The 524,889-nt window shown below is 38.7% G+C and overlaps 2 protein-coding genes across 12 annotated transcripts; one reads left to right on the top strand and one right to left on the bottom strand.

Annotated features, from left to right (window-relative positions):
- Window positions 1-39,599: 39,599 nt before the first annotated feature.
- On the bottom strand, window positions 39,600-411,635 carry WDR7 (WD repeat domain 7). Of its 9 annotated transcripts, XM_060029121.1 has the most exons (29): window positions 411,430-411,635; window positions 393,797-393,876; window positions 390,103-390,274; window positions 385,348-385,454; window positions 383,747-383,825; window positions 380,144-380,318; window positions 373,627-373,703; window positions 372,670-372,789; window positions 368,995-369,140; window positions 368,542-368,644; window positions 366,082-366,214; window positions 365,585-365,833; window positions 364,445-364,665; window positions 346,486-346,681; window positions 340,837-341,051; window positions 303,008-303,777; window positions 301,604-301,692; window positions 289,817-289,915; window positions 287,541-287,659; window positions 285,720-285,843; window positions 256,072-256,185; window positions 202,920-203,141; window positions 158,668-158,854; window positions 147,003-147,120; window positions 144,545-144,694; window positions 143,868-143,950; window positions 113,648-113,747; window positions 48,406-48,510; window positions 39,600-42,513 (listed from the first exon to the last, which is right to left on the bottom strand). In XM_060029121.1, exons 3-29 carry the CDS (start codon window positions 390,259-390,261, stop codon window positions 42,310-42,312), a joined length of 4,464 nt encoding a protein of 1,487 aa, XP_059885104.1. In that variant the 5' UTR covers window positions 390,262-390,274; window positions 393,797-393,876; window positions 411,430-411,635; the 3' UTR covers window positions 39,600-42,309. The 9 variants fall into 9 exon arrangements, with proteins under 9 accessions (XP_059885104.1, XP_059885095.1, XP_059885096.1 ...); XM_060029112.1 differs by lacking the exon at window positions 289,817-289,915; XM_060029113.1 differs by lacking the exons at window positions 289,817-289,915; window positions 393,797-393,876.
- Window positions 411,636-426,776: 15,141 nt separating this feature from the next.
- TXNL1 (thioredoxin like 1) lies at window positions 426,777-462,339 on the top strand. 3 transcript variants are annotated; one of them, XM_060029111.2, is made up of 9 exons: window positions 426,777-427,134; window positions 437,407-437,503; window positions 439,671-439,844; window positions 448,542-448,664; window positions 450,340-450,409; window positions 452,252-452,364; window positions 454,491-454,595; window positions 459,200-459,242; window positions 460,670-462,339. In XM_060029111.2, exons 1-8 carry the CDS (start codon window positions 427,037-427,039, stop codon window positions 459,236-459,238), a joined length of 819 nt encoding a protein of 272 aa, XP_059885094.1. In that variant the 5' UTR covers window positions 426,777-427,036; the 3' UTR covers window positions 459,239-459,242; window positions 460,670-462,339. The 3 variants fall into 3 exon arrangements, with proteins under 3 accessions (XP_059885094.1, XP_059885091.1, XP_059885092.1); XM_060029108.1 differs by having other exon boundaries at window positions 426,779-427,134; window positions 452,192-452,364; window positions 460,670-462,335; XM_060029109.1 differs by lacking the exon at window positions 459,200-459,242 and having other exon boundaries at window positions 426,781-427,134; window positions 452,192-452,364; window positions 460,670-462,326.
- Window positions 462,340-524,889: the final 62,550 nt, after the last annotated feature.

Below are 524,889 nucleotides of genomic sequence, written 5' to 3'. Positions count from 1 at the left end.
TTTCTTCACCTATTATGATTCCTTTCCTCCTAAGTCACACATTTGGGTTTTTGAACTAATTTTTAAATTGCCTTTTGTCTATACAATGCAATATTGTTTGTCATTTAAAAAAATTAAAATACTGATCCACACCACACCATGGATGAGCCCCAAGAACACTGTGCGAAATGAAAGAAATCAGTCACAAAGGACTGCAATTCCGCTTATATGAAATGCCCAGAATAGCTAAACCTATAGCAAGAGAAAGTAGCTTTGTGGCTTCCTAGGGCTGGGGTAGATGGGGAGGTTGGGGAGCAATGGCCAAGAAATAGGGGGCTTCTTTCTGGGATAATGAAAATATTCTAAAATTGATTGTGGTGATGGAAGCACAACTCTGTGAACATACTAAAAGCCACTGAGTTGTACACTTTAAATGGATGAATTGTTCTGTAAAAAGTCTCAATACAACTGTTTTGGTTTTTTAAAAGTTATCCTTTCTAAGATTCCAGATCAACTGCTGCATCCACGGCAGTTCTGTGTGCCCTTTTTGTACCTTTTCTGTCACGTAGCTGAAGAAAAAAGGAAGGAAAGTGTCACATTGAACATTTATACAATAAGAAAGCAAAATCTGCCAGGAATATTTTTGTGTTGGGAAGGAGTAATGTTCCATTTAAAAAATTTAAACCATTTACTGCCTGCTGGACACGGTGACTCTGGCACAAATGTCCAGAAATCTAACATCACCTGTGGAGCTTCCTTCTGGCTGCGTTTTGAAACGCTAAGTGGTTCAAGGCCACCAGAACTCTTATGAGGAAACCGACTCCATAGAGGTTTTTGTATCACTGACAACTTAGAAAAAACATTTGCCAAGAAGACACATTTGCCTTGACTGCATTGCACATCCTTTCCTTTCCATCTGCTCTTTTCTCACTTCACTCATTAAAAGGTTGATTTGAAAGAGGGTTGACATACCCAAAGCCTTCTGTGGCCCACAGCCGTTTCTTTTTCTCTCTCTCTCTTTTTTCTTTTTTGTTTCCTTCTCCCCACTCTACACCCCTTTTTTTTTTCTGATTCAAAAGAGCAATTCCAATCTTTTTGGTTATAATATTTACAGTTTCCTGATAATGGAACCTAAGCTATAGATTAAATAAACGTTTATTCAGGAATTGCCTGAGACTTGAACGTTATTTCAAATAACATGATTACCTCCAGAATAACATGATTGAGAAACACTGCCAAGAGTGAGGGGGACGCCAGGGTAGAAGAGTTTGAAAGTTTGAAGGGAATGACAAAGTCCTGAATGAGTAATTTTGAAGAGTGAAAGAGTGAGAGATGGTTGGAGAAACACCATAGGATTGCTGTTTTTATATTTTGGAGATTAATCCTTTGCCCATTGCTTCATTTGCAAATATTTTCTCCCATTCTGAGGGCTGTCTTTTCGTCTTGTTTATGGTTTCCTTTGCTGTGCAAAAGCTTTTAAGTCTGATTAGGTCCCATTTGTTTGTTTTTGTTTTTATTTTCATTACTCTAGGAGGTGGATCAAAAAAGATCAAAGAGTGTTTTTCCTATGTTTTCCTCTAAAAGTTTTATAGTGTCCAGTCTTACATTTAGGTCTTTAATCCATTTTGAGTTGGGTATGGTGTTAGGTAGTGTTCTAATTTCATTCTTTTACATGTAGTTGTCCAATTTTCCCAGCACCACTTATTGAAGAGACTGTCTTTTCTCCATTGTATGTTCTTGCCTCCTTTGTCATAGATTAGGTGACCATAGGTGCATGGCTTTATCTCTGGGCTTTCTATCTTGTACCATTAATTTATAATTCTGTTTTTGTGCCAATAGCATACTGAAACACTCCCATTTACCATTGCAACAAAAAGAATAAAATACCTAGGAATAAACCTACCTAAGGAGGCAAAAGACCTGTATTCATAAAACTATAAAACACTGAGGAAAGAAATCAACGATGACACAAACAGATGGGGAGATATACCATGTTCTTAGACGGGAAGAATCAGTATTGTGAAAATGACTATACTACCCAAAGCAATCTACAGATTCAATGCAATCCTTATTAAATTACTAAGGGCATTCTTCACAGAATTAGAACAAAAGATTTTACAATTTGTATGGAAACACAAAAGACCCTGAATAGCGAAAGCAATCTTGAGAAAGAAAAACAGAGCTGGAGGAATCAGGCTCTCCAACTTCAGACTATACTACAAAGAGAGTAGATCTTAAATGTTCTCATCATAAGAAAAAATTGTAACTATGTGAGGTGATGTATGTTGACTAAACTTACTGTGGGGATCATTTTGCAATATATATGTATATCAAATCATGTTGTACCCCTTAAACTAATGCAATGTTTTATGCAATGTTTTATGTCAATTATAGCTCAACAAAACTGGGAAAAAAAGATAGAAGGACCAGAGAGCTTGATGTATTGATACAACCATCTTCACCATACCAGCCATCTCTTTTTTAACAAAGAGAAAAAGAGGCAAAGCCCAAAAACCAAGTGTGACACTTGGAAGGCACCCTCTGCCTTCTCTGTGGCCTGAGCTTCGGAAGCCAGGTACCTGACAGTACCATCAGAATCAGCTCTTTGTGGCCCAGGTGCTGAGGAAGTTGGCACGAGGTCTGCAGCCTGGGCCTCCTGCCCTCCCCTTCACTCAACAGGGCAGCAGTACCCTTTAGCTGGGCTCTGGGCTGAAGGTGAGCGGACAGGGGACCAGGGCAGGGGGTGCATGAAAGGATCTGTGGAGCGAGTCCGTCCGACATGAACAGTCCAGATGCAGTCGTATGGCCCTGTGGCTGTTCCCCATGGCTGTCAGGTGGCTGCAAAGAACCAGGGCTGCATTCAGAGCAGGTGGGTGTCGAGGGGCTCAGGCAGCATCGGAGCCGTTAGCTGGGACTCCCCAGCAGGTCTGGCCTAATGGCAGAGACAGGGACGCCCGAGGTCTTCACGCAGGCAGCGGTCAGGTGCACCTGCTCTTTCAGAAGGGGGCTTCTCACCTGTGGGAGCCATCAGTGTTGTCCACCTAGTAGATCTGCTCCCCATCCCTGCCCCCGCTCCCAGCACACAGGAGGATTGCTCTTCTCGCTCCGCTGAAGTTAAGTGTGGCTGTGAGACTTTTCAGGCCAATGAAGAGCGGGTGGGAGCACAGGTGTCACTTCCAGGCAGGAGATTTCAGAGAATGTCAGTCTGTGATGTGCTCTCTGTCTACAGCAGGGGATGTTAAAGGTGGCGCCTCTTCTACCAGCATCGTAGAGCAGAGAGAAGTGGAACAAAGCCCCCAGCCACGGGCCACGTACAGCATGAAAAAGAAATAAATCTTCATTACGGCAGCATATTGTAGAGATGACCCTTTTCTGTTACTGCAGCATGACCTAGCTCATCCTGTCCGTTACATCATTTGATTGACAAGAGCCCCAGACTGTGTGGTGAAAAAATGAAAAGAAAGGAAAGGGAGGAAACGAACGTTTGTCGATACCTATTTTGTGTTTCTCCATCTTCTCAGAGCTGTTTATCTCTGCCTGATCAGCCATGGGTGGATTTCATAGCTTAATCCCGAAAGGTCTGACCTGGTCGCCTTGTTTCCATTTTCCTGAGATGAGAGGTGGCTCGTGCCGTCGCACAGAAAGTCCGTCTTGACGTTTAGGGAACTTTCAGCTCAGCACCAGCTGTGAGCAAGTGTTCTGAGCTGGGCCACTTGCTGAAGGATGGGGCTGTGCAGGGAGTAGGGTCTCTTTACTGAATGTGTGGGCTTGGGTCTAGAAGAAAAGAGAGAAGGCAAAGGTGGGAACAGGCAGGGAATGGTCACGCACCCAGAGGAGGAGGATGAGGCCGGGCTGAACGGGGTAAGCACGAACCGCACAGCAGCTAAGCAGGGGGGTCCTGGCAGGCTCAGGTCAGCAACGGGAAGGGGGACCCCGTCCCTCTCGGAGATGGAGACAGAAGCGCCGCGTTAAACTGAGGAAGAGCCTCACACCTCCGAGATATTCATTTATTCAACACATACTTATTATTCACCTACTCCATCCCAGGCAACTTTTCAGTTGCTGAGGGGGAAAAAACACTGAACAGGAGAGACCATAACCCCTGTCCTCTTGGAGCTTACGTCCTAGGAGGGAGACAGGTGTTAAAACAGCATATGAGTAAACTACACAGCAGGTCCGACGGGAGCAAAGCCCTGGAGGAACGGCCGGCAGCGGGTCGGGAATGCAGGGTGGGGGCAGCAGCAGCATGAAATGGTGTGCACAGAAGAGCTTAGTGACTCACGAGGTCCCGGCACGCATGCAGGCCCTGCAGGGTCAGCACACCCACCTGTGGACCAATCAGGACCCCAAGGGTGGCCCCTGCCCCTCCCTCACCCCCACCAGTAGCAAGGCTATGGAATCTAGTGCGTGTGCTTGGTTGGGATACAGCCCCCTCTGCACCAGAGGAGGCACATTCATGACCCAGCTTGGACCTGGGTCTCGCTTGGTGTCAGAGGTGGGGACGGGGCTCTCTGTTTCTCCCGATGATGATGGCCGCTTGTGGGTCACAGTCCTGGCCCAGACCACGGGGCCCGAATCCCTCCTCCAAGCCCACTGCTGTTCCTCATGCCGGCATCTTCCTCCGGCCTCAGCTGGGCACACGGGCTGGGCCTCCGGCAGGTCATCCGCAGGTCCTTTTCTCACGCCTGCGTCTGTTTCCCTGCCTCTGACTGGCGGGAAGGGAAGGACGGCTAAGCCAGGGCTGCGTGGTCAGGAGCGGCTGTAGCAGGACGGCCCCCGGCCAAGCGCCCGGAGGATGGATGCGCTGGTCAGACCTCCTGTCCATTAGTAACTCCAGATCCATTTTCCCCGTTTACATTCTCAATTCATAAAGGTTTAAAAACTATGGATTTTCATTTTGCTTGTTGCACCTGTAACCTCCCCAGGCGTCCTCAGGGGTGTGGGCAGTCAATGGCTAGCAGCCAGGCCTGAGAGGTAATGTAGCACCTCTGCCGCCGAGATGGGCGCCCAGGGAGAAGGGACATTAAACAGATCAGCAGCTGCAAATCAATCAGGCCTTGCCCGGGGACACGGGCGGTCTGTTCTGGTCTGCCCCGTCACGTGCTGGAGCGCGGGCGAGAGAGAGGGAGAGAGAGAGGGAGAACGGGGGGGGGGGGGGGGGGGGGGGTAAGGGGGGGTGGAAAATTCTGGAAAGTGCCAGAGTTTCTAGCCCTAGCGAGGGCCGAGGAACCAGGCTGAAACTCTCACTGTGGAAGAACTGAGTCCGCCCAAGGGTCCGTACTTCCTCCCGCCCTGCCCACCTCACAGCCCATAACCCAGACTCGCCCTCAGCACACCAGCGGCCCTCAGACCCTTGCCTGGGGCTGCCGCAGTGCAGGTGACAGGAGGGGAAGCAGGACAGGTGCGGGGACCCCTCTGCCCCCTCCCCCTCCCTCCTCAGGCTACGAGTGCACAGAAACACACGCATCACTAAATATTTCAGGAGATGAATGATTTTGGAGGGGGTGGGGAGAAGGCCAGGATAACGATTTATCGAATTTTAGAAAAACTTGATTCCTTAAGTCTACTTCACAGCAGGACTGTCACACACACAAAGGCACAGGCTCAGGATTGATTCTTCAGGAGGAAGAAAGGGAAACCTAAGAGCCCTTCACGCGCCATTTCTAGGGCACTTAACGACCGACCGCTCTGGACGCCCCCAAACCCCACCCCACCTGGGTCCTGGTCCCTCACTCTCTGCTCCACCCTTGACCACACTGGCCGGCGATAGCGGGTCTGCTCCCTCCACGGAGAGCTTAACGTCCCCCGGGGGGCCTCTGGCCCCCAGGCCCTCTGTGCCCAATCCCAGCAGCTCAGTTCTGCCCCCAGCCTCTCGGGGCTTTCCAACTGGCTTCCTGACTTGATGGGAGCTGGCCCTTGACCCGAAGAGTCCTGCCCAGAACGGCCACTTCCAGGCCTGGCTCCGCAGCCCCCAAGCCCAGCTGGAGCCGCGCAGGGATCAGGCAGGACCAGCCACTGGAAAACCCAGCCCTCTGCCCTGCAAGCCTGCCCTCGTCCCCGCAGTCACCGCCCGCTCGTCCTGCAGACACCCGCGCTCCAGGGTGCAGAAGACAGAGAGGCACAGCTGTGCAGCCACGAGCCCCAAACAGAATCTCAGCTCTGCTAGCACCTTCGCAAGGAGCCTCTGTCTTCTCATCCGCAAAATGGCGCCGCAGCGTCAGGCAGGACCCCCAGGAGCGGCCAGTGGGCATCTCCATACCTTGCTGTGGGGAAGTAGTCACTCGGCTCTCACCAGGCACCGGGAGGCCAGAACACTCATGGGGCTGTTTCTGGGTCTGAAAGTGGGACCAAGTCACCCTCGGGTCAGCCCAGAGCACGTGAAGGACGCGACCCCTTGGTTGCTTCCTCCCTCCCCAAGCTGCAAATAGACCAACGCCTGCCAGGGAGGCGTCGATCTGGGGTCCCTGTCCTGGGCAGCCCAGTCCCTCCAGGGGACAGCCCTCCACGTGAGCGGGGATCCAGGAGAGGACTGTGGGCACAGCGGCTGGCAAAGGTCCCCCTCAGGCCAGACCATGCGACCACTTGGCCATCAGGCTGGTCTGACTCAGGCCCGGTGCTGCCCGAAAGGATCTGCCAGGGAGAACGAGGGGCGGAACCTGAACGGCCACCGCCCAGAACAGTCATCAAAGGCTTTCATGTTTGGGGACCAATTAATTATCCAAACCTCCCGATTTGAAAAGGAAGATGTTTAATCTCCTGTTTTCCCCAGGGTCTCAGCCCTTTGACCCCGCTGCTTGACCCCTGCCCTTCCACCTAGCCTGCTCCCCGGAGGCCCTGACTCCGCGGCAGCTTTGTTTAGTAAACAAGGCTCCCGGGTGGGGGAGCTTAAGTGCACCTTTTGACGAAACCACACTTTTCACAGGGAGTCTTGATGAGGCAGAAGAAAGGAACTGGGCCTGGCGGTGGGGAGGGTCAGGGCCCACCAGGGACCCCAGCGAGGCTCTCAGGACTCCACTGGAGAGACTGAGCATTTCCCTGTCTGGATGCCACTGAGCGGGACATTCTTTTTTTTTTTTTTTTCTTTTTTCTGAGCATTGTCATGCAATGAGGTTGGCCAGCCCGCTCCTCTGGCAGTGAGAACAGCTGCAGCAGATGCAATAAAAGGATCCCCCAGGGAGCTAGCAGGGTCCACGTGCAGAAACAGAGGTCCCAGAGTCACAGCTTTCTCCAGGGTCTTAAACAATCCAGGGTCGAAACAGAAAGTGCTGAGTCGGCCTGGGTTCAAATCCCAGTTTTGCTCCTCATCAGCTTTTTTGACCTTGAGTAAATTATTTAAATTCCCTTTGCCTCAGTCTCCTCATTCAGAAAAGGAGAAGAATGAGAGTACCAATGGCATAGGTTCATTGTAAAAATTAAATTAGGTAATCTAAGTAAAGTGTTGAGTTGCCGTGAGGTTTATAGAACGACTGGCCAATTTTATGTTTTTCTGGGGAGAGCTTTTTCCTCCCAGCAGGTGGCTCTGATCCAGCTTCATCCTCTCCTCCCCAGTCTCCATACACCTTGAGTCCCTAAGGAGACCTAAATTCTAAGTCCTATACCAGGGCTTGTAGCAAGTCTGGGTCTGTCTGAGTCCCTGTTTACCCTGAGCCAGTGGGTCTCAACCAGAGGTGATTTTGCCCTCTGGGGACATTCGGCAATATCTAGAGACAGTTTTGGGTGTCGCATCTGGGCGGACGGGTGCTGCTGGCATCTAGTGTGCAGAGCCCAGAGATGCTGCTATGCCTCCTACAAGGCACAGGCAGCCCCAGACAAAGAAGTATCTGGTCCCAAATGCCAACACTGCAGAGGTTGAGAAAGCCTGCCCTGAGCATGGGGCCAGGGTGAGAGAGAAGCCTGGGTGGGGTTCCTGCCTGTTCCCTGCCCCCTCCACCCCCCACCCACCCTGCCCAGGAGAGTCTGGTTGTCTCCCACAACTAACCAGACTCATCAGGAAAGGGGAGAGTGCCGCTCCTGTGATATTTTCATTCTCCCATAGTCCCTAAAGAGTTCCATGAAACAAAAGCAATAACACAAATTATGTACCCTGAGAAGCCAGTTACGATATGCATTCATGTAAATCAATGAACAAAAACCAATTTCTGTGGTACCAATTGCTAAACAAAGCCTCGGAACTAATGCCTGTAATTGGAAGTATTCAGGAGACTGATAAAAATCTATCCATAGTGCCAGGTCCTCTTCCGTCTCCCAGTGACACTGCCAGCCTCTCAGCTGTCACTCAGCCCCAGCAGCTCCGGGAAGGGGGCTTCTGCATCCCTGGTCACCGGGGTCCCCTCTGAGTTAAACCCTTGCTGGGCGTCCGTCTTCTCATTGGAGACGAGAACCAGGAGGACCCTGGTTACCTTGGTTACGGTCAGGGACAAACCAATCAACCTAATTAAAGGGGGCAGGGATGGGGGTAGATCAGAGGAAGGTGTAGAAGAGGTTGTTCTGGAAATTCTAACACTTCCATAATCCCGTCCTCAAAATGGAGTCTGGGTAAAACTCCCCAGTTTGCTAGAGACCAACTAACCTCTCCCTTCTGCTCTCTCTATGGATACTTCTCTTTAGGTAACCAAATGCTATTATTCCTGAAGACATTGCCACAAACAGCTCACCCAATATCAAACCAACGGCTCACACGCTATATAACTGGGGGAAATGCTAAATAAACAAGAGTACAGTGCATGGTACTGTTTGTGTCTTTCCGACTGATCGTCATGATACCTGTAAGTTGACCATCTTTGACCAAGGACAGATTTCATTCCCAGAGAAGAAAGGAATTCGATCATCACCTTGAAATTGTGTGCAAGGCATACAATAGGCAATTCAAATCTTAATTCACTTTTTAAATTTCTAAAATGGAAAAAAATATAATTACTTCAAAAGCCATTTGTCTTTCTCGGGGGTGGAGAGGAAAGATTTCCCCAGACCACGTGACTCCAGTCACTGAGCATTCTGTTCCGTGTGTTACGGCACAGACTTAATTATAGCTTCTCTGGTCACATGCCTATGAGCCTTGGCACGAGGCTGCCAACCCTTCACGAAACAGGGTTAGGCGCTAGAAATGAATGGGTCCAATCACCCAACCTTGGCTCTATAAAGGGGGGCTGGAACATACTATGTCAACATTAACCTTGAAACAGCCAGTGCTCTTAACGATAAATAAATAACCGCTATACGGTCAGCAGGAAGCAAAGAAACAAACCTTTGCTGGGCTGCTGAATTTGTTATACTCTGACCATCAGGATTGGCATCTGTGTGTAAATTCTGTCATCGCACACTGTGTGTCCTGGGGCAAGTCACGCCACTTCTCTGTGCTTTAGGGTCCTCATGTGTACTTGCTTCATGATGCTATTCTGAGAATTCAAATAGATGGAGAGTGGGAGTTCCCTGGTGGTCCAGTGGTTAGGACTCCACGCTTTCACTGCCATGGCCTGGGTTCAATCCCTGGTCGGGGAACTGAGCTCCCACAAGCTGCACAGTGCAGCCGAAATATTAATTAATCAATCATCAATCAATTAATTAATAATTAATTAAAATAAAATTTGCAAACTTCTAAAAAATAAACTCAAACAGATGGAGAGTGAAGAGTCCTCCACAAAGCACCTGGAGTTTAGTTATTGCCAGCAAAGGGAACTGTTGTGTAATCACCGTAATAAGGTAGGACCCAAGCCTCTCCCATCCCTGTGATGGATTGAAAGAGGTTCCCAAGGGCCCTTTTGCTGAGCTTCCCAGCACCTGTGAATGACCCCCTCCCCATCTGATAGAAGTGAAGTCCTAAAGGTAGGTAGCTCACACTTCCGCTGGGTCCGTCAGCAACTTGAGCACGGAGCTCATGTCTTTGAGGAGAAGTGGAGTGGTCTGGCTGTTCAACGTCACAGAGTGGAATCCAGGACACCGGGGACACCTGGCATGCGTCAGTTGAACTCCCAGAGCCTCTGTTTCCTCGTCCACAAGGTGAGAAGGCAGGCGAGGGGTCCTGGAACCCCGTCTAACTCTGCAGTTCCGTGACTGCAGGGCCTGATAGAAACTGATGACTCGCACACACATTTTGTAACCCTGGGGCAGGGAGGGTATTGTTTGCTCCTGTGACTCCCTCCTAGTGCCCAGCACCGTGCTGTCTGATGCTCAGTGGATATCTGCTGGTCGATCTATCGGTCCCATCCATCCCGAGGCTCAGGGCTCACAGCTCCATGCTCTTTTAATTTCAAAAAAGGTCAATCAGTCAATCAATCAATGTACTTTCTACAATGCTGCAGCACAGGAGGCAGTCGGCACCGGCCAAACGGCATTCCCACCTCAATCTGGCAGGTAGATAAAGACCGTCACAGGCACACACAGGCATATGTGTGCGCACACACTCGGGAGGAGAGGGTGACCAGCACCCTCGTTCCTTAGGCCACCGTGTGAGCACACGCCCTTTGGTGGACTCACAGGGAGTTTTCCTGAGATGCTTTGCCAGGTTCAAAGATTTGGAGGAGGGCTTCCCTGGTGGCGCAGTGGTTGAGAGTCCGCCTGCCGATGCAGGGGACACAGGTTCGTGCCACGGTCCGGGAAGATCCCACGTGCCGCGTAGCGGCTGGGCCCATGAGCCATGGCCACTGAGCCTGCGCGTCCAGAGCCTGTGCTCCGCAACGGGAGAGGCCACAACAGTGAGAGGCCCGTGTACTGCAAAAAAAAAAAAAAAAGAAGATTTGGAGGAAAATGACCCATCCAGGGCACGCGGTCAGCAAGAGGGCACAAAGCACCACACAGACCCAGTAAGCTGAATGAGGTGCAGATCCCTGCGCGGACTTGCCTGTGCCCTGAGTGTGCCAGGATGCGGGGGGAGGGCGGCCCATGGCTGGATAGAGGTGCCGTCTCGGAAAGATGAGCGACAGAGAAAGCAACCCCTAAATAAGTAACGGCGGTGGTGTGGGTGGTGAAACCTGGCTTCCTCGTCCTCAGCTTCTTCCCCTGAGAGCACATCCATCTGACCCCAAATTTTCCCCATTTTCCAAGTCACTGCCCTCGATGGGGCCCATCAGGTGCCCTGACCCCATCCCTTGTCATTGCTTCAACGGGGAACTGGTGTCAATTTAGAGCGGTTGGAATTCACTTCTTTAGCTTCACCTCCAATCTTATCAAAGGGGCTGCCGTTTTGTTCCTTGGGCTTCTGCCCTCCCTCCTCCGTGAGGCTCTCTCCCCTCCCCGGGGCCCCCGAGCCTGAGCAGAGATCCCCTCCTCTCTGAAGTTAATGGCTGTAAGAAGATTTCATTTTATTATATCTCCAACAGCCCTGATATTTTAAATTTGCCTTTGACAAACTCGGAGCCCTGGAATCATCATTTAGGAAACAAAGCTTAACCGGGAGCTTTTAAGGAGAGTCTTTTTTTCCTTTCAATTTTAGCAGGCTAGTAAAAATCAATAACACCGTCTTCCCATCTGTAGCCCACCTGACATCTCATGAATGGTCAATGGAGGCTGCTTCTAGCTGCTGAAGCTACTGCAAACGGCAGTGGCCAGGGTGGCTGGGGATCACGTTTCTTTTCTGCCAATTTAAAGTCCTCTCTCCCCCCACCCCTAAGATGCTCCTGGGTGACTTCCTTGGGGAAAAGCTTGGGTCTTTCCGGAAAGAGTTTAGAGTGACCAAATTGAGGACAGGAAAATTGTGGGGTGGGAGGGGAGGTATTATCTGAGCACAGAGATGATCAAACTCTTTGTCTCTCAAAGGATTCGTTAAATAGGACAAGCCTAGGATAGGGATTTGGAGGGTATTATTCCAGCGCAATTAGCCATAAGCTCCGGGATTCAAGAAGCTGTAAATTGGTCCTGGCTGGTGCCAAAAGATTTGGGACCCAAAGCCCTGTTTGGACGCTCAGCAAACCCTCTGTGGGCTGAACCGGAGGCACCAGCAAAACGCAGCCCCGGCCTCGCTGGTATCCTGAGGATGTGGGTCTGTCCAGCTGCCCTGGGCATCTACATGTGCCCTCGAAGGATGGCCCAGGACAGCCAGCCTGGCCTTTCCAGCAGAAGAGGAGACTGGGCAGACACGACTCCCAGACAATGGAGTCGAAATTCAGGAGCTGCTGTGGCCACAGGACACGTGAAAAACAGGGCTCCGTGAACAAAGCGAGGCCGGGGGCACATGAAACAGCCTCCGCCCCTCACCCCACCCCGAGGCCTTTTCAAAGCCACAGACTGAACCATATTGTCGCTCCCAAGCCAAGTTTAACTTCTAAAGAAATCTTTTCAAGATGTTCAAAGCACCCGAGAGCAGTTCAGCGCTAAGCGCTACCATCTGCCGCTGCAGGCAGGCCCGTCCCGTCATAATCCCTCACTCGGTCCTTGCTCGCTGGCAGAGGCCCTTGTGGCAGGGTCCCCGCTGTGCCCACTGGAGAATGCACATTGGGTAGCGGGTGACAAAGGGCCGCTGGGCACTTGGCTCCTGGGCAGTGGTGCGCGGAGCGTGAGGGTCTGGGAGCAGTTCAGGGTGGACCACGTCTGTGCCGACCCCCAGCTCGGCCTGGGCCTGAGCCAGCTCTGGGGAGGGGTCCCCGATCCCGAGGGCCCCCGCAGCTCCGTGAGCAGATCGGAGGGCTCGGTGTCCGCCGGCGAAGCCTGGAATTCCTTTGACTCCAGAATTTCAAGTGCAGATAAATGGGGACCTCGCTGATTCCAAATGGAAACTCTCCTTTACGTTGGTTTTCGTTTCTTTTCTCTTTTTTTCTCTTATCTTTTTTCCTATTGTAGAGTATGAACACTCTCGTGAGTTGGCATGAAATTAAATAGCTGCTCATTGTAATAAGAGAACCGATACTGTTTTTTTTTTTAGCTATGTCAACCATCTCATCTCCGACCTTGTACATCCAGTGCCCAGGAAATTCCAGGCCAGGAGGTCTGTTATTCCAGGGCCAGGCGCACAGAGGTGGAGTATCATGGAAGCCCCAAGCCCAGAAGATGAAGAGTAGCAGGGCCCCCTGGGTAGAGGGTGAAGGGCCCAGGGGCGAGATGAGGGACGAGGTAGGGCAGGAGGCTGAAAGGACCCGAGTGGAGCAGAAGAAGGAGTCAGCCTGGGGACCAAGGTGATTTTGAAGAATGAGACCGCTCTGGCCTCCTCCCTGTGATGAAGACTCAGTCTGGCTTGAGCGGGAGAGAGAGAATCAGGGATCTAGCAGGAGTGTCTGCCCGGCCAGGGTGTAGGGAGAGGCAGCATGGACGCCGCCTCCTAGAGGGCTGTGATCATCGATCCTGGGCTGCCGATGCCCTGTTGGGTGTCCCCTGCTCTGTGTGGAGCTGGTGGCGAGGCAGGAGCGGAGTCCCGGGGCTCTGTGTTGCTCTGGATCGCAGCAGAGGGCCACCAGGGGCGATGGTTAGAAACATGCCCAGGAGACACTTACTGGATGGCATGAGCCCAGACAAATCACTTAAACTTATCATGCCTTAGATCTCCTATCTGCAAAATGGGGGTAGCTGATAATGAACACACACACCTCACGGGGTTGCTGCCGGGGTTAACATACATAAAGTGCTGAGAACAGTATCCGACACACAGGAGGTACCAGCTGAGGCTTGGCCATTGTCGTTATTATTGTTTTATTTATCCCAGGAGTGAGTGAGAGGCTGACAGTCTCAGATGTCATCTTGGCTGCTAGAGAAAACGGAAGGCAGCGTTGGCCCCAGGATACAGCTGGGCTGCGCTCCACCCAAGAAGCGCTCTGGAGTTAGCTGTGGGGATTCCAGCTTCCCCTCCACCCCTTGTCCCCAGTGGTCTGGGCGCCCCATGCCTGGGGGCTTGGCAGATCTGAGACCACCTGCCAGGAAGCTGGGGGCTAGATTTCCCGGTGCAGATGTCTGTCAGAAGCTCTGCGGGGAGAAACCGCCCCCTCAGGCTCTGCGCGGCCACAATCACCAGACGTTTCTGGCAGCGGCTGTGTTTCAAAGGCGCCCTGGAAACTGAGATTCAGATGGGGCCCAACTGGCACACCAGGGGCTCCGTGGGCCTGGTGACACCCAGCTGGCTTTTGGCCACAAAGAGCAATGCCCGAGCTGTAAGAAGACAGACACAGAAGTTTGCTTTGCTTTTGGGTTTGGGTTTCTCTCTTTCAAAAAATTTTTTTCTGTTACCCCGCCAGAATCTGGGCGACAGCAGTTAAATCTCTTGAAAATCTTCAGCAACGACTTCGGCCGATGGGCCAGCCTGCTTTGCTATATAGAAGTGTATTGAAATGGATTTCACGCAGTAGGTCCAAACGCTTCTTCCTTCATCCATCCCTTTACTACACAGCCCCTCCCATCACACCCCACCCCATCCCCGATCCTGCCCGCCCTTAGTAAACCTGGAGCTCAAAGCGGTGACCCTATCAGCCTGTGCGTCTGTGAAGAGAACAGGTCCATGGAGAACAGCCTACTGCTCCCATGCGTGAGGGAGGTGGCATTTGCAGGAGAGCTTTGATTGGCACGTGGTCAGTGGGAGATGCGACTGGCGGTGAGTTGATGAGGCTGGGGCTGCTGGAGCTAAGAGTATGGCCTCAGTTTCCTCATCAATAGTCGTGCCTATTTCCTAAGGTTGCTGTGCACGTTCAGTGACTTAATCTGGACAAAGCCGCTAGAACAATGCCTGGATCTTATAAACATCGGCTGTCATTTCCCTGTAATCCAGCTAACCACACATACTTGTCCTGTGTTCTACATAACTTTCAAGTGTCCCACCAAACACTGACATTGTCTGAGCCTGAAACATAGCTCTTAAAAAAAAAACCACGAACACAATGCGATTTTTTTTAAGGTTTTAAGATTCACCGACCCTGCAGGAATGCAATCCCTCTACTGTATCAGAGGCAGCTTATTTACCTCCTCAGATCCTCTGGGCTGCACCCACCTCCCAGGCCCTCGGCGTCCTGGTCCACCGGACTCTCTGCAGGACATTGTGTGCCACACCTGAGGCCAACCAGCCCTGTGCCCACGTGCCCAGAGTCTCGGGATATTTCTAGTGCTTCTGGAGTCAGACCAAAGGCCACACTCAAGAGGGCACAGTTGCCTTGAGGGCCAGATGATGTAACCCAGAGGGGCAGGAGAGTTCACTCCTCATGGGGCCAACTCTGGCCAAGAGGCATGAGGATTCTCTCTCCTCTCCGCTTCCTGATGGACTGTTCTGAAGTGTGGTTTCTCCATCTGGTCTATCTGGAAACTTCCTATGGGGCTGAGCATACTCATTCAGCCTGCAGTGTGTCTGAGGAAGTGGCTTACCCAGGAACACATCATCCTGTATGGCCTTCCATCTTTCACTCTTGCTGCCCTGGGATTGCACTTCCTAAAGAAAGCATCTCCCCTTCAGCCCTGCCTCATACTGTTTTCTAGGGAACTTGGGCTAAAATTCCCCTAAAAAGGGGAGATTCAACTTCACCAAGAGTTGTTTACCGTTTCAGAAAATCACTTAATCAATAACAACACTAAAAGTATTTGTCACCAGTACAATACATTTCTATCAGTCTGCATCTGTAGCCAGCCGCGGCATTCACGGTGATGCGCTTCGAGTGTAGTTGTGCCTGTGTATCTATTTATTGAACTACTACTTTATGAATTACTTCCCTTTTATTTCTCCCTTATATTACATGTAGGGCGTTATATTGATTTTTTTATTATGTATATAGGGAAGTTATATTATCTATAAATTTGATATCAAGATAGGTAAGAGGTCATTACAAGATATTTGTCATGTAAAGTGGGCACCGGGGTTGGTAGAGCTGAGGAACGGTGATGGAGGAGAAAGGGTCCTGAGGCTACTAGTCAGCTGTGTTGTGATGGATAAGACACTGGTCCCCATGTGCCTTGGTTTTTGACATCGAGTGAGATGATCCCTAGAGGTCTTTACAGACGTGCCACCTGAGGTTTAATTTTCAGAGATGTCACCTGCTTTAGTTTTTCGGGGTTTCCACTGAGGTGCTTCATCTGTTGTTAGAAGCTAAACTCAGCCCCGCTCTCAAAGGCAAGAGTGGGGCGCCATTCCCACCTGCGATGGGCAGGAAGTGGGTGCGTGCCCACCTAAGTCAGCTTTCACTGCAAAGTCACATTCACACCACAGGGACCAGATGGCTGCCATCCCAGCCCAGCTGGGCCACCTGCCCTACCTGGGGACGTCTAACTGTGTTTATAAGTTGGCCCACCTGTAAACATTCAGTGTCAGTCCCAGCCTGGGTCCCTGTGTGCTTCCCGATGCTGGCCCTGCTTGTCTCCAGGGCTGGCAGCTGCCTGTGGACCTTGCTCCATCCCTGTCGCTGTCCCTCTGATCCTACTTCCCAGGTCCAACCGTAGAGCCAAGGCCAAGTCCATGGCATGGAGCTAGAAGTCTTTACCTGCAGGGCAGGAGGTTTGAGATCCAGACCGCCGCCCTTTTACTTTTCTAGGTGGACACAGAGTGGGGACTGAGTGTGGCTCAAAAGCAGGAAGAGCTTTCTTACTGAAACCCCAGGCACTCCCACCCGGGTCCCCCAAGTTTCAGGACCAAACCCACATTGTTAACCCCTTCCATTTCGCCACGGAGACGACAGGAACCAGAGAGCGACGGGGCAGCCGCCCACCCCAGCCGAGAAGCCTCTTTTCTACCCTCTGTATTTTGCGAAGCTTCGGGAACGCATGGAAATGCTGATGAGCAAAGAACATGATAAAGTTGAAAGGACAAAAAGAAGAGGTTCCTCTCTGTAAAAGGAGCTGTTTCAGGCAGAAAAGGGTGTTGGAGGAAAGCCCAGTTAGGGACCCTTGGTGCCTGGAAGGCAGTGAGTCTGAAGCTTGTGCCTCCACCCTCCCATGGCTCATCTCCCCAGAGCCCCGAGGCAGCTTGGAAGTCCCGGGTCAAGCTGCGGAGGGGTTTGCCCCCGCGGGGCGCCAGAGCCAGCTGTTCCAAGCCCTGGGTAAGTCTTGTGGCAAAACAGTAACCAAGGAAGCTATTAAGAACCCAGATTAGCTTAACTAAGGCTTTTGAATAGCAAAAAAAAAAAAAAAAAAAAAAAAGTAGGGTTCTTAAATTGAGGTTATCGCGCTGTGTTTTCATGGGGCTTGTAGGATTCTGCTTAAGAAGCAGAACTGAGGCGGCTTGGGAGAGCTTCGGGAACTTTCTGAGTCTCCGGAGTGCTTCAGAATCTGGCTTCCAGGCAGGTTTAAAGCTTCAGTGAGCATTTACATACAACTGGGGCCTTGGGGGAAGCTGAGATATTGCTTACAAGTTTCCAGAATTCTGCTTCATTTAAAACAGAATTTATTGAGGACCTACTACACCCAAGGAAAGCCCGCCTCGCGAAGATGATCAGAGCAGGAACAACAGAGGCTGCGCAGGGCCAGTAGGTCCCAGTTCATGTCTGAGGGTCTCTTTGTGTCCTCCAAAAGCAGAGCCCACGCTCCTGAACCCGGGGGCCTCCTTCGGCTTTTTTCAAAACCAAGACAATAAAATGAAGCAAATCAGAAAGCAAATGCTGGGCACAGAAAAGCCCCACAGAGGCCATGGATGGCGCTGGGCCCTGGGTGCAGAGTTGGGGTGCCCCGTCTCCTGGGGGAGGGGCTGAGGGTCTCCACACTGGTGCCCAACTGCCCTTGGGAGAGGTGGGGGGCTGAGCCTGCTGGGAAGTCTGCTCAGCCACTGGGATACCTGATCCCGGCCCGTGCAGATACCCTGGGGGCATCAGCCCGCCCTGTAGCCACGGACAGAGGGCAGAGCCAGAAAGCTGCTACCTGTTCTAACAGGGGCTCCACGGGCTGAGGACCTCTGCTCTAGGGCCAGGGAAACCACTGCGCCCCGGACGTGGTGACAGTGCAGGTGGCGATGCGGCCGAGTCTGCTTGTGAAGGGAACCCTGTCCAAATGCAGGTTCCTGGGCCCCCTGGGCCCACCGCCTGGTGCTCTCCATGCTGACGAGCCCCCAGCAGATTCGTGCACACTCCAGTTTGAGACCAACCTCCCAGTGACAGCCCTGCTGCAGGGGTCAAAGGGTCACGGTGAATCAATGTTATCGACTTTCACTGCTGCAAGGAGCCGCGGGGCACAGCTCAGCTCACCGGACCCCGGCAGCACACGGAATATTCGCTCCCTCAGGCAGGGCCCGTTTCCTAAGCTCCTCGCGCGACAGTGAACGGGCCAGACAAAATCCCTGACCTCTGGGGTCCCCATTCCAACGGTGACAGTGCCTTACCTTCCAATAACACTTGACTTATAAATACTGTTACATTGAGATCAGCCCGTGATTCTAGGAGACTTGTGGCGGGTATGTTATTTCCCCTTTGTACAGGAGAAGGAACAGGACCACAGAGACCAGAGGGCTTGTCCAAGGCCCCCAGCTTGTAGGAGAGAGTGATTGTTGAGGGCAGTGCCTTCTGCCCCGTGGTCCACCCTGTGGAGAGTTGCGGGGCCTCATCTCTGCAGGGCTCCGGTTCTCAACCGGGCAATTACGTCCGCCGGTGGACACCTGGCCGTGTCTGGACACATCTTGGTCGTCACGACTCGGGAGGGCGACTGGCACCCAGTGAGTAGAGGCCAGGGCTGCTGCTAAACATCCCACACGGCACTAGACAGTCGCGTCCAGCAGAGGATCATCCACCCAGATGTCAGCAGTGAAGAGCCCTGCAACAGGCGGGGCAAGGCGGGTACTTAGCACGTCAGCACGGCTGTTTCTCACAAGCACCACGGAGATAATATTGTACTGCCCATTGCACAGAAAGGAACATTGAGGGCAGCCGCGGTGACTCATGCCCCAGATCACGACGACGAGAAAGGGTAGAGCTGGGATTTGAACGAGGGTCCACATTTGAAGCAGTCCAGCTCCAAGGATCTATGGTTTTGCTCCTAAGCCCCCGTTCACCTCAGAGTCGGAGAACAGGACGGAGGAGAGCCGGGAGGTGGCCTGTGCGGTCCGCGGGGCTGGGCCCTGGGGTGGAGCGGCTCGGAGAAGTGCAGCGCGCACCACCCCCAGCAGGTTCCGGGGCCTTTTCTTGCTGCGCCCTCAGGTCCCTGCCCAGCGCCGGGTGGCCCGGGCTCCCTGCTGCCAGTTCGCCTTATTTCTCACTAATGAAATTCTCCCGAAACTCTGTTTTGATTTTATGTATTTATTTATACTTTTGGTTTCGCTTTTTGTTCTGCTCTGTTTGCAGGAGCGGATCCCCGGCAGCCTGTCTTCAACCTGGCGTTAGATCAAGGGCTTAAACCGAGTGCTTCTCACCAGTCCGCGGTGCTCACCCTGCAGCCGCCACCGTGTCCCTGCCCGCTGGGAGCACCGAGCCCCCCAAGCACCCAGCCTCAACCTCTCCAGCCACAGGGCTCCTCAGGCCCCATCCCCCCCACACCCAGGGGGAGGGCCCTCCACTCTCTGAGGGGAGTGGGCTGGGACTGGAGGAAGGGGTAACGGGGCCACCAGGGATTTTTTTTCCCCTCCAATCCAGAAATAATGGCTCCTACAGAAAAGTCGTTTCCAGGGACCAAAGGGTAGCCTGTGCGACCTACTGGGACCTACTGGGGTGCATTTCTGAGAGCCGTGCAGCTGATTCCCACGGGGATGCAGATCTAGACAAGGCCGGAACCCCCTCCCCCGCCCCCCTCGCCCCCCAATCAGGGGACAGAGAGGAGGGAGGAGAGGAAAGGAGCTTGTTAGCAAAAGCCCTCACAGGAACCTGCAGACCATCCTGGCTTCACCTCAGAGGTATGGGCGTCCCTCTCCTAACCCCACTCGGGTCCTTTCCTTTTCCCATGCTTGTCACCCCACGTGGGTTCTGAGTCAGGAAAGGGGTGCCGCTCCCAAGACTCACTGTTCTGCTCCCCAGATAGAGCCTCAGAAGGAGCAGTATTCCAGAACCGAATCATTCCCGTGTGTGGGGAGCGAGGGAATGGGGGTGCGAGGGGAGGGCCGGGGAGGGGAGGTGTTAAAATGGTCCAGTGGGCAGGCGGGATGCTCAGAGCCGGGGCCCATCAGTCCAGGCCCGAGCTGGGGCCTGCACACGCCTGGCGTGGGTGGGACCTCTCCCGACCCCAGACCAGAGGCCCAGGAAGTCATCAAGGCTGATGTGTCTGAAACGTAAGTGTCTGAAACGTAAGCGCGACAGCCGTGGTCACTTCCTGGAACAAAGGCCTTGTGACTGTGTCAGTGTCTTCCTTTTATGCTATGTTTTTGGGTCAGGGCTCAGAACCACTAGGCATGACGGAAAGAAGCCTGTGCTTTGACCTCACAGCACTGCAGGGGGTGGTCAGGCTCTTCTGTGTTGGGTCCCATGCCTTTGGAGTCCCAGGACCCGCGGGCTGGACTACAAGATGAGAGGGTGATGATGATGCCCCATGAAGAACAGGTGGGAAGTGTGTTGTCCTCTCCCCCTGCAGCCTCCGTCCTCGCTGGCTGCCGCGCTGGGGAAGAGGCCGTGCACCTGGAGCTGTGCCCCGGGCCCTGGGTGGGAGGCCCTGGGAGGCTGCGGTCCTGCCTGCCGGGGATGGGAGCCTGCATCAACCCGCCAGGGTACACCGGCCGCTGCTTCCCTTGCGCCTGCCGACCTCGCCCAGGTTCCACCCTAACCAGTCAGGAAAGGGAGTGATGGGAAATGGTGCTCAGCTAGCCCAGTTGCCACATGGCAAATTCACCAGACTTTTTTTTTTTTTTATCCCAGATAGGTTTTGTTTGCTTGCTTTTTCACCCTTCAAGCTCCTGATCGAGCATTTTGGTAGATCTCTGTGTGCATTTGTGTGGACTCCCCCTGAACTAAACAACCTCTGCTTTTTCTCAACCGAATTCTTCTGAAGATCCCTTTAACTTTTGACAGGAAATGAGCACCGAGCCAGGAAGTCTGCCTGGAAAAAATGCTGCGAGTGTGTATCTGTGTTTGTGGTTGTGCGTATGTGTGTGTGTTTGCGGGGTATGTGCATGTTTGGCATGTGTGTGTCTCCGTGTGTGTGCCCTGTTTCCACACACCCTTCGGTGGGGAGGGGAGAAGGGAGGGTCGGAGACAATAACAGAAAACCAAGCTGCACATTTGGGCTGGGAGGCCCTGTCCTTTCTCCACGAACCAGATGCAGATTCCAATCAATTCAATCAATGGGCAATGTTTGCTGGCCGTAAAAATAGCCCAGAGGTTGCTGGTCAGCGGCTCTAAGATGGATGACCAGTGGCCCGGGACATCCCAAAGGTCAAAGATGACTATGTCACCTTAAAATGTAATCTGTGCTGGCTCCCAGCCCAGGCCTGGCCATCTGCAGCCTCCCGCCAAGCCAGGCTGCTCTCGGCCCTGCTGCCCACTCAGCCAGCAGCCCGGCAGGTGGCCTTCGGGCATCACGGGCAGTGCCATCGGGCTGTCCCTCCTCCCAAGCCCCAGTGGTGCTACTGTCCTCCCAGGCAGAGCCCACACCCTCTCCACCCACGGCTGCCCCCATGACAGCCCACAGGAGGCTGCAGAAGAGCAGGGTTTCACCTTCAACCCCTTTTCACTAAGCAAACCCTCGCCTCCTTCGGCTCTGAGCACCCGCTCCAGCTTCTTAGGTACGAGGAGTAAAAGGTCGCTGTCGTTCACTTGCAATCGTGAGAAAGGATGAAGCAGCAGCGAGAGGTGAGTGAGGGATGTTGCTATGCCCCTTCTTCCCCTCCACGCCGAGGGACCCCCGCTTCTTTTGCCCCTTCCCTCCCTCTCAGTCTAGAACTACCTCCCGTTTCTTCACCCAGGCATTCCTTCCTGTGCCGTCCTGCTCCAGGGCGGACACCGCAGCAGCACGTGTTGTATCTGGAGCCTCACCAGCTCATCTTCAAATAGCTCTTTCTTCCCCCCCCCGCTCGTTGTCTGATGGATGCCAGATTTTCTCTCCCCATCTTTGGTGCACCAGTTTCCTTAATTTTTCCCATCTGCTGTGTTGCATTCGGGAAGCGTGTAAGGATAAGTGCCTGGTGAACATTTTGGCCAGTTGCATTGTCTCATAAAAAGGGCTGCCCCCTTCCTTTCTGTTGTTGCCGGTCGTGTGCAGGTGCCGCCAACCCGGGGGCAGGGTCTGTGTGCTGTGCATCAAACTCCTTCCATAAATCAGTGCAGTTCGGCTATTTAATGGTCAACGTGTCACCCGAAGATGCAGTATTTCCCAAAAGTCAGGAAGCAAATAAATTATTACAGTTTAAAAATGAATCTATTTATTGATCTCCTTCTTTTACGCTATTAATGCTAATTGTTTTTCATGGTGCATGCATTTGGGAGTCATCAAAATGAATTCTTAACGAATTTCCAAACACAAAAATTATAGGAGGATAACAGAACCAAATCATCCTACCATCTCTCAAAGGCCTTCCGCTTAAAGGGCCACATCACGTGTGTCTGTCTGTCTCTAAGAGCTGAGATATAGCTGGTAACAGCCCACGGCTATAGAGGAGTGTGTGGACATTGCAATTAACTATGTCGTTTGAGCACCTACTGTGTGCCAGGCCTTGGGCTAGGACGTTTCACTGAATCCTCGTGGCAGCCCCAAGGTCAGTTTTATTATTCCCACTTGATGTATTAAAAACTGAGACCCAAAGAAGTTTACACATCTGTGGAGTAGAAGAGACCAAGTACAAGTCCAGTTTTATTTGTCTCTAAACTGCACGTGCTTTCCACTCTCCATGCTGAGCTGGTATCAATATGGCTGCAGCAGGTTCATTCCAGGGAATTTCATCACTGTTTCCACCTGTCTGTCCGACTCAGCGTTAACCTTGAGCCTTTCTGCCAAAGTCACAGCATGCACCTCCCACCCCTTGTCTTGGTCTGTCCTCTCTTGGCCATCAAATCAGTCAAAAGGCATCACTGTGCCCTCTTATCTCCCTTGGCTACAAGACTACTACTTGTTTCCCCTTATTCCTCAGTAATATCATTTTAGCTAGCCACATGGCTCCAGCTAAAGAGTTCCCAGAGTTCCCCGCAGCTGGGCACAGCCTGGGGACTGCCAGGATATGAATGAACTTGATGTGTGCCAAATATGGGTTTTGCCTTTAAAGGAAGAAAAAGTGCTTCTTGTCATCTTCTTTCCATTTTCCTACTGTCTGGAATTCAGACATGATGGTAGGAGTTGAAGCAGCCATCTCTGATCATGAGACAGAAGCTGTGTGGTGAGGACAACAGACCAACAAGATAGAAGGAGGCTGGGTCCCTGATGCTACGGAGGCGGCATCCCAGCCCTCACCTGCATGTCTGGACTTGCCTGTGAGAGAGAATTCAATGGCTCCCTTGTGTTTAAGCCACTTTCATTCTCATCCTCTGTTATAGCAGCAAACATTTATCCTAACTAATGCAGCTGCCCAAGACAGTACTGATGGATGTGGTAGGCTGAATAATGAACTCCCAAAGATGTCCAAATCCTAATCTCTGAAACCTATGAATACATTACCTTACACGGTAGAAGGGATTTTGCAGATGTGATTAATTCAAGGATGTTGAGATGGCAAGTCTATCTTGGGTTATCCCAGTGGGCTGAATGTAATCCCAAGAGTCCTTATAACAGGGAGGCAGGATGGTCATATATATAGCAAGAAAGTGATGTGACAACAGAAGCAGAGGAAAGCAGAGTCAGAGAGAAAAGACGCTACATCACCAGCTTAGAAGATGGAGGAAGGGGCCATAAGCCAAAGGAAGGGGCGCAGCCTCTAGAAGCCAGAAGAGGCAGGAAAGAGATCCTCCCCTAGAGCCTCCAGAAGGAGCACAGGATGTCTGCATAACCTCAAAGCATCTCCCCAAAAGAGTCTTATTAATTAAAAGGAGAAAATACTAGTTCCATAGTTTACAGCACAGAAACCTGGCAGACCCCACCTCAGCCGGGTATCAAAGTGGACGTCACCAGGAATGCACATCCTGCTGCCACGCCCAGAGAAGGACATAACATCACTGCCATGGCATTCTTGCAAAAATGTGTCATCAAATCTAATCGCGGGAAGCATCAGACAAACCCAAATTTGAGACAGTCTACAAGATAACAAGCCTGTCCTCTTCAAAAGTGCCCAGGTCGTGAAGTGATTGAAGAGTCTTACTCCTTGCCAATCTCACGTGTCAGCCGATGGTTTTTTTTTTTTTTTTTTTTTTTTTGGTACGCGGGCCTCACACTGTTGCGGCCTCTCCCGTTGCGGAGCACAGGCTCTGGACGCGCAGGCTCAGCGGCCATGGCTCACGGGCCCAGCCGCTCCGCGGCATGTGGGATCTTCCCGGACTGGGGCACGAACCCGTGTCCCCTGCATCAGCAGGCGGACTCTCAACCACTGCGCCACCAGGGAAGCCCCGATGGTCTCTTTAGACCATAAATCGCATCCTCTTCCTGCTAGGCGCCCCCTCCACTGCAACCTTTGCTAGCCCAGGAGGCCCTGTGTGACCTGACCCCTCTTGCAATGACTCCCAGCCTCATTTTCCCCTCCTTCCTCCCCCCCACCTCCCACACTGTGTCCTCAGCCATACTGGCTCTGGTGGTGGTTTCTCAGATGAGCCAGGCTCCCTCCTGACACAAAGGCTTGGCACTTGCTTAGAGGCTGGAATGTTCATCCATCTTTCCCCTTTTTGCTTCTAACTTTTCCCTTCATATTTGTCTCTCCCACTGGAATGTAAGCCCCATGAGGGCAGGAATTGCATCTGATGTGTTTCAAAGTTGCATCCCTGGTGCCTCATAAGTGCCGGGCACCAAGAAGGTGAATAAGATAAGCGGAACTAGTGACTGTGCTATTGTCCCAGCATCCTGATTGGATGGACTTGGGCAGAAAGCCATCAAGCCACCCGGGGCCCCAACAAGCCACAGGGTGCCCTTGAATCCGATTCCTCAGCACTTTCTCCTATTATGCGAAGAAATACCTAACTAGAAAGAATAACAGAATATGATCTATGTAAAATGAAACATCATGAGTCCAACATCCCAACACACTGGCCTCCCCTTGAAGCTGCTTTAGCTCTTGTCCTATATTTTCCATCACCTACCATGTTTGTGGGACTAATCAGCCTGTCAAACCATCCCGAACAAAAACAAAAGAAACATGGGCTTCCCTGGTGGCGCAGTGGTTGAGAGTCGCCTGCCGATGCAGGGGACACGGGTTCGTGCCCCGGTCCGGGAAGATCCCACATGCCGCGGAGCGGCTGGGCCCGTGAGCCATGGCTGCTGAGCCTGCGCGGCCGGAGCCTGTGCTCCACAACGGGAGAGGCCACAACAGTGAGAGGCCCGCGTACCGCAAAAAAAAAAAAAAAAAAAAAAAAGAAACAGACAAACAAAAAACAAGGCGTATGATAAAACCGTACTGGATTTCTGATGTCGGCTCTTCAAACCCCTTCATTATGCAGGTGGGAAAACTGAGGCCCCAGAGAGGGTACAAGACCACATTTTAGGCTCAGGGCCTGGGCCCCAGGCCTCCTGCCTGCTGGGCTTTTGATGCCCAGCGTAGGGGCAGTTCCTGGAGGAGCAGCACACCCAGTGCGAGAGGCCTGGCATCCACTCTGGGACCCACAGTAGCTGCTGGTGCCCATTCCCAGCCTCCACCACCATCCCGAGCCTTTAACCTAATGAAACTATCAACAGCTCCTGTGAGATTCCCGCGTGGACTCCAGCGCAGTGCTTCCAAATATGACGTGCACGCGAATCACTCAGGGAACTTGTCAAAATGTGGATTCTGCCCCAGGAGGTCTGGGCGGGGCCTGAGACTCTAACACGCCCTGGGGGATGCTGACGTTGCTACGGCTGTGCTGCCTGGACCACACTCGGGGTGGGATGGATCTAGCCCAGGGCTCAGCCACCTTTTCCTGTAAAGGATCACACTTGTAAATAGTTGAGGCTTTGTGGGCCAAGAGGCGACATGGAGAATTGTGTCCTCGTATAACAAGAGAAAACAAGTTTTCAGACGTTTTTTAATTGATGAAATTCAAAATATAATGACAATAATTAAATACGTTTTTTTGGTAATACAGGTCTACTAATGGCAAGGCTGGGATCCTTTTTTGGGGAGGGCCACATTTCATTTAACTGGGATTCAGCATGCCCTACCACCAAGTCGGTTGCAAATGTTGGTCTGTAAAAACCGTTCTTAGCTCGAGTGCTGTACAGAAAGCACAGGGCAGCTGGATTTTGCTGCAGGCTGTAGCTTGCCCACCTCTGGTGTAGCTGTGCTCAATGGTTAACCTAAATTTATCAAAACCATCCAGGGAGATGTTTCCCCCTATTCCCATCCTGGGTAAGGGATGGAGATCCAGATCCTTCTCCTGCCTCAGTTTACCTACAGTGGCTCTGGGCAAGGTCACACACCTGAAACAAACATCCTGCCTTTTGCTTCTGAATGAATTTTTGCTTTGAAGCGTCAGTCCGCAGGAACGTACACCCCATGCGGCACCCTTGAATGGTGCAGGCTCATAGAAGGGTCTGTGGAACTGTGGTCTGCTTTATTCCTTTTACACCCAATCAACTGTGAGTTTTCAGATCGGAGCCCTCATGGGTTAGCCTGGGAGCCTGGTGTTCAGAGTTCACAGCCAGGGCAGTAGGGGTCGCTGGGGGTCAAGGCTCAGGTTCTCCAGAAGCGTCTTTTGCCGTCCTGTGCCCCATCAGTGGTAATTTTTCTGGTCATTTCCAGCATCACCAGAGAACCTAAGTGTCCCTTTAGTCTCTGCTCTCCTTCCTCATGTGGCTCGAGGATGGGTAGAGGTCACCTCCTCTGGTCCAGCTTCTATAAAGCAGCGAGTTAGGGGAGATCCTGTCTTCCTGCCTCACAGCCAACCAAGTCATCCAGTTGAAAACACCTGGGCCAGGTGCACTCCCGGTTCCGCCATGAATGAGCTGTCCACTCCTTCCTTCGTTTCTCTTTTCCATCACTCAGTGGAGCTCACTGAGAACCTAACATGACACCGGATACTGGGGACGAGTGACCACCGGCTGGAGCCCCTCTCTCCATCATCAAGCAGGGATGACTCAGCTTAATTTGAGACGCCCCAAATGAAATAACATTTACGAAAGCTGTTATCAAGCAGGAAAATCATTCTAAGCGGGTTTTCAGTATGAAGCAAGTAGATGCTCCCCTTTCATACCTGCCCCCCTTTCTTATCGAGTTCTGTAATTTACAAAAAGCAAGAAATATAAGTGCTGGGAAGGGAAACACAACAAGCATTGTTTTAAGTGCATTTCTGAGCCGACAACGAAGCTTAGCCTTTGTCTTCAAGAAATAGATCCAACGTGAAACTGCAGCTTTACATTCTGTGGACAAGATTTTAATCAATATATGGGAAGCAATTCCGCCTAACACACACCCTGGGGGTTGCAGTAGGGGTGGCAGGGTTTGGAGGGTCACCTGAATGCAGTTTGTATAGGTGGTTCTCACTCCTGGGGGCTATGTTCCTGATCGAGGTACTGCGAGTCCAAATGGTGTAAACGGAATCTTACTTCCCCATAGCAGCAATGCTACATGTAGGATTATGTGAATGGGAATTTGCTCCCGTGCGAGAGAGAATGCAGGAATAAAGGCATTGAAGTGTGAACGTGGATGGTATTTTCCAGGAATCGTGAATGGCCTGGGCTGGCAGACAGTTAGCTACCCGTCGCTCCCACTGGGGAAACGTGACATTTAAGCTTATTAAATCTCCTAGGTTCAGCCTCGACAAGGTCCCTCAGCTCTTCCTTTTGGTGTCCACTGCACCCTCTGTAGTTGCAGTTCTCACAGTCTCTTGACTACAGCTGCAGCCATCTCCTACCTGGTCTTCCTGCCACAATTCTCTCCATTTTCTAATCTATTCTTCACCCAGGATTAACCAAGAAACAGAATTGTTCTCTCCCTTAAATTATTGAGATCTCACCAAACCGCACGGGAGAAAGCCAAACCTTACAGCACTGGCTACGAACACCTTCCCGCTGGCCTCAGCTCCTGAGCCTGGAACTGTTTCCTGCCAGGTCACTGGACAACATACAGGCTGTTTTCCAGCTTTGGCTGCAAGTGTCTTAACCAATGGGAAGTTGATTATATCATCTAACAAGAAGCTGAAGGTGGGCAACTGCAGGGCTGGCTACTCTGGAAGCCCAGGGGTGTCACCAAAGACACCAATGTTCTCCATCTTTCTGCTCTGCAATTTCCAGTGGGTTGGCTTGGGCCTTAGGTCAGTTCCAGTGTGGGCCCAAGATGGCTTGTGTGGCCCTTGGTGTCACATACTCACCCACTTATGTCCCCAGATAGAAATTTCTACTTGAACGACTCTCTTTATCAGGGAGGGAAACCTTTCCCCAAAGGACTCCCCTCGCAAACTGCCTTCTCATATCTCATTGACCAGAATGCCATTAATGACATTTCCTGAGCACTACCAGGAATTAAATTAGCATTATTGGCTTAAATTAATCAAGCTTCAATCCCCAAGACTGATGAGAGATTCCACCCTGAGCGCATGGCCATGTGGTGTGAAGAATAGGACCAGATCCAGGCTTATAGTCAGGGAAGAAGGGAGAAATGGCTCTTGGATAAGCAGTTGGCTCTATGGAAAACCCACCTGCTTTCATACCTCTATGCCTTCACTCATGGTCTCCCCTTTGTCTGAAATGTCCTTCTACTCTAGACAACTCCTATTCATCCTTCAAGACCCAGCTAGAGGGCCACCATCTGTGGGATGTGGTTGTGTTGGGAAACCCCACAATGGCAAAGGACTGTGGGAAGCCTGTGGGAGCTGAGGGTGGGCTCCAACAAACAGGCAGCAAGAAAGTGAGGCCCTCAGTCCTACAACCGGCAGGAATTGAGTCCTGCCAACAACTACATGAGCTTGGAAGTGAATTCTTTCCTATGAGGCTCAGGTGAGAGCACAACCCAGCCAACATCTTGGTCACAACCTGTGAGAGACCTGAGGTAGGGGCTTCCAACTAGGCTGTGTCTGGACTCCTGGTCCACAGGAACTGTGAGATCTTAAATGCGTGTTGTTTATGCCACTAAGTTAATGGTGATATTGTTATACAAAGTAGATAATATTCCCTGTTTTCATTTTTCCCCTCCCCCTAACCCACCCCAGTCCATTCTCCAGGTGGCAGCTGTTTTCCAGCTAAATGTCACACCTCAAGACATCCCTGACTATGGTCTACGTGGTCGTACACGATCCGGACTCCCTGCTCCTGTGACAAAAGCCTGGGTCACCACCTGCAGCCCTGCTCCTTCCTGCCTCGGGGACGTCACATGTGCTACTTCCTCACCTTGAAGGTCTTCCCCCTCCTGACTGCTCTTCTCTCCCTTCAGAGACCTGCTGTCGACTTTGCCACCCCATCCCCGGGTTGTCAGGTCTTAGCCCTTTCCTTCCGCTCCGCATTGATCATGTTACAAGTGGAGGTTTGTTGATCCTCCCATTGCCACGGCCCCGTCGCACCCACACTAGAACGTAAGCCCTATGAGGGCAGGTATGACGATCGTTTCACTCACCCCTGTAGTCCCAACACCTAGTTCACTGCCTGGCACATGGGAGATGTTCAATAAATATTTCCCAAATGAATGAATGAGTTTACTTTTCAGGAGAATCTACCAGAGTGTATATATTCAAAGGAATGTTTGTCTGAACGGTCTGTCAGCCCCCTTCCTCTACGCTCAGAGGACCCGTTCTCGGGGCGGGATACTGGTTTCCTTCCTCACTCCTTCCTTCTCTGTGCTGTATCATTGTATCCAGGGAATGAGGCTCTGGAGACAAGGACTGGAAGAAGAGAAGAAAACAATGAAGAAAGAAGTCAGGGACAGGTGGGGCTCGGGCAGGTGTGATCCAGGGAAGCAGAGCCTGAAACACTTAAGAAAGCAGAGTCCTGGTCGCCCAGGGGGGCCACCCAGGACCAGAGCCTGTGTCCACCATGGAGGACCCTAGCTGAACACAAGCACTGAGAATTGCTCTAAGAGCATCAGAAGGAAGGGGCTGTGTGCGCGCGTGTGTGTGTGTGTGTGTGTGTGAGCAATATGTATAATGGACTTCACAAAATATACTACATTAGCTAGATAGCTTTTGAAATGCATGAGCAATGTGAGTGCCTGGGCTGTATTAATTTGCCTTCTCTAGAAATGCCTGGAAAATAATAGGCATTCAATGAGTCATTGTGGAATAAATAAATGAAGATTGAATTTTGAGGTCCTTGGTTTTTCACTGAGGTCAATATGAGAACGGAGCATGTCTCTTCAGCTATTGTAAAACTGGCTTGAAGAAACCGTCCACTGATGGAGAGGAGAGAGCGCTTTGGATTTGAATCTTAGCCCCACCTCTAACTAGCAGTGTGACCTTGGGTTGGTTACTTAACCTGTCAGTATATCAGTTTTCTAACCTATAGAAGAATGTAGACTAACTCACGGGACTTTTGAGAGGCTTAAATGAAATCATATATACCAAACACCTAGCACGGTCTCTATAAATGTTACGTTTTCCTTCAGATTTTTAAATTTAAGGATGCAGGCGATACATTCCACTCAGAATATAGGAAGAATAAGAAGTTGGTCTTTCCTTATGCCCAGTATGGGTCCTTCCTATATCAGACAATTAGAACTATCTAACTCACCTCTGCTCCAGCTGCTAAGAGATTTAGAGCCAAACTGAACGGTAAATTCCTTTCTGGAAAACTCACCCACCTCCTTCCTCTAAAAGGTTTGGAAACAACAAGCAGAACGCTAAGTGTGAAAGGGTGGGAAGTGGAAGGAGGAGATGTTTTGGCAATAAAGGGACAGGCAAAGCACAACAGAACCCTCCCAGAGGAGCCTGTGACTCACGAAGAAAGAGACGTAAGATTTGTGTCTCATGAGTCAGGGCCTGGCACGTGCTCTAGTGACAAATCTGAGGCTAAAGGATGTGAGCATGGTGGTGTGTTCTGGTTTGCTCTAGAAAATTCTGATATATTCCAGTATTTCCTGGAATGAGATCATCAGAGACAAGAAAGCCTAGGCTATGAAGACCCAATGTGTGACAGTAGAGACTAGAGGGGCCTCTGTCCCAGCAGGGACTCCTTTTTGGAGTAAGTTTTGTGCTACTTCTGTCTAGATGGGAGATCAAGTCACCTGCGAGGTGCACCCCGAGCATTTGATTTTTGATTCCATTTAAACATTTTTAAGTTTCAGAAGTGCATTTTATATATCCTAAGGAAGAAGAGACGCCAACAAAAGCAATGGGGAGGAGAGGTCAGAGACATGTGGCTCTGGGAAGGTAAGGAGACAGAGCTAGGGGGACCGGCCAGCAGCACCAAAGGCTGCTAAGTCATCAGTGAAAATGAGGGCCCATTTCTGTAAATGAAATTCCATTTTTCCCGAGATATCCATTTCATAAGAGAGCAAAACTGGTTCCTGAGTTACAACAAAATCACTCTGTGGAATGTAGCACATTCAAACTCATGCATTTTAGCTCAACCATTTCATGGTAAAATAGTCATATTATTCAACACTGAGAAGGAAGCTCTTGTCCTTTTAATATCTGGCACAATGGCCGTAAAACCAAAGGAAAAAAATAATGGCTTTTTTTTTTTGGGCCATGTTAGGTCTTTGTTGCTGCGTGCGGGCTTTCTCTAGTTGCAGCACGTGGGCTTCTCACTGTGGTGGCTTCTCTTGTTGCAGAGCACAGGCTCTAGGGCGCATGGGCTTCAGTAGTTGTGGCTCGCAGGCTCATTAGTTGTGGCACGTGGGCTCAGTAGCTGTGGTCCACGGGCTTAGCTGCTCTGCAGCATGTGGACTGTTCCCAGACCAGGGCTCGAACCCGTGTCCCCTGCATTGGCAGGCGGATTCTTAACCACTGCGCCACCAGGGAAGTCCCAAAATAATGGCTTTAATGGCTTAAACGAATGAACATTCTTTTCTGTTCTACCACACTTTCTTCTGCTTCTAAAAGAGGATGGCTGGCCAGGTCCCCTGATGGCTGGCTTCCCCGACTCCTGTCACAAGAGGGAACTTGGAAGAACAGAGAAGGCTGGGTCTTGGCAACAGAGGCTGGGATTCGAATACTAGATATGGCTTTTATTAGCTGTGTGATCTTGGTCATTTATCTTATGTGACCTGCAATTTTTTCATCTGTGAAAGGGAGATAATAATTCATGGCTTTTTGGATTAAGAATTAAGCAGAATAACGAATGCAGCTCATATAGTGTCTGGCACACAGTAAGTGCTCAGAAATGTCAGCACCCCTCCACCTTTCTCCATCACTTTTTAAAAGTCGGTACTCTGATCTGGGTTGAAGAAAGGAATAAAACAGAGGGAAAAAAGTTGATGGAAGAGTATACTTTTATGTAACGCAGAAGCAGGAAATGAAGTAGAAAACCTGAAACATTTCATAATTATAGTTTAAGATAATAATAGTTAGCAGAGTTAGCATTTATTGAATATACTATGTGCCTGACACTGTTCTAAGTGCTCTCTCTATATTAACTCTTTTTTCAGCCTTATAACAAGACCATGAGGTAGGGATGAACTTATTCCCGTTTTGCAGATGAGGAAACTGGGGCACAAGGAGATTCCAGTAACTGAGGCACAGGGAGCGTTATTCAGCTAATAAGTGGCAGAACCAGACTTGAACCTTGGCAGGTTCATTTTCTGCGAAGGAGACCCCAAGATTAAGATTTGCTGGAAGGACGTGGATCAAGACACGTTCCCGGGATCAACACCTAAGTGAGGCAAGCAAAAATGGGCAGAGGGAGAAGTTGGGCTGTGATTCAGTTGCAACAGAGGTTTCAGCCAAACCCTCTGGGAGCTTTGAAGCTGGGGTGGCCCCTTGGAGCTGTCCCAAACCGAGGCCAGTAGGGTGGAGCCTTTGCCCTCCCATGACCACTCATTGGATGCAGCTGCCTTGGGAAGGTGGGTAGGGGCTTGAGGAAAGCAGCTGTCTTCAGCCCAGGCAATTCCTGGACAACTGTCAATGGAGCGATGTCAACTGCCAATGATTCAGCACCTGGTTCACCAGCCTCCACTACAGTCACTCTTCACCCACTTGCTTTAAATAAATTCTGGGAGCATCTCTTCCAGTATTCTGGAGAGAACTTATAAGAGAAATATGAGTGGGACGAACTACAACCCTTGATGCTGCAGCTGGTCCTGAGGCCACCATCGATACACACTGTCTCTTCCACTATCCCTTCTAAGCCCCCCTCCCCCTTGGCAAGAACCTCTGCTAATCTTGGGTACTTACTATCTTGCTAACCCAGAACCTCACCCGTGAGGGTCTGAACTCCTGATAACCATACCCTTCAGGTCTACAAGCCAAGTAAAGAATGTTGATTTCGGGGGTGGGAGGTGGCTGCCTTCAGCCTCCTGTTATCCATTCTTGATTTCTTTGGGGTGGAGAGATTGAACCCTTGTCGGCTGCCGGAAGGATGACATACTTTATTAATCATTTCCAAAGATCTCTGCAGGGCAGGCCCCTTTGGCTACCACTCCGACCTTGCTGCTCATGACGACAGCACCCACTGGGTCTCTATTACTTCAGGAGCCTATCATCTGCATCGTTTTCAGGGCCTGGTTCTGTAGCGGCGTTTTCTACCCTCAGCCTGGGCCTACAGAGATGCTCGGGCCCTTCTCACCCGCATGTCCCTTATTGGTTGGTAAACAGAACGTCCTCTGGCCTTTCTCGCAGAGCAGTCATCTGGCGAGTTGCTAGCCGTACACCCCTTATCTCCTCCAGCAGTTCCACCACTCGGAGCTTTTTGGTTCTTTCCTCCATCATCTGCCGTGGCTCTTCTGGCATTTCTTCTTGACCTCGTATCAGCCATCATCTTCTCCAAGCTGAGCAGCAGGTCTGTACCTTGTCATTTCTCCTTGGTCTCACTTCTTATTCTCTCTCCCCTTGCCCAGCGCACCCAGAATCCAGCCCCATTATTCTCCCAGTTCCTCGAGGGTCCTGTTGGCTCAGTCCTACAGCTCCTTTGAAATCTAGTTCTTTTCCTCTCTTAGCAGGCCCAGAACCTTGACAGCCAGACGCTATTCTGACTGAACCCGCGCTCACTGGTCTGGTGGCTGGGAGAGGAGGTTGAGGGCGTGTACTGTTCTGCAGGGGAGAGGCCTCCACACGGCCTCAAGCAACGGAGCAGGCTACTCGGGCAGGTCAGGGAGGGTTCATTGGAATCTGGGGTTTCAAGATTGTTCAAGTGCGTCAACCTGGAGAGCCCCATCCACCTCATTCAGGGCTCTGACCTTGGGATGCAGACCTTCGGAGGCTAGGACTTCAGCCTTCTCTGGAGCTCTGCTTCCCGAAAACAAGTCCTGGGCCTCATTCTCAGCTTGTCATCAGCTGCAGGAAATGAGGCTCTCCTGAGATGTGGCCAAGGAGTGTCTCTGCTTTCACATGTAGCCTTTAATTGATGACACCCTCAGCTTTTTTTTTTTTTTTTTTTTTCAGTATGTGGGCCTCTCACTGTTGTGGCCTCTCCCGTTGCGGAGCACAGGCTCCGGACGTGCAGGCTCAGCGGCCATGGCTCACGGGCCCAGCCGCTCCGCGGCATGTGGGATCTTCCCGGACCGGGGCACGAACCCGTGTCCCCTGCATCGGCAGGCGAACTCTCAACCACTGTGCCACCAGGGAAGCCCGACACCCTCAGCTTTTCATTATCTTTTTTTCAGTGTGCTGAACCATTCAAATCCATTGTCCTTATGTCTTCCCCTACTTTTCAAACACCTGCCACGTTGTACCCTCCAGTGCATCCCCTTCCATCAGTATGCCATCCTGATTAAGTTTTCACAGTTGCATGGCCCCAGCATGCCAGAGGCTACCCATGATCACCTGCCGCCAGGGATGGGATCCGCACTGCCAGTGACCCAGCTCCCAAATCATGTTTTAGATCCCGTTTTCTTGGACCACCCCTGGTACCAACTGTCATAAATTGGGTTCTCTGGGGTGCAGACTATGAGATAGAGATCTGCACACAGGAAGCTTATGGAGCAGTGTTCTCGAGATCAACACTGCAGGGGAGTGAAGGAAGCAGGGTTAGGCAGAGGGAAAGCTGAACCATGATGCAGTTCAGTGAAAGCTTCAGCCAATGCCAAGGGAAGTCCTGGAGCTGGGATGGCCGTTCAACGTTATTCTGAAACAGCTAGAGGCTGGGGCTTTATACCTTCTCCCTGACCCATCGCTGGATGTGGCTGTCCCCAGGAGAAGGATCATGATCTTGGGTCAGACAGTTCTCTAGCTGTGAAGCAATCTCCAGGGAAGGACTCAGCAGAGAGCTGAGTGTCTAAGGACACCAACACTCCCAGTAGCTGGGGGAATAAATGCTTCAGTCCTGCAGTGATTGTTGAGGGAGGTGGGAATCTAGGCGGTGTACATGGCAGGCACCCAACGCACTATGCTTTCTACGTACTAGAAGACAGGATGAGGAGAATGCATAACTTATTTTTAAAGCATAATTTGAAACGATATATGCACCCCAATGTTCTCTGCAGCACTATTTACAATAGTCAGGACATGGAAGCAACCTAAATGTCCATCGACAGAGGAATGGATAAAGAAGAGGTGGTACATATATACAGTGGAATATTACTCAGCCATAAAAAAGAATGAAATCATGTCATTTGCAGCAACACAGATGGACCTAGAGACTGTCATACTGAGTGAAGTCAGTCAGACAGAGAAAAACAAACATCATATGATATTGCTTATATGTGGAATCTAAAAAAATGGTACAAATGAACTTATTTACAAAACAGAAATAGAGTAACAGGTGTAGAAAACAAGCTTATGGTTAGCAGGGGGGAAAGTGGGCTGGGGGGTGGAAGCAGATACATTGGGAGATTGGGATTGACATATACACACTACTATATATAAAATAGATAACTAATAAGGACCTACTGTATAGCACAGGGAACTCTTCTCAATACTCTGTAATGACCTATATGGGAAAAGAGTGGATATATGTATATGTATAACTGATAAACTTTGCTGTACAGCAGAAACTAACACAACATTGTAAATCAACTATACTCTAATAAAAATTTAAAATATATATATATTCTGAATTTTCAAAAAAAGCAAAAGAGCTTTTTTTTTTTAAAAAAAGAAATCTGGAAAACTAGTAAAAGTCAGAGAAATCTTTCACTAGGGTTTTGCTCTAACTATTATCATTATTTTTAGGGTTTTTAACTTTCAGATGTCAGGTGTTCTCTAGCCCAGCAGTCTCGTTTTCTGTAGTTGTATTAACTGCAACTGGAGAGGTACCTGGATTGTCAGTACTGCCCACCAATGCCCCTCAGGTTGTAGGTGTGAAGTAGTTCATGTACCCTCAAATCACATAATAACGTGGACTCCCATAAATTCCTATCTTATAACATACCTTCCATCTTCCTAATTAATTTCCATTTATTCTTCAAGGCCCAGCCCGAATGTTTCCTCTCTCAGAAGCCTAACTTGACACCACCCTACCAGAATTAGTCAGCTCTGTGTTCTCATAGCTCTTTGCCCATCTCTGTTCTTCATACTTTTCCCATAGTGTTTATGGTCCTTTGCTAGATTGTGAGCTTACCAGTGAGAGGAAAACAGAACATATGCTTGGCACATATTAAGATTCAGTAAATGCTTGTAGACTGAATAATGTTTCATGTGGTATCTTTATTCATAAATTTTCACTAAAACTTAAAGTGTCACTGTGTGGCTCACGTTTTAGATAATACATTTCACATTTGGGTAAATGAAGTGCTAAGTCATTTTTTTTTTTTTTTTTTTTTTTTGCAGTACGCGGGCCTCTCACTGTTGTGGCCTCTCCCGTTGCGGAGCACAGGCTCCGGACGCACAGGCTCAGCGGCCATGGCTCACGGGCCCAGCCGGTCCGCGGCACGTGGGATCTTCCCGGACCGGGGCACGAACCCATGTCCCCTGCATCGGCAGGTGGACTCTCAACCACTGTGCCACCAGGGAAGCCCTGTGCTAAGTCATTTTGACGCTAGTCAAAACAAGAAGATATTGGCAACAGAACTTACACGTTGTTTCCTTTGCTTCGGTGATTTTGTGAAACCTAAGCTATAATACTTAGTGCAGAGCCTTGCGCAATTCTGATGGATGTATATTTCAAAGCTACTTATATAAGTAACTCAAAGTCATCCCTGATGCTAAGATGGCGAACTACTTCCTTTTTCAGGAATCGGTCATAACTTCAACTGCCGTAATCAACCAGCCCCATCCGCTGGTATATATTTCGGCATCTCCTCAGTGTCTACAAGTTTTGGTGAGCAGCAAGATGGCAACACACAGCAACATGACGAAGAGCCTGGTGAATACAGTTGGAACCACAGAGACTCCTCTTTGGGTTAAGATGTTCAGACCTATTATTGGAGTCTACATAGAGATAAAATACAATACAAAACCCAACAGTGTTTTCCAAAGAACACATGTAATTTACAATCTTATTTATCCATGCTCAGTAAGGACTTCTAAATGTCTACTAAAAATAGTAGCTCACATTTCCTGAGGGCTTACTGTGTGCCGCTCTTGTAAGCACTTTACAGGCATATGCTTATGGATGTAACAGATGCAATACATATTTGATACTCACTACAAATCAGGCATGAGCTGGATTCCTGGTCTTCTCTGGGAAATCTCAGAATATTGAGGAGTCTTGGCTGGCTGTGCTCTCCTTTTGAAACAAATAAAACAAAAAAATCTCCAACCAGATCTACGCAGAATAGAGATTTTTTTTTTTTTAATGAGAAAGAAGGTATACAAATTAAGGGTATATTTTCACTGTTATTTTAATCATGATGTTGTTTGTCCTTGAGGAAACAGAGTGTTACTTTAGATACTTCAAGTATTCAGGATTCCTTTGTCTTTCTGCGTTTGGCTGGAAGGTATGGGCACCATTCGACTTCTTTTCTTATCTGTAGGAAAGAAACAAATCTATATCCATTTGATGGAGGTATCCGTCCACAGAACAAATGGATCTAATCTTGCGGTAAGAGTGGAGTGAATTGCTTACCTACTTCCTAGATATGCGTAAGCCTCACTTTGAAGAGCACTAATTAGAATACTTGTATAAATAATTTGCTTAAAGGGATTTGGAGAAATAGAAACAATTCAAGTTCCAAAGGCACTCTTTTCTTATGTTAATGACTGAAGGGAATGTGACGGAGGAGCTAAGATTTACGTGGCATCAGGGCAGCAGCAACAGGCATCAAAAAGCAAGACTCTGGGCTTCCCTGGTGGCGCAGTGGTTGAGAGTTCGCCTGCCGATGCAGGGGACACGGGGTCATGTCCCGGTCCGGGAAGATTCCCACATGCCGCGGAGCGGCTGGGCCCGTGAGCCATGGCCGCTGAGCCTGCACGTCCGGAGCCTGTGCTCCGCGGTGGGAGAGGCCACAGCAGTGAGAGGCCCGCTTACCGCAAAAAAAAAAAAAAAAAAAAGCAAGATTCTGAGATGTTACCACAAGACGATGTAACCACTCCAACAACAATCCACGTCCAAGAAAAAATGTACAAAACCCAGAAATCTTAACAACTTTTTAGGCATTCAATATTTCACACTGCTGCCTCTGTAACATTTAAGATTTGGTTAAAGGAGGACCGTAACATTACAGCACACAACTGTGAGCGCTGTTCATTTAAACGGTTCCAAGCACGAACCTCTCTGTAGTCTTTTTTAGTTTGTAAACAGCAGAAAGAACTGAACATCTAATTTTTGAAATTCTTCTGGCTTTTCTTTTTGACCTTTGGTATTTGTATGTATTGACGATCTCTAAACCATTGTACAAAAACACCTTGAAGTGTCAAGCTTTAAAAATGAATCTTCTTTTCTCTTTCTCCTGTGCAGCTTGGATTATCTTGGCCTTGTCAAAATGCATTCTCTAGTTAGAGGTTAGAAATATTTCCCTCCTGGCTCCAGAGTATTGATTTTCTTCAACACTCAGCTCTGTCAGTCAGCCGAAGGGGTGAAAGGTGAAAGTTCACCCAGCACTGCTTGGCTTTACCTTCCTATTAATGTCATGCCCTTTCCACATTTGATCAGTTTATGTGATCACCAATCATAAAGAACTGTTACTGCCCCTGTTTTCCCTATAAGGATACATTCAAGATATCAGGAGATGTTAAAACACTTCCTGGGATGGACAGGAGGCCTTTGAATAGGGCCAGTGATGTTGTAGTCAACTCCTTTAATGCTTGTCTATCTCTTAAAGGAAATTGTATTGTTACATGATGATTGACTCAATTTAATTCTTATCTGAAAATTAAAGAGAACTACATTCACCACTTACATGACTAACTCTCTGTGAGCGATGATGACCTATTTTGTTACTCTTGCTTTTTCTGAAAACCAATTATACCCTTTTCCTCAGGGATTCAAATTCAACTCCAAACGGAGTATTAAATGAAATTAATTTAATGATCTCAGCCCAGCCCCCCACCCCAGGGCAGTCAAGCCGTGTCATCAAATCTGACAAGATAAAATTTGGTGCGATTAACAGTCTATTTAGAAGCAATTTAAGGTGGAGATAAAGCAACAGGCACGCAATTCCCTTGCCCAAACCACAGAGGGTGCCGTTGGGTCTTGGTAGGAGTGTGGTTCTCACTTCCACAGCTGGGAGAGAGACTCCTTTACTGCTCTGCTCTCCTTTGTGGACAAGTTTGCCTTTCCTGAAGCTAGCTCTCCAGGGAAATGAATAATCAGACAGAAATAGAAGGCTTAATTTGGTACCAAAATTGGGAGAAAGCATAGGGATCTCAACTGAGAACGTTTAAGAGTGAACAATGTTTTTAATGAGAAAAACAATCTTCAGTACAATTCAGTTTTATTTAACACACGTAAGTACACAGGGACATTCAGTACATATAGAATCTGTTAAGTGGAGTCATCAAGAAATGCCTCGAGAGGCAGACATCTTACGTCACGTGCTGTACACAGCGAGTTCAATCATTACATTTTCATACAGGTATCACATCATCTTTCACTTGTAAATTACCAATGAAGCCACATACGTCTCTACGTTTACAAGGACAGGTCCAAATACAGCGCCAACAAGATCAATAAGACACCAAAAGCGTACACTGGGATGACAAGGTAAAGTTTACCTCAGTGCTGAGAAAATCTGAGCTGTGATGAAGTTTGCAACTGTGGTTGTCAAAACAGCCAAGGAGAGATTGGTGTGAACAAGAATGCAGATGTTGGTTTAGCAGTTAGAGGTGTCTGTCTCACCATCAGATACCATCCACCCCGGAGTTTTACAACTGTGATGTTCTAGGGGCCAACAGTTTTGGCTGTCTGTGCAGCCAGGCTGTGTGGCCAGCTGGCCGAGGCCCACTGCCCAGGTATTTGGCTCCTAGGGCCCTCACAGCTTTGTTCTAACCCTCCATGGGGTGTGCCATCCATGCTTTGGGGTGGCCTGCCCACAGCCTCACACCTTCCTCCGGATGCCCTGAACATTCTGTTTAAAAAAAAAAAATCTCTAAGGTATACTTTTACACTTCATCATTCCAAAGCAGCTTTGTGGTCTAGAATAAATTAATCCCCATTTCAGTTCATAAAGTGAACACGTGCCAGGTACTCGCACTGAAGACTCGGGAAACCACTGGAAAAACCGAGAGCACCTCGTTCTCCTCAGGTTTCTCTATCTATATCGGGCACAACAGCATGTTCACCAAACAAGCAAGTCTACGCTGTATAGTTCTGAGCTTCTTCCTGGGAAGCTACATACATAATCTTTATACATACGCTGCACATGCATATGGCACAAATTCACTCTTTAAGAATACCTAAAGTCTAAAACCAAGGTATAGGATGGGTTTGCCATCACTAGAAATGACAGACTTCATGTCGACATGAAAGAGATGTTCTAGTGGTCTTAATTTCCTAACATGTTCTTTAGAAATCTGTTTCAATAAAATAACAGATGTATTTGTTCCTGGACTGTGATCCTACTTTTTTTGTATATTATATAAACGCTGACAATCTATGCTTTTTAAATTAGACACTCCCGTTATCATTTTGGTTGCTTTGTAAACTTCACGTATTTTTTCTGAATTTAATAAATCATTTTCTATTTTTGTATTTAATAAACCATTTTGCCCAATTAACCGACCAATCAACAACCAACCAACCAACCAAATCCCCAACTATATACAGACCAAGGTTTATTAGGAGCGAGTCATCCAAAATATTATTTTACAGATTTTTTTTTCCATTATTGTGAGGAAGAACCAGCATAATCTGACATAAGGAGAAGAAAATGACCGAGTTAAAGCTTACTTGGAAGTGTGATGAACACCCTACTGCAACGTTCGGGTAGATTCGGAAAGACTGAGAGCCTCCACATTTGTACACACGGTCAGCCCTCCGTGTACTCTGACATTTTATATCAGGGACTTGAGTATATGTGAATTTTGGTACCCTCGGGGGTCCCGGAACCAATCCTCCGCGGATACTGAGGATGACTGCATGCTCCTGAATGCTTGTGCTGTAGTTAATAACTTTCTAGGATACTTGTTTCAAAGAAATGCTGTCTTAGCTTTCCTTTAACTGATCAGTAGTAGTTTGAAGGCTGAACTGTAACTATTACATGATAGCTGACTTATGGGAACTGCAGGTCTGTGAAGTTTCTGGAAGGAAGGGGTAAGCTCTTTCTTAAAAAGATCTGTAGCCAAGGAATCTTCTTTTCAGGTATACGCTATACTTTCAAACTTGGTTCTTTATTACAAAAGTCCATTTAAGAGATTATAGTGACTGGATAATTATATTAACTAGATCATAAGTAGTGATCATTTTGATTTTGAGCTACTAAATACAGTATCACTTAAGCGGGATATGAGCATTTTAGAAGGCTAGGTGTCTGGGAAACTGTAGTCTCCACAAGGAAAATTTGTGTGTGTGTGTATTTTCTCATTAATCTCCAATCGGTTAGGTGTTGATAAAGAAGGTAGTGGCTAAACCCTAGGAAATTGGATTGAGTAATTGCCTAGCAATCTCCCGGAGGAAAAAACCCCACGTAAACACAGAATCTTTCTGGTAAACAATAGCACGTTTTAGGAAATCCAAAGGAAAATGGTATCAATAATTAGGACTGCCACATGACCTCGAAACCCAATGTCAGAACAACCAGCTTCCAACAGCATTCAGAGGTGGGCTTTAGCGTGAAGAAACTGCTGATCCGGGCTGGCAGTGCAATCACAGTGGTTATTGATTTCCGGGCTTCTGGTGCACCGAGCAACGGGACTGCTGGCTGCCCCTCCCTCTGCGGCGGTGAGAAACGACCTGGGGACCGGACGGCCACTTCCTGCGGAGCGATGTGTGCATGCCTCAGTCAATAGGTGGCACGAGCAGGAGTCTGCCCCCGGGGACCATGCGGAGGGACACAGACCCGGCTGTGCCCCCCATGACCCCGGCGGGTGTGGGCACTGAGGAAGGACGGGACTCTGGGCTTGGAGACCTGGGAGAACGGGGACGCAGACACGAGCCCTAGACCATGAAGCGGTGCTCCTTGCCGTCGTGGGCCATGAGGATGACGTTGCGGTTGGAGGTCCAGATGAGCCGGGCCAGCCTGAGGGCATTGTGGGAGCCGGGGGACGCCGGCTGCACGGGGGGCACCTGGTAGGTCTTAATACAGCGCAGCTGGGGCGCCGAGTTCAGCATGCCGATGCTCCCCAACAGGGAGGTGTTCATCTGGAGGGACACGGGGACAGGAGAGCACACGTGTCACTGCAGGAACCGCTTCCCTTTCCCCGCCACAGAGAGGGGTTCGAGGGACACACCCTTGCGGTCACTTTCTCCTCCATCATGAGGCTTCACGGTCATCTAAGAGTCTACTGTTAACCTCTAAAGGGCTCCTTTCAGTGTATTTGAAACTGTTCTGATGCTGTTACAGCAAATGTGTAAACCCGCAGGAATTTTACCTGGTGGGTAGAACCGGACAGCAGGAAAGCCCACCCACCTTTAAGAAGGCGGCTAAACGACACACGTTAATAAAACGGTCCAATCAGACAATATGTGGAAACAGCGGGTATTTCAAATGGCAGACTTCTCTGTCCTTTAGTGATGGTGCTCACTGCAGCCCCTGAAGAACGAGCCCCCAAAGGCAAGTCTGGGGACTTAGAATTAGTTTGAGAAAATGAAGCAAAGATAAGCAGTAGAGTAACAGGTGACCAGATCAAAGCTCAAAACTTACCCCCCTTCTCCTGTCCACCTACCACATCTTCCCTCCTCACCTGCTTTTTAAAAACTCCAAACTCTGGAAAGCGCTAGTTTATTTTGAAGGAAAAAGCAAGAATCAGCCGCCTCTCAACACTGCATGTGTGGCCCACTGCTCTGCGGCCGCGCTAAAGAGAGCACACTCTTAACACTTTATTGGCAGGAGGTTTTAATCAGCTGGTGATTTCTGCTTTTTGGGCAGCCTTTCTGGCTTTGACTTGAGTCTTAAGCTCTCTTAATTCGTTCATGTAAATGGAAAATAACATGGAAATTATCGCTCATGAACAACTATGCATTCATGTTGAAGTGCTAAATGCTGAATGGCCATTATCTAAGTGAACTGTCATCTGAGTCTGAAGAATCCTTTAGATTCTAAATATTACTCAACATTTTTTCAATAGTCACCTTTTGTGCTATTGCAAATCACGTGGCAAGCACACTGCCCATCAGGAAAGAGGGCTTGGAAATAATATTTTTCTTTGCACTAATTTTCATGTTCAATTCTTCTCTCCAGCAGTACCTCCACCTGAATGTACGTGATTCTAGGGACTTGCTTCAAGCATGCAGATTACGCTCCAATGTGTACACACGGTTGACACAGGAAACCTTGGCACGTCCTAGGACATTTAAGGTGTGTTGTTGCTGATATCATGCTCTGCATTTGGATCAGTGCAAAATATTTAAGCCATTCCTTCCCTGGCCCTTCTCAGAAGCAGGATGGTGTCAGGGGGTGTAAATCATGGCATCTCTGGCAGGACGCGTGCAGGCTCCACTGACATTTTCACAATTTAAATCATCTTGAGTAATAACCCTTTTAAGATGACTAATGTTACTGATTTTCCTGCATTAATAATAGTGCCGAACACAACACAGAGGTGAAAAAAAATCACTAGTGTACGAGGTCACATTTTAAAACCAAATGTAAGATTATCATTAACTCTTTCTGTTAAAGTGCAGTTAACATGTAAAGTCAGGCAGTACCTTACCGTCATCCTCTAAGAACCTCTTTCCTTGCGTCCTTCCCTCCTTTTTCCAAAAACTCCACAAAAGATAAAAATCAGGGCCTTATTGCTTTCTGGAGGTTCCCAAATAGCTTAAATATAAATAATGATGGCGAGCTTGATTTGCTAGTTCTCACTTGTACCAAGAGTAACAGACATCATTGTTTAGTCCTCTTACAGAGCAGCTCCAAATGATGCGGAAAATTGCCGGTTAAAATGAACTGGCATCAACAGGCACACTGTGCTTTTAAAAAATCTAATTTCTCAGTTGATAAATAACTACAAAGTATTTTTCATTCTTTATGGATTTTCTATGAAAATGTGTATGAAGCTTGATTTCTGCTGGTGGCTCAAAAAGCTAGGGGCATCCGATAGGCTCAGACACATCCTTATTTTTAAGTCCTTCCTTCAAATTTAGCCACGTACAAGAAGTGGGCTGAAGGCTAAAGTGGGCAGGGAGAGAACATCTTATTGGAATGTGACAGGTGGAAAGCTTTCCCCAAAAAGTCCATTATTATATCTGGGTTCTCCTTGCAAGTTGAATCGTCCTTCAGATGACTGATAAATGCTTTGTTAGGGTCAAACAGCCCTCCTGCCTCAGAACAGGGCTATGTGAAATTCTACACAGTACATAACGATTACGGTAGAAAACAGACGGAAAGACAAAGACTCTCATGTTAAGTATAATTTGTTGTTCCTCACACCAGCCTTTTCCTATGATCTCTTCAAATAAGAGATGAATCTGAAGTAGTAAGGGTGGGTATTGATTTTTCCAGTAAGCTCCATTGAAGAACTCTCACCAAAACAACTAGCCATTTTGTTATTCAATATTAATATTTGATCAGAGACTGGCTACAAATTTACTGGCATAAGTAAAGGCAATCTGAGTCCTGCATGAATGAAAACTACATGGAATTATAATATTTGGTCACATTAGCTTTTTTCTTCACTACCAAGGTAATAAATACTCATCGTGGAAAATTCAGATAATAAAGAGAAGTATAAAAAAGAAAGCAAAAATCCTCTGAAATATCATTTCCCAGAGACAATCACTAACCTTTTGGTAAACCTCTTCCCAGATCTCCAAGCCTATATCCACATAAGGAGAAGCAGGTTTAAGGAGTTTTACTTAAACAGGCTCATATTAAAAGGCAGTTGCACAATCCGCTTTTTTCATTCAACAAAATGTTGAGGGCAATCTTTTTATGTTAATGACTATAGATTTACATCATCCTTTTAAAATGGCTGAATAGTATTCTATTGGATGATGGAATAAAGAAAACTAAATGAAACCAATATCCATCTAATTTATTATTAGCATTCCTGGAAGAGGATACTTAATTGTTGGAGGGTGGTGGTAAAGTTCAGGTGACAGAATGATGGTTGTATTTCATTTCTAAACTCTCCTGGCTCACATACCAATGGATACACTGAAGTGAAATATTCAAATAGTAGGAATATGTTGTTGGAGAATCAAAGGGCTTGAAAGATTGCCAAATTACATCATTTAGCGGCTGAGTATGTAAACGAACTAACGGCAACCATGGCTTTTTCCTTCCCTTTAAAAATAATGCTTCACAAGACCAGTTCTGAGAAGATTATTTTCTGAACACACAGACATACATACAGATGTAATTCATCAAAACAGGAAGTGTTTTAATGCTATTCTCAGTGTAAGTAATGTTGCACCCAAACCTTTTACTAAGTCTCACTTGAGTAATTATCCAACCAGTAATTCTCATTAACACTCATTTCTCAGCAAAGATTTTAATAGCTGATGGCTTTTGTAAGGCTCTATATTTAATAAGGCTTCATTAAGTTTTCAAAATATATTGCAGTACATTTACTGGAATCATATAAAAGTATTATCATACATCATTAGACCTAAACAATATGTATATAAATAAATCAGCCCAGCCCATTTGGGGAGAGCCACGGTAGATCTAACACTGCTTTTTGGACTCCCTTTAATTCACATAAAAACCCACTATACTTCTGGAAGAGGTTTTATTGTATTTTCTTGAGAAAGTTGAAATGATATTTCTGTGTCTTCCACTTAGATTTTAAGACCAAGCTGGGTATAATTTAAGCAGGGAAGAAATGGGCCACATTTTAAATTCTGACATTGGGTTTAGAGGCAAGAAAGACCTGGGTGTTGCCTGAGTTGCTTGGGTGCTCTGTCTGCTGAACACCCACCCCTGCAAGTAACACAAGGTGCCCCTGGAGAAGGGAGTGCAGACGAAGGAAAGGAGCTGGGCAGAGCCGCATGGACAGACGCGCAGGGTTAAGTGCACTTGGCGAAGCCCGGAGGCAACAGCAGGAGCCTGGAGGACAGAGAGAGGTGCTTCAAAAAGACAGCATCTAAGGAACAATCTTGATCTCCGGGGTGAGGAAGATGCTAACGGTAATTCCATCAATGAGCCAGGCAGCAACTCTGATAAACATAGAAAAAGATTCAAGGAAGGGATGAACATATCCTAATAGGTCTCTGAAGACCTAGATAAGGGGGAAAAGGTTTACCACTTAGACATTCAGGAAAATACTGGGGAAAGTTTCACATCTGGCCAATTTAGGAGGTATCCCTTTATATAAGGAAGTATATTTTCTTAGCAGGAAGAAAAATTGAACAACAAAAAAGAAGAGATCTGGTTTTGTTTATTCCCAAGAATAAAGCATGGGGCGAACACAAGCTCCTGGAAAGCAGGGACCCCAGACTGCTTGGTTCCATGTCCCTAAAGCTAGGCTGGCACCCCGCGCTTCCACACCAGATACACGCCAAATGAAGGGAGTTTCACATGGACACTCCTCCGGGATTTCAAGAGAACAGGAAATTCAGGAAAATGTGTATCAAAGTACAGTCGGTGTCACAGACACCACTGCGTTGGCAGAAAAGAACAGTTGGTAGAGACACTATCTACAGGACCAATGTGGCAAGCGTTGTTTATGGACTTGCTGTGGGATTTCAGTGGGATAAAATACGAGTCCTGGGGTTACCCGCTAGGAAAAATGAAGACTCGGTGACATCTCTAAGGAAAAGTTTAATATGAGCCAATTAAGATGCTGGAGATATATTCTGGAAGAAAGGATAATAAGAAAACAGACTGGAAAACTAAATTAGAGGAAAAGTAGAAAAAGCTAGGACAGATCTGGAGGCTGTCATGCTTCAATAGCATGTGGTTAATTAAGCAATTTATTGTATCTGTTTTACATTACATTAGCTATTGAGTTTTTAAAAATCGTCACATTGTGAAGTCTTGTTTAAACTTTTATTTGCTTTTTTAGCTTTCAAAGCAATAAACTGAATCTCATAAAACATACCTGCATCCTAGGATAGGTAACAGAATTTTATATTAACTTGCGGCGGGGGGAGTTGGTAATGTTTAACTTTTTTGTAATTATCAGGAGTAAGGTAATTAAAAAGAAGATGTGGGGCTTCCCTGGTGGTGCAGTGGTTGAGAGTCCGCCTGCCGATGCAGGGGACACGGGTTCGTGCCCCGGTCTGGGAGGATCTCACATGCCGCGGAGCGGCTGGGCCCGTGAGCCATGGCGCTGAGCCTGCACGTCCGGAGCCTGTGCTCCGCAATGGGAAAGGCCACAACAGTGAGAGGCCCGCGTACCGCAAAAAAAAAAAAGAAGATGCGATGGAGGTTAATCACTGAGGATGAAACAAGTTCTATTATAAAACTCAGTTGCTCAAATTAATATTCACTGTAATCATAATCGAACAGAGCTGTTCTCATGTACTGCCAGTCAGTGATACTCAGATTTTTGAAAATGTTTTAATAGCTTGGAAATGAAGAGCATTATGTGGAAATTCAGAAAGCCAACGCAAATGAGATAATACACATGGGGCATGAAGTTAATACGAGGTTGCCCTTTCCCCTATGCCCTGTTGGCGTTGTCTGGATGCCTTGTGTAAATTAACAGCCTGAGCAGTGCTCCGTGCCCCAATTCCTTTCGGGCCAGGCCCTCACTTACATCTGAATGATGCCTACCTCTCTCCAAACACCCACCCCTCCCTACCCTGAATGCCTGGCCCTTCCTTGATGTCACCATGTCTCAGCTCAGGTGTCGCTGCCTCTGTGAAGCCGGCCCACAACCTTACTCCCAGGTTCCCCCCGTACTGTGGTTACTTGCTGATTTACTTGCGTCTCCCTCCGACTGAAAGCTTGGTGAGAGCAGACCCCCTCCTTCTAGGTTGCTAATTGTATTCTCAGTAGCCCCTGCGTGCTGGCAGCTGGCACATAACCAGCAAGCAATAAGTACTTGATATCTGTTGAAAGAAGGGAGGGAGGGCACAGGGAGCCTTTCCCAGCACAAGCGGATCGCGCACCACACGTCAAGACCCTGCAGCATGTTCGCTTACCTGCCAGAAGGAAATGTGGCTGTCTGTGTTTGAGTAGGTGGCAAGATATCGTCCATCAGGAGCAAAGGCCACGGCAGTGATGGGTCCCCTGTGACCATGGATTGTCTGAAATAGAATTCAGAGTCATTCATCGTATGCACTGCACAGAGCTGCTACGCATACGGATGCAAATACGTTCAATGCTGAAAAAGTTATGTCATGGCTATTAGAAACCATTAACGTTCTTTACTTCAAATTTAGGTTAGAAAAAGAGGAAAAGCAACCAAAGTTCTCTCACTGATACATCCAGGGGCTTTGACCTTGTTCTGAGGAGTCCTCCTGTCTCCTACTTGGGAGGACAGCATGAGTCCGAAGGAAAAGCATATATTAACGGGCAAACCAATGTGTTAATTCATTTATGTCCATGAGACGGAAGAATTTTACAATTAATTAGGAAGGTGAAAAACTGATCACCAAATCTACCCAGGAACTTCATCTGAAATGAAAACCAATCAAAGCTGTGTCGTAACATCCCCGTTCTGGAAGGAGTCAAAAACTATAATTCCAACCCCTTAATAATTATACATCTTTCACATTTTACGCTTCATTTCCCACCAATAGCACTGTGTTTAAATGCATATGGCCACAATTAGTACACATACATACACGCATGAATTGGAGGTTTGAGCACACATATAAGTTAAATGCTATTAAAAACAAGTTAACAGGGATAATTCTGAGCCTTTGCCAAATAGCTATCATTGATTTAACCACGAATAAAAAAAAAAGGATGTTGTATTTTAGACGCGGTCTTTGATAAAAGGTCTTTACTAAGAAAAAATTATACTCACGTTTAATGATATTAATAGTTACCGAAAAGACTGGAATACTTAGCAAATTAGCATAATACTGTATTGTTTCTACACAAACTATTAAAGACCGTATCTCTACCACATGAAGCAATATTCAGTCTGCTTACAACGGCAGGTTGGTCTCCCCTCTTGGTTAGGAAAGAATGGGGAAAGGTGTTCCCTTAAACTAAGGCAATGCTAGGAAGGGTTGTTTCCATCTGCTGTTTCTTGATGACGAACTGTGAGCCTTGAGTCTTGGCGGGAGCTTCAAGCTCACTGCGTGATTCAGGGCCCCTCCACCTCCGCCCTGCCACACCCATACTGTGAATTTCAGTAAGACACTTCTCACAATTCATATCTGAGTGATTACAATGAGGAAGGGAGACAGGGATGGGGGTGTGGGAACGTTCCTCAGTGCTTCTTGGGTTTCGTTCTTTCCTGTCATTAGACAAGGCGCTGTGGGATCCAAAATAATGCCTGTTTTTCAACACTCAGAGAAAAAAATGTTATACTGGTAGCACTGGGCTTTGGGCCGGCAGAGGACACGGCTCTGAGTCAGACTGCCTGCCTTGCACTCGGGCTCCACTGCTTACTGTGGAAGCCGGCGCAAGTTATTGACGTCCCTTAACCTCAAGAGCACCCACGTCTATGAAGCAGAGGTGACGATGATGATGTTGATAACGATATTGAGAATGACACTGATAATTCCTGCCTCAAAGAGCTTTGTGAAGATTAAATGAGTTAGTACATATATAGCCCTCTGCACAATGCACGGCACATAATAAGAATTCAATGAATATTAATATTTGTGTTACTCCTCCTTATTTAAAGATGATCAGATGAATATACTTGAAAGTTGCTAAGACAGTAGATCTTAGATGTTCTTACCACAAAAAAGAAATGGTAGTCACATGATGGATGGAGGGGTTAGATAACGCCAGGGTGAGTGACCATTTGCAATATACAAGTGTATCAAATCGTCACGTTGTACACCTTAAACTTACACGTTATATGTCAATTATATCTCAATAAAGCTGAAAAAAACCATGACCAGACAAATGGAAACAATCACAAAAATCAATTACTTGAGTATGCCATTTAATGAATCCCCCCAAAATCAGATACGAAACCAGATTATACCTATATTGGGTTTGACCTGCAAAATGATTTTTAAAAACAGTTTCTGAGCCTATATTCTAATTCATTAAACATCACTTAAAATCAAGATTTCTAGCCTCTCCTGGAAAAGCCCAGGAATGCTTCCACTCTGGCAATCCTGGGCCTTTGCACGTGGCAACATGGGCCAGGCTGAGCGGAGGTGCCCTGTGGGCCTGGGCATTTGCTCTCATGTCCCAGCCCTGACTCAAGCGGGTCTGTGTGCTTAACACCGACTGCCTGACTCCCTTATTTCCTGTCTGGTCCGTCATGGCATTTAATGCAACCTTTCCACTAAAAATATTTCATTCAAAATAGTTTCTTCCATGCTCTGGGGTCCTGGTATGCATCAAAAGTGTGAGCACACTAAAAGCTCCTCTAAAAGCTTGCCCTTCTTGCAAGCCCCCCTCTCCACCAAAGCCCAGCTCCACGCAGAGGTGGATTCAACCCTCCTGCTGGAGTTAGGGCCCCTAAGTCTCAAAGCAGAAGGCTAAGCCTGCCTCCTTCAGATTAGCATCCCTCCCTAATCAGCAAGCAGAATGTGCTTCAGATAAGAAGAGAGTGCAAGAGTGAGCAGGCTGTAACCCAGAAGGTGCAAAAGGATGTACCAACCCAATGATCTCCTTAACATACCCCTCCGTGAGGTTGGCTAAGGTGGCCCTGTAGTAAAGGCAGAAAGCCAAGCACACAGGCTCCTAATATTCATATTATATCTTCATCCTTTATAGTGTTTGGAACGTCCACTTGAATACTTCCACGTCAGCTGAAGACACTCTTCATTATGTTATCTAGTGTCTGTGAATTAAGTTCATCTTGGAATTTTCTGCCAGGAAAATGTTGATCTTTCCAGATAAATTTTGTTGGTTTCTTTTATCATGAAAAGATAATTACACAATCTCACACGAGCTTGCTTTCCTGCCAGGAAACTCAGAACTATATTTATGCTCATTCTAGGCGTCTAGTAATACATACTTCTTCCTCATTTGACTAATCACGGTCCTGTTTTCCTTCATTGTTTTTATTGTCAAGGTGAGATACTGAGTTTAATGTGTTAGTTTCTTTAAAGTCTGTTTTGAACAAAGGGGAACTATACTTTAGATCAGAACACATCAACACACACACACACACACACACACACACACACACACACACACACACACAGTGTGATACTGCGAGGTGCCCCACAGGCTGTCTTTCAAAGCAACATAGAGAAAAACCACAGGGTACTGACTGCAGTGTCAGCTGATAGACCTGTTGTCTCCTAAGAAAGCAAGTACCACTCATGGTAGCTCAGGGAAGCTCACCATTTTAAATGGTTTGGTACATCTGGTGAGTTCATTACAGTCTCAGCCTGAGAAGTGCTTCAGTCCCCAGTGTAATGGAAATGTTGCCATTGTCTTTTGTTCAGAATCTCTGAATTTCTCTCAGATCTGCGCAGGTACCACCTGAACTGACTTCAACCCTCTATTCTGGCATGAGATGCAGCTCTGTGCGGATCACAGTGAACCTGTAAGTGCTTTGTGATGGGGCAAACCCAATGGTTTGGGATCTTAAACGCTCAACTAGAAAGAACATTTTCCAAAACAATGGGTTTCAAAATAAAAGGAGGTTTGGTTTACTTTTTATACGTGGATGAGTATCATATGCCCTGTTATATTTTTAGTCAAAGAAATTGCTGTCTTGAAAAGACAGAAATGGAATATAAAGAAATTAATCTAATTCAAGAAGTGCTATGAACAATAAAAGAAATCAAGCAATTATTCCTAGCAGGAGACAGAGTGCTGAATTGTTAAACACTCTCTCCCCCTTTTTCTTATGAAAGAAAAGGAACTGAGAGGCCTCATTAATAAGAAGCAACACTTGCACTTACCCAACAGTTTTTAACAGGCACATTCAATGTGCTCGGCAAAGAATATAATTAACCCTGTTGTACAGAGGAGGAGAGACACGGATTTCCAAAATGATTTGGTCAGCATCAATACAAATTATGACTTTCTAGAATGTTCTCTAAAACTGCTCTCTCTTCCTGGAGTTCTTGCTATTCAGCTTCCAAATGTCAAATTTGAGAATTGAAACCAAGATGTAGGACTCTACTGCACCCACTTTACAGACTGAACAAGATCAAAGAGAACATCTAGTCATTTCCAGGCCTCGTCACTTTTTTAAAGGGGAGGAAAATACTCCAGCCAAACAAAATTTCCTACTTTTAACATAAATTCTGAAGAAGAGATTTCCAAATGCAGGTACAATTTTGCTATCATAAACACCATCACAAGGGAAAGACTTATAAAAGGACTGACCCATGTATTTTGTATAACAGTTACTAAACAACAACAAAAAAAAGGACTTTGACCGAACTTTCACAGCCCCAGGGTCTGTAGGGCCTGAGAGGGAAGGGGGCCACCCTGGTCGCAGGCCTTCTTGGGGAGCAGTACGGCCGGCTCAGGAGGAAAACAGGCAGCGACGGTCTGAGGGGTGACTGAAGCTGAGCTGCAGGTGTGTTCCCCGTTGGCTGCGCAGGTCTCTGAAATTTCTACAAATACGATTATGCTTTCAGTTGAGGCATTTTCCCTAGCACGTGCTCTGGCAGACAGCAAACAGGACAAACCTGCTTTCATGAGATACAAGCATGGCAGATGCCTTGAGTTTAGGGTGAGCCTGAATGAAGTGTCCATCTGTGTACAAACACAGGAAATAGCTGGAGACAGGCCAGATATACAGGGAAGTGAGTGCTCAGGAAGTGAGGATGAGCCCCGAAAAGAAAAGGAGAGGCAACAGCAAAGACCTACAAATACCTACATTTTCCTAGGGCTGGTCCTTTACTGATAACAAACAACGCAAAGTGAGGTTCAGGACACGCTCTCCTCTGTACCCGAAGCACCAACCCAACATCTGGCATCTCTTCCCAAAGGCAGCCAAAGTCAGGAAAAGGCGGATGAGGGAGGTGGATCAGGGTCTGATTTGCGTGCCTTTCTGACATCCCAGTACAGGCTGCTGATTTCCCCGCTGACCGGTAGGGAGGGAACGGCTCAAGGCGGAGGGGAGACAAAGACATTGCTCTGACAGCTTTGTTTGTTAGGCAAGGGGAAGACTCATCAAAAAAGAGCCATTTCAAAAGAGTTGCAAAGTTAAGAATTAATTATGTTCAAGAAAAAAATACCCCTTTCCTTTCTCCGAAGCAACCAATTTGTGAAAATTGTATTATATATTTAAGGTTCACCTGCTCAAGGAAACAAATGATTTAGGCAGATGATAATACATTAAAAAAAAAGTCTCATCTATGGCCGATTAGGAGGCCCGAGTCAAATTTAATTCCCACTATGAACTAAGCCTTCTGCAGCCCTTTTGTGTGTGGGATCTTAAGGCCATATGACGTGGCCAGGAACATTGAAAGGCCACCCATTTTCTTCCGTATGTGCACAGGGCTGCCTTAAAGCAGGCCAGATGAAAATCCATTCTGTTTTCAAATCTCTCTAGAGAAGATGCCAAACCCCCTTTCTGTGTTTAACACTGTGCTGTCAGGAAATTTTTCCTTTTTCAAATCTAAATCCAAAATGCTACAGTGTAAGTAGGCTGCTTCCTCTGTTGTAGCCTCAGTAGAGATGGAGAACAGCTGGTCACCAATCTTAGTATGACAACCTTTTATAGCCTTGAAGGCTGTTACTGCAACTTGCTCCTTTCTTACTTATTTATTTTTTATTTTCAGGATTAAAAAAAAATTCAGTGACTACCATGTAACCTTTCCTTTCAGGTCTCATTTTCCAACTCTTAAAATAATTTCTGTAGCTTTTCCTTAAACTTCCTCCAAGCTTTCAAATCATGACGTCTTAGAGTTGGATGGTATCTTAAAGGTCAACCACGTCTCCAAATGTGGGATTTCAAACCGGACTGAGTGCTGGAACAGGCAACTGGCTGTCGTTGTAGTTTCTCATAACACCAAGCAGGAGGCCAGGGCTATGCTTATTTTATCATAAACCTGCAACCGTGGCTGGAAAAGCTGGTAAAGTTGTTGGCCTGCAGACGGCTGACGCCCCGCAGTCCTCACACCTGTGGGGAGAGGCAGGGTCCCTGAGCCCACTGCTATCATGGTAGATGAAGGAAAACTCTTTTCCTTGACCTTAAACAGAGGTTTAAAGATTAGAAGCTGCCTCAGCCCTCTTCAGGGGTGGGGAAGTAGGTGCATGGTGGCCCCATTGCTCTCATCAGCAGTCTCTCTTCCTAGGGCCCTGAAGGTTTTCACCCTCCCATGAGCTCGCCTGTGCCCCCATAGAGGCAATACCCGCCTACAAGTACCATAAATAGGCACTTCTTGAGGAAAGAATCATAAAACTAGGGACCCAGCTTTTTGTCACTTGGGACACAAAAGATGGAAACTAAAAGTATTGACCAAAATGGAGGTATATGGGAAATGCACTCCAAACATTCCCTAGCATTGAAAGGAGCCCAGCTTCTCTTATTGGCTGTACTATCCATGACTGTGTAAGCATATCTGCCTCGATGCTGCCCTTTGATGGTTCTACAATGATTTTGAACAGAGATCTGAGGGTTGAAAATGGGTTGTTCAACTCAATAATTTCTTTTCTCGATGGAGGGACAAGCCAATATTTTTTATTCACATTATGCCAACTCTATGTTATAGAGTCAACCCATTGTGGCATTTGCCAATCCAAGGGGTATCAGAATGATTCAATGAATTGAGTTATTTTCTATCACTATCTAACTGAAAAGAATATATATTCAGGGCAAAGGACAAGTAGATATGATATCATTTTAACATCTTAATGGCAAACAGATTTAAGGATAAATATAATAAAGTTCGCTATCTTAAGTTTTATTATAAGATACAATGCCTCCAGTAAACAGACTTTAGTCCCTAAAAATAGCTGCAGCATTTACTGTACATTTTCAGTTACTGAAAGTTACTTAAATGTCATTTGGGAATAAACTGACTGACACTGATGAATTAAAGGAGATTTTTTTTTGATATCTACATACTGGTAATCCTTAAGACACAGGCAATCGTTTTTGAAATTTCTTTGTGGAGGATTATAACGAACATGTGTGTGCACAACACACTTATCCAGGAATAGTAAGAATCAAAAAATGCTCAAGATTGCTTCACTATTGTAATTTAGGCATTAGTAAGAATTTCAGATTTTTAGGATACTGAGGCTTATATTTTCACTAATATCAATTATACATTATCAAAATTAATTTAAAAAGGAAGATCTACAAATGAACAAGTAGAGAGTAACCATTTAATAGTTGATTTCCAATCTTAAAATATTGTAGCCATCATAACAGCAACCTCTATGAAAAAAATATCTACTGGTCTTAGGCATTGACTCCCTTCTATTCAATTGAGGAACTTTTTCAGATTCAAATAAATTTTCCGTAAGTCTCACCACTTAGTCTTTCTTCCTCTTTTTCTTGCTACAGATAATCAGGAGCTGACCACACATGTTTACCTGTATACACACACACACACACACACACACACACACACACACACACACACACCCGTCTTCTGCTTTACTAGAGCAAATATTTTCAGGATGCAGTAACTAAAAAATACCCACTTCAATTATAATAACTGATGTAGTATGTTTGTGTTGTGTGTGAGACTCTTTCAAGTTAAATAATGATAACAGAAGAAAAAAATCTAGTTTAAGACATAATTCTAACCGTAACATTTTTCATATACGTTAACATTTTAAAATAGAGTCATATTTAAAGATTATTTATGGATACTCAAATACTGAATACCTATATGATTTAGATAAATGTGCTTCAGTTTCAAATAAAAAGGATAGAGAATAAATTAATTGTTATCAACTATTCACACTGCTGGTATGAAATAATTGTAAGACATTTATTAAAGTATAACTTTCTGTAGCTTTTAAGAATATTCAAATGTTTTCTATAGATCTCAGACCCAAAGCTAAGTATTTTTTTTATCATATTTCTAATATAAATCTATTCAAACACATGATAGAAGTCTTAAAATGAACAAAGTTTTGCTTTTGTATTCTCAGACTATGAAGATTCTGATAAAAAAATTCTGTTGTTAAATAGTCAAAGGATTCCTGAAAAATTGGACCAACATAAAATGGTTATATAATTTTTCAAAGAAGACAGGAGAAAATATTCTTACAGATAATACTGTGCCACAAAAGTAAAGCCCAATTGCTTCCACTTGGAATTCCTTAGGACATGGACTGTTGTATCTCTGTGCCCTCTCAAAAGACTGCAGGCCCTTCCATAGCAGCCTTCAGCAGACATGTGTCCACGTGAACCAACGGGGACAGCAATCACATTCCTGAGGAATCGTCCATCCAGATGGACCTCAGTATTTTCGTGGGTTCTGATTTGGGTTAAGGCGAACACAGAAGATGGTTTTGGCTACAGCCTTAGGACAGGGCCTTCACCCAGGTGCTCTCCCACCTCTCTTTGGCCTGGTACAGTGCCTGGTGACACAAAACGGTCTTATGCAGATTGTACTAATATGGAATTTATATTTTTCAAAATCACATTTCAAAAGGATCTAATGTTTTCATCATTCCAAAAAGAGAAGTGACTTGAAAGTGTTAACGAAACCTAAAGCATTACATAAATTTCTAAAATTCATACGTGTATTAACCGATATATTACTATATCTTCTGGCTCATATTTATTTTGGAGAATGACAGAGTACATACACTAATAGAAACACAGATTCAAGAATTTTATACTTTTATGTGTGGCTTATTAGGCTTCTTTAACTTATTAAAACAAAATCAGATTAGTCTGGAACGTAACCTAATTAACACTGACCTATATTACAAGGTCTATTTCTTTTGTTAAGTCAAGACATGCCAAATTAGAAAACTGTAAAATCATCCTCCTATCTTTGAAGTATCATTCCATATTTTTAATATTAAAATAGTAATAAAACAATAAAATATATATGTAAAAATTTTTTTCCAAATAGCAATTGAATTTTAAAACATTCCCTGGTAATTACTATGCCAAAATAACACTGATACTACTTGTCAGCCCTGACTTATTCTTAGACTACCCCATCTTTGTCTAGGGGATTAAAATTTGACCTTGTTGCTCTTTTGAATGGGCAAAATTTTCTGAGACACAATTTGCTTAATATCTTTCTTGCCTACCTCATGGGATTCAATATTTTTTGGAGAAATGTACTTTAAAATGTTTATCAAGAGCTTATTATGTTATAAGCCCCATGTTAGATATCAGTAGAAAGATGAGACATGGCCCCTTCCAGTGAATCTAGGAGACTGGGACAGGTTGACAGTAAGCACTAGTGTGTGACATACGAAATGGCACAACAGAAATGTGTGTTAGGTGCCATGGAAACACAGATGAATAAGCAGCAATTTCTGTTCAGGGGTAGATGTCAAAACAAGATACAGAAAGAAGAAGGTAGTGGAGTTGAGCTTTAAAGGAGAAGTTGGCCTGAAGGACAAGACTTGAAAGGCCCAGATCCCAGCAGATAGGTGAGGCAGACCTGTGAGAGTGAACATGTGGGAGAGGTCCAGGAATTGTCCCTCTGCCACTGGGAGTGTCAGGGGGCAGAGGACGATGAGGAGGGACAGGTTTGGGGATGAGGGAAAAAGCTAGCTATGGCCAGGCTATAGACTGCCTTTTTCTTGTGCTAAGAAATTTGGACTTAGTTCATAGTCCCAAACTCCATAGGGAGTTTCCCAAAGTTTTAAAGTAAGAGGATGGTCAGATGAGACCAGTTTTTGGAAAATTCTGGCAGAGAGAGGAGAGAAATTAGAGAAAAGGGAATGGTTGGCAGGCAAATATAGTAGGTAAATTAAGAGTTGAATGAAGAACCAGATGCGGGCAGAAAAGAGAGGTCCAACTGGGCGGGTGGTGATGCTGTTTCCTGGACAGGGAAGCATAAGAAACAGAAAGTGCTTTTAGTGGGGATGGGAGGGGTTGGTGGGACATCATCAGGGGGAAATAATAAGCTTAGTTTGGGAGATGTAGATATTAAGGTGGAGGGCTTGAGCAGGTAGTTGGAAATATGTCAGAAAATGAGAAAGAAAAATTTGGAGCTCAGGAAAAGATTTATGGAAGGAGAGACAGATTTGAGAGTTATTAGCACACAGACAGACGCTGAAGGCATAGATCCCGCACTCGGCAGTGTTCCTGGCACACAGCAGTCTCTCTGTGACTATCTGTTAAGTAACTGAGTGTAAGGGGCTGAGATAACCCATGAAGAGCAGAAACAGTGAAAGGAGCAAAAGGATGCAGTTAAAATGACAGAGGACACTACCAGTGTAAGGCGTGGGCAGAAAAGAAAGAGCTGGTCTATTTTACAATTTGTAGACTTGAAATCTCAGTTTTTAACTAATATTTTTAAGTGACAGATTTCAAAGTTGTCCCCAGCGTACAAGTCACTTTTCAGGTAGAGAATTTTGCGATGAATCACTGCAGTTAATACCCAACAAAATTGCTTTGAAGTTTGATAACAATTTTATATTTTATTTATTTATTTATTTTATTTATTATTTTTTTGCGGTACGCGGGCCTCTCACTATTGTGGCCTCTCCTGTTGCGGAGCACAGGCTCTGGACGCGCAGGCTCAGCGGCCATGGCTAACGGGCCCAGCCGCTCCGCGGCATGTGGAATCTTCCTGGACCAGAGCATGAAGCCATGTCCCCTGCATCGGCAGGCGGACTCTGAACCACTGCGCCACCAGGGAAGCCCACAATTTTATATTTTAAATATAACTCTTTATCAAGCAGTAATTATTTAACTCAGATCAGTAAATAATTTATTAAAAAGGCAGATTGCTAGGATCAAAAGCATATATTTGAACTTCTAATTCCAAACAGTCAATACAAATCAACTGACAAAACTGATAGTCCAATTTCGCTAATTTTAACTTTGCTTAAATTTCATCAGTTATCCACAAATTCTGATATTTCAGAAAGGTCGTTATACAATAGGGTTAAGACTTCCCTGAGTATAACTATAAAAAGACAAAAAAGATATACTATTAAAAGGAAAGACAAAAAGGATTTAAAACGGAACTTGTATGCCTGTGTATGTGTGTATGCATGTATACACACGCATATGTATTTGGTTGCTCACTTTGATACACAGATCCTTTTCAAAAATGAAAGGAGAAATATTTTAACCAAATTAATGATTTATAAAGACTCATATTAATGATCACAATCACCAACTTTGTTCTGATAGAAATTTCACTGATTTACTAGATTCATAAACTAGAATCAATGCAAGATATACTGGATAATTTACTACTAATTATAGTCACACAATGCATATTTAAGCAAGCGCTCCCTATAGTTTGGTCAAAGGGAAGTCACTTACACACAAAGGAAAATGAATTAAATATCCTCGTGCTGAGAGTAAGCTCTACAGGAATATCTATTTGATACCCCTAGAGTGGGAGATATGCTGGCTGAAACCTTTTTATCTTTAATGCAATCACATTGTCTAATGATAAGCCAAACTAAAAGGCCAATTCATTATGAAATTCAATATCAGGACCATCAAACTCTTTAGCACTTAATAAGCAATTAATATTTGTCAATGAAAAAATGTTTTGGTAACACAAGGTGAAAATCAATAACCCTAGCCCACTTGTTGCCTTCTGTAGCACTGACAAGCTATCCAAATAACTACAATCCTTAAGGGAGACAAGTGCTTTGATGTTTTAATTTATGTTCTTCCCAAGGAAACATGAATCCTTTGAAGCTTTTTGTTTATAACTCAGAATGCACTTTGTTAGTAATCTGCTTATAATTGCCATCATGTATGTAACCCACAGATGTGTGCTTAAAACAACACACTATGACTTGTGACAAATACTATTAAAAGCATACTTAATAGTATGCACACTAATTTTATTCACTTTTGAGCAAAAGCATGTAAAACTCAAGCAATAGCCCTCCATTTAATATAATATTTTCCTTTTAGGAGTAAGTATATAAAGAAGGCAGCATGGACACATTTCTGAAGGCTTAATAGATTATATATATGAACTCTGCATTAGCAAAAATGATTTTTAATAGAAGTATGATTTTTATTTTGGAGCTTTTCTTTAAGAGAATAACGCAAAAAAAGGAAACTAAGAATTACCTGTAACGTCACCACTTTTTTTTTTGAAGTACCTGTAATAAAACTGGAAACCCTACCCAACTATTCTTACTAATTAGATCTCAGGCCTCAGAAGAAACACCATGAGCCACTTGGCATACATCCTTCTAGACTTTCTATTAGCTTGTCTTTGAAATCATAAAGTTTAGCAGTTTTTTTCTAGTATGAACAATTTGGTATTCCTCTACACTATTTTATTTTTTTTAATAAAAATATTTGTTCAGAGATGAGACTTGTAGTTGTCAAACCATTTTAAATGTTAAAATTAAAATTGTGCACCATGTGGTGAGTGTATGCTCCCCCCCACACCCAAATCTGCTTCTGCTTTAAAAAACAACAACAAAAAAGAGAAACATTATTTAACACATTTAATTGCTTGTATAGCTTGGAAAAGGTAGAGACTCACTAACTATTTTTGTAAAACAATAAAAGGAATAAAAGGCAGGTGTGCTCTTTTAAAGGGGAGGGTTCTTGAGGACCTTCAAGATGGAGGAGGAGGTGGTGGAGATCACCTTCCACCCCACAGATATGTCAGAAATACATCTACATGTGGAACAACTCCTACAGAACACCACCTGAACTCTGGCAGAAGGCCTCAGACTTCCCAAAAGGCAAGAAACTCTCCACGTACCTGGCCGTGTGGCTGACAGGGTCTTGATGCTCCAGCCAGGTGTCAGGTCTGAGCCTCTGAGGTGGGAGAGCCAAGTTCAGGACATTGGTCCACCAGAGACTTCCTGGGCCCTCGTAATATCAGTCGGCGAGAGCTCTCCCAGAGATCTCCGTCTCAACACTAAGACTCGGCTCCACTCAACGACCAGCAAGATTCCAGTGCTAAACACCCCACGCCAAACAACTAGCAAGACAGGAACACAACCCCACCCGTTAGCAGAGAGGCTGCCTAAAATCGTAGTAAGTTAACAGACACCGCAAAACACACCACTGGACGCGGTCTCGCCCACTTGAAAGACAAGATCCAGCCTCAACCACCAGAACACAGGCGCCAGTCTCCTCCACCAGGAAGCCTGCACAACCCACTGAACAAACCTTACCCACTGGGGGCAGACACCAAAAACAAAGGGAACTAAGAACCTGCAGCCTGTGAAAAGCAGACCCCAAACACAGTAAGTTAAGTGAAATGAGAAGACAGAGAAATATGCAGATGAAGGAGCAAGGTAAAAACCCACCAGACCAAACAAATGAAGAGGAAATAGGCAGTCTTCCTAAAAAAGAATTCAGAGTAATTATAGTAAAGATGATCCAAAATCTTGGAAATAGAACGGACAAAATACAAGAAACGTTTAACAAGGACCTAGAAGAACTAAACAGCAAACAAACAATGATGGACAACACAATAAATGAAGTTAAAAATTCTCTAGAGGGAATCAATAGCAGAATAACTGAGGCAGAAGAACAGATAAGTGGCCTGGTAGACAAAATAGTGGCAATAACTACTGCAGACCAGAATAAAGAAAAAAGAATGAAAAGAACCGAGGACAGTCTCAGAGACCTCTGGAACAACATTAAACACACCAACATTTGAATTATAAGGGGTCCCAGAAGAAGGAGAGAAAAAGAAAGGGACTGAGACAATATTTGAAGAGATTACAGTTGAAAACTTCCCTAATACAGGAAAGGAAATAATCAACTCCAGGAAGCACAGAGAGTCCCATACAGGATAAACCTAAGGAGAAACATGCCAAGACACATATTAATCAAACTATCAAAAATTAAATACAAAGAACAAATATTAAAAGCAGCAAGGGAAAAGCACCAAATAATATACACAGGAATCCCCATACGGTTAACAGCTGATTTCTCAGCAGAAACTCTGCAAGCCAGAAGAGTGAGGCAGGATATATTTAAAGTGATGAAAGGCAAAAACCAACAACCAAGATTACTCTACCCAGCAAGATTCTCATTCAGATTTGATGGAGAAATTAAAACCTTTACAGACAAGCAAAAGCTAAGAGAATTCAGCAGCACCAAACCAGCTTTACAACAAATACTAAAGGAACTTCTCTAGGCAGGAAACACAAGAGAAGGAAAAGACCTACAATAATAAACCCCCCAAAATTAAGAAGATGGTAATAGAAACATACATATCGATAATTACCTTACATGTAAATGGATTAAATGCTCCAACCAAAAGACACAGACTGGCTGAATGGATACAAAAACAAGACCCATATATATGCTGTCTACAAGAGACTCACTTCAGACCTAGGGACACATACAGACTGAGTGAGGGGATGGAAAAAGATATTCCATGCAAATGGAAATCAAAAGAAAGCTGGAGTAGCAATTCTAATATCAGACAAAATAGACTTTAAAATAAAGACTATTACAAGAGACAAAGAAGTACACAACATAATGATTAAGGGATCCATCCAAGAAGAAGATATAACAATTGTAAATATTTATGCACCCAACATAGGAGCACCTCAATACATAAGGCAAATGCTAACAGCCATAAAAGGGGAAATCGACAGTAACACAATCATAGTGGGGGACTTTAACACCCCACTTTCACCAATGGACAGATCATCCAAAATGAAAATAAATAAGGAAACACAAGCTTTAAATGAAACATTAAACAAGATGGACTTAATTGATATTTATAGGACATTCCATCCAAAAACAACAGAATACACTTTCTTCTCAAGTGCTCATGGAATATTCTCCAGGATACATCATATCTTGGGTCACAAATCAAGCCTTGGTAAATTTAAGAAAATTGAAATTGTATCAAGTATCTTTTCTGACCACAACGCTATGAGACTAGATATCAATTACAGGAAAAAAAACTGTAAAAAATACAAACACATGGAGGCTAAACAATAAGCTACTAAATAACCAAGAGATCACTGAAGAAATCAAAGAGGAAATAAAAAAATACCTAGAAAAAAATGACAAAGAAAACACGATGACCCACAACCTATGGGATGCAGCAAAAGCAGTTCTAAGAGGGAACTTTATGGCAATAGAATCCTACCTCAAGAAACGAGAGATATGTCAAATAAACAACCTAACCTTACACCTAAAGCAATTAGAGAAAGAAGAACAAAAAACCCCCCCAAAGTTAGCAGCAGGAAAGAAATCATAAAGATCAGATCTGAAATAAATGAAAAAGAAATGAAGGAAATAATAGCAAAGATCAGTAAAGCTAAAAGCTGGTTCTTTGAGAAGATAAAGAAAATTGATAAACCATTAGCCAGACTCATCAAGATAAAAAGGGAGAAGACTCAAATCAACAGAATTAGAAATGAAAAAGGAGAAGTAACAAGTGACACTGCAGAAATATAAGGGATCATGAGAGATTACACAAGCAACTCTAAGCCAATAAAATGGACAACCTGGAAGAAACGGACACATTCTTAGAAAAGCACAACATTCCGTGACTGAACCAGGAAGAAATAGAAAATATAAACAGACCAATCACAAGCACTGAAATTGAGATTGAGATTAAAAATCTTCCAACAAACAAAAGCCCAGGACCAGATGACTTCACAGGCGAATTCAATCAAACATTAGAGAAGAGCTAACACCTATCCTTCTCAAACTCTTCCAAAATAAAGCAGAAGGAGGAACTCCCAAGCTCATTCTACAAGGCCACCATCACCGTGATACCAAAACCAGACAAAAAGTCACAAGAAAAGAAAACTACAGGCCAATATCACTGATGAACATAGATGCAAAAATCCTCAACAAAATACTAGCAAACAGAATTCAACAGCATATTAAAAGGATCATACACCATGATCAAGTGGGGTTTATCCCAGGAATTCAAGGATTCTTCAATATACACAAGTCAATCAATGTGATACACCATATTAACAAACTGAAGGAGAAAAACCATATCATCATCTCAACAGACGCAAAAAAAGCTTTCGACAAAATTCAACACCTATTTATGATAAAAACCCTCCAGAACCTAGTCACAGAGGGAACTTACCTCAACATAATGAAGGCCATATATGACAAACCCACAGCTAACATCGTTCTCAATGGTAAAAAACTGAAACCATTTCCACTAAGATCAGGAATAAGACAAGGTTGCCGACTCTCACCACTATTATTCAACATAGTTTTGGAAGTTTTAGCCACAGCAATCAGAGAAGAAAGAGAAAGAAAAGGAATCCATATCGGAAAAGAAGAGGTAAAGCTGTCACTGTTTGCAGATGACATGATACTCTACATAGAGAATCCTAAAGATGCTACCAGAAAACTACTAGAGCTAATCAATGAATTTGGTAAAGGAGCAGGATACAAAATTAATGCACAGAAATCTCTGGCATTCCTATACACAAATGATGAAAACTCTGAAAGAGAAATTAAGGAAACACTCCCATTTACCATTGCAACAAAAAGAATAAAATACCTAGGAATAAACTTACCTACGGAGACAAAAGATCTTTATGAGGGTAATTATCAGACACTGAAGAAAGAAATTAAAGATGATACAAACCAATGGAGAGATATACCATGCTCTTGCGTTGGAAGAATCAACACTGTGAAAATGACTATACTACAAAAAGCAATCTACAGATTCAGTGCAATCCCTGTCAAACTACCAATGGCATTTTTTACGGAACTAGAACCCAAAATTTTACAATTTGTATGGAAACACAAAAGACACCGAACAGCCAAAGCAATCTTGAGAAAGAAAAATGGAGCTGGAGGAATCAGGTTCCTGGACTTCAGATTATACTATAAAGCTACAGTAATCAAGACAGTGTGGTACTGGCAGAAAAACAGAACTATAGATCAATGGAACAGCATAGAAAGCCCAGAGATAAACCCACCCACATATGGTCACCTTATCTTTGATAAAGGAGGCAAGAATATACAATGGAGAAAAGACAGCCTGTTCAATAAGTGGTGCTGGGAAAACTGGACAGCTACATGTAAAAGAATGAAATTAGAACACTCCCAACACCATACAGAAAAATAAACTCAAAATGGATTAAAGACCTAAATGTAAGGCCAGACACTATCAAACTCTTAGAGGAAAACATACGCTGAACACTCTATGACATAAATCATAGCAAGATCCTTTTTGACCCACCCCCTAGAGAAATGGAAATAAAAACAAAAATAAACAAATGGGACCTAATGAAACTTAAAAGCTTTTGCGCAGCAAAGGAAACCATAAAGACAAAAAGACAACCCTCAGAATGGGAGAAAATATTTGCAAATGAAGCAACTGACAAAGGATTAATCTCCAAAATATACAAGCAGCTCATGCAGCTCAATATCAAAAAAAAAACAACCCAATTAAAAAATGGGCAGAAGACCTAAACAGACATTTCTCCAAAGAAGATATACAGATTGCCAACAAACACATGAAAGGATGCTCAACATCACTAATCATTAGATAAATGCAAATCAAAACTACAATGAGGTATCACCTCACAACGGTCAGAAAGGCCATCATCAACAAGTCTACAAACAATAAATGCTAGAGAGGGTGTGTAGATAAGGGAACCCTCTTGCACTGTTGGTGGGAATGTAAATTGATACAGCCACTATGGAGAACAGTATGGAGGTTCCTTAAAAAAGTAAAAATAGAACTACCATACGATCCAGTAGTCCCACTACTGGGCATATATCTGAAGAAAACCGTAATTCAAAAAGAGTCATGTACCACAATGTTCACTGCAGCAGTATTTACAATAGTCAGGACATGGAAGCAACCAAAGTGTCCATCAAGAGATGATTCCATTGTATATATATACAATGGAATATTACTCAGCCATAAAAAGAAACGAAATTGAGTTATTTTTAGTGAGGTGGATGGACGTAGAGCCTGTCATACAGAGTGAAGTAAGTCAGAAAGAGAAAAAGAAATACCATATGTTAACACATATATATGGAATCTGAAAAAAAAAAAAAGTTCTTTAGAACCTAGGGGCAGGACAGGAATAAAGACGCAGACGTAGCGAATGGAGTTGAGGACACGGGGAGGGGGAAGGGTAACCTGGAACGAAGTGAGAGCATGGCATGGACATATATACACTACCAAATGTAAAACAGATAGCTAGTGGGATGCAGCCGCATAGCACAGGGAGATCACCTAGGTGCTTTGCGACCACCTAGAGGGGTGGGTTAGGGAGGGTAGGAGGGAGACGCAAGAGGGAGGAGATATGGGGATATATGTATACCTATAGCTGATTCACTTCGTTATACAGCAGAAACTAAAACGCCATTGTAAAGCAATTATAATCCAATAAAGATGTTAGAAAAGAAATAAACGGAGAGTTCTTTAAAAAGGAAATAATATGGCTGAAGAAACATTTTTTAATGTAATATGATAATAATTTTATGGTGAATGTCTTAGTTTAACAGTCAATTGAGATTAATATGTAGGTATGGCACTGTAGTTTAAGACTGCACAATAAACCATAGATTTTAAATTTCTGATTTTTCAGGAGTCAGAGTTTATAACTGCTTTAACACAGTACTTAAACTACAGAGCACACAACCAGTCAACCTAAGAGCACTCCTTAAAACCACTGCAAACCTTCACAGTCAAGGTTTGAGTTAATACAGAACAGAAAAGACCATTTCTGGATCTTTGGAAAGTTTAAAACTTAATGAGAATTCTGATTCATACTTCCTTTTTCACATATTGAAAGGTCAGAGCCCAAAGTCAGAGCTCACAGGAGGGTAAGTGGTGCCCGGGAGGTGAAAAAAAGATTGATGTTATGAGAACTTTTTTGCTTCTTAAATTCTTGATATTAATTTTGTATTAAAATATAAGAAATAATAAATCATTCTGTTCGTAGTTCTGTACATTTGAGACAGGCTGTGTCACTCCATGTTATTCCATATGCAATCTGGTAATTTTTTTAATGATCACACACCAGAGACACTTTCACATGCAGGCTGCCGCAGCATTTCCATAAAGGCAGTCATCCAATAAGAGGTTTGGAATTCGGTTGTTTGCAACTCTGAACACAATTATCTATAGAAACAATGCCATGAATAACAGATTTCTAGGCTAGCTTCCAAAAGCCTATAGAATTCTTAATGTTTCAGAATTTATAGTGCCAGTTCAATCTCCTAAGCACTATTTATAACAGTTTCTCTGGAGAAAAGCATGTCAAGGTGCAAGTCAGCCATTAGGAACCTGATTACCTACTGTAGACACCAGGCTCTTATAAGTTCTAACATCTTTAGATATATGGGGGCATATATATGTGTTACTAAGCCAGCAGGAGTATATGTGGAATGTCAGAGAAAAGTATGAGATTACCTGTCTTGAACCTCTAGACATTGGACTCACCCAAAGTTTACACTCATTTACCTGCCCCTCTACATACATCTTCCAGTAGAACTTAAGTTACGAGATTACAGTAAGAAATCTTTGAGATCTTCTGGGCAATAATCACAGGTGATTATGTGGTGTGGTGGGGATTGATGGTGATGGTATGTGTGTGTGTGTTTATGCGTATGTATGCTGCAGGGAAATGGGGGATAGGAAGACTACAAGAGTGTTCCGTGCAGAGGATGTCATATAATCACAGGCCTAGAAGAAAGGGAGAGTATACCTTGCCAGAAAAACTAAAAAACCTTCAAATGATTAGGACTTATGGTACAAGGGATGAAGTGGAGAGAGAGAAAAGTGGATGGAGAATTAGGCTGAAGACAGACCATAAAGGGCCTTGGGATTTTCAAGGAATATATACTAACTGTGAACGCATACTGTGAGAGGGACTTTTAAACCCAGCAATAATATTTAAAACAATATTTACTGGAAGACGTTGTGATATCCAAACCATCACTTCTTACATATAATTTAATTTTAAAAATATAGTTATTTAGTATTAGATTCATATCTAAACCTTTAGATATTAGATTCATATCTAAACTTAATTCCTATCTAAACTTAGATTCATATGATACTAGATTCATATCTAAAATGACCATGGTTTTGGTCATTTTATATTTAGATAAGTATGGTTCAGTTTTGAATAAAAAATGGTGAATAACTCGGTCATTTTCTCATGGAACAATAACAGAGTACTTATTGAAGTTTAACTAACATGTTCAAAAAGTTAGTGAAAACATTTTCTTGGCATTTGGGCAGATCTGAAAGCAAAATGTGCTTTTCAGTATTTTTAACATAAAATCTATTTCAAACAAATAGTAGAAGTCTTAAATTGAAAATAGTTGTGTTTCTGGACTTCTTAGATTATAAATTCTTTAAATTAAAAAAAAACTGCAGAACCATAAAACAAAGAACATTTCATTACTGAGATTTGTCCACATTCAAGTTTGGCTTCTGTGAACACTATAATAAATCTATACAAATATACCATACCATCTCATGAATTTATATTTTCCTTGATCTCTTTGATTTCAATTTTCAACAAAAGATAAAACCACTGTAAAAATGTAAAGGTGTTTAATTTATCTAAATGCTCTATAAAATTAATGACTGATTTTTTTTTTTAAGTAAGGTATCTTTGCATTGATTACTAGAACTGCTTAGAATGTGAACAGCATGATTTTTGATGGCTGCACACTCAAGGACAACAGTGAATGACCTTGAACAGCAGTGTATAAAAATAAATTTATCACTGAAGTGGCATGCTGGCTGCCAGTCAATATATGCCTCTCATTTGTTAGGAGGTTCTCCTGCTGTGATTCCCTCATTACAATTTGCTTTTACTTCCTGGGCAAATGACAACTAGAAAATGAGGCAGCTTCTTTCTTGACCAAACTTAATCCAGAAAAAATGAGATGACAGCTGCAGCCACTCAAGTGTTACAGGACATTTTACACATGTTTGTAAAAGGCCCAATTATATATTCTAAATATTACATCACTGAGTGTGACAGCCAGCAAGTTATCTCACTTTCCTAGTCTCTTTCATTTGTGGAAGGAAGGGTTTCAGAAACAGGATACTTTTTGCTTATAAAATAACTTCTTATATCCCCTCCAATCTGCTTTTCTAATCAAATAATTTGAGGTGTAGGATGCAGGTAAACACTCAATTTAGAGATGAGCTGGAGAAAAAGAAGAATTCAGCTAAAGTTCTTAGTTGGCTAAAGGGAGTAACTAACTCCTGTCTTACGTTTTTATAATTAGTCTCAATGCACAGCTGACATTTTTCTAGGAAGCAAAAAAAGATACATTCACATAGATAATTTATTTGTACTAGAAATACACTCATATGTGTAAAGAAAATTATACAACAGTCACATAGAGGTTTCAGTTATGTTTAATTTATTTTTTCATATAAGGATTTTCTGACCCACTGATTTCCAGTCACGATTCGAGACACCTCAGGGCACAGTACCTTATTACAAGAGATGTGGAATTATCACAAAATGCTGAAAACAAAAATAATTTTCCCTTTTAATTAAAAAATACAGATACCAGAAAGCACCTTACAAGGGGGAAGACAAAGGAAATAATAAATCTCAACGACTAGTAATAAGGTATAAAAACGAAACTAAAACAAAAAAAAGGTTCAATAATGGTTTGGTTTCAGTTTTCCTTTATTTAATGTGGCTAAACAATTTCTGTTCTGGTGTAGATGGGCCCAGTTTTCTAGTTAGAGTTTGTATCTGGGACTTTGTGTTGAGAAGTTTAAAATTAGTGATTAGTAAGGAAACAGACTGAAAATACAGGTAGGTGGATGAATAAGAACATGATGCTAAGTGAAATCACCTAAATACAAAAACCGCATACTGAATGATTCCACTTATATGAAATTCTCAATGAGGCAAAACTACAGTGACAGGAAGCATCAGTGATTCCCAGGGGGCAAGGACTAAGTGCAAAGGGGTAGAAGGAAACTTTTGAGGGGGATGGATATGCTCTGATCATGATCGTAGTGGCGGTGACAAGGCCGTTCACATTTGCTATCACTCATCAAATTGTGCACTGACAATGGATGAATTTATTACATGTAAATTCCACCTTGTTAAATCAGTTACAAATACGGAGGTAGAGAAAAACAGACATATTAAGAAAGAGGGGGCTGTGTAATAACTGATGCTTTTGTCACTATTGCCTGGAAGCGTTGAGAAACAGACATGCAGAAGGCTAATTACCTAGAGCACGAGGCTCCGGCTGCTCCCCAGAACGCATCCTCCGGTTCTTCAACAGTCTCAATGGACAGTGACCCCCACAATTTCCCCTGGGGAAACTTAACTACAACCTACCGTTTCTCAGTAAGGATACCCTTCTTGTAAATCCGCTGGGAGTGTTCTTTTCCTAGAACTCTTGTTCATCACCCTCTGGTAGCTTTGTGTATGCCACCAGTGACATTTCTTCCTTTTTAATATAAGCCGTACATTTCAGCTCCATTTATAATACTGGCTATTGATTCAGGATTGCTGGGCCAAACCATTCTTAACTTCATTGTTTTAAAGTCCTATACCTAAATTAATATGTTACTGTCCATAAATATTATATTCAATTCAAAAGGCATAGGATTTAGAAAAGTATTTTTTAAATTCTAAAATCTGCAAATACAAAATTCCACATATTAAAGATTCTATACCAGAAACGTATTAAGATTTATATTTAATAGATGGCATTAGTACCGAAACTGACGATCCAGCTTTTACATGAGGGAAACTTTTGAACGTTTTCCAGAAGAACAATCAAGCTATAAGAAAATAATAAGCCACACACTTCACACGCACGTGTATCTAAAAGGACTTTCCATTTCCCCGCAGCCTTGTGAGAGTGATACAGCTAAGGAGCTGCTGTTCAAGCTAATCGATTTTCGACATACTAATTCTCTTCCAAAAAGGAAGATTATAAAAACACCGAAAACCAAAATGATTAGGGCCTATTAGAAAAACTGAATCTGTCTACAGAATATGGTACTTAAAATTAAAATAACACCCAACAAAGGGGCATGGAAAACGAAAATAACATTCATTGAAGGAAGGAAAACATAAATAATTTAGGATCATCCTTAATACACACCTTCTCTATTAAGAAAAACAAGAAATTAAATAATACAGGATCAGTGAAATTACATTGGAGTACTATTCATTAAGACTTCTCGGGACTTCCCTGGTGGCGCAGTGGTTAAGAATCTGCCTGCCAATGTAGAGGACACGGGTTCGAGCCCTGGTCTGGGAGGATCCCACATGCCGCGGAGCAACTAAGCCTGTGCGCCACAACTACTGAGCCTGTGCTCTAGAGCCCGCGAGCCACAACTACTGGGCCCATGTGCCACAGCTACTGAAGCTTGCACGCCCTAGAGCCCGTGCTCCACAACAAGAGAAGCCACCACAATGAGAAGTCCGCGCACCGCAACGAAGAGTAGCCCCCGCTCCCCACAACGAGAGAAAGTCCGCGTGCAGCAACAAAGACCCAATGCAGCCAAAAATAAATAAATTAAAAAAAAAAAGAATTCTCCTTGGTCACTGAATAAATTCTGGTTTATGATAGGCCTTTAAAAATACGAATGTAATTCTAGTTAATTAAATACAAATACTAATAAATCTCTCTAAAACGACTTTATAAAATAAAGGATTAGACTACCAGGACTTTAGCTTGCTGATATTCTCCCTAAACATTTCCATACTGTATCTCCTAATAGAGGACTCTATAAATAAATTTTGATACTCCCAATTCTTCATGTCAAGACTGTTCCCAAGGAACAGTGGTCTGCCAGCCAGCAGACGAGCTATTCCAGGTCCAGAGGGCAGAAATGTGCCACAGCGAATTGTGCCCCAAATGAACTGCAGGAGATGGAATTTTGCCAATGGGAGAGAAGCCCATAGTGGCCAGAGGACAGAGACCCCTCTTCTGTTCAGGGAGATGTCTTGGCAGGGCCGCGGAATGGTTCATACTCTTGGAAGGGTTTCTGGAGTCCTACTTCTGCCCTACTCAGGTAGTTATCTGCAGTTTTCTATTTTTCTTTCCATCTTCCATTCTATCTCTCTGTATTGTTGACCTTATTATATAAGAAGATAGTGCAAAAGCATGAAATTCTCATTAGTCTTGGTTATTTTTCGTTGATTGTTTTCTCTACCAGAATGTATCTGTATCTCTTCTTGGCTGTCAACTCAAAGAAAACCTTTATTGTTGAGTTATTTTTTTCCTGGCCTACAATTTTTGGAACACGTTTTCTTTGTCTGAACCCTTTTTCTAGATATTTTTCAAGGACTTAGATGCCCCAGACTAACATAGGGGCTGACCTCATGGAGAAAGGTTGAAAAGAATTCTTACTTTCCTTTCCCATTATTTTAGTCATCTCAGAGCAAGTGGTTTAAAAGAGTTCGGTGGTCAACTCTTTCTACCCAACTGAGGTTTAATGTATAATCCATTATCACCATTTCATATATATTATTTCCTAATATGTATTTATTCCTAAAATATTTCTATTATCTCCACCTATCCCATGAATTTAACTTTTTTATATTTCTGTATTCAGAAACTTTTTTCCAATCCTAAATGCTTTATGAGGTTTTTTCTAACACGCTCAATACAAAGATGGGTGTTGTAGAATATGGAGAGATTCTGAACTCTATTATTGGCTGTGAAGTCTCACATCAAACTAAAGGATTGTACTGTCAGGATTTTATTTCACTGACCTTCTCTGTAAAGTTTATCATGCTGTATTTCCTAATATAAGACTCCATAAATATTCTCATAACTGTGACTTCTTCATGCAGAAGCTATTCACAGACATTTTGAAATCATGGGATAAATTATTATACGTTCTATATGACACATTATTCATTCTGGTACTAGGTTGGGATACTGCTGCTGAAAGCTTATTTTCCTCAGCTATTAAGTGCTATAATGTACTGTCAAGAACTTGGAACAATCAAGAATAAGACCTGTGGTTTCTCGAATATACCATACTTCTAGATTTTAAAAAGATATTTTCTCATTTTATAAGTAGAATATGCTCATTTATCATTTATTTTTTGTGTGTAAACAGTCATTTAAATCACATTCAAGTCCGCAAATATACTATTCTTTGGATAAAAAAGATGATTTTCTATATGTACAACTTAGTAAATTTTATTTTTTAGTGACTTGCTTTTGATGACATTTTACAAAGATTTGTCACCGTTATTGTATCATTTGATGATTAATTCATTGAAATGGACATCCCAGCTTCAACTCATCATTCCTTAATAGAATTCTATACAGGAGGGGTTACAAAAGCAAACCACATGGTAAAGGATGAAGTTAAATGATTAATCCAAAGCCACTAAAGGTCACATTGGCTTCAAGTATGCTGACAGAATTCAACTCTTTCACTGTAGACTGTTTTGTCCCACATGAAGTATGTCCCACCTCCATGTTTTAAGAGAGTCTACTGAAACCTGATTTTATTAAATAGAATCCATAAAAAACCTCGAGCTATGCCTACAACTGCAGTGTCAAATATACATGTCAAGAGATGGCAGCGCTTGACCTTTGCCCCCTAAGGCCCAGTGAAAGAGTTCTGGGAACATGCATGGCTCCCGAGAGACCTGCAGTTTAAACCCAATCTCTCATAGGTCCACAGGGCAGGCAAGCACACAAAATCCCAGGATACTTGGGTCTTTACTGCTTAAATACTGGGGCTTTGGATATCAAACTGTTCTTTTCAGAAGTGCCCGGTGACCTTGGCGCTCTCCTGCCCAGGTTTTAGAAGACTCACCCTGCCCAGCGTATACCTGCTCTGTCTTTAGTCTTTTGTTTTTGTTATCCACAGAACGTAAGGAAAGCAATACAACAATAAGAAGGGTTAACTTTCTCCTCTGCCCTTCATCCTTCCTCTAAAGATTATCAGGAAAGATGGCTTCTTTAAAGGTAGAATCAGGAGGAGAGTAAGTTGTAAAACACAGACCATACACACATTCACTATTTCATTTGAGGGAACATGACTGAATAAAAGGGCAACTGAAAATGAGGAAGGTTGTTTGGCTCTTGCTATAAACACTGCACATCCTGCTGGCATCAGTAGCCCTGTCCTTGTCTGCTTATAATTTAAGTAATGTATTCATCTTTCTTCTGAAAAAGTTGGAATCTAGAGATCAGCCCAAGTGTCAAAAAATATCCCAAGATGGATTAAGTAAGAAATATTTTTTTTACAAGAAGTGGAATGATTTTCAAAGGCTTGATTATGTTTGTTTGTTTTTAAGAAGCCACAAATAAGCTCCCCTTGGTTGCCAAGATCTGTGTTAGCTGTCCACATGGAAACGAAACACCCTTTGGACACTTCAGTACAACTTACTTCATCCTGCCAGGAAACACAGAGCTATTAATAATAAAACTGCATTTTTAGTTTAACTTCTGGTTCCAGTCATTAAGACCCAACCTTACAGATCCAATAGTAAATGCCACCCCTCTCAACCCTGCCCCAACCCGTGGGGAAATTCAAGAATGGATGTTGTCTTTTCAACCAATACTTTAGCTTTGCCTCAGATGTTTACAAGTGTGATAAACATTTATTCTTTTCTATACCTGCCACTACTGTGAGGTTATTGATCAAATCATACTTGAAAACACTCCGCTAGAGACCATGGAGAAGGATATATGTTGTTTCTGAAACGTAATTGCAAGAAGTCATAGAAGTGCTTAGATTATAGTTTTGTCTGACTACATAAATAGTATATGCTCATTAAAAACATACAAATATTTAATTATGTATAAAGCCAAAAGACCCCCAATAATCCTAACTCCCATAATAGTCATAGCTATGTATGTTTGTGTGTTATTTTAATATTCACTTTTGTGTGTGTGTGTGTGTGTGTGTGTGTGTGATACAAGGGCCTCTCATTGTTGTGGCCTCTCCCGTTGCGGAGCACAGGCTCCGGACGCGCACGCTCAGTGGCCATGGCTCACGGGCCCAGCCACTCCGCGGCATGTGGGATCTTCCCGGACCGGGGCACGAACCCACGTCCCCTGCATCGGCAGGCAGACTCTCAACCACTGCACCACCAGGGAAGCCCCTAATATTCACTTTTAAATATTTAATAAATGGATCTTACCTAAAAAAAAAAAAAAAGGAAAAAAAAGAAAAGTAATTGCTTCCTTTCCTCTGAACAATTCTTTGTTTAATCCAGGTTTGTTTTAAATCTGATTTTTGTTAAGGTCTCATGCAAGTCACGATTTCTTATAAAACACTCAAGCAATTACGGATTTACATACCGTAACTTTCACTAATATTAAACTCATACGACACTGTTTCTGGTTAAGAAATGTGATTCTTTCTATTTCAGGTATAGAAAAGTTCCATTTAAAAAATGGAAATTTTAAGGCTCTTTATAGGTAATTTTTATTGAATATCACATGCTTTTTTCTACCTCTCAAGTAAAATATTAAAGAAGCTTTAAAAAATAAATTTAAATGCTTACTTGACATGGCAGGCTAAAAAGAATAAAGGATATTATATCTACAGAACATCCTGCTGCTTGCTGAAGACTCAGATTTTAAGCCCCATTTTGTACTGGCTGACAAAACAGAAGGGAGAAATAAGGTAGTTTTCTCTGTCCCCTTCTGAATAGTTCTAGGCATTTCTAACTTCCTTGGAAGTTCTCTTCCCTATTGAACCAACTGCCTGAAAGCTGAAGGGAAAATAAAATTTTATCTGGCAATATCTAATTCTACACGATTTCCCAATCTACCAAGCAGCCTACATGTATTTATATCCCAGCTTATATTTTCTTGGTTGCATCTGTTTGTCAAAACAGCTATACATTTTACATTTCCGAATTAAGGAATTTAATCTCTCTGGTAAATTTGGTCATAATGGCATTTTAATGTTCTTTGAAATTTTAATTTTTAAATATTTTCAGTAACTTGTGAACTATTAAAAAAGTCTCTTTCAAAGCCCAAGAATCCAAGAGGAGAAGCCCAATTTCTTCCCTAAGTTTATACACAGGAGGAATCTAATCCTTCTTTTATTTAAGTTCACCCTAAAAAAATAAATAAATAAATAAAGAGTAGTGACCAGCCCTCATGCAGAGTATAGATGCTTAGCTACCAGCTCTGTAACAGCAGAAACACAGTCTCAATCAACCTGTATTACAAAAAAAAAAAAAAAAAAGAAGAAGAAGAAGAATGCACAGATGAATGAATGAGGGGGAAGGGAATCACAGTCAGCTTCTTATAAAATACTTGTAGACTCACTTTAAATAGTGGGGCACACTGACGCTCCAATCCCTTCTGGCAGTCCTCTCAATTCATTGCTTTATTCTTTGATTTGAAATCTTTAAGCCTCCAAAGCAGCAAGCGGCCCAGCTATCAAGCGTGCATTAATTCCAACTGCCTGCCTTGTAGATCCGAGTCTCTCTATGTATGGCTTATTGAACAAAATGTCCTTTAACTGTCGGACTAGGTTCCATCTCCATGATAATGCCCTTGGGAAAAAAGTCCACAGAAATGTATAGACATTACACATGCTCAGGCAGCTGATGCTGTGACTGAATGTGGGGATTCTGTATAGACAGGAGGTAGGGCTGGGGGACATCAGAAATCAGAGGCATCCAAATGGGTTCTAGTAATTCTCATGAACTCCCAAGCGAAAGAACTCTATAACGCTTTCTGGCATGAAAGACTCCATTTTAGGAGTCTGAAGTGAATTACTGCAGGTGGGGGATGAAAGAAGAGTAAACCTCTGAGTTCAGGAAGAACTAGGTGTGGTTCAGAATAGATAATCACGGGCATGATTTAGAAGGAAGCTGTAATTTCATTTAATCCCAGTGGTATCTACTGTAGACAGAATGAGTTATGCTTGGAACGTTCTTTGAGTACATGGTACATCTAGTTCCAGTAGGATTCAGTTTTGGTTATCAGTCAGATTTTTTTCCCCAAAGAAATAAACACTACACATTCTGTAATCATTTATTCCATGCTTAAAAAAGTCACCAATTTTATACGCTTCAACTTGTTTTTGCCAGAGAATAATCATTTTGAAAAGGAACTCAAAACACTTGAACTCTGAGTTCAAGCAAAATGTGTGTTTCTGAGGAAACTGGCAGGATTTTACCAAAGGCAGCTTTCTCAAGGTCCTCCTCTATCTTCATTTATCCTAGAGCTAGAGCTCTAGGCAGATACTAGGCACACAAGTCACTGCCTTCAGAATTTAGTATCCTTAGCGTTACACCAGGCTCTGAAAATCCAGAAGTCTGAATTTCAAAAGGAAGTTGCTTTTATCCCTCACACTCTAGCTTAAATTATTACAACAGAATATTTGATGAATAGCTAAAAGAAAAAACCCAAAAAACCCTAAATCACTTGAGTGATTTAAATTCTAATACTTTGAGAATTTAATTCATCTGAGTAATGTGCCATTGCTTCCTGACACATCTGTTGAGTGAATTAATAAATTACTAGCTATCGCCTAGACATTTAACACTGTCTAGCATACGGTCAGTTTAGTAAAATCCTCTCACAATCCTGAAGCCTAGAACTTTGTGGATAGTAGAACGAAGACACTATGAGATATGAAAGATTTAATCTGTGCTAGAATAGCTTGCAGTTGGATTTTATTTTTTTAATTTTTTTTAATTTTTGGTACACGGGCCTCTCACTGTTGTGGCCTCTCCCGTTGCGGAGCAGAGGCTCCGGACGCGCAGGCTCAGCGGCGGTGGCTCACGGGCCCAGCCGCTCCGCGGCATGTGGGATCCTCCCGGACCAGGGCACGAACCCGCGTCCCCTGCATCGGCAGGCGGACTCTCAACCACTGCGCCGCCAGGGAAGCCCTGGATTTTATTTTTTAATAATGGTCACCATGGGGTAGATCCATGGATAGTCTACCAACACAGGACGCTGAAAACCTTGCTAAACTTTATTTTAAAACCACAGAATCTATTAACTAATGTGCTTGCAAATGTAAACATACTCAGCCAGTGTCATGAGAATTTACAATTAAATTATTCAGGGAAAACCTTAGGAAGGAACACACAAAAACCAAAAACTTCCCAGGACATTATTCCTATTCTTAAAAAAATGAGGAATCATATTTAGTAGCCAAAAATTAACAGAATAGTTGAAAAATAAGGAACTGAGAAATGCTATAAGCATAGCAAAATTCATGAGTTTCCAAGGATTTCCGCTTACTTCAACAGAGCCTACAGACACATGTAGAGTGTAGCGAAAATGCCCTTTAAATAGTAACAGATGAGGGACTTCACTGGCAGTCCAGTGGTTAAGACTTCGCCTTCCAACGCAGGGGGTGTGGGTTCTATCCCTGGCCTCGATCCCTGGTCGGGGAGTTAAGATCCCACATGCCTCTCGGCCAAAACAAACAAACAAACAAAAAACCAAAAAAATCAAAAACAAAATATAAAACAAAAGCAATATTGTAACAAATTCAATAAAGACTTAATAAAAAGTAGTAATGGATGAGCAGTCATACTGGTTCCACTTTAATCAACAAAAATGTAAAACAAGGGACACACTAGCAAGGAAGAGTCTGTTACTCCAAGCAATTGCCATGCAACTGACTGACAGCAATTTATTTGCCCGATCACTGACAATATGTATCCAGTAATCTGAGGATCATTCTGGGAGATGACTGATCACTTTCCAGGAAAAGACCATGCCTGCAAAAGGGTTTCTTATAAATCAGGGTGAAAAGGAAAAATACACAGCCCACTAACCCCACCGTCTTCCCTAGACAGAAGCTCCTTTTGACAGCCTGAACGAAAGTGCTTTGCTAACACACTTAAAATGGAGCATTTACACAGTTGAAAGCTGAAAACGCCTATCCAAGGAGACAGAGGTAATAAAAGCTGAAAAGGCCTATCCAGGGAGACAGAGGTGAATTAGATACATTTCTGCGTTTCTTTTGATACAAATTCAATTTTTTAAGAGCCTTTACCCCAGACACGACGTCACACTTGTGCGATAATAGAAATTTAAAATCACTGTATGTGGCTTCACAGAGTGGTCAGCAAGTTTACTATTTTTCCAGGCAGCCCCATCTCATTACAGCACATGGCACCATTCCAAAAGAAAAGAAAAGAAAAAAATTAACTTGATTACTATGTCAACCTGGGCATCCATAAGCCGAATTGTTCTTTGATAAGAGCTAAGTACTGGGTAGAAACTTGAGAAAAACAGTTCTCCTTTCTGAATTCCAAATTCTTGCTATCAGATATAATTTCTTAAGCTCACAGATATATATCTAAATGATCTGAGTATTACCCAAATGACTGAAGAGGCTTTCCTACTTTCCTTCTTAGGATGTCAATTTATTAGCCTACTAAGTGCCTCCTTTTTCCTCCCAAATTACTCTATTTCATTCAACCTATTTGTCACATACATAAAAACAGACAGAATATGTGGTTACTACAATATAGATTTGAGTTTGGGAGGCATATAATTTTATGAAATACTAGGATATTACAATAGTGAGTTAGCTTGCAGTGTGGACCAGCTTGAAGAGCACGTGAATCATAGCCATTGTAACACCAGCGTACGGTGTAACCACTTCTCTCATTCAAGATCCAAATGAAAGGCAAATAACTACCCAGAGTTGGGACGTGCCTCTTAATGAAAAATTTACATAAATGCATGCTACAGGTTTCCTCGACCGTTCTACCCCTGAACTCCTAGTTTAGTGGAATATTTGGGGATAGGTTGGACTAGCCTTCAGAAGTCACAGGGCAGGGCTGGGGAAGACGGTGCAAACAGGGAAAGTCTGATCCTCCAGGCCTTCATTTGACTATGTTTGCATTAATTACATTGTTTTTCAAAATAATTACTACCTATTACTTGAAATATTTCTCCATTAGCACCATATGTTCTGTATGGGCCTAACCATAAAACTTTTAATTTATACTCCTAATTAAGTCAGATCTTTACAGAGCTAACTATTAATTAGTATGCTCAATATTAGAAATGTTAGAAATGTATTATTTTCTACTTTTGGACAAAATTCAGGCTTTAATTTAAATTTTAAAGTTAGTGTAAGAAAATTCACTCCTTTGGGAATAGTCTCTGTGAGTAAAGGCCCCACAAAATCCCATATTTGTCTTTGACACTGGTTCTATCATTTTTGCGATACCTCAGTTTGTTAAGAAATATTCCACATAGACAACTTCATCTTTATAAAGATATGATACAGTTTCTTCCCATAGACAGACTAATTTACAAAATGCTGAGTTGCTGTGTGCTGTCGCTAATTTCACACAGAAGACAGGCACCGCGTCTTCCCAACTCTAAAGCATTCACATTAATGCATTTTGCTACTGACACAGGTCTAGTTTGGGATGGATTCTTACGCTACAGGAGTGATTCGGAAGACCGGCCGCCTTATTCAAGACAGGTAAGGAAAAAGGAAGTTGTTATTTGATTAGCTGAATTATTCTTTTTCATTATGAGTGCTTTATAAAATTAAACATCATGGGCTTGAGGTTATTTTACACTGAGCAGGCCTCGTGTCTTCAATTTTAATTGATTAATATGATTAATTAGAAGAAGAAATGGGGAACGTTAAAAATCTGGCAAAATATATTTATACCATAAATAATAACATATTTTGAAAGGCATGAATTGTCTGAACATATTAAATTACACATGAACTCACAATGAGAAACTGAACTGAAAGATGCAGACCTTCTCTCTCCACTAATATTTTGTTCCCTTAGAGCGGTGGTCCCCATCCTTTCTGGCACCAGGGACCGGTTTTGTGGAAGACAATTTTTCCACGGTGTAGGGGGCGGGGGCATGGTGCAGGCGGTGATGCGAGAGATGGGGGGCGATGGGCAGCGGTATACGAAGCTTCACTCGCTCGCCTGCCACTCACCTCCTGCTGTGCGGCCTGGTTCCTAACAGGCCACAGACTGGTACCGGTCCACGGCCCGGGCTTTGGGGACCTCTGCCTTAGAGCTCTCTGGGATCACATTTTAAAAGAGGGTATTGGTATTCACATTTTCAATAACATCTTGAGCTGCTGCTAATAAACTACATGTAAAATGGAGGTATAAGATACTGAGAGTTCAACAGAAACAGATTCCTTTTTCTTTCTCAGCCTATAACAACTCATGTTTCTATCCACGTCTATAGACTGTCCACAGGCTCAGTGTGGTTCACAAACTGGCTTTTTTTGGTCCATATGATGTCTAAAGATTTTAGAGTTCTCCTCCCCCTTCCCCCAGTGAGGCAGGCCCTCTCCACTTTACCATGGTCTCTCACTTCCCTGGAGATTAATTCAAATCTCATTTGACAATTTATAAAACATGATTTTCATGTGTTGTATCCAAAGCTAAGAAGGCATGTGCCATGATTTTAATCTCAGGAGAACAGGAGGTGAGCAACTGGATCTCTGGATGGGTACTGAACTGAATGAGAATCACCTAGTCCCTAACAGTACAGTTTGATGTACTGGTGAGGTAGTGAGTGATTGTTGGAATTAGGAACAAGTGAGGATAGTAGTTAATTAATTGAAGGAAGGAGATGGTATATGTGGTGTGGAAAAAAAGAGGAGTCCTAAATGAGGAAATAGCGGGTGCAAAGGTCCTGGGGTATGAGGGAGAAAAGGCCTAAGCACAGAGAATGCAGGGGAGCCTGATGAGAGATGAGGCTGGAGCATCAGTAGGAGTTTAAAGTAGAGTAACTATAATATAAGTTAATTTTACCTCATAAGTATTATTAGTAATGATATTAATATTTATATTAACCAAGTAGTTATATTTATCTGCACTTAAAAAGTATGGAAAATTTCAACACGTACGAAAACAGATAGAATAGTACAATGAACCTCTATGGACTCCTCACCCAGCTTTAACAATTACCAATTCATGGTTAATTTTGCTCCATCCAGACCCATCTGCTTTTCCTCTTTTCATACAGATTTGAAGAAAACCCTAGAAATCACATGATTTCATCTGTAGGATATTTTATTTTAAAATAACTCCTGGCTACTGTTTTTTTTAAAAAAAGCACTTGTGTAAAATTAAATGTTAAGGTGTTGGAGTATAGTGGTTCTGACCAGGGAGCTAGGAGAGCAAAAGGATTTCTAAATGAGCTTTTGGTCCACAGATCAGCCCATTTTGCCACAAGGGCCATGAAAATGATGAAGGCTGGACTCACCAACACAACATTTAAAGTTTAAATAATATTCTAGAACTTTTCAAAATAGGAAACTCTATCTACAAGAATAAAGGCAAGCTCGGGCACTACACTTATTAAGAAAAACTTATTTTCTCTCTATGGGATAAATAAAACTACATGTTACGATCAAGTATTGTGAATCATTTAATAAGTAGGCAAAAAAAAGTCCCAGCATTTTTGGTTGATAGAAATTCTTCCTAAAAAAAATGTGTCACTTTATCAGGAAAGCTATTACTTTAATTTTATAAGCAGATTACTAGTTTTGACATACATCAAATACCTAACTACTGGACAGGACCTTCTGAAAAATTGAATACAATTAAAGATAGAAGTTCTACTAAGAAAAATTTTAGATCTTTATAAAACTAACGGACTTTTTCAGTTGTTATTTAAACATTAAAATTTTAAAAAGACCATGATAGACTAATTACTTGGAAAATATCATTTTTTAAGCTACAAAGTCATTCATTTCTTAGTAATGTTAGGAGGAGCTTAAGAAAAATTAACTTTGGGGGAATTTCTTTTTTTCTTTAGAACCATGCTATCCAATATATTAGCCATTAGCCAAAGGAAGCTATTTTAAATTTAATTAATTAAAATAAAATTAAAAATTCAGTTCCTCAGTCTCATTAGCCATACGTGGCTAGTGGCTACCATATTGGACAACATAATGTTATTACAGAACATTTTTTTCATCACAGAAAGTTCTAGTGAATAGTTTTGTTTTATAAGACATGATTAACTTAAATTCATACTGAAAATATTCAAAAGTTAGCCACGGTATTTTCTTTTTCTTTTTCTCTACATAACCACAGGGTTTAACTGAATTTGTAGAAGTATCTATACACGTTTATATATTTGTACATAATGTATGTACATTTGAAAATGTATTTTCATTATTTCCCTTTTTTTAAAAAAACAACAATACACACACGTGCACGCATGCACGCGTGTGCACATACACACTACTCTTGAGAAGATTTATCATCTAAAAGGTAGTCTCTTTTTCTCGTTAACAATCAGGTCAAAACTACTGTAGATAATCCCATTTTTCCTTTTAAATATCAAATTAAAGCCTATATTAAAAAAAACTATTCTTCCCTTAAATATTATCTGACAAGAAATCTGAATTAAAATATAGTTATAAAACTAATATTTTCTCCTCCTCCACACTGGTCTATTTTTAACTGTGATATTTACTTGTGATAAGCTAAAAGGAATTTTCTGAACCAAAAATCCAATGAATATTCCCTATGTTACTTTCAACTATTCAATAACTTCATTTGCATGAAAACACATGCAGGCTTTTTCTGAGTTTACAAGAATGCCTCATCGTTTACCATTCACTGGAGTGGCATCCACTAACTGCTGCAAAGTTATAACAACAAAAGATACATTCGCTTTCCACGAGACCCTTCTTCTGAGGAAACTTCACCTTTAAAAAAAAAGTATATCTATATTTTGTTCAAAGATGTACTTGGCAAGTCAACTGATGCTATTGAAACAATAAAATAGAAGCTTACGGGTTCAAACGTCGGTTTATAAGTCTGAGATCTGAAGCAATAATTTTATACAATCAACAATTTGGAGGGCTGAGAAGGTGGGTGAGGACAAGTCCATCTCCCCCCAACTCCACAGTTTGTGTGTGTGTGTGTGTGTGTGCGTGCAACACTGGTATCAATGAGCGGCAACCTGGCATGTTTATCGTGAGATAATCACACCCCTAGAGGTTTAGAAGCACTCAGCTGAACCTTGTGCTGCTCAACACACTTGGGGTGTCATTATCTCATGATAACCATACTCCCTGTCAAGGCTTATTGCTTAATTAGGGGTTATGAAGGTGATAAGACTAAAAGAAATTGGATGAACATTACCTAAGATGAATGATACCTTAATCAACTGAAACCCGGTGGCTGAAGGAAGCTTGATGAATGAACAAACACAGTGAGTTACACGTTATTTTTAGAGAAATTTGTTAATAATAAATGAGGAGAAACGCAACCTGCGTCCACAGATTATTTGGACTGCATTTGCCAAGAGACAGGATGTTTATGATCAATAATTTAAATTGTGTTTTCATGCAGTATGTAAAACGTTCAAGAAATGAATGATAACATGAAATTTAACTTTGACGCAAGATACCCAGTTTATGCACAACAGTGATTCATCACAATCCAAATACAGGATTTAGGTATGAAGTCTGCAAGGGGGCCGATCGATAACACCCATGCCATGTAAGATTTTAACAAACTAACCTGAAACCAAAGAGGAAAAATAATGGGATATGCCCCTTTCTATTTTTTTTTTTCCACTAGAGCTTAAAATAATCAGACATGAAAAAAAAAATCATAGCACCAAACGCTCTAAAAAGCCATGTCTAAATATTTAACTTTAGTTCTTTTGTTCTATCTTCAGAAACAGCTGCCATATTTGTGCATAGAATATAGCTCCAAATACAGTGCACTTGAAGCTGCTTTCCAATTCACTGAGAAACGTCAATTATCTTTATCAAATAACAGTATCTCATCTCAGTCCATTATCAAGATGGAGTCTTATTTTAGCTGGACTGAAGCCCTATCTGTATATCAGGGCTGGCCGCAGTGGCAGAGTGTGAGTGAAAGGCTGTGAAATAATCAATAATAATCATCAAATTGTGGTCGAAAGGTTGTGAGGATGGAAGTTTTTGATGAAACCTCACCTTTTTTTGGGGGGGGTGGTGCTGATGATAAGGCTTAACCTTTGCGATACCTGATGACTATGAGTCAGTTAGAGAAAGCTTTACGCACATTTTAAAGTGGTTCTGAATGTCCAAAGACACACTGAAATGCTTAATTGGAACACAAACCTTGTGCTATGGAAAACCATCAGGTGGGAGGGCTCAAAACCATGATGACCGGAGTTTATTGTAAACTGGATACTAGCCTCTTACACAGAGAATTCAAACCTGACAGACTGTGGGGTGTGAAATCCACTTAAGTAAAAGTCTGCTCTGAAAGAACAATGCTTGCATAACAACGTGACAAACGTACTCTGTTATTTACCCTAGAAGTGAATGAAATGTTGCCCAAGCCTGTGTACCTAGATTTGAAACGGTTTTATGGCATCTGTTAGTATCATGTGCCCTAGAAGTTCATGAGGTGTGGTGTGCAGAATCACAGAGAATTCATTTTTTAATTCAAAAGAACAATATTAATTTGATGGAAGGAGAAGTGAAATGCCTTTCCTCTGATTTTTCTGTCATTGGGTTCAATTTATACCAACTAGACATAAATCAGAAGTAAATTAGCTGAGAACAACTAGATTCCAACTAGACACAACTTTGTTGCTTGGGGTTTTGTGCAGATCCGTCATCTAGAGACAGTTCACCAAGGTTACACTATATACCCCCAGCCACCAAAAGCAACACTTGCTGAAAATTTTAATTACAAAATTCTTATTTTATGACTGATATTTTTAAAAGCATACATTTAGAAAACTACGTATTCCTAAAACATAAAACCTACCTACTAAAATTTAATAAAACGAAAAAACCAAAAAAACTAAATCCATCAACCAACACAAATGAATAATTCCAAAATGTTTAAAAAAATTAAATGGCAAAACTCACTGATACATTTTCCAGTGGTAAACTACTAATAATTTGAACATAGCCTTATTGGTGTTATATCAGACATTTTTGAAACAGATCCTAGAGATCAGGGAATTCATGAAGTTGGACACATACTAACAAAGGGAGATTAGCTTTAATATAATTGCGAAAATCTGAATTTATTGAAATAGGTTTAAGAAATGTGTTTGTTCTGACTAATGATTAACACTCTTCAGTTAAACAACTTCAAGAAGAAATAACCATCAATATTAACCTAACCTGCAATTCTTCCTTTGACTCACCTTTTCTAGAAAAATGTCTAGATATTTCTGGCAAGAATAGAGTACCTGCTCTCCTCCTGAGCTATATCACCGTTTATACCAGTAATAGTGTTTACAGAGGTTAAAATATTTAAAGTATCTTTAAGAAACATGTACATTTTATTCTCTCTGTACCAACAGATTCAAAGCCTATTTCTCAGGATCTCTGAGCTCTTTCTGAAACACCACACTACCAATCAACAGATGGTACAAAGGAAATATTAATGTTAACTGTGGACTAAGAAATACATGGGAAATAAAAATGAAAATAAGCTGATATTAAAATACACGAAGCCTCCAATATAAAACAATATGATATATGCTCAAACAAAATCAGTTACAGCTTAAATAGAAAAAAGTCTTCCAAGATAAATAAGAAAGATTTTACCTGATTTCTTATAACTTGAGACCCTATCAGAAGTTAAAATGTACAATGCGGGACATTTTGACAATAGCAAATTAGAAATATGTAAATTAAATACAATCAGAAACTTCAAAAACCATCATGCACTGTAGTAATAAATCATAGCATAATCCTCGTGACATATTTCAAAATTTACTTTTGAAACTGAATATTATAGCAACATGTCAAGCCTAGTAATGCAAAATTTCATGCTAACAATATATGAAAAGCTAGTATCTGCTTTAAGACAATAAAAATATAAAGTGTGTGTAGAATCTTGCTGTAGCGGTAGCTATTAAAGCTACATGAGACAGAATCCTAAAATTGCTACAACACTTTACCCCACATAAATGTTCTTCAGAAACACTGTGGTGTTCTTGGGCTGAATCAGTTGGCTCTCAGAGCTGAGGAACAATAAGATAGTATGTTTTATTATGAGTGTCATGGAGACGGCATGAAAAATCAAGAGCCACAGGCAGGCAGCAGCAATGGGTCAATGGTGCTCCCAGAGACACTATGCAGATAATCAACAACCAGGCCCGGGGTTCACTGTGCACCGCACACAGCTGAAGGGCAAATCAATACAGCCAGGGGAGGACATTGCCCTGCTCCACTTCCCACAATACACTGTGGCTACTCTAGGAAAAACACCTCCAAGTGGAAATAAAGCAAACTTGCTGGGCAGCTAACAATCAACTAACCTTTCATGTAATCACAAATTCACCCTTCCAATGGGCTTCCAAAAAATCCAAACCTCAAAGTCTGCCTAAAAATGAAACCAGAGCAAGGAAAGAAAATGCTACCTAAATGGGGGCCAGGATGGAATCACTTAAATATAAGAAGGGCAAACCTGATCTTCAGTTTATAATCCTAAAATGAAAGTTTAACCAGAATTTTAATGAGTAAAGAATTCTATATCAGGAGGCTTTGTTCCTTAACTTTGGGGTCTAATGTTTTAATGAGTAAAGAATTCTATATCAGGAGACTTTGTGCTCAAGCAGCATTATCAATTAGAAGAGTAAACAAGAAATAAAACTATACTATATTTAGGAAATTGTAAATTATATTTGAATTAATTGTTTCCAAAAGCGGAACGTAACATTTTAATTCATCTTACTGGTTATGAGGGCAAGATTCTGTCGACAGTTTTTGTATCTGACACCTTGTTAAATATATGATGCTAATATTTCATGTTTTTCAGTAAAAATTTATGAGTAGGAATATGTTGATTTATTATTTCTCAAGAAAAAGGTGATTCATCACATCCATCATTCTGTTAATCATTAGGTGTTATTTCTAAGTTACTATGTAAAGCCATCTTTCTTGAAAAGTGAAGAAAATGTGCTGGAAGAAAAAGAATCGTGGAAAATATCTTAAGGTTTAGTTCTTATTTTTCACAATTAAAGTTTCTTTTTTTTCCCAAGCAGATAAAATAACATCTTTAAGCATTAAAATGTGCACTAGCTCAAGCGTAAAATACTGTAAACACCCCTTCAACATAATATTATAGGAAGGATTGCAATACGTTCCTATCGTTACAATTTCAGAAGAATATTAAAAGAACATTAAAAAGGAAAAAAAAAACTACGATTGTGTAAAATGGCTTGTGAGTGAATTTAGGAAACAAAGCACTGATCCTTATAGAATTTTAAAAGAATGTTCAGTCTACTGATAAGAGACTTCCTTGTTTCTTTTTTCTTTTATTCACTGACAATTATTTGCAGGTATTGAGGAAAACAGTACTATATTGTTTAGCAAAATTAATATTCTGGCAAATTAATATTCTGGCAACACAAGTTTTTAAACTAGAAAGAATATGAATTCAAAAACCACAATTCCTTTGTTGGTGCTTACTATGTTGTACAATTTGGAGACTGACAGGGAGTTTGTGTGTGTGTGTGTGTGTGTGTGTGTGTGTGTGTGTAATTACTGAAATCTGATGTCTGTTAATTTAGACTTTAGCTAGGGGAGAAACTAAATTGCCTACTGTGAACTCTGCATTATGACTAGTAGGTTGATACAACATGGTTAAAAGCAGGTTTCCATTTTTGAAAAGTTATATTATCTAGTCACCATGACAACAAAATTGAAGTACCAGAGCAAGCCTCAGAATGATATTTGCCTTTAAAAAAGAAAAGTTGGCTTCTTAAAATAGTTAGAACCTTTATAAATACTTATTTCATTAAAACATTAACCTTACAGAAATAATCTAAAGAGTAATTAGTGAAAAATAGAAACTGTTTTTCATCATCAGATAAGATGGTTCAGACTTAGATGCCACTGATGATGGGAGATCTAAAAAAAAAGGCAATAACATCAGCCGTCTTTAAAAAGCAGTTTTCCTATGGGATCCCTCATTGTCCCTTCACATCTACCTATTATTACAGAACTTGTGTTGACCTATTTAATTTTAGACCTTCCACCTCTTTGTCAAATCTGGTTGAGATCAGTCCTGCTGTTGTCCAGTGACTGCGGAGCGTGTGACATGACAGCTGGCTTATTTGCATATTTCTCTCTTATTGGCTGAGGCAACTGCCGAGGCAGTGAAACACTCAGAGATGGACAAAGATTTTAGATGCTCCCTCATTTTGAAAACTAGGAACATTTCTTATGTGCTTAGAGAGCATCTACACAACCCCAGACGCTATACATTAGGATAGTGCTTTTTCACCAAACACGAGCAGAAGTTGAGGAGGATTTAAAATGTACTCCTATGGACACAAAGCTAGCAGATTAAAACCCCTCGATTCTAATTGTGTTTAGAGGCTTTGGTGTTTGGTGGGATTTTTTAACGTCCCATAACCACATGATCAATCCAGGTGATTTAAAATCAATGCCAAAGCCAGACAAAGGCTGTTGTAAACAGCTCTCTATTTGCTTTATAGAAAAGGTGAAAAACCAGAGTGAAGTTTTCTTCAGTGAAATGGCTAAACCATAGGAAAACAGCTCAAGCCATGAGGCCACTTGTATTTCCTTGATGGAAATTCAGAAATGCAAACTGAACCGACCCCTCTCTTGTCCAGAGAAAATTAAGAGAAAGCCTCTAAAAACTGTGCTCATTAAAACGGATACCTCCTTCTTGGTAATATGAAAAGAATGCTTTGGCCATGATATATTTGTACCAAATATATTTGATAAATCAAATGTGTATGATACACAGAGAGCCAAATAATGCTCCATCCTTGGCAAAAAAAGATTTGCCCTTTAATCCTAGAAGTACAGGATTATTGAGTAATTTCATTTAATAATACTCAGAAGCTGAGTGCTTCTGAAATCCAACAAATTTTCAAGTAATACATGTTTTTGAAATCCCTGGACAAAGGACTCTTATTAAAGTCAGGTACGAAGGCATTGCTCTTAGTCTTAGGCTGTGATTTCAAAGGTCTGTCTTAATGACCCTTTCATTACTCTAATTAGCATAGACCTAATGCCACTTGAGTTCTCTGAGTTGGCATTGAATTGATATTAAAATGGCTCAGAATAATAGTGTTACAATATATCAGTATACAGACAACATGTAGGGGTCTTTTCTTCAGGGCCAATCCAAAACAGTATCTTTCATTATCTGTTTTAAACCCTTTCCTACTGCTAAATGTCCTGCTTTGGTAAACTGTGAGTCAGGTGTTCACCTTCTGGGGTCAAATATCCTATAGCTTATTTTAAAATATGTATCTTAAAAAGCAAGTCTCTTGATGCTACATTTACTCCTAGCCACGTCTCTTCTCTCTCATTTTTCCAGAGCTTTCTTGAAGGAGTGGTACACACAAGTCTGCCTGCTCTGCTGCTGCCAGGCTTCCACCCCCACCACTGCACCAAGACTGCTTCTTTAGAGACACCCATGACCTTCTGTTGCCAAATCTGATGGCCTCCTCTTAATTTTTAACTTACTTGACCTATCAGCAGCATTTTTTCCATGAGACATTCTCCTCTTTTGTACCACAGTCTTCTGATTTTCTTCATGTCCCCAGACCATACATTCTCGCATTTCTGCGGATGCGTCTCTTCCATCTCATCTCTAAATGTGGAACTTTCTCAGGGCTTTGCCCCAGCCCGCTTCTCTTCTTACTATATACTAATCCACTGTTATGGCTCTGAATATAGTTACACACCAATGATGTCTAAATGATCATCTCCAGAGCCAAGCTTGTAGCTACATATTTGACAGCACCACGTCAATGTTTACAGGCATCTCAAAGCTAACATCAAAAGCTGGGTGATTAATCTTCCACCACACTTATTCCACAAATCTGCTCCTCTTCCAGTATTTCCCATCTATTCAGTTGCTCACACCAAAAACCTGAGAATCATCCTTAGCACCTCATTCTTTCAATAACCACACTGGATTCATCACAAGTTCAATTTTATCTTCAAATTCATCTCAAATTGGTCAATTTGAGACTATAAATTCACTGTCCCTACACCCTAGGCTGTTGTCATCTCTAGCCTGGAAGACTTCTGGAACAGCCTTGTTACTAACTGGTCTTCCCATTTCCACTTTTGTCTTCTTTCAATCTGTTCCCCACACAACAGTTCAATCAGATCAAGTCACTTGTTTAGAACCCTTAATAGTTTCCCACTGCATTTAGGGTAACACTCATCATGACTCAGGGCCTCTGTGACCTAGCTCCGGCCCATCTCTCTAGTCTTGTCTCTTGTTGCTCTGCTATAAAATCTCTTTGGTGTTTAATTTCTTTTAGTATATTATTAAGGACATATTGACAAACTAAATGCTTAGAATTTTCCTTAAATATGGATGTGTCTCACATCCTGGGAATTTCACTGGATTCACAACTTGGAAAACAAAGGCAGCTAGATGAGTCTGGCTAGGGTTTATCCATTTTGCTTACCTTCTCAAAGAACCAGCTTTTAGTTTTACTGATCTTTGCTATTGTTTTCTTCATTTCTATCTCATTTATTTCTCCTCTGATCTTTATGATTTCTTTCCTTCTGCTGACTTTGGGTTTTCTTTGTTCTTCATTCTTTAGTTGCTTTAGGTGTAGGGTTAGATTGTTTATTTGAGATTTTTCTTGTTTCTTGAGGTGAGATTGAATTGATATAAACTTCCCTCTTAGAACTGCTCTTGCTGCATCCCATAGGTTTTGGGTCATCATGTTTTCATTGTCATTTGTTTCTATGTATTTCTTAATTTGTTCAGTGATCTCTTGGTTATTTAGTAGCTCACTGTTTAGCCTTCATGTATTTATGTTTTTTACAGTTTTTTTCCTTTAATTGATTTCCAATCTCACAGCGTTGTGGTCAGAAAAGATGCTTGATACGATTTCAATTTTCTTAAATTTTCTGAGGCTTGACTTGTGACCCAAGATGTGATCTATCCTGGAGAATGTTCCATGTGCACTTGAGAAGAAAGTGTATTCTGCCTCTTTCGGGTGGAATGTTCTATAAATATCAATTTAGTCTACCTGGTCGATTGTGTTATTTAAAGCTTGTGTTTCCTTATTTATTTTCTGTTTGGATGATCTGCCCATTGGTGTAAGTAGGGTGTTTAAGTCCCCTACTATTATTGTGGTACTGTCGATTTCCCCTTTCATGGTTGTTAGCATTTGCCTTATGTACTAAGGTGCTCCTACGTTGTGTGCATAAACATAATCGTTATATCTTCTTCTTTGATTGATCCTTTGATCATTATGTAGTGTCCTTCTTTGTCTCTTGTAATAACCTTTATTTTAAAGTTGACTTTGTCTGATATGAGAATTACTACTCCAGCTTTCTTTTGATTTTCATTTGCATGGCATATCTTCTTCCACCCTTTACTTTCAGTCAGTATGTGTCCCTAGGTCTGAAGTGGGTCTCTTGTAGACAGCATATATATGGGTCTTGTTTATCACACAAAAAAAGAAAATTATAGACCAATATCACTGATGAACATAGATGCAAAAATCCTAAACAAAATACAAGCAAACAGAATCCAACAACATATTAAAAAGATCATATACCATGATCAAGTGGGAATTATCCCAGGGATGCAAGGATTCTTCAATATACACAAATCAACCAGCGTGATACACCATATTAATGAATTAAGGAATAAAAAACATATGAACATCTCAATAGATGCAGAAAAAGCTTCTGACAAAATTCAACACCCATTTATGATAAAAACTCTCCAGAAACTGGGCACAGAGGGAACCTACCTCAACATAATAAAGGCCATATATGACAAACCCACACCAAACATCATACTCAATGGTGAAAAACTGAAACCATTTCCACTAAGACCAGGAACAAGACAAGGATGTCCACTCTCACCACTCTTATTCAACATAGTTTTGGAAGTCCTAGCCATGGCAATCAGAGAAGAAAAAGAAATAAAAGGAATACAAATTGGAAAAGAAGAAGTAAAACTGTCACTGTTTGCAGATGACATAATACTATACAAAGAAAATCCTAAAGATGCCACCATAAAACTATTAGAACTAATCGATGAATTTGGTAAGGTCGCAGGATATAAAATTAATGCACAGAAACATCTGGCATTCCTATACACTAACAATGAAAGACCAGAAAGAGAAATTAAGGAAACAATCCCAATTACCATCACAACAAAAAAGAATAAAATACCTAGGAATAAACCTACCTAAGGAGGCGAAAGACTTGTACTCAGAAAACTATAAAACACTGATGAGAGAAATCAAAAATGACATAAACAGATGGAGAAGTACACCATGTTTTTGGATTGGAAGAATCAATATTGTGAAAATGACTATACTACCCAAAGTAATCTACAGATTCAATACAATCCCTAAGAAACTACCAATGGCATTCTTCACAGAATTAGAACAAAAAGTTTTGCTGTTTCTAGGGAAACACAAAAGACCCCGAATAGCCAAAGCAATCTTGAGAAAGAAAAACGGAGCTGGAAGAATCAGGCTCCCCAACTTCAAACTATACTACAAAGCTACAGTAATCAAGACAGTATGGTACTGGCACAGAAACAGAAATATAGATCAATGGTACAGGATAGAAAGCCCAGAGATAAACCCACACACCTATGGTCACCTATTCTACGACAAAGGAGGCAAGAACATACAATGGAGAAAAGACAGTCTCTTCAATAAGTGGTGCTGGGAAGACTGGACAGCTACATGGAAAAGAATGAAATTAGAACACTACCTAACACCATACACAAAAATAAACTCCAAATGGATTAAAGATCTAAATGTAAGACCAGACACTATAAAACTCTTAGAGGAAAACAGAGGAAAAACACTCTTTGACATAAACCACAGCAAGATCTTCTTTGATCCACCTCCTAGAGTAATGAAAATAAAACCAAAAATAAACAAATGGGACCTAATGAAACTTAAAAGCTTTTGCACAGCACAGGAAACCGTAAAGAAGACAAAAAGACAACCCTCAGAATGGGAGAAAATATTTGCAAATGAATCAACAGACAAAGGATTAATCTCCAAAATATAGAAGCAGCTCATGCAGCTCAATATCAAAAAAACAAACAACCCAATTAAAAAATGGGTGGAAGACCAAAATAGACATTTCCCTAAAGAAGACATACAGATGGCCAAGAGGCACAAGAAAAGATGCTCAACATCACTAATTATTAGAGAAATGCAAATCAAAACTACAATGAGGTATCACCTCACACCGGTCAGAATGGCCATTATCAAAAAATCTAGAAACAATACATGCTGGAGAGGGTGTGGAGAAAAGGGAACCCTCTTGCACTGTCGGTGGGAATGTAAATTGATACAGCCACTATGGAGAACAGTATGGAGGTTCCTTAAAAAACTAAAAATAGAACTACCATATGACCCAGCAATCACACTTCTGGGCACATACCCTGAGAAAACCATAATTGAGAAAGAGACATGTACCACGATGTTCATTGCAGCTCTATTTACAATAGCTAGGCATGGAAGCAACCTAAGTGTCCATTGACAGATGAATGGATAAAGAAGATGTGGCACATATATACTATGGAATATTACGTAGCCATAAAAAGAAACGAAACTGAGTTATTTGTAGTGAGGTGGATGGACCCAGAGTCTGTCATACAGAGTGAAGTAAGTCAGAAAGAGAAAAACAAATATTGTATGCTAACTCATATATGTGGAATCTAAAAATAAACAGTGGTTCTGATGAACCTAGTGGCAGGGCAGGAATAAAGACGTAGACATAGAGAATGGACTTGAGGACACGGGGTGGGAGGGGGAAGCTGGGGCGAAGTGAGAATAGCATCGACACATATACACTACCAAATGTAAAACAGATAGCTAGTGGGAAGCAGCCGCATAGCACAGGGAGATCAGCTCAGTGCTTTGTGACCACCTAGAGGGGTGGGATAGGGAGGGTGGGAGGGAGGCTCAAGAGGGAGGGAATGTGGGGACATATGTATGCATATGGTTGATTCACTTTGTTGTACAATAGAAACTAATACAGCACTGTGAAGCAATTATACTTCAATAAAGATTACAAAAAAAAAAAAAAAGAAAGGCAGCTAAAAATGTTCTTCTATTGATAGTATGTCTCTGTAGGAAGCATTAGTTTCCTCATAATCGTTAAATAGAAATACGTTATTTCAATAGTGAGTAGCACTACCATAGTAGCTGGTACACAGCAAATACTTAATATTTATTAAATTAATAAATGATTTGAATGGATGCTGTAGCAAGAGAAAAGACCCTACCATATTGTGAGAGAGATCCAGAGAGACAGAAATCTTGAATCGTGTGTTGTACCTGAGTAGCTGGAGGAAACTCTCCATTAGGGACAAAGCTGTAAGCAGTTAACAAGATACTGGACTTCTGTAAGCAAGTTTTCTGTTAGTGACTTTTATCTGGTAGAAAATCCCACGGTTGTAATTTGATGAACAGAAAAGTCATCGGAAAGCGTTCTGTGGAGAGAAAAGGAGGCTGTATGTGTACCCAACAGCAGTTGCTTAAAGCTCTGTCAGGGTGGGTTGGTATAACATACTAGGGTAATTCTCAAATGCAGTATGAAAATCTAGGTATAGAAAGGAGTAACTAAAACCTCATAAACTAAAATTTTATGGTTTTATGTAACATTTCAAAGCAAATCTAGGGATGTATAGATTATGGTTACAAATACTTACAAATAGTTATACATGTGAATAAGTAGTATATAAATGTAAGATCTTTGCAGGGGGTGCGGATTATGATGGGCTTTCCCCTCTAAACCTTCCCTTCATGTGGCTGCATCGCTTTCTCAATGGTAACACCCCTCCCCCCAATCAAGTTCCACTCATCCCAAGGCTCCGTTTCAGTCTATGTGATTCTAGCTCTAATGCAAGCTATTTTTCCTGATATTAAAATTATTTGATTTTCTAAACCATGGGGACTTAAAATGTTAGTTTACAATAATACAAACATTGTTTGCTCCTCACATAACCTGTTATTTTGTTTGGTAAACCCCGAGTTTCTCAACTCCAGTCTGCCTTCGAATTACCTAGGAGCACCTAATAAAAATGTAGATATCTGGGTCCCTGCCTCAGAGATTCTATTCTAATTCAGAAGGTCTGAGGCAGGAGGAATCTATTTTGAAATTTCCTACGTGATTCTGATGTGTCACCTGGTTTGGAAAGAACAATGCTAAATGACAATGCCCAGTGAATTTATATAAAAGGAACTCCTAGAGAGATGAAAACATCCATGGAGAACTAAACACATATACATTATCCTACAAAGGATACTAGCTTAGCATTACAATTAATAGTTACTTCCTCGTGTACGGATTTTGCAGTTTTCAAAATCCCTTTCCTATCCTCCGTAAAGCACCTCATCTTTCCGGACCCACTTTGCTGTTTTGCAAAAATAAGGATGCTGGACTAAATTACTTCTTTCAGCTTAAAAAAATGATGTGCACCTGATATATAGTAGGCACTCAATAAATGTTTATTGACTAAATGAATGAATGAAAATAACAAAAACCATGCAAAGTGTTATTGGGGTAGAATAACAGGTTTTTGAGAAACAGTCTTATACCTAGTAAACTTAGGCTCAGAGTATTTAAGTAACAAATTTAGTAATTGCGTCTAAGACTAAATTTTCTGACTCCTCATTTGGTGATCTTTTGTTCAGCATTTTTGCAGAAATTGGCCAATTAGACTTCGTTGGGTGAAAGATGGTCCACCTGCTGCATTTGGTATTCACACCACTACCGATGAATGACAAACTGCTGTAAATGTATAATGGCATGTAAGTTGTTACCTTCTTCTTTAACCTCTGTCTACAGTAGAGGCTGTAATTCCAGAGGCCTGATATACATGTCTACAGGTAATAAATCCATGTGAGTTACAGCTGTATCCTTGTAGATTTACAATGATAAGTTTTAATTCATCTCTGGCAACATATTTATATAAATTATAGCAACAGAATCACAATGCCATATGCTGGGATGTTCACCCAGAGAAATTCAACAGGCTTATGGCAGCTGGCTTTCTTATGGCTACAAAGGCCCACTCTCAGTATATATGAGGAAAAAGCGTTTAAGTTGCTGTGGTGGGCAATATACAGATGACTTCTTACTCTTGACATTTGTTTGAAAGTGAACTATGTTTTCAATGCCTTTCACTGCATTAATAAATAGTCTAGATTAAGAAATAACTTTAGGGGGGCTTCCCTGGTGGCGCAGTGGTTGAGAGTCCACCTGCTGATGCAGGGGACTCGGGTTCGTGCCCCGGTCTGGGAAGATCCCACATGCCGCGGAGCGGCTGGGCCCGTGAGCCATGGCCGCTGAGCCTGCGCGTCCGGAGCCTGTGCTCCGCAACGGGAGAGGTCACAACAGTGAGAGGCCCGCGTACCACAACAACAACAAAAAGAAATAACTTTAGGGAACAGCAGAATTACTTAAATAGCTAAACATTCAAGGAATAAATGCAAATTATTTCTAAGCATTTACTCTGTCTTCAAGTGAGTCTGCTTAACTGCTCATTCTGAAGCTGGAGCACAAGACCAATTAGGCTGGGAGGGGACAGGGACAGTGTGAGGTAACCGTGGGCAATCCTCTCCCTCTAGTGTGATGAAGGGAAGGGGCCCTTGGCCTTGGACGGAACATGAGAAGGGAACACAGCCAGGTCTCTTGAGCCTTATCATGTACTTTACCATTCTAGCTCACTGTTTCTGTTCCAATAAAAGGGAAAGCTGATTCTTTTAAAGTCATGTTACTATTAGTCTACTTTGTTTTAACATATTTCCCGTTAAGAGTTCTGTTCTTACACCAAAAGTCTCTTTCAAATTGAGAAACTCAAAACTGGATTTTAAAGATGACTATTAATCAACCCACTACTACCATTTACTGAGCACTGAGACTGTAATAATCATGAAACTAAATATCTTATATATGTTGGTTCAATTAATCTTTAAGAGGGCCTAAAATTATGCCTTTTTTTTTTTTTTTTTTTTTTTACAGGAGAGGAAAGAGGGCTAGTAACTTGTTCAAAGTCTCAAAGATAGTAGGTGGAAGGGCAGGTCCGCAAGTCCAGATCTGTTCCGAAGCCTCTACCGTCAACCTACCTTCCTGTTTATCACATCTTACAACACTCCAAGGGCCACGTTACCAAATTCCCTTGAGGAGGCAATGTTGGTTGTCTTTGTCAGGCCAACCCCCTGTGTTCTGGAAAGGTGACAGCCTTCTATCTCAGGAGTAAACTTCAATTAGTCAGTCATGATAATTCCATTCTCTTTTCCAGCAACATGTTTAAAATGAGTATGCGATACAATTTTTGGTGGACCGAGACATAAGAACAGGCTTTCTCAGATGGCCTATTTGCTTTAAAAACTTCTTTCTGCCTCCGGATGGTGTCCTCTGCATAGGTTGCTGGCTCTGTGGCAGCATCCTGTATCCTGAGGTGGTCCAGCCTAAGAGACCAATGCACTGAATACAGCGAGAAAGAGAGGCAAACACTGGGGTCCTTCACGATACCATCGAGCTGCTCACTTCAACAGCCACCTCTAGATGTTCTGTTATGTGAAATAATAAATTCTTTAATGGAAAGCCTCTTTTGTGGCTTCTAGTACGTTGTAAATAAAATATCCTAAGGATTAAATCTTTCCAACAACTCCATAGTTCTTTTATTTTTAAAACTCCCCTCTCTATGCCTCAACTACATCTTTCCTTTTACATGACCATCTTCCCTACCAGTTCATACCTAGCCCATACTTTTTTTTTCTTATTTTTTCTCCAGAAAATGTTGCTTTTCCTGTTTCATTATGGCATCAATTTCTATTTTAAGTTAGTGTGTAGATATAAAATGCCGCCTTTGAAGGCTTCTCATAAGCTACTTGCCGTATGTTACGCTTCCTGCTCCTTTTCTTCACTCGGCCACCCACATCACCCTTCAAGTCCGGATCAACTGTTGCCTGGACCGTTACCAAAACCTCCAAGAGCAAGTCTTCTTCTCACCTTCTGGACTCCGGCTCTTCCCAAATGGAACATGGGACCCTGTTGCTCCCGTGCTCGAAACTCTTCAAAGGCTTTCTCTGAATACACTACTACGCATTCAGTGTAGTGTTGATTTGCATACTCTAAAAACTTGCAAAACCAGTCACTAGCATTTAAAACTTGGGAGGTTTTTAAATAAAAACCCAGATTTTCAGCTTATCTTGAAAAATCAGATCAGGCCCACAGTTCCACATGGTGCCAACTGAGAGGACCTGAGACATGGCTGATCCCTTCACAGGGAGCACGTGCTCTCCAGTCTGACACGGTCCCTGCCCCTCCCGATTCTGTCCCTAACACTCAAGTACAGTACCGGCTGGCATTCTACTGAAGGCTTACACTGTTGTTTTACTGAGGGTAGTGTTATAAAGAAAGACAAATATTTCTTGGATGGTGCTATCAAAATGGGTAAAGAAAAGATTAACCAAGAACGCTGACCTTTATTTTATTAATTTATGCTAACTGCTTGGTCTCTGTGGGCATTTGAGTTTGTTACTCCTGACCTACAAGACTCCACCCCATGAGGCCATCTATCCAGGCAAGGCTTGCCGTGATCTCCCCCCTCCTAACTACTAGGCTTTCTCTCTCTCCTCCTCTGTCACACTTCTCTACTCCTTTGCAACCTTGGTTCCCAGCATAGCAAAAACTTCACAGTCCCCGGAATGCACTCTAAGCTAAATAATGTCTCTGTGCTTCTGTTTATGCTCTTTATCCTCTCTCTGAACAGGTTTCTTCCTCCTTGTGTGCCTATGGAACACCTACTCAAGACTCAGCTCACAAATGGACTTATTTACAAAACAGAAATAGTCACAGACATAGAAAACAAACTTATGGTTAGCAGAGGAGATAGTGTGTGTGTGGCGGGGATAAATTAGGAGTTTGGGATTGACATATACACACTACTATATATAAAATAGGTAAACAAGGATCTACGGTAAAGCACAGGGAACTCTACTCCACATCTTGTAATAACCTATAATGGAAAAGAATCTGAAAAAGAATGTATACATACACACACACACACACACACACACACACACACACACACACACAAATATGTATAACTGAATCCTTTGCTGTGCACTTGAAACTAACACAACATTGTAAATTAACTATACTTCAATAGAAAAAAGAAAATTATTCTCCCCCCACGCCATACACAAAGCCTCAGCTCAAATATCACCTTCTTTGTGGATCTTTTCCTGTTCTCGTCTCCCACCTCCCCAGGATTCAGCCTTTCTTTCTTTGTGGCATGCCACATCATTCTGTTGTAGCACTGAAACACTGGATTGCACTTATTTGTTTCATCTTTGTCATCCCTACTCTTTTGTAAATACCTTGCCCACTTGAGTACTCATTCCCTTCTGCATTTCATAGTGCCATGGAAATATTTCCAGGCACCATGCATTGAAGGTATTAGGATCTCTCTAACTGACTTGTATTTTGCTGACTCTTGGGGTTAAGTGATACGCTGTACTCCCTCTGTGAGACATCCTGACACCCACCACGTGAGGAATGCCAGCGGTTAACAAGCCCACTTGCTACTACTCTCACCAGGTGAGCTCTGGGACCCAGAGTCAACGAAAGCTATGCTAATTCTGCTTGTCAGTGTAAACAGGTAGTTGAATTAAACACCATATAAAATTATAAGAGGGGGGAGACTGCTTTAGAAAGACATAGACATACACACACTCATGAAATTAGGTGAAAGTGAGACAACTGTAAAAGAATGGGAAAAGCATAAACATCTAGGATTATACTCCGAGACTACTTTCTGAGTATCTTTAATTTCTCAATCTACTTAAAGAAACCAAAGCTGGTGTGATTTAGGAAGAAAAATGTTCTAGAACTATCATCAATGGACCAATTATAGAAAGAAAAGGCCTTGGTCTCACGTTAAAAGAGATGGAAAATAAAATTATCTTTATGGAACTTAAAATGAGGTGTTTAAGATATATATCATTTTATATGATCCCACACTTGAGCAAGAGCTTTGACTACCTGAGCAACTTCTGAGGCTGACCTGTGCCAGATAAGAGGGCTTTTGTGTTACCTGTGTATCCTCCCTGACTAGACGTAAGCTCCGTCACGAGCTCTATTTGAGATAGGAGCTATCAAATTTTGACAAGCTCCTTTGAATCATTATCAATATTTCTTTAGAACCTATCATGAACTACAGACTCATGTCCCTATGATATATGTTTCAGAGTACTTATGATTCATATTTATTCAATGACTACTATATGCCACACTTTAAGTACTTTATATATCAAGAGTGGATATAAAGAATAAAAGGCACCGAATCCAGAATGAATTCAATGTACTGTGATTCTCCTACCTAGTGTTCTTTAATTTTCTGGACTAAATATATGTAGAATCTATCTATCTATCTATCTACCTATCTATCTATCAATAGACACTTGTATTTTCATTTTTTATGTGTTGACAGGAAAAAGAATGGCTAGGAAGGAAATTGAATGGCGTTGAGAAGTGTAGATAAAATGTGAATTTTGAGAACCAAAATTTATTTCAGTCTACTTAATGCTTTTGCAAGGATGTTGAAATGCTTGTAATAACTGTTGGGTTTGGAAACAGTTGAACTCTCTACCTCATGTATTTCCAATTATAGATATTACCAAGAATTAATTTTTTCTCTTGGTGTATGTAAAAATCTTAAATACTGCCATTCAAAGTATAACAGGGATATAAGAAATACTCAGTAAGTGATGGGGCAGACAGACAACAGAAAAATATACCTCTACTCAGTCCATTAAAATAATTCTTTAAAAACTGTTAAACTTTCAAGATAAATGATGATCTAATTTCAAGCATTGTCCCAGATATCTGTTTCTCTTCCTAGAGGTTCTTCTCCAAATAGCATTTTACTTTTAAAATGGGAAGCTTGTTGGGTAATTCTTCAACACAGCGTCAGGAAACCATTGTCTTCTCCGACCATTCATCTTATCATCACCCCTGATGCCATATTTCTGGTTGTTGCTCCCGAATGTCATAGGAAGCACCTGCCATAAAACCAGTTGCTGAAAAGAACAGGAAGAAAATGCCTAAAATGTCGGCCTAAGTACTGTAGCCAATTCTCACTGCAATTTTTGCAATCATCACATAAGTACCCTTGATGTATAAGCGTTATGGACTTCTGCTCAGTGAAAACTGTGCCTGAAGCTTCAAAACTCTGCCTTAAAGAAACATCAACCTTACTGTCCCCCAGATCCCTAAGGCCCATTGCTCCTCTTAAGTAGAAGTAAAATCTTTGTTATTTTTAGAGAGAAGACATTTTCCTCCAAACTTCTATTCATATAGGTGTGTTTGCTGACATTGCTGTCGAGCCTGACTGTTAGCTTTCTTTCCATACGTAGTAGCCTTAGAGCGCTTGCCAGAATTAAATGTGTTAGAGAAAATTAACCTGGTTTATTTTCATCAGAACGATTTGAATCCCACGCTGAAAACATTTTCATATCTTGCCAAGCCCACTTTTCCTAAAAATATTATTTATGGGAAATGCCAGCATTCAGTTCTTTCTTTACATTTTGCTAACACCATGTAAACTTCAGTTACAAAATCTATGTTACTGAGTTAGCATTCAATAAGTCACAGAGGGAATTCCCTGGTGGTGCAGTGGTTAGGACTCTGCACATCCACTGCAGGGGGCACGGGTTCCATCCCTGGTGGGGGAACTAAGATCCCACAAGCTGCGTGGCCCAAAAAAAAAAAAAAAAAAGTCACAGAGAAGAGGTGTCTCTATTTACCTATTGGAATGACTGTTTTTCACCTAAGATTTGTACATTTCTCAGGGTAATGCCAATTTGAAGATTGCTGTAACGTGAATCACTCACATATAATGGGGAAAACACCTCTCAGGTTCAGGTTTTGATAAGCGTGCTTCCACTACATTTCTTCTTCTTCTGGGCTTTGCAGGTGTTGCGCCTTCTGCCTGGAATCGTGGCCCTGCCCTTCCCCTTTCCTGCTTAACTCCCATAGTGAATGGCTCAGTTCTGACGTCCTCTCCTTTAGAAAGCCCTTTCAGACCATCCTCCCTAGACTCCTAAACAAACCCGTGCGCATGTTCCTCCTGTGTTCTCCCATCGCACTCTAGACAGCCCTGCTGGAAAGGACAATCACAGTATTTCAACTCTGGGTTTGTGTCTGTCTTCCAGATCAGAGTATAAATTCCTTGAGGGATTTTATAAGAAACAGTTCATATTTATTTATTTTTACCCCTTGCACATAATACGGTATCTGATACAGAGAAGAGTTATCATAAAATTATTTTTATTTTCCTTTTTTATAAATAAGTGATAACTCATGAATAAATGAATAAACAGTCCACGGTCCAAGATGAAAAATACAGAAGGCAAAACAGACCAACTGTGGAGTTTCATTTTTTTTTTATGAGAATAATTGCAGTTCAAGAGTCATTCGGTTATTCACAGGAATATTAGGGAAAGTATGAAAAAACGAATGTGCATGGACCGTGGGAAAGTAGTTTCAAAGCATTCTGATAATCAAACGCACAAACCTTTGGGCCTAGCACTGTGAATCCAGGAATTTACCCTAAGAAAATCAGACAGGCATAGAAAGTTATATAAATAAGGCTATTCAATGTAGCACTGTTTATGATGGTGAGAAACCGGGGGTAGGGGACTTAAATGTTAATTGATAGAGGATTGGCTAATGAATTCCACATCTGTGTACTAGAACATTATGTAGTCATTCGAACAGATTAAAATGGTCCTTCAAACTTAATATGTCCAGAACCTAAGTCCTGGCCTTCACCCCACACCTCGCCTGCTTTTCTCTCAGTCGTTAATGGCACCATAATCCTTTTAGGTGCTCAAGACTCAAATCTATGAGTCACCCTTGAACTCCTCCTTTCTCTCACCACTGCCTTTCCCTGAACTTTCCACACCCTGCACCCTACATGTGAACCATCATCAAGACGTGTTGGCTCTACTTACAAAACATATCCTTGATGTGTCACATTTCTCCACCACTACTGTAACAACCCTAGTTCCAGCTCAGCGGCTATTAATCTTTTAAAGTAAAAACAGATCAAACCAGTTCCTGTTTTTAGGATCCATCCTACAGAGAGAAAAGCAGCAGTATGTAGAGATGCTCACTGCAGCTCTGTATGTACGAACACAGAGCTGGACTTAATGTGGATAGTTCATCAACAGAATAATAGTTTGATAGAGTATTTTACATTTTGTAAAGAACATGTTAGATCAATGGTGTTTGACCTGGAAGTTTAGCTATGATGTACTATTAAGATTTTTTTTTTTAGGCTGCAGAGTACTATGTCTCTTGTGATTCCAAAGTTGTGAAGTAAAGAACAAAAGCCTTTCAAAAGCAAAGCAAGCAAAAAATAATTGTTAAAAACATCATATATTTCCAATCATGATGCTATGAAACTAGAAATCAACTATGAAACAAACTGCAAAAAAAAAAAATCATGTAACATCATATAATTTCCTCACTTGAAATTTTCTAATGGTAACCCATCACACTGAAATAAAATCTGAGATCCCCACCCTAGCCTTCATGATCAGATCCTGCCTTCTTATCACACCCCATCTCAAATCTATCTTCCACTTGCTCACAAATTGAATGCCCTTTGCGGTTGTCTGTTTTCTGTTCCCCGAACTTTCCAATGTTATTCCCACCTTAGTCATTGTACTGACTGCCCCTTGTCCTTATAATGCTCTTCTTCTAGATGGTCACAAAGTCTCGGGTTAAATGAAACCCCCTCAATGCGCTCACCCCTGAACGCCTGAAGTAGGTACCCATCGTCCCTTTGTATTATCATCTCACTCCATGATATTTTCTTGTCTTCTCTCACTGAATAGAAGCTCCTTGAGGGCAGGATCCACACCTGCTTTGTTTGCACCTAATAGTAGGCACTACTTGCTATCATTGAATGAGCTATATGGACTCACAGGGAGAAATGATACATTGTTAGGTAAAAATAAAACGGGTTGCAGAAAACTATTATATTATTGGGGAGGAGGGAGGGAATAATAATATTTGTATATCACAGAAATAAGACTCAAAGTATTTACAATATATAGCTAAACAAGAATTAACTCTAAGGGACAGGTTTCAGTGGACTTTAACTCTCCACTTTAAATATTTTATTATTGCTTGAGGTTACTTTTTAATAAGCATGAATTACATTTATAATCTGAAGAAGCAATTAATAAATTTCATTCATTTTCCAGAGAAAAAGAGAGGTTGACTTGCTCCTTCACCAGCCGCTATGTACCTTCCTCTTCCCTTGCTCTCATGTAAATGCTAATCATTCAAGCATTATATCTGGACTTCTCATGGAAATTACAGAAATTACTCAGTTTCGACTGGCCAGGTATCAGTAGGTCATTACTGCCAACGAAAACAAAATAATTCCTGTAAGAAAATAATTGTTACAGGAAGCTTCAAAGCTTCATGCTGCGAAAGAGGAAGGGAGGAAGGGAGGAAGGGAGGAAGGGAGGAAGGGAGGAAGGGAGGAAGGGAGGAAGGGAGGAAGGGAGGAAGGGAGGGAGGAAGGAAGGAAGGAAGGAAGGAAGGATTGGGAATTGGCCACAGCTTGCCAGATCCAGAGATGAAGCAGAATGAAAAAATTTTCAACCAACTCCAAATAAGGTAACAACAATCCTTAAGATCCTAACTACCGTTTTCCTTTGAGTTATAAAGGCAACCATCTAAGCAGCATAAAAAGGCTTGTAATTTATCCAAAGAGGTAAATTTATAAATAAACTAGACTGAATTTCAACAGAGATAAGTAATGAAAGGATAAAGAATAAATGATATGCAAATAAGAGAGAATGAGAACATTCACAGCTATGCCTGTTGAAAGCAAGAGAAACTACAAAGAAAATTATGCTGCCTAACAAGTGAGAAACTGAAAATAATAAAATGGCTGACTCACTGACCTAATCTTTCCTATCTTAAAAAGGATGCTGAAGAAAACAGATGTGGAAAATTACACAGTAATAAAATCCTTGAAGAAAACCCAGTGGTGGTTATTTAATATATGACTTTAAATATATACAAACAGATGGGCCAAAAATTGGAATATACTGGCAATTGAGAATACCATATTTAAAAATCAGCTTCACTCAGAAAGATTCTAATATAGCAGTAACATGAAAAGTAATATTTGTAATGATTTCAAAAAATTACTAAAAAATATATCAGTAGAACAATAGATTAGTGCTATAGAAAAGTCAGGAAAGACAAAAGAATAATTATTAAACTTGGATGGTTGAGGACAGAACAGTAAGTATAATCTTAACTTTGCTAATTACTTGGTTTGATATTCTACTCATTCTACTTTTAAGATTTATCAAATTGTTCTGGAATAAAAAGTGGCAAAAAAAAAAAAAAATTCCTAAAATAGAAATTGTAATGGATCTAGCTGGTACGAAGTCACGTATACCTGAGGAGGAGGAAACAGTTCAGGGCTGACTGATTTTGTCTTATTTAATCAATGACTAAATAACAATTATGATGGCTAACATTTTTAAGCACTTATTATTGGCTGATGTTTGCTTTATATATAAATATATTCTTTTAACCTTTACAACATGATGCTAAGACGGTTATTGTGTCCATTTTATAGATGAAAAAACTAAAGCACAGAGAATTTAAGTACAATGCTCTCAGCCTCAAAGCTAATAAGGGCTGAGCAAGGATTTGAACCCAAGGCAGTCTGGCTCCAGGATCTGCTCTAAGACTGCCTTCCCTAATAAATAAAAGGAAATCAATAACTTGCTAATAGAATTTAATATTAAATTTGGTATATTACAAATACCAGCAAAGAAACTGCATTTATCTGAGTCAGAAATATGGATACAAGAATTTGAGACGGCCACATAACTTAAAAGGGGTATAAGGAATTCAGAGGATGGTCAGAAATAAATTTCAATAGAACCATGAATAAAAAAGGAGCCAATATTCACTATTTTAATGTGACTTATTCTCAGCATTTTTGTTTACCAGGAGTGCTTCACCTATGAGTACACAGTAACTTTATATATTCAGTGAGATCAGACGTTTCAATATAATCTAAAACCCAAGGTAATGGGAAAGGGGCATTTCTTGAAATCTTCACTGTGTTTGCAACAAATCATCCAACAGCCCAGGCTGTTGACCTGATTTGTCTCACCTGCTCAGAGGAAATGGGGTCAATTATAATGTATGAATTCTTAGCCAAAGTCAGGAAAAAGAACAGGTAAGTGAAGAAATCTGTACTCTGGGCAGTGGAGTGGTAAGAATTAACATTAGGGTACCCCAAGAAATTAAGAAATCTAGCTAAGGACATAATAAAAGTCAGGTGGTGGTGCTATGGAAGTGAAGGCAGAATTTGAGAGAGAGGGAAGCCAGTTCTACTAAACTATACTAAGGGGGCAGGGGGCCCGTTGCTAGTGGTATGGCGAGACAACCCTAGTGTGTTGGAGTGTATGATTTCAGTCGCTCTGTCAAGGTGGAAACTAGAAGGTGTGGGGCAGAGGGGGTGTCACAGACCAGAGAAGTACAAAGGTAGGTACAGTAAGGGTTAGGAAACGCATTTTTTAAAGGCGCCAGAAAGGTGGATTTACCATGAAGCTAAGCTAATGAAATATACATATATTTATAGTTTGTTTTTGTTTCATTTTACACAGGCCTCTGATTTTTTTTTTTTCTTAAATATTGGGTTGGCCAAGAAGTTTGTTTGGGTTTTGCTGTAACATTTTATGAAAAACCTGAATAAACTTTTTGGCCAACCCAATAGAAGTCTCCGAAACTATACACGCTGTAGACCCCATGCCCTGGAGCCTTAATGAACGAAATAGATTCTCCTCACAATGTAATAAGTCTAGTTCTCAAAGTTACTTTGCAGTTGAGGACGAATGGGAACAAGCGAAGAGGAGGCTGACAGGAAAGCAACGAGGCCGTGGTCCTCATATTCCATAATCGCTTAAAGGTAATTGTGGTTTTTCTGATTTTCTCACTAGTTTAGTTAGATGCTCGGCAGATGCCTGTATATAACAACATGACTGGGCCAGTCGGTGAGGTCTTGCTGGTTGAAGAATGAAGGTAAGCCGTGCTGGACAACGATGGGATAAATTAAGGTTTAAAGACCAGTGAAAACGGATCTGAACAGAGCTTAGGGTTGCTTTCAATACCATGGAATTAGCAAAGGAGCAGGGCGGAGGACATTCAGGAGATAAAGGTAAAGTAAGTGGACGAAATAACCTGTAGCCTCCTTCTTTCCACGTGGAGTAAGGAATCTGTAAGGCCAGAGGAGCTCAGCCTGCAGGCTCATTGCTTTTTACAGCATTAGGCTGCGTGATAGGGCACATGTTAGCATTCCAGAATCCACCTCCTGCTCTATCTATAACGGACTATAGTGAGACCTCAGTTACTACCATTCTATAACAATCAATCTTCACTTCTGTTTTTTCCTTCATTATCTGACCCCTAGCAGGTCTGGTCATGGTCCACTACTGAAATATAGGTATATTCATGACTCACAAGAAAGAGGTTCTCTATGCTATTTCTGAAAAGACATTCTATTATCCTTTATACAGCAACAACAAGCTGATGAGGGGTTACTGACATACTAAAATGTAACTATATCCAAATTACAAATATATTTTTGATAGATTTGAGGCATACTTTGTTTTCATTTACCATGTCATATTATATTTCTTACTATATTTTTTACTCCAAAGACTCAGGGTATTTTGTTTGATCAACATGAATGAATTTTATTGTGCAACTACTATGTAGCAGGCACTAGAAAACGTGGGGCTTCAAAACTGAGTTCTTTATGGAATTTACTTAAAATTTTCAATAATAAAATTCTTTTACTAATTTAACATTTAGACAAGACTTTGGCCACACTTTCTTCCTCCCATACATCACTGCCTTTTTGGTCGCGTTACGTCAAAGTAAGAAAATAAGTGCCCAGATTAACCAAAGTGGATTAGATACCACCAAGTAACACAACCCAAACTTCCTAAGAAAAACTAGCTAACATGACCCTAAGAGAATCTTGCGCAGAGCCAGCAGTTATTATTACAAAGAACGCATCCAAAAAGGATTGGAAAATCAGAGACAGATAATAACAAGTCTGCCAAACCAAAGGCAAATATTGTTAGAGGGAAGATTTGCATTGCTGATTTAACCAAACACACACTTGTAGCTCTAAGGATTCATGGAACCTAACTAACCTGCTTATCAAGAAGGCTGCTTTCCCAATGCAATTTAAAGCACTTCATCAGGAGTTACTTTTTTTTTTTTTTTTAATTAAGCAGAATTCAAGTCAGGTATATTCCTAAATTGCTAGCAGTTGCCAAGTAAAAACACAGTTAGGAGCACAGCAGGATGTTCACTATTGAACTGCCTCAAAGGTTCTGATTTCCATCAACAGTGAGGTTCAGCCCAACACCACAGGTAAGGGCTGCCTTTAGAGAGGAAATCTACACATGGCCTACGGCAGTGCTGCCAGACTTTTCCACCAAAGCTCTCCTAACTAAGGGGTGGGAGTCCTAGCCCTGACGATCTACAAACATTCTGAGGTCTCAAGGTTTATCTTTAAAATCTCCACAATTCATGTAATTTCATCGCGATGTAATGTATTTCCAAGTTTATTTTAATAAAACCAACACTTACTGAATACTACTTGCTAAGAATTTTACATAAATTACCTTACTTCTCACAATAATAGGCCCTATTTCTATCACTATTTTGTAGTGAGGAAACTTCACCACAGAAAAATAAAGCAATATATATATATTCTTTTGCGGTGCACGGGCCTCTCACTGTTGTGGCCTCTCCCGTTGCGGAGCACAGGCTCCGGACGTGCAGGCTCAGCAGCCATGGCTCACGGGCCCAGCTGCTCTGCGGCATGTGGGATCTTCCCGGACCGGGGCACAAACCCGTGTCCCCTGCATCGGCAGGCGGACTCTCAACCACTGCGCCACCAGGGAAGCCCTAAGCAATGTTCTTAAGCTTATGAAATGGAGATGGGATTTAAGCCACACAAGTTTCTATTTGTTCTTCTCCAGTATATTACACTACACTGTTTTAAATCACTTTTCAGTTAAATGAGTTAACTCTTCCTCCTCTAGTTGCTTAAGTCAGAGGTCAGCAAACCTTTTCTGTTAAGGGGCACGTAATACATTTGATAGACTTTGTGGACCATATATGGTCTTTGCTGGCTACTACAACTCAGTTCTGCCACTGTAGTGTCACAGCAGCCATACGCGATCCTTAAACGAACGATGTGGCTGTATTCCAGTGAAATTATATTTACTGAAACGGGTGGCAGGCAGGTTTGGGCGATAGCTTGTAAACTCTTAAAATAAGTAAAATTCCTGTTCCAGACTGAATGCATATTTATCTTGTGGTTTTGTATAATTGCCTGTACTAGTTTGAGAACAGGTCATAAGAAAACTGATTTAAAAAAAAAAAAAAGAAGCCAATGCCAAAAGGTAAGGGAAAGAGATTTGACGTTTCTATCTAACCTTTACCAACTAATTGAATGATGATGACAGGGAACCTATATGTTCCTCCCCCTATTCCCTCAGCCATGGGTCCTCTGCTTCCACTGGGCCCAGGGACATTTCCTCAGCCTCTGGCATCCTGGACAGGCCACAGCGGGTCTTCCCATCACCTGTGACTCTCATCATGTAGGTGGTTGCCCCTTATCTTTCCACCTAATTGGAATCTACCCCTGGAGTCCAGTGAATTTACTAATTATCCCTTCTACATCTTTTATGTCATATCTCTATGTCTTTGCTCATGTTAGGAAAATTGTCCCTCTCTGTTCACTGATTCCAATAACTAATTCAAAAAATACTTTACTACATTCCTAGTTCAAAATTCCTAGTCCTTTGATTCACCTCTAAAATATCATTTTTTGAACACGCCAACTATACTTGTGTATTCTGTTTCAACTGTCGACTCACGTATTTCAAACACTACAACACTAATACCATAAAAGAATTAAGAGAATCCCTTAAGAGCTCATTGTCACTGGATAAAACTGGTAACTGGCAAAAGTAGTTAAGACTGATTTTAGAGATTTAGCTTTGTTTTTATGCTCTGAATGATAAGAGTAAAGGGTAACCTTCTCTTTCACACAGAACTGGAAGGTAAAGGTTATTCCATCGTTTGACACTAATGACAGTTTGGGGTATCAAAATAAAGAAGCTGAGGTAGAAAAATGTCATGGGGAGACTGAAATGTCTAAGCGTAATAAAATAATGTACAGAAAGTAAAGTGAAATAGGAATGACATTACAAATTCCTGTTAAGAAAGAATGTCATTGATTGGTAAGTGTTTCCTAAATAATTTCGTGAAAAAGAATAAGATATTCAAATTTTTCATGTTTCTTTCATGTTAACAAGATCTTCCCTGAGACCACTGTCAGGATATGTATGCTCAGGTCAGTCTGTTGCTTTCTCATTAGTTTTTCATTGCTGTTCTTTCACTCCTCTTTGGGTTTCGTCACCGTGCTCACGCTGTCTCACTCTTCTCTCTGTTGGTGGCAATAGTGTCCTCTCTATGATTTCCTCACTTCTATTTTAAAGAACGTTGAAAAGGTCCCCTTATTCAATTTTTTTTTTGTCTTTACCTTGTTGCTGTTTGTGCCTTATTTCTCTCAAGTTGGCTAATAATAATATACAGTTGACCCTTGAATGACACTAGCTTGAACTGCGAGGGTCCTCTCATACTCAGATTTCAATAGTAAATACTATAGCCCTACACCATCCAGGGTTGGTTGAATCCCCAGATGCAGAACCAGGGATATGGAGGAACCAGGGATAAGGAGGGTCAACTATAAGTTACATGTGGGTCTGCACCTCTAACCCCAGCGGTGTTCAGGGTCAACTGTATTCCAATTTTTAAAAACTGATTTACCAAAAGAGATTCTGAAAATGCTGTTTGAAGAATCTGTCTCTCTTAGGAGAGAATGTTATAGACAATATGTAACTTCATTTTTAAGCAAGTATTCAGAGTGGTTTCATTGCTCAAAGTGAGAGTTCAGAGTAAAGAAATACAGTCACCGATGAGGAGTTAATGTCTTTTAAAGAAAATAAATCACGCAAAGGATATTCAATAGTTACATCAGTGTGGCAAATGATGCATATTCCACGCACTTCCAGGAAATGCACAATGCACACTCACGCATTAGAGCCTCTGAGAAGGCCTGCGTAAAGAAACGTGTTATATTCGAACAGTACCCCCAAACTTGTCTGACCCCTGAAACTTCTACCCCCAATACCTGTTACCATCTCTTAGAACTATTTCACGGAAAGCTGCCAGAGAAACTTCTGGAGAACTAATCAATAGTTTATTAAATTTAAGAGGCAATTTAAAATTTAGCTACATCCTGATGTATTTCTTCATATTCCTTCTGGAAATTCCTAATACAGTTGAATATATCCATCTAATACTACAGTTGAATACAATTCCTAATTCCTGATTGAATATATCAGCATTGATAGATGCTACAGTGAAAAATAAGAAGTTATTGGACAGTAATGAAAGCAAGCTTGGAACTATTTATCAATGACCACAATAAATTCACAATGATCAGGGTGGAGCCTAGCCCTACTTTTGCCGTTAACTAACAGTGTGACTCTGGAATAGAGATTTAAAGTCTGGGAGCTTTGATTCACTTACACGTAAAGTGGGGCTAGACCTGCTCCATCTACCCAACTGGTACATTCGGAGAACGAAGGGCTCAAGATCGAGACCGAGAAGAATTTCTCATAAACAATGAAGTTTTATAAAAGCAGAGAAAGTTATAAAAGTATAAAAAAGGAATATATCTCAAATAGAGACTCAGTTTCCTTACAGATCCACACTAAATGCCATTATGATTTCTGCCTTTCTTGAACTCTGAGTAGAATACTGTCCTATAATCGCTAAAGATCTCATTTTACATAGTCAGAAAACTAATTTTTGTTTAGCCACTAATCATAATAATGTATCACCAATTTTTTTTCAGAAAACGAGGCAAAAATAAGAAATTCAGAAAACTTTGTTTAAAAGAAGAAAAGATTTATTGCAAAGTGGTTTGTGAGTAGTGCGTACCACCTTACTCAAGGCTCTATTACGAACCCATCTGTGGCAACACTTCATTCCCAGTGAATAAAGACAGTAGGGGTCTATATTCTCTGAGTCCTTCATTAAACTATTGATCCCTTTAGCATTATCCATAATGTTCCAGCAGCTCAGCACGTCAACTGGTGAAGTGCTGGTCTCTCACTCCTTTCAATAACTTGCGCACTTTATGGAGAGGAAGTCATAATGATTTATTTACCTGACACTTTCCAGTCCGGATGTCGTACAGGGCCACTGAACCATGGCGAGCTCCAACTGCTATTCTGTGATTCCGCTCATAATAGCTGACCATGTAGAACCTGGATTGAACATTTGAACAACAAAAAAACAGAAAAAACAGGTGAGATGACCTGCACATCAAAGTGGATAGCAACACACTTCAAAGATTAAAGCCAGCTCTGATATATATTTTTAAATAACTATATATATATCTGTAATTAATATATTGAGATTTTTCAAAAATGTTTCATTGTAATAATTCTTAAAATCAACTGAAAGAAAAATGATGCAGAATACCGCTTAGACCTGTTAATGATTACTTTCAATAGAAAACAACTTCTTAACTACAAACACCATTGAATTTTGAAACAAGAGATAAGGGTCACATACAAAAAAGATGAAACATGAAAACTCAGTTTTGCTACAGTGACTATTCTGCAAATATTTCTATTTGAACAGAAATAGAAAAGATGAAAAGTCTTATATATTCAATCTAATTATGCTCTCAGGGTTTATTACAGTATTAAGGAATGCAAAATACTTTCCAGCAGGACAGTCATAAAAAAGCTGCATAAATATGAAGCTTAAACGTTCATATCAATAATTTAGAATGAAATTAGAAAGTTATCCACCAAAAAGTTATCTGGCAAATTCTCTAGAATTTCCACATTTATCAGTTTATCGAAATGATAACTGTGACTATTGGTAGTATAAATAAGCATATTTGGTGATATGGCATTGCATGAAAATAGGATTTAGGGAGGAGGCCTTGAAAGTCGTAAAAGGTTGATTTATTTTTATTTGTTTACTTTTCTAGATTAATTTTCATGATGATCAAGTATTCGAATTCCTGATCTATGCTTTGTTATGATTTAATGACCATATGGCTAGAACCTGGGAAGGTAAGAATAAAAATTATTAGAAGTGTAAATAAGGTATGATTTTATGTCCCCAAAGAGTTTTGAATATGCCTTCCCATTATCTAGTCCTATTGTCTCAGTGAGCATTACCCAGATAAATAAGGGGCCTACCCTCAATATTTCTGAGGATATTACATCAATTCTACTACACATTCCTTGCCATTTTTCTCTTTGATTCCCTGCTACTAATCTAAATTTTCTGCTATTATTTTTTTAAAAGACAGGATGGGGAGGCAAAACAAATGACAGAAAAGAAATATCATTTCTCTAATGCTTTCTTGAGATTGATATAGAGTAAAAAAACTAGTAGGGCATAGGACTCCATTTCTGAAATTCTGGTAAGAGAGGCAGAGAGAGAGAGGGAGAGAGGGAGAGAAGATACTTGTGAGCATTTTGAAACCAGGGACAGTCTGACAAAGCCATTTTGGCATTAACAGACATTATGACATTCATACATATTTTATAAATCTGGAAAACAAGCTATTAAGTGTTTAAACTTTTTGTTTGATACTTATTGCCAAGGAATGGATTCAATAATACTTCTGTCCTATCCCTAAGCCTCATTCAATGAGGCAACTTTTTTCCTCTTCAGTGGAAGATGAATGCTTCATTTCTAGTTACATGAAAGATACTACTTTAGGATGTCCTGTTGGTTTTTGCTGTGCTCAGGATTGAGATGTTCTCTTTGCATACAGGTTTGAGGGAAGGAAGGGGAGTGGAGGCTCCTGACACACATGAAGCTTCCCCACTATTCAGTGGTTAGTAAAAAGTTTCTTAAAAGCTTTTCTTGTCTAAAGCATCCTATTACTGCCCTCGGTAGAAAAGGCAGGAATCAGCAATCAGCATTCAAAATGTAATGTTTCCATAGTCAAAAACAAGAGGTTTAGAAGAGTTTAAAAATGTTTACTATTACGTTATTCAATAATGACAGTGGTCTAAGTATTGGGCATCAGTATATATCTATATGTATGCCTATGTCTACATCTACATCTAAACACACATAAGCCCACACAATTTAAATCCTATTAGAGTAACATGGAATATAATAGCTAACAAATGTTTTAACAAATATCTATTCTGTGCAGGTTAATAGCCACAGGAAAATAACACTTCCAGAGGTATTTTGTTGTCCACTCTTAAACTTTGCACAGACATAACAGTTGTATTGCCCAAATCCTACTGCGAAACATGAATATAATTACCCCTCAAAATAATCCTCTTCAAACCAAACCGTTGGTAAAATACATTTATGTTGACCAAAATTTTACTTAGTTAAACTCAAATCTAAAAGTTTTGTTACACTGACCATTTTCTATGCTCTGGATATCAACCTTCTATATCATCCTTCTATATTATCTACAGACACCATTATTTATGGGAGAAAAAAAAGATCAAATCTATTCTTGGTATCAAATCTTTAGTCTGCCTGAAAGGACCATATATTACAGGTCTGCATTTTTCATTCTTTGCAATTTACTACTAGGCTAATACTCCTAAAATATCTTAAAGAATTCTGGACAGTGAAGGTCTCATGGCATGTTTTTAATCTTTGGATTTCTGGTGAAACTTTTTATTTCTTGAACAGTCTCTCCTTTAACAGAGGAAACCCAAGGTATGTATGCAGTCACTTCCCAAGTATCCACTCTGGGGACTGGCTGCAGTGAGCCTAACTCTTCTGAGGGTTTCTAGAGCCCACCATGCACCCAGACTACTCTTCTGAAAGCAGTTCTCCACTGGGGGGCTGTCAAGATTTAAGGATGGTGCGATACACATTACTTGACCCTACCCCAAAAAGGATCAATGGACTGCACAGCAGGATCCATCCTAGTTCTTAAGACTATTCTAGTCTTGACCTGACCCCACATGGGAGTCTTGAATTCCTCCAAAATTTGGGGGGAGGGCTCTCAGAGTAAGGGTTCACCTGTGCTGAGCCTTCTGGAAATGGTATCTCAGTCTCTAGTTCACTGCATTGATAACATGCACTTGGGCAGTATTTCTTGGGCAACAACCTGCCACGAATCTTTGTTATACTCAAGTTACAACAATGGTTTTCCTCCATTCGGCCCACAACAAGGAAACTGTTAAGTCAGAGGAAACATTACTACTCAAGTATATGAAAGACGAATAAAGTGGAATTGAATAACGTTGCAAAATGTATTTCTTGCTGGGGCTGCGGTGGTCATCATCCAAAAATTTTGAAGTCACTGATCTCCTTGCTTTCATTACTGTCCACGTGCAGCCAGAGTGATCCTTTTCAGCCATAAATCAGATCACCTCTCCTGTGTGTTCACAACCGTCCTTCAAGATCTGGCCCTACGTGATCTGGCCCTAACACCTCTCGGACTTCCTATTCCCTTTGCTTGCTCTGCTCTGGTCATACTGATCTCCTTATGCTTTCGTGAATATTCCGAGAGTGTACCCACTTTGGAGTTTAACGTTTGCTATTCCCTCTGCTTGAAAATCTCATCTGCCCGGTATCTCCAGGGCTTGTGCCCTTGCTTCATTTAGGTCTCTGTCCCAAGGTTATCTTGATAAGGAAGGCCTTTATGGGCCATCCTATTTAATACAGCAGACTTTCCTCCACTACTCTTGAGTCCAATATCCTATTTTTTCTTTATTGTATTTATCATCTTTTTGACATTAAACAATAATTTTTTGTTTATTGCTTGTTTCCCTCCATCAGAGACTTTTTTGTGTATGAATACATAAACAGGGTCCAATCAAGCAGCATACAGCAGTACGAAGTTTAATGCTGTAGGAAGTCCAAATCACTATGCTTATCCTTCAGTGACTACTTTATAAACTAGGCTAAACATATCAAGTTTTAAGACCACTGAATATTTCATAAGGTCTAAAATAATAATTGGTATAAACAACAAAGGAAATCAAAACTGTCTATAAAAGTTAGGCAGAAATCAACAAACAGAAAGCAGACGCATGACCCTTCTAAAAAATGTATTTTCAATTGAGACAAACAATTGCAGATTTACAAAAAGATATCTGTAAAGGCCCTTGAAGTCTGAGTACATTGCATGAGACTGACGGTTGCATAATGGAAATTATTTAATTGTGTCTTGGGGAACTAGAAAAGATTATTTGGTCTGAAACTCAAGAAGGCAAATATAGTCTAAATAATGATACATACAATAAAGTAGGTATTTTTGGTACAAATGTGCTGGGAATAAAATTATTCTAAGAATTTGCCAGGTATTTATATAGGCACACATAAATTTCACTGAACATGGTATCACACAAAACATAATTAAAAGAAATAATCAATTATCGATCATTACTAAATATTAGAATAGGTTATTATATTTCTCCAAAGCATATTTGTGACATCAACTCCTCAGAAGTAACACACAACAGGGTGCCACCCACCCATAACTGGGCGGTTTATGATGTGAAACACAAATGTGTATTGAGTCCACTCCAGGGCGGGATTCTGGAGCAAATCATGTTGCTTAAGAGTTTGCCAAGCACCCAATACCTAAATCTAAACAACTTTGGTGTTCTCTACTTATAGTCTCCCTTGAATTAATGACCTTTTTTATTTTTATTAAAAATGGCCCTCAAATAAGAGAAATTTGTGTGAAACTTAAACGTCAATTTGGAAAAATACAGGAAGAGGAAACATGCAACTCTCAACAGAGATATGATTTAGGAGAAAGACAGAAACCTGTAAAATCACTTTCTCAACTATGACTTTGATAATCTGCAATGATTTCAGGATGTTAATACTGTATATAGTGTCCTTGAGCATTAAAATACAACAAGGAACACTCTTCAACTAATCCAAAATTCATCTCCAGCTAAAATGAGCCCATCTAAAATCTAACGATGTAAGGAATAGAATGTATGAGCTATAAGTACGATTTATAACTAGTTACAAGTCACTACTACTGAGGACAAACTGTGTAACAGGCACTGTCCTGAGAACTGGTATATGTATTTCCAGGAGTAGCTGTGGTATTAGGAGCAATTCTTATCTAGTTGCTTTTACAAATTCTTGATGTTGATTTAAAATGGTTCAAAAACTTTGGACTCTTTGTTTAAAAGGTATTAAGGCAATATGCACTTGTAAAAAACCACCACTAATATGTATTAGTGTATATGTATATATTAGTGTATATGTATACATATACATATATGTATATGTATAGTAAAAAGTAAGTCTTTCCTCTCATACCCCCTCCTTCACCAAGGGTTAATTACTGTTAACAATTTGGTGGATCTTCCCAGCTTTTTCTAATGTTTATTACAAAAATAGTATCATATTACATCTATTATTCTACAACTTCCTTTTCTTCCCTCAATAGTTCATGGAACATCCTCCCACATCAGTATAAACGAATCCACGTCATCCTTTCTCACACCTGCATTGTACCCCTGTGCATTCATACTCCATTATTTAACTCTTCCCTTTCTGACATTTAAGTTATATTATACATAGATTCTTGTATACGTAGGTGAGTATTTTTGTAGGATAGATTCCCCAAAGCAACATTCTAGATTAAAGCATACACACATTTTATTTTATTTTATTATTTTAAAATTTTTATTTATTTATTGGCTGTGGTGGGTTTTCGTTGCTGAGTGCGGGCTTTCTCTAGTTGTGGCAAACAGGGGCTACTCTTCGTTGTGGTGTGCAGGCTTCTTACTACGGTGGCTAGTCTTGTTGTGGAGCACGGGCTCTAGGCGCAGGGGCTTCAGTAGTTGTGGCTCGCGGGCTCTAGAGCGCAGCCTCAGTAGTTGTAGCGCATGGGCTTAGTTGCTCCGTGGCATGTGGGATCTTCCCGGGCCAGGGCTCGAATCCGTGTTCCCTGCATTGGCAGGCGGATTCTTAACCACTGCGCCACCAGGGAAATCCAAGCATACGCACATTTAAAATTTTGATTACCTTCAATTCCCCGTAAAAGAGTGACCCCACTTGATATTATCAAATTTTCTACTTTTTTCGCCAATACAAGGAAAACTTGCTATCACATTTTTGTTTTCATTTGCATGAAATAACTTTTAGATTGGTTCATTTGATTGCACTCTGCAGGATATGCATGCAGATTTTTTACATTAATGAAAACAAAATTTATTGAAAATCTAATCAACACACTGCCTTCCTTTATTCATCGTGCCTACTCGATGAGGAGAGAGACTCCTCAATACCCACGATGTGCTCCCAATAACCCCTGGACAAGATCTGAGCCCCAAACACAGGCAAAGCTGTGGAAGAAAGGCAGGCCTTCTGTGGTGGAGCAACGTACAGTTTGACAACGAGAAGGTACCAATGACAACACCCTTGTCCCCTTTTTGGCCAGGATGGGATGGGAAAGAGCTCTTCTGAGGGCCCCCACGTGAGAAGCCACGGCCTAAAAGATTCAGGAGTCGGTTCTCAGAGCACTGCTCAACAGCCCTCAGGGATGTCAGAGCTGCAACCAAGGGGGGCCCTTTGTAGAGGAGGAAACACCTCGCAGACATGTTTGTACACCTCCCCCGACAGAACTCCGGTCTCCACGCTGCTAACATGTTTGAACGCTTCAGAGACACGAAAGCGGCTTTGGTGAAGGCATCAGCTCAAGGGGACCTGTGTTAGTTTTGGGGGGTGTGAGCAGTGGAGGGTGGGGGAATGTTTTCTAGAAGTGCTTCATTCCAGTGACGGGCACTAGTTCAAAAGACAAAATGTTAAGAGACCTCATTCTGGGATGGTGATGGACACTGGCAAATTCCACGTAAGAGTCACAACTTCCCACTCAGCATCTTGCACATTGTAAAATCATCAATAGGTGTTCATCGCCTGAACACCACCACTAAGTATTTAATTGGTGAACTACTTTCCTTCTGAAAAAACTTGCTATAGGCACGCTGTAGCTGGGGTGTTAGAAGGAGAACTGGAAGCAGAGTTTCTGCAAGGAAAAATACCACGCCTGTTGAGGGTGTATTGTATGATGGCTGAGAGACACGTCTCTTATCACCTGACTCTTCCACCTACTAATTGTGTGACCTTGAGCAAATTAGGTAACTTACCTATGCCTCGGCTTCCTCATCCATAAAATGGGAACAACAATAGCACCTGATATAATTGTCATGAGGACTAAATGAGTTAATACATGTAAAGTTCTTAGAACCATTCCTGGCACATAGTAAGTACTTACTATAGTAAGTACACACTTTAGTAGCTGTAGTAATTATCATCATCATCACCATTTGCATCTCTGAATATACACCACAGAAAGGATATAAAAGGTGTATTGTTTTACTATTTTTCTAGGGCAAGTAAGTGCTAATAACATGCTAATAAATAAGGGAAATGAGTTCCCCCAAATAGTTTAAACTTGCCTATTCCTTAAACACTTGTGATTTGCAGATATAACCTGATAATAACAAATTATCTCAGTTTCAGCTTAAAGTTGCTAATACAAATGATATAGACTTTGGTTTGCAACTCTTCTCTATCATTTCCAACAGTGTGAAAATTTAATATTCTTTCTGTTATACAGTGAAATGGAATACTTCCAGAAGCTTTAGAGATTTGTTTTTTCATCAAGAACTTTAATATTGAAAGACAGTCGTCTGTTGGGGAGTTTTTAGGACTAGGCATATGGACTAAAATGGTTTTAGAAGGATTTCTACTCATATGAGTGTAGGAGTAACATCTATGTTTATTATAAAAGGCATCCTATAAAATAGTAACTAATTTAAGAATTTTACTGGAAGTTAGGATAGATGCTGTTTTACATCCCATTATTGTTATCATCATCCAAGATAAGCACAAACCAAAGATTTGGAGGAGGTTTTTTAAAAAAATGAGCTCATGCACTGTTCTAAGTAGACAGTATTCATTTTCTTACTGGATTTTAAGTGCCCATTTAGAATGAACAGAGCTGATTCAGCTTTTCACTTGAAAAGCAGAATCAATCAGTCTGTCTACATAATAACAAAGTTTAAGAAAAGGTAAACTATGTCTGAAAATACAGACTTTTAACTCTTTGTCTGGATTTTTTTCCCTCATTCAGTTCAAAACTTTAAATACTTATTTTACTCTGAATTTTTTGTATCTTATCTATGTTATAGCTTTAATGTTTTCCCAATGATTTTTTTAATTTGAATTATTCTAATATAGTACATCCAATTTTAAAGGAATACACACTGTAAAAAAGAAACAGAGACTATAGAAAAATAAACAGTTAAGAAAGGAAAGTTATCCTTTACGACAAACCCCCTCCACCACCTGAGGTAACCATAAGAAACACTTTGGGGTGTGTCTTTCCAGACTTTTTCCCCACTTCATATGTATATCTGCATGTACATGCCTGAATATCGATCCTTACATACAGTTTTCTGCTTCAAAACTGATTTTATTTTACATACTTTTCTGAAACTTTGCTAGTTTCTCTTTAAATTTATCTTACACTGGCATCTTTCCACGTCAGTAGAAATGGATTGCCCTCAACCTTTTTAATGGCTGTATGGTATGCCACTGTGCCAGTATCTTTCAATGGAAGAACTGTTGGTAAGCAATAATTACATCTAGAGGATGCTGGTGAATAAAAGTGTTTTAACATAGGGCTTCCCTGGTGGCACAGTGGTTGGGAGTCCGCCTGCCGATGCAGAGGACACGGGTTCGTGCCCCGGTCTGGGAAGATCCCACATGCCGCGGAGCGGCTGGGCCCGTGAGCCATGGCCGCTGAGCCTGCGCGTCTGGAGCCTGTGCTCTGCGACGGGAGGGGCCACAGCAGTGAGAGGCCCGCGTACCGCAAAAAAAAAAAAAAAAAGTATTTTAATATAAAGTACGTTTTCTATGAAAATCATATTAAAAGGCCAATTGAGAGATAATCAGTTAAATCCAGGAAAACCATAAAAAATACTTTAAATTTCAATGTCTATACTACAAAGACTTAGGTGATTTATCCATTTACAGTAAATTAGAGAAATTTACACCCTGAGTTCTTTAAAGTTAGTTTCCTCCTTACTCCTACTCCTGTCTTTTTAATACCTACTAAGAAGTCCAAGTAGCTAAGACATCAAATATATTGCTCGGGTCTATGATTGAGAATTTCTTCATTCTTAGCAGTGAAATATGCAATGGAAAAGAATACACACTATAATTTTTGCAAAGTGATCATTGATTCATTGGTCAGAGATTTATAATCGCATTTAATGTGGTATTTCATTCAGTGGCGGCCAATTTTGCATATGGAAGTGGCTTAGGGTTTGCAGTCAGAGGATTTCTCTGGCTGATAAACAATCACTCATCTTTTTTTTTTTCTCTTTTTCTTTTTTAGCATTTTTAAAACATTTTTATTGGAGTAGAGTTGATTTACAATGTTGCGTTAGTTTCTGCTGTACAGCAAAATGAATCAGTTACACATATACATATATCCCCTCTTTTTTAGATTATTTTCCCATATGGGTCATTACAGCTAAAACATCACCAGTCCTCCTTTTAACTACTGTGCACACCTGCCAGGTCCCCCGCTTTGTGATCCTCCCATCACAGCACCTGGGAATCTTCTCTGTGTCCTGGATACCCTTCCATCATAGTGTTGCGACATTTCTCTGATTTTCTGCTCTGTCTCTGCCAAGCCAACTTCAAGGCCTTTGAGGGCGGGCAGAGACCCTGACTGACCGGATGGAGCTGAACGGCCCACACTGGCCCAACCTAGCACAGTGCACAGAGGTAGAAATAAGTTTGTCCTTATTCAAGTAATAGAAAAATGACTGATGTGCCCTGAGCATAGTGAACTGAGATTGGGTCTTGAAGAATGCCTGACACATTTAATAGGATATCATCTGTAACGTAAGCCCAATGATACACAGTTTTGCTGCCAGGTGTCATGTATGACGGTACTGTGGGTAACACCAAACATCTAGGATTCTTTAAGGAGGCCCCCTTCTGGGGCCAGCAGCATTGCCATTTGAGGAGAGCCAGGAATCCCCAGAAAAGTGAAGAGTCCTTTAAAGTAAGTAGAATAAGTTTCAGGATTTGTACCGAGCCTCAAAAAAACTAATCCCAGATCTTCCTGTCTACCCTACCTTCTCCCCAAGTACTGGATCCTAGGAAAGGTTATGACTTCGGGATACAGAGGATGCAGAAAACAGAAGAGTTTTCAGAAAGAAGAAGTAAGTTTCATATTTCAGTGCAACCAAAGGTTCCACTGAATCAGAGGTTCTCCACCAAGTGTGGTCTGCGGATGCCTTGGGGGCCTTATGCTCCTATTGGGAAGTGTGTGAGAGCAAAACTATTTTTGTAAAACTCCTGAGATGTCATATGGTCTTTTCATTGTGTTGAACTGGCACTGATGGTATACAGTGATGGGTAAAACTGCTGGTGCTTCAGTCTGAATCAAGGCAGTGGCACCAAACTGTACCAGGCATCATTATACACTTCACTGCCATGCACTGGTAGTAAATAAAACAACCAAGTGTTTCCACTTAAGAATATCCTTGATGAAGCAGTAAAAATTATTAATCTTATTTAAATTTTGACCCTTGAGTACATGTTGTTTTATTATTCACTGTGACAGAACGGGAAGTATACATAAAGCACTTCTAATGTCAACGGAAATAGGATTGGTGTCTCAGGGGAAAACGCTTGGAAGACTGAGGTGCGAGCTTAACTAGCTGTTTCTTCACTTTCACTGAAAGTATAACCAACAGAGAAACTATGATTATCTGGACTCGGGTATTTGGCAGACATTTTCTTGAAAATGAACTGCTTTGTTCCCGTCCAGGAAAGCAACTGACAGAGTTTGTTGCCAATGATAAAATTCAAGCTTTCAAGTAGAAATTTTGGAAAATAGAATCTGGCTTCCCAATACTCACTGACTTTTTTTTTTATGAGATCAGCAGCGATATTAGCAAATAAGAGGTTCTGATATTGTGGATTGCAACGTGACAGTATATGGAGAATTTACATATAATTCAAACCAAGATTTTCCAAAGACAAGTGCATAATGTTATAAAATCATGCATGGGTGAAAGACACACTCACAAAACCACTCAAAGACCCACCCAATGGATGGAACGTAACAGTATGAAAAGTTCATTAAAATTACAAATTCCACATTGCAGCTAACCTTTAAAAAACGATTACATGTTGAGTTTTGGTGAACTACCAAAGAAGATGCACAATTATTTTAAAAGGCTATTGAAATATGACTCCCTTTTTCAACTATATATCTATGCAAGGCCAGATTTTCACCATAAACTTCAACTAAAACAACATATGGCAACAGATTAAAGACATGTGCAGATATAAAAATCCATCTGTCTTCTATTAAGCCAGGCATTAAAGAAATATGCAAAAATGTTAAGCAATGCTACATTTCTCAGTAGTTTTTCTGTTTTGGCAAGTAGTTATTTTTCACAAAAATAAGTTTTTATATCAACACGAATTGAGTTTTTTATTATTAAATAAGTCAATAAATATTATTTTAAAAATCTGTTTTAATTTCTAATATATTAAAAATCTATAGATACAACTTTTATAAACAAAAATTCTTCACAGTCTTCAATTTTTAAGGGGTTCTGAGACCAAAAGTTTGAGAACCACTACACTCAAGTTTGAAAAGCATTTGGCAATCAAAAAGTTGTTTGGAGGATTTGAGAAGATGGCGGAAGAGTAAGACGCGGAGATCACCTTCCTCCCCACAAATACATCAGAAATACATCTACACGTGGAACAACTCCTACAGAACACCTACTGAACGCTGGCAGAAGACCTCAGACCTCCCAAAAGGCAAGAAACTCCCCACGTACCTGGGTAGGGCAAAAGAAAAAGAAAAAACAGAGACAAAAGAATAGGTATGGGACCTGCACCAGTGGGAGGAAGCCGTGAAGGAGGAAAGGTTTCCACACACTAGGAAGCCCCTTCGCGGGCGGAGACTGCAGGTGGAGGAGGGGGAAGCTTCGGATCCGCGGAGAAGGGCGCAGCAACAGGGGTGCAGAGGGCAAAGCGGACAGATTCCCGCACAGAGGATCGGTGCCGACCAGCACTCACCAGCCTGAGAGGCTTCTTTGCTCACCCGCCGGGGCGGCTGGGGTTGGGAGCTGAGGCTCGGGCTTCGGTCAGAACGCAGGGAGAGGACTGGGGTTGGCGGTGTGAACACAGCCTGTAGGGGGTTAGTGCACCACGGCTAACCGGGAGGGAGTCTGGGAAAAAGTCTAGAGCTGCCAAAGAGGCAAGAGACCATTGTTTCAGGGTGCGTGAGGAGAGGGGATTCAGAGCACCGCCTAAACAAGCTCCAGAGATGGGGGTGAGCCACGGCTATCAGCGTGGACCCCAGAGACAGGCATGGGACGCTAAAGCTGCTGCTGCTGCCAACAAGAAGCCTGTGTGCGATCACAGGTCACTATCCACACCTCCCGTCCGGGGAGCCTGTGCTGCCCGCCACTGTCAGGGTCCCGGGATCCAGGGACAACTTCCCTGGGAGAACGCACGGCGCGCCTCAGGCTGATGCAACGTCACGCCGGCCTCTGCCGCCGCAGGCTCGCCCCGCATTACGTCCTCCTCCCTCCCCCCGGCTTGAGTGAGCCAGAGCCCCCGAATCAGCGGCTTCTTTAACCCCGTCCTGTCTGAGCGAAGAACAGATGCCCTCGGGCGACCTACACGCAGAGGCGGGTCCAAATCCAAAGCTGAACCCCGGGAACTGTGCGAACACAGAAGAGAAAGGGAAATATCTCCCAGCACGCTCAGGAGCAGCGGATTAAATCTCCACAATCACCTTGATGTATCCTACATCTGCAGAATACCTGAATAGACAATGAATCATCCCAAATTGAGGAGGTGGACTTTGGGAGCAAGATATATTATTTTTTCCCCTTTTCCTCTTTTTCTGTGTGGATGAAAGGTTCTTGGTGCTCCAGCCAGGCGTCAGGGCTGTGCCTCTGAAGTGGGACAGCCAACTTCGGGACACTGGTCCACAAGAAACCTCCCAGCTCCACGTAGTATCAAACGGCGAAAATCTCCCAGAGATCTCCATCTCAACACCAAGACCCAGCTTCACTCAATGACCAGCAAGCTACAGTGCTGGACACCCTATGCCAGACAACTAGCAAGACAGGAACACAGCCCCATCCATTAGCAGAGAGGCTGCCTAAAATCATAATAAGGCCACAGACACCCCAAAACACACCACCAGATATGGACCTGCCCACCAGAAAGACAAGATCCAGCCACATCAACCGGAACACAGGAACTAGTACCCTCCACCAGGAAGCCTACACAAGTCACTGAACCAACCTTAGCCACTGGGAACAGACACCAAAAACAACGGGAACTACAAACTTGCAGCCTGTGAAAAGGAGACTCCAACCACAGTAAGTTAAGAAAAATGAGAAGACAGGAAAACACACAGCAGATGAAGGAGCAAGGTAAAAACCCACCAGACCTAACAAATGAAGAGAATATAGGCAGTCTACCTGAAAAAGGATTCAGAATAATGATACTAAAGATGATCCAAAATCTTGGAAATGGAATAGAGAAAATGCAAGGAACATGTAACAAGGACCTAGAAGAACTAAAGAGGAAACAAGCAATGATGAACAACACAATAAATGAAATTGAAAATACTCTACAAGGGATAAATAGCAGAATAACTGAGGCAGAAGAATAGATACGTGACCTGGAAGATGAAATAGTGGAAATAACTACTGCAGAGCAGAATAAAGAAAAAAGAATGAAAAGAACTGAGGACAGTCTCAGAGACCTCAGAGGCAACATTAAACGCACCAATATTGGAATTATAAGGGTCCCAGAAGAAGAAGAGAAAAAGAAAGGGACTGAGAAAATATTTGAAGAGATTATAGTTGAAAACTTCCCTAACACGGGAAAGGAAATAGTCAGTCAAGTCCAGGAAGAACAGACAGTCCCATACAGGATAAATCCAAGGAGAAACATGCCAAGACACATATTAATCGAACTATCAAAAATTAAATACAAAGAAAACACATTAAAAGCAGCAAGGGAAAAACAACAAATAACACACAAGGGAATCCCCATAAGGTTAACAGCTGATTTTTCAGCAGAAACGCTGCAAGCCAGAAGGGAGTGGCAGGACATATTTAAAGTGATGAAGGAGAAAAACCTACAAGCAAGATTACTCTACCCAGCAAGGATCTCATTCAGATTTGATGGAGAAATTAAAACCTTTACAGACAAGCAAAAGCTGAGAGTTCAGCACCACCAAACCAGCTTTACAACAAATGCTAAAGGAACTTCTCCAGGCAAGAAACACAGGAGAAGGAAAAGACCTACAATAATAAACCCAAAACAATAAGAAAATGGGAATACGAACATACATATCGATAACTACCTTAAATGTAAATGGATTAAATGTTCCCACCAAAAGACACAGACCGGCTGAATGGATACAAAAGCAAGACCCATATATATGCTGTCTACAAGAGACCCACTTCAGACCTAGGGACACATACAGACTGAGAGTGAGGAGATGGAAAAATATATTCCATGCAAATGGAAATCAAAAGAAAGCTGGAGTAGCAATTCTAATATCAGACAAAATAGACTTTAAAATAAAGACTATTACAGGAGACAAAGAAGGATACTACATAAAGATCAAGGGATCGATCCAAGAAGAAGATATAACAATTGTAAATATTTATACACCCAACATAGGAGTACCTCAATACATAAGGCAAATACTAACAGCCATAAAAGGGGAAATTGACAGTAACACATTCATAGTACGGGACTTTAACACCCCACTTTCACCAATGGACAGATCATCCAAAATGAAAATAAATAAGGAAACACAAGCTTTAAATGATACATTAAACAAGATGGACTTAATTGATATTTATAGGACATTCCATCCAAAAACAACAGAATACACAGTTTTCTCATGTGCTCATGGAACATTCTCCAGGATAGATCATATCTTGGGTCACAAATCAAGCCTTGGTAAATTTAATAAAATTGAAATCATATCAAGTATCTTTTCCGACCACAACACTATGAGACTAGATATCAATTACAGGAAAAGATCTGTAAAAAATACAAACACATGGAGGCTAAACAATACACTACTTAATAACGAAGCGATCACTGAAGGAATCAAAGAGGAAATCAAAACATACCTAGAAACAAATGACAATGGAGACAGGACAACCCAAAACCTATGGTATGCAGCAAAAGCAGTTCTAAGAGGAAAGTTTATAGCAATACAATCCTACCTTAAGAAACAGGAAACATCTCAAATAAACAACTGAATCTTGAACCTAAAGCAATTAGAGAAAGAAGAACAAAAGAACCCCAAAGTTAGCAGAAGGAAAGAAATCATAAAGATCAGATCAGAAATAAATGAAAAACAAATGAACGAAACGATAGCAAAGATCAATAAAACTAAAAGCTGGTTCTTTGAGAAGATAAACAAAATTGATAAAACATTAGCCAGACTCATCAAGGAAATAAGGGAGAAGACTCAATAGAATTAGAAATGAAAAAGGAGAAGTAACAACTGACACTGCAGAAATACAAAGGATCATGAGAGATTACTACAAGAAAATCTATGCCAATAAAATGGACAACATGGAAGAAATTCTTAGAAATGCACAACTGGCCAAGACTGAACCAGGAAGAAATAGAAAATATGAACAGACCAATCACAAGCACTGAAATTGAAACTGTGATTAAAAATCTTCTAACAAACAAAAGCCCAGGACCAGATGGCTTCACAGGTGAATTCTATCAAACATTTAGAGAAGAGCTAACACCTATCCTTCTAAAACTCTTCCAAAATGTAGCAGAGGGAGGAACACTCCCAAACTCATTCTACGAGACCACCATCACCCTGATTCCAAAACCAAACACAGATGTCACAAAGAAAGAAAACTACAGGCCAATATCACTGATGAACATAGATGCAAAAATCCTCAACAAAATAGTAGCAAACAGAATCCAACAGCACATTTAAAGGATCATACACCATGATCAAGTGGGGTTTATTCCAGGAATGCAAGGATTCTTCAATATACGCAAATCAATCAACGTGATACACCATATTAACAAATTGAAGGTGAAAAACCATATGATCATCTCAATACATGCAGAGAAAGCTTTCGACCAAATTCAACACCCATTTATGATAAAAGTCCTGCAGAAAGTAGGCATAGAGGGAACTTTCCTCAACATAATAAAGGCCATATATGACAAACCCACAGCCAACATCGTCCTCAATGGTGAAAAACTGAAAGCATTTCCACTAAGATCAGGAACAAGACAAGGTTGCCCACTCTCACCACTATTATTAAACATAGTTTTGGAAGTGTTAGCCACAGCAAACAGAGAAGAAAAAGAAATAAAAGGAATCCAAATCAGAAAAGAAGAAGTAAAGCTGTCACTGTTTGCAGATGACATGATACTATACATAGAGAATCCTAAAGATGCTACCAGAAAACTACTAGAGCTAATCAATTAATGTGGTAAATTATCAGAATACAAAATGAATGCACAGAAATCTCTTACATTCCTATACACTAATGATGAAAAATCTGAAAGTGAAATTAAGAAAACACTCCCATTTACCATGGCAACAAAAAGAATAAAATATCTAGGTAAAAACCTACCTAAGGAGACAAAAGACCTGTATACAGAAAACTGTAAGACACTGATGAAAGAAATTAAAGATGATACAAATAGATGGAGAGATATACCATGTTCTTGGATTGGAAGAATCAACATTGTGAAAATGACTCTACTACTCAAAGCAATCTACAGATTCAATGCAATCCCTATCAAACTACCACTGGCATTTTTCACAGAACTAGAACAAAAAATTTCACAATTTGTATGGAAACACAAAAGACCTCAAATAGCTAAAGCAATCTTGAGAAAGAAAAATGGAGCTGGAGGAATCAGGCTCCCTGACTTTAGACTATACTACAAAGCTACAGTAATCATGACAGTATGGTACTGTCACAAAACAGAAATATAGATCAATGGAACAGGATAGAAAGCCCAGAGATAAACCCATGCACATATGGTCACCTTATCTTTGATAAAGGAGGCAAGAATATACAGTGGAACAAAGACAGCCTGTTCAATAAGTGGTACTGGGAAAACTGGACAGGTACATGTAAAAGTATGAAATTAGGACACTGCCTAACACCATACACAAAAATAAGCTCCAAATGGATTAAAGACCTAAATGTAAGGCCAGACACTATCAAACTCTTAGAGGAAAACATAGGCAGAAAACTCTATGACATAAATCACAGCAAGATCCTTTCTGACCCACCACCTAGAGAAATGGAAATAACAAAAATAAACAAATGGGACCTAATGAAACTTAAAAGCTTTTGCACAGCAAAGGAAACCATAAACAAGACCAAAAGACAACCCTCAGAATGGGAGAAAATATTTGCAAATGAAGCAACGGACAAAGGATTAATCTCCAAAATTTACAAGCAGCTCATGCAGCTCAATAACAAAAAAAGAAAAAACCCAATCCAACAATGGGCAGAAGACCTAAATAGACATCTCTCCAAAGAAGATATACAGATTGCCAACAAACACATGAAAGGATGCTCAACATCATTAATCGTTAGAGAAATGCAAATCAAAACTACAATGAGATATCATCTCACACCAGTCAGAATGGCCATCATCAAAAAATCTGGAAACAATAAATGCTGGAGAGGGTGTGGAGAAAGGGGAACACTCTTGCACTGCTGGTGGGAATGTGAATTGGTACAGCTACTATGGAGAACAGTATGGAGGTTCCTTAAAAAACTACAAATAGAACTATCGTACGACCCAGCAATCCCACTACTGGGCATATACCCTGAGAAAACCATAATTCAAAAAGAGTCGGGTTTCCCTGGTGGCGCAGTGGTTGAGAGTCCGCCTGCCAATGCAGGGGACACGGGTTTGTGCCGCGCTCCAGGAAGATCCCACATGCCACGGAGCGGCTGGGCCCGTGAGCCATGGCCGCTGAGCCTGCGCGTCCGGAGCCTGTGCTCCGTAACGGGAGAGGCCACAACAGTGAAAGGCGCACGTACTGCAAATAAATAAATAAATAAAGGAAAAAGAGTCATGTGCCAAAATGTTCATTGCAGCTCTATTTAAAATAGCCAGCACATGGAAGTAACCTAAGTGTCCATCAACAGATGAATGGATAAAGAAGATGTGGCACATGTATACAATGGAATATTACTCAGCTATAAAAAGAAACGAAATTGAGTTATTTGTAGTGAGGTGGATGGACCTAGAGTCTGTCACACAGAGTGAAGTAAGTCAGAAAGAGAAAAACAAATATCATATGCTAACACATATATATGGAATCTAGGGGAAAAAAAAGGTCATGAAGAACCTAGGGGTAAGACGGGAATAAAGACACAGACCTACTAGAGAATGGACTTGAGGATATGGGGAGGGGGAAGGGTAAGCTGTGACAAAGTGAGAGAGTGGCATGGACATATATACACTACCAAATGTAAAATAGATAGCTAGTGGGAAGCAGCCGCATAGCACAGGGAGATCAGCTTGGTGGTTTGTGACCACCTAGAGGGGTGGGATAGGGAAGGTGGGAGGGAGGGAGACGCAAGAGGGAAGAGATATGGGAACATATGTATATGTATAACTAATTCACTTTGTTACAAAGCAGAAAGTAACACACCATTGTAAAGCAATTATACTCCAATAAAGATGTTAAAAAAAAAAAGAAAAGTTGTTTGTAGGGACCCCCCTGGGGGTGCATTTGTCAAGAATCCACCTGCCAATGCAGGGGACACAGGTTCGATCCCTCGTCCGGGAAGATCCCATATGCCGCAGAGCAATTAAGTCCGTGTGCCACAACTACTGAGCCTGCATTCTAGAGCCCGCGAGCCACAACTACTCAGCCCACATGCCACAAGTACTGAAACCTGCGCTCCTAGAGCCCTTGCTCCACAACAAGGGAAGCCACCACAATGAGAAGCCTGCGCATCGCAACGAAGAGGAGCCCCCGCTTGCAGCAAGGAAGACCCAATGCAGCCAAAAAAAAAAAGTTGTTTGTAACCAGGGGGAGAGAGAGAGATTAGCAAACTAGTGGGGGCAAAGACCAGATGACAGTAGATCAGAAGGGCAGGAGAGGTGACAAAATGGACAGAGCACACGCTCTCCTTCCTGGGCAAGGAGAGATGAGAGGCTGGACAGTGGAGAGAGGAGACACAGAGGGAAGGAAGAGTTTCAAATGAGAGACAGTAGCACGTTTCCAGACAGAGGAAGAGAAGTTGAGGATAAAAGTGAGAGAAGAGGGGACTTCCCTGGTGGTCCAGCGGTTGAAACTTCGCCTTCCAATGCAGGGGATGTGGGTTTGATCTCTGGTCAGGGAGCTAAGATCTCACACGCCTCATGGCCAAAAAACCAAAACATAAAACAGAAGCAATATTGTAACAAATTCAATAAAGACTTTAAGAAAAAATGGTCCACATCAAAAAAAATCTTTAAGAAGAAACTGAGAGAAGGGTTATCTAAGGAGCAAGGGGAGTTGAGAGAGGATGGTAAAGGAAGGATGAAGTAAGGAAGAGGCCTGGGCCTGGGACACAACAACAGCCATCTCACCCTCTGCTGAGATGGAGCAACTGTGTCACGTGGGTGCCTATGCAGCAGGTGCACACCCCGCCCTGCAGAATACAGAGCAGTTGTGAGATCCGTTCAGTCAAGCTGGGCTTCACTTTCATCTGATCGTCAGCACAAGAATGCTCGTAAGTTTGTCCGTTTGTCAAATGAAGGCTAGAGGTGGGTAATTTATAACATGAGGTCCTTTGCAGATTCCAAATTCTACAACTTGTAATTCTATAAAAATAATGCAGCAAGGTCACTGCTTAAGTGAAATAACTGGTACCATTTATTATGATGAAATTAAGGACTAAACACATGAAGCAGCATAGCTGGTATCATTATTCAACCACAGTTATTGAGTGCCTATATTGAGTGTTCAGATTTTCTAAACTAAAAACTGGGACAGAGCTCAACAAAGGATTTCTTCTGAATCTATGAATTTATTTGACAAGTCTTTAATAGGCATAAAATCAAATCACTCTTAGTTATACATCAAATAAATTGCCTCCACTTAAAAGAATAAAAATGCATGATAAAAGGATCTATGTGAGAATTCTGGGGTATATGGCTTTTGGCCAGATGAAGCCCTCTACTACTTGCTATGGGAAACAATAAAAGAAATGGATGCAAAAACCCCTTTCTTCAAGCTACTCATAATGTGCATAATTGAGGAGCTGTAAGTGACTAAAGATCACATGTAGAGGCATATCTAATCTTTGCTATGAAAAATTTCTAAAACCTCTTACTCTCCAAATTAATCATATTTTCCCATCAACTTAGAATTTTATTAAAAAATCTCTAATCCTTTATTTGTTATGTATTATCTCACTACTAGCCCTTAAGAACATAATAAAATTGCCTTAAATTTAAAAATTGTATTTTAATTTCATTATATTTCCAGAGGTACTTTATCTTCCTTTCTAACTGAGCTTTGATAGTCAGTAGTTTATGAGAGCTTCAATTTTTCTATTCTGAGATTAGTAAAGAATATTTTTTGTATAGCAGAAATTAACACAACATTGTAAATCAACTATACTTCAATTTTAGAAGAATACTTTTGCAAAATGAATAACAAATCCTTAAAGTATTCATTTCAGAACAAGTATATATCATACTTGTGTGTGTGCTATACTGCTTTTCTCTTAGTTTAGTAACATCTGTGCATTTCTACACTTTTGTATTTTGTGCTACTGCATCAAATATAGTAGTGTAAAATGAGTCAGTGTTTATATGGTGACCAAAAGAGAAATAATTAATCAGACTGAGTCAAGCATGGCACGCTCCATGCTGGTTGGTCTGTATATGAGGGTCTTCACAAGGATATTCAAGTTCAGTAACACAGCAACTGATAACTAAATTTTAACAATGAATTCTGAGGAAACTTCAGTGATGTTTACCCGTCCAAACCTCGAAAAAAGTTAGCTCTACTTTCTTAGTGTCTAGGATATTTTTAACTGAGGATGCTGTATTATTTATAGTCTCGGCAATTAAATGTAAATTACTCAGAACCCTCTACTTCTGCCTCTAACAACAATCATCTAGAGAGCTGGATGATGCCTTTTGGAAGGTCACCTAGGACAGTGGTCCCCAACCTTTTTAGCACCAGGGACCAGTTTCTTGGAAGACAATTTTTCTATGGACCGGGGCGGGGGTGGGGGGTGGGGAAGGATGGTTTTGGGATGATTCAAGTGCATTGATTTATTTTTTTAACATCTTTATTGGAGTATAATTGCTTTACAATGGTGTGTTAATTTCTGCTTATAACAAAGTGAATCAGCTATACGTATACATATATCCCCATACCCTCTCCCTCTTGCGTCTTCCTCCCACCCCTCTAGGTGGTCAAAAAGCACGGAGCTGATCTCCTTGTGCTATGAAGCGCATTGATTTATTATGGTGTCTCTGAAGTCAAACCTCTCTGCTAATGATAATCTGTATTTGCAGCCGCTCCCCAGTGCTAGCATCACTGCCTCAGCTCCATCTCAGATCATCAGGCATTAGACTCTCATAAGGAGAGCGCAACCTAGATCCCTCACATGTTTAGTTCACAGTAGGGTTTGCGTTCCTATGAGAATATAATGGCGCTGCTGATGTAACAGGAGGCAGAGCTCAGGCAGTAATGCGAGCAATAGGGAGACTGCTTCATCTGTATTTACATCTGGCCGTAAATACAGATAAAGCTTCACTTGCTCACCTGCTGCTCACCTCCTGCTGTGCGGCCCAGTTCCTAACAGGCCACAGACCGGTGCTGGTCCATGGCCCGGGGGGTTGGGGACCCCTGATCTAGGAGACTGACAAAGGCAAAACAAAGTGCAATGAGATGGGAGAGAATCTAGAGGAATTCATTTCTTAAATGTTACCTTATTGTACTTCTTAGTCTGCTTATTCATAAACACAAAATTAATTCAATGTTGCAACAATCTTGTTGCTAATATATCTGTGTTCTAGAAAGAATACAGTTTAATTCCTATATAATAAAATAGCTTTATTTGTTACAGCGATGCAAAATCTGGTGATAGAACTATTCTGAATAACTATGTTTTGAAGGATATGTATGCTATAGTCTCTCACAGGCAATGAAATCTAAGTAATTTTCTTGTATTATTAATGGATACCACTGTATTTTTAACAATATCCCTGGAACTAAAATGTAAATATTAGGAAATATTTAAATCTGACTATAAAGTTTACACGGCAGCTAAAACTGTAATTTTTAAAATATGGAACCATAAATGGATCAAAATTCCCAAAGCAATCCTGAGGAAAAAGAACAAAGCTGGAAGCATAACACTTCCAGACTTCACATTATATTACAGAGCTACAGTAATCAAAACAGCATGGTACTGGCACAAAAACAGACACATAGATCAATGAAACAGAATAGAGAGCCCAGAAATAAATCCACACACCTAGGGTCGATTAATCTATGACAAAGGCGGCAAGAATATACTATGGGAAAAGAAAGTCTCTTCGCCAAGTGGTATTGGGAAAGCTGGACTGCTACATGTAAATCAATGGAATCAAAACACTTCCTCACACCATATACAAAAATAAACTAAAAATGGTTTAAAGACCTAAATATAGACATGACACTATTAAACTCCTAGAAGAAAACATAGGTAAAACATTCTTTGACATAAAATGTAGCGATATTTTCTTAAATTAGTCACCCAAGGCAAACGAAATAAAAGCAAAAATAAATAAATGGAACACACTCAAACTTTAAAGCTTTTGCACTGCAAAGGAAGCTATTAACAAAACAAAAAGACAACTTACAGAATGGGACAAAATATTTGCAAATGATGTGACTGAAATGGAGTCCATATCTGAAATATACAACTCAATATCAAAAAAACAAACAACCCAATTAAAAAATGGACAGAAGACCTACATAGCATTTTTCCAAAGAAGACATACAGATGGCCAACAATACAAATCAAAACCACAATGAGGTATAGCCTCACACTGGTCAGAATGGCTATCATCAAAAAGTCTACAAATAATAAATGCTGGAGAGAGTGTGGAGAAAAGGGAACTCTCTTACACTGTTGGTGGGAATGTAAATTGGTGCCGCCACTATGGAAAACAGTATGGAAGTTCCTTAAAAAACTAAAAATAGAGCTACCATATGATCCAGCAATTCTACTCCTGGGCATAAATCCAGAAAAAAACAAAAACTTTAATTTGAAAAGATACATGCACCCCAATGTTCACAGCAGCACTATTTACAATAGCCAAGACATGGAAACAACCCAAGTGTCCATCAACAGACAATTGGCTTAAGAAGATGTGAGATATATATATATATATATATATATATATATATATATATATATATATATATAACTTAGCCATAAAAAAGAATGAAATATTGCTATTTGCAGCAACATGGGTGGACCTAGAGAATATTATACTTAGTGAAGTAAGTCAAACAGAGAAAGACAAATATCACTTACATGTGTAATATTAAAAATAATACAAATGAATTTGTATATGAAACAGAAACAGAGTCACAGACATGAAAACAAATTTATGGTTACCAAAGGGGAGAGGGAGGGAAAGAGGGACAAATTAGGAATATGGGATTAACAGATACAAATTAATATACATGAAAGAGATAAGCAACAAGGATTTACTGTATAGTGCTGGGAACTATATTCAATATGTTGTAATAACCTATAATGGAATATAATCTGAAAAAAAACTGAGTCACTTTGTTGTACATCTGAAATTAACACAATATTGTAAATCAACTACACTTCAATTTAAAAAATTATGTTATTTTTGTATCTTTTACTAAATAAAATATAGATAAATATCCACAGACACATAAATGACTCCAGGAAGATCCAGGATATTTCAATTAATACAAAGAAGACGATTTTTTAATTTTTAGAAAATAATCATAGTATTATATGTAAAATGATTATCTTTGTTTCCATGCCTCTGAAATAAAATTATAAACGTGTTATATTTCACATACACATACATATGTACATAAATACATATATATACATACATATTACAGAAAGGACTTAGGGAAGCTTATAGAACATAATTCAGTAAAAAGATAGAAAAGGAAGATAAGCTTGAGGTGTGATGATGAGATAAAGAGAATGGAGATGTAAGCCATAACTACTAAAGTGAGGTGGGGAATTTGATTTTGAGCTGCCCAATGACCAAAGCAAAATGTTTACATTAACTCTGGTTAAGTATAATTAAAAACAAAAAACATATACTCGTTCCTTAGGACAAAACGAACAAAAAATGCCTGTCATCTGGATTTGAAAGAAATGTTTTTATTGAGTCCTTACAGAAGGGACCCTAAACAATGGACATCAGTATGACGCTTACAGTAACTGCACTGTCAACCTTCTTAAGACACTCACATGGCAGGTTCCTCAGTGCAAACTGCAGGCAAAACACTGACAAGGAACTTGGGGAAGGGAACGCTGAAGGAGGTCAGACAATGTGGTCCAAACAGGCAGCTCTCTGATGGTTTAGCTTAATCTAGGGATATAAACTAGAATATGTAGAGGGATAAATGGACCCTGTGTTTTTTAAACTAACTTCTAATTGTTCTGGTTTTTTTCAATGGAGTTTTAGATAAAAGTCAATTAATGAACAGCTTGAAGTTAAAGTCTCCGGCAGGCATTCTGTGCTACTGTCTAAAGGCAAATCTTTAAAAATTAAGTGCATCACTGGAATGCAGGAGCTGAAGGGCTGTCTTTAGATGTTTCCTTGGAAATTCTGAGTTTACTCAATATGTAAACAGAAAGGCATTCTAGGATACAGGCTCTGACATAACAGAACATGGTCACAAAGGACAATGACTCAGGTTTTGTTTTCTTGATTTCGGATTATTAGGGCACTTGTTTTCGAACTTTAGTGTGCATAAGAATCATCAGGCTTCGTGACAGTCTGATGCAGTGGCTCTCGGGGGAGCCTAGAAATCAGGTAATTCTCTTGAAGATAGTCCAGGAACTACACTTAGAGATCATTATTCCTCAGAGGGCCTAACAGAGAATGAGCACTTAATACCTGTGTTTAGTGTCCTTAGTTCTCTCAACTAACAGGCACTGAATGTATTTTAATATTGACATGTGTGAGCTCTTTCCCAAGACATTCTTGAGAGTCGCCAAATCTATAAAACAACTGAGTCTATAAACTGCATATGGCCGTCCTTCAGTATCTACAGATGTTCAAACCCTTACATAAAAGGCCTTATGACAGTTGGCTGTCCGTTTCCACAGGTCCCACATCGGCAGATTCAACCACCCGCTCCGCAGATGGAAATTCTTCTGAGGACTCTCAATTCCACGTTGATCTCAGTCCTACAAACAGGTATGTTCCTCTTGAACAACTGCTCTATTTCTATCATCTGAACATTGTGACTTAGGTGTTGATGGTCTGCCCCTCTTGGCACACTGGATGCTAAGAAGTTTAGATACAAACATATGGCTCAAGTCTGGCAAATTATTCATCTCTGCGGTCTATAACCTCATATTTTAATATCAACAAGTGAGTTTCGGGTCAGTAAGAAGACAATTATATCAAATTTTACTGGCATGTGTTCTAATCCATTTCTGTTTTCAAGCAGAAGATATTACAAGAAGCTTTAACAACTGACGGAAAAATATTATACGAACAAACTTAGAAAAATCAAACTTTCTGTATCAATCCTTCTTTCTTTCATTGTACTTACAATTTATAGCTTAAACTTAAATATGTTTTGAGTAAATATGTCAGAGGACAAAGAAATTTACTTAACAACATACTTCAGTGGATGGCTTCACCACTCATTAAATTGTATATTAAGTCATTTAATCATTAATAAACCTGAATAAATGAATGGATAAACAAACAAACCTGAATAAACTGACTATTGGTATGCAGCAACATACAATACAGAGGTCAGCCTAAGCTTAAAGCCAAGACTTTCATAGCACCAATAAAGTGGAAATTTTAAATACAATCTGAAAAATAACTGCCAAGTTACTAACAGTAAAGAAAATCTTAGAGAAATTACCACGTTCAAGTTTTAAAATTCTGAACCCAGATGCATATCAGAATCACAAGCCTACTTGTCAAGGTTATAAAACAAAACAAATCTAAAAAACAAGAAAACCAATCTTAGGATCATTCCACATTTGACGATGCTACTTCATCTTGGTACTCAGAAAATAGAGAAATTTATGTATAACCCAAATGAGAGTACTTTTGATTTTTAAATATTCAATGACTTCAGGATACTAGAATAGTTCTTAATTGAATTAATACAACTTTAGATGTGAAGAGCATCTTTATAACATTGACTAAAATTTATTTAATATTTTGGGAAGTAAACCAATTTTTTTACATATATGAAAATGATAATAATGCCATCCTATAGTTTTTATGCATATAAAATTCTTTAAAATAAATATTAACTAATTTCTTACACAAATTTTGGGTTTTCACATTATTGCTCAGATGGAGAGACCCCCCTCCCTGGAAACTAATATTCTCTGAATACCTAAATCACAAGTATTCTGCTAGGTGCTTTGACAAATATCATCTCATTAAAAAAAACAACAGTAAATGAAGTTTTATAGTTTTTTATGACCTACCAACCATAAGAACTGAATATTGGTATGTAGCAACATTATAGAGGTTAGCCTAAGCTAAAACCCACAGCATCTTTAAGAAAGGGCAAAGGAAAGAAGAAAACAAACAAACAAGCAAAAAGAATACAACATTATATAAAGATTTTAAAAACAAATTTCACCTGACTGGACCACAGATATTCACATCACTGACTTTGACTAGAGTTTCACTAGTTTGACTAGTGAAAGGCATTTATTTATAAGTAGAGGGCAAATAAGTGCTGTAAGGCACGTACAATGGTACAAACATGGCAGGTTTTCAATAAAATAAGTTTTACTTCTGTTGATATGTTAATATGTTTGTTGTTGTTCATTTATCAATCTAGTACAAATCAGCCTAAATAAGTAGCATGGCATCGCCCTGTAAAACTTTGGAGGTCCCACCTAAGCTTAGTGTTCTCTGAAGTCCTCCATGATTTATTATCTGTTCCAACTAATTTAGTACAAGCCTTACATTGTTATTCATCTTTCTAAGTTTATGCACTGACTTTTTATGGCTTATATCTTCACAGCTCTAATAATACCAAATACAATTTAATAAGAGGTAGTTAACTACCTCAATTTATAACTACTTGTTATAAATCCTATGTTTCATGAGATTATATCTTATCAACTATGTTCTGGAAAGAGAATTACATGTGTTTGCTCAATTCTGCTGACTCGCCACTGCTTGCAGAATAATAACCAAATTTCTGTGTATGGAACTCAAAGCCGTATCCTGTGGCCCTATGCTAGACTTCCATCCTACCTACACTCCAGCCACTACCACAGAGCATTTGCCAAACTCACTGTATACTTTTGTACCTCCAAACACTGGTCAGTATGATTCTTTCTGCAATTCTAGATGGCACACACTTACTTATTCTGCAAAGCTCACCCCATCAACTCTTCAGTGAAGCTTTCCCAGAACCCACCACCACTCCTACCACCACCCCACAAACCCCTGCGGAGCGCAAATCCTTCTTCCGTTTGGCAGCCACTTTTATTAAAGTACTTTTCTCCTTTAGTAAAAGGAAATTATTATTATTAGTCTGCCTTCTCCTTTGTGAAACTTTCCAAGACTCCATTATTATTATTATTATTCTGCTTCCTCTTCTGTGAACTCTCTAAGCCTCCCATATCCAGAGTTAAGCACTACATTTATTGCCCAACCCTGTCCCTCATACGTAATTCTCTCCCAGCACATAACACAGCACCCTGGCGTTACTTATCTTTATAATTACCTGCCCTACACAGATGTAGAGAACAAACGTATGGACCCCAAGGGGGGAAAACCGCGGGGGGGTGGGGGTGTGTGCTGAATTGGGCGATTGGATTGACATGTATACACTGATGTGTATAAAACTGATGACTAATAAGAACCTGCAGTATAAACAAACAAACAACAAAACAAAACAAAACAAAAAATGATTACCTGCCCTATTAGACACTATGCTCCTTGAGGACATCATCTCATTCATCATTGCACCCCCAGAGCCTAGTCAGCACTTGATACACAGTAGATGTTCAATAAATATTATTAAATTAACAAACAAAATACAATTGCTTTCTGCCAAATCAGAAAAGAACTGGTACCGAGCATTCCATTTAGACACCTGCCTCCTTAGCATTCAAGCAGAAACCTTGCTCTCCAGTGATTAAACAAGAGCAAACCAAAGTGGATGTGCAGAAAGTAAGGTGACTGAAGGAACTGGGGAGAAGTCAGGCTTCCAGCAAGGGCAAAGGTAGGCCCTTTACATGTTGAACAATTCCCTCACGTTAGCTCCAGGGGGGTTATTTACACAGCAGTGACTGCTGTAAGCAACGCTTTGCTAACCTTCAGTAAGATAATCCCTAATGAAACTGCTTCCTCACCTCCACTAAGTGACAGATAAATGTCCATTTTTGCATAGACATTTCCTTAGAGAATAATCGACTGGGAATATAACAACTACATGTATTTTTCACATCAGTTAATTATACAAAAGCATTTAATATATATAATTTTTAATGAAAAGAACACAAACCAGAATTAATGTGGCATGATGTTAAAAAATTACTGTATCCTAACATGCCTACTCTATATCACAAGAAAATATCTGTACACATGTACACTACAGCATAATCTTTTTCTATGTGTTCTTGATTTAACTTCTGGATGGTATAAATCAGAAACAGCAAAATGAAGAGACTAGGATGTAAAACCTACTGTAAATATGATGAAAGATATGGGAAGACGCAGAGTACAATTAATTCAGCAAATATTTTTGAAATGCCAGGAAATACAAAAGGCATAAAGATGCATAGTGTAACGCCACTGCTTTCAGGAAACTTATCTGAAATAAAGCCTTCCACTACAATATACTCACAGAACCAAGCAAACATAAGTAAGGATAGCATTGAGCTTGTCTTAAAAAGAAAAATGTTATGTAACTATGCCTAACTGGTTGCTCTGTTTTCAACAAAAACAATTATCTTCAACAGATTTTAACACTCTTTCTACTGAACACATGAAGGTAAAAAAATTTTTAGGGACCTCCCTGGTGGCGCAGCGTTAAGAATCCACCTACCAATGCAGGGGACATGGGTTCGAGCCCTGGTACGGGAAGATCCCACATGCTGCGGAGCAACTAAGCCCGTGCGCCACAACTACTGAGCCTGCGCTCTAGAGCCGGCGAGCTACAACTACTGAGCCCACATGCCACAACTACTGAAGCCTGGGTGCCTAGAACCTGTGCTCCACAGCAAGAGAAGCCACCGCAACGAGGTGCCCATGCACTGCAACGAGAAGCCCGCGCACCACAACGAAGAGCAGCCCCCACTCGCCGCAACTAGAGAAAGCCCGCGTGCAGCAACGAAGGCCCAACGCAGCCAAAAATAAATAAATATATTAAAAAAAATTTTTTTTAAACAAAATGTACCTCAAGCTATAAACATTCTGAGAGCCAAAAACTACTTTAAGAGAAAAATAAACATAAGGCGACTACATTTCGACATTTAAAAAATCTTCACTTCATAATAATTAAATGCTCTACACATACAAATTATTAGAGTTATACTTCACATATACAACATTGTTTATAAAAGTTTTAACTGTTCTTGACTTCTTTGAACTGCTCTTGGCCTGTTTTCTCAGAGGGAAAACACCTATACTTAGTAGGACAATATGCAAATGCTGGCCTTTATATCAAAAATAAAATTTACCAGCAAAAAGTTGGCATAAAGGTTTCTATTGGCTGAAAAGTATATCTTCCTCCTCTAAGTAATAGCTTCCTAACTCTCTCTTTTGTAATGTGAAAGCTAATTTGAGTAATGGATATAAGAATACAGACATATTTAATAGATGCTATCTCTTACTCATATTTTTTAGGTTTTGAGAAAACCTCTTCACAACACAATTTCAAACAGTGGTTTTATTATAGTTGTGTTTTTGACTAAATATAAGGTGCTTAAATTGTCTTAGAAAGTAAGCAGATATTAATTCATAATTGGAATTCTAATTGGGCACAACTACGAACTCATCCTGCTCAAAAAATTGTTTTAAATTATTTGTTACTAAAAATTATTTATTTTGCATGCTATTGAAGGCTTCTTTACCTGCAGATGGCTGGGAAACATTCCTGAAGACCTTTCTTTTTAACTAAAGATCCTTCAAGGCAGTACATAATGATGTCCATAACCTTTACAGAAAAGACACAAATCTAAAATTAGTTTCAAATACTTAATTTTCCATAATTTAAATTATTAACTTAGGCCTCATTTGCATTAAAATTCTACATAGTTTGATTTTGATATTTACTTTAAAACTACAGTATATTTACTAAAATTACAGTGTACTTACTTTATACTATAGGCCATCCTTTCTCTTACCTGTGAAAACCATTTTTTAAAGACAGCACACAGTAAAATAAAGAAACCAGACTTGTTTACTTGAAAGGCAATTCCTATTTATGTACAGGATAGGTAGCTTTTATTCAAGCACACTCTATGTTCTGTTTTACTTATAGTGAAAGATACGGAAGAGACTATAACCTTTAAAAACTGCTCTAATACAGTCCATTCCATGTGAATGGTAAATGGACATAGCAATCATTTTGATTTTTGAGGAAATTTAAATCAAGTCTCCAGAAATGATACAAAAGTTCATTCATTTTAGTCATCTCTTTCTTTCTTTTAGAGGTGCTGGAAATAAAGATGCTGATTTACATTACGACACTAGAATATTTAATTTAGCTGTGGATGTACTGATATAATTTAAAACAGAATATTCTTACCTCCACGAGAAGATCCACGACATCCGTGGGCATCTTTTCAATAAGAATTTCAATGACTCTCAGAATTTCCCCTTTAGCTCGGGCAAGAGTTGTGGTGTGCATATTCTGCTGGGATTGGGTATTTGCTGCAAGAGCAGTATGTCTGTGCACCTAGAAAAACATTTCCATGTTGCAGATATGGTCGACACTTGATAGACTTTTACATTTCTAGCCACTGGTTTTTCACTTACTAATACAACAGAAAAAAAAAATCAACAAAAACAAATGTCTTGGGGTGGGTCAGGAAACACTTTTAATTACAAACAAAGTACTTAGTACAATAAACACTCAGTATGTGTTCCCTAATAGAATTCTAGTTCTTGGGCATTATATGAGACTTTAATACAATATCACCATGACATTTTTAAAAAGGGACAGACAGAAGGTTTGTCAATCTTGCATATTCAGCATTGAGGTGGGTAGCAGTTAGGAGACACCAGCGCGTATAAGACATGATTCTTGTTCTCAAGTAATAATGGTAAATGATGCTTACATAGGCACCATTCTAGGTGCTTTATAATCAAGTTGGGAAATTAAAAGAAAACATACCTCCAAAAATAATGAACACTGTGTAAACACAGCCGACCCTTGAACAATGCTGGGAGTTAGGGGCGCCAACCCTCCACGGAGTTGAAAATCCGTGTGCAACTTACAGTTGGCCCTCTGTGTCCAAGGATTCAACCATCCACAAGAATGTTCAGTCCTGTAGTATTTACTACTGAAAAAAATTCACATATAAGTGGACCTGCGCAGTTCAAACCCATGTTGTTCAAGGGTCAACTGTAATGTAAGTTCAGTGTGATTTTTCTTCCTTGTACAAACTGTAAGTCTTAACAGTTCAAAGGAGAAACAGCATTAACAGGCCCTGGGCCAGCCATGCAGGAGTGGGCATGGGGATGGGGTTAGGGACAGCTGTCATGGTGAGAAATACTTCAGTATTTTACTCTAAACCTCTAAGTGAAGTGGAAAACATTTTTTTAAAAGGTAATAAATGTGGACTATTACATTAAAATATTAGTTAGAACACGAAGAATGTGGGAATCATTGGCAATTAGTTAGACCATTAACATTAAAATATTTAAAAATTACCTTTCTAGTCAAATGCTGGAGTAGAACAAACCCCAAGCATGGCTATTCTAACAGTTCATTTAAAAATACTCATATGTAAATGGTGAAAATTAAGCTTAAAAACACAATTAATATAAAATACTTGTTTATCTCTTTAAAGAGGCAATTTAATGCCTGGTCTTTGTAAGACCTGTATCTGTATCAGACTAATGTAAGGCTTATACAGTATATTCAATATTAGTATCTCTGTATATTCCACTGATATGAAAAACTGGTAAAAAAAAAAACCCCACGTCTAATAAATCTGTTCATTTATACATACATATACTTTATAAAAATATATACTATCTATAAAATATAGACATATACATATGTATATTTTAAACACAGTGGACTCTCAGTGCACCACTATGCACTATTAGAAAAACATAGCCCCTTAGTCTGCAAATCTATTTTAGGTGTGAATTCAAAGTCCCACTGCCTCAGATAAACCCATACAATCTGCTATTAGGCCCTTCTTTCCTCCCTTCTAGCTACATTCATGTCACAAATATTTGCTGCATGCCGATTAAGGATGGCTCTGGGGCAGACATAGGCCCAGCAGGTTGTAGGTTATCAGGGCAGACTCCGAGGTATTTATTTAGTATTTTAAAAATTCATCTTAGCTACAGGAAAAACAACTCAGGCAGAGCCCATACCCCACGGACACTGAGTCTGCACATTATTCATGCTAAAATGGAACAAACCTTTAAAGAAAATTCAGGCGTTTATCTTCCTTGCCTTTTCTCCCACTACTAAGACCTATAGGAAAGACCTTATAATTGGTTCATTGTTCTTTACTAGTTTTTCAGTTAGATGTGGGCAATTAGAGCACTGAGAATTCGGGAATCAATTGGCATTCAAGTCTTTATCTGTGATATGTAATAGGAAAAACAATTAGCAAGTTTATGACTTACATTTTTGTTTACAGTTGGAGAGCCAGTGTTAAATAAGTTTTGTTTTGATTATAGGTAGATACTTACACTTGTAAAATGTGGATACCTTTAATATATTTTAATTTGAACAAGCCTGCTATATTTCAGATTGAGAAATTACTGTAAATACAAATATTTACAAGTGAATTAACGTTGAGAACAGAAATGACTACAAAAGCACAAGTAATGAATGCACTGCTGTGGAATTCTGTGTGCATGCACACAGGTACATACGTATTCATCCCAGCCCTAAATTATTAACTTGCATTGTTCTAGAACAAACTGTAAGGGTTATCTATAGATACGGACCCTCGGCTCACAATATGAGATAATTCCTCTAACTGCGAAGAGGGAGCACACTGAGAAGTTCCTCTCACCTCTTTGGCTATAGTCGTGATGAAGGCGGGTGGTCTGGCCGTGGCAATGAGAGACAGGGCATGCCTTGAGGAGCGGGCAGAGTCAGCTGCAGGGCTCAGAGGCAGCCCCATTGTGATGCTAAACAGGGATCAGAAAAAAAGGAAGAAAGAAAAGAAGCATTAGAAATATAGACTGAAAAGATTAGACACAGCTTATAATGTCAGTTCAAGGTCAATGGGAGCACTCAAACAGTTAGAATATAATGGACTTGCAACAATGAGCAGTGATTAGGAGTCAGGGTGTTCTGGCATCACATACAAAATCGAATAATTAACCGTGAAGATTGAAAACAGTATGTGCATCTGTCCAAAGTGTTAAAAACGCCTTGTTAACAAATTATCAAGAACTAGTACTGAATACGTATCACATAGCTCCGAATAAGGCAAGAAAGAATATTGTGCAGAGCATTTTCAATTTTTTCCCTTAAAAAACTTAAAGGTAAAAATTTGTTTATAAGGCCAAGTTGAAAGGCTGTATTTAAGGCCTATATCTGAGAGGAAGCAAAACTCATTCTTGTCCATAAAATTACCGAAGAACTGAAAATCACAAAATTATTTTTAGCTTATATATTATTTTTAGTTTGAAATACCCTCAGTAGCGCTAGTTTACCCTACACTCAATACTTTCAGAACCAATCTAATCAGCATTTTCTGCCAGTAGGTATTCAGTATTGTTGCAAAAAATTCTATTAACTGATACTTACTCTCTCTCTATAAAGAACATACACATGACATGGTCCAGGCTATATACAAGAATATGTACATGATGAAATAAATCTTTCTAGAGTGAGAGGATGTCATGATAGGATAGTGCTGCTATATTTTCCTTTGCCACTCCTAAAACATAAAAATGATAATATTCTTCTGTTTGTAAGCTTCCTTTTATTTTATATAGACTACTGTGAAAAGTATTAAGACTTTTCTTTCATTAAAACGTGGCATGTGACCCACACATCAACTGTGTACAGGGACTATTTTGTTACTCAGTAAGAGATCCATTATAGCTTCTCTCGCTAGTTAAATAACCTTGGTATTTAAATATCCATATGAAATTATATTAAGATCTGTCCTGCTCCAATTAAATAATCTTTGTGTTTCATGTGTCAAATGAATTACATTTACTAAAAATTTTCAGGAAGTTTACAAGTATCTCTATAATCAATCTAAGAATCATTATTTTAACTTTTAGTTGAAAATAAGGAGGCATCACATAGGTATTCCCATCATTCTTAAAAGGTAAATTGATTATAGAAAATTCTCCTTATTTCTTTGTGACTTTTACATTGCTCAGTCTCTGTCTGATAATATAACTGTCTCTACTCTTTTTTTCCAAACTGAGGGTAGACACAAAGCGGGAACTCAGAGGAGAAGATGATGGAGAGTTTTCCTTTCATGTTTACCACAAAAAAGACAGATGTGAGCTGAGAGAACAAACACACATATCGAGCAATAAACAGAAGGTGCACTGGTGGGCGCATCACCCCCATGGAAGGTCCTGATGCCTTCGGGACCCAATGGGGGCTGGACAGAGATTCTCATCAGGAGAGCAGTTTCTCTTCTGGATTAAACTTTATTATTGAGAATTCAGGAAAAGAAATGTTTACTAGGTGAGTAGTGCTGGGCTAGATTGCTTAAAAAATTATTGTCAAAAAAAATTATTGTAAAGTTTTAGATCATTATTAAGTTAAGTTTTAAAAAATTCAAAAGGTAAATTTTTCAGATACTCTATGATGTTTCCTGTCATCAATGTGGATGAATAGATGTTGATAATATTGAAAGCCTGAAACAAACAAAAATGGTATGTTAATTGAATAATTCTGAACAAACGTAAATCAACTTTCCTAAGATCAGTAAAACCACAGGATGTTGAAGTTGGAAAGATCCCCTAGGCAACAACCCTGCCAAGCAGTCAGCCAGGGAGAAAGAGTGGCCATTTCCAGGGCGGCCCACCCCACATGTGGGAGGCATGAGAGGAGGAAAAAGAACTGGACGGGAACCGTAGGTAGAGGGTTGAAGTGGAGCTTCCCTGTGCTACTTCATGTCCTCTTGCATCTGCGCAGAACATCCCTATGAGGTGGTGATATCAGCATTTTATGAGGAGAAATCAGGTCCAGAGAAAGAGGCAAGGTAGCAGCGTAATGTCTCAGGACAGCCGACCTCTGGAGAAAATTAAGGGGGAGGGGCTGGACAATGCTGTGGGTAATTGGATTAATGAATTGCTAACATGACTAAACTCAGCACTTTTGGATGCCTGGCTAGACTGCATCCCTGAGAGAGCTTTCTAGTGGTGTGTTGTAACACATGGACCTCCGGTCTGTTTTATTCAGTATCAACAGTGGATTGAATGACGATACAGGATGCACGGTCATCGACTGGTATGGAGGTAAAGTTGTAACAGAGAGCAACTGTACTAAATAGCAGAACTGGAAATCAAAAGCCCTCAAAAAGATCAAATTCAGCTAAAGAAAGAAGTCTTACATGTGGGTACCGATGACCAACTTTACAGGCAGGTATAGGACAGGCGATGGCCGAGCTTATGAAACAGACCTGAAGGTTGTTGTACTTGAAACTTACATCCGTATGTTGGTGACCTGGCTACCTGCAGGGCTAGGCTGAATCAAGGGAAATACAAGGACAGAGAAGATGTTGCCCCTGCTGCCGTTCCTGGCTCCGGGTGCCCTCCTCATGGATGTGTTTCTCACTAAGAGATGGGGCCTGGCTTCCACAGGACAGGCGTTACAGCATCCTCCTGGAGTCTGTGTAAGTCTTGCCCATTCCCAGCTGTGCTGTCGTGACCTCTTGCAGTTGCAAAGCAGAGTTTTATTCACATAAACAGGATCCTTGCAAACTCACCGCCCACCTCTAAGTCCTCTCTTTCACCCCGTCTCTCTTCCTTGCATGGAGGAGAAAAGTTTAGTGGGATGCTAAGAAGGGGCCAGGGGAGGCGAGGCAGAGGGGAGAAAGAGAGAGAAAGAATAAATACACATGGATATGCACATGTGTGTGTGCACTTGAGGGTGGGGGAGGTCAGCTGACAGACTTCCAAGGCTCACGCCACAGTGACAAGTGGATATTGTCCCCCTGCCCTCATGCTGTGCCCTGTGGTCACCCTAGACTGAATAAGCACAATGTCAGTAAAATGGTTATATTAAAATACCGACTTCACCAGGTTGATGAGAAGATTGAACGAGATAACAAATGCAAAGACATCTGGCCCTGCATCTGACAGTTACAGGTACAGCAGGTGCTTCTTCTCAACCAAAGATGCCTCTTACAAGTAGAAACAAAGTGAAAAGAAAATGAGATCAATGAATGGCAGGTCACTAGTTTCAAGTTAAAGGCTTAGTCACACATTACCCTTCCTCCTCAGCAAATGACCTCGTGAATCTGGGGAAATTGGCAAACTTCTTATAGGAAGAAAAGTGATAAAGTGGGGGTAATGGGGAAGGAAGCAAACCAAAGACATAGAAAAGTGCTGCCCGTTGGATTCCAGCTGTTGGGAAGCTGGACCACCCAACAATCTGTAGAGGCACCAACGTGTGCATTTGAGTGATTCCTGTCATCAGTGTCTGGCAGTCTGAGGGCAGGACTTCAGAATGTGGAAGCAGCTCTTGCTCTGAGGTCAGGGCTCTGCAGTGACCGTCAAAGCATCCACAGTGCACAAGCGGGTGGGCTGTGAGCGTGATAACAGAAAGGAGTCGCCCAGGCAACAGGGGCAGAAGAGAAACCTTGTCTCTCCTGTCTGCAGCCTCTTGAATGCACCCCTGCCAGAGTAATCTTCCCAAAGCACCAACTTTATTTCATGGTTAACCTGCTTAAAAACCGCACTGGGTCCTAGTGCTTAGAAAAATCTTAAACTCCTTGGCTGGAGATTCCAGGCCCTCCATAATCTTGTTTTGCTAATTTATAACTCAGTCATTTCCACACCCATGCTCCCGAGGCCAGACTAATTTCAAAGCTGGTCCCTAAAATTCGATTCCTCTTTTAATCGTAGTATTTTGCTAAGCTTCTCTGCTACCCCTTTCCTCACTAGCACACTCTCCTCCCTCCCCTCTGTTCAATTCTTGTGGAAGCCCACGTGGTATTCTGCAATTGCTATAGCACTCAATTACCATCTATTGAAACAAAAACAACCAACGACAAAACCTGTTCATTCCGGGCCCTTAGCACTGACCCTCATTCTGAACTAGTTTTATACTGTGAACCAATAAACAGGTTAGGACCATGCCTTCTAATCCTGTGTACCACCCCCTACCCCCTGCAATGTGCCTAGTACAGCCCTTGGACATAGTGGTAGCTCAATAGTTAAATGAAGGTAAATGAAGTTACCTGGCAAATGCAGCAGGAAAAAAAAAAAAATCACTTAAGCCAGTTATTCGACTGAATTGACCAAGAAATGAAGTCAAAGTAATTGATCTGGTGGTCCCAACAGACAAAGTCTAATTCTGCATGTAGTTATCTTGAAAGTCAAAAGTGTACTGGGTGTGTGATATATTTTAATGTGGAATTCTAACTGAAAAGGAAGGATCATACTATCAGAGGCCTTGAAATTAAAGGGGATGTCTGCCTTATTCTGGAATCTGGATGTAAACACAGAACTCACTCTTTTCACCTGATCCTGCTTATCTGGCTCTTATGCAGATCATCTGTTACATAGGTTTATAGGGTGGTCTTTGTTTCAGTCTTTATTCTGAAAAATATGATATGACACACTCTCAGTTTTACTCAGCATTTCAGTATACACATTCAATATGAAATACCAGAGATGATAGATATTATAAATAAAAACCATGAATAGAAAATAGTCCACTCAGGCCAAGCTCAATCCTTACTTGACTGCTCATTAAATCCTGTTCTAACCCTTACTCCATGGCAGTAAAAGCTTTTTAAAACTTACATGTAAGACCACCTCAGTTAAATGTCACTGTCTACAATTGTCAGACTTCACCCATCTGTCAAGTTATGGAACACCATAAGGGAATATTCAGGGTGGGGGGAACACAACTTTCATAGGATAACCTGCAAATCACAGTCAACACGATTATGGACTGAGTGCTTGTGTCTCCCTAAAATTCAGATGTTGAAGCCCTAAGCCTCAATGTGATGGTATATGGAGACAGGCCTCTAGGAGATAATTAGAGTTAGATAAGGGCATGAAGGTGGGGCCCTTGTGATGGGATTAGTGCCCTTATGAGAGAAACCAGAGAGCTTGATCTACTTCTCTCTTCAAATCTTGGTCACAAAGAAGTCATGTCAGGACACAGCAAGACGGCAGAGCCTACAAGCCAGGAGAACAGACCTCAGAATGAGGTCTTACCAGCACCTTGACCTTGAACTTCCCAGCCTCCAGAACTGTGAAAAATAAATGTCTGTTGTTTAAGTAGCCCAGTCTGTGGTGCTTTGTTATGGCAGGCCAAGTGAACTAAGACAAACAGTAACAGAACATTGAAAACACTCCCCATCTGAAACAAAGACTAAAATTATTTTGAAAATACATAATTACGTATCATCTGGGAATTCCATTCTACCCCTCCCTGGTAAAATAGGTGTGTTAACAATTGTCTTTAATGAACAACTGTCTTTAATGTAATAGGGAATCAGCAATTCCTCTTTGTCATGTGGGACCTAAATCTGATAAGTCACAGGTGGCACTCACTTCCTAAACTCAAAGGTGGCAATTCCTCCAAGTGCATATCTTTTAGACCTATTTCCTATATATTGTATACATTTACAATGAATAAAATCTATGCCAACATGATTTAGTTAAATGGTTTCCTCCAATTATAAACTTTCTATTAAAAATAAATGTCATGTGAATAGGAAAAATAATCTAAATATTGAAGCCTAAAGCACCTTAGTGTTTGTATGATGTGATCTTTACTCTCCGGCTCTCAAATCTAAAAATTATGATTGAGATCTGAGTTAAAATGTCAATTCTTTTTTCTCCAACTCTATTTTATATTGTCCAGAAAGAGTCTTTCCAACATATAAGGCTTATCTATGTTATCAGAGCATGTGTGGTTTCCAATGCCTGTATGTTTCTCCCTTAAAGTTTGGCAACTGTGAATATTACAGAAAAGCAATGGACTCTGTGTAATTCATCCACATCCCTCAGTCACAGCAGTATGAGGTGAGAGTCTGGCACCTTCAGCAGCTTGGCCGGTCCTGCTCTACTGTTCTCTTTCAGAGTAAAGGTCTGCAACATGAACTAGGAAAATGGAATCAGAATCACAGACCACAACACATACAAAAGCACAAGGATTCTTCTGTACTTTTACATAAAACAAAAGTAGGATTTTCTACTGTTTCTAACATTTTATCCATATGTCCATAACCATGCTGATCTAAAAATCCATGGATTTTTAAAAAAGATAATACTGCATACATTTCTATTATTTTCACAATCAGCTGGGGATGACTTAACCTATGATTTCAACGAAGTGCAGCCTTCCGTTTTCAATTAAACAGTCCCTCATGAATAAACAGCCCATAACCATTAACTTAAAAATTCCTCACGTAAAATTCTACCTGTGGATCTCTCATTATATAAAGGGTGACATAACCATGCAGTATGGAAGCAGCAGAATGGGAGTCGGGAGACCTAAGTGACAGTCTTAGCTCTCACAGGACTAGTGTAACCTCAGACAAGTTGTTTAATCTCTACAACTTATTTTTACTTAATAGCATATTAAGGGCACTGGATTGCATGCTGTTGAAGAAGACTTTTGTCTCTAAAATTCTAGGACTTTATTAAATGTTTATTGCAAATAACAAGGCAAATCATATAACAGGTGTTTGAATACATAAGAATAAACACATAGTATCGAAACATGGCCCAAGCTGTCAAGGAGTTTACTGATATTTAAATGGGCTTCTAGTTTCCAGAAGGCACAAAATTCTTGATGAAAATGATTTCATTACATAGATTTTAAAAAGCTGAAAATTCTGAGTTGACCTCTTTTAGGTCCTTTTAATAGGTTGTTTTGAATTTAGTACTCTGTTGGTCTTTAATTCTCTGGGTATAAGATTTCAAATGCAAGATGGCACAGGGGTGGGAGCGTGGCTTTTGGTGTCAGTGAGACCTGGGTTTGAACCTCACCTTTTCCTGGACAAGAGAAAGCACCTGTCTCAGATTCGTTTTATGATCTTTTACAGTCATTTTTACACTCTTTTAATAAAGAAAAAGGTAAAACCAATCCTCTCTTTGAACCCAATTCTATTCCCCAGAGATAATGAGTAAGGCAATTATGTTCAAGTTTTTGACTGGAGCATCCCAGGGTTTAATTTCTGCAAGAAATTAATAAATAAAATTAGCTAAAAACAATGCTTAGTTTCATGTCCCTATGTGTGCAGCTGTCCCTCAGCCTCTTTGGGGTGTGCCTGGGCTTTCCCCGTCTGTCCTTTTGCACGTCGTAGTTATTCTTCCCCACCTCTCCTCACAATCATTCAGAGGAAAGATCCAGATGAAATTCTTCCTTGGGTACTGTCTGGGTAACCCCTGTGATTCATCTGCCATGCTCTGAATGTCCATACCTTTTACTCTCCTTCTTTCCTGTAAGATCTTATCTTTCCTGTAAGACTGCAAGTCACGTGAAGGGTCTTTGTTTCATGAAAGTTTGTCACTACATATAGTACCTAACACTGTCCCTTCCACATATTAGCTACTCAATAGATGCTTGCTTAATAAATGTAGTTTAAAATTGGGCAAAATGTTTGAAAACACTGGAAAACAGCTGGTTTTATTTTGATTCCAAAGATATAAAATTCTAAGCCATATTTCTAAAATAAAAGCATTAGGGGGCTTCCCTGGTGGCGCAGTGGTTGAGAGTCCGCCTGCCGATGCAGGGGACACGGGTTCGTGCCCCGGTCCGGGAGGATCCCACATGCCGCGGAGCGGCTGGGTCCGTGAGCCATGGCCGCTGAGCCTGCGCGTCCGGAGCCTGTGCTCCGCAACGGGAGAGGCCAGAACAGTGAGAGGCCCGCGTACCGCAAAAAAAAAAAAAAAAAAAAAAAAGCATTATTAATTCTGGGAAAATGCTCTATTAGTCTTGAGCCATATACAGTTTTTCAGGAGGCCTCTCAGGAGTTATCTCTGACAGAGGATGTCAACACAGGGGAGAGAAGGAAAGAGAGAAACTCTGCTATCACATGTATGCCTCAGAACTAGATACCAACCTGAGCGAGCTGCCCTACCTTGAACCCCCTCCTTCATAAACTCACAAGAATTGAAATAAAGAAGGAAACACTGCTTATGTTTTTTTCTTTTTAAAAAGCACAAGCCTAATATAAAAGCTTCTCCATAAAGCAAGCTTAAGATCACAGTCGGCAGCAAGGCGGCCAAGCGGTGTTATCGTGTGCACAGAGAAGTGGGCACAGAAGGGCGGCCCCACAGGCACTGTGAGGGTAAGATGCACAGTCACCCTGCTGCTCTATCTCGTCCCATCTCAGTCCTTCTGCAGCCTGTACCAAGTGTGTCATGGATGTAACAGGTCATTTTCAATCTAAATCTTGTTATAGATTAATAAGCAAACATTTTCTTGCTTATTATACAATTTATCATGATGAAAATTACGTTGGACTCCTCAAGGCTACACGCTGATACATTCATTTATTCAGAGCTGTGTGTAGAGAGTTATACTAATCTTCATGACAGAAAAGGATGTAATAGCAAGATTTAAATTACCTACTGAAAGCTAAAGTATTGGTGTCTGTGGACATACTCCATGTAGATAAAACACAGCACATCTTTATGTTTGCTGATATAAGCTTCATGTGAACTTATTTAAACACAAAATAAAACAAAATGTTAGATGGTTAGTCTAAAATAGAAACCCATTACTTCTCCCAGGCAACAAAACGAGACTGCATACTATTGAAATTGTTTTTGATCAGATTTGAAAATAGGCTATAAAATTAGGTCAAAGTAAAATTCTGGACAATCAAAAATATTAAAGGCTTCTCAAGGTAACCAGGAGAGCTGAGGTAAAAGAAGCCACTCTGTTGACTCCTTGGAGGGTGTCCATGGCAGTTGCAGCCAAGGGGAGGGTAAAAGGTTGAAAATACGTTCCAGGCTTTGCACAAAGGCCAGCCTCTTACGACTGCTGCCAACTCATGGGCTCACATTCCCTCCTAATCCTTTAAGTCAATCGAGAACCTTCAGGCCACCTGTATCCATCCAGAAACTATCCTGATTGTCACTATGTGGAAGTGTTTATTCTAGAAACGGGCATCTCTTCCATCTGTTGAACACTAGGACAATGACAATGGCATCACCATCCATACCCCCTCCCCCCGCAATATAGGGAACATCCATTCAATCTTTTAACATGTGCTAAGTGCTCTTCTAAGCACCTGGCAAATATAAACTCACTTAACATCAATCTTATGAAGTAGGTATTTAATTAGCCCCAACTTGTAAATGGAACTGAGGTGAGAGGTGAAGTAATTTACTGAAGGGTATATAGCTAGGGAGACACAGAGGTGAAGTTTAGGAAGTGTGGCAGTATGAAGCAGGTGAAGGGGGAGGACAGCTGCTTAGGTTTGAAATGAATACCCTTCCCCTACCAGTCAATCTTGGGACTTTGGGCTGGGGATGCCCAATCTGTGGACAAAGTCACAGCATTCCAGTCTAGGCTTCAGTTGTTTCTCTGGTCTCCACTTCTGAGCATAGAGCAGCCAGCAGAAAGACGACAGGCCCAAAGCACACTAGAATATAAGGCAACTGCGGGATATGAGAGAGGCAACCATGAAGAGAAGGGCAGAGAACCCTAGTTTTTTAAAAGGTTATCAATGATAGGCATGAAATGCCATTCACTGAAAAAATCAAAGAGGTGATAACACTTACAGGCAGACCTCAAAGATACTGTAGGTTCGGTTCCAGAGCAGCGCAATAAAGCGAGTATCACAATAAAGCAATGCACACGAATTGTTTAGCTTCCCAGTAAACATATAAAAAGTATGTTTATACTATACTGTAGTCTATTAAGTGTGCAATATCATTAAGTATTTTTACAATGTACATACCTTAACTAAAAAATACTTTATTGCTAAAAAAGTCACAATAATTATAAAAATAACATCAAAGATCACTGACTACAGACAACCATAACAAATATAGTAATAAAAAAGTTTGAAATATTGCTAGAATTACAAAAATGAGACACAGAGTCATGAATGAGCAAATGCTGTTGGAAAAATGGTGCCAAAAGACTTGCTCAATGCAGGGTTACCATAAACCTTTGATTTGTAAAAAAAAAAAAAAAAAACCCACAGCATCTGTGAAACGCAATAAAGTGAAGGACAGTAAAATGAGGTCTGCCTGTACATTAAGAGAGGCATCATGGGACAGTTCAAGAATTCCTCCCACTAGGAATTCACCCTCACTAGGATGACTATACTAAAAAAGCAACAACAAAACCGGAAGATAAATGTTGGCGAGGATGCAAAGACAATTCCTACACTGCTGGTAGGAATATAAAATGGTGCAGCTGCTATGGAATGGGGGTTCCTCAATAGGCTAAACACAGAATTACCACATGACCCAGCAATTCCACTTTTAGGTATCTACCTAAGAGAAATGAAAACTAGGTGTTCAAACAAAGTGGAAGCGAGCCACATGTCCATCAACAGATGAATAGGTAAATAAAATGTGGTATATCCACAGAATGGAATATTGTTCAACTATAAAGAGAAACAAAGTACTGAAAAATGCTGCAACATGAATGAACCTTGGAATCATTATGCTAAGTGAAAGAAGTCAGACACAAAAGGCCACATACTGTATAATTCCACTTATATGAAATATTCAGAATAGGCAAATTCACAGAGACAGAAAGCAGATTATTGATTGTCAGGGGACAGTGGGAGGGGAGAACGGAAAGGGACTGCTCAATGGGTATGGAGTCTCCATTTGGGGTGACTGATACTGGGAACTGGGTAGTGGTGATGGCTGCATAACTGTGAATGCAGAGAATGTTGCTGAACTGTATCCTTTAAGAGGGATACAGTAGTAAATTTCCTGTTAGATGTGTATTAGACCATCAAAACAAAACAAAAAAGACTCCCTCCAGGAATCAGGAGGCTGGGTTCTCAAGTCAATACTAACCTCTACCACCAGCCCCAGTTTCATTTTAGGAACTGCCTTGGATTCCTCTATTCTCATCCCTGCCTCCCTGGACCACTGCAACCTCCTTATGGCTGATCCTCTGCTGTGTGCAAATGAAACCTCAATAAAGTTGGTTTAAAAATTAACACGAGTGCAAAGGAGTAATTCCCCAAACTGGCCAGGTATTGTATCAGTAAAACATTTTTGAGCAACTATATATATCATTTTCCTTATATGTGATATGTTTATATTATTATTAGCTGATGATACCTCAAGGCACAATAAACATATATTTAAAACTATGCCACAGATAAATCATTCACTGGCTCAAAGCTAAATCCCAATTGTGTTAAAATGACAGAAACATATCTCCCTTTCATTGTCTATTTCCAAAATTTCATATATTGAGAGATTTGTCTATTTTTTCTCCATATGCAATTTATAAAGAGTAATCAATGACCTCTACTAAAACAAAACAAGCAAAACCAATAAAAGCCAAATGAACTGAAATGGAGCGTGTACTTGGCAAGTTGTTTCTCGGCATCAGCACAAAGTTCAAGAAGCCCCATCAGGACAGCAGACACATCCATGTAAGGCTCCCAAACTGTGAAACCACGTCCAATCAGATCAATGGCTGTTCTTCGGATCGTACTGTGTGGAGGAAGTTTGGGGCTTGGTGGCTGCAGCAGAAGAAATGTCAGTGCCTTACCTAAAATTACAAAATAAAAGGCAGAGCAATAAAGTAATTTTACTTTTGTGATGTTTTCTTTGAAGCATATTTTCAAAATATAAACCACTTTGGATTTACTTTAACTGACAAGGGGTTTTGAATAGTAAGACTATAAAAAGATCTCAAGTTTACAGTTTGTTTAGCCATGTACTTTAAAGAGATAAGTTAGGCTACAATATTTTATACCATATTCTAAAGTGTTGTAATTACATAATAACTATATTTAAATAAGTGTATATAATTTCAAAACATAATAGTGATTCTAAACTTCCAAACAATGTTTCTCCCTACTCAGCATTCTGCAAAATGAAGATGCTTCCAAATAATGTAAGATGGTATTTCTTCATCTTTCTTCTGCATCTAACAGAATTCATATGCGAAACGCTTCATCAATAACACTTCTCATCACAGGCAATGATTATCAACAGGCATGAGGGATGGAGAAGGTAGATTGTGTAGTTTTCAAAAGTCTCCACACCACACCGCCACTGCCCCAGACGAGCATATTTGTTCCTCCACATTCTGGTGTACCAACAGCAGACAATGACGTCAAGTACTGGTAAATTCTTCACATAAGTTTGTCACGCAATTTTAAAAATAGCTCAATATTACTTCTAAATCTGATGAAATGATCTAGATTTTAATTAATATGTATTCCTTTATGTTGAAGATCAAGCTAACCGTTTGTATACCTAAGCCAATGGTCATTAAGCTACAAAAGCTCATCTACTGCCAAAGGCATTTTGACATTAAAAAAACACAAAACACCAGGGATTGTCAAGAACAAACTGCAACTTAGAAGAGGGTATTTTGTTTGGTTGGTTTTTGAGGGGAAGAAACAAAACAGTTTATAAATCATATTACTGTATAACATACTAGTTAAAGGGAACAGAGGCTTCAGATTCAAGACAGAGTATTAACTGATTTTATAACTTACTAGGGGGCAGGCTTAGGAAGATACTCAGTGAGTCTCAGCTTCCTTGTCTGTAAAATGGGGATAAAATAGCTATCACTCATGAAGGGCCAGAGTGTTAAATGAATTAAACAATGAAGTGTACTGCCAGGTGCCCTCACTGGCGTGTGTTCAGTGAAGGGCGGTCAGGGCTCATTCTGAATAACATGTTGAACTTGTCTGTTTTTAAAATTAAGAACATGGCATATAAACTTTAATTTAATTCACTCAACAAATAAAAGCATTTACTCATTGGCTATGCTATAGCCAATTGTTAAATGAGAATGGATTGAAATGGGGGTGAAAAGAAAGATATTGTAAAGCTGAGACAAGTCTGTGAACGCACTCTCTATACAGTGGTTCTGAATTTCTTCTCAGTCACAGAATCCTTAAAGATTCTAATAGAATAAGATAAAAAATAAAAATAAAAAGATAAAAAAATTTAAAAGATAAAAAAAAATAAAAAGAATCTGTTGAAAGCCATCAGTCCTTTCCTCAGGAAACTATATACACATACACATCCACCAAATTCTGCAGAAAGATGTCAAGGAGGCCACGGACCTTGGGTTAACAACTCCTGCCGTAAACGAAAAAGGTACACAGATATGGAAAGCCTCCTTGAGAAAAACATGTAGAAATTCATACTTCATTCATACATGTATTTGAAAATTTTACTCTCATACTTAGCTATGTAAATATAATATGTAAAGCTACAAGTTTTGTGGATCATAAAAATGTAAACCCCTTGAAAGAAAGAGATCCAATGCTCTATTTTCTGCCAGTACCTATGTGTCTCTTCTCACAAGTTATCCTTAAATATAAGCATTTTGGTGCACTTCCCTTCTCCTCAGCAAGTTTGTTAGCTCCTTGAGGGTAGGAAGTATGTTTCATATAACTCTGCATCTCCCAAACCACCAAGTACAATGCTTTGCACACATTATGGACCTAAAATGGACAACAGACCTGCCTTTACTGCACGTACACTTCTAACGCAGCTCCCGGCCCCAGTTTGCCAGAATGATATTTCAAACTGTCAAGAATATCTACCACTTTCCTGTTATTCTTGACATCTAGGAAGTCGTATGACTCCATATAATATAGGTGCTCTGCAATATGGGCCAAGGTGATGAAAAAGCTAAAATTAAGACAATGATAGCACTTCTCTATTAACAGAAAAAAATCTCGTGACGGAATTTTATGAATTTTAAGTTTTATCTCTCAGAACTTTTCTTAATCTTAGGTACCCAATAAAGGTTGTATTTTAATCTCTTCAAGATAGAATCTAATTTTGTACAAAGGCACATATTTACTTATGTTATGTAAGTGCCCCACTACTGCACAATTGGGGAATATTGCCTCACTGAGTAACCAAGATGGAGAAGGACGCTACCACCTGCCATCATGATTGAGTCCTTTGTAAAAGACTCTCCTGGTGGCAGTATTAAGAAGTTCAACAAATTGGCCTGATATTCACTCAACACTTTGCACATTTGGTCCCAAACTTTCCATCCAAAGATTCACTGAGGAACTGTTTATAGAGTATTGTTATATTGATATTATACTAAATGCTGGGGAAACACAAGAGAACAATACTCAGTTCCTCCCCTCAGGAAAATTCACTGTAGCTCAGGATATAGGTGAGCAAACAGGTAATTTGAATATATTATGAGGAATGTTAGAACCTTTATAAGCACAAGGTATCAAGATAGAACCTAAAAGGGGCGCTTAACCCAATCTTAGGGATATAAGAAGGCTTCCAGGGAAAGGTGGCCTCTATACAAAACCCTAAAGACTAAGTAAAACTTTGTCACTCACAGGAGAGGAGTATGGAAAGAAAACATTCTAGGCAGAGAGAAAGGCATGTCTAAAGACCATCAGATGAGAGAGAACACGACCAGACCAACAGATTACACATAGTTCAATATGGCTGGAAAGATCGTCGGTGGAAAGAGAAGAGGTTGGGGCGATGGACAAGAGGGAAGAGGACGAGGTGGATGAAATATAACAGTGAGACATGCGAGAGCACAGGTTATTAGAGCCTGATCACAAAGGGCCTTATATGCCATGCTAAGAGTTTGTTCATTCTGGTGACAATGGGGAACAACTGGAAAGTTTTAAGCAAATGAGGGGTTTGATTAGATTTTCATTTTAGAAAGATCAACATTTAGGCTGTCATGATTAGAAAGGGGCAAGAACAACGGGACCTTCAAGATGGAGGAATTAAGATGTGTAGATCACCTTCTTCCCCACAAATACATCAAAAATACATCTACATGTGGAACAACTCATACAGAACACCTACTGAATGCTGGCAGAAGACCTCAGACCTCCCAAAAGGCAAGAAACTCCCCACGTACCTGGGTAGCGCAAAAGAAAAAACAGAGAGAAAAGAATAGGGATGGGACCTGCACCTCTGGGACAGAGCTGTGAAGGAGGAAAACTTTCTACACACTAGGAAGCCCCTTCACTGGCAGAGGCAGACAGTGAGTGTGGGGCGGGGAGCTTTGGAGCCACAGAGAAGAGCGCAGCAACAGGGGTGCAGAGGGCAAAGCAGAGAGATTCCCGTACAGAGGATTGGGGCCGACCAGCGCTCACCAGCCCAAAAGGCTTGTCTGCTCACCCGCTGGGGCGGGCGGGGGCTGGGAGCTGAGGCTCGGGCTTCGGAGGTTGGATCCCAGGGAGAGGACTGGGGTTGGCTGCGTGAACACAACCTGAAGGGGGCTAGTGCACCACAGTTAGCCGGGAGGGAGTCCGGGAAAAGGTCTGGACCTGCCAAAGAGGCAAGAAACCATTGTTTCAGGGTGCGCAAGAGGGGGGATTCAGAGCACCGCCTAAAAGAGCTCCAGAGACGGGCACGAGCCGCGGCTACCAGCGCAGACCCCAGAGACGGGCATGAAACGCTAAGGCTGCTGCTGCCGCCACCAAGAAGCCTGTGTGCGAGCACAGGTCACTCTCCACACCTCCCCTCCCGGGAGCCTGTGCAGCCCGCCACCGCCAGGGTCCCGTGAGCCAGGGACAACTTCCCTGGAAGAACACACGGCGCACCTCGGGCTGTTGCAACTTTCTGCTGCCTGCTGCCGCCGCAGGCTCACCCCGCATTCCATACACCTTCCGCCCCGCCCCGAACCACGGCCTGAGTGAGCCACAGCCCCATAATAAGCTGTCACTCTAACCACATCCTGTCTGTGTGGGGAACAGATGCCAGAGGGTGACCTACATATAGAGGCGGGGCCAAACCCAAAGCTGAACCCCAGGAGCTGTGCAAACAAGGAAGAGAAAGGGAAATCTCTCCCAGCAGGCTCAGGAGCAGTGGATTAAATCTCCACAATCAACTTGATGTACCTGCACCTGTGGAACACCTGAATCGACAACGAGTCATCCCAAAATTGTGGCGGTGGACTTCGGGAGCAATTGTAGACTTGGGGTTTGCTGTCTGCGACTGATTTGTTTCTGATTTTTATGTTTATCTTAGTTTAATCTTTAGCACTTGTTATCATTGGTGGGTTTGTTTATTGGTTTGGTTGCTCTCTTCCTTTTTTTATAATTATTATTATTTTTCATTTAAATAATTTTTTTATTAAAAACTTTTAAAAACTTTATTATTATTCTTTTTCTTTCCTTTTTCCTCCCTTTTCTTCTGAGCTGTGTGGCTGACAGGATCTTAGTGCTCAGGCCTGAGACTCTGAGATGGGAAAGTCGAGTTCAGAACATTGGACCAACAGAGACCTCCCAGTCGAACATAATATCAATCAGTGAGAGCTCTCCCAGAGATCTCTGTCTCAAAGTTAAGACCCAGATCCACCCAATGGCCAGCAAAATCCAGTGCCAGATGCCCCATGCCAAACAATTAGCAAGAGAGAAACACAACCCCACCCATTAGCAGAGAGGCTGCCTAAAATCATACTAGGTTCACAGACATCCCAAAACACACCACCAGATGTGGCACTGACCATCAGAAAAAAATGATCCAGCCCCACCGACTAGAACACAGGAACCAGTCCCCTCCATCAGGAAGCCTACACAAGCCACTGAACCAACCTCAGCCACTGGGGGCAGACACCAAAAACAATGGGAACTACGAACCTGCAGCCTGCAAAAAGGAGACACCAAACACAGTAAGTTAAACAAAATGAGAAGACAGAGAAATATGCAGCAGATGAAGGAGCAAGGTAAAAACCCACCAGACCAAACAAATGAAAAGGAAATAGGCAGTCTACCTGAAAAAGAATTCAGAGTAATGGTAGTAAAGATGATCCAAAATCTTGGAAATAGAATGGACAAAATACAAGAAACGTTTAACAAGGACCCAGGAGAACTAAAGAGCAAACAAACAATGATGAACAACACAATAAATGAAATGAAAAATTCTCTAGAAGGAATTAATAGCAGAATAACTGAGGCAGAAGAATGGATAAGTGACCTGGAAGATAAAATAGTGGAAATAACTACCACAGAACAGAATGAAGAAAAAAGAATGAAAGCAATTGAGGACAGTCTCAGAGACCTCTGGGACAACATTAAACACACAAACAATCGAATTATAGGGGTCCCAGAAGAAGAAGAGAAAAGAAAGGGACTGAGAAAATACTTGAAGAGATTATAGTTGAAAACTTCCCTAACATGGGAAAGGAAATAGTCACTCAAGTCCAGGAAGCACAGACAGTCCCATACAGGATAAATCCAAGGAGAAACATGCCAAGACACATATTAATCAAACTATCAGAAATTAAATACAAAGAACAAATATTAAAAGCAGCAAGGGAAAAGCAACAAAAAACATACAAGGGAATCCCCATAAGGTTAACAGCTGATCTTTCAGCAGAAACTGCAAGCCAGAAGGGAGTGGCAGGACATATTTAAAGTGATGAAAGGGAAAAACCTACAACCAAGATTACTCTACCCAGCAAGGATCTCATTCAAATTCAACAGAGAAATTAAAACATTTACAGACAAGCAAAAGCTGAGAGAGTTCAGCACCACCAAACCAGCTCTACAGTAAATGCTAAAGGACCTTCTCTAGGCAGGAAAAACAAGAGAAGAAAAAGACTTACAATAACAAAACAATTAAAAAAATGGTAATAGAAACATACATATCGATAACTACCTTAAATGTAAGGGGATTAAATGCTCCAACCAAAAGACACAGACCGGCTGAATGGATGCAAAAACAAGACCCATACTTACGCTGTCTACAAGAGACCCACTTCAGACCTAGGGACACATACAGACTGAAAGTGAGGGGATGGAAAAAGATATTCCATGCAAATGGAAATCAAAAGAAAGCTGCAGCAGCAATTCTCATATCAGACAAAATAGACTTTAAAATAAAGACTATTACAAGAGACAAAGAAGGACACTACATAATGATCAAGGGATCCATCCAAGGAGAAGATATAACAATTGTAAATATTTATGCACCCACCATAGAAACACCTCAATACATAAGGCAAATGCTAACAGCCATAAAAGGGGAAATAGACAGTAACACAATCATAGTAGGGGAGTTTAACATCCCACTTTCACCAATGGACAGATCATCCAAAATGAAAATAAATAAGGAAACAAAAGCTTTAAATGACACATTAAACAAGATGGACCTAATTGATATTCATAGGACATTCCATCTAAAAACAGCAGATTACACTTTCTTCAAAAGTGCTCATGGAACATTCTCTAGGATAAATCATGTCCTGGGTTACAAATCAAGCCTTGGTAAATTTAAGAAAACTGAAATCGTATCAAGTATCTTTTCCAACCACAATGCTATGAGACTAGATATCAATTACAGGAAAAAAACTAAAAAATACAAATACATGGAGGCTAAACAATACACTACTAAATAACCAAGAGGTAACTGAAGAAATCAAAGAGGAAATCAAAAAATACCTAGAAACAAATGACAATGAAAACTTGACGACCCCAAACCTATGGGATGCAGGAAAAGCAGTTCTAAGAGGGAAGTTTATAGCAATACAATCCTACCTCAAGAAACAAGAAAGATCTCAAATAAACAACCTAAACTTACACCTAAAGCAAATAGAGTAATAAGGACAAAAAACCCCCAAAATTAGCAGAAGGAAAGAATTCATAAAGATCGTATCAGAAATAAATGAAAAAGAAATGAAGGAACTGATACCAAAGATCAATAAAACTGAAAGCTGGTTCTTTAAGAAGATAAACAATAATGATAAACCATTAGCCAGACTCATCAAGAAAAAAGGGAGAGGACTCAAATCAATAGAATTAGAAATGAAAAAGGAACAGTAACACCTGACACTTCAAAACTACAAAGGATCACGAGAGATTATTACAAGCAACTATATGCCAATAAAATGGACAGCCTGGAAGAAATGGACAAATCTTAGAAAAGCACAACCTTCCAAGACTGAATCAGGAAGAAATATAAAATATAAACAGACCAATCACAGGCACTGAAATTGAAACTGTGATTAAAAACCTTCCAACAAACAAAAGTCCAGGACCAGATGCCTCCACAGGCAAATTCTATCAAACATTTAGAGAAGAGCTAACACCTATCCTTCTCTAACTCTTCCAAAATATAGCAGAGGGAGGAACACTCCCAACAACATTCTAAGAGGCCACCATCACCCTGATACCAAAACCAGACAAAGATGCCACAAAAAAAGAAAACTACAGGCGAATATCTCTGATGAACATAGATGCAAAAATCCTCAGCAAAATACTAGCAAACAGAATCCAGCAGCACATTAAAAGGAGCATACACCATGATCAAGTGGGGTTTATACCAGGAATGCAAGGATTCTTAAATATACAGAAATCAACCAATGTGATAAACCATATTAAGAAACTGAAGGATAAAAACCATATGATCATCTCAATACATGCAGAAAAAGCTTTTGACAAAATTCAACACCCATTTATGATAAAAACAAGCCAGAAAAGAGGCATAGAGAGGGAACTTTCCTCAACATAATAAAGGCCCTATATAGCAAACCCACAGCCAACATCATTCTCAATGGTGAAAAACTGAAACCATTTCCTCTAAGTACAGGAGCAAGACAAGGATGCCCACTCTCACCACTATTATTCAACATCACTTTGGAAGTTTAGCCACAGCAATCAGAGAAGAAAAGGAAATAAAAGGAATCCAATTGGAAAAGAAGAAGTAAAGCTGTCACTGTCTGCAGATGACATGATACTATCCACAGAGAATCCTAAAGATGCTACCAGAAAACTACTAGAGCTAATCAATGAATTTGGTAAAGCAGCAGGATACAAAATGAATGCACAGAAATCTCTTGCATTCCTATACAGTAATGATGAAAAATTTGAAAGAGAAATTAAGGAAACACTCCCATTTACCATTGCAACAAAAAGAATAAAATATCTAGGAATAAACCTACCTAAGGAGACAAAAGACCTGTGTGCAGAAATAGAAGACACTGATGAAAGAAATTAAAGATGATACAAACAGATGGAGAGATATAGCATGTTCTTGGATTGGAAGAATCAACATTGTGAAAATGACTATACTACCCAAGGCAATCTACAGATTCAATGCAATCCCTGTCAAAGTAACAACAGCATTTTTCACAGAACTAGAACACAAAATTTCACAGTTTGTATGGAAACACAAAAGACCCCAAATAGCCAAAGAAATCTTGAGAAAGAAAAACAGAGCTGGAGGAATCAGGCTCCCTGACTTCAGACTATACTACAAAGCTACAGTAATCAAGACAGTATGGTACTGGCACAAAAACAGAAATAATAGATCAATGGAACAGGATAGCAAGGCCAGAGATAAACCCATGCACCTATGGTCACCTTATCTTTGATAAAGGAGGCAAGAATATATAATGGAGAAAAGACAGCCTCTTCATTAAGTGGTGCTGGGAAAACTGGACAGCTACATGTAAAAGAATGAAATTAGAATACTGAATACCATACACAAAAATAAACTCAAAATGAATTAAACTCAAAATGAATTAAAGACCTAAATTTAAGGCTAGACACTGTAAAACTCTTAGAGGAAAACATAGGAAGAACACTCTTTGACATAAGTCACAGCAAGATCCTTTTTGACCCACCTCCTAGAGAAATACAAATAAAACTAAAATAAACAAATGGGACCTAATGAAACTTAAAAGCTCTGCACAGCAAAGGAAACTATTAACAAGACCAAAAGACAACCCTCAGAATGGGAGAAAATATTTGCAAACGAAGCAACTGACAAAGGATTAATCTCCAAAATTTACAAGCAGCTCATGCAGCTCAATATCGCAAAAACAACAACCCAATCCAAAAATGGGCAGAAGATTTAAGTAGACATTTCTCCAAAGAAGATATACAGATTGCCAACAAACACATGAAAGGATGTGCAACATCACTAATTATTAGAGAAATGCAAATCAAAACTACAATGAGGTATCACCTCACACCGGTCAGAATAGCCATCATCAAAAAATCCGGAAACAATAAATGCTGGAGAGGGTGTGGAGAAAAGGGAACCCTCTTGCATCATTGGTGGGAATGTAAATTGATACAGCCAATATGGAGGTATGGAAGTTCATCAAAAAACTAAAGATAGAAGTACCATGTGACCCAGCAATCTCATTAATGGGCATATACCCTGAGAAAACCATAATTCAAAAAGAGTCATGTACCACAATGTTCACTGCAGCACTATTTACAATAGCCAGGACATGGAAGCAACCTAAGTGTCCACTGACAGAAGAATGGATAAAGAAGATGTGGCACATATATACAATGGAATATTACTCAGCCATAAAAAGAAACGAAGTTGAGTTATTTGTAGTCAGGTGGATGGACCTGGAGTCTGTCAGACAGAGTGAAGTAAGTTATAAAGAGAAAAACAAATACCGTATGCTAACACATATATATGGAATCTACAAAAAAAAAAGAAAATGGTTCTGACGAACCTAGGGGCAGGACAGGAATAAAGACGCAGACATAGAGAATGGACTTGAGGACACAGAGAGAGACAAGGGTCAGCTGAGACAAAGTGAGAGTGTGGCATGGACATATATACACTATCAAATGGAAAAGAGATAGCTAGTGGGAAGCATCTGCATAGCACAGGGAGATCAGCTCGGTGCTTTGTGACCACTTAGAGGGGTGGGATAGGGAGGGTGGGAGGGAGATGCAAGAGGGAGGAGATATGGGGATATATGTATACATATAGCTGATTCACTTTGTTATAAAGCAGAAACTAACACACCATTGTAAAGCAATTATACTCCAATAAAGATGTTAAATGGGGGTGGCAAGACCTACTGCCTTGGAAATTCTGATCTACTTACCCCCAGCCAAATGGATTAATTAGAATCACAGAATATTTGAACTGAAAGGACTTTAGAAAACTATGATCTATTCCTGTTTTGTTTGATGTAACTGAGAATGATGGAAGGCAAGTGGTTAGCTGCAGGCTTCTGTGGCCCAGGCCATGGGTAATGTGACCAGAACACATCTCTGAACACAACTTGCATCTTTATAACCATGTTTTATTCATGACACTCTACCAAAACAGAAGATTCAATAAATTATATGTTTTATCTTTTGTCACACAATGAGAAGGTCCCCATTACTGGTTCAATAGCTAAATACAGCCATACCAAGATCCCTGTCTTTGTCTTGGCTCTATCTTAGTTGCATCCTGTCCACAAAATGGTTAATTGCACATCCAGCACTGCATGCACCTTCCCAACAGGAAGAGGTAGAAGGCTGAAGGGCATAAGGACATGTGGCAGTTAAGTCAAGCCCCCTTGTAAAGTCTGATTACATTTCATTGGCCAAAATTATATAATAATTCCCCCAGTTTCACGGAAGGGTGGGAAATGTAGTTTGTGATCTGACCACAATGCCATCTGCAACAATTCTGAGGTTTTGTTCACGTGTAAAAGGAGAATCGTATGCGGTTGGTAGTTGGCAATTTCTGCGCCTTCCCCGCTTCCTTTAGAATGAAATTATTCTTTTTAAGAGAAAAATTATTATCCATACATTTAACAAACAGTGATATAGCATCATTGGCATTTATTCTTGTCCAGAGCTAATTTTATTTATTTTTATTTTATTTTATTACCTTTCCACATCTGTTAAATGAGTAAGTTCCCTGGGTCATATGAAATTTTTATAAAAAAACTTTTTTTTTTTTTTTGCATGAGGCTTAGCACAGTGCTTTATAGTTCAATAAGTACTTAATACACAATTGTTGTTTTGGCAAATACTGAAAATTACTTTACATTGAATGTGCCCAGCACAGTCAATAAAATTATGCACAGATCAGAAATTTCCAAGGGTCTGATATAAACCTGTGCTGGTCTATGGCAAAGTTTCCATGGCTTTATGGTGAAATGGTAAAACACAAACAATGTAATATGTCTTTTTCATGAAGCTAAATTTATTCAGTTTAAAGGAGTGTTTAGTCTAAGGTTATGTTCTTACTATTTTTTTGGTGAATAAAAGGGTTTTTCTTTAATAAAATGATAAAGATGGTGGTATTTTTTTAGTATTTGCACTCAGCAAAATAAAACACAGCACTGCTAAATACTCCCAAGTTTTATTTTTGGAAATTTTACTGGCCCATGATATTGGAAAGTTTGGAAACAGCTGCCATTTGTAATAAGTTTACTGTCGTGAGGAACTGCAAGGGTACTTCCCCACTATAAGAATCATAACTGGTAAGTCCTATTACTGGTCACTGGTTCTTTACTGAGAATGCCAAGAGGCTCCTAACTCAACTTGTTAACAGACAGAATTCAGCATTATTCAAGTCAATCTGTGACCATATTCAAGGCCCAGTTATCAGATGATTAGCCTTTCCTACCTGTAAGATGGGTAAGTAGTACAGACACTATGGCAGCTTCACAGTGAGAATTTAACGCGTAGCACCACCCACCCACCCCCATCACCCTGTATGTCTAGCCAAATGCGCAAGTGAACTACCAAAATGCACACAGGCTCAGAACTCTGGAAACAAATCAAATCAAAACAAAGCTCCTTAAAAAGCAGAAAGCACGGAAATCCAGAATTGGATAAATCACAATTAACTCAGACCCTCTAGCTGTTGAGAAAGCAACTCTGTTGTCGTGCAGTCAAGAGTAATAATAATAGCTCATATTTTAGTGCCGTTTTATTTCAAGCTTTTTATCTCAAGCGTTTTTTTTTTTAAAGTGTCCCAACTTTAATCTTACCATTTTTTAAAAGTGCTACAAAGGCACAAAGCTGCAAGAAAATATTTACACTTTGCTGTAACAGCAAAAATGCTAAAAATGAGAAAAGGATTGACACAGAGATAGCAAAATAAAGCCTACGTAAGCTGTGGTTATAGTATTATACAATGGCTAACTTGTTGCTTTGGCAAGATGACTGTTGTCCCGTCATGAACTGACCAAGGAAAAATGTCAATTAAAAAAATGTTTACCCTATCTAGATGGTTATGATGACCCGCTCTTTTAAAAGATTAACATACAAGCCGTAACACACACACACACACACACACACACACACACACACACACATACACTCTGAGGCTATTACTTAGGAAATAATGAATTTGTTTCCTGGATCATTTTTGTATCCTTATCACAAAGTGTAGACTCACTTTATTAATGTACTCTACATTTAATAAGTGCCTATTATATGAAAGCACTTTATTAGCTACAAAGAACTATAGCTATATATTTCTATAAGAATCAGGTATCATTTTCAGCATTATTCGATAATAAATGATACTTTTATACTGCTATTCTACTTTTTTCCCCTTTTGCATTTCTAATGCAAAGGTAGAGACTGAACCCGACAGTACCTTGACTTCTCCACAGCACAATGAACGATGTTAGCACACCGTTCAAAGCACAGTGAAGGAAAAAAAACAGAAGCCAGAATCAAACTATGTTTACCAAGAGAGAATGAAATTTCCTTACTGGAATTATCACAAAACCAAAGCATTTCAGAGAATTTTCCAAGCGCCCTTAGAGATCATTGACAATTATTACTGTTGTCCTGCTAGTAGGCAATATATGTAACCATTTTCCTGGGCTTTGGTTCCTCTTAGGCCAGTCAACAGGCCTAGTTAAGAGTTAAGATACTGGTTCATCATACTTAAAAGGTCATATTAAAAAATGTACTAATTAATAGCTCAATTACAAGGAACTTCCTGTGGGAGAACATATTATATTTACTTTAAACCAAATGAATTTATGATGATTTATGCCATTACAATGAGTGCAAAATGAATTAATAATGATTGGCCACTTATTTCAAAGTGTAACCAACTGAATGAAGCCTTTTCCCACTTGCTAATGTCCATCAAAGAACAGGGATGGCAGAGCGCCATCTAGAATTCTATTCCTTTGCTTTAGATAGGCAACTGATTTGAGTAAAAATAATTCCAATGCAGTGTGCATTATTCATGGATATGGAATAGTTAATAAACACTTCTAAAACGAGATGCTTTGTATTAATACAGTTATGAAAAACTACTTTTAAACTTCTTACATCCTGTATTGCATAAAAACTAAGTCATCATTTCATTTAATAAAAAGCATAAAGTAACTTTGTTAAATTAGGAAGTTAATTTAACAAAGATATTTTAAAACTCATTAATCTAATATCAGCTTAGTCAAAACAGTCCTAATTCAAAGAAAGTAGCTGTTTCTTGTCCTATAATCAGAAGAGTATAAAATCCAGTGCTGCTTGATTGAAAGCACATTTTTTTCTGTTCGATTGAGTTTCAAACTAACTAAGTTGTGTCATGCAGTGAAATTTAATCTCATTTTGCTTTTGGTACTCCGTGTATTTTGGATGGCAGACTAAAATAAGAGTCTTACCTTCCCATAAACAAAAGGATATTACTTAGTGCATATGGCCCTTTTCCGCTTGAAGGAAGGTAAGAAGTGCTGATTGTTTGACAATCTGGGGGTCAGCAATAAAGATGTAAAATAGTAGAAGCAGAGGCTTATGATGTCAAAGAAGTAAAAAAACAAAAATCCATGAATCTATGGAATCTTTACGTGAATGACCTAAATACTTCTATGTCTTGTTCCCAAAGACAAAGCGGGGGCGGTTGTGAAGCAAGAGACCACCAGGTTCAAGTTCTGGCTCTAGCACCTAATAGCTGGGTGATCCTTTCATTCATTACTCCCTGAGTGCCTGCTGTGGACCAGGCACTGTTCTAAGTGCAGGTCAAGCAAGTCTGTACTCTCATGAAGCTCACACTCCAGTTGGGACAAAACAACCAAATGAACAAATAGATATGCTGAGTAGTACTAAGTCCTGTGAGGAAAAATACAGCAGAGTAAGAGCCTAGAAAGTGATAGGGAAGGAAGGACTCTGCAAAAGGTGACAAACAATTACACAAATTATTTCTGTTTTCTGGGACAGTGATTTCTCATGACTACTGATAACAATTTGGTGTCCACGGAACACTCTATAGGTACAGAAAGGTGGAGGAAATAGATAGGAGTTTCTCTGGTTTATATGCCACGTATTTCTCACCATGTTCTATGCACAGCTTCTATCAGCCTTCTCTAGGCCTGATCACCTCCAGGAACCAACCAATCAGAGTGAATCTCTGGCCTTCTAAGCAGAGACTGGCCTTTTTCTAGAGATGAAACTCCCCTATCACTGCAGCCCCAGTTCACGTCTGATCTTAACCCTTTCTGGTCATCTGTACACCATTAAACACCGTGTGAGGGGGATTTGCCAATTAAATGTATTACACGGTTCTGAAGATGCTGATGTGCCTCCACAAAGTAATCGACCTACTACTTGATCAAAGACTCATGCTCAGTTATTTTACCCATTTCTACTATTCTAGAGCTTCTAGAATTTAATTATTATTTAAAAATACATAAAATCAGAACAACGACATTCTCTGAGAAATACTATTAACGCTAATCAAAACCATGGCAAAAAACCCTGAAATGTTTCATGATAACTTCATAACTGCCTCCTCTTTTTAAATAATTCACACAGGCTAATTAAGTAACTTAGTGATTGTTACAAGATAAATCTCAAAGTAATTTTATAGGCAGTCCAGTGGAGATTAAAATCATAGGAAAAATTACTTGATCTCTTTTCTAATAACCACAATAAAACATTCAACTGGAACAAGAAGCTGCTGTACGTTAACCCTTTATAGATATACAGTCAAAGAGTAGAGATAGTCACCCTTAGTAGACACTAAATATTAGTAAGCTGTGACATGGAGACTAGAGTAACCACAGGAGAAATAAAGTCAGAATTGTTCTACATGCAGACAAATGAATACCAACATTCTCAATACAAGCACTCTAAATGTTTCCTTTCTACACATTTATTTTATTGAAGTTGAGTAAGGGAGAAAAAAAAAAAAAGATGAGCAAACAAAAGTCACTCTGCTGCCCGTTTCTCAGTCTGGACATCTTTGTTTAAGCTTTGACTTGGCTTAAATGAACGAATTAATATTGACAAAAACATCAACTAAGCTAATGAGTTGTTAGTTAAGGCAATAAACATGTCACATTAGAGTCAGCGCAGCAAAGAGGTAATTAGCCCTGGAAAAGCCCTGCTGATTGGAGCTGTTGAGATCCTCTGCTCTTAACCTTTGAGTCCATTATCTAACCCAGGAGTCGTAGCTGTGTTAATGGGAACTCGCCAGTAAACAGCAGCCTTGCTGGAGCAGCTAAGCCTGAAGTCATAATCCTGGGATGAAAGGGGTGCTGGTGGGTTTACAAGACAGCCATCAACGAAGCTCCATGAAAATCTCAAACAGAGCTCTTTCGGGAATAGATGTTAATGTCAAAGGGGACAAATATATTTCCAAAGAAACTTGTGGGGGGGGGGGAGGTGGGGGTGATACATATTTTTTGATATAAAGGATACACAGAAATATATTAAGTAACATACAATCTAATAAAGGAGAAGTCATTCCAATCACAAAATCTCCTCTTTTCTACAAATAAGGATGTTCTCATCCTTTCAAGATAAAGCACAATATACTATAATACAATGAATTACTGAACTATCTGACCTACAGAAGCAACCATGATCACACCTAAAAATCAGACAATAATTTATATCCACTTAAAACAAAAAAGAAACATATACATGCTATTACACTCCTGAAATATATGTTTACATGAGTAATTACGGATTATCCTTCAAAACAGCTTCGCCTATAAGATTTTTCTTTTTAAACTTCTCACTGATTTTACTGATTTGGCTTTAGGACAATCAAAACTAGCATTTTCAAAGTCTATGTTGGAAAAAAATCAGATGCTTATAGAAAACTCACAAACAGCAGGAGTTACAACATATATGAATAAAACTCCCATTCTCTAGATTAGTGGACCACTCCTGAAATAAAGCAAAAGACCATATTGGCGAGTTTGAATTTGAACAATTTGAATTTGTATAATCTCATATTAACTTCAAAAAAATGATCAAATATAGTCTAAGTTTTGACATTGCTTCTAATATTACAAATGAAAAAATATATATTAATTGATACAAATGTCTTATGCATATGAATTAACTGATACTACATCATCAAGAAATATTTCTTTTTCCTTGGGAAACTTGTTTTTCTTTTGAGCTTTAAAGCAAACACACACATCAGGCATTCAAGATAATACTACACTGCCATTCATTTTTTGAGTTTTAATGATTTTATGCTATTTCCTTTCACAAAGGAGGAAACTGTTCCATCCTAATTTCGTTATTACAGAAGTTTGATGAAAGAAATGGGTAGGTATGCAGTTCCTTGCTGCTACTGCCGTGTGGTATATGTAGTGTGTGTGCATCTGGGTATTAGAGGAGCAGAGACATGGGACATTTACTATACAGTAAATCAATACGTGCTATCTTTTTTCAGGCTGAGTAATTTCGAAAGGGACAGGAAGCAATTAGCTGCCTCATACCTTATTGGCTACTGTATGGTTTTAATATTTTAAAAATTTTCCCTCAAATGTAGTTTCTTTTTTAGTAAATTTGCAAAACAGCTATATATGGCTTAATTTTCATTAGCTAATCTTTTAATAATCAAATATAGATTGAAAAGCACTATAAACCAGTCTTCATTTTCAATAAAAGATGAAAGAAGTAATGCTGTAAACCACAATAAAAAAAAATAGTTTTCAGCTATTCTACTGTCATTGGCAGCTAGGTATAACCTGAAAAAATATACCACAGTATTTATTTCTGATATTATGCACAGCACATATAAAAATGTCAAATACTTCTAAATGGTCTGGGAGCAATAAAGAAAAATAAATAATATTTTCAAAACATTTTTAAAACTTTACATCCATATATGGATTTAATTTGATATAATTACATGATAATTTCATATTCATATTGTTCACAGAACAATAGTGCTCAATTTGTCTATCCCAACTTACTTGAAGAATATGACATGTTACCAAACTATGTCTTACTATGGCAGGAAAAGGGTATCAAAATGGAGGGGGAGCAGAGTACCATGAGTATAATTTGAAAAAGTCCTCCCGGGGATGCTGATCTGGTCCCCCACTCCACACCTTGCCCCTGCTTCCCTCCAGTTAGGAGGCAAAAGCTACCCTCTTCTCTCCAGTGACTGAAAACCCATGGATAGCAGTAGACAGCGATGAAGTAAGATCTGGATTCTAATCCCCAAACTACAATTTGATAACAGCTTGATCTTAGGTAACTTAAACTGGGTGTCAGTTTCCTCATCTAATGAGATACAGTGGGGGGGGGGGCGGGGGGAGACCTATTTCTGGAATTATTAGGACTGTTAAAGATACAGCACACACCAGGCCTGACACAGGGGAGGCTCTTGATATATTCTTGTCCCTCCATCTCCCTGTATATAAGTACACAGAAATTGTTCCTTAATTATTTTCTTCAGTCACAGATATTTATTTGTATATTATACTAAGACTTCAAAAATAGACTTTTTTAAAAGAGGAAAACTACTTGGACTCCAGTCCTTCTAAAAATATACTTTAAAAAGCATTCTAGGGCTTTCCTGGTGGCGCAGTGGTTGGGAGTCCGCCTGCCGATGCAGGGGACATGGGTTCGTGCCCCGGTCCGGGAAGATCCCACGTGCCGCGGAGTGGCTGGGCCCGTGAGCCATGGCCACTGAGCCTGCGCGTCCGGAGCCTGTGCTCTGCAACGGGAGAGGCCACAACAGTGAGAGGCCCGCGTACCGCAAAAAAAAAAAAAAAGCATTCTACTAAAAGGTAAGAAAAAATAGTAAAACGAATGAAGGAAAGGGAAAGAAAGAAAGGAAGAAAGGGAAATTTTATTTGCTGACTGTCTGGTAGGTGGCAGGCATTGTGCTGGGTGGTTTATGGGTGGTATTTCATTCTGAAAAGAACCCAGGGAAGAATATGATATTAATTTCAGTGTTGAAGATAAGGAAAACTGCTTCTCACAAACCTTAAGTAACTTATTCTAGGTCATACTGTTAGTAATGTCAGAATACGGTTTCCCTAACTTGAAATCCTCTGTTCTGTTCACTATTATGTATAATATTTATTCAAAAGGAATAGGCTATGTCATATTCCAGACGTAAGATGACATCTGCAAAGGGATTTTATGTTTAATACTGCAAATGAAACACATCCTGTTGTTTTTCTCCTGGTAATCCCAGAAACTGTAAATTGGCTCATGACAATTGAGTAAGCGTAGAATCATTTTAACATGTATGAGAAGTAAGCCAAACTGGCAAGCGCCTCAAGGAGGCCAGAACTATTTACCTGAATGATCTACATATATTAATACTTAAAAGGAAGACAGAGAAAGGCAAACACATATTATAACACTGGTTTTCCAACTTTCCCCTGTTAACTCTGGCCTAGTTACACTGAGCTAGCAATGCTATTTTTCTTCCTCTCAAAATCTGTAGAGGGTGAATTAAATGCGAAAGCAAGATCAATTCTGTTCTAAGACAGTAAATGAGCTTAAGACCAGACCTATTTCAGGTTATGGAGAGAATCTAATTATGCCATCTTAAACGTATGTTTATAGAACTGTATTACAGAGGCAGGAAAAAGGGAAGATACTCCCAGCCGCCTCCACTGGCAAGTAAATTTCATGGCTACTGAAAGGGTAAGAAAAGAAATGTGGTCTCATATACCACACCATCCACAGATACAGAAAGATCTATAGAGCAAAATATTTTCATGCATCATGTTTTTACAAAAGTCAAGAGCTAGGATGGTCTCACCTTCTTGTGACAATAGATCAGAAAACAGAGGCTCAGAAGGGCTGTGTGTCTTACTCTAAATTAGAGAGCAAGTGATATGGCAGGTCCCGAAGTCAAAGCTCCAGTCTCAGAAATCAGCATCTCTTTATGGTAACACAAAGCTTCCATAATAAATGGAAGTCCAAAATTATCATCATCGTAACTGTTTTGACCACAGCCATATCCCAGCTCTTGGCACACTGTCTGGCACTGAGAAGCATTAAAAATATTTTTGGAATGAATGAATGGACTTGATTCACATTCCACTGTCCATAGTTTAACTATATTTCGAGGTCTCGGGTAAGTTTCACTATATTTAGTAAGGTTTTGCTGGTCACTCCAACTATTTTGTCCCTGAATTTCTGGAGCACATCTTGTTCATACCATTCAAAGAAATACAGACGTAGAAAGCTCAGAATCAGAAGAAACTTTAGAGGTGATCTGGCCTGGAGGTTTCTAATCCTGGTTGATATCTAGAATCACCTGAAGAGCTTAATGAAAACACAGATTCATGGCCCCACTGCAGACCTACAGGTTCAGAACAGAGTCCAGTGGCAAGGGGTTCACTACTCTGTAGGACAGACAGTTCCATTGTCAGACATCAATTTCAAACTTAGACAAAAGTAGAAAGAAAAAGGATAATAAATCTTGTCGTAACCATCATCCAGCTTCAACAGTTTTGAACTCCTGGCCAATCTTGTTTCATTCATCTACATCCCCACTCTCTTCAACACCTTGAATTACTTTGTAGCAAACCTCATCTATAAACATTTCAGTATATATGTCTAAAAGATTGGGACTTTTAAAAGACACAATCACAATGCTATTATCACTCCTAAAAAAAATTATCAATAGTTCCTTAATATCATCAAACAGCCAAATGGCCTTCACATTTTATTGATTCTCTTTCTGTCCCCCTCTTTCTAACTCTCCTTCTTTTCCCTCTCTCCCTCCTTTTCTTTTTCTTTCCTTCATTTATTTATGTTTGTCTCTTCCAATCATAATCCAAATACATCTCTCATATCTCTTAATCTACAGGTTGTCTCCTCCCCCTTTCCTGGAAGAAATCAGTTCTTTGGTACCTAGAGTTTTCTAAAATCTGGAGTCTGCTGATTATATCCCTATGGTGATATTTAAAGCGTTCTGACTTTTGTATTTCTTGTAAATTGGAGGAACAGATTCAGGTCTGAATTTTTTAATTTTTTACTATTTCTTAGATGCTGTTATGTATTTCCATCAAGTATATAATGTCTGACTGTCTCTTTTTTGGTGATACTAGGAGTTATTGCCCAGGTCCGTTAATTAGGGCAGCAAAATGGTGACGTTCTATTATCCCTTCTTCATTTATTGGCTAAAATACTGTTATAAAGAAGAATTTTCTCTCATCGACCATTTGATTATGCTGAGGTACCTTTGTGTAAAAACAAAGATAAATGTTTATCTCCCTTTACCAGTTTTCAAAATAACAAGTTAATTCTCTAGCATCATTCAACAGTGACACTGAGGTTTGTATGATTTCCCCCCAGCACCATTTTGAACTCTTGGATCAAAATAAATGGACGTGTTTCTGTTTCAATTTGCTGCTGTTACTTTTATTGCCTTTTAACCTTGCTTATAGTATCTTATGTAAATATAAATATATAAATCGCTTTTGGATTTTGAGTCGTTATACACAGATGCGTTTCCACATCAGATTAGTCTTCTTTTAGCATGTATATGATTGCATAATAAATATAAATAAAATCTCAAGTAATTATAATTACCACTAAATATAAAACAGATTGTATGTGCTGAATTGTAAATTCGTAGTGGACTAACATTTGTATCTCTAAATCCATTAGAATAAAAGTAATTAGAAATGAAACAGAAATCCTTAATAATACCTCTAAAAATGATCTATAATCAAAAAGGGAATTAATACAATGTAGAAGTTTCTCAGTTGCTTTAGATATCTTAGATTTTAGGTTTAATTTTAACTTTCAGTCTTTTTTCATCAAAGTTCTGCCTTTACATACCCTCTAAGCCATATTTATCCTTCAGTATCTGTGAGGTTATCTACATGCTTTCTTATTCTACTCGTAAATAGCTTCATTTCAATTTTCTGCATTCAGAATCTTTGCCCTAATATCTACTTCAACCCGCTCCATCCCTCCCAATCTTCCCACTGTTCTATAAAACAATTTAAAACTTTAAAACATTTTTTACTTCATCTAGAGACAACCATAACATGAAGATTCTGGCATTTTGAGAGAAGAAGCTAAAGAAAAGGATATTTGAAAGTGAAGTTTCCTCAGTAAGATAACACATTCAAACATGGACTTTTACACAGTCACGTAATAATCATACTTGAGAACAAAAGACTCTGCATACTAGATTGTTCCTTTCTGTCAGGAATGAACTACATTACTTATCTTGGTTTCCACACGTGGGAGGCGGGAATAACTGCCAATCTCTACTTTCCACATGGTATGTTTTGAAAAATATGATAACGCCCCCATGTAAAAAGCATCTAAGTATCTTGGAATCAAAAGGCCATGAAAAACATATCATTGCCCAAAGGTGAGGTTAATGTTACCATGCTTGTAAGTGATTAAGTGCAAAACACTTCTAATTAATAATTTCATTAACAGCTGAGCTTTTGAAAAATACCACTGCATTAAAAATTAGTCATTGCATTTTCATATTCAAGATAAGTATCAACCCATTAACTTATAAACAGTATACTAGCTGCACTTTAAATGGAAGTTGTGAATCATTACTAAGGAGTTCTATGGATGGCTCACTGTAATTGAAATATATTGTGAACCACAGTAAAGTTGAATCAGACTAGGTCGCAATCAGAATGTTTAAATAAATTCCTATGTGGATAATTGGAAACTGTGACTGCTGCTCACCAGTGAGATGGCACTGAGGTCTTCCCCTGTCCATAGCAATTGTCTTGAGGTTGACTGAACAACCCCAAATCCAACTTTCACTAATAATAGAAAAACAAACATGTCAACTGGCCACTGTTCTACTAATGGATACTCACTATCCAGCTCGACTTTCAGAAGAACAAATACATCTTACCACAAGAATGAAGATTATTAAAAATAATAAACTAATTACCATTTCATTCACAGAACTGAAAAACCTCAGTGGCTCTCATTTTTAGAAAATATTAGGATATAAAAGTAGACCAATAGAAAATGCACAATCTTAAAGGTGGATGGATGAGGTACTTTCTAATCCTTTTTAGGCAAGGCTGTCATTAAGTATGAAACAAAAGCGCCACCCTAGGCACTAGTGTACAATGTCACCAAGGGGCAATCACCTTGATATTTAAAAGTCAGAAAGGCAGCAAAGAGTTTAAAACAAAAATCTGCTGTGCTAGGTATGTCAGGAAGGCAACCACCTAAGCAAATGATTTATCTGCAAGGATTTATATAATCCTAGGCATAAAACTCATTGTTCAGAGACTGAAAAATCTGTTGACCAAAATATTTTCTGCCAATACAGTGGTGAGGGTCACACCTCACTTCTGCTGCTGCCGTACAGACTGAGTCATATATCACTCAGTTTTTTGGGTTTTTTTTATCACTCAGTTTGATTGAATACTTTCCTAGACATCATTTCTGTCTCTGCCTGTCATCAATTTCTAATAACAAGTGGTTGCTAATTTAAGTTCTGGCTTATATAATTTGCTTTAATGACTTGGTGCTCTTCTATACCATAGCAGAGCTGATACTTTGGTATTAGGTTGAACCATACGAAATTGCCAATATTTGACCGTCTCTTTCAAGAATGGCAGCTCATGAGATACAAGATAATCATTGATACTTCATAGTCCTTACTATTCCTATACCAGCAACGTATGCCTTTAAAGAGAAGAGTCACAGAGGCTTCCATCTTTGTGCACCTGGGTGACTACTTATACAAGTTTTAAGGGAGGCACTAAATGGGAAAGACAGCAACTTTTCAATCTTTTACATCCATTGAAAAAGTACATTATATAACTATGCATACATGTCTTATATAGATGTCCACAAAGGCAAACTCTGTTTTGCAGTTACCCAAATTAACTTGACTGACAACCTACAGGTTCAGCATAATGCTTTCTGGGCAATGAAAGCAGCTTGAATGACATACTGCGTATAATCATATAATATTGCTGTACTTCAGCAGTGGGCACATCAATATTTTAGGACTTGTGCTACTGCCCAGAACTCTTCTCTTCCCAGAAGCAGAGTGGCCTGTTCCACTCTAGCCAATGGCCTTATGAAGCTCTGGGAGGTCACAGAACTGACAGTGGAGACATTTGGAGCAGACTGCTCCGTAACTTAATGGTCAGTCAGACAAAGTAGAATTTTAAATGAGCTCGGGCTTAATACATTACCTTCTCTTGGCCCCAAATTCTTTCCTAGTGTTTAAAAGTCCTAAGAATCCTCCACCTGCCAGTAGCATTCCCCCTTTAAACCATTCAACACGAAAGCACTAGTAAATCATCTGCTTGCCATTTTTATTCTTTCTTAACTCCCAGAATGCTGTCCCAGTGAAACGACGACTGTGGCTAAAATGGATGGCTGTGCGGCATTTCACAACACGTGATGGAACTGGACTGCCTTTTCTGTTCTGGAGAAAACACGTTGTCATGTCCACTGGGACTGAGGATAAGAGATTATAGGAATCATTTCTTCAGTCTGATAAAGTAGCTAGTAGCAGGCCCAGAAATCCACAGCAATTAAAAGGCAAATAAAAGTTAAATATAGAATTTGTATATCTATTGTACATTATGATCAAAGATCTCATCTTGTTAACAAGTCATTCATTATTCCTTATCACTAACATCCCTGGGAAGCAGTGGGTGAGTGATGGGACATTACTAGGCCACTGAAATGCAAAGTTGGGGACAAGAGTTGCCAAGCATCATTTATTTATCCGTAAATGCAAAATGGGGTTAGTTGTGCTTCCCACACACAGGCAGAGTTCAGTTTTCTGAGGCCGGGTCTAGTTTTGTTTTAAACCTACCCCTGTCAGTAGCTGTGTGACTCCACTGCCTAGAGATCTATTACAGCTATGATAAGGGTACTTCTCAGAAAAAAGAAACAAAGTAGAGAACAATTTTTTGGTCAGTCTCTGAAAACATAAAACAATAACTATAATGAGTCAACTAAAAAATCGTTATGGAAAACACAATTAGCTCATCATAAAGCACCAAGCAGAGAATGAAACTATAGTTATTTGAGAGTTCTGACTTATGATACTATACCTTAGAATTATAATAATAAATTAATCCTTCTGGGCCAGTGATCAATTGATAGTATCTCAGCTCCAAATCCATGGTTGTCACCCTCCCGCCCCGCCCCCCATACCCCAGTCTGTAATCCTGGAGTTAGACTCTGAACATCTCCTTTGCCAGCTGGCAGAATGATAAACTTTGTCAACAGAGGTCAACAGATTGATCCTGCCAGAGGAAGACCACACCCTCTCAAGCAGCTCTGCCCAACCCCCAGAAAACGGCAGACTCCTCCCAGGAGATAGACCAGCCCGTGCCCTCCAGCAACAGGGGGCTGCTTCAGAGGAGCCCTCAGCCCTCCGGGAACCTCAGGACCACCTCCAAGCTGCCCACACTCTCAAGCCACAGCAGGTCACTTGTGCCCATGCCCTCTGGCAAGTTTCTTCACCATCCACAGGCGGGGTGTCTCCCTTGCAGCCACACTGAAGGAGGGCCTCTCCTGGTCTTTAATCCCTTTATTACCCATTTTACCCCCCCCAGATGAGGTGACAGCTGGCTGACATTTTGCACATGCTCCCGGACTGCAAAGAGTCTCTTATACCTCTTTTAATAGTCAAACACTTCCTACTATAAGCAATCCTGCATCATTTTCCTGTTCAGATAACTGCTGTGGTTTCTGTCTCCTGATTGATACACCTCCCTTCTTTCCCATCTCCCTTCAAGAATTATGAGGAACCAACATCACACTGTGCCAAAGTAACTGCTTTTACTTCTGGGGTGGAAGCTACTATGCAGCTTCGATAGTCTTCAAGGAGATTCTACTTCCTCCTTTCTTCACATAATTGGAAGTAGCACATTTCAGACACTAGGAGAGCTCTCCAATGTGCAGCCCAGTTTAACCTAGGGATGACAAGATGAAATTTCTGATAACAGTAAAAATATAAATGACTAAAAAAATTACTCATAGATTATTTCTCAAAATGCCTGTTTATCAACGTGTCAGCACCTTTTCAATGGAAATGAAGCACTCATTTATTCTTAAATAGTATATTATGATCAGAAATTATTAACACAGAAAGCATGTATTTATTACACACTGGATACGGTTCAAGATCAGTTTCTAACTTGCACAATTTAGAATGACATTTTTAACAGTAAAACACAAAACTGAAGTTAATAAATGAGAGGCATGCTGTACTGGGACCTAATTTCCATGGGCAGCTTCCCTAAATGTAGGTTCAAGGAACACAACAATTAATTGTTTAGCCACGAGCAGAAGAAAAACTGTAAATGTAAAAATAGAAGATGCCTTAAAAATTTCAGAAATGTGGCACAATACCTTAGAAACACATTATTGCATCTTTAATATAAGAACTTACAAAAGATTTTTTCCTTTTTTCCTATGACTAGCAATAAACAAAATTCAGAGTATGGAAATATTTACTCTGATATTTTCCTTCAACTTAATTTCATGTTAACACCCCAGGGAAAAACACATCTAGTTAAACACTGACTTGTAAGTAAGAAATATTGGTATTTAATGGACATGGAATAAAACTAAATGTGAAAACATTTGCTTTGTCTTCCAAAACCTACCTATTAATACAATGATATATGTTAAGAATGTCTAATCATTATGCTTTTATTTTTAAATCTATGAATAAAACTGTAGTAAACTTTCTATCCACGGGTTGTATAACACACTTGGAAATTGGGGTGGCAGGGAGAGGGATATTGGGGATGGAAGCCATAGAAAAGGAAAATTGCAATGTCCAAATCTGAACATCCTCAGCTACTTTAAAATACAGTATCACTTACACTACTATAAAATACAAATCTATCTTTATACTACCACCTAGGGAAAACTGCTTTTTAAAAACTTTTTATTTTGAAATAACTTTAGGCTTATAGAAAAGTTATATAACTAGGAAAGGGAAATCACATATATCCTTCACCCAGCTTTCTCTTATGTCAACAACTTATATAACCACTGCATGACAACCAAAACTAGGAAATTAATATTGGTGGACTAGGGCTCCCCTGGTGGTGCAGTGGTTAAGAATCCGCCTGCCAATGCAGGGTACACGGGTTTGAGCCCTGGTCAGGGAAGACCCCACATGCTGCGGAGCAACTAAGCCCATGCACCACAACTACTGAGCCTGCATTCTAGAGCCCACAAGCCACAACTGCTGAGCCCACGCACTGCAACTACTGCCACAACTACTGAAGCCCGCACACCTAGAGCCTGGTCTCCGTAAAAGAGAAGCCACCATCACGAGATGCCTACGCACCACAATGAAGAGCAGCCCCCACTCGCCGCAACTAGAGAATGCCTGCATGCAACAACGAAGACCCAACGCAGCCAAAAATAAAATAATTTTTAAAAAAAGATTAAAAAAACCCATATATATTGGTGGACTATTACTGCCTAAACTACAGACTTTATTTGAATTTTCCAATGACCTTTTCCTCTTCCAGTATTCACTCTAGGGTCTCACATTGTATTTAGTTGTTGTGTCTCTCCATAAAGTCTCCTCCAATCTGTGACAGACAATTTCACATACTTAACCTTGCCTTTCATGACTTTTGATGAATACCGGTCATTTTGGAAAATGTCTCTCAACCTGATGTTTTCTCACATTTAGATTAAGGCCATGCATTTTTGGCTGAATACCACAAAAGTGATGTTGTGTCCTTCTCAATGCATCATATCAGAGGGAGAATGCTGTCTATATGTCTTATTACTGCCAAGGTTCACCTTGATCACTTGGTCATGGTAACCAATTAGAGTGGAGAAAGCCAATTTCCCTTTGTAATTGATAATGTCTTAGGAGGAGATCCTTTAAGGCTGTGTCAATATACTGATTTTAGCAACCACCTGTGGATTTTGTCTTTGACAGTTATTACTGCTGTATTTGTCTAATGGAGATTTTGTATTTCTCTCGTTCCTTCTATATTTATTAACTAAAAGTCTTTTGTAAGAGCTGTCCCTTCTCCTCGACTGATTGATTGACTGATTTATATCAGTATGGACTCATGGGCATTTATTTTGTTCTATGTGTTATAATTCCACAAAATATATCATTTATTTTGTTGCTCAGATCAGTTCAGTTTTGGCTATTGGAAGCACCTGCAGGGGCTCCCATATCCTTATGATAGGCATGCCCCCATTCATTTTAAGCCCTTCCTTATTTTTTGACACTGCAGATGCTATGGGTTCATCTTGTACTTTCCCTGCCCCAGCCCTAGAACCAACCACTCTTCCAAGGAGTCCTGGTTCCTTTTATTAAGAGAATGATATTTAGAATCAATATCTGAGCTCTGGGTATGCACATTGGTACTGGGATGCCACTGTTCCCAAGCCCTTAAGTGGCCAGAGAAAGGAGACATTGTATACATACTAACCAACACATACACACAGAGCTCTATTTATTTCTGTATGTATATTAAAAACCATAAGTTCACACTGTTAGCTCAAGATTCATTCTTGCATTTTCCCTTTCTTCATTTGTAATGGTGAGAGTTACCTCAGTCACTATAATTTTGAACCCTTGAATACATACTATTTACTACAAAATTCAATGAAAATGTACACATTAATATCCATTTTTTTGTTTCAATAACATAGAGGTAAAGACTGAATATATGACTACATAAAAATTATAAATGTCCTACTACAAAGAACCAGAAAGTATAAATAAGAAACAATAAACTAAAAAAAAAAGAAAATAACATGTATCTCTCTATTTAAAAAGTACCCACAGTATCAAAGTAAACAACTTGATACAAAAAATGACAATACAGGGGGTGGGGGATGGGTGAAATGGGTGAAGGAGGTCAAAAGGAACAAACTTCCAGTGATATATAAGTCATGAAGATATAGCGTACAGCATGGTCACTATAGCTAATAACACTATATTGCATATTTGAAAGTTAAGAGAGTAGATCTCTTTTTTCCTTTCTCTTTATTTTTTTGTTATGTTTTCATGTTTATGGTTATCATGAGATACATTTTTTTTAAGATTTATTTTATTATTTATTTTTGGCTGCATCGGGTCTTAGTTGCTGTGCGTGGGCTCTTTGTTGTGGTGCACGGGCTTCTTTCTAGTTGTGGCGTGTGGGTTTTCTCTCTCTAGTTGTGGGGTGTGGGCTCCAGAGCGCGTGGGCTCTGTAGTTTACGGCACGCAGGCTCTGTAGTTGAGGTGCATGAGCTCAGTAGTTGTGGCATGTGGGCTTAGTTACCCTGCAGCATGTGGGATCTTAGTTCCCTGACCAGGAACCCACATCCCCTGCATTTTAAGGTGGATTCTTTACCACTGGACCAGCAGGGAAGTCCCACAAGATACATTTATAACAACCTATGTATATAGCAGTCTATTTTAAGTTGATGGTCTCTCAAGTTTGAATGCATTCTCAAGGCACTACATTTTTACTCCCCTACCCATGTTTTATGTTTTCTTTTCAGTCACATTTTACATCTTTTTATTTTGTGTATTGCTCAACTAATTATTTTAGATATAGATGATTTTACTACTCTTGTCTTTCAACCTTCATACTAGTGTTATTGGTGGCTGATCTACTACTATCTTTACTATGTTTGCCTTTACCAGTGAGAATTTTTTCTTTCATAATCTCCTTGTTTCTAGTTATAGCCTTTCCAGAAGTCCCTTGAACATATCTTATAAGGCCAGTTTAGTGATGATGAACTCCTTTAGCTTTTGCGTGTCTGGGAAACAAGAGAGTAGATCTTAAAAGTTCTCATCACAGGATAAAAATTTGCAACTATATACAGTGACAGATTTTAACTAGACTTATTGTGGTGATCATTTCAGTATATATACAATTATCAAATCATTATGTTGTACACCTGAAACTACTGTAATGTTATATGTCAATTACATCTCCATAAACACCCATACACACAAACAGGCAATTCACAGAAGAACTAAAAAATGGTAAACACATAACAAGAAAATCAATCTAAAGAGTTAAAACACAAATTAAAGTAACAATAGTATCACTTTTCATCAGTTGTATTGGTCGACAAGAAAAACATCATTAATATCCTCAGAATTAAAGAGGTATAGAGAAACAGCAGAAGAATAAATTCATACAACTTGGCGAACAATCTGGTACAGCTACTGAAATTTAAAATACTGATAAACTCTGACACAGAAATTTACTTACAGGAAGTTACTGAACAAAACATTCATAAATATGCATAAGCACACACAGAAGTGGCAATTTTAATACTGCATCTCTGATAATAAAGACTAGAAACAAACTATGCAACATTATGATGTTTCAAGGTGTGATTTTCTTAAAATTTAACCTGTTTGGGGTTTGCTGAACTTCTTGAATCTGTAAATTTATGTCTTTCATCAAATTTGGTGACGTTTCAGCCATTATTTCTTTAAATATTTTTTCTGACTCTTCTGTTTCCTCCTCTTTGGAGCATCTGTGAGACCTTTTGAAATTAACCACAGAATATTGCTGAGAGGAATTAAAGAAGATCTAAGTAAATAGTGAAATATACCAAGTTCATAGATTGGAAGGCTCAGTAATGTTAAGATGTCAACTTTCCCCAAATTCAACGACAGATTCAAAGCAATTGCAATCAAAACTCTAGCAGGCTTTAAAAAAAATATTGGCATGGAGATTCTAAAATTTTATCAAACCACAAATGACCCAGAATAGTCAAAGCAATTTTATAACAGAAGAACTAAGTTGGAAGCCTTCTACCTAATTTCAGAACTTACTTGAAAGCTGAAGTCATCAACATAGCATGTATTAGTCAACAGACATATAGATTAATGAAGGACAGGAGAGGGTCTAAAAATAAACCCAAACATCTAGGATTAATTGATTTTCAAAAAAGGCAACTGAATAGGGGCAAAAAGGAAAAAATATTTTCAACAAGTGTTGCTAGAATTAAATTTCTGTATATATATGTTTAAAAAATTAACCCTATGTCACATCTTACTCAAAAATTAATTCAGGGCTTCCCTGGTGGCGCAGTGGTTGAGAGTCTGCCTGCCGATTGATGCAGGAGACACGGGTTTGTGCCCCGGTCTGGGAAGATCCCACATGCCACGGAGCGGCTGGGCCCGTGAGCCATGGCTGCTGAGCCTGCTCATCCGGAGCCTGTGCTCCGCAACGGGAGAGGCCACAACAGTGAGATGCCCGCGTACCGCAAAAAAAAAAAAAAAAAAAAAAAATTAATTCAAACCAGAGCACAAAGCTAAATGCAAAAGCCAAAACTTCCAGAAAAAGACAAAGGGAAAAAAAAAATCTTTGGGATCGGCAAATATTACTTACAACATAAAAAGCATGAAGTATAAAACAAAATAACTGATAATCTGTACTTCACAGAAATCAGAAAACTGTGTTCTTTGAAACACACTGTTAAGGTAATCAAAAGACAAACCACAGAACGGGAGAAAATATTTACTTCGCACATAGAGAAGTTTTTCTAGACAATGCAAAAAATAGAGTATACTCATAGGATAGTACACCCAATTACTTTCCAAAGTGCTGAAACCAATTTACCCTCCACAGTAAGTGTAAAGGAGTTCTAGTTGCTCCTAATGCTTGCAGAAATTTGATAACGTCAGACTTCAAGCTTTCAGTTTGGTAGATGAGAAATGACAGTTCATTTGGCTTTTAATTTGCATTTCCCTTATAATAAGACTTATCATCTTTTTATAGGTTTATTAGCCATTTTTATTTCCTTTTGTGGAGTGCTTTTTCAATCTTTACCCATTTTTCTGCTCTGCATTTGTCTTTTTCTTACTTAGTTGTGTGTGTGTATGTGTGTGTGTGTCTGTGTCTCTGTGTGTGCTTAACAATCTCTTGTCAGTGACCTGTGTTATAAATACCTTTTTCCTCTTTGTGGCTTTACTTTTTACTTTCTAAAAGGTATTGTTGATTATAGAAGTTTCTAATTTTAATGTAGTTGAATTTACCCATTCTCTTTATTATTTGGTTGGGCTTTCTGTCACCTGTTTACAGAATTGTTCCCCATTCCAAGGCTAGGCTTTCCTATATCATCTTTTTAAAGTATTATTGTTTTAGCTTTCATATTTAAGTCTTTATATAGAATTGATTTTTTGGCTACGATGGGCAAGAGGGATCCGATTTCATTATTCTTCCTTATGAATAGCCAATGGTAAGTATACCATGTATCAAAAAGTCTATCCCTTATTTCACTGATCTACAATGCTAGATCTATAGAGTCAAATTCCTATGTATACATAGAACCATTTCTGTGCTGTCTATTCTGTTCCATAGGTCTATTGGTCTGTTCTTTACCAAGATAACACTATAATAATTGCTATAAATTTATAATAACTTTTGATATAAGTAAGGGAAATCCCTCCACCTTGTTCTTCTTCTTTAGAAATGTCATGGCTTTTCTTAGCTCATTGTCTTATCATATAAATTTGAGAATCAGCTTGTAAGTTCAATAACAAAAAACAATAACAAAGACCCTATTGGTATTTTATTTGGAATGGTATTGAATTTATGAAAACTGACATTCTTATGATACTCTTATCCATAAAAGTGCATATCTCCCTATTTATTTAGGTCTTTATAAACTACTTCAATAAAATTAAAAAAATTTTTCCTAAAAGTCTTGCATATTCTTTGTTAAGTTAATGCCTAGATATTTTACATTTTTGCAGTACTGCAGAGGTTGACTTTTTTAATAATTACATATGTCAAGGGGTTATAATTAGGATTAAATAATATTTATAAAGTACCTAAGATAGTGACTGGTATATTATTAGTGCTATATATGTTTACTGAATAAAACAAAATAAATCACATATTCCATTTATCTCTGGTGTGTTAATTTTAGAATAATTTTGACTAGCTATTAAAAGAACGATGTTGAGATTTTTAGTGTTTGTGTGAGATTTATATATTAACTTGGGAACAACTGAGATATTTACCATTATCTTATCCATCCGAGAACTACATGCCTTTTTATTTACTCAAATATTATTTTATTTCCCTCAGTGACATATTGTAGTTTCTTCCATATTTCTTAAGTTTATTCTTAGATATGGTCTATGGTACTTCTTTTGGTTGCCATTATTATTGAGATCTTTAAAATATTTGTAAAATATGAGCATCTATCATTTTATTTTAATTACACGAATATCCACCATAAAAAAAAAATGCTTTTAAACAAACAAGTGTTTCTAGTAAATTTTTCCTAACCCCAAATTCCTTTAATTACTGGGTAAGCTGAGTATTTTTTGGCATCTTCATTCCTTCCGTGATAAAATGCCTGCCTATAGTCCTATTCTGTTTTTGTTTTGTTTTTTAACTGGGTTGTCTGTCTTTTTCTTCCTGGTTTTTAGGGTCTTAGTAGTTCGAAGGGTCTTTCAAAAAATGATGATTCTCTATATTTTCTATTTTGTTTAGTATTATAAAGAAAAGCTACTGATTTTTGAGTATCTGTGTGGCTGATTAGTTGTCTGGATACCCTTGAGTGATAAGATCTACCCTAGGTCTTAAAAGCATCACTACCATGACTGCTATGTTTAAAACCGCACTCACTATAAAGGGATAAGGGTAGAAGCTGGATGGCTTGGCAGTAATCCCAGTGAGAAATGAAGGTTTCCAACCAGGGTGATAACAGTAAAGGTGGTAAGAAGTGCTGAATTTTGGATATATTTTGAAGGTAGAGCCAATAAGATTTCCTGATGGATTAGATGTTGTCTGAGAGAGGAAGGAATTAGGGATGACTCTAAGAAACTGGAAAGAAAGTAATCAACTGAGATGGGGAAGGCTGAAAGCAGAGCAAATTTGAGTGGGCAAATGAAGAATTTTGATTATCATTGAGTTTTTGAAGGATATGTGATTTCTAGTTTTCAGGTATTTGGTGTTTTGTTTCGCTTTTAAGAGTCTAGCCCTGTTTTTTCTTTTTAAATTAATTAATTAATTAATTTATTTATTTTTGGTTGCATTGGGTCTTCGTTGCTACACACGGGCTTTCTCTAGTTGTGGCGAGTGGGGGCTACTCTTTGTTGCACTGTGTGGGCTTCTCATTATGGTGGCTTCTCTTGTGGAGCATGGGCTCTAGGAGTGCGGGCTCAGTAGTTGTGGCTCGCGGGCTCCAGAGCACAGGCTCAGTAGTTGTGGCGCACGGCTTAGTTTCTCTGCAGCATGTGGGATCTTCCCTGACCAGGGATCGAACTCGTGTCCCCTGCATTGGCAGGCAGATTCTTAACCACTGCACCACCAGGGAAGTCCCTCTAGCCCTGTTTTCATCAGTTTCTCTTTGTGGATACAATGTAATGCCAAATTTCAACTTCTAAAACACAGAAAAGTCAGTGCTGCTGTGCTTGAAGGAGATTTAAGAGCCCAGGCAGTCACTGAGCCATCTCTATGGAGTCCCAGGATTCTACAGAACACAATTTGAAAACCAAAGGTGTAAGGAAAGAGCTCTACATTTATTGATTTCATACAAGCATTCATGTCCTCTAATAGATTCGGGCTCTGGAAGCTCCCAGTTGAACTGGGTAGCACCAACAAGTTCGCCAGCACTTACTGTATGATCATGGAAGCTAGGGTATAAAAAGCACTCAGTCTTGGGCTCCCTACCATTCAACATCCTTGGAAACTGTGTTTTTGAAGGACATGGCAGGGAATCTACAAACAAGGTTACGAAAAGTTTCTATTCACTTCCTACAAAAGGCTTTCTAAGGGAACCATCAAAAGTTCTGCAGCTTTTGAAAAGGTTAAACTAGATGTTCTCCTTTGTCCCTTTTTGATATAAAATTGTTTGAACTTACAGAATTAAATATGTTAATTACAGCGACCCTGGAGCACACATATATAGGACATACAAATGTGAAGGAACCATTCTGCAGAGCTGTCAGAAAACTTCAGACCAAGGTTACTTAAATATCAGATATAATAAAGTCTTATGCAAAATAAAAGGGTTGCCACTAGCAATACAATGCTAAAACCTGTCACTGAATCTGCAACTCAATCAAGGTAACTAGTACATACATTAGATGATTGGCAGAGATTTATACCAATGCTGCATTACATTCTAGACCAAAAAATTGGTATAAGGCCTTTGTACTACATTCTTATAAGGATATAGATCTCAGAGTACCCCAGATGTTATATTTAGCTACTGAAATATTTTTAACAAAGTCACCTCAAAGCCCTTTTGTATATTAAATGGACCACTAACAGAAAGGACCACTAACAAATGTTTCAAATAATGTACAGGAAGGTTGGCAATTTTTTTTCTGTAAACAGCCAGATAATAAATATTTTTGGCTTTGTAGGCCATACAATCTCTACAGCAACTACTGCTGTTGTAGTGTGAAATGCCAAACAGTATGTAAACAAGTAGGTACAGCTGGGTTCCAATAAAAGTTAATTTGAAAAAAATAGGCAGGGGGCGAGGGTTGATCCATAGCTATGGTTTGCTGGTCTGTGGTCTAGAGTACAACTACATCAACATAACACAAGTCCACAAAGCTGGACACATGTGGGGAATGAGTTTTGTGGAAATAGCTGTAGCCTGGTATGCTGATATGAGGTACCCAAAAGGAGGGATGGCAGAAAAATACTTTAAAGATGCTCAGCTTCAAACATGGCATAACAGTGGAACACTAGAACCTTTAAAGCAGAAAAGCAACTGGTAAAGAACAATGAAAACAAGATAGCAAGTTCAAGTGGCAGTAATAAACACAAGCTCTGTAGTTAGAATAATAATAAATCACTTTAATAATTTCACAGAACTGTGTAATTTTAGATGGAAGTGGCCTTAGAAATAACCTTGTCCAACTTACTCGTTTTATGGAAGAGGAGCCTAAAACCCATAGTGTAGCAAATTAACAAAAAGAGTTGCAAACTAAAACTATTTTTGGACAACAAGGATGGGATTACATCACCAAACAGGGTCTGTAATGCAAGCGTCAGATCTCAGTTAAAACGATAAAGCTGTTATACAACATGAATTATTTATAAGTAAAAACAAGAGTAGTGAAATTTCCCATTTGATCTGAGCTTAGTATGTTGATGTGGTTAAAATGAGAAACAGGTAATAAATATGTAGAAATTCATCTAAGTAAATAATATACAAATACATAAGAATACAAATAAATAATTACAAAAATATTTGGCGTTTTATTTCAACACAAGTATAATAATATGACAAAGAAAAGTGCATTTTTATATAAATCCTCTGGGAACTAATATAGATTGCCACAAACAGTAGGAATCAGTATGTATTGTAGAATATAATATCATGGGCTTTGGGGGCAAACTGCATCTGGATTCATATCCTTTATAAGACAGATAACCTTAAGGAAGTTATCTAATTTTTAAGAGTATCAGTTCACTCATATATAAAATGTTGACAGTAATACCTACCTTATAAGATTCTTAGGAAGATTTTTAAAAGTCGTCTATACACATATAAATGTCCCAATACATAGCAGATGTATTTCCTTTCTTTATTCTTCTATACACGATTCTGGTAACGATAATAATAACTAACGTTCAACTAACACGTGTACGTCAGGCACTTTTCAAAGTGCTTTGCATACGCTAATTTACTTATCCTCACAATACTCACTCTGTGAGGTAAGTGATATTATTATTCCTACTTTTTAGTTAAAGAAACAGGCAAAAGCATTTAAGGCCACACAGCTACTGAGTAGTGATTCAAGATTCAAACCCAAGCAATCCAGAATAATGAAATTCCAATAAAAAGGCTGAACTACCTAAAGAATTAGCTCTGAGAGTAATATAAATGTCACTTATTCACTCTGATTAGTTCCCACTACCTCTTCCACTTCAAAATATAAAGAAAATTACAATTCGTGCATTAAGGTAGTTTAGTGACCAGAACTACCATAGAACACTCAATGTAAAATAACTGTGAAGGACTCTACATTCTACTGGGTTCCTCTATTCTGGCTACGCTACAGATGAAAATCACATATGAAGCTTTAAAAATAACATAGATGCCCAAACCCCACCCCTGACTTTCTGAATAGGAACTCCAGGGTGAGGCTCAGACACATGCATTTTTAAAACATTCTACATATGATGTTAGAGCATAGCCAGAATGAGGTGTGATGGCAACGCAAGTCAAGTGGCATCTGGACCAGGATGATTTTCAAAGGTAAAATTACATGCGAGAAGTGGCAGTAAAGAACAGGGGATGCTGAGTTAGGACAATGAGAAGAGAGAATGAGGTGGACAGTGGGGTAAGAAGCAGGCAGGGAGGCAGGTCCCCTCGCAGGTGCCTGGAAGGCCAGGTTAGACACACAAGGGGAAGCAAATGGAAATGCAGCCTCTATGGCCGCAGCGGCACCTCAGCAACACCATCTGATGGCTCTTGTGTGACCAGTGAAAAGGTCCATTTTTTTGGTCACTGCTTACCCTTGCAAATGCAACAATGCTTTCCTCATCATTGTTGCTGCTTTTTTTCATAACTTGCCACCACTGCTAGTTTTGTTATTAACTGCAATTCAGTGACTTGGTCCCAATCTTGCTGAATAAAACACCTGAGATTTGGCTTAACTTTCTCACCTTAAAATGTAGGAAATAAATTCATTATTACATCAACTTCAACCAATATTAATACAGTCACTAAATAAAACATGAATGGTTAGAAAGTACACAAAGTATATGGGGGATCATTTTCACGACAGTAGACCACAACAAAGTGAAATCAAGCACAGCACCAGAATAATGTAAAACTCTAAATACAGGTTTCACAGAATTTAAACATTCCTGAGACAACATCTAATTGAGGCTTCCATTTGGTGGTATTCCAACTGAACTAATCAAGAGGAACGTAACTCTATCTTGTTTCAAAAAATCATAATAACAAAGAAGCCATTTATTCCAACAAACTCTTGGGGTTCTTAACTGTTTTTATTTTAATGACTGTCTCTTGAGAATTGAATGGAATCTGGAACATTTTTCCAGAACAGAAATGCAAGTGCACATAAACATAGCATTTTCCAGGTAACATCAGTGACACCATGCACCTTGGCCAGCTGAAGAACCCTGGCGTTGTAGAATTCCTAAAGACCCACTGCAGGGAAAAATTCATTTCCTTTCTCTGTTCTAAATATTTCACAACATAGATGCAAACCATTTCATAAGTATGGAGATGTGGAGTTTGTACATGTTTATCCCTCTGTGGCACCAGCAGATCCCTAAACAAATGACTCAACAGTGCTCCTATTTCCAGGTGAGCTGCTGCTTGCCGACATGCCCCTCTTTTGTGCAGCACCACTTCTGAATCACACTTGTTTATAACACAAGACAACTGTGTGAAATGGTGAACATACACTGATTTAGATTTGGAAGACAAGTGTTCAAGTCCAGGCCTGACACTGTTTAGCAGTATGATGTTAAAACGTTTGACCTATGCCTTCAATTTACTGTCTGCAAGAAGAAAGTTTAATTCAACTTCATCAATGTTCAGTGAGTACTGAGCAAAGCTTCAGTGTCCTCATCTGATAAATGGTAATAGTGTTTAATTGATATGTTTTGAAGATTAAATAAGATAATACATGTAAAGAGCATAGCAAAATGCCTGGCACAGAGTAAACGCTCAGGAATCAGCTATTATTAATGTGCCTCATGTTGGATAAAATATCTGTCTTGCAGGGTAACAAGAGATACATATGGACTTGGAATAGACGGTGTGTTAAATAAATGGTGGTACCTCTCTCCACGTCTGTGGACATAAGGGGGAGGTGGGACACACAGGAATGAGTAACATGCTGAGCAGAAGCCTGGAGAGGCTGCCCATCTCCTCCCCTCCACGATGGAAGCAATCACTCCCCAAGCTCATGCTGCTGTTCATGGCTGAAAAGACTCAGCTGATTCCTTCTGTGGGATTTGCCCCAGGATGAAAAGAGCTGCCTCACCCAAGATCACACCCCTTCCTCAGGGCACCGCAGACCCAATGACTGAATGACATGGGACTTAAAGGCTGAGGCCTTAGACTCAATTCAGGACAAGTCCAAAGTCTATCCCAGCTCCAGAGTTCCCAAGGTCACTGAAGCTTTCTAGGCAATTGAAATGCAATTCAACTTCTCCCTCTGCCCAACCCTGCCTCTTTCACTCCCTCAAGGTACTGATCCCAAGGATACTCCCACACACAAGTCTGTCTCAGAGTTGGCTGCCTAGGGAAGTGAGTTACGACACTTGCCCAAAGTCAGAAAGCTAATGAGAGATCAAAATGTGACCTACTACAGATGCGCCAGCGTCATTCCACAATTATAAAATGAGCAGAAGAGACCAAATGAAAGAACGAACCAAAAGACCTAGAAGGTAACATTATAAATAATTCCCTAAGATATTCTAACAATGCCTCATTTGTGGATTGGAATAAAAATTAAGGAAGGTCCCTATTGAAGTTGAGTTGATGAGACACAAGAAAGCATCCATCCCTACATGGAGAGGAAACTGGGAAGATGAAGAAGGGAAATTTCCTGGGATGTTTTCCATTTCACTTCAGAAGCAGAGACTAATTGGACCGAAAGGGGCTTTAAAGACAGAACAGTTCCTGCTCTTTCTTTTATACAAGAGGAAACTGCAACCCAGAGGGTCGCTTTGCTTCCCAAGAGTACAAGGTCACAGAGTAGCCTGGTCCAGGCCTCTTAATCTCCAGAGTCCTTCAGCTTTGTCTTCAATATGTAATTTTGACACTTTATGTAAAATGTAACACCCACAAAAGATTCATATATATTCCAACATAAGTATAAAACGTATTATAAAACTACGTATGACTTTTGAATTAGGCATCAGTGTCTCTCCCTGCCCTCCCCATCAATGTGGATAACTGGAATTTGACTACATTATGAGTTTTCACAGAATGGCTTTACGAGGAAGGCTAGAACTCCAGCAATTAAACTTCAAAAAATATTGTATCTTAATGGCCTTATCTCAGAATGAGGATAATAATTATTATCTCATTCAATAGGATGCCATAAAGACTAAATATTTAATGGAAGCAATACATTCTAAATGCCACATAAACAAATACCATAGCGATACATACAGTAACTTCTGGCAGGTTAACATTATAGCAGGTTAATATTACACAGAACTCATTGAAAAGAGCCCAAGTAACACACAGAACATTTAGACATCTGACTGTTTCCAATCAAGAGAGCAAGATGTGGGACTTCCCTGGTGGTCCAGTGGTTGGGACTCCTTGCTCCCAATGCAGGGGGCATGGGTTCAATCCCTGGTCAGGGAACTAAGATCCCACATGCCCCATGGCACAGCCAAAAAATTTTAAAAATAAAATAAAATAAACCATCTACAGATTTCAAATAATCAAAAAAATTTTTTAAAAAGAGAGCAAGATTTAAACTGATAAACATAAATTTAATCAAGACATCCCAATTCTTAAAAATCCCCATGGTACGCAAATCTACCACCAAGGAATCTAAGACCTTTGAGGGAAATAAAGGACAATGGGATGGAAGTTAAAAGAAACTCAGGGGCTTCCCTGGTGGCACTGTGGGTGAGAGTCCACCTGCCGATGCAGGGGACACGGGTTTGTGCCCCGGTCCGGGAAGATCCCACATGCCGCGGAGCGGCTGGGCCCATGAGCCATGGCCGCTGAGCCTGCGCGTCCGGAGCCTGTGCTCCGCAATGGCAGAGGCCACAACAGTGAAGGGCCCGCGTACCGCAAAAAAACAAAACAAACAAACAAACAAAAAAAAGAAACTCAGGAGATCTTGAAAATACTTTAAAATTATTAAAATAAAATAGGGCAACCATAATAAGAGGAAAATAACACGGACATTTTATACATTTTGAACTTGTTCCAATAGGTACTATATTATTCATTTTTATATATGATTTCTGCTTGCTAAGAAACCTCTCAGAATCTATCTTTTGTTACAATGAATTATAAATATTATTTGCTAAGAAACATTACCTTCTGCCCTATCTACATCTACATTCTTTATCCAAAGTGCTCAAAGAACAAACTTGATTCCAAAAGCCTTCACTATTTTAAATGTTTGGGTAAATTTTATTTCCCTTGCCTGGGAAAGTTGAGGTAGCCCCAGGCAAAAGTCCCTCCATAGCACAGCTCAGCCCAGGGTTTCCATCATGTCAGAAATAGGCTTTGGGACCCCTTTACTGTAGTTCAGCTCCCTGAATTTTAATAAACCAGAGAGCAATACTAAGACCCTTTGGTTCTTTTATCAATTCCTAGGGCTTCTTTGAAAAATCTCTATTTCTACTGTGCTATATAGCTTTTAAAAAATTGCCTCTTTTCAACTAACCCATTTCCTCTTTTTCTAGTTACAGCAGTAACAATTTGCAGATGAAACTATAAGTCAAAAGAAAAGACCTACAGAAGCAAATTCATGAATATCAGAATTTCATATAAAGATAAACTGTGGTTAGAAAACAGACGATAACAGTATTAGTCTAGATAACTAAGGTGTAAACTAATCTGCCTAGCAACCAACCAATGGCTTGGATGAAAATCAGTCAGCGATTCATTAATTTACGATGTTCCTACATTTATATACAGATACTAAGATAATAAGCTATATGAAAATTCCAGAGAAACAACATTTATGTTTACTTTCCTTGCAGGAAAATATAAAATACAAATGAATGCTGTTGAAATATTATATAAAACATGTTGGACTAAATCAGTAGCCTTCAAAATAAGTAATCCCTTCAAAAGGGAGCATCTTAAAACTTTTCAAGGAACACATAGTTTTGTAAGCACACGTAGTTTTAAGGCACAGTTAGTTTAAAGGAATTGATTTTGGGATGCTAAATATGCAAATTAACACCTTCACTAAAACTGTGAGAGTAGAAATTTTCTCTCTTCAAGGAAAATAATCAAGGATGTAAGATTTCTGACATTTAAAGGAAAGTCTGTCATGCAGTTTTTTTAATGGATGATTATGGATATCAAACAGTTATGCCGAATATTCTACTGAATATATTTAAAAGAACAATAGTTTTATTTTTAAATGTCAATATTCACAATAGCCTCAAAATTATATCTTTCGCAAATGTTTAAACTTACTATTAAAAAGTTTTAGCTGTCACACTATGGAGAACAGTATGGAGGTTCCTTAAAAAACTAAAAATGGAACTACCATACGACCCAGCAATCCCACTACTGGGCATATACCCGAGAAAACCATAATTTGAAAAGAGTCATGTACTACAATGTTCACTGCAGCTCTGTTTACAATAGCCAGGACATGGAAGCAACCTAAGTGTCCATCGACAGATGAATGGATAAAGATGTGTCACATATATACTATGGAATATTACTCAGCCATAAAAAGAAATGAAATTGAGTTATTTGTAGTGAGGTGGATGGACCTAGAGTCTGTCATACAGAGTGAAGTAAGTCAGAAAGAGAAAAACAAATACCGTATGCTAACACATATGTATAGAATCTAAAAAAAAAAAAAAAAAGATTCTCACGAACCTAGGGGCAGGACAGGAATAAAGACACAGACATAGAGAATGGACTTGAGGACATGGAGAGGGGGAAGGGTAAGCTGGGACAAAGTGAGAGAGTGGCATGGACATATATACACTACCAAATGTAAAACAGATAGCTAGTGGGAAGCAGCTGCATAGCACAGGGAGATCAGCTCGGTGCTTTGTGACCACCTAGAGGGGTGGGATAGGGAGGGTGGGAGGGAGACGCAAGAGGGAGGAGATATGGGGGTATATGTATACATATAGCTGATTCACTTTGTTATAAAACAGGAACTAACACACCATTGTAAAGCAATTATACTCCAATAAAGATGTTAAAAAAACAAAAACATTTTAGCTGTCAATATAAAAATGTGCAAGGGATTAACATTTCTTGATACTCATTAGAGAGATGGTGAGCAAAAAAGTTTGAAAGCCACTGGACTAAATCATGTCAAGGTTTCACTAACCTCTAGTATTCTAATGTCAAGATTCTAAATAAGGCTCTCTCTATATAAGTCCTAGGCTATCTGGAGTGACACAGAAAGGTTGGGCCCATTAAAGAGCCCTTGGTAGAGAAGGTGAGATTTGAGCAGGGTTTTATGAATGGAAAACAGGGAACCTGAAGAACCTGGGAAAAGATGAAGAGGCCTCTGCAGGAGAGGGGAAGTGGATGTGCCCGGGGGAAAATGGGAAGAGCGTGGGTTTTCAGGTCTCAAGAAGCTTGAGTTCAAATTCAGGTTTTACTACATTTTGGCTGAGCTACTTTGAAGAAATCTTCATTTCTATTTTGATGATCAAACGAAGAGACAGAAAATAAATTTTTAAGTTATAAACTAACAGCACATGTTAGTCATTAAACCCTTTTCCGCAGAAACCATTGAGCAGTAGCAGTTTACACAATGGTCAAAAGCATGAGCTCTAGAACCAACAGCGTGTGTTAAGAGAAAAACTGCCATTTCCTGGAGGAAGGATCTCAGCCAGGTTAACGAAACCTTATGTGTAAAATGGATATAATTGAGGAACAGCCCACTTGATAGGGTTATTGTGAGGATTAAGTGAGTTAGTGCATGTAAAGAGCTTAAAATCATGCTCAAAAGAATTACGTGGTTGCTTTATTATTGTTGGTGGTGGTATTCCTATTATTACTCCCTGATTCTCAATGTCAAACAGAGATCAAGAGATTACCAACCACTAATACGTATTTGTTGGATTAAGAATCTAAAAAGGGGTTGGGGTCTGGTGGGGAGGGAGGATAGGCAGGCCGCTAAGTCTGTAGGAGGGCTTTAATAATAAAGCCGCCAAAATGGCTCCCTGGTTTCTCCGGAAAAGTATGTGACAATGATCTGGTGAACTTCTCTGCTGTCATAACTAACAAAGTAGCCTATATCTTTTCCCCTTGCTTAAAAGCCAAAACCCCAAAAGAACACACTGCAATTTACGCTACAAAGAATATCTTGATATAATCGGTAGGATTATATTTGGTAGTTAAGATGGCACATTTATTAGAAATGATTCTGCAATATGGTAGGTACAGTCTGTCCTTACCTAAGGGAGTTCTGACACTAAAGGACCAAAAGACCTCATTATAAAATACCCTTACCTATTATTAACATACCAACCACAGAACCAAAAGTAGCAATATGACACAAACCCTTTGAGCTCTGAATGTAATTTTTTAGTCATTATTGGAATAATTTTATTGGAATACTTTTTAAATTACAAAAGTAATTCGTAGTTCCTCATTCACATTCTTTAAAATACATATATATATATTTATACACACACACACACACACACACACACACACACTTTTTAAAAAATAAAAAATTGGTTCTCCACCCCTGACTTTTCAAATCACATTCAGGACAAGATGCATAGTTTTTCAGAAATTATTTTAGAAGTTAGAAGTTTTGGCTAAAGTCTTGACCAAAATGTGGAAACACAAAGCTCAGAAATGTGTTATTTTAAGAAAAGCATTTAAAAGACCATGTTTTAACTTTTAAAAAGAAGTCCCAGAACTATAACTACAGGGTAATGTGCCAAATAGATTGTGCTGCTTTCCAATGTCATTTAAGCATTCTATCTGAGCTAAAACTCAGGATATGTTCAATATTCTGAGATTTTGTTAACAGGTAATATGTACTGAGAAGCAATAGATCGGCATTAGGAATTTTTAACTTACAAGTATGTCTGGCCAGTGAGTAGTTGGATCCACCACTAGTCAAACCAAATCCCTCAGGAATTTGACTAGAGCTTCGAGGTCTGGTCAGCAGTTTAGGAGGTTCAATTTCTGCACCAAATTCAGCTCCTATTACTCCTAGTAAAACAATAGCAGTAGCTTGCTTTCGTCTTTCCTCATAAGATGTGGAAATTTTTTTCATTTGTGGGACACCTGATAAGCAACCTGAAAACCAAAACATAAGAATAGAAATTAAAAGACTATCAATACATATGATAAGAAACACATTCCAGATTGGTCACTCAGGAATGAACAGGCTTTTCAACAAATGGCACTGGGACAACTGGTTTTCCATGTGCAAAAGAATGAAATTGGATTTCTACCTCTCACCATGTAAGAAAATCAACTCAAAATGGATTACAGTCCTAAATATAAGAGCTAAAACTAAATAACTTACAGAAAAAAAAAGAGAGGTATATTTTTTCATGATCTTGGGTTACACGATGATTTCTTAGATATTATAGCAAAAGCATGAGTAATTAAAAATTTTTTTTAAATTGAACTTCAGTATTAAAAACTTTTGAGCTCCAAATGACATAATTAGGAAAGTAAAAAGAACATACAGACTGAGAGAAAATATTGCAAATTATATATCTAATAAGGGATTGTATCCAGAATACTTAAGGACCTCTTCTTACAACTCAATATTTAGAAAATCCAACTTTTAAAATGAGCAACCAATTTAAATAGATATTTCTCCAAAGATATATGAATGGCCAATATGCATATTAAAGCTGCTCAACATCACTGGTCCTTAGAAAAATGGAAATCGAAACCACAGTGAGATACCACTTCACATCTACTAGAATGGCTGCAATTAAAAGGACCGACCATGACATGTATTACTGAGTCTGTACAGAAATTGAATCTCTCATGCATTGCTGGTGGCAATGTACAATGATACAACTATTAATACTTTGGAAAATAGTTTGGCAGTTAGAGTTATAACATATGGCCCAGCAATCCCACTCCTAGGTATCTACCCAAGAGGAGTGAAAACAAACGTACACATAAAGACTTGTACATGAATGTCCATAGCAGCATTATTCATAAGAGCCAAAAAGTAGAAACAACTCAAAAGTCCATCAGCTGATAAACGTCTAAACAAAATGTGCTACACCCATCCAATAAAATATTATTCAGCGATAAAAAGGTTCTTTTTTTCCTTTTGTCATTCTATACTACTGCAAGTAAGGCAGGGAATGACAAAAGGGTAAGCTAAATAGGTACTGAAACAAGAGGCCTTTGTACAGCAAGCTGAAGACTTTTAACTTTAGGCTAATGGAAAGCCACTGAACAATTCTGTATAAACTGGTTACTTGAGATTTATTGTCAGAAAGCTTATGATAGCAGTAGTATGGGAGGGGGACTGTGAGGTAAAGCAAGACTGGTGTCAAGTAGAAGCAAAAGACGGCTCATGCAATGGTCAAGTGGAAAACAGTGAGCACCAGTGGTGGCAGAATTCACGATTCATTCCATCAGCTACTCAGTCATTCAGCATATAAGGACCAAAGATGGAGTGTGTGCATGGCATTATGCAAATATGAACTAATGAATTGATACAGGATGAATTAAGATGAATTAATAGGGATAAGAAAAGCAAAGTCCCTGTCCTCATTGAATTTAGAGGCAACTAAACAGGAATTAGAAATGTAAAGGTGAAAAATCAATGAGAACTTTATGGTCTAAGAGAACAGTACGTGTAAGAACCTAAAGCAAAAAGAATTTGTTGATTTCTATTGCAAGAGTAGGCCATGGGGCTGGAGTGCTACAAGCAAGAAGGGAATGGTAGAACGTGAGGCGACAGTCAGGAAAGGGGCAAATCATAGATGACTCTACTGGTCATATTCGCATTGTTCAATCCTTTGAACAACGGAATTTAGGGTTTTAGAAAAACACTCTGAGCGTGTACGAAGAATGCTGGAAATGAGATGAGCAATAAACAGGGTACTGTAGAAATGAAAGTGAGAGATTCAGGTTGGTTTGGTGTTGGGATGTTAAATAGGAGATGCAGAGAAGTGGATGGCTTCCGGATCCTGGTGAGGTCTGGGTAGTTGATAGAAACACTACAGAAAGATATTTGGTGTCATGCTCTGAACCCTTTAAAAAATCCTCATTAACTAAAACAAAAGTAAAACAAAATTTTTAAAACCCTTGCAAGAGAGGTAAGTCTGGCCCTTCCAGAAGCCAAATTAAAAAAAAAAAAAATACCTAGAGCACAAGGCTTCTTAGTATACTTAAATTCCATTTATTTAGCTGTGCTGAGAGACAGAATAGGATGTGGGCAAGAAGACCCAGCTGAATCTAAGAAATGGAAATGGAAAGATATTACAAAGATGTGAAGAGTTGGAAAGGAATCATTGAGTAAAAAAGTGGCATTAAAGCTCTTAAGGAAAAATGGGCGATTAGTTATCTAGGAAGCTGAGGTGGTAACGTCAAAGAGTAGTTACTGTTTATTTGAATTCCAAGAAAATTTTGGTGCGATTGAGAACGAAAAAGATTTGCTCTTGTTGTTGCTATAGTTTCTTAGCTTCTGCATGTCACATTTTATTGTTTAAAAAAAAAAGTTAGTTTAGGAAAATTGCCATTAGTTTTAAAGCATGTATAGAAAGACAAAATCTGAAATGAGACAACAGAAAATAGATCCATCTTTAAAAATATTCTAATTCTTTCATGTAAAATTTTAGCTATTATTTTCCTAATTTGCTTTATTGTGTTTGGTGTATTTCAAATTACATGCAGACAACTTTATAATAATGTTCCCCCAATGTTATAAAATTATTTTATAACTTCCAAAGTCATATTTCATGAATTAACATCTCTTGTAAAAAGCTTCAATTAAAATGTTTAAGAATATTTCAGTTACATAAGACAAATCTTCCAATCTGATACCATAGTATGCATTTCTGTCTCTTCATGGATATTTTTTCTAACTTTTTAAAGACAAACAGGAAATGTTAGTAAAAGTATTAGCATGTATACGTGAGTACAGATTCAAAGTATGACACTGATCTGTGATAGTTTATAGTAACCAAAGGGGGAAAACACCCTAAAAGCTTAACCATACTAAAAAGGAAGAAAAATCAATAATCACTGCCTCTGTGTTTAGAAGGATGAAAATAGACCCTAATTCTAGACAAAGTGATATTTAACAGTTTGATAATCTATACCTCAGCACATGCATTTAAAACCAACTTTATTTCTGTACAGGAACAGACACAAGGAGTAAGAGCTCTGGGCGACTACATCTAGATTCCTGTAGTACATATTTTATTCTTTACATAGTCTTCTTGAAACAGGAAGCCAACCAAGCTCACCTCCCCCCTTGTCTCAGCAAGAGCATGCTCCATAACAATAGTTCAAAGGAAAGCTCTATTCTGCAGTTGCACTGATTGTTCTGTCAGCTGACCTCTGCAGAGGGGAATTGCTAACCACTGCCTTGCTCCTTAGCTGACAAATGAATGATCGCAGCTCCATCTATTTTCACTATGGCTGCCTCTAGCCCAGGTGCTCAGACAGAGAGCCCGGTGTGACATCTTAGATCAAGATGAATTGGCACAAACTCCTGATCCAAGATTGTTTTATACCATTTAATTTAGTTTCTTCCCCTGCTTGGATGAGCACAGCTCTGGTTATGGATTTCTATTCTAATGTACTGAAGCAGGCCCTGAAAGAAGCCAATGAAGCAGCTGCTGGAGCAAGGGACTGCAGGGAAACTGATCAATAGGCAAGGCATTGACCCCAGCCGGTCAGCCTCTGCAACAGCCATGCTCGAAGGGGGAGGGGGCACGGAGCACACATGGGCTGCTTCCAGTAGGAAATTAAACAACAGGGGCATTTGGAGAGCTCCACCTCCACCCTGGTCCCCCTCCTCCTCTACGTTCCTTTTGTTTAATTACCTCAATCTTGTCCTAACTCCCACTTCCTGGGAAGGAATTAAGACTTTAGGGAAGTTTTAATAATGTCCTTTAAAACTGCCATTTGTAAATTTTATTCTTAAGCTAATAGAAAGAATCATAACAGGTGCCCTCTGCTAAGTGGCCAAAATATGAAATCTTAATTAGCTGTCAAGTGCATCTCTTGGTGTAACTTAAAGTTTGGCATGTGCACAAGCTCATAAGAACACTGTCCAACTGGCTATGAACACTACTGATGTTGAAATTCTATGGTATGTAATTTTTATCAGTGCTCAGGGCTGAAAAGATGATAGCTCTTTGTTAACATGGAAAGAAGTAAGAACAAGAAAAGGATCCCCTAAAAGAGACACTGACTGATTAGTAAATGTATAAGGTGACAGATGCCCATCCCTGCTACTATTCTAACAACAACACAGCAATTTCTGATTCTTTATTTTTTTTCAAATTTGGAAACATTTAAAATTATTGGCTTCGCCTGTGTTTTCTCCTAAATAATACAAGATATACACAATTAGCTGCAATGTTTTCCTACAAATAAACTGACAACCAAATAGGAGATTCTGAGATATTAAAAATAAGATAATTCTGCAAAAGTAGATCTTTCTACAGTTTCATTCATCTCATGAAAATTTGGTGTTTTTTCACAGAGACATGCCTCCGTTTAATCATGCTAAAGGGTGACACGGAGATCCATTTTCCTGACAGGACGGTTGATCACCCTATCACAGTAAGAAAATTAATACCTTCAACTAGCCCTGTGTGGAAAACAGAAGCTACCTGCAATGGTAAAGGACATAAATGTTCTAAATTTGAAGTTGCAGACAGAATACTTGTTCTGTGTGAAAATAATGTTTCCTCATTATTGGGTTACTTTAAACAAAATATGAGCCTTTGATTTTATTAAAACAACCATTTAATTCATACAGTGTTCCTCAAAAGTACATAATTGTCTTTAGATTTAGCATAAATGACCCTAGCTTTCCAGGAGCAGGAGTAAATCCTTTACTTACAGCTTAACTAGAACACAGGTAAAATGTTTGAGAAGTTTAAGCTATTTAAAGGGCTGCGAGATATTGATTACTTCATTTAAAAAGCAGTCAGAGAGTGCAACCAAGAGGTCAAGATAAATTTAACAGTTTGAAGCACTTTACTAAATAACTCTAAAGATCATGTTAATTGGCTTTGTGCAGTTCCAGGGTAAAATTAATTTTATCCTAGCTTACAATAAAAGGATTAAAAGACATATTAAGTTCTTCAGTTTTAACTGGAATAGGAATCAATGGATTTGAATTAAGGCTAAGGGCGGTTTTATGAGAGATGGCCTACCAGCAGATACTTTATATCTGCTATTAGCCATATATTGATGGAGCTCTGTTATTGTATTAGGTATTAAAACCTTAGAGAAGAATATTCCACCAATTACTACTCTGAGAATATACTTTAAGAATTGGGTGATTTGATCTGGAAATATTGCCGTCAAAAATTTGATTCTTTGTTTAGGATTCAGTATCAGAATGCTTTTTATAGCTGACTTATCTATGTTACAATGTCTATAATTCTAGTAAAAATTAATGAAATGATGTAAAGTCCATCACAATTCACTTCGAGATTATAACTATATTTAAAACTGTATTACAAGCATTATCATTAAGGTTTTTTAAACCAAAACATTCCATTCAGATTAATTTTAGCACACCAACTTTATGCTAGAAATTCCTGGCAATAATAGAGTCCAAGAGACACTCATAATGATACAAATATTTCCTGCATTTGATATAAATTTCAATATACTCTAAAACATCACTCTCAAAATTCAGAAATGTCTATTTATTATAGTAAAATGGAAGTACAATTTTAAATGTTTTTTCTTCACTCTTTCATTATTTAACAATATGTTTTGGAACTATATAATAGAAAAATAAATTGCTTTTACTATGAGCTGCCTAGCAAAGCAAAAAATACAATTCATAGTTAATAGGTATATGTGTTAATATATTATTAAATAACTGGCTTTGTAAGACTTTATAGGAATGACTGGGAAAAAGTAAGTTGCAAGATCTCACAGCAGAAAACTATTCAAAGGGCAGCATGTAAAGACTACTTAAAATAATAATTTGGATGAAGCTAGAAAATAGTTTCTACTGTAGTTCTTTACAACTCTTTTATGTGCAGTAAAGTGTATCTGCTAATATTAGGTTATGATTAATTATTAAAGAACAAAAGTAAATTTAGCAAAGTGAACTTTGTTAACACAGGCAATCTTAAAGACAAAGGAACTTTCAGAATTAAGACACATGATTTACTATTTACAGTGTGAAGCTCTACAAATATTAGCCAATAAAAGTACAAAAAATTTCTTTCTTTTTTCAGACCAGTAAAATATTCTTCCAAATTTTCATTTTTATCTGTTTCTCTTTTCTCAGCCCCATTGACATTTTAAACGTGATGGGGTATTATCAGCAGATATTAGGAAAAACATATATAAAATTGTATATTAGGTAAAGATGAGTTTAAATAGTACAGGACAGTGAAATATGTCAAATGAAAATATATTTTAATACATTTCGGAACTTAAACAACAGAAGTACCTAAAAGAAATTAGATCTTCAAATGTGAGTTGAGTTCTAACTGTTTCTCACATGTACTTTAATAAAAATAATTTCTACTTACTTCTGACTGACTACTATCTAAATTAATATACCTAGTTGCCTAATGGAATATTAATTTATTTTTAAGATATGCCTTTTAAATAATTATACTGTGCTAATCAAAAACATTAATTTTACAAATACATATACACATTGGTGTACATAATTATATGCACACACATTAAGTATACAACATTCTTAGCTTTAGTGTCTTGATACCCTGAGCTAAAAGCTAAAATTTTGAAATTTTAAAATCTATGTTTTAATCTATGTTTTAAATCATAATGAGAAAAATGTTGGCCCTCGGTGGCATTTTCACAGTTGTAAATAAATTGTTTCCACATGTTTAGCCAGAGCATTCCCCATACCTATTGGCTGCTGCTCTTAGGGTTGCTTAAGACTGGATAAAGTACAATGCCATAAAAATGTCAAATTTTACTCCATATGTAATTGTAATCTTCCAAATAAGCTTTATTAACAATAGTTAAGGACTCCCCTGGTGGCGCAGTGGTTAAGAATCCGCCTGCCAATGCAAGGGACACAGGTTCGAGCCCTGGCCCAGGAAGATCCCACATGCCACGGAGCGACTAAGCCCGCACACCACAACTACTGAGCCTGCTCTCTAGAGCCCGCGAGCCACAACTACTGAGCCCCTGTGCCACAACTACTGAAGCCCGCGCACCTAGACTCCGTGCTCCACAACAAGAGAAGCCACCGCAATGAGATGCCCGTGCACTGCAGCAAAGAGTAGCCCCCCGCTCACCGCAACTTGAGAAAGCCCACTCACAGCCACGAAGACCCAATGCAGCCAAAAAAATAAATAAAAATAAATAAATGTATTAAAAAAAACACAATATTTAAAATAAGGAAAAATCTTTTGATATTAATTTATTTTTAAGACAATTTGGTCTTAAAATGGTATAGTATTCCACTAATTAGATTTAAGTTTCCAATATACCAGTTTTCAGTTGAATACTTCAAAGATGAATTTGTTAAATGGAAATATAAAAAGACATAGATTGGTGACAATCAGCATGTGAAAAAGAACTCAAAGATGTCACTCTCTTTTGTGGTGAATGCAGGTTTCATAAGCTCACAAAGAGAATCTGAGTCTATGCCGTTGAAAACTTATGTAATTAAGTTCCCTTTCTTAAGCCACGTGCTTTTATATGAATATTATATTATTTTCACTTTTGTTGACACAACTTAGAACACTGAAAAATCTTCCATTTTTTACAAAATGTGGCAAATAAATTTTGATAATATGGAAAAACAATAAAATGGCAGATGGTTATATGGCCAACATGTAAATTTCTACCTGTGTTTCTGATGTAAATAAAATAAAATAAAACATGAAAGTTTTTGAATCTTCCTCTCTACCTCCTTGGGAAAAACAGATGTACTGATTAAAAATGACAATCATGGGGAACTTCAACATTTATTTCTAAACTCTCATATTATTACCAAAGCTAGTATATGTTGTGTAGAATACTCTCACTCCGCCGTCAGCATAAGCGTTCCCTCCACTGCATTAAAAATATTTTTTAGTTGCTTTGTGACACATCTGCCAGTGCTTTCCTCACACCTACTGACGGGGCACATGGAAGCTGCTCCCCAAACGTATGAGGCTTTTGCTGTTTTTGGTGCTGCTGCTCTATCCGCACGCCACCGCCCCACCGCCCCGCACCCCGACTTGAAAACTGAAGTAAACAAACATGCTATTAATTTGTATGCATGCTCGATGGCCCCCTGCTGGACCATAATAGGTTCTGCAAATGCATACATCTTTCTATGGCTGCTGATTAAGCCATTTTAAAATAATGCCTCTCGCACATAGATGTATTGTGTGTGTGTGTGTGCATTTCAGAAAATACCTCACATCTATTTTCTACAAAATCAGATAAAAGCAGAAGAAATGCACACTCCAAAATGATGCTCTTTTGCAAAGGGAATTTAATATTATCACTGTCTTAGGGGTATGTCAATTATTTTGAAAATTAGAAACCTTAAGCTTTGAGAGCAACTTGTATGTTTTTAGAGCAGTTCTTGTAACAATTTCTTATTCTTAACACAGACAAGTTCTACACCCATGTTCCACGATCTGCATTATCTTATTTTTCTCCTTATTCTCTACCTGACCATCAAAAAAATCTAATTGTTTCCTTTTCCTTTTCCTTTTAGTGCGAACATCCTCAGTTTGGAAGAAAACTGGATTTTAAAAATTCCAAATATCTATCTAAGGCATGTATGTAATCAGGAATCTTGTAGCTAATAATTATCAAGAATAATGTTCAATTCTTGGTTCACTTTACCTTTCAAGGGTGAATCTGAGATACAGGTCAAGTTTTAAAAACCACGAATTTTAACATTAAGAAGACCATTATTAGCTTTTTCATGAGGAAAGAAATATTTCAGAAATAGTGGTTAGTGGCTTGTAAAATTAGATAAATCTGAAAACATAGCAAATAATTCTCAATTTTTTTCATACAGTTAATGTTCAGAAAAAGGCAATTTCTGCAATGAGATTTACTTACAATACTGAAATAGACATGATGATGTATTTCTTTAAAAGATCAAATGGAACACATGAGACAACATTTGGTGGACTCTTAGAATACACTCTATGAAGATTTTATACCTGTGTGTTACAGCACATGGAGAAATAAACTGTTACACCTGAGGTCACTTTTATTCAAAAAATGACAAATCATTTACTGGACTCACTTGAAAAATATTTTCAACTAGGTAATTTCTATCAACTCAGTGATATAAAAGCAGATGAAAAGGGATAACTGCCTTGTTCTACCTTTAAGAAGTTAACACATAATCTGTTCATTTATAAGAAGTATTTGTAGTATTCATAGTTTTGAATTAAATATACATTTGGTCACAATAATGAAACAATGACAAGTAACTGAAAGTTACCATTTTTTAAAATGTTTGTTTAAAGTAAATTAGAACTTCTAAGGGATTTCTTGCTTTTATTTTTCTCAGTAGGTTACTTTATAACATTTCTACAATTTTGAGAAATAATCTTCTTATTCACATGTTATTTTTTCTTCTGCCTTCTTCACTATAAGTGTTAAGCAGGCGTAATGAATGCATAGTCAGGGGTAACGTAATATCTTGGGAATTAATGGCCACACCTTTGAAGTAACAGATGTAGGAAAAGTTGTGGTGGTTAAGCCAAAAGTAAAGTTTTATAGTAAAGACTTTAATAACCTAGTCCACATTTAGCAGAAATGTAGCAGAAATACTAAAGATTTTATCTTTTCTTAAAGCATCCTGTGTGTTAGTAAAATTTGATAGAGATTAACATACAATTCCTAACAACTAAATATCGAAATTTAAAGGAAAAATATTTTTAAATTTAAAGGAGAAATAAAATAAGAAGAGAAAGAGAAAAGTAAAGAAATTTAAAGGAGAAATAAAAAGGTCAAAGACATTTTCAACTTTTAATTTACTAATCATATTAATAAATGATCAAAAAAGCAAAGCTTTGAAAAAGAAAAAAGCAAATAAGTACAAGTTAACTAAGCATTTGTGCTAACAGTCTAAAAGCCATTGACAAAATAAGCCACAGCCTCAAACTGTTAAGAGTATACTCATTGTTAGCCCAAACCTACAGAAAAAATAGACCATCTATAGCCAAAGGAATACAGATGTGTATAAATGACATATTAGCCCATTTTTTCAAGGAGATTTCTACGTCGCTTCAGAGAGCCTTGAAGAAAAAGAAAACCTGAATTGCTTAGATAGCTACAGAGGACTTTCATTTCTGCTCTCTTTACACTTTTATGCTTTCATCATTTTTTTAAGCTACATATGAATTATGTGTCTTTTAAATTATTATAGATAATTTAAAAATTATTTTACATTTCCTCGTTTTGTGACGGGGATAACTAGTCTATCAAATTGACTCTAGTTGTTATTTGGCAAATGCTTTGGTCACAGACCTTTTTTCTGTTTACATGATTCCTTTTATTATGTACCTTCTCAAATAAGCATGTAACTGTTTTATGTGATTTCCTATTAATTAGTAAATTCTACTTGTAATTTGGATCTGAGTTATCTATCTTGCACATATCAAACTAAAACAGCCTTTGAGCCTTGAATTTTTACAAAATCCTTCCAACGTTTAACTGAAAAGAGCTAAGCATATACACCTAGGCATCCCGGATATGGAAGTCATTGATTAGTTACAACTATGGATTGGGAAAAGCTTCCACTCCTTAACTGAACACTGAGAGCAAAATTTAATGTTTACCTATGCATCTATGTGATCAGATACTCAGGTTTTTAAGATGTCATGCTATTTTAAAAGACTGTTTTTTAAAAAAATCTGCTCCTGTTTCATGACAATACATAATCATTTCCTCAAAATTCTGCCCGACTTGCTCAAATCATTAGGTTACTCAGGAGTTGTGAAGAGATAGCTTTATAATCTTCTCTTATCTTAACTCATCTTTTATTAAGACAGATACTTCCATATGTAAAAACCTAGAAAATACATGTATATTGATGTTTTAGGCTTATAATTTTTCTCAAATAAAACTGTTTCTCCTATCAGCAAAAGAAAAATTGAATATTTTTTCTAATATTTTATACAATGTTTTTGATTTCTACAAAACATTGTTATAATGACATAATTATATGCTACTACAATCACTTTCCAAATTCCTTTACAAAAACAGATAAACCATTAAGAATTTAAGAGGAAAAGAAAACACACCAGAAGTAGCATGTGTAAAAACATCTCCTAGGTCCAAGATTAGATGACTGTTAATGGGAAATTTCAGAATTTTAGAGGAAAAGGAGATCACAGAGCTCTTCAAACCAAACCTACCCATATTTTATAGATAAGGAAGGTCAAGTAGGTTAATTGTTCAAGTGACAAGGTAAAGGGCACAAAGAGAGTGGGCACTCATGGCAACATCATTCCAGCTCGAGCTCTAGAATCTTCAAAGACTGTTAAGTTAGTGTTTTGTTGCATAGAAACTAGTTAATATTTGACATCTGCTCCAAGATAAATCTATATTAGGTATCCTCAAATGCTGCATAATTCAAAACATTTCTTAAAAAATAACAAGAAAACAATATTTATAATTAGAAAAAAAGTCAAAATAAGTTTTAGTCTACTATCTAATAATGTTATATTTATTTTCTACTGGGGCTGTCTATAAAAAATGTAAAAATTTGGGGGAAGCTATTCTATTAAGCATATGAAGCAACTACATTAAATTGGATTTTATATGGAATATATACATATATATGGCATATTGAAGCATACTAAAAAAATACAAAGTACTAAGCAACTGTTACCCTGTTGAATAGCAGATTATTTTAATATTTGGTTTCTGAATAGTAATAATGTTTATGCTCAGTATATGGAGGAAAACACTAATTAAAAATATAACTTTAAGTTTTAGTTACCTCTACCTAAGCCTCCATGTCAGTTAATGTCTACTATAAGCTCACATGCACAAATATTTTCCAAACTCACATACTAAACGCCAAATATTGCAAATAAGTTCGTGATCATTTCCAAAGTTTGTGTCGTAATATCAGAGAATAGCTTAGGGTCTCCATAAGGGTTAAGACAATCATTTTCTACTGCATACTAGTGCTATTCTAAGCCGATAGTGTGTTTAAATCCACACCAATGAAATCAATACAGCACTGTTCTATTCAAGGTGAGACCAAATAAACCTGTCTGAAGCTTTGAGAAATAGGCTTTGCAGTATACTTTGAGTGCTAAATGCCTTTCAGTCCAGAGATCTGTCATTAAATAATCATTAGCCATCATTCACTCTTCCTAAAAAGCTTAACATCTAAACTTGTTCAGCATCCACTAAAGCATTAGTATAGACTACCAAGTAAGTACTCATTAGCACTCAGGGATGTCTCAACCACTCTGTTTAACCATGCACTGTCTTATCTAAAAATACTCCCAAATATTAATACATATTTACCATTAGATTAGAGGGTGATTTATTCAAATGATTAGTAAAAAGGACATCAATATAGTGATCAGCCTCTTTTGGATAACATGGCATAACCCACAGAGTTACTATCAATGCTTTCCTGTCTGATCTATCCAAATAAAATCTGATGTCTTTCCTAGCATTCAGCACCATATATAATTCACCATCACATAAAATTAAGTTAATCACAACAGAGAATTCATCAGGAAGTAATCTTGGCTTTGATCCTGAAAGTATTTTAAAATAATGCTTCTTTTATCAGTGCTATTCATATCTCTTTCAATATATGATCATCTCAATTGCAGAGTATCAACTATAATGGGCCCTGCATTATTTTAGATATCATGAGGTAGAGATAAAATTAGGATATATTTATCTTCTTTCTATTACCTGAAAGATTGAGTAAATAATATAGAATGATATTATTTAGTAATGTTACTGGACTTTAGCATAAATTTGATGGTCAAGGTAATTTTCTCTGTACTTATACAAGTTATTTCTTGTACGCTATTAAACTAATCCTCTCAATTTCAAGCTAATATTAATGAAAATGTCATTTCTGAAAGACATTAATTCATTCTCCTTTTTTAAAAGCTCAAATAAAAATATATGGCCAGGGCTTCCCTGGTGGTGCAGTGGTTGGGAGTCCACCTGCCAGTGCAGGGAGCGCGGGTTCGTGCCCCAGTCCGGGAGGATCCCACATGCCGCGGAGCGGCTGGGCCCGTGGGCTGTGGCCACTGAGCCTGCGCGTCCGGAGCCTGTGCTCCGCGACAGGCCAGGCCACAATGGTGAGAGGCCCGCGTACCGCAAAAAAAATAAATAAATAAAATAAAATATATATATATATATATATATATATATAGCCAGATACTTATGATCTCATCTACAGTTTTACAACTTATCACTTTCAAGTTTTATACAGATTTCAACCTAAATGAGAGTCATGATATTATATGAACATTTTTTATTTAACTGGATGACATTTGATATCTTCCGAGTATTCAGATAACTAAACAAAAATATTCTTTTAGCTTAATAGATACTTTAGGTACTTTAAAATGCCAAATACACATAGTACAAATATAAACTGTAATAGAAACTTTCTAGTCTTTTAATTATCTGCCCATTTGATCTATGACTTTTTCATGTTTCTATCAATACCCCAAAATAAAGTTTCAATTGCTGAGATACAAACAAGTGTAATATTGCTTGGAGAGTTTGGTAAATGTAATATCACAATATTATATTTTAATGTATAAAACACTGAAATCAAAGAAGGTAATATAAAACCAAATCTCATCACAGATGATTTTTAATGGCCAAATTTTCCCTTACATGCAGCATTGAAATATACTTTCAATATACCATAGAATATAAAATTGCCATTCTTTTTCACTTGTTAAGGTACTTTGAAAGTTACACTGAGCAATCAGTTAACTACAAACAAGTAACAGTCCAGTCATTATAAAAAGGAGAAACTTTGGAAAAATGCAAAAAAAAAAAAGTAAAACATCAACTTATGTAAAGGTATAATGTGCAGATAAAAAGAGAAAGGGAGAATATCCAAAGTTAGCATCAATATTGTGAATATAAATTAGTCACACTTTCCTAGAAGAGCCCTGAATGTCAAAGAAATCGAAAAACAGTTTTGCAATAAATTAATAAAAATATAAAGTTTTGCAATTATAACAATTTGCCAGAAAATGCAGTATTTTTTAAAATGTATAATTATAAAATTTGTACCACTGAACTTGACTTTGATCTCACCCTCCTTGAAACAGGTAAACTCTTTTAGAACCTCAGGTAAGTTCTCATTTTTTAATCTACGAAACAGTGCTGGCAAAGTCAGCAAAGCCTGACAAAGTGCTTTCATCCCTTTCAGAATGTGTACCACGAATCTCTCACTGCTAATCTCTTACTGACTGCAGAATCAATATTTATACCATCTATTTATACCAATCAACATTTATGCTACACTAAATTTTAAGTAATAAGTTTTGCTTTTTCATCATTACAATTGTTTAATTACTTTAAAACAAAATTGATTTATTATCTCTACAATTAAATCTAGCCTTCTTTTTTTTTTAAGGTAAAAATAAGAAAAGGAATTTTATTTGCCCTTCCTAACAATACAATTGTTTTGTATATACTAAACAACTATGTTATGAAAAATAAACAAAATGCTGTTTTCAAATAATTCATGCCTTTAAAAATATGTTAGATTAACTGTTAATACAAAAACATGATCAATAAAAGCAATTCATTCTTGACTTTCAAATCTCACTGGGTATAGGTGAAACTTCAATAAAACCGGTACTCTTCTGCATTTTACATTTTGAAGCATGATTACCATTTTATTGAAAAGTATATAGGAGTAACACTATTTTAAATTATAGTCATTTTGAAACTAAGTTGCAACTTATCCTGATTCTTTATGAATAGACTACGTTCTTATTGGAAATCAATTGGAAGGCAAGTAAAATTAGATAGCTATGGTTACCAGAATATCATTAAGAGATAGCAATATACAATTTTAAGTCTTCTGTTAAAGTAAAAAGAAAAGATACAGAAATTAAAAAGACCTTTTTGCAAGCAAATGTTTAAGATGCAGAATATATTTTCAATGCCATCATGTATAATCTGATATACACAATAATGAAAAGACATTTTCATTATTATATGCATTACTTCCAACAAAATCATTATCAAAACTGGATTTTATTTTATATTTTTCATTTGAATGTCCTAAACACTAAAACAACTACACTAAAATGTAAGGACATAAAATAGGCAATTTCAGCTTTATCACATTTCAAATATTTAACTAATGTAGACAACATAAGGTAAATGAAAAAAATTTCATAAAAGGTAGGGAATCTGCTTATTGAATCTAAGAGTTGACTGTATAAAATTAAGATAAGAAATAAAAAATAGAAGGGAGAGTTCATGACAAACATATTTAAATGTCACTGTACAAATAATTAATCCAAAAAGACAAACTTAAAACTTAATTGCTACTTATGAAATATCTTCAAAACAGATTACATGGTAAACTCACATTGCTAAGTTATTAAATCAATACCAGATCAAAATCTTCAAAATAAAGCATACAGAGTTCCAAGATATATAAACATAATAGCTGACAACAGTAAAGTGCTTCTGAGAACTGTTTTAGCTTTGCTTCTAAATTTTTCATTCTTTGTTAATACATACTTATATGCAAATTATCTTCTCCTATACAACTGGATCTACTTAGGTTTATTTGGAAAAAGGTATAACTATTAAATTTTATAGAATATACTAGTATATATTAATAATCCACCTCATTTACTTCTTAAGGATCAATTTAAAAATAAGAAATGTACATCTCTATAAGGCACCTATAATCCCTGATATATTTTTTGTGTAAAAGTATTGAAAGAATCCGACAGTGTAATTGTTAGTGTAAGGTAACAGTCACATTATACTCGAGACTATTAAGCATGCATTCCTTAGCCTAATTAAATGTTCAAAATGGCTAGATTTAATCTTCATAAGAGAGATACATCAATATTATGATACTTGTTTTTCTCAAAATATTTTTCAAAACCCCTAAATCTAAACACCCTGCTCTTTCCCAAAGTGACAAATACAGAAAATCAGTAGGTTCTTGAAATACGCTACCGACAGTCCTGTTCAGAAATGAAAGGCCAATACTATATTAAAGAAAAAAAATGAAACCACAAATAAGTAACAGAATTATCACAGGCCCCACTGTATCGTAGAAGCTCAGTACTGGACTGCTCGGCTGCTGGAGGAGCTCCAGAGAGAGTTAACCTGGTGTGATAAAAGACTTGACAAAGCAATTCTGACTGTGCAGCAATGCTAAGTTGTGGACTAATACAAGAACAGGAGGCCCAATCGCTGTCTTTCACCATACGCAATTTACACACGGCTTTATCAATAGCCTTAGTGCTGAATACAGAACACACTCTATTTGGCTTTCAGTCAATTAAGCTTTAAGCTGTCAGCAAACAAGACTTTTAAGTTAATTTTGAATCACCACGAATCAAGTTGAAGGTTGTAAAGGGCAGCTCACACACCGGCATGAAAAAAGGCAGTTTAATTGCCTCTGAATAGCTATTATATGCTGCAATTGGCCTATTGAATCCTAGATGATCTATTTATTTATCAAAGTGCAACCATCAAAGATTAGTAAAAGAGTGAATAATCTGAATTGTATATTCCCTATTTTGCATAAAAAGTTGATGTGTTTGCAAAGGTCTAAAGCAGTCATATTTTAAAGCATATTTTGTTTTTTAATGTAAAAATTTTGTGAAATGGAAAATTAGCAATACAACATAGCTTAAAAATAGAACAACTGTATTTCTAGGAAAATAAAGATTTCCTGTTTTAAAAGATACACTTGTTATCATGAAATATTTTCATGTAGTATTTGATATCAAATTGACTATTCAGAACATAAACACTCCTTTATAAATGTTCACATTATAAATGTTCATCAGAAAAGAGAGCCAGCCGCATAGCACAGGGAGATCAGCTCGGTGCTTTGTGACCACCTAGAGGGGTGGGATAGGGAGGGTGGGAGGGAGGGAGAGGCAAGAGGGAAGAGATATGGGGACATATGTATATGTATAACTGATTCACTTTGTTATAAAGCAGAAGCTAACACACCATTGTAAAGCAATTACACTCCAATAAAGATGTAAAAAAAAAAAAGAGAGCCAGAAATAGAATTATAGAATTGAATTAAGTCAAAGGTTTAAAACAACTTAATTAGAATTCCTTAGATTAAACTGCATCATTAATTGGGTAAAGGAAAAGAACACCAAAACATATCATTTTAATATTGAGGATTTCTCAAGAAAATGGTATAATCAAATTAAAAGGATTATTATATTCCTAATACTGCATAACATCTATTTTTTAAAAAGACTGTGGCTGAGCACAATCCTAATCAGTTTTTTCCTGAAATTATTTTTTTCAATTGCATGTATTCTGTTTATTATTACAGGGTTACTCATGAGTGCTGGATGCGTATATTGATTTTTTTATTAGAAGAGAGCACTGAAGCATTAGGTCGATGGGGGGTGGGGGGATGCTCAGATGTTATAAACAGATGTAAACATAGATCAACTTTAGGGATGGTAAAACTGAACCATTTTGCTTTGGCTGAAATGTGCTATAGTTCTTTTTACATGTTAGACCTTCAACAGTAAATATATCAAACCATACACTCAGGGTTAATTTACATAGGGAAATAATATGGAGATTAATGGTTATAAAGTATTAATGGTTTATAAGAATTTGGATAGAATACGGGTTAATTTTAGTATTCCCTCAAGGACAGTCACATATTCTTGGAAGCCTGGACCCATCACTCTATATTTCCAGTCAGCAGAGGCGACGGGCTTGGGAATCAGTACTGACTACCATCATTCCAGGAACTACCACACGTTCAGGGGCTGAAATTCAATAGAAGAGTGTTAAAACCCTTTCTCCTTCTCTCTTCTCTCATCCATTATTATAAAATACTATTTTTTTTTTTGCATTTAGATTCGCAAAATATCTTATAATCATGTACAGGTTATTCCTTACAAAAAATCGATGCTACCAAAACCATAAACATAAAGATGCTAAAGGAGAGAACGCCTATGTGATTTCTAAGGGATTACGACAAAGTAGAAACCATGGGAAAGGGGATATTCTTTTTCTTCATCATTAAGAAGTATGAACAAAGGATTTGTATTCAATGGTCCTAAATGTTCACTGTCCATCTCCTAGTATATTTGTGTATCTTCCCTAACCCTAATCCTATATAAATATACAGGACACAAGGTGTTCCAAACACCTTCACATTACTCATACAGACATCTACTCATTTCAAGTGGGAGGGGGACAAACAGGGAACAAAGACAATGCTCTCTACCTCCCTGCAGCTTACATTCAGGGAAGGAAGGCAAACACACAAATAACCACAATTTAGAAAGTGTGATAATGTAAAAGACAAACAGAGAATGACATAGAAAACCAGGCAGAAAACAATCCACTTGAGACGGAGAGATCAGAGATCAGGAAGCTGAGGCACAGAGCTCGAGAAAGTCGTCCAGGTCCCACAGCTAGTAAGTGATGGAGCCAGGATGCAAATCCAGGCAGACTCTAAAGCCAGTGCTGTTAACCACTACCCTGAAGAAACCATAAAAGTCAGTGTAACAAACCCTTTCTTCAAAGATCTCAGCTCTTAATAGGAAAGCAAAGATGAATTAACAAATAATTGAGAAACCCAAGGAAGAAACTATACTTGTCACTAAGCAGGGGCAACAACAATGAGAAAGTCATGGATACTTAGGGAAGTTGACCTCAGCTGGGATAAGGGCAGGCCTCACAGAGGAGGTGCCACTGGAGAGAGATCCCCAAATCCATTTGGATTTGACAAGAAGAAATGGTAGGGTGGGGGGACTAAAGAATAAGAAACTATAGCAGAACTAGAGGCCTATTTTCAAACACCATCACATTCTCCCCCTCCAAGCCTCCCTCTTTATTCCCCCACCCTCTATCCTGCTCTGTTTTCTCCCCTGGTACCTACCACCTGCTAATGTACTATAAAATATATTAATTTCTTATATTTATTGCCCCCTCCCTAACCTCCTCTCCCTGCTAGAAGGTCAGATGAGTGAGGATAGGGATTGAGATTTCTGTCATTTTGTTCACGGATGTTGATGAAGGGCCTAGAACAATGCCTGGCACACAGATGCTTAATAAATATTTGTTGAATTAATGAATAAAGCACACAACCAGAAGCGCTCTGGTCACACATAGGAAACTGGAACCAGTTTGCTTTGGTCCCAGATAGAGATCATGAAAGCAATAAATGGGAGCTGAGCCTAGAATGTGAAGTAGTTTTAGAATACAGAGGTCTTGAATACCAAGCTAAGGAGATTCAATTATATTCTAAAAGCAATGGAAAGGCAGTGAAAAAGTTAGAATCACATGGTGATTATTAGGATGAGCAATCCAGCAACTGGCCATTTAAGAGATCTGAGATATGAGAGACAACAGATACTGAAAGCTACACACTAGGGTAGTGGCAGTGAACTTGGAAGAGATGTGAAACAACAATAAAAAACTCTGTGGTGTGCATCTGGGTCTAATGGAGCTAAGAGGCACAAGGGGGTGAAGAGTCAAACATCATTTTAAGGTTTCAAATCTGGGTGAAGGGTGCCATTAATAAAAATCAGCTCATTTTAAACATAACTGAGTTTAAAGTCTCTTAAGGATATCGAGGTGAAATCTAGCAAGCAGGTGAAAATAAAAGCCTGCAGAGCTCTGCAGAGAGATGAGCTCTGGAGAGAAAGCTGGAAGTTACTCCTGGTCAGGTGTTAAGTGATGCTGTGGGACCCGCTGAGCTTACCAAGGAAAAGGAGAGAGAAAAGAGGACTGAGCATAGAACCCTGGGAAAAACCTACTCAACTTTAGGAGACAAAAAAGGAGCCTGAGAGACTCTAAGAGGGGAAGTCCCCTTTCCTACCTTTTTCTTCTGACAAATCTTTACACAGTCTTTCAAGTCCAACCTGAAATGGCAGGTGTTGGCTGGCCTGTCCTCTACGCTCCCACACTTAGGGCAAAGCCTCACGGTAGCATTAAAAGGCTTTGTGTGATTGTCACTTTATACATCTTTTACCCCTTACACCCTCAGAATGCATTCTAGGGTACCCCAGGGTGCATGCACATGCACACACACACATGTATGTATGTGCATATGATCATATTTATATGTATAGATGTGTGTCTGAGTATGTATATAAGCTTTAGTGCTTCCAATCCGTATGTATTTATGTGTATCTGAATGTGTGTAATGTTTCATGCTGCCAGTATGTTCCCGGTCCACGAAAATTTCCATGCTCTGAGGGAAAATACTAAATCACAGGCCACTACTTAGTACCTTCCTTTCTCTCTAGTACAGTACAAAAGAACCAAGAAGCAGTACATATTGCCTCAAAAGAACGTAATTACTCTGGAATGTTTGGTCAAGAACCAACAGAGGATTTTAGTATTATAGGGCCAATATTACCCACAGAATTTGTCTCATTCCCAGGGACATACTTGACACACACTTACAGGATTCTCAGTGCTAGCCTAAAGCTAACAAAGAAGTAATCAGAAGCGATAAAGGCAGACATTTCCCTCATATTACATAACTTTCTCCTTCTAGGTTATAAAAAGAATTATATAAGGGGGAAATGTGGCCATAAGCAAAAATACTGGAATGGCTGTGGTCTCTGCTGATAACCTCTACTTTTCAAAAATGTACCAGAGTAAGAGTAAGGGATGACAGTAAAATGGCATTTTACCTTGCTTCAAGGTACTGTTTTTTTTACTTAAAGAAATTTTAGGAGGTGCAGAAGGCTAGTCAATAGTTTTTTATATGTCATAGGTATCAATATAGAAAAGTCTTAGTAATTGTAGGATAATAGCCTAGAAACATAAACTAACAATAAATCTTTTACTTCAGTAAAATGTCTCTTCTTATTTAAAACAAAAAAGATTTTAGAAGTTATAGAATCTTCACAAAAATGGAAGCTGATTTCTTTAGTAGGATAAATGTACACAAAGGACCATCTGCTATGCGTCAGAGTATGCCTGAGCACACTGATTTATTCCACAGAGTCTGTCTTGGAAATTTTAGAAAATTGTTGGAAGTCGAGGGAGGTCTTAGTCACACACCTCAGTTTCCTTGAAAAAATTTTCCCTAAGCTCTCCCAGCTTCCTGGCCCATCCTTCACTCAGTGTTTCCCAAGAGTACTACAGTGACTTTTCTGATGGATGAGTTTAGGGTACGGAATTGGTCATTAGTAGCTCAGCCCCTTCCCTTCTCGTTGGGATACACTGACTTGAAAAGAGTGTACATTCTGCTCTGCTCTCAAAGTCACGAGTTTTATAAAAGCAGGTGCACAAAGGGGAAAGGCAGAGATTTTCCAGCACAGCTTGTGATGAATAATTGATTTGACTGTAAAATGTATTACGGAAGAATAAAGGGCCAAGAATAACCAATACACTTCTGAAGAAGTAAAAGAGAGGAGATATGCCCTACTGGATATAAAGACTAATTATAAAGCTACAGTAGTTAAAACAGCATGGCTTTGGTGTAGGGATAGATAAACTTACAAATAGAATAAAATAAGGAGCCAAAAAACAGGGTCTGGATACATACACATGTATCATGAAAAAAAGGTTATTTACATGAATAAAACTGAAACTGCAACTCTACCTTACACCATAAGCAAAAATCAACTATGGGTGCATTAAGAACTTACATATCAGTAGCAAAAGTCTAAAACTTTTAGATGAAAACACAGATGATGATATAGGGAAGGATTTATTAAGTTCCTAAAAGCACTAGGCCTAAAGATGGATAAATTCAATTATATAAAATTAAGAACTCCTTTTCATCAAAAGCACCTTATAGAAATGAAAATATAAGATACAAACCAAGAGCAGATATTTGTCATAAATACAACTGGCAAACTATTAGCATTTGAAACATATAAAGAACTTCTACAATAAGAAAGCCAAATGATCCAATGGGAAAAAATGGGCAAAAGACTTGAACAGGCATTTCACAGAAAAGTAAACACACATGCTCAAACTCACTAGTAAGCAAGGAAATGCAAGCCAAGGGCACAATAAGATAACATTTTCTACTCTTTCAATTGGCAAAATTGTAAATGTCAAGTGTTGGAGAGGATGAAGATTGACAGAATCTGTCATATACTTTGGATAAGAATTTGAATTAACTTTATAAAGTTGATCATTTGTATATGCTAAGACACAGCAATTCCACTCCTAGAGATATATTCAAGAGAAAATCGTACACATGTGTATAGAAGACATGGATAACTTCATAACAGCACTGTTTGTAAGACTAAAAACAAAACAAAAATTCCTAGTAACTCAAATGTCCATTGGCAGAAAAATGAATAAACAAATTAGGATTTTTTTCCCTATTTGCTATTAGTAAGTAGTAAAAATGACTGAACTACAGCCACATACAAAACGAATCTTTGGAATACAATGATAAGTGAAAAAAGCAAGTACCAAAAGATCATATCTACTGTTACCTTTTTATAAAGTTTAAAACAAGTGAAACTAAGCGATATATTGTTTAGGCACTACTGTGTGTGAGACAAAACAAATAAACAGAGTGCAAGGAAACAATAGACAAAAAATTCAAAAGAGTGGTTACCTCTAAGAGCAGGCAGGAGGATATGATGGGGCAAAAACACATGTACATATAAATTAGATATAAATGATTGGCAATATTCTAGTTCTTGGTTTGGGTGGTATGGTGAGTTCAGGTGCGACATAGTAATTAAAATCAGTTAATTTATTAAATAAAATATATTTAAACTTAGGCCTGTAAAATAAAACAGGTCCTCTAATTCAATGGATCAATGATGAACGTTTTCATTTGTGTTTGATTGTTTGTCTATGGTAAGGAGGGGAAACAGCCTGAAAGAAAATGGGAAATGAAAAGGTAAACTATTTGTATATACTTCATGCAACCTTTTAAACCATTAAGATCAAGGTTAAGAAAAATGCTTATGATATAAGGTTAAGTATAAGATAAACCATTAGGATACAAAATTGTGCATTCCCTCTGATAATTTTTAAAATGCATAGAAAAAAATAAAGAAATTTACCACTGTGTTAACAGTTACTGTGCTGAGACATTGGTATTCCATATTTCTTTACTTTTTCTGTTTTATAAAATTTCTGCAAGGTAATTTAAATTACATTTGTAATTTTTAAAAGTATTTAAAACTGTTCATATGTACAAAAAAAATCTTTTAGGTAATTTACATAATTTGCCTGAGCTCTTCATTTCCCTATAAACCAGTAACTAATGTTTACAAGTCTACTAATAATTCAATGAATTTAAACCTATTTGCATATTTATGTAGGGCAAACAAATTGTGTGACCATGGCAACTTAATATTAGAACTTGCAAACACTTGCAAACATGTCAACTTTCAATATAATTCAAAGTGCCAGAAATTTTTTTAAAAATAAAATCAAGCTAAAGTACTTTTTCAGTTGGAGCTTCAAGTTCATCAGCAAAAATGTTTACATTTTCATTTTGAATGAAGGTAAAATATTTACAGATGTTCGGCAACCTAAATATTCTACTCCATGTATCCATTTATATGTGTATGTATTTGTGTGTATATATATTTTTTACGTATATGAATTACACTTACACTTGTAATATACTTGTTTAAGCCTTTACATCAATGTGCCCCCACAATGACTTAAAAGCTTAAGGATTATTCTGGCAATATGAAAACTAATACTAGAGAAGCACCTTCTAGATGGCGGAGGAGTAAGACGTGGAGATCACCTTCCTCCCCACAACTACATCAGAAATACATTTACACGTGGAACAACTCCTACAGAACACCTACTGAATGCTGGTGGAAGACCTCAGATTTCCCAAAAGGCAAGAAACTCCCCACGTACCTGGATAGGGCAAAGGAAAAAAGAAAAAGAGACAGAAGAATAGGGATGGGATCTGCACCTCGGGGAAGGAGCTGTGAAGAAGGAAAAGTTTCCACACACTAGGAAGCCCCTACACTGGTGGAGATGGGGGGTGGGTGGGGGGGAAGCTTCAGAGCCATGGAGGACAACGCAGCAACAGGGGTGCAGAGGGCAAAGCAGTGAGATTCCTGCACAGAGGATGGGTGCTGACCAGCATCCACCAGCCTGAGAGGCTTGTCTACTCAACCGCTGGGGTTGGTAGGGGCTGGGAGCTGAGGCTCAGGCTTCGGAGGTCAGATCCCAGGGAGAGGACCAGGGATGGCTGCGTGAACACAGCCTGAAGGGGGCTAGTGCGCCACAGCTAGCTGGGAGGGAGTCCACGAAAAACTCTGGACCTGCCTAAGAGGCAAGAAACCATTGTTTCGGGGTGCGTGAGGAGAGAGGATTCAGAGCACTGCCTAAACGAGCTCCAGAGATGGGCGTGAGCCGCGGCTACCAGCGTGGACCCCAGAAACAGGCATGAAATGCTAAGGCTGCTAATGCAGCCACCAAGAAGCCTGTGTGCGAGCACAGGTCACTCTCCACACCTCCCCTCCCGGGAACCTGTGCAGCCCGCCACTGCCAGGGTCCCGTGATCCGGGGACAACTTCCCCAGGAGAACGCACTTGCCCGCCTCAGGCTGTTGCAACGTCATGCTGGCCTCTGCCACCGCAGGCTCACCCCACATTCCATACCCCTCCCTCCCCCCCAGCCTGAGTAATCCAGAGGCCCCTAATCAGCCACTCCTTTAACCCCATCCTGTCTAGGTGGGGAACAGACGCCCTCAGGCGACCTACATGCAGAGGCGGGGCCAAATCTAAAGTTGAACCCCAGAAGCTGTGCGAACAAAGAAGAGAAAGGGAAATCTCTCCCAGCAGCCTCAGGAGCAGCAGATTAAATCTCCACAATCAACGTAATGTACCCTGCATCTCTGGAATACCTGAATAGACAACGAATCATCCCAAAATTGAGGCAGTGGACTTTGGGAGCAACTATAGACTTGGGATTTGCTTTCTGCATCTAATTTGTTTCTGGTTTTATGTTTATCTTAGTTTAGTATTTAGAGCTTCTTATCATTGGTAGATTTGTTTATTGATTTCATGGCTCTCTTCCTTTTTAAATTTTTTTATATATTGTTTTTCTTTTTTCTCTTTCTGTGAATGTGTAGGTGTATGTTTCTTTGTGTGATTTTGTCTGTAGAGCTTTGCTTTTTCCATTTGTCCTAGGGTTCTCCCTGGGTTTTTTTGGTTTTTATTTTTTTTAGTATAGTGTTTAGCACTTGTTATCATTGGTGGATCTGTTTTTTCCTTTGGTTACTCTCTTCTTTCTTTCTCTCTTTCTTTTTTTTAATTACCTTTTTTTTTAAATATTTTTTTTTCTATTTTAATACCTTTATTTTATTTTATTTTACTTTTTTCTTTCTTCCTTCCTTTTCTTCTGAGCCGTGTGGCTGACACGGTCTTGGTGCTCTGGCCGGATGTCAGGCCTGAGCCTCTGAGGTGGAGGAGCCGAGTTCAGGACATTGGTCCACCAGGGACCTCCCTGAACCACGTAATATCAAACAACAAAAGCTCTCCCAGACATATCCATCTCAAAGCTAAGACGAAGCTCCACTCAATGACCAGCAAGCTAAAGTGCTGGACACCCTACGCCAAACAACTAGCAAGACAGGAACACAAACCCACTCATTAGAAGAGAGGCTACCTAAAATCATAATAAGTTCACAGACACCCCAAAACACACCACCACACGTGGTCCTGCCCACCAGAAAGAAAACATGCAGCCTCATCTACCAGAACACAGGCACCAGTCCCCTCCACCAGGAAGCCTACACAACCCACTGAATCAACCTTACCCACTTAAAGCAGACACCAAAAACAATGGAAACTATGAACCTGCAGCCTGCAAAACGAGGACCCCAAACACAGGAAGTTAAGAAAAATGAGAAGACAGAGAAATACACACCAGGTGAAGGAGTAGGGTAAAAACCCATCAGACAAAACAAATGAAAAGGAAATAGGCAGTCTAGCTGAAAAAGAATTCAGAGTAATGATAGTAAAGATGATCCAAAATCTTGGAAATAGAATGGAGAAAACACAGGAAACTTGTAACAAGGACCTAGAAGAACTAAAGAGCAAACAAACAATGACGAACAACACAATAAATGAAATTAAAAATTCTCTAGAAGGAATCAATAGCAGAAAAACTGAGGAAGAAGAATGGATAAGTGACCTGGAAGATAAAATAGTGGGAATAACTCCCGCAGAGCAGAATAAAGAAAAAAGAATGAAAAGAATTGAGGACAATCTCAGATACCACTGGGACAACATTAAATGCACCAACATTCGAATTATAGGAGACCTAGAAGAAGAAGAGAAAGAAAAAGGGACTGAGAAAATATTTGAAGAGATTATAGTTGAAAACTTCCCTAATATGGAAAGGGAAATAGTCAGTCAAGTCCAGGAAGTGCACACAGTCCCATACAGGATAAATCCAAGGAGAAACATGCTAAGATACATATTAATCAAACTATCAAAGTTAAATACAAAGAAAAAATATTAAAAGCAGCAAGGGAAAAGCAACAATTACCATTCAAGGGAATCCCAATAAGGTTAACAGCTAATTTCTCAGCAGAAACTCTGCAAGCCACAAGGGAGTGGCAGGACATATTTAAAGTGATGAAAGGGAAAAACCTACAACCAAGATTACTCTACCCAGAAAGATCTCATTCAGATTTGACAGAGAAATTAGAACCTTTACACAGAAGCAAAAGTTAAGAGAATTCAGCACCACCAAACCACCACCTCTACAACAAACTCCAAAGGACATCTCTAGGCAGGAAACACAAGAGAAGAAAAAGACTTAGAATAACAAACCCAAAACAATTAAGAAAATGGTAATAGGAACATACATATTGATAACTACCTTAAATGTAAAGGGATTAAATGCTCCAACCAAAAGACATAGATGGGCTGAATGGATACAAAAACAAGACCCACACTTAAGCTGTCTACAAAGGACCCACTTCAGACCTAGGGACACATACAGACTGAAAGTGAGGGGATGGAAAAAGATATTCCATGCAAATGAAAATCAAAAGAAAGCTACAGCAGCAATTCTCATAACAGACAAAATAGACTTTAAAATAAAGACTATTACAAGAGACAAAGAAGGACACTACAAAATGATCAAGGAATCCATCCAAGGAGAAGATATAACAATTATAAATATTTATGCACCCAACATAGGAACACCTCAATACATAAGGCAAATGCTAACAGCCATAAAAGGGGAAATTGACAGTAACACAATCATAGTAGGGGACTTTGACACTCCACTTTCACCAATGGACAGAACATCCAAAATGAAAATAAATAAGGAAACACAAGCTTTAAATGATACATTAAACAAGATGGACTTAATTGATATTTATAGGACATTCCATGCAAAAACAGCAGATTATACTTTCTTCTCAAGTGCTCATGGAACATTCTCCAGGATGGATCGTATCTTTGGTTACAAATCAAGCCTTGGTAAATTTAAGAAAACTGAAATTGAATCAAGTATGTTTTCCAACCACAACGCTATGAGAATAGATATCAATTACAGGAAAAAAAACTGTAAGAAATACAAACACATGGAAGCTAAACAATACACTACTAAATAGCCAACAGATCACTGAAGAAATCAAAACATACCTAGAAACAAATGACAATGAAAACACGACGACCCAAAACCTATGGGATGCAGCAAGAGCAGTTCTAAGAGGGAAGTTTGTTTTTGTTTTTGTTTTTTTGCGGTACGCGGGCCTCTCACTGTTGTGGCCTCTCCCGTCGCAGAGCACAGGCTCTGGATGCGCAGGCTCAGCGGCCACGGCTCATGGCCCCAGCCGCTCCGCGGCATGTGGGATCCTCCCAGACCGGGGCACGAACCCATGTCCCCTGCATGGGCAGGCAGACTCTCAACCACCGTGCCACCAGGGAAGCCCCTAAAAGGGAAGTTTATAGCAATATAATCCTCAAGAAACAAGAAACATCTCAAATAAACAACCTAACCTTACACCTAAAGCAATTAGAGAAAGAAGGACCAAAAAAACCCAAAGTTAGCAGAAGGAAAGAAATCATAAAGATCAGGTCAGAAATAAATGAAAAAGAAATGAAGGAAACGAGAGCAAAGACCAATAAAACTAAAAGCTGGTTCTTTGAGAAGATAAACAAGATTGATAAAGCATTAGCCAACTCATCAAGAAAAAAAGGGAGAAGACTCAAATCAACAGAATTAGAAATGTAAAAGGAAGAGTAACAACTGACACTGCAAAAATATAGAGGATCATGAGAGATTACCACAAGCAACTATATGCCAATAAAATGGACAACTTGGAAGAAATGGACAAATTCTTAGAAAGGCACACCCTTCCAATACTGAGCCAGGAAGAAATACAAAATATGAACAGACCAATCACAAGCACTGAAATTGAAAGTGTGATTAAAAATCTTCCAACAAACAAAAGCCCAGGACCAGATGGCTCAACAGGCGAATTTTTTCAAACATTTAGAGAAGAGCAAACACCTATCCATCTCAAACTCCTCCAAAATACAGCAGAGTGACGAATACTCCCAAACTCATTCTACAAGGCCACCATTACCCTGATACCAAAACCAGACAAAGATGCCACACACACAAAAAAAACTACAGGCCAATAACACTGATGAACATAAATGCAGAAATCCTCAACAAAATACTAGCAAACAGAACCCAACAGCACATTAAAAGGATCATACACCATGACCAAGTGGGGTTTATCCCAGGAATGCAAGGATTCTTCAATATACACAAATCAATCAATGTGATAAACCATATTAACAAATTGAAGCAGAAAAACCATACGATCATCTCAGTAGATTCAGAAAAAGCTTTTGACAAAATTCAAAACCCATTTATGATAAAAACTGTCCAGAAAGTAGGCATAGAGGGAACTTACCTCAACATATTAAAGGCCATATATGACAAACCCACAGCCAACATCATTCTCAATGGTGAAAAACTGAAACCATTTCCTCTAAGATCAGGAAGAAGACAAGGTTGCTCACTCTCACCGCTATTATTATTCAACATAGCTTTGGAAGTTTTTGCCACAGCAATCAGAGAAGAAAAAGAAATAAAAGGAATCAAAATTGGAGAAGAAGTAGTAAAACTGTCACTGTTTGCAGATGACACAATACTCTACATAGAGAATCCTAAAGATGCTACCAGAAAACTACTAGAGCTCATCAATAAATTTGGTAAAGTAGCAGGTACAAAATTAATGCACAGAAACCTCTTGCATTCCTATACACTAATGATGAAAAATCTGAAAGAGAAATTAAGGAAACACTCCCATTTACCACTGCAACAAAAAGAATAAAATACCTAGGAATAAACCTACCTAAGGAGACAAAAGACCTGTATGAGGAAAACTGTAAGACACTGATGAAAGAAATTAAAGATGATACAAACAAATGGCGAGATATACCATGTTCTTGGGTTGGAAGAATCAACGTTGTGAAAATGACTGTACTACCCAACGCAAGGTACAGATTCAATGCAATCCCTATCAAACTACCAATGTCATTTTTCACAGAACTAGAACCAAAAAATTCACAATTTGTATGGAAACACAAAAGACCCTGAACAGCCATAGCAATCTTAAGAAAGAAAAATGGAGCTGGAAGAATCAGGCTCTCAGACTTCAGACTACACTACAAAGCTACAGTAATCAAGACAGTATGATACTGGCACAAAAACAGAAATATAGATCAATGTAACAGGATAGAAAGCCCAGAGATAAACCCACGCACCTATGATCACCTTATCTTTGATAAAGGAGGCAAGAAAATAAAATTGAGAAAAGATAGCCTCTTCAATAAGCTGTGCTGGGAAAACTGGACAGCTACATGTAAAAGAATGAAATTACAACACTCCCTAACACTATACACAAAAATAAACTCAAAATGGATTAAAGACCTAAATGTAAGGCCAGACGCTGTAAAACTCTTAGAGGAAAGCATAGGCAAAACACTCCATGACATAAATCACAGCAAGATCCTTTTTTGAACCACCTCCTAGAGAAATGGAAATAAAAACAAAAATAAAGAAATGGGACCTAATGAAGCTGATCCACTTTTTTATAAAGTAGAAACTAACACACCATTGTAACACACCACTAATTATACTCCAATAGATGTTAAAAACAAGAAAAGAAAGCTTTTGCACAGCAAATGAAACCATAAACAAGACAAAAAGACAACCCTCGGAATGGGAGAAAATATTTGCAAATGAAGCAACAGACAAAGGATTAATCTCCAAAATATACAAGCAGCTCATGCAGCTCAATATCTAAAAAACAAACAACCCAATCCAAAAACAGGCAGAAGACCTAAATAGACATTTCTCCAAAGAAGATATACAGATTGCTAACAAACACATGAAAGGATGCTCAACATCACTAATCATTAGAGAAATGCAAATATAAACTGCAATGAGGTATCACCTCACACTGGTAAGAATGGTCATTATCAAAAAATCTACGAGCAATAAATGCTGGAGACGGTGTGGAGAAAAGGGAACCCTCTTGCACTGTTGGTGGGAATGTAAACTGATACAGCCACTATGGAGAACAGTATGGAGTTTCCTCAAAAAACTAAAAACAGAACTGACATACGAGCCAGCAATCCCACTACTGGGCATATACCCTGAGAAAACCATAATTTAAAAAGTGTCATGTACCACAATGTTCATTGCAGCTCTACTTACAATAGGCAGGACATGGAAGCAACCTAAGTGTCCGTCAACAGATGAATGGATAAAGATGTGGCACATATATACAATGGAATATTACTCAGCCATAAAAAGAAACGAAATTGTTATTTGTAGCAAGGTGGATGGACCTAGAGACTCTCATACAGAGTGAAGTGAGAAAGAGAAAAACAAATACCATATGCTAACACATATGTATGGAATCTAAAAACAAAAACTGGTTCTGAAGAACCTAGGGGCAGGACAGGAATAAAGACGCAGACGTAGAGGATGCCCTTGAGGACATGGGGAGGGGGAAGGGTAAGCTGGTACAAAGTGAGAGAGTGGCATGGACATATATACACTACCAACTGTAAAACAGATAGCTAGTGGGAAGCAGCCACATAGCACAGGGAGATCAGCTCGGTGCTTTGTGTCCATCTAGAGGGGTGGAATAGGGAGGGTGGGAGGGAGATGCAAGAGGGAGGAGATATGGGGATGTATGTATATGTATAGCTGATTCACTTTGAAGCAGAAAGTAACACACCATTGTAAAGCAATTATACTCCAATAAAGATGTTAAAATAATAAAAATAAAAAAGAGAAGCAGTAGAGAGGATGCGCAATATTCCCTTTTAAACAACTAGAGACAAAAGTCCTCTGGTTTGTTTAAAAGCCCAATAAAAAGCTACAGCTTTCCTGGATCGAGAAGAAAAAAAAAAAAAGATAACTAATACTATCCTCTTGATACTTGAGTGAATATTAAAATGCAGTAAATTTCTAAGATGGACACTAAAACAGATAGCAATTGTTCTTACTAGAAAGGGTGTACCTAAGGTGCTTTCTTATACAACACACTCAATGAACTGACAGATTATAAGTAACTTCTAATTCAGACTCTCTCGTCAGCTGAAGGACCAGCTGGCTAGAAAGAGCCTAAAAATATTCCTGTGCCATTCCAGGGTTACTTACACATATGTGACCATATGTTTGTATGAGAACCAATATCAGTTTCCCAACGTTTGTGGTAAGAAAAATAACCATTTTTGAATAACCATCATGTCCCAGGCACTATACTAGGTATGTTACACAAATTAGGTGGTATGACATAATAGAAAGAGTCCACGCTTTGGCATTACAAGATCAAGTTTGAATTCCAGCCTTTCTGCATACAAGCTGAGTGAACTTTAACATACTTGACCCTCTCTGAGGTTGAGTTTCCTCAACTCTAAAATGTAGACAACATATCTGATTAATTTGTTAGGATTAAAGAGAAAAGATAAGGCATCTAGTTTATAATACGAGAGATATAGCAAATAGTAACAATGATTATTTTATCATCAAAACAGAAAACAGTATCCTATATTTGGAGGTGTTAAAAACACTTCACGAATTAACAAAAAGATTATTGGCAAAATCAAGTTCTAGTTAAATCTTTAAAAGTAATAAGCTGGACTTAGTTTAAGTGTAAATAAAGTTTTGTTTCCTTTTCCCCAAACCCAAAAAGCAACATTATGCTTTTAATTCTAAGAGGTTCAAGATGGTGTTGTTTTGCCAACACAAGTAGAGTCTCTAAACGAACACATTATAGAGACACGCCGTGATGTAGTCAGACACAACATATTTTTATTCAGCAACTCAAAATACCAGAATGAAGACAAAAATTCCTTTTCTGCCCTGTTTGAGAATGAACTAGGTTTTCCTGTTACCATTACATGGCCGGACTTCACACTCATAAAAACCTGTGACCTTGGGCACATCGGGAAGTCAAGTCATGAAGTCCAACTGTTGAGGTACCTGTCTGGTTACTACCTGGAGCCAGAAATTATGACTGCAGCCATAAAATATGTCTTCCCTGTGAAGGAGACTGGCAATAAGAGGTACTAAAGCCATGGTCTAGGCCCCTCCTAGAGCACTGATTTAAACATTTTTACTCTCGTTTTTTTACATCTCTCTTTCTTTGATACCTCTTGATCTTTTTTGTTTTGTTTTGTTTTGTTTTTTTGCGGTACGCGGGCCTCTCACTGTTGTGGCCTCTCCCGTTGCGGAGTACAGGCTCTGGATGCGCAGGCTCAGTGGCCATGGCTCATGGGCCCAGCCGCTCCACGGCACGTGGGATTCCCCCAGACCGGGGCACAAACCCATGTCCCCTGCATCGGCAGGCGGACTCCCAACCACTGCGCCACCAGGGAAGCCCACCTCTTGATCATTTTGATTCACTCAGTATTTTCTATTATTCTCCATTACTCTTCCATTTTAGAATTCATCATTTATCTGGAGAAACCCCCTAACTCACTGTCACAAATGACTCTCTTTTCACAATCTCTCCATTTTGCCCCTTGTCTCTGTCTCAGGATAATCCTCTTCCCGCTCGTCTCCATGCCCTAGCAGACATGGTACACAGCTTCTTTCTTTGCCATTATGAATCCTTTTGGTATCCTTTTCCATATGCTCACCTCACCGTATAAAACTCCACCTAGACAAAACCAGGTATACCCAATCGTATGTCATAAATAGTTTGTCAGCCTCAAAAGGTAAGTGGCTAATTACCAAAGCTTTCTGCTTTATACTCTTATTTTCTTCTCTAATGAGACTTTCAGGTACAGAAGGATCTAGATTATTAATTTTTGACTAATGCTGCAGAATTTGTCAATACAATGACTAAATGTTAGACAATATTAAAGAAATAATATTAATAATTTTGAATGACTACATTACAGTTGAGTCATTGTCAATAAGATACATATAAAAGTATTAATGATAAAATTATATCTGGAGTTTGCATTAAAATAATCCAGTGGAAGGGAAAACAGATGAAATAAAACTGACTCTATGTTGACAATTGTTGAAGTAGGAAATCAGTAAAGGAATGTTCCTTACATAATTCTCTCTAATTTTGTGTACACTTGAAAATTTCCATAATAAAAATAATTTATGTTGAGTTAAACTGGGTCTCATTGTGTTTACCTTTGTTAAATAAGCATAGAATTCAAACAAAGTGGGCAACGGTCGATGAGTTGAGGTTTTCATGTGAGTAAATGTATGCCAGTTACAGAGAAAACCTATAACCTTCAAAATGAGCATATATACAGTCTCTGCTTGAAGTAATAGAAGTCTTGCTTTAAAATATTTCACATTTTATATATTTCTAGCTTTTACATTTAACCCTGGTATCTCACTATAAAAAACAAAAAACTGAAGTTAATGGCATAAAACCATTCAGTGATGTTTATGGTTAACGTAGTCTACATATGGAATATGTAAATCATTTGATGTCATATTTGGCTTAAGTTCCTTCAACTGGAGATTACATAGACATCACTCAGTTCTAATTCCAATCCATGAGAATCTCTGTGTCTGACTTTTAAAACACAGCCTGTGTCTCACCTTTTTCCAGTTTTGAGTGCATGCACCGAAACTGAAATTACTGCCAAGTAATTTAATCAGTGAAAAAAAAATGTGGGGGGATACTTTCTGCTATAGGGACAGCTTTGATGTCCACAATGCTGGGTGTGCCCTGGGGCTGAAATTAAATAAATATAAAATATATAAATTCAGAAGCAGGTAAAAATTTAGTCATTAACATTCACATGACCAAAATTCAGATGCCCCAAAATGTCAAGGGAAAACCGTTCTAACTTCCTCTTGTCATTTAATCATCCAAAGGTGGTAGGTCCAGTTTGGCATAACAAGTCTATACTGTTCAATACTGTTCAATAAACAGCAGAGAATCTAGACATAACATTCTCTGAGCAGTATATCCCTACTTTAGATTAAAGTGCCTGAGAACTTAAATAAGAATCAAAGAATGTGCTTCCATGTATAAAGAAGTAAAAGGCAAACAAAATAAAGCTATAGTGATACAGAAATTTCAGCTTATACGCCCATGCTGAGTGCTTGCTGAGTTCCTTAAAATTAATTCATGCAAACCCAGATTTTCTTTTTGATGATGTTCGTCATCATCATTAACACACGGCTTTTTGGAATATCCTTATTTTTGTTTATAGTGCTGGTTATTGAGATACAAGTGCTTAAATATCTCTCTCAGAATTTTGCCTGAAGAGAAATTTACATTGATACAATCTTCATTTTACATTGATATCCAGACATATCAGTCATGCAACAGTTAGTATGTCAGCTCTTTCTACTCATTTTTTCACATAATAGTATGTCTTTCAATTCTTAAATCAAATTGTTCGCTTTAAAATGGTTAACTTTATGTTATGTGAGTTTCTTCTCAATAAATCAAAATCTTTCAATACCTAAACCGAATTCCCAAGCTTTTTTCACTTACTTTTCCCATGTTTTTTTCTTAAGTCCACTAGTAATGATTTGATAAAAGTGGCATTTTTAATATACTAATCAAAATTAGAGGTTATAAAACTTGTTTGAATTTTCACAATAGCAAATTGTTAAACAGATTCAGCTTGTGACATTTTTACTTAAATTTGTTGGTGATTACAGCTGATGAGAAACATTAATAAATCCAATAACATTTTTCTACACGGCCATTTTGAAATGTCAGCCATTGCTGATCGATAGACTTCTTTTCTGACTGGTCACAGTGACTCACAAAATGGTCACAATGACTAGTTTTGAGATCTCTTTACAGGTCCTATCCATAAAAAGCTTGATGCAAAGAGTTACTAGTGTTGTGTTATGCTTCTTCAACAAAGAAGGAGCCAACTACATCAGTGGCAGTAGCTACATTTGTTTTTAAAATGCAGACGATAGAAGTGTGGGCCTCTTTTAGATTAGCACCCCCAAATTAAAGTGCATCTTAACTGCACTGACATCTGTCATTCAAACAGATGTCAACTCATAAACCTGACAAAGGACAAGTAGCTTATGCAAGTTTGTTGTGTGACAGGTGTTCATCAGTCACAGCTCTGAGCAGTCACCTTTGACTGTAAGACACCTAGCGATCTTCCTGTAAGCTGTAAAAATTCACAAAAGAATTAACACACAAATAAAAAAATCCTATTAAAATTCTAATAAAAAGTCTCAGGAAGATAGTATTAATTTATATAATTTGAAGTTATATGTTGGTATAAAAATTCCCATTGACAAATGGGTTAAACCATCTTCTTAGAAGTTCTATTTGAAAGGCTTCTTCCAAAGAAATGAAAATTATTACAAAGTGTAAATCATCTAAAACAAAGTCATCCTTTCTGTTCACACTATCTTCTTTTACTTATAATTTGATGAGAAAAAGATTAAGAGAGATCCAAGAACGAATTAATATGTTCATATTTAGCATTTGAAGAGGTTAAGTCTATTTCAGATTTCAAAAAAAGTACATACTTACGTGGTTGTTTTTTATACAATCGCCCTTGCTGGATATGGTGGATGGTTTCTCAAGGAGGAATTAAACGCAAATTAAAAGCTCCTTTGATCTCTGTACAACTGGCCAGTGAGGGAATCACATCCTGAAATCTGTGCTGACAGGATGTGCCCTAACCTCTGAAATGAGGCCCAGCAGGATCCTGTCCAGGAGCTGACTCATGTGGCACCAGCACTGACCCCAAGAGTGGGCTAGGGGCTAGCTGGCTGGGAGTGGCAGATGGTTTCATTTGTTCTATATTTTCACTCTTCACCAAAATTTAGGGGAACCCTGGCCACAGATGAGAGGAAAGTACTGTTACTGCACCGATTGCTTTTACTTCAAAGAGAACCAACTCCAGTTGGAAGAGAATAAGGAAAACTCTGTTAAGTTTGGCTTTGACTACTTTGTACACGCTGACCACACGACGCTCTCTATTAGTCTTCACATTTTCTTTTAAATTAAAATCATGAAGTTTTAAAAAATATCTATTTAGAAATTATTCTCAGAAAGTATATGTTTATAAATATGTAAGGTCCTTTACATATTTCATGAATTATATGCATTCAATTGCAAATATCTAAAGTTCAAACAATCAAAATATTAATACCACAGGGCCCTGGATTCTTATTTTTCTATCACAATATAGTACATAAATAATCTTATATGTACCTGATTTACTATACTCTTTTGCTAATTTTAAAACCTGGTAACACAAGATCTAAGTTTTAAATCAAACAAATCAAGCATTTACACATTCTTATGAATACTGCATCAATAAGTATTTGTTAAGAACTTCACAGCACATGCAAAGTCAGAAATAGAAAGTTTTACATATTACTGAGATATACGTGACTTCCTGATAGCCATGGCCAGAGGGTTATATCTACTCCGTCACATGACAATCATCCAGTCAATAAGGACTAAGGTGACCCCTGAAAATCCCGAGGATGATTACTGCTGCTGGTTGCTAATTAAAAATTACGTATCTCCAATGACACTACAACTCAATGCACTTCAAGGATGATTTAAAACCCCTTTGAATGCTTGTAGGTCAGACTCAATACCACAAATTTAAAACTCATTATCTTAAACCTATACTGTCCATTAATACAACGTATCCTGATTTCATCAAGGCATCTGAAGAAATCTCTTGGGAGTATAATTATGAACAAGATAGAGAAATCTGAATCGGGTGACATGGCAAAAAGGTTGGTTTGTACTGAGTTGAAAAACCAAACCTATGTAGTCACGTGAGGGCTGGTAACTAGGTTGAGCAGCTCTCTAACCATGTGCTGCAGGAATCTTGTTGAGGCCTGGTCCACAATTAACTAGTTAGCATGTGAAAATGTAGAAGGCTTGTCCATCACATTCATGGAGGACACGGAGCTGGAGGTATAACTAATCCACTAAACAGCAGAGAAAGGATTCCTAGTCCGGAAGATGGGCTGAAGCCAACATGAAAGAAATCAAAAAAGATAAATATCAAGTCCTGTTTCTAAATTGGGAAGACTTGAATTAACAGCCCTTCATGTAAAAATGGAGCTTAGGTGATTTCATATTTAGTAGCAGTCAAAAATGTGGGATGCCATCTGAAGAAAACCAATTTAATTTCAGAATTATAGAATCCAGGTAAGGGAAAGCAAAAGTCCCATAAAACTTGGACTGGTCTGCTAGTGGTAGCACAGTCAGTTCGGCATGTTAAGTTCTGAGGAACGTCACTGACAAATGGAGTAGGTACAGAAAACTGGAGGAGGTAAAGGTCTAGAAGTTAGGTCACAGGAAAAACTGTTGAAGAACAAAGAGGACATGGGAGGAGAAATTCTCTCTCTCTCTCTCTCTCTCTTTCTCCCCCTCTCTGTCTCTCCCTCTGTCTCTCCCTCTCTCTCAAACACACACAAACAAACAACAAACAAAATAAGGAAGGAATGACAGTGCAAGCAGTGAACCCCGTAACTGGATAAGTGTGTGTGGTGGGAGTACCCTAAAGGTAACCCCCAATGAGTTACGCCCTTGTGTAGGCAGAGATCTGGGACTTTCTTCTAACCAACAGAATACAGCAAAGTAATGGGATGCCACGCCCACAATTAGGTCACATGGTACAGCACTCTCATAATTAGGTTACAATAAGCATGCACTAGAGAGACTCCCCTGCTGACTTTGAAGAAGCAAGCTGCTCTGATGGGAAATGCCCATGGAGAGGGCCACATGGCATGGAACTGTGGATGGCAGGGAGCTGAGGACCTCAGTCCTACAACTGCGAGGAACTGAATTCTGCCAATAGGCATGTTAAATTGGAAGACCAGACCTCACTCAGACAAGACCTAACTCTGGCCAAGACCCTGACTGCAACTTTGTGAGACCACAGCAGAGGACACAACTAAGCCATGCCTGGACTCCCTGACCCTCAGAAACTGTGAGATTATTTTAAAATGCAATATTTGTGGTAGTTTATTATGCAGCAGTAGAATAGTATTATAGTGTGCCATTAGAGGCCGGATAACCTGTAAGCTCAGTGATGAGGAATTCCTTGTACTAGGTAAAAGACTGGTCTAGAATCTGGCTACTGGATTACGAATTAGGTCTTTCCAACTCCATGATAATATAGCAGAAATGGGGGGGAGGGGACTTTTGTATGGTACATGAATGACACTAATATTCTCTACACTAAATTCATAATAAAGCACTTATACAGCAACACAAATCATTTTGCTTCAATTGACATTTGTAAATGTAAGCATTCATCCGCTGGGATGTTCTGTTTTATTGGAATATTAGGTAACGCTTATTTTAATTGTAAACCTAAAGGATTTTAAATAAGCAGAACATTTTAAATAAACTTAAATACCACTCTAAGAAAAGTGACTTAGAGTGTTAAATTTAGTTCATTGTTACCTTTCAACATTTGGCCTCCCCTGTAGCATCATCTCTTGTCAGTCCTGGTCCCGCCCCATCCCATACACATACACAGTGAACCACTTACACTTCCCCCAAAATGCTGCACCACTTCTGCCTCTCAGCCTCGCAAACCTTGACCCCAGCTTGGAAAGCCTTTCCCTATCCCCTTTCTACCTGGCTAATTCCTTCAAGTGCAAAGATGTTCAACTAGTATGTCATAAATCCCTCACAGGGACTCTCCCAGGCCTGGCTGGCTACACTGAGGACCATGCTTCTGCAGGGGCAGACATCTGCCAGATATACCACTGTGCTACCAAGAGTAAATGCCACTTTCTGCACATTAAACAGTAAAAAGTACACTGGGACCTCAAGCCAGGTCCTCTAAAAGATTGTTTGTCTGCTACAATGGGCAGCAATTTCCACATAAATATATATGAGTGACTCAGACACATACCTTAGTATCACAAGTATAACAGGTGCAAGGGGCTGTATCCAGAGATGATTTAGAGGTAGCATGGGAGCACTGACTGCTACTACTGATGTGTTTATTTGCTATCCTGCTGAATCTTGGGCTGCACTGCTGAGATTTGCTTTATAGACTGTTTCCTATTTTTCAGAAGTTCTCTTCCCTAATCCCTAAGTCATTTGATAAATTCGTCATGAGGGAATAATGAGTAAGGCATTAGCAATGATACTTGTGTAAGTAATGACAGTAACAAGTGATGTCAAGCCAAATTCTAAAAAATCCAAATTCATCATAAGAAATAGCTTTCCATGAACAGAATAGCCCATTCCATTGTCCACTATATGCAGTGAAAGCCCACAGAAGAGTATAAAAGTCATTTTACGATGAATAGTATACATCTTACACCAAAGCAGAAAAATTATTTTAGGTGATGGGTAGTAACAAAATCAACACAATTGAAACACTGTGAGAAAAGCCAAGTGTGTGGGAAGGCTCAGGACACCTTGTACTGGTTCTCACATCTTCTTCTAAGTGCTCCTAAATCATATTTTTAAATCCACTGCAAATTTTTGGTATAGTTGAACAGTACACTAACCATTTCAGAGTTTCTTAGATCCAATTTACCCTCATTTTTAAAAATAAAGACTTTTGTTTGTAGATTTTTATTTTCATTCTTCACATTTTCATTTTCAAAATCAACCAACCATCCTGTCTTCACTGCAGCAAGTTCTCATGACCCTTGGACGCTGTTCATTAGATCACGAAAAGAAACTGACTTTAAAAAATCTACATTCCCTTGACTCTTCTCCTTACATCAGCTGAGCTTTCTGAATGTCTCTCCCCACTCTCTTTCCATCTTATACTAGCTCACACCACAGTGTCTCTCTCCCTCTCTCTTTCTCTTTCTCTCTCTCTCTCTCTCTCTCTCTCTCTCTCTCTCTCTCTCTCTCTCGTCTTCCCCTTCTTTGGAACACAGCTGGGAAAAAAGGATGGAAAGGGGGGTGGGCAGAAACACACACTGCTTGTTTCCAGCTCATTCTGGCTTAGACTTGATGACATTATTTCATGTCACTTTTCACTATTACCTTTGGTTATGTGCTCCCTTGTCCTAGTTTTTAAATTTTTTATTTTTACTTTTAAATGTAGTCTTTATTGCATGAAACTCTACCTGTTTAAAGAGTCAAACAGTTCCACAAGTTAGTATAAAAAAGCAACAGCCCCTCAATCCCATCCCCGTTTTCCACTCTGCCAAAACAACCACTTTGGGCTCTTTTAGAAAATCCCATGTTGCTACTTCTAATTTTTCAGTTTTAGGCTTATCTTATCTTTAGGCTTATGATTCCCCATTACAGTCAATGAAAACTACGTTCTCCTTCACATATTACTTACATGTGTCTCATTCATTCACACACACCCCCATATTCACTCTCACACGCACACAGATTCACTCACGCACACACCACATTCACACACAGTCTGTCTTCTGCCTTCTTCCTCTGCCTCCCAATTTATCATATCATAATTCTTATTAAAACTATGATATCATCATCAATGCTTACATTTTCATGAAGATGTGCATGCTACTCACAGCTTAACCATGTGGTTGGTCAATCATGATAACTTTTTCAGTACTACTTTTTTTTTCTTCCGTGCAGTTAATAATTATCTTTTGTTGCTGTTCTTAACTTGGTTTTCTATATCTTTCAATAATTTACCTCCAAAATCTCACCCAGTTGTACAAATCTGGAATATAGGGAAACAGGCTAGGGAGGAGAAATCAAGCCAGCCTGGGAAGTAAAACGTGAGCTTGCCAAATATCTAGGACATACCTTTTAAAAGCCTCAGCTAAAACGTAAGCATCCTTTGCAAGTATGACAGCTGCATTAAATGTTTCTCCTTTTTCTTTCTTGGCAAGACTATTAATGACAGTATGTGAAGATTTCCTTTTATCCTTTACGTTTTTTTTTTTTTTTTGCGGTACGCGGGCCTCTCACTGTTGTGGCCTCTCCCGTTGCGGAGCACAGGCTCCGGACGCGCAGGCTCAGCGGCCATGGCTCACGGGCCCAGCCGCTCCGCGGCATGTGGGATCTTCCCGGACCGGGTCACAAACCCGTGTCCCCTGCATCGGCAGGCGGACTCTCAACCACTGCGCCACCAGGGAAGCCCTATCCTTTACGTTTTATCACCTTTTTAAAAAATTTTATTGGAGTATAGTTGATTCACAATGTTGTGTTAGTTTTATCATCTTTTAAATATGCTTTCCTAAGTCTAGCAGTGACTCTCAGCTCCATGGCTGCATCAGATTCCTCAGAAAGCTTTTCAGCATCACTGTCTCTCTCCCATCCCTCACTGATCACTAGTGGCCAAACATGGGTTTGAATATGCAAATTAACTCTCCCTTAGCTACCTTAAGTATCTTCTACAGCTGTCATTATTTCTATTTTATAAATCATTCACTCTTCTCAGTCAGATTCAACTCAGGCAATAAATGTGGTAAAAGAAGCCATATAAAAGTGTTTAAGAAAATATAATAATTCATCTGTATTTCGTGAGCCAGCTTTTAGGGATTTCTAAAAACATGCACACAAATTTGGATGCAGCTTTTTTCTCTATCTATAAAGTGTAAATTTATCTAGTAATTTTATATCCCTGGGAGTGATGATCAAACTACCTAGAAAAAACATCATCAAGTCATCAGGAAGAACTAATTTATAAATGAGTTATGTTAGTTACAAACCATTTATTCTATTTATTAAAGCGAATCACTTAAGGATGATGGTGGTAATGGGGGGAGAAGGAAGGGAGGGGGCATATAATATTTCCTGAGCACTTATTATGTGCCAATTGTTCTGCTAAGAAGATTACATGCATCATCTCATTTAATCCTCTAACAATCTCACTACCCTCAGATTTCAGGTGAGAAAATTGAGGCTTGGCATGGTCATGTAACCTGCACAAGGCCACACAGTGAGTAAGCAGGGAAGCTGAAATGTGAACACAGAGAATGAGCTATCAGGGCCTATGCTGTAACCATATTTATTCTAAAAATATTCTAATTACATACTTACTACTGCAGACCTGCTTTTCATTCAGCTGATTTCACTTTGTTTTTCTGTCTCCATGAAATCTATGGATTCACTCTTAGACATACATATGAAATGCAAGTTTTGCCTCACAGTAACAGGAGTTTATTATACCTTCATGAATAACAGTTCTTCAGGTAAAAATTTCCCAACAAAACAATAAACAGAACCAGTCATCAGTTGCCCTCTGAAGCATAAACTCCACCCTACACTCAACAACTAGTAAGTACTCAATACCTAGAAGGTGATCAAAACTAACTGTTGAATGAAAAGAAAAGCCATGGGAGTAGAATTAAGCACATTGGGCATGAAGCCGATACCCACCATCAACATCATAAATTCCTTTAATAATAAGCCCTGCTTTAAAGTAACACATAGCACAGGATGTAGAATCTGCTACATTCCACATGAACACACCTGACCTGACATTAGACCCTCCATCCCGGACGGTACTGCCCGGCCATCAGCTCCAGCCTGGCCACTCTTCTCAGCCCTCCACAGAGCCTTCATTTCAAACCAAGTTCTAAACGAACAGCTTTAGCTCAAAAGTTTTTCTTCCCGTGTCTCTCCACCTCTGTCACAAATGCAGGCTTACCTCAAATGCAATTCCTACCCTTACCTAATCCCCAGTGCTCTGAATTCTCCGACCTAAAGTCTGTCATAGGTACATGTATGTCATATGTGTGTGTGTGTGTGTAGAGCTACGTGTGAATATATAGCCTCTCTGTAAAATTTCACCTTCAGCTTCTCAACTAGGATGCTTGCTCTGTTATATCCTCCCCAGAATGTGCTGATAGAAAAATACAAGGTGCATATTAATGTTTTGTTGAATCAAATTGGATATTCCTCACACGTCTTTCAGGGGATACCAACGACACTGAAAAAAATATGTATATACAAAAAGGGCAAAGAGAGAGTAGCTAATTCAGTTTCTCTGAATCCTTTTAAATTAGGTTCACTTCATTTAATTCATGCATTTTTATTTAGGATATACCATAATTCCACCCCCACCCCCCAAAAAAAAGAGTAAATATTCTCACTTGATTTTATCCTACCTGTGAGGGAAGGCTCCTCTTTCTAGTGTATTACATCATGTGGAGAAAATACATTCAGATTTATGACTGTCTTCACCTCAAAGAGTAAATACCAACTTCCACTTATGATTTAAAATTTCGAATTAAGAATAAAGGCCTTTATGCATGACAATTAATTTTAATCCAAGAAATCATGGGAAAATTCAAGGATAGTAGTCACTTTATCTCTTTGCATACTAAAAGTGACTAGAAAGTATCAGGAAGAAGAACTCTTCAAAATTCCACATCCGTTTTAAAACCTGTTTTTCCCCTTTAACATGGCTTGCACGTAAAAGTAATCATTCACAGGTATGACATAAAGTCTGTGAATTATGAGACATTGCTGTCATTACTTTTGTGAATTACAACTTTTGGTCATACGGGTTTGATATCAATTATAAGGGCAATTCACGTAATATACAGATATATAATAGTGTGCCACAATCTAATGAAATTCATCCTTATCCGTGAGGTATTATTACACAGCTCACAAAAGGCCAGATTTTAAGTTCATCCTGAAGGTTATTCACTCCCATGGAGGGCTTTTATTTTTTAACAGCTACAACATTCTTATCCAACTAAATATTTCTTCTTTGCTCCTATTGAGTCTAAGTTTATCAAAAAATATATACACTATTAAATCCAAAAACCAAACCTTAAGTCTTTATGATCTAATATTGTGTACATGTTAGTGTAACTATGTATGTGGTTTTACACAAACATAAAATAATCCTTATTTTATCTAGAAAATATGTAAAATTATCTTCCTATACTAATTATCCATGTTTATTTTTTAAGAAAACAGCATGTCTTTTCTACACATTTTGAATATTTCCTTGTACTATGTTAAAAATTAAACTCTATTAAAAATTAAAATAGAACTTTCTATATCACACAAAGAGAAAACGACATGCCATAATGAATATATTTGTTTCTTTTTGTTCTTATATGATTTTTTAAATGATCTGGTTTTGATAATTACTTCCATTTAAGAGCACAAGCTCTAAAGGCAGATGGCCTGGATTCAAATCCTGACTCTGCCATTTCCTATCTGTGGCCTTTATGTGGAAAGTTACTCTATGCCTCATTTCCCTCTCTTGTAAAACAGGAGCAATAATGAGGACAATTACAGTGAGCTGTGAGGATTAAAAAGAGCCTAGCCTGATACTTATTAGGTACTTAGTAAATACTAATGAGCTGTTGTGATAGCTATTAAGTTCCTGATTTTTAAATATGTTATTTTAGAACAGTTTTCTAAGATGGTATCAATTACTGTTTACCTGACCAATCCCTTGCCTAAGTACTATATGCAGTCAATACACACACATTAAAAAAAATAAAAGTGCTATTATTAGAAAATATCATTATAAAAGATTTGGTGCCAATGTAACAGCTATCTCAAGTAATGTATGTTACAGCACTTCCGATTCTTTATGATATTTAATTCATTTAAATGAATTAAATGACCAAGACCTTGTTGGTCAAAATACATTGATATTAAGCAGATTTTCCATCTATAAGAGTCTAAGAATGGTTTTAAAGTGAAACTGAAGATTCTAATGGTACTTATTAGCCATGTTTTTGTCCTTGTTCTTGCCTCTTTTCCTTTTGTGCTTTTCTGCAGGCCAGTAACCCCAGGCCAAGCTTTTAAACATAAGCTTAAACACAATAAATCTGGGCATGTTAACTTGCAATTTTCAATGGACAATAAAAAGCAAGTTTTCGTAGTGCTAAATGACTGACTGCAGACACCTGGGGGAATGGCACAAAAACACTACGTGCACCATCACACAACAGGATTCCACACTCTCATTCTTTAGTGGCGTGTGGTTAAATGTCAGGCCTCCTGGAAAAACTCTGTATTTCTCTCCCTCCTGTGAGCATCTCCCCACTTCCCCATCTCTCCCCTACTCCCATACAAGCCACCTTGCTTCTCCAGCGGTGGCGTCCCAAGCCCCAGAGGGATCTCTTGGATAACAGGTACTCTGGTACCTCTAGTTCCAGAAAAAACACAAGAGATTTTTGTTTTCATTGACAGAGCTGAGCCTAGAAATGAGGTGGCACAGCTCCCAGGGCAACGGGAGAGACACACCCAGAGGGAAAAGTGTGCCTCAAGAGACAACTCAGACCACTGTTTATAAGCACATTGCCACTGTCTGGTCAGTGCAGGCCACAAAAAGGGAACTCTCTGAGAGTCCTAAGAGTCTGTTTCTCTGCTTATGCTCCTAAATCTTCTCCAAATCTCATTTTCACAAAGTCAAGAGACAGTTTATCCAGAAATAAGCCTATATTCCTTCACTGACCTGTTACAAACACTTTTTGTGCCATTGAATACCCACTAAGGAAAAGTGGGGAGGTTAGGGAGATACATATATATATTGCATAAGAATAGTAAATATAAATAAATAAATAAATATATAGTATATAAGGAATGCTCTTTTTTTTTTTTTTTTTTTTTGCGGTACGCGGGCCTCTCACTGTTGTGGCCTCTCCCGTTGCGGAGCACAGGCTCCGGACGCGCAGGCTTAGCGGCCATGGCTCACGGGCCCAGCCACTCCGCGGCATGTGGGATCTTCCCAGACCGGGGCACGAACCCGCGTCCCCTGCATCGGCAAGCGGACTCTCAACCACTGCGCCACCAGGGAAGCCCAGGAATGCTCTTTGAAATGAGTGATCATATGGCTTCACTAATTCAATCACTCATTCAATAAACATTTACTGAGAGGATGCTATGGACCAGGGCACTGTTTTAGTGCCAGAAATATACAGAGGTAAAAGTCATATGCACACACGTGACTCACAGAGGATAAGTAAACGGTCACTTAACAGTGTTACCGAGTGCAACAGCAGAAATGCATACAACGAACTGGGAGATCTTACATAAGGGGGTCCAGGAAGGCTTCGGGAAGATGGTGACACTCACGCTGGGTTTGAAGAGAACTCTCAGAACTTCACCTCACATGTGAGAGAATTGAGAGCATAGCAGCCAGATGGAGGGGCACAGGCAAAGTAAGGGTCATGAAACAGCAGGGTACTCTGGAGAAACTAAGTTCAGTATTGCTACAGCAGCCACTGAAGCTAGAGCCAGGGGTCAGGTATTCGAAGAGCCCTAGATACCTCCTAAGGTGTTTGGGTTTTGTGCTATAATTAATGGGAAACCATTAAGCAGCAGTTAATGAGGGTGAAAGGTGATGAAGTGGCTTCTGAAACTCTCAGAGTAATGAAAGACATGAACTGGAAGGGGAGGGAATGGAGACAGCAAGATGTTTACTGGAGAATATAATAATAATCCAAAGTAGAAAAAATTAAAGTCTGGATGTAGGTATTCTCTGTGGAAATGGAGAAGGGGAAAATCATTGGGAGATATTTAAGAGGTACAGTTTACAGGAACTGGTACAAACTACCAGTGGACCCTGTTGGAAAGTAAGAAAGCCAGGATTATTCCTTGGTTTCTGGTTTGGGGTGTTAGGCAGTTGATGGTACCCTCAGTGATGCCTTTTATGAGATATAAATATAAAAGGAGATGAGTTTTAGAAATAAATATGAGCTCACTTTGGACTTGGTATTTAGGTATCTATGGGGCATTTGGGCAGGAGGACATATTAATCTGACACTCAGAACACAAGCCTAGGCTGGAGATACAGATTTGATAGTCTTTAACATGGATGTGGTAGTTAAAACCAAAGAAAAGGGAAAGTCAGTCACCCAGAGTGGAAAAAATGAAAAGAGAAAATGAATGACAAAAAGCCATACTTTGGGCTGTATTTTAATATTCCTGTCAACTCTCAAATACCATATTTAGAAATATTCTACTTAACATCCTATCAACGTATAACTAAAACTGAGTATTAAACACTAAACAGCAAAAATATTTTAATTTAAATTTTCTTCTCCCAGATTAAAAAAAATGTATACAAAGGTAAATTACTTGAAGACATATTTCAGAAAACTATGAAATTCACACTTATTTTTCTTAAAAAAGAAAAGTGCATGGTAAACCACAGCACTAGTCGTTTATAATTACCCCAAATCTTAATAACAGTAAACCCATATTGTGTAGTAGCTAACATTCTGAAGTCAATCACAAGAGTAGCGGTAACAGTTTAAAACAAACGATTTAAAATTCACATAGATCTGTACTGTTTTTAGACTGTCAGTTATAAATTAAAGAATGAGAAAGGGAAATGGTGCAATGCAGAAAGTCTTATTCTAGTTTACGAATTATAAGGCCTCTGTCTCTCTGCTAAGAAAGTGCTTCTGATTTCTGAATATATAATGCCCTAAATTTTGTTCCTTAGAGCTTATCTTTAACAGGATGAATTCCTATCTTTCAGTCAAAACAAATGTATAAACATTTTATGAACAGAGCCTCAGTAAATGGTAAAATTAATCAATCAATATTTAGTCTCAGACAAGACGTGCTTTTCAGCTCTAACTTAATATACTAGAAATGTTGACTCTGCTGTGTGAATCTATGTTAAGGTGTCAGTTTTATATTGGTGACTTCAAAAAGCTAGACAGAACAATACAAATTTCATTTTACCTGTATGTAATAACTGTTTAGTAATGAACAGTAACTGTATTTATGGTCTTAACATGATAGCAGTCCTAAATAATTTAAAGAACAAATTTTAAAAGAACATTTAAAGAACAAATACGTGCTGATTGTCCCCCTTTAGGGAGATAATCTCTTGCTCTAAATTTAGAATAACAAGTTTGCCTTCTAGGCAATAATATGGCCGGCAAATATCAGGCTTATGCTCGCTATTGTGAGCAATAAAGGTGGATGGTGACATCATCTCCCATTTCAAAAGAAAGTGAAAAGATGCCAAACTTCAATGAGTTGGAGACTATGAGGCAGTGCAGGGTGGTGCTCAAGCCTACACATCAGCTCTGGAGTCAGGCAGGACTCATGTTCAGTCCCATGAACATGACCTCCCCTGAGCTTGTTTCCTCATCTCTGTATCTGGACAAATATACTAGAACACACTTCAAAGAAATGCTGTTAGTGTCAAGAATAAAGTGGTTGGTACAAAGTAAGTTAACAATTGATACTGCTTTCAAGTTCTCTCACCTTTCTCTATTTTTTCTTTTTCCATAGCATTTCTCATCTTTTTTTATAAATTAAATTTAAATGCTACAAAAAATACAACAAATATCGAGTCAACACACCCATCCAAATACATGTATCATCGTTGCATTTGTTGTGAGCAGTTGAATCTGTCCACTGTGCTGCTGATCTAGTATCAAGTTGTCTCTTATTGACAATGTCAGTGGCTCCTGACTATCACTGTTATATGGTCAGTTTGTGTCCTTGCATATTGAACAAGGGGTAGGACACTATAGTATGACCCACAGGAGAATACAGTGACTTTCTTAAAGGGGTCCATACAGGTTTGTGAGTGAAACCCTTCCCAAATTCTTTTTAACCTGATATTAAGGGAAGATGTTTTAAAATGCCACATTTAGGGGATGTATAGCTTCATCCTCACACAGAATGCCATCCTTTACCTCAATGAAAACTGCATAAAGATAATTAACAAACTCACCTAAAAGGTCTACCTTAAAAAAACAATGATTTATCTAAAATTTTTTCTATGTCTATCAGTTTTTAGTGAGATTTACTCCATTAACATAATTATCACCTCTTCATATTGTAATGAAAATAACATGTTATTTACAAATACTGACTATATATCTACATAAACATTTAAACTGCAATACCAAAAATAAAAGTACACATACAAAAGCAAATGCACAGGTACAGAATAATATTCTTGTGACTCTAAAATGATAAATAATCTAGAAACAATCTTAACGCCGTTCTTTTTACTTTCAAGAAAACACTACTATTGTTGTTAAAATAGATTTTAAATATACAGAGTATTGCAAAACCTGAAACAATTCCCTTGGAGGAGGGAGTATATTTCCCATGCATACTATACAATATTTTTAAAAATCAGGAATAGGTTTTAATATTTTTCCTACATAAAACAGTATTAATCTGTGAAAGTGGCTAATAAGGCTTTGATATGTAATTTAAGACATTTGGTTAAAGGAAAGAATCTGATAAACCTTAGGCTGGAATGCTAAGCACAACCGAGGGTGTGTGTTGACCAAGGCACACTGGCATTACTTTGTAGAGCCGATCAATAGATACTAGCTTTCAAAAGAGAGATTTAGAAAGAAGCTGCAGCATATTTTTTAAATGACAGGGTGAAGGTTTAAATTGTCTCAATCAAGACTCAATTTTTCTTCCCAGTTTTTCCAGCTGTCCTCTTCCAGTTAAGACTCTTCATTTCAAATAAATTTAATTAGTTCCAATTGATCATCGCCAACACTTACACAGCTTTATCCATGCTTCTTTACTTTTATACAGCAAACACAAAGACTGCCAAGCTCAGATCCAAGTGTCGTTAAGACAATATTCATACCTCATTTGCTCTTACTCAAAAGAAAAGTTTCAAATATGAAATTCTGCCTATACAAAAGCACTAAATTATACTTCATATTTTAATTGCTATCTTGGTCAGCTGTTGAATTCAGTTAATTGAAGAATTAAGCCCCAGATTACTACAAAAATAAAATTAATACAACTATGTATATTAGCCTAGCTACAGCATTCAAATAAGAATTCATTCAAAATACAAGCAAATATCTGTCATGTTATAATTTCTATTTGGTTTTTTTTGTTGTTGTTTTTTTGTAGTACGCGGGCCTCTCACTGTTGTGGCCTCTCCCGTTGCGGAGCACACGCTCTGGACACGCAGGCTCAGCGGCCATGGCTCACGGGCCCAGCTGCTCCGCGGCATGTGGGATCCTCCCGGACCAGGGCACAAACCCGTGTCCCCTGCATCGGCAGGCGGACTCTCAACCACTGCGCCACCAGGGAAGCCCGATTTCTATTTGTTTTGAGGTGATATTATTAGAGGAATTCCTTTTAAACAGCCAGGGGAAAAATCAGATTTTTCAAAGTGAATGGCTAAATTGGCCAGTTTTCCCTTTCGTAGTACCTCTGGTGCTCTACAATGCTGGTTATCCCAAAATAAGATTATTTTGCTTGAAACAGGTTTCTCTCAATGCACCTACCATATTTTTCATAATGCAATTTATATAGGATTCTAGTCAATAAAAAGAAATATGGTTTTCTTCTAAACCCTCACAGAAATCTATACCACATCTTAATCAAGCCACACAATCTAAAGGTAGCCTGAACGATCTACAGGCGGCAGCATGCTCGCTGCTCTGACAACATGTTAAGGGAGCCTTTGGCGTCATTTAAATTCTTTGGCTATTGAGCATTCTTGCTTCTAGTCCTCATGGCATGAAATGAGTAAATCAACTGATAAAAGCCATACATCACATACATTTAACTGAACTCTTACAGATTAAAATATAGTTTATGTAGCATTTATTCATTTATTTATTTATTTTTTTTGCGGTACGCGGGCCTCTCACTGTTGCGGCCTCTCCCGTTGCGGAGCACAGGCTCTGGACGCCCAGTTTACGTAGCATTAACTGACTCTCCAAACTAGATTTTTCATTTTTTCTTGATTTTTTAACAATAAAATAAGCACACAGTCATGTGCTATAATGCTGTCTCGTGACTTCGGCACAGCATAATTCAAAATTTCAATGTACTGATTTAATAATACTTACTCGAGAGCTCAAAAATTCAGCTTTTATTCTGGAATGCAAATTGAGCTATTCTACTACTGCAAAGGCAACTTCTTTCTATTATTTAAACCACGACTTTTTTTTTTTTTTTTTTTTTGCGGTACACGGGCCTCTCACTGTTGTGGCCTCTCCCATTGCGGAGCACAGGCTCCGGACGCCCAGGCTCAGCAGCCGTGGCTCACGGGCCCAGCCGCTCCGCGGCATGTGGGATCTTCCCGCACCGGGGCACAAACCCGTGTCCCCTGCATCGGCAGGCGGACTCTCAACCACTGCACCACCAGGGAAGCCCTAAACCATGACTTTTTATAGACAAGAAAACCTTTAAAATTTAGAGGGAATAACAAAACATATCTATAGCATTATTTTTAAAAAAGCAGTGAAAACTGAATAAAGCAAGAAATAGTTTTTAAAAATCTTTAAATGAAATAATTTCCTCTAGTAGCTGCCAAAACAAGTTCCATAATTGTGAAGTACAAATGACTTTCAGCAAAGTTGGACGTTTGCAAACTAATTTATATTTAAGGTGGATGATTTTTTTTTAATCAATGAATTGATACATTAAAAAGTAAGAGCAACCACCATCATCTCATTTTTGCAGAAAACCGGATGCTCCTCAATGTAGTCAACTACTTATTTGCAGCAGTGGCACAAGTCTATGGGTTTTTAAATAAAGGCTTTGTAAATTTTCAAGGGAGATCATAAAGCTCCCTCAACTTCTTCCCAGTGAAAGAAATTTAAGGGCAGTCAGGTGATAACAGTAAAGAACCTGCTACACAGAGCTTTAAAAGGAAAAAGGAAGAGGAAAAAAAATACAACTTCCCTTTGTTTTTTGGGTTTTTTTTCTCCCTTTAATTATTGTTAAAAATTTTACTGATATTTACTGGGCATGCTTCTTTTCAAATTATTGATTACTATTAAGTTAATGCTTCTTGTTTCACAATAGTTGTAGATTTATATGGTCAGATTTTACATTTTAACCATACGCACCAAAAATAAGAGTTTATCATTCTTAATACCAATAAAAATATTTATACTAGGTTGTTTTTATCCTCCGTTCATTGAAAGAAATTGAGCTGAATGCATTTGGAGATCCAGTAATTGAAACTGCTTTAAGCCTATAAAAAGACAGGCTGAACATATGCAGTGTATGGCTTTCATAAATTTTACATTATGCCTGATCAGGTGATAAATAATACAGATAAGAATGTTGAATACCCAAACAATGTAAGTAATTTGAAAAAGCAGGATTCATTTCTATAGTATAGGTACAAAGAGTATCTGTAAGTTTCCTCATGTAGCCTGTGTTGCATAAATTGCTATTACAACTTTGATATTTTCAGTTTACCCTACTATAATTGCAAAACTTTTCATAACACAATAAGTGTATTCCTCTACATGTTCCAAGGCTTTAGTAATGATCCTAGCCTCTGAATTAGAAGGTTCTCAGAAAATCAAATGCACATCTAGCAGGTTCACTGTTATAACAACAATGAGCAAACCTGGATGAAATAAACAGTCTGCTTCTTTCTACTTCAATATCAAAAAGGGCACTAAAGGGTATCAAAAACTAAACACTCCATCAGTGCAAGTTTCCATCCTTTCCATCAACATATTTAACCCCACTGTAAACGACCTAAAAGCATTTTCCAATACTGGACGTTAAAGATATCATGGTTACCAGTGGTGATGTCATCATCCACAAGGTCGTGCTCTTCCTCTTGGACTTTGGCTTCTGGCCCTGAGGCATCAGGAGCAGTGGTAATAGTCTGCATGGCTTCTGCTGAGACCCCAGCTAAAACAAATGGGAAGCACAAGGGTTAGTTTTTAAAAACTGAAAGAAAGGTGGGGCTTCCCTGGTGGCACAGTGGTTGAGAATCCTCCTGCCAATGCAGGGGACATGGGTTCGAGCCCTGGTCCAGGAAGATCCCACATGCCGCGGAGCAACAAAGCCCGTGCGCCACAACTACTGAAGACCATGCGCCTGGAGCCCGTGCTCCGCAACAGTAGCCACAGCAATGAGAAGCCCCGTGCACCGCAGAGAAGAGTAGCCCCTGCTCACTGCAACTAGAGAAAGCCCCCTCGCAGCAATGAAGACCCAACGCAGCCAAAAATAAATAAATAAAATAAATAAATTTATAAAAAAAAAATGAAAGGTGGACCAAAACTCTTAAAGCATTTTAATTGACTTACTGGATGCAAATGCAATATGTTAAAAAAAAATACAATATATTCACCAAAATTAGGGAGAGACAGAAATTAATGAACAAAATATTCATGTGTGTTCTATTGCTTTATATATATATATATGTACCTGGATGCAAACTATACGGACTTTTAACTAAGATCTGGGAACAGAAAAATGATGAAGTAAATTACAGTTTTACTTGATTCCTTTCAATGTTTTTGCTACAGTTACTTTAGCAAATTTAGACATAATTATGCTAAAAAGAGGGAGAAAAAAACCTAGAGTGAAGGACTATTTTAAAAGTTTACTTCTCTTTAATATTAGTTTGCTTATAATTTGGGGGTTGGGAAGACGGATGATGACAAAAGAGGGATCTGTGTTCTGATTCTGTGTAAAAGACCTGAAATGCATTGCCCCAAGAGCATAATATCTCTCTGTCTCTGAAGGAATTAGATATGAGGTCAGATAATTATGGAACTGAAAGAACCTAACTGAAAGCAGACAGGTGAACTAGATCAGGGCACCAAAAACTTCCATTCTGTAAACCACCTGAGAATCTGAAAGTTCATACAAAGGTCTTTTCCTTACTTACCTAGTTTCCCATCTTTGATGATACATAGGTTCCCCCCCTCCACTATCTGAAAGTAGAGCACTGCTGTGAAACCTTTTGTAAGCCAGAATGATATAAAGCAAAGGAGCAATCACCTTAGGACACATCTTCCTAACAAAGGCACAGAATTCAAGACAAAGCACAGATGCTCACAGACACAGTTCAAACCCATGGCAGCTTGATGCTGAGATGCTGAGCTAGTTCCCAGGGAAGGAGCTTGGTGGTGCCGCTCTAAGCCGCTCTTGGTGTGCCTGGCTCTGTGACAGCTCACTGCTAAACAAACGCTGAGTGCTATTATTGCCTTTTGTCTTTTCTCATAAAAGCGAAAATCCTCTTGAGCTATCTTTCAATCAGCAAAAACAGGTACTGACGACAATCTTTCATAAAAGTGAAGGGTTGTAAAGCAAACTTTCAAAAAGAGGAGAATGCCTATATTTTGTTGTCAATTTGCATCTAATTAGGCAATGGATAGGAGGGGGTGTCCAATATTTTACACATGGTTACCAAGAGGTATTGCTCAATCATGGTATAGAAAAATGTCACCCACTGGAACTTACTTCAGGAGTTGAACATTTTAATCAAATCTTCTTAATAAGTACTTCGATAACTGCACATATAAAATCTAACACAATATTTTTAAAACCAGAAGCTACAAATATTCCAGGATTTCTTTTCTTCCAAGATGCATTAACTGAATTTCTACATGAAATTCAACCTTGCTGCCTCAGGTTTATGAAAGGCACCAAGAGGAAGAATCTTAGTCATTAACCACCATGAATGATCCAGAAGTAGACCTACCAGTAGGCAGTTCCAAGGCCTAACAATTTAAATTTGGGGAGGAGAACGTCATTTTAGTGCAAGCACTTTATTAAGTATTGCTCCAACAAAAGAATGAACAGTGCTAAATGAATGGTCCCCAATAACAAAAAATGACAAAGGCCATCCCTTTACAGCATCACTTTTGTTGTTAGGTTTTCAAGATAAAATTTTAAAATAAAGAGGAATTACTAGAAAAATAATATTATGTTATTTGATTAAAGATGGTTATCAGTAAAATAATCACAAAGAAGAGATAAGAAGGTAAACGCCACATTTCTACAGACTTACTGCCTAAGCACAAAATCAAAGATCGTTGTTTCAGATTATTAAATCAAAATATAAATCTCTGAAATCTTTCAGTCTCATTCCATGCTTAACAGTTGATAATTTTGAAAATGATCAGAGAAACAGGGAAATGATATTAAGGAACAGTTTAGATGGCAACAATCATTTATTAGTAGTATTTTCCTTTCCTGTAAAATTAATGGATTCCATGAAAATAATGCTAGTATTTATGTGTAACAAGTTTATAAATCCATTTAAATTTATCTCATTTAATCAGAGAGGTCAAGTACTTGCTTGGCATAACACAGTTACTAAATTCAAGAACCAGTATTGATGTGTAGATCTTCCGATTTCAACCCCAATATCCTTTTACCAGTAAGTCCTCCCAGGGACTGAGTTGCTCAGGGCAGGATAGGAGGCATGACAGAATATCACAGCACAAGCATGAGAAGTCATGGAATCCCATGATATTGAGTATAATTACTGTGAAGTCCTCCATGGTGTTCTTGGGCTATACTAGACAAACTGTTCAACTGAGGGCATTCAGTATTTTGGAACAGAGCTTAAGAAGCAAACGTGGATATCTCAAAGTAACCAAGGTTGAAAGACCAAGAAGTATCTATGCTGAAACTGGTTCTTTGATCGATGCTTTCCAAAACAAAGTAAGGGTTATAAAATCCTATATATCTTGTCAGAAAAAAAGAAAATAGAGTTGATCATTGAACAATGCAGGGGTTAGGGGCACCAAACCTCTGTGTAGTCAAAAATCTGGGTGTAACTTATAGCTGGCCCTCCATATCCATGGATACAACCAACCACAGATCATGTAGTACTGTAGTATTTACTACTGAAAACAATCCACATATAAGTGAACCCACTCAGTTCAAACCCACGTTGTTCAAGGGTCAACTGTACAAACAACAAAAAAATAAAACTACAAATCAATATCTCTCATGAATATAGTCTCAAAAATCCTTGACAAAATATAAGTATTACATTGATTTTTGAATCAGTGTAACACGATCCTTACATTAATTCAAAAAATCAATCAATGTAAATCAAAATATTAAGAGGTTAAAGAAGAAAAAAATCATATGAACATGTTAATAACTTGATAAAATTTGACACCAATTCATGATTTAAAAAAACCCTCAGAAAAATACAAATAGAAGAGAGAGAGGAACTTGTTCAAGTTAATAAAAGCACCTACTAAAAATCTGCAGCTAACATTATACTTAACAGTGAAAGGCTGAATGCTTTCCTCCTGTGATCAAGAATGAAGTAAAGATGTCCACAATGCCACTCTTATTTAACATATATACAATGGAATATTACTCAGCCATAAAAAGAAACAAAATTGAGTTATTTGTAGTGAGGTGGATGAACCTAGAGTCTGTCATACAGAGTGAAGTCAGTCAGAAAGAGAAAAACAAATACCATATGTTAACACATATATATGGAATCTAAAAAAAAAAATCGTTCTGATGAATCTAGGGGCAGGACAGGAAAAAAGACGCAGACGTAGAGAATGGACTTGAGGACACAGGGAGGGGGAAGAGGAAGCTGGGACGAAGTAAGAGAGTGGCATTGACATACATACACTACCAAAGGTAAAACAGATAGCTAGTGGGAAGCAGCTGCATAGCACAAGGAGATCAGCTCAATGCTCTGTGACCACCTAGAGGGGTGGGATAGGGAGGGTGGAAGGGAGGTGCAAGAGGGAGGGGATATGGGGATATATGTATACATATAGCACTTCATTATACAGCAGAAACTAACACAACATTGTAAAGCAATTATACTCCAATAAAGATGTAAAAACAAACAAAACAAAACAAAAAAACCCCACAGCATTGGAAATTTCTAGCCAGTGCAATAAAGCAAGAAAAGAAAACACATACAGTTTGGAATGGATGAGGTAATCCTACTCAATGAAAAAATAACTGTCTATGTGGAAAATCTAAATGAATCTACAAAAAATAAGCAAACTAATAAGTGAGTACAGCAAGGCTGCAAAATACAAGAAAAAAATTCTTAATTATATTTCTATATGTTAACAATGAATACGTGGACACCTAAACTTAAAAGAAAAATACTAGTAACGCTGGCTCAAAAAAGACTGAAATACTGTAAAAAAAAAGACTGAAAAGATGTAAATACAAAAAAAAAATAGATGAAACCTACAAAACACTGACAAAACATCGAAGGTATAAATAAATGAAATGGAGAGACATACCATGTTCATAGGTTGAAAGATTCTACATAGTAATAATGTCAATTTTCTGTATACAGGTTTAATGTAATTCCTATCAAAATCCCAGCATGATTTTTTGTACATACAGCCAAATATTTCTAAAATTATATAGAAAGACAAAGGAACTAGAATAGCTAAAAGAATTTTTGAAAAAAAAATAAGGTAGGAAAAATCAGCCAGCCCCATTGAAGACTTATCATTTAAAGTTATTAAAACTATTTGGTTTTAGATTAAGCGAACAGAATAGAAAACCAGAAAAAGACAAACACAAATATGTCCAATGTTATTTGACAGAGGTGCAAAGAGCAAATCAATGGAGGAAAGATAGCCTTTTCAACAAATGGGCTGCTACAACTGGATATCCACACACAAAAAGTATGAACTTTGAACTACGGCTCACACCTTATTTAAAAATCAGCTCAAAATGAATCTGGACTTAAATGTAGAACATAAAACTATAAAACTTAAAAAAAAAATAGTAGGAGAAAATCTTTGGTACCTGAGGCCAGACTTGACACCAAAAGCACAATCCATAAGAGGAAAAACTGGTAAAGTGGACTTCACTAAAATTAAGAACTTGTGCTCTATAAATGACCCTATTATAAGGTTAAAAAGACAAGCAACAGACTTAAGAGAAAAGATTCACAAATCACATACCCAACAAGTGACTAGTACCTAGACTATATAAAGCACTCTCAGCACTCTACAGTAAACAGTCTGGTGGTTCCTCAAAAGGTTAAGCATAGAGTTATCCTGTGACCCAGCAATTCCACTGCCAGGGATGAAAACATATGTCCACACAAAGACTTGTACAGGAATGCTCACAGCAGCATTACCCATAAAAGCCAGAGTGTATAAACAATCTGAATGTCCAAAGACTGATGAATAAATGTATAAATATATCACAATTTACTGATGAATAGATAATTGTGATAAAGTCATACAATGGGATATTAATCAGCAATACAAGGAAATGAAGTGCTAAGTAAAAGAAACCAGCCACAAAAGAGCACATGTTGCATGACTCCATCTAGTTATACTAATGAGTCTATAGTTTCTTTTTGGTGTAATGAAAATGTTCTGAAATTGATGGTGGTGATAGCTGCACAACTCAGAATATGCTAAAAGCCACTGGATTGTACCGTTTTAAGTGTGAATTTAATGGCATATGAATTATATCTCAAAGAAGCTGTTTTTATAAAGTTTGGGGCTTCCCTGGTGGTGCAGTGTTTGAGAGTCCGCCTGCCCATGCAGGGGACACGGGTTCGTGCCCCGGTCCGGTAAGATCCCACATGCCGCGGAGCGGCTGGGCCCTTGAGCCATGGCCGCTGAGCCTGCGCGTCCGGAGCCTGTGCTCCGCAATGGGAGAGGCCACAACAGTGAGAGGCCCGCGTTCCGCAAAAAAAAAAAAAAAAAGTTTGCTTTTCTACCATTCCAGATCAACCAAGAAATCCACACCGCTTCTGTGTACTCTTTTGGTATCATTTCTGCCGTGTAGCTGAAGAAAACAGGGAGACAAGGGCCACATAGAACACTTATGCAATAAGAAAACAAATTCACCCTGAATGTTTTTCTTGTGTCAGGAAGGAGTAATGCTCCCTTTTTTTTTTTTTTTTTAAATTTATTTATTTATTTACGGCGGTGTTGGGTCTTCGTTTCTGTGCGAGGGCTTTCTCTAGTTGCGGCGAGCGGGGGCCACTCTTCATCGCGGTGCGCGGGCCTCTCACTATCGCGGCCTCTCTTGTTGCAGAGCACAGGCTCCAGACGCGCAGGCTCAGTAGTTGTGGCACACGGGCCTAGTTGCTCCGCGGCATGTGGGATCTTCCCAGACCAGGGCTCGAACCCGTGTCCCCTCCATTAGCAGGCAGATTCTCAACCACTGCACCGCCAGGGAAGCCCTCCCTTTTTAATTTAAAAAATTAAACTATATTCTTGATTTTGACCATATTTGTAACTCATTCTGTTAGTTCTTATAGTCAAATTCTCTGGGTTATTTTGTTTACAAATCAATACAAAAAGATTGATTTGGTTACTTCAAAATTCTATATATTTCCATTTTTAAGGATCAGCTAAAATATCTTAACTTGAAGTCTAATTGGGCATTGTCATGATAACAAAATACCTAAGATTCCAACCTTTGTTGGAAGATATAAAGGTAAGAGATACTGAGAATGGAAAGGCCAAATTACTACAATCAAATACAAATGGCACAGATCATTTAAAGCTAATTTTAATAAGTTTGTTTTAAGGAAATGATAGAAGATTTCCTTTTGAACTTTTGGACCATAAAGTTATGGTAAAAGATGAGCAAAACCCATTATTTAACCCTTCTAAGCATGGTAATCATTACCTGCCAAAAAAAAAAGAAACATTTTTTTAAATTCCCAACCATAACCTCCATATTTCTGATCTCCACAGTATTTAGTTACATGCTACATTACTATCTTATAATAGGCAGACATAACAGACAGCAGACATTCTGCATAAGGCAAAACTATAGGATACAAATCAAATCAGTGATTGCCAGAGGCTAGGGGTGTGATAGGAAGGCTGACTACAAAATGGTCTAAGCAACTATTTTAGAATAACGAAAATAATCTATATTTTAATCCTGGGAGTAGAAATATGACTATCTACATTTGTTAAAAATTCACAGAACTGTACACTAAAAAGAGTGAATTTTACTACATATAAATTATACTCAATAAACCTAACTTAAAAAAAAAAGATACAATAGAAGGCCCTACATCACTGTCACTAAAAAGAATTGAGGTTATGCCACAATACAATGCTATTTGCAATGAAACACAATGACCAGAAAAAAAATGTATCACTTTCTTCCTGGTATTAAAAAACTAAACTTTTTTGAAACATAAAAGTCACCTCATCACTCTCCACTATCAGTAAGATGATGAAATATTCCTGAGAAATATTAGGACACCGACATGGAGGCTTCAGTTTCTTGCATATTGATAATCAAGATTATAAGCACTGTCAATTAAATATATGGTAGTTCTTTGCTATTTTCTTACGTACTTGATGTAAGTGATCTTATCTGTCAAACTATACCATAAAATCTAAGACATTCATTTTCTGAATATCCACAAAATACTTGGCAGTAAAGAACATCTCATAAAGATTCAATAAATACATCGTGAATAGAACTCAATATCTTCAATCCCATGACACAAATTATGCTATTTAAATATACTATAATAGTGATTCAATAAATACATCGTGAATAGAACTCAATACCTTCAATCCCATGACACAAATTATGCTATTTAAATATACTATAAAATAATAGTAAGTGTGCTTTGGTGAAAGACATACAATAAAAAGGTGCAACAAAGAGATACAATAAAAAAAGATACAAAGAAGTCATGGGAAAATGTGAGGTACTTAAAAAACCAAATCCAGATTCACAAAATAAAAAAAATGAACACACATTATGCAGACAATGGGTATAAATGGGTTCTACGCTGTGAATCAGAAGGAGAACGAGGAAAAAATGGAACGGAGGAGAAAACTGTTATCAGTAAGTTTGGACACAGCAGAGAAAGGAAGGAGGCTTGGCTGTGGCAGCAGCAGAAGTAAGAAACAGAGGACAGGGAAGAGTATGATGAGATCTTCACGCCATCTAGATTTCTAAATACTTAGACCACTATTCATTGTGAGAGATGTATATAGACAACTGTCCCATTTGTATGCAATATTTTTAATCACCTTAGAAAAACATTTTTTAATGTAAATATGGAAATACAGTTTTCAAAATCAATGAGATAAAACTGCACTTGCCTCTTCCCATCTGTAAAATCAGGTCCATTATTATAAGATTTATCTTTCAAAAGCTTGTAAATCATTGGGTTTCCGTTGTTATGGAAAAATCCCAAGGAAATTCTTGGTCAACCCAATACCTTTATAAACATTTTTTTCCTATTGGCTAATAATATCTGAGTAATGATTAATAATGTGAACTCAGAAGACTTCAGTGTCATGTGATTAACTTAACAATCAAAGACTAAATACTAAATTTTAATAGAATAACATTTAAAACACAGCACTTTAACCAGTACTGCAATATAAAACCATTTAAATTCATTATTATTTTATTGGCGATTAGAGGGAAGTGTTAAACAATATTCCTAGGACTCAGAAAAAAAAATGTATACCAGAATATTTACAAATATTAACAAACATTATATTTCTGATTCCCATTAAAATATAGATTTCCACTGAGACTGAAAAATGGATCTAAAAGAATAGCAGGTATTTTTATTTCATCAGTTTTTCCCAACTGTGGTTTTCCAGTGGTCCAATTAAAGTACATGAGGCAAGAATCTGATACACACATTTACTCTGAATAAAGTAAAATTTCACAATAAGGAAGGGCGGGGGTGCATATCTAGAATTTATTTTCAGGCAGCAGGCTTGAATTTATTGGAAGCAGATCTCCTCATTGACTGACCACACCGCTCCGCATTCCCCGCAATCCTTATGACAGACAGACGGTCTGCCTCGCATTAATTCACTTCACACCACGTCTATCGATCCGCAGCCAGTTCCCTAGTCTCTCTGCACACATTGCCTGTCTGGCTGCCTACATCCACATCAGCACATACACACAAAGGCCAGAGAAAGATAACCTTTTGCTTTCCATTAAAGACACAGTGTCCACTTTTCCTTCCCCAATAACATCAAAAATATAAAATATAACATTATAGATGTCTCAGAGAAAAGCCTTCCTATAAGAAATGGTGAAGGTATTTATCCCTAAATCTAAATAGAGATCATTTCAATTTATCAAAAACAAGTTAGTTTAATAAAGGCCACAGAGCAATTAGAGAAATGAAAAATATAGTTAAAAATAAAGAAAATGTCTTCAAGCCTGAATACAAATATAATAGTCATTTGGTAACATAAGTTTTGATAGTTATTTTTAATGGGATGAAATACATTTTTCCTAGTTAGCACTTTTTTTTTTTTTTAAGAAAACTGCTCTCACACGAAATGCAATTATAAACAATTCTGAAAGCAACAGAGGAAACACACTTACTGAAACATACACATGGAACAGAAAACATAATTAGGAAGTATACTATAGCAATAGAATATTAATGTAAGGGGATAAAGCTTTATTATTCCTCTTTCCCAACAAGAACCTGAAACACATCCAAGGTAAAAATCACACCTAATGCTTTTAATTCATTGCATGTACTTTTCAAAGATTTCTGTTTGATTTGCAGGCTATGAGCTGACTCAACAGCAATTTTGGTTTCAGAAGACACAATAAAACGAAGATTTATTGTTCAACCTACAACATGTTGAGAAACAAAGGCAAATCTGTCTTGACACACAACTGTACTAAAGCATAAACTTAAAATAATGACCTCTGGCTGACTGAGAAACCCAAAGTATGTATCTCAAAACTGGGTAAAGTATATCCTCCTGGATAAGAAAGTACCTTTGAAACCATTTATGGCTTCTGTTGTTGTTGCTAGGATTACCCAGACAGAGGTTATACCACCACGCGGTAACAAAAAAGTGCACTAAATAAATCAGCATGTTGTTCTTTATCATCACATTAACTTGCTTTAGAAATCAAAGAAAGGTAAACTGATAAAAGCTGCTAAAGCTAAGGACAGCTTTGAAATAGGGAGTGAAGATTTGGGCCTGAAAGATGGGAGGGATCTGAATAAGAAAGAGGCTGGCACTGCCAATCTGAGTAAAGCAAAGCCACAAATATGAAGAAAATGGGTAACCGTGCCAAGTTCCCTCATTCTCTTCAACACCCAGGCTACTACATACCAAGCCCGTGCCAGGAATTAGCCATAACAGGTGACACAAAGTGAAGGAGACACCCTTACCTCCCAAGAAGCTCACATGTGAGGTGAGGCCATGGGGACTCATTAACAAAATATAAGCACGAGTAATAATTTGATTTGTGTTTTAGAAAGATCTCTCCTGAAACAACATGAAGAATGATGTGGAAGGACTCAAAAACAGACATAGCAACAAGGCCAGTGCAAAACTTTCTACTTTCTAAAGTAGCAGACCTTACTTCTTGGAGCTCTTACAAGTTCCCTAGAAGTGCCAGGAGGAAAACGGAGCCTCCGAAGTCCCCAGCTTTACCTTTTTATCTGTGGGAGTGTGTGCGCAAGCACAGCGTATGCAAGTTTTCATTTGAAGAAAGGATACCACTTTGTTTCAAATGTTTGAAAACCAATGATCTAGATTTTTTTAAAAATAAAAATGGTATAAATGGGGAGAAAATCAAGAGTTTTTTTTGAGGGGGGGCATTGAACGTAGGGAAGGACAAGGAGGGAAGAGTCTTCGACTTTTTTTTGGAATGATGGTTGTGCTAGGTAAAGGGGATAAAAATGAAAAGGGGAAAACTCAAGGACTTTAGAGAAACGTAGAGCTTTGTGGAAAATACAGATTTTTTAAGTGAAAACACAGTGAGCATCTGAAGAAAAATCAATTAAGTCTGCTTGGGATGGGGTGAGGAAGAGAGCACATGTCAAAAAGAACCTCATGGAAAGGAAATATTTGAGTTGCATCTTAAAGTATATATGAGAATTTACCATGGAATGACAAAAAGTGAAAAAAAATTCAAGGAAGACAGGACAATATGCTAAAGGATCCTGATGTAGCTACAGAAGTGGGTAGCAAAAGCATACGAGGTGTGTGGAGAGGCAAAAATGAGGCTAAAAGGTCAGTTAAGGTGAGAGCCCTAAAGGCAATGAGAAACAGGGTGCTAACAGAAAATATGAAGCAGGAAGGGAATATGTTTTATTCTTTAAGGCTCCAGCATGGTACATGGAGAGAACAGGTCAACAGGTGGTAAATATAACCACAAGACTGCCAGGGTTGGTGGCCGTGCAATGACAGTAAACAAGAACTTTAAGACTTGAGATTTTAGGACAAGTAAGGGTAACCCTATAACACCTCTTTCTCATCGTCAGCGCAGTCCAGAAATTTAGTTTGTATAGAGCCAGAAGAAGCTGTTTGAAGTCAATTATGAAGGCAGAGAGTTTGATCTATACTTGCAGACAGTCCCAAAAAGGCAACCAGTGAAAAGTAATAACTTCTGGCAACTCAGCCAAGCTGCCTTGTATCCTCGTATGCAACTCAATGAAAACACGACATGAAACAGTGGTACATTAGCTATTAAATTCAATAATGGATACAAGTGGTATAGCTTAGTGTAGTACCTGGGATATAATAAGTGCTCAATGAACAGCTTTATTAATATCATTAATACTATTACCATTGCTTTTATTATTACTAATTTTGGCTTATTTTATTAAATTATGTTTTTCTCTAGAAGTACTTACCACTTTCAACATTCGACCTTTTTTTCTATTTCATGAACTCATTTAGTTGTCTTTTTCTAAACTTTTATTAAGCGCTGCTTCACTCCTTTTAGAACTACATTGGCAGACACCTTAGGACATCTGTTTGTATATAAGCCACTTGCAGTCAAAAACAGAATATTTACATTTCAAAGAACAAATTTATCTTATGATTACTTCTGTTATTGCCAATCCTACACACATAAGTAGGAAAGCTTTTGACCTCTTAATCTCTTAACACACAATGAATAATTGATTTGAAAATAAAGACACAGCACTCGTTTTAATACTATCCTAGTAGATGACACATTTAATTGGTAGCAATATTCTGAAGTAAGATCACACAAAAGGCATTTGTGATATGCCAATAATTTCTCACAGTATTAACTTAGATAAATATTGTGATATGCTCTGACTTCATTATTGAGAATATTAAGTTCTTCTACAGATAACAAGAAAAACATTTGGATGGATGAAACCCATTAAGAAGTGATAAGTATAGATAGTAAATAAACAAGGGCTTGTGAGACTAGAGGCAAAACTCCTTAAGCTGTTTTAAGTATGGATAGTAAGTTAAGATATGGTAGAAGATATGCTATATGTTAAAAAGGATGAAACAAGCAAGAATGCTACTTATAAACAAACAAATGGAAAAACCAAGTCATCATATAAATGGAAAGCTGTAACACTTCTGGAAGTAAACATCTGCATGACTTTGGGCTTGCCAATGAGTTTTTAGATGACTAAAAGCGTGAGTCATGAAAGATATAACTGATAAATTGGACTTTATCAAAATTTAAAACTTTTGTTCTATAAATGATGTTGTTAAGAAAATAAAGACAAGCCAAAGACTGAAGAAAAATATTTGAAAAGATTACATATCTATTAAAGGACCTGTATATATGAAGAACTCTAAAGACCCAACGATAAGAAAACAAGCAACCTAAAAGAAAAAGAAACTTGGACAAAAGACCTAAACAGACATTTCACCAAGGGAGATATATGGATTGCAAATAATCATGTGAAAACAAGCTCAACATCACTAGTCATTATGGAAATTCAAATTAAAATCACAATGAGACATCACTACGCATGTCTTAGAATGACCAAAATTTTCAAAAAACATTTTTAATTAAAAAAAAAAAGGCCTGACTATATCATGCTGGTAAGGATGCAGACCAACAGGAAATACCATTCACGGCTGGCAGGAACGTAAAAGTTTGCAGCTACTTTGGAAAACAGTTTCGCAGGTTTTTCTTTATAATTACACTCACATTTACCAAATGACCGAGCAATTCCACAATGAAGATTCCGTGTGCTGCAACTAAGACCCAACGCAGCCAAAAATAAAAAATAAATTTTTAAAAAGTAAAAACATTTTGTAAATAAATGTAAATAAATAAATAAATAAAAGGTCTATTCCTCAGTTAAGTGCCTGCTAAGAGCTTGGTACTGGGTCATTTGGGAACAAAAAATAAGGTCCTGGACCTTAGCCCGAAGGACATCAAAATGCAGTACTTACTACATATATTTATTTTTATGAAGACTGTGTTACTTCGTTATCATAATGACACACAAATCATGTCTCAAACTGTAATTATATATTCATTCATGGAATATAAAGAAAGAAGTAAAATGCTAGACCTCAAAGAAAACTAAGTAAGCAGGCGCATGAAATATGTTTACTTCAGCCTGGAAACATGATAAAATGGCTTCAAACTGCTGAAGATATAAACATTCATGCACTGGAATGAGTAGAACGCCTCTAGAGATGCCCATCATTATTCTGCTACATTACACTGATTAAATCTCACAATTTATTTTAAAGACTATTCATATCTAGCCAATGATTTAGAGGAGGATGGAAAGTTGAATTAACTAAGAGCACCAATCATTGCCTCTGGCAGAGCTTTTAAAGAATTAACTTGCAAACAAAGTTATAAAAAGAATGAAAAATGAGTCAGATGAGTACCAAGATAGCAAAGAAACTACAATGTACGGAGAATATAAACTTTCGTTTTTTAATTAATTCCACCAAAAACAAAATTTTGAATATGTTTTAAAATTAAGCAGCCACTCTGAGATTACAAATCACATTTTTTTCCCCTAGTCTGGCAGCAGGCGGTGGGTGCTGGGGGGTGGGAAAGAACCAGGAAAGGAATTACAGAATCACTAAAAAAAAAAAAAAAAAACTATCATTAAAGAAACTTGAGAAGATTAACAAAGTAAATCAACCACTCTTGCAGAGAATGCCGACAATACAAAACTGTGCTTTCAAAAGGCTGAATGAATGATTCCGATCCACCTGGTGTCACGAGAATCCAGGAAATCAAATTCTGCAGCCGCTCCGCCCTCACCACTAATTTCGCCTGGAGGGTTCCACAGCACATCGTTAAAATATGTTTAATTCTTTCAGCATAAACAGGTATATATCCACACGTTACCAGGCAGGTTCACACATTCTTTTCAAATGCTCCTTACCTACAATAATAACTGGGATGAAAATAAAATAGAGGCCAATATATAAAAATATAAAATGTTTGGTATGTACCAAGCACTTTTCTAAGAAGTGCTTTATATATTAATGCTTCATTAAATGTTATATGAAACATATGTACAACTATATTATAAATACCTGCATGTTTTCAGCTCTTTTATGACTTCCACAGCACCTAAAATAGTGCCAGCAATACTGTAATAAGTTTTTGAGTATTTGTAATGAGTATTAAAAAAATCACAGTTCTGATGAATAAAGAAGTAGAACCAAAATATTTGACAAAAACAACACAAATATGTGACCTCAGTTAAATTTAATTAAGATATTGTCATTTTGTTCTCTTTATCCTTCTTATTTACTTACGCTGCATAAAAAGAAATTCTCAATTTATATAAAATTAAAATGACTTCATAGAGTTCAAACTGCTCCAACCTTTTAAATAGTTTTAATACTGCCTTCTGAATACATTCTTTGACATTAGCCCCTGTCATTTCCACATACTGTGATTATCTTCCAGCTGTTGACACGTCATTGCCCTTGGCTACACTGGCCATTCCCATAGTTGTAAACTCTCTCTATAATAGCTCTTACCATCCTGTTTTATTGCTCATTTGGTTACCTGCCTTCCTAAAAGAGACAATAAGCTCCATGAAGACAGGGACCATGACCACCTCTTGCGTCTTTATATTCCCCAGGGCCCACAGCTATGTTTAGCACTGAATAAATAGCTACTGAATGAGGAAGGGAACGAAAGAGGGAGAAAAGATAAAAAATATGCTGTGATATACAGATTGAGGAGGACATTTACTTCCAGTTGTTTTTTAATCTTTTATCATTTAAATATGCAGAGCGTTCATAAAGGAAGTTTTAGCATATGCCCTATGTATGATATCTATTTTATATACTCTTATTAGGAGTCTAAAAGTCTATCATAGACATTATATAATGTATATATTAAGAAAACTGTTTTTCCTGGGAATTCCCTGGAGGTTCAATGGTTAGGACTCTGTTCTGAGCTTTCACTGCCAAAGGCCTGGGTTCAATCCCTGGTCGGGAAACTAAGATGCCGCAAGTCGCTGAGCAGAAAAAAAAAGAAAGAAAGAAAGAAAGAAAACCGTTTTTCTTAAAAGAAACAGAAAATTCTAAATGCAAAAGAAAATATACTAGGTAATTTAATTTTATATAAACACCATTGAAAAATATTATCTACTCAACTGCTGTATCAACCCCATCACGTAAGCATATGCATATAATCTTATAAACGTAACTGGAGAGAAGGAAACAAATTTACCGTTTTTAATTACTATAGCCCAGGGTTTCTTAACTTCATCACTACTGATACTTTGCATTGGATAAGCCACTCCATGCCAGTATCACACCCTCCTGTATGTTGGGACAAACAAAAATGCCTCCAAGTGTTGCCAAATGTAGGGGTGGGAGTGCAAAATTGTTCCGGGTTAGGAAGCACTGTTCAAGTCTAATGAGTCTCAGAGTTCCTAGTCAAAACCTCCAACTCAGGTGAAGTGAGATATATTTCATCCAAAGAGATCCTATCAACATCAACTCGCCCTGCCCCGCCGTATAATCACTATTACTGATAGAAATGTGCTGTTCCTCACCAAGACTGATTGAGATGCTTTCTCCATATAGTGATTATTATCTAGTTATTACGATTAAACTTTCTATTATAAAAATAAAATAAAATCATGATATCTTTTAAAATAAAATGCTTTTAACCAAAGAAATATTTTAGTCTTTAATCCATTAATAAACCGTCAATCATCACATAATAGATTATAGGAACACTTCCAAAATTAGTGCATATTTAGCTAGGAGATACGTATGTATGTAATAAAATGGGTGGCAATGACAAAGAGTGATAGAAAAAAATAGAAAAAAGAAAATTTATAGATGAAGATGATAGGTTTAAAGTAGCTATAAACATCCAAGTGGAGATGGAGACCACCGAATTAAATGGGATATCATTTTTTTTTAATATCCAGCATCTAGAACAATGTCATACTCTTGAGTATGTGTACAATACAATTTGGTCAAATGACTTAACGTTGCTTTACATTTTTGCTGGCTATATTTTGAGACAGACTGATAAAAGTTTATTCTGATGAAACCAAGAGATGGGGTTATTTCTTTGAGAATGGGAAAAATCTATTACTCTAATGAAGAGATACAGCACCTGCAGAATGATCACCAACCTGGTAAAGAAATTTGAAATTGGAATGTTTTAATGAATTTAGTTTTCAGTCAGAATTAATTGCTTCTTCCCCTTTTCCTATGTATCCTATTTATACCTGTTGTATGTCAATTATATTTTTAAAACCGTGTGGAACTAATTAATTACCAATCAGAGACTAACCCCCTAAATTTTCCATTTATCTCCAATAAACTACTACAGGGTGACTTTTTCTCCCGCATATAAGATTCCACTATTAAGGTTCAAACAAAGGGAAGGTTCTTCAATCCTTGAAGGTACAACTGCGGTTTGATTTCTTTCCTCTTTCTCTAACTAAAAAACAAGAACAAAACCAAAAAGAAACAAACAAACAAAAAAAACTACTTTAAGAACTACAGCAGAAAATGTGGAGATGGTCTTGATTTTCTTACCTTCCCTTTTAATGCTTACCTTTTAGATCACTCATCAGTACGTTTTAATCTAATGAAATTGAAGAAAATGTAGAAGCACCTACCACATTGCATGGATTTAGGAGGCATTTGATTTTTTTCTCCTTTTGTATTATTCAACATAATTACTGAGACAAAGCTATCCTCCTGCAAACTTGATGACAGATGACATATTAGATCATCGTATCTCATTTTTAGTAGTAAAACACTATTAAGTATTTTTGGTGGAAATTTAAATTTTAGAAACATTAGCATACTTCAAGTGAAACCCTACCATATTACCAATGTAGACATCTTTTTTATATCAGCTGACTTTTTGTTGAGTTTTCTAAAAAGGTTGACTTTAAAATCAATAGTCTTGAACAAACATACATAATCAGTAGATGCATACATATCTGTGATTCAAAGGTACTCCATTTTTAGATGAAAAATAACTAGATTTACTTCCCCAAAGTCATGAGACCACCTGAGTAGTAGGGAGAAGGGAGAGTGAGATGGTGGGGTAATAAAGAAATCTTCGAGTGGAGTTGAAAGAGACAGACACTCTCCCGGTGAAGTCCCTCAGTAATCTGAGGGAGGGGCACCACTCCCAGTGGTACTATGTGTATAGGTGTCCTACAAACCCCACCAACTGGGAGAATATGAGTTAGCCGAATGGTATAGCTTCAACTGCAAACTAAAAACTTCTACCTTCAAAATACAGAAACTCATTATTACTATATAATAAAATCTTTTTGATAATCATAGTCCCTATTTAACATTGTGTTGGAGGTACTGGCTAATACAACTGTATAGGAGAAAGCAGTCAGAGGCAGAGCAGTTGAAAAAGAAGAGGGAAGACTGTCTCTATTTCCAAATGATATAATTATATATATCTGAAAAACCCCCAAAGAATCCATGGAAACACTTATAAAATCAGTAAGAAATTTTTATAATAGTAACTAATGAAATCAACAGTATTCACGTATACAGACAAAAGCCAGTTAAATGTTATAATGGAAGTACAATAAAATTAACTACCTAAGCAACAACTTAATACATGTCCCAAACTACATAAGGAAAATTTTAAATCTCCCGAATGACAAAAAAGTAGACTTGAATAAAGGACATTCTATATTCTTGGATAGAAATCCAACATTATAAAAAAATCAGTTCTCCCTAAGTTTGTTTATAAATTAGATGGAATCCCAATGAAAATGCCATCAGGTTTTTCCCCTCCTAGAGCTAAATAGGTTGATTACAAAGTTCATTTGGAAAAACAAACAAGCAAGAACAGCCAGGAGAAGCCTCAAAAAGAAGGGCTTGAGCCAAAATTACTAAATATTAAAATATAAATTATCTACAGGCCAATGGAACAAACTAGAAAACAGACAAAACTACATATAGAAACTTGGTAGTTTCTTACCAAGTGCTTTGGAGACAAACAGCCATATGGAAAAAGATAATATCCATTTTTTACACACTTAAGCAGGACCAATTCCAAATGACACGTAAGGAAAAAACTGGAAACGATATGGGGAATTCCAATACCAAGGAAAACTCCATAATTTTGACACAAAATCCTGAAACAATACGAGAAAGGGTCAATAAATTGGGTGATGAGAAAAAAAAACACATCATAAGCAAAGTAAGAAGAAAAATAACAAACCAGGAAATACTTGAACCATATATCAAAAGCGTTTAATCAAACAACCCCATATAAAAATGAGCCAGAGACATGAACTGTTACTTTAAAAGAAATACAAGACACATATATGAAAAGATGATAAACTCATTCTTAACAATAAAAATACAAAATAAGACAACACTGACATTTCACTTCTCATCTATCAGAGTCACAACATTCCAAAAGCATGACAGTATACTCTTTTGGAAATGATGTAGAGAAACAGGCCTTCAAATACATCATCATTGAGAATGCAAAATGGTACAGCCTCTATGGCAAAGAACTTGGCAATATCTAACAAAAGATTAGACACACATTTATCCTTGGACTCAGCAATCTCACCTCTTGGAACGTAGCCAAGATACACTATCAAAAAATGAAAAGACATATGCACAAGTCTATTTACTACAGCCCTGTCCATAATATTAAAAATCTGGAAACAACCCAAATGCCCATCAACAGGAAAATTGTTGAATAAAACATGGTCCACCCACAAAATGGAACACCACACAACCAATTAAAAAAATGAGGAGCACACAAAACGGGGAGCATTTCAGACAATACGTTTAAAGCCCACACTCTGCTAGCACCCTACTAGGTACAAGCTACTCTGAAGCTCTATTAAGAACACAGTCATCTGCTAGAGAAGTAGAACATATTTCACAGGTAGCCATACAGAATGGTAAGGGTTATATAGAAACTAAAAGTCATTCTGCATGATAACAAAACTTAGGAATTCTGTTTATCAAGGTAAAGTTTGTAACTCTGCCCTGTACCATTGTGTGTGTTGGTGGTGGTGGCGGGGAGCATGGAGGAGGGGAACCACTGGCTAGAGCAAGAGGCTTTTGGGGAACAGACAGTTAACTAGTTTTCGACAACAAATGTCAGAATACAAATGAAGAGCATGAGGGTTTCAATGCACAAGAAATGATTTTTCAAACACACACACACAGATTTAAACTGCCTAAAGAAATTATTTAATTTTTAAAAATGTTTTATAGTTTGGAACTCTGATTAAGATTTCACATAGAAGTTTACTATCAAAAAGGTTTAAAAAAACACAGATTTGTTCATTCTTCTCCTTTCACATAAATAGAAACTGTGAAATACATAAGGAAACGTAGAGGCTTAGGGATCTCTCTGGGGTCACGGCTAATGCGTGGTGAAGCAGAAAGAGCTGCCAGACCTTCCAACACCCCTCTTTCCATTGGACTTCCCAACTAATAATCAGCTTCAGTAAATTTGTTGCTTATTCATCATTAGAAAAATCCTTCGAAAAAACAGTATTTTACTACCTAATTAATGTCAACTACAAAGTGAATGATTATAGATGCTTGGTTGAGGAGGAAGTAATGTTTAGGAGAATCACCTTTTGAAACTCATCTCTCCTGCCTCTCACTCTACACCTGTTGAGAATCACTATGCTTGAATATCTTCTCCATAGAAGTGGACACAGAAGTGATGAAATGGAATGGGAAAGGCCTCCGGTCCCAAGTGCCCATCCAACTTCTATATGGGAGAGCTTGGGATGGTCTCAGGATCCTGATCATACCATAAAATAGATTATACCCCAAATTATGTGGTCACTTTCAACCTTATGTAAGTATTTTATGAAAAGCACCATGACACCTCAGATTAAGATTATAAATGCCCAATCCTCTACCCATCACCCAGGTTCAGAGATTGACTCCTAGTTTAGTTGCTCTGACTCTGATATTATTTATTTTGAAGACTCACCTTTGCTTTAGGAGAAAGAAAACAAGCAAGCAAAAATCAAAACAAAATGAAACAAAACAAAACCTGAGTAAGACCTGCTAGCCACCCCTTAGCAGAAAGTAAAGAAAAAGCCTTCTTTACTTCATGCCTGAGACAGAAAAAATCTCAGAAATAAGCTAAATTTATGTCTTTGTATCCACAAGGTATGCCAGAACTTATTTAATAATGTTTAATTACCAGAGGGATGTAGGTTAATTATATTTCTTAAAAATCAGTGGGAATATTCAAATATTAAGGCCCATCCTTCCTCTTCTATTTCCATTCCCCAAAGCTAAGTGTTCTTTAGTCCAGGTACACATTTCAAATGTAAGTCTGTCTCATCATCTTTTCCTGGTAAAATATAAAGTCCTTTCATAAGGATTACAAAAAAGAACTGTGATTAGAACACCGACATTAACTGTAGAGACAATTTTTAAAAACAAAAAGCAATCAAATAGGTGGTTGTGGTTGTTTTCATCTCTAAATCAAGCACGGAGAATCTTTTCAAGTGACGGGTAAGTTTTATAGGACAAACACAGAAAATATGTACAGAAAAATTACAAAAACACTAAGTACTGTTACAGACGACTGGATTGGCATTTAACAGGCTGAAAGAAAGCAGATCAATCTCAATCTTGCTGGGGTCAATTCGGGTGCTCAAACCAATAAAACAATTTTTTTTCTTTATGTTTGTGGACTAGAGGTGCTAAAATACTAACCAAGCCTGCAAATGTCATGCACATGCACAATATTAAAACACATTTAAAGTACTTGTTTGTATCAAAACTTGCTTAACAAAAATAGATAGCAGACATAATAAATCTTTGGGACAATATTACTAAGGAGAAATAAAATATAAAATATCATTCTTGGGCTTCCCTGGTGGCGCAGTGGTTGAGAGTCCGCCTGCCGAAGCAGGGGACGCAGATTCGTGCCCCGGTCCGGGAAGATCCCACGTGCCGCGGAGCGGCTGGGCCCGTGAGCCATGGCTGCTGAGCCTGCGCGTCCGGAGCCTGTGCTCCGCAACGGGAGAGGCCCGCGTACCGCAAAAAAAAAAAAAAAAAAAATCATTCTTCCCCCAAAAAGCAGGGAACAGGAAGGAGAATGAATTAGGCAAAAATATTTTAGCATAATTTGATAATTTTAATCCCAGAATTTATAAACAACACTAGAACAAAATCTACCATTTGCTATTACAATATAAATAGTACAGGCAAAATAGGTTCACGTAATTTTTTCTTATAATAACTTTCAATTACTGTTTTCCTTCCGAACGGTAAGATCTATTCGGTCACATGCAGATCATAGCAAGGCTTTGAACTAAAATATTAAAACAATGCAATTATACATAATATCCAGTCAATATAAGGCGATAATAAAATTAGAAATGTGGTGCAAAACTATAAACGCTTCACATCCCATCCAAGTTGGATTTGTTCGTGCATATTCAGTATCTGAAGATTTAATACATCACAAGACCATCAATTCAGCTTTTTGCTCTGTAAAAGCAAGTTCAACAGGACTCTAAGTATCTGTACTGAAATAATCTGTACGAGAATAAAGAAAATTTATACTCAAAAGCTTACTAGACACTTGTTCTATTACAAAGACATGTGCCAGTATTCGTGCGCAGTGTTTTGTAAAGTACTTTATTTCCATTAGCATTATACATTTTTGTTCTTCAGCAAATCAGCAAGAGACTAACGGCACAAATCAATATCATACTCTTCATAGCAACTAATACTAAGTCATTTATTATAGCAAAGGCCACTAGAACCTCTGCTAAAGGTATACCAGGCATTTCAATTTGAACACCATTTTTGTAAAACAATGTGTCACCAGTTGAATGAGTTTTTCTTTTATAAGTTGTCTGCATAGGCTTAAGTACCTTCAACTTCTTAAAGCAGGTAGTAAGTGTACAAACACCTCAAAGAAAGCCAGCCATGCCTCCTAGGGGCCTTGCCATGGACTACAGCTCTAGCAGAGTTAATTTCTGCATTAAAGGGAGGGAGAGTGGGAGGCCTGTCAAAGAGGAGAAGGCGGGGACATGAGAAAATAACCGAAATTATTTCAAATCCTTTCCACTCCAGAAGCTTTTCCACAGGAGCCAGTTGATAACCAGGGTTCCGGGAACGGAATGGGGAGGAATGGGGAGCAGGCAAGGAGCTTCACACTCGATGGAATCTCAACTCCTCACTGTTCACCAAGGAACGAGTTATTGAATTTCCTCCCGCTCCACTCCTTGCTTTGTTCCACAAGGTGGAAAACTGTCACCAGGCTCCTACTGATAACCTGAAACCAGACTGCTGGCTATATCATTATAGCCTCTTATACAGAGGACTTCACGCTTAATCCTGCGGAGTTCCTAACCCACAGCCTCACTGGGTGACAGAGTTTTCTGTTTATTACTTAGCAGTAAGGTCTAAATAACCAATCAATCCAACGATGCTTTCATTTTTAATTTACCACTTTACTACTCTAAGCTCCAAAACTTGTTCAAAGGATAATAGGAAAATTACAAAACAATTAAATATCACCTCAAAGAACTCCAGTCACATGAAACAAAAGGATTTTCCTTTAGATAGCTGTGACCGATTAAGAAGAAATTTCACTTATTCTCTTAGGTTAGTAGCCAAATATAGATAAGTAGAAGAGTTTAAGCTGTTAAACACATGATCAGTCTAAAGTACTTAAAAGTAAGCTCAACAGCTCTGGCACTCCAGAAGAAGAAAGAGGAACAAATCCCTTAGGTCTCAGTGAAACGACTGCAAACAGATACATTACAACTACAGTGCGCTGTGCATAATACAGTTTGTCTTAAGACAAACCCTTTCTGCCTCACGATAAAGGAACTCCCACAGAACATGAAATACTTTCCACGTACATCACTTAGGCATAATTTAATACTTTCCCTTCCTAATCACAATGCACAATCATTTCCAACTGGTTTTGTGAACGCCATAAGACAACTGTTATAAAGATTTCTAAGGAAATCTCATGCTTTCATTTCAGCTGATTCACAAAACAGGCATTAGTTACAAAAGGGGTCTTTTTAGAAATATCAGTTCTTCGTGAACAACCCAATGATTTCCACCTTTCTTTCCGCAATTTTATTAGAATATTTTTCTCCAAAAGATACATACACGCAGAATGCCAGAGAAGACCCGAGAAAGCAGTCAAGTAAGCAGAAGGTGGGGTGCCAACAGGGGCTCCCCAAAGCGCTTGCACTAAAGCTTGGGGGTTTCTTTTCGTCAGAGAGACCTTACTCTCAGCCAATTTACTCTTATTTTAAATTTAACTGAAATAAGTTTGTTAACTGGGCTTTTCTGCACGCCTCACAACACTGGAAACGGTAAATCAGGAATCAGGACAGGAGCTACTCAGGGTGAGACAAAACAGCCCGGCCGCAATAAAAATGGGTACCAATTACTAGACAATCAAAAGAGGAGAAAGAAAAATTATTTTTAAAAATAGAATATGAAATGCAAGAGGCATAGCAATCTGGGTACTTTTACGTTCAGGTAAGTCTAATACTCCCTTTAATAATCAAACGGTGGTAATTTTACAGCCTGGGCCAAAACAACAATGCTGGCTGCTGACAAGATGTTCAATAAGCCAGAGACATTTTGAAATATTTCAACACAAAGGGTTCCTTTTTTTTTTAGAATCTGCACGTAGTGATTTTTAAACCCTCAGTTATCTAGAAAGTCATTCCTAACAAGACTGTTAGAGAAGTCCAAACAACTGAGGCATACAGAAAAAAGAAGGAAGGATTGCTGCGTAGTTTAAGGCCTTTCGGGAGGAGGGGAGGGGTGGAGAGATTCACTTAAATCAAACCCCCTCACTATCCTTTTCCCCATCCTCTCCCCACCAGCAAACCCTGAAAATACCTGCCTACCAAAGAATGCACTAATATTTAAATTATTTTTCTAGCTACAAAAGAGTTTTCCACTACCTCTGTAATATATAGTTCCATCTTACCTTCTTGTATGTGTTGGTCCATCCACATTTGTGCTCAGAATGACCACTACTTTATAACCATCAGAAAAGTGACTTCAATTCCAGGTTAAAATATGTACTACAGTGTAGCTTGTTGACAGTCAAACCCAAAACATTTACTAGGAGTGTCTTTCACTGAACAAAGAAATCCTATTCTGTTTCCAAGGGGGATAAAAAGACTAGCCTAACCCTGGTAACCTTAACACAAAAGGAAGCTAAAAAGGCAGGGACTCGATAAGAACAAAGGATTGTTCTTTCTGATGACATCAATACATATTAAACACGATGTGTTACACATCCTTTTATCAATATCTGAGATGATAAATTTACAAATTAATACTACACCAGCCATAACTGCATAAAATTACAATAGCACCCTCTTTGGAAAAGATTTTGATTTATATAATGGTAGTAACTTTTAGGTGTTTAATGTTTCTGAAATTAAAGAAGATGAGCCACTGTGAGCAAGCAGAACACAACGTACAAGAAATAATTACGCTTGTGACCTTATGCCCCGTAAGGTCACCCTGAAACACAGGCCAAAGGAAATCAGGAAGCATCAGCATTTACCTCCAAGTAGTCACTGCCCGGAATGAAGGGCAAGTGTGGGTGTATTTCATAAACTAGCAGGTGCTTGACCTCATTTAAAAAAAAAAAAAAAAAAAGTCAATTATCAAAACACTACATGTAGAAATGTCACAAATAAGAAAACTATAAAATTGGGTTCTGCAAAATATCTTCCCTTCAAAATAAATCTGAGACAACTCATAACATTTTACCTTCACCTGCATCATAATACAACAGTTTCACAAAATAACAGTAATCCGTCCTTAGTAAGAACAATCAGTAAAATGTTTTAAAAGTGTTCTGGAACTTAAAAGTGGTTACGAATACATGCTGAAGAGTGATAACTCAGAAAATATTTACAATATTTATTTAAGTCACTATCACAAGAATGTATGCAGTATTTAGAATTCTGATCCTGTAACCAGAATAAGAATCACAGTGCACTCATCCCCAAATTTCCAATCAGAAATTAGGCATCAAACGTTTACATCCTGGGGCTTCCCTGGTGGCGCAGTGGTTGAGAGTCTGCCTGCTAATGCAGGGGACACGGGTTCGAGCCCTGGTCTGGGAGGATCCTACATGCCGCGGAGCAACTAGGCCCGTGAGCCACAACTACTGAGCCTGCGCGTCTGGAGCCTGTGCTCCACAACAAGGGAGGCCGCGATAGTGAGAGGCCCGCGCCCCGCGATGAAGAGTGGCCCCCAATTGCCACAACTAGAGAAAGCCCTCGCACAGAAACGAAGACCCAACACAGCCAAAATAAATAAATAAATAAATAAATAAATAAAAAGTTTACATCCTGGGACTTCCCTGGTGGCGCAGTGGTTAAGAATCCGCCTTCCAACGCAGGGGACGTGGGTTCCATCCCTGGTCAGGGAACTAGATCCCACACACATGCCGCAACGAAGAGTTCACGTGCCACAATGAAGGTTAAGTGGTTAAGAATCCGCCTTCCAATGCAGGGGACGTGGGTTCGATCCCTGGTCAGGGAACTAGGTCCCACACACATGCCGCAACTAAGAGTTCACGTGCCACAACTAAGGCATCCGCGAGCCGCAATTACAGAGCACACATGCCGCAACTAAGGGAGCCGGTGAGCCACAACTAAGGAGCCCGCCTGCTGCAACTAAGGCCTGGTGCAACCAAAGTAAATAAATTGAAGAGAAAAAAGTGTACATCCTGTCTGCATTTGTAAGGGATAAAATGTTCCCTAACAGGTTCAAGGACAGAGCTTCATTATCGGAAGCAAAATTCTCATATCACTCAATTAGGACTTGGCTTTTATAAAAATTTGTGAACTGGATTTTCAGTTAAGGCAGAGTACTGCTCCTTTTTCCTCCCCAGTGATTGTTGGTTTACTGCCAGAATCCCTGGGCAATATAAATTAGAGTGAATTCTGAGGTGGTGACAATAAGGAGAACAAAACTATAGAAACCAATACAGGAAAGAGAAGTGGACTGCCAACCAGCATTCACTACATGTATCATGTACTGTGCTGTATGCTTTACAAAGAGCTTCTCCTCCAATGCTCTCAACAGTCCTAAGAAAAGCAACTGGTTTCTGACCCACTGCTTTCCTTAGGCTCTCAGACAAACCTACAAAAGGCTGTTACTGCATCATATACCTAAATAAAATTCCAGAAGATCCCAGTCAGTAACGCCCAGTTGATCTGAATTGTCATCTTGGTCCCAGCTCAATCACCTACTGAGTGTGAAGTCAGAGCAAGTTCCTACCCACTTTAGTTACTACCTCCAGACTCCAGGTCTCTAAGAGGAAGGGCTATCACAGTCCATCAGCCCAGGATGACCTTCCGCTCTTCAGGTAAAAGCAGTTTCTGAGTTTCAGACAAACATCTAACAAAGGGACTCTTAGACCAAGCTCGGTCATAACTTAGGAGCTGTCCATATTGCTTAGGCAATTAATGCATATTTTTTAATGCTCGGATGATTAAATTATAAGAAAATATCTGATGTACGGTGTATTTACCAGATGTATTGCTTAATATTTTACCTACTTCAGTGATTAAAAGGATTTCTGTGCTAGAAAGAGGCGTTCAGTCTCTAAAGAACGCTTTACGCTGCCACTTGCCACAGCAATCACTTCCTCAAACATAAATGGCCGTGGTAGAGCGATTTCGCTACAAGCAGGTTGATGGCAGGCGTGGGCTGTCCACCAGCTGGCTCCAGAACCTTTTGATCCCTTTGGACAGCAAATCTGTCCAACAGCCCTATGTAGTCATCCCTCATTTTCTGTAGGCTTTCTTCTCCTTTCACACATTCGGAATCCCTACTCCTTTAGCTTGACAGCCTTTTATTACAATAGAAAGCTCTCAGTAAAGCAAACTAAGACTAATTTTACACTCAGTCAATGTAAAAGTTCCAGAATAGACTAACATATTATAGCAGGGGTTGTTAGTATGAGGTGCTTTAGTTACATGCAGAATGCCTATTTGTTTATTCTTTCACTAAAAATACAATTTTATAGTAAGTGATAAGATTAAAGTTTTAAGTTAGCCAGCCTTCTGTTAATTTATAGAGTACTCCTAGATACTGTTGCTAAATACCAAGAACTTTAATTTACGTAAATGGAAAGGTTTAAATTTGACATAAGAACAATCTAGTTTGTGCTTGTTTAAACAGTGATGAAAAAACCATTCTCTTCTTTCCAGGAAAAATAAAATAAAATGGCATCCACCACCATTGCTAATGGCGCCTCTCTCCCAAACTGTCAAAAATACAACACTGTACTAACCTCTCATGTTTTCCTTAGACCTTTATATGCAATCTGTAATTTAGGCTTAGAATTGTCTTTTATTCTTCCCCTATCTACATTTTGGTCTGGTCCCATATCCCCCCATCTGTAACAGCCTCCCATCTACTTATTCTTCTTTAATCAATCTTCCACTCTACACCAGTCCATTCTAAATAAAGCTGTCTTGAAAATGTTTCTCCATATTTCCTAATTTCCATAGTGTTCCCCTCTTAAAAGAATCTCTAGCAATTTGCTATTTAGTTTCACCTTCAGTCTACTTTAGAGTACTATACTCATAGTTTGTCCTTAAATTTGAGCATCTTATATTCAATAAGGTTTATGATGAGCTGATGAGCTAATTCTATTTTCTCGAATACTATGAAGTTAATAGCCACAAGATACTGAACAAAGAGCACCAGCCAGACTATCCAAATACTCAAAAGGAGAGCTTTTTTTCATCCCAATTTTTTTTTATATTCTACAAAATTTTAAACTATACATACTTAAATAAGAACTTTAAGCCGAATACCTTACATAGAGTCCATATGTCTAAAGACCCTGGGATTTTTAACTTAATTTCCTTTTATTAAAATAGAAAAGTTCCCAGTAAGCAAATAAAAACCAATACTCTCTCAGTAAACAGTCTGTTACCTATTTAGGTTAAAGAATTTGTAACTAGAGTTGTTAATGTGTGATGTTTTGGTTATATGTGAAATATATATTTGCATTTTTATAGATTATAAATGTGTTTATTTAACAAATATATAGAGCTTACGACTGCTTAGGTACTGTTCCATGTGCTTAACGAAGATTCACTCACTACATACTCAAAATAATCCTATAAAGTCCTACTATATCATCTTCATTTCATCTGTGACAAAACTGAGGCTGAAGAAAGGTTAAGTGTCCAAGGTCACATACGAAATTAAACAACCACTATAGTCACCACTGGCAAACATCTGGTATATGTTATATACCAGTTATAACAATTATAACCCTTTTTGAATCTTATTTTCATTTTCTATCTTATACAATCATGTATTGTTTGTCTTGACATGTATAATGAGTATCTCATAAATGAGAATAACTGGTATTGACAAAAGGTCACTTAAAATGAATGCACCTATACCCAGGACAAATTTCCACAGTAAAAAAGTTTTTTTAAAGATTCATTGAGACTTTATCCTTTTAAAAAAGTGAAACTGATTTATCTTATACACAGTACAACAGGCTAAACTTTTAATTCTGAATTCTGCTTTAGAAGAATAAAGAACGAATTAAATGATGAGTTGGGAATGAAGCATACTTTTCCTAAAAAGAAAAAAATTATCACAGTGCACTGTAACTTTTCTTCAATGCACTTTAGACCTAGCAGCATAATTGCAAAGGTTTTACTTTACAAAAGCTATTCCAGAATTTCAACAATTTTTCCCATGATCTTTCCCAGTCCATTGAAATTATACTCTTTTGAAAGATTCTTCAGTCAAAATCCTTGCTATTTTTCTCTTTTTCAACTGGTCTAAACCTACCAGATGATTCTTAAGGATTCACAATTCCAACTTCCACTTGGAATGATCTGCCTTGTATTTGTACTTACATATCAGATCAATATCTAAAAAGCTGGTACCCACAATCATAATAATGAAATAGGCAGAGACAGATGCTAGTGTTAACAGGGTAGAATTTTCAATTCAGGGTTAACTTTATAAGGGGTCAGTGAATTTGTGAATATTTAGATATTTATTTTACATAACTTTTTACAAAACCAAACTCCAAACCATAAGGATTCAGAAAATGAATGAGCAGAATTTGAGGATCCCCTGTTTTCACCTTAAGGTCAATGATTCACTTTTGGTAATAGGCAGTAGCAAGCATAACTGCAAGTTTTGGTACTTTCCTACACATGCATGAAAAGCTTTGCAGAAAAGCATGAGAGCTCTTACGTGACATGACGTGGTCCATGTACTGAGGTAGGTAAGGAGCCCAGGTATCAATGGCCTCCTTCCGTCCCGCCTGCTCAATTCTTCTCAGTTCTGCTAGAAGCAGGGCCTGTGCGGCTTCTCTGACCTAAGACCACAGAACCAAATGCAAAAAACGGAAGCAGACCAGTGAGTGAGGTGTTTAAACATGAGCAAGTTCATAATGAAAGAAAGCTAGAAAATATACAAACCACATTTATTTACATGAGAAATACTACTAACCAAACAATGAAGTAAGTACTAAAGTTGAATAAACTGGATGCAAGCAAATCAGAGATTTTCAGTTAATGATCTCACTTAAAAATACTTTAACACTAATAGAATAATGTTTGAACGTTTAATCAGTTTGGGGTTTAAAACTTCATTTCCCAAGGCTTGCACAAAAATATTCTTGTACTTTAATTTGGTGTTTTAAATTTTTTTAATTTCCATATAAATATTATTGTTAAAAAGTCACTGTTAGAATTATTAAATGTTTTCTCTTTCAGCCTGAGGAAATTTAACCTTGTCTAGTGGATTTCTATCTATTATAATGCTAAATAGATATTGCTTACACAAACATATATGTATTAATCCACACAATTCACGTATACCTAAGACTGGCTTAAACAATTTGTTTTCAACAAACAAGCAAATATATTCCTATGAAATGGCATTAATTCTATAAAAGGAAACTATTTTTCAAAATTATATTATCTCAATTTTTCTTTCAACATGGCACACACTTTTATGTTGCAGTTTTAGTTTAGTTTTGTTTTTTTTGGCCAAAGCGCCACACCCATTGGTTCAAAGAAGCTAGACAACTGTCAAGGTATGTACCAATCAATTTATTGAGTATTTATAATTGAAGAGATAACTCAGTAGCACCTGATAAGAATTCAAATAAAAATTGTTTTTAACTATAACTAACTTTTGAAGTGAATTCAAACATTATTCAAATGCAAAACCATGAAAATTTCAGTATGCTGCAATTCCACTTGGAGTTGAGGGAAGGGACAGGATGCTATTTAAATTTGGTAAATTAAAACTTTTGAATGACATAAACGGCTATAGCTATACGGGTCAAATGCTATAATAAGCAAAATCACCATAAAACATTTCCAAATCCCTGGTGATATTATATTGCAAGCAATATCTAATACCACACAAGTCCATTAACACAAAATAATAGCTACCATTTACTGAGCTCCTACCATGTGTCAGGCTCTGTACTTACTGTGCTACTTGCATTATCTTATTTGATCCTGACAGCAATCCTGTGAGGAATATATTATTATCCCCACTTTACAAATGAGCTTCAAATAGGTTAAGTACATCGCCTAGGGTCACAAAGTTAATAACTGGCAGAACTGATTTTTAAACCCAGGTCTGTTCTAATTCCAAAGACCTTCCCCTTCTATTATAACACAGGACCTTCCACTGGACTATAGTTATTCACTTAGAATTTGATTGATGTGATTATACCTGAATGTGCAATCTGGGGGGGAGGTGGGCTGTATGTATGTGTGTGTGTATGTATGTGTATGATCTGTACAGAAATCAATACTTAAGAAACTGTTCCATAAGTATATAAAACTTTTGATCAAATACTCACTAGATTTAAAAAAAAGTAAACAAATATGCAAGTTCAAACATTACTGTTTAGAATCATTGGATCCATATTTTCTATCACATAATAAACAGGTGATAAGAAGTTAGATAAAAATAACATTTCTGTTTCAAATTTACACTTGTCCAGTGCCTTTTTAATGTTTTTGTTGTCTATCCACATCACCTCGATATTACCTCCAAGCATCGATCTTGCCATCTCCGAGCCAGCATCTCTAGAAGCGGGGGCCTAAATTTGTCCAATCCCAGCAGGTCTGGCAGCATAACACAGTGCATAGCAGCCAACTGACTCCATCCTGTTAAAATGTAATATATTATAAATGCTTTGGCATTCCCCCTAATTCCAATATTTTTCTGCATGTAAGTATACCAAACCTAAACCCAAAAGGGGAGATCTGCTCAATTATGTTATGATTTCAATTTATTATTAGATATTTGGTACAAAGATATAACAAATGTATTTCATTTCTAAATGTATTTCCTCTCGAATTTCAGCTCTAAGAACTCTAAAAGTTTTAAAAAAAATAAAAATAAATTTCCACATTAAGTATATACCAATTCCACAAGAAAAACACATTTCTAAACATTCCCTCTAAAATAAGACATATATTCAGGTTTAGAAAAAGCACAGAAATAAACACATACCAGAGCTCTAGATTTGAACCTACTGACAGTTAAAAGGGCCCTCACACAGATATCCAAAGATAAGTTCATGTCACTTAAGGCCTGGCCATCTGGTATTACCTTCGTATCAGTCAACAGAGATGTTTTCTATTCTCTGTCAGAGGGCCTTTAATTAACGTACTTATTGATCCCTTTTCTTACAAAATGAATCAGAAGTTTAGTCACAATCATAACTTAAGTAAACTAACACCAAGTTTGAGAGGAAAAAAATGAATTCCTACATTCCCCAAAATAAAAACAATCTAAAATTTATAAAATTTTAAGTATCATTAACTCTAATCTATGGGAACAAAAGTTGTTTTTTCCAAAATTCTATTCCACAATATGGAAACTGATTATATAAAGATAACAATGTAAACCACTGCAATACTTAAAAGAACTAGTATCCAGACATTCTCAAGTAATCATTTCCACCCTATTTTAAAAGTGTTCATATTACAGGGTGAGTTATCTGTGACCACAAAATTTTAGCAAATCAGTGTTCTGAAATAATCTAAGCTGTAGTATTCTAAAACAAAAACAACAAAAACCCTACCATAAAACTCAAAATGATTATTGGGATTGTTAAAGAGGGTATGAGTGAGAGAGAGCGAGAGAGACAAGCTACCTATGTAAAGATTCACCTTTTCAGTATGGAAATTCTCAACAACTAAGAATATATAATTACGTTAATTAAGGTGATGAGCACACACATTTTAGATTATAATTTATTTTCAACAGAGGAATATATATACATACATACATACATACACAAATATATATAAACAAATTACTACCTAGTAAGTCTTAAATGTTTTAATGTCTCATAAAAGTATGAAGTGTATTAATGAGCTAAATTTTAAAATGAAGCTGATTCTCACCATGGTCCAAAGTCAACAGCTTGTTTTTGAATCAACGAATTACTACCTTTCACAATAGCTTAACAAATATGACCCTAATTATTTTTGCTAAAATCGAATCTTAACATACAAACCTTAGTACAGGTCTATGACAAGGAAACCAAACAAAAAATGTGTTATACTTTTACGGTACCATGTTTTCTTTCCGAAGGAATGATACTTAGAACATGGGCTCTGTATTTTATAGATATTATATCATTCTTTCTGTTTGAATAGACTGGTATTATTGCTTTTAGTGAAGAGTTAGAATCATTCTGGGTTACATATGAGATTTTGTAAATTTACTCATTTTTATATTATATAAACTGCTGAAGATTGAGCCCACAATGAAGAGACTGGATATAACTCACAGCTCACAAGTTCCGTTAAGCTTCCAGTCAGTATAAATAATCCTAGATAGCTCTTGGGGAATAAAGATTTGTAGATTCCATTAACATTTTCAGAGCTCCAAAAATACTTTCCCCTCTAACCAGGGCACATGTTGTGTGTACAGAGAATAAAGAGTGTCTGTCACAGAGTAATGATACATGTAAAATAAATTAATTAGCTCTAACACCAGAGATCACATGGCAAACATCATCATGAAAACCAACCCCCTTTTTAATGCCTACTTCATATCATAGATTAGCATCTTTGCACTCCTTTAATAGCCTTCTAGATTACAGGAAACATGGTTTATACCAGCCAGGAATAACATTACATTTTTATAATCGATCCTTGTTACTGACATTAGCAAATCAAGTTATAAAATGGAAACTTTAGGATCTCACACATAACAAAGCAGATGAATGTATAAATTAGATAAAAAGAACATATACTAGAATAAAGCACAGATTGAAAGAAAGTTGTTAGAAAGTTGAGAGAGAATACCTTCATTTACTAAGAAACAGGTATGTAAAGCAGGAGTAGAAGCAGGGTCAGAGCCAGAGTGATCAGCATCAGACCGAGCAGAAACGACAGGTGCAGCAACTTGCAGCAGAAAATAGAAGAAATAAAAGGGGAGAGAATTGAGATACAGCGGTTTCTGAAAAAAAGCTCAGTGTTAGTGAATACTAAGGAACAAGGTTGGCAACATATAGTAAATGTAGAACTGAAAAATGATGCTTTAATCAGAGAGGTATGATTATTAAGGATTATGGCAGTAAAATGACATATTTTATTGAATAGCAATCACAGTGTAGTTCAAACCAAAATCTATTTATAGTTGAATGATGTGTCATCTAATATAAAAAGAAGTTCTAAAATAACTAAGGCTACAATGAAAAAAATGACAATAAACATATTAAGAATTCACAAAAATGTAATTCAATGTTTAAAATGTATCACATGATGAAAAGTTTATTTTGGTCTTCGGATTGTCAGTTACATTTTTTTCTAATAATTTATTTCCTAACATTATGCCTAAATTATTTTGTAATCTCTCCAACCAATATTCACTGAGATCATTTCAATTTATTACTCATTTTATAAAAACTCAATTTAAATTATACCAACTTGTAAAATACAACTTTTAAAATATAACAATTTAAAGTTAAATTAAATATACTTAACTCTTGTTAGAAGACTCCTAACATAGCTCCATTCTTCAGTTTAAAAAATATTTTTATGATACAAATGCTTTATATTCTAAAATAATTACTGTGAATGCTATAATCCTTATAGAATAGGTGGAACAACACCCACCCTCCCCCCCAAAAAGTTATGTTACCAGGAAAATGTTCAGCTTAAATTATCACATGAAAAGGCAAAAGGACCGTATGGTGCACACATTCTACAACTGAAGGTCAACGTTAAGATTTAGAGGTCACCATTTGACACTTCCTTCCTATGGAGAAATTACCATATGTCATGCACAAGCATCTTCAAATTAATCCCTCTCCTTTCTTCTGTCATTGAACAGCAGTAGGTTTGGGCTCCTGAACAGATTAAGCATTGTCTGCTGAATGATATGTTTGCTTTTCATGCAGTGAAGTTCTTTTGTAACTACAGGACAGTTGCATGAAAACAACTTTTCATAATTTCCTCACGAATGCATCATAATGTCAATCAGACACGTGTGAGGTAAACCGGAGAACTAAAAGAAGTATATGAGCAGTAATAAAAAACAGAAAATCCAACTCCATAAACCCTAAGAAGCACCTCTTGCACACATGAAAATTTTATCAGGGAAATTATCATTCTTTTTATTATAACAGACCTGTTTTTTGTTCCTTATGAAGTTACAAGTACTTTATAATGTTATACTTATGATAGGATTAGAATTACTCTCAATTGTATATTTCATAAGATCTAAGAATTCCATTGTAATCTTGCAAAGAAATCCGCAATATTTCTACATATTCCATTGAATAATTTCTCATTTTTAAATCATTTTTAAATACAAATTCAGTAATTATGGCCTATAAAATATTCAATTCCCCATGCAAAAAGTTGGTAAGCCTTTGGTGGCAAGGAGTAAATTTACAGGTTTTAGCTTTCATGCCACCAAAATTGTTGAGCAAGTTCCTCTGGTGGTTTCCAACAGTTGGGGTTTTCTATAATTTCACTTTAAATAAAGGAGAAATTATTATTCCTGAAAAGTCTGGGTTAACTTCGTCTGACTTTATCATTAATTCTGAAAGGACACTAGAATGGTAAGGTGAAAAAATACAATATAAACAAACCAAAGTTTAGGAATGAGTGATCATTTCCCTAGCTAGGTCAAATAAGGAGTGGGATTAAACTATAATGTTTTCCCTAAATCACAAGTCGAAAGGACACTAGAAATGCTACTGGCAAAACTGCTAGAATATGTCTTAATAGAATAATGTTCAATATGTATAGCTTTATTTGTAGTGAGAGAAATAAACAGATGCTCTGAGTATTATATTTCTGGAGTCCTGTTTAAATGGTATTGCAATGTAGAAAAAGCCTTTTACACTTTCCTTTAATAAATTCTGTGGGGGCTTCCCTGGTGGCGCAGTGGTTGGGAGTCCGCCTGCTGATGCAGGGGACGCGGGTTCATGCCCCGGTCTGGGAAGATCCCACATGCCGCAGAGCGGCTAGGCTCGTGAGCCATGGCCACTGAGGCTGCGCGTCCGGAGCCTGTGCTCCACAACGGGAGAGGCCACAGCAGTGAGAGGCCCGCGTACCACAAAAAAAATAAATAAATAAATAAATAAATAAATTCTGTGGGCACTTAAAATAAAAAAAATATTGTAATAGAAATCAAGGAATCAGATTTACTATGCTTTAAAAATCTCTGCATCATCATCAAGAAATACTTTATTCAGACTACCTCATAACTGAAACTGCAGAATCTAGAACTGTTTTCATAATTCATTGAGAATACTGAAATTAAACTCTACTACGGCTTTAAAAACTGTCCACGTATAGAAAAGTCAGCAATAGAAATTAGAAGAAAAAAGTACACTACCATAATAAAAAGCTCAAGATTTAATGACACAAAATAAATCTGAATAATTTATGTATGGCACTGAACATCGAAGATTTATACCATAAAACATAAGCAAGCATTTAATTTCTTGAAATAGAAAAGCTGCCATGTCAACTTTTTGCTCCTCTTACCAATGTGCTCCTCTTATTAAGGATCAGTAAAACACAAGGGAAAATAGTCTCAGCACAGCTTCAAAATGGTGACAGAACTGACACAAGTTCTCTTATTTTACCTGAGAAAGTTCTTTAGGTAATGTTGCAGCTAAGAGCCTCTTCACAACGGCTTACTCTCACATGAAAAGACAGAGGAAGATAAACATGTGTGACAACATATATGTGCACACATATGCTCTGGTTTCCCTTTAAATGGCATATATAGAAGTACTCAAAATGACAGCAGCCATGGTTTCTGTCTTTGAACAGGTCTACCTCAGTCTTCCTTTGAAATCTAAATCTAAGCTCCATTTTTGCCAATCGCCATTGTGATATGAAAAATCTATATAGGGAAGAAAGCAAACATACTTTTGGTAGCAAGTGCTCCCTACATATTGGTCTAAACCTCATTACCCTCCCAGCAGATATACACAAATAGCCCTCTCAATACACTTTTCAGAAGAAAAAAAAAGATAGCCTAGAAGGTACAGAAAACCAAATGCAATGCTGAAAAAGGAAGTTTTTTCAAAGCTAAACACTAAAAAGATAAATAAAATTATTTTACAATGAATCACTTTATCTGAAGTGTTATATGAGAATCATGAAGCTTTGAGAGGGAGAGGATAGAGGAGGAGAAAACATGAAAAAATTAGAAATGAGGAAACACAGTCAATCACCATGTACTTAATACAAAGGCCTTCCACACTGGGTATGCCATCTAATACAGAGATCTCAGAGCAACATCTGCCTTTCTGTAAACTTCTTTTATGTCTACACTTTTATCTTAGGTAGACAGGCATTCTCATCATCTTTTAAATCAACATGAAGCATTAGGATAAATCATTAACCAAACATCATAAGGAAAAAAGGACACCCTTAAAACATGGTAAGAGAAGAGCACGAATAGCTAAGGGCACTAAGGGAACACAAAGCTCCAGGAAGGAGAAAGGAAGAGGAGCTACCGTAAATCAGAATGAGTAAACAGCCCAGGATGGTACTCTGACAAACAGACAGATATGCATCAAGGCAAAATACGAAAGTGTTGATAATGTTTAAAAAATACAGTAACACTACTTGCCTCTAGATCACCACTGGATTACATTAGAATTGGAGTAAGTTCAGAGGGAGTGATAGTTTTATGTTGCCCTATAACTTCAATCAAAGAGTCAAAACAAAGAAAAACCAAAAGAAACGCAACCTTTTGTAAAAAGTCTCCATTAACATGCAAAATAAATAAATGAGCAAGATAAAAAACATGTGGAGAGAGTTCAGTATAGTGAAAGATAAAATTATAATATAAAGACTAACTTGAATTAGACATATGAAGGCTATCAAAATTTTCTTTCATTTGATTAATGTAATCAGTGCCTACTCCATGCCAGGTACTAAGCTAAGCATATAAAAACATAAAGATTAGACCAAGATGCTGCTCTCAAAGTACTCAGAGTCTGGTAGGAAAAGCAAATAAGCAGCCAGCTAAAATCATAAACTGCACTCCTCTGATCTCCTCCACTAGATATAAGCTCCCTGAAGGCAGGGATCTCTTGTCAGCCCTTACAGCCTCAGCTCCTAGTTATTGACATATTGACTCTAGAAGCATAAAGAGTAGGTATCTATAGATTCATTCAATCAACAAATATTTACTGAGCTCCTTCTATGTACCAGCCACTGTTCCAAGCACTTGTGACAGATCAGTGAACAAAAAAGAAAAAACAGCCTTGCCCTCTGAGCTTCCAAAGCAGACCAAAGTTAGAGCTTCTGCAATTAAATTATAGCTATAGCAATTTTTTTTAAAGGGCACATAAGTTCAAACACAAAATTTTAAGGGATTCGCAGCCCTCTTCGTTAGCCTGACATGGGTACTCCTAGTTTTTTGCTATAGATCCTGGAAAAGGATGGTGAGTAACTATTGGTTATAATTTAGGAACAACTACCTCTTACTTCTAAGTTTAGACAACCTAAATTGGATCCACTTCTTAAAAATAAAATTGCAAATAAGGTAACATAACTTTAAGTTGCCTAGACTTACCTCCACACCTACCCCTGAGTAAAGATGTAACCATTAACATAAAGATATGGTCACAGTCAAGATAAGCACAAGAGGCACAGACCAAAGACTTTCGCTGTGAAATTACTGAATTGATAAAGAGAAGTACAATATGTCAGAATATAGAAAAGCCTAAAGCCATGGGCAGACTCAGGGATGTATGACCATGAACAAAAATTTACTTGGTTGACATCTCTGATCCCTTCTTCAAGTGAGATATTTTATAAACTGCAAAATCAAGTATCTAATAAATGAATACTGTCTCTATCAAAAAGTACGACTGTCAGTAAATGTTAATTATTGTAAAACACTGAATTAACAAGCCAACTGCTAGACAAAATAAACTTCTTGTGAAGAAATTATTTGCCCATGAAATACCCTGATATTGTTTATGAGAAATTATGTTAGCAAAACTATTTATATCATTTTTATTCTCAGACCCAAATGCCTGTAAAAGGTCCAATTCCCAGCTAAAGTCTTTATTCCATATAGATTATTTTGGAGCTGAACAAGTATTAACCAACATAAAGTGACAGTTTATCGAAAAGAAGCATATTCATGTTTGCAATCCAACTTGAAAATAGATTGTGAGTCAATGTGGGCTACAGTGGGAGTCAGGAAAAGAAAACATAAGGAAAGATGAAAATGTTTAAAAGAAAACCAGTGTAAAAGAAGTCAGAGTAGAGAGATGAGACTAAATAATACTCTGCTGAAGAGCAGTCAAGGAATCAAAGCCCTTTATCTGTACAGCACCACCTCCTACCCTACATTGGTTATGTTCATGTGTTATCTTCTAGATAGACATAAACTATTCAAGACAGTATACACTAGACTAATCCCTCTGTACCCCAAATAGAGTTGTTTGGAGGAAAAACAAAAGTGCTTAACAAATATATGTTAAAGAAATATTACATTTCAATATTCAAATAGAAAATGAGTTTTATAATGCCATCCTAAAGCATTTTACTATGTAATTCTCAGTACAGATTGCTAACCTTCATTTACTTTATAAGACAAGCGTCTGTGCTGTTCTAAATGGAAATTCCTAAATCTATCACCTTAAGTAAATGCTTTAGAAAAAGACAATTTTTAGTTCCTTCTTCGCTGCTCTCAAGACTCAAGGCTTTTCCGAGAGGAGCAACATTAAAGCACTCCAACTTTAAAATCCTCAGATCTGGCCAAGGGGGCAAATTCAATACCATCATGGTGGTGAAATATATAATGCATCGTTGATCAATAAGAAATAACAATTCTAAAGGTTTATGCACCCAATAAAGAGAGCTTCAAAATATATTAAGCAAAAACTGATAGAAATGCAGGGAGGGATAAACATATCCACAACTGCTGCAGAATTCAATACCCTTATCTAAACGATAGAACCAAGTGGGCAGAAAAATCAGCTAATATATGCTAAACTTGAATACTCTTAAGCAACGTGACCTGATATTTATAAAACACTCCACCCAACAAGAGCAGAATACACAGTCATCTGAAGTGCACACAGTATACTGACCAAGAAAGACCATATTTAGGGCCATAAAACAAGTCTCAATATTCAAAGAATCCAAACCATACAAAGTATATTATCTGACCACAAATTAGAAATCAATAGCAGACAGATCCTTGGAAAGTTCCCAAATGTTTGCAAATTTAACTCAATAATAAATTACCCAGGGATAAAAGAAAAAGTCGAAAGAAAAAGGAAAAGGAAAACATATCGAAATATGTGGGATGCTACTAAAGCTGTACTTAGGGTAAATTTGTAGTGCTGACTGCCTATATTAGGAAAGAAGAAAAGTTTTATATCCATGACCTCAGGTTCTACTCTAAAAAAATAAAAATAAAAAATACAAGCAGGGCTTCCCTGGTGGCGCAGTGGTTGAGAGTCCGCCTGCCGATGCAGGGGACATGGGTTCGTGCCCCGGTCCGGGAAGATCCCACATGCCGCAGAGCGGCTGGGCCCGTGAGCCGTGGCCGCTGAGCCTGCGCGTCCAGAGCCTGTGCTCCACAATGGGAGAGGCCACGACAGTGAGAGGCCCGCGTACCACAAAAAAAAAAAAAAAAAAAAATACAAGCAAATTTAAAGCAAAAGAAGTGAAATAATAACAAGCAAAGCAGAAATAAATGAAATAGAAAACAGAATAACAACATTAAAAACTGATGAAACCCAAAGTTGGTTAAGAACTACAAAACTGCTAAGTTACTAGCTAGACTGATCAGGAAAAAAGAGAAAAAACATAAGTTATGAATAATAGAAATGAGATAGGGGATGTCATTTTAAATCCTACAGATATGATATTGAAAGGAAAATAAGAGAATATTAAACAACTTTTTGCCAATAAATTTGACACAAATTACCAAAGTTCACCCAAGATGAATTAAAAAAAAAAAAACACCTAAATAGCTCTGTATCTATTAAAGCATTTAAATTTGTAGTTAAAAAAATCTTCCCATAAAGAAAACCCTATGCCCACATATTTTCACTGGTGAAACAGATCAAACAAGTAAAAAATAGTATCAATTCTACGCATGCCCTTCCAGAAAACAAGAAAAGGGATAACATCCTAAGTCATTCTGTGAGACCAACATTATCCTGTTACCAAAACTGAACAAACACATTATTGAAATGAAAAACTCTAGACCCAAATCCCTCATGATCATACACATAAAAACTCTTAACAAAATTTTACCAAATTATATCCAATAATCTATAAAAAGGATAATTCATCATGACCAAGTGTGATCTACCCCAGGATTGCAAGGTTTCTTAAAATTCAGAAGTCAATGTTCTTGGACTTACTGAGAAAATAAAGGAGAAAATTCATTTGATAATTTCAATGGATGCAGAAAAATCATCTGACAAAATCTAACATCCGTTCATAATTTTAAAATCTCAGCAAACTAGGAATAGGAGGGAACTTCCTCAACATCCAGCTCATCTAAGAAAAACTTATAGCTAACATCATACTTAATAGTAAAAGACTGAATGCTTTATCCCTAAGATTGGGAATGAGGCAAGGATGTCTGCTCTAACTTCAATTCAACATCAGTAAGTAACCATCAATCGTAAAAAGTTTTTAAAAATTAATAATAACTGGACTTCCCTGGTGGTGCAGTGGTTAAGAATCCGCCTGCCAATGCAGGGGACATGAGTTTGAACCCTGGTCCGGGAAGATCCCACATGCCACAGAGCAATTAAGCCCGTGTGCCACAACTACTGAGTCTGTGTTCTAGAGCCCACGAGCCACAACTACTTAAGCCCGCGTGCCTAGAGCCCGTGCTCTGCAACAAGAGAAGCCACCACAATGAGAAGCCTGCACACCGCAATGAAGAGTAGCCCCCGCTCGCCATAACTAGAGAAAGCGCACACACAGCAACAAAGACCCAATGCAGTCAGAAATAAATAAAATAAATAAACTTATTTAAAAAATTAATAATAACAGCATATTGAATCCCAAGGAAGTGGGAGAAGAGCGGAATTTAGTGAAACAGGAAAAAATATGCATTCGAAAGGATAAACAAAGGCACTACGGATTAAAAAGATTGATAAAGCCCCAGTAAGACTGATCAAGAAAAAAGAAAGCTACAAATGATTAATATCAGGAATAAAAATGGAGACATCACCACAGATACTACAGAAATTAAAAAGATAAGATGTTATCTTTTCAAATGCAAACACATTTGAAAATTTAGAACTAGAAAAATCCCTAAATATGTACTACTTAATGAAACTGACACAAAAAGAAACAGAAAATCTGAAGTTCTATAACAATGAGAGAAACTGAACCCAGAATTTTACAACTCCTCACAAAGAAAACTCTAGGTCTAACCCCAGCAAATTCCACTGCACATTTATGAAATAATTAATGCCAATCTCACACAAATTCTACCTAAAAATGGAAAAGGAAGATTCCCCAATCCATTTGCCGAAACTTGAATAAAGTAAAACCTTACATAAATATTAGAAGAAAATGTTTTCCTAAATAAAAAATATTAAATTAAATGCAACAATATATAAGATAATAATACATCACAAGATTGGTTTTATTCTGGAATGCAAAATTGGGTTGTAAATTCATCACATTAATAGAGTAAAAAAAATTATATAGTCACCTCAATAGATACAGAAAAAGCATGATAAAATCCAACATACACTGATGATAAACACTTAGCAAAGGAACAGAAGAGTTAATTTCTTAAATTATCTGTAAAAGCATACAGGAATTATCATAATTATGAAATCTTAAAAGTTCTCCCTTTGATACTGGGAATAAAAAAGTTGTTCCATATGATTGTCCATATGATCAAAAAATCTACAGAAAAGTATTACCTTTAATAGGTGAATTTAGCAAGATTCTTTGATATAAGGTCAATATACAAAAGTCAACTGCATTTCTATATCAGGGGCACAGAAAATGAAGAAATTTAATATCAATTAGATATTAAATAGAGTATTTTAAAAATCTAATATCTAGGAATAAATCTAACAAAAGAAATATAAGACCTCTATATAGAAAACTATACAGAGTTATGATAGCTAAATAAGACCTAAATAAATGTAGAGATATATCAAGTTGATGGATTAAATGAGTGAACCCCATTAAGAAAATAATTCTCCCCCAAATGATCTACAAATTCAATAAAATCAAAGTTAAAATCACAATAGGCCTTTGTGATAATAATAAAACAGTTCTAAAGTTTATACTGAAATTCAAAAGGACAAGGATAGTCAAGACATTCTTTAAGAAGAATGGGTGGGAAGACTTGATCTATTAAATATCAAGTCTTATTACAGAGCTACAGTAATTAAGGCACAATGATACACAAACAAATCAAAGTGCTCAAACAGTTCAGAAATAGACTACCATATATAAGGACATTATATTTATGACAAAAATGGCACTGCAAAGCAGTGGGGAAAGAATCCTCTCTTTAATAAATCATGCTGTACCAATTTGGTATATGGAAGTAAAATCAAAACAGGACCCCTGCTTCACATAATACACAAAATTAAGGTCTAGGGAGACTATAGACCTAAATGAGAAAGGTAAAATAAGAAAGCTTCCAAAAGAAAATAAAGAAGAATATCCTCATATCAGAGTAGAAATATCAGGGTAATTTCTTAAATAGGACACAAAAATATTAATCTGGAATGAAAATACTGATATGTCAGATATACTAGCCATACCAAAATGGCTAAAGTGAAAAACATGGAAAATATTAAGTGTTGGCTAGGATATCTTACCAGCTATATATGAGAGGTCTCACTGATCCATATCCCAGCTAACACAACAATTTCCATCTTTTTCCCCTTAGCCAGTTTGATGGATGTATATGTCTCTCACTTAGGAAAACATGTTAACATTATCCACAATTAAAGCTGAAGATAAATATATGCAGAAATTCCACTTTTGGTTACATACACAACAGAAACGCTTCTAATATACACTAAGATTCAAATACGATTCAAATAAGATTCAAAGAATGTTCATAGCAGAATTATTTGTGAAAATGAAACACTGGAAGTAATCCAAGTGTCTATTGACCAAGAAATGGATGAAAAAATTGTGGTCTATTCATTCATCAGAATAGTATACAGCAATAAAATGAACAATGAAAATGAACAAACTATAGTCACGTGCAACAACACTAATAAATCTCACAAAAGTAGCCAAACACAAAAGAATGCATGCTCCATGACTAACTGAACGCATATAAAATTCAAAACACAGGCAAAACTAAACCACAGTGTTTAGGGATTTAAACTTAGGTGGTACAACCATAAAGGAAAGCAAGGAAATGATTTCCTAAAAGTCAAGATAGTAGTTACCTTTGGAAGAGGAAGGTATACTGATTGGGAGGGAACATGTAGGAGGCTTCAGGAGTACTGGCAATGTTCTATTTCTTGTCCAGGGATATAGTTACATGGGTGTTCAGCTTGTAAAAATCACTGAGCTGCATATTTGTTTTGTGCACTTTTCTGTGTGTGTTTCACACATACACAAGTATAAAGTTATCTAATTAAAACTTTTATATATATTCATATAGACTATTATAAAATGAGTATAAAGGCTTGATGAGAAGACAGGAGAATAAGAGAGGTGACCACACGGGGCTGGAAATGAAGGATAGGAGTGGCATAGAGAGTGGGATAGCTTATCTTCCATAATGAGAAGCTACGACACAGTACCTAAAACTAAAAACCAAGTATACCATTTAAGGATATTAAAGTTAGGACAAACAATCAGCTAAGAGAGCAGAGGACTTGTTCTAGGAAAGAGGAAAACTGTAGGCATGAAGTTGGAGGCCAATTGTTCACCAAACAAATTTTGCGGAACTATTCACTGACTCTTTAACACCTTAAGCAAATTTTTTGAAAAAAGAACATCCTACAATGTCACCATTTACAAGCACAACCTTCAACTTAGCCTAAAGGAAAGCTCTCTAAGCAGAAGTGACTCCCCCCGAACTCTCTTGTCAAGTCCTAAAATGAGTGTAAAAGAAAATAAAGGAAGAAAAACTCAATCTTTCTTCTATCCCCTAACAAAACAAAAGCTATGAACAAAAAGTTAAAGTATATAATGACTAAATAAAAAGAAACTATTTCCACTGTGGATTACAATGCATGAACTACTGGCAAACGACACAAGAATAGCTATAGTATGGAAATATGAATTTAAACATTTCTAAATGTAGTTTAAAAAATAGACATAACTTATAGACTCAAGATACACACATTAAGGCACTAGTGTTGTCAAGTTAAGGTGCCCCTAATGCATAAAAATTAGGCCAAAGACAGTACAATAAAATTACGTGAAATACGCTCATTTATCAATTTCTAAATAAATCTGATTTATTTTTAACTAACATCTTAATTATCCATATTTACATCTGGAATATAACAACTTTTCTCTATTTAACAATCTGAGACAAACAAAATGTTATGATTATACATTAGCTATGCCTCCTCAGTTTCTAGAGCTGAAATGTCATGTCAATTACTTAATAAGATTTAATTTTACCTTGTTTAATCTGTCCTTGCACAATATTACTGGAAGTTGGAGGAGAACCCCTTGCCTTAGAAAGGTCTGGGGTGCCTGGTCTAGGTGGCCTTTAAAAAGAAGAAGAAAATACATGTATATATACATATTCATAGTTTCATAATTCCAGAGCCATTTAAAATATTAAGCTTTCTAGTTCCAAATGAATTGCAAAAGAAACACATAACAGAACATTTTCAATCTGCTGTTCCAAAAAGATAGGGGTTTTTTGTTTTGTACCTATTAACATTTTCTGTTTCAGATTTTAATACAGAAAATTAAATGATTAACAAATAGCAAGTAAAAATTTTACATCTACAGTTTATGCTTTAAACTAGTTTAAGAAATATTTATGAACACTTTAATCTACTACCACTGACAGATAAATATCATAATTAACCCTTCATTCTTCAGTATTAGCATGCTGATATTTCAGCCCACCCCACATCATTGGTCCAAATGAACTTATGGAACAATATACTGAGTTTCAAAAAATTCAGCCCTACAATCTGAAAAAGGTAATAAGGCATTAAGAAATCTTCCACTCCACCGGCAGACTGTCCCCTTTTGAATTCCGGCCCTACCACTTTACTACTTGAGTGACCCTGGGCAAGTTACTTCACCTCTCTGTGTCTCAGCTCTATCATCTGTAGCAAAAGGATAATAAAAGTACCTACCTTATAGGGGTAAGGGCATTAAGGAGGTAACATCTGTAAAGTGCTTACAACAGAGCCAGACACTAGGTAAGTGCTACTTTAGTACGTTAGATTTTAAAAAATCCTAAATGTGGTCGGCTCTCAATAAAGTATAATAAAACCAGAGTTTAAAAAGTTGTCTTCATGACTTCTGGAAAATGAGAAATAGCAACTCAGGTTAACTATGTAGAAATATTACAAGAATACTCTCCTGCACTTTAAAAAGTTGTTTCCTCTTTTCCCAGAGAAATTCTGACTATACTTCTCACAAAATGCTGAAGCCAGCCACCGAACACTTACCATTCATCACCATGGGTCACACATTTTAACCAAATATACAATTTGAATTAAATGTTAGTGCAAACTGTAAATAGATACAATCTAAGATTATATTTACTGAAGAGCTAGTCTATAATTTGTTAAAGCTAAACTCTGACCTACTCCCTCATTCTAAGTTTTTTTTAAATAGCTACTAAATATGTCTGAGTATAGATAAAACTGTACAATTTGATAATATTTTGTCATGCATGTTGTATTTAAAATTTAAAGGGGAAACACTGAGATGACACAAAAATGCCAAGGTGTGTAGAGCGCCCCACCCCCCAAAAAAAGGTAGTAAGAAGTGACAAAAATAAAACAGGTTTCTTTTTTTTTGAAACATAAGAATAAAATCAAACTATCATGGTCACACCTGGTAGGGCCCTTCTTCATATGATCACCAATAAAAGTTGCATTGGTCATACTCATTAAGGTATTTGCCAAAGATATGATAGACAGGAGATGCTGTGTGGTGACGGCCCGGGACACTCCGTAAGTTCCCTTTCCTACTCCCTCCGTCGCCAGCAGCTTTCTTCCTACTTCTGCTTTCCCATGTGATAGTTTACAAGCAGCCTGATTATAACCAGGAAGCATCAGTGACATATGACCCCCTCTCGATAAGAGGCCGAACGATACTGTGCAGTGGGGTTTCAGCATTCCAAGGCGATCAAGACAGACTTCATCCAGAACATCATTCAAACCCCAGGCATGAAGGCAGGACATGAACAATTTTGCTGTGTCCATAGTCAGATTATATTCTAACAGGGTCAGCGGCTTAGATTTGCTGGCCCGATATTCGGGATCACCTTCTTCCCGCCTCTGTCTCATTATCTCCTCATCCTCCTCTTCATCATCAAGGAGATGTTCCTTTATGTTCTCTTTGATAGTTTCTTTCACTTGTTGGAAGAGAACTGCTGCTCGTTTTCCAGTTAGAAAAGAGCCCCCTTTGTCTGAACCGCCAGATGCTTTTTGCAGATTCTCTGGGGAAATAAGCGCAGTATTCGGCCTAGAGGCTTCTTCAGTCAGGAGCTGAATAATCAACGCTTCCACATCAAAGAAAAGCACATGTATGTCCGGGTCTGTTAGGTTTGTCTTTATTGCTTGAACCATCAGGGAGTTATGAGAATATTTAGGTAAATTTCCCTGCAACAAATATTTTTAAAAGATGGCTATAATTCAAAGTATTTAATTTCATGCATTCATTAATGAACAATAAATAATCAAAGGGATTTAAATGCTTATTAAGCTGTCTTTTTAGGTATCTATATCATTAAAAGTGACACACTAACTCTGCCAATCAGCAGCATATAAAAGATATGAACTTAAACAATTAGAAGAACTTTACGCTGAAACAATTATAAGACTGTCAATTAATCTTTTAAAAAAAAGAAAATGAAAGTTAATTATTGAAGCAGGGAGTCTTTTTACTCATAGAACAGATTAAAAATTGTTTCAATAACTTATATGCAAATTCTATCTCTGGGAATGTAATACTACTTGTTCCACCTGAAAGAATAATGCATTCATCACAGCTACTCATCCTTTTAAGTTGCTGCACCATCAAATTCCTCCTTTTTTACTTTACCTTCAATCTCTCCCTCTCCATAAATTCTTTTCCCTCCATAGAGAACATGTTCAAGTCTACTTAGAGTCTTTAAAAGTGTTATCCTTTGACCATGTTCCTTCTTCTATTTCTTTCCCAGTCTACTGCCCCTTTTAGCCACATTTAAGGAAAGTAGTAGACTAATCCAGTGGAAACTTTTCAGTCCCTCTCCTCGTTAATCTCTTTGCAGTATCTCTGACCATATCCATAATCTCTGACATTGCTGATTTTGCTAAGAGAGACAGAAAGAGAGAGAAAGTATAAAAAGAGCTTCCCAGAGAACACCTTCTTAATGAGCCTTCTAGTTCTGACCACCCTTCTCAGTCAGCTGCCCTGAAAACTCATTCTTTCTCCCATATTAGAACTATCCCCTATATGCAGGTGGCTCCCTAATCTCCATCACCAGCCAGACCAGCTCCTGAAAGAGTTTCAATCCTACAATTCCCACTGCTTGTATCTGGATGTCCCATAGAACCTTGTACTTAATCTGTCCTAATCTCCACCCTCCCACTAAACCTGCTGCATCTCCCAAATCATTGGTTGAGAATCATTCTTCTAATCTATCCCCACCATCACCATCACTATGTTCAGACCCTTATCTCCTCTCCTCTAAACAGACGTCACTGCCCCTGGTCTCTCCTTACTCCCATCCAGCCTTCACAGGCCACAAGATTGCTTTCTGAAGAACAAATCTAATTATGTCACTCTTCTGCCAAACACTGCCATTATCATGGGTTATTAAGAGAAATGGAAAATACAAAATTAAAACTAAATCAAAGTATAGGTGACTAGATCTCAAGATGAGAAAGGACTTGCCAAACACACTTAAATTTAAAATTCACTACTATAAAAAGTTAAGGCAAGTAAGAAATAGGAAGAAAAATGTGCCAGAAATAGGACTAATGAAGTTATAATCTATATAAAAAATAGTAATACCAAAAGAAAAGGGAAAAATACCATAAAGGTCAAGGGCAATTCACAGTAAAAGAGACAAATAGTCAAGGAATATAAGGGAAAACCTACTCAAATGAATTGTCGAGGAAATAACAATAACCACAAGATACCACTTATAAAATTAGCAAACAGTAAACACACAAAAAATACTTAGCCAGGAGTACGATGAAAGTCAGACCCACACACTGCAGGCATGAATTTAAATAGAGCCTTTTGGAAGAGCAATTTGGCAAAATACAGCATGAGCCCTTAAGATTGTTTGATCCAGTACATTTATTTCTAGAACCCTATCCTAAATAGTCAGAAATACAAAGACGTTCAGTGAAACACTGTCCATTATTTTAGATTGAAAACAACCTAAATAATCCAACAATAAAGAAATAAATAAGCATAACCATGTAATAAATATTGTAATCACTATAAATCATGCTTCCTGGGCACATTTAACCACATGGCAAAATGCCCATGTTCCAATTTTAAGTGAGATAAGATTACATATGTGCACATACGTACACACACACACACACACACACACACACACACACACACACACTATACAACAGAGTATAATTCTGATTTCATTTATTTAATGCCCAAGTATGCATCTGAGCACAGTGACAAACACTGGAAAGAAATACATGAAAATGTTCATAGCAACCACTTTTTGTGATGGAGTCATATCAGATTTACATTTTCTTCATATTTCCATATATTTCTTAAATTGTATATAATCAATATGTATTATTTTCATAATTAGAAAATAATGCTCTAGGATAAAATACAAAATCCTTCAGCACAACATTCAAGGCCCATTACAATTTGATACCAGATATTTTCCAGCTATAACAAACAGGCTCTAGCACCATAACCACACTCCCTCACCCATTAATCCCTTTATTTATTTCTTTACCCAAAATATTCTTCTTTGCTCTACTCCAATCCCTTCTCTTCCATCAAGACCCTAATTCTCCCGGGAAAGTTAGCCCACGATGAACCCAGTTCCCATAACATTTTCTGTACTATGTATCACAAACCTGTAAGCCTTGGCTATATTTATATAATTAGTTCTTTTATGTATTTACATTTTCCTGTACTCTACAGGAACTATACCTTACTCATCTTGTGTAACCCCATGCGTATCAGAGTACCTGGCAGAATGAACAAAGAACATAAAAACCTTCATAAAATTATTTTAAGTGGCTAATCAACTCTTCACTCGTAAAATTACACTAAGTCCCTTTAAATGGTCTATCTTCTGTCTCAGTCCTCCTCCCATGTGACTATGTTCCTTTCCAGCTTAAGAGGCTTCAACAGCATTTTATAACCCAAGGATAAAATCTTTGCAAAGACTTCTTTGCAAAGCACAAAAGAGCCTCCAAAATAGACTGCTGCCGACTCCCCCAATTCCATGTCTAACCACAACCCGGCAACTTCTACTGAAACCAAATTAAACCACTTGTGCCTTCCAGAACCATGCAGTTGCAGACATTTGTACCTTTGCATTTCTTATGCCAGGATCATGCTCCTTTCTCATTCTCACTGCTGCCACTCAAGTCATACTTCTATTCAAACTTCAAGAAGTATCTCAAGTGGCTGCTCTTTCAAAAATTATTTCCAGAATTACCACTAATTCTGCTTCCTTTGTACAAACCTCTGCTCTGAATTGAATAAATGGTGTTTAAAGGAAGGTAGAAAATAAATATTATTTCCATACTATAGCTTAAGAACCTAAGGTGCATAAGCAGTACAGATCAATTTACACTACACAAAATATGAAGTAAAAAAAAAAATCAAGACTTTCTGAATTTCATTCCTCTGTTTAACTCATTCATTCCACATTTACCTATGTTTGTGCAAGGCACTAAGGATACAAAGATAAATAAGACGATTTTCTAGTCATGCAACTCAAAACTAATGAATAATGAAATTACTATGTAGGATGAATGGTGCTACAAATAAAGGGCAGTTGGAAGGTACAATAAGAAACACAACAAAAAGGGACTTCCCTGGTAGCTCAGTGGTTAAGAATCTGCCTGCCAATGCAGGGGACACAGGCTCAAGCCCTGGTCTGGGAAGATCCCGCATGCCACGGAGCAACTAAGCCCATGTGCCACAACTACTGAGCCTGCATGCCACAACTACTGAAGCCCACACACCTAGAGCCTGTGCTCTGCAACAAGAGAAGCCACCGCAATGAAAAGCCTGCACACCACAACAAAGAGTAGCCCTTGCTCACCGCAACAAGAGAAAGCCTGTACACGGCAACGAAGACTTGATGCAGCCAAAAAACAAAAAGAAACACAACAGAGAAAGAGAAAGTACCAGCTCCACCTTGGGTGATCAGGGAGAACCTCACCAAAGGGATAACTCGAGGTATGAAAGGGCAGAAAGATAGCAGGATGTGAAAAAGGATAAAGGCAGGAAACATCACGGGATGGGTGTTGATGTTGATGACCAAGACAAAGAATGCGAGGCATGGTTCACTGAGAGCACAGATGTCCACACTAAGGCTTTTGAACTTTCTCTTGCAAGCTTAGGAGCCATTAAAACAGTGCTTCTCTCAGAACACCAGGGATGCTTGTTAAAGTATGGGTTCCTGGGCCTGATATCAGACCTGAATCAATGTCTCTTGGAATGGATCAGAATCTGCCTAATGAAACCCTAGATGGCTTTATACAGTAAAGTATGAGAGCTCCTATCTAACGGCTTTAATAAGGGGAGTAACATGATCAAATTTAATTTTATAACTATTTATCCACCAGCAATGTTGGCTGAAAAGAAGCAAGATCAGGATTATGAATATAAACCTGGAGGAAGCAGAAGCCATCCAGATGAGGGAAGATAAAAGTATGCAATAGTACTGAAAATGTAGATGGGATGGGTTGAAGGACGCATACGCTAATGTTTTATTTCTCACACCACCATGCTTAGTATTTCCTTTTTCAAACACTAAATGTGTAATGTCAAACACTATGTTTAGAAGATGGCAGTGTGGGAATACGCCAAGTTAGCATCTCTCCACAACTAGGGCGCCTGCCGGCCGCTGGTGGAGAACTCTGACACCCAAGGAGGTGGGAGGAACCCCCAAGTGAACTGGTAGGAAATGGGGGACTGAATGGGGAGGAGAAGGAGAGACCAGACAGGATTGGTGCCCCTGAGGCTGGGGAAATCAGGAGAGGCAGGAGGGAGGGGCCCTCAGGAGGAGTAGGAGAGGAGCGGAGGGTGTTTGCGCCATACACCTAGGCAGAGGGAGCCTGCTGAGCTCCCAGGCTGGTCCCCTGCCCTCCAAGGCCCCACCCAGGCCGCGTGGGTCCTTTGGGGCACAGGAGGCAGGCAAGAGAGATCAGCAGAGGCAGGGAGAGGGGCCCTCCCGGAGGAGTGGGAGAGGACTGGAGGGCATTTGCCCTGCCCACTCCAGCCCAGGAGACCTAGTGTTCTCCCAGGTGAGGTCCTCCCACGCCCCGAGACCAGGGATGGGGGGCACACCTGGGCCCCTTCTGTTCCTTGAGCCTAAGCCCCACCCCCAACAGCCCCCAGGGTCTTTTCCAGCCCTGTGGCTCCGGAGCATAGGCCCCGCCCACCACCAAACCTCACCCTTGCTTACGCCCCGCCCTCCACAGCCAAGGTGTCCCCCCCCACCCCCCGCCCACCCCGCCTTTTTTTTTTTTTTTTTGCGGTACGCGGGCCTCTCACTGTTGTGGCCTCTCCCGTTGCGGAGCACAGGCTCCGGATGCGCAGGCTCAGCAGCCACGGCTCACGGGCCCAGCCGTTCCGCGGAATGTGGGATCTTCCTGGACCAGGGCACGAACCCGTGTCCCCTGCATCGGCAGGCAGACTCTCAACCACTGCGCCAGCAAGGAAGCCCTCCCCCCTTGTTTTTAAAAAACTTTTTTTTTCCTTTTTTTTTTCAGTTCCCTCCTCTCTTTTACTATTGTGGCACCAACATACCTTCTGGTTGTTGATTCGTATACATTTTTATTTTTATATTCTTTCTAACGTATCTGTTAGTTTCGTAGACTAATTTTATTTTTTACTTTGTTATTGTTCTTTTTTTTTTTCTTTTTGCCACCCCACATGGCTTGCGGGATCTTGGTTCACCACCTGAGGGTCAGGCCAAAGCTCCTGCGGTGGGAGCTCCAAGTCCGAACCACTGGACTAACAGAGAACCTCAGACCACAGGGAATATTCAGTGGAGTCAGGTCTCACGGAGGTCATCATCTCAGCACCAAGACCCAGCTCTACCCAACAGCCTACAAACTCCAGTGTTGGAAACCTCAGGCCAAACAACGAGTAAGACAGGAACACAATCCCACTCAGTAAAAAAAATTAAAAAAACAATGAGATGGCAAAAAAATACATCACAGATGAAGGAGCAAGGTAAAAACCTACAAGACCAAATAAATGAAGAGGAAATAGGCAATCTACCTGAAAAAGAATTCAGAGTAATGACAGTAAAAACGATCCAGAATCTCAGAAATAGAGTGGAGGCAGGGACTGAGAAAATACAAGAAATGTTTAACAAAGATCTAGAAGAACTAAAGAACAAACAAACAGAGATGAACAACACAATAACTGAAAGGAAAACTACACTAGAAGGAATCAATAACAGAATAACTGAGGCAGAAGAACGGATAAGTGAGCTGGAAGACAGAATGGTAGAAATAACTGCCAAGGAGCAGAATAAAGAAAAAAGAATGAAAAGAATTGAAGACAATCTCAGAGACCTGTGGGACAACAGTAAACACACCAACATTCGAATTATAGGGGTCCCAGAAGAAGAAGAGAAAACGAAAGGGACTGAGAAAATATTTGAAGAGATTATAGTGGAAAACTTCCCTAACATGGGGAAGGAAAAAGTCACCCAAGTCCAGGAAGCACAGAGAGTCCTATACAGGATAAACCCTAGGAAAAACACACCAAGACACATATTAATCAAACTAACAAAAATTAAATTCAAAGAAAAAATATTAAAAGTAGCAAGGGAAAAACAAAAAATAACATACAAAGGAATCCCCATAAGGTTATCAGCTTATTTTTCAGCAGAAACTCTGCAGACCAGAAGGGAGTGGCAGGATATACTTAAAGCAATGAAAGAGAAAAACCTACAACCAAGATTACTCTACCCAGCAAGGATCTCATTCAGATTTCATGGAAAAATCAAAAGCTTTCCAGACAAGCAAAAGCTAAGAGAATTCAGCACCATCAAACCAGCTTTACAACAAATGCTAAAGAAATTTCTCTAGGCAGGAAACACAAGAGAAGAAAAAGACCCACAAAAGCAAACCCAAAACAATTAAGAAAATGGTAATAGGAACATACATATTGATAATAACCTTGAATGTAAATGGATTAAATACCCCAACCAAAAGACACAGACTGGCTCAATGGATACAAAAACAAGACCCATATATGTGCTGTCTACAAGAGACCCACTTCAGACCTAAGGACACATACAGACTGAAAGTGAAGGGCTGGAACAAGATATTCCATGCAAATGGAAATCAAAAGAAAGCTGGAGTAGCAATATTCATATCAGATAAAATAGACTTTAAAATAAAGACTGTTACAAGAGATAAGGAGGGACACTACATATAGTGTTCAAAGGATCAATCCAAGAAGAAGATATAACAATTATAAATGTTTATGCACCCAACACAGGAGCACCTCAATACATAAAGCAAATGCTAACAACCATGAAAGGAGAAATCGACAGTAACACAATAATAGAAGGGGACTTTAACACCCCACTTTCACCAATGGACAGATCATCCAAAATGAAAATAAATAAGGAAACACAAGCTTTACATGACACAATAGACCAGATAGATTTAATTGATATTTATAGAACATTCCACCCCAAAGTGGCAGAATACACTTTCTTTTCAAGTGCACACAGACCATTCTCCAGGATAGATCACATCTTGGGTCACAAATCAAGTCTTGGAAAATTTAAGAAAACTGAAATCACATCAAACATCTTTTCTGACCACAACACTATTAGATTGGAAATCAATTACAGAAAAAAAAACTGTAAAAAACACAAATATACATGGAGTGTAAACAGTGAGCTACTAAATAACCAAGAGATCACTGAAGGAATTAAAAAATACATAGAAACAAATGACAACAAAAACACGATGACCCCAAACCTATGGGACACAGCAAAAGCAGTTCTAAGAGGGAAGTTTATAGCAATTCAATCTCACCTCAAGAAACAAGAAAAATCTCAAATAAATAATCTAATCCTACACTTAAAACAACCTGAGAAAGAAAAACAACGAAAACCCAAAATCAGTAGAAGGAAAGAAATCATAGAGATTAGAGCAGAAATAAATGAGACAGAAACGAAGAAAACAATAGCAAAGATCAATAAAAGTAAAAGCTGGTTCTTTGAGAATATAAGCAAAATTGATAAACGCTTAGCCAGACTCATCAAGAAAAAAAGGGAGAGGACGCAAATCAATAAAATTAGAAATGAAAAAGGAGAAAATCACCACTAACACTGAAGAAATACAAAGGTTTATAAGAGACTACTACAAACAACATTATGCCAATAAAATGGACAACCATGAAGAAATGGACAAATTTTTGGACAGGTTCAATTTTTCCAAGACTAAACCAGGAAAAATTAGAAAATATAAACAGACCTATCACAAGTAATGAAATTGAAATCATAATTGAAAAACTTCCAACAAACGAAAGTCCAGGACCAGATGGCTTCACAGGGGAATTCTATCAAACATAGAGAAGAGCTAACACCCATCCTTCTCAAACTCTTCCAAAAAACTGCAGAGGGAGAAACATTCCCAAATTCATTCTGTGAAGTCACCATCACCCTAATACCAAAACTAGAAAAAGATATCACACAAAAAAGAAAATTATAGACCAATATCACTGATGAACATAGATGCAAAAATCCTGAACAAAATACTAGTAAACAGAATCAAACAGCACATTAAAATGATCATACACCATGATCAAGTGGGATTTAACCTAGGGATGCAAGGATTCTTCAATATACACAAATCAATCAATGTGATATATCACATTAACAAATTAAGGAAAAAAACCATATGATCATCTCAATAGATGCAGAAAAAGCTTTTGACAAAATTCAACATCCATTTACAATAAAAACTCTCCAGAAAATGGGCACAGAGAGAACCTACCTCAACAAAATAAAGGCTATATATGACAAACCCACAGCAAACATCATACTCAATGGTGAAAAACTGAAACCATTTCCACTAAGATCAGGAACAAGACAAGGATGTCTACTCTCGCCACTCTTATTCAACATAGTTTAGGAAGTCCTAGCCATGGCAATCAGAGAAGAAAAAGAAATAAAAGGAATACAAATTGGAAAAGAAGAAGTAAAACTGTCACTGTTTGCAGATGACATGATACTATACATAGAAAGTCCTAAAGATGCTACCAGAAAACTACTAGAACGAATCAATGAATTTGATAAGGTTGCAGGATACAAAATTAATGCACAGAAATCTCTGGCATTCCTATACACTAACAATGAAATATCAGAAAGAGAAATTAAGGAAACAATCCCATTTACCATCACAACAAAAAAGAATAAAATACCTAGGAATAAACCTACCTAAGGAGGCGACAGACGTGTACTCAGAAAACTATAAAACACTGATGAAAGAAATCAAAAATGACATAAACAGATGTAGAAATATACAATGTTTTTGGATTGGAAGAATCAATATTGTGAAAATGACTATACCACCCAAAGCAATCTACAGATTCAATGAAATCCCGATCAAACTACCAATGGCATTCTTCACAGAATTAGAACAAAAAATTTTACAATTTATATGGAAACACAAAAGACCCTGAATAGTCAAAGCAATCTTGAGAAAGAAAAACGGAGCTGGAAGAATCAGGCTCCCTGACTTCAAACTATACTACAAAGCTACAATAATCAAGACAGTATGGTACTGGCACAGAAACAGAAATATAGCTCAATGGTAGAGGATAGAATGCCCAGAGATAAACCCATGCACATATGGGTACTTAATTTATGACAAAGGAGGCAAGAATGGAGAAAAGACAGCCATACAATGGAGAAAAGACAGCCGCTTCAATAAGTGGTGCTGGGAAAACTGGACAGCTACATGTAAAAGAATTAAATTAGAAGATTGCATAACACCATACACAAAAATAAACTCAAAATGGATTAAAGACTTAAATGTAAGACCAGACACTATAACACTCTTAGAGGAAAACATAGGAAAAACACTCTTTGACATAAACCACAGCAAGATCTTTTTTGACCCACCTGCTAGAGTAATGGAAATAAAAACAAATATTAAAAAATGGAACTTAATTAAACTTAAAAGGTTTTGCACAGCAAAAGAAACCATTAACAAGACAAAGAGACAACCCTCAGAATGCGAGAAAATATTTGTAAATGAAACAACAGACAAAGGATTAATCTCCAAAGTAAACAAACAGCTCATGGAGCTCAATATCAAAAAAACAAACAATCCAGTTTAAAAATGGGCAGAAGGGGGGCTTCCCTGGTGGTGCAGTGGTTGAGGGTCTGCCTGCCGATGCAGGGGACGCGGGTTTGTGCCCCAGTCCCGGAGGGTCCCGCATGCCGCGGAGCGGCTGGGCCCATGAGCCATGGCCGCTGAGCCATGGCCACTGAGCCTGCGCATCCGGAGCCTGTGCTCCGCGACGGGAGAGGCCCCAATAGTGAGAGGCCCGTGTACCGCAAAAAATAAATAAATAAATAAATAAATAAAACTGGGCAGAAAACCTAAATAGACATTTCACAAGGAGGGCATTCAGATGGCCAAGAGGCACATGAAAAGATGCTCAACATCACTGATTATTAGAGAAATGCAAATCAAAACTACAATGAGGTATCACCTCACACAGGTCAGAATGGCCATTACCAAAAAAGCTAGAAACAATAAATGCTGGAAAGTGTGTGATGAAAAGGGAACCCTCCTGCACTGTTGGTGGCAATATAAATTGATACAACCACTATGGAAAACAGTATGGAGGTTCCTTAAAAAACTAAAAATAGAACTACCATGTGACCCAGCAATCCTACTACTGGGCATATACCCTGAGAAAACTATAATTGAGAAAGAGACATGCACCACAATGTTCATTGCAGCACTATTTACAATAGCCAGGACATGGAACCAACCTAAACGTCCACCAACAGATGAATGGATAAAGAAGATGTGGCACTTGTATACAATGGAATACTACTCAGCCATAAAAAGAAACGAAATTGAGTTATTTGTAGTGAGGTGGATGGACCTAGAGTCTATCATACAGAGTGAAGTAAGACAGAAAGAGAAAAACAAATACCATATGTTAACGCATATATATGGAATCTAAAAGAAAAAAAAAGTACTGATGAACCTAGCTGCAGGGCAGAAATAAAGATGTAGACATAGAGAATGGACTTGAGGACATGGCATGGGAGGGAGGGAAGCTGGGGTGAAGTGAGAGTAGCATCGATGTATATACACTACCAAATGTAAAATAGATAGCTAGTGGGAAGCAGCTGCATAGCACAGGGAGATCAGGTCGGTGCTTTGCGATGACCTAGAGGGGTGGTATAGGGAGGATGGGAGGTAGGCTCAAGAGGGAGGGGATATGGGGACATATGTATGCATGTGGCTGATTCACTTTGTTGTACAACAGAAACTAACATAGTATTGTGAAGCAACTGGACTCCAATAAAGATTTATTAAAACAAAAAACACTATGCTTAATGCTTTGTACCTGCCGACACTAACTGGACTGAATGATACATTAAATTATATATTTATAATAAATACATTGTATCTAATATACTACTAATATAAAAATTATTACTAACAATGATAGCTGCCACATACTAATCTGTTGCTATGACCTAGGTACTATGCTAGGCATTAGGATTGGTTATGTCACAGCAAAGGGTAAAATATTAGGTAGACAGACATGACACTTGGTCTGAGGGAATAATAACAACATTAGGTAAACACAGTGCTTTAGTAAATACTGTCTTTCCAGAAAAAATCTACAAAATTTTTTTAGGAGAAAAAGAAACCATTACTACCAAAGAGTAAAAAAAATTAGACATGTTTGATAAGGAAATTATTGAAGCAGCAAGAGTAGCTTGAAGAAAAAAAGGCCAGAGTGAGGACACAAGGTTGGCTTTTAAGCTCCCTCCTCTGACGTCAACCACAGTGTGCCCCTTTCAGCACCCCGGGATCACCCCAGGTGTCCGCCTCTTTCTGGGAGGTGTGCCAGCAGACAGCCTGTGTGCTCAGACAACTGAAAGGTTATCTAGCGTCTGGTACCACGGTATCTGGGTGTGACTGTGTGCAACTCCTCTTATCAGCCTCTTGGTCCTACTGATTGTGTCACTGGGGCAAAAAATGTATCTAATAGCAATCCACAGCCAGAAAAGAGAGGTGAAAAAGAAAGAAAGAAGGAATACAACAATGAAAGCAGATGAGAAGAGAACAGAGGGAGACTGAAGGAAAGGAGAGAAAATGTCTCATCTCCACGTCCTGTAGGTCAACTATAATTTCTAGCTAACTCCTGCATATGACCTGTAATGCCTGACAATGGATTTTACTGACTTCACAATAATAAAGTCTCATTAGCACAAAATATAGATATCCAGCAAAGTTGTGAGGGTAACATTTTAGCTACATACATGAAGATGACAGAGTTGATCACTGATATGTGTGGTATCTAGTATGTTACACTAAGATTAGCTAATGGAAAATGAACAGAAACATTTACCAAACTCCAAGGGTCTCTTGGCTTAACCATAAGATATACACATCTAGAGCAAACTAACTCATTCAATCATCTTATATTCCTAACAACTTCAAGGACAGGCCATCTGATCCTGGAAATTCTTTAACAGGAATGTTAGTATATTTGCTCTGCCACCTTTATTAAAGAACATCTGAAATGTGTGCTCACAAACTCATGTTTGCATTATCACGGAGAAAGATTCAATTCAATTCAATAAATATTTGTGAAGTACCCATTTTATGCAATATGCTTGGGAGAAAATAAAGCCTCTGTACTTAAGGCTATAACTTAAAAACTTACTTGAAAAAGGCCAGCAGAAAAGCTAAATCATAACGTATATACAAATGAAATGGTCTCAAATTTGCTAGTAAAACTCAATGGTAAATGTAAAACACATATACATACACTTTAGAAGCTAATAAGACAGATATATTTGACATTTTCATTGCAAGTACTAAGCCTATTCTAACCTTATGTTTTCTGTGTAGAAGAAAACACAGATTTAGCCATTTCAGATACTAAATAAGGAACCTGACTTAAAATATTACAGAAATGCAAAAAGAGGAAAAAATTATTGGATTGCTTGCTCATCACTGAAAGTGAACCTGTGACAATCACAGAAAGAGTAGCAGGTAAAATTGTGTCTCAAGTGAAAACCCAAGCAAAGTGACAGAACCATGATCATGAGACTAGTCCTTGAATTCAAGCACGGGTATTTTTCAGCACACGCACACACATGCGCAGCATAGGCAGAAGCCTCCAGCAACAATAACGAACAAAACAAAGCGATATCATACAATCTGCAGAGGAGAAAAGGTTGCTATAGCTTTGCTATAGCATTTATTGTTATTAAATATTTGAATATATGCTAGGTTAAGTCATGTCTGCTGAAACACCTGATAGCTTTGTCCCCTAAAACCAGTGTTACAATAATATTTTAGCCTTATTTCACCTTATCCAATGACTAAGAGATATTTAAAACATAGGCAATAATTTTACTCTTGCACCATTCACTTCAATGGTCCCAACTTAAAAGCTTACTTATTTCTGAATTGTTTTTTAATGCCATAGTTTCGGGGACTATTTTTAAGGTTACCTGGTAAAATACTTTATTATTTTTCCTTAAAGAGCCTTGAGACCAACCTATAATTATACCAAACAGTTCAGATCTCTACCTAAAGTTGATTTATGAAGTGAGCATTAAATATCGGCTGATTTTGATGCTAAAGTGTAAAGAAGAAAAGTGGATGATTTTTTAAAAATCTGAATCCGCTCTGAAACCAGAGATCAAGGATACTAATAATAAGACTAGGAAATGTTACATATCTAACACACACACACACACACACACACACACACACACACACATTTCTATAAATATCAATACTGAGTTCTAAAATAGAATACAAGAAAAAATATGTATTGAAAAATATTAAATAATATTTTATAAAATAATTAGGTAGATATCATTTATAATGCATGTTCTAAATAATTTTTAATTTCCTAAGTACAGTGTAAAGAACTAGTTTATTACCTACAAATATAGTGGTAAGAAAAATAATTTTACTCTTGATTATGGATAGGATATTTTATTGAATAAGAACTTCTGAAATTCTGACGCATAATGTTAAATTTCAACAAATAAAAACACACTGATGTCTTAATGTACTTCTAAAACATTCTAAAATTAGCTAAGGGGAAAAATCCCATCATCTGCTATAAAAAAAAAAAGTATGGTTTTAATGTTAATGATTTTAAGTATTAGGAAAAAGGAAGGAAGGGAGGGAATAAGGAAGAGAAGGAGGCAGGGGAGAGTGGAGAGGGAAACACAAAAAGTGTAACTATCAAGAAAATGTCTAAGACTGAAATGGATATTTGGTGCCCTCTGCTGCCACACTGCTGTTACTGAATACTAATGGTTAGGAAAATACAGCGAGATGAGCTCTCTCAGAGAATCCATTTTTAAGATGGAATTAGACAATATACTTATTCTAAATATTTGATTTTGGATAGAAAAGGATTTTATGATTAGGTATGAATTACAATATGCTCATTAGATTTGACGTTATTTCACTTCCTGTCATGTGTTTTCATTAACAAGTACATTAATAAGCATAAACCAAAGAGAGATAGTTTAGCTATTGAGAGGTTGTAAGGTTTTATACTGTACTGCAATTTATTTCATATGACATAAATGAAATGTAAATTACTCAAAAGTTAATTATAAGTGTTAAATATAAACACTTTTTGTATTTCTTTTTCTTTTTTTTCTTTTTGGCCACACTGTGCAGCTGGTGGGATCATAGTTCCCTGGGACTAAGGAATATTCACACTCAAGCAGATCCTAGCTTGTTTCTAACCCTCTTCTCCCACCACTGCTGGCCTTGGCACACGCTGCACTATCTCGCTATGCCCACACACCATCCCCACCCACATCTGCACGTGGTGTTGTCTTTGCCTGGGATGTTCTTGCCCACTTTTCTTCCTGATTCGAGCCTCTACACAAATGGCTCTTCGGAAGAGCCTTCCCAACAACTCTGCAGGTCAGCTCGTCTTCCTAGGTCTCTGTCACACTCAGCTCATACAGTCCAGTCGAGCGCTCACCACAGTGAACCACACGCTTGTCCCCCACATCAGAGCAGGAACTCCTCAGTGCCACAGTCTGGTGGGTGTGGGTGTGATTAGTGCACTCTCCAACTGCTCTCACGCATGGCACGGTTTATCGTACGCACTCAGTATGTGCTGAATGAATGCAGCCAATCAATCAATCAGGAGTATTAAACAAGTGTGTGCTGAATACCTATTGAGATAAATGTTTTCAAACATGTTGCTCATTTAACTTCATTACAACCTTATTACACCCCTTCCCCACCTTAAAGTTAAAAACAAATGGAAGCTCAGAGGTCAGTCAGTCACACAGGTCTCATAGTTCGTCAATGGTTAAGTTATGGGAGGAAGCCCAGGTCCTCCTGTATCTGCCTGACGTTTGATTCTAGACATCAAGAGGTTCTCAGCGTTCGTTCTGTAGAGACTCTAGAGATGGAGGGGTGGGGGTGAGGGAAAAAGTGAGTCCACCCGACATTAATCAACCTTCGAACACTGCTTCGTTCACAGTAGTTCAGTGAACACTCTGTGCTGGGCACTGGAAGCACAAGGAGGAATATCAAATGGTCCTTGGAGGAGCTCTTAGTCTGATATAAAGCAGTGGATCTCAGCCAGGGGTGATGTTTTCCCCCCAGCCCCAAAGGACATTTGGCCACGTCTGCAGACATCATTGTTAGTCACAATTAGGAGAGGGTGCTAATGGCCAGTGGGTAGAGGCCAGGGATGCTGAGAAACATGTTACAGTGCACAGGGCAGCCCCCAGAGCAAAGAATTATCCAGCACAAAATGTCAGTAGTGCTAAAGTCAAGAAACCCTGATACAGAGAAATAGCCACGTAAACAAGTATATGTCCTTGCTTCCATATACTGGTGCAAGACAATAAGTACCAGGATGCAGACATAAGCCAAGTGCCAGAGAATCTGAGAAGATTCAACTGACTCTGCTAAACTTAGCAGCATTACCTGAAAAAATTCGGGACCTTTGTGGAGATAATGGGCATAGAACTGAGGCTCCTGAGATGAGTGGGAGTTAGCTAGGTGACGGGCTCAGAGGGCACGGGGCATGGAACAAGGCCACTCCAGACACAACAAATAGTAAGTACAGCTGACCCTTGAAAAACTCGGAGGTTACATGCATCGACCCATCCGTGCAGTCAAAACTGCGTGTAATTTATAGTCGGCCCTCCAACACCTGCAGTTCCTCCATGTCCACAAATACAACCAACGCAGGATTGTGTTGTACTGTGGTGTTTACGACTGAAAAGAAATCCACATATAAGTGGACCCACACAGTTCAAACCCGTGTTGTTCAAGGGTCAACTGTATATACTACATTTACTGAAATACAGGTGAAAAAGACTGGGAACCAATTTACATTAGACTGTAAAAAACTAAAATCCTGATTTATGATGATGAATCCCCTCCTTTTGTCTCTTTTTTCTACCTCTTCCTTTATACCCATCCACTCCCCTGAGAAAATGTAAGTTTCACCAAGGCTAATTGCTGCTAGGTGATTGTTATTGAGGTGTGACTGTGATTAAGAAAAACAGGTATCTTTACACAAACTAAGAAGAGAGACATGTGTGGAAGGCAACGGAAAGATCTCTGAATATACAGGCACACCTCAGAGACACTGTGGGTTCGGTTCCAGACCACCATAATAAAGCGAATAAGATCACAATAAAGTGAGTCACATGAATTTCTTGGTTTCCCGGTGCATATACAACTTATGTTTACACTATTCTGTAGTCTATTAACTGTGCAATAGCGTGTCTAAAAAATGCACCTACCTTAATTAAAAATACTTTATTGCTAAAAGATTGTTAACCATCATCTGAGCCCTCAGGAAGTCGAAATCTTTTTGCTGGTGGAGGGTCTCCTCAACATCGGTGGCTGCTGACTTTATCAAGGTGACGGCTGCTGAAGGCTGGGGCAGCTGGGGCAATCTCTTAAAATAAGACAACAGTGCAGTCTGCTGCATCGAATGACTCTTCCTTCCATTAACGATCCCTCTGGAGCAGGTATGCTGTTTAATAGTATTGTACCCACAGAACTTCTTTCAAAATTGGAGTCAATCCTCTCAAACCCTGCTGCTGCTGTATCAACTAAGTGTATGTCCTAGTCGAAATCGTTTGTTGTCATTTCAACAATCTTCAAAGCATCTTCACCAGCAGATTTCCTATGAAGAAACCACTCCTTCCTCATCTGTTGAAGTTCTATCATGAGGTTGCAGCAATTCAGTCATATCTTCAGGCTACACTTCTAATTCTAGTTCTCTTGCTATTTCCACCACATCTATAGTTACTTCCTCCACTGAAGTCTTGAACCTCTCAAAGTCATCCAGGAGGGTTGGAATTAACTTATTCCAAATTCCTATTAATGCTGATATTCCGACCTCTTCCCATGAATCACAAACGTCCTATGGCATCTAGAATGGTGAAACCTTTTCAATTTACTCTGCCCAGATCCATCAGAGGAATCACCATCCGTGACGGCTATATCCTCACAAAATGTATTTCTTAAATAATAAGACTTAAAAGTCGAAATTACCCCTTGACCCGTGGGCTGCACAATGGATGTTGTGTTAGCAGGCATGAAAACAACATGAATCTCACTGTCCACCTCCATCAGAGCTCCTAGGTAACCACCAGGTGCACTGTCAACGAGCAGCCATATTTTGAAAGGAATGATTTTTTTCTGAGCAACATGACTTAATGGCGGGCTTAAAATATTCAGTAAACCTTGTTGTAGACAGATGTGCTTTGTTGTTCCATTTACAGAGCACAGGCAGAGTAGATTTAGCCTATTTCTTAAGGGCACTAGGGTTTTCAGAATGGTATATGAGCTCTGGCTTCAGCTTCAAGTCACCAGCTGCACCAGCCCCGATCAAGAGAATCAGCCTGTCCTTTGGCACTTCGTTTTTTTTTAAAACACATGCCTGTAATCACTTTTATTTATTTACTTATTTATTTTTGGCTGTGTTGGGTCTTCCGCTGCTGCACGCGGGCTTTCTCGAGTTGCGGTGAGCGGGGGCTACTCTTCTTTGCGGTGCACGGGCTTCTCACTGTAGTGGCTTCTCTTGTTGCAGAGCACGGGCTCTAGAGCGCAGGCTCAGTAGTTGTGGCACGTGGGCTCAGTAGTTGTGGCGCACGGGCTTAGTTGCTCCACGGCATGTGGGATCTTCCTGGACCAGGGCTTGAACCCATGTTCCCTGCATTGGCAGGCAGATTCTTAACCACGGCGCCACCAGGGAAGTCCTCCTCTGGCACTTTGAAGCCAAGGTACTAAGTTCTCCTCTCCAGCTATGAAAGTCCTAGATGACGTCTTCTTCCAAAAGAAGGCTGTTTCATGAGTTGGAAGTCTGTCGTTTAGTGTAGCCACCTTTGCAAATGATCTGGAGAACCTTCTGCAGCGTCTACATCAGTACTTGCACTTTTATTTTATGGAGATGGCTTCTTTCCTTAAATCTCAGTTTGAGGAAATGAAGTTGTCCTTCTCCACGTCAAAGCCAAGTGCCTTCCCTCTGCCACCCTGTCACCCGCTGTGGAGCCCAGCTTCATCAGCTGTCTCCTCCCCACCTTGATCATGAACCTGCCTCTCTCCACTGGCTCTTTACCCTTGATCCACAGACACTCTAACCTGTCTTCAAGACTGGATTTCCCTCTGGCTACTCTCCTTCTACTTCCCTTATCATACCAACTTTTCAAAAGTATTTCACACTGGCTCCTTCTATTTTCACACCTCCCATTCACTCCTTAACCCACCACAGTCAAGCTGCTGCCCCCCACATCGTGGGGAGACAGTTCTGAAAAAGGATACTGATGATCTCACTGACACACGTTTCAATCCTTCTAACATTCAGCTCTTGCGTTTGACACAATTGATCGCTCCACCCTTCTTGAAACACCCGATTCCCTGTTTGCAAGTCAGCACATCCTCCTGGGTCTCCTCACACCACGTCCTCTCCGCATCGTTTCCTCTCCCTCTCCTTCAGGTGGTATCCCGAGAGTCTATCTCAGACCACTGGCTATCTCTGAAGGATCTTGTCTGCTTCCATGGTTTTAAATGCCAGGTGTACGCCGGAGATTCCTCAGTTTGTATACCCATCACCACAAGCCTCCCTCAAGTCCCCCCTCCATTGTATGCAAAGCAACTCATCGTCACCCACACAAAACCTGTCCCTACAATCAACCTCACACTGGAGAGAGCCACTTCTAGTCAGTCATCCAATCAGAAAGCCTGTGAGTCAGCCTCCCTTACCGCCTCTACCTAATGAATCATTAGGTCCTGCCAAATATGGCTCACAAACAATTCTTCAATTGAAACTCTCCTCTACATTTCCTCATATCTGTTATACATACCGGCTTCCAGATAAAATTCTTTTTGAGGGAAGAATTCTAATGCTAATTTTTTACGTTTGAAAAGCCACTGAGAATGCTTTAGCGCCGTCACATGGTACGCATAGACCGGCCTCACCTCCCGCCTCTGCCTGTCTCTCCTCAGCTGACCCTCCAGCCCTACAGAGCACACATGGCACTCCCCAGCTCCCTCCCTGCATCTGCCACCCGCTACTCCCAGAACACACTGCAAGCCACCTCCACCCGCCACCTGACTATATTCCACTCATCTTCAATGTCTCCTCCTCCAAGAGTCCAGTCCTGATCACCTCACACTAGGCCAGGTTTCTGCAATACTTTCTGCATTTCCTCAGTCATCTCACTGACTTCACTGCATTGTATTTATCTGTTGATATCTCCTGAGGGTAAATATCATGTCTTATTCATTTGGACTCTCAAGGGCCTAACACAGCACCTAAGCGCCAATAAATGTTTACTGAACTAGACTGATTCAATTATTTTCTAACAGAGGCTATAAAAGTCAGGAAGTATGAAAATCTTTTATATGGTCCAATAAAGAGCAGATTTTTCAAGCACATTAGAAGAAATTATTTCTTACCAGGAGTACTAACATATTAATTTTTAGTCACAAATCTTTACACTTCTATCAAATTACTTCAAAATACCTTTAGGTTCCCAAATAAGAGTTAGATATAAAGTACCACACACAAGGGCTAGAAAGTTCTGGCTGCCGAGGTCATAGGGTTTGATCTAGCTAGTGTTCCTATCCTCTCAGCAGTCTGCCATTGGATTTATTATGTGAGATAGTGAAATGATGGGGAAATGATGGTGAAGGAAATTTCTCCTTTGCTGTTTCTCACATTCCAAGGAAAAACAAAACTGTTCAGAATTTAAAACCATCACAGAACAAGATGGCTTTTTCTTGGTTCAGAATAGTATGATGAATTATATTTAATATGAACTATGAATTCCATTTATAAATCCGTTGAACACCTATTGTGCGCAAGGCACAGAGCCAATAAGGCACTAGCCACGGGGCTGGTTAAGTTTCAGGAAGGCAAGTTCCCTTGTATGTGTCATTATTCGATGGTGTTATACAATGATCACCATAAATCCAGTTGTTTCTAATTCAAGAATCCTTAAAAAGGAAAGAGAGCTAAATAAAAACCCTGTAGTCACCAAAAAATTTAGTAAATATGAACTAAATATGTAGTTAGTTTTGAGAGTTTAGTTTCATTCCTTAATGGAATAAGTTGTATTATATTCACAGTAACCTAACACTCATTTCCCCCAAACTGGAGAAAAAGTTGGTAGAAAATCAACCTGAGTTGGAAATCTTCAAAGCATTCATCCCAAACTCTATGAAATATCCGTGCCTGGTGAGTGCACACACGCGTGCACACACACACACACACCAAGGAGCACGTGTACTTACAAACTACATACACTGTACTTTCCTGTGCGTGTGAGAGTACTGTGAAAGTGAGGCAAATATGAAGAAAGAAAAACAGAATTAGGACATAAATACATTAGAGGAATGTGAACCATTTTTACAGAGATGAGGATGAATGATTAATTTAATATAATGAATAGCCTGTGGAAGGGAGGAAAAGATGGAGAAAGAGAGGAAAAGAGGGAGGAGGCGGAGAGGCAGGCCAACAGGACTTCATGGACTGCTCTGTGTTTGCTTGTGTCTGTGATAACAGCAACTAATGCAATAATGTACATCCAAAAATTAACCCTATTACTTGCCCTACATACCTGTGCCTCCTTCATTACTTTAAATCTTTTAATTTTACATTTGTGGTTCCAAAAAACTTTTCTTAAGCTCATTCCTTAAGGAATCTCTTTACCAAAGCTTCATGTTAAATTCTAAAATTTTCATTCTAGAACTTTTAAGTTCCAAATGACAAACAACAGAGAGGGAAGTATTGGCAAAACAAAGTCACTGACTGCTCATTGTAGACCTTAAAAGTCAGTCTCACTAACCACCATGTGATGAGATTGCAGCAGCACAGGAGGAGAAGTTCAATCCAGGCTGATGGACTCAGGGCAACTGTCACCCGCCAAGAGGTTAAGGATCTTCTTGCATAAATAAAGTACGCTTCCTTTCAATTCAAACCCACACTGGTATCTTACCAGTGTAATCCAGAAAAACGACAGATATTTACAAACACGCTTCATCTAGGGCAAATGAAGCATGTTTGTAAACATGCTTACTTGTAAGTAAGATTTTTAAATGAATGATTTTTAAATGAATGTTTAATATTTCTCCTTAACTAATTCATTTCACTGAATTCTACACTTAACGTTGAGACTATAGAGACCCAAAGGGAAGATCATAGCAACAACGCCAGCATAGTTACTGGATTTTCCCAAACCCCCTCATAAAAAGAGACAGAGCAACTAGGCAGCATAACCAAAACCCACTGAGAACATTTTCAACAAAATTAAGTGATGAAGTATACCCACAAATCCCAAAATTCAAGTGGATGGGAAAACCCACCAACAGCTACAAAATCCACCTGGTATCAGGCATCCCTGTAGTAAGGAGGAAGGAGAAGCAGGAATGTACCTGACAGCTCTGACAGGAAAACTCTAGAAGAGCCAACAGATACTTAACCAAAAATTAAACCTGAAAACAGCAGCTGAACCCGGGAGGAGCTTACCTACCTCAACAGCAAGTGAACACAAGGGCCTGCAGTTGTGAGATCTGAGCGGCTGGCACATCAGATTCCCAGGGCCCTTACCACACTGATGTATCCACACTCCCTTCTAGGAAAAGATCCCGCAATAAGGAGAAACTACTAAGAATGCAGTCAAAATTGACAGGTAATTTTAAAAACAAAAATAAATAAATAAAAAAGGAAGGATAGGAACAGTGCCAGAAACTATCAGAAAGCAAGTCACCATATTATTGAACCACATGAAACAACAGAAGGAGTTCTGTGAAGTTAGAAAAGCTCTCTGAATTAATCATTAAAAAAATCCAGGAAAAATCATTTCACAAAGTGAGCAACAAAAAGTATTGAGGTCAAAATTATTGCAAGTAAAAAGAGAATAAGAACAGGGATTCCCTAGAGGTCCAGTGGTTACGACTCTGCACTTCTACTGCACGGGGTATGGGATCGATCCCTGGTTGGGGAGCTAAGATCCTGCATGCCGGATCTTAAATAAAAATCAGGCCTCTATTAAAAAAAGAGACACAGAATACGAACCAGAAAAAAAACAGACATGTTGAAGCAGCAGATCGAAATGAATGTACTATTTCAAAACAAGCTAAAGAACATTTTGAAAATGATACTCAACATGAAAGAACAATACAAATGAGAATTAGAAAAATCAGAAATGAAATGACTGAACTCAAGAAAGAATTAAAGGGGAGGAGCTTCAAGATGGCAGAAGAGTAAGACGCAGAGATCACCTTCCTCCCCACAAATACATCAGAAATACATCTACATGTGGAACAGCTCCTATAGAACACCTACTGAACGCTGGCAGAAGACCTCAGACCTCCCAAAAGGCAAGAAACTCCCCGCGTGCCTGGGTAGGGCAAAAGAAAAAAGAAAAAACAGAGACAAAAGAATAGGGACAGGACCTGCACCTCGGGGAAGGAGCTGTGAAGGAGGAAAGGTTTCCACACACTAGGAAGCCCCTTCACTGGCGGAGACTGCAGGTGGTGGGGGGGGGAGCTTCGGAGCCGTGGAGGAGAGCGCAGCAACAGGGGTGCAGAGGGCAAAGCAGTGAGATTCCCGCACAGAGGATCGGTGCCGACCAGCACTCACCAGCCCGAGAGGCTTGTCTGCTCACCCACCGGGGTGGGCGGGGCTGGGAGCTGAGGCTCGGGCTTCGGTCGGATCGCAGGGAGAGGACTGGGGATGGCTGCGTGAACACAGCCTGAAGGGGTTAGTGCGCCACAGCTAGCCGGGAGGGAGTCCAGGAAAAACTCTGGACCTGCCTAAGAGGCAAGAGACCATTGTTTCGGGGTGCGCGAGGAGAGGGGATTCACAGCGCAGCTTAAAGGAGCTCCAGAGACGGGCACGAACCGCGGCTATCAGCGCGGACCCCAGAGATGGGCATGAGACGCTAAGGCTGCTGCTGCTGCCACCAAGAAGCCTGTGTGCGAGCACAGGTCACTCTCCACACCTCCCCTCCCAGGAACCTGTGCAGCCCGCCACTGCCAGGGTCCTGTGACCCAGGGACAACGCACGGCGCGCCTCAAGCTAGTGAAACGTCACTGTGGCCTCTGCCGCCGCAGGCTTGCCCCGCATCCGTACCCCTCCCACCCCCGGCCTGAGTGAGCCAGAGCCCCCCGCATCAGCTGCTTCCTTAACCCCGTCCTGTCTGAGCAAAGAACAGACGCCTTCAGGCGACCTACACGCAGAGGCGGGGCCAAATCCAAAGCTGAACTCCAGGAGTTGTGTGAACAAAGAAGAAAAAGGGAAATATCTCCCAGCAGCCTCAGGAGCAGCAGATTAAATCTCCACAATCAACATGATATACCCTGCATCTGCGGAATACCTGAATAGACAACGAATCATCCCAAATTAAGGAGGTGGACTTTGGGAGCAACGACATATATATATATTTTTTCCCTTTTTCTCTTTTTGTGAGTGTGTATGTGTATGCTTCTCTGTGTGATATTGTCTGTATAGCTTTGCTTTTACCAGTTGTCCTAGGGTTCTGTCTGTCTGTTTCTTTTTGTTTTTTTTATTACTTAAAAAAATTTGTTTCTTAATAATTATTTTTTATTTTAATAACTTTATTTTATTTTACTATATTTTATTTTATCTTCTTCTTTCCTTCTTTCTTTTCTTCTCCCTTTTATTCTGAGCCGTGTGGAGGATGGGCTCTTGGTGCTGCAGCCAGGTGTCAGGGCTGTGCCTCTGAGGTGGGAGAGCCAAGTCCAGAACACTGGTCCACAAGACACCTCCCAGCTCCACGTAATATCAAACGATGAAAATCTCCCAGAGATCTCCATCTTAATGCCAAGACCCAGCTCCACTAAACGGCCAGCAAACTACAGTGTTGTACACCCTATGCCAAACAACTAGCAAGACAGGAACACAACCCCATCCATTAGCAGAAAGGCTGCCTAAAAGCATAATAAGGCCACAGACACCCTCAAAACACACCACCAGATGTGGACCTGCCCACCAGAAAGACAAGATCCACCCACATCCACCAGAACACAGGCACTAGACCCCTCCACCAGGAAGCCTACACAACCCACTGAACCAACCTTAACCACTGGGGACAGACACCAAAAACAACGGGAACTACGAACCTGCAGCCTGCGAAAACGAGATACCAAACACAGTAAGTTAAACAAAATGAGAAGACAGAGAAACACACAGCAGATGAAGAAGCAAGGTAAAAACCCACCAGACCTAACAAATGAAGAGGAAATAGGCAGTCTACCCAAAAAATAATTCAGAATAATGATGGTAAAGATGATCCAAAATCTTGGAAATAGAAAGGAGAAAATAAAAGAAACGTTCAACAAGGACCTAGAAGAACTAAAGAACAAACAAACAGTGATGAACAACACAATAAATGAAATTAAAAATTCTCTAGAAGGGATCAATAGCAGAATAACTGAGGCAGAAGAACAGATAAGTGACCTGGAAGATAAAATACTGGAAATAACTACCGCAGAGCAGAATAAAGAAAAAAGAATGAAAACAACTGAGGACAGCCTCAGAGACCTCTGGGACAACATTAAACACAACAACTTCAAATTATAGGGGTCCCAGAAGAAGAGGAAAAGAAAGGTACTGAGGAAATATTTTAAGAGATTATAGTTGAATACTTCCCTAATATGGGAAAGGATATAGTTAATCAAGTCCAGGAAGCAGAGAGAGTCCCATACAGGATAAATCAGGGGAGAAACATGCCAAGACACATATTAATCAAACTATCAAAAATTAAATACAAAGAACAAATATTAAAAGCAGCAAGGGAAAACCAACAAATAACACATAAGGGAATCCCCATACGGTTAACAGCTGATCTTTCAGCAGAAACTCTGCAAGCCAGAAGGGAGTGGCAAGACATATTTAAAGTGATGAAGGAGAAAAACCTACAGCCAAAATTACTCTACCCAGCAAGGATCTCATTCAGGTTTGATGGAGAAATTAAGACCTTTACAGACAAGCAAAAGCTAAGAGAATTCAGCACCACCAAACCACTTCTACAACAAATGCTAAAGGAACTTCTCTAGGCAGGAAACACAAGAGAAGGAAAAGACCTACAAGAGTAAACCCAAAACAATTAAGAAAATGGTAATAGGAACATACATATCAATAATTACCTTAAATGTAAATGGATTGAATGCTACAACCAAAAGACACAGATTGGCTGAATGGATACAAAAATAAGACCCATATATATGCTGTCTACAAGAGACCCATTTCAAACCTAGGGACACATACAGACTGAAAGTGAGGGGATGGAAAAAGATATTCCATGCAAATGGAAATCAAAAGAAACCTGGAGTAGCAATTCTCGTATCAGACAAAATAGATTTTAAAACAAAGACTATTAAAAGAGACAAAGAAGGACAGTACATAATGATCAAGGGATCGATCCAAGAAGAAGATATAAAAATTGTAAGTATTTATGCACCCACCATAGGAGCACCTCAATACATAAGGCAAATGCTAACAGCCATAAAAGGGGAAATCGACAGTAACACAATCATAGTAGGGGACTTTAACACCCCAGTTTCACCAATGGACAGATCATTAAAAATGAAAATAAATAAGGAAACACAAGCTTTAAATGATACATTAAACAAGATGGACTTAATGGATATTTATAGGACATTCCATCCAAAAACAACAGAATACACATTTTTCTCAAGCGCTCATGGAACATCCTCCAGGATATATCATATCTTGGGTCACAAATCAAGCCTTGGTAAATTTAAGAAAATTGAAATCATATCAAGTATCTTTCCCAACCACAACGCTATGAGACTAGATATTAATTACAGGAAAAACTCTGTAAGAAATACAAACATATGGAGGCTAAACAATATACTACTGAATAAGCAAGAGATCACTGAAGAAATCAAAGAGGAAATCAAAAAATACCTAGAAACAAATGACAATGAAAACACAACAACCCAAAACCTATGGGATGCAGCAAAAGCAGTTCTAAGAGGGAACTTTATAGCAATACAATCCTAACTTAAGAAACAAGAAACATCTCAAATAAACAACCTAATCTTACACCTAAAGCAATTAGAGAAAGAAGAAAAAAATACCCCAAAGTTAGCAGAAGGAAAGAAATCATAAAGATCATATCAGAAATAAATGAAAAAGAAATGAAGGAAATGATAGCAAAGATCAATAAAACTAAAAGCTGGTTCTTTGAGAAGATAAACAAAATTGATAAACCATTAGCCAGACTCATCAAGAAAAAAAGGGAGAAGACTCAAATCAATAGAATTAGAAATGAAAAAGGAGAAGTAACTACTGACACTGCAGAAATACAAAGGATCATGAGAGATTACTACAAGCAACTATATGCCAATAAAATGGACAACTTGGAAGAAATGAACAAATTCTTAGAAAGGCACAACCTTCTGAGACTGAACCAGGAGGAAACAGAAAATATGAAGACCAATCACAAGCACTGATGTTGACAGTGTGATTAAAAATCTTCCAACAAACAAAAGCTCAGGACCAGATGCTTCACAGGCGAATTCTATCAAACATTTAGAGAAGAGCAAACACCTATCCTTCTCAAACTCTTCCAAAATATAGCAGAGGGAGGAACACTCTCAAACTCATTCTACAAGGCCACCATCACTCTGATACCAAAACCAGACAAAGATGTCACAAAGAAAGAAAACTACTGGCCAATATCACTGATGAACATAGATGCAAAAATCCTCAACAAAGTACTAGCAAACAGAATCCAACAGCATATTAAAAGGATCATACACTATGATCAAGTGGGGTTTATCCCAGGAATGCAAGGCTTCTTCAATATACGCAAATCAATCAACGTGATACAGCATATTAACAAACTGAAGGAGAAAAATCATATGATCATCTCAATAGATGCAGAGAAAGCCTTCGATAAAATTCAACACCCATTTATGATAAAAACTCTCCAGAAAGGAGGCATAGAGGGAACTTTCCTCAACATAATAAAGGCCACATATGACAAACCCACAGCTAACATCATCCTCAATGGTGAAAAACTGAAACCATTTCCACTAAGATCAGGAACAAGACAAGGTTGCCCACTCTCACCACTCTTATTCAACATAGTTTTGGAAGTTTCAGCCACAGCAATCAGAGAAGTAAAGAAATAAAAGGAATGCAAATTGGAAAAGAAGAAGTAAAGCTGCCACTGTTTGCAGATGACATGATACTATACATACAGAATCCTAAAGATGCTACCAGAAAACTACTAGAGCTAAGCAATGAATTTGGTAAAGCATCAGGAACAAAATGAATGCACAGAAATCTCTTGCATTCCTACACACTAATGATGAAAAATCTGAAAGTGAAATTAAGGAAACACTACCATTTACCACTGCAACAAAAAGAATAAAATATCTAGGAATAAACCTACCTAAGGAGACAAAAGACCTGTATGCAGAAAATTATAAGACACTGATGAAAGAAACTACAGATGATACAAATAGATGGAGAGGTATACCATATTCTTGGATTGGAGGAATCAACATTGTGAAAATGACTCTATTACCCAAAGCAATCTACAGATTCAATGCAATCCCTATCAAACTACCACTGGCATTTTTCACAGAACTACAAGAGAAAATTTCTCAATTTGTATGGAAACACAAAAGACCCCGAACAGCCAAAGCAATCTTGAGAAAGAAAAATGGAGCTGGAGGAATCAGGCTCCTGACTTCAGACTATACTACAAAGCTACAGTAATCAAGACAGTATGGTACTGGCACAGAAACAGAAGCATAGATCAATGAAACAGGATAGAAAGCCCAGAGATAAACCCACCCACATATGGTCACCTTATCTTTGATAAAGGAGGTAAGAATATACAGTGGAGATAAGACAGCCTCTTCAAAAAGTGGTGCTGGGAAAACTGGACAGCTACATATAAAAGAATGAAATTAGAACACTGCCTAACACCATACACAAAAATAAACTCCAAATGGATTAAAGACCTAAATGTAGGGCCAGACACCATCAAACTCTTAGAGGAAAACATAGGCAGAAAACTCTATGACATAAATCACAGCAAGATCCTTTTTGACCCACCTCCTAGAGAAATGGAAATAAAAACAAAAATAAATAAATGGGATCTAATGAAACTTAAAAGCTTTTGCACAGCAAAGTAAACCATAAACAAGACCAAAAGACAACCCTCAGAATGGGAGAAAATATTTGCAAATGAAGCAAGTGACAAAGGATTAATCTCCAAAATTTACAAGCAGCTCAATAACAAAGAAACAAACAACCCAATCCAAAAATGGGCAGAAGACCTACATAGACATTTCTCCAAAGAAGATATACAGATTCCCAACAAGCACATGAAAGAATGCTCAATATCACTAATCATTAGAGAAATGCAAATCAAAACTACAATGAGATATCATCTCACACCGCTCAGAATGGCCATGATCAAAAAATCTACAAACAATAAATGCTGGAGAGGGTGTGGAGAAAAGGGAACCCTCTTGCACTGTTGGTGGGAATGTAAATTGATAGAGCCACTATGGAGAACAGTATGGATGTTCCTTAAAAAACTAAAAATAGAACTACCATATGACCCAGCAATCCCACTACTGGGCATATACACTGAGAAAACCATAATTCAAAAAGAGTCATGTACCAAAATGTTCATTGCAGCTCTGTTTACAATAGCCAGGACATGGAAGCAACCGAAGTGTCCATCAACAGATGAATGGATAAAGAAGATGTGGCACATATATACAATGGAATATTAGCCATAAAACTGAACGAAACTGAGTTATTTGTAGTGAGGTGGATGCACCTAGAGACTGTCATACAGAGTAAAGTAAGTCAGAAAGAGAAAAACAAATACCGTATGCTAACACATATATATGGAATGTAAAAAAAACAAAACAAAACCAAAAACTGGTCATGAAAAACCTAGGGGCAAGATGGGAATAAAGATGCAGACCTACTAGAGAATGGACTTGAGGATACTGGGAGGGGCAAGGGTAAGCTGGGACAAAGTGAGAAAGTGGCATGGACATATATACACTACCAAACGTAAAATAGATAGCTAGGGGGAAGCAGCAACATAGCACAGGGAGATCAGCTCGTTGCTCTGTGACCACCTTGGGAGTGGGGGGTAGGGAGGGTGGGAGGAAGGGAGATGCAAGAGGGAAGAAGTATACATATGTATATGTATACATATGTATATGTATAACTGATTCACTCTGCTGTAAAGCAGAAACTAACACACCATTGTAAAGCAATTATACTCCAATAAAGATGTTAAAAAAAAAGAATTAAAAATAAAAAAGAAAACATCACTTTAGCAAAGAAGCTTCAATGGAAAGAAATACAAAAATGAATGAATACAATTCATAATGCCTAAGAGAAGCAGAAGGTGGAAAGAAAGAAAATGTTAACAAGAAGAAATGAAACTTCTTTTCCTTTGTGGGAGGCAAGCTTTAGGTGGGCACACCTAAAAAGAGATTTGGGGTGAAGGGGAAATTGTTTACACAAAGGGGGAACCGAGCAAATAAATACACTGAAAATACTGGGAGAGGTTTCTCACAGGTGAAGAAGAGAGTTACAACAAGCCAGGAGGGGAGGCTACAGCCAACACTGTGGTGTTTGGTTGGAATGGAGGTAATGGTGCTAACCCAAGGTATTTAATATATTTAGGAAGATAGAGAGACACTTAAAGACGTACATGTTTGTGTAAGTGTGTATTCATGTAAACATACCTAATACTACCTAGCTCTATCTACTGAAAGGGCCCGGATGCAACGTCATCCCAGGAGCAATGAGTGCACACAGCATCTGGATTCAGTTTCTAATTATTATCCTCCATCAAAGGGAATCACTGGTCACAAAGGCATTTAATAAACGTTTATTCTCCTCCTACAGAGACATTCACTCCTTTGTTTTCTTAAGGCCTGGCAGCTTAGCTAAGTCTCCTTAATTTTATTAACAATTAGACAACAATTAGTGTAATATAAAATTTTTGTCTTAATAACCATTTAGAAGAATCCAAAACTGAACTCATATATACTTCAAAGTATATAATAAATATACCATTAACATATTCATATTTTCTTTTAAAATATTCATTAAACTTTTGGAGCAGAATGTTAAGCAAGTTTAGTTGATACTTCAAAGGTCAGGCTTATCATAAGAATTTTTCTAAGGCTGAAAACAGTTCACCAGACAAGGCCTGGTACCCTGTACCTAACGTCATTTGGCTTGTCTCTGTCTGTACCTTATAAGTGCCCTTTTCACAGTGAATCATAAAGTCAGTTCAATCAGTACAATTTTTTTTTTAACAGAGTGAATTCTGCAAGCAAAGAACACAGAGTATGTTCTCAGCAGGTTATATTTGACTTGTAAATTCCATTCTCTTGCCTAGTTACACAGAATACAAAGTTACTGACCTTTGCATATATAGTCCATTCATTTTTTTCAGGGTTTTGACTAATTAGACGACAGAGAGAGAAATGGAAGGTAAAAGATAAATCATCCTGGTCAATTTTCAATTTCTTCAACCTCATCATTTTTCAATATAAATAAGGTGATTCTTATTGATACAACAATGCCCAAGATGTAACCCGGCCCAATAAAAAATTACACACAGTAGGCCTAAAAAATGAATTCCATGGCTGCAAGGGCTTTCTAGCTTTACTATTAAAATCCCATTGGCCCAAGGCGTCCACCAAGATCTCCTCACCAAGAACCAGTGTCTGGCAAATACTCTGTAGAAAAACTTGTCAAAAAGATCACCTGATATGCCCAGACATTCTTCTTGACATACTCATTTATGCATTCCTCAAATGCCATGATATGCCAGCTATGATCTCCTAGTCATTTATATCTTACAAGTCCTCAAACTTCTAATCCAATATACTACTTATTCTGAGTTTAATGAGGGATTAAAAGAAAAGAAGAAGATGACTCTACCTTCAAGGGATTATAACCACTTCCTTTTTTTAAAACAGATTACACAGCCTACTCTTCTCTTCTTCCACTGAAAATAATTTGTTATATTCACCTCCCTCTTTTCATCACTACAGATTAAATGGAAACAATTTCTAATAAGGGTAAACTTTCCAACTCTATTCTCAACACCATGTCCTCTTCCATGGCCCCACCAATCACTCCCTCTACCAACAAAAGTGTTCAGTGAGCTCCCAAAGCATAAACTCTGCTCTTAACCCTGCAGCCACTGAAGCTACTAATCTTTTATTTCTCCAAAAGCAAACTTCTTCCACACACTATGCCTCCACTTCACCTCATGCTCATTCTTAGCTCGCTGTATCCTGACTTCTGACCCAACTAATTCTACCCAAACAGCTCTTAATGATGACCAATGACTTTACTAACTCCATACGCTCTTTTTTATTCCCCAAGTCTTGATGTTATTTCATTGCTCTGATCAACTGTCAACCTTTACTTCCTTTACAAAGATTTGTTTTCAATTATATGTGTAAGCTAGGCCACTGGAGGTTACTTGTCCAAGGTCACCAACAGGCAGGAAGTTACAGAGATGCAATTGGAACACAGATACCCCTGTGACTAGAACTTGGGCTCTAAACCACTCCTTTGAACTACTTTTCAAAAATGAAGCAAAGGCCATTCCATGGGGGAACTGTACCCACAACCTTGATATTAATAATGCCATCTTCAGATGCAGGGGTCAGCAAACTATGACCCAGGGGCCAAATCCAGCCCATTGCCTGTTTTCATAAATAAAGTTTTATTGGGAGCCAGTCCATTTACATAGTGTCTATAGCTGCTTTAATGCCATTGTAATGGCAGAGTTGAATCATTGTGACAGAGCAATATGGTCTACAAAGCCTAATTTTTTTTACTATCTAACCCTTTACAGAAAAACATTTGCCAATCTCTGTTCTAACCAAATGTCCTTTAGGTTCATCATTTGCAAATCTGAGGATAACTAACTCATCTATATGTAATGAGAATTAAGGAGAACAGCATATCTGGGATAATCTATTGATAGTAGGCACCCCAAAATGTCAGCTGCAGTCTAGTTCAGGCACTCCATTACAGTGTTCATTTAGGAAATAAAATCCCATCCCTACTCTACCCCAGCATCATATCATTCCTTTCTTGGAGGTTGTTTGCTCCCGCCACATGTACCCCATCTCTCAACACTACACAGAAGAGGCAAATGTCTCCTGTTACAATCAACTTCAAAGCCTATGCCATGAGTTGTTTATTTCTGTTAACAGCTCCACCATTCTCCCTTTACCTAGGCTTGGATCTTGGAAATCAACCTGTTATGTCTCAAATCTTCTCTTGCTCATTTGTGAAGTCCTATTTATTCAACCTAAACAACAGCTTACAAGTTATCCCTCGTCTACATTTCCACTGCCTAATCCATTCCAGTTCCCACACCTCTCACTATATCATCCCAGGAACATCACAATTCATTTCCCAAGTCAACATTTATAAAGTGGTCTGTATATAAGTGTCAGACATGGCAAAATCATTCTTAAACAAACAAATATCTCCTTTTAAGACTACCCAATATCGTGTCATTACTCATTGAGTTAAGTCCTCGGCTTTGCATTCGAGTTGATTCCACATGACTCCAATCTACACTTGCAAACTAACTTCACACTACATTTCCTGGGTACTTGCTATGCTCCATATACTATGTTAAGCACTGGAAATAAAAGGGGGAGAAACTCAACTCCTGTCCTCAAGAAGCTCAACAAACAAACAAAAAAATACCACACACAGGGCATCCCTGGTGGCGCAGTGGTTAAGAATCCTCCTGACAATGCAGGGGACATGGGTTCGAGCCCTGGTCCGGGAAGATCCCACATGCCGCGGAGCAACTAAGCCCGTGTGCCACAACTGCTGAGCCTGCACTGTAGAGCCTGTGCTCCACAAGAGAAGCCATCACAATGAGAGGCCCACGCACCGCAAGGAAGAGTAGCCCCTGCTCGCCGCAACTAGAGAAAAGCCCGCACGCAGCAGCCAAGACCCAACGCAGCCAAAAATAAATAAACAAAAAAAAATTAAAAAAAAAATACCACACACAAAGTGAAGTGTTTTAGGAAAGGTCTGAACCGAAAGGTGTGAGCCCACAGAGGACGCAAGAACTATTTCTGCCACAGTGGGCAGAAGGGATGAGGGTTGAGGCTGACTTCACCATTCACAAAGAGGAGAGACATTAAAGAAGAAAACTGAGGAGGGGAAAAGAAAGACACAAAAAGAGGATGTAGGATCTTTACCATTTCTCAACTTTTTTTCTCCAAAGCAGTGCTTTTAATCCAGAGGCAATTTTGCCCCCCAGCAAGCATTTGTCAATGTCTAAAAACCTTTTTGACTGTCATGCTTAGGGGAGAGGGGGTGCTATTTGCATGCAGTGGGTAAAGGAAAAATACTTCTCTGACATCCTACAATACAAAGGACAGTCCGCCGCAGCAAAAAATTATCCAGCCCAAAAGGTCAATAGTGCTGGGGTTAAGCAACACTAGCCTAGAGCCACAAGAAACAGGAGTAAAGGAGGGGGTGGAAGTTGAGATAATTTCAGGATGTTTGAAAATACAGAGATGGCAAGGAAGGAGAATGAGTTATGCTGGGACCAACTTGCCCACCAAAACCAAACGGAGAGAATGCAAAACTGAACAGAGGGCAAAGTACCTAATAAACACTCCACATCTAGAGTCTCATGAATAGGGAGAGATTTGACTGTCAAGTCAGAACAATCAACTGTGAGAGGAATGAAGAAGAGGTGGGCAAAGAGGCTGAAGCAGAGGCTATCAGCACTTTCTACACATGATCCAATTCAACAAATATTTATTGCACAGCTGCTACGAGATGTCATGGGGAAAACACAGAGATGAGATAAATAAGTCATAATTCCTGTCTGCAAGAAGACTGGATTTCATAGAGCCACAGATGTATAAAACAAACTTACAGTTACCAAGGGGGAAAGGGGGGGGGGATAAATTGGGAGATTGGGATTGACATATGTACACTACTATATATAAAATAGATAACTAATAAGAACCTACTGTAGAGCACAGGGAACTCTACTCAATACTCTGTAATGACCTATGTGGGAAAAGAATCTAAAAAAAGAGTGTAGGGCTTCCCTGGTGGTGCAGTGGTTGAGAGTCTGCTTGCCGATGCAGGGGACACGGGTTCGTGCCCCGGTCCGGGAGGAACCCACATGCCGCAGAGCGGCTGGGCCCGTGAGCCTGCGCGTCCGGAGCCTGTGCTCCGCAACAGGAGAGGCCACAACAGTGAGAGTCCCGCGTACCACAAAAAAATAAAAAAATTAAAAAAGAGTGTATATATGTATAAATGATTCACTTTGCTGTACACCTGAAACTAACACAACATTGTAAATCAACTACACTCCAATAAAAATTAATTTAAAAAAAAAGAAGACTGGATTTCAGTAGGGAGAATTAGGTAAGTATATATGTTATTATAATACAAGGAGAAATATAAGATACATGTCATAAGTGGAGTACACAGGGTTTTGAGTACACACACCTTCCAAAGATTAGATGCAATAATAAAGGATAATTCTACTTAACACCTTCTTGCTCTTCCAGTGAAAGAAAAAAAAAAAAAATCACAGGACAGTAAGTTATCTTTGCTTGTAAAGCTGTATATGTCTGGCATAATTAACCTAATTAACAATGTAAAATATTTGTTTCCAAATAGTCCAGTTGCTAACACTACTCTAACAAGGGAAACAAGGATACTTTATATAGAGTATTCCCACAGAGGTTTCACTTTCCGTTGAGAGACCCATGAAAAAAAATCAGATCCAATACCCTAGGGTAAGTCCTGTACCACAGAGAGGCTCTTAGTTATGTTTGGTTACTTTTTTTTTAACTTTGCGTGGGCTTCATTTCTCTTGAGGTTAGAAAGCCATCCAGAGGATGGCTCTTTAAATATTCCCCTCAGAAGGAGACTCTAAGTCAACATGAGAAAATAGTTAGAGAAATCCCTAATGGTCCAGCCAACATACATTTTTCATAAAGTGATTATCCTCCTGCAGCCTCAGCTTCCTAAGCCTTTTCCCCTCCTATAATTGTTTTCCTTGTAGGCCAGGCAACAATTACCACTGCTACAAGACTGAGGAGGTTCACGAGCAATATATTTTACAATACATAAGTGTACTGTCCCTGATATCTGGTGCTTTTATCACTAATTGCACTATAAAATGTGCTATTAAAACAGGGACAAACAAGATTGTAAAAATCACATAATGGACCATGACCACTTACAAGAGCCATTCATAAATGTTACTGTACCACTTATTTTTCTTTAATTTTCTAGTTATATAATTATTTTTCCAAATTTTTACTTCTAGGGGATACCAACAAGAAAAAGAATAAATTTGCAAATTACAAAACATACATGCTTGCGCTTGAATGTATTGTTTTATAAGTTTGCTCAATATTAAAATTATATAGAACATCAGACAATGTGCTATGAACACTGAATTCCTAGGGAACATCCACATGACCTCTTCAAAGAAATTATAGGCACGGCAAATGCATTTAAGCCTGATTTCTATTCAAACTTTAGAGCATGGAACAGAAAGCACGAAAAAATATCACAGAAGGATTTCACAATTCTAATCTATGAAAATACAATATAACAAAGCCAATAGAACATTAATATTTGGGGGAAAGACAGAATGATCAAATATTACTGCCAATTACTGGAGGATATGGGTCAGTGGAGCTGCCTATAGTATTTCGTATGTCATTAGCACTCGCTAATTCACGGGCAAATTTTCAAGTTTGTAGATGACCCTTTCAACCTCTTTGTTATTTATTCCACATCTCATCATCTAAAAAATAGGAATCAGAAGAGAGAATGAAAATAAAGGTATTTGGTTACCCATTCATAATTCTAATGAATTCTAAGATGGAAGTAGGAATTTTAGTAGCAATTCAGATAAAATACTGGGATGGTCTCTAGGATTCATTTATCCATTACCAGAGACAAACTAGTTCTAATAATACCACAGAACACAAATACCACAAACAAAATAGTGACTAGTCTCTACAAAACTAAACACAAGTAGCCAATTAACGAAGTGGGGTTGACTGTTCTTCTTTTAGTAGGAAAATCTTCTGTTAACTGAAGAAGTAACAGATGCATTGATTTTAAGTGTCAGTAAGGAAAGTGTGATTGAGCTTCAGTCTTGCAGAAAAATGCCAGCACTTGTGCAACCTCACCATACTTACTCTCACATATTTTCTTAAATCTTTAAATGGCCCCACCTTAATAAAATCAGAACGTACTTTTAAAATAAAAGATAAGCCACAATTAGAAACATCCGAATTATGCCTAAATTGTTACTTTTTCCTCCTGAAGATATTAGCTCGTGCTCAACCTTTCTACAGGAAGACCGTCAGAAAGTCAGAAAGACAGATTATACATAAAACGTTCGCTCTAATTTCAGAAACTGAAGTCACTTAAGTCTGTTGGAATCATTTTAAAACAGTTTGAATGGTAAGAACAAGTCACTTTTTCAGACTGCCAAATACGTGAAATACTTAAAAACTGTGTTGGAAAACCTAAATAAAAACCAGAAGCTTATTTTTCACCCGTGTCATCTCCCAAAAATGATTCCCTAAGACGTGCCAAAGCTGCATTATTAAATGAAGTTGAATGGACATGAGCCCACATACAAAACTTACTTTGTCAGATGCCTCAGAAGCCAAGAGGTTAGTCGCAAGAGTTTGTAGCTTATGATGGGCCATGTTTTTAAGAGCAGCAAGACTGCGTCGTGTCATGGCTTGTTTTAAGTTGACTGCTGGGTGACTAAGTGAGTCAACGGCAGCGGGAGCTGCTTCATCACAAGCATTCAGTATCTCTACTGCTGTGATCCCCATCACACACCGGTCCAGTGCACCTGGAAGACATATATATTCACAATCATTACACAACTCTGGAAGACTCTAAGTCAATTTTTAGGAAAGGAAAATGCATGGACATTTTTAAATGTAGGAATATGTTTTATCAGTGCCTCCCAGAAACATTTTCTTGTTTATTTCCTTCCTCTAATGATCTTCCATGTAGCATTACCTTAATCATTTCCTTTTCCCTAAGCCCTACCACAACTTCCCAATAAACTCAAGTTCAGAGCCAAGATTTCAACAATTTCCTCCAGGCTTTTCTACTTTCTTTCCACTTCCAAGATGGTCTCCTTGATCATGCCACATCAGTAGTCTATTACAAACAGCAATTTCTATAATTTTACCTTCCTCTAAAACTATATGTCAATCTTATAGAATCAATTCAACACTAGTTGAATTCAACTCTCCACCTACTCTGCACCTTACAATGAAGATGGACATGAATGATGAACATACTAAAAGATCCACTTGAATTTCCTGACCACTGATCTTGGTGGGCCCTAATAGTGACCACATTTCCACAGACCTTTCGTTTTCCTACTCTCCTAGTTCATTATTCCACTTTCTTTCTCTTCCAATCCCACCATTCCATTTCCTGCCCTCATCTGGATGAAAGTTTTGTTTCCTATTTCATAGAGAAAGAAGCAATTAAAAAAGAAGTTCCACAAACTCCCATTACCACATCTCCAATCACATTACTCAATAATTATGAATGAACTATCCAGGCTCCTACCCAACACACCTGTGGCTTACACCCCATCCTTCTCTTGTCTGCCCAAAGACACCATGTCAACAATTCTCCTCTTTCTCTTCATCAGTTTTCCCTATCTACCAGATCATTCCCATCAGCTTATAAACATGCAATTATTTCACCTGTTTAAAACACACACACACACACACACACACACACAGTTAACCCACGTGGGTTAACTAGGTATGTATCCCATTTTTCATAATCATACTCTAAAGAGCTGCCTATTTTTACCACCTCCAAATTTTTCTCCTCCCATCTTCCTTTGAACTTACTCAAATCAGATTTTACACCAAATGTGCACAGAACCTACCCTCCACATTGCTAAATCTAATAGTCAGTTCTCAGTCCTCATTTTACTATCATTTACTGTCAGCAGCTCTCGATCTTCCTCTCCACTCCTTGAAACATATTTTGTCACTTGGCTTCCAGGCAACCATATCCTTTATTTTCTTCTTTTTTCTGGCAGGTCCATTTTAGTCTCCTTTGCTGGTTTTTTACATCACAGAAGCACATTTAAACCCTGGAGTGCCCCAACCATTATCAACCTACATTCCCTTGGTGATATATCCAGTGTCATGACTTTACATATCTTCTATATGCTAAGATTTCCCACATTTGTACCACCCACTCTGACTTCCCTCCTTTGAACTACAGACTCGTATATACAGTTGACCCTCATATATACAGTTGACTCATATATACAGTTGTCCCTTGAATAACACAAGGATTAGGGGCAACCAACCTTCCATGCTGTTGAAAATCCACATGTAACTATATAGTCAGCTCACCATATCCACAGTTATACCTGCAGATTCAACCAACTGCAGATCATGTAGTATTGTGGTATTTACTATAGAAAAAAATACCCAGGCAGTTCAAACCTGTGTTGTTCAAGCATCAACTGTACAATTTACAAATCAACATCTCTACTTGAATATCTAATATTCAACTCCACTTAATATATCCAAAATCGAATTCCTGATATTCCCAAACTCTACTCCTCCTTCTGGCTTCTCAATATCTTAAAATGAATTGCATCCTTCAAGTTTCTCATGATTGAAACCCTGGAGTCATCTTTGGCCCATCTCATTCTTTTATGCTCCTCATCCAACTATCAGCAAATCCTGTTGGTTCTACCTTCAAAATATACTCATACTTCAACCACTTTTCACCAGCTCCACTGCCATCACTCTAGTGTAATAATCCACCATTGTTTATTGCCTAGGGACAACAGCATACAAGCTAATCTCCCTGCTTCCACCCTAGAGCCACCTTTAGGCTATTCTGGAGAAAAGCAGGAAAATATAATCTATAATGAGGGGAAAAATAAAATCAATAAAAACCACTGAAACAGATCTTTTTTTTAAATTAGCAGACAAAACCATTAAAAGTTATCATAACTTTTATAACTCCATGGAGAAGCAGCCACTATCTAGGCCAGTTGACCCACTTTTAATAAGTTCCTAAATAGGAGTCAAGAGGTCCAGCCAGCCAAATCTTGTTGCTAGTTGTTTGACTAATTTTCTAACTACCCAGAGACGTGAAAGAATAATAATTTCCATGGCCTCTACAACACTATTTAGCACTACTGCATATAATTAAGATGGTACAATAAAAGAACAAAAGACTCTGGACCTCTACCTCTGTAATTAAGTTTTATATTACTAGCTTCAACTTCATGTCATTAGGAAATAAACACTGAAAATAAAAACTACCCATTTGAAGGGAAAAACAACTAAAAGAAAATGCTGCATAAAAGCATAGTCAAGACATTTTTAAGTGTTTTTAAGCTAGAAACATCAGTATAATTCAAAATGGCAAACAGAAAACTGCACAAAATGCATGTGTAGTTTTAATGTAATATGGCTTCATTTGTAAAAATACATTCCCAAAACACTAAGTAGAGAGGCAAAGTATCTTCTCAGAGTTTAAATACATTTCATACGTCAAACCTTGGCCAAATCTGATTTATTTTGCTTCATTTTTTATTTATTTAATAAATAAATAATGTCAATACCTTCAGGATGTGCCTTACTGGCTCCTCAGGGACCTTTATATCACTAGCTAAAGCCTGAACAGCAAGAAGGAAAAAGAGTGTACACCTCCTATTATGGTTGAAGTCCAAAATTTATTCTGCTTCTCTATCTTTATCTTGATTTAAGAATGCCATTACTGACTGATCATTTACCAAAATCCTCCTGAAGGTCAGAAGATAATTGTTAAATTGCAATATTATGTATTGGGCTTAATTATAATAAACTGGTTATAAAAATAACATCCTCCAGTACACATACAGTCAGGAGCTATTTGTCATTTCCTACTAGGGAAACTACTGAAAAAGTAACATTGTCTTCCAGTAAGGTCTCATTTGTAAAGAAGTTCATATTCTTTGTAGATGTATTTGAAGTATCTGAAGTAGTCAAGTATCATATATTTAAGCACCTAAGAAATTCAGGAAAATGATACTCTTCCTTTATCATATTAATTTAATGTTTTAAGTCCTACACATGTTTACCATACTCTTGTATTTAAAATATATCAATTGCTAATTTAATATGTATAGTATTTTAAAATAGTGTTTTATAACTATCATCACTATAACTTACTTTAATACTAATTCTCATAGAAAATATTTCTTTGTAAGTAAGGTCATATCCCCAAGCTCAATAAAGTAACAAGCATATTTGTTAAATAACAATAATAGGAAATATACACATATGCAAGTATACACACGAACTTAAAGTACGCAAACATACATGGATACACATTTACATTACATCTACTATACACAAGGTAAATATTCTCTCATTTTATTCTCCCAGAAACACTATAAAATGGCAACTATTATTATCTTTATTTTACAGATGAGTAAATTGAGAGACTTGCCATAGATCAGAGTGCTATCAAATGGTTGATCTTAAAGATTTTTTTCTTTTTTGATGTGGACCATTTTTAAAGTCTTTATTGAATTTGTCACAATACCGTTTCTGCTTTATGTTTTGGTTCCTCAGCCATGAGGCATGTGGGATCCCAGCTCGCCGACCAGGGATGGAACCCACACCCCCTGCATTGGAAGGTGAAGTCTTAACCACTGGACCAACAGGGAAGGCCCTCAAATGGTTGATCTTAAATTCAAACCAAGGAGTCTGACTCCAGAGCCCAAGACAAACTCTGTATGTAGTTGACCTTAAACAACACAGGTGTGAACTGCACGGGTCCACATACACACAGATTTTTTTCAACAGTAAATACTACAGTACCACAAAATCCACAGTCATTTGAATCCAAGGATGGGAAATGTCGGATATGGAGGAAACATGGGAATGGAGGGCCGCCTTTAAGTTATACACGGTTTTTCAACTATGCAGAAGGTGAGTGCCCTAACCCTCACATTGTTCAAGGGTCAACTGTATTTAGTTTGTAGGGTGGACCAAACCAGCAAACATGAAATAGTGCTGCTCAGCAGACAGGATGAAACAAAAAGGAACACAAAAGTAAGATACAAAATTACACATGTAATATGACAGCAATTCTGTTTTTAAAAATGCACAGAAATGAGACTAAAGAGAAATATGCCAAAATTCACCACTGAGTAATGGGATTTGAGTTCATCTTTCTTTTCTAACACTTTTGTGCTTTCAAAATTTGACAAAAAAGTAAGAAACTCTTTTACAATCAGACGAGAAAAAGAAATGTTAAACACAAAAGCAAAGAAGTTTGACACTCTTCAAGAACGCTTCCTCTTGTCAAAATTGCCTACGTAGTACCAGATAAAACCAGAACTATAAATGAAAGATAGCTGAAGATTATGGCTACTTGCTCCAAAAAGACCTAGGAACACTCCCTCCTGCACCACAGCACAAGCAAAAAAATATATATACTCTGATTTCAAAAAGGACTATTTAAAAACAAAAATGAAAAAAGCTTCGTGAAGAAAAAAATAGTAGAAATATTATATAGCACAATTAGGAATGTAAAGGAAGGTTTTAATCACTGATAGATGATGACTCAGGATAGTAAAACTAGAATAAGCTGTGTTTTTAAAAGCCCAAACTAATAAACATTTAGTTACATACTTTAAAATTTCTCAGGGAAAACCATAAGATTCTGTGTATAAATCTTACATATCATGGCCTATACCTTTAAGCTAAACATTACTTGTTCTGTATTATGCCACGTACATAAAATTTCTGAACCTTGAAATTTTAAATGTTCTCTCTAGAACTTAAAACTTTCATTTCAATTACCTCCTTCTATTAACGGCCCTGTATGGTTTTTCTGCTTTTCAAATAGAAGATAATTTTATCTTTTTCCACTGTTTCTGAACTTGAGACAAAAATGGTTCCTTGATCTTACAATTTGCCCATGAATTATACAGAAATCACTTACTTGTCTGGTGTCTGCATGCCTGTCCTAATCTGTATACTGTCATCAACCACATTCCTCTAAAGATCAGTGAACTACTCTACAAGTGTTCCAGATAGTACAACAAATAAGAGGACATCTAAACATTTCTTTGTTGATAATGATAAGAACACTTATAAAAAGCGGTGGTGAGAAATAAAAGTAGCAAACTTTTGACATCTCAGGGGTTTTTTCCTCATATAAAAGATTTTTCATTTAGGAAGTCAAATATACTCGTTTAATTTCCTAGTCTCTCTCAACATTTTTCTTACCGGTATCCATTTGCCAGACATACACGGAGCCGTCTGAACATCCCACTACTAGGTAATCGTCAGAAGGCCTCCACTTGATTACTTGAATGGGGAAAAGATGACGAGATGCCAGCATAATGCATTTTTTCTCTCGCAAACTTAGAAGTCCTACCGAGTGGTCACTGGCTACAGAGCAGATGCAGTGCTGCACTCTTGCCTGAAAAGAAGAATAAATCTTAATTACACTTAGATTAAATTCAGAAGAAAATGGATCTTGTCCTCAATTAAATCAAAATTAATTATACATTCACTGCTGCTGAAAACACTAACCACGACATTAGGATGTGTCGACAATTTTCTTCTTTTATATTATACATAAAACGCCTAGTTCAATCATCACAACACTTTGAAAAATACTAAATTAACACTAGATTAAAGAAGAGAAAGATGCCTAGGAAAATCTGCTGTTCAAATTTGAAGATGACCTTACTAAAAATAATTGCTATATATGAACAGGCAAAGCTGGAAAAAAATTGATCTGTTATTATGTGCTCCCTTTCCACTGTCTGAACTTCCCTTTGCTAGCAGCTAGAGCTGCTTTCTGCAGTGCTCCTTTCTGTTTGTGACTCTATCATTTAGACCCATGCTCTTCCCTGCTCCTTTGCTCAAAAACAATACCCTCAAGGTCCCTCTGCCACAATCATTTCTTAAGAGCCACCGATAGTCTGTATCACCTGTAGATGTGTTTCACAGCTTCTGTCTCTAATGCCAGCAGGCACACCACCTCAGCTAACATACAAGAGCCCAATAAACACCCTGCTCTGTACTTCCTGCTCATCTGTAGTTTGCGCCCTTCCATTCCTTTTTAGAACAAGATGGAATATAATAGAAATAATCAAAGATGGTAAAGATTTTCACTAGCATCAGAGAACTGAATCCATAACCTAGAAAATTAAAAATTAACGTCTTTATAGGTTTGGAAGACAATTTACAAGCAACTTACAACTTTGTAGTGATTTATTAGACTGTGCTTCCGGTTCCCACTGAGGTGAAACCATATGAAAACAGCCATCTAAGCTCCGTACTGTGTAAATGGTGGCTATTTACTGAGGATGAGGCCCACGGCACCACATACATATTATCCCTTCTGTGGGATCCAGAGGAGAAACTTCTCAAACGTCACCCAGCTGGGCTTTGCCTAAGCAGACGTTTTTTAGCTAAAGAATGATATACCTCCCTGACTGGTCCATCTCAATGGGAAACATTGACAGGTATCAGATGAAAAACAGTGGGGCGGGGTGGGGGGGGGGCGTGTGTGTGTGACCACATGTGCATGGGAAACACGTTACAGTTGTTTTTGTCCATAGAACTTCTAAGAAACTTTAACATGCTAACATGAATATAATTTCATTTGACCATCATAATCTTTTTTTTGTAACATCTTTATTGGCATATAATTGCTTTACAATGGTGTGTTAGTTGCTGCTGTATAACAAAGTGTACCAGCTACATATACATATATCCCCATATCTCCTCCCTCTTGCATCTCCCTCCCACCCTCCCTATCCCACCCCTGTTCTATGCGGCTGCTTCCCACTAGCTATCTATGTTACACTTGGTAGTGTATATATGTCGATGCTACTCTCTCACTTCGTCCCAGCTTACCCTTCCCCTTCTCCGTGTCCTCAAGTCCATTCTCTACATCTGCATCTTTATTCCTGTCTAGGGCAGGACAGGAATAAAGACCATCATAATCTTGTAAGACGTAGTTTTTGAGGAACAGACTTTGGGGAAAGCTGCTACAATGGATTCCTTCAATGTTTTGGATACTAAGAAACTTAGGACTGAATTTTCTATCCATGACTGTGGGGTGTGTGGGCATACATTTCTGAATGTGGACTCTAGGTGGTCTCATCTACTTTTTCTTTCATTTTCTCTTCACCATGATTTAGCTTTATTTTTAACTAACTGAATAATGTTTATTTTTGTAAACAACCTAAAATCAAGTTTTGAATGAGGCAGAGCATTAATTTTAAAAAAGAGAGTCAGATTTAACTATTTACTTTGTTCTTAAATTCAGGTGTTTTAATCTTTGGTTCTGTTAGCTTGTACGTTTTCTTTCGTAATGATTTAAAAACTATAATCAGCATAGTAGGTATTTATTAATTTTAAAAGTTAAGAAAACTAAGTTCAGGAAGATCATGTTATAAACTTTTACTAAAACAACATATAGAATTTTCTTAAGCATTTGTTAAGCTTATTTATTTCATGCTCCCTGATAAGCATTCAATGGAAACATAAAACGTGATTTCTTTCTTTAAAAAAACATTAAGGACTGAGGAGTAGCTGACTATGGCATGCAAAACTTTGCTTTGTAATTAAGCAATAAGTCAAAATAAAGTGGCAAACTACAAAAATATCACTTAAATATAGGCAATGTGAGAATAAAACGTGGCAGAAATATAACATGATGCCTTTATTTTCAGTTATTATACTTCACACCAAATAAAATACTTTTGAGTGGGCTTCTCTGGTGGCGCAGTGGTTAAGAATCCACCTGCCAATGTTCAAGCCCTGGTCCGGGAAGATCCCACATGCCGCAGAGCAACTAAACCCATGCCATGCGCCACAACTACTGAGGCTACACTCTAGAGCCTGAAAGCCACAACTACTGAGCCCGCGTGCCACAACTACTGAAGCCCACGTGCCACAACTACTGAAGCCCACGCGCCTAGAGCCCCTGCTCCACAACGAGAAGCCACTGCAATGAGAAGCCTGCACACCTCTACGAAGAGTAGCCCACGCTCACTGCAACTAGAGAAAGCCCGTGTGCAGCAACAAAGACCCAACACAGCCAAAAATAAATAAATAAAATAAATATTAAAATAAATAAAAATATTTTTGAGTTTCACCAGATGTACGTTGCCAAGCAAGGATAACAGACAGTCTAATACAATGGAGGCTTTGCATTTCTACAGATAATCATTAATACTGACTTTGTATTTATCATATATATCCATCACTCAATATACAAAAAAGGATGATTGCTACGTTAACGGTTAACTATTTTCTATTTTCCAACACGAGTCTGCTAAAAATTGGTCATTTTATTTATTTTTCTCATCAGAGAAATAAATCTAATAGTAATCTTTTTCTCTGTGTATGAGTCACTAAAAAGAATGAGTCCTAAACGGCATTCCTTTTCATCTATTCACATCTTTTAATCAGGCACTGATCTGCCACAGTACTCACCCCTGTCACTACTTTTGATTCTGCTACTATGACTCACAAGCTCTCTGGAATCTTTAAAATGAGTTAATCCTTAATTAATGCGGTAGACCTAACTAGCCGACTTGCCAGTCCCCAAGTTGACAATCATTTCATTAATGTTCACATAATTCTTGTCATTCCTTTTCATAGAGAAAACGAGGCATGAGTCAGGGTGAAGTTTGTTTGTTTTTAAAAGGTGATTTTTTACCAATCTTCTTTACTATGTTTGGTGTTTTTCAAATTATGTTCTGCTGGTAGATCTCAACACCTGAGGTGACAGCAAAACTACGGAGAAGCACTGACCCACACATTCTCTCTCTGCCAAATATCTCATACTGCAGTTCATAACCTACCAGAGAGAGGACTGCAGACTTAAGCAAACCAAAAAGGCTTCCCTATTCCCACGAGGAACTTGACCTCCGGCATCAACGCCTCATAAGTTTCGCCGTCAGAACTTTCACCCTTGCCATTTATATGAGGTGGATAATTTTTTAAAATTCAAGAAAATGCAATCCAACCTCATAAAAAGATTTAAAAGCTCTACTTCATGTTATCTCTCTTATTAGTAAAAACAAAGAACGTACAAAGCTAATATTAAATAATATTACAGGGTGTATTTTAAAAAGTAGATTATGGGATGTAATTTTCTGAAGGAAAAAATGACTGAATTCCAAAAATTCTAGCTTTTCAGTCCCACATGATGCGTTCTCTTCTAACATATATATTTACAGCAATATCTTTTAAAGAATAGTTCTGTTCTTCATTCGTATAGTGCAATAATGATGAAAACTGACAAATGACATGCCTCATCCGCAAAAAAATGTTTGGCCCCAAACAAAAATGTTATACCTTCCATGTAAATGAAAATAAGCATCTGAAGAGTTAAGTCTAGCTTTACTGTAATGAACAACGGTCTGGAAATAGCCAAAATAATCAAGACTGAAAACAAACAAAAAAAATCAATATTACTAAGTCCAAGAAAGCACAGTTATTAGAGGTACTTAACTCACAAGAAAAGATGGTTCTCTGCTTTTTAAATATGGATTTAAATAAATCTAATTTTTCTTCTTTCAAGAAACTGCTAGTCCAACTCGTATGAAGAAAACTGGCCTAGAGTGGAAATGGCCCAATACAGTAAATCCTCATTAATTTTGATTCCCCTAATTAATTCTGAGTTGATGGTTACCTTCACAGGCTCTGTGAAAACAAATTAATGGTATAAACAAAGCAAATGTCTAGCTTATTTAAATGTAAAAGGGAAAAAGACCATTCTCAAGCACCACTTTGGTATTAATTTTAATTCAAACAATGAACAGAGTAATGATAAATAATTCTCAGCTACCTGTTAAATGAAAGCACTTAAAAGATTTGCTGAAACACAATTAACTTGGTTTCTCCTTATCTGTGCTCAAAACTATTGAAGAAGCACTTCTTAAAGAATATTAGATAACACCAAACTCTCTTTGATTTAGATGCAGCGTCCTCACAAATGAGTTGAATTAGCATAATTCTTTTATTATTAAATTATTAAATTCTAGACATCTTGGTTACTGAACACTTACTTCACCCACAATGACTGATTCTATAATTTGATTAATTCCATTCTACTTCGCTTTCTTCCATCTCAACCTGAAAAAGTTACCTAAACATGACTTCACATTGAGGATATTTTTATAAGACATTTAAATTGTGTAATTAGAATAATAATACAAGAAATAAAAAATGTGAACCTAATATCTTTAACTAAATTATCTGAAAAGTATTTATGTTCCAAACTTGTTCAATCACACACTTATTCATTTAAAAAACTGTAATATATTCTCACTATACGTATATTTATACACTGTATATGTACTTTGTGCCAATATATCATGTACATTGTAAAACATGCACAGAATATATACTTTAAAAGGATGACTCAGTTTAAATAAACAAATTTAAGATAAAATGAAATATTTTCTTAAATGTCTTGCTAATGTTAATAACTTTATATTAGCATTAGCCAATACCTCAAAGCACTGTATCTTTAGAAAGTTTTCACTGTTAACAACAGTAGATGTAAACGCATATTTTATATAATCATGAATTTTGTGGCTGCCTTCTTGCCAGATTGATCAAATGATCATTGTTTGAACCTCGTTACGTGGTTAATGAAAAGATATTTCATTTTCATTGGAAAGACTTCCCACTATTTTCTCTGCCCATTTTGTGATGGTTAGGTTAAGACCTATACAGTATAATCTGCAACTCTCCGAAGCAAACATATTTTCATTGGAAGCACACCTGGTGAGGGCACTGAGGTCGCCCTCCTGGAGGTGGCAGGCCCACTCTTGGCCCAGGCGATATGTGCCCATCTGATGTATGAAGCAAGTGAGGCACCAATGTCCTTCCATCTAGTAAATGTTCATAAGCTCAATTTGTTAAGGTTTAAAAAAAAAGAAAGAAGAGCTTTAATATTTTATTCCCATGCCCCAGTTAACTGTCTCACACATTCCACTTTAACACCCACTGCTATCAACTGACTTAAAGAGTGTAACATACATATACCATTAAAAAAATTTTTTTGTTGTTATGGAACAGAACTTGTACAGCATGGATTGAGCATCTGATCAACTTGGTCAGTACTTTACAGGTGAAAATTATTCAAAATCATGTTCCAAACACTGTATTAGTTCTTCCCTAGAAGGAAAATGCACCAATGTTATCAAAAGGTAATTAAAAGCAGGAGAAACAAAAAGCAACAGAATATTTAACCATATTTAATATTTACTTTGATTTGGTAAAAAAATTAATTGGGGCAGGGAAAGTGAGGAAGATACCAGATCAAAACAAATACATTCCAAGACCAATTATTATTTTTCAAGCAATTCTGATCCTCAACCAAGTAAGCACTCACTGAATCTGCCAGTAAATAATCCTCACGGTACATTAGTGCTGAGCAGGGGAATGCCACAAGCTATCACAAGATCTGACAGAGTCAGAATGTACCACCTAGGTCATCCTGCCTGACCTTACACATTTTACAAGACTTCATTTTAAACCATTCCCAGAAACCTCTTATGTAACCTGTTCCTAAGCATTTGCCATGAATTACAGAAACTAGAGACAGCTAGTTTATCCCACACACTAGCTCTCTGGGGAGATGATTCTGCTTTCCAACAGTTCCCAGTGTAAATTATATATATATGTGTGTGTGTGTGTATATATATATATATATATATAATTTTCTACTTTTGCCAATTTGTTTCCTAAACTAAATTATTCTTTTCTTCATATCATTCCAGGAGCAATCTCCTGCCCAAAACAATGTTTCTCTTTGAATATTCTCTAAATCTATGAACACTAACTATTGTCTCTCCTTTTAAATATGCCCATCATTAGACAAGCTATAAATGACCAGCTTCTTTCACTCATAAATCAATCCTACTATTCTTTTAATCATTATTTCTTGACTTCTCAGAACGCCTTCTCTGGAACATAAATATGCAGTTAAGATGCATCATTTATCACTTTTAAATATTCTACCTGAAGGGGAAAAAAGAGCCTACAAATGTTAATGCCGTGTCCACACTTTCACAAAACTAGATAAAAAAAAATTTTTTTTTTTTCAGAAATCCATAGCTCATCCTTCTTTTAAAAAGAAGGGGGAGGGGTGGGGTAGACAGCTGTTTCTTAATAGCTATTTTAGAAAATAAGACCATGTGGTCCAACCAAAACACTTACTAACCATCTATTAGGATAGTTATGTTCTACATAAAAATAAGACCTTTAGGGACCAGTTTTAATATCTTCGTCCATTCACTACATACAAAAGACAACAGTGAAGAAATAGTGGGCTAGTCAGGGCTCCATCTTTCTTCAACTGCTTCCTTCTTAATAAAGCAGCAAATAAATATGAAGAATTTAGTGTAAGATTAAGAAGACATTACCTATCAAAGAAAATTTTATTTAATAAATGATGTTGAGATAATCCGTTACTTTAGGGAAGAACAGATGATTTTTATCCTTTCCTCACCCCACATGCATAAATAAATTTCAGATAGATTAAAGTATTTGATGTTTGTTTTAATCCAGCCATTGCTTTTTAATCAAATTTCACCAAATTTCTGGGGGGCGGGTAAGATCCCAGGATTCAAAAATATGAAAGAAGCTAAATAGGAAAAAGATAAATTAGATTACATAGGAATGTAAATTATCTGTAGATTAAAAAATCAAAGTAAATAATAAACCAGAAGAAAATTTCAACAACAGTAATAGAAAGCACATAAGCTTAATATTTCAATTAAGTTAAGCACTCATACAGGCACTAATATCCCCAACAGAAACAAATGAGCAAAGGACAATCTATGTCTCAAATGAAAAAAACAAACAAACTCACTAAAATCCTCATAGAAAAACTTCATTACCTCTAGTAATCAAAGATATGCAAATTAGAATAAGATACTCTTTCCACCTATCAATTTAGCCAAAGACTGTAGAAATTATATAATACAAAACAACCAACGTTTATTGGGTTCTTACTCTGTGCTAGGTATTATTCTAAATACTTGGCAGTAATTCATCATAGCCTCACAACAACCCTTTGAAGTAGATACTATTATTATTTCCATCTTACAGATGTGGAAACTGAGTCATGGAAGTAAATAAAAACATCTTGTGTTGGCAAGGGACAATGAAATAGGCACTGAGGGTAGAAAATAATTAGGTAATCGATCTCAACAGACTTAAAAATGTTAATAACCTATTACCCCAAAATTCTGAGGTTCTAATCCAAAAAATATTCATGGAATCTACCCAAGGAAATAATCATAAATGAAAACAAGTTTTACAAAGATATTCAATATTATTTACAATAGTTCAAATTGGGACCAATCTACACATCCAAAGGAGGAGAATTGCTAAGTAAATATTGTATGCTCACATAATGTAATGTTATATAATTACTAAAAATTACTTTCACAAATAAGAATAACTTGAGAAAGTATTTGTTAAAATATTAAATGAAGATGCAATGTGCATAGATAACTATACAATATAATCACAAGTGCATAGTAAGTGAATTTTACAAGGCTAGAGGAAAAAATATCAAAATGTTAACTGTGTTTCTCTTTTATGTAGAAGGGTAACAGGTGACCTTTTACCTTCTTAGCTACCTCTGTTTTCAAAAAATCTTAACTGTGTATATGTTAAATTTATAAAATTGCAGTTAAATCTTACACCATATTCTTAAAAGCAAGTAAAGTGTGACAAGTAAAAGAAGATGAAAGGGGGCTAAAACTAAGAAAATCCAAACCTAAATAATCAAAGATGAAAAACTAAAACATAAATTACCGAAGAACTGAGCCATGCACAATTCTCTAAAGAAAAATTTGAAATACAGGAATTGAAAAGAATGGCTGTGTTTTGATCTACAAATTGAAAGATACTAAATAAATTAGGCATTTAAAATTAAGTATCAAAATCATATTTACTTATGTAAATCAGTAATAAAACATATATAGTCAAAGTTGGAGAAATGCAACTATTTTTAAATACACAATTACACCTAGTAGGAGGTGGTATGCTTGGTGGTCAAGTTCAGGCCCTCAGGTTGGACTATTTAGGATCAAATTCCAGCTCTGCCACTTGCTAACTGTGTGACTTGAGCAAGTTACTTAACCTCTCTGAGCCTCACCTCTCTGTACAATGAGGTTAACAACAATTACTAGGCCTCACAGAAGCACTGGGTGAATTAAATGAAATATATGTAAAGAAATCAGCACAGTGACTAATACATCATGCATACAAAAGATGATGGTAGTTAGTATTCTCTTTACCATTATTAGTATTATGTCATTATATACCATAAATTCTACTTTTTATAATGTAGTTGTATCATTTTCTGAGGGAGTTGCCAACGTTTAGGTATTCACCAGGAAATACAGAGACATTCATATTTTTCTATTAGGTTAGTTTCCCCTTTTCAATGTTTTCTTCTCATATTAATAGCTCTGCTTTAATTTAATCTGAATAGTTCCACCTACATGACCATTACCATCACTCACGTATTACCTTAAAATCACATTAATGAAGTTTTTAGCACTTTTAACAATTTGAGTCAATAAAAGCTCTCAATCCAACAACTCAGTGACCACCTTCCACTGTTCCCTGAATATTTCCTCACACATCTTTTTCCATTGAATTTACTTGATAATTTTTTACTTCATGCCTTTAAAACATCAAAGTGCTTTCTTTAATTTCAATTACATATTTATGGCTTTTAGAGACTGAGATAGTCATAACTGCAGACTCTGAAGATAGTCTAAGGTTTTTTAAGGAACTCAAAAGTGCTACCCTTTCACCCTCTCCCCACAGCAGTCAGCTGTCCCCAGTTATTGTCCACCCCACACCCAAACCTTGGCTGCACACGTTCAGGGACTAACATTTTCCATCACAAAGGGCCTCACTCCTCAGCATGCACTGAATTACGACTCCCAGTGGCTGCTGGTCCCACACTTCTACTTCTAGCTCCTACTTTGAATTTGAATGGCCCCATCCATCTGACCTAGTAACTCTCAATCTGCCTGCTTGGCTTCAACCTATTTATTCCGCTCATACCAGTATCCTTACAAGAAATAAACACTGAATTTACAATACCTCTGACATAACTATGGAATATCATTTTTTTCCTTTCTCATGAAAACAAACGGGTTGATACTGTCCCCATTTTTCTAACCGGAGATTTTCTAACTGAAAGAGTCTGTGTATCTTTCCTAGAGATAAATTACTAGAATATATATATTCTAAAAATACCTCTTTGTTTACAAAGGATGCTGGCTTGCTTTTTAAGTCTATATCAAAGAACACAAGGGAAACCTAACCCCCACTATTATACACCCGGCTCTTGAAGGCACCTGGAAAATGGTCGGCACTCAGATATATATTGCATCTAATTGAACAGTCACCTTAAAAAGTCATTCATTTTTTTCTAACAATTTCTGCCATCTTAAAATAAATTTTAACTCATTTTAAAATTGCTTTATGATTAAGTTACTGAAGAAAAATTGTCTTTGCTCTGTGCCATACTAACTCTCTTCAACCACTGAGTCAATTTAATCAACTACTTCATTTACAATGCTTAGCACCAAATCATTTCTATTACTAAAAATAAATTTCATACTCAATGTAATCTTCTTTGCTACCAAGAATATGACTAAAGATCTAAAGAAACCTCTCCAAACAGAGGAATATCTAAGTTTCTGCGGAGTGGGGGAGGGATAAATTAGGGGTTTGGGATTAACGTATACACACTATTATATATATAAACAACAAGGACCTACTCTATAACACAGGGAGCTATACTCAATATCTTGTAATAACCTATAATGGAAAAGAATCTGAAAAGAATATATACATACATATATATGTATATATGTGTGTTTGTGTGTGTGTGTATATATATATATATATATATATATATATTTTAAAAAACTGGGGACTTCCCTGGTGGTGCAGTGGTTAAGAATCCACCTGCCAAAGCAGAAGACACAGGCTCGAGCCCTGGTCGGGGAAGATCCCACATGTCGCGGAGCAACTTAGCCCATGTGCCGCAACTACTGAGCCTGCGCTCTGTAGCCCGTGAGCCACAACTACTGAAGCCCGCGCACCTAGAGCCCGTGCTCCGCAACAAGAGAAGCCACCGCAATGAGAAGCCTGTGCACTGCAATGAAGAGTAGCCCCTGCTCACCTCAACTAGAGAAAGCCCACACGCAGCAACGAAGACCCAATGCAGCCAAACAAATAAATAAATAAATTTATTTAAAAAAAAACGGAGTCACTTTGCTATACACCTAAAACTAATACAACATTGTAAATCAACTATACTTCAATAAACCAACCTAAGGCAAAAAAAAAGGTAATAAATAAATGAATTTCTAAAATGTTTGACACAATATTAGCACAGCCAGAATAGGGAGGCAATCTGTCTCATTACTGTTGAAGGGATCCTCACTGACAGTCTCTTGGTATATCATTGATTCTCTTAGCTTCCTACACGAGAGACAGGTGTACTATGATATTTGAATATTTAGACACTATCCATAATAGGAAAAATTAATTTTTTATCTTGAATAAAATATGACAGTAGTAAAAATTTGGAAAACATGCAGCAATCGGAATGGATAACCAATACAGCCTTGGTATATTAAAGCATTCGTGCTTTCAAAATGAGAATGAGTGCTCTACGCTTATACGTACTCTTCATACAGCTACTTATAAGTCTAGAAAGTTACCTACATTTGAAAGATTACAAACAGGATGATGAAGAATTATGAAGGTAAATAGGTGGTACAAACCTATTCCTAAGCTTCTGAAGGACAATTTGGTAATATGTATTCAAAAGACTTTAAAAATTAATATGCCCTTTTATAAAGCAATTTCACATTTAAGAATTTACCCTAAGAATCATTCCAGATGTGCAAAATTATTTAGTTATCTTAATTCTCAACCCCCACTGTTGATAAGAGAAAAAAAAATTAGAAAGTAAAATTCTGACATTTCTGAATAAAATTAAATAAATGACAGACTATCATTAAAAATATTGGAATACACTTAGACCATCTTTAGAAAATATCTGTATTTTCCATAACAATGTGTTATGTAATTTTTTAAAATAAAAATTAATTTCAAAAAGATGATGCTGCATATATAAAACATATGAAAGTAGTCTCAAAATCTAAGAGAATTAAGTGTTATGGGAAAAAGAATATTACAGAACATTATGTACACTGTGATATATTTCAGAAAAAGATTACTTCTGCTTTCTGCTTTTGTTTCCTTTACATCACCAAAGTTTACTCTGGCTTCAGAGACTATGCCATAATTCTAGACATTGCTTTTTAAATGTAACATCCAATTAAACTGGTAACACAAGTCCAAATTCAAAAAGGTAAGATAAGAGCTAATTCAGGCAGAAGCTTAGGTACTTTTTCAGAAAGAAAGGATAATATATTAAAAAGAAAACCTAATTTGTTAATTGTTCTTACCGGCAGCGAACATTACGCACTAACAAACATATAGTCACATATACCATATATATTATCATACCTGCCGCAAGAGCTAGGGATTTAACATTGTCAGATGAAGGAACAAACAGGTTAGGTGCCTGATATTCCCATTTTCACAAACCCATGCTGCCCCCTTCTGGAAAATTTTGGAGGCATGTGACAATACAAGTTTAATAAGATATAATGAAAAGTAATCATTTTTAACTAATCTATTAGAGAACTTAGGCTATATGTTCACACTGAGAAACATATATATTATATATGCTTCAAAATTTATTTTGAAACATTTTCGAAAAATTCTGTTCTGAATAAAATTCTAGCAGCAGCAAAAAGCTGTGATAATCTAATCATCCATGCCAATGGGAGAGGGAAGTAATATTAGATATATATTTACTAAAAGTAAATAAAACACAACACTTCAAAAAGTCACATTTTTTGTTCCCTTCAGTACTCATTCCCTTCACTCTCAAAAGCAAACAGAATCTGAATTTGGTATTTATCTTTCCAATTCAATTTTAATAATTTTACTACCAGCAGCCTTAAAAATATCTGGCCTCCCTTTCAGCTGCTCTCTTCCTCAGACTCCGCAGGCATTGGGCACACTCTTTTGGCCTCCCCTAGCCTAGAGTTCAGATTTTGTAAATTCACCCAAGCCTACCTCTGACAGCTATTCAAATCTGGAAATCATTCTATCTCTAACCTCTCAGTGTTGCTTAAATGTCTCAGTTATTAGAATAAGATTAAACTAAAATGCTATAGTTCTGAAGTATTAAAACATAGTATAGGGATTTCCCTGGTGACACAGTGGTTAAGACTCTGCACTCCCAATGCAGGAGGCCTGGGTTCAATCCCTGGTCAGGGAAATAGATCCCACACGCATGTCACAACTAAGAATTTGCATGCCAACTAAGGAGCCTGCGAGCCACAACTAAGGAGGCTGAGAACCACAAGTAAGGAGCCCACCTGCCGCAACTAAGCCCAGCGCAACCAAACAAATAAATAAATATTTTAAAAAATAGTATAAGATATAGAGAACAAACTAGTGGTTACCAGTGGGCAGGGGGACGGAGGGGCAATATAGGAGTGAGGGAGTGGAAGGTACAAACTATCGAGTGTTAAGATAGGCTTAAGCATATATTGTACAACAAGGGGAATATAGCCAATATTTTGTAGTGACTGTAAATGGAAAGTAACCTTTAAAAACTGTATAAAAATTTTAAAATTTTTAAAAAACAGTATAGAAAGTCTCTGTAGGATTATAAAATACTACACTCAGGATGAAGGGAATGACATAGCTGGAGAACAAGAGGGAAAAAGAGACTTGCTTTTTATTGATAACCTTTAATACCTTTTGCATTTTATATACCTATTTAGAAAATATTTTAAGACATTACAGTAAATAATATTCCAAGTGCAGATGAAAACTGAAAACAGTAAGGCACTTAAAATTTTAACAAGCCTGTTTTTAAAAAGAATTTTCTAAAAGGTCTTCTATATGAGTATTTGAAGTGGCAGTCTTATTTAATAATAATATGAAGGTTCCATTTTAAATTTGAATCCTATTAAAACTGCCTAAGAACCATCACATCTGAATAGCAATATATAAGATCAAAACCACTCATTTAAAAGCAATAAGCACACACAAAAAAAGCAATAAGCACAACTTGGAATGACAAACAAAAATGGCACAGAACTTTCTTTTATATTTATATTTATAGTATATATTTTGTATTGTTATATAATATTCAAATACTATTTTAGTAGATAGTTTCACTTCTGTTTCCTTTCATATATATTTCATATATATATATAGTACACATACCTTTCATACCTATATACATTATATTTATATATTTCTTTCATATGTATGGATAGTACATTTTGTTTTCTTAAGAAACCGAACCACAAAAAAAAAAAAAGCCACCTCAAACCTAATTTTTTCCTCTACATTCCATAATCTTAAGGAGAAAGAAACAGAGCCAGCACATAGCCTAATAATAGAGACCTCAAAACTGCAAGTTCTACCACCCCTCATGAAGTCAAGATACAGTTAGTCAAATCTCACAGAAATTTTTGAGAGTTTACCAAAGCTCTTTGTTTCTCTGAGTACCTATGATATGCCCCTGCCCTTATCCACCAAAGCATTTGGTTAGGATCTCTCCTTTACCATTTATAGTCAGCCTTGTAACAGGCTTACTTAAATACTTGCCTGACTCTCCTCCTAAAATATAAGTTTATATTTCTTGGAACACTGAAATGCATTACTTGGCAGATAGTAATACTGCCAAAAAAACTCGTAGAATTTTTGTCAATAACTCTTTGGCACTATACAATCCTGAATTACTTCAATATTTCCTATCTCAAAGGATATTTTCAGGAAACTTTTAAATTTTCTTACTGTATTTTAATTCTTTAAAATAATCTGTATCATATGAAAGTTAAATCTCAGTTAACTATTCAGGGAATCAAACTCAATTTCAAAGCACTTTGACTAAATGGAGCTTTACTATTTGGGAAAAAATAAATAAAATTCCTCTAAAAAATGAAAAACAAAAACCTTCAATGTACAATAAACATAAAATCTATTCAATGCAGGTACTCTACATAACACTATAGGAAATGTTTATCATCTATGAACATGTCAAAATTTTTAAATAATTAAAACTCCCGTTAATAAAAGAATAGAGAAATAGTTTATTAAAAATAAAGTGTATAGAACCACTGAGTCTGGCACTAAAGTAATACTAATCTATAGCAAGAATTTGGAAAGATTTCAGGTAAAAAAATGCTAAAAGAGCACAAAAATGAAGGAGTGGGGAAAGAAAGGATGACAAAGAAACACCTAGACAGTAGACAAGTAAGATGTACATGTGTGTGGAGTTGTGAAAGGGTGTATAGTCTGTCCTCAAAGCTCATCTCCAGCCGCAGCATCCTTTCTACCCAGCAGGCAGGATTTCATTTTTCATTCACTGTCTACCAAAGCCAGGAGACAATGATTTTGCTCAGTTTTAACAACTTCCTATATTTTGGTAAACATGAAACGACCACAAATTAAGAAAGAAAAATTCATCATAATTGTACATTCTTAATTACAATTTAAGTCATTTTTAAAATGCAACCAACATTTCTCTGTTTTAGAACATCTTTTCCTGGGGTAAAAAAAAAATTGCAAGAAATCAAAACTCAACTTCTTTCCCAATCTACCCAAGATAAAAACCAAAACCCTATTCTAATCAAAAAAGCAGATGACAAACTTTTCAGTATTTACCTTTAATCATTACAGTTGGTAAATATTTATAATCTTCCAACTACCAGATCATTTTAAAGTAAAAGTTTTTTTTGCTAAAAGAAAATGACACTGGATCAATTTATGAGGACAATTCTAGTATTAAAATCAGCATATGATGTTAACTCTAATCTCAGCAAAATAGTCATCTGCTAAACATTTAGCAAATATCAAATTCTTAGCTTTTTATTAATCAGTTAGGCTCTTTGATTTTCAAACATATTAGCTGCTGGACCTAAAACTACCAGCTAAATGAACAGCTTAATAACTAGGCAGGCATTATTTACTGTCAAATTATCACAAAGCTAAAAGCAAATTTGTCTTAATCAGTACTTTTGAAAGTTAATTAAAAACAAGAAAATTCTACTGTTAAGCCTATAATGAGTAAATTATTTTCCAAGTACCAGGCTTCCTTGTCTGTGTCTCTCTTCTTCGTATTTCCCAGGCAACTAGCACCTCTGGTGAGCACCTAGTCTAGTAAGGAGACCATTTTCTATTTAGTTGCATGTATGTCTATTAGGTAGCTTTTACTCGCTACAGATTATTTCTAAATACAGTTGATCAAAAAAAATTTATTATGTTAAATACCCACTTGAAAATTTTTAAAAAGAAACCAGAAAATGTTCTCATATAAATATGTAAGCTTAAAAATATATTAATGTAGTTCAAAAAGAAAACATGACCTTATGGAAACCACTCAAAAAAACTTTCCTTTTAATACCTGTAATTAAACACACACACACACACACACACACACACACACACACACACACACACACATACTCTAGTTAATTTTCAGTGTTTTATTCTTATGAAAACAAAAACCAGCCAAATTAGAAATGGTTGCACTAAACTGAAATAAAATAATCTAAGTTATCAATGTCAGCATCAAAAAATTAGATATTTCCCCAAATTTGCAGTCAGAGATCAAAAAACTCATGTTTTAGTATGGGGCATTAAGTAGTGTTAAATAAAGTTTAGGGCAGGGGTTCTAACAGTGCTATAACTTAGTATAATGACAATGATATGTATTTCACTAAAATAGACATACAATTGGTTATTTAAATAAATACACAATAATTTTTCTCAGTGATGAAGATTAGAAGAAATGAACAACCAACTGGGAAGCAAGAAAAAGGCAAAAACATTTTAAAAAGAAGGAAGAGGATAATTAAGTATCTGAATTTTCAAATCTGGCAGGGGAAAAAAAGAGAGAGAGAGACACTGGTACTAGAACCTCCTATAACACCACCAGGATCAAGTCAAATGAAATCTAGCACTGGCAGAACATGGCAGATAACACACATTACCAGGAAGATTAAGTAAGTAGAAAGGCCAAGGAAGATTTTCTGAGCTTTGAAATGAGACTCCTTGTGAATACTGGATCAGATACAGAAGTCAAATGCTTTTCATTTCAGTAAAACCATAACTGGTGATGCTGTAGGGATTATGATAAACATGAAATATATATGCAAGAAGACGGTGTCTGTGTGTTTGTGTATGTGTGTGCACACACACGTGTGAATGTGTGGGCATAGTGATGATGCCAACAGAAGTGGCTAATCACATGAACAAGTTCATGATTAACAAACAGTAATATAAATTATGGGTCTGTTATTCATCCATCCTAAGTTCTCCTAAAATCTCCTATTTCTAAAATTATTAGGCTGTTTGTATTTGACATCATGGCCTAACCTACACGCACATCACTAAGAAAGCAATCTGCTTTCACAAAGGTATGTACAAAATTTTCCAAAATCATTTTCAGTGCCTGTTATACTTTCTCTTGTCACAATAATTGTTTATTTAAACGAACTCTAGGGAATTTCCTGGCAGTCCAGTGGTTAGGACTCAGTGCTTTCACTGCTGGGGCCCAGGTTTGACCCTTGGTCAGAAAACTAAGATCCCACAAGCTGCACGGCGCAGCCACAAAAAAAAATCAAAATAAACGAACTCTATTTATAAGTAATGAGAAGTATTTTGCTTCAAACTACCAAAGTATACGTTTACTATCTTTTTGCTCAGATGAAGCTGAAAATAATGAGATTAGAGAATGACTTTGGGGATACTTAAACTACTTTAGAACAAAAAATTGAAACTTCAGTAAACATATTCTAAATTACTACTACATTTCGGGGACAAGCTATTTAGGAGCTAATAACAGGAAAAAAACTATGTGCATCTTCTACGTCTATGTGCCCAATGGTAATAATTGTAACTTTGTCTAAACATCACATTACCACTGTTTAGTTTTTAAATTAAAAGGATTTTTTAATTCTCCTGTCACATTTTAAGTTACTCTGGATTTCACTTATATTAAGCCTGATAGCAACACAACTTGACTCTACCACAGTGAAATAATCTTTCATGATCAACTTACACTGCAGTTTTCAGGTGGAACCAGAAGCTGAGTAATCTCGCCACCATGGACACAGAAGATGTGTTTCATTTCTCCAGAAAAAATGTCCCAAATTATGACCGAAAAATCCACGCCTCCAGATATCAGATATCTTTGATCATAACGAGCTGAGACCTGATGCGGATACAACAAACATGTGACTTTGTTCCGATGACCACGGAGTGTCCTGTGAGGTGGCCAACCTGTGAACGAGGTTTTGGATTTAGCTATACATTTTATCATTGAAAAGGCTTCTAGTTTTCTAGAACTGCTCTGTAGTTCTAGAAATACAGTAGCTACATACCACATGAGACTACTGAACTCTTGCAGTGTGGCTAGAGTGGATTCATATGTGCTACGAATGTAAAATATACATGAGATTTCAAAGACTTAGCACCGAAAAAATGTAAAATATCTCATTAGTAATTTTTATATTGATTACAAGTTGAAATTAAAATAGTTTTGCTGTACTAGGTTAAAGAAAATATATTATTAAAATTAATTTCTCCTGCTTCATTTTTACTTTTCTTAATGTGCCTATTAGAAAATCACCTATATTGTTACATATATAGTTCTACTGGACAGCATTGTTCTAAAAGATTACCAGTATTACTGATAATATGATAATTACTACTACACTATATAGGTACCCAATAATAAATGGAATTATTAACACATATCAAAGAGATAAAATTAGATACCTCTTTATTTACAGTCATTACATGGTGTTTATTCCAATAATAGACACTAAGTACAGTTGATCCTTGAACAACAGAGGTTTGAACTGCACAGGTCCACTTATATGCAGATTTTTTTCAATAAGTATTTACTATAGTACTACACAGGGGCAGCTGATTGAATCCAAGGATACAGAGGGCCAACTGTAAAGTAACATGCAGATTTTCAACTGTGCAGAGGGTCAGTGCCCCTAACCCCCCGAGTTGTTCAAGGGTCAACTGGAGTGTATTTTATTAACTGCACATTAAATTCTCCCAACTACATTGCACACTAACAACTACACGGATTCATTGTATTTGTTAAAAACAAAGAGTGTAGACATTGTCAAGTTCATGGTTACAGAGTTCTCAAAACACTTTAGACACTAGGAGATCTTCAGGATACCTCTGCGGAGCATGTGCTCCCCTTGCAGCAGTTGCACTATGGCTGTCTGCGTGGCAGGTACAATAACGATGCTTCCATCTTCACGGCCACAAACGAGTCGCCCGTGGGCTGGTATGTACACACTTGCGGTCACCTTCAGAGGTTCATTACTATTGGGAATGACACTCAGCTGATCTATAATTCCGGCAGGACAAGGATTCAGTTTATCAAATGCCTCTTGCAAACTAACAGAAGTTGTCATTTCCAGCTCTGTGGAGGTTTTGTTTGGTACAAAAGAAAAACATTTAAGTATTTTAGAAAAAACATTAAACATATAAAAATAAATGTGCTTACAGATGATTCAGTAATATACCAAAGAATAACTGTCATCAACTATAATTCTAAGAAGAAATTGACATATGTACATTATGAATTTGCTACACAGTGGCCGGTATTTAGGTTGTTAAATTAAAAAAATTGAGAAATTACTGCAGGTGATTTACTAGTACTTCCTGTACCTTCCTGTTTATCAGGTGTGTCTGATATGTTCCAAATATTCAATCTTCCAGAAGAATCACCCTGAATCAATAGTTTGTGGAAGTATTCCTTACATCCATAGAAGAACCGAGTAACAGGAGGACAAATTAGCAACTGTAAAAAAAAAAATTTGTTCAAATACCCTTAGATATCTTTTTAAACAAAATATTCCACACATTAACATTTTTTCAGATTAGGGTGTTAAGTACTTTGCCTCGGTACCAGAGTTAAAAAAAAAAAAGTGCATTTATAGAATGAGTATTCAATAATATTTTAATTAATTTTGTAGCACTGAAACACATATCAACTAATACCCAAATCCGGTACATAGAACACAAATGAAAACTAAATTTATAGTCTTTCTCTAGAATTAATATTTTTATTCTTTTTCTCCGCTTTATAAAAACCACAATGCAATTATTTGTCTGTTATTAAGCAATTAATACAAAGATATACCCCTCATTACCAAAAAGAAAATTCTCCACTTAAAAGGTCAAAAGGGGAGAACAGGCTAATCTGAGCTTTCTGCCCATCCCTGATTAGTCTCCAAGAGTAGATGCAAATCTAAACTACCAAGCTTGTACAACTAGAGGACTCTTTTTTTTTTTATGAGAATATTTTTCAACTAATGGCATGAAACTTGATGACATTTACATAATCCACTTGAACCTAGCCTGGTATGTTTGCTATAAACTACTAGGAACAAAAACCATTCATTAGGGTGTTGTGCATACTTTCATTTTTAAAACAAACTATTTTTCTGCTTAAGATCCTGTGTCTTCAGTGAGACCACTTATTTGAAAATACTAAATAGTGGTGGACTCCTAAATTTAAAGTTTAGATTATTAATATACTAAAACTGGAGCATTAAAGCATAGAAGCTCATCCTAAAAAGCAGTAAAAAATAGACTTCAGGAGGCTTCCCTGGTGGCGCAGTGGTTGAGAGTCCACCTGCCAATGCAGGGGACACGGGTTCGTGCCCCGGTCCGGGAAGATCCCACATGCCGCGAAGCGGCTGGGCCTGTGAGCCATGGCCGTTGGGCCTGCGTGTCCGGAGCCTGTGCTCCGCAACGGGAGAGGCCAAAACAGTGAGAGGCCCGTGTACCGCAAAAAAAAAAAAATAGACTTCAGTGTTTAAACATATTGTTAACAGATAATCCGTATTCGGTATCAGTTGTTTCCTAAAAAGCATTATCCTATAGAAATTATATGCATTAAGCATAGTTAATTACTTGATTTAACTTAAAGCCTGAAAATTACTAAAAGTTTTAATTGATAAACAACATGCTTAACTAGGAAAAGTTGCTACAACAGCTGTAATAACCAGTATTTCATATTTCAATGTGTATCTAACACCACACAGTACATATATTTTAATTTAAAATGTATTGGGGAGCTGATACATAAAGAAACATGGCATGTATTTGTTTTGTTTCATGGTTTGTTTTTTTTTTTTTGGCTGGGCCAAGCAGCTTGCAAGATCTGAGTTCCCTGACCGGGGACTGAACCCAGGCCCCAGCAGTGAAAGTGCTGAGTCCAAACCACTGGACCACCAGGGAAATCCCATCATGTATGTTTTTTACATAAGTCATTATCTCTTGATTTAAATAGAAGTGACTATCTCGTTTGGAGAGCAGTAAGTAGGAGTTTAAGTTAAGAGACTAAAGGACAGGTCATAGAGGATCTTAATTGTACATGGATATATAAATTCTATATATTCAAAATATTCACGTAAAAATTAATTCCCTTCCCCTCGCCATCTCTCCACACAAAGATGGAACAAAATGTTCAGAATGAAAAAGCTGTGGAAACCTACAACTTGAGTAAAGGAAACTTTATTTCCAAAACCAAAGCTTCTTTCTTAATGCTCAAAGAATAGAGAGTTGAAAACCCAGTACTAAGTGCATTTCAAATTTAAATTGATATTAAGTAGGTTCTTAGAAGTCATAATAAATTTGGTTTTTATAGGGGAAAAAATGTCTTTTTTCTTTATTTCTAATGCCTAATGATTTAAATCACTACATGGTTTTGGGGAGATACTGCAATACCTTGTTCAAATAATAATCAGTCAGCATTATTACATAATTATCTTTGTGCTTCTAAAATTACATCTCTCACTATGTTTATAACTGCATGAGTATAAAATCAATTTATACCATCAATATGAATTTTATCAAAAAGTCATTGCCACTTTGTAATCAGTATAAGACCATTTTTATTCCTGGAGAAAAGTGACTGCTACATTATAGGCGTATTATAAGCAAATCTGAAAACTGTGCTTATAATAACTGACCATGTCAAAATGTTTTAGAGTATCTAACACACAGCCTTGAATTGTACTGAATCTTTCAAATGCTTAGCTACCAAAGACACCAATAAATATAGTTGTAAAAATTTTTCAACATAACTACCAATTATAAATGATACCTGAAGAATTTTACCTCTTTATCTGTTCGATCCAAGAGGCTATGTTGTACCGGAGGAACTAAATTTTCAACTGCTTTCCCCACATCACTGCGGAATGAATCACTAGCTGGAAGGCAACTGAAAACGAGAAAACTACAACATTCAGTAAAAATACTGACATTAACTATTTTATCATACCATATGATGACTTTTTTTGACAATGGACAAAATATGGATGTTTTATAGTTAATTTAGTATCGGCGTGAAATTAAATAATTAATGTTACTAACATACCCTACTTCAAATAAAAACTCCACCTAATTTTTTGTGCTTAGAAGTTAAACCTCAATTACAAATCTAACTTAAGTTCTCAAGTTTTTTACCTAAATTAAATATTTATACTTTCTACATTTTCATACTTTCAGGTTATACCCCAAATTTGGAAACTTTTGCTTTCAATTAAAGTCCTAACATTATTTATTGAATACCTGGCAGGTAGTTTGTAAATATAACTTTGCCCATTTTCAGTCCAAATGATGACTTTATCTGCCGAGACAAAGTCACCTCCAGTCCACGTCTGTCCATTTTCACTCGGACCTGAGCACAACAGGGAGTAGTCCCCAGCATCAAACACCTACGAGGAATAAGAGATTCGCAATCGTTTTAAAAACCATAAAACAAAATAAGACAATTTAACCATGTAAACACTGAAAACCTCTTTTTGGCAGTAACTGAGAAAGTCATGCTGGTGGGTTGCAATACCATCTACATGTTGTTTTCGTATGCATTTCCCTGACGATTAATGAAACTGAACACCTTTCTATACATTTACTGGTCACCTGGCTTTCCTCTCTTGTGAAATGTTTTTGTTCGTTTTCCTATTGGGTTGTCGGTGTTTTTCTTCTTGACCTGTAGAAGTTGTTTTTTATCAATAATAGACGAGTCCCTCATCATAGTGTACACCATAGCTATCTTCTCTCACTCTTTGGTTGTCTTTTTTTTTTTTTTTAATACATCTTTACTGGAGTATAATTGCTTCACAATACCATGTTAGTTTCTGTTGCACAACAAAGCAAATCAGCCATATACATACACATGTCCCCATATCCCCTCTCTCTTAAGCCTCCCTCCCTGTGCTATGCTGCTGCTTCCCACCAGCCAACTATTTTACCTTCCGTAGTGTATATACGTCGATGCTATTCTCACTTCGCCCCAGCTTCACCCTCCCACCCCATGTCATCAAGTCCATTCTCTATGTCTACCTCTTTATTCCTGCCCTGCAACTAGGTTCATCAGTACCACTTTTTTTTTTTTAGATTCCATATATATGCATTAGCATATGGTATTTGTTTCTCTCTTTCTGACTTACTTCACTCTGTATGACAGACTCTAGGTCCATCCACCTCACTACAAATAACTCAATTTCATTTCTTTTTATGGCTGAGTAATATTCCATTGTATATATGTGCCACATCTTCTTTATCCATTCATCTGATGATGGACACTTAGGTTGCTTCCATCTCCTGGCTATTGTAAATAGAGCTGCAATGAACATTGTGGTACATGACTCTTTTTGAATTATGGTTTTCTCAGGGTATATGCCCAGCGGTGGGATTGCTGGGTCATATGGTAGTTCTATTTTTAGTTTTATTAAGGAACCTCCATACTGTTTTCCACAGTGGTTGTATCAATTTATATTCCCACCAACAGTGCAGGAGGGTTCCGTTTTCAACACACCCTTTCCAGTATTTATTGTTTCTAGCTTTTTTGATAATGGCCATTCTGATCAGTGTGAGGTGATACCTCATTGTAGTTTTGATTTGCATTTTTCTAATAATTAGTGATGTTGAGCATCTTTTCATGTGCCTCTTGGCCATCTGTATGCCTTCCTTGTGAAATGTCTATTTAGGTCTTCTGCCCATTTTTTAACTGGATTGTTTGTTTTTTTGATATTGAGCTCCATGAGCTGTTTGTATATTTTGGAGATTAATCCTTTGTCTGTTGTTTCATTTGCAAATATTTTCTCCCATTCTAAGGGTTGTCTCTTTGTCTTGTTAATGGTTTCTTTTGCTGTGCAAAAACTTTTAAGTTTAATTAAGTCCCATTTTTTAATATTTGTTTTTATTTCCGTTACTCTAGCAGGTGGGTCAAAAAAGATTTTGCTGTGGTTTATGTCAAAGAGTGTTTTTCCTATGTTTTCCTCTAAGAGTTTTATAGTATCTGGTCTTACATTTAAGTCTTTAATCCATTTGGAGTTTATTTTTGTGTATGGTGTTAGGTAGTGTTCTAATTTCATTCTTTTACATGTAGTTGTACAGTTTTCCTAGCACCACTTATTGAAGCACTGTCTTTTCTCCATTGTATGTTCTTGCCTCCTTTGTCGTAAATTAGGTGCCCATATGTGCGTGGGTTTATCTCTGGGCATTCTATCCTGTACCATTCATCTAGTCTTTTCACTCTTGTGTGTGCACTTAAGAGAAGGCTGATCTCACATGATTATAAAATGCTGACAATGGGCACACAAGAAACTGGTATTAGCTACTGCCTCTGGGGAGGGGAAGGGAAGTGCCCTGGGGGAAAAGGGTGTATATGTTTCACTGTATCCTCTTGCACTTTGTTTTATTTCTATTTGGATGTGTTTTAAGTTTTAAGACAAAGGAAGGATCCCATATGGCCTACTACAACTAAGCAGCTGCTAGCTTTTCTTCTCTAATCTTATTCCCAAACAACAATCATATGGTAAGGCTGTCCACTCTGAGACAGGATAGCGCAGTAGTAATGAGAGCAGCTGCTGCAGTCAGGCTGCCTGAGTTGTATAACCTTAGTCACTTGTACAACCACCACCACTTGTATAACCTTAGCCAAGTTATTTATCCCCTCTACGCCTCAGTTGCCTCATCTGCGAAATGGGCAAAGCCACAATCCCTGCCGTGGCAGGCGGCCTCTAAAATGGCCCCACCGATCCCTGACTCCTGGTAGTATTAGGATCCTCAGGTAGTCCTCTCCCTTGAGTACAGGCGGCATTTTGTGACGGTTTCTAGAGAACTGAATGTGGCAGAGGTAATGGGATCTCAGCTCTAAGATTAGGTGGGTCTTGGCTACACCTTCTCTTGCTCACTTTTTTTTTTTTTTTTTGCCACGTTGTGCAGCATGTGTGGCATCTTAGTTCCCCGGCCACGGATTGAACCTGTGCCCCCTGAATTGGGAGCATGAAGTCTTAACCACAGGACCACCAAGGAAGTCACTCTGACTCACTTATTCTGAGGAAGGGAAGCTCCTGTGTTGTAAGCTGTCCTAATGGAGAGGCCCACATGGCAAAGAACTAAGGTCTCAGCCAACAGTCAGTAAGACCTGAGGCCTGTCAACCACCAGGTAGGTTTGGAAGCAGGACCCTCTCCTAGGTGAGCCGTGGGATGAGGTAGTCATCCCGGTCGAAACCTTCAACACAGTCTGCGAGAGACCCTGGGCCAGAGGTACCCAGCCAAGCCATGCCCAGATTCCTGACCCACAGAAACCCAAATTCCTGACCAAAAACAGATGATTCATATTTGTTGTTTTAAGTGACTAACTTTTGAAGTAATTTGTTATGCAGGATTAGATAACTAATATACCACCCCTTGGAGAGTTTTTTCCAAATAATACATGGAAAGCTTTGAAAAGTATGCTAGGCACAGAGCAGAGCAAGTGATCAATACTTGACGGCTCTTTTCCTATTATGGAAATATTAAAGTCTGGCAATGTGAAAGTAATATATACCTTCCATCATTAGCTCTTTAGTGACAGAAGACGACCTTGCCAATTCCAAAATGTCAGAAAAGAATGGCAATTGGGATAATAACAACCTACAAAGATACAGCCAACGTGCAGAAAACTCACCACCATTGCCCATGTTGTACTGACAAGACAATGAAAAATATGGTAGCAAAAGGCAGAAATTAAAATCAACAGAACTAACAAACATTAACTGAATCATTCTATGAACCAAAACAAAAAAGACAACTATATACAGCCAAATTCCATACCTCAAAATATGATATCAAAATCAGACCAAATGTTTCAAATATTCTAACACCAAGCTCCGCCTTACAATTTTCTTCGGAAGTCTGATAAACCAATATCACGAAGGGCAAAAATACAATTTCTTACTTATGTAGTTATCTTACCCTCCAATACTTGGAGCACACAACCAGAAGCGACCTCTGTGTGAATGCACAAAAAGAGATGCTTTGGCAATTCTGACAATAAATTGGTTTGGACTCCTCTTCAAATATTGGCTCAGTATCCTGAAAAGAGAAAGATCTGTAAAACTTTAGGATTGGCTGGGTCGTCAGTTAAAATTATCACACAATGATAAAGAAAACAAAATGAAATAAAGGCATCTCTTGATATGTTCATCAATTTAGCCCCTCACGTGAGAACCAAGGTAGTAAAAAGCAGCAAAGATATACTCTAAAATCATCTGGGTACAACATCTTTGCTACAAAGCTACTTAAGATTAAAATACTAATGTGAGTCAGAGTGTCATCACTGGCAATGACAGATGATAAAAATTTGAGTCAATCCTAACTTTTATAGTTACATGTGCTTGTAGGTTAAAAAAAACTCACCAATTCCTGCACTTTCTCCCAGATTCAATGTCTAAAATTTCCCTAACTGAAGATATTACTATCTATATTGCCAGAAAATTGATCTGCCTTTCTTATTGCTAAAAAGTAACAAGGAATTCAAGTCCAAAGAACTCAGAGGACTAAAACCTGCTTTATATCTTCTTTGTGGTCGTTTGCTTTTTTTTTTTCCCCCTCAAGCAAACTACCTTTTAACTTCAAATTTAAACAGAAGCAGTTGAGGAAAATCCTCTTCTGTGTTTCTCTACTTCAGATCCTGCACTGCATGTTTCTCTGCTTTGCATCCTTGATAAGGCAGATATCTACCTTCAAAAGGGAAAAAAAAATTCACGTACAGAGAGAGCATACTAGGGGACTCTTCTATACTATGTCAATAAGACTATTGAAAAGAATAGCTTTTTCCTTCCTCTTTAAGTAAAAAAGAGAAGGGGCCTAAAATGTAAGACTCCATAAGAACAGAAACAGAGAACTGACTTCCAGCCTCATTTGTCTCACCTGCAGGCCACTTATTTCCGAGGTAACAATCCACACCTTCAAGATGCCCGTCACTGAGAGCGCCACCACAGTGTCCTCTACACCAAGAAGGAAGAAGCAGCCAGTTACAAGCACAACATGCTTTCTTTTTAAACAATAATATGGTTACAACAGTGACATGGACCATGGTTTGCTTTTTGTGTTGTTTTGTTTTCTTCCATCACCCTCCCTATCCCACTCCACCCCTCTAGGTGGTCACAAAGCACCAAGCTGATCTCCCTGTGCTATGCAGCTGCTTCCCCCCAGTTTTCTCAGGGTATATGCCCAGCAGTGGGATTGCTGGGTCATATGGTAGTTCTATTTTTAGTTTTTTAAGGAGCCTCCATGCTGTTCTCCATAGTGGCTGCACCAATTTCCATTCCCCCCAACAGTACAAGAGGGTTCCCTTTTCTCCACCCTTTCCAGCATTTATTGTTTGCAGATTTTTTGATGATGGCCATTCTGAGTGGTGTGAGATGATAACTCATTGTAGTTTTGATTTGCATTTCTCTAATGATTAGTGATGTTGAGCATTCTTTCATGTGTTTGTTAGCAACCTGTGTATCTTCTTTGGAGAAATGCCTATTTAGGTCTTCTGCCCATTTTTGGATTGGGTTGTTTGTTTTTTTGATATTGAGCTGCATGAGTTGCTTGTATGTTTCGGAGATTAATCCTTTGTCTGTTGCTTCATTTGCAAATATTTTCTCCCATTCTGAGGGTTGTCTTTTCGTCTTGTTTATGGTTTCCTTTGCTGTGCAAAAGCTTTTAAGTTTCATTAGGTCCCATTTGTTTATTTTTGTTTTTATTTCCATTTCTCTAGGAGGTGGGTCAAAAAGGATCTTGCTGTGATTTATGTCATAGAGTGTTCTGCCTATGTTTTCCTCTAAGAGTTTGATGATGTCTGGCCTTACATTTAGGTCTTTAATCCATTTGGAGTTTATTTTTGTGTATAGTGTTAGGCAGTGTTCTAATTTCATTCTTTTACATGCAGCTTTCGAGTTTTCCCAGAATCACTTATTGAAGAGGCTGTCTTTTCTCCACTGTATATTCTTGCCTCCTTAATCAAAGGTAAGGTGACCATGTGTGCATGGGTTTATCTCTGGGCTTTCTATCCTGTTCCATTGATCTATACATCTATTTCTGTGCCAGTACCATACTGTCTTGATTACTGTATCTTTGTAGTATAGTCTAAAATCAGGGAGCCTGATTCCTCCAGCTCCGTTTTCTCTCTCAAGATTGCTTTGGCTATTCGAGGTCTTTTGTGTTTCCATACAAATTGAGAAATTAGTTCTTGTAGTTCTGTGAAAAATGCCAGTGGTGGTTTGATAGGAATTGCATTGAATTTGTAGATTGCTTTGAGTAGTAGAGTCATTTTCACAATGTTGATTTCTCCAATCCAAGAACATGGTATATCTCTCCATCTATTTGTATCATCTTTAATTTCTTGCATCAGTGTCTTATAATTTTCTGCATACAGGTCTTTTGTCTCCTTAGGTAGGTTTATTCCTAGATATTTTATTCTTTTTGTTGCAATGGTAAATGAGAGTGGTTTCTTGATTTCACTTTCAGATTTTTCATCATTAATGTATAGGTATGCCAGAGAATTCTGTGCATTCATTTTGTATCCTGCTACTTTACCAAATTCATTGATTAGCTCTAGTAGTTTTCTGGTAGCATCTTTAGAATTCTCTATATATAGTATCATGTCATCTGCAAACAGTGAAAGCTTTACTTCTTCTTTTCCGATTTGGATTCCTTTTATTTCTTTTTCTTCTCTGAGTGCTGTGGCTGAAACTTCCAAAACTATGTTGAATAAGAGTGGTGAGAGTGGGCAACCTTGTCTTGTTCCTGATCTTAGTGGAAATGCTTTCAGTTTTTCACCATTGAGGACGATGTTGGCTGTGGGTTTGTCATATATGGCCTTTATCGTGTTGAGGAAAGTTCCCTCTATGCCCACTTTCTGCAGGGTTTTTCATAAATGGGTGTTGAATTTTGTCGAAAGCTGTCTCTGCATCTATTGAGATGATCATATGGTTTTTCTCCTTCAATTTGTTAAAATGGTGTATCATGTTGACTGATTTGCATATATTGAAGAAGTCTTGCATTCCTGGGATAAACCCCACTTGATCATAGTGTATGATTCTTTTAATGTGCTGTTGGAGTCTGTTTGCTAGCACTTTGTTGAGGATTTTTGCATCTATGTTCATCAGTGATATTGGCCAGTATTTTCTTTCTTTGCGACATCTTTGTCTGGTTTTGGTATCAGAGTGATGGTGGCCTCGTAGAATGAGTTTGGGAGTGTTCCTCCCCCTGCTATATTTTGGAAGAGTTTGAGAAGGATAAGTGTTAGCTCTTCTCTATGATAGAATTCGCCTGTGAAGCCATCTGGTCCTGGGCTTTTGTTTGTTGGAAGATTTTTAATCACACTTTCAATTTCAGTGCTTGTGATTGGTCTATTCATATTTTCTATTTCTTCCTGGTACAGTCTCAGAAGGTTTTGCATTTCTAAGAATTTGTCCATTTGTTCCAAGTTGTCCATTTTATTGGCATATAGTTGCTTATAGTGATCTCTCATGATATTTTGTATTTCTGCAGTGTCAGTTGTTACTTCTCCTTTTTCATTTCTAATTCTATTGATTTGAGTCTTCTCCATTTTTTTCTTGATAAGTCTGGCTAATGGTTTACCAATTTTGTTTATCTTCTCAAAGAACCAGCTTTTAGTTTTATTGATCTTTGCTATCATTTCCTTCATTTCTTTTTCATTTATCTCTGATCTCATCTTTATGATTTCTTTCCTTCTGCTAACTTTGGGGTTTTTTTTTTTTCTTCTTTCTCTAATTGCTTTAGGTGTAAGGTTAGATTGTTTATTTGAGATATTTCTTGTTTCTTAAGGTAGGATTGTATTGCTATAAACTTCCCTCTTAGAACTGCTTTTGCTGCATCCCATAGGTTGTTGTGCTTTCATTGTCATTTGTTTCTAGGTTTTTTTGATTTCCTCTTTGATTTCTTCAGTGATCTCTTGCTCATTAAGTAGTGTGTTGTTTAGCCTCCATGTGTTTGTATTTCTTACAGAGTTTTTCCTGTAATTGATATATAGTCTCATGGCGTTGTGGTCAGGAAAGATACTTGATACGATTTCAATTTTCTTAAATTTACCAAGGCTTGATCTGTGACCCAAGATATAATCTATCCTGGAGAATGTTCCACGAGCACTTGAGAAGAATGTGTATTTTGTTGTTTTTGGATGGACTGTCCTATAAATATTAATTAAGTCCATCTTGTTTAATGTATCATTTAAAGCTTGTGGTTCCTTATTTATTTTCATTTTGGATGATCTGTCCATTGGTGAAAGTGGGGTGTTAAAGTCCCCTACTATGATTGTGTTACTGTTGATTTCCCCTTTTATGGCTGTTAGTATTTGCCTTATGTATTGAGGTGTTCCTGTGGTGGGTGCATAAATATTTACAATTGCTGCATCTTCTTCTTGGATGGATCCCTTGATCATTATGTAGTGTCCTTCTTTGTCTCTTCTCATAGTCTTTATTTTAAAGTCTATTTTGTCTGATATGAGAATTGCTACTCCAGGTTTCTTTTGATTTACATTTGCATGGAGTATCTTTTTCCATCCCCTCACTTTCAGTCTGTATGTGTCCCTAGGTTTGAAGTGGATCTCTTGTAGACAGCATATATACGGGTCTTGTTTTTGTATCCATTCAGCCAATCTATGTCTTTTGGTGGGAGCATTTAATCCATTTACATTTAAGGTAATTATCAATATGTATGTTTCTATTACCATTTTCTTAATTGTTTTGGGTTTACTATTGTAGGTCTTTTCCTTCTCTTGTGTTTCCTGCCTAGAGAAGTTCCTTTAGCATTTGTTGTAAAGCTGGTTTGGTGGGGCTGAATTCTCTTAGCTTTTGCTTGTCTGTAAAGGTTTTAATTTCTCTGTCAAATCTGAATGAGATCCTTGCTGGGTAGAGTAATCCTGGTTGTAGTTTCTTCTCCTTCATCACTTTAAATATGTCCTACCACTCCCTTCTGGCTTGCAGAGTTTCTGCTGAAAGATCAGCTGTTAACCTTATGGGGATTCCCTTGTGTGGTTTGCTTTAATGAAATTAAATAATAGCATGTTTTACAATTAGCATGAAAACCTAATTCTATATTTTAAGAAATAACAGAGAACTGATTTCAAAACAGGTTAATGAAGATGATCAAAAATTTGGAGTTCAAGGAAAAGTTTTTTTTAGCTGCTTCATTTATTTCTAACTTACAAGTTTTAATGATTTCAAGTGTTCTTGATTACTATGCTAAAAAATTACTTTTTAAAAAAAATTTAAGAATTTAAAAAACTAAAAATCAAACACACAACTTTTATCCTTCAAAGTTCACTTTTATTTATTCATCATGGGGGAGCACAGTCACTTTCTTTCTTCAGGGCACACATTTCCCCTTTCCCCACCTCCCTTGCCTGCCATTTTATTGCACACCACACCGTCCACAGGCCATGATCAAGAGAAAGACATGACATAAAACCCAAATTCATCAGCTTCGGGTGAGGGAGCAGTCACAGCACGACAGTAATATTCGTGAACTCCGAGAGGAGGGGCATTAGATAGCAGTCTAATGCAGGCTCCAGAGTGAGGGAGTATGCATTAAAATCACATTTTCTTCACTAATTAACCAACGAACTGTGCATAACTTAACTAACCTATCCTAAATTCAATTTGCTTATCTGTAAGCAAATGTAAATGAATAAAGTAATGACAGTGCCTACGTTAATGGTCTGTTATGAGAATTAAGACACAGCACAGGTATAGCCCTCAACACATCAATAAAAAGAAGTTATTACTGTTATTTAAAAAACAGTGTTTGCTACATTTCAGTATAAACTTTATTTGTACTGCCTGGCTCCATAGGCAAGGTAAAGCACTGAAATGCACTGATTACAATTCCACAATCTCTGTACGAAGAAGCTAGAACAACTACTCACAAGTCTGTCAATTACTGTAAAAGTGCAACATACCAATATATCTAAAATTCTCAAATATCTACACACTAGAATAGGGTAAAGCAGATTAAAAATTGTGTATGTTAGCAACATTATAAACTGACAACACTTAGAAATGCATGCACAGCACAAAATTTTCCATTCAAGTTACATTCTATCCTATTCAGACCAGTGTGTACACGTATATTTCACATGTGGAGATTTCCCACACACACCTAGGTAATGCTTTTTGTACCTATGTACAAACTATTTTTAGAGACTTCATCTAATCTGGGCAGCCTTCCTACTTGCCCTCAAAGCCCCTTCACTGCCTTCACTAATTCTAGCCTCTGTGCTATTTCTCTATCTCATCACATTTCACACCCTGAACTGCCATTTGTTTACATATATTATCCTCCCTTACTAGAATTTGAGTCCCTTCAGTAGTTCAATCCTTCGTGCCTAGAAGACAGTAGGCACTCAATAAATATCTGCTGAATGGCTGTTGAATAAAAAGCTATGTGCTGATTTCCAACCATAAGAGATAATAAAGGAAATCTCCCATGAAACTGAAGGCAGTTCACCAATGGAGGTGGTGTAACACAGTGGGAAAGTAACTGCTCTGGGGTCCATCTGGGCACCAGTAAGCCACAGACTTGCTCTGTGATCTTAAGTAAAGACTCCACCATGCTACACTTCACCCATCTCCGCATCCACACATCCTAAGACAACTGTACCTATCCCACTGGGTGCTGTGAGAACTGTTACCACATGTAAACGCTCAGCATGCGCCCGATACTGTGAGCACTCAGTAAACGAAGTCTCACGGCGGTGGCAGTGGTGCTAATTACAGGTCAGCCTTTACAGAAGAGCACACAACTATGAGGCATTTGGGAGGGAAAGAAATGCTCCAAAAGAGACATATAGGAATATACATGTTCAGTATTAATTACTGTTCTTGTCCTGAACAATTTTACTTTCGTTCTCACGATTGTTACTGAAAGGTTTCAACAGAAATGAAGAAAACATACTTGTATTTGTTTGAGCATCAACTACACACCAAGCACTTACCAGGACCTTTCATTAAATTTAATTGTGTGTAATCCCCTCCATTTTCATCATCTCCACAAAAAATGGAAACACTTCCTATGCCTCTTCAGCAAGTGACAAAACCGGGCCCAAGAAATACATAGATAAACTACAGTTCCTCCCACCATACCTCCAAGGGGTTAAGACATTCTTCTTCCACTTCAGAAAATCACTGACACACTCTAAGACAGCCATAAACTAGTGATCTATTCCAGGGAATGGAGATAATGTAACACTTTAAATCTTAATTCAATCCAAGACTCCTTTATGAAAGTAGAGACAGACCATAAATCATGAGAGAAGTCATTTCTTAAACCTAAGAATATAATATAACAAAGTATATTAACATGTGACACATCATACAACTCTACAGTAAACTAACCATTCAGTCACAGTGTAGAAACTCCTAAAGGGCACACTGACCTTGTGTTCGATGGGATCGAATAATACTCATGGAGCTAATCCAATCTGGAGAGATCTTTGATACTAAGGAGTACAACACCTCAAGGCTGGTGGCATCCACCACGAGGATTTCAGGATAATGGCCATGGCACAGAAGCCTTCCTTCTCTCTGATTTCCAACAGAGAACTGGTAGAACTAAAAGGAAGAAGATTTTTAAATGTTCTTTACTTGAGATACTTGATTCACATGGATTCACCAAGCTTATTATGATGCTCAATTTCTCCAGTAATATTTCCAGACATGTACTATATGGTATATATTACATGCGTCTACATATACACAGGTCTACACATGTGCAGACATCAAATTACATTAATATTCAAAATATCTAACAAAATTATTTTCTTCCTAATATCTTATCTTCCTTTTTGAACTATTTTGGAGCAGAATTCATGATAATTCTTTTTTGTCCTCCTGTAGCATCTAAAACAGAGTTGTTGAATGAATTAATAAAACACCTGAATAAAATCAGCTTCACAAATCAAAGCAAAAGTGTAGCCCACGTGGGTCACAAAAATAATATGAGTTCGAGATGAATGAGAATCAGTGAGTATAGGTTTATAATTACTAGTTATGACCAAATAAAATTTAGAAGCAAGGATGATTCTGTTCAAATATTCTCAGAAGTAAATTCTGAGTAATCTAAGTGTGTTATTTTAGATTAGAGTATGAAACAACCATTATAAACCATTCTCATAGTGCACATTTATACTTTGTGGAAGAAAAATAGAGGAAGAACCAGTACAATGATGTTACTCATGCCAAGAATAACTAAAAAGGATAAGATGAGTTTCCATCAAGCAAAGAACAGAGAAAGAATGACTCTAAGACCAACAACTTATCAAAGGTTCTGAATTCCCTTAGCCTCAAAAAAAACAAAACAAAACGTGACTTTCTTAGTGGAATGATTCTCCTAGAGGATTTTTAGAAAGCAGACTACTACTTTCCAAGGGATTCGACCTTATATAAATCACATGAGGGCAAGCTAGACATCACACAAGGGGCAATGCTGTAACCACTCCACAACTGGGGAGATAAGTAAGAAACCCAGGTCCAGTCTGCTCCCACACTCATCCACCCACTCTCAGAGCTCAACGTTGCATGTGAAGGAAGACAATCTTTTCTCAACTATGAAGTCCCCTGCACAAGGAGCACAACTTCTTAAACATGAGCACTGAGCACGGAGCACATTAACTAAGTGCAAGGTAGCACCACTAAACCCCAGAGAGGAGTCTAATAAAATGTAGACTATCATGGGGGGACCTCCAGATCTTAGGTTGATCCATAACACACGATCTGGGCTCCCAGGGACTGCCAGGCTCTCGCATGCATATAATAATGCGACCATAGGTAGCCTTGACCCACAGAAGGGGAGGATGTGTGAAGGAGAAAGGGATGGGTGCACGTAAGCCAACTTTGTCAGCGCTCACTCAGCACCAGCCAGGAAAGCCATGTGCACTGCAGTCACTAGAGAAGAGCTCTGTCCTGAGGGCAGGGATATTTTATTAGACATGCCTGACTAAATGCCTCTCACTTTTGCATGAAAGTTATATTCTCAAACCATCTTCCGGACACTGATTTAGCTTCCAAGACACTTTGATACGGGCAAGAAAGGTGCCCCTAATGGAGAAACAGGTTTTCCAAATATTAAAAAGGGACGCCCCCACGTGATAATTTAATAAGCTAGCACTTCCTTATGATTTCAGTAAGTGCCAATGCCATCAAGGTTCATCATTTCTACATATATAAGAACAACCTGGGGACTTCCCTGGTAGCACAGTGGTTAAGAATCTGCCTGCCAATGCAGGGGACACAGGTTCAAGGCCTGGTCCAGGAACATCCCACATGCCACGGAGCAACTAAGCCCGTGTGCCACAACTACTGAGCCTGCGCTCTAGAGCCCACGAGCCACAGCTACTGAGCCCACGTGCCTAGAGCCTGTGCTCTGTAACAAGAGAAGCCACTGCCATGAGAAGCCCGCGCACTGGAACGAAGAGTAGCCCCTGCTCGCCGCAACTAGAGAAAACCCGCACGCAGCAATGAAGACCCAACGCAGCCAAAAAGAATAAATAAATAAACAAATTTTTTTTAAAAAACCTGCTTCTGAACCTGAGAGGGTGAGGATCACCCAGGAAACACCTGTCACACACATTAGTAAATGCCAGGAAGCATCTTCTACTTAGAGATGGCTGCCCATCTAAATACAGAAGGCCTAATACAGGATCCGATAAATAGCAGGCACTGAAAATATATTGAATAAAGATAATTTTTCCTAAAATATAAACCAGAAGTGTTTAAATCATAAAATTATACAACAGTTAAAATACTTATATCCAATGAGTTTGATACTTATAATTTTCCAATTAAATTATTTATAAAGTCAATGAATCTAAATGATTTTATTATCCCTTTTCTCTTTATAAATCTTGATGATTCTTCATATGATAAAAAATAAATACTACAGGCCCTTTAAATAAAAAGTATATGCCGTAACAGCATTGAAGAAGCAATTTTTAAAAGGACTTTGCCAGGGTAATAAGTAGTCACTAAAGATTTATATCACACTAACCATCTGTGAAAATTTTCCTTTGCTTGTCTAACTTGTGTTAGCACAGAAGGTTTTCTTTCTCAACAAATGATTTTACTTGTTTTAAGGGAGGCAGTATGATATAACAGAAAGAACACAGTCCCTAGAGTCAGATAAAGCTGATTTGGGATCCTAGTGCCAGGAATGACTCACTGTGAGACTGGGGCAAGTCATTTAATCACTCCGGCTATCAGCTTCCTTATACATAAAAGGATATACTCCTACCTAATTTGTAAGGATGTGGGGAGGCCTAAATGAGAAACCATACAAGAAACACCTATATAATATTTGCTATAAATGTGAGTTCTCTTCTCTTCCCTCTTCTTCCCCATTGAGAACATAAATCACATTTTTCTATATACATTGTAATTTCCCAACACTCAACACAGTAAATGATGAGTAATTTGAAGCACAAAGAATTTGACAGTTATGAAAGAATAAGGAAGAATACCAGGAATGTAAGTGAGAAGCTATAAATTCCTGTGCAAATTCCTGTGTCAGCCAGGCATATGAAATGGTCCTTTCTTTTACAGAGTTGTGAAGTCAAAACACGAACTCAAGAACCAACTGCACAAGCAAGGAAAAGGGTATCATCCCCAAAATGGACTGTGTCAATCATGAGTGGAATCACCAAGGCTTTAGCAAGAGAGAATTCCATTATTTAGGATCTAGAACACTTACCCAACCAGTAAAAGGTCTCTCACCTGGGTAACCAGGATAGAGAGAGCAGAAGCAGCAGTGACAATGGCTTACCTTACATCTTTCAACATTAGTCTCCTCGTCTTGTTTTCCTCCCCCACTACACTGTCTTATGAAAAATACTTTTACTACTCTAATTCTAGTCTTCCTGTCCTATTACCCATCCCCACCCACTTCTCATATAAAAATATAGACTCAATGTTTAAAAAACATTTTTTCAATTGTACACCTATAATAAATTGTGCTGACTTGGCCAGTTACAGAAATTGATACTAACCTGTATGCCAGTATGTGTGCAAGCTAATTTTGTAAATTCAATACATCTGCCGTCATTCACGTCCCAGAGGCACATCTCTCTATAAAATAAGATAACAGCTGACTTTAAATCTGAGTTTTGGAAGCACTGTTCAACTTTGTCACAGTGGTTTAAAATTAATCTTCCATTAAAACTGACATATTTCTGAAAAAGTATTGATAGTATATAGTCATTATTGCTGTTCATCAAAAATTCTGGTCCTCCCACCCACCGTCCTAAACTCCCCTCCAACCTAACCACCCCCACCTTGATCCACATTCTTTCCGGGCACCTGGGAGGACTGCACCTCCTGGCTCCCTTTTAGTTGGTGGAGTCTTCTGAGTAGTTCTGACCAGAACTGATATGAGACCCTCCAGAACTCTCCTCCTCTGCCTCTATACCAGATAGTGGCGGCTCCTTCACCCTCAGCCTCAAAGTAAGGAGAACAGAAAACTAGAAATAAACTTTTAATTTAAACCACAGCAATTTTCCATCGGTTATCAACCTACTAGAAAACTTAGCACTGCAAAAAGCAAAACTTAAGGTCAACTGAATTCCCAATCTTTGCAAATTAAATATAATATTCCAGTTTTAATTCCATATTTATTGCAGAAGTTTTATTGCATGCATACCAAAAGAAAAAAGCTTTATCTCACACTAAAGATACAACATTTGAAATTAGAAATGTCAATATGCCTTGTATTTTAAAGAAATAAATTTAAGATTTATTTAACAGAAGACAACATTAATAAAATGTAATGATCCTGATATTAGGGTATTCTTTAAGATGTCTTTTCCTATATCTCATATGGTATAAATTTTTCAAAGGAAATTCACCCGATCTATTTAGAATATTCACTGTAATATGAATTATCCTTTAATTGGCCAAAAGGTACTATATTTTCACCTGCTGCTGCCTTTCAGTTATACAAGGTTCTTTTTAAATTCATAAATTATGAGGAGTAGAAGGGACAAGTTCTTAAATAATTCTCTTCCAGTTCCCCAACTCCCTTCAATAACATATTGTGTAAATATACAATTTTCTAAACACTCTAAAAGTTTTTTCTTTTAATTCCCCACACTCTAGACCCTACAAATACTGTTCAATGACTTACATCTCTAAAAGCAAGCTCTATTCTGAGCCTTAGGAATACATGTAGCCATATTAGTGCATTAATGTACATCAATATAACTGTTTAAACTTTTGCGTGGCTTCGTCTTCCAAATTTATGCTAGCCTAGCATCACTGAGGTTTTTTAAAACTCTCAGAGTTGTCGGCCAATTCAGCAAAAATGCCTTGGGGATTAATGATCATTCTTTAAATTGTATGGTATTCTGAGTTTCTCAAAAGCAAGGCAAAAACATAATCATAAATTACAATAAAATACAAAGTATTATAAAAATCATTAATAAAGATAAAATTCACTTTGAAAACCATATTTCAAATATCTTTATTTTGAAACAACTGAGGCATTTATTTAAAAGACACCCCAAAAGAAAAACAAAAATTCCTACTTACTAATACAGTGGTACTATTTGCAGTACAGACTTATGAGGAGAAAAGTGAATAAGAAAATACTTACCCACTCTCGGATGCGCTCACAATATACTGTTTGTCACTAGAAGCACAAGCTTTAGATAAACAGGTGATTGAAGCTGTGTGACCAAACAACAGTGCTCGAGGATTAACCTAGAAATACACAAATATGTTGATATCAGTACCAAATTTTTTAAGTAATCTTTTTTAGGAATCCTGTTAAATATTCAGTACAAAATACAGATACAGATTTGAGAAGAACTGCTCAGAACATCAAAAACTAAGACTGCAAAACACTGACGCCCACCAATTTAATGCGCACAATCATCCCACCACGTAGTTCTAAAGTCAAAAGTGGAAAACCAAGAGGTGATATTACTTGCCCAATATCACGCAGAGAATGATGGAACCAGGATTTAAAGCAGGGCAGCGTTTAGCACTAAGCTCCAATACACTGAGAAATCAGGTTAAGAATGTGTATTAGTATATAAAATAATTTAACCTCACCTATTTTTAAAATAATACTTTGCATGATTTGAAAGTACATTTAGAGTCTCTAGACTGACATCCCCAAACACAAAAAATAGAGAATAGGTACCCTACCAAAAGCTGATATCAATGTTGACTATCAGGAACCAGACTGACCTTCACAGACTAATGATTTAGTGCCATAGTGCCTTATGAAAGGACGGCTTAATACCCACTATTCTAAAATAGTCTAGCAATCAGCCCCCAAATTCATCTACTCTGTACCAAACTGCAAGCTATCATTTCAGGTTACTTCAAGGCCTTAAGTAATTTCAGGATATCTTTCTTAAACATTTAATACATACAAATAATATTTGTAACACATGTACAAGACATAAAAATATACATAACCACATACTCAATACCCAGTTTAAAAAAACGGAATATGATTAATACCTTTAAAGCCCCTTTCATGATATCCATTTTGCAAAGAATCAAAATCACTTTAGCCTTATTTTGCATAATTATAATTAAAAGAAAAATACAATCATTGTTTATGGTTAGAACAGGCCTAGAATGTTTTCTCATACATCCAAAATTTTCTCATACATCCAACCCCATTTCTATACAGAGACTCTGTGTTCCTCCACTGGGGAAAAAAAAAAAAATGCTCTTGGTCAATTCTTTAATTTCTCCCAAGAAAATCAAATTTACCAATTGTTAGTTTTATTTTCAATGTACATGACTTTGCTAGAAAATCCCATTTTCAGTCATAATAGAGTAACTAGAACTGACTGTATTCCCACCAAAATCTAGAAAAATGAACAAAAATAATTGAATGAAGTATAAAAATCACATAATCATCTCAATAGAGGCAATAAAAGCATTTGACAAAACTCAATATCCTTTCATGATTAAAAACTCTCAACAAATTGGGTATAGAAGGAATGTACCCCAACATAATAAAGGCCATATACAACAAGCCCACAGATAACATCATATTCAACAGTAAAAAGCTAACAGCCTTTTCTCTAAGATCAAGAACAAGACAAAGATAGCTACTCTTGACATTTCTAATCAACATAATACTGGAAGTCTTAGCCAGAGCAATTGGGCAAAAAACTAAACAAACAAAGCATCCAAATTGAAAAGGAAGAAGTAAAATTGCCTCTGTTGTAGGTGACATGATCTTATATGTAGAAAATCCTAAAGACTCCAACCAAAAGACTGTTAGAACTAATGGACAAATTCAGAAAAGTTGCATGATACAAAATAAACATACAAAAATCAGTTGTTTCTATAACAACAAGGTATCTGACAGAGAAATTAAGAAAGCAATCCCACTTACAATAGCATCAAAAAGAATAAATTACTTAGAAATAAATTTAACCAAGGAGGTGAAACACCTGTATTCTGAAAATTATAAGACACTAATGAAAGAAGTGGAAGAAGAAATAAATAACGTGGGAAAGATGTCCCACGTTCTTGGGTTGGAAGAATTAATGTTATTAAAAGGTCCATACCACCCAAAGCAATCTACAGAGTGAATGCAATCCTACCAAAATTCCAATGGTGTTTTTCAGAAATAGAAACATAGAAAAAACCATGATAAAATTTGTGTGGAACCATAAAAGACACCAAATAGCCAAAGCAATTTTGAGAAAGAACAAAGTTGGAGGCTTCACACAGTAAGTATTAATATAACTGGAGGAAAAATAAAAATATGGCATATTGTTACATTTATACCTTTTATCTATATCTCACCATATCCCATAAAAATTTATGTCGTAGTTATTAACTAATAAACATTTCACACATAATCAGTACAAAGATAATCTGTTCAACATATTCAAAAAACCATCCATCATCAAAGACCACAGTTCAAAAGTGACAGTTATCAGTGGCAAGGTGTGATGTTTAGAATAAAATGATGTGATGTGTCAGTTCTTAAGAGTAAACACTAACATCAATGTTCCAATCTGGAACTTTGAGGCTACTAGTTCTATAGTCAGCCAACAATCAGCACTCCTTTTGTTTCCCCCTTTAGCAATTTTTTCTTTCTACTACCTGAGATGCTACAATTACATTCATTAACTAAATCCTTACCATGTACAAGCACTGTGATAACTGCTTAATACACATTCCTTCATAGAATCCTTACCACAACCTTGTGTAGTTGATCCTATTTGAAAAATGGCAAGACTTAGGCATCAAATGGTTAAAAACTGCCAAAAGTCACACAGCTAGACACTACAGTAGCCAAGAATGAAGCCAACTTCACCCACCTGCAACATCTGAGCTCTTACCACAATGTTTCACTTCGTTCATTAATGCCATGTATTATACTATTCTTTGCAATTATAGTTTAATTCTCTGCAATTACAGCTTTATAGGTAGTCGAAGCATTAAAACACTATACTGTAGACAATACCTGCATTAACAGGTTCCCTCCTTTACTCTTATCACCATCTGTCTAGGTACTCACTAAACTACTGCTTCTGCAATATCTCTCAGATATTTTATTGCCACCATGTTAGGCCAGGCTGCCCTTTTCCACAGGTAAAAGGAGACCAAGATATGCATGGCAAAAGTTCTAGCTACAGTTCTGAATCCTTTCCTAACAAAAGAAGGGAAGACACCATGACCTCAAGAGAAGGTATTTTGTGCCCTCCCCACTCTGTATGTTATATGACTTATTGGTCCTTCATAGGCATAAATGACTGCTATAAAGTACATTAAGAAGGCCCTCTACATGAATCAAAAGACAATAACCAAGCCACTTTTTATTCAGCCTTCTTTTCCCCTGGGTAAACAGTCCAATTCTCTTAGTATCTTTCAAAGGATGTATTTCTCTCCTAGTCAGTCTCCTCTCCCCTTTTAATCCCTCTTACTTGAATTTAAATAAATATAACATTCTAGTGAAATCCATGCAAAAAATTCAGTAAAAGAATGGTTTCTAAGATCTTACAAGTAAATCTTATTGCTTGAAATAACTCCAATAAAATGTGGTGGGCTTTTGTTCTCCTCATCACTACACTGCTGATTCCTATTTAGTTTGCTATCAATCCTGAAGGCATATCACGTTCTACAACACTCATTTCCAGTCACTTTCCAAACTGTAACCCTAGCCTTGACATGTCATCCAAGTGTGTGGATCATTTTTTCAGTTCTAGCAATTCCATGCCTAGGTGAATACCTAAGAGCAACAAAAACATATGTCCACACAAAAACTCACACACAAATGTTCAAAGCAGCATTATTCACTATGGTCAAAAGTAAAAACAACCCAAATGCCCATCAACTGATCAACAGACAAATAAAATGCAGTATACCTATACAATGGAATATCATTTGGCCATTAAAAGAAATGAAATATTGATACATGCTACAACATGGATGAACCTTGAAAATATTATGCTAAGTGAAAAAAGCCAATCACAGAAGATCACATACTAAATGATTCTATTTACATAAAGTGTCCAGAATAGGCAGATCTATAGAGACAGGAAATAGATTTGTGGTTGCCCAGGGGACATGGGGGTATATTGGGCGTAACTGCTACAAAGTACAAGGTTTGCTTCCAAGGTGATGAAAATGTTCTAAAATTGACTGTGGTAATGGCTGCACAACTCTGTGAACAGAGTAAAAAAACATTAAATTGTACACTTTAAAGAGTATATTGTATGGCGTGTAAATTTTATCTCAATAAGGCTGTTAAAAAAAATGTTTAGTTAAAAAAATCAACTTTCTTGCCTCTACATTCCATGCCAGCTACCGCCCCATTTTCTCTGTTCCCCCTTACAGAAAAATTCCTGGGGAGAGTTGTCAGAGATTGGAGGTTAAAATATGGAAAAAGACAGTCTCTCCACAGAGAGCCAGCGCCCAGAAGCAGAGCACACTGAGCATTCCACACCAGTAAAGGATGGCAAAAAATACACAGCGACTTTTAAAATAAATATGACAAAATTTACAAACAGTTTTACAAAAAGTTTTGCTCTCTTCAAGACATTGACCTTAGAAGGTATAAATGCTCAAAATTGTTTTTTAATATCTTTTTTGGAAATCTCCTTCAATATGGTTAGAAATTTTCTGAAAAATGTTAAATGTAACATATTAAGCCAGGTAGGATAGATATTATAATTGAAAATCAAGCCAAAAGCCAGCAGAAGTCAACTCTGATGAATCATGTAAATAATCATTCTGAATACCAATTTTAGTCAAAATATATCTCACAGAAGATATATTATGAGGTCAAATTATTCTGGAACTGTGTTATTTTTTGTTAAGTAGTTTATTATATGTGAAAAGTACAATAGGCACTTCAAACACTCACTTCCAAGTCTACTGAAAGATCCCAGAGACATATTTGCCCATCATGGCATCCAGTCACGATCGTGGCCCCATCATCTGTTAAAAGTACTGCTGAGATGCAGTGGGTTGGTGCTTTGCGACCCCAAAGAACAATGGGTAGAACAAGGCTGTTTCCTGCCATTGTGCTTTCAAACCTGGAAATGTTATAAGAATAATGTCAAATGTTATATTTCCTTCTAAAACATATTACACATTTTTCTTATGAAGCCAACTTGAACTTCCTAAGTGCCAAGAATTCCTCTAAACATTATATATATAAATAAAACAGACACATACATAAAAGTATATAAAATCTAATTAAAATCTCAATTAATCCCCACAACAAATCACACGGTAAGTACTATTAGCACTCTTCTTTCACATGTAAAGACAGTGAGTCATAAAGAGTTGCAAAGTGTAAATGGAAGAAATGGAGCCCCAGTCAAGACCCAGGCAGCCTGACTTAGAATCCGGGGTCTTACTCACCCTGCTACGCTACCAAGGCAAGTGAGGTCTCCAAATCTTGTTAAGTCTCCAAACCAATAATAGTTAGCAATGTCCAAGAAAAACTGAGAGTTTTTGACAGTGTCCTAAACATTAAAAAGAATATTGCCCACTGAGAAACTCATTCACCGTATTTAGTACAAACCTATTATGTCTCAAAGTCACGAACGTCTTTTATTCTAAACTCTGAAACCTGAGGGATAAAGAACTTTAAACTCATTTCTGAATAATAAAAATTTAGTTCTGGTAAAGGTGTTTAAATTTGAGATGAATAATCAATTAAGCAGTGTATATTAGAGTACCCTGTTTGTAGCACAAATATAATGAATTATTCCTTCATATGACAAAATTAAGATCTAGTTAGTGAAACAACTAGATTTAGGTGTTACAAACTGTGTGATTAAAGACTTAAATACTAGTTCAGAGAAGTTCAAGAGACATGAAAACTGGCATAATCAGAGAGGGCTCCATATAAGACAGAGACTGCCAGACTTTATGAGACACTAGGAGTCACTCATAGGCTTGGTTTCTACGTGGCAACAAAAGATATACGTATAACGCAGACTCTTTAGAACGCTAAGATCGTCCTAAGAAATTTTCAGAGACACTTAAAGGAGTAACCACTTTCTATGAAAGAAACTAGTTTAATACCCATGGCCCCACTGCTGGTTGCTTTTAGCAAAATCTTTTCTTTAATCCACTACTTACACTCTTTAAACAAATAAATAAAACTAAAACTAAAATCCCTTTCCCTGGAAAGAAAATTAGGCAAGTAAAACATTATGAATAATGTTTACCAAAAGCAGTCTATGTATATTACATCTTTTATTTTTTGTTAGAATTCATGGCTTTCATCAATTTGCCTCCCCCAAAACTTCATCTGTTTGCTACAGGTAAAAGTTGTTTGCTACAACTCGGGAAAAATTCCAAGTTCCCTTCCTATTTCTAAAACCATTTATGTATCATGTTCAGCAGTTCATAGACTACTATGACATTAACAATTCTTTCCATATTCCTATTTAATATCAGAAAATGAAACAAAGCACTGAGCCAACTTTAACAAATTTGGTACAACATGTTCCTGGCTGAGTAACATATCCAACAGTGACTTTCTCAAAAAGAGAATCTGGAAGGAGTTCATTCTTCCATGGTGACAGCATTCATTTTTAAGCTATATCACCAAAGATTTCTCTCAATTAAATAAGCTCACAGCATCTAACACAATATGGTGAGATCTGGAAAGAATATTTATCTCGATATTTGAGCACTCGTATTCGATGCATATACCTAGCTCGAAGAGAATGCAAATACACAGATTCAGCACTAAGGAATATGTGTGTGACAGGGAGATGTGTCTGTTCTGATGCAACAGGAAAGAAATTTCTGGTATTCAAGTGACAAGGAGCTCAAGGAAACCTGGAAGAAGAATACATTTCATAGCTCTTAAAACAAGTGAAAATAATCGCCCATAACATGATAAAGGTATTGGAAAACACAAGAAAACACATCCATCTCTAACTCAGCTTCTCCAGAAACTAAAACAAATCCACATTCTAACGAAAATCAGGAACTGACCGTCAATCAGAATCTGAGAAGAATTCTCATTAAGGGCAATTAAGAATCTTCATAAGGGAATACATTGTATTAGTTTCCTAAAAACTGCCCTGACCACAAATTGAGTGGCTTAAAAAACAGAATTTGTTGTCTCATAGCTCTTGAGCTAGAAGTCTGAAAGTAGGTGGTGTCACAGTTAGTTCCTTTTGAGGGTTGTGAAGGGAAAGATCTGATCCACGCCTCTCTCCTTGGCTGGTAGAAGGCCAACTTCATGCTCACATGGTGTTCTCCTATGTACACGTCTCTCCCTTTTTTTATAAGGACACAGCCATGTTGGGTTAGGGCCCACCCCGATGACCTCATTTAACTTGATTACCTTTATAAAGACTTCCAAATAAGGGCACATTCTCAGGTACTAGAGGTTAAGACTTCAACATATGAATTTTAGGGGAACACAATTCAACTCATAGCAGTTCTTTTAAAAGAACATAGCCTAGGGTTTCCCTGCTGGCGCAGTGGTTGAGAGTCCGCCTGCCGATGCAGGGGACACGGGTTCGTGCCCCGGTCTGGGAGGATCCCACGTGCCGCGGAGCGGCTGGGCCCGTGAGCCATGGCCGCTGAGCCTGCGCGTCCGGAGCCTGTGCTCCACAACGGGAGAGGCCACAACAGTGAGAGGCCTGCTTACCGCAAAAAAATAAAATAAATAAAATAAAAGAATATAGCCTAAAATTAATTATCCAAAAAGCAATTCTCCCTTAGGAAATAATGTTACAGAACTTCACTATATCTTTTCCAGGGGATCATACAACATCAGCTTATCTGCTATTACAACTGCTTATCTGAGGAATTAGGTAAGAAGTTCTGTCCAACCAAGGTGGGGGGGAGGGGGGATCGAATTCAAAATTCACTGCTCTATATCCAAGGACATTAGGGATTCATTGGGATAAAAAAAAAAAATCACATTTTTCTGGAAAAGGCCCAAATCAAAAGTGACTGAATAAATGATTAGTGCCATATAGTATTAACTGTAATAGAAACTGAAGAAAATTCTTACTAACTCTCCAAAATATTGTGTACAATATACTCATATTTTGTAACTAATACATTAAGGGGAAATACCACCTTTCAAATTTTAGAGTTATAAATAAATATGCTGTACGACTAGATACTCCTAAAAACAGAAGAATACTAAGAACATTCAATTTTCATCTATGTTTGTATCAAATCTGACTTAAAATTATATTTAGACATTGGCTATTAAATAAAACTCTTTTACTGAAAAAGCTTTAGAGTCAGATAATAGAAGTTCTAGATTCTACCCCTCATTTTGCCACCAACCATGCAGGCTTTGAGCATATCATCTCATTTCTGAGGCTTGGTTTTCTCATCAAGAGGTAGTTATAAAATTAATTTTGAATCATTTTGAAGTCAAAGAAATCAAATCATAAAGAGCAGGGGTCTGAGAGATAAAAAAATCAAGTCATCTCTTTTGGTTACCTTAATTTCATGTATTTCTATGTCACCTAATTGCACCTATTTCTCAGTTCTATACAGAAATAAAACCATACTTCAGTTAAAAACAACAACAAAAATAATAGTTGAAAAAACACTGAACTTACAGTCAGAAGAACTATATTCAAATCCTGACTCTTCTATGCAATCTTGAAAAAGTTACCCCTCTAGGTCTCAGCTTCCCCATCTGTAAAAGATGGACGATAATACCCTCCTTTCAGAAAGCTGTCATAAAGGTTAAGAGAGATCATATATGTAATGCAACCAGTAAAATATCCATCACATGGCAGATAATCAGCAACTATTAATTTTTTTAAAACACAGATTCTGCTATTCTTCACATGCTGCTTCCACATCTACTGATTTCTTTCAGCACTGTAGCTTAACATTTAATAAAGTTGTACCTTTTCAAGAGGTTACTATCTTTCACTGACTTTTTGACACAATATAAAAGTACTACTACTGTATATGCCTGTCAAACAATTCTATCTGCAAATATGACAATTCAATTCTGCATGACGTTATTAGAAATAATAGTACAAACTCCAATCCCAATACTAAGACAGCTTTCAAATTAAATTCTGATCTCATTTCCCAAGTTTCCATTCTGTGTCTATACCATGGAATTACAACAGGAGATAAAATAGACACATGGACCTACACAATGGGGCTTACACACATGCAAACAACTACCACAGAGTGTGATACAGGAGGAATCTCAAGACCTAATGGAGACACAAAAGATGGATATCCTAACCTATACTTCAGGAAGGGTTCTTGGAAGAAATGATGAGTGAGAATGAGTAGTAATTACCCAAGGAAGAGGCTCAAGGAATCACATATTCTAAGTCCCCAAGGTGAGAGATCTCAGTTCTTTCTGGACAGTGAAAATAGCAGGGCTGGCATTCAGAGCACAAAGGCAGAATGAGACAAGAAACAACAAGCCCACATGCACCAAATCATAAGAACTTGGTAACCCACCTCAAGGAATTTGGAGTTTAACCTGATAGCAATGGAAAACAGGTCAACTGTTTTAAATCTGATTAGCTTTTCAGAAAGATCCCTCTAGCTACAATACAAAAGGGAGGGAGAAAACTCTGGGTTTGAAGACCAGTGGGGCTACTGCAGTACTGCTGGTAAGAGAGATGGTGCCTAAATGTATCACAACTTCATTACTATTTCTGGATTTCTCTGTCTAATGGCTGTCTCCCCTACTAGTCTTTAAGCTCCCTAAGAACAAGAACCACATCGATGTATTTACCACCATATGATGTGGATGGAGCATAGTGTCTGCCATATGGGACGTCTTCAATAAATATATGATGAAGGGTAGCAGTGGTGAAAATGGTAATAATAAGATGAATATGAGAGCTATTTTAGATATACAATAGATAGGACTTGGTGTTCAACACACCAAATTGATAAAAACACAACATAGATTTCGATACAGTTTTTTTACACAAAGGTACTCCAAGAACAAAAGTAAAGAGAAAACAATTTAAAATACTAAACGCCCTCTACATAAAGAATAGGCACTATTATTATGATACTGATGCCCAGTGAAGTCATCAATAATTTCAGATTCTAATATGTGAGATAAATTATTATACATCTAACCAGAATTTACAAATTTAGGTTTTGAGAAGTAAGAAGATACTACAAGGTTTCACAATGGTCTTGAGCAGGACCAGAGTTTAAAGAGACTTAATGGTCCCATAACTATATATCCATCTAAGCAGAGAAGCAGTATGCTAAGACTATTTGAGATAGTATACAGGAAAACCAAATGGGATGCTACTGCAATAAGCCTGGCTGCAGTGATAAGAACCTGGCTAAAATGGTGAGAGTTTTGAAAGAAAAAGAAAATATAAGGCATTATAGAAGAACAGTAAATCATCGGGTTTGATGAAATATGTAAGGCGTGAGGCAAGAAAAAGACATGAATGACTGTTACTGTTGCAACAAAAATAGAAATGAGGTTTTTCCTCTCCTGATAACCAGGAAAATAAAGGGAACAGTGAACAGGCTAGAGAAGAAACATAAACTGGCATGAGTTAATCAATCCTAGTTTTATTTTAACTGTTACTAATCTGTAGTGTCTATAGTTAGATTTGTCCTTCACAAAACTAACCTGTCACCCCTAATCCTGTGTAATTTAGGTAATTTACACCCTGCACCTGGTATTTACTCTTTACTCTCCCTATAAACTCTTGAAGCAAATAACCCCTTGTAGCTGTCTGCATTTCAGAAAGGAGGTCATACATAGACCGATAACCCAGAGGCTAACGGACCCAATTACCAGGTTGCCTGACTCCAGCAATGACTGTTTTGAAATAATGCAAGAAGAAGAATGCAAGACCTTCACCATTTTGATCCTTATCAGAACTCCCCTATAAGAATCCCTGTAATTCCCCAGGAAGCGGGGGGCACAGTTCTTGAGGCACTAGCCTGCTATGCCTTCCCTTTGCCTGGCAAAGAAAATAAAAAGCCTCTCTATTTCTTACCTTCCATTTCTCTGTCCCCATATTTTTATTCAGCATTGGTGCACAGGGAGCCAGATTTGGCAACATTACTTTCCAAGCAGAGTGATAAGAGAAAGTAAGCAAGCATGGGGGTGGGGGGAGGAGGGAGGAGGGAGAGAGGAAAATAAGAACGTAATGAGGCAACAGAGAAACAGAGGCATAATCTGGTCTCAGAGAAATTAGAGCTCAGGAAATATGTTCACAAAATGGCACCAGAGAACTCAACAAAAATCGTCCCACGTGAACGGGAAAAATCCAATCACCCTTTGCCTGTATCAGTGAACCAAGTCATTGCAAAAGTTGATGAAATATGGGTCAACCTCCTGCTGTTTTGCTTTTGTTTTTGGTATTTAAGCAGTTGTAAAAGAAAGGCTTTTGTAACTGACCAAAAAAAAAACAACTGCCTTCCTAATATAGAAATGGAGAGAAGTATATAGCTCGTTACCATCTTATAGAGATCTATTTGAGTGGATATTTATTTATTTATTCTTTATAAACACAAGTACATAATATTTGAAATTCCAATTTATTATAAGTTTACCCTTCAATGGGGTCCTTCCTCCTTAAAGATAATTTAAAAAACAACAAACAACCCAGGTGTCACTAAAGTGGGAACACGGACGTCTCACTGTTACCAAGAACAGACTGGCTCCAGGGTAAGAGGCAAGGAAGGTGTTAGTGACTGGACTGTGAAACTGTAACATCAGCGCTGACTCCAAGCCTGGGGGAGCCAGAACGGTAAACCTATCCAGCAGCCCCTGGAGCAAACCCCACTTCAAGAGGTTTTATTCTCAGGTTCTGCGAGCAGCAATCCCCTTAGTGGATTTTTTTTCCCTTAATTTAACTAGGCACAGAAGAGCTTAGTTGCTCACATTTTCCAAATTCAAAGTTGATAGAAAAGAAAATTAAACCCTGTTTCGTAGTTTTATCAAAATCTGCCATAAAAGGGAAAGAAGACTACAAAGTTTTGCCTAAACATAACTACTCACTATGGGAAGGGGCCGCTGAGCCCCTCCTCCCGCCCGCCACATTTAGGTCCTTCAGCAACTCTCTCAAAATTACACTGCAAACTCATCTCAGAGCTCAGAGGCACAAACAGACCTCCTGATTCCTAACGAAGTAAATACCCTTCCTTATTCTATGTTGTCTGCATTTACCACAAAATTCCATTTACCAGAAAACTTCATTCTCCAGTCAATCTGGTTAATCAAGATTTTACTAAAACACATTACTCAAAGGTAAGTAGAACTGTAGTGTTTAGGGATGAAATGATCTGATGTCTGGGGTCTGGCATGTGGGAGATGGTGGAGGGGAAGAGGGGGTAAGAGGTATTGGAAGGGATGAAGATGAAACAGGAACATAAGTGTGATGGGTGGTACTCATCCAGATGCACCTTGGGAATAAAGGACTTATTACCCCAGCCGCTGAGAGCACTGGGCTGTCAGCCCCCACTAACGACTGCCCCAGCCAAAGGGAGACACCTTGCCGCCTTCCAGTAGGACAGCCCACATCCAACAACTGATCAATCCAGGGATAAACAGTAAAGGCCAGGCCCCCTCATATCAATTCAGTATAGTTCTGAAGGGTCATTCCATCTTTGGAACTACCCCCAGGCTCAACTGAGATTCCTTCCGCTGAGACTCATTACAGCTCAACTTCTCCCTCTGGCCAAACCTGCTTCCTTTCCCCAGGTGTCGGACTAAAAGCACTCCCTTATAAACCTCAGTGCTAATCTCCATCTCAGAACCTGCTTGCCAGGGAACCCAAACTGTAAAAATAAACGTTGAGGTTCCTTTTAGTACAAGAGTGTTCATTACATTGTTCTTACTGTTTTTATGTGCTTGAAAATTTCTCTAATTGTTAATGGGTACATGGAAAGAACTTTAGTGCCCATAAATCAGGGATTAAATAAATTATTAGAGTCTTACAATGGAACACTGCAGCATGAGATATGAAATAATCTCCAAAATATATAGTGGGATGAAAAGGTGCAGTACAGTGTATAAAATACATTCCCATTTTAGGTTCTAAAAGGGGTATATATATGTAACTACACACATCTGTAATACACACACACATAAACGTTTAGAATAATTCTGTAATGATACCAAATTTAAAAAAAAAAAACAGTAATGAAAACTACCTCTGAAAAGGAAGAGTAAGAGAAGTAAGAGACTGGATTGTGTGGGAATCCTGATTCTCAAGATAAATCCTTTGGTCTTAAGGGGTTTTTTCCCCCCGCCTTTGGGTATTTCACTGTATTCCAAAAGACAGTTTAATAAATAAATTAAATGGCCCACGGGACTTCTCTGGTGGTCCGGCAGTTAGGACGCCGCACTTCCACTGCAAGGGGCCCAGGCTCGATCCCTGGTAGGGGAACCAAGATCCCACAGGATGTGCAGGGCCAAAATAAATAAACAAATAAAATAAAATCCATGGCCGTGATTCACCAGGTTCTTTTATTTTAAAGATGCACATACACACACAACATGGAGTTTTCAAAAAACCGTTTAACTTTAACAAGTATTTGTCTTTAGCCTATAACCTGTTCCAACACTAGCTCCTCTCTGCTGTGAGTGCCCTGTCCCAAAACCTGTGATTCACTGCTCCTGCAACCACGTTTTCACAAGATTTTCTACACACTGGTGCAGAACACTCGTCACTTTGTTTGTAGTTATTTGTTTACAAATGCATCCATTCCACTAAAATCTGTTTCCCTGAAGAGTAAAACCAAATCATCGACGTAAGCCCACCATCTTTGTTATTTAATCATTATCAAGCAAACTGCATTTCACTGGGATTTGAGGTGACTTACCAGCACCTAGAATAGTTACAGACTTTTACTAGTGACCAGTATGTACTTACTGAATGAAAAAACAGAGAATAACAATTAGCATTTATTAAGCTTTCACTGTGTGCCAAGCAAGATATTTCCGAGGAAGGACTATCTCATCTTTTTTGCTAAACCTAATTCTTCCTGGACTCTTTGAAGGATCTTACTCCCTTAATTATCCTTTCACTGTCTACCATTTCATCTGTCTTTCAGTTAAATTAGGCTTTGTCCTTCAAATATGTTCACATCTCATTTTTGTCCAAAACACTTTCACTTGTTAATAGCCTCTGCTTGTAAATCTAGTAATCGCTCTCTCTCTCTCTCTCTCTCTCTCTCATTCATTCTTTCTCTCATTTTATCTCTCTGTTTCTCTCACTGTAATTACAATCAACATCTTGAAACCCACGGTCTTAAACATAGTGTTTCCATTTCCTTACTACAAAAGGCCTCATGTAATCTAGGTTCTATCTTCAAACACACCTAATCTAAGGCTGCTCAAGATTGCCCTCCCTCTACATGAAGAGGTCAACATTTCTCTAATATGATACTCCAGGAAAGAACTCTCCAATATTGCAGAGAGAAGCAAGGCCTTAGGGGAGAAGCGAGGAAAGAGAGGATTCTTTGACATTAATGGACTGTTGATACCTACTCTTTCTAACCATCTTACTCAGTCCTTACATTATATTCAGTCTTACACAGCTACTAGTTTGACACGGCTGATCATTTGCTAATTCTCAACCCTCTCTCTTTGGTTTCTGGTACAGCGTACTCTCCCAATTATCTTCTTCCTATTTTTTCAGCTTTATTCTGCCTAGCTATGTGAAGGCCTAGAAAGCTCTAAGAAAACTTCAAGGAACAAGGGAGGATCTTTCATCCCTGTTTTTCACTAGATTTGGACTTTTTTTTTTTTTTCTTTTTGGCTGCACCTTGCAGCGGCCTGTGGAATCTCAGTTCGCCTATCAGGGATAGAATGACACAGCAGTAAAAACCTAGAATACTAACCACTAGGCAACCACAGAACTCCCAAGGGAATTTTTTTTTTTTTTTTGACAGCTGACTTCTCAATTAAAGCCAAAAGACCATGGAATGATATTTTCAAGTGCTGAGGAAAAAATAAATTGTACACCCAGCAAAATTTTTATCAAGAATGGGGGTGAAACTTTCAGATGAAAACTGATACAAGTGTCATCAAAAGACCTTCACAGTGCCAGTTATCAATTTATTGTTTCTCAGCTCCAAATTCACCCTTCTGCTCTACAAAAGTGGAGATGAGCTCTTTATTTTTTTTTAACATCTTTATTGGAGTATAATTGCTTTACAATGGTGTGTTAGTTTCTGCTTTATAACGAAGTGAATCAGTTATACATATACACATGTTCCCATATCTCTTCCCTCTTGCGTCTCCCTCCCTCCCACCCTCCCTATCCCACCCCTCTAGGTGGTCACAAAGCACCGAGCTGATCTCCCTGTGCTATGCGGCTGCTTCCCACTAGCTATCTACCTTACATTTGGTAGTGTATATATTTCCATGCCACTCTCTCACTTTGTCACAGCTTACCCTTCCCCCCCCCCCCATATCCTCAAGTCCATTCTCTAGTAGGTCTGTGTCTTTATTCCCGTCTTACCCCTAGGTTCTTCATGACCTTTTTTTTTTTTCTTAGATTCCATATATATGTGTTAGCATACGGTATTTGTTTTTCTCTTTCTGACTTACTTCACTCTGTATGACAGACCCTAGGTCCATCCACCTCGCTACAAATAACTCAATTTCATTTCTTTTTATGGCTGAGTAATATTCCATTGTATATATGTGCCACATCTTCTTTATCCATTCATCCAATGATGGACACTCAGGTTGTTTCCATCTCCTGGCTATTGTAAATAGAGCTGAAATGAACATTTTGAATTATGGTTTGCTCAGGGTATATGCCCAGTAGTGGGATTGTTGGGTCGTATGGTAGTTCTATTTGTAGTTTTTTAAGGAACTTCCATACTGTTTTCCACAGTGACTGTCTCAATTTACATTCCCACCAGGAGTGCAAGAGTGTTCCCTTTTCTCCACACCCTCTCCAGCATTTACTGTTTCTAGATTTTTTGATGATGGCCATTCTGACCGGTGTGAGATGATATCTCATTGTAGTTTTGATTTGCATTTCTCAAATGATTAATGATGTTGAGCATCCTTTCATGTGTTTGTTGGCAATCTGTATATCTTCTTTGGAGAAATGTCTATTTAGGTCTTCTGCCCATTTTTGGATTGGGTTGTTTGTTTTTTTGATATTGAGCTGCATGAGTTGCTTGTATGTTTTGGAGATTAATCCTTTTTTGTGGCTGCACCATGTGACATGCGGGATCCTAGTTCCCGGACCAGGGATAGAACCTGTGTTCCCTGCGGTGGAAGTGCAGAGTCTTAACCACTGGACTGCCAGGGAAGTCCCCCAAGGGAATATTTTTGAAATTTGATTGTTCTTTTAATAAAAGGCTTAAGATGATATTTACTTTTCCCCTTGTGATTCTCCCCAACGTTTTATTACAAAAAATGCTGAATATACAAAAAGTTTGAAAATAGTATAAAGATCACTCAAGATCACTCCATAAATAATATTTTGTCAAATTTCCTTTGTCAATACATGTGTATATAAAGAGAGAGATTTTTTTTTGCTGAGCCATTTGAAAATAACCTACACATATCATGACAATTCACCCCTAAATACCAAGTTTAAAAATAAGAACATTTTCCTTCATAAACACAATGCTATTATCACAATCACCATTATCAATACCATAATAATCCTCTAATAGTATCTAAAATCCAGTCCATATTCAAATTACTTCGACTGTCTAAAAAATATCTTTTATAATTTTTTTAAAACCAGTAAGTAAAATATTCAAGTTTTACTGACTGCATTTGGTTGTGATGCCTCTTTACTCTTTAGTTCTAGAAGAGTCCTACTTCATTTTTCATATTAACTTTCACTCTTCATATTAACTTTAAATAAACAAAACCAATTGCTTGTAGAATGTTCCAGATTTTAGATTTGTCTGATTTTATTTACAATGTCATTTGTCACATGTTCATCTATCTCCTCTTCTTCCTATAAACTGGAAGTTGGATCTAAAGGCATCATCGAACTCAAGTGAAACATGTTTGGCAAGTATCCTTCATAGGTGATGTACACTTCACACTGCATCACCACAGGAGACGTAACATCACACTGTCCCACTATCAGTGATGCCACCTATGACCACTTGACTACGGCTATTTTCCCCTTTAAAACCATGAATAACCTATGGAGTGATACTCTGATAAGACCATACTGTTCTGCAAAATCTCATGGGATACTGGTATCCCATGTGATTTCTAAAAGCTATAAAAAAAGATTACATATGAAAAATCTAGTATCAGATCAATGTTCATTTCTCTATATTGCCTTTCTAATGCTCAAATGCAAAAGCAAGATGTATTTCTAGCCCAGGAATACAGGCATTTTCACCAGAGAGTCAATACTGTCTTGGTCTGTTTGCTTCCTGTGCCCCAAGGCAGGCCCTCTGAGACCTGCAGACAAAAACAAACTCAAATTCTCTCTCATGAGAACAGGCACACATGAACAAGAGCAAGCAGGCCTCCACTACCCACCTACCAATGGGGATTATGAAAAGCAGGGACTACAGACTAAATAACTAAACCTACTTGCCACCACTGCAATGAACGAAGAAAGAAATCTTTAAAGGTTTATTCAGATTCTCAGAACATCCCTACATCATTTGTCAAAAAAGTGTGTTCAAGTCAAATTCATGGTTTGATGAAGGAAGTAGTCATTAATATTATGAATTTTTTTGTGCTTGTGCCTTTGCTATCAACTCATTGAAGGCTTAGAAAACACTGAATCAGGTAATGAAGACTGTTTATTATAATGCAATGAGATAGCTAGATCATAAAATGCATGAAGGAATTACTGAGCTGCTTCCTCAGAACAAAGGGTGTCTGGAATTAAACAGCTGTGAGGGACACCACCTTCTGAACACCAAGCTTGTCGCTAAGTTGACAATATAATCCTCTCTTATTTGAGTGGCAAGAAATCTCCTCCCAGTGAACTTGACACTTTAGGATGGCTTTGCTAAAGGAAGTTCCAGTATTCTGTTTCAAAAGAACATGTGGCATGAGCAGATGGCAACAGAAGACTACACTTACTTCTCATTGCTAAGACAGCCCTGAGCAAGCAAGAGCTGGGTTTTGAAGAACTGTAGAGCTATCTGGTCAAAAATAAATCACAATTTTAAAAATGATTCATAGATTTTGAGGCATATGAATCACGTTTTAAATTTCTGCAGCTACTTATATTCTATCCATCACCAACCTGCCTCAGTTTCAAGAGTTACTGATTAACCTAAAAGCAAACTATGCCCACCAAGCCCCTACATTTTAGGTAAACAGATCCCATCTGGTAGACAACTTCAACCTTATCTCCCGAACCACCTCTAATCTCACCTCCATCCCCAACCATTCCTACTGCTTTCCCTCACACTGTCATCAAAACTCTAAACTGAGCACTGAAGCTTCTCATTGTTCATAAATTAAAATACCCAGAAGAAAAAACAAACATGCTTTCCCAAATAGAAGACGAACTGTCACAATATGGGGATCAGTAAGCTGTGTTGAGTAAGTATGAAGATTTGAGACTCACACTAACTAGGGCAGACCCAGCTCCCCCATTTATTAACTGTAACCTTAAGGAAATATGTACCTCTTTCCAAATCAGAATGTCCTCATTTGTAACATTATCCCCCTCCTTATATCAATGCATAGATCATAGAAAAGTTTCCACCTGTCACACAAATGCTCTTGACAAGGTCACCAAAACCTCCCCATTGCTAAACCCAGTGTCAAGTCATAATCCGCATCTTTCTTGACCTACCAACAGCATTTGGCATAGTTCATACTTCCTCCTCCTTGAAACACTTTTTCACTTGGCTCCCAAGTCTTCACACTTTCCTGCTACCTTTAGTAGCAAGCTAAAGTCTATGGCTTTAGTCTCTATTTTTCCTCATTTTCTGACCTTTAAATATTGGCATACCCAGAGCTTAGTCCTTGGACTTCTCTCCTCTGGCAGTACTCCCTCCCTCCCTCCCTCAGTGATCTCACCAAGCCTCGCAGCTTTAAATACCACCTATACATTAACAATTTCCCAATTTCTAGCTGGTGGCTCTCTTGTGATTCCACATATGCAGTTTCCTACTCAACATTTCCATCTGGATAGCTAATAAGCTTCTCAAACTTGACATGTTCAAAAGTGAGTCTCTGGTCTTCTTCCCCAAATCTGCCCCTCCCACAGTCTTCCGCATCTCAAGTAATGGCAAGTCCATCTTTAGAGCTCCTTCAACCACTTTAGGTCTCTGCTAAAATGTCATCTTCTCAGTGAGGCCTTTCCTGACCAGCATAAATTGCAAACTCCACCACTCCCATGGTATTTTACTATACTTCTCCAGAGCACTTACAGTCATTTAACATACCAAGTGTCATACTTATTTATAGCCTGTCTGAATCTGCCACTATAACACAAGCTCCAAGAAGGTGATGATTTTTGTTTTGTTCTATACTGTATTCCCAGCGCCTAGAATTTCTGCCACATATGAGGTACCCAAATATTTACTCGATAAATGAACAAAGTAATGAATGACGTTCATTTGCTTGGCTTTAAAAATGTTGTACCCATCAACAAATTAAAATACATCTTGATTTTACATGCTTCGGATTTCAGAGTTTCTTTTCAATGAATTTTTCTATAATAGTGCCAACAATTAACACAAGTCTCCTTAATCAACTCCCTGTTAATGTACTAATTGCTTTTCCCCAGCTGCAGGTTGCACCTATATTCTAGCCTCTTTTACTCTGTGACACATACACAACAAGACATGTCTTAGGACCTATGCAGCAAGTCACCTAACATGGTTTACTTTAACTAATCGCTACCACACTCACCAAGGCCTGTTAGTGAATCACAAAACTGTTTCAAACTAAGTAAACTGATATTGCATTAGAGCGAACTTTTCATTCCCATTAATGGTGGTTTTTTACTGTTTGTTTGTATTTGAAATGTTTAGAAAAAAGAAGAGCCCTTAAGGAAGACAGCCAAATAAACAACTTGAATGTGAGAACAGAAGGTAACTGGCACATTCTATCAATCTGTTATCATTGACATATACTAACTACCAACATTCAGAGAGAAATATGTATGTGCAAAACACTAGTAAAATGTTTTCAGTGAGTTTGAAGGGTCATAAATTACAATTGCTAACTGAATGGGAGGCAGTGGTTAAAAAGCCACGTCTTTCCAGTAGTTTTCTATTCTACAAGAGCCTACAGAATAACTCCCAGTACTTCAGAAATTTTCTCCGCCCTGAACTGACCAGGGCCCTAACACTTTATTGTTCCAACATTTTTTGACGACTACTAACACAAGAAACCATCAGCCCAAAAAACCTACATTTTCATTAAACATCACCAACACATTTTGGAAAAGATGCCTAATTTTATTTAGAATATTTACTATTTTATGAATATCGTGTATACGTTACTTAATAGAAAACAAAAAAATTCCACTTGGACAGGCCTTTCTGAATGCAGTCATGGTGTAGGACTTCTTCCAATGATATCTTTTGTGCTCTTATCAGCAAAGTGGCTTTAAGTATCAGATACAGATCAAGGCAAATGAATGTGCACAGAGTTCGAATTCTAAGTTAACATCACAATCATAGTATCTATAAGTAGAAAGGTAAGGTATCCTCTTATTGATGACAGGATCTCACTGAGCCATACATAAGCTCTCAGTTGGTTTTGCCCACGATCACTGGCATGCATATATGTAAGATTACGAACTCTCTGTAAAGTGCAACAATGAATGGACAAAATGGGACTAGAACCTATAAACCCCCATACTCTAATCATTGAGTTTATCCATCGCAACAAACAAAACAGTGTCACAGAGAAATGTAACAGATAAACCAGGAATAAAAGCACTACCTAGTTCCAGGCCTAACTCTACAAGTACCAAAACTATTTCAAGATTTATACTATGGATTTTGATCTCTGTCTAGTAGAACACACACACACAAAGGTAGAATATCAATATATGAAAATCAGTAGCATTTTCTTCTATCAGCAATAATCTACTTTAAATTAGTATCTATTCACGATATTTTTTAAAACTGCAAAGAATTTCTTCCTGCTCAGTCATAAATGGAAAGCCATTCCATGCTCTTGGATAGGGTGATCTAATATTATAAAAATGTCAATTGTCCCCAAAATAAACCTATAAATTCAATGCATACTAAATCAAAATTCTAGTTGTGCTGTCTTTAGAAACTCTAGCTCCAAAATATATAGAAAAGAATAAAAATCCACAAATAGCTAAGCCAACTTTGAAAATGGAAAAAGAATGGAAAACTTGCCTTACCAGAAATTTAACATCATTAGCCATTTGGGAAACATAAATTAAGACCACAGTGAATTATAGTGACAATTACCAAACGCTGGCGAGGATGCAAAGAAACTCAGTCTCTCATACATTGCTGGTGGGAATGTACAATGGTGCAGCCACTCTGGAAAACAGTTTGGCAAGTTCTTCAAAAACTAAACGTACACTCACCATACCACCTAGCAATCACATTCCTAGGCATTTATCCCAGGAGATGTGAAAAATTATATCCACAAAAAAAACTGTACAAGCATGTCCATAGGCAGCTTTATTTTTAATAGCAAAAAACTGAAAACAGCCCCAATGTCCCAGTGAATGTTTAAACAAACTGTGGTACATACATACCATGGAATACTACCCAAATTACACAACAGTTTAGATGAGTCTCAAAAATGGTCTCACCCAACAATTCAGATGAGTCTCAATCTCAAAAAGTCACATGCTGCCTAATTCCATTTATACAGCACACTTGTAATGATCAAAGTATAGACGGAAAATTGACTAGTGAACAGGGGTTAGAGATAATAGAGGAAGGGAGACGGAACTGACTTGAAAGGGGTGGCACAAAGGAGGTCTTAGTGGTGATAGAGTAGTTCTGTATCTTGACTGCAGTGGTAGTTACAGGTATCTACCTACACAGGTGATAAAATGGCATAGAACTATATACAGGTATTGTACCAATGTCAATTTCTTGGTTTTGCTATTTCACCATAGTTGTATAAAATGTAACAGTTGAGGGAAATTGGGTGAAGTTATATGAAATGTAACCATTGGGGAACCCAGACCTCTCTGTACTAGTTTTGCAACTTCTTTAATCTATAATTATTTCAAAATAAAGCTAAAACAAAATAAATAGGAAAACTTACTCATGTAGGAAAAAATAACCATGCAAAGCCACAGTACTAAAACAGCATGATATTAGAACAAGAGCAAACAAGTAAGCCAAAGGAACAGAAGGCAGTTTTCAGAGCTTCTGTGAGAGGTTAATATACAGTAAGTGCAGTACCACTTATCTGTGGGAAAAGGAGAGAATGAAAAACTGGCACACTACATGGAAAACTGGCACACTACATGGAAAATAAACTGGATCTCTGCCTTGTGACATGTAAAAAGACACTCTGGATGTATTCAATACCTATAAATTTAAAGGAAAACTATAAAGTTAGTAGTACATAAAATAGGTAACTTTGTGACAAATCTTTGGGGAAAGATTTCTTAAAACCCCCAAAACACAAACCATAGGCAAAAAAATTTTAATTTGATTATATCAAGTAGAAAATTTCTGTTCAATGAAGGACATCATAAAAAAAAGTTATAGACAAATGACAGAATAGGAACAGATACAATATTTAAAGGACTAGTATCTAGGAAATACAAGGAGCTTGTGAAGGTCAACAAGGCGTGAAACCTCAGAATAAAAATGGGTAAAGGAATAAACAATTTTACAAAAGGGAAAACCCAAAAAGATAAAATGCCCATGAAGAAAGGCTCAAACTCACGAGTAAGAGTGAAATGTAATTTAAAATGAGATTTCATTTTGCATCCATTCGTCTGTAAAAAGCAGGGGGCTGGATAACACTAAGCATTGGTGGGGTTACAAGGATACAGAAACTTTCCTGAACCACCTGAAGGTGTAGAGACCACAGCAGCTTGTTCTGGAACACAATATGGCAATCCTTCAATAAAATATATGAAAACCCTATGATCCAGAAATCACATTGCTGGATATGTATCTCAAAGAAAGCATCACAGAGGTCTAAAAGGTATGTTTATCACAGTATTGCCTAAAGTGGTAGGAAAATGAACGTTACAAGGGTATCCACAAATAGGACAGTTGGCATATAAACTGTAGTAGATGGAAATTCTGAAGTACTGTGTATCAGTTAGAAGCAATGGACAGCAACACAAATAGGCCCTTAAATAGTAGACAGTAGGGAGCGAAAAAACTTTAATGAGATCATGCATGATATCATCTCTATAAATTTAAACTTTGGGTGCCTAGGGGGACTTCCCTGGTGGCGCAGTGGTTGGGAGTTGGTCTGCCAGTGCAGGGGACACAGGTTCAAGTCCTGGTCCGGGACGGTCCCACGTGCCGCAGAGCCACTAGGCCCGTGCGACAGAACTGCTGAGTCTGTGCTCTAGAGGCTGCGAGCCACAACTACTGAGGCCCGCGCACATGGAGCCCACGCTTCACAGCAGGAAAAGCCACCGCAATGAGAAGCCCGCGCACCGCAATGAAGAGTAGCCCCTCCACCCCCCGCTCGCCGCGGCGGAGAGGGCCCTGGCACAGCAACAAAGACCCAATGTAGCCAAAAATAAAATAAACAAATAATTAAATAAATTTATATAAAATGTGGGCACCCAAAACAACACACATTTAATAACATACCAACAGAAGGATACACATCCTACAGGTCAGAATGGCTGTCTATGGGTTGGTGGGCAAGGGGAGGGAGTGGAAACTGGATATAAAAGACAATGAATGGAAAAAAACCGGGGATACACGTTGAACAGCCCAATGATGATGACTGAATTGAAAAAATTAACTCAATCCTCTGCATTTGAGGTACAAAACAAACTTTAAGGACTCACCTAACACAGAGGACACCACTAAGGCTAAATGTCACCCTACCTTCCGATGGCAAAGGCACAAAACCAGCTCGCTACCTTTAGAGTCTGCGATGCTAAGCCTGTCACAGTGAGATAGACCACCTCGCTTCCTCTGCCTCAAAACATAGCTTATATCCAAATGAAAACCAAAGGAAATTGTAAGATCTCACTCAGTCCTTGAACCAGTACACGTTCCTGTTTCTTGCCTTTGGTGAAATGTCTTGGAGTGAGGGGCTACCTCCGAGGTTCAGTAACTCACTGAGTCCCACCCTAATCTCTGAGCTGAGACCTGCAGAGCCCACACTCTCTTAGCTGAGCTGCCTCCGAGGTGGAGTACCCAGGGTGGACACTGGGGCAGAGGCAGCCATGATAGCTGCTAGAAGCTGGGGTGATGCTCTCCCCACTTTACTGAAGAGACTGTGGGTAACATTTGCCAGTTATCACTTACTTATTATTCTGTGTTGGAATATGAACCTTAGTCCCAGGATCTGTGCTTTTTACCACTTCGCTATACTAAGAAGGCTCTGAACTTGAACCCAAGTGTAAATAAAGGTTGGTATTCCCCCCTATTAAAAAAAAAAAAAAAGAAAAGGCTAACTATCTCAAAATTTAAGTTCCCACAGTGGTATTCAAACAAGGCAAAGCCCAGTCCCTTTGAGTTATCCAATTATCAAGATCTTTTAAAATTTAGCTACAGGTGGCAATAAGAAAAAACAAAGTGTACACTCCGGTCTTGCTGTTAAGTAGGGTTTGAAGTATTTTTAAAATAAAGATAGACACTTAAATGAATTTCTCACAATAATCTCTGAAAATTAACAATCTCTGAAAATTAACAAAATTTAAAATATAGACACTTAAATGAATTTCTCACAATAATCTCTGAAAATTAACAAGGCATGTGTGGAATCTAAAATATGACACAAATGAACTTATCTACAAAGCAGATACAGACTCACAAACATAGAGAATAGACTTGTGATTGCACAGAGGGAGGGTGGGGGGGGAGGGATAGATTGGGAATTTGGGATTAGCAAATGCAAACTATTATATATATGTACAACTGAATCACTTTGCTGTACACCAGAAACTAACACAACATTATAAATCAACTGTACTTCAATAAAAAATTTTTTTTTTTTTCTGGTCGCACCGCGCAGCATGCAGGACCTTAGTTCCCCGACCAGGGATCGAACCCGCGCCCCCTCCAGTGGAAACAGGGAGTCTTAACCATTGGACCACCAGGGAAGTCCCTTAATAAAATACATTTTTTAAAAAAAGGAAATTAACAAGGCATTTACTACATATTTATACTGTTCTGTTTGCCCGATTTGAAATAATAAAGGCATTTCAACACATTATTTTCACTTTTAAGCTGTCCTCCACCTCCATACTGTCACAAATTACTTATAAAGAAGTGTGTGTGTATATTTCAAAAACTCAATCAATTTCTCTCATATAACAGGCAATTCTTGACATCCTGCCCATAAAGCCCTAAACAATAAACGTCGGAAAGAGTCACAGCTTGCCTTTTTTGGCTCCTGGCAAATGCTAACGCAAAAGCAAGCTGTAGCTCTCACTGAACCCTAAATCAGCAGCATCAACAATTCCAGTGCTGTCTGTGATGCAACTGTAGCTGCCATAGTTTCAAATTGTAGGACCTGAGAAACTGACACAGCAAGTGAATCAAAACATAAAACGCAATTTTTGAATCCAAGGCAGGGTATTGCTAACTCCAAACATATAGTTTCAGAACGCTGGGACCCACTAGTAAGGGAGCAGGCATAGCAGGAATCCTCTTAGACCAAGTCTTAGGGCAAAGGGATGAGAGCGGGCAGGTGTACTAACAGACGTCTCAGTACCTTAGACAAGGGCAAACTAAAGAGTACCAGGAGAGGCTATGTGTACCCCAAAAGCAAGCACAGCATTTCCCAAAAGCACTGTTAAGAACCACCCACCCATCAACATTAAGCATCTCACCCCGTTTAGATTGCCACTGCGGGCAAGGCGGTCCCGTCTCAAGACCAAAGCCAGTGTCACCAGTAGCAAATGTCACTCACTAGGCCAAGGAGTCCCAGAGACCCCTGGCAGGACCCACGCTCCAGGCACAGGAGCCTAGTCGTGGGCCTGAACCTGCAGGCGCCGCACAGACCAGAGCTTCCAGCAGCTGCGCTCTGACAGCTGGCACCGCCCCCAGTTGGAGCGGAGCTGTGACCCTTGAACCCCGGCCTCTGACCTCCACGTTGAGGGCACATTCCGCGCTGGGGTCCCCCCCGCCCCGGGGAAGCTCGAAAGCCCTTTACCTGTCACAGCTTCATCTTATGCCTCGATGTTTTCTGTCCCACCACCTGCAGGCGTCCTGGCAACGAGGACAAGGCGAGGACGTATCCAGAGAGGAGGTGGGGTGGGCAAATCCTCGTGGGAAAACTTTGGACTGTAACCCCAGCCCAGCCTCCGTCTCTCCAGAGAGGCTGCAAGCTGCCGTTGCCGCCGCCACCGCCACCGCCGCTGCAGTAAATCAGCTGACACCAGCCAACTGCCGTGACTTTCCCGGCAACTGTCGCAAAAATGAGGGGGAGGGAAACTCCCCTCATTTCCCTACAAGCCTGGCCTAGGCCGGCTCGAAAAGAGCGGCCTGCGTTACCATGGAGACCAAACGGAGGCTACCATGTCAGCTGTGGGCAGGGAGTGTATGGCAGCCATTTTTGTTATGGGAAGGCTTGTCTAGGCTTTCTTCTCGCCTCGGAGTCCCATGCTGGGAGGACCAAGATGGAGGGATGGATGAAACGGCAAGTCTAGGTGTTTGTGTCCTGTGACCAGGATGTTGCCCTGTGACCAGGATGTTGCAGATTTAGTCTTCTGCTCCCGAGACTCGGTCCAGACTCCTGGAAAGTGTTAGCTCTGGGACTTGGTTACTGTTTTCCTCTGACCCCGATCTTGGCTGTTGGCCCCGATGCACAGGGCCAGAGGAGGAACTCGGCTACTTAACTAGGGGAAGTCTGACCTTGTGCAACATTCCTGTACAGGGGAGAGAATGAATGTACACTCGTGTGGGCGGCAAAGAGTGGTGGACGTAAGTTCTGCATTCAGAGAGGCATGTATTCGGATCCCGGTTCCTCCACTGCACACTGTTAGTGTCATCTGGGGCATCTTGCTTTTTCTCTTTTTTCTCCTCAATATCCCCACATACGAAATAGGCATAATAACCTCGTGGATGTCTAGAAGGTTAAACAAGCTCAATAGATGTTAATTACTTATTATGCTTGCTTATCTGCCTCCCAAATATTTGGTGAATGAGTGAATGAATGAATGGTAACCAAGGAAAAAACTCGTGCTATGCTGGTGACCAACAGTCAGTTGTGTTAAAAAGATAGACAATATATTCATTCCCTGGCTTTGTTTTTCCTTTGTAATCTCACTAATGGGTTTATAGGACAAGTAAGAATTCTATTGCAGTCCTCAGAAGTTACTGTGTGTATGAATCACCTGGGGAGCTTGTTGAAATGAAGTTTCTGATTCCGTAGGTCTGGAGTGGGGTCTGAGATTCTCCCATTCTAACAAGCTCCCAGGTAATGCCCATTCCTGCTGGTCCTTGGATCACACCTTGATTAGCAAAGTCCTCTTGGATGGGCCCTGAAGCAGCCAATTAAGGCATCAGAACAGAGAAACAACTCCTTCAGACTGGATCATTTCTTTGTTAATTTACCAAAAGAGAGCTAAGTGTTGGTTTGGTCAAAAACCAACAAAAGGAATGTTTTATTATTCCTGCTCTATGCACAACGTAGAAATTGTGAGTTAAGTTTCATTCAAGGAACTTATGAGGACTATAGACCTGGAAATAGCCTCTCAGTAGCTCTGAGGGGACTGCTCCTAAGAGGTTGGGGAGTAGCCAGTTTATAAGAATGAAATTTTGGCGACTTCCCGGGCGGTCCAGTGGTTAGGACTCGGTGCTTTCACTGCAATAACCCGGGTTCAATCCCTGGTCAGGGAACTAAGACCGCACAAGCCTAAGATCTCGCAAGCTACGCAGCGAGGGGGGCGGGGGACAGGGGGTGGAGGGGTGGCTGAGTGCACCTTGTCTGGGGAATACACGGGTCAAGCATACATCTTCCTAAAAGGTTATTGCTAATCACACACACACACACACACACACACACACACACACACAAAGGTATCTCAAGTTAATGATTTTAGTGCTTTTCTATGTATGGGAAGATGCAAGAATCTTCCTTAGAAATGCATCTTTATTATTTAGGGGCCATACATCCAAAGCACAGAATGCTCCATCCTATTTTTCTCCACTCTGAATTCCCCTCAGGGCAGTGGGTTATATTAACCCTTAATATAACTGGATGATGAGCAAGACTCTTTTTTTTTTTTTTTCCGGTACGCGGGCCTCTCACTGTTGTGGCCTCTCCCATTGCGGAGCACAGGCTCCGGACGCGCAGGCTCAGCGGCCATGGCCCACGGGCCCAGCTGCTCCGCAGCATGTGGGATCTTCCCGGAGCGGGGCACAAACCCGTGTCCCCTGCATCGGCAGGCGGACTCTCAACCACTGCGCCACCAGGGAAGCCCCGAGACTCTTCTTTTTGTTTAGATATTCCCTCCTTTTGGTCATAAAGTTGACCATGTTTTGGGAGGCATTTTGTGACCAATTTGTCCCACAGCACTAGGAATGCTCATTCCTGGGTCAGGCAAGGATTTTGTTGAAAGGCTATTCAAATGCTATATCCGGATTAGGCCCTGTTAATAACCTAAAAATTCTCTGGATTATGTTTTTTACTAGTCTATTATGATCCAGGAATTGTTTCTCCCTTGTTGCTTTTTCCTATAACTAGAGTTGTACTATTATAGGTAATTTTGTATAGAGCTATATATGTGATCAATTGCCTCATGACAATTAGCCATCATTTGTTTTGTCAGAGATCTGGTTACACATAAAGTAATGGAACAACAAGGAACAACAATCTTATAAAATAGGATATAAGTAATATAGGTAGTAGCATTAGTAAGGTCATAGAATAGCAGCGAGAGACACAAAACGTCTGAAAACAACAAAGAGAAAAAATTAAAACACTGATTAGTATAACTAGTTGTAATCAGGATCGCAATAAGCCAACAAATCCAGAGGGGAGCCAGATAGAGAAGCCAAATTCTGGAAAGATCAGGTAGAGAGAGAAGGATAAATGTCTTATCTTCATTTCCAAAGGTATAATTTATCAACTTGCTGCTCATCATAGTTGGCATAAGAGGAAAGTTTTACTCTTATCTGGAAAAAAAATAGTAAGAGCCAGTAATATTTAAGAGAAAAAGTCGTAAAATTGTAAATTTTACTCATCAGTTCATTCAGTCACATGTAATTAATTCTTGTCGATTTAGGTCTTTTGTTAGTAGTTTCACAAGCCATCAGGTTTTCCATTACAGTTTTGTTATTTCTTACCCAGTTCAGTGGTATAATCTAAAAATTATCAGAAACCTATATGTGTCAAAAAGTCCTTTTTATGAATCTTCCTGAAGATCTTCAGTCTTGTAAATCATCAGAGTAAAACAACAACTATCTATAAATGACAGAGTGAAAATGGCATGGTTAAAGATCTAATTACAATACAATTGACAGGGAAATTTGGTTATTTCTGTGACACACAATACATTAAGATAATAACTAGATTTATGATAGATAACATACCAGGACATATCCAAATTTTAGTAATTTCATATAATAACACTTATCCACACAATATAAACTAAGTAGATTTATCATCACTATTTGACAATGTGTCCTATATAATTTAACATACCAAATATGCCCTAATTATGTAGTATCTCTCTGTGAGATGTTTCAGGAGCCCTCTGAAGCATCCCAAAGTGAGCTGGAGATCAAAAGAAATTCATTTAGAATTTGATTTGGGGAAGCTTGTCTAGTAGAATCATAGTTCACTGTGAAACAATACTTATTCAGTTAACCAAAGTGACAATAAAAGATTTTAAAGGCAAAATACAGAAAGTTAACAGATCACTTAAAAGACAAAGAAACTTTTTTCAATATGTTATCAAAAAGCAGATCAATATTTTAAGAATTTTTTTTCTTTTTAACAAAGAGAGAAAATCAAATTCTAGTTTTGCACCACCTTACCTTTATTATTAAAATTTATTTACATACTTAAATTTATTCTACTCTTAGCCAGTCCTGACCACATAGAATTCCTTTCTAAAGATTCCTTCTTTCTCACAAACCTTTTACAATGTTTTATGTCTTTATTTGTCCGTCCCTTTCCCCCCATTTAGAAATAACCAGATTTAAGACAAAATCACTTTCTTTTCCCTTAACAAAATGCATTTCTATTCTTTATATCTTTTTTCCTTGCATCTGAAGATGTTTTCCTTATTAATTTAATTAATTAGACATTAGAGTTCTTAACCTTTAAAAACTTTAATTTGTAGCGAAAATTAAGAAATAAGTGATTATGAATTGCCTTTTACATTCGCATTCTATAGATTGGCAAACTTACAATTACTATTTGTGATTTCTAAAAAAAATGTTTTATAGAAAATTTCTCAGTGCAGCACCAAACATACTTATTAATAGTCCTGGGACTTCCCTAGTGGTCCAGTGGTTAAGACTCCACCCTCCCAATGCAGGGGGCATGGGTTCAATCCTTGGTCAGGGAACTAAGGGCCCGCATGCCGCGCAGTGCGGCCATAAAACAAACAAACAAAAACAGTCCTGAATATCTTTAGTTTCTCTGTAAAAGGAAGCCTATGTTCAGTAATTAATGTTTCAGTATCTTATTTTACTTGGTAATCATCTATATATTTAATAAACTTCTATCATTTAACTGAACTTAGCTAAACTTTAAGGTTTCAAGTTACCAAAAATCTGGAGAAGGTATTTTTAAGTAGACATACTGTTGACTGAAGAAAAAACAACCTAAAAGTTGCAAGTTAAATTTTATTTGGGGACCTTGTTGAGGACTCTAGCCCAGGGGAAAACCTCTCAAATAGCTCTGAGAAACTGCTCCAAAGAAGTAAGAAAAGAGCCAGGATATATAAGAGTCTTTTGCTAGAGGGAAAAAAAAAAAAATACACATAGTCAAACATCAAAAAATTACAGCTAATCACAAAAATAGGCACCTCAGGTTAATGATTTTAGTGCTTTTCTATCTATGGGAAGATGCAAGAATCTGGGCTCATTGAAATTATTCCTTAGATATGCATCTTAACTATCTAGTGGCAGTATCCAAAGCAAATAATGCTCCTTGTCTTTCTCTATCCCGGATTCCCCTCAGGGTGCACCATTTGGGGGGGAGGGGTTCGAGGGGCTACAGTGGCTGAGGACTTGAACCTTGTTTACTGGAATGGCAAGCCACATTCTTTATTTACTGGAATGGCAGGCAACATTCCCTGTACACAATGCCATAAAACAAAATTACTTTTAAAGGGTTCACCTAAAAGCTCTTACCCCATTTATATCTATTTAATTTACTTGTTCCCAACAATTATGTTTAGCTTATGCATGAAAATTTCATGAGATATTAGACCAAGTCAGCCCTTATCCCAAGCTATTCTCCTTGCAATAAATTTCATAACAGAGATAATATTTGAAAACTTTTAGTAAACCTAGGTTCATTACAAGTAAGACATGTCTGTATTAATTAAACCAATAAGCTTAATCTTTAATATTGAATATTAATTTAATATTGAATATCTCCCAGATCACATAAAGTTGAAGTTCATTTAGGTTAGTTGGTATAACATTTAGAAATATTTAATTTATAAACATCTACTTTTAAGTAAATTAAATAGAGCTCTTTAATAAATTGATTTGGTAATACCATCTGGAGGTAGAGACAGATAAACAGCTGTAACCAGAGATCTCACAGCTTCATTTTAAAACTTAGTCAAGAAACATGTATTACAATATAAAACTTACTAGTTTATAAATAACAGTGGAATAAGTTAAGTTTATCAGCTCAAATGGCTAAGGCTTTTTGCTACTTGCAGAAGACTTTTTTGATTTTTGGCCGTTCTGCGCAGCTTATGGGATCTTAGTTCCCCGACAAGGGATTGAACCTGCACCCTCAGCAGTGAAAGGGCAGAGTTCCAACCACTGGACCACCAGGGAATTCCCAGAAAAGACTTTTAAGATTTACATTCAACCTTGGCAAAACCTTAAGGAGGCTTTGAATTCGATTTTGGGTGAGGGAGCCTTTCCAGCAGTTCGAATTTTATTTTTTAATCTTTTTAATTTTTTAATTTTTTTTGGCTGCGTTGGGTCTTCGTTGCTGCACTCTGGCTTTCTCTAGTTGTGGCAACTCTTTGTTGCGGAGCACGGGCTCTAGGTTGTGTGGGCTTCAGTAGTGGTGGCTCGCAGGCTCTAGAGCGCAGGCTCAGTAGTTGTGGCACACGGGCTTAGTTGCTCCGCGGCATGTGGGATCTTCCAGACCCGGGATTGAACCCATGTCCCCTGCATTGACAGGCAGATTCTTAACCACTGTGCCACCAGGGAAGTCCCATCTATCAACTCTTATACCTTTAACCTTAGTCTCCATTAGGACTCCATGACTCCTTTGTCTTACAAGGAGTCCCAGAAATTTTCCTTTTTTAACCCCCAGCCATTTTATCTATTTTTGTATAAAAGGTTTTTGGGGTCCACAGTGAGGGGTCAAGCTAAGGGAACCAGGCCTTTTGTCTATCTTTAACTTGATTAATTGGCTTAACTGTTGCCCCCAAGCAATTTCTGGTTGGTTATCTCAGTGTAATTTTTTTCTGGGGTGTTAGTTTGGAGGTTGGCAATCTGTCACCCCTCTTTTTTCTGTTTTCAAAGCTTTGTTCCCTATGTCAGGTTTGGATAAAATTACTATTGAAAGCTGTGTAACGGGTCATTGTGCTGTTTGTGAGCTTAACACCTCTAGGTGTGAACCTAGAATTGTTTCAGCTCTTTTACATGTCTTGGTTTCTCCCTCCTGTAGTAGAAAACTGCCATGGGTGCTCAGAGCACTGGATGGCCAGACCTATGTGTGCATCCCCAGACAAGCAAGTTTCTTTAAATTAATAAATGGGTTTCACTATGGGACAGCTGCACTATATGAAGACTTGCTTCTACCACTCCCGCAAGTTTCCCAGTTGCCTGAGAAAGATGTAAACTGGCCAGGAGGAGTTCTGTCCCTTATCTTCAGAACTGAAAGCTCTCATATGGTATCTTCACTTTTATTCCAACAAATTCTGTTAAAGTAACCAATTCAAGGAAAAGAACAGACCAGTCTCCTACCTAATCACCCAATCCAAACCTCCCCAGTGTCTTTCAACTGAGCAATCCCCTCAGTGTCTTTCAACTGAGCAAAATCTTCCCAGTGTCTTTCAACTTAGAATTCAAGGTACCTCCTTCCTGAACTACCTTAAGTTCAGGGAAACTCTATTAGCTCATAATGTGGAGTTTATACACCACAGAAGAAGAATCAGGATCATCAACCAAGACAGGAAATCCAAGACCAGGAGAAACTCACCGAATCATGTGGACTCACCTAAGAGGTGAACAGGCACAAGGGGCCCTTGCTGGTAGCAAGGCTTCAGACCCTTGTAGAGTTTAGGCAAAGGAGAGAAGTCAGCTCTAAGACCCTTTGTGGTCACCAGAACTGTCAACTGGAAGAAAAAAGCACAACGTAAAAGTTGTGAGTTAAGTTTTATTCATGGACAGGACTGAGGACTGTAGTCCAGGAAACAACCTCTGTGTAACTCTGAGGGGACTGCTCCAAAGAAGTAGGGAAGAAGTGCATATATGTATGTGTGTATGTATATATATATATATATATATATATATATATATATATATATGTGTGTGTGTGTGTGTGTGTGTGTGTGTGTGTGTATATATATGTATATATATACATATCTATATATAAATTTTTTGGCTGGGAATACATGTAGTTAAACATACATCTTGGTAAAAAGATTACTGCCAAACACACACACACATGCACACACAGGCACACACACCCCTGATAATCTCAAGTTAATGATTTTAGTGCTTTTCTAAGTATGGGAAGATGCAAAAGTCTGGGTGTCAGTGAAATTCTTCCTTAGGTATGCATGTTAACTACCTAGGGGCCCGTATATCCAAAACGGAATACTTTATCCTATTTTTCTCCATTCTGAATTCCCCTCAATGTGCACTGTTTGTGGGCAGCTACAGTGGGTTGCAACTTAACCCTTTGTATAACTGGATGATGAGAGAGACTCTTTGTTCTTTTTGTTTACTGCTACTAATGGCAAACTTCCCCTCCCCTTCTCCTCATCTTAGACATCCTCCTTCCAGCAACACATTACAGACCCATCAGTGTCCTAGATGGCATACCTCCCTTTCCTTCACTAGGCCATTTAGCATCCTCTAGGTCTCAGGTGTTGTTTCTTATATGCTGTTGCTGTCAATTTGTAGAGACCAGCTCTGCTGTCACCATAATGAGAAAAACTAAATCATAATATTGACCAAGGGAGTGTTGTCAATGGAACACTTGAAAATCAATAATTCTGAAATTGTCTTATACTGAAAATTGGAATTCTGTGATTTTCTTCTACTTTTGACTAACTGCCTGGCAATCACATCAGGGAAGAGGGAAATGCTGTTAACTAGAAGAAATTAATTCCTCTGCCAGCTGGGTCCAGTATACTTACTCTATCTGTTGTGATGATGAATACATTTAAGCTGTTTAATTCATACTCCCCTTTACACTTTATAAGGACTTTTTGGAAATATAGGAAGCACAGAGTGCTTACCAAAGGATAATCTTAGGCTACATTAAAGCTTGTTTGGTTTATAAAGTAAATCTATCAGTTCTCTTTCCTAGATAAAGTTGACTCTTTTATTCAAAAAATATTAATTGAACACATTATGTTTCAAATACCTTCCTAGGAATACAAAGGTTAATTGGAACATTAATGAGAAGCTTTCAGACTATTAACATTCTGGCGCCTCTCCACCAAGTTTGCAAAATTTATTGCCAAAGTCTGTATATGTGTGTATCTCCTAAGCCACAGGACTAAAATAAATTTTCAAATATTAATGAGTTCAGAAAAATTCACACATTTTTATACACACACATATATGTTTTACACATTTAATCTTCCTGTAAATTAAGATTTTTGCCTTCAGCATGCTAATCGTTTCAATATTATACTCTAACCTAACCATAACCCTGGAGGAATTACACAAAATCTTAAAACATTTAAATAATCAAAAATTTTGATTCAACATAATATTTATTGAACCCTAACTGAAAAGCAAGATGAGAAAGCAAGAATTTGGCAGGTTTAATTTCTACAGAGGAAAGCAGGCTCTGCTTCCCATAAAATAGGGAATTCCCTAAACAACAGAAGGTGTTTGGATGCTGGGCAGCTAAAGTGAATGACACATGTCCACCAAGGTTTCAATATATGGCTGTAATATAGTGCTGCCAATACACAACATAAGAAGTAGCAGAGAGGGACTTCCCTGGTGGTCCAGTGGTTAAGAATCCACCTTCCAGTGCAGGGGATGCTAGTTCAATCCCTGGTCAGGGAACTAAGATCCCACATGCCACAGGGCAACTAAGCCCACACACCGCAATGAAGAATCCCAAGTGCTGCAGCTAAGACCCGATGCAGCCAAAAATAAATAAACTAATTAATTAATTTTTTAAAAAGGGAGACCAGTAGCAAAAGAGTATGTATTTTTTAAAAAAAATAAGAAGAAGAAGAAATAGTGGAGAAAGAGGTAAATTGCTTCTAGGTTGTGGTGAGGAGGGATAATCACATTTGATTTTATGGAAGTCTAGAAAAATGGGTAGGATTTAGAATAGGAAAACTGGGAAAGGAAAACACCTTTGTTGCTAGTATTGAAATGTAAAACATGAGTATATACAATAAAGAGAAAGTTAAATTTAGGGGAAGTACAGAGGACATAAAGTAGATGTACACAACGAGAAAATGTGATATTAGGACTCAGCTATTTCTGCCCCATGAAGGACTCCTTCAACAGGCAGTCTTTGCCCTGGAGCTCTCTCTTAGGTTGATATAGTCTTTATCAGAGTGGGCCTAGACCCAGTAATAAAAAATAACCTGGAAAGAAATAGAATAAGTTCAGATGACAAGAAGCCTTCAATGCCCTTATAAGCTTTCTGGACTTTATTCTAAAGGCAATGAAAAGCCATTGAAAAATTTTGACCAATACATAGAATGGGGCTTTTCCTAAATATATTGTAACCCGTACACTAACACTAACATGTAACCTAACACGTATGCTAACTCTAAACTGTTGTCGTACCCTAACCTGTACCCTAAACCATACCCGTTCCCTAAGCCTAAGCCTAACATTAACCCTAACCCTAACCCTTACCCGAAGATTTACCCTCACCCGTACCCTAATGCTAATCCGTACACTAACACTAACCCGTACCCTAACACGTACCCTAACACTAAACCGTTGTCATACTGTAACCTGTACCCTAAACCGTCCCCGTTCCCTAACCCTAACTCTTACCCGAAGCCTTACCCTACCCCGTACCCTACTCCTAACCCATACACTAACACTAACCCGTACCCTAACACGTATGCTAACCCTAAACCGTTTTCGTACCCTAACCCTAACCCTAAACCGTACCCGTTCCCTAACCCTAACCCTAACACTAACCCTAACCATAACCCTTACCCAAAGCCTTACCCTAACACGTACCCTAATCCTAACTCGTACACTAACACTAACCCATACCCTAACACGTATGCTAACCCTAAATCGTTGTCGTACCCTAATCTGTACCCTAAACCATACCCATTCCCTAACCCTAACCCTAACTCTAACTCTAACCCTAACCCTTACCCGAAGCCTTACCCTAACACGTACCCTAATCCTAACCCGTACACTAACACTAACCCATACCCTAACACGTATGCTAACCCTAAATCGTTGTCGTACTCTAACCTGTACCCTAAACTGTACCCATTCCCTAACCCTAACCCTTACCTGAAGCCTTACCCTAACACATATCCTAATCCTAACCCGTACACTAACATTAACATGTACGCTAACCCTAAACCATTGTCATACCCTAACCTGTACCCTAAACCGTACCCGTTCCCTAAACCTAACCATAACCCTAACCCTAACGCTAACCCTTACCCTAACCCGTACCCTAATCCTAACCTATACCCTAACACTAACCCATATCCTAAGACGTTCCCTAACCCTAACGCTAACCCTAACCCTAACCGTTGTCGTACCCTAACCTGTACCCTAAACCGTACCCGTTCCCTAACCCTGACCCTAACCTTGGTGTATCCAGGCAGTTGGGTCCATAGGCAGCCTCAGCCAAATGTCCTGCTTGCTGAAGTGGTCACATGACGCAGGGAGGGCTCGACCCGCAGAGAGTAAGCAGACAGAGAGAGTGATTTTAGAGAGCTGCACTCCAAAGCCCCACTCCCAACCAAAACCCAGAAATTTGGTACAATTTCTGATGTAGGCAGAGGAGTAGAGAATGTTAAGTTTTTGTTCTAGTTGGATGTGGTGAGAGAGCGGGAATTAAGAGTCAAAATGAAATTGAGTTATACAACACAAAGTAATATTTTTTGTACACCTGATTTTTGTGGACTGAGATTCATACTCATTATGCTTCCTAATCATTCATTCATTTGACCAATACTTATTTTGTATCTACTATGTGCAAAGGACTATGGGAGAGATAAAGCCACGTATGACATATCTTTAACGTATGTATTTGTAAAATCAGTTAAAGTGAACCATGGCAGCTACAAGTCATGACAGAAAGACTTTCTCTACTGAGTGGCAGAACTTGGTAAGAACAAATGAGTTGGAAGCAAATTATATTATTGATGAGTTAAGAGGAAAGTCAGGAGTCACTTCTGTGAAGTGAAGAAGTTCATGCATTTCCTTCCTGTGTTTTTCTAGGTCTGACTAGTAGAACACCTTCCTTCATAAAGCATTATATACTCATTCCAGCTGAAAATTTTCTCTACTTTTTCGGAACTACTATGATATATTATCTATATTTCTGCTATGGCACTTACTACCTTTTTAGCTTTTGTAGAAATGTCTTGTCTCCCTTGTGATGTCCCTGGAGGAGTGGTGTTTCAAAGCATTCTCACACACCATTGGAAAGCAATTATACTCCAATAAATATGTTTAAAAAAAAAGCATCATCACAGTACCTTGTACATAGTAAGTGAATGGTAAGTGTTATATGATAGTAGACAAGTCATCATTGAATAATGTTTCACAAAATATGGACCCCTTGCATCAGCTACCCTGGGTGCTTTTTAAAATTTAGATTCCTGGGCCATGCTCCAGCTCTACTGAATCAGAATCTCTGGCTGTGAAACTGGGAACCCACATGTTAATGAATTCACTGCAGTTTGAGAACTATGAATTTCAGGGTATGACAGTCATAATAAGGAGTGGGATGGCAAACAGATTTTATCTTGAGGGCTGACTCTGGTAATGGGGGCCAAACGCAATTCTGAGGCAGAGACTCTGGGAAACCGTAGCCTCTAATAGTGGTGTATGCCATGGGCAAGTCAGGGAAGGGGTAGGAGGAGTTTATGTGCAGCATATTTGACATTTCTGAATATGTTAATCTCGGGAATGGAGAGATAAGGATAATCACAAGTCACTCTTGCAGAGGTTTTAGGGTTTGTAATTTGGGTTTTTTTTTTCTTTTTTTTCATGGTAATTCCAGATTTTCAGGGTGGCATATACAAATTTAGAAGAAAAACAGTAACATCTTTTGGGAAAATTCCATCCACTAAAATCTTCTTTTACTTAATGAAATTAAGCATTAGTTAAATGACACAGGGAGACCGATTAACTGTGAATATTATTTTTGTTTTAGTTATTACTAATAGGGCAAGGAAGAAACTTGGACCTTTGTAGAATTCTCGTGTAGGATTTTTTTTCTAGATGTGCCCTTTTTCTTTTTTTATTATTACATATACTATTTATAATTAGTGAAGAAATTTAGAAAATATTGATGAGAAAAAAATCACCCCTAAGAGCATCACCTTGTAATAACATCTGCTAAATGTTTCCATTTACATATATAAAGTCTGTTTCTGTATAATGTTGAGCATAACCTTGACAGGGCTAAGCAGTGCATAATTGTATAATGGAATACTTACATACTTCTTCGAAAGTCAGTCTTGTCATCAGTAGAATAGGGACAACAACTGTCACCTGGCCTGCATCTCCGAATTGTGTTAGGATCTCTTACAGCAGTGTGTTTCTCCAAGGACAGCCTCAGTAGGCTAGGAGTTCTACTAACAGGCAGGAGTGATTCTTACTCCCAGCCTTCATATTTGGAGACAAGACCTTTAAGGAGGTAATAAGGTTAAATGAGGTCATGAGGGTGGGCCCCAATCCAATAGACCTGGTGTCCTTATAAGAAGAGGGACATCAGGAGTGTACATGCTTGTGTGTGTGCATGAGGACACAGTGAGAAGGTGGTTATCTACAAGCCAAGAAGAGAGGCCTTAGGAGAAACCAACCCTGCTGACACCTTGATCTTGGATTTCCAGTCTTCAGAGCTTCAAAACAAATTTCTGTTAAAGTCACCCCATCTGTGGCATTTTGTTATGGCAGCCCTAACACACCACTATTTATAAATATCTTTTATTGAGCACCTTATATTCTAGTTCTTTATGTACCTCATCTACTATTACTTTTAACCTTCACAATCCTAGAAAGTAGGTATTATTAATCCAATTCTCATGGACAAGAAAGTGAAGTTCAGAGAGGTTAGCAGCTTGTCCACGGCCACAAAATAATAAGTAGCAGAGATTTATTATTGAACCTTTTGTCTCTTTGAGTCTAAAGCCATTACACTGTTCTGGTATCACATGAGAAAGGAACAGAGTTACTAAGGCTCTGGCTGTGTTCAGTTAGGAATAATTATGTTTCTGCAGCACACTTAGGCTTCTCTTTTCACATTTCTTGGGCTTCGATTACCACCCAAACTGATGACTCTCAACTCTGCAGCTTTAGCCTACTCCTTTACTTTCAGACTCATCCTTCCTACTACCTAACATACACCTCACCTGGATGTCCTGCTGGCATCTCATATCAGTAAAAAGAGCCAGAAGACTGAAATATTTGCATTATCCTAGACTCCTTCCTTTGTCATCTCACCAAATTGGTCTGACTGCTCACTCAACCCTGTGGTTTTTATCTTCTAATTGTTTCTCAAGTATATCATTTGACTGCAGCTGCTCCTGTAAGTCATTTCCTGGAGTACCACAGTAAACTCCTAAAGTGGAGTTCCACTGCTTTTCGTCCTCACTGCTACCTCCCGCGCTTTTTTTTTTTTTTTTTTTTTTTCTTTGCGGTACGCGGGCCTCTCACTGTTGTGGCCTCTCCCGTCGCGGAGCACAGGCTCCGGACGCGCAGGCTCAGCGGCCATGGCTCACGGGCCCAGCCGCTCTGCGGCATGTGGGATCTTCCCGGACCGGGACACGAACCCTGTCCCCTGCATCGGCAGGCGGACTCTCAACCACTGCGCCACCAGGAAAGCCCTTCCGTGCTTTTTCTAAAGACACCTGTAACCACAAAATTGTCCTGCAGTGACCACTCCATTGTCTTCATGTTAAAATACAAATTCCTTTCCTAGTTATTATCTGACCTTCACCTTCCTCTTCAATTTCATCACCCCAGCTAAAAGCAAAGGTAAATCACTTGATTTGTCTCCTAGCCTAATATTTAAATGAACACTATGGTGTTAGACCGCCTTAACTTGAACACCGGCTTGACTTTGCATTAGGTGTGTGAACTTTGGAAAATTAGGGCTGTTGTGAGGATTAAATGAGCTAATACACATAAAGAGCTTGGATGTTGCCTGGCACATAATTTGTTAACTATTATTATTATTATCATCATCATCATCCCCATCCCTCTCAACCCATGCATTGCATTTGCATTGCTGCTTTCTCGGCCTGGAGTACCCTATCATCTCTTACCATCTGGCTATGCCCTTCTTTTTTCCTTATCAAGATTCGATTCAGGGGTCACATCGCGTAGCAAATTTATCCTGCCCCATCCTATCTCATTTGTTTCCACCGTTTCCTTTGCAAACTTCTTTGTTACTGTAACTATTGTTTGCGTCTATCACCAGACTGTGAGTTCCTAAAGGAGAGACGGTGTTTTCATGTTTTTAGGCACAAGTGAAAGGTGAATAACATTAGTATTTGCCGCATGACTACCCAGAGAGCGCCCAAGTGTAATGAGATCCCTAAATAAATGTTCCTAAAGTCTACTTTGTCTAGTGTGGCGACTTGTCCCGAATATGAGACAGGACTATACTCAAAGTATTTCCAGGAGGGAACTTAATACCTTAGGCAACAGCCAAGAACCCCGAAGAAAAAACGGTTCTTTTCTCACTTTCCCACAGGGAAACTCCTCGGTAAAACACCCCGGTCTCCGAACCGCGGAGGAATACACGCACTTAAGTGCAATCTGCGCCTGAGCCTGTGCCTGTGACCGCTCCTCTTCTGCGCCTGCGCCGCTCCAGCCAATGAGAAGCTCCTCAGTCGAGGGTGGGGCCACGGGTTGCGCTTTAGGATTGGACAGTGGGAGCAAACGGACGGCGCGGAAATGACGTCAAGGTGCGTAAGCGCCGGCGGCCCTGCTGCGCGGTGGCTGCCGGGTGCCGCACGCCTTCCCTTTCCTCGCCTCTGCGTTTTACCCCCGCTCCCATCCCCGCCCCCACGGCCGATCCGCTCCCTGGCGTGACTCGGCATTGAGAGCCCCGGGAGAAGACTCCGCGGTCGCTACCTCCTCTGCCCAGGCCTCGGCCTTCCTGAGCCTCCCTCCTTCCTCTCCCGGGTCTTCTTCAGTTTTGAAGCCGGTGGCTTTGCGGCGGCCCTGCCGGACTTCTGAGAATGGTGGGTGTGAAGCCGGTTGGGAGTGACCCGGATTTCCAGCCGGAGCTGAGCGGCGCGGGCTCCAGACTCGCTGTGGTCAAGTTCACCATGCGAGGGTGAGTCCGGGCCCGAGCCCAGTGAGTCTCGGCTGTCTGTGCTTTTCTTTCTCTGTTTCCCGATCCCGCCTGCCTTGTGGTCGTGTTCTGCTGCGGAATGTCCGGCGCTGGCCGCAGCCCAAGGCCACTGCCCGGTTAGGCCTCAGTTCCTGGGTGTGAACCCCCGTTTGTGCACCGGGGCGTCTCTGGCAGGCTCGGAGGCCTGGCCGACCGCATTCCCCAGCCCTCGAGATCCCCGCCCGTTGTTTTTGAGTCCTCGGAAGGGGTCTGCTCTTGGGGGTGACCCGGCTCTTTCCCTTCTTGTCTGTGGGAGTCTCCCACAGTCGCCCCTGCTTGCGCCTGTCCCCTTCTTTCCCGGGATGCAGCTGTCACTTGCATCTTAGAAACTTGCAAAATTTAATTTACCCAAACGGTTTGATTCTTTTCACCACCTGCATATGTGGAAAACTGTAGGAAGATTCAGCTACCCAACTAATCCGCGGAGTGCTTAGACCTAAAGCTAATGCATTTTAAATTAAGTTAATGTTGGGTCAAGATGCTTTTTAATTTTCTTAACGTTTCTGTTACTTCTTTGATTTGTAAGTTTGTAAGTTAGGCCACTTTGTGTAAGTTGCATCTGATCACGGAAATTATAGTCGGTATATATATATAGTACACGTAGACAGGTGTCCAGATATCTGGCTTTGACCAAGTAGACTCCATTTTTGACTTGATGATTTAAGAGGACAGGGCACTTGAAAGATGTTATCTGGCTTTGGTAAATCTCAACATAATTCTTAGGTCGCAGAGCTGGCGGATCTTCCATGTTGGGTCCCTGTTTGAGAGTGACGTGCTGGAAATAGACATTCAGAACCAAGATTTCAGCGAGCTTGTGTATTTGCTTACCTCCCCTGTGTATGTCAGTGTCCAGTGGGAAGGATTAGAAGTCTCCTCTTGATCTACCTTGACCCCCTGGTGTTATTTACACTTACACTAACTTGGAGAAATCTACTACAAATACCACTGTTTATGCAGCACATTTTGTTGTCCAGGTAACTGTATAGACATAAGGCAGTGTTTTGAGTCTTAGAGCAAAAAGTGATTCAAACCTATCGAACGTGATTCTATAAATGTTGAATATACAGATGGTGGCATTAGGATTAGATTAGGTTTAGGGGATGGAGGGATGTAGGTAGAGATGAAAACAAGTTAGGACTTACCTTGGGACCAATCTCTCTCATACAGAATTGGAAAGGGGGGGATACATTAGATTTTAAGGTTCGTCTTCCCAGTTTTGTTGATTTTATCATGACCATTCTTAATATGAGGGAATACCTATATACATTTGTTAAGTCCTAGGTGGAAGTTGGAAAAAGGAAGAGATGATTTTAACAACGAACCTCATTTTTAGTTCACTTTTCTAATTCTAGTTAGTGGGAGTGTTTATACTTTTATGCCTCAATGATATACTCTCTTTTCCCCTTAACCATAGCAGGGGGAGAGATGAAGAGTAATACATGATTTATATGAAGTGAGAAAAGTTACTGTCATCCCACTTTAGGCCAAGAACATAGTTTTCTCAACCACCTGTTTTTCCATTTCCTTTCCATCCCTACTTGAAGCCTTATTCCTTATTCTCACCTGCCGTGCTTTGTCCATCCTATTATTTTTACTAAAACACTATACAGATTGTCATTCTTCTGTTTAAGAATCTTCAGTGGCTCTCCAGTATTTCGGTTGTTTTTTTAATTGTAGTGAAATACATGTAACATAAATTTGCCATTTTAAAATATACAGTTCAGTGACATTAAGTACAATCACTATACACACACACACACACACACACACACACACACACACACACACACACACATATTTTTTAATCTTTTTGGCCGCGCTGCGTGGCATGTGGGATCTTAGTTCCCCAGCCAGGGATCGAACCCGCGCCCCTTGTATTGGAAGCGTGGAGTCGTAACCGCTGGACCGCCGGGGAAGTTCTAGTACATTCACAATGTTGTACTGTCATTACCCCATCCATATCCTAGAATCTTTTCATTATCTCAAGCAGAAACTGTGCACGCATTAAACAGTAATTCCCATACCTTCTCTCCACTGCCCCCAGCCCCTGGTAACCTCTCTTCTAGTTTCTGTCTCCATGAATTTGCCTATTCTTGATAACTCATTTAAGTGGAATTATATAATATTTGTCCTTTTGTTTATGGCTTATTTTAGCATAATGTTTTTAATATTCATCCATGTTCTAGCATGTGTCAGATTTTCCTTCCTTTTTAAAGCTGAGTAATATCCTGTTGTATATGTATATGTACATATATATATGTATATGTATATATACATACAACATTCTGTTGTATGTATATACCACATATTTTTGATGGACATTGGGTTGTTTCCATCTTTTGACTATTGTAAATAATACTGCTCTGAACATTGGTGTGCAAGGATCTCTGTGAGTCCCTGCTTTCAGTTCTTTTGGGTATATGTCTGTGAGTGGAATTGCTAGATTATATGGTAATTCTGTATATAACTTTTTGAGAAACCAGCAAACTATTTGCCCACGGTGGCTGCAAAAGTTTGCCTTTCCACCAGCAATGCAGGAGAGTTCCCATTTCTCTACATACCAACTTCTTTTATATTTTAGTGGCCATCCTAGATGAGTGTGAAGTGGTATCTGGTGGTTTTGATTTGCATTTCCTTGATGACTGGTAATTTTGAGCATTTTTTCTCATGCTCGTTGGTCATTTGCCTTTGGAGAAATGTCTGTTCAAGTCCTTTGCCCATTTTGAATTGGATTGTTTGTTTTTTTGTTGTGGAGTTGTAGGAGTTCTTTATATATTTTGGGTCTTAATCCTTTTTCTGATATATCATTTGCAAATATTTTCTCCTATTGATTGCCTTTTCAGTTTCTTGATGGTGTCCTTTGATGCACAAAAGTTTAAAAATTTTGCTGAAGTCCAATTTATCTATGGTTTTTTCTTTTGTTGTTTCTTGTGCTTTTGGTGTCATATTCCAGAAATCATTGACAAATCCAGTGTCATGGAGATTCCTCCCCATGTTTTCATCAAAAAATTTTATAGTTTTTACTCTTAAGTTAGGTCTTCGATCTATTTTGAGTTAATTTTTATATATGGTGTTAAGTAAAGGTCCAACTTCATTTTTTTGCATGTGGATATCCAGTTTTCCCAGCACCATTTGTTGAAAAAACTGCCTTTCACCCATTGAATGGCACCCTTCTCCAGTATTTTTTTAAGCAATTAAAGTAGTTGTCACTTACATCAAATTTGGTCTGTGTAAGGGACTTATTGGAGCACTTATTGACTTCTGCAGTCCTCAAAATAATGTTTAAAATTATCTCCATTTTACAAATGAGGAAGTTGAGTCAGAAGGAGATTAAATGACTTGTTTAAGGTCCCAGTGTTGAATGTACTCTTTGGGTTGTGAAGTGCTGTCCTGTTCTTCCCAGCCTAAGCAGAAGGGACATGCAAGTTCACCTCTGTATTGCATGGAGCCTGACATTTTTCAGTAAATGTTGCCTTGAATAAGCTTTGCCTGCAAAATCCTTTGATGGAAGTCAGTTCAGTTCACACTCTGAAATTCATTTCCCTACCTGTAAAGTGGGAATAATAACATGTAGACGAACCATATCGTTTACAGAATGAAATTATATATGTGCATTATATACTGTGGTAACATATTTTTGTAACTGGTATCTCCAAACTATTACTTCTTAAATATACCCGGGTACACTTAAGTGGTCATAAACAGTGCTAGTTTTGTTATCACTGATGGGTAAATGCCAAATTTAAAAGGATATGCATTTTCTTTCCTGTGAAACTCAGCAATGAGTGATTTTTATCTTGAATTCATGAGTGTACCACTTTTATAGATATGTTTACCATATATTCAGTTTTGGGTTTCTTAAAATTTTTATTGGAGTATAGTTGCTTTACAATGTTGTGTTAGTTTCTACTGTACAGCAAAGTGAATCAGCTATAGGTGTACATATATCCCCTCTTTTTTTGGATTTCCTTCCCATTTAGGTCACCACAGAGCATTGAGTAGAGTTCCTTGTGCTATACAGTAGGTTCTCTCAGTTTTCTTAAAGCAGGTCTTACTTTGTAGTTGGTTAGGTGTTATTGTTACCATCCAGTTAGAATGTCAGTGTACCTTAGGATGGTGAAATCTAACGATTATGATAGTTTGTCCCAATAATACATTGTATAATAGTATTAATTATATATTGTAAAATTGCTGTGGACTGAAGGTACTTTACCATAATACAGAGTTAGGAGGCCCAACAGTTCATAAGGACTGGGCAGATAATATTAGGGAGTGAGGTCGGTGGCTGTAAGATAACTAGCGAATGGTGAGGCCCTAGAGAACATGTAGAGAATTTTAAAAAATATTTTTATTTAAAAAAGTATAGCAGGCATGCAAAAATGTATACAAATCATTTAAGTGTAGAGTCTGATAAATTTTCGCGGTGATCACACCCGTTTAACCAATACACAGGTCAGGAATAGCAGCGTAGCACAGTCACATCCCCACCCCCGGCAACCTCCTGCAGGCTCCTTCTCATCACTCTCGAACTTTAACACTGTAGACTAATTTCGTCTGTATTTGAACTTTATAACAATGGTATCATATAGTATGTAATCTGTCTGGATTCCTTTCAAGAGCATATAAATAGTCTTAATCTTGGCAGTTAATTTAGAAATAACAACCAAAAAAAAAAAAGCACAATGTAGGCCACTGTTTTGGGGGTTTTGAAATAGCAGTTAGGAGTTGGGTTTTGTGATCAAATTTCAGCACTGTACTTCATTGTTCTTGTCTTTGAAATGAGGAATGGTAAAGCTTAAATGAATTTAAACGTTTTATAAGTTACCTAACATATAATAAATGCTTAATGAACGTTAGCTATTTTGTGTTATTAATAGGACCAGTTATGGTTATGCCTGTCCATTAGTAAATATAAGACATCTAGAAATAACCTGTTTTAAAGTTATGCCCTGCAGAAAAATAAACTTAAAATACGTCTTCAGAAAGCACATACATTTTCCACACCCACACCAGCTGAATGTGTTTACACATATTACTGCTCAAGGTGGAGCACTGACTACTTTAGCAAATAGGAAAGAATAGCAAGTTCTTGAAATAAAATCTATTTATATTATGACAGCAAACACACATTTTTTTGTTTATTTTATTGAAGTATAGTTGATTTACAATGTTGTGTTAATTTCCTCTCTACAGCAAAGTGATTCAGTTATACATAAATATACATTCTTTTTCATATTCTTTTCCATTATGGTTTATCACAGGGTATTGAATATGGTTCCCTGTGCTGTACAGTAGGACCTTGTTGTTTATCCTGCAGAGTTTTTCTTAAAAGTAATTTTTACAGAATATTTCCATGGTAACTGTGTGGTACCAGGTGCTTGTATCAGAAGACAAGAATGAAGAATTTTCATAGTGACTTTTCTATAACTTAAAGTTAAAAATAGATTTCATAACCGAAAATGACATGCCTATTAACAATTTCCTTCCATTTTCTCTGTTCCAGCTAGGTTTTTTAACATCTTTAGTTTGATATAAAGCCTTTATGTATTTAGGTTTTATCAGTAAATAATACCTAATTCAGCAGACTATGAAAAACTGTAAACACAAATCTTACTAAGAACCTAACGTGGTGCTTTCAAAGAAAGCTGATCTTGGATTGGCTTTAGGACTTGACTGTTCTAGTTGTGGTCCTGCCATTAACTGGAATGTCTGACCTTGATCAAGTCGTTCAACTTTTCTGGTCTTCACTTCTCATTTATTGAATAATGGTGTTAGGTTAGGTCAGTTTTAAAGTTTCAGTTTTGTGGGTTTGGTTCTTTACGTTTTGCAGAAAGCTAGAGGGTTGTCTGCTGAGGTTTTTCTCAAAAAGCATAAGTCAGAATCTTTCTTACATATTGGACCTAACAGATCAGCTTTCCATCAAAAAGAAGTTCAGAGGTGGAAAAAGAACTTTTTTTTTTTTCTTTCTTTCTTATTTAAGCCTGTGGACTAGATGGTCTGGTCTCTTTTACAACAAGTTCAAAGGTCCTGAGGTTATGTACTGTCTAAAGACTGCAAATCAAGGGCTGTGCAAGAGAAAAAAGTACAATCCTGAAATTTAGGCATACTTGGAGAAAAATATTTTAGAGATAGGAAAGGTCCTTAAAGAATCTAGTCCCTTCTCATTTTATACAGAGAAATCAAATAATTTGTTCATGATCTCAGCTAAAAATGGAACTTTAAGTTTACTATTAAATGCTAGGGGTAAGCTAGGAAAACATCTTACTTAAAATAACAAATCAGTTCATTTGAGTGATTATAATGTGAAAGTATGCTGCTGTATATATCTATGCTTCTGTGTTCTGTGATTTATTTTGATTTTTGACTAAAGTTCCAACCTATGATGGCTAACTAAAATTAAACAAAGGATCTAGATAAGGTTAAATTTTGAAAGGGAACACTTATTTTCCAGGTAGCCATTATTTTAGTACAGTCTCTTTAGCTTCAAGAAGAGTTTCTTTAACTCCAGGTAGCTCATACTTGATTGATGAGTAGAGTGATTATGTCAGTACAGTGTGTAGGTGAGGTTGGTTCATATTCTATTTTTCTTAGGTAGTGAAGAGCAGGAATAGAAATAGAACCTTTAGCAGGAAGGAGAAAAGCCCTCAGCCACAGAGGCAGGCTCCCTTTCAGGTTCCTTTTAAGAAAGTCAAAATTAATAAAATTACATCTGAGCTCCTGCAGCCAGCTCCTGGTCCCCAGCGGGGGTCATTCTCATGTTGTGCTTGCTTCCTCCTGTCCCTGCCTGGATGGCAGCCCCGTGGGCTCAGAGCTCCCCTTCCATCTGGATACTCACAGCACCTGTAAGCGGGCACTTCCACTCGTTTGTTTTTGTACATTTTAAATATCCTCTGAGGTGTAACCTCTAGGTCTGAGCCACCTGCCTGTCTGTCCAGGTATTTCCTGAATACTAGTTACTATTTTTCTTAGGAATGTTTTTACAAAGTTGCATGGGTTTAAATTTTTATTTTTAAATTTTTATTTTTTCCATAAGCCTTCTTATTTTCGAAGGCATGCTTTTGCAGAAGGAAGGTTTTTCAGGAATGAGAAAACCTGATACTGTGTGTATACCAGGTATATTTTGTGGTACAGCATGATACCTGTGCTTCATCCATGACTACTGTTTAAATGCAGTTAACATTCAATTCTCTATTTGCAATTTAATATTTTATGAAAATACCTGTTTATCATATAAAAGCAAAGGATACAGAAGTATAGGTAGTTTTAAAAGTCTCCCCTAAACTCCCTTCCTTTTCTAGTCCCACTTTACAGAAGTAATTGTTTATTGTGTGACCCACCTAACTTTTCAATATATATTTATGTACATATATAACATATAAATACATATATAAATACATATTTTTAACGTGGTCATAGAAAATATTTTATCGTGAGACTTAGTTTTCTTTTAAACTGTATAAATTATCCTTATCCTTTGGTGTGAATGTGTCATAATTTTTTTTAATTGAAATATAGTTGATGTACAGTATTATGTAAGTTACAAGTGTACAGTATAGTGATGCAGTTTTTAAAGGTTACACTTCATTTATAGTTATTATAAAATATTGGCTATATTTCCCGTGTTGTACCATATATCCTTGTAACTTATTTTATATGTTATAACTTTAAAAAATAGTTTTCTATTGATTGCCATTTAGATTATTATTATTATTTTTACTATTTCAAACATTGCATTGAACTTCCTTATACATATTATTGTGAAATTGAGTAAGTGTTAAGATAAGATTGACTTTTAGAAGTGAGATTGTTGACTCTTGGGTTGTGTTCATTTAAAATTGGTAGATAATGACCAAATGGCCCTTCAAAAAGGCTCTACCAATTTGTACTCCCATCCATAGTGTTTAAGACTTATTAATAACCAGAAGTATTTTGCTAAACTAAACATAGGTTTTGTCGACTGTAAATGTTTGTTCCTTTAAAATTTAGTCTCAGGCCCTATTTCAGCATTGTTAGATCCAAAAATTTACTTTCAGAAGGATCAAGTTTAATATTTAAGAAATTAAGAGTTACTTTCTTAACTTTTTGGTATGAATCTTAAGGATGGCAAAAGGTGAAAATGCTGATTAAAATGTTAAGAATGGAGAGAGAATCATAGCTTGAATTTGAAAATCTTGTATTTTAGAGTTTGCTTTTCCTTGTGTTCCTATCTGCTAAAGCCAAGGTTTTTCTCATTTTTTGGAACTTTTATTGAGATATACACAGTATACAATTATAAATGTATAGTTCAGAGAGTTTACACAAACTGAATATACATGCACGTTTAATCAGCTTCTGGACAATTAGAACATTTCTAGCCTCTTGAAATCTCTCTCATGCCCTTATCCTGTCACTAACTCTCACAAAAGTAACCATTGTCCTGATTTATAATACCATTGATTTGTTTTGCCTGTATTTGAACTGTACATAAATGGAATCATATAGTGTACTTCTCTTCTCAGTGTTATTTGTGAGATTCATCCATATTTTGGCATGAGGTTTTACATCAGTCATTTTCATTGTTGTATAGTGTTCCAGTATGTGAGTAACTACAGTTAGTTTACTTATTCTGTTGTTGAAAGGAACTTAGGTGGTATCCAGTTTTTGGCCATTAGAAATATTGCTACTACCAATATTTTTTCAAAAACCCTAAGGCAAACATATACAGACATTTCTGTTTTATATACCCTAGAAATGGTCATAAGTAGGCATAAATCTTGCATTAGCAGATACTGTCAGTTTCTTTTCTTACCCCCTGAAGTGGTTATACCAGTTTGCACTGTCACTAACAGGTCAGTTGCTCCAAGTTCTTGACAGTACTTCCTTCTCTATTGTTTTAGCTGTTTTGGTGGGAGTAGTTTTATTTTTTTTTAATTAAAAAAAATTTTTTTAACATCTTTATTGGAGTATCATTGCTTTACAATGGTGTGTTCGTTTCTGCTTTATAACAAAGTGAATCTGTTATACATATACATATATCCCCATATCTCCTCCCTCTTGTGTCTCCAAATTTGCATTTCCCTGGTTTCCATAGTGACCGAGGAAGTCTTTTTCTCTTTATGGACTGTTTGGATAACCTCATTTGTCCATTTTGAGAGTACCCTTTTTTCTTTTGAATGTCAGTCTTCTTATTGATTTGTAGGGGCTTTTTTACATATTAGAGGTATAAGTCCTACGTTTGATATGTTTTACAGATACTTTTTACTAGTCTGTGGTTTGTCTTTTCACCCTCTAAGTGGTATCTTGATGAACAAAAGGTCTTAACCTTAATATTTTCCAGCTTATCAAGTATATCCCAACATATCAATTCTTCCCTTTTTTCTTTAGTGCTTTTTGTGTTTTAAGAAATAAATCTTTGCTTACTCCAAGGTTTTGAAAGTATCCTCTGTATTTTTTTCCTAAAACTGTTGTTTTACCTTTCCCATTTAGATCTATAATCCATCTGGAATTGTTTTTTGTGTACAGTGTGAGTTAGGGGTAAAGATTCATTATTTTTCCCCCCCCATGTGGATATCCATATTGACTCAGCACTGTTTATTGAAAAGACCATCCTTTCCCCACTGTACTGCTGTGTCAACTTTTTCAGAAGTTCGGTTACTGTGTATGGGATGGGTCTGTTTTTGGACCCTTTTCTTTTAAAATTGGTGAGTTTGTTTATCCTTTATACTCTTAATTTTATAAAGCTTTTTGGTAGTTATTAATATCTAGTAATGTAATTTCTTCAGCTTTGAACCCCAAAATGCTTGGGCTATCCTTGATATTTATTTCCCTATAAATTTTAGAATTTAAATTTGTTAATTTTTCCAAGCAAACCTTGGAATTTTACATTGACTTTAAAGATCAAATTGAGGAGACTTGACATCTTGACAGTGTTGAGTTTTCCAGTTCATAGGTATAGTATATTCCTCCATTTATTTAGATCTTTAATTTCGTTCAGTGAGAAGAAAGCTGGAAGACAACACTGTTGGACTTAAAGACTTAATATAAATCTGTAGTCATTAAGACAGTGTGGTACTGATGCAAGTGTATCTAAATAGTACAGTGGAAAAGACAAGAAAGTCTAAAGATAGGTTCATCAGAATGTTTTTAATTCTGCGTTTTAATTGACAAGATCTTTAGAGTATAAATTAGTACAATCTTGGGTGTTATTTTACCAAGCATCTCTTACTTTTCTCACAGGTGTGGACCGTGTTTAAGGATTGCCCCAGCATTCAGTTCTATGAGTAATAAGTATCCACAAGCAGTATTCTTGGAAGTAGATGTACATCAGTGTCAGGTAAGGCAAAGAGTCCTTAAAAAAATGTCTTTTTATTTATAAATTGATTTGAAATTCAGCATTAATTTCATCCTTTATCTCTTTATGCACTAAGTACTTATTTTTTTGAAGGTAGGATAATATTATGTTAATGTAATTATTACAAATGTTGTTATGGCTGCATTAGTTAAGAAGGGTAGTCCAATATTAATTGCTTCTGGGTTTGCTAATAATATTTTTCTGGTACAAAACTAATATTATGTTGTTAAACTTAATAGGTCACCTGGCAGTTCTGTGTTTTACATTTCTTTGTTTATTTTTTTGTAAATCTAAAATTATATCTTGTACTACAGACACACTGGTTGATTAGAAAGCCATGGCAGAGAATTCTTGGATATAGTTTGTTTTGAATTCATCAGTTATAACCCTAGCTCCAAAGCTGCTTACTCAGCAGAAAGTTTAAAATGTTGGTTACTATTGATTGAGCCACAGTGTTGTAGGTAGATTGCCCTGGTTACTTAGTCAGCATGGCTGTGTGACAGTTCTGCATTTGCATATCTAGATGTATGGAGGAATTGTTAGAGAAAAAAATTTTTTGAAGGCTTCTTCCAACACTAAAAATGTAGTCTTTTGACATACATAAATAACAGCTCTGTAACTTTTTTTTTTTCCAGTGAAGCTTTTGTCTTTGATACATTTCTGGGTTGGAAAAAAATCTTAGAATGTTACATAGCTTGCAGATAAGTATTTTGGGGATTTGGTGCAAACTCTATGTTACACGTTTATTGTTTAGTACGTATATCGCATACTTCTGGACAGCAGCCCTGGCCTTATTTTGCCTTATTTTAAGTATTCACTGTCTCTGATCTGGAAGTGCTGTCTTCTGGAGCTGTGTGGTCCTGTACAGTAACCACATGTGGTTGGGTACTGAGTACTTGAAGTGTGGCAAGCCCAAATTGAGATGTGCTGTAAAATACACATAGGATTTTGAAGGCTTAGTATGAAATAAAATACGTAAACTATGTCATTAACTTTTTACGTTGACTATATGTTGAATTGCATATTTGGATTTGCTAAAATAAATTATTAAAATGGATTTCAGTTGTTTCTCTTCACTTTTTTCTTGTGGATACTAGAATATTTAAAATTACATGTGTAGCTCACATTTGTATCTTGTATTATATTTCTTTTGGACGGCACTGTTCTAAAAGGTCATTTTTTTAAATGAGGCCTAGAGAAGACATCTCTGTAAACTTTATGCTTTTTTTAAAAAAACAATATAGTGGTACCTCTTCCTAGTGTTTGAATATGCAAGGTGACATACTTATTTTACTATTTTCTTTACACTGCTCATGAAGAGTTTAATGAGTTTAATGAATCAGTGACTGATTAATTTTCATTCGGTAGCTAGTCTTATGATCTCGTGGAGTTGGAGCAGAATTTAAAAAGATACCCATTGTGGTGTTTTTGATGGAAGACCAGAAGTCATTTCTTTAAGAGTAGAACTAGGGCTTCCCTGGTGGCGCAGTGGTTGAGAGTCTGCCTGCCAATGCAGGGGACACGGGTTCGTGCCCCGGTCCGGAAAGATCCCACATGCTGCCGAGTGGCTAGGCCCGTGAGCCATGGCCGCTGAGCCTGCGCGTCCGGAGCCTGTGCTCCGCAACGGGAGAGGCCACAACAGTGAGAGGCCCGCATACCGCAAAAAAAAAAAAAAAAAAGAGTAGAACTAGATGAGGATTGCAGTGCAAAGGATGTTACCTCCTTTTCACGGACAGATGGGCTACTGTTTTTTCAGATGTGTACTTTTTCCTAGTAGCAGTGGTTTGTGTTGACATATCTCAATACCCTTCTGGGGTTCTCCATTTGAGAAACAGTCTGTACTTATGAGAGAACTGTCTGGTGTTGTAAAGTGCAATTTCTGTGTTAGAAGCCGATTGTTCTATTGGATGAAGCACTTAACACCAAAACAAAAATGCAGGGCTATTCTTTGTTGCGGACATAAGGGTAATATAGTTGTGCCCCTTAAGAATAGGCCTGTTTTTTCTTAAGTAACAATTACGAGTAAGTTATTTTACATGTTTTTAGTTCATGCTTGTGACATTTAACTTCCATAGAGATGTAGAGTGAATATTCAGAGTGGTTTAAGATTAGTTTTGATTCATAATGCTATCTAACTTGACAATTCTAGGGAACAGCTGCCACCAACAATATATCAGCAACACCTACATTTCTATTTTTTCGAAACAAAGTGAGAATTGATCAATATCAAGGAGCAGACGCTGTGGGACTAGAGGAAAAGATCAAGCAGCACTTGGAAAACGACCCTGGAAGCAACGAGGACACAGATATTCCAAAAGGCTATGTATGTAGAATTAAAAGTGAAATCATGATGTGTCTTGCATTTGTCATTATTTGGTTGAAGTGAAGTTCACTGTTTTCATGTTTTGTCTTTTGCTAGTTAAGAATACTTTCAGTTAAGAACTTTAAAAGTAAATGTAATAGCTGACTATTTGATTTTGTCTGTGTTGTGTGTATTATAACCTTAAGCCCCCATCATAAACTATTTTTTATTTTTATTTATTTATTTATTTTTTTGTGGTACGCAGGCCTCTCACCGTTGTGGCCTTTCCCGCTGCGGAGCACAGGCTCCGGACGCGCAGGCCCAGCGGCGGTGGCTCACGGGCCCAGCCGCTCCGCGGCATGTGGGATCCTCCCGGACCGGGGCACAAACCCGTGTCCCCTGCATCTGCAGGCGGACTCTCAACCACTGTGCCACCAGGGAAGCCCTGCCACTTGTTTTTTAATCTGCTTTCTGAACTATTTTAATAGCCATTTTAAAAAAATTATTTATTTATTTTTGTTTTATTTTATTTTTGGCTGCGTTGGGTCTTTGTTGCTGCGCGCGGGCTTTCTCTAGTTGCGGTGAATGGGGGGCTCCTCTTCGTTGCGGTGCACGGGCTTCTCATTGCAGTGGCTTCTCTTGTTGCGGAGCAGGGACTCTAGGTGCACGGGCTTCAGTAGTTGTGGCATGTGGGCTCAGTAGTTGTCGCTCACAGGCTCTAGAGCGCAGGCTCAGGAGTTGTGGCGCACAGGCTTAGTTGCTCCACGGCATGTGGGATCTTCCCGGACCAGGGCTCGAACCTGTTTCCCCTGCATTGGCAGGCAGATTCTTAACCACTGTGCCACCAGGGAAGTCCCAAAAGCCATTTTTATACGTTTGTTTTTTACTTTTTTTCCCTCCCAAAGTGAAAAACTTTTCATTGGAAAAATTTTTCACTTTTTGACAATTGTGTAAAATGGCATGTAAATTTTAGTGTATGACCATTACATACTGAACTCCCTTTTCTGCTGGTTTCTAAAGTTTTCTCCCTCTTTTTAAATGTACCTATTTAAAAACCCTAGTTATTGATTTTGTTTTAAAACCAAATGTGACTTTAGTACTGGATATGTTTTTCAAACTTTTAAGAGTTATTATTCTAAATAATAACTTGAAGACTTAAGAATGTCAAAGTTTTTGAAAACTATATAATATGAATAGTCATAATTTGTGTCTATCATATGAGAGCTATTCAGGAAGGAAGTAAAATTCAGAAGTACCACTTCATGGTAGCTGACTTGTTTATGCAAATTGGTAAAACCTGCCTACCAAAATAATATTTGTATATATATTTTTTAATTTTGCTTGTTATAAAGTTATTGTGTTGGCAGATTAAAAATGATTTTTTTTTAAAAGTGTTACCTCAAGTTAAAGCTAGTATATGAAAGCATGTGTAACAAGTACATTTAAAAATTTTTTAATTTATTTATTTATTTGGCTGAGTCAGGTCTTAGTTGTGGCATGCGGAATCTTTCGTCGCAGTACACGGCCTCTTCGTTGTGGTGTCAGGGCTTCTCTCTAGTTGTGGCGCATGGGCTCTAGAACGTGTGGGCTCAGAAGTTATAGCATGTGGGCTGTAGCTGTGGTGTGCAGGCTCCAGAGTGTGCAGGCTCAGTAGTTGCAGCACATGAATTCTCTAGTTGTGGTGCACGGGCTCTAGAGCTTGCGGGCTCAGTAGTTGTGGTGCGCGGGCTTAGTTGCCCCACGGCATGTGGGATCTTAGTTTCCTGACCAGGGATCAAACTTGTGTCACCTGCATTGGAAGGAGGATTCTTAACTATTGGACCACCAGGGAAGTCCACCAAGTACATTAAAACAGGCCTGCCATGGAGCTACCAGTCATTATGTAAGGCCCTTAAATTCATGTTGAATAAGGAGAACCTGTAGTCAGGTATATATGAGAGATTCTTTTTGTGTTTATGGGTGGAGGGGGAGTTGTGTCTTCAGAAAGTGTCTTTAACATGTGGTAGTGGCATTAATTACTTTAAGTTAAGGACTTAATAATTAATATTTATTTAAAATAGAACTGTTATATGATAATTTGAAATGGTAATATTCAGTTAGAAAGTGTGAACATGTGTAAGTCAGGGTTATGACGCCTTTTGGAAAATTTTGGAAATCATTTGACTTGTAAACAGTTGTGTTTACGTCTTTGTATTTTTTCCTTTATTAGTAAGGGTTTTTGCATGAAAAAGTCTTATGGGCACAACAGTCTTGGCTGCTTAGCTGCAGCGATACTTCTTTACATCAGCTAAGTGTGATATCAGGGTTTTGGCTTTGGGTAGGAAATAAGCAGGGAAAAATGACGTTTTAGGAAATAAGACATTTAATTTCATCCAGATGTTATGAATACAAAGTAAAAAGCTGTTAAAAACATTTTCATTTTTTTCCATCAGGTGTCAATGAAGACTTTAAAAGTTTTGAAGTATAGGTCTTATAGGGTCATTAAATATTTAAAACTGGTAATGTGTTCCCAAGAACGGCATTGTTTTCACAACACAAATGGAAACTGAATGAAAACCTGTATCTTAAAGTAGATTTAAATATAAGTATTACAAAAATGTATTGACAATTTTAAAATAAAATTTTAGGTTTCTTAGAATAAAGACTTTCTCTCATTACGTTTAAATGCTAAAAGGCTATATAATTATTGATTTCACACATCCTATAGTTTTGAAACTCCTGATTTGACTGGAGCCAGAGTGAAAGAAAGAAATATCTCTCTTCGAGGGGTTTGAGATATTACAAAAGATGTAGGGTATGATACTCAAAAGGTTAAGAATCAAAAATCGGAAGTAATACAGTGTTTTTGTAAACATCATGACTTTGAGTTTTTAATATGTTTATTGAAGTTCGAAAAAATTTTGTTTTTCCAATTCTGTTGTCTTTTATTTATTTCTCTTATCTTACTATAGTGACTTATTCCACAGTAGTATTGAAAGCAGACATCCTTGACTCGTTCCTCATCTTAGGGGGAAAGCATGCAGTCTTTCACTATTAAGTATGATGTTAGCTGGAAGTTTCTCATATATGCCTTTTATCAGGTTGAAGAAATTCTCTTCTATTTCTAATTTGTTGAGAATTTTTTAAAATCAGAAATGGGTATTAGATTCTTACAAATATTTTTTTCTGTGTCCATTGAGATGATCATGTTTCAACATTTTGTTTCTTAACATGGTGAATTACATTGAGTGACTTCTGCCTGTTAAACCAACCTACCGTAACCTAGCATACTCTAGCCACTCTTGACTATGATGCATTATCCTTTTAATATATTGTTGAATTAGGTTTGCTAAAATTTTGTTTAAAATATTTGCCTCTATGTATATGAGGGACATTGGTCTGTAGTTTCCTTTCTTGTATGTTTTGGTATCAGGGTAATGCTGGTGTCATTAAATTAGTAAATATTCTCTCCTCTTCAATTTTCTGGAAGAGTTTGTGTAGAATGGGTACTATTTCTTCCTATAATATTTGTTAGAATTTAATAGTAAAGCCAGTTGTTCCTGGAGTTTTCTTTGTGGGAAGATTTTTTTGTTTTTTTTTGTTTTTTTTGTTTTTTTGCGGTACGCGGGCCTCTCACTGTTGTGGCCTCTCCTGTCGCGGAGCACAGGCTCCGGATGCGCAGGCTTAGCGGCCATGGCTCACGGGCCCAGCTGCTCCGCGGCATGTGGGATCCTCCCGGACCGGGGCATGAACACGCGTCCCCTGCATCGGCAGGAGGACCCTCAACCACTGCGCCACCAGGGAAGCCCTGTGGGAAGACTTTTAACTACAAATTTAATTTTTAAAAATAGGTAAACAATTAATCCAGTTATCTATTTCTTCTTGAGTGAGCTTTGGTGGTTTGTGTCTTTCAAGGAATTTGTCCATTTCATTTGTGTTGTTGAACGTGCAAAATATTGTTCATAATATTCTCTCATTTTTTTAATATCTAAAGAAACTGTAGTACTGTCACCTCTCCTAATATTGGGATTTTTTTGTCTTGACCACTCTGGCTAGATGTTTCTTAACTCACTGATCTTGTCAGAGAACCAGCTTTTGATTTCATTGAGTTTCTCTATCGTTTTTCATTTCATTGCTTTGATGTTTATTATTTTCTTTTCTCTGTTTACTTTGGGTTTAATTTGCTCTTCTCTTTCTAGTTTCTTAAGGTCGAATTTGAGACCTTTCTTCTTGCCTAATATAGGCATTTAGTGCTATAAATTCCCCACCCTGGGACTTCCCTGGTCGTCCAGTGGTAAAGAATCCACTTTCCAATGCAGGGGACGCGGGCTCGGTATCTGGTTGGGAACTGAGACCCCACATGCTGCAGAGCAGCTAAGCCCGAGCGCCACAACTGCTGAGCCCGTGTGCCTCAACCAGAGAGCCTGCGTGCTCTGGAGCCCTCACACCACAACTAGAGAGAAGCCCATGCGCCACAACAACAAAAAAGCTCCCACATGCCACAACAAAGACCCAACGCAGCCAGAAAGAAAAAAATAAGTCTCTGCCCCAAGTATCTCTTTAGAAGTTGGGAAAGTTTTAAACATTCTATTTTTTCTCTCCCCTATTTTCTTTTTTTAATTTACTTATTATTTTTAAAATTTTATTTATTTCATTTTATTTTTTTAACACCCTTACTAGAGTATAATTGCTTTACAATGGTATGTTAGTTTCTGCTTTATAACAAAGTGAATCAACTATACATATACATATATCCCCATATCTCCCCCCTCTTGCATCTCCCTCCCACCCCTCCTGTCCCATAATTTATTTATTTATTTATTTTAATTTTTATTTTTATTTTAATTTTTTTGCGGTACGCGGGCCTCTCACTGTCGTGGCCTCTCCCGTTGTGGAGCACAGGCTCCGGACGCGCAGGCTCAGCGGCCATGGCTCACGGACCCAGCCGCTCCGCGGCATGTGGGATCTTCCCGGACTGGGGCACGAACCCATGTCCCCTGCATCGGCAGGCGGACTCTCAACCACTGCGCCACCAGGGAAGCCCCCATAATTTATTTTTTTAAAGGTATCTTTATTGGAGTATAATTGCTTTACAATCCCATGTTTTATAAGAGTACCTAGTATGGCTTCAAATCACATGAGGGGGCTATCAATATCAAGTCTTCCTCTCTAGAAGTTTGCAGTCTAGGCACTCTGGAATCAAACTTGTATTTACATGTGTTCTAAATCTTGAGACTTATTAGTGTATTTCAGTGTTCCAACCTCTGACCTGTAGGTTTTGGTCTACAAATATGTCACATTCATCAAAATAAACATTAAATGTCCCTAATTTATGTAGTACGTAGGACAGATTTTTCTTTAACCAAAAACTTTCTAACTTCCTGTGTGTCTCATGTTGGATTCCACTCGCCTCCTCCCCCCAAAGGTGAAATTTGTTCAAGCAAACAAAAAATCTAGTTGACAGAGTAGTGTTATAAACATGCATGTCATTCACCTGTGTTCATCAGTTGTGAATATTTCCCTGTTTTTGTTCTATCTTGATATGTATTTATCTGCTTTTATATTTTGCAGCATCATTTACAGAGTAAGTTATAGGCATCTAGATGGTTCATCTGTAAATATTTCAGCATGGAGCTCCTAAGAACAAGGACATTCTCTTGTATAGCCATGATACCATTATCACTTCTAAGAAATTTAACATTGATATGATATCTATCCCTAATGTACAGCCTATATTCAGATTTCCTTAATATATCTCCAAAATATACTTTATAGCTGTTTTTCCCCAATCTTGGATCAAATCAAGGGTCATGAATTGCATTTAAGTTGTCAATCTCTTTAGTGTTCTTTAGTCTAGAAACTTCTCTCCGCCTTTTTTCTTTCATGACTGCCTTTTAATTTGTCTGTGCCATGCGGCATGTGGGATCCTAGTTCCCTGACCAGGGATCGAACCTGAGCCCCCTGTATTGGAAGCGCAGAGTCCCAACCACTGGACCTCCAGGGAAGTCCCATGACTGCCTTTTTTTAAAGTTTAAAGCAACGCCAGTCTACTGTAGTAGCCACTAGGCACATGTGGCATTTTTTATGTGACTGGGGCAACTGAGGAACTGAATTTTTAGTTTTATCTATTTTTAATTGATTTAGTTTTAAATTTACACATGTGGCTAATGGCTGTCTCATTGTACAGTGCAGGTCTGGACCATTTGTCTTACACAGTGTCCCACAGTCTGGATTTGTCTGATTGTGTTCTCATGATTCTTTCCTCATTATTGGCAAGTTGATTGCATAAGTAGTGATACTTATTTCCAATTACATATTTTCCAAATATGTCAGTTTGCAGTTATGTCAAGTATACAATATTATGCCAGTTTGTCCCAGACAGTGTTGTAAAACAGAGCACTTTAATGCAACTGTTCAAATATGATACTTGTTTTGTGTGCCCCATGATAAATTAAAAACCAATTTTAAATTATTTACCTATTTAGTTTATTTTCATCATTAAGGTATTGGAAGTACGACTGCAATGTTGTCTTCAAGCCTGGGGTCTTGATCCTGCATATAGTATGGAAGAGGCATCTCGGTAGGATGGTAGGCAAATGTTTGAAAGATTTTGTCACATTTTCAAGGCAAATGTTCAAGAAGTTCAGAATAATTCTGTAGTAGTAGAACTTAGCTGTGTAGTGCTCCTTTTCTTCCTGCCTCCCTTTTTGAATTGGCTACATTATGTTACCCTGAGTAATACATTTAACATTTAATGCAATGTAACATTTGATATAATAGAAAAGAATATTTTGGCTTTGGAAGCATCTAGGCTAGTCTATGAATAATTAAGGGTATATTCTAATGGATTATTACCATATTGATAATTATTTGAAATGTAAAGTTTTCTTTAGTCTTTCAGAACCATATACACATGTATTAGTATGTGTATTAGTATTCGTAATGAAGACTGATAGAATGGTGAACATGTATCTGATAACTTAGAATACTTGGTAATCTTTATTTTTTTATTTTTTATTTTTTTTAAATTACTTGGTAAACTTTAAAAACAGTTTTTGTTTAGTAGGTGAAATGGATACTTTTTTAGAAAAATAGTTTCAAAATCAACTCCACTAGAAGCAGAACTCCTAAATAGACCAATCACCATTGAGGAAGTAGAGAAAATAGTAAAAGAGCTCTTACATAAATACCAAGATGACTTCACAGGGAAATTCTACCAAATCTCTAAAGATCAGGTAGTCTTGTGTTAACTGCAACTACTCAAGACCATATAAAAAGAGAGAAAACTTAAAAGTTTCATTTTGAAGTAAGTTATGACATTGATCCCAGAATCTGACAAAGTTTGCAGCAAAAAAGAAAGCTACCAACCAGTTCCAGTTAGGAATATTGGTGTACAAATCTTAAATAAAATATTAGTAAACAAAATTCAGCAATCTAGAGGAGAAAAATCATGATTTCCTAATATGGGGAAAAAGCATTTGACAGAGTGCAATATCTATTTATTCCTAAAGTGTTCAATAAAATTTTAATGGGGAAGTACTGGAGGCATTCCCACTGAAGTCAGAAACAAGACAGGGATGACCACTGTCACTGCAACTCTATGGCGTTGTGTTGAAAGTATTAGCCAAAACATATACAGGAAAATGTTAAATGACGCCACAGGAAAGCACTCAGCAAAATCCAGAATATAAGAAATCTATAGGCTAAATGACTATAGATTAAAAGAGATTTAAGAGACATTAACCAAATACGGTATTTGTACTTTTCTTGGATTCTTATTCTGAGACTCAGTAATTTCAACTGTAAAACATTTATGAGACAGTTGAAGAAATTTGAACATTGATATTGATGATATTAAAATATTATTCATTGTTTTAGTTGTGATAATGATACTGAGGGGTTTTTTTTGAGTACTTATCTCTTGTGAACACACTGAAATGTTCATGAATGAAATGAAAAAAATGTCTAAAATTTACTTGAAAATAATTGGGAGAAAGGTTGGGAATGGTTACAGGGTAAAGGTGAGATAAGAGTGGGCATGAGTTGATGATTATTGTAGCTGGGAGGTGGATACCTGAGGTTCACTGTATTAGTCTATTTGTGTATGTTTGGAATTTTCCATGATAAAAATTTTTTAAATAGTTATTTGCTATTTATCTTTAAACTCTTCACGGATATAGGTTTAAAGAGTGCATGATTACTAGAAGAGGGAGGTAGGCTTTCTTTGGATATTTTGTAGATATTTTAGTTTGCATATTTTCCACTTCAAAACACTGCTATTAAAAAACGTATAAGTCAACATTTAATAATCTTTGTGTTAGAGACTTGATTTTGGTTTCTTATTAAGTGGGCTAAGCCTAAATTTGGCTTTAATTATTAGTGATAGATGTCAGAAGTTCAAATGAAAGGATTATTATAAAAGTTTTAGTAACTATTTTAAATGAGATATAAGTTTTCTTTAAAATTGCTTAATCAAGAGAGAGTCACTCCAATATAAAATAAAAAGTTTAGAAAAAAAAGAATCACATACAAGGATGTATTGTACAACACAGGAAATAGTCAGTATCTTATAGTAACTATAAATGGAATATAACCTTTAAAAATTGTTAATCACTGTGTTGTACCCAAGAAACATAATATTGTACAATAAAAAAAAGAATCACATATTTACATTTCTTATTAAGATTTTTATACCAAATCCAGATGCTTTGCCTAAAGTCTTGGTTTAATTTTTTTCAGATGGATTTAATGCCTTTTATTAACAAAGCTGGCTGTGAATGTCTTAATGAAAGTGACGAGCATGGATTTGACAACTGTTTACGAAAAGACATGACCTTCTTGGAATCTGATTGTGATGAACAGGTAACCGAATGCTTAAGGCTTGTAAGGATTATCAGTATTTATGCCTGCTCTTGTTTCTTGTTCAGGTTTCCATCTCAGGATTTCTCTTTTCCAGATGCTCACTTCTTTCTTCCTTTTTATAACTTCACCCCTGTCCTTTGACCCTGCAGACCCCCCTCGTTTCTTTGTTCTTCTATGCCAGCTGCACTGCGGAGAATCACCGATCTCTTGGATTGCCCCGAAGGCTGAGTTGAGCCTTCACTCTTCTTAAGTCCTTTTGTTCATTCTTGACTTGCCTTCATACTTCCTACACGACTTTGTCCCTGAGAAATAGAAACTAATTAGATGAGCCCTCCCTGTATGTCTAGTCCTCACTCCCAGATGTAAACCTGTTGTATTTCCCTATAATTCCCAGCATTATTGTTCCAGAGGAAGTAGTGTAGTATAGTACTGCCTTTATCAAGCCATCTCTGTCTTCATCTTGACTGTTATTTTCCTTAATTTAATTTCTATTCCATTGCCTCTGCTTTGTCCCCATTTCCTGTTCATCTTTTACATGTTCACAAAAGTTATTTCTCTAAAATATAAATCTGATCATGCTTCTTTTTCTTAAAAGAGTTAAATGGTTCTTCAGTGACTTCAGGAAGAAGGTGTCGTATTCTTGCTGACTTTATCTGCTTCTAGCTTTCTACTCTCATAATCCTCTGCACCTGTGGTTCAAGTCTCTAAGCATGTCATGCTTATTTTCTGGCACACAATTACAGGTCAAGTATAAAAGGTACTTACATAACCAAAGGGAGTAATTTAAGTATTTTCTTAAGCAAATAGACCACAGTGATTTGAAATCATAAATCCAAATCCCATCTTTCTTTGCTCCAGCCAGAGCTACCTTACTGTATAGCTTTGAGAATATCATTCACATTGTGCTCCTTGTAAATGGTGCCCTGAAATAATGTGGTGATGCATATCAGAAGGACTGGCTACAGCTTCCCTGAAATCTTCCTGCCAAGGAAATCTTCCTCCCAGGGTAGAAGCATAGGTACCTACATCAGACAGAATTTTAGCTGGAAAGAAGATTGAGTGAATGAATCAGAGATAGGCATTTCGGCATTGTTTTGTGTTCCAGTTCCCTTACCTAGCTTTTCAGATTCAGTTAGTCAGATAAATTTAAAATGGATGTTTGGAGGTTACTGTTAGAGCTGTGAGTCCTGTTCTCTTGAGTTTTGGATCAAATAGAGTTCATTTGAGGTCTAGTCTCTCCAGGTAGCCTGTGTGCATTGTCTCCAAATTGTCAAGTGACGTGGGTGGATGCTTCCACAAATAAATTGTTTTGGAAAATAATAAGCTTAATATGCTAAAATATATAGTTTAAATTTTAATTTCGGGATTTTGTTTGTTTTTTTGGAAAGCAGATTGCTTATCAGTTTTAGGTTACAAGACTTTAGGTTCTTACATATAATTTTAGTTAATTCTATTAAATTTTGTTGTTATTTCTTTATACGAATAATACATTAATGTATTTTTCAAATGTCAGCCTAATCAAGTTACTTTCAACTTACTGATATTCTATATTACGTTGGTTTTGTTAGATGAATTAAATTTTGTCTGCTGCTTAATTATTTAAATCTCCTTAGCTATTGTGTTATTTAAGGTGTTCAACAGTCCTTTAAAAATGAAACTATTATTTTCTTCACAGCTACTTATTACCGTGGCATTCAATCAGCCTGTTAAGCTTTATTCAATGAAATTTCAAGGGCCGGATAATGGTGAGTAATGGGCAGCTTTTCTTTAACTTTCTGCTCTGTAGACCTGCTAGCACATATTTAAAACTTTTCTTTTTTTTCTTTTCTTTTTTTTTAAATTGAGGTATAGTTGATGTATACTCCTATGTAAGTTTTAAGTGTACAACATAATGATTCACAATTTTTAAGGGTTATTCCATTTATAGTAATTCTAAAATATTGGCTATATTCCCTGTGTTGTACAGTATATCCTTGTAGCTTATTCATTTTATACATAGAAGTTTGTACCTCTTAATCTCTTACCCCTATCTTGCTCCTCCCTCCTCCCCTCTTCCACACTGGTAACCACTAGTTTGTTTTCTTTATCTGTGGGTCTGCTTCTTTTTTGTTATATTCCCAAGTTTGTCGTAGTTTTCAGATTCCACATATAAGTAAGTGATATCATACAGCATTTGTCTTTCTCTGTCTGACCTATTTCACTTAGCATAATACCCTCCAGGTCCATCCATGTTGTTGCAAATTGCAAAATTTCATTCTTTTTTATGGTTGAGTAGGATTCCATTGTATATATATTTACTACATCTTCTTTATCCATTCTGTTGATGGACACTTAGGTTACAACTTTTTATTAAATAGAGGTAAAGATTTCTTGTTTTGGGAAGGAGTGAAATTGTTCTTAGAACAAAGCAGTGGGCAAATAATGTGAGATTATTGGACCGAAAGTAATAAAAAAAGAAACGTTTACCCTTTTTCCAAAGTTTTTTATTTTAGAATTTAAGTTCCCTTTTAATCTGAAAACGAGGTAGCCCTTTCTTCCAACTAAAGATTCTAGGGTTGAGGTAGCTGTTTTTCAGGATCAGAACTGGGAGAATTATTTCACATTCCTCCTGTTATAGGTGATAAGACAGGCTCCGGATCTTCCTATTTGTGCTCTAATTATAGTTTCATCTTCTTTATACATACTATGATGCGGTAAACATGATTGTACAGACTTGGCATTTTTCTTTTCATTAAATAAAGAATTGTGCTATTCACCCTCCCACCCCCTTTTTTCTGTTTCTTACTGAAGTGTTTTTTGCTGGTTGGGGCGGGCAGGGGTGGGGGCATGGGGTGGGCAGTGGGGACTAGGATTCTGGTTTTTTAGTTGGTTGGGAGAAGCAGTACGCTTATCAGGTAGCATTCCCTTATCATTTGCTATTCTAAATTTTCGTGTATTAATGACTTTTCACTAATAAAATTGTTTCTTTATTCTGAGAATACAAAGTATTTATAAAAGCAAATGCTATAGAAATGAGTATTTAAGCAGTGTGACTATCTTAAGATTCCTTAATCAGTCACAAAACACTGGTCTGAAGTTAAAAGGACTAAGACACTCTATCAATATGATTTTACCACTGAGCACATCCTAATCCCTAAGATGAATTTTGGTAGTTTGTGTAATTAATTTCCTTCTGGCTAAATGTTGTCACTGATAGTGCTTTCCTCCTAAATAACAAAATGTACCAACTGATGGCAACTGCAAGACCCATGTCAATGTTATTTCTTTTATGAAACTTTCTGTCAGCCTGCATGTGCTGTCAGACTCCACTGCCACCTTCGCTATACCTCCTCACTGAGAGTTGTGCATGTATCATAGTATGTCTTTTATAGTTGAGGGCAAGAACTCTGTGTATATGTTATGCATGTACATATATATGTATGTGTTTTCATCTAGTATTCCTAGTACTTAGTATAGTTTTAGCAGGCCAAGAATATACCAGTAATATGTTTGGCGTTAGCATTTAATTTTATTCTACCATTTTATAGGTCAGGGTCCTAAGTATGTAAAAATTTTTATCAATCTACCCCGGTCTATGGATTTTGAAGAGGCAGAAAGAAGTGAGCCAACTCAAGCTCTGGAACTAACAGAGGATGATATTAAAGAAGATGGTATTGTCCCACTTCGTTATGTAAAGTTTCAGAATGTTAACAGTGTAACTGTAAGTAATATTTCATTCAGATATATTTAACGGGTTGTGGGTGACAGTTCATGCCATCTTTAGTATCCTAGCTGATTCCAAGTGATTCTTAAAAGTAATAATTGTCCACTTGGTTTGAAATGCATAAACATGTCTAATGAGCTAACTGAATTTTCTTCTTTCTAATTCATCTGTGTGCCCTAAAAAGGAAAGACGGATTGATTTTTTTTAAATTTGTGGATTTGTCAGTTTACATATATATATATTACGTATACATCTTTGGCAACTTTTGTTAAAAGTTTATTCTAGAACATTTATACTTAAATAGAAGATATTTGTGCTTCCTTCATACCTGGTGATGAGTGATGATACGTTTGTAAAGTCCAATTTACTTTTCTAGAATATAGAGTTTTTAATAGTGTAGTGGCCGCGATCTCAGTAAAAATGGCTTTTAAAAGATAGTTTTATATTATCTTAATTTACATTAAGAAAGCAGCAGCTTTTTAGCAGTTATTAATTGCTTTTGTGAATTTTAGTATTAAAACCCAACACATGCTCCTAAACCACCTGTCCACCCTAGCCTGTTCCTTCAGAGGAGGGGGTAGCAGGGTTATAAAAGAATAGTAGAATACCTAGAAAAAGGAGTGGGAACCAGCACAGAGTCACTTGAGAACAAGGCATGCCAAGCTAATGTGATTTCTTTGTGTTAGTGGATTCTGGTTTTTGTAAATTAGAATGCCATAGCATGTGTTCATTTTACGAGGTTTTCAGAAAGTAGAATTTCACAGAATATACTTGTGGTATATGATGGTAAGATGGTGGTAAGATGAAAGATTATATAAAGTTGAGTTTTCAGTAGTTGAAATATTTTACCCAGGTGAAATTACAGAAAATGGTCATACCATACTGGAACACTGGTTATGAAATATTTTTTTGACTTTACTCATATTTGTAACATTGAATTAATAACACCTGTTACTTTATTTAGTGATGGGAGGAAGGCATTTGTTTATTGGAAAAGCCCTTTAAACCCAGAGATCCTAATATAATCTCCTCTATCTTTGAGAATCATTGAACATAGTTATCTTGTGATAGGTTCACAGTCTTCACTGTGTCCTATCAAAATCAAAATTTTAGTCAGTGACTTAAATCCCGACAGAGAAAGCATGCCTGTCACTTTTTTTGGTGATAAAATTGAAATTGAAATGACAGCTTTGATCAGGAAGTCTAATCAGAATAAGTAGATGGATTTTAAAAGCAGTAAATATAAACTGTTGTGCTTAGATTAAAAAAGCATTGCAAATAAATAGATAGCTAGTTTAATAGTCCACTTATAGACTTAGAGTTTTTAATTGAATAGCTCAGTTTGAGATGAATCTGTGGTTTCCTGTAAAAACAGCAAAAACTGATTGCTTAGTGCCATCTGAGAATGAAAAAAGTATGTTGCTGAATTCAAGAGAGGCAATAATCTTAAGTAGACAGCGTGTAGAGTTATTTTTTTTAATAGAGCAAATTTTAAAAATTCAATATATTGAAAAAGGATCTATGAGTAAAGTTTCTGTCTCCTAACATGCTGAGGGGAGTTTTTAAATAGAAAGGGTAAAGAGCCAAGCTTGAAAAAACATGTAAGCCACAGTATAGTTTTAGGACCCTATTTCCAGTACTATTTTTTTCTTTTAAAATTGTAGGAAATAGAATGAATGAAGGATTATCAGAAAGAATATAACTGCAGAGATTTTCCTCAGTGAAAAATTATAATTTTAGTAAAGTTTCAGTAACACTCTGCCCATTGTAATCATGAATTTCATACCCTTTCAACATTCTTTGTAAATAATTTAACTATGACCCTTCTACACCATCACACTAAACCATCAAGAACTTGTGTATGTGAGTGTCTTGCCATGACATCCCTGGAGAAGGTAAGAATAGCTGGGCAAACAATAGAATTAATAATGCTATAGGAGTACTAGTCTAAATGTAATTTGGATTAATCCTTACAAAGAATGGAAGGTATTTTTATTAATAACCTAAGGAAATTGATTAAATTTAAAGCATGTTTATAAAAGAAGGAGTGTAATCATTAATGTAAAAATTCTTTCCTTTTTTGGTGTGTGTGTGTGTGTGTGTGTGTGTGTGTGTGTGTGTAGATATTTGTTCAGTCCAATCAGGGTGAAGAAGAAACAACAAGAATTTCATATTTTACTTTTATTGGGACTCCAGTCCAGGCAACAAATATGAATGACTTCAAACGAGTAAGTTTGTTTAAATGATAGCTAGGAGAAATAAAAATAACAATTTTAAGGAAATAATTTTAAAGCTGTCAAAATCATATGTCATGAAATTTTGTAAGGTTAAACAGAACAGTAGGTTCTTCTAATCACATTTTTAGATTTCTTACTAAACGAAATCTCTAATAAAAATAAGTCCTACTGTTATAGTGTCTATTAATGAATGGCATCCAAATAAGAGGGGTAAAAATTATTGTTTGGTTATAGAAAGTAGTTAGGAATAATGAAAAATAGTAGTAGTAAGTTAAATCATTATTAATGAATTTTTAAGAACTTTGCTTGCTTATATTAAGATTTTGATTATCATTGTTTCTGATGAAAACATATTTAAAATGACAATTTTAATCAAAAAGAATGGACTCAGTTTTACTACACTGAGATGCTTTCAAACCATGTCTTCGTGCTGAAAGAACACATTTCAGCAAATAACTATTCAGTGAACAGGCATATATGTATGTATTCAGTGAATTTTTTTGTTTTTTGTTTTTGAGGACATAGTCCCAAAGTTTGTGAAAGAATTTATAAGTTCTATGGGACCTTTAGGAAAGAGAACATTTTTTTCGTTCTTGGAACTACTTCTAATTGGTAACAGTTCATTTAGGATGACTCTTAAAATATACAACCACAGATCATAGATGTATTTATCAGTACAGAACCCGGTTGCTGTACACAGACTAAATGTGCAGCAGCACCGGAGATGTAGGTTTTACTTGTGTTTCTGATGGCTGCATCTGGCGGGCAGTCTAGAACTTGGGGTGATTGTAAGAGGGGAAGAGTTTCCCTAGCACTGTCAATGCCTGGAGGAAGAGGCACCTGGCTTAAAACTTAGAGCCCTGTTTGGGGAATTGGAGCCATGGAACACCCTGAAAGCGTATTCTTTTTGATGGCACTGCAGATATAATTTTAATCCAATAACAGAAAAATTCATAAAATTTCATAACGGTGGATGAGCTTATAAAATTGTACGCTGTTTTTGCAAAATTGATAACCTTGACAATAGATATTTTAATGTCATTTTCCAACTGCTATCTTTCTGTCTCACAGCATAGTTAACTTCTGGGAGGTTTAGAAACAGTTATTAGATCTGTCATGTCAAATGTTTGACATGCACATAATGACAGGTCAGAAGAAGCAGAGATTAAACATCTACGTTTTTATGATATGAAATATGCTGCACTGGGAAACTGTGAGCAACAGAGTCGTTTTGGCCACCTGCTTTGCTACTTTGCTTGTTTGAATTAAATGCCATTGGATTTGGCTTTAACCATGCCTTGCATAGTTTCTTTTTAGCTCAGTTCTTTCCTAAGATCTATTATTCTAAATCCTATTATTTTCTCATATCATTAATTCGGCTCTGGTTTCCTGCTTCTCACCTCAGCTTATGCTACTTGATTTCCATTTTTCCTTTAGGTAACCCCTACTCTATCTTGTCCATCTTCTTACCAGCCTGCCATTCAGTTATAGTTTTTCCGATGTGCATTAATAATTGTCCATCTAAGGATGTCTCCACCTCTTTGTTTTTAACATCCCACCTCACATCCCTTCTAGCCTATTTTCTCTCTTTTTTGACTATCAAACTACCTTTTTTGGACTGTCTTCAGGATAGCAAAGGTATTTTTCTTTTCTTGTCTGAGAGTATTTGTGTTTGTTTTAAAATGCTATTTACCTTATTGAAAATTACGGCAGAACAATAGTTCTCAAAACTTTTTGGTCCCAGGACCCCTTCACAGTACTAAAGATTATTGAGGACCAATATTTATCTAATATTTACCATTTTAGAAGTTAAAACTGAGAAATTTAAAAAATATTTATTTACAAATAAAATCACTGTTAACACAAGTAATATTTTAAAATATATATATTTCAAAACAAAAACTAATTTTGTGAGAAGAAGAGCATTGTTTTTACACTTTGACCAATTTGTTTATAGTCTAGCTTAATAGAATCCTCTCATTCTCATATCTGCTTCTGCATTCAGTCAGTTTTGCTATAGTAAGTCATGTAACCTCTGGAAAACTTCATTGTACATTTGTGAGACAATGAGAGTTAGTTAAAGAGGCAAGTAACAATTTAGCATTATTATGAAAATAGTTTTGACCTTGAAGACTCCATGAAAGGGTCTCAGGGATGCCCAGCCTGGACCACACTGAGAACTGCTGTGAAAATAATGTAATGCTATAATGGACTCCCTTCTTCGTGTTCTGGACTTCTTAATCCATTGCTTTTAATGTTTGATAAATTTTAATTGGTTGAATGACTTTCTTATATATATTAATATTACATTTTCTTTCAGTAGTTTCCAAATGAGTTTTGTTCTCGTGTCATTCATTGAACTCTAGGGTTATTCTTCAAGAGTAAGCTAGTATTTCAGTTTTCTTCATGTTGTGCTAAGTCAACAACTTCAGTGTAGGAAAACTGCAATTAAAAAGCTAGCTTATGTTTAACTGAAATTGGCCTTGTGTAGAGTCACTTAATTAAAAACGATCAGTGAGCTTGGTGTTTCTAGTAAAGGAAATAAACGATACATGGTATGGTACTTGTTGTCCCTGTGGTACTATGCTAGGTATAGTCATAAGCTCTGCCAGTAACGAGTTTATATTGTTAAAGGGTAATGCACAAACATTTGGAATGCTAATCAAAGTTAATCGAAGCTTTAGTTCACGGCTCTCTTCCTCTACAGAGTATTCTCATCCTTTCCCAGCCTGGTGATATTTCCTTCTTCCCAAGAATGGCTGGGAAAATATCAGAATGTTTTGTGGAGGAAAAGGGCCTAGAACTAAGCTGTGGGAGTAGAAATGGATAGAGGAAAAGATAGCAGTGGGCACTCTAGGTAGAATGGAAAACAGGAACCTTGGGCATGGAAGTGGGAAGGTGCAGGTCCTTCATTCGAGGATGGGTCAAGTATGGCACTTCTTTCCCTTATTTAGTCAGTCTGAATTTTAAAGGAATTGTACATAGTAATTGGTATTTAAAATTTCAATATAGATTGGGCATGTGTTTTATCAGCACAGAGAGGAAAGTTTTGATACCTCTGTGTAGTGAAGAGAGCTGTGTAAAATGATTTTAATGGATGATAAAATAGAATTTGGTAGCGTTTTCAGTTTACATTTTTATGTTGTATGAGTTGTTTCCAGATAATTTTAGTTTTCAGAATGTCATTGATCTTCTCCTTATGTCACTAAGATGACAGAGCTAAGGTAATGCTGGTGAATCTTGGATGTAGCTAGAAATCTGAGACCACCTTGCATGCTGTTACAGCTTTAGAAGATTATACTTTTCAGATTTTGGAGACTAGAACATACCTTCCACTGGTCTGTTTTTGCCTCATAAGAAGCATTATGCCCAGATTATAATATATACTTAGGCTTTCTGTTGTAAATGGATTCTTTGTGTTGCAGCATGAAAAAAGCTTGCCATTTTAATTGGAAGTAGATGTTTTCTTTGCTAAAATATGCTCTTTACATGGATTGCTTTATTTGAACACAAAAATAATATAAGTATACAAAACTGAGCAAAAATGAAGGGGCTTCTGCTTCTTAGGGAATGAGGTGCATTTGAAAGGCAGAGCAGATTTTCTATGACTAATAAAAATAGACTTTTCTTAACTGGCCATTCACTGTATCAGCTATTTTTGTAACATTTTTGTCTGTTTATTTTTCAGCTTTTTTAATCCAACTCAAATGAACTAAAACCAGAAGATTTTTAAAAATGAAGTAATATAAAGACTGACCTTATCTCACTCTACTCCCCTCCTTGCTTCTCTGCACCTGTCTGCTCTCACCCTTCTCATGTTCTCACCATTGTTGGGGCAAGATTTCTACAGCTTCTATCATCTGGATCAGCCTTCTTGTTACCTAAATTTCCTCAACTGTCTCTTCTTCAGATCTCATTCTAGTCATGTTTCTCAGTTGGCCTTTTGTTTTGGTTTTTGTTCTGGGCTTGCAACTAGGTGCTTTAATTTCATTACCATACCAGGTTGCTCACCCAACTTTTTGTTACTTTTTTTAATTTACTTTCTCCTGTCTCATTTAATTTTGTGCTACATTTTGAGAAATAATTTTGCAATAAAACTTACATTGTTGTAAATGTTTTTAGATTTAACTAGTTAATATTTTAATCTGATCTGAAGTTTAAATTTTATTTTTTAGGAACTATAGAATCATTTTGGAAATCAAATACGAGCAGTTTCGTCAAGTTCTTTTATATCAGTACTAGTGTAATATATTGATTAGGCTGAATTTGAGAGACGTGGGTTTTATTTTCTCATTGGAACTGTAGCCCCAAAATCTTTTTGCTGATTAATTGTGGGCATGTCCTGTGCTTTGCCAACACAAGTGAGATCAAGGCCAGTTGAAAGACTTATGGACTGGATGTTAGGCTGGGTTAAAATATTAACATAGAAGATCAATGGACTCTTTACTGAATAAATATTTTTGACATCTAATTTTGATGTACCAAAATTTTTGTTTGTCTGAGGTGTAATATAAAGACTTAAAAATGAATAAAAGAGCTTTACTTTTGGGGTGAGAAACTCCATATTGGAATGCTGAATTTCTTCTTTTTTACAGAGAATACACATTGGCAAGTTGAGAGTTATCAACCTGTGAAACAGTATGCAGATTCATGTCTTCTACTGTGTCACATCTGTTAAAATTTAAATTTTTAATATTAGTTGTTTTTGTTTTCTTTTGCTTAATCCAATAGCTCTGTGTCTTGTGTGTTCCCAAGGGATATAATGATCAATAATGCTTTCAGTGTTTATCTGCTTAAATCCATTTGTGGTACAGATAGTGCCCCCTCCCCTTCTTTCTTAGGAAAGCTCCCCCCAGCTCTTAAAGTCTAAATTTCTTAACTCTCATCCACGTACTCTTTTATGAGACTACCTTTTGTATCTTTTTGGCATCTTGGGCTTTTTAACACATGGTTTCCTTGGATCAGAGAGGAGTTGTTTTAAAGTAGTAAAAGTGATTTTCCTCAAGATGGGGAAAACAGCATTTCTAGCATCACGTGATTAGGAATTCAGTGGAAAGGGTTTTTATAATCTTTTCCCATGAATGACATTGACCCAGCCATGTTCTATTTTAGACCAGACTTGTACTGAAGACCTGTGTGAGTTTTACTTGATTCAGATACTACTGTTGGGACCAGAATCAATTTAAAATATGAAAATTATATTTACAGACATACATAGAAATTTTTTTGTATACAAATATATGTTCAATAGCTTGCAAGTAGATTTCCTTAGAGGAATTTCTGCCATGAGAATACATTGTTATAAACTTTAGATTTAAAGTAAATTGTTTGATTAGAATGTAGTTTTAGAGCCTTCCTTCCCACAGAGGATTTGTTTTCTAGAACTATTGGTAGAAACCAAATTTATTCTTTATATTTTTAATCTGCTACATTTATAGCAACTAGAACATTTTTTAAACCCTTCAGTAGAGAATTTTTCTAGTCATTGCCTGAAACAAGGTTTATTCTTTATCATTTCAGTAGTACATTGTAGCAATCAGGGTTTTTTAAAAATAGAAACTAGGCCAAATTAGTCATTTTTAATCTGTTTTCATTGCATGTCTGCATATTGATAGAAAAGTCTAGAAACCTGTCATCCTGGGCATGAAGACATAAGTTTAGCATACTCTTTTAATTGTACATTATTTTATGATCGGCAGGCATTTGATATCTCATTGCCTAAAAATAGTATGCCAAATATGTTTCACTCATGTAGCATCATCTTTTTATTAACTTCTCTAAACTGTCAACCTTGTTTTGAAAAATTGCATTACTTTTTCTTAAAACAGTGTGGGAAACCAAAAATAGCCTGCATGTGTTTTATTTTTAATTTCTAGAGTCTGGGAAGGGAGGGAGGGTCACAGTGTGCTTCAACAATGAAGATAATACTGCATGCCAAAAAATTGCAAAGATAAAAATTAATACCAGCTTTTAAAAATGATTACAATTTGTAATATTATTTTTAAAATAACTCATATTTCTAAATCAATAAGAAGTACATATAAAGTTATTTTTGTTCTTCCTAGGTAGTTGGCAAAAAAGGAGAAAGCCACTAAGGTACAGAAGACACTGGAAGACCATATTGCAGTCAGATCTACAGCTCCTGGATAATTGCTTGATTCTCACCAGAGACTTTCAATATTTCGTTCATTGCCATTACCAATAAATCATTGCTTTTGTTCAGATGGTATCACTAGTGTTTCTCTTGTAATCTTAATACATGCAATTGTAAATAAAAGTAACTACTTTTGCCAAGCTTAATTTTTGTTGTTCTAAGTAAGTATTTTCCCTTTCCATTTATTTGAAAATTGGCCATCTTCTGATTTTAGCAGAGACATAGGTGTCTGGTAGCATACTGAGCAAAAGACAGTTTCTCTCTTTAGAGGAGCAGAACTGTTTTAGGGAATTAAGGAGTGTATGTGTGCTCATGTGCACACACACAGGAAGTGATTTTGATAAGTGGACTTGGAATGGCTAACCATGTTCCAATGAGTAACTAACTCATATGTTTGTTAAACAGCATTTGGGTATCTGGGCTATAGAAATTACTCAAATTATAAACTACCAGAATTAAATAAGTTTAATGAGATTTAACTGTTCTCACCTAAAACTATTAGTTAATGGGACCACAGATTTTAAACCCTATTGGATAAACTGTTAAAATTTGAGTTATTTTCTTTACTAGTAGAGGTATGTTGAAATCTGACAGTAGGGAAAAATATAGTACTATGAATTCATGAAGCAACAGGAATTGATCTCTTTTAATCAAGCGTTTAATATTTTAACTACCAAAAGATACAGTGTGAATATACAGAGAACATGTTAAGGTTGAAAATGAATTAGCCACATATGTATGTTTAAAAGGTCTTTCACAAAAGGCTGGCAAGACAAAGCATCTGTTCCTTATTTTTTAAATCTTAAACTGTAATCTAGAAAATATTAATAAATTTAATTTTTTAATTTTTCTATTTTTAAAATTAAATTTTTAAATTTCTCAGTATTTTAAAAATTCAGTGTTTAAAAAGAGTACGTAAGACTTAAAATTTTGATTCAGTTGATAATAAATTTGAGGACCTATTTGTCTAGGACTTGGTCAAGATACTGATTTGCCTTTGAGTCACCAGTGTATTTATCCATGTGTCTGAAAAAAATTATGCACAAGTTTTTGTGGTAAAATAGTCACTTTCTGAAACCCCAATGTCCTTAAATAATGTTTCGTTTCTTTGTATGGAAGCACATTAACTGGTCTGTGGTGATGTCTGTTTCACGGTTATGTTGCCTTGGGTCAAGGGGAAGCAGAAGGGCAAGAAATAAAATAAAAGTTTATAACACTTCTTAATATAGACCATCTCAGATTAATCACGTCTGAAATTGAGTAAGATTAATATCAAAAGTTTTGTTTTACACTTTTGTACACTTAACCTTTTTGGGTAATTGTTCAAGTGCCTCATCTAAGTATTGGTGACCTCATCCTATTTATACTTGACAGTTTGAAAACCCAGTGAAAATAACTTCATATCTGTAAAGGACTGGGCATCAGATTTATATTGTTTATGTGACTTTCTATAACTCGCTTGCAATATACAAACATTTCATAATTATTCACATTGTAAGTAGTGAGAAATGAATGTTTATAGGTAACTGTAACATGTTTCACTATGGGAAGTTCTACAAATAAACATGCATAGTTAACATTATTTAAGTTACCAAGCTGAAATGCTGATGTTTTCTCCTAAAACTGTGTGTGTGTATATACACACACACACATACATACATATTTATATGTCACACTGAATTTTCCAGATGAATAGGAAGAGCATTTAAAAAATATAACCTTAGTTATTGTAATGGTAGCCATCCATTACATAGTATTTTCTAGAAAACAGATATTAGGTTTATTGTTTGTTTTGTCAGACATAGCAAAAACCAGAACAAAACCACAGATACCCCACAAAACTTTTCTCTTGATTTGGCTTATATTTTACATCAGGGTGCATTATCTGGTGTGAAACAATAATGAAATAGCCTACCTATAATAGAAACAAAAATATTTCAGTACAGAGTCTTTGTCAGCATAAGGCTGAGGGCAAAGAGTAGCACGCAGGCTACCATACTCTTATGCCCACGGAAGACATTTACGCTCCATTTTGGTCAGGTTATCCCCCAATCTCGTTTTGTTGTAGGTAGCTACTTAATCTGCTGGAGTTGACAGACATGTGAGTTGAAACCTGTCTGCTATCTTTGTCTCAAGGCCTGAGGATGTATACCTAAAACAGTTCAAATCTTCCTATCTTCCTCTTAATGTCTAAGATAAATCTTTAATTCTGTAATGAGAAGGAAGCATTGGAGTTAAGTAGATTAGTAAACTTACACTCTCTCCTTTGTGAGTTTTAAAGAATGAAAGAAATTCAGGGGTTACCCATATTGCTTGTATTAATATTTATATAGTTTGGTAGATTATGTTTTGTGTAGGTGTATATCTCTTCTGAAATTGGTCATTTCTAACCTTAGATTCTTTTTTTTTTTAGAAAAGTAATTTAGAATAAGAAATCTATTCCCTGAACACTAAAGGAGAACTTTGAGGAATATCATGTTCACTTAGCTTTAACATCTCATTGGTTAGAGGTGATGTTCTGTATTTTAGAAAGATTGCCAAACACATTGTTTTGTAATATACATGTAGCATGTTTGTTAAGTAAGTGATTTTAAAATATTGAATATTTTATTCCTCAAGCCTATTGCCTAAGGCAGAATATTGATGTCATTTTAAGCATATTTTCACATCAAGTTTTATTTTTATTATTTATTTTTAGATTTTTTCTTTTATTTTTAAAATTTTATTTTTTTAATTTTGATTGGAGTATAGTTGATTTACAATGTTATGTTTTAGGTGGCCAGCAAAGTGAATCAGTTACACATATACATATATACACTCTTTGAGATTCATTTCACATATAGGCCATTACAGAGTATTGAGTTCCCTGTGCTATACAGTGGGTGCTTATTATCTATTTTATATATAGTAGTGTGTGTATGTCAATCCCAATCTCCCAGTTTATCCCTCCCCCCCTTACCCCCGGTAACCATAAGTTTGTTTTCTATATTGTTTTATTTTTATATTAATACTTTTTTTTTTAATATGTCCTACCTCTATAAGATTAAGTGGGCAGAGTGGAGATTTTACAGGCAAATAAAATTACTTTTCAACTCTGTGGTCCATGCAAAATTATTAATTGGAGAATGTAGCACTAAACTAGGCCCATAAGGTAACTTTAGAATTTGTATATTCTACTAAAATTGTACACATCTTAGAATAATATTAAGATCTTGCTATGTAACCCTAAATCTGCTCGGGTATTTCTCCTTCCTCTATACTTGCTATGCTTCTCCATGGGAAGAGGAAGTTTACTTAGGAATCCTGGTAAGTTGAACAGGCCAGAATTAGTTGTGAAACATGATTTATTGTTTTATACTTGGACATACATTTAAGATACTGACACATGCTACTCAGGAGCAGCATCTTTGAAGTTTGTATCTCTGCTTCTACTTCTAAGCTGTGTCATGTCAAGCGAGCAACATCCTTAGGAGCTTGAGTTTCCTCGAGTTAAAAATAGGAACATTACCTCTTAGGCTTCTTGTGAAGATGAAATGGCTTTACTTTGGATCAAGGATAAAGAGTTGTCTTCTGTGCCCTGCTCCCCCATCTCGCTGCCACAGCTTTGGGGCATCATTTTTTGCTAAGTGTAGTGCAGTAGCCTCCTGGTTGTCTCCTAGCCTCTGACCTGGCCTCTGTAATGTGTCCTCCACATGGCTGCTAGTTCGCCTTTTGAGGTCTTCCTGTGAGCCCTCCCTCTCCATCCTTCTCTATCCCCCAAACCCCACTCATTTCCCCTTGTGTGGTGCACCTTACTAGCAGTTACCAGAATGTACTCTGATATCTAATGCCTTCCTCTGACCTAACTTGTCCACCAGACAAATTCCTACTTATCTACAAGGCTCAGTACAAGAAAAACTGATAGAAGTAACACATAGTGATTGTGTAAGCCTCCTCTGCTGCCGCAGCACCCTGGCACCCTGGTACATAGCAGACTGCATTGTAATTATTTGTAGTCTTATTTATAGGCTTATCAGCAGTAATGCCAGGACTTGTCCCTAGTACCAAACCAAAGTTAACTTTGGTCTCTGTCACCAATAAAGTATCGAACCAATTCTCAGGTTCCAAGAGGGGATGCTGGAGGTAAATCTGAGAGGTTGTAGGAAACTGCAGTTCAGCAAGGTAAGGAAGAGAGCTCAGCAGAGGAAAGGAAAAGCGCATGCTGTGTACATAAGAAGGCTGAGAATTCTGAGGTGAGGGAGGAGATGAAGCTGGAAGAGCAAGTAGAAACCATAGCATGAAGCTCTTCTTGTGAAAGAGATCAGGCTATCCTTAGTTTATGGGAAGAGAAGGAAGCAGAGAGGAGTCCACAATGATGCAAAAGTGTTTCACTTTTATATGTAGAAACGTTGGTTCTTGGGAAAAGCAGCAAGTTGGGAGGGGAAGATGAATATAGTTTTGGATACAACGTTGCCTTGAGCAATGTATCATGATTTTTTTGGCTTTAAGGTGGAGTTGTCTATTAGGTACACAGGCAGGAATGTGGTTTTAGATCTTAGGGCTAGAATTAGGGAACTAGGAGTCATTTAGGTCATGAAAGTTGAAATAGGTGTATGAATGGGAGCATCTAGAGAGAATATAAAGGGGGAGAAGGAAACTAAGGAGCAAATACTAGGGAATACTAAAAAATATATAGAATTAGCTAAAGAGGAGCCTGAGAGCAGACTTAAGTAGGAAGGAAAAACAGGAGTTAGTAAAGTGGTGCTAAACAAATTCAAGAGGGAGTAGACATCATCAAATGTAGAAATAGTGAAATTAGTAAGGATATCCAGTTGTCAATCCATTAAGCTGTGGAAACAACCTTTGTAGTGCTTATTAGAATCATTAATTATATTAATAATCTTTTGGTTGAAGGTGGTATCAGCAGACAGCTGGATTCTGAAACCCTTCCGGCGAAGGAATTGCGAAGCTTTCATAGTCTATCATTGAACACAGTTTTACATGACAATTAGCAAGGCATGGAGATTGATGGCAACATTCCATGAAAGAATATGAAATACTGCTTTGAAGGTGTTGTTAAAGGCTTTAGTCTTTCCTTATAATCAGGGGCTTTTTCTCCTGTATTTTGTTTGTAATTATAACTTTTGTCCCATCAGTCATTCTGGCACATTCTTTAGTGACTACTTTTATTCTCTTAAAAGTTTTTGATTTTACAAAGGTAATTCCTCTGTCAGATTCCTTAGTAATAAGATTTCTAATTTTATAGGGTAATATTGAATGTACAAATGGTTAAAACCTGCTTTTCTGCGTTTTCCAGTCAGTAATAGAGAACTCCTTTACTGGGTCCCTATAATCTCCCTGTGACCAAGGACAGTAAAAATAGTGGGGCAGTTTCATTTCCCTGACCACACAATTCCCTCAAAAGAGTCAACACATTGACAGCATTAGGAATGCTTCTAGGAGGGAGTAGCCTTGACTGCAGGTGACTTTTAAGTTTAAAAATGGGTACGTAACTCAAAAAAGGGCAATTGGCAGAGGGCCTGGGGTAAGCGTACAGGCCAACTCAAACCACTGGGCTAGGCTCGTACAGAAGTAAACAGGTGTCCCTTAAAAGGTAAGGTGAATAGGCGTCACTTCATCTGATTTTTTTACTTGAGTCTAGCACTGCAAGGAGAAGATATTTGGGTGTTCACATTTTGGTTTGCGTTTTTACTTTTTAAGGAAAAAATTCCTGGAGTTAAAATTTTTTAACCCACAGTTTATATAAGAGGAAGCTTTGTTGCTTCCTTAACTTACTAATCAAAATATAGACTCCATTGAATTTGGAAATGCTAAAAACTTTGGTCCAACATACTCATTTTTCAGAGTACCCTGATGCATTTGTTATCAGAACTCTCCAATCCATGCATGCCATTTCAGGAGTTACCTGTTTTTATGGACATATAACTTTATCACCTTTGTTGAAAATAATGAACTGTACAAGCCTACTTCTGGACAGTCTGTTCTGTCCCGTAGATCTATTTGTCTACTGTTAGGTATAACAGTTTTGATTACTTTAGCTTTGTACTGTGTTTTGAAGTCATGTAGTATAATTCCTCCAACTTTCATAACCAAGATTTTTTTGTTGTTAGTTTAGGTTCTTTGCATTTTCACTTTAGAATCATCTTATCAATTTTTAAAAAAAGCTTTATGATTGATTGCCTTGAATATAATGTCTTCCAATCTATGAACATGGTATGCAGTATATTTATATAGTACATATTTATATAATATGTATATCTCCATTTATTTAGATCTAATTTCTCAAGGCAATGTTTTATAGTTTTCAATATGGAGGTCCTTTTTATTTATTTATTTTTTGCAGTACGCGGGCTTCTCACTGTTGTGGCCTCTCCCGTTGCGGAGCGCAGGCTCAGCGGCCATGGCTCATGGGCCCAGCCGCTCTGCGGCATGTGGGATCTTCCCGGACCGGGACACGAACCTGTGTCCCCTGCATCGGCAGGCGGACTCTCAACCACTGCGCCACCAGGGAAGCCCTGGAGGTCCTTCTTTCATTAGATTTATTTATAGCTATTTGATGTTTGTTGACGTTATTGTAAATAGAATTTTAAACATTTCATTTCCCAATTGTTTGCTACTAGCATATAGTAATACAGTTAATTTTTGTATATTGACCTTGTAGTCTGTCACTTTCGTGAACTCCCTTATTAGTTCTGACTTAAAAAAATAGATTCCTTATGATTTTCTATATGAACAATCATCATATGCAAATAGAGTTTTAATTATTCCTTTCTAAACTTTGTATCTTTTTTTTTTTTCTTACCATATTGCACTGCTTAGGGGTTCCAGTACAGTGTTAAATAAAAGCAGTGAGAGTAGGGACTTCCCTGGTGGTCCAATGGTTAAGAATCTGCCTTCCAATGCAGGGGACGCAGGTTTGATCCCTGGTCAGAGAACTAAAATCCCACATGCCGCGGGGCAACTATGCCCGCGTACTCTAGAGCCCGTGCACCACAACTAGAGAGACTGTGTGCCACAACTCCTGATCCTGTGTGCTCTGGAGCCCACACACTGCAACTACTGAGCCTGCACGCCACAACTAGAGAGAAGCCCGTGCGCTGCAATGAAAGATCCTGCATGCCACAACTAAAATCCTGCGTGCCGCAACTAAGACCCCACACAGCCAAATAAATAAAAAATATTTTTTAAAAAAGTAGTCAGAATAAACATGCTTGTTTTGTTCTTGAATTAGAGGGATAGCACTTAGTGTTTCACTATTAAGTGATTTTAGTTTGAGAAATGTCCTTTATCAAACTGACAAAGTTCCTTTCTATTTCTATTGCTTGAATTTAAAAAAAAAATCATGAATAGGTGATAAATGTTGCCAAGTAGTTTTTTGCATCTATTGAGATGATTATGTGTGTTTCCTTCTTTATTCTGTTAATATGGTGAATAATATAGATTTTCAAATGTTAAACCAACCTTTTCGTTGCATTAGCTGTACTTGATGTATTATTATTTTCATATATTGCTGGATTAAATTAGCTAAATTAGTTTGCTGAGGATTTTTTGTGTCATGAAAAGGGAGAAAGAAGTGATCATCTGGAAAGGAGAGACATGAAAAGTCACACAGTATGACCTCTTTTTTCTGACTTATTTTTTTTCAACCTGATTATTTTTAGATTTACTCATGTTTTTGTGTATATTTACAGGTTATTCTGTTTCAATGCTGAGAAGTATTCTATTGTGTATATCAAAATTTATTCATTCACCTGTTGGTCAGAATTTGAGCTGTTCTTAATCAGTCTCACTGAAGATTTATCAATTTTATTGGCTGTTTTAATGAAACAAATTTGGTTTTATTGAGTCTGTATTTTGTGTGTTTTTTCTGATCCATTGATTTATGTTTTTATATTTCCTTTTCTATAGATTTCTTTATATTTATTTTACTTTTTTTTCTACTTCTTGTAGTGGAGACATCTCACTTTTCAGCTTTATTTTTAAAATAAATGCTTTAAATCTATATTTCTAAGAACTGGTTTAACTGTATACCACAAGATCTGTTGCTCTCTTGACCAAATGTTTTCTAATTTTTTTCTTTGACCCATGAGCTATTTAGAAGTATATCTATTAATTTCCAAACAAATGGAGATTTTCAGATATGTTTGTTTTTGACTTCTAGCTTAATTACATTGAGGTCAGAAAACATATTCTACATGACTTAGCTGTTGAAATCTGTTAAAATTTGACTATGGCCCTATGTATGTATAATAATACATACATTTACATAAAATTATTTAATATAATTTATATTAATATAATTAATTACAATAATACATTTTTGGTAAATGTTTTATAAATGTGGTATTTGAAAATATGCCTGAAAAGAATATTCTGTAGTTGTTGGATACAGTTTATGCCTATTAGATCAAGTTCATGTGTGTGTTTGTTTCTTGTTGAAGTTTGGCCAGTTTTTAATTTCTAGTTCTGATATCAGTTTATTGGATACATATAAATTTAGAACTGCTGTATCTTCCTAGTAAGTTGAACCCTTATATTTAGGGAGTGAATTTAATTTCTAATCATGCATTTTTGCCTTAAAGTCGAGTTTGTCTCTTTTTAATGTAGTATATTAGCTTTCTTTTGACTAGAGTAAGTTTACTTCTATTTCACGTCCTCTTCCAAGGACCATGTCTTTGTGGTTCCTGCTCAAGTTTGAGGATGGTTTCTCATTGTTCTTACCTTTGGTATGCTCCAAGCTTCATAGCTACTTCCTCAGGAGGGTACAAAAATGCAATTCAGTTATATAGCTTCTCCCCCAGGATTGGCAAATGCCCTGGGGGCAAATTGGCCTTGTTGATTTGGGCTAACCTTTTGATACTTTCAAAAATATGTTAAAAATTTTGTCTAGCATTTTTAGTTGTTATCAGTGGGTCGCTAATCTGAATTACCTAGGGTGTCATTACACGAAGTAAAAGTTTTGAATAAAGGCACTTTTTTTTTTGATAGACTGTGCCTGAGATTGCTTAGTCCATGGTAAAAAGTAGTTTTGAGTCTGAGTCAGGTCCCTCTGTGCTAGCTATATTTTAACCAGCATTTATGTTGATAAAAATGTATGTTCATGAAAAATAGGGTTTTAAAATCTTCAAGAAAATGTAAATATTAAAATAAGAAAGATACATATTACTTAGCAATAGAATGGATTCGGATAGGAGAAACTTTTAAAGATACTTAAAAAAAAAACCCCACACAACAGCTTTATTGAGATATAATTCACATATCATACTCTTTTTTTCAAAAAAAAGGTATCTATTTTATTATTTTTGTCTGTGTTGGGTCTTTGTTGCTGCGTGCAGGCTTTCTCTAGTTGCGGCGAGCAGGGGTTACTCTTCTGTTGTGGTGCGCGGGCTTCTCATTGCAGTGGCTTCTCTTGTTGCGGAGCACAGGTTCTAGGCGTGTGGGCTTCAGTAGTTGTGGTGCACGGCTTCAGTAGTTGTGGCTCGTGGGCTCTAGAGCGCAGGCTCAGTAGTTGTGGTGCACGGGCTTAGTTGCTTTGCGGCATGTGGGATCTTCCTGGACCAGGGCTCGAACCCATGTCCCCTGCATTGGCAGGCGGATTCCTAACCACTGCACCACCAGGGAAGCCCCACCATACTCATTTAAAGTGTACACTTCTGTGGATTTTGGTACAGTCACAAAGTAATGCAGACATCATTATAGTCAATTTTAGAACATTTTCATCACCTCAAAAAAGAAACCTCACTCCCTTTAGCTGTTAACATCCCATCACTTCATTACTCTCATTCCTACATAACTACTGATTTACTCTCTGTCTTTATAGAGTTCTCTATTCTGGATGTTTAATGTAAATGGAAACACATGATATATGGTCTTTGTGATAGGCTTCTTTAACTTAGCATCTTTTCAAGGTGCACCCATATGTGTCAGTACTTATTTTTTTTATGGCTGAGTAATACTCTACTGTATGGTTATACCACATTCATTTATACATTCATTACTGATGGACATTTGGGCTGTTTCATCTTTGACTATTATAAATAATGCTACTATAAACATCTATATACAAGTTTTTGTGTAGACATATATTTTCATTTCTCTTGGGTATATACCTTGGAGTGGAATTGCTGGTTCATATGGTAATTCTATGCTTAACCATTTGAGGAACTCCAGATTCTTTTCCTAAGTGGCTGCATCATTTTACATCCCCAGCAGCAGTGTATGAGGGTTCTTGGTTCTCCATATCCTCATCAAAACTTGTTATTATATGACTTTTGATTTTAGTTATCCTAGTAGATATGACATGATACCTCATTGTGGTTTTGATTTGCATTTCTCTGATGACTAATAATGTCCAGCATCTTTTCATGTGCTTCTTAGCCAGTTCGTTGGAGAAATGTCTTTAGTATAGGACACTTTATTTAAAAATTGGATTATACTGAAGCCACATGCGATAACTGCTGAAGCCTGTGCACTCTAGAGCCTGTGCTCCGCAGCAAGAGGAGCCAGCACAATGAGAAGCCCGCGCACCGCAACGAAGAGTAGCCCCCGCTGGCCGCAACTAGAGAAAGCCCGTGCGCAGCAACGAAGACCCAATGCAGCCAAAAAATAAAATTTGGATTATTTGTATTTTTATTATTGAGTTGTGTGTTCCTAATACAAGCTAGAGTGAAGTGAGCAAAATGGCTCATAGGAATTTCTAGTGCTCACCTCTACACCCCCGCCGCCCCCGAACTATCCACACTTGAAAATACCTTCACAGGAACTAAGGTTGCCAAGTGAGGATTACAGCACCTGGGTAGAGCGCAGACCTAAGAAAAGATGCATTGAGGCGGGTGGGAAAGCGATTCATGCTATCTGCTCCCCTCTCCCTCTCCCTCTTCCCCTCCCCCAAGCCTGGGCAGCCCAGTGTGGAGACAGACACTGTCCCTGTGGGAGGAGGAGAATTGCGGTGATCGCATCGGCCCCACAGCCAGCCTGCCCCAGGACCAGGCCGACACCGGTGGCGCCAGGTGGCTCCCTGCAGGCTTCCATGGACCCAGGCCGCTGGTTCACCCTGGTGCCCACTGGCTCCAGCAGCCTCCGGCAGTTCCCGTGGCTCCTGCACACCTGGGCCCCCATCTGCCCCAGATCCTGTGACGCCAGGCTCCAGGCGGACGCCTGCGAACCCAGGTGTCCAGCCAGGTCCAGCACCAGGCTAAGTACACGGACCCAGGTTTTTCACCCACCCCGGCGCCCAGCCAGTCCCCATAGCCCCAACCTCAAGGCCAGCTCCCGTGGACCCAGGCTCCAGGGCCACTCCCGTGGCAGATCCAAATTCAGGCACAACTTCCCCGGGCCCAGGCTCTAGGCTCTCCTTAGCTCTGATCTGGTCTCTGTGACCTCAAGCACTAGGCCTGCCCCGCCTGCTGACCCGGGGACCAGAACTGTCCGCCCACGGACTCGAGCAACAGGTCCTCCACTTCCCCCGATCCCCCTGGCCACCGCCATGTGGACAACACCGGATGGTCCACCCAGAGTCTCTGGACCAGCCAACTGATGAAGGGCTTTGACATTGAATTAAATATATATTACATTTAATTAAAAATATACTATATTAAATATATATATTTAAACCCAACAAAACCCAGAACAGATCAATAAAGCCTCTTTGATTTTAAGGCAGTGATTGGATATACCTTCTCACAATTACTTTCCTGTTTACCAGAACTAAGAAGAGAGCAAACTTGGTTGGGATTTTGCCTTTATTAGCAGAGCGGGGCTATCGTTCCATCGTACAAGGGGCCCTGTAGGAAGACAGCCACAGTCCTGACCACAGTCCTGACTCTGACTGTGCTCGCATCCAAGCTGCAGTCTGCCAGCAGGTCGAGCTGGCCCAGCGTGTCCCCCAGGCCAGTGCTGAGCAGGGATTAGGATGCCAGCATCTGATGCTGTGGGTTGCTTCCTGCTCCCCCTTGGAGTCCTGACAAGAAATGACCTTGTTCAATCCTGCTGAGCTTCCTAGATTTACTGGGCTTATAGCAACACATGGGAAGGAGATTATGTTTATTTTTAAAACGTAAAAAAATGCAACCTTCCCAAGGCTTTTGTGGTGCGTGTGCACAGCACAAATGCACACGCACAGGCAGTGTATGTATAATCACTTCTAATTAACTTCAGTTCTTCCTGCAAAACTGAGTGTGAAGGCTTAAAGACTTGTCAGCTTCTCTGCCTGTGAAATGTATCTACTTCTAATTGTGAATAACAATACATTCAAGGTTAGCTATAAATGACTCTGATTTCACAGGAATCCAAAGTCTAAAAACCACATTTGAAGATGAATACATTTATGCAAAACATCTTTGTAGTATGCTTCCAGACCAAAATTGAGTTATTTGTGCTTATCCAAAATGCCTCTTTTAAACAAGATACATGTATGTGTATAACTGAATCACTTTGCTGTACACCTGAAACTAACACAACATTGTTAATCAACTATGCCTTTATAAAATATATAAAGTAAAAATTACACACACACATGCAAAATACTTCTTTTTTAAAGGAGGATTGTTTTTCTATATCTGTGAAAAAATAGATTTCATTGATTTCAAAGTAAGCCCAGATAGAAAAGGTATAAAGTAGTAAAGATGCCTAAAATAAAGATGAGTATATCGTTATAGTGGATGGAAAAATGAATTTCGTTTACAATTTTACAAAATAAAATATTCAAAGAATAAATGTTAAATAAGATTAAGAATATTCCCCACCTTATGAGTAGCTGTAGGCGCTTCCAGACTTCACCACTAGATGTCATGAAGAGCCCAGTGAAATGTAGCAAGCAATCTTCCTGAGTGCAGTGGGCTACAGAACCGTTTAAAGTTTTTCCTGATTTTGTAGTTAATTTGGATAGGAAGTAATTTCCTTGCGGGGGTTTGTGTCAAAATATTCATTGTGGATTAATTTTAAGTAAGAATTAGAAACTATTAGAAAATGTGATCAGTTATCAAATCTGGAAAATGATCGTCTTAAAGCACTGGGAATACCTCCAGGGAGAATGTCATACACCACATGGAGTAGCAGAGCCGTACGAAAATCTGCTCTGTACTAAGCTTAGCTTTGGATCCTCCAGCCTTCCTTTCCTTTTGAGATAGGCATGGCTTGTCAGATCTGCTGTCACCAAGACTTCATAGGATTTTTCCTAAAACTAGGCCAGTGAAAGAAACAATAAAGGGGAGGGCCTTGATGATCAGGGGAGAATGTTTGAATTTAGACTTTGAGATCCACTAAGCAAAGTCATTGTGGAAGACTGGATGGAATGGGTGAAGTTTAAAGAGAGAGAGAATTTGATTCAATATAAGGAAGAACTTCCTAAAAATAAAATAGCACATTATTTAAACACAGCACCTTATGGAGTAGTAGGGTCCTCATCACCAGAAAGATTTAAGGATTGACAGAGGCCCTCAGTGGGCCAGAGAGAATCTCTATTTGGGGTGGAAAGTTGGACTAGGTGATAACTTACCCAAGAGTGTCAGAGCCACAATTCTACACTCAGTGATGTCAGTCATTCAACAACCAAGAAGGCAGCAGGAAAAGAGTTGGGAATGTGTGCTTGGGTAAATCCAAATAAATGTTTAAGTTTACTTAACCAAGGAAAATAGGGTTCTTGAAGCCCCATATGGGAATTATGATGGTTGTGCTGGTTTGCAGGACTCTGCCTGGGAAACACTGGTAAGAAAGGACCCTTGGACTTTTGTGCTTCCAGCCTCTGGTTCCTCAGTCCTCGCCATCCGAGATGCTCATTGTCTATTTGCTTCTCCTCTCCTAACCAAGAGTTGATCTCGACTCAGTCTTCAAATAGTAAATCTGGGGGTAACTCAAGTGACAATCTTCCCAATGTGCTGCATTTTATTAGGGAACAATGCCTTCAGGCTGCACGAAAGGAATGAAAGTCTCTCTGGGAAGGGAAGGTCTCCACTGGCCTGTAGGGGAGGAAATGAGCCCTTGCTTGACCTCCTAACAGTTGCCTTTTCTGCCAAGAGGATAAGCCCCAGAGTACGGCTGGCCGTTGAAGTATATCACGTGAGCTCCAGAGATTGATAAAAACAAAACAAAGTATTTCCACATATTCTTGGCTCTTAAAAAAAAAAAGGAATACAGTTGAGATATAACTTAAGCCCACCCAAGACCTTGATGTATAGTGCATGACCCTAATATAAATCAGGAGCATGACTTCATTGTTGATCCAAATACATTCAATAAAAAGCAGGTTTTATAACATTTTTCTAAATTCAGACTTTGGTAAGACATCGCATGATTCGATTGTCAGATGGGTTTAAAATTTCCTTGTTAGGCCAAGAGTGAAAAAGATTTACACATGCTGACGTTTTCTAGGCGTGCAAAAGAGTTAAATGCTAGACTGTTTACCTGGACCAGGTGTTAAATGAAATCCTTTCTCCTTCGTTCCCCACGAACAAGGGCCACTCACAGTATCATAGATGCTTAGAGCTGGGGTGGACCACGTGGATTATTTAGCCCAATCTCTTAGTTCCACAGATGAGGAAACTGAGGCCCCGGTGACTTGTTCTGACTGACGGCTCCCTGTCCCCCATCCCCCCACTGTCTCCTTTCCAGAGAGTGTACTCTGGAAGTACAGAGAAACACCCGCCCTGACTCAGGCGCACACCTTCGTCTCCTCTCTAGGAGGAGAGGGAATCAAGATTCTGGGCAATCAAGAACAGAGATGCCACGCTCAGATTAGGAGTTGAAATAGGATCGCTTTGCCACCCTCTATCTCAGTGGATTTCCTATTTTACCCACCAAGAAATGAATGTATTAACTGCCCCCCACTGTGGGCCCCATGCTTTGAAAACTTAGGTCCATAAAACAAACCCCATTTGTCTTCATTTATTTTCCTACTTAACCTTCAAGACAGGCATTGAGATCAACCCAACCTTCTGATCAGCATAGAAAGCCAGGGTGCCGCAAGCCCACACACAGAAACTTGGTGTTTAGCCTAAGCAACATTCGAAATGATTTCCTTTAGGAGTATTGATGTGTAGGGACCAGTAGAGGACTTCCAGAGATCTGGAAGCTCAGGTTGGTAATACTGGCCCAAAGGATACTCACAAGATTCCTTGGCCTTGACTTCATTAATCCCACTCTCTGAGTTAACCTTGGTTCATCCTGGAACTGGTGTGAGGTGAGGGCACGACCCAAGTGTCATCATCCTGCACCTGGATTATGGCAACAGCTCCTCCCTGCATCCCTGCTCCCACCCTGCCCCATCCCCCTTGAGTCTATGCTCAGTGGAGCAGCTGGGAACGTCATTAACACTCCACTGCTCCAATCTCTGCAGCGGCTCAGCATTTCACTCGAGCAAAAGCAAAGTCCTCACAGTGATTCACAAGCCCTTCCACCCTCCAATCCCCACTGTGGCTTTTGCTCCTGCCCACCCTCCCCACCGTTCCTCTGACTGTCTCACACTCCTGTCTTGAACTCGCTGGGTTGCATCACACTGGCCGACCTGCTCTTTCCCAATTATTCCAGGGGCAGAGTCCCAACTCTGGGCCTTTGCACCTGCTCTGGCTACTCCCTAGAACTCTCTTCTCCTGGATGTCTCACAGCCCAGCTCCCTCACTCCTCCACCTTTACTCAAGTGCCACCTTCTCACTGCCCTCTTCCTGGCCACCCCTCTCCCCGCCACGAACTCACCAACACCAATTCCTAAATTTCCATCCCTCTTCCCTGCTTTATTTTTCTCCTTATCAATATCTAAGAACACAAATATTTTACTTGTTTATTCTCTGTCTCCCCCAGCAGAATGTAAACTTCATGAGGTTAGAAATCATTGTCTCTTTTATTTACTGCAGTGTTTAGTGTCTAGGAGAATGCTTGGCACGTGACTAGTGCTCAAAAAATATTTGTTGAGGGAAAACATGAATGAACATAAGACATTCTGTGCTACATTCTGTACAACATCAGGCTATGATCTTAAGGGTTTCCAGGTAAAGTAATGAAATAATGCAATAAGCTCTAGATGCAACATTTTTGGGTAAATCGCACAGAACTGTGGATGAGAACCGGGCTGTCATCCAGGCTTGGCTAGCGTCTCACTGTGTGACTTTTGGCAAGTTGTGTGACTCCTCTGTGCCTTCCTATTCCCACTTTATAAATGAAAAAGCTAGTGCAGGTCTTACCTCTCTCACAAGGATTTGTAAGAGTTAAATGAGATGAGGCCTACAGGCTCTTTGGAAAGTTAGACATCCCATTCCAATGTAAGATGTTTCTTTCTTCTTTCAAAGATTAAATGTATGGTCCAAAGAGTGAAGGGAGGTTCTGAATCTAGCGTTGAGGAAGAAATATGCAAAGGAGTGAAGGATGGAATGCTCGGTATATAAAATACCAAACTGGAACAACTTAGCAGAAGAGGATGGTAAAGTCCTGTGTCTTTTGACCCACATGGGGTATCCACAGCAGTGCCTGGGGAGGTATAATATTCTTTGCCCTAGGCAAATTGGGTCAAATGATGAGAAGGATTGGATCACAATATTATAATGACAATAGCTACCACTTACTTTCTATCGTGAGCTCCATACTGTGGGTTTTAATTGAGTTATTAAATCCTCACTACACTATGTGGTAGGAAGATAGGTATTACGATCTCTTTTGTATGGGTCAAAATTTTGAGGCTTGCAGAAGTTCGGGAATTCGATCAAGTTTACACATCTAGAGCCGGGAGTGTCAAACCTGTCCACTCTCCACCCTGCAACCCTGCTTTTCATTCATTCTTAGCCAAGTAAGAAATAAGAGTGTGAAGGAAGATTCTAGATACAAACCCCAGAATTTTTAACAGGTTAAACTTTTGTATTCTTCCTTATAATCAGCATCTCACAATGCAACGTATAGTCAGATGCCATCTTTCATTATTCTCCAGTATTTGCATTTGTGTTAATTTTGTCTCTTTAAATGACTTTGAATTTCACACCTGTACCAACATAGTTTTGGGCGTGCAATGGGTCCTCAACTAACTGTTTGGTTAAATGGGTTCAGTTTCCTGAATGCTGTTAAACTGCTCTACCAGGGGTCTCTGGGCCGCAGACCGGTGGTGGTCCCGCAGGCTGTTAGGAACCGGGCCGCACAGCAGGAGGTGAGCGAGCAAAGCTTCATCTGCCGCTCCCCATTGTTCGCATTGCTGCCTGCACCATCCCCTCCCCACATCCACCCCCCTGCTGGTCCATGGAAAAACTGTCTTCCACAAAGACATCAAAGACTCCCTGGTGCCAAAAAGGCTGGGGACCACTGTACTATATGATAATTTTCAGGAAACTCGAATTTTAAATCTTCTCAATCCCCTGCCCCCGTCCCTCCAAAAGGAAATGAATGTTAGCTTAGAGAAGTCAGCAAGGAAGAGAAGGTTCCATTTAAGGATTTTTACAAGAGTGAATTGATGGTGGTGATCTTGACTCTAACTTGTACGTCTAGATAGACTCAGGAAACTTAAACATTTTAACCCAAAACAAACTGACATATCAATTCATTTTTGCACACTTCCCAGCTTAGACAAGGGAAGTTATTTATTTTCCAAAATATGAACAATATATAAAAGAAAGGAATTGATTGAATTTTTCACTCAGTTGTATAATTCTGGTATAATCATTGTGTAAGGCACCTAAAATGCACTTTGGGCTCTGGAAAAAGAAGCCAACTTTCAGAGGACAGATATGTTTTCTTTTCTTCTATAGGACTGTATTGGGAAACCACCACAGACAATTACAGACTAGATTACTGCTTCATCTAAAGGCCTTTTTTTGCGGTTTGCGGGCCTCTCGCTGTTGTGGCCTCTCCCGTTGTGGGGCACAGGCTCCGGACGCGCAGGCTCAGCGTCCATGGCCCACGGGCCCACCTGCTCCGTGGCATGTGGGATCCTCTTGAACCGGGGCACGAACCCGTGTCCCCTGCATCGGCAGGCGGACTCCCAACCACTGCGCCACCAGGGAAGCCCCAGGGAAGCCCCAGGGAAGCCCCACCTAAAGGCCTTTTAACTGACTTAGAAAATGATTGCTCGCAACTTGGCACTGAGAAGCCTGAAACCACGGCAGCTGTAGCAAGAATAAAAGAGGAAAACAAATGTAATGAAGATGTTTATATTCATTCAAAACTCTAGATGTGTATTTAAACAGAAGTCAAAGCCAAGCTTACCTTTCAAGTTCCTTAGGAAGTTTTTTGTTGAAGGGAGAGGAGCAGAAAGAAGCTATGTTCTTCCAAATTCAAAACACCTAGGATGCGCTCTCCAGCTCCATGGGAGACAAAAATTAATTTTGACGTGTTTTATACCAAAGGACCTACCACAAACATTGAAAGTGAACCTCACATTTCTTCTTCACTTTTTTCACTGTACACGATGGAAATAACATGTCGTTTATTTTTCTACAGGTGGCGAGGTAAGGAGGAAGCCTGTATATTTATTCTCTCTCTCTCAGTATAACCTCCTTGTAAAAAGGACATTGAGAGACATCACTGATACCCATGTTGAAGACCAGCTGGATTTTAGTAACGGTTTTCTCTACTTAGGTGTTGTACTACATAAGTTGACTCACATGTTTTCCACGTGGTAATAGGTTCCAATTTGTGTAAATTTATAAAAGCTCAGCTTTTTGATCCTCAGTGTTGCACTGTCCCTCTAAAGAACATCTGTGATGTCTTAAAGAGCAATAAAATCACTAGCAAGCTAGGTGGGATAGAAGAAAGGAAAGCGAGAGACATTTCCTACTGACTCTAATTCAAGAATTTTTGCAAATCATTGCTCACACCTTGGGTTGTACACTGTGCAGTCCGCACTGGCTTTTAATTTGCTTTCAAGTGCAGTTCAAGGTGTGGATATTGATCTATAAAGCCCTGACGGTTGATCCCTGGGTACCAAGCTACATCCCTTCATGTACCATTGTGACAGCTGAGGTCAATGAGAGTGCTGGCTAACAATCCTCATAGCTAAACATCCTGCAAAGCTGTCCTTGATAAAGTGCCCCCAGCTCACAAGTCTCAGTTCCTGGATGGCCTGGGTCAGAAGGAATTACAAAGCAAGGCCATTCAGCCAACATCTCCATCTCTCTACCCACCTTCTCCTGGGTCACTTTACCTTCTCGGGTGGGGGTACTAAACCCTTTCTTTAAAAGCTTAATTTATTTGATTCTGGGCATCATGAACAGTTCTTGATGGGACTGTATTTCAGGGTCCATGGAACATGCAACGTCAATGTCTGTGCTACTCCAAGCATCGACCACCAACCACCAGCCTCACCTGGGAATTTGTTAAATATGCAACTTCTTGGGTGTCATCCCGCACCTACTGAATCAGCAACTGTGGGAATGGGGCCAGCACTCTGTGGTTTAACAAGCTGTCCAGGTGATGCTGATAGACACTCAAGTTTAAGAACCACTGATATACATGATAATTTCAGGCTCTACCAGAACTCTCCCACCTTCATCTCCCTCCACGCCATTCAAATCTCCCTCCACCTGTTACACACCTGAACTTTCATCAGACTAACATCTTGGCGATAGTTTAGAGCTTTGGATCTTCCAAGACGCAAATGCCTACAAGCACTTTAAGCTGTCATCAGTTATTTATATCTTAGTATGACCAGTTTCATGTTTTTCTGGTTTTACTAGAAAAACGGACTCAAGACGCTGACCTTCAGGTCGGGAGGGATCTCTCCAGCTTTTGAGAGGAAGATAGTGCCACCAGGAGGGAGCAGGGCACCAAGTACAAACCTCCTTCGAGTTACAATTTTACTCTGGGTGAGTTTTATGTCTTGTTCATCTGAGACAATTTGCAGAGGAGTGTCGAGAGGCTAAAAACTCCTGGGCAAAGAGCAAAAATATTGAAGGATTCAACATATTAAACAAGGAGGAGTCTTTGCTTAGAGTTGAAAAAGTGAAGATTAGTCACTGTGTTCCAAAATGTTAATAATAAGGAAGAGACCCTAACCTGGGAAACGGAATGAGACAAAAGTAACAGGGAATTATTGTGTGTCCAGAAGTTTACTAAGGATCCTTTGAAGGCTTTATCTCATTGTAGAAAGAAAAAAGGAAAAGGTTATATTCAAATTCCAACCAATATCTCTATGGCTTGCATCTGCTCTAGAGACACAGGGGAATTTATGCTTTTCTCATTGGATCTCGTCGTGGGGCTGAGCAATTGTCTTAGAAGGAGATGTCTTGCCTGGTGGGCTGAGCATGGACATCAGAGACAGGGAACTTGGCTTTCTTAATCCTAACTCCACCATCAGTTCAACCAAGCCCTGGGGCGACTCTCTTAACTACTCTGTTGGCTGTTTCTTCCCTGTAAACCAGGAATAAAAACATTCACCTGCCCCTCAGGGGGACTCTGGGGGACTGACTGGCAGATGACAGGAGTGCCCTTTATGTTTTCAATGAGCCACATAAAAGCTGTATTGCGGGTCAGGGCACTCTTTTGTCTGGTTTCTTGCAAAGCAACCTTTAATAACGCTTTAGAAAATCAATTCCGTTTGTAAACTCTATCAAGTAATCACATGGAACTCGACGCTTTAACTTCTGAAACTGAAGTTGCACAATAGGAAGTTGCCAAATGTGGATATTAGAGGAATTTGAGCACGCTGAATGCAGCCTTGCATTGGGTAATAATGGTATTGAGGACTGTGCAGCTGTTTGCCTGGGAGTGAGTAGTCCCGGTCCTTGGAGAGCAGGGAAGAGCGGGACCAGCCTATAACTATTGTAATCTACAAGATTATCCCATTAATCATATTTGTCTCCATGAGTACCTTCCGTCTAACCCGAAGTGTTGTTTTTCCCTTGATGCAGCACATGCGAGAGAGCCTCTAATTGAAAACATTCTAGGGACAAATTTCAAAATGTTCTTAAACACAAGATGAGTTTTAGCTGCCCATAAAAGACAAGTTAACTGCATGCATCAAAACCTGGTCCAATGACATTTTTTGGTTTTTCTCTTTTTCAGTTTTTTTTTTTAACCTATAAAGTATTATCAGTTATTACGATCCGGAACACTCCAGTCTTTTTGTCTTTTTCTTAGGTAGCTCTGTTGCCCGCATTCTTAACTAGACAAAATGGCTAAGTGTTGGAGGACTTTGGGCCAGTGGGGGAGTGAACCGTCTCTTCCCTTTTTTCCACCCAGAATTCAACAAGGCCTGGGAGATGCCGATTAGTCTGGGGACAAAAATTAAAAGCACATTTTGAAAATGAGATTCAGATGCACAAGGATGGGATGATAGATTTTTATTAATGACATAATATCAGAGACATTAGCCCAGTTGTAGCAATGTTTCAAGGCCCAGGAAGCTTCCTCTTCAGCAGCTGGTGTGACTTTTCATGCTGCTTCTGGAGCTTTCCCCTACTGAGGAGCTGTACAAATTTTAGGGTATGTGTGTTTCATCTCAATAGCTATGTAAGAATATGGTACAGTGCTGAGCCCAGGAATCAAAACTATGCTGTATGTGTTTGCATTTGTCTCTGTAGTGAATATAAGAGCTACATGTCCTCTCTCTCTCTTTCACACACACACACACACACACACACACACACACACACACACACACACACACCATTCACACAGTAGATTTTAATATAGATCAGAGCTAAAGACCAAATGCTGACAGCAATGGAGAACAAATAATAAATTGATTTGTTAGTCTACACTTAAACTTCAAGCAAAGGAGATAACTTTTTGTTTATCTGACAAGTTCTGCATTGATTACAGACCCAAAGTGACCTCTAAGGTATAAAAATACATTAGCAGTTAGGAAAGATATTTGATTTCTTGGGTCATATATAACTGGGCAGCCTAGCGCAGCTGTGACTTTCAAACTCGAACTATATTAGGAGAAGGGATAGAGAGGAATATAAGTATACTGTTGTCGAAACTGAGCTATAAAAACAGAAGTAGAGAGTTACTTCATGAGTTTGTGGACTGTCTTTCTTATTGTCAACATGACCTAATAGTCAAGCCTCAGCCAAAATAACTATATACTAATTCTACTATTATATGTAGCATATATTTAGTGGAGTTATTCATTCAATAAATATTTACTGGGTGTCAGTGGTGTGTCAAGCATGAGGGGTATAGCTTTCACTGAGGATCAAACAAATGTTAAGTTTTCTCTTTTTCTACCATTCCCTACTCTTTTCTCTATCTCTATCCCCCAAACTCCTAAGGATTTTAAAAAATATAATTGCTCTCATAACTGAATGTGTATACATAACACGCCTCTTTTGTTTTAGAAATCATGGCCTTCTAGAGTTTATTCCTTGAAAATAGGTCACTAGGGACTTCCCTGGTAGTGCAGTGGTTAAGAATCCGCCTGCCAGTGCAGGGGACAGGGATTCGAGCCCTGGTCTGGGAAGATCCCACATGCCACAGAGCAACTAAGCCCGTGTGCCACAACTACTGAGCCTGCGCTCTAGAGCCCGTGAACCACAACTACTGAAGCCTGCGCACCTAGAGCCCGTGCTCTGCCCCAAGAGAAGCCACTGCAATGAGAAGCCCACGCACCACAACAGAAGAGTAGCCCTCGCTTGCCGCAACTAGAGAAAGCTTGCACACAGCAATGAAGACCTAAAAAACATTGGCACGCAGCCAAAAATAAAAATATTAATTAATTGAAAAAAATAGATCACCAGAGCATGCGTCCTCTAGTTCTGCTGACAGCTGTGCATTCTGCGTGGACTAAAGCAAGAGCTGGGTTCCAGGCCAGATTGCCACCTATCCACTGTGTGATCTTTGCCACTTCAGACTCTCAAAATCCCCAGCTTTTCAGCCTGCAAGAGAGCAAGAAGCTTGTAGACTGTAAAGTGCTGTAAGGAGTTGTGAGGACTCAGAGCCAAAGCTGAGGCAAGGGACAGAGGCAGCCCCGATTCTGGTGTTGCCCCAGGAGATGGGAGGCCTGTTCATCCCAATCCGCTTCCTCGAGCCAAGGTCTAAAAAGGAACAGCGACATCTGCCCTCCACGGGAGACACGGGACTGTCTGGGGAGGGGCCACATGCGGCCTGATTGGCTGCAAGAGGCACAGGTAGCCACATGGTGGCCGTAAGGGGGCCAGATCAGCCTGTGTTCAAACAAGGGAAAATCTGTCAAGTGGCCCTGCTTCTCTAAGGCGTGTGGAGTGGACGGTCACGGGCTGGACAGAAGCCCTGGGCCCACTCTCGGGTCTCAGCTGTGAGATTCAGCTGCTTTGCTTTCAGGAGGGGAAGGAAAAGAATGATGGAACCATGAACGGACAGGTGAGGGTGTCCCCTGGGCCCTTCTTCCCCCGGTGAAATCACCTCTCAGTGGCACTGTCCCCAGCCACCTCTTTTCTGCCCAAATATGAAAGGGGCCAGAAAGAGAGGGGCAGAAATCGATGGGCTGGCTAATTCCAGTCACTGCGTTCAATCTCAGCCTAACAATCACCTTGCTCTGGAAGCCTTCCCCCGAGTCCCTAGGTCTCCCCCAGACCATGGTGGCACTTAGGACGTGTCACTGTAATTGCCTGCTTACGCATCTCATCTCTACCCCAAACTAGACTGTAGGCTCCAAGAGGGCAAGAACTGGGCCTGTCTTAGGGGTCCCAGGATCCTGCCCCTAACTTGTATGAATGACCCCAGGCATTTGGCTAGAGGTGGCTAGAGGGCAGGAGAAACACGCTGGGAAAGGTCTTCCCTTTTCTTCTAGGGTTCTGTTCCTTGGAATAGGATCCTCTTCCAGGGGAACTGAGATGCTTAGAGACGATTCCTTTTTTCTGATATAGCCGTTGGAGTAGCTGCAGCAGCAGCAGCCTGAGAGAGGGTGTGGTACAGTAGGAAGCAGAGGGCGTGAGCGTCCGAGCATTTACAAGAGAGGCAACCCGTCTGAGTGGCTGGGGACTGAGAGTTTTGTACAAGTTCCTCTGCGAGCGCAGGGATTAAGATATCCTCCTGGGCAGCCCATCCAGTGACCCCAACATGAGGCCCAGGCATGCACACTGGGAGAAATGGTGTGAGATGACACGTCTTTGCTGCAAGGAACTGGGTCTCACAATCCAACCCGTAAACATATGGTTTTATGTAGAGAATCCTGCAATTCCTTGTTCAATTTCACTGCCAAGTACAATCTTCAATAGCTACGGTTGTATCCTTATCATGTAATTCAATTAAAGTCCAAGTTAAGAACTGTAACTGGTTATAGAACTGCAACTGGTTATTGTTTGGAGCAGAAACGCTCAGGACTGTGCAGGAACTAATAATTGTAGCTACAATTGACTGAATGTTTTCTATACTCCAATCCCTGTTCTAAGTGCTTTACACACATTCATGGAAAAACATCTTCATCTCAGCTACATGAGGTAGGCAGTTATTATCTTCATTCCGTCGTTGACGAAACTGAGGCCATCTGCCCCAAGTCCCACAGCTTAAGTGGCAGAGCTGGGATCTGGGCGTGGGATCCTGTGCTTGAGCCACTTCTCACAGGAGGACCCTGTAGGTCCTACTCCTGGGTTGCTCAAGGACGAAGGGGAGGGGTCTGCTTTCTTCCCACTAGTTAGGCCAGCAGGCAGAGCGCCATTGCCATGGCCAGTGTGCTGTCACTCTGGTCCCCTCTCTCCTCATTTTCACTGATGGCACTAGATTTATTTTCCAGGTTACCTTTGGGCATTTGACCAGCTTCCTTCTTTCTACAGTTTCCATTGTTGGGACCACGATTTCCCCAAGGTGCACCATAAATGACTGGTAGCAGAGTAGAAAATCTGAATTCCAGCCTTCTAGCATTCCAGCTGGTTGTCTGTTGTCATTGTTGTTTTTTAAATGGCAGCAGTGATATTTGTAGGAGAAAGAATACCCATTTTTCTTCCTTCCTGCCAAAAGGCTTTCTGTAACCTCCTGTTTTTCCATCTAAGTGATTTTTTTAGAAGCCTCCATGACTTAAAACTTTACTGCTGTGGTCATTTGCTATAACGTTTGTATGGCTCTACTCGTAGTTTTTAGAATTTGTTCCTGCTGTTTAAAAAAAAAACATGAAAATCACTGCCTTCTTGGGTTGGGCAATAATGCTAGCTCAGCAATGTATAATAAAATGATAAACATCTCTCTGAAAGTATTAAGATTTTATTGCAGGTTTATTGCAGGTTGGGAAAATGATGCCTGACAGTCAGGACATGTGACTGAATTCAAGGCCTCATTCTGCTGCCACTTCTGGGCAAGTCACTCATTTCTCTGGTCCCCAGTTTCCTCATCTATTAAGTAAAAGAGTTGGACCATTGGAAAATTTAAAGTTACTTCCAGCTCTAAAAAACTTCAATGATCTCACCGCGAAGTGTTGAAACTGCTGCAAGCTCTTCTGTGGGCATTTCTAGTTTTCTCTCCTTTGCCAGCTTCTAAACTTGAATCCTCTTCTTCTCCCCCTGATCTGTGTATCCAGCTGTGACATCTCAAAGTCTCCTCTGTTGTCATCCCCAGGAAAATTCCCCTTGGTTCTCATTGATTCTCAGCTTTGTTTCTCCCCGGCCACATGGAGTGTGTTCTTTATGCCTTCAGATTGCATAGAATGTTCTGGCATTCTATTTAACTATTTAACAATATGAGCACCTTTGAATATTTTTCTGAGTGCTTTCATGTAAGTTTAATAGAATCTTTGCCACCAACTAACACAGAACTTTGTTCTTAGTAAGTGGGGGGGGGGGGCGGTAAATAATCGGTAAAAAGGAACTGTGTAAAATGAACCCTCTGATTTTACAGATAAAGAAGCTAAGGCAGAAGGACAAGTCAACCTACTCAAAGCTCCAGCGGACGGGTGGTGGAATAACACTGCTCCCAAGTCAGTACTCATTTCATGAATCGAGATCACCCTTAGTGTCCCAGATGCTGGCATGAGCTTTATTTTCTCATTTTCTACTTTTGGTGTAGAGAGTTTCCTGCCCAAACGTGTATCCACAGAAGACCCCATGGTTTCTGAGCTCCTCTTTAGCTGGTGGGGTATTTCTCTGACTAGGTGGCTATGGAAGCTGCTGTGTGATGCAAGCACACCGACTGGCCCAACATGCTTGCTCGGTAACTAATGATGCAGCCGAATGAATGCATGATTAATAAACCCAAAGATCTAGAGTTGAGTTTACTTACTAGTCAGGAGCACATCTGTAGAATTACTAGTTTAAATCAGTTCACTCAGATGCGCTTCTTTTTTTTTTAATTTTTTAATTGAAGTATAGTTGATTTATAATGTTATGTTAGATTCAGGTGTACAGCAAAGTGATTCAGTTATACACATATATATCTATTCTTTTAAAGATTCTTTTCCCTTATAGGTTATTACAAGATATTGAGTATAGTTCCCTGTGCTATACAGTAGGTCCTTGTTGTTTATCTATTTTATGTATAGTAGTGTGTATCTGTTAATCCTAAACTCCTAATATATCTCTCCCCCCCCTTTCCCTTTGGTAACCACAAGTTTGCTTTCTATGTCTGTGAGCCTGTTTCTGCTTTGTAAATAATTCATTAGTATCATGTTTTTAGATTCCACACATAAGCCATATCATATGACATTTGTCTTTCTCTGTCCACTCGGATGCCCTGCTTTTTTTTTTTTTGGCTGCTCCGTATGGCATGTAGGATCTTAGTTCCCTGGACAGGGATCAAACCCGTGACCCCTGCAGTAGAAGTGCGGAGTCTTAACTACCGGACCACCAGGGGAGTCCCTCAGATGCACTTCTGATTCACGAACATTCTTAACCTTCTTAACCGTCAATATGTTTTCAAATACCCGCCATTTTAGGGAACTGTTGGACAGGCTGCCTTTAAGAGGTGGCATTAAACCAATACACATCCAGAGAACTCCACTGACAGAGGAGGCCATGCATAGATCCTGATGTCTCAGCGACCTTTCTGCAAAACGGGGTCTAGGTTGAGAGTATCAAGCCCAGCGTAGGTACCTAAATTCTCCAATCATCTGCAAACCCTTATACGTTTAGAACTTTCAACTTCTTCTTTTTCCCCCTTTTAAATACTTTCTCACAACTGGTAACGAAAAGCAACACTGGTCAATGTGGTTTTCAATTTCTTTCTTTTCCTTTCCCTGCCATGCTGAGAAGGAGTCTGCTAGTTAAAGCAGAGGCAGCAGGTGGGAAAGAGAAAAAGAGACACCCTCAGACTAGAGTCTCAGCCTTGGCGTGACCCCGGAGCCTAGGAGTTCCTTCCGGCTCCTGGCTGTCCCTGAACGTGGCCTCCTTTGCCGGTTTCTGTATTCTAGTCACTGCCCCAGGCAAGTACAGACCTCTAGTGCCTTTCAAGTGGATCCAGAAGATATTTTTGAACATTTTTTCCGTTTAGCCAATTCACCCAAGCACGAAGTATGCAACACAAGAAGGTGTGACTTTTGCTTACACCAGAGCACTGCAGGGTGTGTAGCACACATATTTAATGTCATCTATATTTAATAAATGGGCACATGTAGTATATGAATACTTGTTTTAGTGAGTCCTTGCTTTTGCTTGCTCACACGCACTCCATGCTTTGCACGTGAGTCATCTTAGCAAGCGCACCAGCCACCTCGCCAGCGTCCTTTTCCAAGGAAACTCAATTACCCTTGCATACATTTCATGCAGGTGAGCTGTGGCCGGAGGAGCTGGGCTGCTTTCCACCGTGCTCTGCCGTACGCTGGGGTTCCTGTGATAGGACCACTGGAGATGCACATAGAGAAAAGAAGCATATGGCTGTCGACAAACAACCCTGCATCTTCTAATTTATCCCAAGGTCACAGATGGGTAACCCGAACTTCAGGGATTGCCCAAGGTCATGGAGTTAACTGTTAGAGGCAGAAGGGGCCCTACACTTCTGACTTCTAATTCCTGGTTGGCTCCTTCCTTGTCTGAAAATAAAACACATTAGTAACATACCTTGATGCTTTCTTTTCTGTTCTTTGCTTTTTGATTGATGCCACCTACCATTTTCCTGTCACAGTGGGACATACACAGAATATACCTACACCACTCAGTCATTTCTAATACACCTTAAATCTTATATCCCACCCCCCCTTGAACTTGTGCTTTTTCATACAGTAGCTGTAGTTCATATATATACAACTCTCTGCTTCAACTAGTGGATGTGTTACCAAAGGATTGCGGGCAATCAGGTTTTTGACTATCTTCTTCCTGAATTATATTTTCTGATGTTATTCTTATTTTTGATTAGACTTCAATAGTGTCTTCTTACTCTACTCTAATTGATCACCTTTGTTGTTAATTTTCTTAGCCATGTCCCCAGCCTCTCTGGTAAGTAATTAGGAATTAGTAAATGCTCACTAAATCACATTCTTTATAATGGTAAAGACAATGGTCATGAGAATAGGATTTGGAGGCAGATAAGACCTGTATTTGAATCTTGGCTTTTCCCAGACTACTTGGGTCCCTTCATGCAAATTAACTAAATCATTCCATAAGATTAGGATAATAATCTTTTGAGGACTATTGAAGTATAATATGAGATAATGTACAAACACCTAGTACAGTGCCTGGCACATATTAATAAGCTTTAGGTCTCTTTAATGACGTGGGGTAGGTACCGTGCTAAGCTCTTGAGGACAAATAGAAAAACATGGTCCTTCCACTCAGTCACATGAGGTGACAGACATGTAGATGATCAGTTATAAAACAGTGTGATACCCGCCGGATTACAAGGCTCCAGGTGCTACCGGGGCACGGGGATTCATACAGCAGAATCATATTTAATTTTCACAAGTCAAACCATGCATGGTCTGCTTCCTCTTTCTTAAATATGCTCTACAACTATATTTTCATATGTACTCTTTGTGTTATCACATATATTATAAATTTATACCCTTGTATTATGAAATGGGTTTTATTCACAAAACCATGTATACTAAATTCATGGGCGATTTGGGGGATTTTGAAGCGTGATTTTAATTATTTGTGATTCTAGTCTTACGAATCTAACCCTTCCCTCCTGCCAGATGCTGTTCACCTGTAACTAGGTTTACTCTGAGGAGCTGAGAAAGTTCTGCTGGATTGGTTCATTAACCTAGAACATTCACTGAGCCGACAGGGACTGAGCTAGTGCTGTGGCCATACACTGTGCTGGGAGGGCGTAAAGCAGCTCAACCCAAGGGCCCAGGCCTTGTCCTCAAGGGGCTTCTATGTAGCTGGGGGAGGCAGATGGGCAAGCCATGCTCAATATATCACTAGAGGTTTGAAGCAAGGGCAGAAGAGGTGATTGATTCCGCTGGGGCAGAGGGCAGCCACAGACGGGCGGGGAGGCAGAACCTTGCAGGGTGAGTGAGTAATCATGGCCAGTTAGAGTCAGAAAATCTTTTTCTTCTTCAGAGAGAAGAGTTGCAGGTAACAGCCTACAGGCAGAGGCATGAAGTGATTAAGGCAGACAGATACATTACCACGTTTCATTCTGAGGGACTGGAAAAGAAGAATCTGTTCTCAGGGGCAGGGTTTTATCCCAGATGACATCAGCGGGCTGCCAGAGGTCTTCTGTGCAGTGGGCAAGACTCATCCTTCCAACTGGAAAGGACATTAACAGGAAATTAACGAGAGAGAAGTGGTATGAAACATGCTTTGGGAACATTCTTTTTGTGCTTATTTAAAATATAAATGTATTCAATTATATTAGTAACTGAACAACATGCATAAATTTATTAGAAATAAGGGGGAAAAAAACCTTGTAATCTTACCTTCCTAGAGATAACTACTGTTGGTATTCTAACGACCAATCTTCCAGATTTTATAATGTGCAAAAAGGAATGAATAGGAAATCAAACAATATCTATTATTTTTTTTATTTATTTATCTATCTATTTATTTATTTTTGGCTGCCTTGGGTCTTCGTTGCTGCGCATGGGCTTTCTCTAGTTGCAGCGAGCGGGGGCTACTTTTCAATGTGGTGCACAGGTTTCTCATTGCGGTGGCTTCTCTTGTTGCGGAGCATGGGCTCTAGGCACGTGGGCTTCAGTAGTTGTGGCACGCAGGCTCAGTAGTTGTGGCTCGTGAGCTCTAGAGCGCAGGCTCAGTAGTTGTGGTGCATGGGCTTAGTTGCTCTGCGGCAGGTGGGATCTTCCCAGACCAGGGCTCCAGCCCATGTCCCCTGCTTTGGCAGGCGGATTCTTAACCACTGTGCCACCAGGGAAGCCCAATATCTATTATTTTGTACACTCTTCTCACTCAAGATTATAGCATGAATATCTTCCTATATCAAAAATATATGCAGCTTATTTCAAAAATATTTTAATATATATGTTTACCAGGCAAAATAATTGTTATAACTTTAAGAATGAAAAAGTAGCAGTAAAAGACAAATGCTACAAACTGGTAAGCATAACTTACTGATATACTTGGAGTATCTACTAGACCCTGTAAGTCTATTTAAAAAGCAAAACAAAACAAACAACTACAATAAAACACACCCAAAATGGAAGAGAGGACTAAAAGATAGAGACAGATCCTTATTATGTTATTACTACTCGATAAAAGTAATGAGAATTTTTATACAAGACAGTCACTTGCTGGGCATTGACTGACATGCATGCCTGTGTGTGAGAGAAAATCAAGATGGACTTTCCTGGGAGGGGCCTAACCACCGTGACCTCAAGAGAATCATGACCTTTTTGAGGCCGGAATCTCCTCATTTTCAAAAAAAGGAGAGCCATGAGAGATCTTCTCTAGCATGTATTGTGGCTCTTTCCACCTTTTCAAAAGACCTTGTCTTTGGGGAGAATGGCTTATTTTAGGAGCCTCGAATATCAGTTAGAACAAACTGTGCTCCAGAAGGGGCCGTACTAGACACTGGGTTTCAAGTTCTGATTCGAGAGCCTCCTATTCTAATTCAATTCAAAGATGATTATTTACAGGCTCTTCTCTAAGAAGAAGAAGTCAAGGGGCTTCCCCGGTGGCCCAGTGGTTAAGACTCCGTGCTTCCACTGCAGGGGGCGAGGGTTCAATCCCTGTCAAGGAACTAAGATCCTGCCTGATGCGTGGTCTGGCCAAAATATTAAAAGAAAAAAGGAGTCAATAATGTGGTGTGACAGGCTGGGCTGAATGTTCGGAAGCCAGATTAGAGGCACACGAGACAGGGCTGGGGGAGGACGGGACAGAGGGGGGCTGGGGTGTAGGCGGGGGCCCAGCTGCCCTCGCTACTCAGCTCTGCACTGACAGCCATTGCCCAGTGTCCTCTGCCAGTTCGAGGTCCTCTGTGATTCATTGCCTGTGTCTCCTGGGAGATGAGATGGCTCAAAGACAGTCCATGTGGGACCTCTCTTGTTCCTGCTGCCATCGGCTCAATGGGCTAAGAAACATGGATCTTGTAAGGGAGACGGTCTGGCAAAAAGGCCCCATAGGGATTGAAGCGGGCAGAGGCTGCAGAGATAAATGCCAGGGAGGAGTCTAAGCATGGACCGTCACTACCGCCACCACAATACTTAGAACTTATTGGATCTTTTCTCTGTATCAAGGACTGTGATCCACACTTTACATTTGTTTACCATGACCCCATTAGTGGATACTGTTATTATTTGCACTTGATAGATTAGGCAGTGGAGACTTGGAAAGGTTATATAACTTGACCAAGGTCACACCGTGCAAGGCAGAGCTGGAGTCTGAATTCATGCAGTTTGACTCTAGAATCCATACAATTAGGCAATGCCGCACGCCTGTCTGGACGTGAAGAGAGGGGGACAGAAGTCGAGGTGGTGGTGGGATTTGGGGCAGGGTGGGCAGGGGGCAGAGTCAGGAACAGATTTAAATAAAAAACTGGCAGAAATGGGGAAGTCTAGAAGGGAATCGGTTTTGATATATTATATATATTCTGTGCATTTATATATAGCCTGTTTCTTTCTCAAATGGGTTTGAAGTAGTTTAGATTCAATATCTTAATTTCTTAACATTTTTCTTATGGCCAAAGACTGAACGTCATTAATGTTTATAACCTAGCCCATTCACAAATTGCATCCCCGTATATCTGACTTTTTAAAAAAATATGTGACAATTTTTAAGGCTACTTGTTGGAAGATCTGTTTCATTACTTGGTTATAAGAACATTGAAGAATGGTTGTAACTCTTGACTATATTTCAATTTCACAAATCTTGCATCTATGCTGAAACTGCTGAGATAGGAGTGTTAGTTGAGCAAGTGGGTAGCAACGAGAAAAGAAAGAAACAGAATAAATAAAAGAAATAAATAGAAAATATATCATCTTCTTGGACATTGGTTGGTTTTAGCATTAAAATATATGAAAATATATGAACCAAAAATATGGAACTACAATTGTATTGTTTTCATAAGTAGTTATACTATGAGCCTATATTTGAACTTTATTTTTATATTCTTGCATATAAAGACTGCCCTTTGCTTTGCATCTCAGGCTGTTAAATTTAATAACAAATTTCAAAATGGTCAAAGAAGAGCATTGGGAATGTTTTGTAAGTTTGGGACTGTTTTGTAAGTTTGTGTTCTTTGCCCATAGGCCATTCTCGTGAGCTAGAGAAAATAGAATCCTAATTTTATTTATTTATTTTTAAATTAATTTTTGTTGGAGTATAGTTGCTTTACAATGCTGTGTTAGTTTCTACTGTACAGCAAAGTGAATCAGCTATACATATACATATATCCCCTCTTTTTTGGATTTCCTTCACATTTAGGTCACCAAAGATCAGTGAGTAGAGCTCCCTGAGCTATCCAGTAGCTTCTCATTAGTTATCTATTTTATATAAAGTAATGTATATATGTCAATCCCAATCTCCCAATTCATCCCACCTCCCCTTTTCCCCCTTTGGTGTCCAGACATTTGTTCTCTACATCTGTGTCTCTATTTCTGTTTTGCAAATAAGATCATCTATACCATTTTTCTAGATTCCACATATATGCATTAATATATGATATTTGTTTGTTGCTTTCTGACTTACTTCACTCTGTATGACAGTCTCTAGGTCCATCCATGTATCTACAAATGATTCAATTTTGTTCCTTTTTATGGCTGAGTAATATTCCATTGTATATGTATACCACATCTTCTTTATCCATTTGTCTGTCGATGAGCATTTAGGTTGCTTCCATGACCTGGCTATCGTAAATGGTGCTGCAATGAACATTGGGGTGCATGTGTCTTTTTGAATTATGGTTTTCTCTGTATATATGCCCAGTAGTGGGATTGCAGGGTCATATGGTAATTCTATTTTTAGTTTTTTAAGGAAACTCCATACTGTTCTCCATAGTGGCTATATCAATTTACATTCCCACTAACAGTGCTAGAGGGTTCCCTTTTCTCTACACCCTCTCTAGCATTTATTTTTTGTAGATTTTTTTTTTTAATGATGGCAGAATCCTAATTTTAAAGCTGAGCAAAGCAGAGAAGGAGAAGGTGATTCTCAGCCAGCCTTGTAGAACCACCACTGAACTGGGTCCAATGACTCCTGAGCCAGTGCTCTCTCTGGGAGATTCATTCTCCTCCATTTTTTCATTCTAATCCACTTTGAGGGCTCCTGTGAAAGAGAAATATTTGAATGGTCAGAGCACACCACTCAAGACAATCTCTGGAAACGCTGCAACAATTTTATAGGAAGAGCAGATCATGGGGGACCATCCACCCATGAGGTCAGGAGGCCAACTCTTGCCTCAGTGCGGTCACTAAGGAGCTGAGTGACCCCAGGCAGTTAGTATTTCGTGACTATAGGAATAACTAGCTTTCACGTAGTGAAACACGCACTCTGTGATTATGAGACAGAGTAAATGCTTTTTTTTTTAAAAGGGAGACTTTCTCGCCTTGATGGTGAATTTTCCCCCTATTGTCACAGAACCTTTGTGGCTTGCTTGCAGCTTCTCTCAAGGTCTGTGCGCATGTTCTTCTTGGGGCTAATCAGCTACTCAGATCAGCCAGGTCACCTGTCCGGGAACCAATGTTTCAGTTTGGAAACTGAGTAGATTATCCAGGCCTGTGGCCACAACTCTCACTTTCTCTTTCTGTCTTTGCTTCTCTGATGCCATTTCTTCCTGAGAGAAGAGGAAAAAACCAAGGCTGGTCAATTTGGCTCTCCCTAAGAGTTATGATTTTTGTTTTTGTTTTTTGCATGAGAGGAGATTAATTCGGACAGATAAGGTGAGGTGGATGGGGAATCTTAATTTGTTCAGCCTCTTTCTGTTCCTAATTACCAGGAATTACAGCAAGGTTGGTGGGATTTTCCAAAGGATTTATGATATTTTTAAGGAAAGTAAGGAGAAAATAAATTTGGTAAAAATGTTCTCAGTTTTGAGGATTCATTTTGCTTTGTGTCTGGTCATTTTGTTTTTAGTTCAGGGTTTTAGGGGAAAAGTAAACCCAAACCACAATTTTATTACATTGTAACAAATTACAGGGCACACCTGTATATTTTGCGGCTCCCTTCTATGGAGAGAGAATTGCTATCAGTCTTCAAACGATGAGGATTCTGATTAAAGTTATGGAGTGCATGATTAAAAACTAACATCTGAGATGAATAACAGGGAATGAAGGCATTTTGTCATAATTTAATTTTTATTCGTTTCTAGAAAAAAATTGCTCAACATAACATAAGCTGGGCCCACTCAAATGGGGGGCATGCATATGTTACCCGTTCTGCCAGGCTCACAACCAATTGGAGTGTTAGCTATTTATAAATTCAAGGTTGACTGAAACCTTCTCGCCACCACACAAGGCTCCCTCCTTAATAAAAGAAGATCTACTGGTAGGTGTTGGGAGCAAATGTTTACCAAGCGTTTTCCGGCCCTGAAATATGGAGGAGGAGAGGAAACGTATGGCAGTAGCTACTGAGGCCATAGACTGCGGGATAAAAAGACTGGGAAAGATGGATGCGGAAAGAATCAGCGTGTCCATATGGGGACCTTCATTGACTGGGAAACCGGAGCGGGGGCGGAGGGGGTGGGTGTAGTAGAGAAACTTGATGAGAAAAGAATGATGAAGAGAGAAGCAGGTGGTTGCTTTTGACGCTAGATGGATTTGCTTCCAATGGGACCTAGAGGTGCTTGTTTGGGAAGGGAAGTCCGAGCCACTTGGCAAGCTGTTTCTGGTGTGTTGCTCTATTGCTGGGAAGAGGGAAGACAAAGAGAAAAACTCCTTTTCCTTTGCACGGAAGTACTTAAATTTGGGAACTTGTATAGTTACTGAGAGGCGGGAGATGGAAAGAATATTTAACAGGGCACGTTGGGTTACAAGTGCCAGAAAAACCAACCCAAAATGGCTGAAGAAAAGAAATGTGTAGGCTCCCCCCTAGAAAAGTCAGGGACAGCCTGGCTACAGGAATAAGTGTATCCAGCGCCTCAATAATAAATATGGATCTTTCCATCTCTCCATTCTCTTCTCCTTCATGATTACTTCATTCTTGAACTCCACATGTTGGCACAATAGTCGCCTCTACCTCCAGGCCAGTATCAATCTAGATTGTTGTCTGTGGGTAAATAGCTTACTTTCCTCCAACAGCTGAACAATGAAAAAATCCTGGGCCTAAATTTTCCTTGAACTGAATTGGGTCACATGCTCACCCTTGAGCCAATCGCAGGCAGCCAAGGAGAATGGAATGTGCTGATTGGCTAAGGCCTGGGTCACATGGCTGCCCTGGAGTTAGGGGTGGAGTCAGATCCAGTGAAACATTAGAATTGAGAGCAGACCTGGGAGTGGTTGCTAGGCGCCAGAGAAAGGAACCTCCAGTGTGTGGAGTGCAGGTAGGAGGGGCTTTGTTCACATTTTCCCATGTGAACCACCCTTCCTATGAGAAAGTCATTATTGCCACCGTCTTGTAAATGAGTAAACTGTAACTTAGAAAGATTAAGTAACACTTGTGATACTAGTAAGTGGAGGAGCTGGGGTTTGAACCTGTGCCCACTGACTCTGCTAGTATTCTTTATGTATCACCAACATCAAAACCCAGGCCCTACTGATCATCTAACCAAATCCTCCTCAGCTATTTGCCTTTTTTTTTTTTTTATAAGTATAGGTCTGTCGAGGATGACACTGAGGCATCTGTAGGAAGGGTGGGGAATATCACCTTTGCTGGCATCAGAACCCCTTACATTTAGCTCTATAAAAATACAAAATCCTGAGCTGCCATCTGGGGTCTACAGACTGTCAGAGTCACGGGGTAAAGGGGAGGACTCCGTTTCCCTCCCTCCTCCCTTAGAGCAGATCATCATCACCTCACACCTACTTCTACCTGGCACCCTGGGCTCTTCTCTCAGTGGTAGTATCATCTCCACACTGTTAGACCAACCTCACTTTTCCCACTCAGGTACCTCAGTGACTCATGGTGTGTCCTGCTCCACCAAACCTCAAGTCCTCTCTGCGTAGAACAGCCATCCTTCACTGTTCAGTGAAGTCTCCCTTGACTACTCCCCAACTCTGGGTCTCCTCTGCCCCTAAACAATGTTCTATTTCAGTTCTTAGGTATGATCACACACACATGTGTATATATATGTACATGTATACACATGTGTGTGTTCACATGTATTCAAATAGTGTTGTCCCTATGAGAACATGAGCTCCTTGAGGATAGAGTCCATGTCTCAAATTTAAATTTTTAAAATTAATTTTATTTATGTATCTATTTCGGGGATATCCTTATGCTTGTTGTAGGCTTATATATCCTTATAAGTTGTAGGCTTATAATAGACTTTTTTCAGTAAAAAATTGTTTCAAAAATTTATTAAAAAATATGCATATAATACATCAACTAATAAAGAAGGGCTTATAATAGAAAGCAACAGTTTCTCGATTCACTTCTTAGCACCAATTTCAGCCTTCAGTTCCATTCCTAGTTGTCTCCATAACTGCAGTGCAGATAATCTGCCTGTGCAGCTCTCTCTTGATTTGTTATCTTAGACTATTCAATATTATTGAATTTATTATTATACTAGACTAGTCAATATTATTGACTCTCCTCTGTGAAAATTGAGAATTTACCTCATTTTTACTAATTCCTTCCTCCAAGTGTTTGATTTTTTTTTTTTTTTTAATTTTTTGGCTGCGCCACGAGGCATGCGGGATCTTAGTTCCCTGACCAGGGATTGAACCCACACCCCCTGGGTTGGAAGCGCAGAGTCTTAACCACTGGACTACCAGGTAAGTCCAAGTGTTTGATATTTATATTATTATTTTCATTCTTTTGGTTATCTTTATAATTTTGGACCTTATACTTAATCCTCTATATCTTGTCTCATTATTTTAAAATTTTAAATTAGTATATTAACTGATTATTTAACAGGAAAGAATTTGAGTTGATGACAAATGGGCTGGCCATTACCAATCCCCTTTCCTAATTGTTATGAGTGTGTCAGAGAAGGTAATATTTATGCACGTAGAACCCCTATATAAAGCCTCACTCCTTCATGGTCCCTTCTGGTATTGTGTTGCATTCAAAGAAATATTGATCCTGCATCCAAAGTAATAGGAAAGCAATGAAAATATTTGCTGCAGTTTCTTGTGAAACTCTTAAAAATGGAATATTTAAGGGTTTACCCTTTTTCTGTGGAAGAAACAAATGGATGCGCAAACTGCTGGGACTTGGTGAGACAAGGTTGTGTCTGTGAGGGGTGAGGTTCAAAGACAGATATGGAGTTGGGAGGGAAGGAAGCAGGTAAAGGCAATGAATTTCGACAGCAAAATTGTTCTTAGGACTCAGATATTTGAGGCCCAATATCTTATGATACAAATTCAAAACACATGATACAAAATTAAAGTACACAAAAATACATCCTGCAAAGTATATTTTCCTCTCAGTCTGTACTCCAGGCACTAAGTTATCAGTTTCTTGTGTATCTTGATGGAGATGTGCATACACAGATATATAACTGTATCTTCATTTTCCTCCACATATGTAGCGTTCCATAAACACATACTTGTACCTTGCTTTTTTTCCCTTTTAACGATGTAATTGGGATCATTCCATAAAACTTCATAGAGAGCTACTCCCCTTTTTTCCCTTTTAACATTCTACGGATGTACCAGTTTATATAAATTATTATGGAATGTTTTCAAAGATACGTTATTTAAAGACATTCTTTCAATGTATTATTTAAAGACCTCACAGATGACTTAAGTGTTCCAGTCTCTTTGCTGTGTTAAAGTTGCAGTGAATATCCTCTTAGGTACCTAATTTTACACATGTGCAGGTGTATTAGTAGTTTCAATTTCTATAAGTGGAATTATTAAGTCAAAGGGTATGTGAATATAAAATTTTGTCAGTATTATATATTTATAAAGAGATATTTGCTAAATTTTCATAACAGAAGTTGTGTCAATTTACACTCCTACTCTTTTTAAATATCTTTACAACATTTTTTACCGTGGTAAAATAAAATCTTAATTATCTTAACCATTTCTAAGTGTACAGATCAGTAGTGTTAAGTATATTCACATCGTTGTGCAACCAATCTCCAGAACTTCTTCATCTTGCAAAATGGAAACTCTGTGCCCATTAGGAGTTTGGGATTAACATATACACACTACTATATATAAAATAGATAATCAACAAGGACCTACTGTATAGCACAGGGAACTCTACTCAATATTCTCAAATAACCTGAATGGGAAAAGAATCTGAAAAACAATAGCTATGTGTATCTATATATGTATAAGTGAATCTCTTTGCTGTACACCTGAAACTAACACAACATTGTAAATCAACTATACTCTAATGTGAAATAAAATATTTTTAAATAAATAAAAAAAAAACCCCTGAAACTCTGTGCCCATTAATCGGAAACTCTCCATTCCTCCCCCCCACCTCTTAACAGCTGCTGTTCTACCTTCCGTTTCTATGAATTTGACTATCCTAGAGACCTCATCTATGTGGAATTATGCAGTATTTGCCTCTTTTGTGACTGGCATATTTCACTTAGGGTAATGTCCTCGGGCTTCACCCACGTTGTAACATGGGTCAGAATTTACTTCCTTTTTAAGGCCGAATAGTATTCCATCTTGTGTATAGAGCATATTTTGTTTACCCAATTGTCTACCAATGCACACGAGAGTGGCCTCCACCTCTTGGCTATTGTGAACAATGCTGCTATAAATATGGGTGTACAAGTATCTCTTTGAGAACCTACTTTCTGTTCTTTTAGATATACACCCAGAAGTGCGATTGCTGGACCATATGGAAATTCTATTCTTAATTTTTTGAGGAACCACCGTACTGTTTCTATTGTGGCTATACCATTTTACATTCTCACCAGCAGTGTACACTCCTACCATTATGAGCGAGCGTGCCTGCTCTCTGACACTCACGTATTCCTTTTATTGCAAACTGTGATAATATCCTTTGCCCACTTTTCTCTTGAACTGTTAGACTTCTTTGTAAAGATTTTTTGTATTAAATAAGGGGTTTTTTTGTAATATGAAATCCAAATATTGTTTTCCATTTTGTTATTGTCTTGATTTTTGATTATGGAGATCTTGTTTTCCCTTAGACATGTTCCATTTTGTTGTAGTCAAATTTATCTACCTACACTCTATGACTTCTAGGTTGTTTTATACTTTCTTTAGAAAGTCCTTTTCCTGCTTCCAGATTGTAACAAATCTTCCCATGTTTTCTTCAAGTATTTTGTGGTTTCTTTTTTAATGCTTGAATCTTTGATATACGTGGGATTCATTTTGTTCTCAAGTATGAGGTATAAGGATCCTACTTAATTTTCTTCCAGATTCCATTCTTCATCTCAGCAAGCGTCCAGTATTATTTTTTGTTTATTGGTTTGTTTTGAGGTATGCGGGCCTCTCACTGTTGTGGCCTCTCCTGTTGCGGAACACAGGCTCCGGACGCGCAGGCTCAGCGGCCATGGCTCACGGGCACAGCCGCTCCGCGGCATGTGGGATCTTCCCGGATCGGGGCACGAACCCGTGTACCCTGCATCGGCAGGCGGACTCTCAACCACTGCGCCACCAGGGAAGCCCTGTCCGACATTTTTGAAGAGGTCTCATGTTAAGATCAACTTGGAACATTGATGTTTTCCACTCGAATTAAAATGAATTATAGCTTAGGTTAAAGATAAAAATAAAAATAACATTTATTCGTGTTAATTAAGGGCAGTAATTTTATTTAGAAAAAACGTATTCCCTTACCAATGACATAATTTTAGGTTTCGGTTTTAATATGCAAGCAGATTGATGCCTGCTTTTCAAAAAACACATGTTCTGTGAAGTAAAGAATGTAGGTTGTGACCTCATTTCCTTGGAAGACAAAAGGGAAATAAAATTTTTTCAAGGTTAAAGGACTTACTTTTAAGGCAAAGTGCGTGTCATTTCACCATGGTGGGTTGACAAAAGTGCTCAGTTTGCAAGGAATTAAAAGATGAGCAAGACTGTAGTTCCAGAGTTGTCCAAGTATGTGATGTCACTAAAGGGAGAAGGGGTGCTTTCAAGGGAAAGATTAAAAAAGCAATCACCTAACTAAAACCCTCTAAAGACCCCAAGTCAGGAGACCACCAAAATAGAGCCACTGAGAAAGAAACTCATTTGAGACAGAATCGCAGGGTAGCTTTTGCCTGGAAAACGTCAAAAATGCTGATGAATACATGCCCTAATTAGTGTTAAATTGACCTTCTAGAAAATGTCTGAGTTATAGAACACTTTTAAAATAATTTGGAATCTTCATCGTATGTTGTACCTGATGAATGAAAAAATTCCATGAAAGTACCCAATAGTTGCATTACTTTGCATACAGTTGCATCTAGTACTATTTTATATTCCACTCTTTTCACTGGACATGATTTTGTGTCCATATTTGCTTATAGCTACATGGTCCATCCCTCATATTCTTTTAGGAGATACATAGTTTATAGAACTTTTAAAAAATTTATTTAAGGAAAGGAGTTTTATGACTTTCAAATTCAGGCAGTAACTGCTGACAGGACAAGGAGAAGTGAAAGTTGCCTATGCATTTAAGAGAATCCTGCAAGTGCTTTAACAAATAGATAAGATGTGCTTCAAATGAGCTCATCCATCGTTTGAATAAAAACTGCTGGGAAGGTGGTGCTTAAGCAGTTTGTGGTCTTTGATGCAAATAGGGTTGACATTCCTTTTGCTTATTACATTGTTCAAGCTTCCTTTCAAAGCTGGTGCCCCCAAACCTCAGCCCCGCTCTACAGAGCACTGGTCCCCAGCCCTGTCTGCACATTAGAATTCCGGTGTGGGGGGGGAAGGTGCGGAAGGGAAGGGGACTTGGATTCCAGATATCCAGGCCTTATCCCAGATTAACTGCTTCAAAGAGGTCTGGATATTGGTAGTTTTTCAAAGCTCCCCAAGTGGTTATAAATGCAGCCAGGGTCCAGAACTACTGGTCAAGAGAATATGTTAACAATTCCATCATCTCTGTCCTTTGATTTCTATAATGAGGTCTATTTAGGTCACCAGAAAGCAAAAAGTTTATCTTGACTCCCCCTACATAGCAAATTTGTCAACATATCCCAATTGCTAAAATGAAAATGAAATAGCCTGAAATAAAGATTGAAATATTTATTCATTTAAAAAATATGTATTAAACATGTAATATGTGCTCTGTTTTAGATAATATGAATGATTGCAAAATGACTAAGACACCACCTCCCTGTTTTTTTTTAGTATGACCGGAAAGATAAAAAATGTAAAATGGGGCTTCCCTGGTGGCGCAGTGGTTGAGAGTCCGCCTGCCGATGCAGGGGTCGCAGGTTCGTGCCCCAGTCCGGGAAGATCCCACATGCCGCGGAGCTGCTGGGCCCGTGAGCCATGGCCGCTGAGCCTGCGTGTCCGGGGCCTGTGCTCCGCAACAGGAGAGGCCACAACAGTGAGAGGCCCGTGTACAGCAAAAAAAAAAAAAAAAAAAAAAAAAAAAAAAGTAAAATGAATCCCAATAATACATGGCAAAATCTGTTTTGATTCACGAGAGAAGTAGAGGCAGAATGCAAGCAGAGTTTAGTATTACTTCTAGTGGGGAAGGTTTTGAAAAGCAAGCGAGATTTGAGCTGCTCCTGCTTGCACAGCCTGAGGTGTAGGAGGCAGCTGGGCAGAGAAGAGCAGGAAGGAATCTAAGCCCGAAGGAAAGACATGAGAAAGGGCAGTAGCGTAGGGTGTATACGGGGAACAAGTGTTGAGTGTGGCTCCGGCCTTTTGGAGCAAAAGGATTAAAGGGTGCAATAACTCAGGTCTTGAATTTCAGTCCAAGAGTCCTACATTTTGTGTTAGTCATGTGAAAAGGGCCCCTCATGAGAGACACTTTCCCTTTGGAAAATGTGGTAATGTAGTGATGTAAAAATGCAAGATTGAAAAATGTTCTATCCTGATAGAAGCCCGGAGAAGTAACGATGTCTAAATCCATCCCTGTCTGGCCTAAGGTTTCCTAGAATTGTTCATTCTCCCAGCGTGGCCTCTGTGAAGGCTGGGTAAGTGCTCTGTGTTTTTTTCCCCCCTGCCACATTCAATAATGGTTAAAGACTTAATTATCTTTTTATGAGCCCAACAGTCCCAGTTTTCTGTTGCTCAAACACAAAGGCATCATCTGTCTTCGCAGACATTCAGTTGTTGAATAGGAGAGAAGGAACAGCGGCAGGAGGGATGGATGCATGCAGGATCAGGGGAAAGTGTACTCTGGAAACACAGAGCCCGGAGGAGCCGACCTGTGGATGAAATGAGATAAGGCCTGCTGTGCGTGCGCTCAACACCTTGCATGGTCCCTGGTCAGATATATATATATACATATCTGAATATATATGTTCTTTTTCAGGTTCTTTCCCATTATAGGGTATTACAAAATATTGAATATAGTTCCCTGTGCTATACAGTAGGTCCTTGTTGTTTATCTATTTTATATATAGTCCTGTGTATCTGTTAATCCCAAATTCCTAATTTATTCCTCCCTCCCCTTTCCCCTTTGATAACCATGTTTGTTTCCTATGTCTGTGAGTCTGTTTCTGTTTTGTGAGTAACTTCATTTGTACCTTTTTTAAGATTCCACATATAAGTGATATCACATGATATTTGTCTTTGAGCAACTCCCATTTTTACTCAACAATCTCATATGAGATTTACTCGTCTTGGTTCACTTTGATGGCTGTTAAGCGTATCCTGTTCTATGAAGACACCACAACCTTGTTTATCCATTCGCATTTATAGATATTTGGGTGGTTTCCAAATGTCCACTTTACAACTGCTGCTGTAGTGAATACCTCTGTACGTGATTCCTGGTGCAGATGTGAGAGAGTCTTTTGGTCAATATGTCTAGAAGAGGAATTCCTGGGTCATTGGGTGTGAGCATTTCCAGCATCCTGTGGCCAAATTGCTCTAAAGAACAAACATAAAACAGAAACAGGATCATAGATACAGAGAGCAAATAGGTGGTTGCCAGAGGGGTGGGAGATGGGGAGATGAGAGAAATAGGTGAGGGGATTAAGAGGTACAAACTTCCAGTTACAAAATAAATGAGTCAATGAGTATGAAGTGTACGGTGTGGGAAATATAATTGATAATAACGGAATGGCTTATGGTGACACATAGTATGTAAACTTATCATGGGGGTCATTTTGTAATGTACAGAAATGTCAAATCACTGTGTTGTGTACCATGAACTAACATAGTGTTGTAGGTCGATTATATTTCAAACCCAAACAAACCCACAGGAAAAGAGATCAGATTTGTGGTTACCAGAGGTGGGAGTGGGGGGATGGAATTGGTTGAAGGCAGTCAGAAGGTACAAACTTCCAGTTATAAGATAAATAAGTACTAAGAATGGAGTGTTCAACGTGATGAATACAATTAATGCTGCTGGATGTTACAGATGAAGGTTGTTAAGAGAGTAAATGCTGAGTTCTCATCAAAAGGAAATAAATATACTTTTCTTTTTCTTTAATTTCGTGTCTCTATGAGATGATGGATGGTCTCTAACTTACTGTGATCATCATTTCATGATGTATGTAAGTCACATCATTAGGCTGTACCCCTTACACTCATACAGTGCTGTATTGAGACATTTGGAAACCACCCAAATAAAACTGGAAGGAAAAAGAAGAGCATCAGATATCTTTTTTTTTACATAAGTAAATATTACATAAGTCCTCAATCTATAACATATACAAAATATGATTTTATTGGTATACATTTTTCTTAGAAGTTTGAAATATTGCAGGCACTCAGTGGGAATAATAAAGTGGCTTTGGGACACAGGTTCTCAGAAACCTGTGGCATTTGGGCCAAACGTGGCTGCCAGCCCAACCTGTTTGCCAGAAAGACCCTGTCCCTTCCTACTGTCCACCCCACTCCCCTTGCTCACAAAATTTAGCATGATGTTATTAGAACAGCATTTCCACCCCCTCTCCCCCTGGTCAGAAAAATGGAGGGGGACACTTAGCCTGCAGTGCTGATCTCTTTTACCAAACTAATCCAAAGACCCAGAAGAAGCCCCATCAGGAGGCAGCAAGACTGTGCGGCAGCAGCAGCAAAGAGATAGCTGCCGATGCACGTGGACCAGAAAGAGGGGCGTGGGCTTTGCAGCCTGGTGATCTCATTGTGCATCCTGACTTGGCCACTAATAGCTATGGGACATGTCAGACGGGTCACCTCGCTGAGTCTCAGTTTCCTCATCTGTAAGAAAGGGAATTTAAACACCTGCTTTTTTGTGTTCTTGTGAAGATTAAATGAAAGAAAAAGTGTTTTTACCCAGCACCGTACTTTGCATGTGGCTCATTAAATATTTATTTTCCTTCCCCTTGGGAGAGCAATGGCAGGGCTCAAATGAGATAATATAGATGGAAGTACTTTGTAGTCTGGGAAGAGTCATCTCTGTGCCAGTTGGAATCCTGATGTGGTGTGACATTGACTCATTCCTGACCTGATGGGTCTGATCTGAATAGCTGGATACTTATTTTCTCTGGCATGAGAGAAAGGGGGTAAGAACATCCAGAAAAGAACACGGGTGTGCAGGACTCTGGGAAAAGCCAGTGGGCAGAATGAGCTTTGAAAATGTTTCTGCAAGGGTGTCCAGACTCTTTTCAGTCGCCAAATGACCAGTTTTATGAAGGATTTTGAAATATAATGGGCTGCTCAAGATTTCATGCCCTACAGAGTGATTACATCAGAATGTGACCAAATCATTTCCCAGGTCATCACATATACCATTAGGCCAATGACATATACAATATTATCAAATTAATTTAGAGTATAGCTAAGGGTCTGTTTTACGGATTTGTACATTAAAAAAGTTTTTGTATTGGAAATTGTGTTTAAATCTGCAAAGAATATAATCATTGGGATATCAGATGGGTCTGAACATGGTGGTTTTCCTTGAGCAATCCTGAATTAGCATCATAGATATTGAAGATGGCATTGGCTAATGCTGCCCTTTGCCAAGAGGGACAGCTGTGTCCTTCTGAGCTTGTTGTACCCACCTGGGGAGCCCCTCTGCTGTGGGTTGGGCTCCCATAGTTCATCTTTGCCTCTCCCTTTGCTGATTCTCCCAATAATCTACCTTCTGGGGTTTGGTTAGGCTTCATTATGCATCCTCATACTCCCAAACTGTGAAATCATTCTTTTCTTTAGAGCTCTTTCAAAATAGACATTGTTTTGTTTTGTTTTGTTTTTGACTGCTTGAGGGATCTTAGTTCCCCAACCAGGATTGAACCCAGGCCATGGTAGTAAGAGCACCTAGTCCTAACCACTGGACCACAATGGAATTCCTATCAAAATAGAAGTTTTAATGTAATAAGCATTCTCAAAGTTTTCTTCCCAATTTTTCAGGTTCTTCTGGGCTGCCTTCTGAAAAATTCTTCCCCTTCTCTTTCTGTTAATTAGTTGGTCCTCAACTAGCTCCCATCTCTGGCATATAGTGTGTGGACAGGAATGAGCTAGTGGAATAAATAGTTGCCTTAAGTAGTTACCTGCTCCATTCTCTGACATGCCCCATTTATGGCCCTTTGTAGATTTTCCATTTTTTAGTTTTCTCTTATCATAAAACTTTCCTGGGAGCTGATCACCTTACAACTAGTATCTTAACCAGCTGCTAACAGTAGTGGACCAGCTTGTTCTTGGGAGAACAAGCTTCTGGAGGGAATTGGATTGGAATGGGTCTTCTTTAAGAAAAAGAGTAATGGTACAGGTGGCAGAAAGATTCCAAAACCTCTGCTTCATAGTTTTTACTAGGGTTTCAGACTGAATCGGAGGGAAGGATTCATGAAATGCTTTGCTTTGTTTTCTAAGTATAGGAAAGATCAAAATGGATCAAATTGACTCAGTGTGAGAATGAAGTGGGAAGAAGGATGCATCCGTTGATTTCCATTTTGGATGAAGAGTATGTGTGTGTGTGTGTATGTGGTGGTGGGGGAGGTCCCACCATAAGTGATGACTATTGATGTTAGTGATCTGAGGGAAGGATGTTGAAAAAGAATGAGAAACTTTTTGAGTCAGTCCGTTCTTAGTAACCAGTGGTTGTTAAGATTTGGTGTTATAAAGAGGTGTGAGAAATAATGCCTGCTTTGTAAAAAACTTTCATCTCATAGAGGAGTCAAGATGTATAGAGAAAGGTAACATTGCAGTAGGGGGCCAGCTGAGTTTAGAGCCAAGTGAGACACAATTTGGAAGTCAGAGGAGGGCTGGGCAGGATAAGAGAGGCTCCCGGAGGAGGTGGCCCTTGAAATGGGCCTTGAAGGATGAGGAAGGTTCAAAGGGGCAGAACATTCCAGATAAGGAGGACTCCAAGGTCTGTCTGGAATGCAGGCAGGGAGCAGTGTGCTGATACCCAGCATTTGTTAAGGAGATTAATGGAGGAGAAGCCAGGAGAGAGAAAAATCCGTTGGGATAGTATATGGGGAATCTTGGATCCATAAAAGGTGGAGGCCCAGGGATGTGCAGGAATGGAAATGTTCATGAAGAAAGAAGCAAGATGCACGCAGTGGTTGCTGGGAGAAGGCAGCTTGGCTTGCATGAGGGCCAAGCCTCTGATGAAGAGCCCTGGTTGAGCTGTAATCCTGAGAGGTAGGGACAAAGTGGGGTGGGGAGAGGAAGGTACAGGCTATGTGGGAGGGACTTTGTGACAGTTCAGAGAGCTGTGTGGACCACCCGCTTTGCTCTGACACCCTAGGGAGATCAACACCAATAGGAATAGAAGGGCTGGTGGGATGGGCACACTCAGGGAATCTCAAGGGTTAACTTCTTTTTATTAATATAATTACCTTCATGTTTTTCTGTTTTCTTTTAAAATAATTTCAAACTGAAAAAAAGGTTGCATAAAAATAGTATAAAGAACGTTTTTGGTTCTAGAGCATCTGAAAGTACGTTGCGGACTCAGTGTGCTATGGCTTCCAATTACAATACTTTAGTGTGTAATTCCTACAATGCAGGACATTCTCCAACATGATAGGATACACCCATCAAAATCGGGAAGGTAACACTGAGCTGTTACTAATATCTGAGCTTCTGACCTTTTTCAGGTTTTTCCAATTGTCCCAACAGCATCCTTTATAGCAAAAGCATCCAGTGCAGAATCACACATTGCCTTTGGTTCCCATGTCTCTTTAGTCAGGAAAAAAGGAAGGGAGGATAGGGAAGGAAGGGAGGAAGGGAGGGAGGGAGAAAGGATAGAAGAAGGAAGGAAATTCCTTGTACATTTCACAAACCATCAGCCCTGCCTGGAAGCAGCAACAGACAGCGCTCAATACTTTATTTTCCTTTTACAACCCAGTCAGCTTTCAATTATCTGCCCAAATGAGTGGAATGGACAAATCTGGAATAATGGATTTTCGAATGTTTTTTGCAACAGTCTTTGCGGTGCGCGGGCCTCTCCCTGTCATGGCCTCTCCCGTTGCGGAGCACAGGTTCCGGACGCGCAGGCTCAGCGGCCACGGCTCACAGGCCCAGCCGCTCCGCGGCCTGTGGGATCCTCCCGGACCGGGGCACGAACCCGTGTCCCCTGCATCGGCAGGCGGACTCTCAACCGCTGCGCCACCAGGGAAGCCCTGCAACAGTCTTGTAGCTTTTTTTTTCTGGCTTCATTTAACTTCTATCAGCGTATACGCAGGTCAGAGACATGCTGGCTAGAAGTAGGAGCTGATTCCTGTGATCTGTTCATATGTCACCCAGTAGAAAATGGAGATGTTTCGGTACTGCAGTTATTCTGCTTTAGGGGATCAGCGCAGCTCCATGACATAGATCCTGCTCCCACTGTGGACCTGAGCACACTCATTTGCTTTAGTTTCATCTTAGAGTCCAGAGACCCAGGCTCGCCTTGATTGGTGACAGGTGATCAGGTGACCTTCCCTCTCCAAATCCTGTGTATACTTCAATGTGTGATCAAAGCCCCAGCTTCTCCAGCAACTTCTCCGCTGACTATTCCAACCCATACAGAGAGTTCTAGTTCAGAATTCCCACTACTGATCTCCTATACTGCCCTAATCATACAAGGTACTTCATCATACACCGTGTATATTGTTAGTTACTTTTTCTGCAGTTGAATTCCGAATGCTGCCTTGTAACTAGGCTTTCCACTCTGCCACTACTGCTGGGAGTGATTTCCAGCTGTCTCTGTACCTCTGTGTCTTACACTCACGGGGTGAGTCCTGGGTTGGAGCTTCGGATGGACCTGCCATTTTCCTGTGCTCTGTGTGCCAGTGGGGAGAAGAGAGAATGTATGGCTCCGTTGGTGCGGCTGCTTTCATAGGAGCATCAGAAATCACCCAGGGGAGGATCTCTTAAACGGTAAGGCTGTTGGGTTGTGAGGGAGCCGAAAAAGAACGAATGCTCACCAAGTGTTCACCATACTTACACGTGATATATTACATATAACGTTAAAAATTCGAGCCCCAATTTTCCTATCTACGAGCTGCGAATAACACTATTTACCAAACAAGGCTTTTTAAAGACTAGATAAGATGATATGTATAGTCACATACTGCCTGACGTGAGTTAGCACTTAACAAGTGTCAGCTGCCCTCTCCCGCTATGAGTTTCTGAATCATTTACTGGGAAAATTATTCCCCAGAATCCTCTAGAGCTACTCTCTGTTCATCGCAACTTTAAAGGAAATCTCTCCAAACAATTCCCCACTACTTCTTTCTGTGTCTATTTGAATGACTCCAAGCCTTGTTTGCAACAGAAGATAGTGACAGCTTTTCGTTTTATTTTATGATATGTCTTCCTTAACGAACAAATCACCACTTAGGAGCTTTTCTGATTCTTATTTTATTTCATTTCTTCTCGATGATTTTGAGATTCTGAACGGATTAGGATTAATCTGGCTTTGAGGTTTGGGCCTGCCTCTGTCTCACTGCCTCTCATAATTGACAGCACCAAGGAGACCCGGAGAACCAGAGGCCGGCCCACTATCAACTTGACAGAAGATGTGGGTGTCATCACGATTGGCAAAGTCATGAGTAAATACGAGTCTGTGGTCTCAACTGAGTAACTAGCAGTAAACCAAGAATTGATTCTGTTGTAAGGGTCAAGTTTCTCCAAAGAGCAGATGGAAGCGCTCAGTTGAATATCACCTCCGGTCACAAACACTGCTTCCTCTCCTACCCAACTGTAGGTGTTCCTTCAGTGTTCCTTATTATCTTGACTCATTTTTGACACGTACCAACAGTGGAGTTGGGACCCTGCTGCTGCTGCTGTTGTGAGTGACCTTCACAAACAAGTCATGCGAAGGAGATGAGTCAATCATAGTCTGTGTGGATCCTACCACCCAGCCTCTAGGCTGTGGGGTGAGGCAAGGGAGCTGCCCCAGTGGATGGCCAGGAAGGACCTGGGGGGTGACTTCTTCCCTCACCAAGAGTCACTTCCGGGCTGCCATTTGGCAGCAGAAATTACTTCTGCAAAATTGCTAGTATAAGTTAATGGGGCCCAGAGTACAAATAACTGGCAGGTCAGCCACAACCTGGACTGATTCACTCCTTCCCATCCTGCGCTGAGACACGGCTGTGCTGGATATGGTGTGAGAATTCCTCCTCTCTCTCTCTTTTTTTTTAATATTCCCATTGCACAAGCCCATAAAAGGTTCATGCATTCTATAACATGACACCTCTTTGATGCTTAACTCTTTACATATGATCCCATTAAGGGGGGTGGGTAGCACTGTCAAATTCAAAGAGGACCCACACAGTGATGGAGAAGTTAGAAAATAGCCTGGCTTTCGGGGTGTTCCCATGAAAGCCCATCTCTCTTCAGATTTATGGCTCTCATTTTCCTCATTTGTTTCCTTCCTTCTCTCCTTTCGTAGATAATTAGTCTACATGCCTCAGCTGTTGGTGCATCGATAAATATTTGCTGAATAAATGAACAGGAAGTTCGATTGTCAATGTCTATCAAGCCTCAGGATGGGCCAGGAGGACCAAAAAGTGGCTGTAGTTGACTTGTACTGAGGTGGTGCCCTGAGATGGGACACCTCGCTCACTCCCTGGGTGAGGCAAATAGGAGCATTGGGAAAGAAAAGAAAAGAAAATGATGAAGACACTTAGTTTTCTCCCATCTGGGCTTCCTTTTTAAAGAAAGTTATTGGGTTGGCCAAAAAGTTCGTTCGGGTTTTTCCATAACATCTTACAGAAAAACCTGAACAAACTTTTGGGCCAATCCAATATTTAGGAAGTAGAAAGATAGGCTAGTAGGTATGAGAACACAAAAATATATTTTACAGCCAAATGTAGTCCCCTGGCTTAGCATGGTGATAACTAAAGGGGTGATGTAGATGAAGGAGGCACAGCGAGGTACTAGATGATTCAGTGTTGGGAGCCAGCCACCTGAAATCCCACGGGGTTCTTGAGGTAGCTCGCTGTTCTAGAGACTTAATTACTGCTGTAACTCATGACAGATACATAATGGCGTGTCAGCGAGGCTAGTTTTCATGCTGAACTGCAACCTGGTGGAAGTAAATGATGTTTCTCCCTCCTTCCCCTGCAAACTGACCCACCAGCTTTCTGATACACATCTTGTTATTCCTTTCTCATCATGCTTAAACAGAAATAGCAGAAGTGACATGATTTCATGTAGAGCGCACATAAAACTTGTAGAATCAGAGAATCTTAAATTTTTAGAGTGTATTTAGCTGATTAAAAGAAGGTCCATCAAATTCCAGAGAATTTTGTTTTCAAAAAACATTAAGTCAAATTTTAATTTAGGAACTTTGAAATCCCTTTTTTTCATAAATACATACTGTTCCCTCCCTGTTTCACCATGTCAGATCCAAATCTCACTACAGTGCAAGGAATTGTGTAAGAAAATGGACAGTTTCTTTGGAATAGAAAGTCGAAGATAGAACCCAAAACTGTGAGGAAAAATCTGGAGGAATTTTATTACCTGATCATGTAATTGTTTTACTGAACAGAGCATGGGTAGTCCTTAAATTTTTACATCTGTTTTTCCAAAGAGTCAGCCTTCATTACCCTGTAGTCACTAATTTAAATTTAAAACCAGAAAAAAGCACACGATTATCAAACTCCTGAATACGAGGCCAGATGTTTAGAAAATTATTTTCAATGTAGGAGCTTCTCACCTTTTCTTGAAGATATTTCTTTTGGTCTCCCATGAACCTACAAGCATCTAAGAGGACCCAAGCAAAGGAGAGGTCTGTAGTGGAAGATTTATATTTATAGACCTTGATGAACTGAATACATTTACAAGCTGCATTTTGAAATCATAATGATCTAATGTGAAGCAATCAAAATTCCAAAATCATCTAATCAAGAATGACATCAGAGGCAAACAATCTCTAGATGGAGTAGGTATAATTCCCTCTGTAAATCTTCAGTTTAGAGCAGATGTTCTAATTCCATGAATTAAGTCAAAAGTGTTGAGCTAAGTTGTCCAGAAGGCAGTTATTTAGGAAAGGTGAACCAACTTGGTTTTCTTAAAGAGGTACCTCACTGCTCCATCATCTAGCTCGTAACTAGGAGAGAATTGGGTCGTCAAGCAAAGCAGAGAGGTCATTGCCAAAGGAAAAGTGTGCTTTGAAAGGACAGCCTTGGGGTGACCCGTGTCCTGCAGAAGTGAGAATATTCTCCTGTGGGAGATTCTTTTCCTATTCTTGTCTCTCAGCCCTTTCCTGTAGGACTGAGAACAAAAAAGAACAGCAAGTTCCTGCAGCTTTTCAATTCCAAAGAGTAACTATTTTGGTTCATTGATCAAGCGAGACATATGGATTCAGAAATACAAGATCTGTATGTTTTAACATCTCATCATCTGGCACCTTGATTAGGTGGACCTCCTACAGCAGGAGGGTGGCTATGGAATGTATTGATACGATCTCAGTTACTGCAACATTTGGGCCCTGGCCCCTGATCTAGAAACAGAATTGTCAGTTCCAAAGTTCTGTTGGTAACAGTTTATGCAGTGTTGTCAGAAGCTGCATTCATTCTTTACTGTTTTCTTATTGCTTTTATAATAAATATTTACAGATTTATTGCATACTTATTTTCCAAATGGATAGACATTTTTAGAAATGACATTTCTGAAAGTGCAGAAGCTATCTGGCACATATACAGTGTATCATACCATGTGTTTTCTGACAAGAGCATCATCGGAACTGTCTCCGTAGTTTATCTGATGAAACTCTTTTGCAATACGTTATATCAAGTTTATGGCCCCATTCTTCTCCTCTATGCTTTTTATTTTTACATCTGACATAGGGAAAATGGCAAGATTTTCTTTATTCCCTAGCAAAATAATCTGTGAAAGCTGCATGAACTTCTCTCTTCTCACAAATGGAGTGGGAGATCCTGCATTCCACAGCCTGTCTCCTCCATTATGTCAACATATTTATTGAGTCTTTGCTTTTAAGGAGTGGGATGGAGGAAAGGAGAAAGTCATGTAGGAAACTGTAAGGTGTCTTATTGTTTCAACTATAAATTATTTTCAATATGCCTTGACATGAGACAAAGGGTGCTACACTGAGAGAATCCTCTTGACCATTTTGGTGTCCCAAGTGTAATGTGAAATGGTAGATTGGCTATTTTTCAGACAAACTATAAAAATGTTCCAATACCCGCAGAAAAAGAAGCTCTATGACATTCTTAGGCGTATAGGAAAATAGAGTGGAATGGGGCAACAGCTTATGGTTAGTTGTCTTGGTTTTGAAAGAATCAGGTGCTCTGGAGGTGAGGTATTTTGAAATTTTCCATCAAAGTTTAAGGGTTTAAAGAAGTATCTATTGAAATATCCACAAAAAGCAAGGAATAACATTGTAGCCTCTTTGTTAACTCTCGACTTTTATTTGAGGCCATATAGGAGACCTTACTTATGATCATTCTTCTTGACCTGTTTTGTCCCCCAAATAATCCCCAATGAGAGGTAAACTACACCATTAGAGGAAAAAGAAAATAAAAGACAGGTTATGTGTCTACTTAAGTTGAAACTGCCACTAAGAACAATGTGTGGTGATTCAAGGAGGGAGATTTTGCTTAATTACAAGAAAAACTTTCAAACCATGGAAGCTTTTAACAATGAAATAGCCTTCTTGTTAATAGATGTGTTCAGGCAGGGGCTGGCTGGTTACCCAGCGCGATCAATTTAAAGGGATCCCTGCATTGTATTATCTGATGTCTTAGGTCTCAATTGCCTCAGTTGCAAGCGTTCTCAGAATCAGTGTTTTATCAATTTACATATGTAAAATTTCATTAAAGTGATATTTCACTAATTTGTAATTTGGAATAATTGGGCTGAAGTCTTTCATTACATAGCATATATTTTTTTCTTTTTAAAGAGAGTATAAGATTAGACGAAGATTATAAAAACACTTAAATTAAGTTGCTGTGTTTAAATGCTCTTAGAAACATCAATCTATTTAGAAAAATGATATACTCATTATAAACTATTAAATATTGATCTCTATTAGATAATATATTTTATTATAAACTTGAAAGTAATAAACTGTATTTCTTTGGATGTACTTTACTCAGGAAGATTTTTTTGCCTTCTAAAATAAGTCTGAGTTAATGAGACGTTACATATATTTATCTACATAAGCTAAAGGATATTTTTTAAAAGGTAAAACCATGACTCTTATACAAATATAAAATGAACACATGTCAAAGATTTTATTTAACTCTTTAATTAATGAGAGAACCAGAAAAGTGTTATAGCTAGTTCAAAGCAGAGTCCAAAGACCAGGCATATTTATAGGCCATTAGTAGTGTTAGTAGTACCCAACTGAATTTGTTTAAACAGATGCAAAACTGAGTTCTTCCACCATGGGAGAGGGATGTCATCTGAACCTCCAATGGACAGATTTTTGCCTTTCTACGGATAGGGATTAGTTGCATTTCTACTAGGTGTCTACAAATTGACTTCGGTCTCTTCAAAGTTGTTAAGTAGCCTGATCAAAGACAAAGAAAGGCAGAGAAAACCTGCATAGATGAGCTAGTCAGGGAAATCACTAAATTTTAAACTCTTTCTTATTTTTCCTCTCACACACACACATTCTATCAAGCTCTTTCCCTGGGAAATTAGAGAGGTGCTGTGTTAGACGTAGTATCCCTATGTATTGACATTGAATCAATTGCTTCTACGTTCAAGACTCAAGTGAATTTCAGAAATTGTTTATCTCACTTCCTACTCCCAGTCCTAATAATATTGGGGATTATTATGTCAAGAAGTCCAAGATTTATTGACGAGATGAGTAAGATGGACACATGGAGGATAGGGAGGTTAGTCTATATTCTCAGGTGGATGTGTCCAGGTAGAGCTGAAGTCCTTCAGCAGTGATGTGGCATACTTTTTTGGTTTTTAAAGTTTTTTGAGATCAAAAATGCAGGAATGGGCTTCCCTGGTGGCGCAGTGGTTGGGAGTCCGCCTGCCGATGCAGGGGACATGGGTTCGTGCCCTGGTCCGGGGGGATCCCACATGCCACGGAGCGGCTGTGCCCGTGGGCCATGGCCGCTGGGCCTGCGCGTCTGGAGCCTGTGCTCTGCAACGGGAGAGGCCACAGCAGTGAGAGGCCTGTGTACCACAAAAAAACTAAAAGAAAAACAAAAATGCAGGAACGATGTCATCAGGAAAAATGATGTCATTGTCAGATAAAAGATAATACAGTATTTGGAAAAAACCCCATCTAGGTCATACAATGTCTAAATGGCCGCTGTCAGGTCAAAGGGATCACTTTAGGGGACTGAGAGGTTAGTTGTCTCAAGAACTTGGGTACACTTTTTGGATTATCCTCAAAGATGTGACAATGTTGAACTTTCCCTGAGTTCTGTGCTTCCAAAGAACACTGTGATGGTTAAAAAGTCCCCCTATCCTGTGTATTCCAGGGAATGGCAAACCTCAAAGGATGACCTTGCTCAGTTATTCTGAGATAAGACCCGTTTCCATCCTTTCTTAAGAACCTCTTATAGCAGAAATTAACACAACATTGTAAATCAACTCTCCTTCAATACTTTTTTTAAAAAAGAACTTCTTTAAGACTCCTGGACAACTCCATTGTTTATCTGCCTCTACAAACCCTAGACCTCTTTCTTTTCTTTGAGATATTCACTACTAATGAACATTCTCCTTATTATAACAACCTGAATAAAATCATCTCCTTAATTTGTCTGGTGCATTTTGCAAAAGTTGGAATTACATTTTTGGTCATGTGAGGGTAAATTTGGTTTCCGGAAATGATAAAAATCACAGGGATACAAATACCTTCAAGAGGTGAGTGGTCAAGCTGGACAATGCCATTTTGGGTCAAAAACCCTGTATTAAAGTGTAAATGATTTTCTTTTGTGACATATAGGTAAGCCATATGTTTTCAAACACAATCCAAGTAATGCCAGCAATACTAGAATAAGTTATAGCCTCTTGGGCAAACATATTGAAAGGACACCGCTAATTGTTTTTTGAAACCATTAGATATTAAGTATAATTTCTGGTACATTAAAGGAACCAGACATTTACCTCCCTGTGCCTTAGTTTCCTCATCTGTAAAACTAAGGGGTTGGGCTAGATGACTGCTAATATTACCTTTTTAATACTGTGAGCTCTTTTTTAAAAATAATTAATAAATTAATTAATTTGGCTGTGTCGGGTCTTTGTTGCTGGATGCGGGCTTTCTCTATTTGCGGCGAGCGGAGGCTGGCTACTCTTCGTTGCGGTGCGCGGGCTTCTCATTGTGGTGGCCTCTTTTCTTGTGGACATTGGGCTCTAGGACCGTGGGCTTCAGAAGTTGTGGCATACGGGCTCAGTAGTTGTGGTGCACGGGCTTAGTTGCTCCGTGGCATGTGGGATTTTCCCGGACCAGGGCTCACACCCGTGTCCCCTGCATTGGCAGGTGGATTCTTAACCACTGCGCCCCCAGGGAAGTCCCACTGTGAGCTCTTTGGTTATTCCTGGGGTCAGCTTTTTCAATACAATAAGGTCACTCAGGTTCAGTTTCCAGGTAGCTAAGCAGAGAAGAAACAAAGGCTTGGTATTTCTTCTCTGTAATTCATCTCTGATCTGAATTCTTGAATGAAAACTATCCTATCTTGCAATGTAGTTGCCAGCAGTTTCTAAGGGGAAATAGGTTTCTGTTCATTTAAAAAATCCCCTCAATGAGGATCATTAAATACTAGAACATGGATAGGCTGAAGGAGGCTGTTTAAAACGAAAGAGAAATATTTTGATGAGTTTGACTTAAGCTGTAAGATCCTAAGGCTAAAGCCTATTTTACAGCACTTTGTATATGCTAGACACTGTTCCAAGTGGTTTAAATCATTAAGGCATTTAATCCTTCTACCCTATGCAGTAGCACTGCTGCCACTGTTACCATTTTCCTGTTGGAGACACTGAGGCACAGGAGTTAGAAGAGCTTGTCCAAGGTCATAGAGTTATAAGGGAGAAAGCCAGGGTGTGGAGCCCTGTCATCTTGGGCTGAGTTTATGCTCTTAACCACCATGCTCTGTTGCTTCAGCAGCGTAGAGGTAGCCCTTCATGGCCACTGATGGCCCTGTAATTCTACAAAAGGAAAAGAATCTTCCATGCAGCTATGCAAACTTCACACTCACAAAGGGAATAAAAGGAAGTCTCAGGGTAGAGATGTTTTGAAGAATGAAATGCCTTACCCAAGGTTATAAAATGAGTTGGCCATGAAGCCACCGTCTTTTCATCTCCAGCTCTCAACCTCTTGTTCATTGCTTGTTTATTCTTGCAGCTGACATCGTGGAGAAAAATGAATCTCTTTTAAGAGTTTCCTTCTTAGAGCTTGTCATGCTACAGAATTCTTTAATGTTTGGAGCTCATGATAATATGTGGTCTTTGCTAGAACTCCTGTGGTTTGACACCAGCCTCTACTCGAGATTATGGCAGATTTTGTTTCCTTAAAGAGCTGGCCACTCTCAGAATTTAGGCTTGAGAGAACAGAAATGAGGTTGGTTTGGCTCCAACAAAGCAGTCAAGTGTAACTAATACTGTGTTATTAGCACGGGGTGAAATTTCCAACTTTCAGTATCTTGATGAAACATAGACAATAAAAATTGCACAGGGACGTTTTCTAACCTTTCTAACCTGTATTTTACTCCCCAAGACCATGATCCACTTTGCATTCTCAGACAATAAGCCAGGGAGCTTGAAAGTGTGCCACTCATGGAGAAGGATGGCTCCCCCCTAAACAGCTACATTTGGCAAATTGAAGTCTCCAGAAGTCTTAAAAATTTCCAGGTACTGAAACGTTCTTCTTAATGACAGATTGAAATAGTTGTCAAGGCTCCGATGGAGTGAGAATCCTTCATTAAGAGGTTCTGAAGAAAATCTGAGGAGCTGAGTTGGTGGAGTCCCCAAGTGTGATAAGAAAACATTTCCTGCATCCCCGTGGTTGTTTAATTAATCAATTGCCTTGAGATGTTCTATTTAAAAATACAGTAGGAATGAAACAATACGATGTATTAAAATCACAGTGGTCTTAGTCAAGGCCCATTAACATTCCAAGTATAGGAATCTATACACATATCTTTATTGGGGTTTGTCTAGCATTTCTTTCCTGTAGGCATTTTGGAAGGCTTAGAATATGGTGTATGACTTTGAAATGCACTTTATAGCTGTCGGGAATTAAGTGATCAGGGCCAGTGTGAATTTCTTTAGTGAAAAAAGAAAGCAGTGGGAAGAGTCAGAGCGAGTTCACAGCCTAATAATGAGATCAGCTTGGAGATGATCTCTTCCTTGGGTTCTCCAGGACTTTCCTTTCTTCCCTCCTATGTCCCAGTCTGGTGCTCAGTCCAGGCAGCTTTCTTCCCCTGGAATGCTGATAAGTTTCTGACTTATCAGCTGGCTTCTTCCTGATTGCACACTCTTTTTGCTGGAGAGGAAAACATATACTGAGGTTTGAGCAGGGCACACTCTGGCCTCTGAGAATGTGGTAAGGCTGTTCTTGGTGGAGGGGTAGTGTGTAGACTAGAAAACTTAAAGAATTAAGAGCCAGGAGACACAAATCACTAGTCAGCTCTGACTCCAGACTTTGAGAAAAAGATTTAAACCCACTGAATACCACTTTTTTTTTTATCACCTGGAAATTAGGACATTGGCTTGTTATTAATTCTCAAACTTCCTTTAGCCTCAGGACTCATCCTTCAAAGGAAAACATTTACGTATGTTTAATAAGAGCAAATTGAAGGTAGAGTTGCTCTTTTGGAATGGGGTAAGCCTGAGCTCCACTTATCCCCTGGGCTCTCCCTGCAAGGATGCCCTTCCTTGGCCTCTTTTAGCCCCAGAAGGGTTCCAAGAACACGATTTGAGAACTAGACCAGATGCACATTGAGGACGCTAAAGAATTCTTCCCAGCGGAGGATACAAATGTAAGGTGAAGACCCTTCCTTCCATATGTAGAGATGTAGTTTGTGTGGAGGAGACCAAGGTAAAGAATATTAAATAGAGGACAATTAAGTGCTACACTGTGAAGTACTCACCACAGAGAACTCTCCTAGCTTTGCCTTTTCCCAAGTGAGACTTATTTGTGACCGTGCATTTAGAATAGTGGGTCTTCAACCTTTTTGGTATCTGACCCATTTGAGAAACTGGTGAAAAATCCACATAACAATACAACAACATTTTGAAAGTAATTTCAAGGTCTTCCAGATGCCCAAAGCCCAACCACCGGTTGTGGAGCAAAACTCCACCTCAAAGACCTCCCACGGATGTAGTTGCTAAGCTCAGATTCACCCAAAGGCATTCATGGTTGACCCTACCTGGATTAATGCCAGAGGTATTTGCATTTTTAGGCAGGACTTCTGAAGATGATATAACTCAAAGGAATGGCTCTAACACTGGGAATGTGGAGACCCACTGGCAGGCCAGTAAGGGGTTCTTATTAACAGTCTTAGGAAAAGTCGATAATATTTTTTGCAAGGACACAAGCATTATTATTTTTATTTTTTTTACTGGAGTATACTTGCTTTACAATGTTGTGTTAGTTTCTGCTGTACAGCAAAGTGAATCAGCCACACGTATATATATATCCCCTCTTCCTTGGATTTCCTTCCCATTTAGGTCACCACAGAGCACTGAGTAGAGTTCCCTGTGCTACACAGTAGCTTCTCATTAGTTATCTATTTTATACAGAGTAGTGTATATATGTCAATCCCAATCTCCCAATCCATCCCACCCCCTTATTATTTTTATTGACTTCCGAATGCTATCGAGATCACTTTCAATCACCCCTGATTTAAATGTGGCATACTAATTTCAGGAGAAGGTGTCTGCATTACCTCCTGCTCATCTGTGGTAGAATTGTTTCCAGAAGCTCCTATCTATGAATATGCATGCTGCTCCTCCCTCAAGAGGTGGACTCTGTATCCTCTCCCTTCTGATCCTGTCTGGCTTTGACTTGCTTTGACTGACAGACTCTGGCAAAAGTGACACTGGGCCCAGTATTGGCCTCACTTTTAAGAAGACTGTCAACTTCTCCCTTGGCCCCAGACTCTCTCTCACGCTCTTGCGGCTCGTTAAATCAGCTTGGGCTCAACTAGTAAATGATGAGAGGTCACAAGAGAGAGGCTCTGGAAGATGAGAGGCCATCTTGGGTGATCCAGCTCCAGCTGAGCTCTCAGCTGAATGGCACCACATGGGTCATCTTGTGCTATACATCCTGGAGAAGAAGAACCGCCCAGCTGAGCTCAGCCCACCCACAGAATCATGAGAAAAAATGAATTGTCATTTTAAGCCATTAGGCTTGTTATGCAACAGTAAATTGCTGAAATATTATTCCTCAGGCATTTACAGGCAAAATAAATTTCTTAGTTTCCCACATGCAACTCAAAATCCTGAAGTTATTTCTTAATTATTGAGCTATTTCATCACTACTTCTTGTTTAATATAATTCATTGCTTCCACTGTGAGTTCTCAGAATCCAACAGAAAACACATATATCACCAGTTGACCAGTAAGAACCATGTGTGTCCAAGCACTCACTTTGAGGACTGACCTTTTTGAGGAGAGTCTGGGACTGGAAAGATCTGTCTGTGTGATTTTCAACTTTATGGTGATCATGTAAATTGTTAATTCTTTGCCTTTGTCTTACTTCAGATAAATGATGCAAGTTTCTTTTCCAGGGAAAGTGATCCAGAGTGAAAAACACAAATGGCTTCATTGTAAGGGGTGGTCTAGTTTGTACATTTAAAATTTTTCAATGATTTAGTGATTATTTTGTTTTCTAAACGGTCCCGTTTGGAATGTGGCACCACAGTGTCTATAAAATGGTTGAGTGAAAAACAAAACAAAGTAAAACAATGAAAGCAGTGACTTGGTGGGCATTGCATGCCTAAGACAGTGTGCTAAAAGTCAGAGATTGTTCTTTCTTGTTTTTTCCTTTGGCCTGGTTCTGTTCACCAATGACTAGGCTAATGGCCAGGGGCAGCAATAAAATCACCCATGAGTAGCTTTTCCTGGTGGATATGGTGTGATTTATGTGACTGTAGCTCCTCTATAATCCCCTTAACCTCCACCCCACCCCACCAAGTTATATAAGTTTTTCAGAACCCAGAATACAGAAGAATGTGTGTTAGGGCAGAGAGAGAGAATTTAGAGCAATTGTAGCACAAGAAGATCATCATTTTTTGATTTTACCTGAAAATAAAGTTGCTGCTGCTGGTGTGTGTGTGTGTGTGTGTGTGTGTGTGTGTGTCTGTGGTATCATACTTGTGTAAGAAACATAAAACCATAAAGTTTTACACAGGGAGGTTTGGGTAAGACAGAAAGAGGAAGGGGGGATTATAAAAAGGAGAAGGGAGACAGGTGTAGGGTAGTCGGTTGGAAAGATGTGTCCTCATCAACCCGCTGGGCCAAAGTCCCAGTGTAGGAAGGTGTTCTAGAAAGTTGGGGGAATGTCACGTGTAATTAACAACAACCACAAACAGACAAACGAAAACCCAAAACAGTTTTACTTAAGGAATTTTGTAGAGTCAAAAGCATCTATTTAAGAACAAAATAATTTCCTTTTTAGCTAGGCCTATGTGTGGCTGACTTTTGAATTATATAACTGTGGAGGAAGGAGATTCAAATGCAAGAAAGAGAAAACATTAGTTGAGCGGGGTGGATTGAACTGGAGTGGAGCAAGGCCAGTATGGGGAGAGAGGAAGAGAAAGGAGACACAGGAGGCCTTTGGGCTGAGGGAGAAGCAGAGGAAAAGAACACATCAGAAGGAAGAGAAATGAACAGACCAGGAAGAGCCAGTCGGAGAAAAGGCAAATGGCAAATGAGATACAGGCATGAGAATCTGGGTGAGCATTTCAAGTACCAAAGGGACCTGCAAGAATGTGGGTTCTCTTCCTTCTATAATCTGACCTTTCAATCTCTCAGAATGAAATATGGGTGTGAGACTGATAAGCAGGAAAAGCAAGGAGGCCAAGGTCGTGGATTTTCTATCTGTGTGGGTCACATGTCAGCTCTAGACGAGATTCTGTACCTTAATGCTGGTTAGCCATTTAATAATTCATGTCATTGGGCCCCAGGCACAAGGATGAGGGAGTATGCATGGCCTCTAGACAAGCCAAATTTATGACCAGGGAGTGGTGCTTCAATAATTTTATCTTTGCACACCCAGAGAGCGTATTGCTACTTTAATGTTATTTGTATCGTCCGTGCATTATATCCTTGGTAGAATACCCATAATTTTCTTTCTCTGATCTAGAGCTTTTGAGTACGTTGATGAAGACATGGACAGACTAGTGGCTCCTTTCTTCATTAAAACTAAGTAATCTGTTGTTTTATATATGTATATACATATATATATACACACATATATTTCTTAATCTATTATATATGGAGGCTTAAAAGAAATCTGTTTGGATCTCTGGAATCTTCAAATTGATTGACTCACAAGATCTGTATTTTCCTTTGTGTCTTTACATAGATTAAATTTTTTGTTGTAACAGGAGTTTATATATATATGTGTGTGTATATATATCTATTTACTTATTTAATTTTATTTAAATTTTGTATTGAAATATAGTTGATTTACAATGATTCAGGTATACAGCAAAGAGATTCAGTTATATGTATATTATATATACGTATTTTATGTATATATATATTCTTAAGATTCTTTTCCATTATAGGTTATTACGAGATATTGAATATGGTTCCCTGTCCTACACAGTAGGTCCTTGTTTATCTGTTTTACATATAGTTATGTTTATTTGTTAATGCCAAATTCCCAGTTTATCCCTTCCCCCTCTCTGTCCTTTGGTAATCATGAGTTTGTTTTCTATGTCTGGAAGAGTTACATTTCACTTGGAGAGCCTTATATATTCACGTGCAGTTGTAAGAAATAACACAGAGAGACTCCACGCACCCCTTACCCAGTTCCCCACAACGGTAACATCTTGTGATACTAGAGTTCATATGACCACCAGGATACTGACACTGATCCAGTCAAGACACAGAACATTTCCACCACGCAAGGCTCCCTCCTGGTGCCCTTTTAGAGCCAAGCCTACCTCTCATCCACTGTGTGGATGTCCCACCGTTCAGTTAACCAACGACAGTTTGCACAGTTTGGACATCTGGTTGTTTCCAGGTTTGGGTTATTATTAATAAAGCTGCTATAAACATTCGTGTACAGGTTTTTTGTGTGAACATAAGTTTTCATTTCTCTGGGAGAAATGCCTAGGAGTATAATTGCTGGGTTGTGTAGTAGTTGCTAGTCTAGTATTTAGAAAGACTGCCAAACCATTTTCTAAAGTTCCAAACTGTTTCCGTCTTACAATCCCACTAGCAATGTACGAGTGATCAGTTTCTCTGTAACCTCGTCAGAATTTGGCGTTGTCACTATTTTTTATTTTAGACATTCTGATAGGTGTATAATAGTATCTCACTGTGGATTTAATTAGCCTAATGGCGTTAAATATCTTCTCGTGTGCTTATTTGTTTATTTGTGTATGTATGTATTTAAACATATATATTTAAACATCTGGGGGGAAAAGCATTTAATTGTTCTTTAACGTTTATTTCATAGACTTTGTTCTCCTGTCACTAGCTTTCAGAGAGAGCTCACTAGAGGTTTCCAGCACACTGGACAAGGAAGAGAAGTAGAGATGTTATTTTGAGCTGGATGTCATTCCTTGCTCAAAGGAAAAAAAAATCTGTTTTTTTTTCTTCCCCTGGAACACGATGTTACCTAGAATACATGAGAATCTGGCAGAGGCCTGTAGTTTCTTCCCCTGTATTCCTTTCACACCATCTGTTTGGGTGTGCTAGAATCCACTGGAATGTCTTTACAAGGTGTCAAAACTCTGGGAACTCCACTCTCTTTGGCAGCAGAGAGAGAAAAAGGATAAAGTGATCATGAGAGTGGAGTGGAAGGGAGAATGTAGGGGAGTGTCTGTCACAATTACAGGAGAGACAAGTGGCAGCGTGATAGAGTCCAAGGTTAGCGTTACTTCTCTCAGGATCTTTTTCTGATCCGCAATTCAGGAACGGATGCTACGCAGGCGCCCTTGATCTTCAACAAAAGGAGCATCATGTGATCCTGCAAACAGTTTCAGAACCCTTCATGTTCCCATCTAGAATGTTCCTACAGAGGAAAAAACCAAGGCAGGTTGAGGATTCGATGGCCTGAGAAATCCTCAGCTTAGCACAAGTTCATTTTTGTGATGGGTTTAGAAATCCAGTTCATCCTTAAGTCATTCCAAAGGGAGAATTTTAATTTTCTTTATTAAAAATATAGGAAAACAAAACAAGACAAAGAAATCCCTCTACCCCAAAAAACTTGTTTGTAAACGGCATCATGTGAAAAT

This window comes from Delphinus delphis, chromosome 13, assembly GCF_949987515.2.
Source record: "Delphinus delphis chromosome 13, mDelDel1.2, whole genome shotgun sequence".
NCBI classification, from domain to species: domain Eukaryota; kingdom Metazoa; phylum Chordata; class Mammalia; order Artiodactyla; family Delphinidae; genus Delphinus; species Delphinus delphis.
This window is presented reverse-complemented; position numbering and strand designations above follow the sequence as displayed.

What these genes read in the sequence shown, in the direction of transcription:
- WDR7 (XM_060029121.1), bottom strand. Translation starts at nt 390,261, where the DNA reads ATGGCAGGAAACAGCCTTGTTCTACCCATTGTTCTTTGGGGTCGCAAA. An exon ending in TGTGCTCCAAGTATTGGAGG is followed by an intron (nt 369,141 to 372,669) that starts GTAAGATAACTA and finishes TATTCCTCGTAG; the next exon opens with GTGTTTGATGCTGGGGACTA. An exon ending in CTCACTGGCCAGACATACTT is followed by an intron (nt 158,855 to 202,919) that starts GTAAGTTAAAAA and finishes TTGTAATTTTAG; the next exon opens with GTAAGGCACTGACATTTCTT.
- TXNL1 (XM_060029108.1), top strand. Translation starts at nt 427,037, where the DNA reads ATGGTGGGTGTGAAGCCGGTTGGGAGTGACCCGGATTTCCAGCCGGAG. An exon ending in AATCTGATTGTGATGAACAG is followed by an intron (nt 448,665 to 450,339) that starts GTAACCGAATGC and finishes TTTTCTTCACAG; the next exon opens with CTACTTATTACCGTGGCATT. An exon ending in AGAATGTTAACAGTGTAACT is followed by an intron (nt 452,365 to 454,490) that starts GTAAGTAATATT and finishes GTGTGTGTGTAG; the next exon opens with ATATTTGTTCAGTCCAATCA.